General features: G+C 37.7%; 3 protein-coding genes and 1 pseudogene across 11 annotated transcripts; 3 read left to right on the top strand and 1 right to left on the bottom strand.

The window, feature by feature from the left end:
• Positions 1-79,022: 79,022 nt before the first annotated feature.
• On the top strand, positions 79,023-164,814 carry MNS1 (meiosis specific nuclear structural 1). Of its 3 annotated transcripts, XM_060150509.1 has the most exons (12): positions 79,023-79,156; positions 79,340-79,444; positions 80,872-81,022; positions 111,739-111,960; positions 121,266-121,393; positions 137,431-137,533; positions 140,220-140,449; positions 141,385-141,601; positions 141,703-141,810; positions 156,376-156,633; positions 162,199-162,324; positions 163,141-164,814. In XM_060150509.1, exons 4-12 carry the CDS (start codon positions 111,859-111,861, stop codon positions 163,231-163,233), a joined length of 1,365 nt encoding a protein of 454 aa, XP_060006492.1. In that variant the 5' UTR covers positions 79,023-79,156; positions 79,340-79,444; positions 80,872-81,022; positions 111,739-111,858; the 3' UTR covers positions 163,234-164,814. The 3 variants fall into 3 exon arrangements, with proteins under 3 accessions (XP_060006492.1, XP_060006500.1, XP_060006484.1); XM_060150517.1 differs by lacking the exon at positions 79,023-79,156 and having other exon boundaries at positions 79,325-79,444; XM_060150501.1 differs by lacking the exons at positions 79,023-79,156; positions 79,340-79,444; positions 80,872-81,022 and adding an exon at positions 107,791-107,904.
• On the bottom strand, positions 162,148-380,608 carry TEX9 (testis expressed 9). Of its 6 annotated transcripts, XM_060150535.1 has the most exons (14): positions 380,546-380,608; positions 379,726-379,816; positions 369,576-369,681; positions 364,995-365,024; positions 230,246-230,309; positions 228,409-228,488; positions 219,426-219,474; positions 217,984-218,066; positions 215,927-216,105; positions 212,898-212,980; positions 212,301-212,474; positions 190,365-190,499; positions 164,705-164,839; positions 162,149-164,117 (listed from the first exon to the last, which is right to left on the bottom strand). In XM_060150535.1, exons 3-14 carry the CDS (start codon positions 369,665-369,667, stop codon positions 164,040-164,042), a joined length of 1,182 nt encoding a protein of 393 aa, XP_060006518.1. In that variant the 5' UTR covers positions 369,668-369,681; positions 379,726-379,816; positions 380,546-380,608; the 3' UTR covers positions 162,149-164,039. The 6 variants fall into 6 exon arrangements, with proteins under 6 accessions (XP_060006510.1, XP_060006537.1, XP_060006518.1 ...); XM_060150546.1 differs by lacking the exon at positions 379,726-379,816 and having other exon boundaries at positions 380,546-380,583; XM_060150527.1 differs by lacking the exons at positions 369,576-369,681; positions 379,726-379,816; positions 380,546-380,608 and adding an exon at positions 245,638-245,729 and having other exon boundaries at positions 162,148-164,117; positions 364,995-365,042.
• LOC132506365 (U6atac minor spliceosomal RNA) lies at positions 270,827-270,880 on the top strand (annotated as a pseudogene).
• Positions 380,609-380,729: 121 nt separating the features above from the next.
• RFX7 (regulatory factor X7) lies at positions 380,730-531,162 on the top strand. 2 transcript variants are annotated; one of them, XM_060150480.1, is made up of 9 exons: positions 380,730-380,890; positions 433,131-433,164; positions 462,786-462,868; positions 464,238-464,360; positions 517,454-517,570; positions 518,871-518,955; positions 519,595-519,802; positions 523,111-523,406; positions 525,015-531,162. In XM_060150480.1, exons 1-9 carry the CDS (start codon positions 380,730-380,732, stop codon positions 528,297-528,299), a joined length of 4,392 nt encoding a protein of 1,463 aa, XP_060006463.1. In that variant the 3' UTR covers positions 528,300-531,162. The 2 variants fall into 2 exon arrangements, with proteins under 2 accessions (XP_060006463.1, XP_060006471.1); XM_060150488.1 differs by lacking the exons at positions 380,730-380,890; positions 433,131-433,164; positions 462,786-462,868; positions 517,454-517,570; positions 518,871-518,955 and having other exon boundaries at positions 463,176-464,360.
• The last annotated feature ends 5,882 nt before the right edge of the window (positions 531,163-537,044 follow it).

Genomic DNA, 537,044 nt, shown 5'->3' with positions numbered 1-537,044 from the left:
TATATTACATCTACATTCATTAAAAACTCCATTAGATAGTGTTATAATGTTTGCTTTTAAACATCAAATATATTTTAGACTTCAAGAGAGAATAGTTTATTATATTAGAAATTACCATTTCTTTTGCTCTTCCTTTATTAATGTTGTACCAAGTCTCCTTTAGGTGTCATTTCTCTTTCCGCTGAAGAGCTTCCTTTAATAATTTTTTTAGCATAGATCTAAATGGCAACAGATTCTCTTAGTTTTCCTTCATCTGAGTATGCCATTATTTCACCTTGGCTGCTAAATAATATTTTAACTGGATATTGCATTTTAGGTAGACAGATTTTTTTTTCTTCACTTTCAAAAACGTACCATTTTGTTTGTGTCTCCATGGTTTCTAGTAAGAAATCAGTAGTCATTTGATTCATTGTTCCTCTATAATAAGGTGTTGTTTTTCTTTGGCTGCTTTCAACTTATTTTCTTTGGTTTTCAGCAATTTGATTATGGTATGTTTGGGTGTGAATTTCTTCGGGATTATCCTATTTGGGATTTGCTGACTTCCTGAATTTGTAGGTTTCTGTCCTTTGCCAAATTTGGGAAGTCTTCAGCCAGGGGGAACCCTTTTAAAAAATTTTGGTAGAATATACATAACATAAAGTTTACTATTTTAATGTTTTAAGTGTACAGTTCAGTGACATTCAGTATATTCACCATGTTGTACAACCATCACTGCTATCTATTTCTAGAATTTTTTATTATCTCAAACAGAAACTCTGCCCATTCAGCATAACTCCACATTTCTCCTCCCCCTAGTCTCTGGTAATTTCTATTCTACTTTCTGTCTCTGTGCCTTGTATAAGTGAAATCATATAATATTTGTTGTGTCTGTATTATTTTATTTCTATATTATTTCACTTAGCATAATGTTTTCAAGGTTCATCCATGTTGCAGCATATTTCAGAACATAATTCTTGTTTATAACTGAATAATATTCCCTTTCATGTATATATCACAGTTTGTCCATTTATCTGTTTATGGACATTTGGGTTGTTTCCACTTTCTTTTTCTTTCCTTTTTTGTCTTTTGGAGTTTTTTTTTTTTTTTGGCCAAGCCAGGTGGCTTGTGGGATCTTAGTTCCCCAACTAGAGATTGAACCCAGGGCCACAGCAGAGAAAGTGCTGAGTCCTAACAGGATTGTTTCCACTTTGTACCTACTGTGAATAATGCTTCCCTGAACATTTGAGTACAAGTATCTGAGTCCTTGTTTTCTGTTCTTCTGGATGTACACCTAGGAGTGGAATTGCCGAGTTGAATTGTAATTCTACATATAACATTTTGAAAAGTTGACAAACTTTTCTACAGTGGCTGCACCATTTTCCAACACCATCAGCAATGCACGAGGGTTCCAATTTCTCCACATCCTCACCAAAACATACTAATTTCAGGGGTTTTGATACTAGTCATTTTAATGAATGGCATTAGCTGTTATTTCTTTCTCTTTGTCTGGAACTCTGTTAACACAAACATTAGACCTCTTGGTAGTGCCTCATAGGTTCCTTAAGCTCTGTACTTTTTAATGTAATTTTTTTAAATTAATTAATTTATTTATTGATTGATTTTTGGCTGTGCTGGGTCTTCATTGATGTGTGCTGGCTTTCTCTAGTTGCAGCGAGCGGGGGCTACACTTGGTGGTGGTGCACCCGCTTCCCATTGCGGTGGCTTCTCGTTGCAGAGCACAGGCTCTAGGCTTGTGAGCTTCAGTAGTTGTGGCATGTGGCCTCAGTAGTTGTGGTGCATGGGGTTAGTTGCTCCATGGCATGTGGAATCTTCCCAGACAAGGGCTCGAACCCATGTCCCCTGAATTGGCAGGTGGATTCTTAACCACTGCACCACCAGGGAAGTCCCAAGCTCTGTACTTTTTAAGAAATATTTCTCTCTCTGTTTTCAGACAAGGTAATTTCTATTGATCTATATGCTAATTAACTGACTTTTTTTTTTTGCCATCTCAATTCCATCGAGTGAGATTTTTTAAAATATAGTTATATTTTTAAATTGTAAAATTCTCATTTGGTTTGTCTTTTTATCTTTCGTTTCTTTGCTGGGACTTTATATCTTTCCACTCACATTGAGTGTTGCCCTTACTTGCTGGAACACTTATAATAGCTTCTTTAGTGCTTTGTCAGATAACTGAAACATCTGTGTCAAATCAGCTTTGGTAATAAAGTAGATAAGGAACACAGATATATTGTGCAGCACTAGGAAATATAGCCATTGTTTTATAATAACGTTAAATGGAGTATAATCTATAAAAATATTTAGTCACTACGTTTTACACCTGAAACTAATAAAATCAACTATACTTCAGTTTAAAAAATCAGGATTGGTATGTGTTGATTGTCTTTTTCTCATGTGAGTTCAGATCTGTCTGGTTCTTCATTTGCTGAGTAATTCTGGATGGTATCCTGTATGTTTTGAATATTATGTTATGAGACTCTGAGTTTTGTTTAAGTCCTATGGAGAATGTTGATATTTTTGTTTTAGCAGGCAACGAACCTGGTTGGTTTCAGGCTGCAAGTTCCAACCAGCCATCTGTAAGTTTTAGTTTCAATGTTAGTTCCATTTTCAAAGCCTTCAGTTTATATTCAAATCTGTCTCATATGTATGCTGCTCACTGGCCAATCTGAGTCCTGGGCAGTGGTCTCTCTCTCTTAGTTCAGTTCTCAGTCTGTGGTATGTCATTTATGATCAGAACCATAAGTGCATTCATCAGAAGTGATACCAGGAGTATTGTCAGGTAATTGTCAAATCTTTCTTACCAGGTAATTATCAAAAGCTTCTCCCTCTAACTATTCTCCTGAGTACTTCCCAATTTCCTGGGGCTCCCTTTTGATCTTCCATCTATAATGCTGGGGCTTTGTTTACTTCATTCTGTAACACACTTACCACAATTGCCCTCATGTCCAGCGCTAAGAGGAGGAAAGCCCATGAAAGATAAAAGAGCAATGGGTTGTCTTTTCTTCTTGTTTATGAAATACCACCTCACACTAGTCAGAATGGCCATCATCAAAAAATCTACAAACAATAAATGCTGGAGAGGGTGTGAAGAAAAGGGAACCCTCTTGCACTGTTGGTGGGAATGTAAATTGATACAGCCACTATGGAGAACAGTATGGAGGTTCCTTAAAAATGTAAAAATAGGGCTTCCCTGGTGGTGCAGTGGTTGAGAGTCCGCCTGCCGATGCAGGGGACACGGGTTCGTGCCCCGGTCTGGGAAGATCCCACATACTGCACAGCGGCTGGACCCATGAGCCATGGCCGCTGAGCCTGTGCGTCCCGAGCCTGTGCTCCGCAACGGGAGAGGCCACAGCAGTGAGAGGCCCGCGTACCGCAAAAAAAAAAAAAAAAAAAGTAAAAATAGAATTACCGTATGACCCAGCAATCCCACTACTGGGCATATACCCTGAGAAAACCATAATTCAAAAAGAGGCATGTACCACAATATTCACTGCAGCACTATTTACAATAGCCAGGACATGGAAGCAACCTAAGTGTCCATCGACAGATGAATGGATAAAGGAGATGTGGCACATATATACAATGGAATATTACTCAGCCATAAAAAGAAATGAAATTGAGTTATTTGTAAGTGAGGTGGATGGACCTAGAGTCTGTCATACAGAGTGAAGTAAGTCAGAAAGAGAAAAACAAATGCCATATGCTAACACATATATATGGAATCTAAGAAAAAAAAAGAAACAGATTCTGAAGAACCTAGGGGCAGGACAGGAATAAAGATGCAGACATAGAGAATGGACTGAGGATGCAGGGAGGGGGAAAGGTAAGCTGGGACGAAGTGAGAGAGTGGTATGGACATATATACACTACCAAATGTAAAATAGATAGCTAGTGGGAAGTAGCTGCATAGCACAGGGAGATCAGCTTGGTGCTTTGTGTCCCCCTAGAGGGGTGGGATAGGGAAGGTGAGAGGGAGATGCAAGAGGGAGGAGATGTGGGGATATATGTATATGTATAGCTGATTCACTTTGTTATAAAGCAGAAACTAACACACAATTGTAAAGCAATTACACTCCAATAAAGATGTTAAAAAAAAGAAAACAAAATTCAGTGTTCAGGACTTCCCTGGCGGCGCAGTGGTTTAAAATCCGCCTGCCAATGCAGGGGACACGGGTTCGAGCCCTGGTCCGGGAAGATCCCACATGCTGTGGAGCAACTAAGCCCGTGAGCCACAACTACTGAAGCCCTTGCACCTAGAGCCTGTGCTCTGCAACAAGAGAAGCCACTGCCATGAGAAGCCTGTGCACCGCAACAAACAGTAGCCCCCACTGACTGCAACTAGAGAAAGCCTGTGCTCAGCAGCGAAGACCCAACACAGCCAAAAATAAATTTATATATATATATACATATATATATATATATATATAATTAGTGTTCAAGCTACACTCTAGACAGAGAAATTATGAGTAGGACCCAGGCATCATGATTTTAAATCTTTATAGTTGATCTGTTTCCGGCCAAAGTCGAGTGACCTAGAGCATCATAGCGTATAGTAAGCATTCAATAAAGAGCTGAATGATTGACTAACTTGTAATTTGAGAAACGCAATAAGGACTTGATAAAAGTATCAGCTTGGTGACGAGTGTTCTGGCTTTCAGAAGCATGGTTGCCAATGCAAAGTTGTCCGTGATAGATTGTGACATGTTTAAAACCTGATTCTGGAGGTTACTTGATGCTATGAGCAGAGAAAACAGTCCTCTCCTAGGACAGAGGGTGAGAACATTTTTATTTGCTGCAGTTAAGCCACCTACCAAAATTTTATTGCCAGAATAACAGCTAGGTCTAAAGCTACTTTCAGATATACAGAGCCAATAAATAAAAGATAAAGATCCAGGGTGAGACCCAGAGATTAAACTTCTTTACCCAAATATGCAGTCTTTAGCACTTGTTTTCACTTTAAATGTTAAAAGTGTTTTCCGGATGAGGAAAAGGTGATTTCTCCTCAAAATACCTGTTACTGCATATCCACCAATATTTGAGAGTAGGCAGTTTATCTTAACTAGCCTTCTTTGGTTTCCCTCAAGCATTTTACCTGGAAGGGTAGTAGAACACAGTAGATTCTAGTGGAAAATTCGTTGTGTCAAACTAATGAATTCATCTACACAGTCACCCTTTCCTGTGAACTTTCTCTTAATATTTGTTTCATTATATATAAGCTTGGAGATTTGAAAGAAGTGTTCAGGGATTAGTTAACCTTTAGCTATTTACTATAGTTACTTAAATAATACTACTGCTGATTGGCTATCTTTCAGTAGCACATGTACTGGAGTGAGGCTGTTGACTGGCTGACTTTCAGAAGGGGCTGTCATTGATTGGCTGATTACTGGTGTGAAGTTATTATTGATAGATGAGGATGGGTTTTTAATTGGTTCTGGTTGTTATTGTTGTTAGGGCCAATAAATGGTCAACGCTTTACTAGAAGAATAAGAACGTTTTTAGTCTCAGCACTTTGTTACTTTATTTCACTCATTTGTAAAATAAGTGAGATCATAGCAACTTTTCTCCAAGTATATCCCACACCTTCGTTCTACGGCATGCAAATAGGAGTGCTGTGTGTAAATAAGAGTTTTCTGGCAAATAAATAAGGTTCGTTTCATCTGGATTAGGCAAAGATAGATGTTTCTTTATTGCATAAGTGTTCAGAGTGTTAAATATACACAGCATGAATCTACAACTGAGAAATATAGTATGCAGCTTTTTATAATGTTATTTTACTTTTTATTCTTGAGAAAGATTTCCTAGGAGTAGAGTTCCTCAAAGCACATTTTAATAAATACCATTTTAATGACCTTATAGGTTAGGAGTTGGCAAACTATGATCCAATGTCCAAATAAGGCTTACTGCTTGTTTTTGTACTGCCTGTGAGCTAAGAATAGTTTTTATGGTTTTTAATGGTTGGAAAAAATCAAAAGGATTATGTTTTGTGATACATGAAAATTATATGAAATTTAAATTTACATGACCTTAAAGTTTTATTGGAAAACAATCTCACTTATTTGCTTACATACTGTTAATGGCTGCTTTTACACTCAATAACAGAGTTGAGTGGTTGAAACAGAGATCGTACATAGCACTCTGATCACTTCACACTGCTGTTTGATGCCACTATAAATTGCAATGATGCAGTTATAACTGAACCGTGTTTCAAGTGTCATGTGTACTTCCAAAGTGCAACATTTTATTTTACTTTTATTACCAGTGCATCCTCACTATGTCAAAACAAGTTAGGCAGGTAAAAGTGGACTCTAAATGTCACATTTTTAAGGCACAGTGGAGCGTGGAATACTCTGCTGTCAAATTAGATGGCAAATCATTGTATTTACTATGCAATAACTTTATAGTTGTGCTATAATGGACCCTTATGACAAAGATGCTATTCCAAATCAGAGGAGAAATAAATCCCCATTGGGATGAAAAATATGAATTTGACCTTACCTCACATTATACATGAAAACAATTCAAGGTGGATTATAATCTAAGTGTGAAAGACCAAATGATAAAACTTTGAGAGATAATGTAGAAGAATGACTTCATGACTTTGGGATATGGAAAGTTTTCTTAAACAGAATACAAAAAACACTAACCATAATGGAATATTGATAAATTTGACTAAATTTTACTTAAGATCTTCTATTTATCAAAAGATAACACAAACAGAATAATAAGGCAAGCCACAAACCTTTGGAATTTAGATGGCCAATCCCATGACAACCAAGAGTTCAATTAAGTGACCCTTGTAGGTATCAAGTTTCATTCAAAATATTAGCAATCACAGAGCTCAAAGTTTGCAGAAAAGAGAGCTAACAATCTTACCTTCCTAGTCACAAAAATATATACTAAATATAATACTCATTCTCACATATAAAAGTTAATTTCTCAAATGAGCAATAAATAACTTGATATTTATTAACACTATTAAGCAGTACTTAGAAAAGTACACAATAGATGGTATTAGAACTAATATGTTCAAACACCTTAAAATACAGTAATACAAATAAATTGTTGTTCATTCATATTACACCAACCACAACATTTGTAAGGCACTAGTTCTGCTATATACAGAATTAAACCTGACTAAAGTGAAAAGAAAACATATTACAATACAATTATATATGTGGTTGTCATTTAGAGCCCTGGGTTTACTGAAATAATCATTAGACTAGTAAATAAACCTCAACAAAACCAGTGCACTATTTTATGTTGGTAGATGCATTAGCTTTATTGTAGCTGGTGGGCAAAGACAATCTGATGAAACTTCCGGAGGATAACACATTTCACAGTGAAATGTTTTTGCATCCTTTGCTTCATCTGGTAAATATAGGAACCATTAGGAGTTTAAATGTGGCCAGTTTAGGTCAATTAAAAACTCTGAATACAAATATTTAAAGTCATTATTTTGAGATCAGAGATAGAATCCCAATAGAAAAATGTTAATGAGGCTCAATCAAGTGATTCTATGATGTTCATATATAACTAATAAAAAGAATTATTTCAGGAGTATAGTATTACTCATCAAAATTTCCTTCATATAACCTAAGTCTTCATGCTAAAAAGAAGCTTTCAAAAAGTTCTTCAGCAGAAAGAATATGGGGAAATCTCTACCATCCCTCTAAATTTTGCTGTGACATTAAAACCTTCCCTGGTGGTGCAGTGGTTGAGAGTCCACCTGCCAATGCAGGGGACACGGGTTCGTGACCCGGTCCGGGAAGATCCCACATGCTGCGGAGTGGCTAGGCCCGTGAGCCATGGCCGCTGAGCCTGCGCGTCCGGAGCCTGTGCTCCGCAACGGGAGAGGCCAACAGCAGTGAGAGGCCCGCATACCACACACACACACACACAAATATCTATCTAAAAAACCAAATTCTTAAATAAAAGTGGCTGAAGAGGGCTCTCCCCTTTTAGGGACATTCACATCTTTTTACACTTCTACTTAAAGTGATGAAAGGGAAAAAACCTACAATCAAGCATACTCTACCCAGCAAGGCTATCATTCAGATTTGAAGGAGAGACTAAAAGTATTAAAGACAAGCAAAAGCTAAAAGAGTTCAGCTCGATGAAACCAGCTATCCAAGAAATGTTAAAGGATCTTCTCTAAGAAAAAGGAAAAGGCTGCAACTAGAAATATGAAAATTATGAAAGGAAAAATCTCTTTGGTAGAGGCAAATATACAGTAAAATTAGTAAATCAACCACTTGCAAAGCCAGAAGGAAGGTTAAAAGACAAAAGTAGTGAGCTGAGCCCCTGGGAACTGTGAGAACAAAGAAGAGAAAGGAAAATTTCTCCCAGCAGCCTCAGAAGCAGCAGATTAAAGCTCCACAATCAACTTGATATACCCTGCATCTGTGGAATACCTGAATAGACAACGAATCATCCCAAATTAAGGAGCCCTGTGGATGAAAGTCTCTTGGGGCTGCACCCAGGAGTCAGTGCTGTGCCTCTGAGGTGGGAGAACCAACTTCAGGACACTGGTCCACAAGAGGCCTCCCAGCTGCACATAATATCAAACAGCAAAAATCTCTGAGAGATCTCCATCTCAACGCCAGCACCCAGCTTCACTCAACGACCAGCAAGCTACAGGGCTGGACATCCTATGCCAAACAACTAGCAAGACAGGAACACAACCCCACCCATTAGCAGAGAGGCTGCCCAAAATCATAATAAGTCTACAGACACCCCAAAACACATCACCAGACGTGGACCTGCCCACCAGAAAGACAAGATCCAGCCTCATCCACCAGAACACAGGCCCTAGTCCCCTCCACCAGGAAGCCTACACAACCCACTGAACCAACCTTAGCCACTGGGGACAGACACAAAAAACAACAGGAACTACGAACCTTCAGCCTACAAAAAAGGAGACCCCAAACACAGTAAGATAAGCAAAATGAAAAGACAGAAAAACACACCACAGATGAAGGAGCAAGATAAAAACCCACCAGACCTAACAAATGAAGAGGAAATAGGCAGTCTACCTGAAAAAGAATTCAGAATAATGATAGTAAGGTTGATCCGAAATCTTGGAGATAGAATGGACAATAGAATGGACAAAATGCAAGAATCAGTTAACAAGGACCTAGAAGAACTAAAGATGAAACAAGCAATGATGAACAACACAATAAATGAAATTAAAAGTACTCTAGATGGGATCAATAGCAGAATAACTGAGGCAGAAGAACGGATAAGTGACCTGGAAGATAAAATAGTGGAAATAACTACTGCAGAGCAGAATAAAGAAAAAAGAATGAAAAGAACTGAGGACAGTCTCAGAGACCTCTGGGACAACATTAAACGCACCAACATTCGAATTATAGGGGTTCCAGAAGAAGAATAGAAAAAGAAAGGGACTGAGAAAATATTTGAATAGATTATAGTTGAAAACTTCCCTAATATGGGAAAGGAAATAGTTAATCAAGTCCAGGAAGCACAGAGAGTCCCATACAGGATAAATCCAAGGAGAAATACACCAAGACACATATTAATCAAACTGTCAAAAATTAAATACAAAGAAAACATATTAAAAGCAGCAAGGGAAAAACAACAAATAACACATAAGGGAATCCCCATAAGGTTAACAGCTGATCTCTCAGCAGAAACCCTACAAGCCAGAAGGGAGTGGCAGGACATACTGAAAGTGATGAAGGAGAAAAACCTGCAGCCAAGACTACTTTACCCAGCAAGGATCTCATTCAGATTTGATGGAGAAATAAAAACCTTTACAGACAAGCAAAAGCTGAGAGAGTTCAGCACCACCAAACCAGCTTTACAACAAATGCTAAAGGATCTTCTCTAGGCAAGAAACACAAGAGAAGGAAAAGACCTATAATAACGAACCCAAAACAATTTAGAAAATGGGAATAGGAACATACATATTGATAATTACCTTAAATGTAAATGGACTAAATGCTCCCATCAAAAGACACAGATTAGCTGAATGGATACAAAAACAAGACCCTTATATATGCTGTCTACAAGAGACCCACTTCAGACCTAGAGACACATACAGACTGAAAGTAAGGGGATGGAAAAAGATATTCCATGCAAATGGAAACCGAAAGAAAGCTGGAGTAGCAATTCTCATATCAGACAAAATAGACTTTAAAATAAGGACTATTAAAAGAGACAAAGAAGGACACTACATAATGATCAAGGGATCGATCCAAGAAGAAGATATAACAATTGTAAATATTTATGCACCCAACATAGGAGCACCTCAATACATAAGGCAAATACTAACAGCCATAAAAGGGGAAATCGACAGTAACACATTCATAGTAGGGGACTTAAACACCCCACTTTCACCAATGTACAGATCATCCAAAATGAAAATAAATAAGGAAACACAAGCTTTAAATGATACATTAAACAAGATGGACTTAATTGATATTTATAGGACACTCCATCCAAAAACAACAGAATACACATTTTTCTCAAGTGCTCATGGAACATTCTCCAGGATAGATCATATCTTAGATCACAAATCAAGCCTTGGTAAATTTAGGAAAATTGAAATTGTATCAAGTATCTTTTCTGACCACAACGCCATGAGACTAGATATCAATTACAGGAAAAGATCTGTAAAAAGTACAAACACATGGAGGCTAAACAATACACTACTTAATAATGAACTGATCACTGAAGAAATCAAAGAGGAAATCAAAAAATACCTAGAAACAAATGACAATGGAGACATGATGACCCAAAACCTATGGGATGCAGCAAAAGCAGTTCTAAGGGGGAAGTTTATAGCAATACAAGCCCACCTTAAGAAGCAGGAAACATCTCAAATAAACAACCTAACCTTGCACCTCAAGCAATTAGAGAAAGAAGAACAAAAAAACCCCAAAGTTAGCAGGAGGAAAGAAATCATAAAAATCAGGTCAGAAATAAATGAAAAAGAAATGAAGGAAACGATAGCAAAGATCAATAAAACTAAAAGCTGGTTCTTTGAAAGGATAAGCAAAATTGATAAACCATTAGCTAGACTAATCAAGAAAAAAAGGGAGAAGACTCAAATCAATAGAATTAGAAATGAAAAAGGAGAAGTAACAACTGACACTGCAGAAATACAAAAGATCATGAGAGATTACTACAAGCAACTCTATGCCAATAAAATGGACAACCTGGAAGAAATGGACAAGTTCTTAGAAAGGCACAACCTGCCAAGACTGAATCAGGAAGAAATAGAAAATATGAACAGACCAATCACAAGCACTGAAATTGAAACTGTGATTAAAAATCTTCCAACAAGCAAAAGTCCAGGACCAGATGGCTCACAGGCGAATTCTATCAAACATTTAGAGAAGAGCTATCACCTATCCTTCTCAAACTCTTCCAAAATATAGCAGAGGGAGGAACACTCCCCAACTCATTCTATGAGGCCACCATCACCCTTATACCAAAACCAGACAAGGATGTCACAAAGAAAGAAAACTACAGGCCAATATCACTGATGAACATAGATGCAAAGATCCTTAACAAAATACTAGCAAACAGAATCCAACAGAACATTAAACGGATCATACACCATGATCAAGTGGGGTTTATTCCAGGAATGCAAGGATTCTTCAATATACGCAAATCAATCAACGTGATACACCATATTAACAAATTGAAGGAGAAAAACCATATGATCATCTCAATAGATGCAGAGAAAGCTTTCGACAAAATTCAACACCCACTTATGATAAAAACCCTGCAGAATGTAGGCATAGAGGGAACTTTCCTCAACATAATAAAGGCCATATATGACAAACCCACAGCCAACATCGTCCTCAATGTTGAAAAACTGAAAGCATTTCCACTAAGATCAGGAACAAGACAAGGTTGCCCACTCTCACCACTCTTATTCAACATAGTTTTGGAAGTTTTAGCCACAGCAATCAGAGAAGAAAAGGAAATAAAAGGAATCCAAATTAGAAAAGAAGAAGTAAACCTGTCATTGTTTGCAGATGACATGATCCTATACATAGAGAATCCTAAAGATGCTACCAGAAAACTACTAGAGCTAATCAATGAATTTGGTAAAGTAGCAGGATACAAAATTAATGCACAGAAATCTCTTGCATTCCTATACACTAAGGATGAAAAATCTGAAAGTGAAATCAAGAAAACACTCCCATTTACCATTGCAACAAAAAGAATAAAATACCTAGGAATAAACCTACCTAAGGAGACAAAAGACCTGTATGCAGAAAATTATAAGACACTGATGAAAGAAATTAAAAATGATACAAATAGATGGAGAGATATACCATGTTCTTGGATTGGAAGAATCAACATTGTGAAAATGACTCTACTACCCAAAGCAATCTACAGATTCAATGCAATCCCTATGAAACTACCACTGGCATTTTTCACAGAACTAGAAGAAAAAATTTCACAATTTGTATGGAAACACAAAAGACCCCGAATAGCCAAAGCAATCTTGAGAACGAAAAATGGAGCTGGAGGAATCAGGCTTCCTGACTTCAGACTATACTACAAAGCTACAGTAATCAAGACAGTATGGTACTGGCACAAAAACAGAAAGATAGATCAATGGAACAGGATAGAAAGCCCAGAGATAAACCCACACACATATGGTCACCTTATCTTTGACAAAGGAGGCAGAAATGTACAGTGGAGAAAGGACAGCCTATTCAATAAGTGGTGCTGTGAAAACTGGACAGCTACATGTAAAAGTATGAGATTAGATCACTCCCTAAGACCATACACAAAAATAAGCTCAAAATGGATTAAAGACCTAAATGTAAGGCCAGAAACTATCAAACTCTTAGAGGAAAACATAGGCAGAACACTCTATGACATAAATCACAGCAAGGTCCTTTTTGACCCACCTCCTAGAGAAATGGAAATAAAAACAAAAGTAAACAAATGGGACCTAATGAAACTTCAAAGCTTTTGCACAGCAAAGGAAACCATAAAGAAGACAAAAAGACAACCCTCAGAATGGGAGAAAATATTTGCAAATGAAGCAACTGACAAAGGATTAATCTCCATAATTTATAAGCAGCTCATGCAGCTTAATAACAAAAAAACAAACAACCCAATCCAAAAATGGGCAGAAGACCTAAATAGACATTTCTCCAAAGAAGATATACAGATTGACAACAAACACATGAAAGAATGCTCAACATCACTAATCATTAGAGAAATGCAAATCAAAACGACAATGAGATATCATCTCACACCAGTCAGAATTGCCATCATCAAAAAATCTAGAAACAATAAATGCTGGAGAGGGTGTGGAGAAAAGGGAACCCTCTTACACTGTTGGTGGGAATGTAAATTGATACAGCCACTGTGGAGAACAGTATGGAGGTTCCTTAAAAAGCTACAAATAGAACTACCATATGACCCAGCAATCCCACTACTGGGCATATACCCTGAGAAAACCATAATTCAAAAAGAGTCATGTACCAAAATGTTCATTGCAGCTCTATTTACAATAGCCCAGAGATGGAAACAACCTAAGTGTCCATCATCGAATGAATGGATAAAGAAGATGTGGCACATATATACAATGGAATATTACTCAGCCATAAAAAGAGACGAAATTGAGCTATTTGTAATGAGGTGGATAGACCTAGAATCTGTCATACAGAGTGAAGTAAGTCAGAAAGAGAGAGACAAATACCGTATGCTAACACATATATATGGAATTTAAGAAAAAAAAATGTCATGAAAAACCTAGGGGTGAAACAGGAATAAAGACACAGACTTACTAGAGAATGGACTTGAGGCTATGGAGAGGGGGAAGGGTAAACGGTGACAAAGCGATAAAGAGGCATGGACGTATATACACTACCAAATGTAAGGTAGATAGCTAGTGGGAAGCAGCCGCATAGCACAGGGAGATCAGCTCGGTGCTTTGTGACCGCCTGGAGGGGTGGGATAGGGAGAGTGGGAGGGAGGGAGATGCAAGCGGGAAGAGATATGGGAACATATGTATATATATAACTGATTCATTTTGTTGTGAAGATGAAACTGACATACCATTGTAAAGCAATTATACTCCAATAAAGATGTTTAAAAAAAAAAGACAAAAGTAGTAAAATGTATATAGTGTGAATGTTCTAATTTCATTCTTTTACATGTAGTTGTTCAGTTTTCCAGCACCACTTACTGAAGAGACTGTCTTTTCCCCATTGTATATCCTTGCCTCCTTTGTTGAAGATTAATTGATCATAAGTATGTGGGTTTATTTCTGGGCTGTCTATTCTGTTCTGTTGAACTATGTGTCTGTTTTTGTGGCAGCACCATGCTATTTTGATTACTGTAGCTTTGTAGTCTGAAGTCAGGGAATGTGATTCCTCCAGCTCTATTCTTTCTCAAGATTGTTTTGGCTATTTGGGGTCTTTTGTGTTTCCATACAAATTTTAAAGTTATTTGTTCTAGTTCTGTGAAAAATACCCTTGGTATTTTGATAGGGATTGCATTGAATCTGTAGATTGCCTTGGGTAGTATGGTCATTTAAAAAATATTAATTCTAATCCAAGAACACAGTATATCTTTCCATCTGTTTGTGTCATCTTCAATTTCTTTCATCAGTGTTTTATAGTTTTCTGAGTACAGGTCTGTAGGTAGGTTTACTCCTAGGTATTTTATTCTTTTTGATGTGATGGTAAATTGGATTGTTTCCTTAATCTCTCTTTCTGATAGTTTGTTGTTAGTGTACAGACATAAAACAGATTTTCATATATTAATTTTGCATCCTGCAACTTTACTGAACTCTTTGATGAGCTGTAGTATATTTTTGGTGGCGTCTAGGATTTTCTATATATAGTATCATGTCATCTGAAAACAGTGACAATTTTAGGCCTTCCTTTCCAATTTGGATTCCTTTTCCTCCTTCCTTCCTTCTTCCCTCCCTCCCTCCCTCCCTTCTTCCTTCCTTCCTTCCTTCCTTCCTTCCTTCCTTCCTTCCTTCCTTCCTTCCTTCCTTCCTTTCTTTCTTTCTTTCTTTCTTTCTTTCTTTCTTTCTTTCTTTCTTTCTTTCTTTCTTTCTTTCTTTCTTTCTTTCTTTCTTTCTTTCTTTCTTTCTTTCTTTCTTTCTTTCTTTCTTTCTTTCTTATTGCTGTGGCTAGGACTTCCAATGCAATGTTGAATAAAAGTGACAAGAGTGGGCATCCTTGTCTTATTGCTTATCTTAGAGAAAATGCTTCCAGCTTTTCACCATTGAGTATGATGTTTGCTGCAAGCTTGTCATATATGGCCTTTACTATGTTGAGGTATGTTCTCTCTATGCCCACTTTCTGGAGAGTTTTTATCTTAAATGGATATTAAATTTTTTCAAAAGCTTTTTCTTTATCTATTGAGATGATCATATGGTTTTTATTCTTCAATTTGTTAACATGGTGTATCATGTTGATTGCTTTGTGGATACTGAAAAATCCTTGCATCCCTGAGATAAATCGCACTTGATCATGTTGTATGATCCTTTTAATGTATTGTTGGATTTGGTTTGCTAATATTTTGTTGAGGATTTTTGCATCTATGTTCATCAGTGATATTGTCCTATAATTTTCTTTTTTGGGATATCTTTGTCTGGTTTTGGTATCAGTGTAATGCTGGCCTTGTAGAATGAGTTTGGAGGTGTTCCTTCCTCTGCACTTTTTGGGAATAGTTTGAGAATGTTAGGTGTTAACTCTTCTTTAAATGTTTCATAGAATTCACCTGTGAAGACATTTGGTCCTGGACTTTTGTTGGGAGTGGTTTTATTACTGATTCAATATCATTACTGGTAGTTGGTCTGTTTATATTTTCTATTTCTTTTTTGGTTCAGTCTTCGATATTGTACATTTCTAGGAATTTGTCCATTTCTTCTAGGTTGTCCATTTTATTGGCATATAGCTGTTCATAGTAGTCTCTTATGTTCCTTTGTATTTCTGTGGTGTTTGTTGTAACTTATATTTCATTTCTGATCTTATTAATATAGGCCCTCTCTCTTTTTTATTTGATGAGTCTGACTAAATGTTGATAAATTTTATTTCTCTTTTCAAAGAACCAGCTCTTAGTTTTATTGACCTTTTTTTCTTTCTTCCTTTCTTTTCTTTTCTTTCTTTTTTTTTTTTGTCTCCATTTATTTCTGCTCAATCTTTGTCATTTCTTTCCTTCTACAACTTTGGGTTTTGTTGGTTCTTCTTTCTCTGGTTCCTTTAGGTGTAAGGCTAGGTTGTTTATTTGAGATTTTTCTTGCTTTCTAAGGTAAGTTTTTTTTTTGCTATAAACTTCCCTCTTAGAACTGCTCTTGCTGCATTCCCTAGATTTTGGATCATTGTGTTTTGGGGGTTTTTTGTCTCCAGGTATTTAAAAATTTCCTCTTTGATTTCTTCAGTGATTCATTTGTTGTTTAATAGCACATTGGTTAGCCTCCACATGTTTGTGTTTTTTGCAGTTTTTTTCTTGTAGTTGACCTCTAGTCTCATTTTGTTGTTGTTGGAAAAGATGCTTGATATTATTACAATTTTCTTAAATTTACTGAGACTTGTTTTGTGGCCTAGCATCTGATCTATCCTGGAGAATGTTTCATGTGCACTTGAAAAGAATGTGTATTCTGCTGCTTTCGGATGGAGTATTCTATATATATCTATTAAGCTCATCTGGTCTAATGTGTCATTTAAGGGCAGTGTTTCCTTATTGTTTTTCTGTTTGGATGATCTGTCCATCAATGTAAGTAGGGTGTTAATGTCCCTTAGTATTATTGTGTTACTGTCAATTTCTCCCTTTATGTCTGTTAATATTTGCTTTACATATTTAAGTGCTCCTATTTTGAATGCATATATATTTACAATTGTTATATCTTCTTCCTGGATTGATCCTCTGAGCATTAAGTAATGTCTTTCTTTGTCACCATCTTTATTTTAAAGTTTATTTTGTCTGATATAAGTATTGTTACCCCAGCTTTCTTTTGATTTCCATTTGCTTGGAATACGTTTCTTCATCCTCTAACTTTCAGTCTCTGTGTGTCTTTAGATCTGAAGTGAGTCTCTTTTAGGCAGCATATATACAGGTCTTTTTTTTTTTTTTTCCATTCAGCAACTCAATGTCTTTTGATTGGAGCATTTAGTCAATTTACATTTAAAGTAATTATTGATATGTATACTCTTATTGCCATTTTATCAATTGTTTTGGGGTTGTTTTTAAAGGTGTTTTTTTCTTCTTTTGTTCTCTTGTGATTTGATGACTATCTTTAGTGTTATGTTTGGATTCCTATTCTTTTTTATGTTTGTCTCTATTACAGATTTTTGCTTTGTGGTTACCATGAGGTTTATATATAACAATATATCAATATCTATTTCTATACTTATGTGATTTTTTTTAAACATTGCTTATCTCTTAATTTCAAACGCATTTTAACAACCCTGCATTTTTACTCTCCTCCCTTCATGATTACTGTTTTTGATGCATATTTTACATCTAATTGTTTTGTGTACCCCTTAAGTGCTTATTGTGGATTTAGATGATTTTACTACTTTTGTATTTTAACCTTCCTACGACCTTTGTGGATGGACGATTTCCTACCTTTACTATATGTTTGCTTTTCCTGATGAGCTTTTTCCTTTCACTATTAAAGTGTCCTTATTTCTTTTCATTCTTTTTTCTGTTCAGCATCCATGATTTCCACTACTCTGTTTTCCAGCTTGACAATCCATTCCTCTGCATCATTTAGTCTACTCCTGATTCCTTCTACTGTATTTTTCATTTCAGTTATTGTATTCTTTATCTCTGTTTGGTTGTCCTTTATATTTTCTAACTCTGTGTTAAAAACTTCTAACTTCTGACTCTGTGTATCCATTCTTCTCTTGAGTTCTTTGAGCATCTTAATAATCACGATTCTGAACTCTTTCTTGTGTAGATTGCCTATCTCCACTTCATTTAGTTCTTATTCTGGGGTTTTATCTTGTTCCTTTGTTTGGAACATGTTTTTCTGTCTTCCTGATGAAGGACCCCTGGGATGGGGAGCCCTACCTGGGGCCTGGACCTTTGACTCCTTTGAGAGAACTCTCTGCAATTGTAATTATTATCCCATTTGTGAGTTGCCCACCCAGGGGTATGGGATTTGATTATATTGTGATTCTACCCTTCCTGTCCATTTTGTTGTGGTTCCTTCTTTATATCTTTATTTGTAAATCTTCTCTGGTAGGTTCCAATCTTTTTCATCAATGATTATTCTGCAATAGTTGTGATTTTGGGGTGCCTGTGAGAGGAGGCAAGCTCAGGGTCTTTCTATTCCACCATCTTAGCCAATCCTCCATCAATTTCTATTCTATCTCTATGGATTTATCTATTCTAGATATTTAATATACATATGTAATCATACAATATGTGACCTTTTGTATCTGGATTCTTTAACTTTTTTTTTTTTTTAAATAAATATTTTCCGTACACGGGCCTCTCACTGTTGTGGCCTCTCCTGTTGCGGAGCACAGGCTCCAGACTCCGGACGCGCAGGCTCAGCGGCCATGGCTCATGGGCCCAGCCGCTCCGCGGCATGCGGGATCCTCCCGGACCGGGGCACGAACCCGTGTCCCCTGCCTCGGCAGGCGGACTCTCAACCACTGCGCCACCAGGGAAGCCCCCCGATTCTTTAACTTTTTATAACATTTTTGAGTTTCATTCATGTTACAGCATGTATCAGTACTTCTTTCCTTTTTATTGCTGAATAGTATTCCATTGTATGTACATATCATAATTTGTTTATCCATTCATTTGTTGATGGGCATTTGGGGTGTTTTCACCTTTTTCCTATTGTGAATAGTGCTGCTATGAATGTGCATATACATGTGCCTGTTGAAGACTGTGTTTTCATTTCTTTTGGGTACACACCTAGGAGTGGAATTGTGGAGTCATATGGTAATTCTATTTTCAACTTTTTGAGGAACCACAGAACTGTTTTCCACAATGACTGGACCATTTTACTTTATTACCAACAATGTGCAAAGTTTCTAATTTCTCCACATCCTCACCAGCACTTGTTATATTCCATTGTTGTTTTTATTATTATTATCGCCATTCTGGTGAATGTGAAGTGGTACTTCATTGTAGCTTTGATTTGCATTTCCTTCATAATTAAGGATATTGAGCATTTTTCATGTACTTCTTAGCCATTTGTATATCTTCTTTGGAGAAATGTCTATATAAGTACTTTGCCATTTTAAAAATTGGGGTGTTTGTCTTTTTTGTTGTTGTTGAGTTGTAAGAGTTTTTATGTATCCTGTCCCTTGTCCAATATATCATTTGTAAATATCCTTACCTATTCTGTATGTTTTATTTTCACTTTTTGATTATGTCCTTTGATGCACAAATTTTATATTTTGATGAAATCCACTTTATTTTTTTGTTTTGTTGCTGTGCTTTCGTTGTGAGAGCTAAGAATCCATTGCCAAATCCAAGGTTATGAAGATTTACTATATTTTCTTCTAAGAGTTTTTAGTTTTAGCTCCTATACTGATCCATTTTGAGTTAATTTTTGTATGTAGTGAGAGATAGGGGAACAACTTCATTCTTTTGTGTGTGATATCAAGTTGTCCCAGCATCATTTGTTGAAGAGACGTTTCTTTTCCCATTGAATAGTATTGGTTCTCTTGTTTAAACTTAATCAATCAATGACCTCAAAGACACAAGCAACAAAAGAAAAAATAGACAAATAGGGCTATATCACAATTTTGATATTTGGTTTCTCAAAAGACACTGTCAACACAGTAAAAAGACAACCCACCAAATGGAAGAAAATATTTGCAAATCATATAACTGATAAAGGATAAATATCAAGAGTGTATAAAGAACTCCTACAACTCAACAACAAAAAACCCACTTCAAAATGGGCAAAGGAATTGAATAGACATTTCTTCAAAGAAGATAAAAAATTATCAGGAAGCACATGAAAAGATGCTCAGCATCACTAATAATCAGGGGAATGCAACTCAAAACCACAATGAGATAGCACCTGACATCCATTGGGAAATCTACTGTCCAAAAAAAAAAAAAATAGCAAGGATTGACAAGGTTGTGGAGAAATTGAAGCACTTGTGGACTGTTGGTGGGAATGTAAAATGGTGCAGCCACTGTGGGAAACAGTTTGGTGCTTCCTTAAAAAATTAAAAATAGAATTACCATATGGTCCAGCAATTCCACATCCAGACCTATACCCAAAATAATTGAAGGCAGGGTCTGGAAGAGACATCTGTACACCCAAGTTCATAACAGCATTATTCACAATACCCAAAGGGTAGAAGCAACCAAGTGTCCATTGATGAGTGAATGGACAAACAAAATATGGTATACACATCCAATGGAATATTACTCACTGAAACTCTGGTACATGCTACAACATGGATGAACTTTGAGGACATTATGCTAAGAGAAATAAGATGATTACAAAAAGACAAATACTGTATGATTCCACTTGTATGAGCTACTTAGAGTAGCCAAAATCAAGAGACAGAAAGTAGAATGGTTGTTGCCAGAGACTGGAGGGAGAAGATAATTAGGAGTTATTATTTACTGGGTATAGAGTTTCAATTTTGCAAGATGAGATGTGTTCTGGAGATTGGTTACTCAACAGGGTGAACATACATAACACTACTGAACTGTACACTTAAAAATGGTAAAGATGGTAAATTTTGTAATATATACTTTACCGCAATTTTTTAAAAAGTCTGTACAGTAAGTACATTTTGAGAGGTAGGATGGGGTTTTGATGAGGAAGGGGCATACCTATTTATTGCCATTTTACCCCTTTACTATAATTTTAATGGAATTTTGGGAGTTAAGCAAAATTGTAAATTTAAACTGTTGCATAGATTTTTGTTTGTTTTTTGATTTTTTTTAGGAGATAATATTCAAATACCAATGTGTGAAGGATAGGCTGAAATCAGGAAAACCTGATGGCAATAGAAAGCTACAGGGAGCAGTTATAATAGTCAAATTTAAACACACTCATGGGGTTGGACTCCAGCCTCTAAGAGTATTTGCAAATTAGCTTCAATTATTTATCAAGGAAATCTCTCTCTCTCTTCCAGTATCTCTAGGACTGATAAATACAGCAACAATCCAATTCAAACAACAGACATCTTCGTATGCTCACATTACTGTGATTCTCAAGAGCTTCTAATTTATCTAAAATCACTGTACCCCCCAGTTTCATTTCTATCAAATATTGGAATTTGACATGGATTATTTTCTTCCTCCCATTTTAGGTCAACCTCGGCCTCATACTGTTACATGGCATTATCCAACTTATAGATTTAGACAAGTGAAGTCCAAGATACATTCTACCTGGGGAAGATGAAAAGTGGTAGAAAACTGGAAGAGAGATGGTGGGAACCAGCACCTATTGAGTACATCTCTAAAGCTGTATTATTGATTTTAAATAGGTTATGTCATTTAATATTTATGACAACCCTATGAGGTATATATTGTCATTTTCTGTTGTATAAATTAATAAAAAAGAGACTTGGAGAGCTTTGATAACACTCCCAAAGTTAACTAAGTCATACAGAATAAGAAAATTGAGTTTAGGACTCAGGTGGTCTAAAGCTGTTCTGAGGTTGTTTTCTGACCTGCCAGGGGTGGTTAGCCCTGAGCTTAGCTTGATTTTAACCAGAAAGTTGTCAGAAATTGGCCTTTGATTAAGATAAGAATGCATCACTGGGTTTTCTCATTTCTTCCTGCACATTTTCCCAGTTGCTGTAACAAAGATGCTTCATCAAATGGAGAACAGATCCACACTTTGCCAATAGGAAACAGGATTCACACTCAACAGTTGCCTTTGGTGCCCAAATACACTACGAGAGGATAAACAGATTCAAATTCTGTATTTTTAAATTGAGAGCTATAGAATAAAACATCACAGATTCAGTGCTGATTATGTTTAGATGTTAAATCTGTTCTTGCTACCAAATAACAAAACAAAATAGTGATGAGCATTGAATTTGCACCAATGCACTCTTTGTGCTTACTTATTCATGAATGTTACACTGATTTTTTCCCAACTCATAAAAGGTTTATAAGAATACAAGAGGGAACATGCTGAAAAGTTTTAAAATATTTACTAATTGAAAGGCAAGTTTTCAAATTATGCTAGAAAATTAAAGTCATCTTTCTCGTTCAGTGGAACAAACTTGCATTAGAATTTTGAAGTAGTTCGTTGCTTAAATAGATCAAAATCCTGTGTTTAGAATCTGCTTCTCTTATATGGGGATATGGAAAATAGTGAATATGTTTCTAGATCTTCATAAAGCAAACCTTTGTTAGAATATCACTTCCTCTAATTTCTCCATCCCAAGCTGACCTATACAGCTGACCGCTCTCTAAACTTGTGTTCCTACTTATTGTGAGAAGCACCTGACCATTGAGATGACTGTTAACTCCTTGAAGAAAGCTTCAGACTTCAAATCTCATTCTTTGCAGTACCCAGAGCAGCGCTTCTCAGCCTTGCCTACAGGTAAGAACAAATTGTGTTGGTTAATTTTATGTGTCACCTTGACTCGACTGTGATGCCCAGATATTTGGATAAACGTTATTTCTGGGTGTGTCTGTGAAGATGTTTCTAGACAACATTAACATTTGATGGATAGATTGAGTAAAGCAGGTTGCCCTCCCCAGTTTGGGTGGGCCTCATCCAATCCACTGAGGGCCTGAATAAAGTGAGATGGGGTGAGAAAGAAATATTTCTCAGCTACCTTTTCTGAATCAGTCAATGTTCCCTGGGCAAAAGCAAATCTCTGAATTGTTATCCTCTACTCTGAATCTAGCTCCAATATTTCTTCAATATCTTGTACATTTTTCAGATGCTTTTAAGAATATGATTGTTTTATTCTAACACTTTTAAAGTTGTCTTCAACAGGAGGATTGATTCAGATTATCTAGGCCATCATCACAAGAAGGGAAGTCCTAATCATGCCTAAATTAGGGATTGGGGTTTTAATGTTTTTACAGTGACTTGGCTAACTTTGGGCTATAGCCTTGAGTCCAAATAAAGAACTGGAACAAAGCCCCCAGAATAAAACTAGGATTCGCCCCCCCAAAGGGGATCACACTTTTTGTTTCTATGAAAAGGAAACTAGAAAAACTTCACCCATGAAGTTTTGGAAAGATGCAAAGTAGCTGGTCATTTGCCTGGTTTTGTGACATGGGGGCGCTTCAAAGTCTAAGAAATTGAAACCTTGAGGCCACTCCATCAGTGGTCTCACTGTGGGCGTGATGTAGAGGATCTGAATTTATTTTAGCCCATAGTGTAAGACCTTAATTTAAAAATTATCCCTAACTATTACAATAATTTGGGGCATTCAGCAGGGAAAAAAAGAAACCACAAAATTGCTCCATGGAGATCTTTCCACACCCCAGAATTCATTAACTCACACATATAAAGCAAACCCCCATTAAAGTTAAGCTAGCAATAAAAATTTACAGACAACATGAGCATGAGATGATCTGGCATGAGGAAGAGTCACCAGACACAGCAAACTAGAGAATTAATAGGCTAAGAACTTGAGGTTACAGAATATTCTCATAAAGTCTACAAAGCAAATTTGTTTAAATGATCAAAGAGATGAAAGAAGTAGTAGAAATCACACTGATGAACAAGCCACTGTGATTAAAAAAAAAAAAAAGAGGCAAGGGCTTCCCTGGTGGCGCAGTGGTTGAGAGTCCGCATGCCGATGCAGGGGACACAGGTTCGTGTGCTGGTCCGGGAAGATCCCACATGCCGCGGAGCGGCTGGGCCCGTGAGCCATGGCCGCTGAGCCTGCATGTCCAGAGCCTGTGCTCCGCAAAGGGAGAGGCCACAACAGTGAGAGGCCCGCGTACTGCAAAAAAAAAAAAAAAAAAGAGGCAAATATTTAAAAGAACCAAGTATATTTTTATTAATGAATATAGTCATTATAGTCATTGGAATTTAAAACTCAGTAAATGTTTAAATTGTGAAAAAGAGAACTAGTGACAGAGAAAATAAATCTCTGGATATTACACAAACACAGATTAAAAATATAGAAAACAAAAGAAGTTATAAGACATGAAGGGTGTAATTAGCAGGTCAAACATGTCTCAAAACAGTTCCACAATGAAAGAACGGAGTTGCACCAAGGTTTGAGGAGAAAATGTCTGCAAATTTTCTAGAATTGAAGAAAAGACACACACATCAAAAGAAAAGACATGAATATTCAGACTGAAGGTACATTAAGTCCGCTGTTTGATAAATCAAATGAAATGCAGAAGTAGACACACTGTCACCAAAGTAGAGAATACCAAAGATAGAAGGAAAAATTTAGAATACACCAAAGAGGAAAAGACAGTATATTTATAATGCAAATAAAACCTCAACTGATTGACTGAAGACTTGTTATATTGACAGTCATAAGATGATAGGATAATAATTTCAAATGTTGAGGAAAAATAACTCTCAGTCTATAAATCTATACCCAGATGAATTATCTTCAAGAATAAAGAAAAAATAAAACCCCTTCCAAACAAGCAAAGAATAAGTTTATTGTACTCAGATCCTTGAAGAAAGATTTATAAAAGTAAATACTTTAGGAAACTTAAACCAGAGTAAAGTGTGGGCTGTAAGAATAATATGAGCAAAACAATGTAGATAAATCAAATTAATAGTTGAGTATATAAAAAATAAAGAGTAAATGAAGAATCACTATTATGGGACTGGAAAAAAAAAGAAGGTGAAACTGAGAAATAATCCAAATTAACATGGCTCGTAGGTGCTTGTTGTAATCAGAGTCCTTACATTTTAAGGAGGAAGAACTATTGACTAATTTTAGATTTTCAGTCAAGTACAATCAGTAACCCTTTCATCCATAGAGGGGGGATACGTGAGTAAAGAAAACTCAATCAATCAAAAGAAAAATACGTAAAAGTAAGTAAGCAAAGTAGAAGGAACAAATAAAAAGCCCGGAAAGTAGAAAACACAATACAATATGGTAGGAATTAAACCAAATAATATGAGTGATCATGATAAATGAAAATAGAATAAACTGGTCTTTTGAAACACAAAGATTGTCAAATAGGATTTCAAAATATAATCTAAAAAAAATACAATCTAGCTATACGTTTTACACAAAGAACTCATCTAAAATATTATGACACAAAAAGAATGAGGACTTGCGGTCATTGCTGTGACAATGACCCCATTTGTACCCAGGCCAGGGAGGCCATGGAAAACTCATAATCTGCTGGATCTGTAGACAAATGGTGATTCATGTTTACTGACCCTGTTACTAAAAAAGATTAGTTCTCCAGTCTTCCAATTTTAACATACTCATTTAGAACAGAAGCATTATTAATTCTTCAGTATTTGACGAAATGACTGTGGACAAAATGTGTCTTTTGGGTTTTCACATGCCAATCTAGAAATGGTGCCAAGGTTCATTCACTACTTGTACCCTTCTGCAGTCTAATTCAAATGTGCCAGCTCATTCTACCTCAGTCCTAATGAACTAGATCTGCAGTGCAATCAGACAATCACTGTTTGCTGAACTAAACATAATACCAATCATTCCTTGGAGGTTACTATAAAACTACAAAATGATTTTGTTATGTTAGAGGTCTAAATAGGGTAACTAAATATAATACTGTTAAGTTCATTTCACTGATGCTAAAAGATTAAAATTTTCCTAGTATCCTTGTTATTACATTTTTCTTTTTAGAGTTATTATTTTAATCTAATATAAATGTAACACTCAATGATATGTATTACATAGTATATCTGAAAGACTGATACTTTGCATTCAGTTTATTAAAATTATAAGCTGAACATTTACTTATCTTTCTCATGATAAGATGCGGATAGAAGATAGATGCACACTCCTTTCTCAGGGCAAGATTGTGAATATTATCAACACTTAATAATAATATTATGTATGACTAGAAAGATTAATGGAATAAGAGAATCCATAAATGAAATCTAATAGTCATATGACGAAGGTGGCATTAGTGGAGAAAAGCCGGATTCTTCAAATAAGTCATGTTCAGACAACTTATACCAAGATATATTCCACGTGAAGCTAAATTTGATGATAAAAAATGACTCCATAAGGTACTAGAAGAAGACATAGATTGCTATATATAATCTTGGCATATGGATGGCCTTTCTTGGTATGATATAAAACCAGGATCATATAAAGGAAAAGAATAAGTAAATCTATTTAAAAATTAGTAACATTTCCATGAAAACTTTATAAAGTTAAAAACAACATATTGGAAAAAAATTTGAAGATAAATTACAAAGTGCCATTTAAAAATCCACACTGAGGGCTTCCCTGGTGGCGCAGTGGTTGAGAGTCCACCTACCGATGCAGGGGACACGGGTTCGTGGCCCAGTCTGGGAAGATCCCACATGCCGCAGAGCAGCTGGGCCCATGAGCTATGGCCGCTGAGCCTGCGCGTCTGGAGCCTGTGCTCCGCAACGGGAGAGGCCACAACAGTGAGAGGCCTGTGTACCGCAAACACACACACACACACACACACACACACACACACATCCACATTGAGTTTTTATAACTCAGTAAGTAAAGATGAACACCACCAATAGACACATGGGAAATGATATGAAAAGTCATTTCATATATAAAAAATACTGAGTGAAAATAAATGCTCATCGAGCAAATACTTTAAAAGATGCAAGTTAAAAAAGCAAGGGGATACTATTTTCTAATGTATAAGCTTAACGAAGATTTAAAACTTTGTTTAATATTACCCCATTATGGGCTTCCCTGGTGGTGCAGTGGTTGAGAGTCCGCATGCCGATGCAGGGGACGGGGGTTCGTGCCCCGGTCCGGGAGGATCCCACATGCCGCGGAGTGGCTAGGCCCGTGAGCCATGGCCGCTGAGCCTGCGCGTCCGGAGCCTGTGCTCCGCAACGGGAGAGGCCACAACAGTGAGAGGCCCACGTACTGCAAAAAAAAAAAAAAAAAAAAAAAGAATTACCCCATTAGCAGGATATTGAGGTACAGGTGCTCTCATAATGTGGGGATGCAAATTAAATTAGTTGTAACTGCTATAGCAAAAATTGACTACATAAATAATTTTGTGTCAGATTTACTGAGATATAATTACATACAATTAAATTTATTCTTTAGGCTGTATGATTTGATGAGTTTTGACAAGCACATATATTACTATAAAAATTTCCATTTCCATCATTCCCAAAAGTTCCCTCCTTCCTCCTTGAAGTAAAACCCTTTTCTTCATCCTTAGGCCTTTGCAACAATTAATATACTTTCTGGCCCTATATAGTTTTTCCTTTTGTAAAATATCATCACTTTTTTTATCTGGCTTCTTTCATTTATTAAAATGCTTTTGACTGTTGTTGTATGTATCAGTTTATTCCTTTTCATTGCTGAATACTATTCCATTGAATGGATGTGTCACAGTTTGTCTATTTATAACTTGGGCATTTGAACCCAGTTTGGAGGCATTATGAATAAAATTTCTATGAATATACATGAGCAATTATTACATGGATATATGCTTTCATGTTTCATTGGTAAATATCCAGGAAAGGGATTACAGAGTTATATGGTAGATGTATGTTAGTCTTATAAGGTACAGCCATACTGTTTTCCAGAGTGGTTTTATGTTTTGAGCATTTTAATTACTCCATATCCTCACTAGCACTTGGTATTGTCAGTCTTTTAAATTTAACCATTCTAGTGGGTCTATAGTAGTATTTTATTGTGGTTTTAATTTGCATTTTCCTAGTGACATACTGCGAATCTTTTCATGTGTTAAAAGAAAACATAATGATAACACCAAGTGCTGGCAACATGAAGAAACTGGATCACTCATACACTGTGGTGGGAATGTAACATGGTGCAGCCACTGTGGAAAACAGTTTGGTAGTTCCTTAATAAACTGAACAGGCAAGTACCATATAACCATGCAATTGTACTCCTAGACATTTATCCCAGAAAAATTAAGAAGTATGTTCATAGCAACATCTATACATGAGTGTATATAGCAGCTTTTTTCTAATAGCCAAAAACTGGAAACAACATAAATGTACTTCAGTGAGTGTATGGTTAAACAAATTGTGATAAATCCATATCATGGAATATGACTCAGCACTAAAAAGAAATGAACTATCGATAAATGCAAGAGCCTGGATAAATCTCCAGAGAATTATACTGAGTAAAAAAAGCTAACCCCAAAAGGTTACATACTGTATTATTCTGTTTATATAATATTCTTGAAATGAGTTCTAGAAATGGAGAATTAATTAATGTTTGGTTAAGGAGGGAAATGAATGTAGCTATAAAAGGACAAAATGAAGAATCCTTGTGGTAACAGAAACATTCTGTATTTTAACTTTATTAATGTCAATATCCTGGTTTTGATATTATAGTATAGTTCTGCAAGATTTACTACTGGGGGAAAACTAGGTAGAGTGTACTCAGGACCTTTGCAATATGTTTTGCAACTGCATTTGAATGTTCAATTATCTTAAAATAAAAAGTTTAACTTAAAAAAGTTAAATATACACCTACCATATAATCTAGCCTTTCCATTCCTAGGTATTCACCAAAGAGAAATGAAAGCTTATGTCCATACAAAGAGTTGTATAAGACTGTTCAGAGAAATTTTATTTGTAATAGCCTAAAACTGAAGAGAACTCAAGTATCCTTCAACAGGTGAATAGATAAACATATTGTGATATATCCAAACAATGAAATACTCAGCAGTAAAAAGAACTGAACTTTCGGTACATGCAACACAATGAATGAATCTTAATATAATTAGGCTGAGTCAAACAAATATAAAATTCTACAAATGCACTTTAATCTTTGATGACAGAAAAGAGATCAGATGAATTTACAGGTGCATTTCAAAGCTTGTCAAATTGTACACTTTTAAGTGCATAAAACTTATTGTATTTTAAAATATAACTCAATGAAGCTGTAAAAATAGTCATTCTCTTTGTGTTTTTACAGAATTTTATTTAAAATCTCTATTGCCGTGTGAGCTGTGGAGTTAGAGGCCTGGGATGGAGTCCCATTTTCATCATTTATTAACCATGTAACTTTAGGGAAGTTAAAATCATTTCATCATCTATAAAATGGATATAACAAAAGTGCCTATCTCAAAATGTTCAGAGGATTGAATGTAAAAATGCAGCTCTTGACACACTGCCCATCTAGTAAGTGCTCAAAAATGCCCAGTGCTATTATCAATAACATTACATAGTGACCATTTAAAGGTTAGGAGGGACCATGGCTTACCCATTCTTGTATTCCCACTATCTGTTTTGTGTGTGTGTGTTTGTTTTTTTGTTTTTTTGCGGTACAAGGGCCTCTCACTGTTGTGGCCCCTCCCGTTGCAGAGCACAGGCTCTGGACGCGCAGGCTCGTCGGCCATGGCTCACGAGCCCAGCCGCTCTGCAGCATGTGGGATCCTCCCGGATCGGGGCACGAGCCCGTGTCCCCTGCATCGGCAGGCGAACTCTCAACCACTGCGCCACCAGGGAAGCCCTGTTTTGTGTGTTTTTTAAAAATCGTTATTGGAGTATAATTGCTTTAAAATGGTATGTTAGTTTCTGCTTTATAACAAAGTGAATCAGCTATACATACACATATACCCCCATACCTCCTCCCTCATGCATCTCCCTCCCACTCTCCCTATCCCACCCCTCTAGGAGGTCACAAAGCACTCAGCTGATCTCCCTGTGTTAATTCGGCAGCTTCCCACTAGCTATCTATTTTACATTTGGTAGTATATATAAGTCCATGCCACTCTCTCACTTTGTCCCTGCCTACCCTTGCCCTTTTCCGTGTCCTCAAGTCCATTCTCTACGTCTGCATCTTTATTCCTGCCCTGCCCCTAGGTTCTTGAGAACATATATTTTAAACACCATATATATGTGTTAGCATATGATATTTGTTTTTCTCTTTCTGACTTACTTCACTCTGTATGACAGACTCTAGGTCCATCCACCTCATTACAAATAGCTCAACTTTGTTTCTTTTAATGGCAGAGTAATATTCCATTGTATATATGTGCCACATCTTCTTTATTCATTCACCTATTGATGGAAATTTAGGTTGCTTCCATGTCCTAGTTATTGTAAATAGTGCTGCAATGAACATTGTGGTACATGACTCTTTTTGAATTATGTTTTTCTCAGGGTATATGCCCAGTAGTGGGATTGCTGGGTCATATGGTAGTTGTATTTTTAGTTTTTTAAGGAACCTCCATACTGTTCTCCACAGTGACTGTGTCAATTTACATTCCCAACGACAGTGCAAGAGGGTTCCCTTTTCTCCACACTCTCTCCAGCATTTATTGTTTGTAGATTTTTTGATGATGGCCATTCTGACTGGTATGAGGTGATACCTCATTGTGGTTTTGATTTGCATTTCTCTAATGATTAGTGATGTTCAGCATCCTTTCATGTGTTTGTTGTCAATCTGTATATCTTCTTTGTGGAAATGTCTATTTAGATCTTCTGCCCATTTTTGGATTGGATTATTTGTTTTTTTAATATTGAGCTGCATGAGCTGTTTATATAATTTGGAGTTTAATCCTTTGTCCATTGATGCATTTGCAAACACTTTCTCCCATTCTAAGGGTTTTTTTTGTCTTGTTTATAGTTTTCTTTGCAAAAGCTTTAAAGTTTCATTAGGTCCCATTTGTTTATTTTTGTTTTTATTTCCATTTCTCTAGGAGGTGAGTCAAAAAAGATCTTGCTGTGATACATGTCAAAAAGTGTTCTTGCTGTTTTCCTCTAAGAGTTTTATACTGTCCGGTCTTACATTTAGGTCTTTAATCCATTTTGAGTTTCTTTTTGTGTATGGTGTTAGGGAGTGTTCTAATTTCATTCTTTTACATGTAGCTGTCCAGTCTTCCCAGCACCACTTATTGAAGGCTGTCTTTTCTCCATTGTATATCCTTGCCTCCTTTGTCATAGATTAGTTGACCATAGGTGCATGGGTTTATCTCTGGGCTTTCTATCCTGTTCCATTGATCTATATTTCTGTTTTTCTGCCAGTACCATACTGTCTTGATTACTGTAGCTTTGGAGTATAGTCTGAAGTCAGGGAGCCTGATTCCTCCAGCTCCGTTTTTCATTCTCAAGATTGTTTTGGCTATTCGGGGTCTTTTGTGTTTCCATAGAAATTGTGAAATTTTTTGTTCTAGTTCTGTGAAAAATGGCAGTGGTAGTTTGATAGGGATTGCATTGAATCTGTAGATTACTTTGGGTAGTAGAGTCATTTTCACAATGTTGATTCTTCCAATCCAAGAACATGGTATATCTCTCCATCTCTTTGTATCTAATTTATTTCATCAGTGTCTTATAATATTCTGCATACAGGTCTTTGTCTCCTTAGGTAGGTTTATTCCTAGATATTTTATTCCTTTTGTTGCACTGGTAAATGGGAGTGTTATCTTGATTTCACTTTCAGATTTTTCATCATTAATGTATAGGAATGCCAGAGATTTCTGTGCATTAATTTTGAATCCTGCTACTTTACCAAATTCATTGATTAGCTCTAGTAGTTTTCTGGTAGCATGTTTAGGATTCTCTATGTATAGTATCATGTCATCTGCAAACAGTGACAGCTTTACTTCTTCTTTTCCGATATGGATTCCTTTTATTTCCTTTTCTTCTCTGATTGATGTGGCTAAAACTTCCAAAATTATGTTGAATAATAGTAGTGAGAATGGGCAACCTTGTCTTGTTCCTGATCTTTGTGGAAATGGTTTCAGTTTTTCAACATTGAGGACGATGTTGGCTGTGGGTTTGTCATACATGGCCTTTATTATGTTGAGGAAAGTTCCCTCTATGCCTACATTCTGCAGGGTTTTTATCATAAGTGGGTGTTGAATTTTGTCGAAAGCTTTCTCTGCATCTATTGAGATGATCATATGGTTTTTCTCCTTCAATTTGTTAATATGGTGTATCACATTGATTGATTTGCGTATATTAAAGAATCCTTGAATTCCTGGAATAAACCCCACTTGATCATGGTGTATGATCCTTTTAATGTGCTGTTGGATTCTGTTTGCTAGTATTTTGTTGAGGATTTTTGTATCTATGTTCCTCAGTGATATTGGCCTGTAGTTTTCTTTCTTTGTGACATCCCTGTCTGGTTTTGGTATCAAGGTGATGGTGGCCTCATAGAATGAGTTTGGGAGTGTTCCTCCCTCTGCTATATTTTGGAAGAGTTTGAGAAGGATAGATTTTAGCTCTTCTCTAAATGTTTGATAGAATTTGCCTGTGAAGCCATCTGGTCCTGGGCTTTTGTTTGTTGGAAGATTTTTAATCACAGTTTCAATTTCAGTGCTTGTGATTGGTCTGTTCATATTTTCTATTTCTTCCTGATTCAGTCTTGGCAGGTTGTACATTTCTAAGAATTTGTCCATTTCTTCCAGGTTGTCCATTTTATTGGCATAAACTTGCTTGTAGTAATCTCTCATGATCCTTTGTATTTCTGCAGTGTCAGTTGTTACTTCTCCTTTTTCATTTCTAATTCTATTGATTTGAGTCTTCTCCCTTTTTTTCTTGATGAGTCTGGCTAATGGTTTATCAATTTCGTTTATCTTCTCAAAGAACCAGCTTTTAGTTTTATTGATCTTTGCTATTGTTTCCTTCATTTCTTTTTCATTTATTTCTGATCTGATTTTTATGATTTCTTTCCTTCTGCTAACTTTGGGGGGTTTTTTGTTCTCCTTTCTCTAATTGCTTTAGGTGCAAGGTTAGGTTGTTTATTTGAGATGTTTCCTGTTTCTTAAGGTAGGATTGTATTGCTATGATCTTCCCTCTTAGAACTGCTTTTGCTGCATCCCATAGGTTTTGGGTCTTCGTGTCTCCATTGTCATTTGTTTCTAGGTATTGTTTGATTTCCTCTTTGATTTCTTCAGTGATCACTTGGTTATTAAGTACTGTATTGTTTAGCCTCCATGTGTTTGTATTTTTTACAGATCTTTTTCTGTAATTGATATCTAGTCTCACAGCGTTGTCGTCGGAAAAGTTACTTGATACAATTTCAATTTTCTTAAATTTACCAAGGCTTGATTTGTGACCCAAGATATGATATATCCTGGAGAAGGTTCCATGAGCACTTGAGAAAAATGTGTATTCTGTTGTTTTTGGATGGAATATCCTATGAATATCAATTAAGTCCATCTTGTTTAATGTATCATTTAAAGCTTGTGTTTTCTTATTTATTTTCACTTTGGATGATCTGTCCATTGGTGAAAGTGGGGTGTTAAAGTCCCCTACTGAGTGTGTCCCCTACTGTCAATTTCCCCTATTATGGCTGTTAGTATTTGCCTTATGTACTGAGGTACTCCTATGTTGGGTGCATAAATATTTACAATTGTTATATCTTCTTCTTGGATTGATCCCTTGATCATTATGTAGTGTCCTTGTTTGTCTCTTCTAATATTCTTTATTTTAAAGTCTATTTTGTCTGATTTGAGAATTGCTACTCCAGCTTTCTTTTGGTTTTAATTTGTATGAAATACATTTTTCCATCCCCTTACTTTCAGTCTGTATGTGTCTCTAGATCTGAACTGGGTCTCTTGTAGACAGCAAATATATGGGTCTTGTTTTTGTATCCATTCAGCTAATCTGTGTCTTTTAGTGGGAGCATTTAGTCCATTTACATTTATGGTAATTATTGATATGTATATTCCTATTCCCATTTTCTTAATTGTTTTGGGTTCGTTATTGTAGGTCTTTTCCTTCCCTTGTGTTTCTTGCCTAGGGAAATTCTTTTAGCAGTTGTTGTAAAGATGGTTTGGTGGTGCTGTACTCTCTCAGCTTTTGCTTGTCTGTAAAGGTTTTAATTTCTCCATCAAATCTGAATGAGATCCTTCCTGGGTAGAGTAATCTTGGCTGCAGGTTTTTCTCCTTTATCACTTTAAATATGTCCTGCCAGTCCCTTCTGGCTTGCAGAGTTTCTGCTGAGAGATCAGCTGTTAACCTTATGGGGATTCCCTTGTGTGTTATTTGTTGTTTTTCCCTTGCTGCTTTTAATGTGTTTTCTTTGTATTTAATTTTTGATAGTTTGCTTAATATGTGTCTTGGCATATTTCTCCTTGGATTTATCCTGTATGGGACTCTCTGTGCTTCCTGGACTTCACTAACTATTTCCTTTCCCATACTAGGGAAGTTTTCAACTATAATCTCTTCAAATATTTTCTCAGTCCCTTTCTTTTTCTCTTCTTCTTCTGGAACCCCTATAATTCGAATGTTGGTGTGTTTAATGTTGTCCCAGAGGTCTCTGAGACTGTCCTCAGTTCTTTTCATTCTTTGTCTTTATTCTGCTCTGCAGTAGTTATTTCCCCTATTTTATCTTCCTGGTCACTTATCCGTTCTTTTGCCTCAGTTATTCTGCTATTGATCTGCTTTAGTTCTTCTAGGTCCTTGTTAAATGTTTATTGCATTTTGTCTATTCTATTTCCAAGATTTTGGATCATCTTTACTATCATTATTCTGAATTCTTTTTCAGGTAGACTGCCTAGTTCCTCTTCATTTGTTAGGTCTGGTGGGTTTTTATCTTGCTCCTTCATCTGATGTGTGTTTTTCTGTCTTCTCATTTTGCTTATCTTACTGTGTTTGGGGTCTCCTTTTTGTAGGCTACAGGTTAGTAGTTCCCATTGTTTTTGTTGTCTGTCCCCAGTGGCTAAGGTGGGTTCAGTGGGTTGTGTAGGCTTCCTGGTGGAGGGGACTAGTGCCTGTGTTCTAGTGGATGAGGCTAGATCTTGTCTTTCTGGTGGGCAGGTCCACGTCTGGTGGTGTGTTTTGGGGTGTCTGTGGAGTTATTATGATTTTAGGCAGCCTCTCTGCTAATGGGTGGTGTTGTGTTCCTGTCTTGCTAGTTGTTTGGCATAGGATGTCCAGCACTGTAGCTTGCTGGTCATTGAGTGAAGCTGGGTCTTGGTGTTGAGATGGAGATCTCTGGCAGATATTCGCCTTTTGATATTATGTGGAGCTGGGAGGTCTGTTGTGGACCAGTGTCCTGAAGTTGGCTCTCCCACCTCAGGGGCACAGCACTGACTCCTGGCTGCAGCACCAAGAGCCTTTCATCCACACGCCTCAAAATAAAAGGGAGAAAAAGTAGAAAGAAAGAATTAGTAAAAGTATAAAGAAAGAAAGAAAGAAAGAAAGAAAGAAAGAAAGAAAGAAAGAAAGAATGGAGGGAGGGCAAGAGGGAGTGAGGAAGGAAGGAAGGAAGGTGGGAAGGACGGAAAAAAGGAAAGAAAGAAGATAAAGTAAAATAAAGTAAGATAAAATATAATAAAGTTATTAAAATAAAAAATAATTATTAAGAAAAATTAAAAACAAAAAAGAAAATGGACGGATAGAACCCTAGGACAAATGATGGAAGCAAAGCTATACAGACAAAATCTCACACAGAAGCATACACATACACACTCACAAAAAGAGGAAAAGGGGAAAAAATCATAAATCTTGCTCTCAAAGTCCTCCTCAATTTGGGATGATTCGTTGTCTATTCATGTATTCCACAGATGCAGAGTACATCAAGTTGATTGTGGAGCTTTAATCCGCTGCTTCTGAGGCTGCTGGGAGAGATTTCCCTTTCTCTTCTTTGTTCTCACAGCTCCCAGGGGCTCAGCTTTGGATTTGGCGCTGCCTCTGCATGTAGGTCGCCGGAGGGCGTCTGTTCTTCGCTCAGACAGGACGGGGTTAAAGGAGCAGCTGATTCGGGGGCTCTGGCTCACTGAGGCCGGGGGGAGGGAGGGCACAGAGTGCAGGGCGAGCCTTTGGCAGTAGAGGCCAGCGTGACGTTGCACCAGCCTGAGGCACGCCGTGCGTTCTCTCGGGTAACTTGTCCCTGGATCCCGGGACCGTGGCAGTGGCGAGCTGCACGGGCTCCCTGGAGGGGGGTGTGGATAGTGACCTGTGCTCTCACGCAGGCTTCTTGGTGGCGGCAGCAGCAGCCTTGGCGTCTCATGCCCATCTCTGGGGTCCGCGCTTTCAGCCGCGGCTCACGCCCATCTCTGGAGCTCCTTTAAGCAGCGCTGTTAATCCCCTCTCCTCGCGCACCAGGAAACAAAGAGGGAAGAAAAAGTCTCTCGCCTGTTCGGCAGCTCCAGACTTTTCCCCAGACTCCCTCCCAGCTAGCTGTGGCGCACTAACCCCCTGCAGGCTGTGTTCACACTGCCAACCCCAGTCCTCTCCCGGCACTCCAAACGAATCCTGAGCCTCAACTCCCAGCCCCTTCCTCTCCGGTGGGTGAGCAGACAAGTCTCTCGGGCTGGTGAGTGCTGGTCGGCATCGATCCTCTGTGCGGGAATCTCTCCCCGTTTTGCCCTCCGCACCCCTGTTGCTGTGCTCTCCTCCGCGGCTCCGAAGCTTTCCCTCTCCGCCACTCACAGTCTCCGCCCGAGTAGGGACTTCCTAGTGTGTGGAAACCTTTCCTCCTTCCCAGCTCCATCCCACTGATGCTGGCCCCGTCCCTATCCTTTTGTCTCTGTTTATTCTTTTTTGTTTTGCCCTACCCACGTACATGGGGGGTTTCTTGCCTTTTGGTTGGTCTGAGGTCTTCTGTCAGCGTTCAGTAGGTGTTCTGTAGGAGTTGTTCCACGTGTAGATGTATTTCTGGTGTGTCTGTGGGGAGGAAGGTGATCGCGTCTTACTCTTCCACCATCTTCCCAGAAGCTCTCACCTTTCTGATTACTGTGCTTTTGTGGTATAATCTGAAGTCAGGGAGTCTCATTCTTTCAGTTCCGCTTTTCTTTCTCAACACTGCTTTGGCTATTTGGGGTCTTTTGTGTCTCCAAACATATTTTAGATTTTTTGTTCTAGTTCTGTAAAAAATGCCATTGGTAATTTGATAGAAATTGCATTGAATCTGTAGATTGCTTTGGATAGTATAGTCATTTTTACAATATTGATTCTTCCAGCCCAAGAACATGGTATATCTCTCCATCTGTTTGTATCATCTTTAATTTCTTTCATCAGTGTCTTATAGTTTTCTGCATGTAGGTCTTTTGTCTCCTTAGGAAGCTTTATTCCTAGGTATTTTATTCTTTTTGTTGCAATGGTAAATGGGAGTGTTTCCTTAATTTCTCTTTCAGATTTTTCATCATTAGTGTATAGGAATGCAAGAGATTTCTGTGCATTAATTTTGTATCCTGCTCCTTTACCAGATTCTTGACTAGCTCTAGTAGTTTTCTGGTAGCATCTTTAGGATTTTCTATGTATGGTATCATGTCATCTACAGTGACAGCTTTACTTCTTCTTTTCTGATTTGGATTCCTTTTATTTCTTTTTCTTATCTGATTGCTGAGGCTAAAACTTCCAAAACTTTGTTGAATAATAGTGGTGAGAACGGACAACCTTGTCTTTTTCCTGATCTTAGAGGAAATGGTGTCAGTTTTTCACCATTGAGAACGATGTTGGCTGTGGGTTTGTCATATATGGCCTTTATTATGTTGAAGTAAGTTCCCTCTATGCCTACTTTCTGGAGGGTTTTTATCATAAATTGGTGTTGAATTTTGTTGAAAGCTTTTTCTGCATCTGTTGAGGTGATCATATGGTTTTTCTCCTTCAATTTGTTAATATGGTTTATCACATTGATTGATTTACGTATATTAAAGAATCCTTGCATTCCTGGGATAAACCCCACTTGATCATGGTGTATGATCCTTTTTATATGCCGTTGGATTTTGTTTGCTAGTATTTTGTTCAGGATTTTTGCACCTATGTTTATCCATCATATTGGCCTGTAGTTTTCTTTCTTTTTGACATCTTTGTCTGGTTTTGGTATCAGGGTGATGGTGGCCTCATAGAATGAGTTTGGGAGTGTTCCTCTGCTATATTTTGGAAGAGTTTGAGAAGGATAGGTGTTAGCTCTTCTCTAAATGTTTGATAGAATTCCCCTGTGAAGCCATCTTGTCCTGGGCTTTTGTTTGTTGGAAGATTTTAAATCACAGTCTCAATTTCAGTGCTTGTGATTGGTCTAATTATATTTTCTATTTCTTCCTGGTTCAGTCTCGGAAGGTTGTGCTTTTCTATGAATTTGTCCATTTCTTCCAGGTTGTCCATTTTATTGGCATAGACTTGCTTGTAGTACTCTCTCATGATCATTTGTATTTCTCAGAGTCATTTGTTACTTCTCCTTTTTCATTTCTAATTCTATTGATTTGAGTCTTCTCCCTTTTTTTCTTGATGAGTCTGGCTAATGGTTTATCAATTCTGTTTGTCTTCTCAAAGAACCAGCTTTTAGTTTTATTGATCTTTGCTATCGTTTCCTTCATTTCTGTTTCATTTATTACTGATCTGATCTTTATGATTTCTTTCCTTCTGTTAACTTTGGGTTTTTTTTGTTCTTCTTTCTCTAATTGTTTTAAGTGTAAGATTAGGTCGTTTATTTGAGATTTTTCTTGTGTCTTGATGTAGGATTGTATTACTATAAACTTCTCTCTTAGAACTGCTTTTGCTGCATCCCATAGGTTTTGGGTCATCATGTTTTTGTTGTCATTTGTTTCTAGGTATTTTTTTATTTCTTCAGTGATTTCTTGGTTATAAAGTAGTGTATTATTTAGCCTCCATGTGTTTGTATTTTTTACAGATTTTTTTCCTGTAATTGATATCTAGTCTCATAGCGTTGTGGTTGGAAAAGATACTTGATACAATTTCTATTTTCATAAATTTACAGAGGTTTGATTTTTGACCCAAGATATGATCTATCCTGGAGAATGTTCCACGAGCACTTGAGAAGAAAGTGTATTCTGTTGTTTTTGGATGGAATGTCCTATAAATATCAGTTAAGTCCATCTTGTTTAATGTATAATTTAAAGCTTGTGATTCATTATTTATTTTCATTTTGGATGATCTGTCCATTGGTGAAAATGGGGTGTTAAAGTCCCCTACTCTGATTGTGTTACTGTGATTTCCCCTCTTATAGCTGTAGGCATTTGCCTTATGTATTGAAGTGCTCCTATGTTAGGTGCATAAATATTTATAACTGTTATATCTTCTTCTTGGATTGATCCCTTGATCATTATGTAGTGTCCTTCTTTGTCTCTTGTAATAGTCTTTGTTTTAAAGTCTATTTTGTCTGATATGAGAATTGCTATCCAGTTTTCTTTTGATTTCCATTTGTATGGAATATCGTTTTGCATCCCCTCACTTTTAGTCTGTATGTGTCCCTAGGTCCACTATCTAATTGTTGAAGAATGTACACTCTCAATCTTTAATAAATTGAATTGAATAAGATGGCTTATTATTACAATACTCCAAAGTACCTTTACCTTTCCTCAGCATTTGAACATTTGGGCCATTTCCAGGTTGTTTTTTTCTGTTGAAACATACACAGCTACCATATGTTGTCACAGTAATCACACAGACCTTCCCCAACCCATTTCAACTTACTTCTTGGGATATGGTCTCAGGAATAATATTATCACAGCAGTGGGCATGATTAGAATATTGGATTGTGGTGACTTTTATTTTGTGTAGGATACCTGTCATCTGGTGCCACCATCTTTACTTTGAGGGATGCATGAGGAGGAAAGTAGTCTGGAGAGTGTGGTCATTCATGGTGTCCACCTTCGCTGGTGAGTCTCTCATTATCCTGTATACCTCTGGGCAAGTGACTGGTTTGTTGATGGGACGGCATGTGACCTAAGTCTATCCAGTAAGTGTCCAAGTTGGAGAGGGAAAGGTAGCCCTCTCTTTCTCTTGGATCTTGAGATGTAGGATATAGGCCTCAGATGATCAACTGCTCAATCTTCAATAATGTTAGCAACTCTAGTCCTTTAAAGTTATAGAAGAACGCTTTTTTTGCTTAAATATAAAAGAAGTCTTGACCAATATGATTAGTTTTATGGTTTTTCCCCCTAACTCTCATTTAACTTACTGTACTTAAAACTTACTCATTTGTAGTGTTACCAGAAACATATGAGTGTACTTAATCCCCTTTGCCCACCCACACACGATTTTAGAATTTAAAAAAATTATCTTTTACTAATTTAATAGGTGCAAGAATTGTCTAAGTTGAGGGTTCTAAACCTGCAACCCATCTTGTCACATTGTTTTTCTCAGACTCTTTAAGAAATGCAGTACAGAAGACTCTGCAGCCCAATGCATAGTCTACACTCCTAACTAAAGCTTCTGATTCCATCTTTGTCTGCTTTAAAACCCTGGTGAGCTGGCCTGGACAGTAAACAAAATGATCTGATTCACCCACTTCTCTGAAATCCTGAGACACGCCTAAAGTCTGGCTGTGGCTCTCCGCAACATTCCAGAGCCTCCTCTATCCCTTGCTACTACTTACTGCAGTAGAGAAATACAAAGAAGACAGAGGGCAAGCAAGAAATAGAGCAGAAGAAATTTTCATTATTTCTTCACTCTTCCCACCAAAAGTTTTATCTCCTAGTCCTGAGAGAGTGATGAGCAAAAACACTGTTAATACATAGCTACCATGTATTTAGTGCTTATTAGGAGCCAGGTCTTATTTATATATATAGCCAGTTTAATCCTCATAACATTTCCATGAGCTTGGTGTAGTTATCCCAGTGAAGCTAATGAAACTGATCTAAGAGAGATTAAGTAAATATCGCAGGCTCACATGTTCATAAGGGACAGAGCCAAGATTTGACCCCCCAACCCAGCCAACTGACCTCCCTGACATAGAGCATGCTGCCTCTCAGCGGTCACACCATTTAGAATGTATAATGCTTGGCAGTGGCCCTCTCTCCCTTGGCAGGTACAGAAAGACAGTAGATACTTTAAAAAACCTTATTAATAAGAAAACACCTCTGTCATAATATAAATTTTGAACATAGTTTAGGGTCAAGGGAACCATCTTGTATACCTTTTCTTGCTGTAGGAAAATTGATCAAAAGAAAAGGAAAGCATTGGTGCACATAACCTTAATAGCTTTTAAGTGATCCTTGGACCACCAAATGCTACCAAAGTGCTTCTAAACTCTAAAATGCTGTCAAATTACTTTTAATTTTTCAATCAATTTAAAATACATTATTTATATTTACGTTCCTAATGTGCTATGCTTGTAATTTACAATACGTTGTGATTCTCTGCATGAGCAATATGTTTACAAAAATATCTTTGGAACTTGGAGCATAAGTTTTCTGTTTTAAGATACAATGAAGAGTTATAATTATATATATTGTCAAGCCAATAAATCCGCAATCACAAAGCTGTTTCTAAGTGAAAATACTTATGCTGTGTTAAAATTTCTAGTATCTCATTGTATAGTAATGGCCCAGTTTCTCCTTTTCAGCTGCTCCCTGGTACCCTCCTAAAAAATTTGTAGATTTAAAAACAGCAAACTTTATCTTATACTTTATAATAAGTGGCACTCCTGTTCTTATCCTACTGAAGACACTTAATGCCTACAGTATGTAAGTGTAGTTAAGTAAATGACAAAAATTCAATGGTTTCTAATTACTGTTTAACAACTTTTATTAGTTTTTCTCTTGCAGTTAAGTAGCAGACTTCTCCAAATATATTTTAAATATATATATTTTTTATTCTTTTTTCTTGTTTCCCTCATTTTACTTGGGATTTTCAGAGCATTTTTGCTCTCAGAATCGCATGCCATTTTAAAATAAGACCCTTCTCTACATGTATCTTGTGTCAAAAAGTCTTTGGGTATAAATTCTACTTCTATTAATAATTGAGAGTCCTGGTGGCTTTGTTTCTCTGCTTGTTAGTATTCAGCTCTCACTAACTTTTCTTTGCCAAAAAGTGTTAATAACAACTTGGCTATTATATACTTTAAGTGAGCTATGCACATGAAAAGGATTACTGAAATGTTACATGAGATATAAATTCAAAAGTATATAATTATCCATGAAAAGCAAGAATATGGCTAAAATACCACTATACCTACTGAATCAACAGAAAAGACATGTCAGAAATTCACTGGTTTTGCTAAAACTAAGAGCAGTCAGGAGAAGTGTTGGTACTTCAGTAATAATATCCTTGGGGGCCTCCCATATACAGGTTGCAAATAATTAACCCTGAGCTACAAAGCCACTTATTCTAGCCTACACAGTATCAGGCCATGTGACATTTAATAACAGTGTAATTATGCACCCTTTTAACATTTTCAAATGCAGCTTCAATTCAAGATAAGGAAAATGAAAAATGTGCATATTTTTCTTCTGTGAAATTTGCATAGAGCTGCAGAGTTGTATCTGTCATGAATTAATATATTTTTTTAACATCTTTATTGGAGTATAATTGCTTTAAAATGGTATGTTAGTTTCTGCTTTATAACAAAGTGAATCAGTTATACATATACATATATTCCCATATCTCTTCTCTCTTGCACCTCCCTCCCTCCTACTCTCCCTATCCCATCCCTCTAGGTGGTGACAAAGCACCGAGCTGATCTCCCTGTGCTATGCGGCTGCTTCCCACTATTTTACTTTTGGTAGTGTATGTATGTCCATGCCACTCTCTCACTTTGTCACAGCTTACCCTTCCCTCTCCCCATATCCACAACTCCATTCCCTTGTAGTAGTCTGTGTCTTTATTCCCGTCTTGCCCCTAGGTTCTTCATGACCTTTATTTTTTCTTACATTCCATATATATGTGTTAGCATACGGTATTTGTTTTACTCTTTCTGACTTACTTCACTCTGTATGACAGACTCTAGGTACATCCACCTCACTACAAATAACTCAATTTCGTTTCTTTTTATGGCTGAGTAATATCCATTGTATATATGTGCCACATCTTCTTTATCCATTCATCTTTTGATGGACACTTAGGTTGCTTCCATGTCCTGGCTATTGTAAATAGAGCTGCAATGAACATTTTGGTACATGACTCTTTTTGAATTCTGGCTTGCTCAGTGTATATGCCCAGTAGTGGGATTGCTGGGTCGTATGATAGTTCTATTTTTAGTTTTTTAAGGAACCTCCATACTGTTCTCCATAGTGGCTGTATCAATTTACATTCCCACCAACAGGGCAAGAGTGTTCTCTTTTCTCAACTCCCTCTCCAGCATTTATTGTTTCTAGATTTTTTGATGATGGCCATTCTGACCTGTGTGAGATGATATCTCGTTGTAATTTTGATTTGCATTTCTCTAATGATTAATGATGTTGAGCATTCTTTCATGTGTTTGTTGGCAATCTGTATATCTTATTTGGAGAAATCTCTATTTAGGTCTTCTGCCCATTTTTGGGTTGGGTTGTTTTTTTGATATTGAGCTGCATGAGCTGCTTGTAAATTTTGGAGATTAATCCTTTGTCAGTTGCTTCTTTTGCAAATATTTTCTCCCATTCTGAGGGTTGACTTTTGGTCTTGTTTATGGTTTCCTTTTCTGTGCAAAAGCTTTGAAGTTTCATTAGGTCCCATTTGTTTATTTTTGTTTTTATTTCCATTTCTCTAGGAGGTGAGTCAAAGAAGATCTTGCCGTGATTTATGTCATAGAGTGTTCTGCCTATGTTTTCCTCTAAGAGTTCGATAGTGTCTGGCCTTACATTTAAGTCTTTAATCCATTTTGAACTTATTTTTGTGTATGGTGTTAGGGAGTGTTCTAATTTCATACTTTTACATGTATCTGTCCAGTTTTCCCAGCCCCGGTTATTGAAGAGGCTGTCTTTTCTCTACTGTATATTCTTGCCTCCCTTATCAAAGATAAGGTGACCATATGTGCGTGAGTTTATCTCTGGGCTTTCTATCTTGTTCCATTGATGAATATATCTGTTTTTCTGCCAGTACCATACTGTCTTGATTACTGTAGCTTTGGAGTATAGTCTAAAATCAGGGAGGCTGAATCCTCCAGCTCCGTTTTTCATTCTCAAGATTGCTTTGGCTATTCGGGGTCTTTTGTGTTTCCATAGAAATTGTGAAATTTTTTGTTCTAGTTCTGTGAAAAATGGCAGTGGTAGTTTGATAGGGATTGCATTGAATCTGTAGATTGCTTTGGGTAGTAGAGTCATTTTCACAATGTTGATTCTTCCAACCCAAGAACATGGTATATCTCTGTATCTATTTGTATCATCTTTAATTTCTTTCATCAGTGTCTTATAATTTACTGCATACAGGTCTTTTATCTCCTTAGGTAGGTGTTGTCCTAGACATTGTATTCTTTTTGTTGCAATGGTAAATGGGAGTGTTTTCTTAATTTCACTTTCAGATTTTTCATCATTAGTGTATAGGAATGCCAGAGATTTCTGTGCATTAATTTTGTATCCCGCTACTTTACCAAATTCATTGATTAGCTCTAGTAGTTTTCTGGTAGCATCTTTAGGATTCTTTATGTATAGTATCATGTCATCTGCAAACAATGACAGGTTTACTTCTTCTTTTCTAATTTGGATTCCTTTTATTTCTTTTTCTTCTCTGATTGCTGTGGCTAAAACTTCCAAAATTATGTTGAATAATAGTGGTGAGAGTGGGCAACCTTGTCTTGTTCCTGATCTTTGTGGAAATGGTTTCAGTTTTTCAACACTGAGGATGATGTTGGCTGTGGGTTTGTCATACATGGCCTTTATTATGTTGAGGGAAGTTCCCTCTATGCCTACATTCTGCAGGGTTTTTCTCATAAATGGGTGTTGAATTCTGTCAAAAGTTTTCTCTGCATCGATTGAGATGATTATAAGGTTTTTCTCCTTCAATTTGTTAATATGGTCTATCACATTGATTGATTTGCATATATTGAAAAATCCTTGCATTCCTGGAATAAACCCCACTTGATCATGGTGTATGATCCTTTCAATGTGTTGTTGGATTCTGTTTGTTAGTATTTTGTTGAGAATTTTTGCATCTATTGTTCATCAGTGATATTGGCCTGTAGTTTTCTTTCTTTGTGAGATCCTTGTCTGGTTTTGGTATCAAGGTGATGGTGGCCTCATAGAATGAGTTTGGGAGTGTTCCTCCCTCTGCTATATTTTGGAAGAGTTTGAGAAGGATAGGTGTTAGCTCTTCTCTAAATGTTTGATAGAATTCGACTGTGAAACCATTTGGTCCTGGGCTTTTGTTCGTTGGAAGATTTTTAATCACAGTTTCAATTTCAGTGCTTGTGATTGGTCTGTTCATATTTTCTCTTTCTTCCTGGTTCAGTCGTGGCAGATTGTGTATTTGTAAGTATTTGTCCATTTCTTCCAGGTTGTCCATTTTATTGGCATAGAGTTGCTTGTAGTAGTCTCTCATGATCCCTTGTATTTCTGCAGTGTCAGTTGTTACTTCTCCTTTTTCATTTCTAATTCTATTGATTTGAGTCTTCTCCCTTTTTTTCTTGATGAGTCTGGCTAATAGTTTATCAATTTTGTTTATCTTCTCAAAGAACCAGCTTTTAGTTTTATTGATCTTTGCTATCATTTCCTTCATTTCTTTTTCATTTATTTCTGATCTGATTTTTATGATTTCTTTCCTTCTGCTAACTTTGGGGTTTTCTTTGTTCTTCTTTCTCTAATTACTTTAGGTGCAAGGTTAGGTTGTTTATTTGAGATGTTTCCTGTTTCTTAATGTAGGATTGTATTGCTATAAACTTCCCTCTTAGAATTGTTTTTGCTGCATCCCATAGGTTTTGGGTCATCGTGTCTCCATTGTTATTTGTTTCTAGGTATTTTTTGATTTCCCCTTTGATTTCTTCAGTGATCACTTCGTTATTAAGTAGTGTATTGTTTAGCCTCCATGGGTTTGTATTTTTTACAGATCTTTTCCTGTTTTGCATATGTAGTCTCATAGCATTGTGGTTCAAAAAGATACTTGATACAATTTCAATTTTCTTAAATTTACCAAGGTTTGATTTGTGACCCAAGATATGATCTATCCTGGAGAATGTTCCATGAGCACTTGAGAAAAATGTGTATTCTGTTGTTTTTGGATGGAATGTCCTATAAATATATCAATTAAATCCATCGTGTTTAATGTATCATTTAAAGCTTGTGTTTCCTTATTTATTTTCATTTTGGATGATCTGTACATTGGTGAAAATGGTGTGTTAAAGTTCCCTACTATGATTATGTTACTGTTGATTTCCCCTTTTATGGCTGTTAGTATTTGCCTTTTGTATTGAGGTGCTCCTATGTTGGGTGCATAAATATTTACAATTGTTATATCTTCTTGGATTGATCCCTTGATCATTATGTAGTGTCCTTCTTTGTCTCTTCTAATAGTCTTTATTTTAAACTCTATTTTGTCTGATATGAGAATTGCTACTCCTGCTTTTTTTTTTTTGATTTCCATTTGCATGGAATATCTTTTTCCATCCCCTCACTTGCAGGCTGTATGTCTCTAGGTCTGAAGTGGGTCTCTTATAGACAGCATATATACTGGTCTTGTTTTTGTATCCATTCAGCCAGTCTGTGTCTTTTCGTTGGAGCATTTAATCCATTTACATTTAAGGTAATTATCGATATGTATGTTCCTATTCCCATTTTCTTAATTGTTTTGTGTTTGTTATTCTAGGTCTTTTCCTTCACTTGTGTTTCTTGCCTGGAGAAGTTCCTTTAGCATTTGTTGTAAAGCTGTTTTGGTGGTGCTGTACTCTCTCAGCTTTTGCTTGTCTGTAAAGGTTTTAATTTCTCCATCAAATCTGAATGAGATCCTTGCTGGGTAGAGTAATCTTGGTTGTAGGTTTTTCTCCTTCATCACTTTAAATATGTCCTGCCAGTCCCTTCTGGCTTGCAGAGTTTCTTCTGGAAGATCAGCTGTTAACCTTATGGGGATTCCCTTGTGTGTTATTTGTTGTTTTTCCCTTGCTGCTTTTAATATGTTTTCTTTGTATTTAATTTTTGATAGTTTGCTTAATATGTGTCTTGGCTTGTTTTTCCTTGGATTTATCCTGTATGGGACTCTCTGTGCTTCCTAGACTTGATTAACTATTTCCTTTCCCATATTAGGGACGTTTTCAACTATAATCTCTTCAAATATTTTCTCAGTCCCTTTCTTTTTCTCTTCTTCTTCTGGGACCCCTATAGTTCAAATGTTGGTGCATTTAATATTGTCCCAGAGGTCTCTGAGACTGTCCTCAGTTCTTTTCATTCTTTTTTCTTTATTCTGCTCTGCAGTAGTTATTTCCACTATTTTATCTTCCAGGTCACTTATCCGTTCTTCTGCCTCAGTTATTCTGCTATTGATCCCTTCTAGAGATTTTTTAATTTCATTTATTGTTTTGTTCATCATTGTTTGTTTGCTCTTTAGTTCTTCCAAGTCCTTGTTAAATGTTTATTGCATTTTGTCTATTCTATTTCCAAGATTTTGGATCATCTTTACTATCATTATTCTGAATTCTTTTTCAGGCAGACTGCCTATTTCCTCTTCATGTATTAGGTATGGTGGATTTTTACCTTGCTCCTTCATCTGCTGTGTGTTTTCCTGTCTTCTCATTTTGCTTAACTTCCTGTGTTTGGGGTCTCCATTTCGCATGCTGCAGGTTCGTAGTTCCCATTGTTTTTGTTGTCTGTCCCCATGTGGCTAAGTTTGTTTCAGTGGGTTGTGTAGGCTTCCTGGTGGAGGTGACTAGTGCCTGTGCTCTGTTGGCTGAGGCTAGATCTTGTCTTTCTGGTGGGCAGGTCCACGTCTGGTGGTGTGTTTTGGGGTGTCTGTGGACTTATTATGATTTTAGGCAGCCTCTCTGCTAATGGATGGGGCTGTGTTCTTGTCTTGCTAGTTGTTTGGCATAGGGCGTCCAGCACTGTAGCTTGCTGGTCGTTGAGTGAAGCTGGGTCTTGGTGTTGAGATGGAGATCTCTGGGAGATTTTCGCCTTTTCATATTACATGGAGCTGGGAGGTCTCTCGTGGACCAGTGTCCTGAAGTTGGCTCTCCCAGCTCAGAGGCATAGCACTGACTCCTGGCTGCAGCACCAAGAGCCTTTCATCCACATGGCTCATAATAAAATGGAAAAAAAAACTAGAAAGACAGAGGATAAAATAAAGTTATTAAAATAAAAAATAATTATTAAGAAAAAAATTTTTAAGTAAAAAAACAGACAAAAAAATGGATGGACAGACCCCTAGGATAAATGGTGAAAGCAAAGCTATACAGAGAAAATCACATACAGAAGCATACACATACACACTCACATAAAGAGGAAAGGGAGAAAAAATAATATATCTTGCTCTCAAAGTCCACCTCCTCAATATGGGATGATTTTTGTCTATTCAGGTACTCCACAGATGCAGGGTACATCAAGTTGATTGTGGAGATTTAATCCGCTGCTCCTGAGGCTGCTGGGAGAGATTTCCCTTTCTTTTCTTTGTTCGCACAGCTTCCGGGGCTCAACTTTGGATTTGGCCCCACCTCTGCATGTAGGTCGCAGGAGGGCATCTGTTCTTCGCTCAGACAGGACGGGGTTAAAGGAGCAGCTGATTCAGGGGCTCTGGCTCACTCAGGCCGGGGGTAGGGAGGGGTAGGGATGCAGGGTGTGCCTGCGTTGGCAGTAGCTGGCGTGACGTTGCACCAGTCTGTGTCGCGCCATGCGTTTTCCCGGGGAAGTTGTCCCTGGATCCCGGGACCCTGGCAGTGGCGGGCTGCACAGGCTCCGCGGAAGGGAGGTGTGGAGAGTGACCTGTGCTCGCACACAGGCTTCTTGGTGGCGGCAGCAGCAGCCTTAGTATCTCATGCCTGTCTCTGGGGTCCGTGCTGATAGCCGCGGCTCGTGCCCGCCTCTGGAGCTCCTTTAAGCGGCGCTGTTAATCTCCTCTCCTCGCGCACCAGGAAACAAAGAAGGAAGAAAAAGTCTCTTGCCTCTTCGGCAGGTCCAGACTTTTCCGGGACTCCCTCACGGCTATCTGTGGCGCACTAGCCCCCTTCAGGCTGTGTTCACACTGCCAACCCCAGTCCTCTCCCTGGGATCCGACCAAAGCTTGAGCGTCAGCTCCATCCCCCGCCCGTCCTGGTGGGTGAGCAGACAAGCCTCTTGGGCTGGTGAGTGCTGGTCGGCACCGATCCTCTGTGTGGGAATCTCTCCGCTTTGCTCTCCACACCCTTGTGGCTGTGCTCTCCTCTGCAGCTTCGAAGCTTCCCCCCTCCGCCACCCGCAGTCTCTGCCCGCGAAGGGGCTTCCTAGTGTGTGGAAACTTTCCTCCTTCACAGCTCCCTCCCGCTGGTGCAGGTCCTGTCCCTATTCTTTGTCTGTTTATTCTTTTTTCTTTTGCCCTACCGAGGTACGTGGGGAGTTTCTTGCCTTTTGGGAGGTCTGAGGTCTTCTGCCAGCGTTCAGTAGGTGTTCTGTAGGAGTTGTTCCACATGTAGATGTATTTCTGATGTATTTGTGTGGAGGAAGGTGATCTGCATGTCTTACTCGTCTGCCATCTTGAAGCTCCTCCCTGGCTGTGTGATTTTTAATCAGTTTTTATACCCTGAGTTTTATGTCTTCACTTGCCATCTGTGTCCAGTTTTCTTTTTTTTTATTTGGAGCACCTAGGAGGTAGACAGTCAGCACTTAAGAGGGGAGAAAATCTATCAATAAGAAGGATTCATGCATCCTTCAAGAAATTTCCAATATGTATGATTATTTACCTCACACCATACACAACAGTTAGCTCAAAATGTGTCATAGACATCAGTGTAAAAGCTAAAACCATAAAATTTGTAGAAGAATACACAGGCAAAAATTTTTGTGACTTTGGGTTAGGCAAAGATTTATTATATATGATACCAAAAGCACAATTCATATGAAAAAGTGATATATTGGCCTTTGCCAAAATTAAAAAGTTTTCCCCTTCAAAGGACACCACTTAAAAATGAAAAGACAAACCACTGGCTGGGGAAAATATTTGCAAATCATATATCTAAAAATGGACATATGTACACAATACACAAAAAACAACTCAAAATGGATTAAAGATTTGAATGTAAGACCTGAGGCCATAAAACATCTAGAAAAAAATATAGGGGATAAGCTCCTTAACATTGGTCTTGGCAGTGATTTTTGGATTTGACACCAAAAGCAGAGGCAACAAAAGCAAAAATAAACAAGTTGGATTACATCAAATTAAAAGCTTCTGTAAAGCAAAGGAAACCATCAACAAAATGAAAAGGCAATCTACAAATCAAGATAAAATATTAGAAACTTATATATCCAATAAGGGGTTAATAACCAAAATATATAAAGAACTCATACAACTCAATAGAAAAAGAACAAACAATCTGCTTTAAAATAGCCGAACCTCTGTCCTAACAAATACAGGAGCCCAGTGTAGGTAGAGTAGTGTGTGAGGAATCCAGAGCGTCCAGGGTTAAGGGGGATTCGGGAGTACGGGAGTGAAGGAAGCTCATGTGGACAATCCTTATCAGTATTTGTCAGTAAATGGACCATGAGCAAGGCATGAGCACTTGAAGAGATAATAAAGACATGGGACAGAAACTTGCTTAGGGAAGCTGTTTGTTTTTAAAAAGGGTAAGTATATTCATAAGCTAAGGCTTGAAATAGTTAAACTAATACAGTTTGTTAAACTAATACATTAGCCACTGATGAATATAAACCAGTTTAGGAATAAATGCTATGAAAATAAACACTATGAACAGCAAGAGTGGAAAGTTCTGTTAAGTGCTTCTTAATAGCAGAATTTACATTTCTACAAATCTACTGCATTGATGTTGCACTTTTAACAAAATTAAAACCATTTTATTAAGTCAAATAACCTTAATCTGGTTTGATTATGAATGAGATTATATTAGTCAAGCAACTACTATACGTACATTATCACATTATTTAAAGAATCCTCTTGCAATCATTATGACAAGAGGTGAGCATGCAGTAAACTTAGCTGAACATGAGGCAGGACATTTTCTGCATCTTAAAGATATTTAAAAACAAATTTGTATGGAGATTTTGTAGCAGAGATGTAGATATGTCGGTATATACAAAAGATATACAAAACAAAATATTTGGCAGTGGTTAGGTCTGGTTTATGTACTTTCTTTTTGTTTATTTGTAATTTTTGCATTTTTGACAATAAAAATTTTTTAAAGAGGAGAAAAACTAACAATTTAAGTTTAAAAATCTTCTTTCTCCCAAACTGACATTAGTTGAAAGGAAACTAGTTAGTTGAAGGTGGAAGTAATAGATGTAACAAAACATAAACATGCACTCTGAACTGGTTTTACTTTTGTAAAGGAAGATGAGGAACAACTTCCAGAGTCAAGAGTGCTCTTTAGCTGTAAACATGCCTTTGACTGTGGTCAACTCTGTTACCCCTGTGCAGGACAGGGATTTTCCACAAGAGTCTAAGATTAAAATGGTGAATGGAAGTGACTGTGATGAGCTAAGGTGTGTTTTTAGGATAACTGACAGTCCAGAGAAGAACTGAACAAAATGACCCAGTGGAGTAGTTGGAGAAATACCCTGTCAAGCAGGTAGTACAGCCTTAAAATCCAAGGACAGGAGTGTTTGCTTGGGCAGAGCTGATGGGAAAGGCACTTGGAATGGGCTCCTGGGGGAGGCCCCAGATCAGAGAAGTGGAGTCTGGACTAAGAAACTGTAGCATTTTCCTTTGAGGAAAACTCAGGGAAGAGTTTGGCTGAGGTGGGAACAAAGGCAACTTCCAGCATGGCTGGTGGAGAAGCAAAGACCCTGCTCTGAGATTTGGAGGGTTACGAGAAAAGGAATGTGGGTGAAGTAGGATGATTAGTAATCCCAAAGACTGAGCCTAGAAGAGAAATCTCTGGACTGAAAAAAAAGGCACTATCACTAGGGAGGCACCAAAAGTTCCCAGAATTTTATATCAAAGCGTTGTGAAATTGCCTCATTGTAAGTTTAAAATTGTTTGTCTCAGCTGTGTAACTATATGAAGCACACACCTCCAGATGTCCCCCTGCTACAGGAAGTTATATCTGTATATTGACACTACAGTGCACCCTGATGGGAAAAGAAGCACTGGTGGAGACTAGAGGGTCAGAAAAGGAAGGGTACTAACATCAATAGAGAAAATGCTCCTTCACACAATTTGGCTACGTAACAAATTACATAACAAATTACAAAATTTGTTAAGCATGCAAGGTTTTCTTTCGATTTTCACAAGGACCTTGTGCAGTCAATATTATTATCCTTGTTTTATAGACATGGAGAGAAAGGAGTTTGATAAGTTGTGGCCTAGTTGACCAGTCCGCTTCAGTCTGCTCTGAGCCCAGGCCCTTATTTCTCATTTCACCACACCCATAAGTACTTTCTGACTTGAAAATGGATATTAAATTTAGGTGAGTCAAGATACATAATTCAAGTGGGAAGAATCATCTGTTTGGCATCATTTTTTACTAGAAGGTGTAATAGTTTCAGCATATTGCCTAATTTCCCAAAGATTCCCAAGAAACACCTCCATACAAACTATTATGTATAAAATAAGCTACAAGGATATATTGTACAACACAGGGAATATAGCCAATACTTTATAATAAGTATAAATGGATTATAACCTCTAAAAATTGTGAATCACTATATTGTACACCTGTAACATATAATATTGTACATCAAGTATACTTCAATAAAAAGTTTTTAAAAACAAAGATACACATTTCAAGACCCAAAAAGCAGAAACATTCCATTCTTTAAGTGAAAACATTATAAGTAGTATTTTTTTTTTTTTTTTTTTTTTTTTTTTGCGGTACGCGGGCCTCTCACTGTTGTGGCCTCTCCCATTGCAGAGCACAGGCCCCGGACGCACAGGCTCAGCGGCCATGGCTCACGGGCCCAGCCGCTCTGCGGCATGTGGGATCTTCCCGGACCAGGGCACAAATTCGCGTTCCCCTTCATCGGCAGGCGGACTCTCAACCACTGCGCCACCAGGGAAGCCCTATAAGTAGTATTTTTAAAATGCAGCATCTTTATAACTGGTGCTAATGGAATTAGATACACTCAGCTATATAAGCAGGGCACACCATGTCCAGCTGGCCTGAGAGGGTGGGGAAATCAAATATTATTAAATGTGATTTAGAGATGTACAAAGAGAGCTCTCATAGAGGAAGCTGTTAGCAGGTTTATACCATGTCTAGATTTTTCTTTTCTATTTTTGTATTACAGCATAGCTGTTGATAATCAAGAAAGATTACTTGTTTCCAGGGCAAAGGAAAAGAAGCAGCCAATTACACTGAATCAGAAGTATCATTTGGTAAGGAATAATAACGGATAGGAGTGATGAGTGACAAAGTTTCAACAAAGAATTTTAATGAGAACATTTTCACTCACTCATTCATTCATTCATCATTCATTCATTATTCATTTTTTTCCTTCCAACGCCAGGCCCTGATAAGTGTCAGAGAAAAGATAATGAGTAGGGCACAATCCTTCCCTCACAGAATTTGCAGTCCAGTGAGGGCAATAGATACGCATAGCTACTACCTTGAAGTGATGGGCTTTACAAGGACAGGATGAGCAAAGGGCTGTGAATGCCAGAAGGAAAGAGGCCTCTAATGCACCTAGAACTGTGTGACTGTTAAAGTAACCCAGGGGCCAGAGGCCAGCCCCGGTCCCCGCAATGCTGCCATTGTAGCAGCTGCAGAGCCGCCGTTACACCGTCGTAGCAACAGCTAGAGAGCAAGGTGAAGCCAGGGCCGGCAACCTCAGTGTTGTGGTTAACATGTGTTGAAGCAAGTATGAAGAAAATGTTAAGATCAAGCCACAGCCGGGTTTTGAGAGGTAAGAGCTCTATTAAATGCATAAAGAAATAACATGAGCAGGCAGTGTTGGTATTTCACTGAAGTTTAAATCCATCTTCAAATTATCAGGATCCCAATACTTTTTCTTCAGTTTTTCTCAGGCTTGACACTTATCTTGGTTATAGCCCTGATGTGGAAAGGATGGAAGTGTTGAGAGTTAAATGTTTGGAAGTGAAAGATGAACTTCTGTAAGAATGTGGCTGGAGTTTTGATTAGACCCTCATCTGGAACTTTCTCACCTGCTAATTCCTCACACTCTTTTCGTTATTCTTTAAAAATTGTAGTGCCCCATTCGTCCATTAAACACATATCAAGTGCCTAATGTGAGCTAAACACTGAGGATACAGAGGTGAGCAAGTGCTATCATTCCTCTCTGGGAGTTCCACCTTGATGAGAGGGCAACACTGAATCCCAATATAAGACAGTAAATGTGTAAGACATACACTGGAAACACAGTGGAGAGACTGACTGATCTGCTCGAGAACGATGTCACAGCAGACAGCACCTTTGAGCTTGGTTCCCAAAGATGGGCAGGAGTTTTCAAATGGAGGATGGCAAAGAGCTTTCCAAAGAGCCTAAGCCAAGATACGAAGGCACAGAATTGCATGAAATGTTCAACCAAGGTGACCAGTTTTAGGTAAGAATTGGAGTGGCAGGAGATGAGCTGCTGGAAAGGTAGGTTGAGACTACTGTACAGAAAAGAGGAGACAAGTAATTGCATTAAAAGCTTTAGCCCCTCCAAACGTGTGGGTTCAGAGATAAGGGGGGTGCTTCTAGTTGACCTTAGATTGGCTTTTGCCTGTTGTCTACCAGCCCAGTCATTTCTCAAAAGTTTTGAAGCAAGCAGAGTGCATATAGAATGTCCCTCTCCCCCACTTCCTGTTCCCCTCCATCCTTCCCAAGAGTACCCTCTGTCTCCAGACTCCTTTCTAGCTTCTTTTACTCTGGTGATCTAACGGAGTCGACCAGCTAGAGACTCCCTTCCTCCTGGCTTTGCTCCAGGCTCAAACAAATTTGATAAACATATTAAAAAACACAGTAGCTTCCCTGTGTCACTTCTCAGTACAATATAGCTGACTCTTAGCAGAAGTGTTCAATGTGTTACATACATTTTTGGATCTGGCAAGTGCATGCATGTGTGTTTGTGAAGATTTGGGGAGGGAGGGAGCAGGTGCCTTTTGGGCTACTGAAGTCATCACCTGGATTCCCATTTCAGTGAGAGTAAGGAGCTGGTCACATCTAACCACTTATTGGCTGGTGTGGTTGTGGTCCTGTCGCCAATAGTCTGGTGGTGGACAGTGGTGGTTGATTGCAGCTTCAGTGTACAACGTTCACATGTTTAAAATATTTATGATTATAAATTACCTGCGAAAGATGTAATAAATTATTTACACTAGCAAAACAACCATCACCACTACAACAGATTTCATTCATAAAGTTCCACTGTATGTTATGAATCTGTAGGCTTCCTGCTTTAAGACTACTTGGTGTTTAATGAGATGCTTTGGACAAATTAAAGAGAGAAAACATAAATAGACAAAACTGTAAATTATATGATGGTTTTGTTGCCAGAACCAATCAGTGACCTAGGAGCAGAAGCATCACTGTCATAGTGATGAAACCAAAAGATGTTTCCAGGATCCTACTATTCCTTCTTTGACACACAGCCCATTATAGTAGATATAGATTTCTACTACATTCTCCATTTCCTAAGTGAGGGTTCTAGAAGATATTGGGATGAGAGTGTTTAATATTATCAGTATGGATAGGGGAATATAAGTCTATCAGGGCGAGCAAACAACTGCACTGTGGTAGTAAAGGAAGAGCCATTTGCGTTGCAGTGTGTATAGTCTAAGACTTTCACAGTCTCTGGTGGCAACGTTAGGGGCCAGAAGTAAGAGATGATACTAATAAGCTCTGATCTTGCAGATGCAGAATGCTGGGCCAGGAACTGACTATAAAAGGCTTTGCCAGCTGGGGATCCAAGACTGTCACTTAAATTAAAATGTGAGAACTTCACGTTTTTACACGACCTCTTTCCTCCCTACAAAGGAACAGAGGGCTTACAGTACTCTTTTCCTAATTCTACTGAGGAGTTTTAGCTTCATGAGCAAAGGGAGATGGAAGTTTTCTTTTAAACCAACATCCTAAGCAGGTCAGCTGGGAACTCTTCTACACCCCCCCCACCCCCACCCCACCCCCGGGGAAAGGTAAAAATAGTAACATGCTCCCTCGAGGGTACGATGTCAGAAAGCGGGGGTGGCTCTATTATATAGGGCTTCCCGACAGCAACATGATCTAGGCTTTGGCTGTGAGGGAATATTTAAAATGCTCATTGCCAAAGGGGATGAGCTACCTCCATGCAGTCATGGGAAACAATTGTTGGAAGCTGGTGAAGTGGAGTCTGGAGAATTTTGAGCATTATCTCTTCTGAGTTGAACTCCTTCCCTCGTTTGATAGTTGCTGTGTACAAAGCAGGTTAGCCCATCGCCTTGGGGAAAGGAAAATCCAAACCGAGGGGCCACAGAAGCATTATCCATCTGCAACTTGGGCAGGGCTTTTGCATATTAGTACAGAGCTCAACGAGCAGCAAGAGGGTTGTTTGTGTTTGGCTTATGTTTGCTGTGTTTCAAAACTAAGGTGAAATCTGGCCTCCGATCCCCGAGGTCTAACTAATCCAGCAATGAACTGAGACAGCTTGATAGGCAATGTTTCCACCCAATTCCCAGACTGTTCTGTTCCAGGAAGATATTTTCTAAGTTGAAAATGGGGTAAATGTAATGCGCCCCACTCAAAAATGACAAATCTCATTGTAAAATCATCTATAAATGAATTGAGCTGGTGATGCCTTAAAATATTCCTCTGTTCCTAAAGTTATAGTCAAGAGTCTTATTGTCAAGAAGACATGATAGGTTTATTAAATACCCTATAGAATAATATACTTGAAGCGTCTGCCTTATGCAATTTTTCTGTTTAATCTGAGTTGTATGTATGCTACTGTAGCTTCAAAACATCTGGGCACAGCAATTTTTTTTTTTCCTGCACCTGCAAGGGTAAGTACACACATAAACAAAAAAGAAATTAAATCTTCCACAGAGGCGGGGAAAAAAAGAACCCAACCAGCCATGAAGCTCAAGGGAGCAGTATGACAAGTGCTGAGCTGTAAACAAGCTTGAGAGGGATTTAATTCTTATGACAAGTGCCAGTGGTGGCATCTCACATGGACGCAGCATATGCACACATTTCAGAGAGGAGCCACACAGGATTTAATGCAAATAGAAAAGAAGAAAAAAAGGAAAAAGCTCTCAGTGCACCAGCTTCTCCTCATCTATAAATAGCTAAGCGAATCAGGATGAGCTAGTGTTGTAATTATCTTGATCTTCAGAATTTTTGCCACTCAGAAGAGATTTCTAGAGTCTCCTCCCTGCTCTTTATAATTATAGCTGCTGTTCCAACCTCTGCCAAGTGTTGGTGGTTGCAAAGTGATATTAACCAGGTGGCTGCTCTGCAGCAGAGAAAATTACCAAGTTTCCTTGGTTGGTCCGGTTTTGTCACTTAGGATCCAAATCAAAACTTCAGAGGGCAGCCATTCATCATCTTGTGACAGCCACTTCTTCACTTTGCTTGTGCCTTCTAGACTCGGGCGCTGTGGGGCCCTCCTGCACTTGAGTAAATGACATGACTAAGATACCAAGTAGCTGTGTTCCACTTCGCTTAGAATCACAGACACCTGTGTCAGGAGAGGGTTAGAAACCAAGTCTTGTAACAGCCCAGAAACTGGACCCCTTCCAAATGTGAAATGCCATGTTTACTGATCCCTATTCTCTTGGTGTGTTTAAGAACTAGAATGCAGGATGGGAAAGGGGAATGGAGAGTGATTCTTAAAAACAGAAGGGTAGGATGGGAGACCTTGCTCATTGCCTACCTAATATCTGTCTCCTACATCAAGAGTGGGCAAACTATGGTCCACAGGCTAACTCCAGCCTGCTGCCTATGTTTATAAATAAAGTTTTATTGGAACACAGCCTCACCATGTATTACCTACGGCTGCTTTCATGCTACAAGGGCAGAACTGAGCAGTTGCAACAGAAACCATCTGGCCCACAAAACCTAAAATATTTACTGTATAGCCGTTTACTGAAAAAGTTTGCTAATCCCTGTCTTATACTAACAGAGCCCCATTTTGATTGTGGCAGCTATATGCCAGTTTTGTTTTTTTTTTAAATCACCTTCTTGAAGCTAGGGGTAGACACATGATCCAGTTCTGCCTAATGAGATGTAAGAAAAAGTGAACTTGGTGAGGGTGGGCTCAGGAAAAACTATTGTTTGTCTAGATTGTAATGGGAAACCTCCCTGAATCTCTTTCCCAAAAGTCATCTGCCTTTGTGGTATACATTAGCTATTCCTTGTGGTCAATAGTAGCGTTATGTGACGGTATAATTCTCTGACTTAGCAGGTAAACATGGTTGAATTTAGGATGTGAGAAGAGGTGGAACCAGGTAGAATTCTCTCCAGTTCTGTATTTGAAGATTTTCTTTTTGTTCCATCTATGAGGAGGTAAAAACTATTTCTAAATGATTTCCCCAGCTCTTCCCGCAAGACTTCTTCTCTCCCTTTTCCCTGCTCTCCTCTTCCTTCTCTCTGCTGTGGTTCCCATGTTTGATACGCAGGGGATGGGGGTGGTGAGAGAGAGGAAAGTGGGAGGGGCAGGGATTTTATGAAATACGCAGTGCAATGTCTTCCCCTTACCTTCTCATAACTTGATCAAACTGCATCCATTAATGGACTTTACTCAAAAAGTGATCATCACAGTTACGAAATCAGTCCATGCCAAAACGATAGCTTCAGTGCGGACACTACCAAACCCATCCCACAGCTTCCCCTGCTTCCTTCTCTGAGCCTCAGTAGGACAGAAAGATTCTGAAAGAAACCCTTGAAATTCCTAATCTTTTCTCATAAAATCCGAACAATATCCAAAGAGACAAAATGCAGTCAAAGTTTCAATGGAAGATAATATGCCTGATACCTTCCTCCTTTGAATCTTAAAAGTCTACAATCAAATAGCTCATCTTATATAAGACCCATGTTGATTTTTAAGATACAGAGAGGGTAAAGTTCTGGAGTTGAATTACTATAAATATTTACCAGTAGGAATTTTAAATGAAAAAAATCTTTAAAAGGATTCTAATGTGGTCATTTGCATGAATGTTTCTATCTGAGAGACATCATTCAGGAAAGCATTAAAAATACTTTTTTTTGGTATTAAGTTTAAACATTATTTGGTCTATTAATGCTATCTTGATTTGGTTGTAAACAGTCTGTACCTGGTTTAACTTTTCATGGTTTTGTGTAAAAATTATTGTAGACTCTGGCTACCATGCTTGTGAAGTTTTAAAGAAATATGATTGAATCCATAAGGCACTTGGTGCTTCAAAAATCACATTTCCACAATTTAAAGCAGCCATTCTTTCCTCTTTGTTCTTTTGAGAATGACATCAGATCCACCAAACCCCTTCATCAGAAATGGTTCTAAAACACAGGCATAGCTACTGATACCCCAGCCTCCTCAACATGCATCTCTGAAAATATAAATGGCCTGGAAATATTCCCAAGTTAAAACAAAACAAAACAAAACACTCTAGACTTTAAAGATTTAAGGTCAGTATGACAAATGTAAACAGACTTTTTACTTGAAAAAATATCTAGGAACTTTGAAGAGCACTAGAACTTGCAACACTGTGAAAGGCAGAATTCTGCAGCAGCCCCCAAGATTCCATCCCCCTGGAGTGAACGCCCTGTATATATATCCCTCCCCTTGAGTGCAGGCAGAACCTGTGAATATGATGAGATATTAGATATCAGGTTACTAATAAATAAGTTGAGTTTGTTTAATCAAGAGGGAGATTGTGTAGGTGGACCTGACAGATTGGGAGTGTGAGAGGACTTATGGAGAAAACCATGTAGCTAAATTTGAGGGCAGCCTCTAGGAGCTAAGAGCAACTCCTGGCCAACAGCCAGCAAAAAACAGAGGCCTCAGTCCCACAGCTGAAAGGAAATGAATCCTGCCAACAACTTGAATGCGCTTAGAAGAGGCCCCCAACCTCCAGATGAGACCCCAGCCCTAGCCAACACCTTGATTTCAGCCCAGTGGGATCCTGAGCAAAGAATCCACTTTACCTATGCTTAGACTCCTAACCCACAGAAATAATAAATTTGTGTTGCTTTAAACAGCTAAGTAAGTTTGTGGTAATTTGTTATGCAGCAATAGAAAACTAATACAATCACAAAAAGAACCCTATCTCTGATAATGCTTACAGCTATGGGACTCCATATTCTGTTGTGGGGAGGAGATGTCTCTCTTTATAACTTTCCTGCTGAGATGGATGGTCTGTTGACTGGATGTTGTACTTGGCAAGAATCACACAGGAGTAATATTCCATTGTATATATGTGCCACATCTTCTTTCTCCATTCATCTGTTGATGGACACTTAGGTTGCTTCCATATCCTGCCTATTGTAAATAGAGCTGCAATGAACATTGTGGTACATAACTCTTTTTGAATTATGGTTTTCTCAGGGCATATGCCCAGGAGTGGGATTGTTGGGTCATATGGTAGCTCTATTTTTCATTTTTTAAGGAACCTCCATACTGCTCTCCATAGTGGCTGTGTTAATTTACATTCCCACCAACAGTTCACAAGGGTTCCCTTTTCTCCACACCCTCTCCAGCATTTATTGTTTGTAGATTTTTTGATGATGGCCATTCTGACTGGTGTGAGGTGATACCTCACTGTAGTTTTGATTTGCATTTCCCTAATGACTAGTGATGTTGAGCGTCCTTTCATGTGTTTGTTGGCAATCTGTATATCTTCTTTGGAGAAATGTCTGTTTAGGTCTTCTGCCCATTTTTGCATTGGGTTGTTTGTTTGTTTGATATTGAGCTGCATGAGCTGCTTGTAAATTTTGGATATTAATCCTTTGTCAGTTGCTTCATTAGCAAATATTTTCTCCCATTCTGAGCGTTGTCTTTTGGTCTTGTTTATGGTTTCCTTTGCTGTGCAAAAGCTTTTAAGTTTCATTAGGTCCCATTTTTTTATTTTTGTTTTTATTTCCATTTCTCTAGAAGGTGGGTCAAAAAAGGATCTTGCTGTGATTTATGTCATAGAGTGTTCTGCCTGTTTTCCTCTAAGAGTTTTATAGTGTCTGGTCATACATTTAGGTCTTTAATCCACTGTGAGTTTAATTTTGTGTATGGTGTTAGGGAGTGTTCTAATTTCATTCTTTTACATGTAGCTGTCCAGTTTTCCCAGCACCACTTATTGAAGAGGCTGTCTTTTTTCCATTGTATATTCTTGCCTCCTTTATCAAAGATAAGGTGACCATAGGTGGGTGGGTTTATCTCTGGGCTTTCTATCCTGTTCTGTTGATCTATATTTCTGTTTTTGTGCCAGTACCATACTGTCTTGATTACTGTAGCTTTGTAGTATAGTCTGAAGTCAGGGAGCCTGATTCCTCCAGCTCCGTTTTTCGTTCTCAAGATTGCTTTGGCTATTCGGGGTCTTTTGTGTTTCCATACAAATTGTGAAATTTTTTGTACTAGTTCTGTGAAAAATGCCATTGGTAGTTTGATGGGGAGTACATTGAATATGTAGATTGCTTTGGGTAGTATAGTCATTTTCACAATGTTGATTCTTCCAATCCAAGAACATGGTATATCTCTCCATTTGTCTGTATCCTCTTTAATTTCTTTCATCAGTGTCTTACAGTTTTCTGCATACAGGTCTGTTGTCTCCCTAGTTAGGTTTATTCCTAGCCATAAAAAGAAACAAAATTGAGTTATTTGTAGTGAGGTGGATGTACCTCGAGCTGTCATACAGAGTGAAGTCAGAAAAAGAAAAACAAATACCATATGCTAATACATATATATGGAATCTAAAAAAAAAAAAAAAAGGTTCTGAAGAGCCTAGGTGCAGGACAGGAGTAAAGATGCAGACCTAGAGAATGGACTTGAAGACACAGGGAGGGGGAAGGGTAAGCTGGAACAAAGTGAGAGAGTGGCATGGACATATATACACTATCAAATGTAAAAGAGATAGCTAGTGGGAAGCAGCTGCATAGCACAGGGAGATCAACTTGGTGCTTTGTGACCACCTAAAGGGGTGGGATGGGGAGGGTGGGAGAGAGACCCAAGAGGGAGGAGATATGGGGATATATGTATATGTATAGCTGCTTCACTTTGTTATAAAGCAGAAGTTAACACACCATTGTGGAGCAGTTATACTCCAATAAAGATGTTAAAAAAAACGAATATAACCTAGAAATTATTAGTCATAAACAAAATGCTTTCATTTTCTGGTCTTATCTATTCCCAATAATAATAGCATTTACTGAAAAAAAAAAGAATCACACAGGAGTTCATAAGGATGGCTTGATCAACAGTAAAATTAGTTGATTAATCAATTTATTTATTTAAAAAATAGTTGAGCACCTACCACATGCCAGGCATGCTTCCAGTCTCCATTTTATACGATTTTCTTATATGATGGCGCTCAATTTTTTGTTTTCTCCTCTAGATACTATCTCCACTTGTTTCTGTATCTTAGGAGGCTGAATTTTAGGGCCTTCCATGTGCTCTGGATTCAGCTAATGGAACAAACCAGCAGGAAGATGGAAGTGTAGAAAGAGAATGAAGTCAGGAAACTTGTTTCCCTGGATTTTTCCTTAATGGGCTACTTAGAGTTAGTTGCAGCCCCCAGCTCTTGTTGGTGTTCCTCTCCTAGGCATCTCTCTTTCGGAGCAGCCCCCTCCCCTCCTCCCAGCCCCGGGCTGGTAAGAGCTCCCCACTATTGCTAGCCTTGGCATTACTGCACCCTCCCTATTGGTATACCTAACACTGGCCACACCTTTGTAAACAATTCCCTTATCAAACTCTCTTCATTTCTTTGATGTTTGACCGTGCTCTTTCCTACCAAGACCCTGAGGATACAGCACTAATAATCCCTCCACTAAAACTTGATATTTAGAACCAGTGGATCAGGGGACATGGACGCCAATCTCAGTTCATCGTCTACTTAACGGCAGGAACATGGTCTTTCAGGGACATGTTTCTTTATCTGTATAATGAGAGAGGAGGGTTAAAGTATTCCTAAGGTTTCTATCAGGTTTATGATATTGGTAAGTGGGCTGTAAAACACATTATGTGATGTTCAGAGAAAACGTAATACATTTATCTGTGACTGATCTGGACTTCCTCATGTTTCTCAACCCATGCATGGATCATGTAACCAAATAGAGTTAGAGAAACTATATTCAGGCCAATCTAATGAAATAATAGAACTAACCCTGTAGATAACACTCACTCTTTCTAAGTAAAAATGCTCAGCCTCTTAAATTTCTTCATTTAGTCTTTAGTCCCTATTCCACCTTCTCTCCAGGACAGTTCCTGGGTGTATAGAGGAAGGGGAGTGGCTTATGTTATATGACCTTATGATGAAGGAAAAGGAGTCAGCTTCTTAGATTTTCTTGGTATCCTCTGGCTCCTCTGATCTCCAAGGTACCATCTCTTGTTTGCCTCATCGCAGCCTGTCCTGCAGCCTTTCATAAGGTTTAGGGCAGGGGTTGGCAAACTTTTCCCATAAAGGGCCACATAATAAATATTTTAGGCTTTGTGGACCTTACAGTCTCTGTTATAATTACCTAGCTCTGCAGCTCAAAAGCAGCCATAGACAACATATAAACAATTGGGCATTTACCTTGTTTACAAAATTGGCCAGCAGGTTGGATTTGACCCACGGACCATAGTTTGCTGACCCCTTGGCTGACTCAGCTTCCCCGAACTCTCACTCTCGTAGACCCTGCCTTCTGCATGCTTACCACTCAGGGCTCAACTGGCTCCATCTGGAACCCTGGCCTGAGGGGTCCACTCCAAGTCTCTGCTGTGAGGTCATCTCACCACCTCCAGGGTTAGCCCTCAAGGCCCCCGACTCAGAACCAGGGCACATGGGAACAAAGGCTCTAGTTTCTTTGTGTTGTACCCCTCCCTGCGTTGTATATGCCCCTCAGTTTAGTTGGTGTTTCCATAACCACCCTGTCTTAAAGCTTTGCCCCAAGAAGAGAGAAAAAATTAAGAACTCTGGAGTCCACTGTCTCTAGTTCCCTTCTTCTCACTATCCCTTAGGGTCAGAAGGGTCAGGTTTTTTTTTTTCTCCTGACCTATATTTTTACTCTTATCACAGAACAATAAGCTTCCTGGTCTAGCTGCCTTAGTGGAAGGGGTCTCTTCTCTCTAATATGAGAGAACTCTTTGAGTTGGTGCTTCCATACTTAGTTCTTAAAATGTTTAAGGGGAAATAAAGGAATTTTGAAAATCTTGTCTTGAGAAAATAATCTGTTTGCAGACTAACATCTTTCTGCAAAATTCTCTTTTAAATATTAAAAGCTGGGTATTAACTATTTCATTCTCTTTATATGCTTTTTGGAGCCACCACTACCAGTAAACATACAAATGTCTTTAGTGGAAGTACGAGACTGGGGGGAAAGTCTTGTATTCAGGAAAACAAACGAGGAAAGCACATTCATGCTTTTTCTCTAAATACTACCCCTGTTACAAGTGAAAGGAGAAGCAAAATGTGGCAGCTGTGGAAGAGTCGCCAGAAAAGCAGCCTCATTCCTAAGTAGTTGTTTTATCTTTTATTCAAATCAGTATTGATCATTCACCTTATTTAGCACATGGGGCTCCAAATGACTCTGGGCTGTTTATTCTCCAATATACTCTCAAAAGACTAACTTTCCTGCCCAAGGATGTCAGAAGCATGTGCTGGTGGCTCTGAGGCACTTCCTGAAAGAGAGGTGTGGAATGGATGCGAGAACTTATGCTTTAGGGTCTTACAGGACCACGTTCCCATCTCTGCTTTGCCCTTCAGTTGCTATGAAATCATGGACTAGTTTTTTTACCGTTTCTGAGTCTCATGTTTCTTATTTCTAAAATTAGCTTTGTGATATGTAATGTTATATAACTGACTAGAATAGGGCCTGATTTTATGGTACATATTCACTACATGGACTTTGATAGCTAAAGCTATTATCAGGAGCAGTCTAAGATGTCTTTAATTCAGTCATAGTAGTGGATAGTCACAACTCTGTTTTGTAATCTCTGTGTCTTTGTAAAGGATTTTTAGCAAGTTGAATTGAACTTGGATTGAATTGGACAGTGTCTACATAAATCTACCTTTGACTGTTTCTTCACTCATTACAGGTGACCTCCAGTGGAGAAAAGCAGTGATAGGTTGGTTGGTACTGGATTTCAAGTACAATTTATGATAAGAATTACACATAATCGTCTTTTCTTTAAAATTTTTTTGCCTTTATATTTTAAAAATCATAATTCTTGGCTGGCAAAGAATAAACACACCAGCAGAACATACCACTTTAATTGACCAAACTGACATTTAGACCCTGTAGTTCATGCAAGGTGTGGGTTTCAGATACGTATAAGCAATTCAATAGTTGTAAGGGTTTAGTTCCATTTGTCCCTTTTGCAACAAACAGACAAGAAAAACTTGTCTCCCCTGACCCCTGTCTTTTGGCTTTACTCATAATACTTACTGGGAAATGAAATGTTAAATGAGGTCAAATAATAAATAGGTACAGGACTGTTTAAAAGTCAATACCAATTGTTACATTTCCCACAACAACTTCACACCAGAAAATAATTAGATTTGGTACCAAGCTCACTGATGCTGAGTCTTACTCCACTGATTCCTATTCTCTGTGGAGAGGCAGACTCAGTGTTATTGCCTGAAGACTGTTTTATGGATTTTAGTTTTTTAATTCCCATGAGAGAGTTCAAATGGCCACAGCTGCTGGGCTTATCAAAGTGTAGCTGCAGACATCTGTGCTGTGTTTCCTGCTGTTTCTGATATTCCCTATGCTTATTTAAATGTACTGTGACTGACCTTTAGCCCAATCAGTTTAACTTTACATTGAGAGTTTATTGGGGATAGTGGAGATGGGGAGAAGAGTGAGTTTCATGATGAAAACTCATGTGAGGAGGTAAAAAGCCATCTTTGGAGAGACCCTTTGTCTATGAAAATGAGGAAGTAGATCAAAGAGAAGAAAAAATTAAATGCACAAAGGCTGCCCAGGTAAAAACTCCATAATGAGAATGGAAGAACTGTGGAAAACAGGAAATAAATTTGAGAAATTAATAACACGTGCTTGGTCCATCCTATGCCCATTCTCTTTCCTTGACCTTTGGCATTTCCTCTACTGCTCTCCTGGCCCAGGGACACTTACCCTAACTTCCCCTTTCTTCCTGCCCTGTCCTTAATCCTCATTAGGATGTACTTCCTCTGCATCCCTGGCCCAGGTAATGGGATTGCTAATGTGATGGTCTGATAATAGGTGTAAGTATGTTGGTATCTGCAAGGCACTGTCTTTAAAGTCTAGAATGAAGGTTTGGGTAGCCTGGGACTTGTCTGACTCTAGTGGAGAGAAAATCAATCATGGAAGCAGGACAGCTGGGGAGATCATTGTGGGCGGGAAGATGCACTGAAAGATCAGAGCCCCTCAAGTCATACCTGCTTACTGTAAGTGATGAACCAGCCCAGGACATGCATATCAGAATATAAAATTTAAGTTTGACGAGGATAAAGTTGCAAGACCGAGGGAAGAGTGTAGGGTGGGAGGGCACAAAGGTGACGACAATCACAGCAGCATCCCATAAGGGCAATTTAATAGGTCAGAGATGCTAGGAAAGTGTAGCTCCTAATCTGGTGCCTGCTGCTATCTACAGAGTAGTAGAGATGGAATTCCACAGAAAGAAGGGTGAGGTGGCAGAGTCATTGACAAAATGGAACTTCCCTACAATTTAGCTTCAGTCTCCATAACACTACACATTGGTGTTTCACAACACTTCTTTAAGAGGGTCTCTTAAAGATAGACACTCATTAGAAATCTATGCAAATTCCCACGATGGAGCACGCATCCATTCATTCAATTATAGTTATAGGAAGGCTGTGTTTTTTAGGCATGTTCCGAGGATGCCAAAATAAGACAAACTTCATGTCCTTAAGGAGCTCGTGATCTAATCCAGGAGAGACACGTGAGCAAGTAATTGCAATGCCATGTGACGGGTGCCCCAGTAGTTACATAGGTGGGGGAAGAGCAGGTGAAGGAGGAGAAAAGGCAAAAAGGTGTTCACAGAGGAGGTCATGTTGAATGAATAGGAGTTTGCTGGCTGGACAAATAGGGAAAAAGCATCCCAAGCAGTGGAAGTAGCCAGTGCAAAGACACAGAGGAATGAAATAATCTAGTGCCTCTTTAGGGAGCAGATAGATAGAAGTTCAACGAGGCTGAAGGGAGCAGGGGTCAGATGATGAAAAGTTTTGAATGTATTACTAAGGATCTTGGGTATTATTTTATAGGTGATGGGCAAGTTGAGGAATTCCTGACACCTTTGGACCTTGAAGCAATAGAGATTCGTCCCAGGCCAGGTTAGCGCTCTGCACTGTCTCTTTCTTCCTTTCAATGGGCTTGCTTCCCCTCAGGTGCCAAGAGCTGAGTTAGTCACACTCTGGTTCATGGCACTCTGTTGACATGGGTCTATGCACAGCCCCTCATTTATTTCATTATGTTATATTTTAATTTTTATTTCATTTTCCCCCTTCAACCATGATCCCTACACCCATTCCTTCCTCCCCACAGAGGCCTCCAGTCTGGTGGATTTGGCAGATGTCCTCAGATATTTACGTATCCTTGTAACTTATGCTGTGCTCTTTTGTATGTCTTTTTGTTTTCTGTTGTATTTATTTATTTATGTTAGCACGTAAAAATGATTTAAAATTTTTATTTTATATTGGAGCATAGTTGATTAACAATGTTGTGTTAGTTTCAGGTATACAGCAAAGTGATTCAGTTATACGTATACATGTATCTATTCTTTTTCAAATTCATTTCCCATTTAGGTTATTACAGAGTATTGAGCAGAGTTCCCTGTGCTTTTCGTATGTGTTTTTAATTCACACAAACAGTATTGTGACGTAACTATTTACATTCAGCACTATGTTTTATAACCTATCTTATGGCTATATGTATACTTGAATTATTACTTCCTACTCCTGTATAATATCCCACAGAATCTATTCACATTTCCTGATCCCTTCCGCTAAAGTTGAACAAGAAGTTCACTGCCCTCTAGAACAAACAATGCAGCAATAAACATCCTCCTATATGTCCCTTATGGATCTGGGTAGGAATTTTTTTAGGTTATGTAATCAAGACTGGGATTGTAGGTATGAGCTGTATATATCTTTGGTTTGCCAATTTGGCAGATTGCTCTCCAGGACAGCTATACTAGTTTACACTGCAACTAATTATACATGAGAGTACCATGTCCCTTCATCCTCACCAACATATAGTATTTTCTGACTTTGTAATTTTTACCAAACTCAAATATGTCAAGTGGTACCTCATTTTTCTGTTTTTGTTTTTGTTTTGGCGGTACGCGGGCCTCTCACTGTTGTGGCCTCTCCCATTGCAGAGCACAGGCTCTGGACGCGCAGGCTCAGCGGCCATGGCACACAGGCCCAGCCGCTCCGTGGCATGTGGGATCTTCCCGGACCGGGGCACGAACCCGTGTCCCCTGCATCGGCAGGCGGACTCTCAACCACTGCGCCACCAGGGAAGCCCGATACCTCATTTTAATATAGGTGTTTCTCTGACTGCTAATGTGGTTGAGCATCTCTTCAATGATTTGGTAATTGTTCAGATTTCCCTCTATGTGAATTATTCACTTATATACTTTCCCTATTTTACTCCTGGGTTTCCTTTCCTTTTCTTATTTATTTTCAGGTATTCCTCATGTATTGAGATATTAATCCCTTGGCTTCTTCAATCTTTGCAAACGTCTTTTCCCATGGTGTCACCTGTTAATTTTGTCCATAGTGTTCTTCATCCAATAGAAATACTCAATTTTGATAAAGTCAAAACCATCAGGTTTTTTTCTTTAACTTACAACATATACTTTTAGGCCTTGTTTAAAGAATTTCTCTTCAACCCCCAAGTGGACAAAGATACTCTTTCACATTTTCTTCTTTTGGCTATATAGTTTTGATCTTTTATACGTAGGACTCCTTGATCTGAAGTTCACTTTTGTGTATGGTATAAAGGAGGGATCTAGATTTGTTTTTCTCCAAAGAGCAAAAAATTACCCCCACTCTGAGTACTAAGTAATCCATTTTTTCCCACCTATATGTCATCTTTTTCATTTACTGAGTACTCATACGTCCGTGGGTCGATTTCTGAGGACTCTATTTTGTTTCATTGTTCTTTTTGTCTATTTCTATAGCATTGCCACAATGCTTTTTAAAAAATATCTCTTGTTTCTGATAGGGTAAATGTCCCTCAACCCCATCCTTCTTTTTCACAACTGGTGATGTTATCTGTAGACTTGTATTCTTCCATATAAATTTTGGAATGTTTGCAAATCTCCTCAAAAATTGCTGCTGAAATTTAAATTGGGATTCCTTTGCATTTATGGGTTAATTTGGGGAGAACTTATTTTTAAAACAAATAAGTCAGGACTTCCCTGGTGGCGCAGTGGTTAGGAACTCGCCTGCCAACGCAGGGGACATGGATTCAAGCCCTGGTCTGGGACGATCCCACATGCTGCAGAGCAGCTAAGCCTGTGCGCCACAACTGCTGGGCCTGTGCTCTATAGAGTCCACGTGCCGCAACTGCTGAGCCTGCGTGCCGCAACTACTGAGCCCATGCACATAGAGCCCATGCTCCACAACAAGAGAAGCCACTGCTGTGAGAGGCCCACACACCAATGAAGAGTGGGCCCCTCTCGCTACAACTAGAGGAGTCCACGAGCAGCAATGAGGACTCAATGCAGCCATAAATAAATAAATAAATAAATAAATAAATAAGTCATTTCATCCATTAACATGAAAAATCTCTACATTTATTCAGGGTCTTTTTAATACCCTTTTAAAGTTCTAGATTTTTCTCCATTGAGGTCTTATGCATGCTTTATTATTTCATTCCTAGATATTATATAGCTGTTGTTATTGTGAGCAGTGCCATTTTTAAAAATTAAATTTATTTATTTATTTTTTTAATTTTTGGCTATATTGGGTCTTTGTTGCTACGCGCGGGATTTCTCTATTTGCGGTGAAGGGGGGCTACTCTTTATTGTGGTGCACAGGCTTCTCATTGTGGTGGCTTCTCTTGTTGAGGAGCATGGGCTCTAGGCACACGGGCTTCAGTAGTTCTGGCACGTGGGCTCAGTAGTTGTGGCTCGTGGGCTCTAGAGTGCAGGCTCAGTAGTTGTGGCACATGGGCTTAGTTGCTCTGTGGCAGGTGGGATCTTCCAGGACAAGGGTTCGAACCCATGTCCCCTGCATTGGCAGGCAGATTCCTAACCACTGTGCCACCAGGGAAGTCCCAGTAGTGCCATTTTTAAAATTACATTTTCTCTTTAATTGCTATTAGTGTAATGAAACCACTAGCTCTCTTATTTTGATAGGTTGTTGGTTTTGAGGGTTTTCCAAGTAGGGAATTATGATATCAGCAAAAAATGATATAATAAAGTCTCTTCCCTCTTAAAACTTTTAGTTCTTGCTTCTTTTTCTGTGTTATTGCACTGTCCACGACTTCCAAAATCATACTGAACAAGAGTAGTGATAGCTGTTTTCTTGCCTCGTTCCTGCTTTTAAGATGGCTACATTTAGAGTTACTCTAGTAAGTATGAAGTGTGCTGCAGGTAGCAATACAGAGCCTTTAACAAGTTCCAGACATTCCCTTCTATTCCTAGTTATCCGAGAGTTTATATTTTTATATTACAAATAGAGGTCAACTTTTTTCAAATGCTTTCTAGGCTTCTATGAGATAGTTGTGTATTTTTTTCCTTTTTTGTTCATTAATGTGGTGATTTACATGGACAGATTTTCTGTTATAAAACCATCCTTCATCCCTAGGATAAGTCCTATTTCATTATAATATATTATTTTTAAAAAACTCTGCCAGGTTCTGTTAGCTATTTTTTTTTAGGATTTTACATCTATTTTCATATATGAAATGGTTATAATTTTCTTTTACTACCATCATTTTGTATTGGAATCCAGGTTATACAGACTTTATAAAGTGAGTTGACTAACTTTCTCTCTTTTTCTACTTTCTGTAACAACCTACAATGGTAGAAATAACATATCTCTAGAATATTTGGTAGAATTTACTTGTAAAACAGTCTGGGGCTAGGGGATTTTTATTCTTTTCATGAAAAGGTGAATTCTTATTTTTCCAATTTCACTAGTGGTTTTAGCCTATTCACATTTTAGATTTCATCTTGTATTAATTTTTGACATTTGTATACTTTCAAAGACATTTATTTATTTTGTCTAGGTTTTCAAATATATTGGTTACGTATATATGTGTGTACAATTTTAAATTTCTAATTTCTTTCTGTATTTTGTTTATTTGCAGTTTCTCTCTCTCACTTTTTTCCCCTTTAACATTCTTGCCAGAAGCTGTTCTGTTTTATTGATCTTATAAAAAAATTCAGGTCTTAATTTAGCTAAATTTCTCTATTTTTTGGTGTTGCTGCTGTTCGGTATTTTATTGATTTTAATCTTATGTTTATTATTTCCTTCCTTTGTATATCTTTGGCTATCTCTGCTGTTCATTTTCCAATTTCCTGATTTAAGCACTTAGCTAATTAGTTTTAAATCTTTCTTGTTTTCTGATAGATATAAGTTTATTAAATCTATAAATTTCCTTCTAAGTAGTGATTTAGCATGTCCTACAGATTTTGACTGGTATATTTTTAATACCATCGAATTTTAAGTTTCCTCTTTAAACAAAGGGTTTTGGTACATATTTTTTAGTTTCCAGACAAGTACATTTTAATAATTTTTTCTTGTTACTGATTTCTTATTTTATTACATACAGTCAGGTAACACTGTATTATTTGATTCTTTGGAATTTATTGTGGCTTCCTCTGTGTACTATTACACAGTTGCTTTGTGTAAATGTTTTGTATGTGCTTGAAAAGAAGTGTATTCTCTCTTAAGGATAATAAATAGATACACGATAGGTAGAAAGACACAAGTTCTTAATTTTGTTCTTTAAATCTATCTTCTTTATATTTGATTTTTAAAAATCTGAACAAAGTTGGCCATATGGACTTCAAATTTCCTAATCCAGGGTTGAGTGAGTGTCAATGAAACAAGATTGGGCATGAGCTGGGTGATGGAGGAGGGAATTTTTTTCACCCTGTGTCCAATTTGACTGTACTATGCTAATAACTTATTTTTACAGAGACATGTGTTTTATTGGCAGTGGTTCTAAGAAGAGTGGAGAATGAGGAAAGGAAATGAATGAGGTTTGGATGAATGCCTCCCCACAGTGGAAGGAGAATTAAAGAAAGTTGCTCCAGTTTACTCTAATTTGGGCCCTGTGGATGGCTTAAAACCTGGAGAAAGGTAATGTGTGTATGTATGTGTGAGTGTGAGTGTATGTATGTGTGAGTGTGAGTGTGAGTGTGTGTGTGTGTATAGGTGCAGGTACCTTTAATTAACTGGAACTTGGGCACCAAACTGCTTTGCTTTGGGACATCTTAGATGGAAGGGAAACACAAAGAAGAGAGAACACTTTGGTATCACCTCCAAACTGTTCCTTCCTGAACAAAACAAGAAAGCTCTATGCTGTGGTTGGCAGGAATAGGTAATTATTTTGGAATCACTTTTTTTTCATAATTCTTGCTTTGTGTGAACAAATCTCAAAATTACCATAAATGTAGATGGAAGTTACACATTAATGCAGCCATCGGGTCTGAGACTAATATTTGTTTATGCATGTGAGCTCCCCTGGGGCTTTTAGAAATATTTTGGGAAGTGGACTTTGTAAAAGACTGGATAATCAAGCAGCAGAAGAGCTCAGGGCCATTGGATTTTGGCCATTAAGTGTTAAAATGACAATTTGTACTTGCAGATAGTGACATACTAATTTTTATATGTGTGTGTCTTTGTGTGTGTGTATTACCAGATTATATGTATTTGGAAAAATATATATAAGCACATATGTAACATTTTCCACAACTCGCATACAGCTTTGTAAACCTGCTTCATCCATTCAACCATATGTCATTGTTGTGACATAACAGTCAATAAAAATATTACTAGTGGGCTTCCCTGGTGGCGCAGTGGTTGAGAGTCTGCCTGCCAATGCAGGGGACGTGGGTTCGTGCCCTGGTCCGGGAAGATCCCACATGCATCCGGAGCCTGTGCTCTGCAATGGGAGAGGCCACAACAGTGAGAGGCCCGCGTACCACACAAAAAAAATATATATATATTACTAGTAATCCGCAGTTGGGAAGAATTAATACATTTGAAAATTTGAGGAATTCACCCACTACTGGCTTGTCTGATCAGGCCAAATTTATTTAGCAAGGTAGTATCCAAACATTTAAGTATGCAAATATATAAAGCCAAGTGAGACATCATTTAATTCCTTTATTGTCTTACAGTGAAAGAGAGCAAATGAGCAAGTTGGTGGCTTTATGCCAATTATTTTTACTGTGATTTCTTTTATGCTAAGGTATAGCTGAAGGCAAGCCGTCAAATTCTAGCATGAACATGCAGCAGCAATAACATGAATATTTCAGGGGCTATAAGATTCTTTTCATGGGTTATGGTTGGAAATAAAAGATTTAAGTTACAACTGCTTTGGCAAATGTCATAAACAACTGGGACTAAATGTAAGAGTGTGTGTAGCCTCAATCCCAGACTTGCTTTATAAGACCCAAGTTCAGGACTTCCCTGGTGGTCCAGTGGTTAAGACTCCACGCTCCCAATGCAGGGGGCATGGGTTCAATCCCTGGTTGGGGAACTAAAATCCCGCATGCCGCATGGTGCGGCCAAAAATAAATAAATATAAAAGACAAAGACCCAAGTTCTGGATGTTCAAGGCCCTCCACAATGGTACCCTCTTTCTTCCTTTCTTTCTAGATTCATCTTTTACCACTCACCCCACTTAATGCAGCTCCACACCTCCTTCCAGACACACAGACTTACTTAACAGGACATGCATTTTCACATTCAAGGAATATGGCCTAAGGACTATCTTCAAATATCAAAGCCAGCAACCCTGCAGTACAACGGTAGCAACACCAAGAAACTCAGACGACTGAGGCTGACTGGCTGAGTCCCACAGAACAGTGGGTTTACATTACTTAGGTCATGACCCCCAGCATGACAACTACATTCCCTCCATTCCTCTACCAGACTGCAGGCTTACCTTCATGCAGTCCTCTTGAAGACTGTGTCTATTGGTCGCAACGGTGACCACAGCAGGGACCACATAAAGACACTCTCCCTGTCCGAATGACAGCTTGTTGGGAACATCCATTCACACTGAAAGGGAGACATTATTAATCTTGAGGAGAATTAACCAATCAGAGTATTTAACCTATTTGTGTAAGGGTGGTTTTTCCCATTCCCGGAAAAAAAAAAGTACAGTATTTCTGTGTTTAAAGCACATCAAGAATTAATGAACCTCATTCTCTTTTTCTTACCCAAGGCACATCACTGCTTAAAACCACAAAGTGCTGACCAAACCAGTGGTTCCAGAACCCGGGGCCTCCACACAGCATTTTAAAGACTCATCCTCATAATAACTTACTATTTTAATGATAGTCCAGGTAACATATGGTGAATGGAAAACACTTTCTGTAGATTAAGCAACATAGTTCCCATTAATGGTTTACTATACTTGAGACCTTAAAGAGATTTAAGTAACTGTTCATTTGGTGCAGTTTCTGCTGAATTATTTAAAATGCCTCCTTACTGCTTTAACTTTGAATCTGCATTAGAAAGTATAATGCCAATTAGGATTCCTCCATTGCTTCAAATGCTCTAAAAATAAATATAAGCTAAATCCCACCCCCAAATACATTTCTCTCTTTACACTGTGAGCTATCATCTTGAGCTTAGGCATAATAAATAAACAACACACAAAAGTTTGTGAAAGGAGAGAGCCAGAAAATTAGGAAATAATTAAGGTAACAAAAATTAAAGTCTAATGGACGGCATTTTGGCAGTGCCAAAGATACATGGTTCAGAGTTGTACACTTAGGTAAAGAAACTCAGCGTCTACATTTGACTAGTACAAGTTCCAGAATTACATAATCTAAAATATAAATGTAAGTACTTACACTTATATAAAACCAGAAATGAAAGATATTGGCTCAGTTGACTGATTTGAATTTTATTTACTGTGATAATCAAAAGTGAAAATCAGATGCAAGGCAAAACTTTGGCTGACCATATTTTATTTTTGTTTATTTTTGCAAAGCTGAGTATTGCTCTTGTTTCTCCTCACCCACCTGCACCACTTTCTTCTCATGATAGGAAGCTTAGGTGTTAACTTTAAGCCTCCTTCAGATAAGGTTTCCCAGATAAGTTTCCCAAAGTAGACCCAAACTGTTTCATATTCCTCATATACACTTCTTTGGCTCCCAAGAAACCTTTCTGCAGGCCACTTCTCCTACCTGGAATGTCTGTCCCTTGCTGCCTCACATCCCTTCCTCTCCATTCAAAGCACTCTACTTAAGGAAGCTCTTCCACAAAAGAGTTCTCAACTAATCCCATCTGGTGCCAGGCATTCTGATCTCTCTATAAGGATTGTGCCCTATATCCTTGTACATGCCAACTCTCCTAAAATAGTTTGCAGATATGGTTTGCATTACTTTTGTTACCACACATTTTCACCTGGATACATCTCAGCTGATTGGTACCCTGTCTTCCTCACAGTTACTGCTCAGGACCTGTTCCTGCTGGACCACTGGAGGCTTAGAATATCAATTTGAACCAGAGTGCCATCTACTGGTAGGAAAGCTATAATACATCAACATGACTACCTTCTGCCCAGTGTACACACACACACACACACACAAACACACACACCATTTCTCACAGTTTGATTAAAGAATAAGGAATATGCTATATCAAATCAAAACTTTACTCCCACCTTTAGTAAGATCTGTGTATTCAAAAAGAAATGACAATGAAATAAGAAAAGGTCCCCATTTGGATCCTCTAAATGAACCTGTCATCTTCAAAAGATGGGTGTGAATTTTAGACTATGTCCCCAGGCTGTTTTGTAACTTTTTCCTTCTATTTATTAAAAAGATTATGTATGAAATGAGGAACTGGAGCAATATACAATAAAACGCCCGAATGCCATTAAGTTTCTATGGAAATGGCACTGTTTTATGAGGAAGACTAATTTTTGTTTTTGTTTTACTCCAAGAATTGAGGCCTTCCATAAGGTGAGCCATCCCTCCAGGACTGACCATATCTTTGAGTCATGAGTCTCTGAGTGCATGATTTCTCAGCACATTATGGAAGGAGTACATAAAAGAACAAAATGAGAAATATCTAGTCCCTGTTTTTCAGGCTAACATTTTAGCCTAGTAAATAATTCCTCAAACCCTTTAATAATGCCAATCTTTCTACTCACTATAAAGCACATCACACTGTGGGTGAATTTAAATTGCACAGAAATGGGTCTGTAAATTAAGAGAAAACTTTTCTTTCCCCACACAGAGGCTGATTTAGATAGCATGGGATCATTAGTGACAAAACAGATGCCCCCATCTATAACCCAGAGACAGCTCTCAGCTGTACAGAGAACCTTTCGTTTCCTACAGAGAGGTGAACTCAAAACTTGTCACTGATTTTTGCACCCTCTTAATCTTCCTGTTTATTCTGTGCTTCATTAAAGTCAATCTCCACGGGGCAGGCTGTCATCCGAGCTCGGCCTGTCCTGCTGTCTGCTCTCTCCAGAGAGCATCCTTCATCCTGATAAACGGGCTATGAGCTGAGCACGTGACTTCTTAAAGTAAATAGATTACAGAGAGCTGCTCCTTCCACACTCGCTCAACAGAATTTGATAAGCAGGAGCTCTGACGTGGGCATCACGGTGGAGACAATGCTTTCCCAAAAGATGGGGTTTCAGATTTACTGTTGTAAAATGAGATAGAGGATATTTATCTTTATCACTGTGTCATACCATCCGTTTAAGACTGCATTAGCTAATGTTGTTTATCTGCCAAGTGCCTCCCTCAGGATTTGGCATCATTATAGGATGTCTGCTGCATGCCAGGCTCTGCGCTAGGCACTGGAGACGTAAAGATATTTAGAGGGAGGGACAGTGATGACCGTGGTGGGAAACACAGTGAAGCTCCGTGGGAAGCCAGAAAGTATGCTACTATTACGACGCCAGCCCATGTTCTGAGCTTAGGGTGTGCCTGTTTGCTGGACTCACAGACCATGTTATCCCAGAGCAACTGTTATATCTGCATGAAAAAGCAACACTGGGGCCCATGACTGGTTTCTAGGCAGCTCTGCTTCTACCCTGACTCATGCTGACAGATAAAGCAGCAAACCTACCCCGAGGGTGCACGGCTCCTTCCTACCTAGGAAACCAGACGCAGACCAGACTCTGGAGAAGGAAAGTCTCATTTCTCAGAGAGGAGGTTTAGAGGCATCTTGGATGCCTGAGCTGAGGACAGTTGTGTTCCCGTGACCACCAGTGGAGCACTGGAATCACTTCCCAATACCTGGACAATGGGAACTGTGAAAAAGACACCCCATGTGTCATGGCAAGGGTAAAGGTATGGGCAGACCCATAAGACTTCGGAAGCATCCATTCCTGGATGGCCAGGGCAAGAAGCTCACTTGTACTGAGCTAAGATGCAGGATGAGTTCAAGGGAGACTCTCAGCCACCCCACCCCAGTTTTCCCAAGGTCTGAGTAGCAGAAATCAAATCCAAGAAGGGTCCCAATGATTGGCGCTTCTTAATAATGATTGCAACATCTGTCTGGGAGGCTTGAAGATCAACAAGAAGACAGGACTCCAAGGAGATGGTGTCCTGCTCCACCAGAGGCGGCTCTGGGCTCCTGACTTGCCTCTAGTTTACTTGGTGATAATAGCAGCAGTGAAGAGCCTGCCCGGGCAAGGCATCAAGGGGAAGGACTGCAACATCTGTGGGGCTGTTGAACTGTGCAAATCCACCCATCATCAAGGCTTAGTCCAGCTAACTTCTCTTCCTTTTTGTTCTCCAGGCCCTTGCTGGATCACATGCGTCTCTCTCTCCGCTGAGCTCCTCTTACAATGTGCAATTTAGCATTTTATTACAATCAGTCTCGTAATCTAATTGTTCCTGGTACATTGAGCTACCGCAACAAAACCACATTTGTGTCTTTCACTTCTTTGAAATGAGAGAGACACGGGATCAGGTGTGCAGCAGGTGTCTAATACTTAATCTAATTGGGAATCAGAAAATAAGAGCTTGTAGAAAATGTAAGTATAGCTTCCTCCTTTCAAAGAATAGTGCACAGATCCAGAGAATTGCTGCTTTATTCATTCCACAGGTGTCTAATGAAACTTTCAAGTCACTGTGCTGGGCGCTGTGCAGGAGACAGAGGTGCCCAAGAGATGGGCCCAGCTCTCACGGACCTTTCAGTGAGGCATGGAAAATAGGAGTCATGCCCCAATCACCAAAGGGTGAAACCCAGGAGGAAGGTAAAATAAGTCTGAGGGGGGATCTCAGGTGAGGGAGATGATGGGTCATTTAAAGACTCAGGGTGGTTTTATGGAGAAGGTGGCAGCTGAATTCCATGCCGAAGGATGTGCTCTGCGGGAATGGGGGAAGAGTATTCAAGTATGAATGCGCTGTGGCCTTCACCAAGCTTTACATCCAACTCAACACCAGGCACAGGAGTCTGCTGGGACAAGTGTGACTGTGGCTGCCATCCACGCTGAGCCTCCTGAGGGTTTGCTGAAGGAGAGGACACGACCGTCCACCAGAATCAGAGCTGCTCTTGACGTGGCTACCCCAGCTCTCCACACCCAAAGAGGGCTGCCTCTCTCCTCTCATTTCTCAGGTCTAATTGTCCCCTCTTCCCCGCACCAAGGGCAGGGAAGCTTGTAGTCCGACTTGCCTTTGGCAGCTGAGATGCGCTCTGACCTTCTCGGGTGGCCCCAGCCCCAGGGCCCTAGACCAAGGCCCAGCTGTGCCCAGAGCCCCTCTGCCCAAACGTGCTGTGAGTTTCTGCTCTGCCCGGGCCTGGCCTGGTTATCGCGCCCCTGGAGGGGAGACAGGTGCGGCCCACTTCTGTCTCGGCTCCGCCTCCGCTCCGCCCCCGGGTTTGCTCTTCCCGGGAGGGAAGCCAGACTGGACCTGTTTCTGGGAGAAGAGGGGAGTGGTTGAGTGAGCTCGGAACGCACAGGCCAGGAGCTTCCGAGCCCTCCCCACGGAGGCCCCAGCTCGCCCCTAATTCTGCCTTCACATGTCTCCGCCCCGCCCTCCCGCCTGCACAGAAGGCTCACTCTCCCCGACGCTGCCTGCGACCCAGTTCCGTCCTCCCCCGTCCACCGGAGTAGCGGCTTCAGCCCTGCTGGCGCTTCTGCTCACCCGGCTTCCCCTCGCTGGGCATGTGCAGTGGCCAAAGCCATCTCCTCTCCAGGTCTGCTTGCTTTCTTTTGTCTCCTGTCGCTTATTCCCTTTGGATTTAGGGAGAGAGGGAAAGCATCAGGATGCCAACACAGCAGCACAGGGAACAGAACAGAGCAGAGAGGTGCTGGGTAACATGCTTCTCTTCTTAGCTTCAAAGCCTGTCCCACAATTTCCTCTCCATTCTCCCCTCTAGACCTGGACCTTCAGCTTCCTGTCTCCAACTTAACCGCCACATCAAGGGGAGTTCTGAAAGTGGCATCTGGATGAAAAGGCAGCCTCTTGGGCACTCCAGCAGCTGGTGAGGCCTTCCTGCCTTCTGATTGTTTAGGTTTCTGTCTGGTGGCGACGGGGGTAGGTAGGGTGGGGAGATGCTCCAAGCCAGGGTACCCTAATGTCCTCCCTCTTGGCTCTGAGGCTTCTTGTCCCTTTGGCCTGGGCAAGCTTTAAGTCACTAATTCTTTAGAGGTACGATATCCTTTTTACCTTTTATTTAAGTTCCTCTATCCCAAAGTTTAGTTTAAGTAAACATTTATATATGGCAAAAATATATGATTCACTTCTAATCCTGTGGTAGATGTGCATTTCACACTGTTTAATGTCACCCTGTTTGAGGTAGGACAGTACATCAGGGCTGTACCCAGTTTCCCTTTTTCCACCTTCCAACTACACCTCATTCTTATCACCTGCCCGTGGATGGGGGCCTCCATCTTCATGTCCGTCTGTCAGGCAGGCACTGGCAGTGCTGATGCTGGCCAGACTGAGCTCCCATTGCTGCCTCAGAACTTCCGGGTACTTTAAAAAACACCTTGCTTAGGGCTATCTGTGGATTTGGACTGAGGGAAAAGGCTAGAGGGGTGACTTCTTTGCTGTAATCTCATATTTGAACGTGTAGGCAGCAAACTCTGGTCTCCTGGCCTGATAATATGACAGCCCTGGGAACCAGTGGTCACAGACCACCCCGGCTTCAGTCTGAGCAAGTAGGGAGGTCATTGGACAGGGTTTCACCTGATCCTTCTCTACTTCCAGCCCCCCAAACCCCCATTAGCTCACGGTTAAGATTCAGGAGATATTCACAGACAAAAATGACATAAAATGTGCAGACGTTAAGTACTTCATATTGATCTCCTCAAAAGAGGTTTAACACCAGTAAAAACTGAAAATAGACTCAAAATAATTTTCATTTTAGAAATTGTCCTATGGAAGCATTTGAATGTATGATAAAGAGTATCCTTCTCAATCTACTAAGCAAATGTAGGATCCGTGAACCCAAGGCTGACTGAGCCCGGAAGCTTTCTCTCCAGCCTACAGGCCACGGCTCCCTCTAGTGTCCCTGACTCAGCCTTTGTTTCAGGCTTCAAATGCCCAGGGCCTGAGGAGTCTATTTATATGGAGATTCAAAGCCAGGTTCAAGGGACTTCTCTTCCTCTTAACCTTCCACGGGTGACTCTTGACCCCATGCACCTCCTCCCTCCATGAGCTCCTTTGTTATTTTCTGTTGCTTACAACTAACATTTTATCATAGTCTGTTTATAAGTTAATTCTTTCATGTCTTTACCAAACCCCCGCCAAAAAAAAAAAATCCCACAATATCAGTCATGCAATAAGTATCTAATACTTTAAATTTGGGAATCAGGATGTTAGAGTCAGTAGGAAAGCTAATATAGCTTCCTTCTTGCACAAAATGGGAAACAGATCCAGAGAACTGCTGCTTTATTTATCCCACAGGTGTCTAATGAAACTTTCAAGTCACTGTGCTGGGCGCTGTGCAGGAGACAGAGGTGCCCAAGAGATGGGCCCAGCTCTCACGGACCTTTCAGTGAAGCATGGAAAATAGGAGTCATGCCCCAATCACCAAAGGGAGAAACCCACAAGGAAGGTAAAAATAAGCCTGAGGGATCTCAGGTGAGGGAGATGATTGGTCTGCTGAGGGACTCAGGGTGGTTTTATGGAGAAGGTGGTACTTGAGCCCCATCTTGAAGGATCTGGCTATGAGGGAATAGGGGAAAGTGTGGTGGTGTGAAAGCACATTCAGGGAAGAAAACATGAAGGAGAATATTAGAAGCTAAGACCAGAATGCCTCAGGGTCAAATTGTAGCAGACCTTGAATGCTGGCCAAAAAGCTTGCACTCTAACCAGTAAGCAGGAAGCACTACAAAGGAAGAATTTATAAAAATTTCCAAATTCTTGAACATGTACTGAAGTCTTTTTCAAAAGTGAATTCTCGGGCTTCCCTGGTGGCGCAGTGGTTGAGAGTCCGCCTGCCGAGGCAGGGGACACGGGTTCGTGCCCCGGTCCGGGAAGATCCCGCAGGCCGCGGAGTGGCTGGGCTCGTGAGCCGTGGTCGCTGAGCCCGCGCGTCCGGAGCCTGTGCTCCACAACGGGAGAGGCCACAGCAGTGAGAGGCCCGCATACAGCCAAAAAAAAAAAAAAAAAAAAAAAAAGTGAATTCTCCATCCTTGGAGGTTTAAGGACCAACTGGATGTGCTTTTATCCACCTATCCACTTAGGATTTATAGAGATTCACAAAGAGGATTCATGCATGGACTAGGTAACTGCTACGGTTACTTCTGATTGAGATTACAAAATCAGGATTTTGGAACTAGAAATTGACCCTAACATCACAGGAGGGAAGACTGCATTTGTATTTAGTAGGTGCTAAATGTATGCTTCCACAATTAATGCATGACATGAACAGAGTTGTGCTTTAGGAAAAGGAATTTGGCTGCAATGTTTAAACTAGCTTAGCAAGAAGGGAGAGACTGGATATAGGGAGACTGCTTAGGACGCTGTTATTCATTTTCAAGGCCTAAACTAGGTTAGTGGAAATGGGAATGGAAAGTAGATAGACACGGTGGATGTAGAATCAGGATGACTACTTTGTTGTAATTATCTGTGACTCTCTTCCTCAATGGATTGAAAATTCCATGGGAGCAAGCAGTGTATCTTATTTGACTTTCTGTCCCCATTGCCTAACAATGACTAGCACATCTAAGTGCTCAGCAGGTATTGAATGAGGTTGTGGAGTCGGTGTTGCCTGGCTGAATGAGTAAGTAGTTGAGATGGTATCACTTGAGGGGCACTGGATATCCAAGCTGCTGGACAAGGGGCAGCCAGAGTCCCTGGATCTGAGCCCAGGACTTGGGTGGTCCTGGGGCAGAGAGAACACAGGACACAGCATCTGTCTCTACTTCCTCACTCTCCATGCCAGGCAGGCCTTCATCCCCACAGCCCCACCAGAAATTTTCACATTTAGGTCACCCCACTCTTGCCCTGTCTTCCCTCTTTGACTTAACTTCTCATCAGCATTTGACACAGCTGACCATTTCATTCTTGGAACATACCTTTCACTTAACTTCCAAGACATTACTCTGCTGGTTTTCTTCCTACCTTACTGATGGCCCCTTTCATTCTAGGCATTTTGGCTTAACCTCCTATTCCCAATCTTTACATCAATGGTTCTAAGTCTTAGCTGCACATAAGAATCACCAGGAGCTTTTTTTTTTTAACATCCTTATTGGAGTATAATTGCTTTACAATGGTGTGTTAGTCTCCGCTGTATAACAAAGTGAATCAGCTATACATATACATATATCCCCATATCAACTCCCTCTTGAGTCTCCCTCCCACCCTCCCTATCCCACCCCTCTAGGTGGTCACAAAGCACCGAGCTGAGCCGATCTCCCTGTGCTATGCAGCTTCTTCCCACTAGCTATCTGTTTTACATTTGGTAGTGTATATGTGTCCATGCCACTCTGTCACTTCGTCCCAGCTTACCCTTCCCCCTCCCTGAGTGCTCAAGTCCATTCTCTACATCTGTGTCTTTATTCCTGTCCTGCCCCTAGGTTCTTCAGAATCTTTTTTGTTTTTTTTTTTAGATTCCATATATATGCATTAGCATATGGTATTTGTTTTTCTCTTTCTGTCTTACTTCACTCTGTATGATAGTCTCTAGGTCCATCCACCTCACTACAGATAACTCAATTTCGTTTCTTTTTATGGCTGAGTAATATTCCATTGTATATATGTGCCACATCTTCTTTATCCATTCATCTGTCAATGGACACTTAGGTTGCTTCCATGTCCTGGCTACTGTAAATAGTGCTGCAATGAACATTGTGGTACATGAACTCTTTTTATTAATAAATTTATTTATTTATTTTTTATTTTTGGCTGCCTTGGGTGTTGTTGCGTGTGGGCTTTTCTCTCTAGTTGTGGCGAGCGGGGGCTACTCTTTGTTGTGGTGCACGGGCTTCTCATCAGGTGGCTTCTCTTGTTGCAGAGCACAGGCTCTAGGCGCGTGGGCTTCAGTAGTTGTGGCCCTCGGGCTCAGTAGTTGTGGCTCACGGGCTCTAGAGCGCAGGCTCAGTAGTTGTGGCGTATGGGCTTAGTTGCTCCACAGCATGTGGGATCTTCCTGGATTGAACCCATGTCCCCTGCACTGGCAGGCAGATTCTTAACCACTGTGCCACCAGGGAAGTCCCTGAGTAAATGTTTTTGTCATTCCCCACATCTAATCCATCATCAAATTCTGATAGTTTTATTTCTAAATTACATTCTAGACCCAACCACTTCCCATCACCTCTGCCACCACCATTCTCAGCCCTCACTGTTCCACAGCCATGGCTTCCCGACTGTTCTTCGTGACTTCACTCTTGCTGTTTTACAGCTCACACAGCCCTTAAATGGCTCTTCAAACACTTACATCATATCATATTTCTTCCTCTCTAAAAATCTGTCCAGTGGCTTCCTATTATATATAGAACAAAATTCAAACTCTCTAGTCTGGCCTTCAAGGTTCTTTGTGATCTGACCTTTCCTACTATCCAACCTCTCCCTCACTCTCCCCTTCATTCACTCTGTTCCTGCTGTGCCTCCTTTTTGCTGTTTGTGATAGCCTTTGCCTCGCAAGCTCTTTGCCTAAATCTTCATGTGGCTTGATGCTTACAGTGTTCAGATCTCTGCTCACATGCTATCTCTTTAAAAGAGTCTTTGCTGACCTAGCCTCTCACAGCTAAAATGGTCACTATCCCTCCCCGCAGTGGTCCTCTATTTTAACCTTGCTTTATTCTCTTCTTAGCTCTTATTATTATCTGAAATCATGGTATTTGTTTATTTCTGTCTCCCTCCCCCCCAGGAGGAGACAGGGGACTTGTCTGTTTTGTTTATTACCAGTAGTTTCTCAGTAGTTATCTGTTGAAGGAATTGGTTTTGTTTTGTTTTGTTTTGCGGTACTCGGGCCTCTCATTGTTGTGGCCTCTCCCGTTGCGTTGCGGAGCACAGGCTACAGATGCGCAGGCTCAGCGGCCATGGCTCATGGGTCTAGCCGCTCCGCGGCATGTGGGATCTTCCCGGACCGGGGCACAAACCCGTGTCCCCTGCATCGGCAGGCAGACTCTCAAGCACTGCGCCACCAGGGAAGCTCTGAATGAATTGTTAAATGCAGACTTGGAATTCAAACTGATAGTGAAGCAGACTGTACTACCAAGTTGTCACTGTGAGGTAGATGAATAATCTCAGCACGAGGCATAATTAATTAAAGACCCTGTCAAAGGTGTTTTAGGAGAGTCTCTGCCTTAGCCGGTAGGCAGGCTGTCTGCCCTAAACTTCCTTCCTTCCTCTAGTCATGGTGTCTGAAACTCTGCCATTGGCAATTCAGATTCATGCCTCTATGTTGGAAGGTTTTCACCGCCTCTTGAATTCTCTACCAAAATTCCAATGCCTTCAGCATGTGTCTATTAGCTAATAAAAGATTCAGGAAAAAGGATTTTCTGAGAGATCAGACCAAGAACAGAAGGGACTAAAAGCAGAGGGAAGGCAGCTGATGGCCATACTAAATTTTCTTTACCATGCTGTGATGCCTTTGACAGAGTCACTGGAGGGAATCAGTCCTATAGAAAGCTGGATTGCTATAGGTCTTAACAAAAGACTTTCTGTGTGGATTCCAGTGGGACTAGCAACCTCCTAATCTCTCCCTCTCCCGTGTACTTCCTGTTCCACTCTGCAATCCCCAGTGTCATTTCCTGCATATGGGGGCTTGACAGTTTGGTAGTCTACCCTCCTGACTGTTTTTCTGTCACAGTAAATCAACCAGCCCAACCTAAATCCTTAAGAAAATAATGATTTTTAAATGCCTAAACAATATGTTATAGTATTCTTAAATGCTAGTTGAAAACATTTCCTTATTATAAGGTAATACTTATATTTTAATAACACGTTAGAAACAAAGAATTTAATTTCCCTAGTATTCAAATTTGGGTTCCCTGAGAAGTAGACTCAGAGATGGAGATTAGCATGCAGAGCATGTAGCAGGGAGCACTCTTGGGGTCAACGTTTGTGGAAGGGAAGGAGGCAGGACTGGGCAGAGGGAAATGCTGAGATCAGTGCAGCTTCTACAGAGGCCTCAGCTCAGCCTCTGCAGAGCTCTTCAGAAGAGCTGGGGTGGCCTTTTAGAGTTGACTCCCCTTGCAGTGAGGAAGCTAGGGTTTCAAACTCCCACATCAGACAGACATTGGATGCAAGCTGATCCCCTGTGAGAGAGGGGGCTGTGTGGCCAAGGGCAATTTCTGGAGAGGACTGACAGCTGAGGGGTATCTAGTGACAGCACTCCTAACATCTAGGAAAATAAGTCCTTAGACCAGAATACAGATCTGGGCAACACGACACAGCATCCATTACACCTAGTGTTTTCATGTTAATGTCGCTTTTTGGTTGCTAATATTAGTCTGGGTATCGATTGCAAGGCAGTTTGATTAATTATGTACTAAGAATCTCCCTCCACTGAGTTGGCTTTACTACTGAGAAATCTTTTCTTGTTCATGCTGTGCTTCTGAAATACTTTCACGTTTCTGTCCATAACATGTGCTATATTTATATGCAGACGAGAACTTTGTTTTTTGATGTTGTTGTCATTCTTATTTAGCATTTTGTGAAGCACTCACAGGATGTACGAGGGTTCTCAGATTGTTTCTTGTCCATCTGCAGTGGCCAGTCCGGCTGATTAGAAAAGTAAGATTCGACTCTCATTAATCCTGCAGACTCATTTGAGTCCATGTCCCAGAATTTTCTTTAGAAGAAATAAATAAAACCCTCAGCCTAGATGATGTTGGAGGAACTAATTACCCAGGCTTCCCAATATAGTTTTGTCTGTGTAAGGACTGCCAACTGGGGCCCTGAGTAAGCGTAATTGAGAATTAATGTGTTCTGTGGCTCAGAGATGGGAAATAAAACTGAGACAACCCACATAAAGGAAAAAAAGATGATTCTTATCATGTAATTGAGGCAATAAGGACCCATGATTGTTGGCTTTATTGCTCAGGCCTAGCACACGGACAAAGACAAAAGGACCTTCTTTCTGCTATGGTTTTTCAATCTGGCAAATTTGGTCTCTGAAATAAGACTAAATTATACCTTGTTCATCTCTGCAAAAACATGGACATGAAAGAGCAATGAAGTTATACTTAGTAAGTTCAACACATGTCCCAGCGAGCATTAAGCAAATAATAGATTCCTTTTTTTTTTTGCGGTACAGAGGCCTCTCACTGTTGTGGCCTCTCCCATCGCGAAGCACAGGCTCCGGACGCGCAGGCCCAGCGGCCATGGCTCACGGGTCCAGCTGTTCCGCGGCATGTGGGATCTTCCTGGACCGGGGCATGAACCCGCGTCCCCTGCATTGGCAGGCAGATTCTTAACCACTGCGCCACCAGGGAAGCCCCACAAATAATAGATTCTTATTTGAGATGGTCTACTTGTCTGGAATTCTAATATTGTGGTTGGAACTAGGAGTTGGTATCAGGTGCATCATGGGCCTATATCCCTCTCCCTGCACTACTCCCAGCAACTGAGGATGATGACGGAAGTTCCCTTTTTTCCTTGCAGCTTTGGTTTATTGCTAGGGAGGCTCTACTCAGTGTTTTTGTTTGGATGGCAATATAGTCCAGTGGCTTGGCATGTGACTCTGAAATCCTGGCTTCATAACTTAGTAGTTGTATTATGTTAGGCATCCTAAACTATCTGCTCTGATCCTCAGTTTCTTCCTCTCTAAATTTACAATGACCAGAGCTCCTACTCCTAGAGTTGTTAAAATAATTAGACAATGCATGTGAAGTGCTGATGGTGCATAGTAAAACCAGTAAATATTAGGTATTATTGTTTGCTCAGAATGAGTTCACAGGTGTAAGATTAGGTTGAGAGTCACTTGGACAATTTCTGGGACAAAGAAAGGGGCAGACAGATTTGGTTGAACTGCTAATTCTTTTAATATATACAATTAAGTAAATAAAATAGCAACAAAGAAGTTTCCATGCAGAGTTGAAACCAATGAGATAGATTCCCTCTTTAAAGTTAGATTCAACTGTGGGAGCTGGATTAGATAATTTATTGGTAGCAAAGGTAATATTAAATGTTAAGTTAGGAGTGGCCATTGCTGTCATTGCAAGTCCAGGAATAGCCATTTCTGTCCATCACAAAAGATATAAGTCAGTCAAGGAATTGTATTTTCCTATACCGAAAAGCCTTCCCTAGCTGAGCAGAACAAGATGTAGACTCATCAAACTCAACAACCTGCTTTTCTCACAAGAAAGCATAAAACTTAAGAACAGAATTTTAAATTTTGATCTGGTAGCCGACTTAGGCTCTGCTCCACTAAGGTATTATTAACTGGGTAGGAAAAACAGGTCTCTGTAAAACCTAAAACGTTTCTAGCACACGTATTCCTTAATCTAGGTATTTTATTTGGACATTTTAAACTTCTATGTTAGAATGCCTGTTGATTTTTATGTTTAAGAGAAGTGTTTCTTCCTATCATGTTGTCTTTTCTAGTTGAATTTGCTCCGTTTTTATTCACTCAACAAGTATTTATTGAAGGGCCACTATGAACCAGTTAGGTAGTAGGTGGGTGTTCTGAGTGGAGGTAAAAGGAGGAGGATAAAAACAGTTAACAGGCAAATGTCTTTGAAAATTCTATTGAAAATGTGTGTTATTTTTATACTTTACATTCATGTGTCTGAATGAACTCATCTCTATGCTTCCTTAGAGTTGGGACCACATCTCCATAGTATTTTGGTAAAATTTCTGTTATCTCTGACAAGCATCCACTTGACACATTTGCTAAGGGATGCTAAAAGATTGTTGTAGTCAGTAGCGGGAGACAGTGACTCTAAGGGCAACGTGATTACCAGTAATATAGTTTCTCTGATTGGAAGAAAGTTAGCTACAGGTATAAATGCAACCTGAATAAATGATACAATTTGTGGATCTGTTTCTAGACATCAAGCTTTAAGAAAGTTTGAGGAGTTAAGTTTTATTGATTTAAAACCAAACACAAGAAAATCAAGCTGCAATAATCAGAAAAAGAAAAAATGGAATAGAGAGAAAAGGGAAGTTAAAATGAAAACCATAGTTTCTCTCTGAAATTATAACAGTGTTGGTAAAGGCTTTGGTATCTTACCCGCTACAGGTGAGAATAATTTCTAAAATATAAAGTCAAGGTTTCACTGAAGGCATCCGGAAAGATTAGCATCCAGTAGAATTGAAAGGAATCAGGTTTAGTTTTTTATTTATTTATACTGCATTCTTCTATTGCTTCTTCCATCCTACTTCCTTTCATTTAAGGGAATCTCAAATAATTTGTTTTGGCTTTTCTGTGGAGACTGTGAGAGGGGAATGCAGGGCTCTACCCATAACCTCCTGAATTAGAACATCTGGAGAGTGTGATTCATTCACCTGCACATTTTTTTTGGTAGTAAAATAAACATAACATGAAATTTACCATCTTAACCATTTTTTAGTGTACAGTCCATTGGCATAAGTATATTCACATTGTTATGCAACCATCACCACCATCCATCTCCCAAACTCTTTTCTTGCAAAACTGAAAAGTCTGTGCCCATTAAACAATAACTCTCTGCTCTTGTCTCTTCCCCCAGGCCCTGGCAACCACCATTCTACTTTGTGGCTTTATGACTTTGACTATTCTAGGTATCTCATGCAAGTGGAATCAGACAGTATTTGTCCTTTTGTGAGTGGCTTATTTCACTTAGCACAATGTCTTCAATGTTCATCCAGGTTGTAGCATGTGTCAGAGTTTCACTTCTTTTTAAAGGTGAATAGTATTCCCTCGAATGTATATGTCACATTTTGTTTATCCATTCATCCATCTGTGGACACTTGGGCTGCTTTCACCTTTTGGCTATTGTGAATAATGCTGCTATGAATTTGGGTGTACAAATATCTCTTCAAGACCTGCTTTCAGTTACTTTGGGTATATGCCTAAAAGTAGGATGGCTGGATTGTATGCTAATTCTATTTTAATTTTTTTAAGGAAGAACCAAACTGTTTTCCATGGCAGCTACACCATTTTATATTCCCACCAACACAAGAGTTCTGATTTCTCCACATCCTTGCCAACAATTGTTTCCTTGTTTTGTTTTTTTGATAGTAGTTATCCTACTAGGTGTGAGATGATATCACACTGTGGTTTTGATTTGCATTTCCCTAATGATTAGTAACGCTGAGCATCTTTTCATGTGCTTGTTGGCCATTTGTATCTCCTTGAAGTGTCTATTCAACTCCTTTGCCCATTTTCAAAATTGGTTGGGTTTTTTTTTTTTTTTTTTTTGCGGTATGCGGGCCTCTCACTGCTGTGGCCTCTCCCATCGCGGAGCACAGGCTCCGGATGCGCAGGCCCAGCGGCCATGGCTCACGGGCCCAGCCACTCCGCGGCATGTGGGATCCTCCCGGACCGGGGCACGAACCCGTGTCCCCTGCATCGGCAGGCAGACTCTCAGCCACTGCGCCACCAGGGAAGCCCTGGTTGGGTTTTTGTTGTTGTTGACTTGTATGAGTTCTTTATATATTCTGGATATTGACCCCTTATCAGATATATGATTTGTAAATATTTTATCCCATTCGCTGGACTGACTTTTCACTCTGTTGATTGTGTCTTTTGATGCACAGAAGATTTTTATTTTTATGTAGTCCAATTTATCTATTTTTTCTTTTGTTACCTGGGCTTTTGGTGTCATGTCCAAGAAAACACTGTCAAATCTAATGTCATGAACTTTTTACCCTATGTTTTCTTCTATGAATTTTACAGTTTTAGCTTTTAGGTTTAGGTCTTTGATTCATTTTGGATTAATTTTTGTGTATGGTATAAGGGAAGGGTCCAATTGATAAAACTGAATTCCCATTCAGGATTAAAACTCTTCACAAACAAGGGAATAAAACACCTACAGTGTGAAAAGCAGTTTCCAATGTGTAACTTTTATATTACAGCATATACAGTATAATTTCTGTTAAAAATCTATAAGTATATATGTGCACAGTTCACTAAAGTGTTAATAGTCATAATCTCTGGGTAAAGAAACATAGTGTTCTGTTCTTATATTTAGTTATCTATATTCTTGCTTTCTAACAATGTACGTATAATGCTTTTGCAATAATAAAGCAAAAAACAAACAAAATCTGCAGCAAACATTATACTTAGAGGTGAGATGTCAAATGTATGTTAAGGTTGCCCCTATTAGTTCTTCTATTTGTCATTTTATTGTAGGTTCTAGCCAGTTCAATAAGGAAGGGAAAATTTTTAGTGGTATAAGGAGAGGAAAGAAAAGCAAAAAAATGTTTATAAACATGGAAACTCAAGAGATAACAGAAATGATTATAATTTTAAATGGAATTCAGAAAGACTAGTGGATGTAAAGTCAATATGCAGAAACAATTTGCATTCTTATATAACAGCAATAAGCAGAAAATTAATTTTGTAAAAGATACAGTGCTGGATGTCTATTTGTCCCTCCGTATTTACTCTCTACTCTTGTCCATGCTTGGTAATGCCTTATTGACTAGTGATAAGAGGCACCCTTTGTCTTTGGCTTCTCATTAGTTTAAGCAGCGGGAGATCAAGGAAGGGTGAAAGAGGATGGGGATTATATTGCCTCACCTCTCTTCCTGTGAGGTTGTTCCTGGCTGGCTGTATCCCTTGACCAAAGGTCCCAGCTCCCATCAAAGTAGCAGTTTTTTACTTTGGGTTCTGGAAAATTGCCTCTTCCCCTTGCCTTTAGGGTTAGGAGTGGTAACGGTTCCCCTCAGTACTGTACAATTTCCGGTTTCCTTAAACACTGCTTACATCTTTGTAAATGACCCAGATGAGCTGCTCTTTCCTACTTGGACCTTAAATGATATAGATATTATTTGTGACAGCAGCAAAGAATTTAAAGTAACTAGGAATAAACCTAACAAAAAGAGGCACAAGATCTTTATAGAGAAAATTACAAAACTTACTTAAAAAATTTTTAAAAAGGCATTCTAGAGATGTACTGTGTACATGGATGGGAGGACATACTATCATAAAGACACAGGGTTTTCTCCAAATTGGTCCACAGATTCAGTGAAATTCCAATCAGTTTTTTTTTTCATGGAACTTGGCAGGGAAATTTAAGTTTATATATATGAACTGAGGGCAGAGAATAGCCAAGGAAGTTTGAAGAACAGCAAATCTGGTCAAATATTATTATAATTTTACATAATAATAGTATTATATAAAAGTATTATAGGAAACACATAGTAATTAAATAACCATGAAATTGGTGCACTGTAAATTATTAGGGAAAGATAATGATGCTGGGACAATGGTTATCCATATGGACAAAAGAATAATAAAATTGTATACTTATATCACATTATATAAAAGATATGTAAATTCTAGGTGAATTATAGATGGATCATGAAAAGCTTTATGAACTCACATTATTAAAGGATTGTTTAAATAAGGCAACCCCCCCCATAAGACATAAAGGAAACAATTGATAGATTTGACTACATTGGACTTAAAATTTCTGTGCATTAAAAGGGATCTTAGAGAAAGTAAAAATATAAGCCAGAGCTTGGAGAAAACAAATAAAGTAGATGTATGTGTACTACCATGTAATTTCACAAGCACAATGTGGAATTAAAAGCTATTTGCAGAAGTATGGCTCAGTTTTATCATTAAAGCATGCAAAATAATATCACATTTTTTTCAGAGATTGAATTGATTCATGGTATTAAAAGTATAAAGACATGCATGAGAATGATAAATGCTATTAAATACAGAATAGTGTTATCTCTAGAAGGACAAAATGAGACAGGGTGATATTTACAAATGCACAAATCAGCTTCCATAGTTTTTCTTATGTTGTATGAAAACATGGGTGTCATATTATTCTCCATACCTTTCTGTAATCAGAAATATTACCAATGCAAGTGGACATGATATAAAAGTAGAAACTAGATACCAGCAATCAAAGTTCAAGAAACTAAAAGTTGTGGGATTTAAGTTTTAAAGTCTAAACTAGATATGACTGTAATATTTAAGGAAAAAGTAGGAAAATAAAGCATTGTTTAAATGAATAGATGTTAAAAGGAGGATAACATAAAATATTTCCTTATTAACGGGAAATCGAAACTGTGGGGTTTTTTTTGTTTATTTTTTTGCTAGAAAATTTACCAACGTCTTTTCTACTAGTAATTCAATGTTGACCCAAGGTAAAGGCTATTTATGGAAACTCAGAAGCCAAAGAAGAATAAGAAAAACATAATGGAATTAGATGAAGTAGGTGTGGACAGAACTAAAATCCCTGATCAGATGTCCTTGAGCACTTGAGAAATTGGTAAAGAATTTCACAAAACCACTGTCTATCATTTTATAAAACTCTGGTAGAGTTTCTGCTGAGGTTCTGAATGCAAAAAAAAAAAAAAATATATCAGCACAAAGACTTTTTTTTTAATGGAAAAGAACGGCCTTAGTATTATGTCTCTCAAGTCAAATTCCTTGCCCAGGAAGCTATTGAACCTGTTTTGAAAGGATTAATTTGCAAATCTTAAAAAATAGTGTTGGACTTAAAATCAACATGAATTGGTAAAGATTAGAATCTGTCAGTTGAATCTAATTTTCTTCTGTGATGGGTCTGTTAAAGGGCAGCGACAGTGTAATTAATTGCTTGAGGCTGAGAAACCCAATTAATCTTTAAGCTGACTTTTATTTCATCTAATGTTAGTGCTAGAAGAGGCCTCAAGGATCATCTAGACTACTCTGTTCATTTTATAGACGGGGAAACACACATCAGGGAGGTTAAATGATTTGTTCAAGGTCAAAGATACTGTCTGTCCTTGCCACTGAGTCCTGTAACTAGGTTCATATTGCATCTTTAAAGCTTTTATGAGTTTCTTTGCATCTGATCATGAAATATTATTTGAACATGGGTTTTTCTGGGAATTCGTCTCATGAATGTCTCCTTGGAAGGATTTCCAAGCCTCCGTTTTTAAAATTTGAAGCCTGCTCCATAATATTTATGCAGCAAAGGGGGAGTGGGGAGGGGCCATGTCCTGGTCTACACACTCCTGGAGACAGGAGCAGCCCTGTGTGGACTTGTGGAAAAACAGGGGTCCCAATTTGACGGTGTGAATGACACCTAATCCTGATGGTAACTTGCAAGCCACGCCATCCCTTAAGGATTCTATGGGCCTGATTGTAAGACGTAAGTAGAAAAAGCTGGTATGCAGAGTATTTTTTGAGAAGTTGTCAGTCTGGTAGCGATGATAACAAAGATGACATATGAGAAGATTAGCGGGAATGAGACAGCTACTGTAATTGTGGGAAGCATGGAGGCATGCCCTTTGTCAGTGTGGCAGCCAGGAGGTGTTCTGCTCAAATCTCCCTTTAAGAGAACCTGTTGCAAGGGTAATGGGTGTCCAAGAACCTCCAGTTGCTGTGCATTTGGATCTCAGCAGCATTCATGCTGAGCCCTCGCTCTCCCGAAGCTGCTCCCAGCCAATGCCTGAGCATAGCTGGGTGTTTTGGGCCCAACATGGGACACCTCTAATGCAGAGTCTTTGCTTGGGGACTCCCCATTGGCCTGGCAGAGATTTCTCAATTGTGCTGCAGTTTGAGGCTCCTCGTTTTTTGTTTCCTCTCTCCTTTTACAGGTGTCAGATCTGTAGCAGTTCTGAAGGCTCTCCCTGATTACCTCTGCTTCCCCTCCTCTTTCATCCTTTATAGACCCTTCCCCAAATAAATGTCTTGACAGACCAATTCTGTCTTGGCATCTGCATCTCAGAAGACCTTAGCTGATGCAGAGTATAACAACTGCCTTGGTTGATGCCAAGGAGGGATAAAAAAAAATAACTTGAAAAAGAATTAGGATCCTACTCTGCTGGTGAGGGCTGCATAGTAATTGTTTCTGTTTGGTTGTTGTCGTTCCCATTATTATAATTCCTTAACTGTGCTCCTTCATGAAAAAACTCCCTGTTTCATAGATTCTAAGCTATACTTTTTTTTTTCCATTTTAACCTTTCTGAAATTAGGATAGGTCTTAAAATTGATGATGTGTGGCAGAGTTTTTTTCTTCTTTACTGATGAATAAAATAACGGTGCATCCTACCACTGATGTATTGTAGATTCAGTAAAATACATTAGCTTAATTCAGGTCACCAGATGCTAGGTACTGTAATGGATTTTAAAGAACTAAGGGGCTGGATTAGCCTTAGTGGGCTGTAATTTTGCTATTTCTTAGGTATATCTATGAGGAAAGGAAAACCCTAAGGAACAGGATTATATTATAGAGAGATGTACAGCAGATAACTGTTGCCATGGGTATATTAATATAGAAAAGACTAGAGATCCAGTGAAATATTAAGTAATCATAGGAAGCAAGGAAATATGTTCTTTCACTTCTGGCTCTATTCATTCCTTTATTCTTCCTTTTTTGGCTACTTTTATGACCGATACTTCCTTGCAGGCCATAGTCACCTTGTTTTCCTGGTTATTCTGTCATTCTCCCCATAGTATCTTGTATACCAAAACCTATGATAATAAAGGTTTTCCCCTCTATGTGCTGAACCCCATGTTGGTATGTGGGCAAGAAGCACTCCATGGAAGACCAAGCAAATTTAGTAAGCTTGCTAACAGTCTCCAGGGAGATGGGTTAGATGGAAGGATCTGTTGCCTGGAATCCCATAAATGTATCTGCTTATCTAAAATTGGAATCCTTGGCACTGACTGTTTCTAAAATTAGGATTGAAACCATTGTTTCCCTTCTCTCCAGGCACAGCCTTTATGCCTGGATAAGTTTCCCCTAGCACTCCCCATTTCCAAAATGGGGAAGTCTCTGCCTCTGAAGAAACATAATTGTTATTCCTTATCTGGACACAAATGAAAGAGTACTGGATACTTAGCAAACAGTTACTATTCTTGTTCTATAAATCCTATGCAGAACATAAACTGTGTAATGTATATACCATTAGTATATTACGTATAAATTAAAAGTGTGTTATGTAATCTATGATCTATTGTTAACATATGCATTTTATTATAGACATTAATTATAATGCATATTTTAACAAAACTGAAGATTAGGTTTGCATAGGAAAGAATAAATGAGGATCATCTTGATATACTAATCCATAATGGTTAAAAGGACTGGTATAGTTTGTGGAAAACATTCTGTAAAATGAGAAATTTGCTATAATTCAGAAGTGAAGAGCATCTCCCTAAGATTGGGAAAGAGAGGCAATGTGATCTAAGTCAGTAGTTTTTAAACTTTTTTGAGCTTGACCCATAGTGAGAAACACATTTTATGTCATGATCCAATATATACATGCATTCTTTCTTTCAATAACTGAAGTTTCACAAAACAATACCCATCTTACTAGATTTGATGCCCTCTAATGTTTTTCAGGCTATTCTATTTCTATTTAAATACTGTTCGTGATCCACAGTTTGAAAAATTCTGAACTCATGAAAAGAGCATGAGCTGGGGAGACAGACTTGGTACAAAACTCTGTCCCACTATTGGCCCTGTCTGTGAACTTGGCAAGTTGTTTCTTCTGAATCTTGTTTTCTGCATTTGTAAAACGAACTGGGTTGTTCTGATGATTATAGACAATTATATACGAAGTGACTGGCATGTAGTAGGTGCTCAATAGATGATAAGGTACCAGGATAATACTTTCTAATATTAACTGTTTTCCACTACATTTCCGTATACACGTTGCCATCTATTACCTCAAGGTAAGCTTGTTACAGAATTTCTGGACCATTCTTTTCTGTTAGCTCTATCACTTGATGGATACAGCTTCTCTCTTTCTCTCTTTCCCCCTCACACTCCCTAATCCTCCCTCCCCTCCAGCAATGGACGTAGCAGGGCTGGGTCTGAGGACAGAACAATGGAAACAGCCTTGTAGCAGTACTTCTCTGCCTGGCTCCAAGTTCCCGCAGCCAGCTTGGGTCCTTTGACTCCCTCCCCAGGGGGCTGCCTTCTTCATCTGCCATTCCTCCTGGAGGGTTATTGTGTCCCTGTTCCTCTCCTAGGACCTTAGAGTTACTCCTCAGGTTCTGAGTGCCCAGTCATTCTCCTTTCCTGTGAGGGTGCTTAGGCTCCCCACAAATCACCTCTCCCTGGCCTGCCCTCCAGCCCTCCAGACACACCCACATTTCTCTAGGTACATAGCTGATGTGCTATCATTTACTTTAATCATTCCTTTATCATTGCATATTTCAATCACCCCTCATTTTTTGCTAAATTAGAAAATTTTACAATGAATATAATAAATGCATTTAGTGCTTTGTAAGTTGGAGTCTTGTTAATTTTTAATTAGAAAAAATTGCCATAAATGTACCAAATTTGATCAAATTAGGCACTTTTTCTAAAGCTAAGAAATGAAAAAAATACCTTTATAAAGGTAGTTTACATATATATTAATATGTATACTTCTAAAAATCACTGAGAGCTTTATAATTCAGAAGCGGATGCCTCTGCTCGTCACAATGAATTAAGTGTGGTCATCTTTGCTTCACCACTAACCAAATTACAGTCTCTGTGCACTGTAACACTGGACAAATCCCTAAGCAACTGTTATTTCATATCACAAGTTCCATACCCTGTTTATGTATACATGATTTTTTATATATTCCAATCCCCTATTTTACTACTAATTTACATCACTTTCATTCAATTCTGTCTCTATACCTGTTTGTCTCTACTTTTTCTCCTATGCTTAGAATTTGACATTCAAGGCACAAAAAAAGGACATTTGAGGCAATTATCTGGATGAAGGTAATTTTTTCCCAATTATATGGTATTTTAAACAAAAGTGGCTTTTTACAAAATTACCCAGATAAAATTGTGTTCGTATCTACAACGAATAAGCCTTCTTTCTGTGTAGTGTTCCCCAGCCCTGGAAATGAGTATATAGCAATTCTGCAGTTATTTTCCAGTTTTACTTTAGAATTTACAAAGTCAGCGACTTCCTGGTCCCTGTAGACTTGGTGGGTGAGGGTGCCAGAGCAAGAGTGAAAGTGGGAGAGCAGGAGAGGAAGAGACCCACTACTCTAGGTTTAAATGGGGCAACAAATAAGCCATTTAATAGTGCCCCTCCCCCACCCCAAACCATTATGTGACACTTGATCCCATCCTCACATAGTCAATGTGATTCCCAGCTTATGGTGGCTAAAATATCTAGAAACAGATTTCATTGTCTTAACAGAACAACCAGATTCAACACATGGAAGCTGGCCTATTCTGAATCAACCAGAACGTAGTCATTTCCTAACTGCATATAATAGAGAGAAAAAGTACAAAAGGAAGTTATATACGATGAAACCATTAAATGCAGATTTGCCACAAGGCAAGTTGGTAATGCTTGAACATTATGAAGTGCAAAAACTGCACAAACACATCATATTTTAAACAGTCCGTCTATTTAACAAACTATGTACGCTCTTCAGCTAAATAAGATGAATTGAGATTCAAGAGGCAGCACCGTACTGGCAAATCTCATCCTAAAGGCATCCATTAATATAAATCAACAGTAGCAATTTGGTTTGATCATTTATTTGCAAGAATCATTAAGGTTTATTAGCATAATTATTCCCTGTGGGATTTCATGTCAAGGAAATGAAAAATGGCATTATCAATATTTAAAAGATAAGTGTGTAATGTTCAGAGTACTTAAACAGTCATCTGCAGGTGGTGTCCAGCTGCAGCAAATTAGATTAGATTTGGGCATTTTTCTGAACAAAAGAAAAATTGTTTTGTTCTAATTGCTTCATTTTATAAAGCAATACGATTTTGTAAATAATTTCTCCTGCATAGTTAGAACTTACAGTGTGTACCTATTAACATGCCTTATTTCATATCAGCACCTCCGATATGTTCCACCCTTTTATGTTGTAACTATTGGGGAACATTAATCAGTATAATCCATCATTTATTATCAGGGAAAGCTTTTTCCCTTCAGTAATCTAGACCTTTAGTCTAGACCTGTGAGTGAAAAGCTATATCCCAAGGGGAAATGAACCAGGAGATTTCCCCTTAATTCTGGGAGGGCATAAATCCGTCCTTAACAATGAAATATCGTTTATAATAGTAATAATTTATCATGAGACATCTTTAAATGTGATAATTTTTAAATATATTTTTTAAATTTATTTATTTTATTTTTTTATTTTTGGCTGTGTTGGGTCTTCGTTGCTGCACGCGGGCTTTCTCTAGTTGCGGCGAGCGGGGGCTACTCTTCGTTGTGGTGCACGGGCTTCTTATTGCAGTGGCTTCTCTTGTTGCGGAGCATGAGCTCTAGGCATGTGGGCTTATAATTGTTTTTTTAAAAAGCCATACAATGGAATATTATTCAGTGATAAAAATAAATGCTCTATCAAGCCATGAAAAGACACGGAGGAACCTTAAATCCATATTACTAAGTGAAAGAAGTCAGTCTGAAAAGGCTATATATTGTATGATTCCAACTATATGACATTCCGGAAAAGGCAAACTATAGAGACAGTAGAAAGATTAGTAGTTTCCAGAGGTTTGGGTGGAAGGAGGGAAGGATAAATAGGTGGACCACAGGGCATTTTAGAGCAGTGAAACTATTCTGCATGATATTGTAATGGTGGATACATGACATAATGCACTTGTCAAAATCCATGTAGACCTGCACAAAACAGTGAACTCTGATGTAAACTATGGACTATAATGAATAATGTATCAATATTGGCTCGTCAGCTGTAACAAATGTATGGTGCTAATCATAGTGGAAATTGTGTGGGTGTGAATGGAAGAGGGCACATATGGGAACTCTCTGTATTCTATCAATTTTTCCATAAACCTAAAACTGATCTAAAAAGCAAAGACTATTAATTAAAAAAAAATTTAGGCTAATTTTCTTCAGATAAAATCAGTTAATCGTTGCAATTGATTAAATTTGTCTTTGTTTTAGATGAACAGTCAGGCCAAAAATCTTTTTCTCTGGCAGACCCCCTATTAAATAGCATAAATTATTGTAGAATCTTTCTACAATACCCATGTGTGGACTAGACACAAGGAGCTACAACTAAAATTTCCTTTAGAGTCAAAGATCCTCAGTTAGAGAAGCAAAATAAATGAGAAGCATACATGTTTGCTAAAATACTTTGCAATGCTGCATGACATTTCACTATTAGGAATTAACAAATTCTAGGCTACTGAACCTGTTATATCCTGAACTGATCCTCATCTCTTACCCTCACTTCAAGGAGCCTAACACTTTGAGAAGATGGTTATGTCAAGAAATTTGCAGTAGGCTTCATCTCAAGTCAATTTATATACAACACCAAGAGGGTAACCTTCCTCTGTTCCTCTTAGACAGTGTTGCCAATGAGTAGAGCAGTAGAGGTAACGCTGATATGCAATCATGTGACCAATGACTCAAGGAGAGAGGGGAGCAAAAGGTTTGCAGCTCCCAAAAACTCTTTCAAGGCTCAACGGAAGCTTTTTACTCGTGCTGTGTATTCTTTTTCTCATGGTCTCAGTGTTTGCCACATACAGTGGTCCTTGGGTATCTGCGGGGAACTGGTTCCGGGACCTGCCCTGGATACCAAAATCCACAGATGCTCAAGTCCCATATACAGCCCACGGTGCCCGTGGTTCTGCATCTGCAGATTCAACCAACCAGTGATCCTGTAGTACTGTATGTATCTATTGAAAAAAATCCCTGTATATGTAGACCTTTGCAGTTCAAACCCATGTTGTTCAAGGGTCAACGGTATATACCATTTAACCACAATTTCCTTCAAGGTGACTGTTGCATGTTTTAACTTGATTATGTATGGCTCGATTTTTAATCACTGTTTCTTCATTAGTACACTTTGTTCTTATTATAATGTCATTACCTTAAGGTAGAGATCCCTTTGCTAGGGCAACCGGGAGTACAGTGTGAATACTCTATAACTGAGAACTTGAATTGTACTTGGTCAAGAATCCTATTGGTTTTATTCAGCTCCCCCTCACTATTGTGTTTAAAAGTGTGGCAACCATTCCACAAATCCTTCTTTTTGTCTCTCATAACTTCTGATGACCTACATGGCTTCCCCTTAGTTTATTTGTACTAACTGAATGCAGTGCTTCCCCCACCACCACATAATAGATTCCCTACCTGAATTACCCTTCTAATCATCCTAACACTCAAATTAGTACATTCTAAATATAATGTTAATCCTTCAATGGATATTTATTGAGCTATGCTATGTTCAGGGCTCTGTGCTAACCACATTTTGGTAAATTTAGACAATTAGTACTGCATTTAAACTACTGCTGTGTGTGATGTTATGAAATATTAATTGCATGTTTTAAGAAGAAAATAGTATTGATATATTTAACTGCCTGATGAAACAGATAATCTATATATCGATGAGTGACATACTTTGTGTATTTGATTAATGAGTAGTCTCAAAGTTACAAATATTTCCTTGCAAAAACTAATATCCTATTGTGATTTAGAAGTCCATTGTACATGATAGAGCTTACCTTCATCAAGTAACTAAACATTTAAAGATCAGATTTATACCCTGTTAATGTTTCAAAGACATTTCTATTTATTGATGTGTGAGCATTTCAGATAAATAATGTTGACTTGAGTCTATGTTTGCAACCAAAGAATTTGTCATTTGGATGCCAAGCAATTAATTAGATTGTGTTAGGTGGATAAGGAAATGAAGAAATCATAATGTATCTAGACTTTAGAGAAGTCTTTTTGGAGAATTCCCTCATTATATTCTTATAGAAGGGTATAGAAATATTGGCAGTATATTAGTAAAATTAGTGCATTGGTAAATTGTTGAATGATTGTACTCAGAGTTTGCTGATCTAGGTCCACCTGGACAGATACTCTAGTAGTGCGTATCAGGGCTCTGCGTTCTCCCAGTCTTACTCAGCATTTTTATCTATGAAGTATTTGAAAATATGAAAGGCATTTTTATCCAATTTGTAAATGATGTCAACTGAAAAAGCACAATGTAAGACCTATGAGTTAAGTTTTATTTGGGGCAAAATGAGGGCTATAGCCTGGGAGACAGCATCCCAAATAGCTCTGAGGAACTTCTCTGAAGAGGTAGGGGGGAAGGTCAGTATTATAGGTGATTTTAGTGGAGGTGGATACATGCAGTCAAGTTTACTTTTTTTTTGTAAAAAGTAAACTTGACTGCTAGGCTCATGAAGGTTGCTGCTAGTCATGAGGAGCAGATGTCTCTGTGAATGATTTTAGTGTCTTACTGCATATGAGAAGATGCAAGTATTTGGGCTCATAAAATCTTCTCCTGAAAGTTTCTAACTATCTGAAGGCCTGTTCTGCTAGTTGTTCCCAGAGCACAGAGTGCCTCATTCCTGATCTCCACCCTGAACTCCTTTCAGGGTGTATTGAAGGTCAGTTACTGCAGTGGCTAGTGACTTAATCCTTGTAAAGGCAGATGGCAAGTGCCAATTTTTAGATAGCAATGACATGACTCTGGGTTATCGAATTACTAGACAAACATGTTGCATGGATATTTTGGAGAATAAAACCAAGAATTAAAAATTGTAGTCAAGACTGAGATCACAGGGATTAAAGGAAGGAAACTGGGTAGTAGCTTCTAGAAAATAAAGAAGGGAGAGAGGAAAATGTGAGAAAGGAAATTAGAGGTTTTCCACTCTAACTACTAATAATCTTTAAAATCAAACACTGATTTTGATTTAAAAAGGCAATTAATGCTGCAAAAAGTTTTGTTTTTCTTAATCATTTTCACCCATGAAATTAAACAGAGATAGTGGTTGTATCAGTTAGGAATTGCATTTGGATAACTGTAATAGAATCCCGGGTGGAGAAGAGGACACAGAGGCTTAGACAAATTAGTTTACTTTTCTGTCAGATAGCATGAGGTCATGAGTTAGGTAGCCCAGGGCTGGTGTGGTAGCTCTGTGGTCATAAAGAAGCAAGGCTCCTTCTCTTTTTCTGCTCTGCCATCCAGAGCATGTGTTATCTCATTGGCAAGACAGCTGGTGGACTTTGTCATCACATACGCTTATTAAGGACAGAAACCCACACATACAAAGGCCCTCTGACAAGAAAAAGCTTAGAGAAGTCCATTTTGGCCAAAGTTTGAAGAAGAAACCTGAAGGGCTAGATATATAAGCCTTTACAGGTCAGGTTGATGGTTTTAGGCTTTCTTTAAAGGCCAAAAGAAAACAGTGAATTCTTATCATTAAGGAAAGTTTTTCCAATATGAGACACCAGAGACCTAGTGTGCCAAGACCTGTCTAAAATGCTGAGACTGGACCAGGATAACAGAGAACCCCCTTCCTCCCACCTCCTGGCTAGTAAACAGGAGCAACAAAGAAGAGCAATCTGCTTGGGAGGAGATGAGTATGGAGAGAACCTCTGACATGCAGGAATACAGGGAAGGCCTAAAGGTAAGGGTGAGTCAGGAATGTTGAGAGAAGCAATCTGGAAGACCAACCCCCAACATAAGCACAAGATAACACGGGAGAAATTTGAAGACAGTGGTGCACTGAAGATAACCGAAGCAACACAAAGTTCAAATCCAGCTCAGCTTCTGACTATACAGAGTCAACCTCCTACATTCACTGTAGGAGAATAGGTGTGCTATTGCCAGGCATAGATATGACTTATCTCGGTCTCTGCTGTCTTACATATGATGTCTGGCATTCAATCAAAAAGTATGAGACACACACACAAAACCAAGAGAAAACACTGTAAAAAGTGTACAAAGGTGAAGCAGTCAACAGAACAAAACTCATATGACCCAGATGGTGAAACTATCAGAAAAATTTAAATACTATAATTAATATACTCAAGTCTCTAATGGAAAAGACAGACAATATATGTGAAAAGATGGGTATTTTTAGCTGAGAAGGTAGAAAGTATAAGAAAGAGATAATGGAAATATTAGATAAAAACAAAATAGTAATGAACATGAAGAATGCCTTTGACAAGCTCATCAGAAGACTTGACATAGCTGAGGAAAGAGTCAGAAAATTTGAAGATATGGCAATAAAAACTACCTAAAGTGAAACACAAAGATAGAAAGATTGGAGGAGGAAAAAGCAGAGCATTTGAGAACTTCATGACACTATCAAATCACCTAATATATGTGGAAACCTATGTATTGTGGATTTATATATGTAAATAAAATGTATGATAACAATAGCACAAAAGATGGGATGCAGGAATTGAAATTAAACTGTTGTAAACTGTATACACACACACACATATACATATATATAGTAAATCTTAGGGCAATCACTAAAAAATAAAGAGGTATAAATAATAAGCTGATAATGAAAATAAAATGGAACTACAAAAATTAATCAAAAAGAAGCAAGAAAAAGAAGAGAAAATGAATCAATAACAGATGCAACAAATATTTTAAAATTTGCAAAATTGTAGATATCAATCCATGCATAATATCCATAATGATATGTAGATATAAATGGCATAAACACACCAATTAAAGGATGGTGATTGTCAGATTGAATAAAAAAGCAACACCCAACTATACACTATCTACAGGAAAGCCATTTTAAATATAAAGACACATTAAAAGTAAAAGCAAGGAGAAAGACATATTATGTAAACACTAAATAAAATCTGGACTGCCTACATTAATATCAAAAAGACTTCAGAACAAACACTATCACCAGGGAAAAAGAGGGTCATTTCAGAATGTTAATGTCAAAATACTTTTAGGACATAATAATCTTAAAGGTGTATACCTCTAACAATAGAACTTTAAAACACATGCAGCAAAAAAAGAGCTGAAAAGAGAAATAAGCAAATCCACAGTTATTCTTGATGACCTCAACACTCCTCTCAGTAATTAATAAAGCAAATCGATAGAAATACAGTAACAATATAGAATACCTGAACAGCATTCTCAATCAACTTGACCTTATTGAACATCTCACCCAAAACATCAGAATACACATTCTTTTCAAGGACACATGAAACATTCACCAGAACAGACAGTATTCTGAACAATAAAACAAACCTCAATTTAAAAGATTTGAAATCATACAGAGTGTGTTCTCTGACCATAATGGAATTAAACTAGAAATCAATAACAAAAAGACACCTGGACAATCTGAAATGTTTGGAAAGTTAACAAAACGCCTCTAAATAATTCATGGGTCAAAGACAAAGTCTCTGAATATTCTGAATTGAACAAATGAGAATGCAGAACATATCATAATCTGTGGGAGGCAGCTAAAGCAGGGCTCAGAGGGAAATATAAATTATACATTTATATTTGAAAAGAAGAATGGTGTTAAAGATTTAAGCTTTCACCTTATGAAACTATAAAAAGAAGAGCAAATTAAACCCAAAGCAAACACAGAATAAAATATGATGGTAAGAGCAGAAAACAATGGACTTGTAAATAAAAAAAACAATAGAAAAAAATTAATAAAACCAAAAGTTTGCTCTTTGAAAACATAAATAAAATTAATAAAACTCTAACTGATGAAGAACAATATTTCTTCAAAGTTATTTCTGGTAGGGCTTTCTCTTGTGTGCATAACAGTAATATAATTTCAATCATTTGTTCATTTAACAAATATTTATTTATCACTTACTATATTCCAAGCACTATTTTAAATGCTTGGGATACATTAGTGTTCAAAACAACAACAACAGGGCTTCCCTGGTGGCGCAGTGGTTGAGAGCCTGCCTGCCAATGCAGGGGACATGGGTTCGTGCCCTGGTCTGGGAAGATCCCACATGCCGCGTAGCGGCTGGGCCCGTGAGCCATGGCCGCTGAGCCTGCGCGTCCGGAGCCTGTGCTCCGCAATGGGAGAGGCCACAATAGTGAGAGGCCCGTGTACCGCAAACAAACAAACAAACAAAATTTCTGCTGACAGCCCAGTCAACAAGGTGTAATTAGAGGCTACTTTAAGAGAAGCTATACATAAGCCATGATTTTCGGAGAGTTCTTTTGGAAGTTGCTAGAGTAACAGGGGATTAAATGCAAATAATAGTTACATCCTGGTTTCAAAGTGCTTTGTACTGTACACACCCTGTTGTCAATTTTACTTTTGTAGTAACTGGGTTTATAAGACTCCCAAAAGACAGAAACATTGACAATATTCTCCCTATACACACACACGCATACACTTGCACAAGTCCCTTCTGATGTTAGAAAGCAATTTGAGTCTAAGGTGAGGTCTAAAAGCCCATTAGGGTTATCTATTTGCTATTATTCTCTTTGCATTTCAGTTTGGGAGGTTTTTATTGACATATTTTCAAGCTCACTGATTCTCTCTTCAGTGGTGTCCAGTCTTCTGATATCCTATTAAAGGCATTTCTCATTTGTTACAGTGTTTTTGATTTCTAGAATTTCCTTTGGATTCTTCCATTTCCATGTCTCTGCTTAAATTACTCTTTTGTTCTTGTATGTGGTCCACATTGTCTGTCAGATGCCTTAGTATATTAATCAGTTATTTTAAATTCCTGTTTGATTCCACATGTGTGTGAGAGCTGAGTCTAGTTCTGATGCTTACTTTGCTTTTCAGACTGTGCTTTCCCTTGCCTCTTAACAATCTGCCTTTAGCCTTGTAATTTGTTGTTGAAAGGTGTACACGGTATATTGGGTAACGGGAACTGAGGTAAACAGGGCTTTAGTGTGAGGTTTTTTTTTATTATATGGCTAGGAGTTAAGCTGTGTTTAATGTTTGCTGTAGCTGTAGGTTCCAGAGGCTTCAGATTCCTCTGTTTTTGTTTTTATTTCCTGTTGTCTTTGGATTCCCTAAGAATTCCTTGTTAGAGTGTGTTTTGAAGGACTTCCAGCTGTAATCAACTGTTATTACACTGGAGCATTGTTGGTGTGGTGATAAAGTGTGGGAAAGGGGAAGCATTTTATGGTTAAGTCTTTTGGTAGAGCTTTTGGTAGAGCTGTGTCCCTGGGCTGGGATCTAGGGGACCTAGATCCCCTTTGTCCACTTAGGTGAGACAGAAAGGCTGGAGGCAGAGAAATGTCCTTGCCCCAGCTAGAAGGCGGCTCTGGTAAAATCTTTTCCTCTGTAAAGTAGGCCTTTATTGTGGAGAAGGCTCTGGACATATTTCACAATGATTCTTCTTCTCAGCCTCCTGCCATGACCATGGGCGATCTTTTTCGGTTCTTCATTGTGAGAACCTGGTGAGATTCCTGGAGACAAAACCCAGAGAAGTGTGGAGGCCTCCCTAACATGGCAGCCCCCACTAGTTTCACTGATTCTAGTCCATACTCAGTCTCCAGCAATCCATCAAAATTACCATTTAATTATTCCTAATTCATGGCTTCAGGGGCTTCTGCTCCATGTAAGGAGGTTTTGACTGTGACTCTCTGGATTTACCTCTCCCCACATTTCAGGGTGATGGGTTGCCCTGTGACCTCAGTTTTATGATGAATGCAAGAAAAGTCATTAGTTTCGAGTTTATCCAGCTTTATCTGGTAGTAAGGGGGGAAGTGATAACTTCCAAGTTTTTTATATTTTGAAGCTGAAACCATAAGTCCTATTTTTAATTAATCTTTAAGCAGACATATTGCTACACAAGATGGACTTCAAATTAGCCCCAACTAAGCCAAGTTCACATGCTAACTACCTTAACAATTTTTTTTTTTTAGTTTGGACAAGAGTTCTCTAAATATGTCATCTCTAAAATCAATATATTTGACTAATTTCTCTGACCCATTCCTGTTCTTAAGTTCTTCCATTTAAAATGGACTTCAGTGTGTAACTTGCCAATAAAATAAACCTAACCAAAATCCTGCCATCATCTGTCTGCTCTCTCATTGGTACCTGGACCTTGTATTACATAGAATAAGATCCATGTGGCCCATATATTTTATTCCCTCAATTTACCAATAGCTTCTTTGGGTCCCCCACAGTGCACAGTTACTCAGCTAGGGAGACCGTGACCGTGCCTCCCACTGCTGAAACGAATGCCGTCATCAACCCTGCAGAACATGCATTGACGGTGCAGTAAGTACTGTGCACGGAAAGTGACTTTGGCCTCATGTCTTAGACAGGAGTTTGCCGTATTTCTCTGTAAACAGTTTCCACACCTCAACTTGGCTCCCAACTCCACAAAACCGACAGATAGTGGCTTGAGGGAAATCTTGGCTCCTAACAGACTGCAAAGGGCCTGCCTCAGGACACATTTATACTTCCCCACCCCATCTCCTTAAAATTTATGGAAAAACAAAAACAAACCAAAAAAACTTACGGAAGTAGCCGCCCTGCCAACCTCCCAAGAAGCTCAGCGCTCATTGGATAGGGCTGCGCCCAATGGGAGACGGCGGCCTTCGCGGGTGGCTGGCGCGCTGCGCCGGCAGTTGCCGGGAAACCGTATCAAAACCGGAGAGCTCTGCTGGCGTCTTGGTAAACCGCCTGAGTTGGTGGCCGCCAGAGCGAGCGAGGGGGAGTTTCGTCGGCCAAGATGGTGAGCCTGTCGGGGGTCTCAAAACTAGTTGGTTGTCTATTGATTTAATTCTAGTTCAGAGCCAGCCTGCTTCTAAAAATGGATTTGAAGTGCCCAATCTGAGAATAAAGTGGGAAACTCGTATTTGCTTTCAGAGACCTCAGGTGCTATTATTTAAGGGACTACTTGGTTGTCTATTGATTTAATTCTAGTTCAGAGCCAGCCTGCTTCTAAAAAAGGATTTGAAGTGCCCAATCTGAGAATAAAGTGGGAAACTCGTATTTTTTTCAGAGACCTCAGGTGCTGTTATTTAAGGGACGCTCCTGGTGGCTTCCAGCCTTTTTTCGCATTTCTCCACAGTATATTTAATCTGCCCGGTAAAAATCTTACTTCCCACACAAGTGGAAATTTGGGAAATGTTTAAGAACCGCTGAACAAATGAGTGGAAATGAAGGTCCAGGAGAGAGCGAATGAATAAATAGCAGCGGGTTGACCTATTAAATGTATATTGGAAAAACGTGACCTTTTTAAAAACATCTTTATTGGAGTATAATTGCTTTACAGTGTTGTGTTAGTTTCTGCTGTATAACAAAGTGAATCAGCTGTGTATACATATATCCCCATATCCCCTCCCTCTTGCATCTCCCTCCCACCCTCCCTATCCCACCCCTCCAGGTGGTCACAAAGCACTGAGCTGATCTCCCTGTGCTATGCAGCTGCTTCCCACTAGCTATCTGTTTTACTTTTGGTAGCGTATATAAGTCCATGCCACTCTCTCATTTCGTCCCAGCTTACCCTTCCCCCTCCCCGTGTCCTCAAGTCCATTCTCTACGCCTGCATCTTCATTCCTGTCCTGCCCCTAGGTTCTTCAGAACCATTTTTTTTTTAAGATTCCATATATATGTGTTAGCATATGGTATTTGTCTTTCTCTTTCTGACTTACTCCACTCCGTATGACAGACTCTAGGTTCAACCTCCTCACTACAAATAACTTAATTTCATTTCTTTTAATGGCAGAGTAATATTCAATTGTATATATGTGCCACATCTTCTTTATCGATTCATCTGTCGATGGACACTTAGGTTGCTTCCATGTCCTGGCTATTGTAAATAGTGCTGCTATGAACATTGTGGTACATGAACTCTTTTTGAATTATGGTTTTCTCAGGGTATATGCCCAGTAGTGGGATTGCTGGGTCCTATGGTAGTTCTATTTTTAGTTTTTTTAAGGAACCTCCATACTGTTCTCCATAGTGGCTGTATCAATTTACATTCCCACCAACAGTGCAAGAGGGTTCCCTTTTCTCCACACCCTTTCCAGGATCTGTTGTTTGTAGATTTTTTGATGATGGCCATTATGACTGGTGTGAGGTGATACCTCATTGTGGTTTTGATCTCCATTTCTCTAATGATTAGTGATGTTGAGCATCCTTTCATGTGTTTGTTGGCAATCTGTATATCTTCTTTGGAGAAATGTCTATTTAGGTCTTCTGCCCGTTTTTGGTTTGGGTTGTTTGTTTTTTTCATATTGAGCTGCATGAGCTGTTTATATATTTTGGAGATTAATCCTTTGTCTGTTGATTCGTTTGCAAACATTTTCTCCCATTCTGAGGGTTGTCTTTTCGTTTTGTTTGTAGTTTCCTTTCCTTTGCAAAAGCTTTTAAGTTTCATTAGGTTTCATTTGTTTATTTTTGTTTTTATTTCCATTACTCTAGGAGGTGAGTCAAAAAAGATCTTGCTGTGATTTATGTCAAAGAGTGTTCTTCCTATGTTTTCCTCTAAGAGTTTTATAGTGTCCAGTCTTACGTTTAGGTCTTTAATCCATTTTGAGTTTATTTTTGTGTATGGTGTTAGGGAGTGTTCTAATTTCATCCTTCTACATGTAGCTGTCTAGTTTTTGCAGCACCACTTATTGAAGACTGTCTTTTCTCCGTTGTATATCCTTGCCTCCTTTGTCATAGATTAGTTGACCAAAGGTGCGTGGGTTTATCTCTGGGCTTTCTATCCTGTTCCATTGATCTATATTTTTGTTTTTCTGCCAGTATCATATTGTCTCGATTACTGTAGCTTCATGGTATAGTCTGAAGTCAGGGAGTCTGATTCCTCCAGCTCCGTTTTTCTTTCTCAAGATTGCTTTGGCTATTCGGGGTCTTTTGTGTCTCCAAACAAATTTTAAGATTTTTTGTTCTAGTTCTGTAAAAAATGCCATTGGTAATTTGATAGGGATTGCATTGAATCTGTGTATTGCTTTGGATAATATAGTCATTTTCACATTATTGATTCTTCCAATCCAAGAACGTGGTATATCTCTCCATCTGTTTGTATTATCTTTAGTTTCTTTCATCAGTGTCTTACAGTTTGCTGCATACAGGTCTTTTGTCTTCTTAGGTAGGTTTATTCCTAGGTATTTTATTTGTTTTGTTGCAGTGGTAAATGGGAGTGTTTCCTTAATTTCTCTTTCAGATTTTTCATCATTAGTGTATAGGAATGCAAGAGATTTCTGTGCATTAATTTTGTATCCTGCTCCTTTACCAAATTCATTGATTAGCTCTAGTAGTTTTCTGGTAGCATCTTTAGGATTCTCTGTGTATAGTATCATGTCATCTGCAAACAGTGACAGTTTTGCTTCTTTTCTGATTTGTATTCCTTTTATTTCTTTTTCTTCTCTGATTGGTGTGGCTAAAACTTCCAAAATTATGTTGAATAATAGCAGTGAGAGTGGGCAACCTTGTCTTGTTCCTGATCTTAGTGGAAATGTTTTCAGTTTTTCACTATTGGGAATGATGTTGGCTGTGGGTTTGTCATATATGGCCTTTATTATGTTGAGGTAAGTTCCCTCTATGCCTACTTTCTGGAGGGTTTTTATCATAAATGGGTGTTGAATTTTGTCGAAAGATTTTTCTGCATCTATTGAGATTACCATATGGTTTTTATCCTTCAATTTGTTAAAATGGTTTATCACATTGATTGACTTGCGTATATTGAAGAATCCTTGCACGCCTGGAATAAACCCCACTTGATCATGGTGTATGATCCTTTTAATGTGCTGTTGGATTCTGTTTGCTAGTATTTTGTGGAGGTTTTTTGCATCTCTGTTCATCAGTGATATTGGCCTGTAGTTTTCTTTCCTTGTGACATCTTTGTCTGGTTTTGGTATCAGTGTGATGGTGGCCTCCTAGAATGAGTTTGGGAGTGTTCCTCCCTCTGCTATATTTTGGAAGAGTTTGAGAAGGATAGGTGTTGGCTCTTCTCTAAATGTTTAATAGAATTCACCTGTGATGCCATCTGGTCCTGGGCTTTTGTTTGTTGGAAGATTTTTAATCACAGTTTCAATTTCAGTGCTTGTGACTGGTCTGTTTATATTTTCTATTTCTTCCTGGTTCAGTCTGGGAAGGTTGTGCTTTTCTAAGAATTTGTCCATTTCTTCCAGGTTGACATGACCAGCTTTTGAACCTCACTTTACAGCCAAATGGGAAGGGGTAGAGGGTGGAATGAGTAGGAATTCCCTCCGTAGTGGTAAAGAGCTGGGTCTATAGAGCTCAGCTGCACGTCTTTGAATTCTAGTATGGCTGTTTATTAGCTGAGGAAACTTGGGTCAAGTTGCTTTAATTTTCATGCCTCATATATAAGATGGGGAACACTAATAGTACCTGTTTCATTGATATATCATGTAGTTACCTACCACATTTGCTTTTTTATTATGATATATTTCTTTGAATTTAGGAAGGAAGCCAAAAGTCTTTCGTTTTTTACTGTTAACTATCTTCATTTCATTTGTTTCTGGGGCTACATCAATATATTAAAAAAAATTAGATCCTGGAGCACTAAAGTATGCTTCCCCCTCCCCCATTTTAGGCTTCCAGAAGGAGAACTCTGAGCTCTAGTGAAAGGCATCAGAAATTAGTAGATGTAAACTATTGCAAACAAGTGCATGTCGAGGCACTACAAAGGCTGCAGAATCAAATCAGGGACCAAATGGTGCAGAATGAGAATGATGACCGGGCTGAGCGCAAAAGGTTCCTCCGATTATTACAGAATGAACAATTTGAGTTGGATATGGAAGAGGCCATTCAAAAGGTAAGTTTTACTATTCATTTTTACATCATTTTTTTCCTTCATTTTCTCTTTGGAAACAATGAAAGCCAACTGGAATTGAGTAGAGAGACTAAGTATCAGGCAAAGGATGCCTCCCAGTGAGTCAGCCCAGTATAGTGGGAAAGAGCTGGGGTTTTGGAGCTGGACTGTGTATCTTTGAGTCCTAGTACTACTATATGTTAGCTGTGGAACCTTGGGTAGTTTGCTTTTACTTTCTCTGTCCCATCTAGAAAGTGAGAAGAATAATAGTACCTACTTCATAGGATTGTTTTAGTAAGTAATTAGTTAATACAGGCAAAGCCCTTAGAATAGTGCCTGGAAGAGTAAGCACTCAGGTTTTTTTTTTTCATAAATATGAAATTCATAATTACTAACTTCCACAGTTTTGTTCACATAAGTATAATTCTGTTGCTTTCCCTAAAATTCTAAAGACAAAAATTTAAGAATACCTTTTTTGAATTTATTGAGATTAAACATGTACATTAAGGGGTAGAAAATGAACACTTATTTATTAGCTATGAATTTACTTGTATTTTTGATTTTTGAAATACTGCCTTGAAAAATTCAGGTATAATATGTAGGTATGTAACTACTAAAGTGTGGAGACAGTTTTTCAGTGCATATTTTAAGGGATGAGGGAGGTAGAAAAAGGGAAACCACCGAGAAAAGAAATGAGTTCTCATAAATGTGAAAAAGATGTTCTGATATTTCAGTATTTTTTGAGTGTCTGCTATATGTTCAACATTTTGTAAGATATTGTGGGGAATGGCAAAACCAAGTTTTAAAAGTGGTATTCATCCTTCTGAGTTTCAAATTCCAGAAGCTTAGACATGACTTTTTAACCCTGAGCAAGAAGATCCTTGGGGATTAGATTTTTTTGCCTATTCTTTTTATTCTTATTTTTCTTTAATTTTAAAGAAAATCCCAGATATCATATCAACTGTCTCTTGTATGCTTCAGTATACATCTTACAAAATATGGATTTATTTTTATATAGCAGCAGCATAGTGCCATTATCTTACCTGATAGAATTATCAATAAATTCAAGGTATCATTTAATACCATTCCATAATCAAATTTCTATGATTGTATCAGAAGACTGCTTTTAGAGTTGGTTTGTTTTAATCAGATCCAAACACGGTTTATCCAGTGTATTTGGTTATGTCAGGTCCCTTTTAATCTAAAACAACCCTTCCCTGTGCTTTTTTTGTTAACTTCATGTTTTTTACTTGTTAAAGAAGCTAGGCCAGTTGTTTAATAGGATATCCCACTTTCTGAATTTATCTATTTGCTTCCTCAGTGGTTCCTTTACTTTGTTCCCCTATCTCTTATATTTCCTCTAAATGAAAGTTAACCCTAAGGGCAGGATTAGGTTTAGGTACAACTCTTTTGGCTGTGACTCCATGGCAGTGCTATCCTTGATATCTTATCCCACCAGCAGGCACATACTGGTGCTGATGTTGATGCTAATGTTGATTAGTGGGTTTAATGAGACAGCCTGGTTCCTCCATTGTAAAGATCCCCATCAAACTTTAATCTTTGGTTTCACCAATGAATCTTTTTCATTATTAGGGGTTGCAAAACACTGATTTTCTAATTTTGTTGTTACTTTCACATTTAATTAGCTGCAATTCCTCTGTAAAGAACTTTCTCTCATCAGCTAGCGTAATTTGGTACCCTGAGATATAGTTTTTACTGGAAAGGGAGATAAATAATTTTCAGAGTAAGAATTGGTGCCCTAGTCACTTCCATTGGTGTATGCCTATGTTGCTTTTTAAAATTTTATTTTCTTGAGCTTTGGACTTTTTCCCTTAAAAATTTTTTTTTTTTTGGAGTCATGGGCCTTTATATACTTGAATTAATTGTATTTATTATTCTTTTTCATGCTCAGATTGTCCTACATTTGGCCAGTGGATGCCCTTTTATTGCTTCTGTGTCCTTTTGACAAGGCTCCCTTTATTTGTGGTAGCTTTCTTGGTTTTTGTCAGAATACGGTGTTACAGGCTAGGGATGGTTAATTTTACGTGCCAGCTTGACTGGGCTGGGGGGTGCCCAGATATTTGGTCAGCCATTATTTTGGGTGTTTTTGGATGAGATTAGCATTTAAATTAATAGACTGAGTAAAGCAGATTTTTTTTTTTTTTTTTTTTTTTGGCTGTATGCGGGTCTCTCACTGTTGTGGCCTCTCCCATTGCGGAGCACAGGCTCCGGACGCGCAGGCTCAGCGGCCATGGCTCACGGGCCCAGCCGCTCCGCAGCATGCGGGACCCTCCCGGACTGGGGCACAAACCTGTGTCCCCTGCATCGGCAGGCGGACTCTCAACCACTGCGCCACCAGGGAAGCCCGAGTAAAGCAGATTTTGAACTGAAACAGTTCTTACTGAGTCTCAAGCCTGCCAACCTTCAGACAGAAACTACACCAGTGGCTCTCAGGCCTTTGACCTTAGACTGGAACTAAACTTTTGGCTGGCTTCTGTCTCCAGCTTTCCAACTCACCCTGCAGATCTTGGGACTTGACTGCTTCCATAATTGCTTGAGCTGATTCCTTATTATATTGTTTCTGTTTCTCTCGAAAACCCTAATACAAGGTTCATCTTGTAAATTTCTTGCTTCATACCTGGTATTGGCCATTGTACCAAGGAGTTCTATTATCATTTAGTGGAGACAATTTTGGGTTTAGATATGCTTATTACTCTTGGGTGTTAGATATGCTTATTATATTGGTTCCAGGTCTTTTCAGCAGATAGAACTTGGACATATGCATATTTTTAACTTTTTGAGATAAGTTTAGTTTTACAGAATAGTTGCAAAAATAATACCCTTGACCTGACTTCCCTTTATGTCACCGCTAACTTAATCATAGAATAATTATCAAAATGAAGAAAGTAGCCTTGCCACAATACTGTTAACTAAACTGTGAGATTTATTCAGATTTCATCAGTTTTTCCACTAACACCTTTTTGTTGTTGTTGTTGTTGTTCCAGTATCACAAATTGCATTTAGTTGTCAGGTGTCCTTAGTCTCCTCTAAGTCTCCTCCATTCTGTGAGTTCCTCCCTTTTTTTCTCTTTCATGACCTTGACAATTTTGAAGACTATAGTTCATTTGTTATATTAGTTTTCTGTTGCTGTGTAACAAACTTCCACAAACTTAGTGGCTTAAAACAATATCCATTTATTACCTCACAATTTCTGTAGGTCAGAAGTCCAGGCATGGTGTAGCTGGATTGTCTGCTTGGTCTCACAAGGCTGAAATCAAGGTGTTGCCTGGGATGCATTCTCATCTGGATCTTAGGGCCTCTTCTCGGCCCGTTTAAGTTGTCAGCAGAGTTCATGTTCTTGTAGTTGTAAGCCTGAAGTTTTCATCTCCCAGAGGTTGCTGACATTCCCTGCCACGTGACCCTCTCTACACATGCAGTTTACTTGCTTTCTGGTACCACAAGATGTTCCAGGCTCAGCTTATTCTTCCCTTGCCTTGGAATCAACCAGTTCTCTAAGAAGACTTGGTTCCTTTTATTGGAAGATGGTATTTAGAAACCAAGGTCTGAATGATGGACGTGTTCATTGTTACTGGGGTTTTACTGCTCTACTCCCTCTAGGTGGAAAGAACTAGAAAACAAACTAGAAAATAACCATACACACACATCTGTGTTTACATTTGTGTGTCTGTCTATCTGCATGTATTTATTAATTAAAAAAACCCATGAGCCTGAGTTGGTACTGCTGACTCCAATCTGCCACCACAGGGGTCATTTTAGTCTTTCTCCTTTCCTTATTTATAATTGCATTCTCCCAACAAAAAGAAAGCTGGCTCTCATTATCTACAGTATATTTATTTATTCTTTCAACCCTAGAATACAAATAGCTTCAGAATTGCTAACCTGCACCCTTGTGAACAACAAATTTACTAACTACAATACAGACTTAGGTACAGTTCTTTGTGTCCTTAGCCTTGCAATATCTAGTCAAACTTTTTTCCAAAGTTACTTATGTCCACTCCTACCTATCTCCTCCATTGTGGTTATTTGATTGATTTTTGTTTGGTTGGTTTTTTTGACTGATTTTTAATACATTTAATTTGTTATAGTCTGCATTCCATTGTCCTCCCCAGTCTGATTGATTGTCCTAATCAATCTGATTGATTTCTTTTTTTTTCTAATGTTGAAATAATTACATATCCTTGGGAAGGTGCAAAGATAGTGCAGAGAGGTCCACTGTGCCCTTGGGCAGTTTCCCCCCAACGGTTATGTCTTATACAACTGTAATATAATATCAACCCTGTAAAATGTCATTGCTATGTTATGCGTATATATTTCTGTGTCATTTTATTACATGTGTAGATTTATGCAACCACCACCTTATTCAAGATACAGAACTAGGGCTTCCCTGGTGGCGCAGTGGTTGAGAGTCCGCCTGCTGATGCAGGGGACACGGGTTCATGCCCCGGTCTGGGAAGATCCCACATGCCGCGGAGCGGCTGGGCCCGTGAGCCATGGCCGCTGAGCCTGCGCATCCGGAGCCTGTGCTCCGCAATGGGAGAGGCCACAACAGTGAGAGGCCCGCGTACAGCAAAAAAAAAAAAAAAAAGATACAGAACCATCACCACCAAGACCTCATTCATGCTACCTACCCCATTATTGTCACACACTTCCTTCAAACCCCATAATGACTGGCAATCACTAATTTGTTCTCCATCTCTATAATTTTGTTATTTCAAGAATCTTATTTTTTAAAAAAGATGTTATATAAACAGTCCTGCATGTGATTCCATACATATGTGGAATCATACGTCTATAACCTTTATTTATTTTTTAAAACATCTTTATTGGAGTATAATTGCTTTACAATTGCTTTACAATGGTGTTAGTTTCTGCTTTATAACAAAGTGAATCAGCTATACATACATATATATCCCCATATCTCCTCCCTCTTGCGTCTCCCTCCCACCCTCCCTATCCCACCCCTTTAGGTGGTCACAAAGCATCAAGCTGATCTCCCTGTGCTATGCGGCTGTTTCCCACTAGCTAGCTATTTTACATTTGGTAGTGTATATATGTCCATGCCACTCTCTCACTTCGTCCCAGCTTACCCTTCCCCCTCCCTGTGTCCTCAAGTCCATTCTCTACGTCTGTGTCTTTATTCCTGTCCTGCCCCTAAGTTCTTCAGAACCATTTTTTTTTTTGTCTGTAACCTTTAGAATAGGCTTTTTTCACTCCACATAATGCTCTTAAGATTCATCCATGTTGTCGGATGTGTCAACAGTTGATTCCTTTTTATTATTAAGTAGTAGTACACAGTATGGATGTACTAGTTGATTTCATTTTAAATTTGCATATTATAAAATTCATTCTTTGTTATGTACAATTCTATGGATTTTAGCAAATGCAGATTACTGTTTCCACCATCACAATGTCATACAAAGCAATCCATCACACCAAAAGTCCCCTCATGCTTCTCCTTTATAGTCAACCACTCACACCACCCCCCAATCCCTGGAAACAATTGATTTCTTTTTTGTCCAATAGGTTTATCTTTTCCATAGTATCATATAAATGGAATTACGTAATATGTCACCTTTTGGGTCTGACTTCTTTCACTTAGCAAAACAAATTTAAGATTTTGTGTTGTTGCATGAATCATTCATTTTAACTGCTGAATGGTATAGTAGTATTCTATTATATGGAGGTACCACAGTTTGTTTATCCATTCACAGTATGAAGTAAATTTGAGTTGTTTCCAGTTTTGGGCAAATGTGAATAAAACTGAATACAAACTTTTTTATGAACATAAATTTTCATTTCTCTTGGATAGATATCTGATAGTAGGATGGTTGGGTCATATGGTATGTGTAAGTTTCATTTTATAAGAAACTGCCAAATCATTTTCCAGAGTTACTGCACTACTTTGCATTTCCTCAAGTAATGTATAAGAATTCCAATGGCTTTGTGTCCACAGCAGTACTTGCTGTTGCTTTTTGTTCATTGAAATTTTTATTGAGATAATTATAGATTCATATGAAGTTGTAAGAAAAATACATAAAGTTCCTATATATCCTGTACCCAATTTCTCCCAATGGTACATCTTGCAAAAGTATAGTACAATATCACAAACAAGATATCAACAGTGATGCAATTCACCAGTCTTGTTCAGATTTCCTCAGTTTTATTTGTGTGTGTGTGTGTGTGTGTGTGTTTAGTTCTATACAGTTTATAACACGTGTAGCTTTGTATATATAATACCATAGCGAAGATCCAGAGGAGTTCCATGATCACAAGGATCCCACGTTTTGTCCTTTTATGTGCATACCCTTCTCTTTCTTGTCTATCCCTACCTCATCCTTAACTGTAGAAATCACTAATATGTTCTCCATTTCTATAATTTTGTCACTTAAAGAACATTACGTGTACAACTCATCAGTAAAATGAGCAAAGGATTTCAATAGCCATTTCTCCCAAGAAGATATACAAGTGAGCAATAAGCCCAAAAAGCAATGCTCAACATCATTAATCATTAGGGAGATGCAAATCAAAACCACAGTGAGATAACCACTTCAGACCCACGAGGACTGCTGCAGTTGGAGGGAAAAAAAAAGGAAAATAAGTGTTGGAACCCTTGTACATTGCTGCTGGAAATGTAAAATGGTGTAGTGGCTGTACAGAACTGTTTGGTAGTTCCTCAAAAAGTTAAGCATAGTTACTATATTACATAGCAGTTACACTCCTAAGCATATGACCAAGATAATTGAAAATCTATGTCCACACAAAAACTTTTACACAAATGTTCATAGCAGCATTAATCATGATAGCCAGATAAGTGGAAACAACCCAAATGCCCATCAGCTTGTGAATGGATAAGCAAAATATGTTATATCTGTACAATTGTATATTATGCAGCCATAAAAAGTATGCATTACTGATATGTACTGCGACATAGGTGAACGTTGAAAGCATTATGCTAAATGAAAGAAGCCAAACACAAAAAGGCCACATATTGTGTGATTTCTTTTCAATGAAATATCTAGAATAGGCAGATTCACACAGATAGGAAGTAGATTAGTGGTTGAGGGGTAAGTGGAATGGTGAGTGACTGCTAACAGGTATGGGGTTTCTTTTTCGGGTGATAAAAATGTTCTGTAATGTTAAAAACTTACATCCACACACAAAACTGCACATGGATGTTTATGGCAGCTTTATTCATAATTGCCGAAACTTGTAAGCAACTAAGATGTCCTTCAGTAGGTGAATGGATAAATAATCCACAAAATAGAATATTATTATTCAGTGCTAAAATAAATGAGCTATCAAGCCATGAAAAGACATGAAAGTGAAAGAAGCCAATCTGAAAAGCTATATAATGTATGATTTCAGCTATATGACATTCTGGAAAAGGCAAAACAATGGGGTTAGTGAAAAGTTCAGTGGTTTCCAGGGGTTTTGGACAGGGTGGGATGAATAAGCAGAACAAAGAGGATTTTTAGGGCAGTGAAACTGCTCTGTATGATATTGTAATGGTAGGTATATATGTCATCATACAGTTGTTTAAACCCATAGAATATATAACACCAAGAATGAACAGTAAGGTAAACTATGGACTTTGGGTGTTAATGATGTGTCAGTGTAGGTTTACTGATTGTAACAAATGTCCCTTCTGGTGTGGGATGTTGATAGGGGGCTGTGCATGTGTGTGGGCAGAGTGTTTATTGGGAACTCTGTTCTTGTCAGTTTTGCTGTGAACCCAATACTGCTCCAAATAGTAGTCTATTAAAAAAAAAAAGTTCTGGAACTAGGTAGTGGTGTTGGTTGCACAACATTGTGAATGTACTAAAAAACTGCTGAGTCGTGAATTGTGAAATGTGAATTTTATGCTGTGTGAATTATGTTTCAGCTTTAAAATAGAACATGTTCCAAGAACATTATATAAATAGGATCAAACAGTATGTAACCTTTTGGGATTGGATTTTTTCACTCAGCATAATTCCTGGAGATTCATCCAGATTGTAGTTTGTATGAATACTCATTCTTTTTTGTTGCTGAGTGGTGTTCCACAGTATGGATATACCACAGTTTATTTGACCATTCACCTGTTGAAGGATGTCTGGGTATCTTCAGTTGGGTATTTTGAATAAATCTGCTGTAAACATTTGGGTACAGGTTTTTTTAATAAACATAAATTTTCATTTCTCTGGGAGAAATGCTTAAGAGTACAACTGTTGAGTTGTATTGTAAAATCTATTTTCCAGAGTAGCTATACCATTTTACATTCCCACCCAGTGAATAATGCTGTTTCTCACCAGCATTTGTTTTTGCTGCTACTTTTTGTTTTAGCCATTCCAGTAGGTATGTAGTGATATATAATTGTAGTTTTAACTTGAATTTCCTGATGTCTAATGATATTGAACATCTTTTCATGTGCATATTCTTTCCTAAATACAGAATTTAATCAAGTCTCTAGATCTTTCTACCATTTTATAGGAAATACAAAAGAGAAACAAGATATCCTGGTGAAGCAATCAGTCGAATTCAGAATGTGAGACATTCTGTGGGACATATGTCCTAATTTCCACAACAAATCAGTGTGCTGGCGGGGGGTAGTCTGTGAGGAGACTGTTAAAAAATAAAAGAGACTTAATAGAAATCATAACTAGATACAATATATGGACCTTGTTTGGATTTTGATTTGAACAAACCAAAAAAAAAAAGATCTTCGAGACAGCTGGGGAAATCTAAATATGGAAAAGTTATTAGACCTTACTAAGGAATTATTGTTAATTTATTTCAGTTTATTGTATGGTTATATAAGAAGAAATTCTTGTCAGGTAGAGATCAATATTGAATTATTTACATGGTAATGATATATCTAGGATTTGTTTTTAAATACTCTAGTAAAAAAAAATATATATAGGAAAAAGTGGGAGTGGAGTGGAAGAGTAGAGAAAAAAGATGGGCAAAATACTGATAATTTTTGAAGGTGAGTGATGGCTACCTGAGGGAGTGTTTCAGTATTCTTCTTACTTTTGGTGATGTTTGAAAATTTCCATGAAAAAATGTTCAGAAAAAAAAAATTCAGATAAAATGTTCAGAAATTTTCCATGATAAAATGTTCAGAACATTTTCCAGATAAAATGTTCAGAAAAATTATTTATTGAAATTATATTTTGTATTTTAAAACATAAACAGTTGACTGCTCAGAAGGTACTTGTAGTTTTTTGCTATAAAACAAATTCAACCTTAATGAAAAAAAATCTGGTTCTGGGGGACAAATGACTAAAGTTATTTATTTTTTTATTTAGGCAGAAGAAAACAAAAGATTGAGGGAGCTCCAGCTTGAACAAGAAGAAAAATTAGCTATGGAATTGGCAAAACTTAAACATGAAAGTCTAAAGGATGAAAAGATGAGGCAACAAGTAAGAGAAAACAGGTATCTTGGCTTCCAAAAATTTCATTTATTTAGTCTTTTTGGCCACTTAAAAAATTTTTTTTTTTTTGCATTAGGTCCTTGGTTATCTATATTAAATATAGCAGTGTGTACATGTCAATTCCAAAGTCCCAATCTACACCTCCCCTCTGCCATTCCCCCCTGGTAATCATAAGCTAATTCTCTGAGTCTCTGAGTCTGTTTCTGTTTTGTAAATAAGTTCATTTGTATCATTTTTTTTTAGATTCTGCATATAAGTGATATATGATATTTGTCCTTCTCTGTCTGACTTACTTCACTTATCTTTAAACTTTTATGTAATGCTTAGCATCTGAGAGTGAGATTTCTTTCTTTATGTCATTGTACTTAGTTAATATTTTGACTAGAAATACTGCTTTAAATCCTATATATATGTTCATCTGAGAAAAGAGGTAATATTCTTAGAAATACAGTGTTAATATTTAAGGTAAAAATCAGTATCAATTCCCTCTTCTCTAAAGATAATTTTTAAAATGACCTCTTATAAAAAATAGACTCATGAATTCTACTTATAAGAAAAATCTTAGGTGATACCTAATTTAATTTTATGCCCCTACATAAATTTCCTACAGTATTTCTGGAAGGTGGCTGGTCAGCTGTGGTTTAGCACGTCTAGTGACTGCCATAGGAACTTTTTCATTCAGCCCTATCTTTGAATAAACCTTTTTTCCCTATTGTTTCAAAATTAATTTCCCTGTAATATACAGGCATTTATCTTAGTTCTGCTATCTGATTGAAAAAGAAATAAATTGAGTTTTTCTTTAGGACATCTCTTCATATTTATGAATCCACTAAACATTTCCTTCTGTAAGTTAAATGTCCCTTATTCCTTCATTTGTTCCTCAGATAACATGATTTCAAGCTTCTTTACCATCCTGGTTCTCTTCTGTAGATGTAATGTAGATTTTTAGTATTCCTTAACAAAATATTGCCCCCACAATTATGTGTAATACTCTAGGGTACTGTTTATTTAATTTTTTAAAAAATATTTATTTATTTATTTGGTTGCACCGGGTCTTAGTCGTGGCAGGCAGGCTCCTTAGTTGCAGAGCACCGGCTCCTTAGTTGCAGCATGTTGTCTTCTTAATTGTGGCATGTGGGCTTCTTAGTTGTGGCATGTGAACTCTTAGTTGTGGCATGCATGTGGGATCTAGTTCCCTGACCAAGGACTGAACCCAGGCCCCCTGCATTGGGAGCACGGAGTCTTATCCACTGCACCACCAGGGAAGTCCCTAGGGTACTGTTTAGTACTCCTAATAGTGAGACTATTAACCACATTGTTCTAGAATATGTTTCTTAATGTTGCCTAATATAGAATTACTTTTCAGTGGCAGCCTATCACACTATTGATTAAAACTCAGACTAACTAAATGCCCATTCTGTACTTATGTAGTTGAATATATTAGGAATTTACTTTGATAGTTGTTACATTTTATCTTTAACTGAGCAAGGCTTCTATAGAATATTATATAACCCATGGATGAGCTCCAGAGGTTTTGAGCCCATTAAATTATATATGTATGTTTGGCAAATGTACCCATGTGTATTTTTCTGTGTCCATAACTTTTATCACATTCTGGATTACTAATTCTTAGAAGAAAAAAAAAGATTTAAAATTGCTGCTAATGTCTTCATATTGCTCTAGTCTCAAACTATCTTTTTTGATCTTAATTCTGCAATTATTGTTAGCTATCACTCACACTTTTATGTTTTCTGAAGATGAAATAAATGTTTCATATATCTTTGTCTGATTCACTGATAAAAGATTTAAATATAGGACCTTTCTAGCAACTGAAGGCTAGGTGATTCAGATAAAAGCTCCCTCTCAGAGAAGACTGTCTAGAGAAAGTAAAATAATAAGATATGGGAGAGGAAGGAAACCAGAATGGTGAGCCTGGCATTTGTAGCTGCATTTCTCCTGGAAGTTTCTGCAGATGGCAAAAGTATGGCTGAGAGTAAACAAGTGAAGCAGAGCTTGGCCAGTAAGCATATAGTAAGGTGTTCAACATCATTCTACACGCTGTATGCTTAAGAGTTGTATACTTTGGTGTATGTTTTACTTTAATAATCCAGAATTTAATTAGATTTTATTAGATAGAAACAGATGAAGAGATACTGTGCAGTTTAGTGGAAAATATCCACAATAAGCATAGAGAGACAAAAGGGTAGAAAAATACAAAAGAGAACTTAAAAGAGATAAGGGCTGTGCTGGAAAGTGCTACCACAGGCGTCCCCAACCTCTGGGCTGTGGACCAGTACCGGCCCACTCCCTTTTAGGAACCAGGCCACACAGCAGGAGGTGAGCGGCGGGCAAGTGAGTGAAGCTTCGCCTGCCGCTCCCCATCGCTCGCATTACCGCCTCAACCATTCCCCCCACCCCTCACCCTCCGTGGAAAAATTGCCTTCCACAAGACCAGCTGGTCCCTGGTGCCAAAAAGGTTGGGGACCGCTGTTCTACCAGATGTATAATTTTCATTCTGGTAGTAGAAATGAAAGTGGATGATGCAGAAGCAGTATTCAAAGAGATACAGTCTGAGAATTTCAAAAATAATAAAAGGCATAAAGCCACAAAGACACAGTAAATAATTAAAAATACATCATGCTCATCCTAGTCAAACTTCAGAAATCTAACAATAAAGAAAATCATAAAAATCACAAAAGTAGCCACACAAAAACGACTACTGCCTTCAAAGGAGCAACAGTGAGAAGTATGACTGAACTTTGAGCAGCAACATTAGAAACTAGAAGACTGGATTTAAAGGACTGAAAGAAAATTTAGTAATCTATACATTGTGGAAAGTTTCTTCAAACATAAGGCAAAAGTCATTCTTGAGTATTCTTTCAAATAGAGTATGTTTCCTCTCAGCAGTGTCAAAACTGCTAAGAGTTTTTAATTTTGTGCATAAGCCGTGGTAAAATTTTGACTGACGTGCAGAAATGGACCATTTTCTGATCAGTGTATTCATCTGGAAATTGGCAGGTCTAAATTGAAGGAAATGTTTGCTGTGGTGCTTGAAATGTATCCAAAGTAATTAAAAATCACCTATATCATGATTAGGCTCTTTAAACTTAAAAGAAATTAATTTTTAAAACCCAGGGTAGGGCTTCCCTGGTGCCACAGTGGTTGAGAGTCCGCCTGCTGATGCAGGGGACACGGGTTTGTGCCCCGGTCCGGGAGGATCCCACATGCCGCGGAGCGGCTGGGCGCATGAGTCATGGCCACTGAGCCTGCGTGTCCGGAGCCTGTGCTCCGCAACGGGAGAGGCCACAGCAGTGAGAGGCCCGTGTACTGAAAAAAAAAAAAAAAAAAAAAACCCAGGGTAAATTTTTAAAAATCAGTGAAATTTATTTTGAAAATAATTGTTCAAGTTCAGAAGTCATGAGACTCTTTTGTATTATTTAGAACACATGATTTTTTTAATCCAAGAAAATATTTAAAAGACAATCTAATTTTATTATAACTTTTAACTGGAGTTGAGAAACTCACTGTCTAGTTTTATTTTATTTATTTTTTATTGGAGTAAAATTGCTTTATAATGTTGTGTTAGTTTCTGCTGTACAATGAAGTGAATCAGCTATATGTATCTCTATATCCCCTCCCTCTTGGGAATCCCTCCCACACCCCACCACCACCTATCTAGATCGTCACAGAGCACCGAGCTGACCTCCCTGTGCTATACAGCAGCTTCCCACTAGCTCTCTATTTTACACCTGGTAGTGTATTTATGTCAAACCTAGTCTTCCAATTCGTCCCACCCTCCCCTTCCCCCCCATGTCCACATGTCCATTCTCTACGTCTACATCTCTCTTCCTGCCCTACAAATAGGTTCATTTGTGCTGTTTTTCAGATTCCACATATATGTGTTAATATACGATATTTTTTTTCTCTTTCTGGCTTACTTCACTCTGTATGAGAGATTCTAGGTCCGTCCACATCTCTACAAGTGACCCAGTTTCGTTCATTTTCATAGCTGAGTAATATTCCATTGTATATATGTACCACATCTTCTTTATCCATTCATCTATTGTTGGACATTTAGGTTGTTTCCATGTCCTGGCTATTGTAAATAGTGCTGCAGTGAACATTGGGGTACATGTGTCCTTTTGAATTATGGTTTTCTCAGGGTATATGCCCAGTAGTGGGATTGCTGGGTTGTATGGTAGTTCTATTTTTAGATTTTTATGGAATCTCCATACTGTTCTCCGTAGTGGCTGTGTCAATTTACATTCCCACCAACAGTGCAAAAGGGTTCCTTTTTCTCCACACCCTCTCCAGCATTTATTGTTTGTAGATTTTTTGATGATGGCCATTCTGACTGGCGTGAGGTGATGCCTCATTGTAGTTTTGATGTGTATTTCTCTAATAATTAGTGATGTTGAGCAGCTTTTCATGTGCCTCTTGGCCATCTGTATGTCTTCTTTGGTGATATGTCTGTTGAGGTCTTCTGCCCATTTTTTAATTGGGTTGTTTGTTTTTTTCATACTGAGCTCCATGAGTTGTTTATATATTTTGGAGATTAATCCTTTGTTAGTTGCTTCATTTGCAAATATCTTCTACCATTCTGAGGGTTGTCTTTTCGTCTTGCTTATGGTTTCCTTTGCTGTGCGAAAGCTTTTAAGTTTCATTAGGTCCCATTCGTTTATTTTTGTTTTTATTGCCATTTCTCTAGGAGGTGGGTCAAAAAACATCTTGCAGTGGTTTATGTCAAAGAGTGTTTTCCCCTAAGAGTTTTATAGTGTCCGGTCTTACATTTAGGTCTTTAATCCATTTTGAGTTTGTTTTTGTCTATGGTGTTAGGAAGTGTTCTAATTTCATTGTTTTACATGTAGCTGTCCACTTTTCCCAGCACCACTTATTGAAGAGGCTGTCTTTTCTCCATTGTATGTTCTTGCCTCCTTTGTCATAAATTAGGTGACCATATGTGCATGGGTTTATCTCCAGGCTTTCTATCCTGTATGATTGATCTGTATTTCTGTTTTTGTGCCAATACCATACTGTCTTGATTACTGTAGCTTTGTAGTATAGTTTGAAGTCAGGGAGCCTGATTCCTCAGCTCCGTTTTTCTTTCACAAGATTGCTTTGACTATTCGGGGTCTGTTGTGTTTCCATACGAATTGTAAAATTTTTTGTTCTAATTCTGTGAAGAATGCCATTGGTAGTTTGATAGGGATTGCATTGAATCTGTTGATTGTTTTGGGTAGTAGAGTCATTTTCACAATATTGATTCTTCCAATCCAAGAACATGGTATATTTCTCCATCTGTCTGTATCCTCTTTTTGCATCTATGTTCATCAGTGATATTGGTCTGTAATTTTCTTTTTTTGTAGTATCTTTGTCTGGTTTTAGTGTCAGGGTGATGGTGGCTTTGTAGAAAGAATTTAGGAATGATCCTCCTCCTGCAATTTTTTGGAAGAGTTTGAGAAGGATAGGTGTTAGCTCTTCTCTAAATGTTTGATAGAATTTGCCTGTGAAGCCATCTGCTCCTGGACTTTTGTTTGCTGGAAGATTTTTAATTACAGTTTCATTACTTGTGATAGGTCTGTTTATATTTTCTAATTCTTCCAGATTCAGTCTTGGAAAATTGTACCTTTCCAAGAATTTGTCCATTTCTTTGTGGTTGTTCATTTTCTTGGCATATAGTTGTTTGTAGTAGTCTCTTAGAATCCTTTCTATTTCTGTGGTGTCAGTTGTGATTTCTCCTTTTTCATTTCTAATTTTATTGATTTGCATCCTCTCCCTTTTTTTCTTGATTAGTCTGGCTAAAGGTTTATCAATTTTGTTTATCTTCTCAAAGAACCAATTTTTAGTTTTATTGATCTTCGCTATGTTTTATTTATTTCTGTTTCATTTATTTCTGCTCTGATCTTTATGATTTCTTTCCTTCTGCTGACTTTGGGTTTTCTTTGTTCTTCTTTTTCTAGTTTCTTTAGGTGTAAGTTAGATTGTTTATTTGAGATTTTTCTTGTTTCTTTAGATGAAATTGAATTGCTATAAACTTCCCTCTTAGAACTGCTTTTGCTGTGTCCCATAGGTTTTGGGTTGTGTGTTTTCATTGTCATTTGTTTCTATGTATTTTTTAATTTCTTCTTTGATTTCTTCAGTAATTTCTTGGTTGTTTAGCAGTATACTGTTTAGCCTCCATGTATTTGTGTTTTTTACAGTTTTTTTCCTGTAATTGATTTCCAATCTCATAGCATTGTGGTCAGAAAAGATGCTTGATGTGAGTTCAGTTTTCTTACATTTTCCGAGGCTTGATTTGTGACCCAGGATGTGATGTATTCTGGAGAATGTTCCGTGTGCACTTGAGAAGAAAGTGTATTCTGACACTTTTGGGTGGAATGTCCTATAAATATCAATTAAATCTATCCAGTCTGTTGTGTCATGTAAAGCTTGTGTTTCCTTATTTTCCATTTGGATGATCTGTACGTTGGTTAAGTGGGGTGCAAAGTCCCCTACTATTATTGTGTTACTGTCGATTTCCCCTTTTACGGTCGTTAGCATTTACCTTATGTATTGAGGTGCTCCTATGTTGGGTGCATAAATATTTATAATTGTTATATCTTCTTCGTGGATTGATCCCTTGATCATTTTGTAGTGTCCTTCTTTGTCTCTTTTAACATTCTTTATTTTAAAGTCTATTTTATCTGATATGAGCGTTGCTGCTCCAGCTTTCTTTTGATTTCCATTTGCATGGATTATCTTTTTACATCCTTTCTCTTTCAGTCTGTATGTGTCCCCAGGTCTGAAGTGGGTCTGTTGTAGACTGGTCTTGTTCTTGTATCCATTCAGCCAGCCTGTGTCTTTTATTTGGAGCACTTAATCCATTTACTTTCAAGGTTATTACTGATATGTATGTTCCTATTACCATTTTCTTAATTGTTTTCATTTTGTTTTTGTGGGTCCTTTTCTTCTCTTGTGCTTCCCACCTAAAGAAGTTCCTTTAGCATTTGTTGTAAAGCTAGTGTGGTGGTGCTGAATTCTCTTAGCTTTTGCTTGTCTGAAAAGCTTTTGATTTCTCTGTCAAATCTGAATGAGATCCTTGCTCAGTAGAGTAATCTTGGTTGTAGGTTTTTCTCTTTCATCACTTTAAGTATATCCTGCCACTCCCTCTGGCCTGCAGAGTTTCTGCTGAAAAATCACCTGATAACCTTATGGGGATTCCTTTGTATGTTATTTTTTGCTTTTCCCTTGCTGCTTTTAATATTTTTTCTTTGAATTTAATTTTTGTTAGTTTGATTAATATGTGTCTTGGTATGTTTCTCCTAGGGTTTATCCTGTATGGGACTCTCTGCACTTTCTGGATTTGGGTGACTATTTCCTTTCCCATGTTAGGGAAGTTTTCCGCTATGATCTCTTCAGATATCTTCTCAGACCCTTCCTTTTTCTCTTCTTCTTCTGGTACCCTTATAATTCGAATATTGGTGCATTTAATGTTGTCCCAAAGGTCTCTGTGATTGTCTTCAGTTCTTTTCATTCTTTTTTCTTCTGTTCCTTGGCAGTTATTTCCACCATTCTGTCTTCCAGCTCACTTATTTGTTCTTCTGCCTCAGTTTTATGTTATTGATTCCTTCTAGTGTATTTTTCATTTCAGTTATTATGTTGTTCATCTATGTTTGTTTGTTCTTTAGTTCTTCTAGATTTTTTTTTTTTTTTTTTGTATTACGTGGGCCTCTCACTGTTGTGGCCTTTCCTGTTGTGGAGCACAGGCTCCGGACACACAGGCTCAGCGGCCATGGCTCACGGGCCCAGCCGCTCCGCGGCATGTGGGATCTTCCCGGACCAAGGCACGAACACATGTTCCCTGCATTGGCAGGCGGACTCTAAACCACTGTGCCACCAGGGAAGCCCTCTTCTAGATCTTTGTTAAACATTTCTTGTATTTTCTCAATCTGTGCCTCCATTCTATTTCTGAGATTCTGGATCATCTTTACTGTCATTACTCTGAATTCTTTTTCAGGTAGCTTGCCTATTTCCTCTTCACTTATTTGGTCTTATAGGTTTTTACCTTGCTCCCTCATCTGTGACAGTTTTTCGTTGTCTTATTTTATTTTATTTTTTGATGGGTGGGATTGTGTTCCTGTTTTACTGGTTTTTGGCCTGAGGCTTCCAGCATTGGAGTTTGTAGGCTGTTGGGTAGAGCTGAGTCTTGGTGCCGAGGTGAGGACCTCGGGGTGACCTCACTCTGATGAATATTCCCTAGGGTCTGAGGTTTTCAATTAGTCCAGTGGTTCAGACTCGGAGCTCCCACAGCAGGAGCTCTGACCTAACCCTCTGCTCATGAACCAAGATCCCACAACCCACGTGGGGCGGCAAAAAAAAAAAAAAAAAAAAAAGGAAGAAGAAGAATAAAAGGAGCAGAACAATAACAGAGTAAAAAATAAGATTAGAAAACTAACAGATATGTTAGAAAGAATAAAAAAATAAAAATATAGATGAAACAACAACCAGAAGCTAAAACAGAACTACAATAGTAAAAAAGAGGAGAGGAAAGAAACAAAAAAAAGCCAGAAAAGGCCTTGGCTATGTGGGGGGTTGGGGCTTAGGCAGGGGTGGGGTTTATGTGGTGGGCATGGCCTATGCTTAGGACCCACAGGGCGGGAAAAGACCCTGGGTGGCTTGTGAGGCTTAGGCTCAAGGCAGCAGGAGGGACCCAGGAGTGCCTCTGGCCTTGGAGGTCAGAGCACCAGGTCCAGGACCCCAGCAGGCTCACTGGGCCCTAGTGGGTGGGGGGAATGCAGGGTGCTTTCCCCCGCATCCTCCGATCCTAGAGGTCCCCTCCCTGTTGGCCTCTCTTCTTCTTTCCCCTCACCTCCCTCCTGTGCCCCTAGGAGCCACGTGGCCAGAGGGAGCCCCAGAAGGCAGGGGACCAGACCTGGAAGCCCAACAGGCTTCCCGAGGCTTAGTGGGTGGGGGAAATGCCCTCCGCCCCTCCCCTATTCCTCCAATCCCAGAGGGCCCTCCCATCTGCCTCTCCTCCTCTTACCCCCCTTCTCCCTCCATCCTATGCCCCTAAGACCCTCACAACCCGACAGGGCCCGGGAGAATGGAGGACCAGGCCCGGGAGAATGGAGGACCAGGCCCGGGAGCCCAGCAGGCTTCCTGGGCCATAGTAAGCAGGGGAAACACCCTCCATGCCTTCCCTGATCCTCTGATCTTGGAGGGCCCCTCCCTGTCCACCACTCCTCTTCTCTGCTCAGCCCCGCCCCCCATCTCCCTCCTATACCCCTAGGACCAACGTGGCCCGGAGGGGGCCTTGGAAGGCGGAGGACCCGGCTGGGGAGCCCGACAGGCTTCCTGGGGCCCGATTAGGCAAGGGAAACTCTAGGCGTGCTCCCACTGATATCTGAGCCCCTGAGGGTCCCTCCAGGCATGGGAACCCCTCCCCGCTCCCAGCCACCACTTCTCCTCCCCCCTCACTCCCCCCACGTCCTACCCATTGCTCAGGGGGTACTTCTCATCTCCTTGGGCGTCTAGGTCCCCCACCAGCGTGTGGCAGGCGCCCTAGTTGTGGGGAGACGTGAACTCCATGTCTTCCTACACCGCCATCTTGACTCTGCCCCCACCACTGTCTAGTTTTAGAAATCCTATTTTAATTGTAGCATTAATAATTATAATTAGTTGTACAATTAGTTATAATTATTTACAGTTATTACAACTAATTGTATAATTATGACCATACAATTTATAATTATTAAATAATAGCAATTTATATTTATTATATAGCTAACACATAGCTTTATGAAAGAAAAAATAAGTACCTTGTTTATAACTTGTATTTAAGTTCAGCAAAAACTATCTCAAAGAAGAGACAGTCTGCCCTTATTAAATGTACAACTAGTTCCTTGCTGATGCCAGCACTATTATATTACATTTCTGACTGATAATCAATATGTTAATTATTAAAATAAATAAGATGGCTTAAAAAAATAACATTTTCAGTCAAACAAAATAGAGAATTGATCACGATAACCCTGCATTAAAGGAAATACTAGCAGTTGTTCTTCAGGTAGAAGAATAAAAATGATCCCAACATTAATCTCAAAACTTCAGGGAGGAAAATGCGTAGTAAGTCTAGGTGAAATATGAATCTGTAAATCACTTATTGTAATGTCTTTGGGATTTAAAATATATAAATAGTTAAAAATGTAACAAACCATAACAAAAGTGAGGTAGGAAGTACATACATGGAGTTAAAGTGGTCAAGAATCTCTCATTGTTTGGTAAAAAATGGACAAATTTTATCAGACTTGAAACAAACATGTAATCTCTGTAATACAAATTTGGAAAAGAATATACAATTAACAAATTAATAGAGGGAAAAATGTGATAATAAAGAATGATGAGGCTGTGCAGAAAAGAGTTGACATAGCACACTTGAGGCTAATTTCCTCAGATAGCCCTGCTTTGCAAGTTTGTCCTTGGCTGGCATCTGGAAACTTGGATTTCAAGAAGGTTCCCACCACTCTATGATAAGAGTGCCTAATTGTTTGGAAAAACAGTATGGTTCATTCTGAACTCTGTTCCTTCTGGTAGTCGTAATTTTGGTACTTGGTAGGCAGAGGGTACATGCATGACTAGCCCCTAATGAAAATCTTGGGCCCTAAGTCTTTAGCGAGCTTTCCTGGTAGACAATTCTCACATGTTGTCACAACTTATTGCTGGGGGAATTAAGCGTCTCCTGTGTGACTCCACTGGGAGAGGACTTTTGGAAACTTGCAGCTGATTTCCTCTAGACTTTGCCAACATGCTTTTTTTCCTTGTCGATTTTGCTCTGTATTTCACTGTGATAAATCATATCCATGAGTATGACTATATACTAAGTCCTGTGAGTCCTCTGAGTGAGTGATGGAACCCAGTGTGGGGGTGGTCTTGGGGACTCCAAACATAGAGACAAAAAGAAGAGAAGAGAGAACACAGAACAGGTAAGACAAATAGAAAGAATATATTAAGATTGTAAATGTAACCCAACTATATTAGTAGTTATAATAAACATGTTTGAACCATTTATGAAAACAGACCATTTGTTATGCCAGAACAAATACAACAGATTTTTAACACATTTATTTCATACATAGTATGTTCTCTGACCACAGTGGAGTTAAACTAGATATACAGTAACAAAAAGACCCCAAAAAACTAGACAATCTTTGTATATTTAGATATTTTAAAATGTACTTCTAAATAACCCCAGGCTAAAGGAGCAATCAGAATTGAAATTAGAAAGTATTTTTAACTGAATGATAATGAAAATGCCACATAGTAATGGTTGTAAGATTGGAGTGACATCTGAGAAATGGTGTAGTAGGCAGCTCCAAGTTCCTGTCCTCCCAGTCAAACTAGCAGAAACTGTCAGAATCAACTTTGTAAGAACTCTGAACAACAAAGTTTTATAGCAACCAACTGCATGCTCAAACAAGAAAAAGGCAACTTAGCAATGGAAGCAAAGTCTTTAGTGTTTTTACTTTTCCTTGCTCCACCCCCTCCCAGCTATGAGGCAGTCTTGAGGACAGCAGCCCATAGAGTACCAGGCCCTGGTTCTGGAGGAAGAAGAGCAGATCTTATCTGCAAATTATTGTGTCTGTATATTCTAACCTACCTGGGAGCTACCTGAAGGACTGACACAATGTGCTTATCTGTGTTTCTCCTAATTCAGAACTCAGGCCAGAAAAGCAAATTGTATCTCTGGTAAGATTTAATTTCCATAATATATAAAGGATGCCTACAGTTCAACAACAAAAGACAAACAACCCAATTCAAAAATGGGCCTGGTACTTAAAGATTTCTCCAAAGCAGACAGTCAGTGGGCAATAGCACATGAAAAAGTACTCAACATTTGTTATTAGGGAAATGCAAATCAAAACCACAAGCAGATACCATTTCACACCTGGTAGGATAGCTGTAATAAAAACAATGGAAAATAAGTGTTGGTGAAGATGTGGACAAATTGGAAACCTCAGACATTGTTGGTAGGAATGTAAAATGGTGCACTGTGGAAGACAGTTTGGCAGTTCCTCTAAAAGTTAAACAATTACCATGTGGTCCAGCAATTCCACCCTTAGGTGTACGCTCAAAAGAATTGAAAAATTGAAAACAGGGACTCAATCAGATAGTTGTACGCCAATGTTCAATGCAACATTATTCACAATAGCCAAGAGGTAGAAGCCACCTAAGTGTCTATCAGCAGATGAGTAGATAAACAAATCGTGGCATATACTTACAGTAGAATATTATTCAGGTATAAAAGGGAATGAAGCGCTCATACATGCTGCAATATGGTTGAACCTTGAAAAGCATTATCCTAAGTGAAGTAAGCCAGAAACAAAATGATAAAGACTGTATAATTCCACTTACTTGAAATATCTAAGGACAGATTTGCAGAGACAAAAAGTAAATTAGCAGGGAAGGGAGGAATGGGGAGTTATTGCTTACATGGGTACAGCATTTCTTTTTGGAAAAAAAGTTTGGAAATAGTGTTGATAGTTGCCAAGCATTATGAATGTAATTAACACCACTGAATTGTACACTTAAAAATGGTTAAAATGACAAATTTTTGTTATATATATTTTACAAGAAAAAAATTCTAGGATTAAAAACCCCCCAGAACTTGTCCCATAAATAGCTAAAGCTATTCCTTGAGGATAGCTTATAATCTAAAATGACTATTAGAAAAGAAGACTCCATCTGGAATTATTTGAAAACAAAGAGAAAATTCCCATCTGGAGTGATTAAAAAATAATGTAGGATAAAGATAAGGTCAGAAATGAGCAATTTAGAATGTAGACATAAAGTAGAGTCAACAAAGCCAAAAATTGTGCCTTTAAAAAGGCCAATAAAATTGATAGTCCCTGGCAGGAATATATAACTGTAAAAGAGAACGTACAAATAACCAATTCTAGGAATAGATAGTGTGATATAACTGTAGATCGTACAAATGGGAGATCACTGTAGGTCATAGCAGGATATTGTGAACAATTTTATGCAAATTTGAAAATTTAGGTAAATTACTAAATAGCACATTTACCAAACTGACTAGCAGCAGTAGAAAGGGAAACTGGCTCTGCAGTGCCAGTTTTGTCATAAAATAAGTGTGCATATGTGCATGCATCTGTTTTTGCATTTTTCTATCCCATCCTTCCGCAACTGGGGTTCCATAAGAGAACCAAGTGTCACAGAAAGTTGAGTGATTGTATTTTTAATTTTCTCAAAGACAGTATATAGCTGGTATTATTTTAGATCCAGAGGAACCAAGTTAATTCACTGCACATAATAGATGCTTAAGGGCATTAGGGCTTAAAACTTGTAGTTGAGAAGAGCTGCTCTAGTCTATTCCATTGATCCATTTGTTCATCCTGTGCTAAAACTACACTATCTTAAATATTGTGGCTTTATAATAAGTATTCATATCCTGAAGAAGTCTCCAATTTTGGTCTTCTTAAAGATTGTTTTAGGGCTTCCCTGGTGGCGCAGTGGTTGAGAGTCCGCCTGCCGTTGCAGGGGACACGGGTTCGTGCCCCAGTCTGGGAGGATCCCACATGCCGGCGGAGTGGCTGGGCCGGTGAGCCATGGCTGCTGAGCCTGTGCTTCCGGAGCCTCTGCTCAGCAGCGGGAGAGGCCACAACGGTGAGAGGCCCGTGTACCGCAAAAAAAAAAAAAAAAAAAAAAAAAAGATTGTTTTAGCCATTCCTACTTTGCATTTCCATATACATTTTAGAATCACTGCAGGGCATTCAGAAATAGACATTTAAAAAAAATGATACTGTATCAATTAGATATCCATATGGAAGAAAATGAACTTGATTTCTACCTCACACCACACATAAAAATCAATTCCTGGAGGATTATCGTCTAAAAGTTAATGGTGAAATAACAAAGCTTTGAGAGACTAATACAAGAAAATGTATTTATGTCTGTGGGGTGGGCAACATTTCTTGAAACATGACACAAAAGTTACTGACAATGAAGAAAAAGATTGGTGGATTAGAATACTCTTCATCTGAAGAAACCACTGTGAGAGTAACTGCAGACTGGAAGGAGGTATTTGCAATGCATATAACCAACAAGAGACTTGTATCCGGAATATATAAAGAACTTTTGGGCTTCTCTGGTGGTACAGTGGTTGGGAATCCGCCTGCAAATGCAGGGGACATGGGTTTCAGCCCTGGTCCAGAAAGATCCCACATGCCGTGGAGCAGCTAAGCCTTTGTGCTACAACTACTGAGCCTGTGCTCTAGAGCCCGCGAGCCACAGCTACTGAGCCTGCGTGCACAACTGCTGAAGTCTGCTTGCACAACTACTGAAGCCTGCGTGCCTAGAGCCTGTGCTCCGCAACAAGAGAAGCCACCGCGGTGAGAAGCCTGTGCACTGTAACGAAGAGTAGCCCCCGCTCGACGCAACTAGAGAAAGCTGGCGTGCAGCAACGAAGACCTAACGCAGCCAAAAATAATAAGTAAATAAATAAATTTTAAAAGACTTCTATGCAACAATAAGAAGTAGACAAACCAGTATAAGGATGAAAATATTTTTTTAAATATTAAACAAGAACTTCATAGAAGTTATACAAATGAGTCAACATATGAAGAGGTCTCAGTTCCATTAGTAGTTGGGAAACATAAATTAAAACCCCAGTGATAAATTACATCCCCCAAAAGAATGGTTAAAATCTATGAAAAGACGAAAGTGTTGCTGAGGGTGTGGAGTGGTGCAAGTGCTTAGACACTGTTTATGAGAGTGTAAATCTGACAAAGCTTTGGAAAACTGCCATTATCTACTCAATTTGAACACAGCCTACCCTGTGACTCAGAAATTTCACTTCTAGGTGTATATCCAATGGGTATGGGTGCCCTTGTCCTTCAAATGAAGGTCGTTTATTTGAATGTTGGTTGTTTGCAACTTAATGCACATTTTTTTGTAGAGACAATATTATAAATTGATTGGGTTTGTATATTGGTGCATAATCATTAGTACCCAACTCTAACAAAAATCTTTGTAAATGTATCTCAAACTCTTAGTGGAATAAAATATGTAGACTAACCTAGAAACTTAATCCTCGTTTCTAACACTTTTTATGTAAGAAGGTAATCTTGTGTCATATACATTTGCACCTACAATGGTAAGGGCAAGAAGGACCCACACCATAATACCAGGAATATCTCTCTTCCCTTACCCCTTATGATTGTTTCTTTGTAGGTAGGGGGCACTTGTAAGTTGAGTTTATAGGTAGGTGAGTGCCTCTTTGTTCCAGTAAGAATTAACATGTACATCTTGGTGACATCTCAGGGCCCTTCCAACTCAGAATTCTCATATTCTGTCATATTCAGAATTATGACTGGCACAGTAAAATAAAAATTTTTGTATGGCATATTGTTTTCATTAAATTTAGGAGAGTGATAGATTAAAAAGTAATTCAGAGATTATCTGACGCCAATCCCCATTTTTTTTTAACAGATAAGTAAACAAGCCCAGAGAAGTGACCTAAACTTGCCCATGTTACTCCCTCTTCATCATCATCAAAAAATAGTTACCATATGTAGTAGAGTGTCTGCTGTTATACACATTAACTTATTTAATTGCCAAAACTACACCTTTTACAGATAGCAAAACCAAGGTACAAAATTTAAGTAACTTGTATAGGTTTAAACCTCTCCACTATAGTTATTCTTTTAGCCTAATAGCACTGGTAACTGGACAGAAATTTTAACCTATATTGATATAGCACCTTTTCTGAGCCAGGCACTGGCAGAAAGATTTTTAGTGATGATTATTGAAAATAAAAGGGTTGTTTTGTCTAGAAAAATTAATTACAATGTCTCTTTTCACATGCATTCTGATTTTTCTTGGGATGAATGGAGAAAGGGGTATTTTTTCAAAATATTTAAAAAATAATGTAAATATCTTTTATGCATTTAGAAAAAAATTCATTTAAATTGCAGATACATATTATTTTTAAAATGGTAAGAGATTCATGGTCCTCGAATTTAAATTTCTGTCTTTTTTAAAACAGTATTGAGCTCAGAGAATTGGAGAAGAAATTAAAAGCAGCTTACATGAGTAAAGAAAGAGCAGCTCAGATTGCTGAAAAGGATGCCATCAAATATGAGCAAATGGTAATCATGTTTCTGGTCATTATGTTTTCCATATTTTTAGCTTCATTTAGAAAACCAAAAATAGACCAATTTTTGGAAAATTGTTACAATCTATACAGAATTTACACTGTTAGATTTCTCAAATACTTTTATACTTTGCAGATCCTTAAGGTGTAAGAAATTATGGATATTGAGCTTTGTGTAATTTAATAGTAGAACCTTTCAGAGACAAAAGGAATTAGGTTGACGCTTAGAATGAACAGCTATATTCAGTAACTCCCAGCATTCTTGATGGTCTCTAACTGATTATTCTCTGACAAACCAATACAAGTTGTTAGCATAATCAGTGTATTTTAGAATGTTACTAAATTTTTAATTTTTAAAATGTTTTAAAAAATAAACTATAAGCAGGAAACTTTTCTGTTTCATAAATATCAATCTTTTCTTCTCATGTTTTCCTCTATTTTTATCCTCTTTTCTTACTCCTGACCTACTGTGCATTACTGGTAATAGTTACTCTTGGGCAAAGGAGTTTCAGACACATGCAGCAGTAGTGTTGCACAGTATAATATAAAATAGGGTTTATTAACACTTAAAAGCAGGGTGTACGTCATCACTTGAGCTCTCGTTGTCACTCATAAAGGCTAGACATAGATGAAAAGGTCTGATTGCAATGTTACACAGTCTTTTAAGTTCCCTTCTCTCATTTCTCTATTACTTTGTAGAGCATTTTGATAGCAGAGTTCCCCCTCTCCTAGATCCCTTTCAAAGATGTTATACGGCTATTAAAGAGAAAGAGGTAAAGGGAAATAGTTTGGCTTTTAAAGTTGGCCAGAATATATTATATGTTAAAAGGAAAAAAAGCAAGTTGCAAAAAAATTTGGAGAATAATACATTTCACAGTACATTTTTTAAAACTTGTACATGTATGTATGTGTATATCAGCATCTGTGTGTGCATGTATATACACACATATATGTGTTCTGTATATCAACACACATGTTCACACACACATAGAATTAGAGGGGTGATATCAAAATACTTGACCAGTGCAGTGTTATATAGGCTTCAAATAAGAACAGATGCTGGCCATAGTGAAATGTGTGTGTGCATGTGTGTTAGTATAGAAGAAGTCTGGTGGGTTGTACAGCATGCTGTTAACATGATAACCTTTGGTGTGACAGGTGGTAGGAGAGTGTAAGGAGACTTCACTTCATGAGCCATACTCTACCCTTTAAAAAATAAAGTAGAACATAAACAATGTACTATTTGACCAGTAGATTGCAGTTTAATTATTTTGATAATTGAGATTATTCGAGGCAGTTGTAGATATTTATTCTGGCTGTTGAAAGAATTGCTGTTATTTTCTAAATAAAATTGATCCACAAAAATTAAAGTCAAATACTCCTAGGACTTGACTAGGTGTCAGGATATTTAGGTGCTAGTTTTGGCTCTCTCTCTCTCAGCCTTAATTTTCTTATCTGAGAAATGAGAACATTGTACTTCTATAAGTGTGTGATAATTTGTACATACATGTTTTTGTCTTGTCATATTTTTTCTATAGAGCCTAGTATAACATGTGCTAAGAAAAGAGAAGGAAAGAAAGAATTTTGGTCAAGTCATATTAACAGTGTATATGTTAAAGGCATCAATTAGATCAGGAATGGCATTAGCATTCATATTTTAATCTGTTTCTTCTTTTATGTTTGATGCTGCTAGCCATTCTAGCATTTGGGATGTGATCCTAATGGTAAAGGATGACTTTTTTTTTTTTTTGCGGTACGCGGGCCTCTCACTGTTGTGGCCTCTCCTGTTGTGGAGCACAGGCTCTGGACGCGCAGGCTCAGCAGCCATGGCTCACGGGCCCAGCCACTCGGCGGCATGTGGGAGCTTCCCGGACTGGGGCACGGACACGTGTCCCCTGCATCGGCAGGCGGACTCTCAACCACTGCACCACCAGGGAAGCCCAAGGATGATTTTTTTAAAGTGCCCTAATATATTTACTTTAAAACATTTTGTTAAATGATTTCAAAATGCTCAAAACAAGTAAGGAGGTTAACCCATTCAAGAAGCAGGGTTGTGTCTAACTCAGAAGGAATGGTCTTGAATGAGTGAATTAAAACCTAAGAAAACAGGCACAGTGACATATGTGACCCTTTTATTAAATTAAAGTGATTACCAGGGGCCTTTAATAAATGAGAAAGAGGAGACTTCAAAGGCCAGTAGCAGGAAAGAAAATTTAGGCTGAGAGAAACTTAAGAGCTGCTCAGAGCTATTTAATAGCAGACCTGTATAAAAAAGATAGTACCGTCCTTACTCTAAATAGCAGCCAATACCCAGTGGAGCTAAAATTTGTGAAAATTGCCTACATTAACTTTTAAATAGATGAAAAAGATGACTACTGCTCTGGCAGTTAACATAGTTGTTAACAAAGCACTTCTAATTTTACTTACTGTTTTTCAAATGTGGAGTTTATTCTCCTTATTGCCCTGAGAGAGCTACTTGAAGGAATAGGAAAGCCTCTTTAGGGTTTGACTCATCATTCAAACCCTTCAGGTGACAGTGACTTACCTTTGCTTTTTACCTACACAGTTACATAATATTTTATATAACAGGCTTTATAGTATTCAATTCCATCTGCTAAAAGTATTCTATCCTACTGTGCTCAGATTTGAAAGTGGAAAGATGAATTTTGTTTTAATAACAGAAACGTGATGCTGAAATTGCCAAAACTATGATGGAAGAACACGAGAGATTAATAAAGGAAGAGAATGCTGTGGAGGAAAAACGAAACAAAGTAAAAGCACAGTACAATCGTGACTTAGAGAAACAACTTGAAGAACAAGGAAAGAAGAAGCAGGAAGCTTATGAGCAACTGCTGAAAGAGAAACTCATGATTGATGAAATTGTTAGGAAAATCTATGAAGAAGATCAATTGTAAGTTTATCCCAACTTTCTTACATGCCTAAACATTTACATTAGATTTATCTCAGGCTTGTCATGAAGAGGAAATCACCTAAACAGTGCCCAGTACATGGTAAGTCCCAGTAAATATTATCACATAAACTGAGACCAAGTCTTCTCTTTTTTTATAAATTTCTTTCTTTCTTTCTTCATGGCTGCGTCGGGTCTCTGTTGCTGTGTGCCAGCTTCCTCTAGTTGCGGCGAGCCGGGGCTACTCTCTGTTGTGGTGCGCAGGATTCTCATTGCAGTGGCTTCTCTTGTGGCGGAGCACAGGTTCTAGGTGTGCGGGCTTTAGTAGTTGTGGCTCGCGGGCTCTAGAGCGCAGGCTCAGTAGTTGTGGCACATGGGTCTAGTTGCTCCGCGACATGTGCGATCTTCCTGGACCAGGGCTCGAACACGTGTCCCCCACATTGGCAGGCGGACTCCCAACCACTGTACCACCAGGGAAGCCCCCAAGTCTTACTTATCTTTGTTAGCATGATAATTAATTGTCTGATAGTTAAGAAATACTTATTGACAATGGCTAAACTTTGATTTTCTTAAGTAAGCCCATATCAAGAGAATTTGTTTTCTGTTCAGTTTCCCTGGTAGACAGCTAAAGTGTAGAGTGCTGTGAAACATATATAAACAGGTGGTGGCCTTTCTGAAGTGAGATGCATAAAACATCATAATAGGTTAGAGAAGAGGCATAGTAGTAGTTGACTCAGAGAAAATTCATATCTGTTATTATATTTAGTGGCACATAGTAAACACTCAAAATGTTTGTTGCATGAAAGAATGAAAAAATTGTAAATAGGGAAGCCATTTTTCTCCACATCATTATCAACTGAAGGAAATGATACTTACATTTTTTGATATTTTATTATTATTTCTGTTACTATACAACTGCATTCACTATTGCTTTTTAGGGAAAGACAACAAAAGTTAGAAAAAATGAATACAATTCGAAGGTATATAGAAGACTTTAAGAAAGAGCAGGCTCTCTGGAGAAAAAAGAAACATGAGGAAATGGAAGAAGAAAACAGAAAAATCATAGAGTTTGCCAAGATGCAGCAACAAAGAGAAGAAGATCGGATGGCAAAAGTTCAAGAAGGTGAAGAAAAAAGGCTACAGCTTCAGAATATGGTATTAAAATAACCATTTCTTTAACATTGGAGAAATTCTGAAATATTTGTCATAGAATTTGATTCCTTTACATGTTTGTGTGTTTTTTTAAAATTTAATAGCTGACTCAGAGATTGGAAGAAATGCTGCGACAACGTGAAGATTTAGAACAAGTGCAACAGGAATTATACCAGGAAGAACAAGCAGAAATACATAGGAAGAAACTAAAAGTAAGTTTTGGAAATTGAAGGAATGATTAACATAGAGAAGAGTATCATTTTGAGATGAAGCAGTAGAAAGATAATAGATTTAAACCTAACCATATTGATAATTACCTTATATGTAAATAGTATAAACACTACAGTTAAAAGAGATTTTTAGGATGGGTAAAAATGCTAGACCCAGGCAGCAGTTCACAAAGTGCATCAAAAGCATGATGCAACTATATTATCTACAAAGGAACATAATTTAAATGTGAAGACACATATGGTTTAAAAGCAAAAGGATGGAGAAAGATATACCATACCAACACCAACCAAGAGCATGTTAGAGTAGAAATCATGATGAATAGGCTAAATTCATGTAGAGGATGTAATAGCCCTAAAGGTGTGTGAACCTAAGTAAAACTTCAAAATACATGCAGCAAAACTGGAAAAACTGAAAGGAGAAATAAATCCATAATTATTTATATTTGAATGTTTAAATACTTCTCATTACTATATAAAATAAGTAGTCAGAAAACCATGGAATATAGTGTTGAACAATAATATCAACAAATCAAGATTTGTCAGTTTTCTAAATGGGTGTTTTTTGTTCACTTATTGTAGAATTTTAAGAGTTCTTTATGTATTCTAGTTACTAGTCCTTTGTCAGGTGTGTGTTTTACAAATATTTTCACTCAGTCTATAGCTTGTCTTTTCATCCTCTTAACAAAGTCGTTTTCCAAGTAAATGTTTTCAATTTCTGTGAAGTCCAATTTATCAGTTTCTGTTTTTATGGATCATACCTTGGTATCAATTCTAGGAAGTCTTTGCCTACATCCTGAAGAATTTCTCCTTTTTTTCCCTAAAAGGTTTCATTTTCAGTTAATTTTTGTTTATAAGGTATGAGAGTTAGGTCAGGTTTCATTTTTGCTTCTCTGTGTCCAGTTGTTCCACACTATTTGTTGAAAAGGTTTTCTCTCTTACATTGAGTTGCTTTTGTTTGCTTTGTTTAAAACACAGTTGAGCATATTTGTGTGTATATTCCTGGGATCTCTATTTTGTCTGTTGATCTATGTGTCTATCCCTTCAGCAGTACCACAGTTTTTTTTGTTGTTGTTGTTGTTTTTGCGGTACGCGGGCCTCTCACTGTTGTGGCCTCTCCCGTTGCAGAGCACAGGCTCCGGACATGCAGGATAATCTTGTCTGTATCTACAAATAGTCATTGGGGAATTTGATAGGAATTATATTAAGTCTGAATATCAATTTGGGGAAAATTGACATATTCATTATATTGAGTCTTCCAGTCCATGAACACAGAATGACTCTCCACTTACAGTTGCCCCTTGAACAACACGGGTTTGAATTGTGTGAGTCCACTTATCTTCAGATATTTTTCAGTAGTAAACACTACTATTTACACAGTCCATGGTTGGTTGATTCCACAGATATAGAGCAACTGTGGATATAAAGAGCTGACTAAATTTTGTGGATTAACCCCTGTGTTGTTCAAGAGTCAAGTCTATTTAGATGATCTTTGAATTTTTTCATCAATGTTTTATAGTTTTCAGCTTACAAATCCTGTACATTTTGTTAGATTTACATCTAAGTATTTCAGTTTTTTGAGTGATTGTAAATGGAATTTAAGTTTTAGTATCATTTTCCACATACTCATTGCTAGTGAATTGACTTTTTTAATGTTTATCTTGCGTCTTATGACCTTGCTGAATTCACTTAGTAGCTGTAGGAGTTGGTTTGTTTGTTTTTCCATACATAGTCATGTCCTCTGCAAACAGGGACAGTTTTATTTCTTGCTTTCTTATCTATATACCTTTTATTTACTTTTTTTGCCTTATTGTACTGGCTAAAACTCAGCACTGGCTAGCACTATGTTGAATAAAAGTGATGAGAGTAGACATCACCTTTCTTTGTTATCTATCGGGGAAAAGCATTCTGTTAATTGTAGTTTTTTTTTGTAGATGCTCTTTATAAAGTTGAGGACTTTTTCTCCTATCACTGTTTTTCTGAAGATTTTTGTCATGAAGGGTGTTGAATTTTTTCAAATGTTTTTTCTACATCTATTGATATGACCATGTACTTTTTCTTCTTTAGCCTGGTTGATTGCATTGATTGATTTTGGGGGGTTACTGAACAACCTTGCATCACTGGAATAAATCTCACTTGGTCATGGTGTATACCTCTTATAATATATGACTGGATTTTAGTTTCCTAATAATGTGTTAAGGATTTTTGCATCCATATTCATGAGGAATATTGGTTTTTAGTTTTCATTTTTTATACTGGTGTCAGGGTAATACTGTCTTCATAAAATGAATGGAGAAGTATTTCCTTCTATTTTCTAGAAGAGATTGTTTAGAATTGGTGTTAATTCTTTAAACATTTGGTAGAATTTTCCAGTGAAACTATCTAGGCTAGGAGTTTTATTTTTTGAGAGTTTTAAAATATTAATTCAATATTTTATTGTATATTTATTTATTTTAAAGTTTTTATTTTATATTGGAGTATAGTTGATTTATAATATTGTGTTACTTTTAGGTGTACAGCAAAGTGATTCAGTTATACATATATCCATTCTTTTCCTGATTCTTTTACCATATAGGTTATTATAGAATATTGAGAGTTCCCTGTGCTATACAGTAGGTCCTTGTTGATTATCTATTTTATATATAGTGGTGTGTGTATGTTAATCCCAAACGCCTAATTTATAACTCCCCCCCACCTTTCCCCTTTGGTAACCATAGATTTGTTTTCGAAGGCTGTGAGTCTCTGTTTTGTAAGTAAGTTCATTTCTATTGTTTTTTAGATTCCACATATAAGTGATATCATATGATATTTATCTTTCTCTCTCTGACTTCATTTAGTATGATAATATCTAGGTCCATCCATGTTGCTGGAAATGCCATTATTCCATTCTTTTTTATGGCTGAGTAATATTCCATTGTATATACGTACCACATCTTCTTTATCCATTCCTCTGTTGATGGACATTTAGGTTGCTTCCATGTTTTGGCTACTGTAAATAGTGCTGCAGTGAACACTGGGCTGCATGTATCTTTTCGAATTATGATTTTCTCTGGATATATGCCCAGGAGTGGGATTGCTGAGTCAAATGGTAGCTCTATTTTTCGTTTTTTAGAGAACCTCCATACCATTCTCCGTAGTGGTTGTACCAATTTACATTGCCACCAACAGTGTAGGAGGGTTCCCTTTTTTCCACACCCACTCTGGCATTTATTGTTGTAGACTTTTTGAGGATGGCCCTTCTGACCGATGTGGTGTGATATCTCATTGTAGTTTTAGTGATGTTGAGCATGTTTTTGTGTGCTTTTTGGCCATCTGTATGTCTTCTTTGGAGAAATGTCTCTTTAGATCTTCTGCCCATTTTTTGATTGGGTTGTTTGTTTTTTTGATATTGAACTGTATGAGCTGTTTGTATACTTTAGAGAGTAAGCCCTTGTCAGTTGCATTATTTCCAAATATTTTCTCCCATTCTGTGGGTTGTCTTTTCATTTTGTTTATGGCTTCCTTTGCTGTTCAAAAGCTTTTAAGTTTCATTAGGTCTCATTTGTTTATTTTTGTTTTTATTTCCATTACTCTTAGAGGTGGATCAAAAAAGATATTGCTACAATTTATGTCAAAGAGTGTTCTGCCTATGTTTTCCTTTTAAGAGTTTTCTAGTATCTGGTCTTACATTTAGGTCTTTAATCCATTTTGAGTTTATTTTTGTGTATGGTATTAGAGAATGTTCTAATTTCATTCTTTTACTTGTAGCTGTCCAGTTTTCCCACCACCACTTATTGAAGAGACTGTCTTTTGTCCATTGTATATTCTTGCCTCCTTTGTCATAGATTAATTGACCATAGGTGCATGGGTTTATTTCTGGGCTTTCTATCCTATTCCATTGATCTATATTTCTGTTTTTGTGCAAGTACCATACTGTTTTTTGTTTGTTTGTTTTTTTTGGCTGCATTAGGTCTTCATTGCTGCACGTGAGCTTTCTCTAGTTGTGGCAAGCAGGGGCTACTCTTTGTTGTGGTGAGCGGGCTTCTCACTGCGGTGGCTTCTCTAGTTGTGGAGCATGGGCTCTAGGCACGTGGGCTTCAGTAGTTGTGGCACGTGGGCTCAGTAGTTGTGGCACACGGGCTCTAGAGCGCAGGCTAGCAGTTGTGGCGCATGGGCTTAGTTGCTCACGGCATGTGGGATCTTCCCAGACCAGGGCTCGAATCTGTGTCCCCTGCATTGGCAGGCAGATTCTTAACCAGTGCGCCACCAGGGAAGCCCTACCATACTATGTTCATGACTGAGGCTTTATAGTATAATCTGAAGTCAGGGAGCATGATTCCTCCAGCTCTGTTTTTCTTTCTCAGGATTGCTTTGGCTATTTGGGGTCTTTTGTGTTTCTATATGAATTGTGAAATTTTTTGTTCTATGAAAAATGCCATTGGTAATTTGACAGGGATTGCATTGAATCTGTAGGTCGCCTTTTGTAGTATAATCATTTTAACAATATCGATTCTTCCAATCCAAGAGCATGGTATATCTGTCTATCTGTTTGTGTCATCTTTGATTTCTTTTATCAGTACTTTATACTCTTCAGGGTAAGAGTCTTTTGCCTCCTTAGGTGGGTTTATTCTCAGGTAATTTATTCTTTTTGATGCAATGGTAAATGGAATAGTTTTCTTAGTTTCTCTATCTGATCTTTCATTGTTATTGTGTAGAAATGTAAGAGATTTCTGTGTATTAACCTTGTATCCTGCAACTTTACCGAATTCATTGTTGAGCTCTAGTAGTTTTCTGGTAGCATCTTTAGGATTTTCTATGTATAGTAGCATGTCATCTGCAAACAGTGACAGTTTTACTTCATCTTTTCCAATTTGGATTCCTTCTGTTTCTTTTTCTTCTCTGATTGCATGTTAGGACTTCCAAAAATATGTTGAATTATAGTGATGAGAGTGTACATCCTTGTCTTGTTCCTGATCTTAGAGAAAATGCTTTCAGCTTTTCACCGTTGAGAAGGATGTTTGCTGTGGGTTTGTCATATATGGCCTTTATTATGTGGAAGTATGTTCCCTCTATTCCCACTTTCTGAAGAGTTTTTATCATGAAAGGGTGTTGAATATTTTCAAAAGCTTTTTCTGCAACTATTGAGATGGGCATATGGTTTTTATTCTTCAATTTGTTAATGTGGTGTATCACACTGATTGATTTGCTTGCAGATATCGAAAAATCCTTGCATCTCTGGGATAAATCCCACTGGATCATGGTGTATGATCCTTTTAATGTATTGTTGGATTTAGCTTGCTAGTATTCTGTTGAGGATGTTTGCATCTGTGTTCATCAGAGATATTGGACTGTAATTTTCTTTTTTGTGGTATCTTTGTCTGGTTTTGGTATCAGGGTGATGGTGGCCTCATAGAATGAGTTTGGGAGTGTTTCCTTCCTCTGCAATTTTTGGAAGAGTTTCAGAAGGATAGGTGTTATCTCTTCTCTAAATGTTTGCTGGAATTCAGCTGTGTTTGCTAGAGTTCTGGTCCTGGGCTTTTTTTTGTTGGAAGATTTTTAATCACAGTTTCAATTTCAGTACTTGTGATAGGTCTGTTCGTATTGGGTTGGCCAAAAGGTTCGTTTGGGTTTTTCCATGAAATGTTACAGGAAAACCTGAACGAACTTTTTGGCCAACTCAATATTTTCTATTTCTTCCTGGTTCAGTCTTGGAAAGTTGTACCTTTCTAAGAATTTGTCCGTTTTTTCTAGGTTATCCATTTTATTGGTGTATAGTTGCTTGTAGTAGTCTCTTATGATCCTTTGTATTTCTGTGATGTCCATTGTAACTTTTCCGTTTCCATTTCTAATTTTATTGATTTGAGCCCTCTCCCTTTTTTTCTTGATGAGTCTGGCTAAAGGTTTATCAATTTCATTTATCTTTTCAAAGAACCAGCTTTTAGTTTCATTGACCTTTTCTATTGTTTCCTTCATCCCTGTTTCATTTATTTCTGTTCTGATGTTTATGATTTCTTTCCTTCTACTAACTTTGGGTGTTGTCTGTTTTTCTTTCTCTAGTTGCTTTAGGTGTAATGGTAAGTGGTTTATTTGGGATTTTTCTTGTTTCCTGAGTTAAGATTGTGTTGCTGTAAACTTCCCTCTTAGAACTGCTTTTGCTGCATCCCATAGGTTTTGGATCATTGAGGTTTCATTTTCATTTGTTTCTAGGTATGTTTTGATTTACTCTTTGATTTCTTCAGTGATCCATCAGTTGTTCAGTAATACATAGTTTAGCCTCCATATGTTTGTGTTTTTTACAGTTTTTTTCTTGTAGTTGATTTTTTTTAATTTATAAATTTTAAAATTTATTTTTGACTGCATTGGGTCTTCGTTGCTAAGCACAGGCTTTCTGTAGTTGTGGCAAGCACGGGTTACTATTCGATGTGGTACACAGGCTTCTCATTGTGGTGGCTTCTCTTTGTTGTGGAGCATGGGCTCTAGGCGTGCGGGCTTCAGTAGTTGTGGCATGCGGGCTCAGTATTTGTGGCACACGGGCTTAGTTGCTCCATGGCATGTGGGATCTTCCCAGACCAGGGCTCTAACCCGTGTCCCCTGCATTGTCAGGTGGATTCTTAACCATTGCACCACCAGGGAAGTCCTTGTAGTTGATTTCTAATCTTATAGCACTGTGGTCAGAAAAGATGCTTGATATGATTTCAATTTACTTAAATTGACTGAGGCTTCCTTTGTGGCTTAGCTTGTGATCTATCCTGGAGAATGTTCCGTGTACACTTGTCCCTCCTCCCAACGCCAGACCCTCAGGCTGGGGAGCCTGACGTGGGGCTCAGAACTCTCACTCCTGTGGGAGAACCTCTGCGATATAATTATTTTCCAGTTTGCATGTCACCCACCTCGCAGGTATGGGATTTGATTATATCGTGAAAGCACTCTTCGTACCGTCTAGTTGTGGCTTCTTCTTTGTCTTTGGATGTAGAACATCTTGTATGGTAGGTTCCAGTCTTTTTTGTCGATGGTTGTTCAGCAGTTAGTTGTAATTTTGGTATTTTCATGAGAGGAGGTGAGCTCAAGTCCTACTACCCCACCATCTTGTCTCATCCCCTCAATATTCTTATTAGTTACTGAATAGAGTTATTCAAATTATCTTATTTCATATTTGGTGAGTTTTGGTGACTTGTGTTTTTCAAAGAAGTGATCCATTTTGTCTAAATTGTCAAACTTAGGTGTGTAGAATAGTTTGTACTATTATCCTTTTAATGTCTGCAGAGTCTCTAGTGTTTCATTTCTGGTATTGATAGTTTGTTTCTTCCTTTTTTTGGTCACTCTTACATTAGGATTTAATTTTATCTGATTTTTCTTTAAATTTCAGCTTTCTTGAGGTATAATTGCCACATAAAATTGTAAGATATTTAAAGTGTACACTGTGGTGATTTGATAAACATTTACATTGTAAAAAGATTCCCCCATCTAGTTAATTACACATCTGTCACTTAACAGATTTGTTTTTTTATGTGTGAGAATATTTTAAGTTCTACTCTCTTTGGAAATTTCATTTATACAAGAAAGTGTTATCAACTATAGTCACCATGTTTTACACTAGATCCTCAGACCTTATTTGTTTTAGATCCAGAAATTTGTACCATTTTACCAATCTCTTCCTATTTCCCCCGCCTGCCAGCCTCTGGCAACCACTTTTCAACTTTCTCTTTCAATGAGTTTGACATTTTTTTTTCTTTTTTGATTCCACACATAAGTGTTACCATGCAATATATGTCTTTCTTTGTCCAGCTCATTTCACTTAGCATAAAGCCCTCAGGGCCCATCCATGTTGTCAAAAATAGCAGGATTTCATTCTTTTTTATGGCTGAATAATATTCCATTTTATATAGATGTACCACATTTTTTATCCATTCATATGTTGATGGACAATTAGGTTGTTTCCATATTTTTGCTATTGTGAGTAATACTGCAATGAACATGGGAGTGCATATACCTTGTTAAGATCCTGTTTTCATTTCCTTTGGATATATACCTGGAAGTGGGATTGCTGGATCACATGATAGTTCTATCTTTAATTTTTTGTGGAACCTCTATACTGGCTACCAATTTACATTTCCACCCACAGTGATAAGGGTTCCCTTTTTACCACATACGCACCCAACTCTTATTATCTCTCAGGTTTTTTTTGATGATAGCCATTCTAACAGGTATCTCATTGTGATCTTGATTTGCATTTCCCTGATGTTTAGTGATGTTGAGTACCTTTTCATGTACCTGTTGGCCATTTGTATATCTTCTTTGGAAAAAAAATCTGTTCAGATACTCTGCCCATTTTTTAATTGGGTTTTTCTGTTCTTTTCTGTTAAATTTTATGTCATCTTTATGTATTTTGGACATTAACTCCTATCAGATACAGGATTTGCAAATGTTGTCTCCCATTCCATAGGTTGCCTTTTCATTTTGTTGATGATTTTCTTCGCTGTGCAGAAGCTTTTTAGTTTGATGTAATCCCACTTGTCTATTTTGCTTTTGGTGTCAAATAACAAAAAAAATATTGCCAAGACTGATATAGAGGAACTTAACCCCCCTGTGTTTCCTTCTAGGAGATTCATGGTTTCAATTTCATTGATATTTTAAAGAGAGCCAGCCTTTTGCCTAATCGATATTGTCTATTGGTTTTCTATTTTCAATTCCACTGATTTCTGCTCTTCATTTACTTCCTTCTGCTTCCTTTTTATGGGTTCCTGAGGTGTAGTAGCTTAGATTATTATTAATTTTAAAATTCTTTTTCAGACTCTTTTTCCTTATAGGTTATTACAGGATATTGAGAATAGTTCCCTGTGCTATACAGTAGGTCCTTGTTGGTTAAGATGTAGTTTTTTGTTTGGTTTTGTTTTTAGCTTAGATTATTGATTTGAGACATTTCCTACATGCATGCCCTTAATGCTATAAATGCATTTTACAAAATGTATGCATTTGGTGCTATAAATTTCTCTCAAAACTGTTTCAGTTTCATCTTACAAGTTTTGATGTCTTGTTTTCATTTGCATTAACTCTGATGTATTTATTTTCTTGAGACTTCCTCTTTAACCAGTGGATTACTTAAAAGTGTGTTACTTAGTGCCCAAATGTCCAGAAATTTTTGTTTTTTTAAAATTATTGATTTCTAGTTTGATTCCATTGTGATCAGAGAACACACTCAATATGATTTTATTTGCTTTAAATTCTGTGAACATTTAAAAAGAATATGTATTCTGCTCTTTTGGGTGAAATGTTCTATAAATGTCAATTAGATCCTACTGATTGATAGTTTTGTTGAGTTCTTCTATATCCTTGCTGATTTTCTATTTAGTTGTTATATCAGTTGTGGAGAGAGGATTGCTGATGACTCTAACCATATATTTCTGGATTTGTGTGTTTCTCCTTAAAGTGTTTTTTTTTAATTAAGGTAAAATTCATGTAACATAAAATTGACTACTTTAACTATTTTAAAGCAGCATTTAGTACATTCACAATATTGTGCAACCATTATCTCTGTCTAGTTCCAAAACATTTTCATTACCCCAAAAGGATACCTGCATTAAGCAGTCACTGCCCTTTCTGTGCTCTCCTAGACCCTGGCAACTACTAATCTGCTTTCTGTCTTTATGAATTTGGCTATTCTGGGTATATCATATAAGTGGGATCATACAATACATGATCTTTTGTGTTGGGATTTCTTTTCCCCTTAGAATAATATTTTGGAGGTTTATCCATTTTGTAGCAGGTATCAGTATTTCATTCCTTTTTTTGGCTGAGTAATAGTCCATTGCATGGATATGTAACATTTTGTTATCCATTCGACAGTTTATGGATATTTGGTTTGTTTACACCTTTTTTTTTTGACTGTCGTGAATGTTACTGCTATGAACATTTGTGTACAAGTTTTTGTTTGAATATCTTTTTCAAATTCTTTTGGGTAAATACCTAGCAGTGGTATTGCTGAGTCATATGGTAATTCTGTGTTTACTTTTTTGAGGAAGTGCCCAACTGTTTTTCCACAAAGGCTGCACCATTGTACATTACTACTACCAGTGCAGGAGGGTTCCAATTTCTGCACATCCTTGCCAACACTTGTTATATTCTATCATGCTATAACACAAAAAAACTGAAACTAAAAAATTTCTAGATGAAGACATAAGAGAAGGTTGTTATAAACTTGAGAATGGCAAAAATTTTTTAGAAGGATAAAAAAGTCATGAGGCATAAAAAAAATTTATAAACTGGCTACATTGAAATTAATAATTTCCGAACTTCCCTGGTGGTGCAGTGGTTAAGAATCCGCCTGCCAAGGCAGGGGACACAGGCTCGATCCCTGGTCCGGGAAGATCCCACATGCCATGGAGCAGCTAAGCCTGTGTGCCACAACTACTGAGCCTGCGTGCCTACAGCCCGTGAGCCACGACTACTGAAGCCTGCATGCCTAGAGCCCATGCTCTGCAACAAGAGAAGCCACCGCAATGAGAAGCATGCACACCACTAAGAAGAGTAGCCCCGCTTGCCACAACTAGAGAAAGCCCACGTGCAGCAATGAAGACCAAACGCAGCCAAAAAATAAATAAATTTTTTTTAAAAATTAATAATTTCTTAACATTGTTAAGAAAATGAAAATGCAAGCCACAGTTTGGGAGAAAATATTCCCTATATGTATATCTTACAAATAACCTTTATCCAGAATATATAAAGAACACTCATAACTTGATAAAAAATATAAAAAACCCATTTAAAAAAATTAATTTATTTTTGGCTGCATTGGGTCTTTGTTGCTGTGCACGGGCTTTCTTTCTAGTTGCGGCGAGCAGGGGCCACTCTTCACTGCAGTGTGTGGGCCTCTCACTGCGGTGGCTTCTCTTGTTGCAGAGCACAGGCTCCAGGTGCATGGGCTTCAGTAGTTGTGGCTCACGAGCTCCAGAGCGCAGGCTCAGCAGTTGTGGTGCACGGGCTCAGCTGCTCTGCGGCATATGGGATCTTCCTGGACCAGAGCTCGAACCCATGTCCCCTGCATCGGCAGGTGGATTCCCAACCACTGCACCACCAGGGAAGCCCCCCAGTTTTTTTAAATGAGCCAAAAGTTTGAACACTTTGTTTGTTTGTTCTGGCCACACTGCATGGCTTGCAGGATCTTAGTTCCTTGACCAGGGATTGAACCCATGCCCTAAGCAGTGACAGTGTGGAGTCCCATCCACTGGACCACCAGGGAATTCCCAAAAGTTTGAACAGTTTGTAAAACTAGATATATGAATAGCCAAGTACACAATATATTATAGCTATTAGTACTATTATTTGTAATATTATCAGCTATATAAAAATGGAACATTATTTTAGATACTGTTTCATTAATGAGGAGGAAATAGATACCATGTAAAATATCAATACTTATTTCATGTAAATCCTTAATTAACTGCATGTAAGAATATAAAATGTGTCCAGTTTTTTAAAAAAAGTATCTTAATGTAATCCACTTATAGATACCTAATGTCAAATAACCCCAAAAGCATTAAGAATAAAATGATGGAGGAAGGCATAACAGGCATATATGACCAAATGGGAAGCAGGTAGGCAGGGTTATCACTAGGTAAGTGGAACATCAAATGAATCCCAGATACCACAGATAAAAGGTATAATCACCAAGGGAGGTATAACAGAATGAACATTTAATCTTCCATGTAACGTTGTACTGAAGTACGTAACTTTAAAAGCTGTTAGATCGCCAAAGAAAATTTACTGGAATAATACAAGGGGAAAGGGTGTTTAAACATCACTAGAAATTAATAACAAATATTTTAAACTACTAACTGAAAATCTAAAAACTTTCTTTTCAATTATTATTGGTTGAAGAGGATATTTGCACAAAATTCAGAGGATAAGATTATGACCTATCAAAATCTATCAGGCAATTAATTATTAAATGAGAAATATTAGAAAAAACTGTGTAGGCACCCAACTCAGTAACTGAGAAAACAATATAAATTCAAGTATGAGGCAAGAATATGGAAGGAAATAATAAAGATACAAGTAGAAATAAACCAAAAATCAGGAGAACACATTAGCATTTATTAATCCAGTTGCTTAATATTGGGAGGAAAAAGATTTTACTCTGGAAAAACATAATAAAAAAGAAAAAAGGTGAAAACAAAATTTGAAGGAATAAAGGGTCTATAAAGAGAGTAGATTAGAAAAATACTGAAAAGTTGTTCAATTATCTACTAATAAAATGAAAATCTCAATGGCATAATTTTCTGCATTAAAAATACAGTGATTTCAAAAAATGTAGGAAAACTAGACAAAATAAGATTATTAAGGATATTTCCTCTATCACAAGACTTTTGTGCCCTGCCTCACATCTTCTCAGTCTCACCTCTGATTTCAGTGACAGCTTTGGGGAACAGTTGTGAGGGCTCAGACGGACTCTGTGCTGACGGCTTCTTAAAGTGCAGGGGTGTGTGTGGGGGCAGGGAGGTAACATCCTTTGGGGCATCCCTCAACCAACAGTGGACAGAAATTGAGGGATAAATTCTTCTCTGCCTGGCAGCCTTTGGGAAGGTCCTAAAAGGTGCTCCATGCATTCCTCACAAGGTCCTGGCAGGATTAAGCCTCAGTTGTCTGAGGCGGTAACCAGCTCAGTGATGTACCCTTGTGTTGGCTTTTCTTCTTTCCTTGTTTTACTCTGTCCCTCACCACTGAGATTCCCTCCCCAGTAAAATATCTATATATAAGTCCTTGTTTAAGGCTCTGCTTTCAGAGGAGAACCCAGACTAAGATATCTCTAAAAAGTTTCCAGCCTCAGAGTAGTTTTACAGCAAATTACTTCAAACCTTCAGTGAACAGCTGTTCCTCAAACCACATAATGGGTTTTAGAACACAGAAAAGGATGGAAAATTATACAGTTCATATTATGTAACTACATAATCCTGATCCAGACACATCAGAGTACATGAATACTTTTCTGGTTGAAAAAACATAATAAATGGTGTGTTGTTTTGCCAAACTCTTCCCTGTTCTTTAGCCAGATGTCTTCACCATTGGATTGAACTAAAATTTGTATGGGAGATGGTTGCCAGGCATGTCAACAGTTCATTTAGTTCAATATGTACTGAATTTCTCTGTGCAAAGTATTATGATAAGCTCTGGAGGAATTCAAAGCTAACTGACACAGCATCTCTGCCTTCAGTGAGCCTTTGACTTCTATGAGATATATGGCAAATAAACACAAACTATATATTACAAAATCACTACGTGCCCAGCATCCCAAAGGAATATAAGATATGCCATCTATGAATTTATTTTTAGTGAGGAGATGAGGCATGTATATATGGAATAAAATTAAATGATGGAATATTAAATGGTATAAGAGCTCACAAAGAGAGAGAAGTTTGAGTTAGAGTGATTAGAGAAGACTATGGAGGTAGGATTTGAAAAGAGGATTAGATAGGGATAAATGAAGAAAAAGAGGCTGAATGATCAATATAATGAACAAAGTTGCTGTAACTGATACTTCAGATTGGCTCTCTTAAAACCCACTCCTACTCCTACCACATCCTACCCCGTTTTAAATTCATTTGTCTTTATTTTAAAGACTATAAAGTTAAAACTATATTTCTCTTCTTTTAGCTAGAATTCTTCATATGAACTATGTTACCTCCAACAGTCATCACCCCCACTTCAAGGTGTGAAGATGGAAGTGAGCAAAATGAGATAGCAGTCAGAGTTACCATAATAGGACTTGAGCAGTGTGAGGGCAGCTTGGTTCCCTGGCCTTCCTGGAAGTTCTGTATGCCACCTGATGGCCTACAGTAAATCCCTTGTAGTTTGTTTTATCTGTAGGTAAGAACCTTGGCCATCTGGGTGTTGTTAAGGCAATATTTTGAATGCTTTGAAGATTCTGGCCTACCTGGAGCTTGTATTAGAATTGAACAAAGTTTGTTAGATTAGCAAATGATTTAAAATTTACATCGGTCCTAATTGAATAGATAGATGATACAGCAAAAATGGGTGATGACTGTAAAATTCTTTGTACTTTTTGAAATTTTTCATAATAAAATGTTGGGGAAATTAAACCTTGTAGGAAAGGACTTTAACTGCTTCAAGTAAATTTGAATTTCCCTGAAATACTCTGATTGTCATTGCTAGATGATTGTTCTGAAAAATATTTATCAATGATTTGAACACAAGTTTCTAGAATGATTCATAGTTGGTACAAATTATACAGATGACAAATTTAATAAACTGAGATACGCAAAAATTTTTTATATCAGCTATTTTCAAAGTTAATGCGTTAATTCTGACTACAGAAACAAGGTGGTAAATATATATTAATTAAAATAAGTAATAGGAGGCAATCCAAGGGTAACATGTACTTTGTGTAACTATTAGTTTTTAAAGGATGGGGCAAGTGTTACCTTGAAAAGCCTTAATTTTTCAGTTTTATTTCATATCGTAACACTAAGCTTAATCAAACTCTGTCCTACCCTCTCTTTATAAATCTGCTGTAAAGACATAGTTACTGAATTAACTTTTATATGTATTGTGATTTAGGAAGAAGCAGAAGAGAAATCGAGAAAGCAAAAGGAGTTGAAGCAAAATTTTATGGAACAAATGGCCTTGAAGGAACTAGTACTTCAGGCTGCAAAAGAGGAAGAGGAGATCTTTAGAAAAGCTATGCTGGCGAAATTTGCTGAGGATGATCGAATAGAATTAATGAATGCTCAGAAGCAAAGAATGAAGCAACTAGAACACAAGAGGGCTGTGGAAAAACTTATTGAAGAGCGTCGCAACCAGTTCCTTGCAGAAAAAGTAAGGAAAAGTATTTTGGGTTTTTTTTTTGGTAATTATCATTGAATAACAACCAGCTAATTTATTTATCCACTAAACATTTAACTGAGAACCGTTTATGTGCCAGATGTTAGATATCCATTTACTAATCATATGATATATAAATTTTCTGACCACTTGTTAATCAATGAATCTAGAAAATATTTATTGATGCTTTCTGTGTGTTAGACATTGGTTGGTGTTGAGAACACAAAGATAAATATGACTAAGTCCATATCATCTATGAGTTTTTGGTGGTGTTTAAGAAAAATACCTTAAAAACAATGATTATAAAGGTATATCAAGTGCACGTGATGATAGTTATACAGACATGGACATCTTGGTATGGCAGAGAGAAGACAGATCATGAATGCCCTGGCTGCTATTTTAATGGTGGACTTTATCCAGGGAGACCCACTGAAGAATTAAGAAAGCTACATGATAAAATCTGCACTTGGAAGGATGACTCAGGTAGCAGTGTTGAGGACAGATGTGAGGGGAGTAAGACCAGAGACAGGAAGATCAGTAAGGAAGTTATTATAGTTATCCCAGTAATAGGTGATGAAAACCCATGTGAACAGAGAAGGGATCCATCTGTGAGATGTTAGGAAGGTAGAGTTGATGGGGCTTGGTGACCAATTAGTTCTGGAGAGTTGAAAGAAGAATTAGGCTACTACTAACAAATAATGCTATTATGTACTTCCATCTTCAGTGAGTGGTGATGTGCTACAGAAAGTGTATGTACAAAGAAAAACAGATTTTGAGGGAGTATATAATTCCATTTTGTCCACATTGATTTTGAGGCCCAGGGGAAGATTTCTTAGTTGGAAATGTGGATTTAAGAATTGGTGAGGAAACTAGGTTTGTGACTTTGGACACATTGATTTGTGTATTTGTGTTTCATCCGTAAAACTGAAATAATACTTTAAGAACCAAATAAGAAAATGTGTAAGTGTTTTGAAAAGATAAAGAACTCTAAATATGAAAAGTACAGATTAGGCATATGGCAAATATTTTTAAGTAGTAATAGAAGTGGCAGTAATAATAACTAACATTTACTGAGCATTTTCATATGTCATTCACTATTCTATACTCATTACAAGCAAAGTAATAACTTTTAACTTTCAACCCTGTGAATTAGGTACTATTACTACCCCCATTTTAAAGATGTGGAAACTGAGGCATAGAGATTATATGTATTGCCCAAGGTTTCACAGCAAGTAAGTGGCAGAGCTGGGATTATTAAATTAATATCATAATGCTGATCTTTCCTGCATGGGTAGACAAAAAGAAATCTCAAGATATTCTTATAATCAACAGATACTGATCTGCTAGGCATTCTGCTGAGTGTTGGTGAGGGAATCAAAACAAATAAAAGCTCATTCTGGTAGCTTCTAATCTAGCAAAAGAAAATAAGGTCTAGATACCCAAAAGACTCAACTATATATAGCACTATATTAAGAATATATTTCTTAAATGTACAATGTAAACATTTGTAGAATGTGGTAGTGTGGGATTTACTAGTGTGCAATACCTTTACGACAGAACTATGTGGACTTATCTGGACATACATACAAAATGAATAAAAGAAGACAGAGGAAGGCTATTCCAAGTTGGCAGCATATGGAATTATCGAATGGAGAAACCTGAATAGTAGGCAGAGGAGTTTGGACATGATACAGTAGAAACTGGTTATCATAATATGGTGTTTCACAAGAGGAGAAAGTAGTAATTTAAGAGTGAAGAGATGACCTGGAATAGGTTAACAGAGCAGTGGAAGGAGAGAGAAAAGGTAGAGTTTAAATATTTTTAAAGGAAGAATAGATGAGACTTGTATGATTATTTTGGACCATATAAGGTAGAGTGGAGGAAGGAGTCAAAATAACTCTCAAAGTTTCAAACATGAGAAACTCAAGGAATACAAGTGCTGTTGTTTTGAATTGGAGCAAAAAGATATAATGACTTCATTTTTAGTCATACTGAGTTTGAAATAGAAACGCAAGTTGAAAAATCCTGAAGGCAGTTGAACAGAAGAAAACTTAGGTCAAGTATTCTTAGACAAGCATTTCTGTCATTAAGTAGCACAGAGAGTTTCAAACTAAGGTGATTCTTCCAAATAATATATTATAATGAGAAATAATCAGAGGGCCAGTGACTGAGACTTGGAGAACATTCTAGTTAGGAGGTGGAAGTAGTAGAAAAAATTGCCAAGACCAAGAAATGGTCAGAAAGATAAAAGAATCTGGCAGTCATAGAAAACCAAGAGAGATCAGCTCTTTTGACTGCTGCAATGACGTGTTGAGAGACTTGGGGTTCAATTTTTGGCTTTCCTCTATACTTAATCAACTCTTTTTAAAAAACATATTTATTTATTTTGGCTGCGTCAGGTCTTAGTTGCGGCACGTGGGATCTTTTGTTGTGGCGTGCAGGCTCTTTGTTGCGGCACCTGGGCTTCTCTCTAGTTGTGGAGTGCAGGCTTCTCTCTAGTTGTGGCCCATGGGCTTAGTTGCCCCGCAGCATGTGGGATCTTAGTTCCCTGACCAGGGATCGAACCCATGTCCCCTGCATTGGAAGGCGGATTCTTAACCACTGGACCACCAGGAAAGTCCCCTTACGCCGTAGTTCTTTTGTCATATTTCCAGATGCCTAAAGGACACAGTTGGAAATCTTGTGGGTGCCTTAGAATTTAGGTTTCCAAAAGTGAATGTAACAGACAAACCTCCAATTTCTGTAGCCTGAATCTTGGTTAAAGACAGGCTTCAGTGACTGAGTGAATATGCTATCACCTAGGAATCATTCCTGGACTCTTCCTATTTCTTACGTAATAATTTTTAGTCAGCCACCAAATCCTATTGATTCCACCTCAACAGTCCTATTGATTTCACCTCTTAAATTCAGTTTCTCTTCTTCATAACTTAATTTAGACATTCAGTATCATTCTGTGGACTACTGAAATTGACTTATAATTGGTCTCCTTGTGGCGTCTGCTACCAGTTAGCAAGGTATAAAAAAAATCTCATTATGTCCTCCTCCTGCTTAACTTAAGTGGATTCCTACTGGATAAAACTTCAATTCTGTAGCTTTGATATAAACCAACCATTATCTACTGTAACCTTTAAGGGAGATAATTACCTTTAAAGCACCTAGCATTTTGCCTGGTCAGAGCAAAGTGATCAAGGAGACTGAAAATTAAAAGCCTTTTGAAATTGACCAGAAAGCTTTGAATACTCCTTGTATAGAAAGAGGTAGAACCAGTGACTGTGACTGTCCTACTATCTCATGGCTTACAGAGCTAATCTGAAAGCTATTGGAAAAGTTAGCAAGACAGCTATAAATGGAAGAAATCTGAAAATATTACCTAAAGCATAAATACTTTTACAAAAAATTTATATCTTAATTTTTTTAAAATTGTAAATGTTCCCAATATGAAGCTGTGGGCTTAATTTCAATATCAGTGAGATTGGGTCGCATTTCTATTCTGGTCCAAGGGCAAGGATGAATTTTCATGATCATAGAATCATGAATCCATTCTATTACACAATCATATAAGGCTCTGTTTTTTTTTTTGTCCTCATGAACAAATTGGTTTCATACCTTTCTAAAATATTTACCCTAATTAACTATAAAAATGTTTTTTAGGATGAACAGTTAATGTGGTCTACCACATCCTAAAAAGGGAGATCCTGTATTACACCCAAATTAGAGCCCATATACATCACTGGACAAAAATCTAATGAGTGAATTTTTCTCATAACATTATAGAACTTCTTGCATCTCCCTATTACAAGGAATAGATCAGTTAGGATCGTGCTTGGCTACAAGTAGTCTCAAATTAACAGTGGCTTAGTAGATAGTTTACTACTCCCTCACATGAAAGTCTAGAAATTGAGACTTTATTCATAGTCTTCAGGAACCCAGGCTCCTTCTAGCTTTTCGTTATGGCTTCTGTAGGCTATAGCCATCATCTTCATGGTTTAAATTAGATCTTCAACCTTCATATCCATGTTTCAAGCAGCAGATGGAAGAAGTGCAGAAGGGACAAAGGATATAAGATGGATTCCTGGAAACTGCCACCTGACACTTTTGCTTATATTCCATTGGCAAAATCCTAGTCCTGTTGTGACCACATTTGACCCTAAAGGAGTGTTAGAAATGTAGTCTAAAAAAAAAATCAGGTATAGTGATTCTATGGTAGATTCTATTACCCTGTTTCATCTTAGAGATAAAATAATTAAGAGCAACTCAACCCTTTGATTCAGTAGCAACATGGGTGAAAGTGTAAGTCTTTTCTCAATTAGCTGTCAGTGATACTTCTAATTCTGTAATACAAATGAATCTGACATGATAGTAGACAAAATATTCTCAGGAGAAGCAATTCCAGGTTTAACTGGCATTGGATATGGCTGTGTCCTAGCATTCCTCTGTATTTTCATTCAATTACTTTAAAGAGATTATATTGAAGCTTGCCTCTCACTGTAGCAAAAAAGACAGATATCCTGCTTTCTGGTTTACATGACTTTAGTTATTTCAAAGAGAAGTTTAGCATTAATACTACTTTAAAGTAATTCTTGGCAGAAATTCATCAATGTTTTTTCAGTGGTCTGCCTTTAGTATCCTTCACTATCCAATAGGACTATTTGGATATATTTCCATAAGAGTTCTTTTAAGCCCTAAAACGTGTTAAAGCTAGTCAGCTCTTCCATATTTATATGGCACAGAAGTTTGGTGTGGTTGTCTATCAGACGTTTGTTTGTTTGTTTATTTTTGGCTGTGTTGGGTCTTTGTTGTGGCACGCGGGGGCTATTCTTCGTTGTGGTGTGCTGGCTTCTCACTGCGGTGGCTCCTCTTGTTGCAGAGCAGGGCTCTAGGCACGCAGGCTTCAGTAGTTGCGGCTCATGGGCTCTAGGGTGCAGGCTCAGTAGTTGTGGCGCAGGGGCTTAGTTGCTCCACGGCATGTGGGATCCTTCCAGACCAGAGCTCAAACCCATGCCCCCTTCATTGGCAGGCGGATTCTTAACCACTGCGCCACCAGGAAAGGCCCTCTATCAGAACTCTTGCCTGTTGGAACTCTTGCCTGTTGGAACTCTTGCTCTTACTCTTGTGCTTCATACAGGCTTTACAACACTTTATATGGCAGTACTTACCTTTTAGATATCCCTATTCTGTTTTATCTACCTTTTTTTTCATCTTACACTGTAAGCTGCTTTCAGTACCTGGAGTATGGTAAGCACGCAATAAATATTTGTTGAATTAATTAGGAAATAATTTCTTTGAATCTTTTTTCCTTGGTAATGAAGATACTTGTCCTGAAAATATGTACTTGCCTCCCTAAAATCCCAGTCATAGCTGGGATTTTTCTTGTAACTTTAAAGAAATAGTGACTGTAATATATACATATATATATATAATAAGGTAAAAGATATATATTATCTAGTACTTATCAGTTTTATCTGATTTACTGCAAGAGTAAATTAGACAAATTTATTGGACACATTCTTAGTTTAATGTGTTTTCTGACAATAAAATAAATTTTATTTATATTTCCAGCAACGTGAACTGGAGGAATGGCAGTTGCAGCAAAGAAGGCAAGGATGTATTAATGAAATTATTGAAGAAGAAAGACTAAAACTTCTCAAAGAACATGCTACAAAATTACTAGGATATCTCCCTAAAGTAAGTGACATTTAACATATAACCTCTAATAGTGGGGGAAAAAACATGGTATTAAGATTTCAGAGGGAAACTGAAGATGGTGGAGTAGAAGGACGTGCACTCGCTCCCTCTTGTGAGAGCACCAGAATCACAACTGCTGAACAATCATCAACAGGAAGACACTGGAACGCACCAAAAAAGATACCCCACGTCCAAAGACAAAGGAGAAGCCACAATGAGATGGTAGGAGGGGCACAATCACAATAAAATCAAATCCCATAACTGCTGGGTGGGTGACTCACAAACTGGAGAACACTTACACCACAGAAGTCCACCCACCCACTGGAGTGAAGGTTCTGAGCCCCACATCAGGCTTCCCAACCTGGGTCTGAATGTTTGCTCATTAGACACAGAACTGAGGCAAGAGCCAATCCCATGCATGAATCTGGCAAAGCTCAACCTCTTCACCCTGACCTCCCTCATATCATACATACTATAGGGTTGTTTCAAAACAAGGGTAGAGGGTATAGTATGGATTAAATTAATTCCTATTCAGCCCATCAAAGCAGTAGTACTTGTAGTAATAAAGCAGAAGAGCCCAGATTCCTATGACAAGTTCTAACACAGGATCTGGTAAATCAGGAAATCAGGTCAGGCTAAGAATATTTTGTATATATCAAGTAATAATTTCAGAAAAATTTTTTTCATAAATATATTAGATCTTGTTATCTTGGAAATAACTTTACAAACCTCATGTCTGTATATCTGTTAGCGTTAATGAACATTTAGTGAATTATTCTGGCATTCACAGTAACCCACAAAATATTTTTCTTGTAGGGAGTATTCAAAAAAGAGGATGATATTGATATGCTTGGTGAAGAGTTTAGAAAAGCATATCAGAAAAGGAGTGAAATTTGTGAAGAGAAGTGATATCATCAAAATTTGGTAAACCTGGATTCTTTTGTATGTTACCACTAGATGTCAGTGTAACTTCTGTTTTACAGTTCAGTGAGGGTAGGAATCCATTCTTTGTCTTTGGATTTTCTAAAACATCTGTATTTCATCATTTATAAACAATTATTTATAAGAAAACATTTGTTTTTGATAAAAATTAAATTACTGAGTATTTTTTACTGCAAAATTAATGGCAAAGTTAATTGCTTTTAATCAAACTGTTGTTTTTGTACTAATAATTTGAAGATCTGAATTCTGCACCACACTCCATATAGAGGAATATATATATATATAAAATCCAACAACCCAGGGGACTAACCTCTTCATACCACTTCTATCTATGTTGGTGTCTTGGAACTTTACTTCCCTTATTTGGCCAGGGAAAACTTTACTTTTCTCCTCTCACAGTAGACAGGAAAAGAGTGAGGAATTTCAACGTGCTTTACTAGTGAATGCACTTAATTGTCAGTAAGAACACAGTTTCTCTCATATAAACATCATTTAAAACCTAGAGTTACATCTCTAGAACATAAGTGCAGTTGAAAAAGGGCTAGATGGTCATAAGAAAGATATCAAAAGTTAAATTCCTATTGCTTTATTTTATAAAATATTTCCATTTTGTAATAGATATTAATTTTACATACCCAGATCTACAGAGGGAATTTGGAATTATTTTGATTTATCAAGTATCTTCATTTCTATTTCTTAGAGTAAAAATAATTCAAACCATTACAACTTAAGTTAAGGGTATATCCACCAGGCACTATAGGTTAAAAGGTAGATCACTTATTTCCCCATTCGAGTGCCTTCATAAATTCCTCTTCAGTGAAAGACAACATCTTGGCAGCTTCAATATGCATCTGTGTTTAAAAACAAATATTGTCTAATTTAGTGTTAAGAGTAGACCACAGAACAACAGGAAATTTATAAAAGTGTGTGTATAATATGCTATCAAATTAAGTTTTGTTGTAGGAATATGTAATTCTAATTACAGTGTGACATTTGAAATGGTCAGCCTCTAAAAACCTGCATTCACTGCTGGTATTGTACCAACCTGTTGAGAGAACAATTCAATAATATTGTAATACCTAATCTTTGCAAAAAGGGACAGTGGCAAAGCCATGAATTCATATCCTCTTACCACTAGGTAACTCGTGTAGTGAACAGAACAAAAGTGGTTTGTAATCAGTTTTCACTCTTCAGGAGGCAAACGGATCCCCTAAGTTATTTCTATATATGGTATCTTCTTTAGTTAGGGAGTATCCATATTGTATTTAGTAGTCCTATTTCTACATTTCTAATTTACTTGCATTGATGTATAGATAAAATTTTGTGACTAAGCATGTCAAAATAAACATATCTAAAGTAGAAATACTAAATATCTTAGTAGAAAGAGCCAAATAACATCTACGATTTATTTTAACTTTGTTTTTTAGGATAAACTCACCTTCTGCCTTTTCAAAACATCGATTAATTTTAATTGTTTCTTGAACCCTATCATTAATTCTCCTTTTTGTCTTTCTAGCTTCTTGTTTTCTGATTTTAACACTTCAATTTTTTTGTGTTCTTCATTTGCTATATCCTGCAAAAAGAAAAAAATAATCCCATTTATTCTTTGCAGTATTTGAATGGAAAAAATGATATCAGCAATAAAAGCTATTTTTAGTTTTTGCATTACTAAATTACTGTAACTCTGATAACTTTTAATGATGCTCACACCTCTAGCATTTTAAAAAACGTTTTTAAAATAACAACTCAGTTCTAATTCCAATAATGCCAAAGTAGCTTATATTTGAAGGCAGAGATGAGTAATCAGTAGTAGGCAGAAACTGGAGACGGTTATGATCCTTGAAAAAAATGGAAGCATACTGGTTGAGATCCACATTCAGCTGGTTTCTGAGAGCACTTTTCAGTTCATTGGTTCACAGGGACAGACCTGAAGCAAAAAGTATCAGTCTTATTGGGCTAAGGAATTGGACAGCATGGCTGCCACGATGGTAGAAATTTCCAGGTGGGAAATCCCTCAAAATCTGCATACACAGTTCCCTCAAATCCTTGGCACCTAAATAACACGTGCAGGGTGAGACTCCTAGGAACCCATGAAAGGTAACAGTCGTGGTCTAAAGAGCTGAGCAGAGAATTCAGCCACTGCCTGTGATAAGGAAGACCGAGTTTGTAATCTTGGTAAAAATTAATTGGATGAGCTCTGCAGCAATTTGGACAATGGAGAAAAAGGACCAGTGAACTCTAAGACAAGTAAGTAGAAACTATGTAAGTAGAGGAACATCTGGTACTTGGAAAAAATGTGAAAGGATGTCTTTCATGCAAAAAGGGAAATGATACCAGAAGGAAATCTGAATCTACATACACACACATTTAAAAAAAAAGTATCAGAAATAGTAACACGTGGTAAATACTAGTAGTGTTTTTCGTTAAAAACTTCTCTTTAAAAGATAATTGACAGTGGGTTAGATTTGGTTGCCAAGATGGCAGAGTAAGACCCTGAGCTCAACTCCTCCCATGGGCACACCAAAATTACAACTATGTACAGAACAACTATTGATGAGAAAGACCTGAATCTAACAGAAAAGATCTTCTCCAACCAAGGATATAAAAAAGGAACCACAATAAGATAGGTAGAAGGAGTGGAGGTGCAGTATTGTCAGGACCCATACCCCAGATGGGCAACCCACAAACGGGAGGCTAATTACAATTACAGAGGTTCTCCCTAAGGAGCAATGGGTCTAAGCCCCACATTGGGCTCCCCAGCCTGTGGGTCTTGTACTGGGAAGACAAGCCCCAGAATGTTTGGCTTTGAAGGCCAGTGGAGAGGAGACCCAGAGGGCTATGGGAAATAGATATTCCACTCTTAAAGGGTGTACACAAAATCTCAAATGCTGCAGGACCCAGAAAAGAAGCAGTAATGTTTGAAAGGAGCCTGGGTCAGACCCACCTGCTAATCACCAAGAGGTTAGAGGCAACTGAAGTTCATCCTTGGGACATAGGCATTGGCAGCAGTCATTTGTGGGAGCCCATTCTATCACGTGGACACTGATGCTGGGAAGCACCACTTCAGAGTCCTCCTCTAGCTTACTAGCAATGGGACATGGCTCCACCCACCAGCCTGTCAGCACCAGTACTGGGAAGCCTCAGGCCAGGCAACTAGCTTGGTAGGGAAAAAGCCCCATCCACCACCAGCAGGCAGGCTATCTTAAGACCCCCTGAGCCCATAGCCACCTGGAACACAGCACAGCCCTGCCCACCAGAGGGCCCAGGACCCTGTCCCACACACACGAGCAGAAGCACTAGCCCCAGGATCCCCAGGGCCTTGCAACCAGAGACCCTGGGACCCAGCTCCACCCACCAGTGGGCTGACACCAGCCCAGGACCACCACAGCTTGCCATGGCAGGACCCAGCCCAGCCACCAGCACTGGGTGCCTCCCCACCGCTAGACCCTGGCCCCGCCCACCAGCAGTCCAACACCATCTCTGAGACACATTGGGACCCTTGGCAAGATTCAACACACTTTCATGATAAAAAAACACTTAAAAAACAAGGAACAGAAGGATTCTATCTACTTCAACATGATAAAAGCCATATATTGACAAGCCCACAGCTAACATCAAACTCAGTGGTACAAGACTGAAAGCTTTCCCTCTAGGAGCAGAGACAAGACAAGGATGTTCACTTTTGTCACTTTTATCCAACACAGTACTGCAAGTTCTGGTCAGAGCAGCTAGGGAATAAAAATAAAAGGCACCCAAATCAAAAAGAAGCAAGATTATCTCTGTTCACAGATGACATTGTCTTGTATGTACAAAACCTTATAGATTCCACAAGATTCCACAATTTATTCATCCGAATAAATTAATTTGGCAAAGTTGCATGATATAGAATCAACACACACACAAAACCAGTTGTTTCTATATACTACTAATGAACATTCCTAAAAAAATTAAGAAAACAATTACAAATATAATACCATCAAAAAGAATAAAGTACTTAGGAATAAAAGTAACCAAGGAGGTGAAATGCTTTTACACTGAAAACTTCAAAACACTGCTGAAAGTATTTAAAGACAAACGAATGGAAGGATATTCTGTGGTCATAGATTAGAAGATGTCAGTACTACCCAAAGAGATCTACAGATTCAGTATGATCTTTATCAAAACCCCAATGGCATTTTTACAGAGATAGATCCATGCTAGCTAATATTTATATGGAATCTCAAGGGAACGCAAATAGCCAAACAATTTTAATGAATAACACAAGTTGAAGATCTCACACTCCCCAATTTCAAAACTTATTACAAATCTATGGTAATCAAAATAGTGTAATTACGGACATAAAGAAATATTTACCAATGTAATAAAGAGCCCCCAAATAAACCCTTGCATATAAAGTCTAATGATTTTTGACAAGGATGCCAAGACCATTCACTAGGAAAAGATGGCCTCTAACAAATTGAGCTGGGAAGCTAGATATCTCCATGCATAACAATGAAGCTGTACACCTATTTCATATCATATACAAAAATTAACTCAAATTTGGTCAAAGACCTACATGTAAACCCTAAAACTATAAACAATTAGAAGAAAATGTAGGGGAAATGATCATGACACTGGGTTTGGTTGTGGATTCTTGGGTATGAAACCAAAAGTACAGGCAAACAAAAGAAAAAAATAGATAAATAGGATTACATCAAAGGACACAATCAACAGAGTGAAAAAGAAACGTACAGAAAATATTTGCATATCATATATCTGATAAAGAGTTAATGTCCAGAATACAGAAATAACTCCTACAAATCAATAATAAAAACACAATCAATAAATGGGCAAAGGACTTGAATAGATAATTCTCCAGAAAAGATATACAAATGGCTAACAAGCACATGAAAAGGTGGTCAACATTACTAATATTTAGGGAGATTCAAATCAAAACCACAATGAGATACCACCTAATAAACATAGGATGATGACTATTAAAAAAAAGCAACACAAAATAACAAGTTGGCAAGGATATGGAAAAATTGGAACCCTTGTGCACTGTTGCTATGGATGTAAAATGGTGCAGCCACTATGGAAAAACAGTATGGTGGTTCCTCAAGTTAAAAATAGAATTACCATATGATCCAGCAATACCGCATCTAGGCAAATATCCAAAATCATTGAAAGCAGAGTCTTTAAGAGATACCCATACACTCAGGTTCATATCAGCATTATTCACAATAGCCAAAAGGTGGAAGCGACCCAGGTTGCTTTATCCAATGAATGGATAAACAAAACCTGTTACACACATACAACGGAATATTCAGCCTTAAAAAGGAATGATATTCTGATACATGCTACAACATGGATGAACCTTGAGAACATTATGCTAAGTGAAATAAGACAGTCACAAAAAGACAAATAGTATATGATTCCACTTAACATTAGGTACCTAGAGTAGTCAAAATCATAAAGATAGAAAGTAGAATTGTGGTTGCCAGGGATCAGGGAGAGGGGGATGGGGAATTATTTTTTAATGGACATAGGTTTTCAGTTTTTGCAAGATGAACAAGGAGTTCTAGAGTTTGGGTACACAACAGTATGAATGTATGTAACACTAGTAAACTGTACACTTTCAAAAATTAGTGTAAATTTTATGTGTAGTGTAATACAAAGGTTTTTTTTTTTAATTCAGAAAGTTCATTAACTCCTCAAAGCAAAAACGTAACAATGTAGGGTGGAGTTTGTGTATAATAAATAAAATGTATGACAACAACAAAAAGGGGAGGAGAGAAGTATACTGCTGAAAAGTTCTTACATTATTCATAAAATGCTTGAAGGTAGACAATGATAAGTTAAAGGTGTATCTAATAAAAGATAAAATGTCCATAAAAAGAAGTGGAGATAATAATCCAGTAAAAGAGATAAAATGAAATTGTTAAAAATATTCAAAAGGAGAAAAATAAGAAACAGGAAGAAAGCATGAACATATAGCAAGTTAATAGAAGAGAACAAATAGCAAGTTAATAGAATAAAACCCAACCATTACTAATAATCATATTAAAGGTAATGGTCTAAGCCTCCTAATTAAAAAGTCAAATTGTCAGATTGGATTAAAACAATAGAAAAACAACTATATGTTGCCTACAAGAACATACAAAGGAGTTACAAATGAAGGGATGGAAAGGACAACACTAATGTCAAGACTAATTAAAAGAAATTACACGATTTCAGGATTTCTTTTCTTTTTTTTTTTTTTTTTTTTTGCAGCATGCGGGCCTCTCACTGTTGTGGCCTCTCCCATTGCGGAGCACAGGCTCTGGACGCGCAGGCTCAGCGGCCATGGCTCACGGGCCCAGCCGCTCCGCGGCATCTTCCCAGATGGGGGCACAAACCCGTGTCCCCTGCATCGGCAGGCGGACTCTCAACCACTGCGCCACTAGGGAAGCCCCAGGATTTATTATAAAGGTATAATAAGACAATGTATTAACATGAAGACAGACATACAGATCAATGGAACAAGAGAGAGATTCCAGCAACAAATCCACACATATCTGGGCAACTGATTTTCAACAAAGGTACCAGGGCAATTTAATAGTGAAAGGATAATCTTCTCAACAAATAGTGCTGCACATATTCCAATAATGAACCCTGACCCCTTATATCATGCACAAGAACTCACCAAAACATAAAAGCTCAAGCTATGCAACTTCTATAAGAAAACCTAAGAGCAAATCTTAGTGACCCTTTAGGTTTAGCAAAGAATTCTTAAATAGGACACAAGAAGCATAAATTATAAAAGAAGAAAAACAACAGATTGGACTTCATCAAAATTTTAAACATTGCTCTTCAAAAAAACTGTTACAGAAATAAAAGGCAAGAGATATTTGCAAAGCAGGTATCTGACAAAAGACTTGTTGTTAGGATATATAAAGAACTCTTAAAACTCAATTATAAAACAAGTCAACTCAATTCTTTAAAATGAACCAAAGAGATAAAAACTAAGGAAATATGAATAAAGTATGGTCTTTAGTTAATAATAGTGAATCATAATAATGATTCATTCATTAATGGTAACAAATGTACCATACTAATGTACATATTAGTTGCAGAGGAAACAATGTGTAGAGATTATAGAAATTCTCTGTACTAATTTCCCATTTTTTATGTAAATCTAAAACTGTTCTAAAAATTAAAGTTCATTTAACAATTTTTTAAAAGAAGAAAAGACTTATACAGACACTTCACCAAAGAAGATACCAAGACTCTCCTGAACAACCAACGGATGAAAGAAGAAATCAGAGAGGAAAAAAAAATGATCGTGAAACAAATGAAAAAGGAGACACAACATACCAAAACTTATGGGATGTAATGAGAGCAGTTCTAAGAGGGAAGTTCATAGCAACAAATGCCTACATTAAGAAAGATCTCTGCATTTTTACTCCTCCCTGCATGTTTAATGTTTTCGACATCGTATTTTACATCTTTTTGTTTTGTGTATCCCTTAACTACTTACTGTGAATATAGATGATTTTACTACTTTTGTCTTTTAACCTTCCTAGTAGCTTTATAACTGGCTGATCTACTACCTTTATTATATGTTTGTGTTTACCAATGAGATTTTTCCTTTCGTAATTTCCATATTTCTAGTTGTGGTCTTCTCTTTTTCACTTACAGAAGTCCGTTTAACATTTCTTGGGAAGCTGGTTTAGTGGGGCTGAATTCTTTCAGCTTTTGCTTGTCTGTAAAACTCCTTCTCTGTCCTTCAAATGTGAATGACAGCCTTGCTGGATAGAGTATTCTTGGCTGCAGGGTTTTTCCTTTCATCACGTTAAATATATTGTGCCACTCTCTTCTGGCCAGCAAAGTTTCTGCTGAAAGTCTGTGGACAATCTTATGGGAGTTCCCTTATACATAACTAGTTGCTTTACCCTTGATGCTCTTAATATTCTCTCTTTATCTTTAATTTTTGTCATTTTAATCATAATGTATCTTGGTGTTGATCTCTTTGGGTTGATCTTTTTGGGGACTCTCTGTTCTTTCTGGACCTGGATGTCCATTTCCTTTCTCGTGTTAGGTATGTTTTTAGCTACAATTGCTTCACATAAGTTCTCTGCCCCTGTCTGTCTCTCTTCTCCTTCTGGGACCCCTATAATGTGAATACTAGCATGCTTGATGTTTTCCAAGAGGTCTCCTAAACTGTCTTCATTTTTTTAAATTCTTTTTTCTTTTTTTGGTTCAACTTGGGTGATTTCCACTACTCTGTCTTCCAGTTTACTGATCCATTCCTCTGTATTACCCAATCTAATGTTGATTCCTTCTAGTGTATTTTTTATTTCAGTTACTGTATTTTTCAGCTTTGTTTGGTTCTTCTTTATATTTTCTAACTCCTTCTTAAAATTCTGTGTTCACCCATTCTTCTTCCTAGTACATTGAGCATTTTTATGGTCATTACCACGAACACTTTATTGGGTAGATTGCTCATCTCCAGGGTTGTTAGAATGTGTTCAAACTTAAGACATCTTCAACTTTCAATATTCACCTGTGTATGTTGCTATATATAAACCTCATGGTAACCACAAACCAAAAAATCTATAATAGATACACAAAAAGAGATAAAGGAATACAAATATAACACTAAGATAGTCATCAAATCACAAGTGAAGGGAGGAAAAGAAGAAAGGATGAAATAAGAACTACAAGGACAACCCCCAATCAATTAACAAAATGGCAATAAGTATGTACCTATCAATAATTACTTTAAATGTAAATGTACTAAATGTTCCAATCAAAAGATCCAGTGGCTGAACAGATACAAAAACAAGATACACACACACACACACACACACACACACATGCTGCCTATAAGAGATTCACTTCAGATCTAAATACACACACAGACTGAAAGTGAGGGGATGGAAAAACAAAGTCTGTAACAAGAGACAAAGAAGGACTACGTAATGAAAAAGGGACAAAGAAGGACATTACATAATGAACAAGAATACATAACACTTGTAAATATTTATGCACACAAACTGGAGCATTTAAATGCATATAGCAAATCATTCCAAATATAAAGAAAGATATTGACAGTAACACAATAATAGCCAGGAGCTTTAACACTCCACTTACATCAATGAACAAATCACCCAGACAGAAAATCAATAAGGAAACACAGGCCTTAAACAACACATTAGATTAGATGAACCTAATAGATATATATAAAACATCCCATCCAAAAGCAGCAGAATACACATCCTTTTCAAGTGCACATGGAACATTCTCAGGACAGATCACATGCTAGGCCACAAAACAAGTTTTAATAAATTTTAAGACTGAAGTCATACCAAGCCTGTTCTCTGACCACAACACTATGAGACTTATAAATCAACTATTAAAAGAAACCAAAACACATGGAGGCTAAACAATATGCTACTGAACAACCAATGAGTCACTGAAGAAATCAAAAAGGAAATAAAAAAATACATGGAGACAGAAACAAAAACACAATGATCCAGAATCTATGGGATGCAGCAAAGCAGTTCCCAGAGGGAAGTTTACAGTGATACAAGCTGACATCAGGAAACAAGAAAATCCTCAAAAACCCTAACCTTACACCCAAATGAATCAGAAAGAACAAACAAAACCTATAGTAGAAGGAAAGATCAGAGCAGCAATGAATGAAACAGACACGAAAGAATGAAAAAGAGAGAAAACAAGAAACAATCAAAGAAATTAAGAGCTTTGAGAAAATAAACAGAATCGATAAAGTTTTAGCCAGACACATTAAGAAGAAAAAGAGAGTGGGCCCAAATAGGTAAAATCAGAAATGAAGTTACAGTTGACACCACAGAAATACAAAGGATCATAAGAGATTACTCTGAATAATGACACACCAATAAAATGGACGACCTAGAAGAAGTGAACTAATTCCTAGAAATATACAGTCTCCCAAGACTGAATGAGGAAGAAATACAAAATATGAACAGACCCCAATTAACACTAATTAGATCAGTAATAAAAAAATACTCCCAACAAACAGAAGTCCAAGACCAGATGGCTTCACAAATGAATTATGCCAAACATTTAAAGAAGACTTAATTCTTATCCTTCTCAAACTATTCCAAAAAACTGAAGAGAAGGGGATGCTTCCAAAGTCATTCTTTGAGGCCATCATCACCCTAATACCAAAATCAGATAAAGATACCACAAAAATAAGAAAATTACAGACCAATAACACTGGTGAACATAGATGCAAAAATCCTCAACAATATTAGCAAACTGCATTGAACAATACATTAAAAGGATCATACACCATGATCAAATGGGATTTATCCCAGGGAGGCAAGAACAGTTCAATATCTGCAAATCAATGTCATACATCACATTAATAGGATGAAGAAAAAAATCACATGATCATGTCAATAGACACAGACAAAGCATCTGACAAAATTCAACATCCATTCATGATAAAGACTCTTAACAAATCAGGTTTAGAAGAAATTTACCTCAATGAAAAACAGACCATATATGACAAGCCCACAGCTAAAATCATACTCAATGGTGAAATGTTGAAAGCTTTTCCTCTAAGGTCAGGAACAAGACAAGTGCCCACTCTCACCACTCCTACTTAACATAGTACTAGAATTCTAGCCAGAGAAATCAAGCAAGAAAAATAAACAGTATCAGAACTGGAAAAGAAGAAGTAAAATTGCATCTATTTGCAGTTGATATGATTTTATATATAGAAAAGTCTTATAGACTCCACCAAAAAACTGTTAGATCTCATCAACAAATTCAGTAAAGTTGTAGGATACAAAATTAACATTAAAAAATTAGTAGTTTCTATACACTAACAACAAATTATCTGAAAAAGAAAGAAAACAGTCCCATTTAGAATTACACCAAGAATAAAATACTTAGAAATAATTTAACCAAGGATGTGAAAGATCTATACACTGAAAACTTTAAGAAATTGATGAAAGAAATCAGATAAGGCACAAATAAGTTGAAAGGTATCCTGTGTTCATGGATTGGAAGAATTAATATTTTTTAAATGTCAGTACTACCAAAGCCACCTATAGATTCAATGCAATCCCCATCAAGATTCTGAAGAAATTTTAAACAGAATTAGGAAAAAAAATCCTGAATTTATATGGAATCACAAAACACCCCAATAGCCAAAGTAATCCTGAGAAAGAACAAAGCAAGAGGCATCACACTTGCCAATTTCAAGCTACATTATAAAGCTGTAGTAATCAAAATTTGTATGGTACTAGCATAAAATCAGAAACATAGACCACTGGACCAGAATCAAGAGCCCAGAAACAAACCCCAGCATGTACAGTCAACTAATATTTGACAAAGGAGCCAAGAATACTCAGTGGGGAAAGGACAGTCTCTTCAGTAAATGGTGCTGGGAAAATTTGATATTCACATGTAAAAAGAATGAAACTAGTCCTATATTACATCACTCACAAAAATGAACTGAAAATGGAATAGAAACTTACATGTAAGACTAGAAACCATAAAACTCCTAGAAGAAAACACAGGATAAAGCACCTTGACATTGGTCTTGGTAATGACTTTTTTGGATGTGATACCTAAATCAGAAGTTACAAAATGAAAAACAGGTGGGACTATGTCAAAGTAAAAAGCTTCTGCACAGCAAAAAAAAAATGATCAACAAAATGAAAAGGCAACCTACAGAATGGGAAAAATACTGTAAACCATACATCTGAAGAGGTTAATATTCAAAACATAAAGAATTCATACAATTCAACATACAAAAAATCAAATTATCCAATTTAAAAAATGAGCAAAGGACATGAATATACAATTTTCCAAAGATTTACAAATGGCCAACAGGTGCATGAAAAGGTGCTCAACATCTCTAATCATTTGGGAAATGCAAAATAAAACCACAATGAGGGGGCTTCCCTGGTGGCACAGTGGTTAAGAATCCACCTGCCAATTCAGGGGACACAGGTTTGAGCCCTGGTTCAGGAAGATCCCACATGCTATGGAGCAACTAAGCCCATGCACCACAACTACTGAGCCTGCAAGCCACAACTACTGAGCTCGCGTGCCACAACTACTGAAGCCTGTGCACCTAGAGCCTGTGCTCTGCAACAAGAGAAGCCACCTCAATGAGAAGCCCACACACTGCAATGAAGAGTAGCCCCCGCTCGCCGCAACTGGAGAGAGCCCACGCACAGCAACGGAGAACCAATGCAGGCAAAAATTTTTAAAAAATAAATAGGTTTTAAAAAAAAACAAACCCCAATGAGGTATCACCTCATGACTGTTTGAATGGCTATCATAAAAAAAACAAAAGAGATAACACATGATGGTGATGATGTGGAGGAAAAGGAACACTTGTGCACTGTTGATAAGATTGTACATTACATTCCAATCACTATGGAAAACAGTTTAGAGGTTCCTCAGAAATTAAAAATATAACTACCATATATCCAGCAATTCCACCACTGAGAATATATCCAAAGGAAACAAAAATACTTTGTCAAATAAATATCTGCACCCCAGTGTTCACAGCAGCAGCATTTGCAATAGCCAAGACATAGAAACCACCTAAGTGTCCAGTGACAGATGAATGGATAAATAAGTTGTGGGATATATACACAATGGAATATTGTTTAGCTACAAAAAAGAAGGAAGTCCTGCCATTAACATCATGGATGGGCTTTTGAAGGCATTATCTAAGTGAAATAAGTCAGAGAAAGTCAAATACTGTATATCTCACTTATGTGTAGAATCTAAAACAACAAAAACAAAAAAATAAACTCACAGAAAAAGAGATAAGATTTGTGGTAACCAGAGGCAGAGGGTGGTGGGAGGGTGGGATTGGATGACGGTGGTCGAAATGTATAAACTTCCTGCTATAAGACAAAAAGTACTAGGTATATAATATACAACTTGATGACTAGAGTTAACACTGCTCTATGGTATATTTAAAAGTTAAGAGAGTAGATCCTAAGAGTTCTCATCATCAGAAAAAAGCCATTTTTTTCTTTTTCTTTTTGTATACATATGAGATGATGGATATTAACTAAATATTATGGTAATCATTTCACAAAATATGTAAGTCAAATCATCATGTTATACATCTTAAACTTAGAATGTTGTATGTCAACTGTATCTCAATAAAACTGGAAAAAGGATATCAAGATGGCAAATAAGCACATGAATATGCTCAACATCACTAGTCATTAGGGAAATACAAATTAAAATCATAATATGAAATACCACTAGGCACTTATTAGAACAGCTAAAATATAAAAAACCGACCAAAGTAAGTGTTGAAGGTATGGAACAACTGCAGCTTTTATACAGTGCTGTTGAGAATGTAAATTGGTAAAACCATTTTAGAAAACAGTCTGGCAGCTGAACGTACATGTAAAATACAACCCAGATAATTGACTCCTAGGTGTTTACTCAAGAGAAATGAAAACACATGTCCACACAAAGACTTACACGTGAATGTTCATGTGGGCTTTACTTGTAATAGCCAAAAAGTGGAAACAACCCTAATGTCTATCAACAGGTGGTATAATTTGGTAGATTTACACCATGTGTAAAATTATTAAAAGTGAACTACTGTCACATGCAGTAACGTGGATGAATCTCAAAATATTTTACTGAGTGAAAGAAGTTACACTTTTAAAAAATATGGAATTCTAGAAAATATAAATGAGTTATCTGAAGATAGGGGTTGGGAGAAAGGCATGATTATAAAGGGTCACAAGGAAACTTTTGGGAGTGATAGATATATTTATTATCTCTATTGTGGTGATTTATCATACGTACACACATAGTCACAAATCATCAAATTTTACACACTTTAAATATGGGCAGGTTTATTATATGTCAATTATACCACAATAAATGTGATAAAATAGAAATAAAAATACATACACTTAAAGATAGGCAAATAAAAAATTGTGAGACAGCTAAAGTATCATTTTGAGGAAAATTTTAGTTTTAAATGCTGTATTGGAAAAGAAGGTTGAAATATCAATGATCTAAGTCTTCAATTTAAGAAACTGAAAAGATTGCAAATTAAAAAGCAAAGCAGGGCTTCCCGGGTGGTGCAGTGGTTGGGAATCTGCCTTCCAGTGCAGGGGACATGGGTTTGAGCCCTGGTCTGGAAGATCCCACATGCCGTGGAGCAACTAAGCCCATGAGCCACAACTACTGAGCCTGTGTTCTAGAGCCCACAAGCCACAACTACTGAGCCCACGCACTGCATCTACTGAAGCCCATGCACCCTTGAGCCCGTGCTCCGCAATGAGAAGCCACTGCAGTGAGAAGCACGCACACCGCAACGAAGAGTAGCCCCCGCTCGCTGCAACTAGAGAAAGCTCATGCGCAGCAACGAAGACCCAACACAACCAAAAATAATATGTAACAATAAATAAATTTATTTAAAAATATGAATATCAATAAATATATTTAAAAAAGCAAAGTAGACAAAATTGTATAAGGAGAATTCAGTGAAAATAGAAAACAGACAATAGAAAAAATTTTTAAAAAGTTGAAAAGATTAACTGATAACTGGTTAGCAAGACTGATCACGAAAAAAAAACCTGACAACATGGATCAATCTCAACATTATTGTGTAGTGAAGGAAGCCAGTCCCAAAGGAGTACATTCTATGCAGTTCCATTTACATGAAAGTCAAGAACACGAATATCAGAACATCCTCCACTTAGGAGGATGGAGTACTTGAAAAGAGAATATAAGGGAACTTTCTGGGGGTGATGAAAATATTCTATCTATTGACTAAAGTGGTGGTTACACAGATGTATGAGCCCAAACTCACTAAATTATAGATGTACTGGGTTGGCCAAAAAGTTCATTCGTTTTTTTCCATAGGATGGCTCTAATAACACTTAGTTGTCTTTAACTTCATTCAAAACAATTTTGTTAGATTGTGACAGCTGTCATATCAGCATGCATTTAAAAAAAGACATCAAAATTGGTGAATTTTTTTTTTTTTTTTCAGTATGCGGGCCTCTCACTGTTGTGGCCTCTCCCGTTGCAGAGCACAGGCTCCGGATGCACAGGCCCAGCAGCCATGGCTCACGGGCCCAGCCGCTCCGCGGCATGTGGGATCTTCCCAGACCGGGGCATGAACCTGTGTCCCCTGCATCAGCAGGCGGACTCTCAACCACTGCACCACGAGGGAAGCCCAAAATTGGTGAATTTTTATGTCGCCATTTTAATATTGAAGATGGAAGAAAAGCAACATTTTCAGCCTATTATGCTTTATTATTTCAAGAAAGGTAAAAACGCAACTGAAACACAGAAAACGATTTGTGCAGTGTATGGAGACGGTGCTGTGACTGATCCAACATGTCAAAAGTGGTTTGTGAAGTTTGGTGCTGGAGATTTCTCACTGGACAATGCCCCACGGTTGGGTAGACCAGTTGAAGTTGATAGCGATCAAACTGAGATATTAATTGAGAACAATGAACATTATACCACACAGAAGATAGCCAACATACTCAAAATATCCAAATCATGTGTTGAAAATCATTTGCACCAGCTTGGTTATGTTAATTGCTTTGATGTTTGGGTTCCACATAAATTAAGCAAAAAGAAACCTTCTTGACCATATTTCCACATGTGATTCTCTACTTAAATGTAATGAAAATGTTCCATTTTTAAAATAAATTGTGACAGGCGATGAAAAGTGGATAATGTACAATAATGCGGAAGGGAAGAGATCTTGGGGCAAGCGAAATGAACCACCACCAACCACACCAAAGGCTGGTCTTCACCCAAAGAAGGTGATGTTGTGTATATGGTGGGACTGGAAGGGAGTCCTCTATTATGAACTCCTTCCAGAAATCCAAACAATTGATTCCAACAAATACTACTCCCAATCAGACCAACTGAAAGCGGCACTCAATGAGAACGTCCAGAATTAGTCAACAGAAAATGCAGAATCTTCCATCAGGATAATGCGAGACCGCGTGTTTCTCTGATGACCAGGCAAAAACTATTACAGCTTGGCTGCGAAGTTCTGATTTATCCACTGTATTCATCAGACATTGCACCTTCGGATTTCCATTTATTTCATTCTTTACAAAATTCTCTTAATGGAAAAAATGTCAATTCCCTGGAAGACTGTAAAAGGTACAGTTCTTTGCTCAAAAAGATAAAAAAGTATTAGGAAGATGGAATTATGAAGTTGCTTGAAAAATGGCATAAGGTAGTGGAACAAAAGGGTGACTATTTTATTTAATAAAGTTCTTGGTTTGTTTGTTTGGTTTTTTTGCGGTATGCAGGCCTCTCACTGTTGTGGTCTCTCCCATTGTGGAGCACAGGCTCCGGACGTGCAGGCTCAGCGGCCATGGCTCACGGGCCCAGCCGCTCCGCAGCATGTGGGATCTTCCCGGACCAGGGCACAAACCTGTGTCCCCTGCATCGGCAGGCAGACTCTCAACCACTGTGCCACTAGGGAAGCCCCTGCATCATTCTATATAAGAGACTTGAGCACCCGTGGACACTGAGAGACGACTGTACTTCCAGATGCATGTCTGATCATGGCATCATCTCCTGTCATCTTTTTCAAAATAACAGTGCAGTGGCTTTACACTGCCCTTTGGATAAAATCCATAATACTTAACATGGCCTGAAGGCCTAGATGGTTTGGCCTCTCCCTGTGTTTGAAGCCTCCCTTTGCAACATCCCCTTCACATCCATCCCTGCCTTTCATTACCCTGTCTTCTTTCTTGCTGCAGAGCCATTTTTTTACATGCTATTCCTTCTGCCCACAATCTCTCCCCTGATATATATATAACTCCTGTATGTTTTTCAGATCTTAGCTTAGGATTACATTTTTTAAAATTCACTCACTGATCTGGTTACTTGCTCAAAGCACCATGTACCCTCCTTCATGGCATTCATCACAGTTGCACCTTAATTTTGCTTGATGTTTTGTCTAAATAACATCTAACTTCTCCACTGTAAGGTGCATGACTACAAGGACCATACTTATTTTTTATCACCTTTATATCTCCAGCCTCTAGTAAAGATCTGACAGGTACATAGCAGGTCCTCATAAATATTTATAAATGAATTAATGAAGAATTAGAAATTATCTGTTCCTAAATGAAGTAACATGTAGTTGGTGACATATTTTAAATGAACTTCAAGCAACCATCTAATCAAATGCGCAGTTAAACCATCACAGGGTTGTCTTTCATCATTCCTCCCTTCAGTGTGTTTCAGAGGCAATTATTATGTTCCAGGCACTCAGGCATAGGAGTGAAAGAGACAGGGTTCCTGCACTAATGCAGCATCTCGTTTAAGTTGACTGACTTTTCAAAAGTTACTCTAAACCAGTTTACTTGTTTCCTAAGCTCTGTGCAGAATGAGTTTATCATTACTTTTTTTAATTTTTTTATCATTATTTTTAAAATAAATCTTTAACTTTCTGATGACTATGAGACAATATTGTTCTATTTTATGGAAATCTTACTATTTCTTACACATATAAACCTGAATAATTTTACTTGCCTACCTAACTATAATAATATGTCTAATCAGAAAGAGAAGCAAGGTACAAAGAATTAAAATGGAAAAAAATATAACTACTCCCAAAAGAAAAACTTATATACAGATTAGACTCCAAGGAAAATCTTACTGCGTATCTTGAAAACACCCCTCAAAGTTAGAAACAAGGCAAAATAATTTAAAAATCAAAAACTTAAGACACATACACATATTTTTTCAGAAATCTGAAACTATATACATGTAACAAGTACATTTAAGAACTCTGATCTCAAAATGTCTACTTGATAGTAAATACTTAAGAAACATATACAACAAAATGTCATCCCACTATGTTTAAATCGATCACCAAAATGCAGACCTAGGGTCAGAAGTTTGTCTTGAACACATCTAAGTTGTTTTTATAGTGTTGACGGTTTTGAACTGAGATGTTCACATACCAAGTCCTGATTACTTGAATTTGCAAAATGGCTGGCTAGAATAGGAGAGTATCTGTTGTCATGGAAATAAGTTTTTCTTTCTACTTCTCTAATGTATGTGCTAAAATAGAGCTCAAATCTGAAACCAGAATTAGCAAATACTGACATTTACATGATTATTACATTTTATTTTCTTCAAAATCCCTTTAGAATACACCAAAATTAGAAATAATACTCCAATAACATAATTACTGGCAAGTCTGTAAAGCTGACTTCCTAACTTGTTCATTAAATACATTCTATTAATAATTCCCAGTCATCATACTATGGATGGCTCTTGAATGTTAACGCAGTCTGATCATACAGCATAAACTATCACACAGACAATATCTTAAAACTCTGGGCTTCCCTGGTGGCACAGTGGTTGAGAGTCCGCCTGCCGATGCAGGGAACACAGGTTCGTGCCCCAGCCCGGGAGGATCCCACATGCCGCGGACAGGCTGGGCCCGTGAGCCATGGCTGCTGAGCCTGCACGTCCGGAGCCTGTGCTCCGCAACGGGAGAGGCCACAACAGCGAGAGGCCCGCGTACCGCAAAAAAAAAAAAAAAAAGAAGAAAAAGAAAAAGAAAAAAAAATTCTGTAGTCACTGTAATATATTTGCCTGTGTTAAAAATATTGTACTTACCAAGATTGATTTAGTTCTATGTCCTGTTAAGTGTTACTAATTTAATCCAAAATGTATCATCTGTGCATGTAAGGAGGGTGACACCTAAATCCATCATCCAACGCACTGTTAAATAACTAAGTATTGTCCTAATGGAGTGTCACTTTCAGGTTGACACAAAACCAAAAACCAATAGCCAGTATTTATAGAGTGTACAAAAGGCTTTCACACCCATTGATATTTGAGTCTTCATTTATTCAACAGATATTTCAGGAACTGAGTGTTAATTCTACACCAATCACTGGCTAGATGCTAGAGACACAATGGTGATCCTTATAATAACTCCGTAACAGTGGTTAACAAAATGTCATCTCAGAATCACTAGCATCAGCATCAGCTGGTAACTTGTTAAACCCGCATATTTGGACTTTCCAAGATGGTGGAGGAGTAGGAGGACGTGGAGTTCATCTCTCCCCACAAAGACATCAAGAATACATTTAGAAATAGAAAAATTCTCACAGAGCACCTGCTGAACACTAGCAGAGGACCTCAGACACCTAAAAGGACAAGATCCCTATATAACTGGGTAGGACAAAAGAAAGAAGGAAAAAGGAAGAGGAGAGGAAGCAGGACGGGACGGTCTGTGCCACAGCCCTGTGCACCTCAGCCTGAGACAGGTTTCTGCTGGTGGCTGGAATGTGGGGTTTGGAGAGCAAACCTGGGGAGGGGACTGCTGTTGGGTGTGAGAAGACAGCCAGAGGGGACGGGAGTAAGGAGCTCCACAACCAGGAATGCTCGTGGAGGAAGCCTGGACCTCCACAGAGGCAAAGAACCATTGTTGAGTGATGCGCAAAGGGCAGGGCGGCCATTACAGCCTCTCCTGTCACGCACCAGCCCCTGCATCCATGGGCACTAAGGAGGGCTCCCGCTGAGCTGGCTCTCATGGCTCTGCTATTGCCTCCTCCACCCCTTCCCTCAGCCTGGGGGCCCCACTCACCTGATCGCTGCCTGATGGGCTCACATGTTCCAATCCCTACCCCAGCACCCTCCCACCTGGGGAGCCTGCTCACCCCGATCACCACCACGGTTCCTTCCTGCCTGATGGCCTCTTGTGCTCCGACAACCTCTGGAGCAGACTCTGGTGGGAGGAACACACAGAGGTGTGAAACCACAGCTGAACCCCAGGGGCCAAGTGACTAAGGAAGAAGAGCTGACATCTCTCCTCATGGCTGCATGAACTGCGGAGTTACACCTCCGCTGATGGCTTCCTAAATTCAGTGCCTGCAAAACATCTGAAAGGACAAGTGCTCCAGCAGGTGGGACGAGTCTGGCTTTAGCAGCTGTGGGCTTTGTGGGCACATACATGCGGAGGTTGGGCCAGGCCAGAGTCTGAGCTGCTTCCATAGCTCCACAGCAGGTCCAGGTGCACGACTACTGTAGTCCTGGGACCTGACTTCAGTTGAGCTGTGCCAGTGGCCTGGTGAAAACAACGTCTGAGAGTCACCAGAGCCAACTGCCGGCATACCCACAGTTAAGGTGGGACCAAGATCAGTGCCAACAACAGTGTACTTTGTGAGCCCGCACAATGGGTGAAAGGGGACAGAACAGAGCACATTCACGGTGAACAGCTCCAGAGGAGGAATACTCAGTGGCTTATCTCCCAGTGGGAGTGCTCCATTCCCACCTACCTCACACCACAGTACAGAAACACAGCTAAGAAACAGATCTGGGGCCTCTACTCTAACAACCAGGGAGCAGACTCCACCCCTGACAGGACACTGACAACCACAGAGCAAAGGGAGGCCCCACTCAATATCCAGGGCAGGCTCTGGTCACCACAACACCAGTCAAACCTCCTATCAAGGGGATAATGGCACAAGCCTCTGGACAAACCTCACCCACTAGGTGAGACAGACACCAGAAGCAAGAGGAACTACAATCCTGCAGCCTGCAGAAAGGAGACCACACATACAGTAAGTTAGACAAATTGAAAAGACAAAGAAATATGTTGCAGATGAAGGAGGAAGATAGAAACCTACAAGAACAATTAAATAAAGAGGAGACAGGCAATCTACCTAAAGAAAAATTCAGAGTAATGATAGTAAACATGATCCAAGATCTTGGAAAAAGAATGGAGGCACAGATAGGGAAGATACAAGAAGTGTTTAACAAAGACCTAGAAGAACTAAAGAACAAAAAACCAGAGATGAACAGTACAATAATTGAAATGAAAATAGACTAGAAGGAATCAATAGCAGAATAACTGAGGCAGAAGAACAAATAAGTGACCTGGAAGACAGAATGGTAGAAATCTCTGCTGCAGAACAGAATAAAGAAAAAGAATGAAAAAAAATGAGGACAGTCTCAGAGACCTCTGGGACAACATTAAATGCACCAACATTCTAATTATAGGAGTCCCAGAGGAAGAAGAAAAAGAGAAAGGGCCTGAGAAAATATTTGAAGAGATTATAGTGGAAAACTTCCCTAACATGGGAAAGGAAATAGTCACCCAAGTCCAGGAAATGCAGAGAGTCCCATACAGGATAAATCCAAGGAGGAACACGCTGAGACACAAATTAATCAAGCTAACAAAAATTAAATACAAAGAAAAAATATTAAAAGAAACAAGGGAAAAGGAACAAATAACATACAAGGTAATCCCCATAAGGTTATCAGCTGATTTTTCAGCAGAAACTCTGCAGGCCAGAAGGGAGTGGCAGGATATACTTAAAGTGATGAAAGAGAAAAACCTACAACCAAGAATACACTATTAGGTGGGGCTGAAATGAGAACCCAGCAAGGTTCTCATTCAGATTCAACAGAGAAATCAAAAGCTTTACAGACAAGCAAAAGCTAAGAGAATTCAGTACCACCAAACCAGCTTTACAACAAATGAACTTCTAAACTCCTAAAGGAACTTCTCTAGGCGGGGGGTGGATGGGGGAAGAGGTCACAACTAGAAACAAGAAAATCAAAAATGCGAAGCTCACTGGTAAAGCCAAACATACAGTAAAGGCAGGAAATCATCCATACACAAATATGATATCAAATCCAGCAACCGTGAGAAAAGTACAAATGCAGAAAATGGGAATAGCATTTGAAATTAAGAGAACAGCAACTTAAAACAACCTTGTATATATAAAGACTGCTTTATCAAAGCCTCATAGGACGTGCAAACCTGAAAATTACAATAGATAAACACACAAAAAAGAAAAAGCAACCCAACACAACACTAAAGATGGTCATCAAACCACAAAAGAAAACAACAAAGGAGTAAGGGAAGAAAAAAGACCCACAAAAACGAACCCATGACAATTAAGAAAATGGCAATAGGAACATACATATTGATAATTACCTAAAGTGTAAATAGATTAAATGCTCCAACCAAAACACACAGACTGCGTGAATGGATACAAAAACAAGACCCATATCTATGCTGTCTACAAGAGACCCACCTCAGACCTAGGGATACTTACAGACTGAAAGTGAGGGGATGGAAAAAGATACTCCATGCGAATGGAAATCAAAACAAAGCTGCAACAGCAATACTTATATGTGACAAAATAGACCTTATAACTGTTACAAGACAAGGAAGGATGTTACATAATGATCAAGGGATCAATCCAAGACGAATTTACAATTGCATATTTAAGTACACAATTGTAAATATATATGCAACCAACATAGGAGCACCTCAATATATAAGGCAAATGCTTACAGCCATAAAAGGAGAAATTGATAGTAACACAACCATAGAGGGGGACTTTAACACCTCTCTTACACAATGGACAGATCACTGAGACAGAAAATTAATAAGTAAACAGAAGTATTAAATGACACATTAGACCAGATAGACTTAATTGATATTTATAGGACATCCCATCCAAAAGCAGCAGAATACACTTTCTTCTCAAATGCACATGGTACATTCTCCAGGACAGATCACATCTTGGGTCACAAATCAAGCCTTGGTAAATTTAAGAAAACTGAAATCATATCAAGCATCTTTTCCAACCACAAAGCTATGAGATTAGAAATAAATTACAGGCAAAAAACCCTGTAAAAAACACAAACACATGGAAGCTAAACAATATGTTACTAAATAACCAATGGATCACTAAAAAAATCAAAAAGGAAATTAAAAAAATACCTAGAGACAAATGACAACAAAAAGATGAGAATCCAAAACCTAAGGGATGCAGCAAAAGCATTTCTAAGAGGGAAGTTTATAGCAATACACTCCTACCTCAAGAAACAAGAAAAATCTCAAACAACCAAACCTTATGCCTAAAGCAACGAGAGAAAGAAGAATAAACAAAACCTAAAGTTAACAGAAGGAAAGAAAACATAAACATCAGAGCAGAAATAAATGAAATAGAGATGAAGAAAACAAATAGCAAAGATCAATGAAACTAAAAGTCGGTTCCTTTAGAAGGTAAAATTGATAAACCTTTAGCCAGACCCATCAAGGAAAAAAAGGGAGAGGGCTCAAATCAATAAAATTAGATATGAAAACGGAGAAGTTACAATGGACACCACAGAAATACAAAGGATCGTAAGAGACTACTACAAGCAACTATATGCCAATAAAATGGACAACCTGGAAGAAATGGACAAATTCTTAGAAATGTACAACCTTCCAAGACTGAACCAGGAAGAAATAGAAAATATGAACAGACCAATCACAAGTACTGAAATTGAAACTGTGATTAAAAATCTTCCAACAAACAAAAGCCCAGGACCAGATGGCTTCACAGGCAAATTCTATCAAACGTTTAGAGAAGAGTTAACACCTAGCCTTCTGAAACTCTTCCAAAAAATTGCAGAGAAAGGAAACACTCTCAAGGTCATTCTATGAGGCAAGGGCACCGTCACCCTGACACCAAAACCAGACAAAGGTATCACAAAAAAAGAAAATTACAGGCAAATATCACTGATGAAAATAAATGCAAAAATCCTCAAACAAATACTAGCAAACTGAATCCAACAACACATTAAAAGGATCATACACCATGATCAAGTGGGATTTATCCCAGGGATGCAAGGATTTTGCAATAACAGAAATCAAACAATCTGATACATCACATCAACAAACTGAATAGGGACTTCCCTGGCAGTCCAGTGAAGACTAGTTAAGCAGGGTTAAGACTCCTTGCTCCCAACGCAGGGGGCTGGGTTCGATCCCTGGTCAGGGAATTAGATCCTGCATGCTGCAACTAAGTATCCTGCGTGTCGCAACAGATGCCGCATACGGCAACAAAGATCCTGCATGCTGCAACTAAGACCCTGCGCAGCCAAATAAATAGATTAATATTAAAGAAAAAACAAATTGAAGAATAAAACCACATGATCATCTCAATAGATGCAGAAAAAGCTTTTGTCAAAATTCAACACCCAATTATGATAAAGAAGCTCCAGAAAGCGAGCAGAGGGAACACACCTCAACATCATAAAGGCCATACATGACAAACCCACAGCAAACATCATTCTCAATGGTAAAAAACTGAAAGCAGTTCCTCTAGGATCAGGAACAAGACAAGGATGTTCACTCTCACTACTATAATTCAACATAGTTTTGGAAGTCCTAGCCACGCAATCAGAGAAGAAAAAGGAATAGAAGGAATCCAAATTGGAAAATAAGAAGTAAAACTGTCACTGTTTGCAGATGACATGATACTACACATAGAAAATGCTAAAGATGCTACCAGAAAACTACTAGAGCTCATCAATGCATCGGTAAAATTGCAGGATAGAAAATTAATACACAGGAATCTCTTGCATTCCTATACAATAACAATGAAAGATCAGAAACAGAAATCAAGGAAACAATCCCACTTACCATGGCATCAAAAAGAATAAAATACCTAGGAATAAACCTACCCAAGGAGACAAAAGACCTTTCCTTGAAAACTATGAGATGCTGACGAAAGAAATAAAAGATGACACAAACAGATGGAGAGATATACCATGTTGTTGGATTGGAAGAATCAACATTGTGAAAATGACTATACTACCCAAAGCAATCTACAGATTTCATACAATCCCTACCAAGTTACCAATGGCATTTTTCAAAGAACTAGAACAAAATATTTTACAATTTTTATGGAAACACAAAAGACCACAAATAGCCAAAGCAATCTTGAGAAAGAAAAAAGGAGCTGGAGGAATCAGGCTCCCTGACTTGAGACTATACTACCAAGCCACAATAATCAAAACAGTATGGTACCGGCACAAAAACAGAAATACAGATCAATGGACCACGATAGAAAGTCCAGAGACAGACCCACACAGCTATGGTCACCCAATCTATGACAAAGAAGGCAAGAATATACAATGGAGTAAAGACAGTCTCTTCAGTAAGTGGTGCTGGTAAAACTGGACAGCTACATGTAAAAGAATGAAATTAGAACACTCCCTACCACCATACACTAAAATAAACTCAAAATGGATTAAAGACATAAATGTAAGGCAGATACTATAAAAACTCCTAGAGGAAAACATAGGCAGAACACTCTCTGACATAAATCGTAGCAAGATCTTTTTCAATCCACCTCCAAGAGTAATGAAAATGAAAATAAAAATAAATAAACGGTACCTAGTTAAACTTAAAAGCTTTTGCACAGCAAAGGAAACCATAAACAAAAGACAACCCTCAGAATGGGAGAAAATATTTGCCAATGAGGCAATTGACAAGGGATTAATCTCCAAAATATACAAACAGCTCATGTAGCTCAATATCAAAAAACCAAACAACCCAATCAAAAAATGGGTGGAAGGGCTTCCCTGGTGGCGCAGTGGTTGGGAGTCCGCCTGCCGATGCAGGGGACACAGGTTCATGCCCCGGTCTGGGAAAATCTCACATGCTGCAGAGTGGCTGGGCCCGTGAGCCATGGCCGCTGAGCCTGCGCATCTGGAGCCTGTTCTCCGCAACGGGAGAGGCCACAACAGTGAGAGGCCCGCGTACCACAAAAAGAAAAAAAAAAAAAGGGTGGAAGATCTAAATAGACATTCTCCAAAGAAGACATACAGATGGCCCAGAGGCACATGAAAAGATGCTCAACGTCACTAATTATTAGAGAAATGCAAGTCAAAACTACAGTGAGGTATCACCTCACACCAGTCAGAACGGCCATCATCAAAAAGTCTACAAACAATAAATGAGGAGAGGGTGTGGAGAAAAGGGAACCCTCCTGCACTGTTGGTGGGAATGTAAATTGATACAGCCACTATGAAGAACAGTATGGAGGTTCCTTAAAAAACTAAAAATTCAGGTACTATATGATCCAGCAATCCCATTCCTGGGCACATATCTGGAGAAAACCATAATTTGAAAAGATACATGCACCCCAATGTTCACTGCAGCACTATTTACAATAACCAGGACATGGATGCAACCTAAATGTCCATCAACAGTGGAATGGATAAAGAAGACGTGGTGTGTATATATATATGTGTACACACACACACACACACACACACACACACGCACACACACACGATGGAATATTACTCAGCCATAAAAAAGAACAATATAGTGCCATTTGCAGCAACATGGATGGACCCAGAGATCGTCATAGTGAGTGAAGTAGTCAAACAGAGAAAGACAAATACCACATGATATTGCTTATATGTGGAATCTAAGAAAAGGGTACAAATGAACTTATCTACAATACAGAAATAGAGTCACAGATCTAGAAAACAAACATGGTTACCAGAGGGTAAAGGGGGGAGGGATAAACTGGAAGGTTGGAATTGACATACACACAGTACTGTATAGCACAGGGAACTCTACTCAATTCTCTGTAATGGCCTATATGGGAATAGAATCTAAAAAAGAATGGAGATATATATATATATATATATGTATAACTGATTCATTTCGCTGTACAACAGAAACTAACACAACACTGTAAATCAACTACACTCCAATAAAAATTTAAAAAAAACAAAAAACAAAAAAACCTGCACATTCTCAAGTCTCACCCCAAATCTACTGAATAAGAAAATCTGTGGGTGGGACCCAGGAATCTATGTTTAAATAAACCCTCCAGGTGATTCTGATATATGCTCAAGTTTGAGAACCACTGCCCTGTAAAATAGTCCCTTGCATTATATATTAGAAAATTGAGGCTCAGAGAGGGATAGAACAGACTTGAGATTCAAAACAGACTTTTCCCCACCATTTATTTATTCCAAGAGATTAGAAAGTTGTCTGGCATATAAGATGGGCACACAATAAAGATATGTTGGATGAAAAAATGAATGAATTCTCCAAAGAGTTGTGCTATCACCCAAGTATGGCACTAGTCCAAGCAATATAATTCTAACTTATTGGAAATGTACATATTGCTAATAAGGATATTTCTTCTGAAAAGAGGTGTGTTTACCGTGACATCAAGAATTATAATTTAAAAACTATCACTTTCGAGTCTTGCCTAAAAGAGAAAGTTACCAAAGGTGATCACTACCCAAATTATTCAGTTTTTCCATACCTTGTTATTTTGCTTTAGTTTACTTAACTCCAGTTTATACTTTTCTGCTTCTTCTAGAGCTCTATTCAAGCGAACTTCCATGGCACTTTGACTAGCGGCAGCTTGTTTTTGTAGTCTTCTTTTATTCTCTAATTCCTGTACAGTAAGAGAGATATGTAGAACATTTATAAACATATCATAAGTTCTTTCTATTATTCTGAAACGTTTTCCATTTCCATATTCCTTGCTTTCTCCTAAACTGTATACACACACACACGGCCAGAGACTGAACACTGAGTGACAGAGGTTTCAGGGAATTCTCACTCTGAACTGGTTTTAGGAAAATATATCCTTAAAGATGTAGTCACAAATTAGGCTTCCAAATTGCTTTTTGTTTGGAATTTTCTGCCTTTTTATTGATCCCAAGAGTCAGTATACATGTCTTCTACATTTACTTTATAAACAACATTTTATAATCATGGTTCTTCTCTTGGGAACCTCCTAAAACACCAATGTAAGACATAAATTCTCTCATAAATACTGTGTTTGCGTAAACCTGATGAAATATATCACTTAAAAAATTTGTTAAATACAGAGCATTCTATTGTACATTAGCAATATAGGAAAATCCCAATTCTGAGCAAAAACAACAGATTCTATGGATATTTTCCATATCTTGGTGTGGGTTTAGACCTGCATTTCTGCAAATATTCTAGAGTTGCTGTTGCAGAGTCTACAGGCCACAAAGGAAGAAACATGAACATACAGGATAAGCTCCAAACTCCATCACAATCTGGTACCATAATCTCATCTCCTCCCACAAATGTTACCTTCAGCTACAAGAGCAGTACTTGCTTGGATCTCTCCCAAACAGCCATGATATTTCCTGCAACTATTCATCCTTCAAGACTCAGGGCTATACACTGGGGTTTTACCTTCTCCCAGAAGCCTTCCCTCACTGTCTTCCTCACTCTCCTCCCAGGTTGAATTAAGTACCCTTTCTTCAGAGCTTCTATAGCACCTTGATATACATATATCATAGAACCTGCTTGTGTGGAACCAAAACTATCCATTTACTTCATTTCCCCCACTATATTGTAAGCTCCTTAAGGATAGAACTACTTTAATTTCTATATTCCCAGCACTTCAGCAGCATATAAAAGGCACTAGTGACATGTTTACTGAACTGAATTTATTTTGTAATATTTAACTTACTCTTCTTTGCATGTCCTACAATGCCTGGTACAGAGCATTATACAAAGCAGACACTCTCAGTAAATATCATGGAATTGAAATGATGCAGTTAACAACGTAGTTGTCTGTTTTCTTCTTTTACAATTTTTTCTCCTGGCTGTATCACTATGTTTTATTTGAACACTGATCTCCCTGGCTCTCAGTAATTAAGGGGAATACAAAACAAAACAAAACACATGCTGCTCTTTATGCAGGTTTCTACACAAATCAAACTGTGCCTGGATACCATCTGCTCTCACCAGCCTTCTTCACAGCTTTGTGGGTGGTAGCTACACTAAGAGCAGCCTGATTTCTCTCACTGTTCACACGGAAAAGGCAGAGACTCTCATTAGCTACCAAGGCACAATTCTTGCTGCCTCGTTTCAGCCTCTTCTCATAAGAATATGGAAATGAATCTTTGCCCTTCTCTTTCCTGCTAGTGGCTCTGTAACCTACTTCATAGAAAAAAGAAAACCTTTCTTTACCACATGATGTTCCCCTACTGCTGAATCGATACTGCCCCACTTCTTGGGAAAAAGTGAAAAAGAAAAAGGATAGTCAGAAGAATAGTAAAGTAGGAAATAAAATTTTCCTATGCGAGAAAATCCATTAAGAAAGGGATAATCTTAACAAAAACTTGAAAACACTTCTGTTTTAATCATACTTAAGTACTTTTTACAAAGTGCAGACAAGATACCAATATTGAGTAGTTTTAGGATGAAAACTCTCTCCTAAAGCAAATCTATTATTACCTCCCAAATTAAGAAGTTTACAGGTTGCTAGAGAAAATTTTTATGAAAAATCTCAAATCTTGAATTTCACATTAGTTTTAAAAGAAAAAGCTGGACAGCTTAAAGAAAATCAAGTCTAAGTTTAAAACTCAAATACTAAGAGATCTAAGAAGAAATAATTTGTGATTCTCCCATAATTTTTAAAGCATTCATAAGGTACTGGGATAGTGCGAGAAAGAGGTATGCATCAGTAACAGTACAAAACAAATATAGCAAATGCTTAAAGAGTAACAAAAACAACCATAATATTTCTGATGAGGAGAAATCAGATGAGGACAAATAAATGATCAGATAAGGTTCTAGAAACAAGTGGCTGAGGTTCAAAAAGCAATAAACTTGGAATCAAAAAACCTGCCAGCTGTGGTAGATTCAGTTTCTACATCTGAAATTGCGAGTAGTAATATTTATGTCTAATAGGTTTTACTTATTCAACACATTTATCGAGCACTTACTACGTTGCCAGGTACTATTCTACATGATGGGCACATGACAATTAACCAAAGTTCTCTAGTAAAGCTTGCACTCTAGAGGAAGAGACAGATGATAAACACATACATACATACACACTCGTATGTAACATCTGACAGTGATAAGGGCTATGAAGAAAAAGAAAGGGAATTCCCTGGCAGTCCAGTGGTTAGGACTCCGTGCTTCCACTGCTGGGCTTGGTTCGATCCCTAGTCAGGGAACTAAGATCCCACAAGCCGTGCAGTGAAGCACCACCAACCCCTCTAAAAAAAAGGAAGAAGGAAAAAAAAGAGGACAGAGCAACAGGGAGGGACATAATTATTTAAAATACAGTGGTTAGGGAAAGGCTTCCAAATGAGGGAATAATTCATGTATAGATCTGGAGGAACAAAGAAGACAAAGACGCTGAGGCTGGAATGCATTTAATATATTCAAAGATCACCTACATGGTCAGTGTGGCTTCAGCTCAGTGACACAGGCAGTGTTATGTCTCGAGATTGCAGAAACACCCAGGTTGACCTTAGGTGGACCTTGTAAACCCTGCCTCATAGTTTGGATTTTATTCTGAATGACATGGGAAGTCTTTGGAGGGTTTTTAGTCGTGTGTGTGTGTGTGTGTGTGTGTGTGTGTGTTATCCTAAGTTTTTTTAAGGATTGCAGTTGAGCCAACATGGGTTTCAACTATGTGGGTCCACTTACACGCAGACATTTTTCAATAGTAAATACTACAGTAATACAGGATCCACAGTTGGTTGAATCTGCGGATGTGGAACCACAGGTACATAGGAACTGGGGATACAGAGGGCCGACTATAAATTATATGGGGATTTTAGATTGTTCAGAGGATCGGCGCCCCTAGACCCCAGTCTGTTCAAGGGTCAACTGTACTCTAGCTACCGTGGTATTGCTACTGAGTGTAGGAAATCTAGGAGGTCATTAGAATAGTATAAGTGAAACACAGAAGCTTGGGCTTGGGTGGGAGTAATGAGTTTTTGAGAAGTAGTTAATTCCATGTATTTTGAAAACAGAATTGGCAGGACTCATTGATGGATTGGATGATGGTGTGAGGAAAGAGAAGATCAAGATGACTCTTGGATTTTGGCCTAAATAAATCAATGTTTTTACTGAGAGGGAGAAAAGGAGAAGGTCTGCAGAGAGCAGGGAAGCAAGAGCTCCCTCTTTAGGACATAGGATGTTTAACATACCAAGTACTGATATCAAGTGGGAAGCAAGATGTTAATAAGAGTCTGGAGCTCAAAGAAAGATCCGAGCAAGAAGTAGAAATGTGAGAGCGATCAACATATAGATGGTACGTAAAGCCATGGAAATGAATGAGTGCATCTCAGAATTGGATGCAGACAGCACAGAGCCAAGGACTGAGCCTTGGACACTCCAACATAGAAAGGTCAGGAAAACAAGGAAGAAAATTACGAGTGTGATGCTCCAGAAGCCAAATCAAGTGTTTCAAGGAGGGAGGAATCAACTATGTCAAATGTTGCTGAGATATAAATTACTATGAGGAATAATAACTGACTAGAACTGGCAATGTGGCTTACTAGTGACCTTGTTAAGAATGGTTTCAGAGGCAGAGTAGAGATAGAAGCCTAACTGTTGTAGTTTCAAGAGAATGGCAAATGAGGAGTAGAAAAATTGAGTAGAGACAACTATTTTAAGAAGCTTTGCTATAAAGGAGAGTAATGATACAGGGCAAGAGGTACATATGAGATCTATGGAGGTTTTAAAATATATATATTGGAGATCCTATGGCATGTCTGTATGCTAATGCAAATAATTTCATAGATAGAGTAAATGTGATTTTTGCAAGAGAATGGAAAACAGGATAATTGTAGGAGCAAAGTCCTTGAGTAAGACAGACTATGGGATCCAGTGCACAGTGAGGTGATCAGCTTTAGACAGAAGAGATAGTAATCCATGGTAATGAGGGGGAAAGAAGAGTAGATGGGTACAAAGGCCAAGAGACTGATGTAAAATTTACTGTTTTCTTAGTAAAATAGGGAGAAGTTTTGAACTGAGAATGGTAATGTTGGAAGAGGTATTGGAAACATGAGGAGAAAAAATAACCTGTTTAATAATCAACTCTGAAAGTGGGAGAGGGGACTACCTTCTCAGAAAGTAGGAGGGGAAAATAGCATTACACTTGATATTTGTAAATAAGTTAAAGTAGGACCAATCCACTTGGTTGTGTATTTTTGTCCAGCCATATAGACAAGCAGTATGGGGGAAATTAGGTTGGGTTTTGCCACGCACTACACTGGCAGGGAAATTAAGAATATATTCAATGGATAATTAAGTTGTGTACCATGGAACCTAAGCTGGAAAAGAAGGAAATAAAGAATATGGGGGAAGGGGTAGAGCTATGTAATAAAATATATAAAAATGAGAATATACAACTCTTATATGTATATGATAGATATACAATATTAAACAAAGATAAGGTACATTCATATAATGATTTTGCAGGATAAATACAGGCAAAAATGAAAAAAGCTTTGTTTACAATATAAGGAAATGAAGAAGGTGAGAAAATGCTTTTGAAGAGTTTTTACTATGAAAGCAGAAAAGAACAAAGCAGCTTTAGGAAATGACACAGAGATCAATTTTATCTGGAGCAAGATAACAAGAGGGCAGACATTTTTTTTAAAAAGGTGAGTTACTGATGTTAATATGAGTGTTAATATGACAAATCCATGGTCAGAGAAACTTGTGGAGTGCACCAATAACTTTAACTTAACCAAAACAAAAGTGAGATTAAGTCTTCCGGCCATGAAGAAATAATAAACACGTAACATAAAAATGCACTGTAAACAACTAGAAAAAATGATTAAGATATGTTTAATAACTGTTTAGAAATACTGGAAAACAGTAGGGTTGTGATTCCTGAGAAAAGGGAAAATCAGAACAAGTCCTACAATCACCCCAGCATTCTTCTGGGAAGCAATATCCACACTGAGGCTACAGGGAAGAGAAAATACAAACAGAGCCCAGAGGTCCACTGAGTTGAGGAAACAGAACACAGCTGGAGGAGACAGGCAGCTGGGAATTTGTGTGAAGGTTCAAGTAAGGAGGAACTACACTAGGAGAGAGCTTCACGAATCTACACAGGAAATCCCTTGAGTCTATTAGGCTACACCTAAATACATGAAAATTCAAGAAGGCCAGATAAAGCACAATTAGGGAGCTGTAAATAGAACAATTCCCATAGCTCACACAGGGCAGGAAGACATCTGAGGTCTAATCACCCAGAATGACAATCCTCAGTGATCATCAGGGACATTCAGTGGAGATCCTGAAAGGTCTCTTTAGGGGAAGACTTAAGGATAGAGCTGAACTATTCCTGAAGGCTGCTCTAGACACACTCTAGCAAAACTTAAAAACAGGTCTCAAAGTGATTAAACTGGCAAATAACTACCTGTCAAAATTCAACACTGTCTTCAAAAAGCACACTAAAGAGAAATGCTCAACAATATAATATTCAGTGTCTAGCATTTGGTAAAAAATCACTAACCAAGTCAAGAAGCAGGAAAATGTAACCGATATCCAGGAGAAAAAGAATCAGTCAATACAAACAAACCCATAAATGAGAAATATAATGGGTACAGTGAACAAAGCTGTCAAAACAGCTATTTTAATTATACATAAGTGATTAAAGCAAAACATTAATATAATGAGAAAATAAGCTGAAGCTATAAAGGAGAATCAAATGGAACTTCTATAGATGTATAATATATCAAAATGAACATCTCTCTGCTTAAGAATAGGGGCATACTAGACACTACAAAGAAAAGATCAGTAACCTACTGAAGACATAGCAATAGAATCTATCCAAATAAAGAACATAAGAAAAAAGGCTGAAAACAGCTCATCAGTAACCTAATATCACTGATATTATCAATGTGAAAATATCAAGTAGTCTAACAGAAGTATAATTGGACTCTCAGGTGGGGGAGGGAGATAGGGAGTACAGGAAAAATATTTGAAGAAATAATGACCAAAATTTTCCAAATTTGATGAAAACAATAAACCCACAGATTCAAAAAGCTCAACAAACTTCAGGCAGAATAAATACACTCCCCACACAAAACTGAGAAAGCACATAATTATGAAATTGCTGAAAACCACTAACAAAGAGAATGTCTTAAAAGCAGAGAAAAAAGACACATTACATACAAAAGTAGAAAGAGAAGAATTATGTGGACTTTTAGTCAGAAACTATACAACACAGAAGACAAAGGGAGGACATCTTTAAACTAACAAAAGAAAACAAAAATAGTCAACTGACAATTCTATACCTAGTGAAAAATACCCTTCAAAAATTAAAGGACTCAAAAACACATGAGTGCATACAAAACTGGTGAAATCTGAATAATGTCTGTGGATTGTACCAATGTCAGTTTCCTGGTTTTAACACTGGACTATAGTTATGTTAGATGTTACCTTTGAGGGAAACTGAAGGATACACAGGACCTCTCTAGAGGTACTATTTTTTTTTTTTTTTTTTTTTTGCGATACGCGGGCCTCTCACTGTTGTGGCCTCTCCCGTTGCGGAGCACAGGCTCCGGACGCGCAGGCTCAGAGGCCATGGCTCACAGGCCTGGCCACTCTGCGGTGTGTGGGATCTTCCCGGACCGGGGCACGAACCCACGTCCCCTGCATCGGCAGGCGGACTCTCAACCACTGCGCCACCAGGGAAGCCCTAGAGGTACTATTTTTGCAACTTCATGTGAATTGATAATCATTTCAAAATAAAAAGGTTTTTTTAAGTAAGGAAAATACTCTTTTTCAGAGAAACAAAAACGGAGAATTAGTGACTAGTAAACTGGTACCACAAAAATTGAAAGGGTAGGTATATCAAGCAGAAGTATGGAAAACAGATCTAAAGAATGAAGAATACAAGAAATGGCAAATATCTTCATCTCTTTAAAATATAACTGTTTAAAGAAAAAAATATTGTGTGATGTATGACCTTTAAAAATAAAGGTATGACCACAAACGAAGCAGATGGAGTATGAGAGTGTTATATTATACATGAAATAGTATAACATGATTTAAAGGTAGACTGTGATATGTTAAATATGTATATAGTAAACCTTAAATCTAAGACTAGATACAGCTAACAGTGGAGGGAAAAAATGGAATACTAAAAAATATTCAATTCAAAGGAGGAAAAAGTAACAAAGTTAACAGTTGGGAAAAACAGAAAACAAATAGGAAGATAGTAGGTTTAAATCCAAACATCAAAAACTGCATTAATGTAAATGGACTGAACATTCCAGTAAGAGACAAAGACTGTCAGAGTGGATAGAGAAGCAAAAACCAATTATATGGGTTCTATAACAAACCCATTTTCAGTACAGAGACAGATTAAAAGTAAAAAGATGATAAAAGAGAGTCAAGATGGTGGAGGAGTAGGAAGACGTGGAGTTCATCTCTCCCCACAGAGGCATCGAGAATACATTTACAAATGGAATGATTCTCACAGAGCACCAGCTGAACACTAGCAGAAGAACTCAGTCACCTAAAAGGACAAGAAAGATCCCCACATAACCAGGTAGGATGAAAGAAAGAAGAGAAAAGGAAGAGGAGAGGAAGTGGGACAGGACCTGCGCCCGAGAGGGGCGGTGCTGAAGGAAAGGAGGGGTTATCACATCCAGGGAAGCCCCCTTACTGGTGAGGAGATCAGATGGGACAGAAGGGGAGCCTTGGGGGCTATCAGAGGAGAGCACAGCAACCGATCTGTGGCAGGCAGGACAGAGTGAGACCTACACAGAGGGTCCATGCCACAGCTCTGCATGCCCTGCCTGAGACATGTGTCCACTGGTGTGGACAGCGGTTGGGTGCTGGAATGTGGGGTTTGAAAAGCAAACTTGGGGAGAGGACTGCTGTTGGCTGCGAGGAGGCAGCCTGAGAGGACAGGAGTGAGGAAATCCACAACTGGGAATGCTTGTGGAAGAAGTGCAGACCTCCACAGAAGCGAAGAGCCACTGTTGAGTGACACACAAGGGGCGGGGCCATTTGCAGCCTCTCTCCCCACGTGCCAGCCCCTGCCTCCCCATGCACTAGGAAGGGCCCCCGCTGGCGCTGGCTCTCTTGAGCCTGCAGCTGCTGGATCCCCTGTGTGCCCTGTCCCCACCAGGGCTCCAGTGACCCCAGCTGCCACCACCTCCATGCCCCTCCTCACCAGGGCGGACTCGTGTACTCCGGGGCAGCCTCGGAAACAGACCCCTGTGGGTGGCCCACATGCAGAGGTGGAGCTGAAACCACAGCTGAGCCCCAGGGGCTGTGCAACTAATGAAGAAAAGCTGAAATCTCTCCTCGCAGCTGGGCAAACCATAAATTGACACCACTGCGACTGACTGTAAACTCAGTGGCTACGGAACATCTAAATGGACGACGAGCGCTCCCGCAGCCAAGACAGGTCTACCTTTAGCTGCTGTAGACTATGCAGGCACATACTCATGGGGGTCGGGCCAGGCCAGAGTCTGAGTTGCCCCCAGAGCACCCACCGAGGGTCCAGATCCATGATTACTGCAAACCTGGGACCTGACTTCAGTGGATCTACACTGGTGGTCTGGTGGAAACAACGTCTGAGAGACACCACGCCAACTGCCGGCATACCCACAGTTAAGGTGGAGCTGAGAGCAGCGCCAACAGCAGTGTAATGTGACAGCTTGAACAACAGGTGAAAGGTGACATAACAGAGCACACCACAGGTGAACAGCTCCAGAGGAGGAATACTCAGTGGCTTCCCTCCCAATGTGAGTGCTCCAATCCCTCCAACCTCACACCACAGACCAGAAACACAGCTAAGAAACAGATCTGGGGTCTCTAATCCAACAACTTTGGAGCAGACCCCACTTCTGACACGGCAGTGACAACCACAGAGCAAAGGGCAGGCTCTGCTCAATATCCAGTGCAGGTTCTGGTCACCAAAACATCAGTCACACCTCCTATAAAGGGGACAATGGCCAACATACAGTGAGGAAAGAGGTGGCAGACATCCATACTAAAAACAGCCCTCACACCAAAAAATATTAAAAAACGCAGGCTACACAGGGATGTCCCCACATAAAATGGCCCTACAAGATAGTCTGAGGGTCTGGCATTTGGCAGAAGAACTGCCCAGAGCATTTAGGCTTCAACGCCAGCAGTGCTTGAGTGCAGGAGCTCCACAGGGCTGGAGAAAAAAGAGATTCCACTCTTGGAGGGTGCACACAAGATCTCGTGTGCGCTGGGACCCAGCATAAAGCAGTATCTCCAAAGGAACATGGCTACACCTAGCTAGGGGTCTTTGAGGGTCTCCTGGAGGAGCAAAGGTCAACTATAGCTCACTGTGAGGGCAAGGACACTGACAGCAGAAGCCGCAGGGATACTGATCAGAGTGAGCTCTCCTGAAGGTCCATGTTTTGGCACCATGACCCAGCCCTACCCCACAACCTGCAGGCTCCAGTGCTGGGAAGCCTCAGGCCAAACAACCATCAGGATAGGAACACAGCCCCACCCATCAGAAGAAAGGCTGCCTAAAGTCATACTGAGCTCACAGCCACCTCAAAACACACCCCTTGACACGGCCCTGCACACCAGAGAGAAAAGACCCATCCAGCTCCACCCATCAAACGGCAGGCACCAGTCCCTCCCACCAGGAAGCTTGCAGGAGCCCCTGGGCCAACCTCACCCACCAGGGGACAGACACCAAAAGCAAGCAGAACTATGATCCTGCAGCCTGTGGAAAGGAGACCCCATACATAAAAAGTTAGAAAATGAAATGACAGAGAAATATGTTGCAAACAAAGGAACAAGATAAAAACCCACAAGAACAACTAAATGAAGAGGAGACAGGCAATCTACCTGAAAAAGAATTCAGAGTAATGATAGTAAGGATGATCCAAAATCTCGGAAAAAGAATGGAGGCACAGATCAAAAATATACAAGAAATGCTTAACAAAGAGCTAGAAGAGTTAAACAACAAACAGAGATGAACAATACAATAACTGAAATAAAAAATACACTAGAAGGAATCACAGGAGAATAATTGAGGAAGAAGAATGAATAAGTGACCTGGAAGACAGAATGGTGGAAATCACTGCCATAGAACAAAGAAAAAAGAATGAAAAGAAATGAGGACAGTATCAGAGACCTCTGGGACAATATTAAATGCACCAATATTTGCATTATAGGATTCCAGAAGAAGAGAAAGAAAAAGGGTCTGAGAAAATATCTGAAGATATTATAGCTGAAACTTCCCTAACATGAGAATGTAAACAATCATTCAGCTCCAGGAAGTGCAGATAATCACATACAAGATGAACCCAAGGAGGAACATGCTGAGACACATATGAATCAAACTGACAAAAATTAAAGACAAAGAAAAAATATTGAAAGTAACAAGAGAAAAGCAACATTTAACATACAAGAGAATCCCCATAAGATAACAACTGATTTTTCAGCAGAAACTGTGCAGGTCTGAAGGGAGTGGCACGATATACTTAAAGCAATGAAAGGGAAAAACCTACAACCAAGAATACACTACCCAGCAAGGTTCTCATTCAGATTCGACAGAGAAATCAAAAGCTTTACAGACAAGCAAAAGCTAAGAGAATTCAGCACCACCAAACCAGCTTTACAATAAATGCTAAAGGAACTTCTCTAGGGGGGAAAGAGACCAGCAACTTAAAACAACCTTATACATATATAGACTGCTATATCAAAACCTCATGGGAATAGCAAACCCAAAACTACAATAGATGCACACACAAAAAAGGAACAGAAATGTAAACACAACACTAAAGATGGTCATCAAACCACAAGAGAAAAGAACAAAAGAGGAAGGGAAGAAAAAATGACCTACGAAAACAAACCCACAGGGTTTCCCTGGTGGCACAGTGGCTGAGAGTCTGCCTGCCGATGCAGGGGACATGGGTTCGTGCCCCGGTCCGGGAAGATCCCACATGCCGCGGAGCAGCTAGGCCTGTGAGCCATGGCCGATGAACCTGCATGTCTGGAGCCTGTGCTCTGCAACGGGAGAGGCCACAACAGTGAGAGGCCCGCGTACTGCAAAAAAAACACAAAAAAACAAAAAAACCCCACAACAATTAAGAAACTGGCAATAGGAACATACATATCGATAATTACCTTAAATGTAAATGGATTAAATGCTCCAACCAAAAGACACAGACTAGCTGAATACATACAAAAACAAGACCCGTAAACATGCTATCTATAAGAGACCCACTTCAACTCTAGGGAAACATACAGACTGAAAGTAAGGGGATGGAAAAAAGATATTCCAAGCAAATGGAAATCAAAAGAAAGCTGAAGTAGCAATACTCATATGAGACAAAATAGACTTTAAATTAAAGACTGTTACAAGAGACAAGGAAGGACACTACATAATGACCAAAGGATCAATCCAGGAAGAAAATATAACAATTGTAAATATCTATGCATTCAACATACGAGCACATCGATATACAAGGCAAATGCTAACAGCCTTAGAAGTGGAAATCGACAGTAACACATTCACAGTGGGGGACTTTAACACACCAGTTATACAAGTGGACAGATCATCCAGACAGAAAATTAATAAGGAAAACACAAGCCTTAAGTGACACATTAGACCAGATAGATTTAATTGATATTTATAGGTCATTCCATCCAAAAGCAGCAGAATACACTTCTTCTCAAGTACACATGGAACATTATCCAGGATAGAGCACATCATGGGCCACAAATCAAGCCACGGTAAATTTAAGAAAACTGAAATCATATCAAGCATCTTTTCTGACCACAATGCTTTGAGATTAGAAATCAATTAGAGGAAAAAAACTGTAAAAAACACAAACACATGGATGCTAAACAATACGTTACTAAACAACCAATTGATCACTGAAAAAATCAAAAAGGAAATAAAAAATATCTAGAGGCAATGACAACGAAAACACAACAACCCAAAACCTATGGGACACAGCAAAAGCAGTTCTAAGAGGGAAGTTTATCACAATACAATCCTACCTCAGGAAACAAGAAAAATCTCAAATAAACCAACTAAAGCAACTAGAGAAAGAAGAACAAACAAAACCTAAAGTTAGTAAAAGGAAAATCAGAAAGATCAGAGCAGAAATCAATGAAACAGAAAGGAAAAAAAACAATAGCAAAGATCAATGAAACTAAAAGCTGGTTCTTTGAAAAGATAAACCAAATTGATAAACCTTTAGCCAGATTCATTAAGAAAAAAGGGAGAGGACCCAAATCAAAAAAAGTAGAATAAAAAAGAAGTTACAACGGACATGACAGAAATACAAACTATCACAAAAGACTACTACAAGCAACTATACGCCAATAAAATGGACAACCTAGAAGAAATGGACAAATTCTGAGAAGGTACAACCTTCCAAGAACAACCTTCCAAGACTGAACCTGGAAGAAATAGAAAACATAAACAAATCAATCTCAAGTACTGAAATTGAAACTGTGATTAAAAATCTTCCAACAAACAAAAGTCCAGGACCAGATGGCTTCACAGGCAAACTCTATCAAACATTTAAAGAAGAGTTAACACCAATCCTTCTGAAACTCTCCCAAAAAATGGCAGAGGAAGAAACATTCTCAAGCTCATTCTATGAGGCCACCATCACCCTGATACCAAAACCAGACAAGGATGTCACAAAGAAAGAAAACTATAGGCCAATATCACTGATGAACATAGATGCAAAAATCCTCAACAAAATACTAGCAAACAGAATCCAGAAGCACATTAAAAGGATTATGCACCATGATCAAGTGGGGTTTATTCCAGGGATGTAAGGATTCGTCAACATATGTAAATCAATCAATGAGGTATACCACGTTAACAAACTGAAGAATAAAAACAATATGATCATCTCAATAGATGCAGAGAAAGCTTTTGACAAAATTCAACACACATTTATGATGAAAAAATCTCTAGAAAGTGGGCACAGAGGGAACCTACCTCAACATAATAAAGGCCATATATGACAAATCCACGCAAACATCAGTCTTAACAGTGAAAATCTGGAAGCATTTCCTCTAAGATCAGGAACAAGAAAAGGATGTCCACTCTCACCACTTTTATTCAACAAGATCAGGAACAAGACAAGGATGTCCACTTTCAACCACTTTTATTCCAATTTTGGAAGTCCTAGCCACAGCAATCAGAGAAGAAGAAGAAACAAAAGGAATTCAAATTGGAAAAGAAGAAGTAAAACTGTCAGTTTGCAGATGACATGTTACTATACATAGAAAATCCTAAAGATACTACCAGAAAACTACTAGAGCTCATCAATGAATTCGGTAAAGTTGCAGGATACAAAATTAATACACAGAAATCTCTGGCACTCCTATACACTAACAATGAAGGATCAGAAAGAGAAATTAAAGAAAAATATCCCATTTACCATGGCATCCAAAAGAATAAAATACCTAGGAATAAACCTACCTAAGCAGGCAAAAGACCTGTACTCAGAAAACTATAAGATACTGATGAAAGAAATCAAAGATAGCACAAACAGATGGAGAGATATACCATGTTCTTGGATTGGAAGAATCAACATTGTCATTGATTCTTTACAGAGCATTTTTTACAGAATTAGAACAAATAATTTTACAATTTGTATGGAAACACAAAAGACACCGAACGCCAAAGCAATGTTGAAAAAGGAAAACAGGGCTGTAGGAAACAGGCTCCCTCACTTGAGACTATATTACAAAGCCACACTAATCAAAACAGTATGGTACTAGCACAAAAACAGGAATATAGATCAAGGGACAATTGTTGCGTTCCTGGGAACACCCCATGGAGAGGGTTAGCCTAAGCAGTACCCTGGGGTTGTGCAACAGGTTGGGGGAACTTGTCCAACAGATCAAGATCAGTGCACAAAAGTATCGTTTATCCATGGCATGATGGAGATAAGCGAGTGAGCCTGCAGACTGATGTCTCCAATTATGGGTGAATGGATCGCTCTGGGTTGGATACTTTCACCTGCATTTACCTGGTCTGAGTTGTACCAAGAGACCAAGTTCTAGTTTCTTCCTAAGAATGGTAGGTTCAGGAAAGGTTGTTTTTCTAGATAATAGATCCTCTTTTCTTCTTTCGGGACCCAACCCTTAGCCACTCTCAGTCCATGTGACTCAGAGGGATGGACTTCATTTCCCACCCACCTCTGTTCCCATGTCCAGAGCTCAACACCCGACCAAAGCTTGTCCAGTGCTGAGTCTGCAAAGCTAAAGTAATTGGTTTGGGGACAAACTAATGGGAATCAACCTCAAGACTCCTGTTGGAGCTGTGGGGAAGCAGGGGCTCTCTTTGTTGGAGTTGTGATAGAAAGTCCAGAGATAAACCCACGCATCTATGGTCTCCTAAACTATAACAAAAGAGGCAAGAATATACAATGGACAAAAGACAGTCTCTTCAATAAATGGTGCTGGGAAAACTGGACAGCTACATGTAAAAGAATGAAATTAGAACATTCTCTAACAACATACACAAAAATAAACTCAAAATGGATTAAACATCTAAATGTAAGACTGGATACCATAAAACTCTTAGAGGAAAACATAGGAAGAACACTCTTTGACATAAATCATAGCAAGATCTTTTTTGATTCACCTCCTAGAGTAATGAAAATAAAACCAAAAATAAACAAATGGGACCTAATTAAAATTAAAAGCTTTTGCACAGGGGCTTCCCTGGTGGTGCAGTGGTTGAGAGTCCGCCTGCCGATGCAGGGGACACGGGTTCGTACCCCAGTCTGGGAAGATCCCACATGCCACCGAGTGGCTGGGCCTGTGAGCCATGGCTGCTGAGCCTGCGTGTCCGGAGCCTGTGCTCTGCAATGGGAGAGGCCACAACGGTGAGAGGCCCACGAACCGCTAAAAAAAAAAAAAAAAAAAAATCTTTTGCACAGCAAAGGAAACCATAAACAAAATGAAAAGACAACCCACAGAATGGGAGAAAATGGATGCAAATGAAGTGATGGACAAAAGATTAATCTCCAAAATAAACAAACAACCCATGTAGCTCATTATCAAAAAAAAACAACCCAATCAGAAAATGGGCAGATATAAACAGACATTTCACCAAGGAAGACATACAGATGGCCAAGAGGTACATGAAAAGATGCTCAACATCACTAATTAGTAGAGAAATACAAATCAAAAATACCGTGAGGTATCACTTCACATCACTCAGTATGGCCATCAACAAAAAATGTACAAAAATAAATGCTGGGGAGGGTATGGTGAAAAGGAAACCCTCCTACACAGTTGGTGGGAAGGTAAATTAGTACATCCACTATGGAGAACAGTATGGAGGTTCCTTAAAAAATTAAAAATAGAGCTACCATATGATCTAGCAATCCCACTCTTGAGCATATATCCAGAGAAAACCATAATTTGAAAAGATATACATGTACTCCAATGTTCATTGCAGCACCATTTACAGCAGCCAGGACATGGCTAACTGTCCGTCGAAGGAGGAATGGATAAAGAAGGTGTAATATACATATACAATGAAATATTACTCAGCCATAAGAAAGAACGAAATAATGCCATTTGCAGCAACATGGATGGACCTAGAGATTTTCATACTGAGTGAAGTAAGTCAGACAGAGAAAGACAAATATCATATGATATCGCTTACATATGGAATCTAAAAAAATGGTACAAATGAACCTATTTACAAAACAGAAATAGAGTCAGAGATGTAGAAAACAAACTTATGGTTATCAAGGGGGAGAGGGGGCAGGATGGATAAACTGGGAGATTGGGATTGACATATACACACTAGTATATATAAAATAGATAAGTAAGAAAAACCTACCATATAGCCCAGGGAACTCTACTCAATACTTTGTAATGACCTATATGGAATAGAATCTAAAAAAGAATGGATTTATGTATATGTATAACTGATTCACTTTGCTGTACAGCAGAAACTAACACAACATTGTAAATCAACTATAATCCACTAAAAATTAATTTTAAAAAAAGAGTAGAATAATTATAGTCTCACAGAAACACTGAGAACAAAACTGCAATTACTACACTAATGTTAGACAAAGTAGACTTTGGAACAAAGTATTATCAGAGATTTTTTAAAATAGTGTTTCACCATAAATGAGATGAAAAGACAACCTCAAAAGGGAGAACATATTTGCAAATGAAGCAACTGACAAAGGATTAATCTCCAAAATTTGCAAGCAGTTCATGCAGCTCAATATCAAAAAAACAAACAACCCAATCCAAAAATGGGCAGAAGACCTAAATCAACATTTCTCCAAAGAATATACACAGATTGCCAACAAACACATGAAAGAATGCTCAACATCACTAATCATTAGAGAAATGCAAATCAAAACTACAGTGAGGTATCACCTTACACCAGTCAGAATGGCCATCATCAAAAAAATCTACAAAAAAAAAAATCTACAAACAATAAATGCTGGAGAGGTGTGGAGAAAAGGGAACCCTCTTGCACTGTTGGTGGGAATGTAAATTGATACAGCCACTATGGAGAACAGTATGGAGGTTCCTTAAAAACTAAAAATAGAACTACCATAGGACCCAGCAATCCCACTACTGGGCATATACCCTGAGAAAACCATAATTCCAAAAGAGTTTATGTACCACAATGTTCATTGCAGCACTACTTACAATAGCCAGGACATGGAAGCAACCTAAGTGTCCATCAACAGATGAATGGATAAAGAAGATGTGGCACATATATACAATAGAATATTACTCAGCCATAAAAAGAAACGAAATTGAGTTATTTGTAGTGAGGTGGATGGACCTAGAGTCTGTCATACAGACTGAAGTAACCATATGCTAAGACGTATATATGGAATCTAAAAAAAAAAAAAAAAAAAAGGTCCTGATGAACCTAGGGGCAGGACAGAAATATAGACGCAGACTTAGAGAATGGACTTGAGGACACAGGGAGGGGGACGTGTAAGCTGGGACGACGTGTGAGAGTAGCACTGACATATATACACTACCAAATGTAAAAGAGATAGCTAGTGGGAAGCAGCCACATAGCACAGGGAGATCAGCTCGGTGCTTTGTGACCACCTAGAGGGGTGGGATGGGGGGGTGGGAGGGAGACTCAAGAGGGAGCGGATATATGTATACATACAGCTGATTCACTTTGTTATATGGCAGAAGCTAACACACCAGTGTAAAGCAATTATACACCAATAAAGATGTTAAATAAAAGAAATATCAGGAAGGAAATTAGAAAATACTTTGAACTTAATGAAAATAAAAAGTCTCAAATTTTGTGGGATGCAGATAAAGCAGCACTTAGAAGAAAATTTATAGCTTTAAATGCTTATGTGAGAAAAGAAGTAGAAAATCAATTATCTAAACTTCTGCTTTAAGAATCCTGAAAAATAAGAGCAAATTAAGCCCAAATAAGTATGAAGGAAATGCTAAAGATGAGGTTAGAAATCAATAAACAGAAAACTGACAAACAGTACAGAAGAACTAACAAAGTCAAATGCTGAATCATTGAAAAGTTCAATGAAATTGATAAGTATGTAACTAGACTGATTAAGAATAAAACAGAGAAGAGACAAATTATTAATATCAAGACTGAAATGGGGTCATTATCACAGATATTAAAAATATAAATAAAAATATAATACATGAATATTATGTTCAAATTTATGCCAATAAATTTGACTACTTAGATGAGTTGGAAAAATTTCTTGAAAAACATAAATTACCAAAACTGACTCAAAAAGTTATGGAAAATCCAAATAGACTTATATACACTAATAAAATTCGTGGGCAGAGACTTCTCAAATAGGATGAAAAAAGCACAAAACCACACACTGTGTGGTTTCGAAAGACACTGTTAAGAAAATTTAAAAGCCAATTCAAATTGGGAGAAACTATTCACAATACATATTCTTTCTAGCAAAGAAACTATATAAGGAAGCATAAAGAACTCTTACTACAACCCAATGTTTTTAAATTGGGCAAAAAATTTGAACATACACTTAACAAAAGAAGATATATGAACAGCCAATAAGCATATGAAAACATGCTCGAGATCAATAGTTATCAGGGAAATACAAATAAGCCTATACTGAGATACTACTTCTACCCCTCTAGAGTGGCTAATACTAAAAAGACTGACAATATCAAGTGTTAAGTGAGGATATAGAGTAACTGGAACTCTCATACATTGCTATTGGGAATGAAAAATGGTACAATCACTTTAGAACATAGTTTGATAGTTTCTTAAAAAGTTAAACATATACTCTATATAATACTCAGAAGTTCTACTACTAGGTATTTAATCAACATCATGAATGATACTGAATGTGTCTACACAAAAACATGTATCTACACAAAAACTTGTACATGAAAATTCATAGTGGCTTTATTTTTTATATTCCAAAGCTGGAAAAAACTCAAATTCCCATCAACTGGTGAACACATGAAATGTGTAAATCCATAAATAAATACCACTCAGCAATACAAGGGAATGAATCACAAAACAAGCAACAACACTGATGAACGTCAACAACATTATGCTGAAGAAGACAGATGCAAAGAAGTACATACTTAGGAATCCATCTATATGAAATTTTATAACAAGGAAAACAAATCTGTAGTAAAAGAATGCAAATCAGTGGCTGCCTGGGGCTATGATTAGACACTGGGTATTTATGGGGTAGAGACACAAAGGAAATTTGGGGGAGTGATAGAAAAATAAAATCCAAAGCTGGAGTAGAATGCTTTGTGGCCTCTCCCGTTGCGGAGCACAAGCTCCGGACGCACAGGCTCAGCGGCCATGGCTCACGGGCCTAGCCGCTCCGCGGCACGTGGGATCTTCCCAGACCGGGGCACGAACCAGTGTCCCCTACATCGGCAGGCAGACTCTCAACCACTGCGCCACCAGGGAAGCCCTCTGTTTTTATATTTTAAAAATGACTTCATCTGTTAGAATCAGCAGCTAAAATAAGTTAATATACATAACAATGTTTTAATAGTTGGTTTTTGCAGGTTTACAGAAGCAGCTACTTAAGCTCTGTTTTGCATTTCTGTGAACTGTACACTAGGTTTGTTTCTAGAGATATAAAAAATGAATTAGCAAGAAAGATTCAATCTTGAGTTTCACATAATCCAGGAGAGTTATGTTATGCCTCTCTGGCTGGTAGGTAGATAGGAATTCAAGCTGAGAAGCTCAGAGCCAGTGCAAATTTTCATAAAAATCTTCAGCTAGCCAGTGTATCATAATGCCCTAGTACATTCACTGTGAACTAAAAGTTTCAAATATTAATTCTAAATAACGAGATTTTAAAACAGCTGTGTGTTTAAGTCTATTTAATTCTGGGGAGTTGGAGAAAGAGTCTACGTGATTTACAGAGTCAGATAAACAGAGTTTGAATCCTGCTCTGCCATTCCTGTTTGACCTTAGGCAATTTGCTTATCCTCTCAGACTCAGTTTCCCTTTTGTAAAATGTGTTTTACCTGGCAGGTAACACTCAAAAAATGTTAGTTCCTTTTCTGCCCAAATGAAAGTAGAGTTATAATCAATGTGGTCCTTTGAGAATATTAATCTTTTGACAGGGTACAGAATACCGTGGATAAGAAAAAGAGAAAGGACATAAAATAACCAGTGAGAAGGATTCAGAAGTAAGATAATAATAGCCTGAACTAAGAAGTGGCAATGGGAATTGAAAAGAAGAGATGAATGAAAACATTTAGAAGAAAGAAAACACAAGATTGGGTATGAGAGCTAAGATCAAGAAAAGAATCAAAGATGCAGGCAAGTTATGTGGACTAGAGCAGTGACCACAGCTTGGATGGATGATGACAAATGGTAAGGTGACAAATTAAAACAGTTGTTTCCCAGATATTACAGCTTGTTTTTTCTTAGACCACTTGCCTTTATTTCTTAGAGCAATAGAAACATAGTACAAACTATGTACGTAATTTTAAATTTCCTAGCAGTCACTTTAAGAAGAAATACTTAAAATAAATTTTATTACTGTATCTCATTTATCCCAGTATATCCAAAATATTATCATTTCAACATGTAAACATTAAAATATTAATGAGATTTTGCATTGTTTTTCGTACTTAATCTTCAAAATTCGATGTTGATTTACACTTATAGCATGTTACAAGTTGGAATAGCCACATATGAGTGGCTACCATTTTTGACAGCACAGGCTTAGACTATTAGATACTATAATTAATTTTTCTTTCCAGATGAGAAGGTCAACAAAATGTGGAATATCCATTCAATGTTACAGTCAACAATAAAAAGGAACAGACTACAACATGGATGAATCGCAAATGCATTATGCTAAGTGATCGGACTCAGGAAGCTACTATGTAATTCTATTTATATGACATTCTGGAAAAGGCCAAAATATAAGAATCAAAAACAGATCAGTGGTTGCCTGAGGTTGGGAGTAGTGAGAGGACTTGACTAAATTCACAAAGAAATTTTTTGGTATGATGAAAGTGCTCTGTATCTCAATTATGGTGATGGCTATGTGACTATGCATTTGTCAAAATTCATAATAGAACTGTATAGAGTCATCCCTCAGTATCCACAGGGGATTGATACCACCAATCTAATGTGTGTTGGTAGGATGTGGAGAAATTGGAACCCTTATATACTGCTGGTAGAAATGTAAAAATGGTATAGCTGGTTTGGAAAACAGCCTGCAGTTCCTCAAAAGGTTAAATGTAAGGTTATGATTTACCAATTCTACTCCTAGGTATATACCCAAGAAAAACAAAAACATATATCTACACAAAAACTTGTACATGAATGTTCACAGCAGCATTATCCAAAACAGCCCAAAAGTAGAAACAACCCAAATGTCCATCAACTGATAAACAGATAAATAAAATGTATTACATCCATATACTCTATAAAAAAGAATATTACTCTGTAAAAAGCAATGGAGTGCTGATGCATGCTACAATGTTGATGAACCCTAAAAACAATACTTAAAGTGAAAAATGTTGGTTACTAAGTATCACATACTGTATGATTCTACATACCCAGAAATGTCCAGAATAGGCAAATCTATCAAGACAGAAAATAAATGAGAAGTTGCCTAGGGCTGGAGGAGATTAGGGGAAGAGGATAGAGGTACTGAGGCTAAAGGGTATGGGGTGACTTTTTGGGTGATGAAAATATTCTAAACTTGAGAGTGGTGATGGTTGCACAACTCTGTGAATACACTAAAAGCTACCAAATTGTATAAAGGGTGAGATGTTTGTGAATTATATCTCAATAAAGCTGTTAAAAAATACTCTCCTAATAATGGGGGAAGAGTTTTTAGTATACACTAACAAAATAACTAAACAATGAAAAGTGGTATCTAGGCAAACATGTAACTTATATGTTTTTGTGCATCTTTGGCATTAGATTAGGAAAAAATAGCAAAATTATTACCCTTTCTACTGAAGACAACTGTTGCTGTAATCCATCACATTTCTTGCTTGCTTCTTCAAAAAGAGTTTTATACTTTTCTGTTTGAGACTGTTGCAAATTAATTGTCCGCTGCTGTCTCATACAATCTCCTTCAGAATTTTTCAGTTGAGACTTTAAATCCTGAATTTCATCCTCCTATAGTTATGAAATTATAGCTTATATGGAAAAACATACATGATTTGGTATCAAAACATAAAGCAGAAAACATAAAGGAGCTTTGTATAATCTTTGGTGAGATATTTACACCGATTTCACTAAGAAAAACGAGTTACATTCTATTTTCATCCTCAAAATGGAAGACAGATGTTTTATTTGCACTTAATAGCTTACACTTGTAAGTCTAATACACAGCATTCTAATTGCTGGCAAGTATTTAAAATTCTTCAGCTCTGTGAAAATTCAACATCTCAGAATAAAGTTCAGTATTTAAATTTCTGAATTTAAAAGTTAACTGTGAATTATACTTCAATGAAGCTATTTTTAAAATAAAATTGAAAACTGCTCCTAAAATGACTTTGAATATTACAGCATTTATTCTGAAAGGTTTTAAAAACTTACCTTTTTATTGCATTCACATACAACATTATCCAATTCCTCCTGCATAACATGGAGTTTGGCCTTCAGAAATCTGATCTGTGCTTCTGTGTCAATTTAATAATAATATTTATTGTCTTTCACTGAATCTAAGATGCCATCAATTGTAAGACAGACTATTATTTTATGAGGGAAAAAAAGGCTCAAGATGGGGAGTCTAATAGTCTCTCTAATAGGAGATCCCTGTTTGGGAACACTCAAGACGCTACATACCCCTAATGTAGAGAGGTAAATGAAAAATCCATCCAACAGAAAGGAACTGTTACACTGGAACCAAGTAAAGAAAGAGGAAAAAAACAAAAACTTTTCCTGAGAATCGGAACCACAAGCCAAGTACTCACATAAGTTTGCAGACTGAATTCATACTTACCCAGGTGGTTCGAAACACCTCAAACAGAACTTAAAGTGGTCTCAGGTCGGTAATGCCCCCAGGTGTTTGGCAGAAGCAAACACAGGTCTAGCAAAACTCAACTTCAATCCCAGCCATTGTAATTATAAAATGCCACTGACTGTAATACACATCCCAATTTCACAGATGTTAAAATGTAGTGACGTGTCTGAGAAGCAAAAAAACGCACTAATACCTTACTACCGAAGCTTTCTCCCACAAACCCCTCACGAACATCTACCTTTGGTATTGCTATCAAAAGTTCTTTATTCAATAATATCAGTAAATCTCTGAGGGTTTTAGGCCTATAAAAGTAAATAAAGTAAAAACTGAACTTAGAACTCACTCATAATTCATTCAATCATTCATTAAAAAGATATACATCAGGACTTCCCTGGTGGCACAGTGGTTAAGAATCCGCCTGCCAATGCAGGGGACACGGGTTCAAGCCCTGGTCTGGGAAGATCCCACATGCCGCGGAGCAACTAAGCTCATGCGCCACAACTACTGAACCTGTGCTCTAGAGCCTGCAAACCACAACTACTGAGCCCACATGCCAAAACTACTGAAGGCCACGTGCCTAGAGTCCATGCTCCATGAGAGAAGCCACCGCAATGAGAAGCCCACGCACTGCAACGAAGAGTAGCCCCCACTCGCCGCAACTAGAGAAAGCCCGTGCCCAGAGGCAAAGACTGAACACAGCCAAAAATAAATAAATTAAAAAAAAAAAGATATACATCAAGTCTCTACTATGTTCCAGGCATAATAACGGATATTATAAGACAAGGTTTGCCCTCATGGGACTTATCTTGAGTAAACACTCTGAATAGCCTCTGAAAGTTATTAGGACAAATTCCACAGAGCACAATAAATCTCCACACATACTTCCTGTTTCAAAGCTCTTCTTATGAAGTCCCCTGTGTTACATGGAGCCAATGAACAATGGTTGGCTCTAACCCCACCTAGCTTCTTCCAGCCTCAACTCTCCTTCTAGCTTCTCATGTAACTCCAGGTTAGCAGAGGACAGAAGGGAAACAATAAACTTAAAAGTGTGAGGTTTGCAGTAGTTGGTCTCTAGGGGGAAAGAAGGAAGAAGCAATGGGAGAGCATGACTTTCCGCATCTCTTTTTCTCCCCAACTCTAACCCCGGTAGTATCATCAAGGATTTGAGTACTCTGTCTCTGTTGGTCCACAGCATTAACCTCCCCAACCATCGCACTCCAACTTTAGTCTTATAAAACTGTCTGTGCTCCTAAACTACTTTTTTATTGTTTCCTCCCACACATAACCCAGCCATTCTAGGCCATCATGTGGAATAAGTGAAAACTCCCCTAAAAGGGGAGACACCTTGGCCAAAGATTCTGAAAAGGGAAGACAGGGATGCAAAGAGGTCATTCAGCAATAAGAAAAAAAGCAGTAATTTAAGGTAGTCTGTGCTGGTTCCCGTACTGGGAGGAGGACCTTTGTTAACAAGGCTATGGGTGACTGTAAACTGAGGAACAGCCAACATCTGACCATTGCATCCCTGAAGGTATCTTAACAGAGGCATGAAGGTTAACTCTTTGCTTCACTTACCTTCGTTCCTAACAATTAGCCCCAGAAAGCTTGGATAGGCCAGTAAACGTAATAAATGCATAAATGAATTAATCTGCGTTTATGACTAACTAGCATGTAGCACAGTAATTACACATGTAAATCGTTGTGATTTTCACAGAATCAGAGAATTTTAAGGGTAAACTTCGTGATCATTTAATACAAACTGCTTCATTTTCAAGTGAAGAAATTGCTATTACAGAGAGGCTAAAGCAGTTTGTCTGAACCTACAATTAATTATAGTTCAGCATTAACTGTTCATATACACTCGACTGTCTTTTTTTAAATTTATAATAGCATAGGTGGCTCCTCATAAATTCAACAATTTTAGAGGCACTACTGGTAACTAACATGTTTCTGATGATCTAGACTAAGTATTATTTTTCTAGCGGTATGCAGAGAATGAATTTATAAGAAAGAAAATAATATTCATTAGAAAATTCATTATTTTACCTGATACTACATCAATAATTCATTTATCCTTTAACATGTGTTGATTTAACACACAATAAAGAGAATTCAGTAACACTAAATGGAAGGAATTCAAAGAAATATGGTTTTTAAAAATTTATTTCAATGTTTTAATGCTAAGCTATGGGGCATTTAACTTATTTGAAAAGTGGTCAATGAAACCAATACCAGAGAGTTCTTTTTTTTTTTCTTTTCTCTCTTTCTCTTTTTTTTTTTTAGCCACACCACACGGCTTGTGGGATCTTAGTTCCCCGATCTGGGATTGAACCCAAGGCCACGTCAGTAAAAGCACCAAGTCCTAACGACTGGACCACAAGGGAACTCCCCAGATAGTTCTTTTTAATTTTACTTTTTATAATGGAAAACATCAAACATATACAACAGTAGTGAGATGAGTTCAATGAAACCCTAGTCACCCATCATCCATTTTCAACAATTATTGACTCAAAACCAATTTTATTTCATTAAACAAATGCAAGACATCACTACATTTTCTAAATAATTGTGATATAAGGATAAAAATAAACAAAAAACCACCTACCTGTTCCAATGTCTTCACTAACACCACAAAAAATACCATCATCTATATAATTAGGTAAGCCTTCTTCTTCCAGTTGCCCTTCAATTTTGCTAATTGTTTTTGCAAGAGAAAAGTCTGAGAAATCCTCTGGAATGGCAACATCGCTGGCAGTTTGTACATCAGAGTATTTCAATTTTACTCTAAAAAAACCACATATAGGCCCATTATATATTATATACATATAATAAAAAAGGAGATATGACTCCCAATATGACCTTTATCCAAATAAAAAAGCAGATCAAAATTATTATAAATTTTAAATTTATGATGAAATCTACAATTGATACTTTCAAGGACTATATTACAAGAGACTTAATAGACTTTCAGTCTTTATGAATCACACAACCACTGAGCTAGAGGAGGCTTTATGAGGCCACTTAGACATGGCCAGTGTAAAATATTAATAAACAGAAGCCTCAATTTAACAGTCAGCAGACCAGAAGGGGGAGCTCTCACACCCTGAGACAACAGCAGAGCCCCACAGTGTGAAGGAAGGCTCCTCTTCACTCCTGGCAACAAGTCAGGTAATGAAAAACCTTTGTTTACTCTAGCCCTCCCAACTTCCTTTTTCCTTCTATAAAAGAGTTCTCCTTGCCTTGCTGTGTGCAGACTTGCACGTGGCTCGCCATCATTTCAGACCCTGAAGTGCAATATTCTGCTGATCCTGAATAATCCCATTTTTTTTGCTGGAGAATTATGTGTTCTAGGTCAACACTCCCAAACAAGTGAACATCAAAACTAAGAGTACTGAACTTGGCCTCCTAGGTGAAATCCAGCCTGTGGCTTTTAATTTTACATGCTGCTGGAGTAGAACTGTACAATTTGATATCACTCTAGTCATAATTCTGCAAACACTGAAGAATAATACCTCTTAAGAAAGAATTACAGAGTGAACAGTTCTTAGCTCAAACTCATTTTTCCACCTAAAAAAACATATTTTAAGCAGGATCAAAGTTTACCAAAAGTTGATTTTTTTTTTCTTTAATGAAGAGAGAAATATGAAATGAAAGTCACTTCTAATGGCGTTGAGGAATGGGCCTAATCCATCAAGTTTGCTTCCGAAAGCCTTACTTTTAACCTTTTACTTACTTTAAAGCCTAACTTACTTTTAACACATAAGCAAATGCTTTAGAATTCTTTTGGAAAAAGAACCTTTTATTTAAAAAGTAAACTTGAAGTCTGAAAATAAGATAACCCTTTCCAGTTATGTATGTATATACAGTACTGATGTATGTACAGTACTTATGTATGTAACATATGTTCTCTTCTATCAATTTTAGTTTTATTCTTCCTTATCCTTTCACCCTATTTTTTGTCTCTTTTGTTCAAAAAACAAAAATTTTACTTAGCCAATTAAAAGACACAAGGATTAATAAGAATTCTTCTAGAATTATAATGCAATTATCAGTTTGGGTAAGCAATAGACATAAATTTAACAATTTACTGTGAATTAGAAGCTGGTTGGTACCATCCACTGCAGATGTGACCCTCCTTTTCTAGAAGGTCTACTATCCTAAAGAACCTCTTGGGTCCCCTTTTTATGCTTAAAGTACTAAAAACAGTCTTGAATTCTTTCTCACCAAAAACAATAGAATGTAAATTATAACTATACTATAGTTTTATTGAGAGCATGCCAAAATCATTCTGTATCTCAATGTATACAATATACAATAATGCATGGTGTTCAAAAAGTATAAGTCTATCTGAGAGAACTAGGCAGAGAAAGACATCTAGGTTCTAGTTTCTGATCAAAGAAAATATCTAGCTAAAAATAATGTTTAAAAAATTTGAAATCTGGCAATTTTGCTTAAGAGAACAATACAAAATGTTCATTAACTGTTGCAAGACATTTCTGATTAGAAGATGTTTTAAATTATTAAATGTGGAGAAGAAATACAGAGTACAATTTTGTATATTTTGGGTATAAAAAGATCTAGAGAAACAGATCTTATTAAGAACAATGATAGTATAAATTATAAAATTTTTTAAAAAGTAATACTTTAAAAACTGTACTATACCTTGAATTTGATTTCCTTCCTTTACTTGCAGAGTGTAATTTGTTTTGAACTTTGTTTATTGGATCAACGTTGTTGGTCTTTGGCTACATGAAAAGAATTTAAATGATTAATTAATTAGACTCTAATCACTTGCCAAGGAAGGCAACTGTGTAATACACAGAATTGCTAGATTGCTACACAGAAGAATTCCTATTTTCAGAGAATTAATCAAATTATATTTTAAGGAATCCAAAATTGTATACCTGGAAAAGACCTAGTTATTACTAGGACCAAGAGATTTAAAGACAAGAAAATGAGTCCCAAAGATTCAAGGATGTTCAACTAGTTAGTGGAATGTTAAACTGGATGTTCTGATTCACAGAATTTAATTCTCCTCACCAATTATTCTTCAGATAGGCCTCCACGCATACTATTCCTTAGGTCTAGATTCCCATGGGTAGGGAATTTGTACATCCCAGTGTGCCCAGCACCTGGACTAGTGATCTCTACACACTGTAAATATTTAAATGAATGAATAAACCTTCCCAATCACCTTCTTTGTATATGAATACTTTTCTTTTTCAGATCTTCTAATCTAGTGAATTTGGGCTTTGGAGAGAAAACTTAATTTCACTTAGAATTTTTCCAATGTATCTCCAAATTGTTCAGTGAAGTTATGAGACAAAAAAGGACTCAATTCATTTTACGAGCAACATTTCATAAAGACATCCCTTCTGAATATCAAGGCTAATATTCTATTTCTAGCTGTTACTGGAAGGCGTGCTGTGGGCCCTAGGACCTGCTCCCTTCAAGCTAGTGGGAGGCTGGTGGGTCTGGTTGCCTCTACCCCATAGGCCAGTGCACTGTCACAGGGTAGAGGCAACCAGGGGTGGGGGAAGGGTGCTCAGCCAGAATCAGCCAGAGTGCACCAGGTGAGCATCCTGGGTCTTGTACACAACAGGCAAGCCTGGCAAATACGAAAGCATCTTCCAGGGCAGCGCGGGAAGCAGGCAGGTTGGGGCTGAAGTGCCCACAAGGGGAGCACGGAGAAGCCCAAGGAAAGGGGGTAGGAAGGAGGGAGAGGAAGCCGCTTGTGGGGTAGCGGGGATGCACATCCAGCTTCGTGAGCCCAAGGGGTGGGGTGCTTCTAGGGTTTGGGTTTCTTTTTCAGAGGGGCTGAGGCTGGCAGAGCTGGCCTGGGGAGCCCTTTGGGGGAGGGCCTGCCTGCCCCTTCTTTCCAGAAATGTTGCAGGAGTGACATGTGCCAGCTGCCCACTCATAGGCAGGGGCCCTGGAGTTCTTGTGACTCAGGAAAAGCATTTTAAAGAAAACACCCCCTACCCCACCTGCAATAAACACAATAAAAGTGAGAATAAAAAATACCAAAAAAAGAGAGAAAAATCTAAAAAACAACCTAAATTCTACAGAATATAATCACATTCACAAAAAGTTTGATTTCTTACCTTAGTTTCTGAACGTAAATCAACTGTCCCTTCAGACAATAATGGATGTCTACAGAAAAAAAGTAAACACCATATGTTAATAATAAATGATACTAAACCGAGACATATTAAAACTAATTATTAATTAATTAATTGTAGTTTGGATCTCAGTGAAATTACATACCATCTGTAAGTCCTTAGGCAATCTATTGAACTTCTCTAAGCTTCAGTTTCCTCATTTTTTAAAATGAGGACAGTAATATTTATTTCAAAATAATACTTTGAGAATTAAATGAGATAAAATAGGTAAAAGGTTTACATTGTGTCTGACTGGCATAAGCCCCCAATTATTAGTATTTTATAACTTACCTTATTCTTCAAATTATAGATTTCTAATACTTACACGTAAAAAAAATTATATAATAACAGATCCACATACACTCTCCAAGAAAAATGGCATTCTCCCGATTTCAAGCTATTATACAAAGCTATACTAATCAAAACAGTATGGTATAGGCATGAAAACAGACACATAGATCAATGGAGCAGAATACAGAGCCCAGAAATAAACTCACTCATATAAGCTCAATTAATTTATGACAAAGGAGCCAAGAATATACAAAGGGGAAAGGATAGTTTCTTCAGTAAATAGTGCTGGGAAAAATGGACAGCCACGTGTAAAAAAAAGAAAGTGGACTGTTATCTTACATCATACACAAAAGTAAACTCAAATGGATTAAACATTTGAATGTAAAACCTGAAACCATAAAGCTCCTAAAAGAAAAATATAGGTGGCTAGCTCCTTGACATCAGTCTTAGTGATTATCTTTTTGGATTTGACACCAAAACCAATGGCAACAAAAGCAAAAATAAACACATGGGACTACATCAAAGTAAAAAGCTTCTGCACAGCAAAGGAAAGCACCAACAAGACTAAAGGTAACTTACTGAATGGGACAAAATATTTGAAAATCATGTATCTGATAAAGGATTACTATCAAAAATATACTTAAAAAACTCATAAAAGTCAATTAAAAAAAACCCAACAAACAACTGGATAAAAATGGGCAAAAGTGGAAGAGACGTTTTCCCAAGAGGACAAATAGATTGCCAACAGATGCATGAGAAGAAACTCAACATCACTAATCATCAGGGAAATGTAAATCAAAACCACAATGAGCTATCACTTCACACCTGTAAGAATGGCTATTATCAAAAGATAAGAGATAACAAATGCTGGCAAGGCTGTGGAGAAAAGGGAACCCTTGCACACTGTTGGTGTGAACATAATTTGGTACACCCTCTATGGAAAACAGTATGGAGGTTCCTCAAAAATTAAAAACAGAGTGGGGAGGAGTCAAGATGGCAGTGTAGAAAGACGCAAAGTTAGCATCTCCCTACAACTAGGGTGCCTGCCGACTGCTGGTGGGGGACTCTGACCCCCAAGATGGGAGGAACCCCAGAGTGAGCTGGTAGGATGTAGGGGGACAGAGGTGGGAGGAGAAGTGGAGGCCAGACAAGATCAGTGCCCGAGTGCAGGGAGATCACGAGAGGCAGCTGGGAGGGACTCTCCGGGAAGAGGAAGAGTGGGAGAGGAGTGGAGGGCGATCACCTGGCCCACTCAGGCCAGGGAGCCTGCTGAGCTCCCAGGCCGATCCCCTGCCCTCCAAGCCCCCTCCAGGCTGTGTGGGTCCTTGTGGGCATAGGAGGAAGGCCAGGGAGATCAGGAGAGGCAGGTGGGAGGGGCCCTGCAGGAGGCACCCTGCAGGAAGAGCAGGAGAGGAGTTGATGGCATTTGCCCCACCCACTTGGGCCCAGGACACCTGCTGGGCTCCCAGGCCAATCCTCTGCCCTCCAAAGCCCCACTCCAGGTCACGTGGGTCCTTAGGGGCATAGGAAGGAGGCCAAGGGGAGGACAGTAGAGGCACGTGGGAAGGGCCCTCCAGGAGGAGCAGAGGGCAACTGCCCCGCCCACTTGGGCATGGGAAGCCTGCTGAGATTCCAGGCTGGTCCCCTGCCCTCCAAGGCTCCCCCTTCCCCGCCTGGCCACGTTGGTCCCGGGGGCATAGGAGGGAGGCCGGGGAGATCAGGAGAGGCAGGCAGGAGGGGCCCTCCCAGACCCCAGACTGGAGGAGCAGGAGAGGAGAGGAGAAGAGGGTGTTTGGGCTGCTCAATCGAGCTCAGGAAGCCTGTTGGGCTCCCAGATGAGGTCCCCTGCCCTCTGATATCAGAGGTGGGGGTCATGCCTGGGCCCCTTTTGTTCCTTGAACCTAAGCCACCCCCCTCAGCCCCCAGGGCCCTTTCCAGCCCTGTGGGTCCTGAGCACTGGCCCTACCCACTGCCCAAACCTCACCCTTGCTTAGGCCCTGCTTTCCACAGTCAAGGCCTTCCCCCCCACTTTTTTCTTTTCCCTCCTCCTCTTTTTACTATTGTGGTACTGATGTACCTTCTGGTTGTTGATTCATCTATATATATATTTTTATATTCTTCCTAACATATCTGTTAGTTTCCTAGTCTGATTTTATCTTTTACTTTGTTATTGTTCTTTTTTTTCTTTTCTGCCCCAGGTGGCTTGTGGGATCTTGGTTCATGAACCTGGGGTCAGGCTGAAGCTCCTGTGGTGGGAGCTGAGTCCAAACCACTGCACACTAACAGAGAACCTCAGACCCCAGGGAACAGTGATCCGAGTGAGGTCTCTTGGAGTTCATCATCTCAGCATCAAGACCCAGCTCTACCCAAAAGCCTACAAACTCCAGTGTTGGAAGTCTCAGGCCAAACAACCAGTAAGACAGGAACACAATCCCACTCATAAAAAAAAAATGGAACAGCAAAAAATATCACACAGATGAAGGAGCAAGGTAAAAACCTACAAGACCAAATAAAAGAAGAGGAACTAGGCAAGCTACATGAAAAAGAATTCAGAGTAATGACAGTAAAAATGATCCAGAATCATGGGAATAGAACGGAGGCATGGCCTGAGAAAATACAGGAAATGTTTAACAAAGATCCAGAAGAACTAAAGAACAACAAAGAGAGATGAACAACACGATAACTGAAATGAAAAATACACTAGAAGGAATCAAAAACAGAATAACTGAGGCAGAAGAATGAATAAGTGAGCTGGAAGACAAAATGGTGGAAATAACTGCCGAGGAGCAGAATAAAGAAATAAGAATGAAAACAACGGAAGACAATCTCAGAGACCTCTGGGACAACACTAAACACAGCAACATTTGAATTATAGTGGTCCCAGAAGAAGAAGAGAAAAAGAAAGGGTCTCAGAAAATATTTGAAGAGATTATAGTTGAAAAATTCCCAAACATGGGAAAGGAAATAGTCACCCAAGTCCGGGAAGCACAGAGAGTCCCATATGGGATAAACCCTAGGAAAAACACACCAAGACACATATTAATCAAAATAACAAATATTAAATACAACAAAAAATATTAAAAGCAACAAGGGAAAAACAAATAATAACATACAAAGGAATCCCCATAAGGTTATCAGCTGATTTTTCAGCGGAAACTCTGCAGGCCAGAAGGTAGTGGCAGGATATACTTAAAGTGATGAAAGAGAAAAACCTACAACCAAGATTACTCTATCCAGCAAGGATCTCATTCAGATTCAATGGAAAAGTCAAAAGCTTTTCAGACAAGCAAAAGCTAAGAGAATTCAGCACCACCAAACCAGCTTTACAACAAACACTAAAGAAACTTCTCTAAGCAAGAACACAAGAGGAGAAAAATACCCACAAAAACAAACCCAAAACAATTAAGAAAATGGTAACAGGAACATACATATTGATAATAACCTTCAATGTAAATGGATTAAATGCCCCAACCAAAAGACACAGACTGGCTGAATGGATGCAAAAACAAGACCCATATATATGCTGTCTACAAGAGACCTATTTCAGACCTAGTGACACATATAGACTGAAAGTGAGGGGGTGGAAAAAGATATTCCATGCAAATGGAAATCAAAAGAAAGTTGGAGTAGCAATTCTCATATCAGACAAAATGGACTTTAAAATAAAGATTATTACAAGAGACAAAGAAGGACACTACATAATGATCAAGGGATCATTCCAAGAAGATACAATAATTATAATTGTTTATGCACCCAACTTAGGAGCACCTCAATACATAAGGCAAATGTTAACCATGAAAGAAGAAATCGACAGTAACATAATAACAGTAGGGGATTTTACACCCACTTATACCAATGGACAGATCATCCAAACAGAAAATAAATGAGGAAACACAAGCTTTAAATGACACAATACACCGGATAGATCTAATTGATATTTACAGAACATTCCACCCAAAACTGGCAGAATACACTTTCTTCTCAAGTGCACATGGAACATTCTCCAGGATATAGCACAACTTGGGTCACAAATCAAGCCTTGGAAAATTTAAGAAAACTGAAATTGTATCAAGCATCTTTTCTGACCACAATGCTATGAGATTGGAAATCAGTTACAGGAAAAAAACTGTAAAAAACACAAACACATGGAGGCTAAACAGTGCGCTACTAAATAACCAAGAGATTACTGAAGAAATCAAAGAAGAAATAAAAAATACATAGACACAAATGACAATGAAAACATGATGACCCAAAACCTATGGGATGCAGCAAAAGCAGTTCTAAGAAGGACATTGAGAGCAATTCAATCTCACCTCAAAAAACAAGAAAAATCTCAAATAAACAATCTAGCCTACACTTAAAACAACTAGAGAAAGAAAAACAAAGAAAACCTAAAGTCAGTAGAAGGAAAGAAATCATAAAGATCAGAGTAGAAATAAATGAAATAGAAATAAAGAAAACAATAGCAAAGATCAATAAAACTAAAAGCTGGTTCTTTGAGAAGGTAAACAAAATTGAGAAAACCTTAGCCAGACTCATCAAGAAAAAAAGGGAGAGGATGCAAATCAATAAAATTAGAAATGAAAAAGGAGAAATCACAACTGACACTGCAGAAATACAAAGGATTATAAAAGACTACTACAAACAACTATATGCCAATAAAATGGACAACCACAAAGAAACGGACAAAATCTTGGAATGGAACAATTTCCCAAGACTGAACCAGGAAGAATTAAACAGACCTATCACAAGTAATGAAATTGAAACTGTGATTCAAAATCTTCCAACAAACAAAAGTCCAGGACCAGATGGCTTCACAGGTGAATTCTATCAAACATTTAGAGAAAGGCTAACACCCATCCTTCTCAAACTCTTCCAAAAAATTGCAGAGGAAGGAACACTCCCAAATTCATTCTACAAGGCCACCATCAGTGTGATACCAAAACCAGAAAAATATGCTACAAAAAAAGAAAATTACAGGGGCTTCTCTGGTGGCGCAGTGGTTGAGAGTCCGCCTGCCGATGCAGGGGACGCGGGTTCGTGCCCCGGTCCGGGAAGATCCCACATGCCGCGGAGTGGCTGGGCCCGTGAGCCATGGCCGCTGAGCCTGTGCTCCCTAATGGGAGAGGCCACAACAGTGAGAGGCCCGCGTACCGCAAAAAAAAAAAAAAAAAAAAGAAAATTACAGACCAATATCACTGATGAATGTAGATGCAAAAATCCTCAACAAAATACTAGCAAACAGAATCCAACAACACAATAAAAGGATCATACACCATGATCAAGTGGGATTTAACACAGGGGATGCAAGGATTCTTCAATATACACAAATCAATCAATGTGATACACTATATTAACAAATTAAAGAATAAAAACCATATGATCATCTCAATAGATGCAGAAAAAGCTTTTAAGAAAATTCAACACCCATTTATGATAAAAACTCTCCAGAAAGTGGGCCTAGAGGGAAGCTACCTCAACATAATAAAGGCCATATATGACAAACCCACAGCAAACATCATTCTCAATGGTGAAAAACTGAAAGCATTTCCTCTAAGATCAGGAACAAGACAAGGATGCCCACCCTCACCACTATTATTCAACATAGTTTTGGAAGTCCTAGCCACAGCAATCAGAGAAGAAAAAGAAATAAAAGGAATACAAGTTGGAAAAGAAGAAGTAAAACTGTCACTATTTTTTGATGACACAATACTATACATAGAAAATCTTAAAGATGTCACTGGAAAACTACTAGAACTAATCAATGAATTTGGTAAGGTTGCAGGATACAAAATTAACACACAGAAATCTCTGGCATTCCTATACACCAACAACAAAAAATAAGAAAGAGAAATTAAGGAAACACTCCCATTTACCATTGTCACAAAAAGAATAAAATACCTAGGAATAAGCCTGCCTAAAGAGGCGAAAGACTTGTACTCAGAAAAGTATAAAACACTGATGAAAGAAATCAAAGATGACACAAACAGATGGAGAAATATACCATGTTCTTGGATTGGAAGAATCAGTATTGTGAAAATGACTATACTACCCAAAACAATCTACAGATTCAATGCAATCCCTATCAAACTACCAATGGCATTCTTCACAGAATTAGAACAAAAAATCTTACAATTCATATGGAAACACAAAAGACCCCAAATAGCCAAAGCAATCTTGAGAAAGAAAAACAGAGTTGGAGGAATCAGGCTCCCCAACTTCAAACTATACCACAAAGCTACAGTAATCAAGACAGTATATTACTGGCAAAGAAACAGAAATACAAATCAATGGTACAGGATAGAATGCCCAGAGATAAACCCACACACCTATGGGCACCTAATTTACGACAAAGGAGGCATGAACATACAATGGAGAAAAGACAGCCTCTTCAATAAGTGGTGCTGGGAAAACTGGACAGCTACATGTAAAAGAATGAAATTAGAACACTACCTAACACCATACATAAAAATAAACTCCAAACGGATTAAAAACTTAAATATAAGACCAGACACTATAAAACTTTTAGAGCAAAACATAGGAAAAACACTCTTTGATATAAACCACAGCAAGATCTCTTTTGACCCACCTCCTAGAGTAACAGAAATAAAAATCAACAAATGGGACTTAATTAAACTTAAAAGCTTTTGCACAGCAAAGGAAACCATAAACAAAAAGACAACCCTCAAAATGGGAGAAAATATTTGCAAGTGAAACAACAGACAAAGGATTAATCTCCAAAATATACAAACAACTCATGGAGCTCAATATCAAAAAAACAAACAATCTAGTTAAAAAATGGGCAGAAGACCTAAATAGACATTTCATCAAGGAAGACATACAGATGGCCAAGAGGCACATGAAAGATGCTCAACATCACTAATTATTAGAAAAATGCAAATGAAAACTACAATGAGCTATCGCCTCATGCTGGTCAGAATGGCCATTAACAAACAAGCTAGAAACAATAAATGCTGGAAAGGGTGTGGTGAAAATGGAACCCTTCTACACCGTTGGTGGGAATGTAAATTGATACAGCCACTATGGAGAACAGTATGGAGGTTCCCTAAAAAACTAAAAATGGAACTACCATATGACCCAGCAATCCCACTGCTGGGTATATACCCTGAGAAAACCATAATTCAAAAAGAGACAAGCACCACAATGTTCACTGCAGCACTATTTACAATAGCCAGGACATGGAAGCAACCTAAGTGTCCATCGACAGAGGGATGGATAAAGAAGATGTGGCACATATATAAAATGAAGTATTACTCAGCCATAAAGAGAAACAAAATTGAGTTATTTGTAGTGAGGTGTATGGACCTAGAGTCTGTCATACAGAGAGAAGTAAGTCAGAAAGAGAAAAACAAATACCGTATGCTAATGCATATATATAGATTCTAAAAAAAAAAAAAAAAAATGGTACGGATGAACCTAGTTGCAGGGCAGAAATAAAGAGGCAGACATAGAGAATGGACCTGATGACATGGGGTAGGAGTGCGAAGCTGGGGTGAAGTGAGAGTAGCATCGACATATATACACTACTGAATGTAAAACAGTTGGCTGGTGGGAAGCAGCAGCATAGCACAGGGAGATGAGCTCGGTGCTATGTGATGACCTAGAGGGGTGCGATAGGGAGGATGAGAGGGAGGCTCAAGAGAGAGGGGATATGGGGACACATGTATGCATATGGCTGATTCACTTTGTTGTGCAACAGAAACTAACATGGTATTGTGAAGCAATTACACGCCAATAAAGATTTAAAAAAAAAAAGAAAAAAGAAAAAATATATTAAAAAGACAACTGTCATATGATCCAGCAACCCCATTTCTGGGTATTTATCTGAAGAAAATGAAAACACTTATTTTTTTATATATATGCACGTCCATGTTCATTGCAACGTTATTTACAATAGGCCAGATATGGAAACAACCTAAATGTCCATCAATGGATGAATGAGAAAAGAACATATGCTTTTATATATATATGTTAAAGTATTATATAAAATGATATTTATATATATATATATAACTATTACTGAGCCATAAAAAAAGAATGAAATCTTGCCATTTTGACAACATGGATGGACCTCGAGGGCATTATGCTAAGTGAAATAAGTCAGAGAAAGACAAAGACAAATAAGTGATCTCACTTGCACGTGGAATCTAAAAACAGACAAATAAAAACAAGCCTATAGATACAGAGAACAGACTGATGGTTGCCAGAGGCTGGTTGGTTGGGAGCAGGAGAAATAGGTGAAAGGAGTCAAAGAGCACAAATTTCCAATTATAAAATAAGTAAGTCATGGGGATGTACTGTACAGCATGGAGACTATACTTAATAATACTAATGGCATATTTGAAAGCTCCTAAAAAATTAGATCTTAAAAGTTTTCATCACAGCGAAAAAAGATTCTGTAACTATGTATGGTAATGGATAGTAGCTATACTTGCTGTGGTGACCATTTCACAATATATACAAATACTGAATCATTGTGTTGTACACCTAAAACCAATATAATGTTGTATGTCAAATATACCTTAATTAAAAAAAAAAAAACAGAAAACAATCTTAAAGCATTTACCCAGTAAAAAGAAAAAATTTTTAAGGTGTTTGGGAATTTAAGTCTTACCTTAAACTGTAATCATCTTCCTCTTCATATGATTTAATTTGTGTTGAAATAGACTGAGATCGTACTTCTTGCTGATCTCTCTAGTTAAATAAAACAAAGTCATGTAGGAAAATAATGTACAAAACTAGGATATAGTCAAGTGCCTTTCTGATCATTAATTATTTCAGAGTTGTCCACAATTTCTATAAAATCAAAGCACAGAATTCTAAAAGCTATGGTATCAAAATAAGATCTGTAACAATGTAGTTTCACCCTTTCACTCATTCTTGGTTAAAAGAGTCAGTTCTAAGGCAAAATTGTAAGAATGCCAATGCCTTTACATGATCTTAGCTGACTCCTGCTTCCCAACTACGTTAGAGCTTCCATCTTCTGTAACATGCAAAGGAAATAAGGTTCACAAGAAGTGGAAACATAAATCCATTTAATGGATAGAAAAACTTGTCTCAAATCATAAAAACTTCAATGTTAAGATGACCACATAGAAATGAAAGTGCTAAAAATGAAGCACTAAGAGTGAAAGCTTTTGGAGAAGATGTATTAATATGAAAGTGAAAAAACAAAAATTCAATGTGGCAAAAGTTATATCCATTAGAGGACTCTGATCAGAATACATAATGAATCACCCACTCTAACATAACGTTGAGTTTCTGAACATTATTTTCAGAAAAATTATTTTCCTGCTCTTCAGACACTGACAAAAACTAAAAGATGTAATAAAATGTTTATTTTTTAGTAAAATATTTAATTACAAATGCAACTAGTAAATCTGTAACCATTATCTAAATATTCTCATTCCTAAACTAACAAATAATGATGGATCTAAGACATTAAAATATTGCCTATTCTTCCCTGCCTCCATCAACTCCAAAGTGGGGTGGGGGTGGGATTTAAATGAAAGAGAATTATAAATGAATTAGAATAAAAAATTTAAGAAGTTTGAAAGCAGCTACTTTATTCCTCTAAGGAATATTACTATATCCTATCAACTAATATTGGGAATGCTGATACTTAGGGAGGGATGCTTAAAGTAGGAATAACCAATTTGGTAGCCAGAATGGGGCAAATATGCTTACATTGTCTAGTGATGTAACCTCGCTACATTTTTCCTGACTATAAATCTGATTATGGTCTAGCCCTAAGAATCTGAGTTATATCCAACTGCAGAGTTTAAGAAACGGATTACCATCTGAGCATTAATGGTAGTTGTTAACCTTTATTCAGCTTCTGTCCAGAGACCATTTTATTTCTATCCTTACTGAATTACCAGTACTAATTCTATATAGCTACTTGCAAATATTAATCTTAAAATAGTGGGAAATACTATTCAATATTAATGTTCCTATTAATTAGATGATTGGAATATCTAAATGGAAAACACTTTTTCAGTGGCTTTTAGAAAACGTGTGCTGGGCTTCCCTGGTGGCGCAGTGGTTAAGAATCCGCCTGCCAATGCAGGGGACACAGGTTCGAGCCCTGGTCCAGGAAGATCGCACATGCCGTGGAACAACTAAGCCCGTGTGCCACAACTACTGAGCCTATGCTCCACAGCCTGTGCTCCACAACAAGAGAAGCCACTGCAATAAGAAGCCCATGCACTGCAACAAAGACCCAATGCAGCCAAAAATAAATAATTTTTTTTTAAAAAAGTGTGCTTATCAAAAACATATACATGCATGTATACACATACTTATGCATATATTGATGTTCAGTTTATGATAATTCACTGAGCTGAAAATTTATGCTTTGGGCACTTTTTTGTATGTATGTTACACATCAAATTAAAAAGTTAAAAAACTAGCACTTACATGGAATTACTATTAATTGTACATTCACTTACTATTACTTCCTCAGCTTGTCGAACCAGATCAGCCGTTTTTGCCTCTAATTCTGCATTTAAACGCCTAAAAGGAGAAAAAAATAATTGTGATAGACTGAAGATTGTAACACAAAAATAAAAGTAATTAAATTTCAATAACTACAATTTAGCTAATCAATAAATGCCAAAACATACACATGACATTTTTATTTGAAAATTAACACAACTATTACGAAGCTTATCTCCAAATCCCCATGATCCTTCTTTCTGGTGGAAGCTCAAACCATGTAACTCCTAGCCTCTCCCTGGCCATTACTTCAGGTGGAATGATTTACTTCGGAAGAATAAACTGGGTGGGTTCAACTCAGTTCCACTCTCCATGTTCTTGGGATCAACTCCAATTGGGAACAGGAGTGGGGTGGGGTGTGGAGGGGGCTGATTTCATCAGGGGTGTTCAGGTGACTGGGGAGGTATATCTGGGGTTTAGTGAGCAGACCTGAGGTGGCTCATACCTCAGCTACATACTTCAATATCAGCTTCATCAGGAATACAGGTGATTACTTTCACCTACACCTGCCACTCCTTTTTTTTTTTCCAATCTATTTGGAATCTAGCAAAGAACAGGAATACTATTTACTCCCATTAAGACTGTAAGGATAGCAATGCCATTGTGGGAAACCATTTTTAAAGAAAAAATTGCTCATCATCCTACCACCATCATCCAATCATTTTTAAAATTCCCTTCTAATTTTCATATGTAGGCACACACACAATTTTGTACTGTTCTACCATAACAATACAGATGGAATATATTTATCTCTATATAATTTTTATAATTAGTGCCTTAAATGGCTATGAAATATTCTAGAGTTGAAGTGAACATAATGTACTAAACTGTTCCCCCTGTTAGTTGAAGTCCCCTTCTCAGTTTTAAAGGTTAACATTATAATAAACAACTTCAAAAGCATGTAACTTTTAAATTCTATTCGTATATCACATTTCTAGACTATCTAGGCTCTTCTGAAGTTTTATGAAGAAAATATGCAGAGCAATTTTTTAAATGAGATACCTTGTTTTTTTAGATATGTGATTCAGAAGTACCACAAACCAGTGATGACTCCCACCCCCAGGAAGAAAAAAAGCAGTATCACATCCCTTCTTAAAAAAGTCTGATGTTTTAAGAAATATTTTTGTATCTTAGGATAAGTTAATCAAAATAAAAATATCTAATAAAGACTTAAAGTTGTATTCCAGGTGGCTTTACCTGATTTTTCACATTTCCTTAACAAGAACCAATAGAGGTTTCTGGTCAATATAACAGGCTGAGATAAATCAAAAGGCTATTCTTCTGCTCCAAAACCCATAGAAATCTGGATAAAATATAATGAACGAAATATTGCTAAACTTAAACTTAGGCAGGGAAAATACCCTGGCACTAAAAATAAAGCAGCAACTAAAAATGAGAGCAGTAAACAGGAACAGAAGCCAAAACAGCTTAACAGCTAGAAACTGATGCACATGAGAGAGTCACGAAGGGCTACACCTGTGAACCACAGACCACAAAAACACTACCCATAACCTTAGGTGAATGGAAATGAAACTAGAGCCGTGTGTGGAAAAGATTCTCTTGTGAGTAATCAGAGCACATAGGAGTGTACTCCAAGTTCATCTTACCCAGATGGTACAGGGACACTATGCCAAAACTTTAATATAGTAAGTTGGATTAGAACCAGTGAAAACTCTGATAAGCTAATAAAGTTAAATGCAAAACCACACTTAGGGATTTACTCATCTAGAACAAATGCAACTCTCTCAGAAAGCAAACCCCACTAAAGATGTCTTCACAAAAGTAACAAATTGCATTAAGAAACAAGTGCCTGGACCGGGGTGGGAAGATGGCAGAAGAGTAAGACACGGCGATCACCTTCCTCCCCACAGAGACACCAGAAATACATCTACACGTGGAACAAATCCTACAGAACACCTACTGAACGCTGGAAGAAGACCTCAGACCTCCCAAAAGGCAAGAAACTCCCCCACGTACCTGGGTAGGGCAAATGAAAAAAGAATAAACAGACAAAGAATAGGGACGGGACCTGCACCAGTGGGAGGGAGCTGTGAAGGAGGAAAGGTTTCCACACACTAGGAAGCCCCTTCGTGGGCGGAGACTGAGGGTGGCAGAGGGGGAACTTCGGAGCCGCGGAGGAGAGCACAGCAACAGGGGTGCGGAGGGCAAAGCCGAGAGATTCCTGCACAGAGGATCGGTGCCGACCAGCACTCACCAGGCCGAGAGGCTTGTCTGCTCACCCGCCGGAGCGGGCGGGGCTGGAAGCTGAGGCCCGGGCTTCAGTTGGAGCGCAGGGGTTGGCGGCGTGAACACAGCCTGAAGGGGCTAGTGCGCCACGGCTAGCCGGAAGGGAGTCTGGGGAAAAGTCTGGACCTGTCAAAGAGGCAAGAGACTTTTTCTTCCCTCTTTGTTTCCTGCTGCGCGAGGAGAGGGGATTAAGAGCGCTGCTTAAAGGAGCTCCAGATACGGGCACGAGCCGCGGTTAACAGCGCGGACCCCAAAGACGGGCGTGAAGACGCTAAGGCTGCTGCTGCCGCCACCAAGAAGCCCGTGTGCGAGCACAGGTCACTCCCCACACCCCTCTTCCGGGGAGCCTGTGCAGCCCGCCACTGCCAGGGTCCCGGGATCCAGGGACAACTTCCCCGGGAGAGCACACGGTGCGCCTCAGGCTGGTGCAACGTCATGCCGGCCTCTGCCGCCGCAGGCTCGCCCAGCATCCGCACCCCTCCCGCTCCCCGTCCTGAGTGAGCCACAGCCCCCGAAGCAGCTGCTCCTTTAACCCCCGTCCTGTCTGAGCGAACACAGGCCCTCCGGCGAACTACACGCAGAGGCGGGGCCAAATCCAAAGCTGAGCCCCAGGAGCTGTGCGAACAAAGAGGAGAAAGGGAAATCTCTCCCAGCAGCCTCAGAGCAGCGCATTAAAGCTCCACAATCAACTTGATGTACCCTGCATCTGTGGAATGCGTGAATAGACAACAAATCATACCAAATTGAGGAGGTGGAATTTGAGAACAAGATTTATTCTTTTATCCCCTTTTCCTCTTTTTGTGAGCGTGTATGTGTATGCTTCTGTGTGAGATTTTGTCTGTATAGCTTTGCTTTCACCATTTGTCCTAGGCTTCTATCTGTCCGTTTTGTTTTTCTTAAAAAATTTTTTCTTTCTTAACAGTTATTTTTTATTTTAATAACTATTTTATTTTATCCCCTTCCTTCCTTCCTTCCTTCCTTCCTTCCTTCCTTCCTTCCTTCCTTCCTTCCCTCCCGCCCTTCCTCCCTCCCTCCCTTCTTTTTCTCCCTTTTATTCTGAGCCGTGTGGATGAAATGCTCTTGGTGCTGCAGCCAGGAGTCAGTGCTGTGCCTCTGATGTGGGAGAGACAACTTCAGGACACTGGCCCACAAGAGACCTCCCAGCTCTACATAATATCAAACGGCGAAAATCTCCCAGAGAACTCCACCTCAACACCAACACCCAGCTTCACTCAACGACCAGCAAGCTACAGTGCTGAACACCCTATGCCAAAGAACTAGCAAGACAGGAACACAACCCCACCCATTAGCAGAGAGGCTGCCTAAAATCATAATAAGTCCACAGACACCCCAAAACACACCACCAGACATGGACCTGCCCACCAGAAGACAAGATCCAGCCTCATCCACCAGAACACAGGCACTAGTCCCCTCCACCAGGAAGCCTACACAACCCACTGAACCAACTTTAGCCACTGGGGACAGACACCAAAAACAATGGGAAATACAAACCTGCAGCCTGCAAAAAGGAGACCCCAAACACAGTAAGATAAGCTAAATGAGAAGACAGAAAAACACACAGCAGATGAAGGAGCAAGATAAAAACCCGTCAGACCTAACAAATGAAGAGGAAATAGGCAGTCTACCTGAAAAAGAATTCAGAATAATGATAGTAAAGATGATCCAAAATCTTGGATATAGAATAAATTCAAGAAACATTTAACAAGGACCTAAAAGAACTAAAGATGAAACAAGCAACGATGAACAACACAATAAATGAAATTAAAAATACTCTAGATGGGATCAATAGCAGAATAACTGAGGCAGAAGAATGGATAAGTGACTTGGAAGATAAAATAGTGGAAATAACTACTGCAGAGACGAATAAAGAAAAAAGAATGAAAAGAACTGAGGACAGTCTCAGAGACCTCTGGGACAACATTAAACGCACCAACATTCAAAGTATAGAGGTTCCAAAAGAAGAAGAGAAAAAGAAAGGGACTGAGAGAATATTTGAAGAGATTATAGTTGAAAACTTCCCTAATATGGGAAAGGAAATAGGTAATCAAGTCCAGGAAGCACAGAGAGTCCCATACAGGATAAATCCAAGGAGAAACATGCCAAGACACATATTAATCAAGCTGTCAAAAATTAAATACAAAGACAACATATTAAAAGCAGCAAGGGAAAAACAACAAATAACACACAAGGGAATCCCCATAAGGTTAACAGCTGATCTTTCAGCAGAAACTCTGCAAGCCAGAAGGGACTGGCAGGACATATTTAAAGTGATGAAGGAGAAAAACCTACAACCAAGATTACTCTACCCAGCAAGGATCTCATTCAGATTTGATGGAGAAATTAAAACCTTTACAGGCAAGCAAGAGCTGAAAGAGTTCAGCACCACCAAACCAGCTTTACAACAAATGCTAAAGGAACTTCTCCAGGCAAGAAACACAAGAGAAGGAAAAGACCTACAATAACAAACCCAAAACAATTAAGGAAACAGGAATAGGAACATACATATCGATAACTACCTTAAATGTAAATGGATTACATGCTCCCACCAAAAGACACAGACTGGCTGAATGGATACAAAAACAAGACCTATATATACGCTGTCTACAAGAGACACACTTCAGACCTAGGGACACATACAGACTGAAAGTGAGGGAATGGAAAAAGATATTCCATGCAAATGGAAATCAAAAGAAAGCTGGAGTAGCAATTCTCATATCAGACAAAACAGACTTTAAAATAAAGACTATTACAAGAGACAAAGAAGGACACTACATAATGATCAAGGGATCGATCCAAGAAGAAGATATAACAATTGTAAATATTTATGCACCCAACACAGGAGCACCTCAGTACATAAGGCAAATACTAACTGCCATAAAACGGGAAATCGACAGTAACACATTCATGGTAGGAGACTTTAACACCCCACTTCATCAATGGACAGATCATCCAAAACGAAAATAAATAAGGAAACACAAGCTTTAAATGATACATTAAACAAGATGGACTTAATTGATATTTATAGGACATTCCATCCAAAAACAACAGAATACACATTTTTCTCAAGTGCTCATAGAACATTCTCCACGACAGATCACATCTTGGGTCACAAATCAAACCTTGGTAAATTTAGGAAAATTGAAATTGTATCAAGTATCTTTTCCGAGCACAATGCTATGAGACTAGATATCAATTACAGGAAATGATCTGTAAAAAATACAAACACATGGAGGCTAAACAATACACTACTTAATAACGAAGTGATCACTGAAGAAATCAAAGAGGAAATAAACAAATACCTAGAAACAAATGACAATGGAGACACGATGACCCAAACATATGGGATGCAGCAAAAGCAGTTCTAAGAGGGAGGTTTATAGCAATACAATCCTACCTTAAGAAACAGGAAACATCTTGAATAAACAACCTAACCTTCCAGCTAAAGCAATTAGAGAAAGAACAAAAAAAAACCCAAAGTTAACAGAAGGAAAGAAATCATAAACATCAGATCAGAAATAAATGAAGAAAACAATAGCAAAGATCAATAAAGCTAAAAGCTGGTTCTTTGAGAAGATAAACGAAATTGAGAAACCATTAGCCAGACTCATCAAGAAAAAAAGGGAGAAGACTCAAATCAATAGAATTAGAAATGAAAAAGGAGAAGTAACATCCAACACTGCAGAAAGACAAAAGATCATGAGAGATTTCTACAAGCAACTCTATGCCAATAAAATGGAGAATCTGGAAGAAATGGACAAATTCTTAGAAATGCACAACCTGCCAAGACTGAATCAGGAAGAAATAGAAAATATGAACAGACCAATCACAAGCACTGAAATTGAAACTGTGATTAAAAATCTTCCAACAAACAAAAGCCCAGGACCAGATGGCTTCACAGGTGAATTCTATCAAACATTTAGAGAAGACCTAACACCCATCCTTCTCAAACTCTTCCAAAATATAGCAGAGGGAGGAACACTCCCAAACTCATTCTATGAGGCCACCACCATCCTGATACCAAAACCAGACAAGGATGTCACAAAGAAAGAAAACTACAGGCCAATAGCACTGATGAACATAGATGCAAAAATCCTAAACAAAATACTAGCAAACAGAATCCAACAACATATTAAGAGGATCATACACCATGATCAAGTGGGGTTCATTCCAGGAATGCAAGGATTCTTCAATATACGCAAATCAATCAACGTGATACACCATATTGACAAATTTAAGGGGAAAAACCATATAATCATCTCAATAGATGCAGAGAAAGCTTTCGACAAAATTCAACAACCATTTATGATAAAAACCCTCCAGAAAGTAGGCATAGAGGGAACTTTCCTCAACATAATAAAGGCCATATATGACAAACCCACAGCCAACATGGTCCTCAATGGTGCAAAACTGAAAGCATTTCCACTAAGATCAGGAACAAGACAAGGTTGCCCACTCTCCCCACTCTTATTCAACATAGTTTTGGAAGTTTTAGCAACAGCAATCAGAAAAGAAAAGGAAATAAAAGGAATCGAAATCGGAAAAGAAGAAGTAAAGCTGTCACTGTTTGCAGATGACATGATACTATACATAGAAAATCGTAAAGATGCTACCAGAAAACTACTAGAGTTAATCAATGAATTTGGTAAAGTAGCAGGATACAAAATTAATGCACAGAAATCTCTGGCATTCCTATACACTAATGATGAAAAATCTGAAAGTGAAATCAGGAAAACACTCCCATTTACCATTGCAACAAGAAGAATAAAATATCTAGGAATAAACCTACCTAAGGAGACAAAAGGCCTGTATGCAGAAAATTATACTGATATAAGAAATTAAAGATGGAGGTTCCTTAAAAAACTACAAATAACACTACCATATGACCCAGCAATCCCACTACTGGGCATATACCCTGAGAAAAGCATAATTCAAAAAAAGTCATGTACCAAAATGTTCATTGCAGCTCTATTTACAATAGCCCAGAGATGGAAACAACCTCAGTGTCCATCATCGGATGAATGGATAAAGAAGGTGTGGCACATATATACAATGGAATATTACTCAGCCATAAAAAGAAATGAAATTGAGTTATTTGTAGTGAGGTGGATGGACCTAGAGTCTGTCATACAGAGTGAAGTAAGTCAGAAAGAGAAAGACAAATACCGTATGCTAACACATATATATGGAACCTAAGAAAAAAAAATGTCATAAACAACCTAGGGGTAAGACAGGAATAAAGACACAGACCTACTAGAGAATGGACTTGAGGATATGGGGAGGGGGAAGGGTAAGCTGTGACAAAGTGAGAGAGTGGCATGGACATATATACGCTACCAAATGTAAAATAGATAGCTAGTGGGAAGCAGCCACATAGCACAGGGAGATCAGCTTGGTGCTTTGTGACCACCTGGATGGGTGGGATAGGGAGGGTGGGAGGGAGGGAGATGCAAGAGGGAAGAGATATGGGAACATATGTATAACTGATTCACTTTGTTATAAAGCAGAAACTGACACACCATTGTAAAGCAATTATACTCCAATAAAGATGTTAAAAAATAAAAGAAACAGGGCTTCCCTGGTGGCGCAGTGGTTGAGAATCTGCCTGCCAATGCAGGGGACATGGGTTCGAGCCCTGGTCTGGGAAGATCCCACATGCCGCGGAGCAACTAGACCCGTGAGCCACAACTACTGAGCCTGCGCATCTGGAGCCTGTGCTCTGCAACGAGAGGCCGCGACAGTGAGAGGCCTGCGCACCGCAATGAAGAGTGGCCCCCACTCGCCGCAACTAGAGAAAGCCCTCACACAGAAACGAAGACCCAACACAGCCAAAAATAATAAATAAATACATAAATTAAAAAAATAAAATAAAAAAAAATAAAAGAAACAAGTGCCCAGGAGGGACAATCAACAGATTATTTCTTTCCTTCTACTAACTTTGGGTTTTGTTTGTTCTTCTATTTCTAATTCCTTTAGGTGTAAGGTTAGGTTGTTTATTTGAGATTTCTTTTTGTTTCCTGAGGCAGGCTTGTATCGCTATAAAGTTCCGTCTCAGAACTGCTTTTGCTGCATCCCATACAATTTGGATTGCTGTGTTTTCATTTTCTTTTGTCTCCAGGTATTTTCTGATTTCCTCCTTGATTTCTGCAGTGATCCAGTGGTTTAGTAGCATATTTTTTAGCCTCCACATGTTTGTGTTTTTTGCAGTTTTTTTCTTGTAGGTGATTTCTAATCACATAGTACTGTAGTTGGAAAAGATGCTTGATATGATTTCAATTTACTTAAATTTACTGAGACTTGTTTTTTGGGCTAGCATGTGATCTTGAAAAGAATGTGTATTCTGCTGCCTTTGAATAGAATACTATGTGTTCTGTTTGGTCTAACGTGTCATTTAAGGCCAGTGTTTCCTCATTGATTTTTCTGTCTGAATGATCTGTCCATTGATGTAAGTGGGGTGTTAAAGTTCCCTACTATTATTGTGTTACTGTCCTTCATTTCTGTTGTCATTTGCATTATGTATTTAGATACTCCTATGTTAAGTGCATATATATTTACAATTGTTATATATTTTTCTTCGATTGATCCATAATCATTATACTACAAATCTACAGTAGCCAAAACAGTATGGTACTGGAACAAAAGCAGACACAGAGATCAATGGAACAGAATAGTGAACACAGAAACAAACCCACGTTTATATGGGCAATTAATCTATGACAAAGGAAGCAAAAATATGAATGAGGAAAAGACAGTCTTTCAATAAATGGTGCTGGGAAGACTGGACTGCTACATGTAAAAGAATGAAGTTAGAACTTTTTTTCCACACCATATTCAAAAATAAACTCAAAATGGATTAAAGACTTAAATGTAAGACCATAAAGCATAAAACTCCAGAAGAAAACAGAGGCAGAACACTCTGACATAAACCACAGCAGTATTTTTTGGATCTGTCTCCTAAGGCAGAGGAAACTAACTAAATAAATAATAGGACCTAATTAAATTTAAAAGGAAAGGAAAGGAAAGGAAAAGAAAGCATTGACAGGGCTTCCGTGGTGGCGCAGTGGTTGAGAGTCTGTCTGCCGATGCAGGGGACACGGGTTCGTGCCCCGGTCCGGGAAGATCCCACATGCCGCGGAGCGGCTGGGCCCGTGAGCCATGGCTGCTGAGCCTGCGCGTCTGGAGCCTGTGTTCCGCAACGGGAGAGGCCACAACAGTGAGAGGCCCGTGTACCGCAAATAAATAAATAAATAAATAAGAAAGCATTGACAAAATGAAAAGACAATCTACTGAATGGGAGAAAATATTTGCAAATGATATGACCAACCAGGGTTTAATGCCCAAACTATATAAATAGCTCATACTACTCAATATCAAAAAAACAAATAACCTGGTTAAAAAATGGGCAGAAGACCTGAATAGACATTTTCCCAAAGAAGAATATAGACAGCCAACTGGCACATGAAATGCTCAACACTGTTAATCATCAGAGAAATGCAAAGCAAAACTACAATAAGATATCACCTCACACCTGTCAGAATGGCTATCATCAAAAAGACCACAAATAACAAATGTTGGCAAGGATGTGGAGAAAAGGGAACCCTTGTGCACTGTTGGTGGGAACGTAAATTGGTGCAGCCACTGTGGAAAACAGTATGGCAGTTTCTCAAGAAGTTAAAGATATAACTACCATATGACCCAGGAATTCCACTCCTGGATATATATCCAAAGAAAATGAAAACACTACTCTGCAGAGATATATTCACCCCAATGTTCATAGGAGCATTATTTACAATAGCCAAGATATGGAAGCAACCTACATGTTCATCAACAGATGAATGGATAAAGAAGACGTGAGATATATATATATATATATATATATATATATATATCTGCATACATACCATGGAATACTATTCAGTTATAAAAAAGAATGAAATTTTGCCATTTGCAACAACATGAATGGACCTGGAGGGTATTATGCTTAATGAAATAAGTCAGAGAAAGACAAATACTCTGTTATCACTTATGTGTGGAATCTAAAAAATGAAGCAAATAATGAATATAACAAAACAGAAACAGACCCATATATGTAGAGAACAAACAAGTGGTTACTAATGGAGAGAGGGAAGGGGGGAGGAGTACAATAGGGTTAAAGGATTAAGAGACACAAACTACTATGTATAAAATAAATAAGATATAAGGATATATTGTACAGCACAGGAAATATAGCCATTATTTTATAATAACTTTAAATGGAGTATAATCTATAAAAGTTTTGAATCACTATGCTGTATACCCCAAAATGGTATAATATTGTAAATCAAGTATACTGCAACAAAACAAAAAGAAAAATGACAAATATTTGAAACTTGAAGAATATAGCAAGAAACATAAAACAAAAGACAATACTTTATTTAAAAAGAGATAATGCTGAGAATATTCCAGAAATGAATAAATATAGGGAGCTCAAGCAGAATTAAGAAAAAAATCCACACCTGTACACATTATAGTGAAACTGCAGAACTTCAAAGACAAGGAGAATGTTCTTTAAACTACAAAGCAAATATTTAAAAAGAAGAGAGAAAAATAGTCTACCAGCATGACTATCTTAAATGCTGGCAGTAGATGCCTTATCAATATCTCTAGATTCCAATGGACAATGAAATGGTATCTTTAATGGACCATCGGGAGGTGGGGGGGCAGGGACTAGCCATTTCAAGTTCTATATTCAGCTAAACTATCTTTGAAGAATAAGCGCAAAGTAACAAAATTTTCGGGTAAGACTGGAGAATTTAAGACTCCGATTTTCATATAGAGAAGTAATGAATGGTCTATGCTTCAGAAAAGAGGAAATTGAACCTCGAAAAAAAATGCAAAGAAATGAGAAAACATGATGATAAATCTAAATTAGTACAGAATATGAAAATAACAGGTAAGGGTATTCAAAGCAAAGGGGAAATAAGTATTATATAACTTGACAAATGAGGGAAACCAAGTTAAAGCATTCTAAGGTCTTTCCAAACCAGTAAAGGAAAAATAAAGACATAATGAAAACTCATTCAACCAACAAAAGACAGAAAGAAAAACAAAGAAAAGGCATAAATAGAAAAAAAAATTAGATGGCCCAAACAACTTCAAATTAATAAACAAAATAATATAAATAAATTCACTCATTAGAAGGCAGAAATTACCAGAGAATATAAAAGAAATGCTCTTAATAAAGCTAAATGACGTAAAAAGTTTGAGAATAAAGGAATAAGATATAACAGACACTACATAATAATGAAAGGAATTATTCATCAAGAGGATTTAAATAAATCAAACAATATAGCCCCCAAACAAAACTGGACACAATTATAAGGAGAAATTTTTAAATCATAATTATAGCCGATTTCAGTACATCTCTAACAGAAACCAATACAGGTACTAGAAAAAAAAATGGTGATGATACTGATGTTATGGACAGCAATATTAACTAGCTTGATCTAAGATATGAGTCAACAAATAGTGAATACACTTTCTATCAAAGAACACACAGAATATTTACAAAAATTCAACACGTACCTGGTCACAACTAAGTTTCAAAACATTTTTGAAAATCAATATTACATACATTCTCTGACCATAGTACAATTAAAAATAAATTATAAAATAACAAAAATAAAACAAACAAGCAAACAAACGGATGCTTGGGAACTACAAAAACACACTCCTAAAATAATCACTATGAAAAATCATAAAATATTTAAAACTAAATAACCACAAAAGAAATATATATATCAAAACAGATACTGAAATACCGATAAGCTGTGGTTGGAGAGAAATATACAGAAATTAAATGTATGTATTAAAAAATAAGAAAAACTAAACTAAAAAAAGAAACTAAAAAAAAAGAAGAAATAAATCCACCATTAGAAGAGAGAGAAATAATAGAGGTAAGACTAATCAAAAAAAAATTTTAATCACATAGATTAGTAATAAAACCAAATGCTAATTCTGTGAAAAGACCAAATAAACATATACACCTTCCAGCAAGACTGACAGAAAAGTCCCCAAAAGAAGGTGTGTATAAGGTTGCAGATACAGTCAAAACTTAAAACATAAGAGAATAATTAGAATAAATGTATGTTAATACATTTTAAAACATACATGAAGTGGACACTTTTTCAGAAAACTAGAAAATAACCAAAATTTATTCTGGAAGCAAAAATTATTAAAGAAACTGCATTCACAGGCAAAAAAAAAAACCCACACTAGACTCAGTTTCACAATTTTAATCAAAGGGCAGATGATCTCTGATTACAAGAAGCTTCCAAGAACAGACTAAAACAAAAAAGGAAAACTATTCAGCTTATTTTATGTGGCTAGGATAATAATCACATCAAAATCAGAAAGGCAAAGAACTAGAAAAAAGTGCAAGACCAATTTCATTTCTGTTTATAGCGGAAAAAAACCTCCATAAAATTAAAGTAATCTAATCCAGGGGACTTTAAAAGAAAACAAGAAATCTGCCTTTGTAGTTTAGTATGTTAAAACATTAAACGAGGGGGTGAAAAAAATTTCATTGCCTAAATAAATTTTGGGGGAAAAAGCTTTGTTAAAATTTAACACTCATTCAAAATACAAATTAAGGGTATAATACTGCATATCAGCTATCCTTGATGAAAAAATAATTAAGGGAAACGGCGTCCTTAAGCCTGATTTAAAAAAAATACCAAAACGCTACAGCAAACCTCAAATGTAGTGATAAATTATTAAAAGTGGGCTCCTGAAAATCATAACTAAGATAAAAATGCTTACCATTACTTTTTCTATTTCATATTGCACTGGAAGTTCTAACCAGATCAAGAAAAAGAATGTAGAAATTGTAAAGGGACAAAACTATCACAATTTGCATATGATATAACTGTCTTTATAAAAAACTCAACGGACTCTGCAGAATAAGAGAGTTCAGCAGAGCTGACAAGCTATATAAATATAGGTCTAGGATCAACATACAAAAATCAGTAATGTTTCTATACTTATAACCAATTAGAAAATGTAGTAGAAAAAGAGCCATTCATTATAGCAAGAAAAAACTATAAGGTACCTTGAAAAAAATGTACATGCAAGACTCTTATGTAGTAATATGATAAAATATTATTAATGAATACCCAAAACACCCACATGTAAACAGAGATATATCACATTCGTAGAAGGGCAGATTCAACAGCATAAAGATGTCAGTTCTCTGCAAATTAATCTATAAATCCAATGTAATTGGCATTTATGGGCAAGAAGTTTGAGGGAAGGCTTGCCCTTCCAGTTATCAAGATCAATTAAACCAGATGTCACGTAATCTTATTGTTTAGCTCTCTAGTTTTATGATATATGCACAAGACTTGGAATATCTATTGACTTGAGTGATCAGCATATTCCTTGGTTTACTGTCTCATATAGTGATTATTTCCTCCAACTATTTGACAGGAGCTGATTGTAAAAGATTCTGCATTGGGATCCCTGGAAAGTGCTGTGTTCAGTTGATTAAAACAACATCCCTATATGCTTACCACCAAGACAACATGTGGCAAAATACTCTGTTATGAACTCATAGTCTTGCCTATAAGGATGGCCAGACATTTCACCCTTACGCATAGTGCTGAGTGATCACAAATTTCAAGCAGTGCCTGGGAGCTACTCTGTTCAAACGCCTCAGATTTGCACACCTCGGAGTGCATATAACATAACAAGTAACAAGTGAGAGCCTTTACCACAAAACTTTTGCTAAAATAGAATAGTTACTACAGATGCCTGACTTTGATCAGGAGCATATCCTTAATGAAGGGCCAGATGCAAATAGATCTTTAAATAACCAAATGAATTAACCTAATCAGTGCATGTATTTAGTGCTGTCTGGTGCATGGTAAAGAAAACAAATGTTTTGGGTTGAAAACAGCTGATTCAGAGCTGTATATGAACAACAGATCCACTGATTAAGTACATTCATACTTGAATAACAGGCCCATTTCATCAAGCAGTGGAAGATCATTATGTTTCTACATGCAAGTTGACACGTCTAGTTTATCTAAAGAAAGGACACTTCAGTTTTAACTCTAAACATGCTTTAAGTACAGATCATTTGGTAACTATGTTAAACCATTTGAGGAACTGCCAGAATGTTTCCCAAGTTTTAAATTAAATTACTTTAAATGAAAAGGGTGAATTTTTAAAATATAATTTTTTTGGTAAGGGTATATACGAGGGCAAATAAAAGACATGGTCTCTGACCTTGTGGAACTAACAGTCCAGTGGAGGAAACACACAAAATGTAAACTAACAAATGAATTTACTGTAACAAGTTATGCTAATTGCAACGAAAATTTAATCACACAATTAAAAAAGAGTAATGGGGAGCCTACTTATCATAGTCAAGAAAGGCCACTCTGGTAGGCAAAAAGGAGAGAGGTCAAGATCATACAAGAGGTAGGAGCCAGGTGTGACAGAGCTTTTGAAGTGCAACTGGAAACCACTGCAAAGTTTTAGACAAGGGAGTGACAAGATCAAATTAAAAGATTACTCTGACACCTGCATGAAAACCGGGGGAGGAAGAGTGGAGTGGTCCAAGAATGAAAGCACGTGTTGTCAGGATAGCTCTAATTACACTGACAGCAGATAAGGAAGAGAAATCCTCCCAACACCACCAAATGTGGATGAGAACGGTAATTCCAAACGCCCTGAGAAACATGCTTTCAGTTTAGAAACCAAACCTAAAAGAAATTTACATACGTAAACTCCAGGAACTTGAAATGAAGTGGAATTCCTTTAACTAGAAACTGAACTATTCGTGGCAATTCCTGCTATCCAAACTACTTCTAGCGGTATCATCTCGCTGACGAACAGGTTTACTCGGGTTAAATTTTCGCCCACTTTCAACAGCTACGAGGCCGCAGCTCAAGTTAAAAAGAAGGGCAAGCGAACGGGATGATAAACTGCTGGACAGTGAATGGTCCCAAAGGTCCAGTCAGTCACCAGGAAAAGTATTTGTAAGCAGCCTCATTTAAGTGAAAGAAAAAAGGAAAAGCTGAACCGCCAAATTTCTTACTTATATTCTTCCTCCTTGGCGAGGAGGTCCCGACGAGGTGTGGCAGGTTGCTGAACGCGTGGTGGAGGCGGAGTCCCTGAAACGCCCCGTCTCTGTAAAAGAGACACTTTCAGACCCAAAGTTAAAAGAATTCCGGTGTCCACAGGACCGCCCGAAACCTAGCTGCTACCCAGCAGTGTAGAGTTGAACTAACCTTAAAACTTCGCCCCGCCATTTTTCGCGGCCGCGACGCCGTTACCGAGGCAACGACGCAACTTCCCGCGAGAGTTACGACAACACGGGCGGCCTCCAGCCCGGGAGGCGATTCTGTCCACGCCCCTACTGTTGGCAGAAAATAGCGCGAGGCTGCGGCGGGGCTGAGAACTGGGGAGTGGGCCCTGTGGCCTTTCCGCTCCTCGCCGGTAAGGCTAACGTCTGTCCTGCTGCAAGAACAGAAGAAGCCGAAGTAGTGCGTTGATTTATAAATTCTTAAGTTGGCGATGGAGGGCTTTCAACCAAGGAAGACAGGTCCATTTCTAATACTCAGTAGGAAGCAAGCTAGTAAAGCTCCTCCTCTGTTGTGGTTTTTCCAAACTAAGTGGCCAATTTGACCTCCAGCTGTTTTGTTTAAAATGAACTATTTAGTGGGATTCCAAGTTCTGACTTAGCACATTTATTTATAGCATGGTTAAAAGCTCAGGCTCTCAAGGCAGTCGTCTAAATTCATGTCCTGGGTCTGCCACTTACTAGCTTGGGCAAATCATTATCTCCGCTACTTCATCCGTGAAGTGGGGGTAAGAATAGTGCCCATCTCACAGAGTTACTATCAGGGATAAGTGCATTTGTGCTTAGGATTGTGCCTGGAACACAGTAAGCAGTCAAAAATTCCAGTTTTTTTTTGGAATTAACTTGGGAATCCAAGAAATAAACTTCACATTTAAGGTCAACTGATCTTCAACGAAGGTAGCAAGACCATTCAATGGGGAAAAGAATAGTCTTTTCAACAAGTGGTACTGGGTTAAGTGGATGTCAACGTGTAAACGAATGAAGTTGGACCCTTATCTCACACCATGTACAAAAATCAACTCAGCATGGATCAAAGGCCTAACCTCAAGAGCTAAAACCATAAAGCTCTTTAAAGAAAACAGGTATAAATATTCATGAATTAGGTGATGATTTCTTAGAAATGACACCAGAAACACAAGCAAAGAAAGAAATATCAATAAACTAGACATCATCAAAATTAAAAACATTTCATTTTAAAGGATACCATAAATAAAGTGAAAAGACAAACCACAGAAAGGGACGTAAATTTTGCAAATCTTTTATTTAATAAGAGACCTGTCTAGAATATATAAAAGAGCTATTTTTAAAAGGGCAAGTATCCTGCATAGGCATTCCTTCAAAGAAGATATAGCCAAAAAGGACATGAAAAGGTGTTCAAAATCATTAGTCTTCAGGGAAGTGTAATTCAAACCATAATGAGATACCACTTCACACCAGCTAAGATAACTAATAAAAAAAGATGGACAATAACAAGTGTTGGAGAAAATGTGGAGAAATTCAAATCTTCAAACACTGTTGGTAGGAATACAAAATTGTGCAGCCACTGTGGAAAACAGTCTGGCAGTTTCTCAAAAGTTCACACATAAAGTTACCACATGATCCAGCAACCCACTCCTAGCTATATACCCAAGAGAAATGAAAACATATACCCTCACAAAAAGTTGTACACAAACGTTTACTGCAGAAAAGACAAAAAGTGGAAATGACTCAAATGATAATAAACTGATTAATAGGTAAATAAAAAGTAGTATATTGGTACAACGGAATATTATTCAGCACCAGAAAGGATTGAAGTACTGATGCATACCACAATATGGATGAACCTTGAAAATATGCTATATGAAAGAAGCAATTCACAAAAAAAAAATCATATGATTCCATTCTAATAGGACCACATATTATATGAAATGTCCAGAATAGGCAAATCTATAGAGACAGAAAGTAGTTCAGTGGTTGCCTAGCCCTGGCAGATGATGGGGGGTTGACTAAAGGGTTGCAAGATCTTTTTGGTGGGGGAGGGGTAATAAAAATGTTCTAAAATTGATTGTGCTGATGCTTGCACAACTCTGTGACTATACTAAAACCAATTAATAGTACACTTTATATGGGTGAATGGTGGGTATGTGAAACACATCACTCAAGTTGTTAAAACATTAAAAATAAAATTAAAAAGTCAAAAGATGGGAAAAGTTATGCCATACTAACACTAATCAAAAGAAAGCTGGAGTAGCTACATTAATTTCAAACAAAGTGATTTCAGAACCAGAAAAACTGTCATGGATAAGGAGGAGCACTACATAATGATAAAGAGGTCAACTCTCCAAGGAGATATAACGGTCCTTAATGTGTATGAACCAAAAAGTTGAGTGTCAAAATGCATGAGGCAAAAACTAATAGGAGTGCAAAGAGATATAGAAAAATGCACAAATACATTGGGAAACATCAACACCCCATTTTCAGTAGTTGATAGTTCAGGCAGGCAGAAAATCAGTAAGGATATAATTGCCCTAAACAGCATTATCAATCTGATCTAATTGACATTTAGAGAATACTCCATCCAACAACAGCAGAATACACATCTCTCTCAAGGTCACACAGAACATTTACCAAGAGAGACTATCCGGGCCACGAAATGCACATTAATAAATTTAAAAGTATAGAAATCATATTCATTCCCTAGAATTGCTGTAAGAAAGTACCACAAACTGGGTGGCTTAAAACAAAAGAAATTTATTGTTTCACAGTCTGGAGACTGGAAGTCCAAAATCAGGGTGTTGGCAGGGCCATGCCCCCTTTGAAACCTGTAGGGGAGAATCCTTCCTTGCATCTTCCTAGCTTCTGGTGGTGGCTGTCACTCCTTGGCATTCCTTGGCTTGTAGCTGCATCATTCCACTCTCTGCCTCTGTAATCACACAGCATTCTCCCTATGTGTGTTTGTCTTCACATCGCATTTCTTCCAGTCATACTGGATTAGGACCCACCCTAATGACTTCACGCTAACTTGATTACATCTTTAAAGACCCAATTTCCAAATAAGGTCATATTCACATGTTAAGGGGTGTGTGTGTATGTGATGGGTTAGGACTTCAGCATGTCTTTTGGGGGACCACAATTCAACCTGTAACAGAAATTATATAAACTATCTTCTCTGAGGCCATGATGGAATTAAACTAGAAATAAATAACAGAAAAATAGCTGTAGAATCCCAAAATATTTGGAGATTAAATACACATTTAAAAATAATACATGGGTCAAAGAAGTCTAAAGAGAAATTTAAAAGTATTTTGAACTCAATGAAAATGAAAATACAATTTATCAAAACCTGTAGGATACAATGAAAGCATCACTTAGAATTTTAGCATTAAATGTATATATTAGAAAAGAAGGTAAATCTAAAATCAACAATCTCAGGTTCCACCTTGGGAAATGAGAGAAAGAAGAGCAATTTAAGCTTAAGGAGAGCAAAAGAAAAGAAATAATAAAAAATAGAACAAATCAATGGAATTGAAAACAGGACAACAACAGAGAAAATCACAGAAACCAAAATCTGGTTCTTTGAAAGGATCAATAAAATCAATAAACCTCTAGCCACACTAACCAAGAAAAAAAGGAAAGGCACAAAATTACCTGTTCTGTTCTTTTATGGGATGGTCAGTCAGGTCAGTCAGGTGCAACCACAAGAGAAGGTATAGAAGAGGCTCATGAAAACAAAGTTCATCATACTCACAGGTCCTAGAATTGGGAGGCACAGCATGGCACGCAGAGATATATGGAAAAGCCTCAGAGTAGTTAGGAGGCAGAAAACATGAGTGAAGGGAAAACCTAGACTACTCTATAGAAAAAGCAAGGCAGAGTGAACAGTTTAGGATTGGCTAGTTTGAATCATTTCAGCAGCCCTTAAGCTTTAGGGTCTGTTCCTACTTGCTTGGTATCTGGCCCTGGGATGATTAAAACAAAGGAATATTGCCTCCTGAGGTGTACAGGCAAGATAGAGGAGGTATGACTCTGCATTAGTCAGTTGGTATATTTAAGGTACACACCTGGCTGAGCCCTTTGCTATCTCCAAGAATTGGCTATGCCAAGGAGTCCCTCCCCAGCCAGAAACCTTTTTTAAGATGTAAAAACATAATAATATACAGAGGGCTTCCCTGGTGGCGCAGTGGTTGAGAGTCCGCCTGCCGATGCAGGGGACATGGGTTCGTGCCCCTGTCTGGGAAGATCCCACATGTCATGGAGCGGCTGGGCCCGTGAGCCATGGCCGCTGAGCCTGCGCGTCCAGAGCCTGTGCTCCGCAACGGGAGAGGCCACAACAGCGAGAGGCCCGTGTACCGCAAAAAAAATAAATAAAAAAAAAATAATATACAGAAAAATGTTTAAATAAACAATACAATACCATTATCAGAAATGGAATAGGGATCATCTTTAATTATCCCATGAACACTAAAAGGAAAATAAAGGAATACCATCAGCAACTGTATACCCAGAAATTTGATAAATTAGATGAAATGAACCAATTCCTTGAAAGATGCAAACTATCAAAATTCATTCAAGGAGAAATAGATAATCTGAGTATCAAGGACTGAATCAATAACTTTCCAGGAAAGAAAGCACCAGGCCCAGATGGTTTCACTGATGAATTCAACTAACATTCAAGGATGAAATGATACCAATTCTCCACAATCTCTTCTAAAAAATGGAAATAAAGGGAACATTTCCTAACTTATTCTATGAGTCCAGCATTACCCTAATACCAAAAGCAGTTAAGGACATTATAAGAAGAAAAACTATGGACTGATATCTCTCATGAACATAGATGTAAAAGTCTTTAACAAATATTAGCAGATTGAATCCAATAATGTACAAAAAGAATTATACAACACAACCAAGTGGGATTTATTCTAGGTGAATAAGGACAGTTCAACATTCTAAAATCACTCAGTATAATTTAGTACATAAAGAGGATAAAGAAGAAAAATCATACAAGCATACAAATTGATGCAGCAAAAGCTTTTGAGATAATCCAACAACATTCCTGGTAAAAATTCTCAGCAAACTAGCAATAGAGGGGAACTTCCTCAACTTGATAAAGAGCATCTACAAAATACCTACACCCAGCATCATAGTTAATAGTGAGAAACAATGCTTTCCTCCAAAGATCAGGAACAAGACAAGGATATCCTCTCTCATCACTCTTATTTACTCTCACACCTAAAGTCCTAGCTAATAATAAGGCAAGAAAAGGAAATAAAAGGTATACAGGTTGGAAATGAAGAAATAAAATACCTTCGTTTGCAGATGACATGAGTGTCTATGGAGAAATCCCAAGGAATCAACAAAAATCTTCTGGAACTTATAAGCAAGATTGATAAAATAAAATGTAGTATATACATACAATGAAATTTGGATACACATTGTAAGATGGATGAAACTTGAAAACATGCTAAGTGAAATAAGCCAGACACAAAAGAACAAATATTGTATGATTCTACTTACATGAGGTATCTAGAGTAGACAAATTCAGAGACAGAAAATAGAATAGAGGTTACCAGGAGATGGGGAGAGAGGGGACTGACGTGTTATTTTTTTAATGTACAGAGTTTCTGTTTGGGATGATCAAAAAGTTCTGGAAATGGACGATTGTGATCACTGAACAATGTTATGAATATATTTAATGCCACCAGATTGTAAACTTAAAAATAGTTACAATGGCAAATTTTATGTTATGTATATTTTTCTACAGTAAAAAATTTCCAATAGAGGGGCAGCCTACAAAATACCTGATCAGTACTCCTGAAAACTATCAAGGTCAGGCAAGGCAAGGCAAGTTTGAGAAACTGTCACAACCAAGAGGAGCCTAAGGAAACACGACAAGTTAATGTAAAGTCGTATCCTGGACCGAATCCAGGAGCGGAAAAAGACATTAGGTTTAAAAACCAAAGAAATATGAATAAACTATGGACTTAGTTAATGACAGTGTATCAATAATGGTTCATTAATTCTAACAAATGTACTATACTAATGTAAGATGTTAATAATAAGGGAAATTGGGTGCAGGATATATGGGAACTCTGTATTCTCAATTTTTCTGTAAATCTACTTCTGTTCTAAAAAATAAAGTCTATTTTAAAAAAAAAAAAGCTGAAAGAGACTTCTCCAAAAGAATTGTAAGCTAGATCATCTGGGGCATCCTTGTACTGCAAATCAACCGATTCTATTAAAACAAACAAACCATCAAATGGACAAATATATATGCATTGCTGAAAACTTGAAGGACGCAGAGAAAATTTCTATGTATCCTGCTGACATCTCCCCCTCCAGCTCTTTGCTCCCTCAAATAAGCAAAACTGATTCTGTGAATAGGCAATTAAAAATAAAGAACTAATCTGAGAAAATGCCCATAAAAGAACTGTGCTCAGTCTGTGTTTAAGTCAACAGTAATATGAAGGAGCTGAACTTGAGACCCTTGCTCTAAGCTACTAAACTAAATGAAAAAGGCTAAAATAGTTCCAGACTCGTAGTGCCCCCAGGCTACCAGCAGAATCAAACACAAATCCTCTTCAGAGAAAAAGATCTCTAAATAAGCCCACCAGATTCCGGGATTAAGATCAAGAAAATGTGAGTTCACCATCAAAAACCACCAAGCAGGGCTTCCCTGGTGGCGCAGTGGTTGAGAGTCCGCCTGCCGATGCAGGGAACACGGGTTCGTGCCCCGATCCAGGAGGACCCCACGTGCCGCGGAGCGGCTGGGCTCGTGAGCCATGGCCGCTGAGCCTGCGCGTCCGGAGCCTGTGCTCCGCAGCGGGAGAGGCCACAACAGTGAGAGGCCCGCGTACCGCAAAAAACAAAACAAAACAAAAAAACCACCAAACATAAAGGAAACAAATCACCATTAGTGAAAAATGGGAAGAAATAATAAATATTTAGAACTCCCAAGAGAGATATTAAAATTGTATCATCTGTGAAATGTCGAATATCTATTTAGAAAATATTTAAAGAAATAAGGGATAGAATCATAATGATGAGCAAGCAACAAGAGACTATCAGGAATGACCAAGCAAATGTGACAAATATTCAAATTAAGCTTTCAGACATCAAATACACATTTGTTGAAATGAAAACACTCAGTGGATGGGTTGAATTGCAGATTAGACACAGATGATTTGCAAAGCATAAAATATCTAAGAAAATTATCCAGAATGAACAGAGAATGATAAGGACATGGGAAATACAAAAGAAATGTTAAACAATTGCAGAAGTTAGACTGAGAAGGTCTGACATATAAATAAGCAGATTCCAAGGACAGATTTTCAGAATTGAGAAGCAATATTACAAAAGTTAATTACTTAGAATCTTCTAGGATTTAGGAAAGAAATGAATGCACAGATTCAAGAAGCACAGAGTGTCACAAAGAGGATAAATTTTAAAATCTATTTGCCTGTCATAAAATCCAAAACACCAAAGAAAAAGAAGAGATCTTTAAAGCAGCCAAAGAGAAAAAAGACAGACAACCTAGAAAGAAGCAATTAGACTGAAAGCAGATGTTTTAATAGCAGTACTGGAAGCTAGAAGACACTAAAATAATGACTGAAATCCTAGGATAATAAGCCCCATTATAAATGAGAATTTGGGTCAAATATGATTGGTGATTAATCACCAATTAATCATTAATGATTGGCTGCCTTTTGCCTAGCCCCAAATTGGTTGGGATAAACTTTTATCTTCTGGGATAGCAATGTGGGTGGGGTACAGGATATGGAGGAAAGGGTAAGGCTGGGTGAGAAAAATGTAAGCACACTATCCCAGGAAACAGGGAGGCAGGGGCCCTTTATTGCCATTATTCTTCTAGCTAAATCTCCTTTGATGAGACTGACTAAATGGGCCCCAGCTAAACAGGAGGTTACTATTAATGCTGCCACTGACCTGGAAGTTCCAGCCAGTGAGACAGGATCCAGAATTGGCACCACTGATGTTTATTTTGAAGCAGACAGCCACCACCAAGTGGTGCTAAACCACAACCAGGATGAGCAAAGATTTTAATTATAGAGACAGACCACTAGAACTTCTAGCCAATCAGCTAGACAGACTCAGATGACTCATTTCTTTAATTTTCACAATAAGCCCACCCTTCTTTTTACACAATTGAAATTTTTCATCTTCATGAATCTTATTATGAGGGGGTTTTATTATACCCTCAAAGTGATCAAAGAAAATAATTTCAGTCTAGATCTGTGTACTCAGTCTCTAATATTATATTGCAAGAGAGAGGAAGAAATAAAGATATCTTCAGATAAATAAAACCTAAGAGAGTTACCACCCACATACTCATACTAAAGGAACTTCAAAATGATGTAATTCAGGAAGAAAGAAAATAATACCAGAGGAACATTTTGAGAGGCCAGAAGAATGGTAATCAAATAAAATGGTAAATGTGCATGTAGATCTAAATAAATAATTTCTCTAAAATTCCTATCAATAATAATGCCTACCATGTGGTGTTTTTTAAAGAAAAAAGTAAGACTAAAAATTGTATTCTCAGCAAACTGGGAGTAGAAGGAAACCTCTTCACCCTGATAAAAAGCATCTCAAATAAAACTATATCTAACTTCATATTTAATGATAAAAAACCAAATGCTGTTCCCTCATATGAGGAACAAAACAGGAATTTCTACTCTCACTACTCCTATTCATAATCATACTGGACATTATGAATGATGGTTCTATCCTGTGCAATAAGGTAAGTTAATCAATCAAGCAATCTTGGAAAAGAGGAAGTAAAACTGTTTCTATTCACAAATGACATGATTGTCTATTTCGAAAATTCTGAAAAATCTACCCCCGAAAATCTCTGGAGCTACTTACTGAGTTTGGCAAAGTTGTAAGATACAAGGTCAACATACAAAAACTATTGTAATTCTATATACTAGCAATGAACAACTGGAAGTTAAATTTTAAAATGCAGCACTATTTACAATAGGACCAAAAGAACATGAAGCACTTAGGTAAAAATCTACCAAAATATCTGCAAAATCTATATGCTGAAACTTGCAAAGCATTGATGAAAGATTTCAAAGAAGAGCAAATAAATGGAAAGATATTCCATGTTCCTGGTTTAGGAGACTCAATATTGTGAAGATGTCAGTTCCCTCCATTCAACATCCCAGCAAGATTTTTGTGGAAATCAACAAGCTGATTCTAAAATTTATGTGGAATGACAAAGGAACTAGGCTAGATAAAACAATTTTGAGAAAGAAGAGCAATGTTGGAGGACTCACAATACCTAATTTTAAAAGTACAGTAATGAAGACAGTGTAGTACTGACAAAAAATGTAGACATGTGGGTCAATGGAAGAGAAGAGGGTCTAGAAGTAGACCCACACATTTTAATAAAGGTGCAAAGGCATTCAATGGAGCCAGAGAATAGGCTTTTAAACAAATATTGCTAGAACAATTATAAATCCATGAGAAAACGTTAACCTTGATCCACACTCCATACCATATAAAAAACAATTTGGCAGTGTTTTATAAAGTTAGATATATGGTTACCATACAACACAGCAATTTAGTTTGTAATTACCCAAGACAAATGAAAACATATATCAAAGACAAAAGGCCATATACTATACGATTCCACTAATACTAAATTCTGGAAAAGGCAAACCATAGTGACTGAAAGCAGATCGATGGTCACCTGGAACTGGAGGAGGGAGGAAGGCCTTGACTGAAAAGGGCCGCGAGGAATTTTTAGTTGTTGGAAATGTTCTATACCTTGATTGTGGTGGTGGATACCTGAGTGCATATAAGTGTCAAAGCTCATTAAGCTATACACTTAAAATGGGTGAACTTTACTGTGTGTAAGTTATTCCTCAATAAAGCTGGAGAAAAACAGATTGGTTAAGACATTCCTAAAAATTCCTATACTCAGTCTGACTTGTTTGAATCACTTTTCAACTGACTCAAGGATATCCATCCTTCTCCATATAATACTTTCTTCTGTATCGTCAAGTTTAGCTGTGCAACTTTTATTGAGTGCACTACTATTTTCTCCAGATTTTCTTCCATGCGTCTGACTCCATTTTGCAAGTTTTGGAGTGAATATTCAAGCAGTGATGATCACATTGTTTCTGCCACTTATCTCACTGTAACTATAAGATGCCTTCTGACTTCAGATATATTAAAATGTGAAGAAAAAAAAGGACATGTTAGAACTGAAATGTGGTAGAAGAAAGAATGTTTAAATCCTCGTGAAATTAACCTTTTATTATTATGTAATAATCTATCTCCAATAATGCTTTTTAGTTGGTCAATTTTATATGCTATAAAAATAACTAACTTGGCATTCTTTTCATTGGTCATTTTCCTGGTCTATCTTTTCCCCATCTTTCTACTTTTGGACATAAGTCCTGCTTTGCCAATTCAAGGACTCTAAAAAGCCAATGCTGGTGTTCAGCAGAGTTTACAATGCCCAATGGGAGAGAAGTGGATATCTCACAGAGCAGTAGCAGTACCTTTAAGGTAAGATTTGTTTGTAACTACAGGACAGACACCTCTAGGGACTCCTAGTAATAACTGAAGGACACTGCAAAAGTGCGTAATGTCCTTTTTAAGCAGGTGAAGCAAAAGCCAGCCACATCTGAGTATTAATGTAAGAATGATTCCTACCTCTGACCCCAAGTGACCTAACTCAGGATACAAATGTGCAAAGTATATAAACATATTTAAAAGCGAGGAAAGATTCCACTAAAATGTCAGCCTTTGTTATCACATACGATTTTTTAAAATCTGTATGTTCTAATTTACTAAAAAGAGCACATATTACTTTTGTAATATGTATAATGCTAAAAATAAAATGAAACACATATGAAGTTACCCATCTAAAATACAGTGGAAAGACTGAGCAATAAGCAGACTGGGAAAAGATCTCTGGATTTGGCAAGAAAGAAGCCACTGGCCTCAGGAAGGATATTTATAGTAAAGTAGAAGAATTAGAAGCCACGTTATAAGGGAATGAGTGGAAGGCAATTACTATCAACAATATGTTTGAGGAACAATATGTTTGAGGCAATTACTATCAACAATATGTTTGAGGAATCTGGTGCCAAAAGATGGTTGCATAATTCTTTTGAATCCGTCCATATCCCAAAATCTGAAGCTTAGGCCTGACCAACTGAATTGCCTCTTGCCAATTTCTTTACATATGGCACTTTAAATTTTTACCACATCATCTCTTTTTGCTAGATTTTTTCCACTTTTTGTTACATTTTATTTTAAATAAGTCATTTAAAACTCACAATTTTAATCATGGTCAAAATTTCTTTTACTAATATTAATGTAACTTTAAAAGAAGCTAGTATTCACAATTCAGAAAGCTGTAGGTTATAATTTTCAAAAGTGTTCTCTATTAATTTAGAGTGCTAATATGGTTTTGTTTTTTTTCCCAGTGTTTTTATAGAGATATCAGAAATTCAGCAGTAATTGTTATTTTCATTTTTTACTTAAAAACATCCAAAGCTGAACATTTCATCGTGGCATCATTGGGAAGTGACTATTCATTTTTCAACATAGCTGTCCTGAAGGGAAATAGCAGAACCAAAAACAACAGCATATACATTAATTTAATTAAATTGAATTAAAACAAGCTTATGAAATCTGAGTATTTCTCAACAAATGCAAACAATATAATAAATCAAATATACTATACACCAAAATGCATAAAGTAGTTATAAACGGAAAACAAGTACAGTCCAGTCAGGGCAATATGAAAAGGACTATGGAACTCACTTAATTTATTTCTTCCTGGTCATAAGTTTAGTAGAAAAACTTTAAATGTGTTTTACAGCTTCAGTTATCAAAGAACTTTGTGACAAAATTCATACAGGGAAAGTTCTCACTTTCTCTTCACCCACAGAAAATGGTGCTGTTATTAATATATGGATTAGCTCTTCAATATTTTATGATAAGTGTAGATGCCTATGTAAATCCTGTTTATTCAAATTACTTGTTTTCAAATTATTATGAGAAAAAATATTTTTTATAATATTAATTCAATACATGCACCCCAATCTTCATAGCAGCATTATTTACAATAGCCAAGATATGGAAGCAACCATAAATGCCCATTGTCAGATGAATTGAATATTACTCAGCCATGAAAAAGAATTAAATTCTGCCATTAGCAACTACATGGATGGACCTAGAGAGTATTATGCTTAGTGAAATAAGTCAAAGACAAATATTGTATGTTATCACTTATATATGGAATTTAAAAATAAAACGAATGTATATAATAAAACAGAAACAGACTCACAGATAAAGAGAACAAACTGGTAGTTACCAATGGGGAGAGGGAAGAGGGAGGGATGAGAGAGGGGTATGGGATTAAGGGACACAAAATACTATGTATAAAATAAATAAGCAACAAGGAGATATTGTACAGCACAGAGAAATATAGCCGTTATTCTGTAATTACTTTAAATGGAGTATAATCTATGAAAATACTGAATCACTCTACAGGTTGTACACCTAAAACTAATATAATATTGTAAGTCAACTATTCTTCAATTTAAAAAAAAGTCAACCTTTTATAAGAGTCACACTGAATGAATAAAATGAATAGTCAAGAAAAATTTCTTTCCATCTCACCACTGTCCCTAACTAAGCATGTTTAATAATCTATTTGGGGAGGGAGAGATGATTTCTGGATGTTCTTCTTCCCCAGAAGATTGACAACTGGCAGCAAACAAGACACATTCACACACACTATTCTTTGTTATGTAATTTTCAGCAGCTGTTCCCTACCTTCAAACATTGTGTAATTAATGTCAAATGAGGTCAGAAAAGAGTGTGTAAAATCCGTAGCCCTTCTTGAGCAAAAGCTGAGCCTTAGCTTTAATCATTCAAAATTTTCTCTATGCCAATGTTTATGTGTAATAATTATTAGATCTGGTTGAAAAGCTGTACCATATTTTGATCTGTCATCCCCCAAATGACAGAGGTCTCCTCAAGTCCTGCCCTGATAATACCAATCTTCTGGTGTCTTTCAGATAATACTTGTTACCTACAAAATGACTAAAAGACTCAGCTGTCAGTCAAGTCATAGAGGGCACGTATCTCTCACAATACCTCTCTTGAATAAGGAAGTACTCTTTGATAAACTTTTGAAACAGTGCTTTTGATTTCCTCCACTTTAAATGGAACTTGCCCATTCAAAACTAGTCTTTCATAATTCAATTCTGCAAATATTTGGAAAAAATTAGGAATGTTTGTAATTCTATGTAGTCACCACATGTATTTTGAAATAATGTTTTGGGGTGATGAGAATGTATAAAACAGAGCATTTAGCTATGGAAACATTGTGAAAACAAGCAGGAGTTCAAAGGATGTTGTGAATTCCGGACCTTTATCCAATAATATTCATCACTTTGAGTGTGACACGAATAAACATTTGCAGTTGATTCAATAATATGGAGCTAGAAACTAGAAACAGAAAAGGTTTATTGGGGGGCGGGTAGCTAATGAGAATTCAGCTCAAAATGTGCATGACGCAAACACAGCTTGGTAATTGTAACCATCAAAGATATCCTTAACGTTAACTAGAATGGAATCCCAACCTACTTAAAGTATTTTTAAAGTTTCAGATGAAATTATACTATAGAATCATCACATTTTAGAGGAGTACAGTATTTGGCATAGGCCCTTCATTTTCAATAATTAGGAAATCAACCTCTAGAGAGATTTAAAAATTCATTCAAGGTTACATGGTTCATTAACAGTAACTTTGGGGTTAAAAGCCAGGTTTTTATGACCCCCAACCCCACTGTTTCTGATAAAATTTTAAATTAGAGTAATACTTTAATTTTATAACCACTATAATAATTTATTTTTCTCTAAAGTGTTTCAAAATCAGAATTTAACCCTTAGACATGTTAAAAGTACAAAGTTTAAGAAAACAATCCTGTCCTGACATTCTGTCTGTAGCCAACTATAAAATGTAAAAAATTAAATGCATGCTATTTCCGAGGTATAAATTGGGCTGGATAGGAAAATCCATTACCTATAAAGCTATATGTTAGCAGTTTATAAAATGTTTAAATGATGTTGGAGGAAATGAGACTGAAAAAATGTAAAAGTCAAGACAACAATATGATAGAATTTGTGATTCAGAAAGGGCTAAAACATGTAATAGTTGTTATAGGAATTCAAGAAGGGAAAGCTCCTAAATGTCTTGAGAAATAAGGAAAAACTTCACGGGGAAGGAAAAAATACATTTGAAGGATTTGACCTGGGCCTTAAAGAATATGTAACATTTGGCAAACATTGGGAAACAAAAGAATCATTTGTATTTGGAGGGAAGGGAAGAGGAGACTGGGGTGTCCCATACAGTGTTAACAGTGGGTAGCAGGGAGTAATAAGGAGTGAAGGACAGTGAGAAAACGTCGAAGGCTCCTTGAACTTTGGAGAAGTACTATATATTTTTTTTTATTTTTAAGGAAAATTCATCCAACAGCAGTAAATAAAATGAATAGGAAGAGGACCTCTGTGTGCAGAGGTCCCAGCTAAGAAACTATTTTGGTAATTAGACATTTAAAGCATTTGAAAGAAACAAAATTATACTTTGAAAGACAATATAGTATTGTGCAAAGAACACCCACTTTAGACTCCGATCTGGGTTTGATTCCTGGTTCCACCACCTAATAGCTGTGCAAACTTGGGTAAGTAACTTACCTACCCTGAGCCTCAATTTCTACTTGTCAAATGGAGAAACCCATATTGTAGAGTTGTCATGACAATCAATAGGTAGTAAATATAATTATTTTAAAATACTCTAATTCATAGTTTTTGCACATTTAGAGTAGGCTTCACTGTAGTTAGGCCCTGCCTTTGACAGGCCTCATAACCAGAGTTGTCTGCCAGTAGAATAGAAAGTCTTGTAGGGTAGTGTATTCTTCATCACTAATAAGCATTCACTCAGAGGCTGAATGAGACCACACATCATGGATACAGTAGAAAAAGATTCTGGCATTGGTTGAGACATTTGTTATGAACCAAACGTTTTTGTCCTCCCAAAATTCATGTTAAAACCCCACTCCCTAATGTGATGGTATAAGGAGGTGGAGCCTTGGTAGGTAATTAGGATTACATGAGGTCATGAGGGTGGAACCCTCTTGAACAGGATTAGTGCCCTTGTAAGAGTCACCAGAGAGCTTGCTTTCTCTCTCTGCTCTCTGCCATGTAAGAATATAAGAAGTCAGCAGCCTGCAACCTAGAAGAGGGCTTCTCAAGAACCCAACCATGCTAGCACCCTCATCTCAGAATTCCAGCCTCCACAGCTGTGAGAAATAAATTTCTGTTGTTTATACACAATCCCATTCTATGGTATTTCTCATATACCATATGCCTGAATAGATAAGACAGCATTGAAGTAGATGATTTCTCCAGTGCTAAAATTCTGTTGTTGAAGACTAAAATAATCTTTATAGATGTTACTTCCTAGTAGGAACTTTAGATCAATCAATCATTTAGCACGTAGCCCATCGAGGAGGTGTTATCTAAACCCTGGTTACTCAAAGTGCAATCCATGACCATGGATTAACAGCACCAGTATTACTTGGAAACTTATAAAATGCAGAATCACAGGCCACACCCCACAGCTACTGAATTAGAATCTGCATTTTAACAAGATCCCCAGGAGATTTGTATGCATGTTAAAATTTGAGAAGTACTGATCTGGGCTTTTAAGGATTGTACGGAACACTCTCATGTTATTTCAATTAATGAGTCTCTATTGTGGATATACAGGAGGAGGTCACTGGAAGAAAAGGAAATCGTCTCAAAAGCCATATAGCCAAGCCATGGAGAACTGGGGTGTCATTAAGGAAACAACAGAACTTTAGCAATCTACTTACTTCCTCATACAGACAACAGTAGACTTTCATTGCTCCCCATTCTAGTGCTCCACGACTCAGTCACTGTCTTTATTGCTACTGCTCCGGGCAAGAACAGTGAAATAACCCTTTCAAAACAAGTGTCTCATTCAAACTCTCCAAGAGAAGTCTTTGTTGGTATTGGCCAGTTACGGGGCACCTGGGCACCACTCTTGGCCAAAGCTCTCACAATAGGCTCACTCATCTGCTTGCCAGGTCATTTGCTACCTTTGGGTCTAATCAACTGTGGTTATGGTGTTGAGATCCTATAAACCTGAGCATGGCCACCTATGCTTAAGGGCTGCTACTGGTCTATTTGTTCAGAAAGGGGCTGTGAGCAGGTCAGGCACCCAAGCATTAGGCCCTATATTACAAGGATCCAAACATTTATCAGTTTTGTATAAGAATATGAAAGAACTTACCTTAGGTAGTTTAGACAATGAGCTGAATTGGAGAGAAGATGGAGAGGGAAAAATAATTCAAAGATATTTAGAAATGTAGTTTTCAAGCACTCTCATCTAGTGTGAAATTATGTTACAGAGCTTAGTCTTTATTAACTGACTATCTTATTTCAGAGTTTGGGTGGAGTAACTAAAATTTTGTGTATGAAAAGCTTATTTTTAAATTTCAAAGTAATATATTTCTGATGTGATGGCAAACATGTTTCCTGCTATTCAGTAACCTGCTATAAAAGCATCATATTACAGTAAGAATACTGAAAACAACAGAGATAATAAACAAGAAGTGCCATCAGCCACTGCATTGTCAAGAGAAGTAAATAATTTAAATAGGTTTATACTAATGGAAGACACATGGCAGAGCTTGAAATAGAAATGCAGCAATTAACATCTCTGCCTGCACCTCACACCTAACACCTCATCACTCAACACTTTCCAACCTACTTCTGTCTGGGAGTCCTTTTAAACCTGCACAAGCTAACACCCCTGAATGAAGTTAATTCCCCAAAGTATCGAAGTCGCTTCTTTTTCAATCTTGTTCACCTTATAATAGCTTTAAGCTCACTTACAGGGATGGATACCTTCACACCAAGAGCTTCATTATGTACTTATCATGCATCCTCTCCCACTCATCTCAAGTACTAAGGAGAATGACAACAGTGTCTAAAGTGCCTCCTTAACAAAATTAGGCACTAGGATTTAGAGAAATCAAGAGGAAGCATATTGTATACCTCAGCTTGGTATTTTAGTTTAAATAACATTTTGAATGATTAAAGAAATACACAGTGCCAGATAAAACAGCAGTTCTCTCTTTTACACATAACTCAATCTTTGTGACTACATTTTTAAATGATTTTATGAAGCCAGAAATTTTTTGAGCTCAATATTTTGGCAACTGCTAAGTCTGACTGCTTAAGACATTTGCTGAATCTAGAGTTAATAACCTCTAGCTAGGCCTGATATTTTGACTAGCTAAAAACCTAGAGATCAGTCAAGGATTATTCTGCTGTCCTTTCATTTTTCTCCATTCAAAACAATATTACACAACATGCAAATACCACCACACTGGCTGCAGTCCAACCCTTGTGCAGTCTTAGTCCTCTGCTTGTGAAATAATTTTTTTATGTTCAAGTGAAACTACACACTCTGACATTTTGGGGGCAAATCCAGAGGATTTTGCCTACAACAGATATGTTCTTCAAAGGAGGATGGAGTTCTAACCTTCTTATAATTGCTGTTTGGGCTGAAATGTTCAATAATGATGGTAACCTATCATAACTCCATTATCTCATTTGAGACAGTTTATTAGGCAGATCTTTCTTTGTCCTTAACTGGAGACAATAAACAGAAACCTGGCATAAATTTCAAACAAAGTTACTTTGGATCCATGATTGCTATAATGTGAAATGTATCTTTCATAGAAAGGTGCACAAAATCTGGGCAAGACCTACAAAACATGGTTAATAGCCACAAATTATTTTCATCTTTTTCTCAAGAGACAGGGAAAACATTGTATCCTAAGTGTCTGGGGTTTGATAGCCTATGAAGGGAAAATTGACAAGGGTCTCCTGAAACAGTGACCTTCAATCAAGCTATGGAAATGTTTTACAGTTGCCCTTCTTCCATCTTACCAACTCCACCGCCACACATGCTACAGACTCTTTAAACACTCATTATATGGCATATTCTTGCCTGGTCTTGGCCACAGCAAGCTATCAGTTAATTGACTATCTTCTAAACTGTTACTCCTCCCACAAATATTTTCACTTTGGTTAGGGACCTTTTAAGGACCAATGCAAGCTCAAGGCCTAATGAAATGAATCAAAAAATCATGACCTTTTTGGGACCACAACTGATATGTCCCCTTAGGCATCTTTGGGTAGCTCTCCAGGCTGCTACTGTTTTATACTTTTCCTAGACCAGGTGTTTTGTTTGAATCAGAGCCTAAGTGGAGTGAGGAATGATGATAGTACCTGATCATCACTACAGCAAGACTTCCTGTACTCCAGCTCTGAAACTTCACATTTATTTTAGAATAACACAGCAAAGTATCTGAGCCAGTGGCAGAGACCTCAAGCACAGAGACTCCAAACTACAGTAGAAAAGTATTTTGTACCTCCACAAATTCTAAAAAGTATTTGTATCCCTTTTTGCACCACTGAGTTGAATAGAGGAATAAAGAAAAAATTTTTCTTTAAAAAAAACTTTTAAAAACTCTTAAAAAGAAAGGAGATGTTTTCTCACTTCTGCTCCTTAGAACTGCATACTGCTACACATTCTGCTTGAAGGAGGAAATTAGACAGATGAAGAAGGAAACAGAGGTGATTAGCTTGTCACTGGAAAGGAATATTAAAGGATGGGAAAACAGAACACATTTGTCAGTTCCTTACATAACCAGGTGAAATAATTATATTTAATTGTTTCTGAATTATTTAACTATGACATACCCCCAAATCCTTAAGAAAGCCACATTTGTCCCTGAGCAGAGTATTTCAGTCCAATGTAAACTCTTGCTTATTTTTCTTATACAGAGGCTTTTTAAAAAGTAATTTACTATCTCTTTAGGAACTCATTGCACTGGACCAGTGTTTAGGTGTGTTTATTTCTGCCACCCCTAACCGCAACACCAACTTTTCTCCAGCACACAGAGCTTCTTTTCTTTCTCTTTAATAAAATACTGAATGTTCTGAACTATAATATTTGCCCCTACTTCCTTCCTTGACCACAGATGGGTAGATGGAAGATTGTTGTCTCAAGTAAAACAGACAACCACAGAAAAGAAAATTATTCTTAACATTTTTAGTTTTTAAAACCAGCTACCATGAAATTCATTTTCTAAAATGAGCAGAGGTGGTCATGTGGCTCATTTGTTTACTAGCTATGTGACAATTACACTTAACCTCTCTGAGCCTTAGTCTTCTAAACTGAAAAATGAGGATAACAATACTTCCTATTTCATAAGGTTACTGTAAAATGTGACAGCAATAATATGAAGTGTTAGAAGGGTTCCTTGCATATTATTAGCTATTATTCTTACGGGGTCACAAGAGTAGTGACCACCAATAATAGCACCAAGAAAATGGGAAAGAGTGGTATTTTAGTACTGAGTTGAAAGTTCATGTTTAAACTTTTAAAATTCTAGACTCTGGGCTTCAGCACAGGGCTTGGCATGGAATTAAATCTATGTCAGTGTAATAGAAAACCTCACTTGCCAAAAAAACATAGTTGATAAAAAAAAGTTGGGTATCGGCATATATGATAAATTGGGAAGATCAATATGAACTCATAACTTTTTTAAAAAAGAACTATCTTTTCCACCTCTGCCTCTAAAATTATCAGCATTTTTGCCTATCAGTAACTCTCCTGTGTACCTAGAATTAACATTAAAGATTTCCTATTAAAGTGAACATTTTTATAAATATGATTATCTTTTTAAATACTTTATATTAATTTTTCTTTTGCATATTCTCACTTCCTTTCACAGACTCACATTTTACATCAATTCTTAAAATAATAATAATTTTTATTGTTATTTTCCTGCTCAAATATCATAGCTTGAGCAATGGGAACATTTAAGGGACTCCACACTTTTGGTTTTTGTTATTACTCCCCAATAAAATTAACCAGGAAATCATGGAAGAAAGTAAACAGCATGAGGCCACTTTTAAAAAAATTTTTCCAAATTTCTACTTATTGCTCAAAGTACAAGAGAAGCATTCCAGGTGCATAGGTTAGTGGCTGGGGTGTTAGTAAATGACTGACTTAAAAGTCTAAAAGCCTGGCTCTCTTGCCTCAAGTTGGGAAAACTGTCAGTGTGATTTATATTCCAGAGGACCCAGCCCCATTCTTAAGTCAGACTTAACCTGCGACCTCATCATTGCATGCTCTTCCCCCTTCCCTATCCTGCTTGCTTCTATCCCTCTTTTTTTTTAAACTCGTATTTATTATAGAAAAATCCAACAGATTTTATTACATTTGAAAACTTGCCATGAACTTCTATGTTATTGTATCCATAGAAATCTAATCTATTTAATGTCCTAAAGGCTACATTTGTAAAACTGAGCTATATTTCTTCTATTTTTTTAATTCCATTAAAGAGTCAAAATTAAATGGTCTACTCTTTTTTGATGTTAGAAGAAACTGTTCTTTATTAACATATGATTTAAAATACACATTTATAAACAGTGATTGTGTTGAGATTCAAATCTTTTAGATTGTTTTCTACTCATGATAGTTGTTCAAAACGTTTCCACAGGACTTATATGCTATTTTAGTACTGATCGCTGGTTGGTTTTCAGAATGGGTTCAGGTTTCCTCCAAGGTAACCTAAAAGACACAGGATTGTGGTGGCCCCTTGATTAAACATGCATCATTTATAATGATTTTCCACATGATTATCCCAAATAGCCACGGAAGAGCACAATTTTAGGTGTAAGTTTTCTTTAGAAAATGCTGAAATCTCTGCCCCGACTCAGTAAAAATGCTTCATCATTTCTATTGTTAAGTACATAGCAGAGCAGAAACTCACAATTGCAAATGCCACAGGAACCAGTGCCTGGGTAGGAAAAACAGAACAGTAATTGACAAATCGCTGGAGGCTCAGTACAGACAACTCTGAGGGTTAAAAACTCCAAAGAAATTCAGTCATGGAGGGTACCCACATACTGTGAGATTTACCTCTAGGAGTCTGACCAGATTCCCACAGTATATAGTGGAGAGAAATCCTCTTGGTCTTTCTTCAGGGGGAGAGGAAAAGAAACCATGTAAAATACACCAGAGCACTGCACTTCTATCTCTTTTAAGTTTCTTCTGAAGTACACTCCCTCAATAAATCCCCTGCATCTGAATCCTTGTCTCAGCTTCTGCTCCTACAGAGCCTCAGAATGTGTTAGGAATGGGCTAGGAAGTGGACTCTAAGGATGGTATTCACGAGCTGAATCACTTGCTGGCCAGCTGCCAATGAGGACCTCACCCCTGTGGGTAGGTAGAGTATTGGTAGTCCTGGTATCCTGAAGCAGTAAAATCATTAAGGCTTCCCAATTGTGGCTAATTGGGATATGATCTGGAAGAAGATGCACTGGCTTGTTCAATATCTCTGGCATTTGAGAGGTACCGGAGAAGTAGTAATTACAAGGATTGTGGAATTGCCTAGTTGTTGCTGAACACCATCAATGTTTTGAAGTGAAAAAAGAAAATGATAGGCTAAAGATGACTACTCATCAATTCAAAGCAAAGTGTGAATACTAAAGATCCTATTAGGTAGCACTTAAAGAAGTCATCATTGGCTGAGGACCTCATCTTAAGAGTAGCAGAATTTTAGAAAATATTGCATTTTCAACCCTAGAAAGTTTCCTATGCCAAAATCAGGGCCCTGATATGGAAAGAATGAGACCCTGAGACTTGAGTTAAGGATTCTGAGTAGATTCAGCTCAGAACTTTGAACCCCTGGTATATCTGAACCCTCTGAGCCTACAGATATGCCCCATTCATTCTTGTTAGAAGATGAGCACTGCTCTGCTTGAAGAATATGCAGATGTTTCAAATAGACAGGTGACTTACAAAACAATGCTCACCCTTCTTGGGATCTGCCTCCCACTTATGTCCAGATCAATAACTAGAGTAAAATCTCAACATAATTCGGTAGTGTCGGGTTTGCTAAGGCAGAAGAGAAATGAGCAACAAATGAGCTGTAGCATCTCAATAACATGCAGTGACCAAAAACCGGGACCATATACATGGAAGTAGATCCTGAGGATGCTGAATCACAGGGAACAGAATATAAAGCGGACTGAAGAAGAGTCTGTTGATATAGAGGCACTCTCCTATAAGGTTGGAATTAACACCCTGGCAAGGATCTTGACATCCAGTTCTAGTAAGTTTCTGGGATGGTTCTTAGAAGCTTTGAAAAAGCAATGGCCTATGTTAAATGAAGTGGAAAATCCAACAGCTAATTATATTGCCTGGTATGGCCCTGAAGACATGCTATTTACCAAAGCAATACAAAATGCAATGGTGAGGACAGGCTGCAGCAGCAGGGAGATGCTCAGTAGTGCCTGTTCTCTGTAAGAAGAAGCTGACAGTAAGAAATTTTGTAACACAACTAGCCTCCCTAATAGTGATGGTATAATCCTGGAATAGTAGAGGCCAGGTGGCAGCACCTAACTGTCAGAAGCAAGGTGGGTGTAATTATTCTCTTGGGTAGCAAGGCAACTAGGGAAGCCCAACCCACAGTAATTTATAGAACATGATGTATCCAGGAGCTAGATAGGTATCCAACAAAGTATTACTCACTATAAACAATCAATCAGGGACATATATTACTGGATCAGCAAAAGATTGGGGTCAGCTGCCCCAGTAGGAAGAAAAAATCCCTTGCCTAGTTTCCAGATCTAAGACAGTTCTCAGACTCAGAACCCATCAATTAGGGAGGCCAGATCCCTTGAAGAAGGACACTGCAATACAACAGCAAATGTGTACCACAGTGATTCCCCAGTCCTCCCCCACAAAGACTTTTCTCAGGTAATTATAAACTGAGGAAAGGGAACACATACAAGTTTCTGAGGGATGTTGGATGTAAGGTCTGAATGAACAGAGTTGAATACCCCATGGCCCAAAACATTATCACAACACCTCTTTAGACTAAGGAATAGAGTTCTGTTAGAGTAAGGAAGTCAGATAAAAAATGGAATCTTGAAAAAAAAAAAAAATGGAATCTTGGTCTAAGTCCATCTCATAGTGCCGCCATTGGTTCCAAGAATAAAAATAAATATAAAATGATCTAAGGGTCATTTCCCTGGTATCTAAATACATAATTGGAGTGGACATTCTCAGCAACTGGCAGAACCCTCACATTGGTTTCCTGACCTATAAAAGAAAAACCATTATAATAGAAAAGGCCAAGCGGAAACCCCTGATATTGCCCTCCCCATCCTTGGAAGACTGTAAAATCAAAAACAATACTGCTCTAGTGGGAACAGCAGAGATTAGTACCATCTTCAAAGACATAAATGATGAAAGTTTGAAGGTACCCATTTTTTGTTGTTGTTTTGTTTTGTTTTGTTTTAAACATCTTTATTAGAGTAAAATTGCTTTACAATGGTGTGTCAGTTTCTGCTTTATAACAAAGTCAATCAGTTATACATATACATATGTCCCCATATCTCTTCCCTCTTGCATCTCCCTCCTTCCCACTCTCCCTATCCCACCCCTCTAAGTGGTCACAAAGCACCAAGCTGATCTCCCTGTGCTATGCGGCTGCTTCCCACTAGCTATCCATTTTACGTTTGGTAGTGTATATATGTCCATGCCACTCTCTCACTTTGTCCCAGATTACCCTTCCCCCTCCCCATATCCTCAAGTCCATTCTCTAGTAGGTCTGCATCTTTATTCCTGTCTTGCCCCTAGGTTCTTCTGACCATTTTCTTTTCTTTTTTTTTTTTTAGATTCCATATTTATGTGTTAGCATACAGTATTTGTTTTTCTCTTTCTGACTTACTTCACTCTGTATGACAGTCTCTAGGTCCATCCACCTCACTACCAATAACTCAGTTTTGTTCCTTTTTATGGCTGAGTAATATTCCATTGTATATATATGCCACATTGTCTTTATCCATTCATCTGTTGATGGACACTTAGTTTGCTTCCATGTCCTGGCTATTGTAAATAGAGCTGCAATGAACATTTTGGTACATGACTCTTTTTGAATTATAGTTTTCTCAGGGTATATGCCCAGTAGTGGGATTGCTGGGTCACATGGTAGTTCTATTTTTAGTTTTTTAAGGAACCTCTATACTGTTCTCCATAGTGGCTATATCAATTTACATTCCCACCAACAGTGCAAGAGGGTTACCTTTTCTCCACACCCTCTCCAGCATTTATTGTTTGTAGATTTTTTGATGATGGCCATTCTGACTGGTGTGAGATGATACCTCATTGTAGTTTTGATTTGCATTTCTCTAATGATTAATGATGTTGAGCATTCTTTCATGTGTTTGTTGGCAATCTGTATATCTTCTTTGGAGAAATGTCTATTTAGGTCTTCTGCCCAGTTTTGGATTGGGTTGTTTGTTTTTTTGATATTGAGCTGCATGAGTTGCTTGTATGTTTTGGAGATTAATCCTTTGTCAGTTGCTTCATTTGCAAATATTTTCTCCCATTCTGAGGGTTGTCTTTTCATCTTGTTTATGGTTTCCTTTGTTGTGCAACAGCTTTTAGGTTTCATTAGGTCCCATTTGTTTACTTTTGTTTTTATTTCCATTTCTCTAGGAGGTGGGTCAAAAAGGATCTTGCTGTGATTTATGTCATAGAGTGCTCTGTCTATATTTTCCTCTAAGAGTTTGATGGTGTCTGGCCTTACATTTAGGTCTTTAATCCATTTTGAGTTTATTTTTGTGTATGGTGTTAGGGAGTGTTCTAATTTCATTCTTTTACATGTAGCTGTCCAGTTTTCCCAGCACCACTTATTGAAGAGGCTGACTTTTCTCCACTGTATATTCTTGCCTCCTTTATCAAAGATAAGGTGACCATATGTGCGTGGTTTATCTCTGGGCTTTCTATCCTGTTCCATTGATCTATATTTCTGTTCTTGTGCCAGTACCATACTGTCTTGATTAGTGTAGCTTTGTAGTATAGTCTGAAGTCAGGGAGCCTGATTTCTCCAGCTCTGTTTTTCTTTCTCAAGATTGCTTTGGCTATTCGGGGTCTTTTGTGTTTCCATACAAATTGTGAAATTTTTTGTTCTAGTTCTGTGAAAAATGCCAGTGGGTAGTGTTGTATTAAAGGAGAGAAGGTTAGCACTCCCCTTGAAGGTACCCATTTTATTCATCTGTAACTGCCCTGTCTGGCCTCTAAAATAAAAGGAGGATAATATCTCGAATTTAACTAAGCAGTAATCCTAATTGTAGCTACTGTAATGGATGTGATATCATTGTTATAGTAGATTACCACAGCCCTTAATAAGTGGTATGTGGCTATTAATCTGAAATATGTGTTTTCAATACCTAGAAGCAGGAGGAGATTAAGCACTTTGCTTTTACGTGGAATGGACAATAGTATACATTAATGGTCTTGCTCCAGGGTTAACTCTCCATTAAAACATAGTGGAGGGCTTCCCTGGTGGTGCAGTGGTTGAGAGTCCGCCTGCTGATGCAGGGGTCATGGGTTCCTGCCCCGGTCCGGGAGGATCCCACATGCTGCAGAGTGGCTGGACCCGTGAGCCATGGCCGCTGGGCCTGCGCATCCGGAGCCTGTGCTCCACGGCGGGAGAGGCCACAACAGTGAGAGGCCCGCGTACCACAAAAAAAACAAAACAAACAAACAAAAAAACATAGTGGAAAATACCTGGACCATCTGGACTTCCCATGGAACACCACACTGTTCTATGACATTAGAGATTTCATGTTAGTTGAACTTACTGCCTAAGAAACTGGCAAGTACTCTGTATACCTTGATAAGGCACATGCACTCCAGAGTATAGGAGACAAACCCTATGAAAATTCAGGCCTACCCATGTGAGTGAAGTTTTTAAGGTCTGGGGCTTGCTGAGACATCCCCTCCAAATTAATATTAAGATCTATTTCAGGAATGGGTTTAATTTTCCTGCCCAAAGTGCCTCAGACAACACCACTATACAAAGGATCACTGTCTCAGATGAAGTGAGCATTTTTACATAAGAGATGTGGTGGTGGACCCAGAACCATGAGAGTCACTGGTCCTATCACATACTGTATCCCTCCAAACCTGCAGGCCTGATAGAGAAGTAGAACAGACTTACGAAAGCACAGCATCATGTATGCATGGGCATGATTCTTCAGGATAGGGTTCACACAAATCAGTAGCCATTGTATGGGGATATTTTCCAAACAGGGGAACCCAGGTTGTGGAAGTAGGAGTAGCTTTCTCTACTAGCGCCCCAAGTGATTTCTGTCATTGCAACTTCATGCTCTGCAGGCCTAGAGGTTCTAGTTTGCATAGGGGAAATGCTTCCAAATAGGAACACAGTAATAAGAGTCATTAAACTTTACTATGAGGCTACTGCCTGCTCATTTTGGATTCCTTGTGCCAAGAGGCTGGCTGTCAAGGAAAAGAGTCCCTGTACTGGCGGGGTAACTGACTTGGATGAGGTAGCATTGTGTTACACGATGCAGGGGAAGGAAGCCTATTCTGCACTTAGCTGGTCCACTGGAATGCCCCTTGATAACTTCCCTAGGCAATTTTCATAGCAAATGGACAAAGCCTAAGCGTCCACAACCTAAGACAGACATGGTAACTCAGGACTTAGATCCCTCAAAGAAGGGACTCTGGATAGCCCCATCAGACAAGCCACCTAGCCCAGCAGAAGGGCTAGTTAAATGTAAAGGAGATATAGGATCTGTGGAAAAGGAGAGACATGATGAGTTTCAAGATCAAATGCAATGTTAGGATTTGGAATTTTTCCTACTAACCCTGTTGTAAATTTCTCCAGGAAAAAAAAAAAGAGTAAACAGAACCCAGGATAAACTGTCTCCAGATGAAGTTATGTTTCTCAGAATGTTTCTGAGACTACACTCCTATAAACCTCCCACATGCACATCTCCATCTCAATCTGTTTCTCAGAAAACCTAACTTAATATCATACCCACTAAACAAGTTGAGATCATGAGGATATGATGCATAATTTAGCACTGCTATAAACTAACAGACAACAAGCGTTCTGAGGAGAAAAGAAAGTACTCCAACTATACAACCACACACGGGAAGCCGTGATGGCTCTGAACTGGTGGAACTCAGCTCAAATCCAAATTAATCTTCATAAATATAAAGAAATGGATCCTAAGTTGTGGTAGTGGTGTTAAGTGAAACACATGAAGTTGAATCTCTGTAACCTAAATGGCTGTATCTTGTGATATAATCACAAGACATAATACAGTGTTTTGAATTCAAACTTATCTGAATTAAGTAATATTCCTAAACTGCAAAGCAAGTATGAATCACTGGCATTTGAATACACAGCGTTCTTTCCCACACTGTTTATATCTTTTAAGCACATTATCATAATAAACATATAGTTGAGCGGCAACTGAACCAAGTATAAATTCAATGTTCAAATGAGACCGAAATAAAGCATCTCCCTGAAGAACAGCAAAAACCTGGAGTCAATCTAAGTGTCCAACTAGAGAATTAGTTTAATAAGTCATGGTATAGTATATCATAATTAGTGATGATATGAGCAGATTTATATTTATTGACATAGAAAGATGTGATGTATGGTATTACTAAGTGTCAAAGCAGGCTGCAAGTTAATATTGTAGAATACCTTATTATTAATTTTTTTGTCTGCGTTGGGTCTTCGTTGCTGTTTGTGGGCTTTCTCTAGTTGAGGCGAGTGGGGACTACTCTTCGTTGCGGTGCGCGGGCTTCTCGTTGCGGTGGCTTCTCTTGTTGCAGAGCACAGGCTCTAGGTGCACAGGCTTCAGTAGTTGCAGCACACGGGCTCAGTAGTTGCGGCACATGGGCCCTAGAGCGTACAGGCTTCAGTAGTTGTAGTGCATGGGCTCAGTGGTTGGGGTGCGTGGGCTCTAGGGCACGTGGGCTTCAGTAGTTGTGGCTCGAGGCTCTAGAGTGCAGGCTCAGTAGTTGTGGCACACGGGTTTAAGTTGCTCTGCAGTATGTTGGACCTTCCCAGACCAGGGATCTTTCCCGTGTCCCCTGCACTGGCAGGTGTATTCTTAACCACTGTGCCACCACGGAAGTCCAGAATTACCTTATTTATGATAACTTATAGTCATATAAATATATATATAGAAAAATTCTGAATAGAATTACATCAAAGTTTTATTCATTAATAATTATAGTTATAATTATTTTGATTATTATCACAGATGCTGCCAGTGTCCCATGTAGTACCGCAGCCAACTTCTAATGCTTCCTCTGTGTCTGACAGCTTTTTATTCCAGAACTGTGGAAGACAGCTTGTCTGGCAGCAGGCTGAAAATGCTGAGGTAGTAGCTCACCCTTGAGGTGACCTCATTCTGAGGCATTTTTTTACAGCATTTCTCAGGATTTCTCCATGAGATTTCTCTTTAGTAGCCCACTGTCATATCTGGCTTAATAACACACCCTTCACTGGTTGGATTCTCTTCGTTATATTACTCCTCCATTCCCATAAGTACTCTGCATTTCCGAAATAATCTGCTTACACTCAAATCCTTGTTTCATCTGTTTCTGGGCATACTCATACGAAGATATCTATCTGTAATTTTCAAATACTTCTACTAAAGCTCAGATGATTTATGTAAAAATTTAATAAAAGTTTAAAAACATTTTATATATGATGTTTTATAAGTCAGATGTAAAAATACATAAACAGAAGGAAAGTTAAAGAAAAGTTAAAGAACACAGAGTTCTTTCTGTGTTCTTCAATAAAGATATTTGTCTATAAGTGTTTGTTTTAAAGCTGTGATGGGGGCATGAAAACTACTTTCAAATATTTAAAGGGCTAATAAGTAAAAGAAAAATTGATGTATTCATCATGATACTAAGGAAACCATAGAAAAAGAGCCTAGTGGAAGTCACAAGGAGAAGAATTTCTATTTAAATAAGAACTGTCTGGCAGTTAAAGCTGCTTCAAACTGAAATAAACGGTCTCTGGAAAAAGAGCATTTTTGTCAGTGACAAGTGCCAGACTGTGAGCAGAACCTGGCTGACTCTTGACGGGGGCAGTTGGCTGGAAGGATCTTTAACATCCCTCTCAACTTGGACAGTCTCTAATTCTGAGCCTAATTAATCAAACTATGTGGCTATCTGGGAATCATTTATGATTTCTTACTAATGATACTAGGAGTACTGGATTATTTGGGACCATATATTCATTCCTAGACCTTCAAATGTGAGAGAAGGGATCACTGTAGCACTTTGTACAAATGGTAAACACACAGTCACAAAACATAGAAGTGGAAAAAGATTTAGGAATCTGGATAAATCATAAAATGTGGATCCAAAAATGTTCATTTAAAAATTGACATTATTGACACTGACTTTAGTCAGACCATGAAATAGGTCTAGTTTCATACAATTTTCCGGCATTTGAAATATGTAAGCCAGAGACCATCAAGAAGTGGTCAGTTTGGGGCTTCCCTGGTGGTGCAGTGGTTGAGAGTCCGCCTGCCGATGCAGGGGACATGGGTTCGTGCCCCAGTCCGGGAAGATCCCACATGCTGCGGAGCGGCTGGGCCCGTGAGCCATGGCCGCTGAGCCTGTGCAGCCGGAGCCTGTGCTCTGCAACGGGAGAGGCCACAACAGTGAGAGGCCTGCATACAGCAAAAAAAAAAAAAAAGATCAGAAATAAATTCAAGAAGCAATCTCATTTACCACTGCATCAGAAAGAATAAAATACCTAGGAATAAACCTATCTAAAGAGACAAGAGACCTGCACTCCAAGAAGTATAAGATGCTGGAGAAAGAAATCAAAGAAGACATTAACAGATGGAAATATATACCATGTTAATGGATTGGAAGAATCAATACTGTCAAAATTACTACACTACCCAAGGCAATCTACAGATTCAATGCAATCTCTATCAAAATACCAATGGCATTTTTCACAGTAGAACAAAAAAAGTCTTAAAATTTGTATGGAGACACAAAAGACCCTGAATACCCAAAGCAATCTTGAGAAAGAAAAACAGACCTGGAGGAGTCAGGCTCCCTGACTTCAGACTATACTACAAAGCTGTAGTCATCAGAACAGTATGGTAATGGCACAAAAACAGAAATATAGATCAATGTAACAGGATAGAAAGCTGAGAAATAAACCCATGCACCTATGGCCAATTAATCTATGACAAAGGAGGCAAGACTGCACAATGGTGGAAATACAGTCTCTTCAACAGATGTTGCTGGGAAAACTGGACAGTTACATGTAAAAAAATGAAATTAGATCATTCTTTAACACCATACATAAAAATAAGCTCAAAATGGATTAAAGACCTAAATGTGAGACTGGACACTATAAAACTCCTAGAGTAAAACATAGGCAGAACACTCTGTGACATAAATCACAGCAATATCTTTGTTGCTCTGTCTCCCAGAATAATGGAAATAAAAATAAAAATAAACAACTGTGACCTAATTAAACTCAAAAGCTTTTGCACAGCAAAGGAAACCGTAAACAAAACTAAAAGACAACCCACAGACTGGGAGAAACTATTTGCAAATGACGTGACCAACAAGGGATTGGTCTCCAAAATTTACAAACAGCTCATGAGGCTTAATATCATCAAAACAAACAACCCAATCAAAAAATGGGCAGAAAACCTAAATACACGTTTCTCCAAAGAAGACATACAGATGGCCAAGAAGCACATGAAAAGATGTTCAACCTCACCAATTATTAGAGAAATGCAAATCAAAACTACAGTGAGGGCTTCCCTGGTGGCGCAGTGGTTGAGAGTCCGCCTGCCGATGCAGGGAACACGGGTTTGTGCCCCGGTCCGGGAAGATCCCACATGCCGTGGAGCGGCTAGGCCCATGAGCCATGGCCGCTGAGCCTGCGCATCCGGAGCCTGTGCTCCACAACGGGAGAGGCCACAACAGTGAGAGGCCCGCAAACCACCCCCACCCAAAAAAAAAACTACGGTGAGATATCACCTCACACCAGTCAAAATGGCTATCGTCAAAAAATCCACAAATGATAAATGCTGGAGGGGGTGTGGAGAAAAGGGAACCCTCCTATACTGTTGGTGGGAATGTAGATCAGTACAACTACTATGGAGAACAGTATGGAAATTCCTTAAAAAACTAAAAATAGAGCTACCATATGACCCCGAAATCCACTCCTGGGCATATACTCAGAGAAAAACATGGCCCAAAAGGATACATGCACCTCAATGTTAATTGCAGCACTGTTTACAATAGCCAAGACATGGAAGCAACCTAAATGTCCATCGACAGAGGAACTGATAAAGAAGATGTGGTGTGTGTGTGTGTATATATATATATATATATATATATATATATATATACACACAATGGAATATTACTCAGCCACTAAAAAGAATGAAATAGTGCCATTTGCAGCAACATGGATGGACCTAGAGATTGTCATACTGAGTGAAGTAAGTCAGACAGAGAAAGAGAAATATCGTATGACATCCCTTATATGAGGAAGCTAAAAAAGAAATGATACAAATGAACCTATTTACAAAACGAAACAGACTCACAGATTTAAAGAATGAACTTATGGTTGCCACAGGGGAAGGAAGGGAGGAAGGGATAGTCAGGGAGTTGGGGATTGACATGTACACTGCTATATTTAAAATGGATAACCAACAAGGACCTACTGTACAGCACAGGGAACTCTGCTCAATGTTATGTGGCAGCCTAGATGGGAGGGGAGTTTGGGGGAGAATGGATACATGCATATGTACAGCTGAGTCCCTTTGCTGTGCACCTGAACTATCACAACATTGTTAATCGGCTATACTCCAATGTAAATAAAAAGTTAAAAAAAAAAAGCATGAGTAAATGGTGAAAAGATGCTGGTATTGTGAAAAGACTTAGCAATTCAAAGAGAGGGACTGAAGAACCAATCTGAACATTCAGCACAAATAACACCCAGCAAAAGAAATATTTTCAGGAAGTAGGGAGGGACTTTAAAAAATTCTTTTACTTGTATCTTTAGTGAAAGTTGAGATGCTATTATGTTGATTTAGAAAGATCAATCTGAAAATAATAAAAAGTTCTTAAAAAGAAAAAAATAGGGCTTCTCTGGTGGCGCAGTGGTTGAGCGTCCGCCTGCCGATGTAGGGGATACGGGTTTGTGTCCCGGTTTGGGAGGATCCCACATGCCGCGGAGCGGCTGGGCCCGTGAGCCATGGCCGCTGAGCTTGCGCGTCCGGAGCCTGTGCTCCGCAGCGGGAGAGGCCACAACAGTGAGAGGCCCGTGTACTGCAAAAAAAAAAAAAAAAAAGAAAAAAATAAAGTAAATTACAGATATGTAAGATGATGTGAGGAATTCCAGGAAGGATTACTCTCCTAAAAATACCTGAAGTTGTACCATTCATAATTTATTTTGTTAGACAGTACCTTTTGACATTCTTTCTTTTCCCCCTCCTTCTCCCATCCTCTCTTTACCATTCCTCTTACTGTCCTCTTACCTACCTTGATACCCTCCTCTCTTTACCATGTAATATTCTCTTGTAATATGATTATGTAGTGGATTAACATATTAACATTTAGTGAGAATTGTGGTAATATTATTTTGGCCCCTTTGTTCATCCCCCAGACATGTCTAGCAAAACCTTGACTCTAGATTAATTTAACCATCTGCCTTCTTCATTATACACCTGGGCTTCTGAACACTGCTAGAGAAAATTATACAGTCAGGTGTCTTGGATCCACAAAAAAACCTTAGTCAACAATCCATTTATCATCTCATCAAAAAGAATAAAATATATACTAATAAACCTACCTAAGGAGCCAAAAGACCTGTACTCAACTATAAGATGCTGATGAAAGAAATCAAAGATGACACAAACAGATGGAAAAATAAACCATGTTGTTGGATTGGAAGAATCAATATTGTTAAAATGACCATACTACCCAATGCAATCTACAAATTCAATGCAATCCCTATCAAATTACCAATGGCATTTTTCAAAGAACTGGAACAAAAAAATTTTAAATTTGTTTGGAAACACAAAAGACCCCAAATAGCCAGAACAATCTTGAGAAAGAAGAACAGAGCTGGAGGAATCATGCCCTCTGACTTCAGACTATACTACAAAGCTACAGTCATCAAAACAGTGTTGTACTAGCACAAAAACAGACACACAGATCAATGGAACAGGATAGAGAGCCCAGAAATAAACCCTCGCACTTATGGTCAATTAATCTGTGACAAAGGAGGCAAGAATATACAATGGAGAAAAGACAGTCTCTTCAATAAGTGGTGCTGGGAAAACTGGACAGCTACACGTAAAAGAATGAAATTAGAATATTCTCTAACCCCATATACAAAAATAAACTCAAAATCAATTAAAGACCTAAGTGTAAGACTGGATACTATAAAACTCTTAGAGAAAAACATAGGCAGAACACTCTTTGACATAAATCACAGCAATACTTTTTTGGGATCTGTCTCCTAGGGTAATGAAAACAAAAGCAAAAATAAACAAATGGGACCTAATTAAACTTATAAGTTTTTGCACAGCAAAGTAAACCATAGACAAAATGAAAAGACAACCTATGGACTGTGAGAAAATATTTGCAAAAGATGCATCTGACAAGGGATTAATTTCCAAAATATACAAACAGTTTATACAGCTTAATATCAAAAAAAACAAGCAACCCAATCAAAAAATGATCAGAAGACCTAATGGACATTTCTCCGAAGAAGACATATAGACAGCCAGCAGGCACATGAAAAGATGTTCAAAATCACTAATTATTAGAGAAATGCAAATCAGAACTACAATGAGGTATCACCTCACACCAGTCAGAATGGCCATCATCAAGAAGTCTACAAATAATAAATGCTGGAGAGGGTGTTGAGAGAAGGGAACCCTCCTACACTGTTGGTGGGAATGTAAACTGGTGAAGCCACTATGGAGAACAGTATGGAGGTTCCTTAAAAAACTAAAAATAAAGTTACCATATGAGCCAGCAACCCCACTCCTGGGCATATATCTGGAAAATAAGAAAACTCTAATTCTAAAAGATACATGCACCTCAATGTTCACAGCAGCACTATTTACAATAGCCAAGACATAGAAGCAACCTAAATGTCCATCAACAGCTGAATGGATAAAGAAGATGTGGTGTGTGTGTGTATATATATATATATATATATATATATATATATATCCATACAATGGAATATTACTCAGCCATAAAAAAGGATGAAATAGTGCCATCTGCAGCAACATGGATGGACCTAGAAATGATCATATTAAGTGAAGTAAGTCAGACAGAGAAAGACAAATATCATATGATATCACTTATATGTGGAATCTAAAAAAATGATACAAAGAAATTTATTTACAAAGCAGAAATAGACTCACAGACATAGAAAACAAATTTATGGTTACCCAAGGGAAAAGGGAAGTGGGGGGGGAATAAATAAGGGATTTGGGATTAACAGTTAAACATTACCATATGTAAAACAGATAAACAACAAGGACCTACTGTATAGCACAGGGAACTATATTCATCATCTTGTAATAATCTATAATGGAAAAGAAAGTGAAAATGAATATATATATTAAAAATGTATATATATATATATATATATATATATATACAACTGAATAACTTTGCTATACACCTGAAGCCTTGTAAATCAACTATACTTCAATAAAACGTTAAAAAAATTCTTAGACTCCAACTGTAACTAGCATTCAAGTTACCTAGAAGCATTTCTACATGTACTACAACGTCTATTTAAGGCCCAGGAGAATAAGGAATCCTAAAATAATATTAAGAATATTATTGCAATGATGAACCAGAGATGGGGTTCTGGCCAGGAAACAGAACAAAGTTTTCCCTCTCATTCACTCCTTCCATACTAAACTCCTTCCACCCTGCCACCACTTCTGTACAGTTGCAATGTCTTTCTTGATTCCATACTTGCCCCCAAATATTCATTCTCCATATAGCAACCATGGTGAGCTTTTAAAAATGCAAATCAGATCAGATAATTCCCTTGCTTACTCTCAGTGGCTTCCTGCCATACTTAAACTGAAACTCATTCTTATGAAGGCCTATCAGACTTCACATGATCTGCCTGCTCCCCTAACTTTTGCCTACTCCTCTCTCTCCACACTGGCATTCTTGCTGATCCTCAAAACTAAAGCATGTGTCCACCTCTTTTGCACTTGTTGTTCCCTCTGACTAGAACACTCTTCCTTAGAGTTTGACATGGTTCACTTTCTCAGTTCATTCAGGACTCTGTTCATATATTACCTTCCTCTACCTCCACCCCTATCCTCTTTCTTATACCATTAGCACAAGTGTTGAGATATATTAGTACTCAAGGTTCTACTTACTACTGTATAAGGGAATTTTGATGGAGCACGTTACATACTCCCATATACTATTTCTACTGTGTCAATGGCCTATAATATGCCTACACATGGAAAGGCAGATGTATCTTTGTATCCTTCAGAAAGATATAAACTTGTTAAAGCAACAGTCTAGAGAAGGCTTGGTGGCCATGATGGTGGAGTAGGAAGACCCTGAGTTCACCTACTCCCATGGACATACAAAAATTACAACTATTTACAGAGGAACTATCTATGAGACATTCTATGGAGCCCAGCAGCGTACTTGCCTCTGGTCACCAGAGCTATATGCTCTAGGGATGCCCTCTACCCAGGCTGTGGCAGGGCTGAGTACTGTGGGTGCACTGATAGGAGGGACTAGTCCCCAGCCTGATTGGCTGTCATGTCCTGCCTCACGTGGTGGCTGCCAGCCCATGTGTGGGAAGGGCTAGGTCCCTGCACAGATGGCTGTGTGGCCTGGGAGTTCTTGGAACTGCTGCTGGTCCACTGGTGGATGCGTCAGTTCCTGGTGCTAATGCACTAGAAGAAAGATTCCAGTATGGCTCTTGCCAGCACCAGTGACCTCATGATAGAAGGAGCTCCCCAAAATGGCTGCTGCCAGTGCCTCTATTCCCAGTGGGAGTCCTAGTTGCCTCCTGCCTCACCAGGAGGCCCTTCAAGATCAGCAGGTGGGTCTGACTAGGCTCCTTTCAAATTACTGCCTCTATGAACACAGTGAGAATCTTAACAAACATAAAGAAGAACCAAACAGAGCTTAAGAATATAATAACTAAAATTTAAAAATACACTAGAGGGAATTCCCTGGCAGTCCTGTGGTTAGGACTCTGTGCTTCCACTGCAGGGGGCGCAGGTTTGATCCCTAGTTGGGGAACTAAGATTCATGATATGGCAAAAACAAGCAAACAACAACAACAAAAAACCCACCAGACGGAATCAACAGTAGAATACATGATACAGAAGAACAGATCAGCAAACTGGAAGACAGAGTAGTGGAAATCACCCAAATTGAACAGAAAAAAATAAAAAAGAATTTAAAAAATGAGGGTCATTTAAGAAACCTCTGGGACAACATCAAGCATACTAACATTTGAATTATAGGAGCCCCAGAAGGAGAAGAGAGAAAAAAGAGGCAAGAACTTATTTGAAGAATAATGGCTGAAAAATTCCCTAACCTGAGACAGGAAACAGACATCCAGGCTCAAGAATCACAAACAGTCCCAAACAAGATGAACCTAAAGAGGACTACAACAAGATACATTATAATTAAAATATCAAAAAGATAAAGAGGGACTTCCCTGGTGGAGCAGTGGTTAAGAATCCACCTGCCATTGCAGGGGACGCGGGTTCAAGCCCTGGTCCGGGAAGATCCCACATGCTGCAGAGCAACTAAGCCCGTGTGCCACAACTACTGAGCCTGTGTGCCACAACTACTGAAGCCTGCACACCCGTGCTTCTCAATAAGAGAAGCCACCGCAATGAGAAGCCCGCATACTGCATCGAAGAGTAGCCCCCACTCACCGCAACTAGAAAAGCCCGCACGCAGCAACAAAGACCCAATGCAGCCAAAAATGAAAAATAAATAAATAAATTTATATTAAAAAAAGATAAAGAGAAACTATTAAAAGCAGCAAGAGAAAAGCAACAAGTTATATAACTATAAGCTGACTTTTCAAAAGAAACTTTGCAGGCTAAAAGGGAGTGGTACAATATATTCAAAGTGATGAAAGGAAAAAACCTATAACCAAGAATACTCTACATGGCATGGCTATCATTCAGATTTGAAAGAGAGATAAAGAGTTTTACAGACAAACAAAACTTAAAAGAGTTCAGCACCACTAAACTGGCTTTCCAAGAAAAGTTAAAGGGACTTCTCTAAGTGGAAAAGAAAAGATCACAACTAGAAATATGAAAATTACAAAAGGAAAAATCTCATTGGTTAAGGCCAACATACAGTGAAGGCAGTAGAGCAACCACTTAGAAAGGTAGTAGGAAGGTTAAAAGACAAAATTAATAAAATCATTATTGTTAAAATGACCATACTACCCAATGCAATCTACAAATTCAATGCAATCCCTATCAAAGTAACAAAGGCATTTTACACAGAACTAGAACAAATAATTTTAAAATTTGTATGGAAACATAAAAGACCCCAAATAGTCAGAACAATTTTGAGAAAGAACGGAGCTGGAGGAATCATGCTCCTTGATTTCAGTCTATGCTACAAAGCTACAGTAATAAAAACAGTATGGTACTGGCACAAAAACAGACACATAGATCAATGGAACAGGATAGAGAGCCCAGAAATAAACCCTTGCACTTATGGTCAATTAATCTGTGACAAAGGAGGCAAGAATATACAATGGAGAAAAGACAGTCTCTTCAATAAGTGGTGCTGGGAAAACTGGACTACATGTAAAACAATGAAATTAGAACATTCTCTAGCCCCATATACAAAAATTAACTCAAAATGGATTAAAGACCTAAATGTAAGACTGGATACTATAAAACTCCTAGAGGAAAACATAGGCAGAACACTCTTTGACATAAATTACAGCAATAGTTTTTTGAGTCCATGTCCTAAAGTAAAGTAAATAAAAGCAAAAATAAATAAATGGGACCTCATTAAACTTAAAAGCTTTTGCACAGCAAAGGAAACCATCAACAAAACAAAAAGACAGCCTACTGAATGGGAGAAGATATTTGCAAATGATATGACTCATAAGGAGTTAATATCCAACATATATAAACAGCTCATACAACTCAACATCAAAAAAAACTCGATTAAAAAACAGCAAGGGATTAATTTCTAAAATATACAAACAGCTCATCAGCTCAATATCAAAAAAACAAAAAATCCAGTCAAAAAATGGGCAGAACTAAATAGACATTTCTCCAAAGAAGACATACAGATAGACAACAGACACATGAAAAGATGTTTAACATCGCTAATTATCAGAGAAATGCAAATCAAAACTACAATGAGGTATCATCTCACACCAGTCAGAATGGCCATGATCAAAAAGTCCACAAATAGTAAATGCTAGGGATGGTGTGGAGAAACAGGTATCCTCTACACTGTTTGTGGGAATGTAAATTGATGCAGCTGCTATGGAAAACAGTATGGAGGTTCCTCAAAAAACTAAAAACAGAGTTGCCATATGATCCAGCAATCCTACTCCTGGGTATATATCCAGATAAAACTGTAATTCAAAAAGATACATGTACCCCTATGTTCATAGCAGCATTATTCACAATAGCCAAGACATGGAAACAACCTAAATGTCCACTGACAGATGAATGCATAAAGCAGTTGCTTCTTTACTTGAGCATTCTGTGCTCTGCCCTTGACTCTGGTTTGCCACATTTGTGTTTTGAGTGTGCCCTGGGACAGGAGGGTTTAAGTGCTAATGTCCAACTTCCAGCCTGGTTACTGCAGCCCTGGTGTATTCTTATTTGACCATTTCACACCCACTAATCATTCACACCCACTGGGAACTCGGACCCATGAATTATATAGTGGGATTGGGTTTCCAAGAAGTAGGAAAAATAAGAAAGCACACAGGTTAGTTCCTGAGCCTGGTGCAGCTGCAGCATTAATACCAGGGGTTACCATATCTGGCAGGCTATATTGCAAAGCAGCTTCAACAACCACTGATGAGTCACAAAGCTGCTTGGGCTTTGTCCCATGCACATTAGAGAGGCTACACTGGGTTCTAGCTCTGAATTCACCTTGGAGGCCTCTTCATTTCCAAGTTCTAACCACTACTTCTCACAAGACCCCTGAGAGAGGTATATGCCCAAGCAACAAGGGCAAAGGGAAAGCAAGCAGTACTTTAGCTTTAGGTTAGTGGGACCATATGGCCTAGTTTGTCAGGACAGTGCTGGATGTGTGGGTATAATTATTGATAACACCTTTTTTACTCCCAAAGTGTACCAGTTTTGATTATAAATTATACGGCTACCCTAATTATATACAGCATACATACACAACATAAAACTTTCCCCTTCCCCCTGTCCTCTAAGCTCTGGAGGGAATATGGAACCATTAGAAATTAGACAGACAAGGAAAGGCGTATAGAGTCAAAGAAAGGAACCAAAGTCATTCCTAGCATTAAAGTAAAATTGGCAGCCAGAATTTTGTTACACCTCTTAAAGTGAAAACAATGCACCCATAAAGGGAGTTCTCAGGGTAGAATTTTAAGGCCCCTGAACCTAGAGAATGACATCCCAAAAAAGAAGTGTGGTGAAGCAGGAAGGAGATGCAGGAAAGTCATGCAGATTGGACCAGAACAGAGACTAATCCCTTAGCCAAAATGGCTGAAAGAGGAACTAAAAGATGATACCAGAACTCATGATACAGCAGAGGGCCTTATCTTGGGCTCCTTGGATGGACCTTGGGGTCTATGGAACTTCTGTGAATTATAACTAAAACTTCTTGTGTATAAAAATTTTTCTGGAAGATATATCCATAAATTTCATCAGAATCTGAAAAAGTTCCCTCAAAGTAAAGAACAATTGCTTTATGATGTTTTCAGTTCTGATACATATTAAAAGAGATATCAATATTAAAAGACAGTTTTTTCATTCAGGTGTGTGAGTTTAGTCATTCTCAACACATCTACTACTAGTCTTACAAAATCCTGAGTTAAATAAGTCTTAACTGGGCTAGGTGGGCCCTATCTGAGTTTTACAATAACAATTCCAATACCCAGCATGGAGAAAACCAGATAAACAGCATTGTTAACAAAATACTCTGTTAACACAGCTTATTTCTGTCTAGGCGAGTTGCACATTACAGAAGCCCTTGGTAATTCTGTAATTCCCAAGAGAGAGAGAGTTTTTCAGCTTCACCACCAGGTTAAGTATTAATAAAATATCATTCGAGATAAAAATAAGAGAGGTGCCTTATGTGTAAGAAACTAGACTGGTTCTGCAATGCCGTTTGAGGACACTTTGTTTCCTTTTGACCTGTGGTTTAGTTTATTCCTTCTGAGTATGTGAGCTAGGGTGTGATTGGCTTACATGGCTTTTACTTGTAATAAAATACTGAGTTGTAGTCAACTCTACCTCTGCTACAGTAAACCCCATACTTGTTCCTACCATTAAGTATCTGGATGCCCTTGTGGAACTCACTTAACTTCTCTGGGCCTGAGGTTCCTTAACTCCAGACATGAATGAGAGCACTGGATTTCATTAGATGTTATCAAAGTTTCCTTCCAACTGTCTGGTTTAATGGCACTGTATTTCTAGGAAGGCATCTGTGTTTATCATTCTTAAGTTTGTGCAACAAACTCCTGAGGAGGAGAGGCACATTCTGCTCATTCAGGATAATATCTAAGACAAAAAATAAATAAAAGATAAAACATCAATTGAGCACTTTAGATAGCTTGTAAGGGAGCCTCTCGGGGAAGCTTTTCTTTCTCCCAATTCCTCTTCTTCCTTCTGGAGAAGACTGATGAGCTACATTCCAGGAGTCTGTTTGGACCACCTGCCATAGTGGATGGGACCATCATGCAGCAAAAGTCACACACACACATGTGCAGCATGAATTCTCTCTTCCTTCTCATACCCACAAGGCTTGTTCTAGCTGGCTCTTTTGTATCATCTTTCCCTTCACATAAATCAAACGCAAAACTAAGCCAAGTTCCACTTCTCACTGGGAAGGGTCCTGGCCTTCGTGCCCTCTTCCCTGTCTTGGGCACAGAAGTTCTTACAGGACTCCTGTCCTTCTGGCCTCCTTTACAGAACATAAGAAGTTCCTGGTATTCAGAGGTAGGACACATGCCTCTATGAAAGTACCAGAACGTGGCCCGTGGTGGAGAGAGGAGTGTATGAGGCTGAAGGTCCAAGTAGGCCCATATAATATTTGGTAACCCTACCATAGTTATACACACCATATTATATATAACATTCCCCTGAGGTGAAAGAATTTCTTCCTGATTACAGCCTGACTGAAAATGGGTCCCTCTGTTGGGCAAAATTATGAGGCTTTTAGATTATCCCCAGCTCTAGCATAGCAGTGGCATTCCTATTTAATAACATATGAGCTGTTTTCATTTTGACAATTGTGATGGCCCTGAAGAATGACTACCCCCTCTTTACTTCATGGCTCTTGTAATAGCTTAGACGATACTGCTGGAAATTCAAAATCCAATATATTTTACTCCAGAAATACAAAATCTCCTGCATTTTACTCCAGAGAAAGTAACTTTTAGTATGTGTCATGCCATGCAGCATCTAGATCCAAATAAAATCATTGTTCTTCCTTCACAGCTATGACTTTTGTCTTCTTGAGTTAGTATGTAGTTGAATTCTTCTTTATAATGACTTAGGCTGGACTGCAGCAGTCTTCTGTTTTTATGCAACACCGTGATTACTTAAATACTTGGATATGTTTCTTGCTATCTGAATTCTTATTGCTAAGAACCCAGAGCATTAAATCTGCTCTTCTCTTGCTTCTATAAAAGCTCTTAGAGGCCCGTACCAATCAAGGCTCAAACTATGTTAAAAACCGCTACAGCTTTATGCACGTTGGCTTGGGAATCTCTCCATCTACTCTGAAGGTCTTTTTTTTTAAAGATTTTTTTTTGATGTGAACCATTTTTAAAGTCTTTATTGAATTTGTTACAATACTGCTTCTGTTTTGGTTTTTTGGCCACAAGCCACGAGGCACGTGGGATCTCAGCTCCCCAACCAGGGATGGAACCTGCACCCCCTGCATTGGAAGGCGAAGTCTTAACCACTGGACTGCCAGGGAAGTCCCTACCCTGAAGGTCTTTGCTCAACATCAGCTTCCTTTGGCCTTCACCTCATTCAATTTCAGGCCTTACTGGCTTTCGTTATCTAGCTCCATTTTGACATATGACCAGTTTCCACCCATTTACCTTATCTCTTTTAAAACTTGGATTGGATAATTGTCTTCAGGTAAAAGCTAAAGGGTAAGGAAGCCCATTGATGTGCTCCATATAGGTCAGCTTCCTGGAGGAGAAAACAGGGTAGAGAAGGGTAGAGAGGAGGGAGAAATGGAAGAAAGCCAACACAATGGCAAACTGAGGGTCAGGCATTTTGCTCTTCTCTGAGTTTTTCCTTCACTCTGACCCTGAAGCATTGTTCTTTCACCAAGCAAATAGATCTTCAGCAACCTCACCCTATGAGTCCTCCAGCCACATTCAGAAATGCTGAAGTACTGGGGTGAACACAGCTCAGGATGACAACATGGGACCTCACCTCACAAAACAGTGGTACCCAAAAGTGTCTTTCTCAAGCATGAGAATTCTTACGTCTTCTTGCAAATGAATTCTCTCTTCCTTTTACTCTTTCAATGTGAACAAAATAATATATATCCATGTGCCAACAAACTGCCATGGTAGTTCCCAGACTTCAGTCTTACGGCTTTTTTTGAATGGCACGTATTTTTAATGTGGTCCTTCTTTAGTCTATTTTAGGACTATTTATAGCCATTGTGTTAAGTGTTAAGCGTTGTTATGGACTGAATATTTGCATGCTTCCCAAATTCCTATATTGAAGCCCTACCCCAAGTGTAACTGTATTTGGAGATAGGGCCTATATATAGATAATTAAGGGTAAATGATGTCAGAAGAGTGGGGCTCTGATCTGATAGGATTAGTGTCCTTATATGAAGAAACACCAGAGAGCTCACTTCTTCTCTCTCTGTACACAGAAGAAAGGCCATGTGAGGATATAGTAAGAACATCATCATAGTGAGAAGACAAGCTAGGAAGAGAGCGCCTACCAGAAAATGAATCAGCTAGAACCTTGACCTTGGAAGCTCAGGTTCATTGCAGCATTATTCAAATTATCCAAAACATGGAAAAAAAGTATGTGTCTTCAAAGGATGAATGGATAAAGAAAATGTGAAATATAAATACATATATACATGCACAAGCACGCACATACACACACCCACACACATATACATATACAATGGAATACTTTCTTTCATAAAAAAGAAGTAAGTCCTGCCATTTACAACAACATGGATGAACCTAGAGGACATTATGCTAAATGAAACAAGCCAGGCAGAAAAATACAAATACTGTATGATCTCAATTATCTGTGGACTCTAAAAAAATTGAACTCATACAACCAGAGAGTCAAACAGTGGTTGCTAAAAGCTGGAGGGCAGAAGAAATGGGGAGATGTCAGTCACATGGTATAACTTTCACTTATAAGATGAATAAGTTCTGGGGATCCAATGTACACAATGGTGACTGTAGTTAATGATACTGTATTGTATAATTGAAATCTGCTAAGAGAGTAGATCTTAAGTGTTCTCATCACACACACACACACACACACACACAGAGTAACTATGAGAAAAAAAACAGCAGAATATACATTCTTCTCAAAAGCACATGGAACATTCTCAAGGAAAGATCACATGTTAGGCCATAAAACAAGCCTCAATAAATTTAAAAGGACTGAAATCATTCAACATATGTTCTACAACAACAATGGAATAATATTAGAAATCAATAGCAAGGAAATTTGGAAAATTCTCAGATATGAGGAAATTGAACAACACACTCATAAATAATCAGTTGGTCAAAGAATAAATCACAAGGGCAATTAGGAAATATGTTGAAATGAATGAAAATGAAAACACACACACAAAAAACTTATGGAACAGCTAAATATATGCTTACAGTGAAATGTATACCTATAAGCACCAGTATTAAAAAAGAAGATCTCAAATCAGTTGCCTAAAGTTTTGCCTTAATAAACTAGAAAAAGAAGCATAAACTAAATCCAAAGCAAGCAGAAAGAAGAAAATAAAGACTAGAGTGCAATAAATGAAATGGAAAATAAAAAATAGAGAAAATCAACAAAATTAGAAGTAGTTCTTTGAAAAGATCAACAAAATCGACAATCCTTTAGCTAGACTGATAAAGAAAAAGAGAGAAAACTAAAAGTATTAATAGTACAAATGAAAAGGAGCTATTTACTATGTTACAAAAGTTAAAAGGAGGAGGGAGGGAATCCAGATGGCGGAATAGGAGAATGTAGAATTCATCGCTCACGGGTACATTGCAAATTTATCTACAGATGGAACAATTCCCACAGATCACCTGCTGAACATTAGCAGAAAACTTTGGACACCTAAAAAAAAGAAAGAAAAGAAAAGAGGAATCAAAAAAGGGACCAGCAACCATGGTGAGAAGCTGAAGGTGAGCGGAGGTCCCCACACTCAGAAAAACTCCCTCACGGTGGGAGAATCAGCTGTGACAGAAAAGCACGTTTGGGGGATCAAAGGAGAATGCAGCAGACAGTCTGTGGAAGGCAGGACAAAGTAAGAACTGTATTCAGGGTCTACACCACTGCTCTGCACATTCCTGAATCACGAGTCACCTGTTGCAAAAGCGGGCTGGGTGCTAGAAAGTGGGGTTTGGAGTGTGGACCCAGGGAAGGGACAGCTGTTGGCTGTGAAAAGACAGCCTGAAGGGACAGGAGTAAGAAACTCCACAACTGGGTAAGTCTGCAGAAGAAGCCTGAGATACCATAAAAGCAAGGGGTCATTGTCAAGTGGTGTGCAAGGGGCAGAGCCGCCATTATAAGCCCTTTTGCCAACCCCCAACCGCCAGCTTCTTCACCCTCTGCGGGCACTGGAAGGAGCTCCCATCTGAGCAGGCCCCCTCCCCCGCCCGGGCCAGGGTCTCCTCCGCCTTCGTGGGCTCCGGGGGCCTGAGCACTGCCCATCCCAAAGCCTCCTTGGGAATCAGGCCTGGGCGCCCCTGCCTGGGACAAGAGTCTGAAGATGCTGGAGGGGGCTGAGTGCTAAAGCGTGGGGCTGGGAGAACGAATCCAGGGAGAGGAATGCTGTGGGCTACACGGATACAGCAGAAGGGACGGGAGTGAGGGGAGGTGTGGCCACGAATGACCCTAGAGGAAGAGCAGGCTGCCTGGAAAGGGAGGCACCATTGTTGAGAGGCATGGGGGCGGGCGGGGGCAGGCTGCCCCTGTTCCCATTTGCCAGCGCCACAGTCTATTCCAACTGTTTGCTGGACCCGTTGCTGCAGGCAACTTGCAGACACTTCAATTGTGGCCACAGTATCCAGGCCACAACATGAGAAACGGTGCCCCAAGCAGCCGCTGCTTTTGCTCTCTCCTGCCTGGGCAAGGAACAGACTCCTGAGGGTGGCGCACACAGAGAGGTGGGGTCAAAACCAAAACTGAGCTTCAGGGGCAGTGCGACTAAGGAAGAGAAATGGAAATCTTGCCATGCACCTGCACAAGCTGTGGATTAAACCCCCGATGTCGGCTGGGTAAATCCTGCATCTGTGGAATACCTGAACAGACGACGATTGTTTCAACATTTGAGACTGGTCTAGCTGTCACAGCATTGGACTCTGGGGACAAGTACACTCAGGAATCGGGCCAGGTCAGAGTCTCTGCTGGCTCCACAGTTCCCACAGCAGGTCCAGAGACCTACCTAGAGGTATTGGAGGGCCTCCTGAGGAGGCGGGGATTGGCACTGGGTCACTCTGGGAGCAAGTACACTGACAGAGGAGGCCCCAGGAAAATATTCTTAGTACTAATATTATTTTTTTGTTTTTTTTGCTCAGCTGTTGGTGTTGTTGCTTTTATTATATTTTATCTTTTATTTTTGATTTTTATTCTTATATTCTTAATCTTTTTTCAAAATATATTATTTTAAATTTTTCTATTTTTACTTTACTGTTGTTGCTTTGTGGTTTTTTCCTTGCTTTTGTTCTTTGATATCTGTTTTTTATTTTACTTCTTTTTTTTCATTTTTTTGAATTTTATTTTATTTATTTTTTTATACAGCAGGTTCTTATTAGTTATTCATTTTATACATATTAGTGTATACATGTCAATCCCAATCTCCCAATTCATTCCACCCCCACCCCCACCCCCTGATGCTTTCCCGCCTTGGTGTCCATACGTTTGTTCTCTACTTCTGTGTCTCTATTTCTGCCCTGCAAACCGGTTCATTGGTACCCTTTTTCTAGGTTCCACATATGTGCGTTAATATACGATATTTGTTTTTCTCTTTCTGACTTACTTCACTCTGTATGACAGTCTCTAGATCCATTCACGTCTCTACAAATGACACAATTTCGTTCCGTTTTGTGGCTGAGTAATATTACATTGTATATGTGTACCACATCTTCTTTATCCATTCGTCTATCGATGGACATTTAGGTTGCTTCCATGACTTGACTATTGTAAATAGTGCTGCAGTGAACATTGGGGTGCATGTGTCTTTTTGAACTACGGTTTTCTCTGGGTATATGCCCAGTAGTGGGATTGCTGGGTCATATGGTAATTCGATTTTTAGTTTTTTAAGGAACCTCCATACTGTTCTCCATAGTGACTGTATCAATTTATATTTCCACCAACAGTGCAAGAGGGCTCCCTTTTCTCCACACCCTCTCCAGCATTTGTTGTTTGTAGATTTTCTGATGCCCATTCTAACTGGTTTGAGGTGATACCTCATTGTAGTTTTTATTTGCATTTCTCTAATAATTAGTGATGTTGAGCAGCTATTCATGTGCTTCTTGGCCAGCTGTATGTCTTCTTTGGAGAAATGTCTATTGAGGTCTTCTGTCCATTTTTTGATTGGGTTGTTTTTATAATATGGAGCTGCATGAGCTGTTTATATACTTTGGAGATTAATCCTTTGTCTGTTGATTCATTTCCAAATATTTTCTCTCATTCTGAGGGTTGTGCTTTCATCTTGTTTGTAGTTTCCTTTCCTTTGCAAAAGCTTTTAAGTTTCATTAGGTCCCACTTGTTTATTTTTGTTTTTATTTCCATTACTCTAGGAGGTGGATCAAAAAAGATCTTGCTGTGATTTATGTCAAAGAGTGTTCTTCCTATGTTTTCCTCTAAGACTTTTATAGTGTCCAGTCTTACATTAAGGTCTCTAACCCATTTCAACTTTATTTTTGTGCATGGTGTTAGGGAGTGTTCTAATTTCATTCTTTTACATCTAGCTGTCCAGTTTTCCCAGCACCACTTATTGAAGAGACTGTCTTTTCTTCATTGTATATCCTTGCCTCCTTTGTCATAGATTAGTTGACCATAGGTGCGTGGGTTTATCTCTGGGCTTTCTATCTTGTTCCATTGATCTATATTTCTGTTTTTGTGCCAGTACCATAATGTCTTAATGACTGTAGCTTTGTAGTATAGTCTGAAGTCAGGAAGTCTGATTCCTCCAGCTTGGTTTTTTTCCCTCAAGACTGCTTTGGCTATTCGAGGTCTTTTGTGTCTCCATAGAAATTTTAAGATTTTTTTGTTCTAGTTCTGTAAAAAATGTCATTGGTAATTTGATAGGGATTGCATTGAATCTGTAGATAGCTTTAGATAGTATAGTCATTTTCACAATATTGATTCTTCCAATCCAAAAACATGGTATATCTCTCCATCTGTTGGTATCATCCTTAATTTTTTTCAGCAGTGCCTTATACTTTTCTGCATACAGGTATTTTGTCTCCCTAGGTAGGTTTATTCCTAGATATTTTATTCTTTTTGTTGCAGTGGTAAATGGGAGTGTTTCCTTAATTTCTCTCTCAGATTTTTCATTATTAGTGTATAGGAATGCAAGAGATTTCTCTGCATTAATTTTGTATCCTGCAACTTTACCAAATTCATTGATTAGCTCTAGTAGTTTTTTGGTGGCATCTTTAGGATTCTCTATGTATCGTATCATGTCACCTGTACACAGTGACAGTTTTACTTCTTTTCCAATTTGTATTCATTTTATTTCTTTTTCTTCTCTGATTGCTGTGGCTAAGACTTCCAAAACTATGTTGAATAATAGTAGTGAGAGTGGACATCCTTGTCTTGTTCCTGATCTTAGAGGAAATGCTTTCAGTTTTTCACCATTGAGAATGATGTTTGCTGTGGGTTTGTCATATATGGCCTTTATTATGTTGAGGTAGCTTCCCTCTATGGCCACTTTCTAGAGAGTTTTTATCATAAATGGGTGTTGAATTTTCTTAAAAGCTTTTTCTGCATCTATTGAGATGATCATATGGTTTTTATTCTTTAATTTGTTAATATAGTGTATCACATTGATTGATTTGCATATATTGAAGAATCCTTGCATTCCTGGGTTAAATCCCACTTGATCATGGTGCATGATCCTTTTAATGTGCTTCTGGATTCTGTTTGCTAGTATTTTGTTGAGGATTTTTGCATCTATATTCATCAGTGATATTGGTCTGTAATTTTCTTTGTCTGGTTTTGGTATCAGGGTGATGGTGGCCTCATAGAATGAGTTTGGGAGTGTTCCTTCCTCTGCAATTTTTTGGAAGCGTTTGAAAAGGATGGGTGTTAGCTCTTTTCTAAATGTTTGACAGAATTCACCTGTGAAGCCATCTAGTCTTGGACGTTTGTTTCTTGGAAGATTTTTTAATTACAGTTTCAATTTCATTACTTGTGATTGGTTTCTTCATATTTTTTATTTCTTCCTAGTTCAGTCTTGGAAGGTTATAACTTCCTAAGAATTTGTCCATTTCTTCCAAGTTGTCCATTTTATTGGCATAGAGTTGCTTGTAGTAGTCTATTAGGATGCTTTGTATTTCTGCGGTGTCTGTTGTAACTTCTCCTTTTTCATTTCTAAATTTATTGAGTCCATTCCCTCTTTCTCTTGATGAGTCTGGCCAATGGTTTGTCAATTTCGTTTATCTTCTCAAAGAACCAGGTTTTAGTTTTATTGGTCTTTGCTATTGTTTTCTTTGTTTCTATTTTATTTATTTATGCTCTGATCTTTATGCTTTCTTTCCTTCTACTAACTTTGGCTTTTGTTTGTTCTTTCTCTAGTTCCTTTAGGTGTAAAGTTTGATTGTTTATTAGGGATTTTTTTTTATTTCTTGAGGTAGGCTTGTATCCCTATAAACTTCTCTCTTACAACTGCTTTTGCTACATCCCATAGGTTTTGGATCTTCGTGTTTTCATTTCATTGTCATCTCTCTCTGGGTATTTTTTTATTTCCTCTTTGGTTTCTTCAGTGATCTCTTGGTTACTGAGTAATGTATTGTTTAGCCTCCATGTGTTTGTTATGTTTTTTTCCCTGTAATTGATTTCTAATCTCATAGCATTGTGGTCAGAAAAGATGCTTGATATGATTTCAATTTTCTAAAATTTACTGAGGCTTGATTTCTTACCCAAGATGTGATCTATCCTGGAGAATGTTCCATGCACACTTGAGAAGAAAGTGTAATCTGCTGTTTTTGGATGGAATGTCCTACAAATATCAATTAAATCTATGTGGTCTATTGTGTCATTTAAAGCTTGTGTTTCCTTATTAATTTTCTGCTTGGATGATCTGTCCATTGGTGTAACTGAGGTGTTAAAGTCCCCCACTATTATTGTGTTACTGTCGATTTCCTCTTTTATAGCTGTTAGCAGTTGCCTTATGTATTGAGGTGCTCTTATGTTGGGTGTCATATATGTTTATAATTGTTATATCTTCTTCTTGGATTGAGTCCTTGATCATTATGTAGTGTCCTTCCTTGTCTCTTGTAACATTCTTTATTTTAAAGTCTATTTTGTCTGATATGAGTATTGCCACTACAGATTTCTTTGATTTCCATTTGCATGGAGTATCTTTTTCCATCCCCTCACTTTCATTTTGTATGTGTCCCTAAGTCTGATGTGGGTCTCCTGTAGACAGCATATATATGGGTTTTTGTATACATTCAGCAAGACTGTGTCTTTTGTTTGGAGCATTTAATCCTTTCACGTTTAAGGTAATTATTGATATGTATATTCCTATGAACATTTTATTAATTGTTTTGCATTTGTTTTTGTAGGTTCTTTTCTTCTCTTGTGTTTTCCACTTAGAGAAGTTCCTTTAGCACTTGTTGTAGAGCTGGTTTGGTGGTGCTGAATTATCTTACCTTTTGCTTGTATGTAAAGCTTTTGATTTCTCCATTGAATCTGAATGAGATCCTTGCTGGGTAGAGTAATCTTGGTTGTAGGTTCTTACCTTTCATCACTTTAAATATGTCATGCCACTCCCTTCTAGCATGTAGAGTTTCTGCTGAGAAATCAGCTGTTAACCTTATGGGATTTCCCTTGTATGTTATTTGTTGTTTTTCCCTTGCTGTTTCCAATAATTTCTCATTGTCTTTAATTTTTGCCAATTTGATTACTATGTGTCTCGGCGTGTTTCTCGTTGGGTTTATCCTGTATGGGACTCTCTGCACTTCTGGACTTGGGTGGCTATTTCCTTTCCCATCTTAGGGAAGTTTTTGACTATAATCTCTTCAAATACTTTCTCGGGTCCATTCTCTCTCTCTTCTCCTTCTGGGACCCCTATAATGGGAATCTTGTGTTTAATGTTGTCCCAGAGGTCTCTTAGGCTGTCTTCATTTCTTATCATTCTTTTCTCTTTATTCTGTTCTGCAGCAGTGAATTCCACCAGTCTGTCCTCCAGGTCACTTATCTGTTCTTCTGCCTCAGTTATTCTGCTATTGATTCCTTCTACTGTAGTTTTCATTTCAGTTATTGTATTGCTCATCTCTGTTTGTTTGTTCTTTAGTTCTCCTAAGTCTTTGTTAAACATTTCTTGCATCTTCTTGATTTTGCCTCCATTCTTTTTCCGAGGTCTTGGATCACGTTCACTATCATTATTCTGAATTCTTTATCTGGAAGGCTGCCTATTTCCACTTCATTTCGTTGTTTTTCTGGGGTTTTATCTTGTTATTTCAGCTGATACATAGCCCTCTGCCTTTTCATCTTGTTTATCTTTCTGTGAATCTGGTTTTTGTTCCACAGGCTGCAGGATTGTAGTTCTTCTTGCTTCTGCTGTCTGCCCTCTGGTGGTTGAGGCTATCTAAGAGGTCTATGCAAGTTTCCTGATGGGAGGGACTGGTGGTGGGTAGACCTGGCTGTTCGTCTGGTGGGCAGAGCTCAGTAAAACTTTAATCCACTTTTCTGCTGCTGGGTAGGGCTGGGTTTCCTCCCTGCTGTTTGTTTGGCCTGAGGTGACCCAGCACTGGAGCCTACCCAGGCTCTTTGGTGGGGCTAATGGTGGACTCTGGCAGGGCTCACGCCAAGGAGTACTTCCCAGAACTTCTGCTGCCAGTGTCCTTGTCCTCACTGTGAGACACAGCCACCCCCCCACCTCTGCAGGAAACCCTCCAACACTAGCAGGTAGGTCTGGTTCAGTCTCCTATGGGGTCACTGCTCCTTCCCCTGGGTCCTGATGTGCGCACTACTTTGTGTGTGCCCTCCAAGAGTGGAGTCTCTGTTTCCCCTGTCCTGTCAAAGTCCTGCAATCAAATCCCGCTAGCCTTCAAAGCCTGATTCTCTAGGACTTCCTCCTCCTGTTGCTGGACCCCCAGGTTGGGAAGCCTGACGTGGGGCTCAGAACCTTCACTCCGATGGGTGGACTTCTGTGGTATAAGTGTTTTCCAGTTTGTGAGTCACCCACCCAGAAGCTATGGGATTTGATTTTATTGTGATTGCACCCCTCCTACTGTCTCATTGTGGCTTCTCCTTTGTCTTTGGATGTGGGGTATCTTTTTAGGTGAGTTCCAGTGTCTTCCTGTCCATGATTGTTCAGCAGTTAGTTGTGATTCTGGTGGTTTTGCAAGAGGGAGTCTTTTTCATGTTTTTTTTTGTGATATTTTATGTTTTCTTTGCTTCTTTTGTTCTCTGTTTGCTTTCTGTTTTTATTTTTCATTCTTTGTTTTTGTTAGTTTAGTTCTTGACTATTCTAATTTTAGCATTTTTGTTTTTCTGTTCCTTCATTTTCCTTAAATTTTTTTTCCTCTTTTTTCTGAGAGTGTGTGTGTGCATGTGTGTGTGTTGTGCTGTTGTTGCTGCTGTTTGTTTGATGTTGTTTTGCTATTTGTCTTGGGTTTTGTTCATCTGTTTGCTTCCTTTAATTTTTACTTTTTTTTCCTTTCCTTTTTTTTTTTCCTCTCTTTTCTCTCATGTTTTGCTGTACAGCTGGTGGACTCTTGGTTCCCTGGCCAAGGGTCAGGTCTGTGCCTCTGGGGTGGGAGCACAGAGTCCAGGACACTAGACCACCAGATAGTTCCTTGATCCAGGGAATATTAATCAGCGTGCGTGCTCCCAGACGTATCCATATTAACACCAAGTCCAAGTCCCACACAACAGCCTGCAGGCTCCAGTACTAGACACCTCACGCCAAACAACCAGCAAGACAGGAGCACAGCCACACCCATCAGTAAACAGGCTGCCTAAAATCGTACTAAGTTCACAGACACCCAAAAACACACCACCTGAAGAGGCCCTGGCCTTCAGAGGGAAAAGAATCAACTCCACCCACCAGAGTGCAGGCACCAGGCCCTCCCACCAAGATGCCTACACAAGCCCCTGGACCAACCTCATTCACCAGGGGGCAGACAAGAGAAGCAAGAGGAACTATGACCTTGCAGCCTGTGGAAAGAAGACCATAAACACAGTAGGTTAGACAAAATGAGATGACAGCGAAATATGTTACATAGGAAGGAGCAAGGTAAAATCCCACAAGACCAAATAAATGAAGAGGAAATAGGCAATCTACATGAAAAAGAATTCAGAGTAATGATAGTAAAGATGATCCAAGATCGTGGAAATAGAATGGAGACATGGGTCGAGAAGATTTACAAGGACCTAGAAGAACTAAAGAACCCACAATCAGTGATGAACAATAACTGAAATGAAAAATACACTAGAAGGAATCAACAGCGGAATAACTAAGGCAGAAGAACGAATAAGTGAGCTGGAAGATAGAATGGTGGAAATAACTGCCAAAGAACAGAAGAAAGAAAAAAGAATGAAAAGATTTGAGGACAGTCTCAGAGACCTCTGGGACAACATTAAATGCACTAACATTCAAATTATAGGGGTCCCAGAAGAAGAAGAGAAAGGGAAAGGGCCTGAGAAAATATTTGAAGAGATTATAGTTGAAAACTTCCATAATATGGGAAATGAAATAGCCACCCAAGTCTAGGAAGTATAGAGAGTCCCAGGCAGGATAACCCCAAGGAGAAACATGCCAAGACCCATATGAATCAAACTAACAAAAATTAAATAAAAGAAAAAATACTAAAAGCAGCAAGGGAAAAGCATCAAATAACCTACAGTGGAATTCCCATTAGGTTATCAGCTGATTTTTCAGCAGAAACTCTGCAGGCCAGAAGGGAGTGGCAGGACATATTTAAAGTGATGAAATGCAAAAACCTACAACCAAGACTACTCTACCCAGAGAGGATCTCATTCAGATTTGATGGAGAAATCAAAAGCTTTACAGAAAAGCAAAAGCTAAGAGAATTCAGTACCACCAAACCAGCTTTACAACAAATGCTAAAGGAACTTCTCTAGGCAGGAAACACAAGAAAAGAAAGAAGACCTACAAGGACAAACCCAAAACGATTAGGTAAATGGTAATAGGGACATACATACAGATAATTACCTTAAATGTAAATGGATTACATGGTCCAACTAAAAGACACAGACTAGCTGAATGAATACAAAAACAAGACAAGTGTATACGCTGTCTACAACAGACCCACCTCAGACCTAGGGACACATACAGTCTGACAGTGAGGGTATGGAAAAAGATATTCCATGCAAGTGGGAATCAAAAGTAAGCTGGAGTAGCAATATTCATATCAGACAAAATAGACTTTAAAATAAAGAATATTACAAGAAACAAGGAAGGACACTGCATAATAATCAAGGGATCAATCCAAGAAGGAGATATAACAGTTGTAAATATCTATGCACCCAACATAGGAGAACCTCAATACATAAGGAAAATGCTAACAGCTATAAAAGGGGAAATGGACAGTAACACAATAATAGTGGGAGATTTTAACATCCCACTTACACCAATGGACACATCATCCAGATAAAATAAATAAGGAAACAAAAGCTTTAAATGACACAATAGACCATATAGACTTAATTGATATTCATAGGATATTCCACCTGAAAGCGGCAAAATACAATTTCTTTTCAAGTACACACGGAACATTTTCCAGGATAGATCACATCTTGGGTCACAAATAGAGCCTTAGTAAATTTACGAAAACTGAAATTGTATCAAGTATCTTTTCCAACCAAAATGCCATGAGACTAGATATCAATTACTGGAAGAAATCTGTAGAAAATACCAATACATGAAGGCTAAACAATACATTACTAAATAACCAAGAGATCACTGAGGAAATCAAAGAGGAAATCAAAAAAATACCTAGAAACAAATGACAATGAAAACACGACAACCCCAAAACTATGGGATGCAGCAAAAGCAGTTCTAAGAGGGAAGTTTATAGCAACACAACCCTACCTCAAGAAGCAAGAAACATCTCAAATAAACAACCTAACCTTACACCTAAAGCAATTAGAGAAAGAAGAACAAAAAAACGCCCCAAAGTTAGCAGAAGGAAAGAAATCATAAAGATCAGATCAGAAATAAATGAAAAAAGAAATGAAGGAAACAATTGCAAAGATCAATAAAACTAAAAGCTGGTTCTTTGAGAAGATAAACAAAATTGATAACCCATTAGCCAGACTCATCAAGAAAAAAAGGGAGAAGACTCAAATCAAGAAAATTATAAATGAAAAAGGAGAAGTAACAACTGACACTGCAGAAATACAAAGGATCATAAGAGATTACTACAAGCAACTATATGTCCATAAAATGGACAACCTGAAAGAAAGGGACAAATTCTTAGAAAAGCACAACGTTCAGAGAGTGAACCAGGAAGAAATAGAAAATATAAACAGACCAATCACAAGCACTGAAATTGAGACTGTGAGCAAAAATCTTCCAACAAACAAAAGCCCAGGACCAGCTGGGTTCAAAGTGGAATTCTGTCAAACATTTAGAGAAGAGCTAACACCTATCCTTCTCAAACTCTTCCAAAATATAGCAGAGGGAGGTACACTCCTCAACTCATTCTACAAGGCCACCATCACCCTGATACCAGAACCAGACAAAGATGTCACAAAGAAAGAAAACTACAGGCCAATAGCACTGATGAACATAGATGCAAAAATCCTGAAGAAAATACTGGCAAGCAGAATCCAACAGCATATTAAAAGGATCATACACCATGATCAAGGGGGGTTTATGCAGGAATGCAAGGATTCTTCAATATACACAAGTAAATCAATGTGATACACCATATTAACAAATGGAAGGAGAAAAACCATATGATCATCTCAATAGATGCAGAGAAAGCTTTCGACAAAATTCAACACCCATTTATGATAAAAGCCCTCCAGAAAGCAGGCATAGAGGGAACTTACCTCAACATAATAAAGGCCATATATGACAAACCCACCACCGACATTGTTCTCAATGGTGAAAAACTGAAATCATTTCCTCTAAGATCAGTAACAAGGCAAGGTTGTCCACTCTCACCAGTATTATTCAACATAGTTTTGGAAGTGTTAGCCACAGCAATCAGAGAAGAAAAAGAAATAAAAGGAATCCAATCTGAAATGAAGTCAAGCTGTCACAGTTTGCAGATGACATGATACTATACATAGAGAATCCTAAGGATTCAGAAAACTACTAGAGCTAATCAATGAATCTGGTAAAGTAGCAGGATACAAAATTAATGCACAGAAATCTCTTGCATTCCTATACACTAATGATGAAAAATCTGAAAGAGAAATTAAGTAAACACTCCCGTTTACCACTGCAACAAAAAGAATAATATACCTAGGAATAAACCTACCTAAGGAGGAAAAGAAGTAAAACTCTCACTGTTTGCAGATGACATGATCCTACACATGGGAAATCCTATGGATGCCACCAGAAAACTACTAGAGCTAATCAATGAATTTAGTAAAGTTGAAGGATAGAAAATTAATACACAGAAATCTCTTGCATTCCTAAACACTAATAACGAAAGATCAGAAAGAGAAATTAAGGAAACAATCCCATTTACCATTGCAACAAAAAGAATAAAATACATAGGAATAAACATACATGAGGAGGCAAAAGACCTGGACACAGAAAACTATAAGATAATGTTGAAAGAAATCAGAGATGACACAAACACATGGAAAGAATACCATGTTCTTGGATTGGAAGAATCAATATTGTGAAAATGACTAGACTACCCAAGCAATCTACAAATTCAATGCAATCCCTATCAAATTACCAATGGCATTCCTCCTGTAATTAGAACAAACAATTTTACGTTTTATGGAGACACAAAAGACCCCAAATAGCCAAAGCAATCTTGAGAAAGAAAAACAGAACTGGAGCAATCAGGCTCCCTGACTTCAGACTATACTACAAAGCTACAGTAATCAAGACAGTATGGTATTGGCATAAAAACAGAAATATAGATCAATGGAACAGGATAGAAAGCCCAGAGATAAATCCACCCACCTATGGCCACCTAATCTATGACAAAGGAGGCAAAGGTATACAATAGAGAAAAGATAGTCTCTTCAATAAATGGTGCTGGGAAAACTGGATACCTACATGTAGAAGAATGTAGGTATCCCAACACCATACACAAAAATAAACTCAAAATGGATTAAAGGCCTAAATATAAGGTCAGACACTATAAAACTCTGCAAGGAAAACATAGGGAGAACACTCTTGGACATAAATTGTAGCAAGATCTTTTTTGACCCACCTCCTACAGTAATGGAAATAAAACCAAAAATAAACAAATGGGACCTAATGAAACCTAAAAGCTTTTGCACAGCAAAGGAAACCATAAACAAGACAAAAAAACAACCCTCAGAATGGGAGAAAATATTTGCAAACAAAGCAACTGACAAAGGATTAATCACCAAAATATATAAGCAGCTCATGAAGCTCAATATCAAAAAAACAAACAACACAATCCAAAAATGGGCAGAAGACCCAAACAGACATTTCTCAAAAGAAGACATATAGATGGCCAAAAAACACATGAAAAGATGTTCAACATCACTAATTATTAGAGAAATGCAAATCAAAACTACAATGAGGTATCACCTCACACCGGTAAGAATGGCTATCATCAAAAAATCTACAAACAATAAATGCTGGAGAGGGTGTGGAGAAAAGGGAACCCTCTTACACTGTTGGTGGGAATGCATATTGATACAGCATGGAGAACAGTATGGAGGTTCCTTAAAAAACTAAAAATAGAACTACCATATGAGCCAGCAATGCCACTACTGGGCATATACCCAGAGATACCCATAATTCAAAAGACACATGCACCCCAGTGTTCATAGCAGCACTATTTACAATAGCCAGGACATGGAAGCAACCTAAATGTCCATCAACAGAGGAATGGATAAAGAAAATGTGGTACATATATACAATGGAATATTAATCAGCTATAAAAAGGAACGGAATGGGGTTATTTGTAGAGGCATGGATGGACCTAGAGAGTGTCAGACAGAGTGAAGTAACTCAGAAAGAGAAAAACAAATATTGTATATTAACTCATATATGTGTAATCTACAAAAATGGTATAGATGACCTTATCTGCCAAGCAGAAATAGAGACACAGACGTAGAGAGCCAATGTATGGATACCAAGGGGGAAAGGAGTGGGTTGGGAGGAATTGGGAGATTGGGATTGACACATATACACTACTCATAGTACGTATAAAATAGACAACTGACAGGAACATAATGTACAGCACATGGAACTCTACTTAATGCACTGTGGTGTCCTAAATGGGAGGGTAATCCAAAAGGGAGGGGATATACGTATATGTATGGCTGATTCATTTTGCTGCACAGTAGAAGCTAACAGAACATTGTAAAGCAACTATACGCCTATAAAAAAAAAATTAAAAGGAGTATAAGGGAATGAAAAATTGTTTGCCAACAAATTCAATAACCTAGATTGAATATATTCTTGTAAAGACAAACTACCAAAACTGAGTCAAGAAGAAATAGAAAATATGAACAAAATCATGATATGTAAAGATATTAAATTAGTAATTTAAAAATCTACCCAGGGTTCTACTCAGCTTTTAAATAAGACTTTTAAATAAGACATCAATCATTTTAAAACTTTTTTGTAAAATAGAAAAGGAGGAAACTTTCCCCAATTTATTATATGAAGCCAGTATTACCCTTATATAAAAATCAGACACCACAAAAGAAGCAAACTACAGACCAATATTTCTTATGAATATAGAGGTTAAAATTCTCAATACCAGCAAATACTAGCAAATCAAATCCAGCAATATATTAAAAGGTTTACACACCAAGTAGGATTTATCCTAGGAATGAAAAGTTCGATTAAATTGGAAAATTAATTAATGTGATATTAATAGAAAAAACCCCAAAAACCACATGGTCTTCTCAATAGACATAGAAAAAAATGTGACAAATTCTAACACCCTTTCTTAATAAAAACACCCAATAAATAAGAAATAGAAGGGAATTTCTTCAACTTGACAAAGGTCATCCATTTAAAACCCACAGCTGTCATCATACTTAACAGTGAAATAATGAATGCTTTCCTCCTAAAATCAAAAACAGGAATATGATGTCTGCTCTGGCCACTTTACTTCAACATTGTATTGGCGATTCTAGCCAGAGGAAAATCAAGAAAAAGAAGTAAAAGGCATTTGGATTGGAAAAGAAGAAATAAAAACTATCTGTATTTTCAGATGACATGATCTTGTACATAGAAAACCCTAAGGAATCCACACAATATACCATTAGGACTAAGAGAAGAATTCAGCAAAGTTGTGGAACACAAGGTCAGTATAAAAAATCAATTATATTTCTATACACTATCAAGGAACAATCTGAAATTGAAATTAAGAAAAGCATTCCATTTACAAGAGCACCAAAAAGAATAAAACACTTTGGAATAAGTTCAACAAAAGAGCAATATTTACACAAGGAAAACTATAAAACATTTTAAAAGAAATTAAAGATCTAAATAAATGGAGAGACATTCCACGTATATGATTCAGAAGACTTAATATTGTTAAGATGGCAGTACTCCCCAAAGTGATCTACAAATTCAACTCAATCAGTATCAAAATCCTGGGTAGTTTTTTTGCAGAAATTAATAAGCTGATCCTAAAATTCATATGAAAATACAAGGAATCCTGAAAAGCCAAATCAATCTTGAAAAAGAATGAAGTTGAAGGACTCACATTTTTCAATTTCAAAACTTACTACAAAGCTATGCTAATGAAGGCAATGTAGGAGTGGCAAAAGGATACAGATCAATGGAATAGAATCAAGAATCCAGAAACAAAAGAAACTTCTACTTATGGCCAATTGATCTTTGAAAAGGGATAATATAATTCAATGTGAAAAGGATAATCTTTTCAACAACTGATGATGGGACCACTGGGTATCCATGTGCAAAAGAATAAAGCTGAACCCCTCCCTCACCCAATATACAAAAATTAATTTAAAAATGGATCATAGATCTAAATGTAGGAACTAAAACTATAATACTATTAGAAGAAAGCAAAGAGGTAAATCTTCATGACCCTGGATTAGGCAACGGTCTCTTAGATATGATACCAAAAGCACAAGCAACAAAAGAAAAAATAGATAAACTGGACATCATTAAAGTTAAAAACTTTTGTCCCTCAAAGGACACAATTAAGAAAATGAAAAGACAATCCACAAATTGGGAGAAAACATTTGCAAATTATGTACTATTTGATGAAGGCCTAGTATCCAGAATATATAAAGAATTCTTACAACTCAACAATAAAAAGACAATTAATTAGAGAATGGGCAAAGGATTTGAATTGATATTTCTCCAGAAAAAGACAAAGAAATGGTCAATAAGCACATGAAAAGATGTTCAACATCATTAATCAGCAAATGCAAATCAAAACCACAATAAGATATCATTTCAGTCCCACTAGGATGGCTATAATCAAAAAGGTGGGCAGTAACAAGTATTGGCAAGGATATGAAGAAATTGGAACACTCATATACTGCTGATAAGATATCAAGTGATACAGCCACTTTGGAAATCAGTTTGGTGATTCCTCAGAAGTTAAATATAGAGTACCATATGACCCAGTATTTTCCTTCCTAGATTTATCCTGAAGAGAACTGAAAACTTATGTTCACAAAAAAACTTGTACAGTAGCATTATTCATAATAGCTAAAAAGTGGAAACAACCCAACTGCCCATCAACTAATGAATCTACAAACAAAATGTGACATACCCATACGATGCAATATTATAGGCTATAAAAATAAATGAAGTGCTGATACACACTACAACATGCATGAACATTGGAAATATTAGTCTAATTTAAGGAAGCCAGACATAAAAGGCTCTACATTATTCCATTTATGTGAAGTGTCCAGAATAGGCAAAACCATAAAGATATAAAGTAGTCAAGTAGTTTTCTGGGGTTGGGTAAATGGAGACTGGGGAGTGTATACTGATGAGTATAAGGTTTCCTTTTGGGGTGATGAAAATGTTCTAAAATTAGATAATGGTGATAACTGCACAACTCTACAAATATACTAAAAAACCACTGAATTATACACTTTAAAAGGGTGAATTTATATCTCAATAAAACTGTTATTTTTTAAACGTCTGGCGTACAGTAGGCATTTAATAAATGTTGGTTGGTTTCATTCCCATCAGGCTAAATTTAGATAACAGAGCTGAGGCTACTTCCTGCCCAGGGTTTAACAACTTTTACCCCCCTTCAGCCTTGGCAGTGATCAGGTGGGATAGCCTGAGGGTTGCCAGAGAGGGAAACTGGAAACAGCTGTCCATATCTTTGGGCTGGGAAGAGGAGCTGTGATAAAGAATGGGGAATCCAAAGTTAGGGAACAGAGGCAGATTCTCTCATCAGAGGCCATTCTAGACAATAAACTTGGGAGGAAGGTGGAAAATAAAAGTTGAGACAAGAGACCACTGGCTTGTGATCTGGAGGAACCTTAATTCAATTAACAGCTTGCTATATCCCCTTCTCTGACTTTCATTTGGCTGCTAGCTTGAATTCTTTTTTTATTAATTTTTTTATCAGAATATAGTTGATTTACAATGTTGTTTCTGCCGTATAGCAAAGTGAGTCAGTTATACATATACATACATCTGCTCTTTTTTAGATTCTTTTTCCATATAGGTCATTACAGAATATTGAGTAGAGTTCCCTGTGCCATACAGTAAGTTCTTATTAGTTATGTATTTTATATATAGTAGTGTGTATATGTCAATCCCAATCTCCCAATTCATCCCCCCCATATATACAATGGAATATTACTTAGCCATAAAAAAGAACGAAATAATGCCATTTGCAGCAACATGGATGGACCTAGAGATTGTCATACTGAGTGAAGTAGAAAGACAAATATCATATGATATCACTTATGTGTGGAATCTAAAAAAATGGTACAAATGAACTTATTTACAAAACAGAAATAGAGTCACAGATATAGAAAACAAACTTATGCGTGATTTCTTATAGGGAAGGCAGCTATCCCACTGCTTATAGTCACAGTGGACCGAGTCATTTCCCTGCCAGAAAACTATATCATTTTTCCTGTTTTATTGAGGTATACTTGACATATAACATTGTATTTGTTTTAGGTGTACAACATAGTAATTTGATATATGTACTATTGCAAAATGATCACCCCAATAAGTTTAGTTAACATCCATCAACTCACATAGTTACATTTTTTTCTTGTGATGAGAACTTTTAATACCTAATCTCTTAGCAACTTTCAAATATACAATACAGTTTTATTAACTATAGTCACCATACTGAACATTACATCCCCAGAACTTATTTATTTTATATTTTAGGTAAATAATTATATTACTAAGCATGGCAATGAAGTACAACAAACGAGAGCTGAATTTCTAAAATATCGGGCCCCACACCCTGGATATGAGTGAAAAAGTGTTGAAATGTATTGTGCTGCATTAGCAACAGGTAAACCAGGACTGCCTAAATCTTCATTTGACTCGATCTTTTATGCAGATAAAGAATACTATGTATTTATTCATTTAATCAATAATATTAAACAAATTCTTGTGGGAATAGAACTAGAATGTATTAAGAATTGACTGGTTACTGGGCACTGCCTTAAGCACTGTCACAAACGTGATCCAGAAAAACAAAGCCTAAGAGAGAGCCTTTGAATCTTAGGATGGACAAGAGTGGCCTTTGAAAAGCAGTTTCACTGGAGACGTGAACCAGAGTTGGGAGGATCAGAGTGAGTGGCAGTGAAAAAGTGAAAGCAGTAATGTGAGTGGGCTCCTTTTCCAAGTTCACCACTAAAGGAAAGGATAGATGAGACAGCTTGAGGAAGAGGCAGGGTAAAAAAAATTATAGGAACTTATTTTTCTGATTATATAATGAGGGCCCAGTGTAGATAGGAAGAAGAGAGAAGTATAACAAAAAAATAAAATGGTTTATGATCTTTAAACAAATCTACATTTTCTGCATAAATTCATATCAAAGAAACCTGGACACTAAATTTAAAAGCTAGTATACAGTTTAGATTTCTAACTAATCAAAGTATATTTCTATCAAGGATAAATAAAGAAGGAAAGGTCAAAAAGTGGCTTTACTTTTAAGGCAGACGTTTAAGTTGAAGGAAAGGTATGAAAGTGACTGAAGCCACTTGGTCCTGCTTTGAGATTATCTTCCTTACTGATAACAAGAAACTTGTTGACAGAAGATCTAGAAACTTAGAATAAAAACAGAGTGGCACTCCTGGGGATGCAATGTACAGCATGGTGACTACAGTTAATAATACTGTCTTGTATGTTTCAAAGTTATAAGACAGTAGATCTTTAACGTTCTTATCACAAGAAAAAAAAATCTGTTAACTATGTGTGGTGATGGGTGTTAACTAGACTTATTATGGTGATCGTTTTTGCAATAAATACATCTATCGAATCATTATGCTGCACACCTGAAACTAATATAATGTTATATGTCAATTATATCTCAATTTAAGAAACAATAAAATAAACATATAGGAGCAAACAAAAAATTCTATTCCCATTTAATAATCAAAATTAGAAACTTCATTTATATTTTAGGCTTCTCCTCTCTATATGTGGCTCAGATTTGCTGCACCCAAAGCAGCCTGCAGTCAAAGAAGCCAGAAATCAGGAAAGGGAATATGATTATTTTCCTTTTCATTGCATTTCTACTGCTCCTCTCATAGTTTTACTACTCTCCAAAGCTGGAGTGCAGAGGGAGAGGAGAGGAAAGCAGGGCAGGAAAATTCTGACTTAACTGATGCTGATGCTGGCTGCCATTGGCTCCTTTTAGACTTGGCAGATGTTTAAATCTGGCTCTTTCTCTCTTAGATGATGTTTGGGTTATTTTGCAAACCTTATCACCATGACCACCACTCTGCATGTGTCCAATCCATCTCTATTCCAGCTAGTCATTTGTGATTTCTTCCATACCCTGAGGATTCTGCGGGTCCACTTCTGGCCTACTTCTACTGAGGCTTCCTCCTGGGCAGGAACTAAGACAACCCCAGACTGACTCTGTCACATTATCCACCCAGATCTGGTTCATGGGAAACCTCACAACTCTTGTTGTGACAGACTCTAAAGGGCACTGATTTCCCAACTGCAGCCATTGGTGATTTCCTCTTAAGCCCTCATTTTTTAGATTTTTCAAGCATTATTCTGACACCGGTCTTCTGAATCCACCAAACGCCAGGGAGCACATATTAAGCTCTTTCAGTGGTTTCCCTAAGTTCCTCTTTCTTGCCTTGATGTGAAGGGGAAACACCCAGACCCTCAGGCTCTTCCCACCATGCATGGTATAATCATACTTATAAATTTATATAAAATTACATGTGCATATATTAAAAGTTTTAAATAAAAAAGAAATAAGGCATTTAAAGAGCCAAGCACAGTGCTAGGAAGATGGTAAGTACTGAATGAATGTTAGCTATTATTGCTAAATATTAGTTTTCCTGAAAGGGCATCTATATGATTGTTAAGAAACAGAAAAAAAAGCGTCAGTTCTTAATTGCCTAGCTAGCTACACACCAGTAAATCGATTCCCATTATTAAAACAAATATAGTTACAAATGTGAAGGACTATCTCGTGTCCCATATATATATATATATATATATATATAGAGAGAGAGAGAGAGAGAGAGAGAGAGAGAGTATATGTTTACAACAAAGATGGAATGACATAGTTAAATGAGATCAGTACATCTGCCAAGGCAAAGGAAGTGTTACCAAAACATGAGACTTCCCTGATGGCGCAGTGGATAAGACTCCACACTCCCAATGCAGGGGGCCCGAGTTCGATCCCTGGTCAGGGAACTAGATCCCACATGCGTGCTGCAACTAAGAGTTCGTATGCCACCACTAAGGACCCTGCGTGCCACAACTAAGGAGCCTGCCTGCTGCAACTAAGATAAATAAATATTTTTTAAAAAATGAACCATTATGAAAGAAAAACTAAACATACATGGCACAGCATGTTGAACATTGTTAGGATCTTAAAAAAAAACTAAACAGGGTGGCATGATCAATAGAGCAATTTTGGTGCCATCTAAAAATTTTTTTGTAAATGAGGTGGAATATAAATGAAATAAATCATAGTAGCTATAATTGTTCCTTGCAGATCACACAATCAACATGGCAGAGGCAATTTGGTGGGTCATTAAAATGGCTAAAATGATCAAATTGCCTCTGCTGTGTTCTTGTTATTTGGGGTAGCCAGATTTAACCAGAGACACTCATGCATTCCATATTCATGCCTTCACTCATTCAAAAAATATGCACCTACTACGTGCAAAGTGTTTTCCTAGAGCCTGCGTTGGATATAAAGAACTATAATACAGTAATTTGCCTTAAGGCATGTACTGTCTAGTTGAAGAAGGTGAACAAAGCATGCTGTCTTTCAATTTAGAAATTTTGTGGCAAACTAAGCTAGCTAGGTAGAGTGTTAGGTACTTGTCATTAGGAGAAACATTTGCTGTTACTGTCAAATTCCATATATATTTTCAAATTCAAGGTGTCTATTTTCAAGTTTGTTGTTGGGTAGTAAAAGATACATATGGTGAAAAATTATTCAAGAGTATTTGTTTTTAAATATTGTGTGTATGTGCATTTCTTACATACCAGGACACAAGAAATGCCCTAATCTTCAAAGACACTAGTTTTTACTTCCTTAGCTTATTATTTCACTTCCTTTTCCAATTTACCTCTACGTCCATGGCATGCAGTATATCGAATTTGGTAGAGAGATTCTAAGCCAACATAATACTTGGCCAGATATCATTCCCTGTTCTCTTTACAGAATTTCTGCAGTATTTTCTCTAAATGTTTTTTTTTCCTATGACATAATCTCTCTTCCTTTTTTGTTGTTGTTTCCCAATAGGAATCTAAATTTGTAATCTAATAGGGATCTAAAAATCCTTACTTCAGCAGCTTCTAATCTGCTACTGAATTCTTCCCAGACCCATGATTTAACATCTGGGTTCAATATTCTAATCTTCCAATGAGGACTAGAGCTCAGCTTTACTTGCTTCTTTCAACCTGGGAAAGCAACTCAAAAAAAAAAAAAAAAAATTGAACTCATCAGCTTCCTGATTTGAGATCTTTGTAATACAGCTTCATTATTTTGACATGAATTCCCCAGACATCAGACTCACCCATATTCAAATTTAAGGGCAAAAACATCCCAAAGACAAACATAAATTCCTTTTGGATTGCTCAACCTCTACTTCTCCTGATGCAGATAATTGAGTTGACAGTATATTTTACACAATGAAAAGTGTAAAAGGACCTTTGGCTAGCAATTAGCTTTTTATATAACTTTGAGATATTGTAGACCAAAGAGATAGCATACAGACTTGTTAATAATTCTTTTTAATGTTACATTTAAAATAACTTTAAAATTGGGTCATAATGAGTGATTCTTGAAAAATCCCCAGTTATTTCAATTGCCTAGCTTTAAATAATGCTGAAACACAATGGCTTCATCTTGAAAATTTGACAACCAAATTGATACTAATTAAAGCCGTGTGTGCAATTTTCCTAGGGCTTTAAAACAAAATGGAATTTGAAACTCAGTGACAAACTAGAATGACTGTCACAAAATTAGATAATTAGAAGATTTTAAAAGAACTCATGTAATACAGTAGACAGCAGGTAGCTCTACAAAGTACTATACGGAATGTAATTTATGTGAATTTTAAAAAGGTATAATACCGGAGTGCATTTAGCAGTACTGAACACTTGTATGAGCTTGACCCTGAGGTATACTGGGGCTGAATCCCGGATGAGACAGGAGGAGGAACAGATCCACGTATAAGTTGGGTCATGGGGCTGCAAGCTAGTGTTCAAATGGCAAATTCTTTACTGATTCAGACTGGCAATGAAAGTTGGTCCATTCCAGTGGGCAAGGGTATAGAGATTAGAAAATAATGAAGTCAGAAGAGGTAGTGCTTTGGGGTTTCAGCAGCTGAAGTCTAACAAAGCCTTAGTTTACGGAGCACAGGATTCAGCACCTCAAGAGTGGGCTGTTAGGGTCCCATTCACGTGGATTTGGTTCAGTCCTCCTGTTCCAAAGGGGAACTTGAGTTCTGAACAGTTAACTGAGACAGAAATCCAGTCAAATGGCCTGGAAGAGCATAGAAGGATGAGCAGAGCCTGGGCTTCGGGCCATATGAGAAGCCAGGGCTCTTCCCAGGCACACAAAACCCAGGCTTAAAGCAGTAAGATGAATCCCATATTCCAACGACTCTGGTTTGAATCTGATTTTAAACACTGCCTGTTAGGAACAAAGATAAAAGCAATGGCTGCAAGAGTGTCAGGAACCTGGTTTAGCTGAATGTCGGGCTGAGGGTATTGGTGCCTTCAAAAGAGCAGGGCTAGTGAAGGCAGAGCCTATAAAACTCAGTCCTCAAGATGTGATTCGTGACGTAGAAAGGATGGAAACCCAAAAGGAATGGTTTGTACTTGTATACATTCAAAAAAGGATGCTGATTAACTTGTACATCCAGTTAGGACACCAGAGTGGTGTCTCCTTAAGAATACTTGGTGAGAAGTTTTTTAAACCCGGAATGTTATAAGAGCTAATAGTAATGGCTACATTTACTGAGCACCTCAATTGGGCCAAGCACTTTTCGTAAATTATCTATAATGCTCTCAACAACTGACAAGGTACTTAGACTTACTAGTATTTTACAGATACGAAACTAAGACTCAGAGAGGTACAGTAAAGGGTCCCCAGCCACTCAGCTAATAAGGTGCTGCACTGGGTCTGGTTTCAGTAAAGCAGTTGAGAAAAAATAGGCTTATCTTACGGAATAAAATATGTACAGTTTATTACCAGTTAAGCAAAAAAAAAAATTTCATTTACGTGTATAGTTCAGCTTACTTTAATATATGTATAGCAAAATGAAAATAAAACACAGGCTTTGTTACTGTGATGATCTAATGCTAACTGGTCCTTTCTCATTTGGATATTAGTGAAATCTTTAGATAATGTCTACGCTTCTCAATCTGTGTCTTGGTTTCTTAGTGTCCGCCTTTTTACTCTCCCAATTGGTCTACCAAATGGGATGTATTGGTAGATGTATTACCCCAGTTACTAAACTAATCCTAAGTGAAACAGAACTTGTGTTTAAAATCTGCTAGTATTCAAATTCCAACTTAAATTTCCTTCATATCTTTGGGTCACAGTCATGTAGCCTCCTCCTAGCTCCCAATATCAACTAACACCTGACGACAGGGAAAACTAAGGTATGAGGTGATATTATTATCTAGGATAATAAAACTTCAGAAGAAAATTACCACAGATCTTTAAAAATCATAAAGACAATGCTATGGATGCCCTACTACATCTATTCACAAAGAAGTTTCAATGTAAAGAAACATTTTAACATTAGAAACTCAATTTCAGAGATAAAAATATATAGTACAGGAGTTGTATCTGTGCATCAGATAAAGAAGGATTCAATACAGATTTCCAAGCAAAATAATATCAGATGTGTCAACAAAAGCATACATTGGGCATCTGAAGGGAGGAGGAGGGTGAAGGTTAGGGGTGAGAGGGGAATATCTGTCCCTGACGCAAGAAAGAGAAGAAAGGAAAAGAAGCAGCATCAACAATAGTCTGAATGGAAAAGCAGACTTTGGTCACGGCAGGGCAGATGCCAGGTCCCAGAAAATGCTGCTGAAACTAAACATCTCTTTGTCAGTCCATCCGACCAGCTCCCCTGCCTCCCAACTCCAATCACATGTACTGATGGGTGGCACTCACTTGGTCCTAGTGATGGTTCCAGAGCTGGAGATGAGATGCCAAGCCAAGTGTGAGAGTTTAGCCAACTGAACACTTAGGAGGAACAGTGTCCACACAAGACTGCCATCACTTAGGACACCAGTTGCAAATGTGGGGCATTCCCCAAACCACACTCAGCTTTGATAATTCGCTAGAAGGACTCAGTATGCACTGAAAGCTGCTACACCCACAGTTATGGGATCTTACAGGGATTAAAATCAGTCAAGGGAAGAGATGCATGCATAGGGCAGAGTCCAGGATGGGTCCAAATACAGAGCTCCTGGTTGTTCTCTTCATATGGAGCCATGGACAGTGTTAACTCCTTATGGCCATGTTATGTGACAATACGCATGGCCAGCCAAGGAAGCAAACCCCAGTCTTCGGTGTTTAGAGTTTTTACTGGGGCTCCATCACACACTATCTACATGGCTGACCTTCACTCTCCAGCCCTTCTGGGAGGTTGGGCTGATATCTTTAGTCTCCAGTCCCTTCTGGAGACAAAACTGATACCTCACGGCCCAAAGCCCCCATCATAAATCACATTTTTAGACGGATAACTAGTGGGCCAAAACCCTCAGGCAACGATACTCCAATCAGGCAGGACATTCCAACGGCCTAGAGATCACCTCCCTGTAGTTGAGGGAAAGGCCAGACCACTCTCGGCATAAGGTTAATTTTCTACTGCATACCAGGCCAACCAGAATTCTTCCCCAGGAATTTTCTTTTTGGAGATAGAGAAGAGGGGACTTCGTCAGTCGGGATCCCTAGAAGCATAGCAAGGACTCTTGTGTAAGTGATTTACTGAAGGAGTGTTCTCAGCAGAAAGTATCAGGATGTAAGGGAAGCACGATAGTACAGGGGAAGATGCTAAGCAAAGAAATGGTTTCAGCTGAAGTCTAGCCATAGACCAGGGGCATGACATCGATTGCACCTCAGACCTGACCCACCTTGAGAAGAGGCTTTGTATCTCCAAAGCAGTCAGCCATTGGCTTTGGGCCACCACGGGGGAGGGGAGGCATTATTTCCCAGGCATTACTGGGTGAAGCAGCAACTAGTGTCCCAAGGCAATTCTCCAGAGTTGCGTGCAGCTGTGAGCCAGTATCAATAGGCACACAGGCAGCAGCTCAAGGACAGATGCGCTGACCTGGAAAAGCAGGTATGGGTGGGCCACCAATAGCAATGACTGTAGTCCACACCTTGTACTGCTCACATCAGTGTGCTGTCACAGTGAGTTCACTCCGCCCAGTCACGGCTTCTCCAGCATTCTGGAGCATTCACTTCCCCAAAAAGGAAGGTCAGCGGGACAGACTTTAGTCCTCTGCTGCTACATTTGATCACAAGGCCAGATACTCATCATCTCGCTCCTCTGCCGCTCATTCTAGATTCTCCTCTCCACTGGCAAGGGTTTCCACTGGATTAGGTTTGCCTGGTGTAGTATCTCAGACCCTCATTGTGAGCAGGGCTAAGGCCCTTCTCAGGCTATGATTGCTATTTTCATCTATTTACAGTTAAAATCAGGCAGGAGAATAATAGATGCCACAGCAGATCACCTGAATAGCAAAGCCATTTCCCCCTGCTCCTTTAGATATCAACACCTCTTCATAATGATGAAGGTTATTACCCTTGCCAGTGTGGTAGTTACTTTCTTTGCCTACCAACTGCTGTAGAGGGACAAGGATTGCAAAGTGACCAGGAAGTAGTTATAGCTTTAGGTTTAGAGGTACTCTATGTTCCTTGGTGGAAGGACCCACCCCCTTGAAAATTCAGAACTCGCAACCCTCAGATTCTAAACCTGAAAGGATAGGAAGACAAATTCTCCAAGTGGGTCATTGGGAGTGATGCTGAGTAGGGATACTACTATTTCTACCCCTTAGAACCTTAAGCTATGCATTCTAACTACCTGAGACATAGCTCCATATAATAATCATCACTTTAGTATGTACACAACATTCTAAAGAACAGCGCTCCTTTCTCACTCAGGAGTCATCTCCCAGCTAGCACCTCAGCAAAAGCTTCAAAAAGCCATTCCACCACATTATCAGGCTGACAGCTCCCGGGTCATGCTATATGTGGTAGGACCAGTGGATTCTATATTCAAACGCAAGTTGTCTCTTCTCCTTTGCCATAAGATGGGTCCTTTGTTCTAAGGAGATATTATATGGGATCTTATGTCAGTTAATCAAAATCTATGAGCCGTCAAAGAATACAGTTAGATTAGGTTCTGTAAACGAGAAAGACACACCCATACCCAGAACGATCATAGTTAGAATGAATTTTTGATCTTTCAAAGGTGGACATTATCTCATGTAATCAACTTGCCACCAAATGACTGCAAGGGAGACCAAAGGGTCTCCTTACGGCTCCTCTCATCCCAAGCAAAAACAAGCATCGTTGACTCTTCAGCAACATACCACAGTCCATGGTCATGACCAAGTCCAATAGTATCCTTCTTCTCCTGTTCAGACTTGCAACCGCTCTGACCCAGAAGACCTTTCGCATATGTATTTAGAAAAGTGTCTCAGTCTACATTACAATTTGTATAAATAAAGAATTCTAAATTTATCTAAAGCTCCTAGGTGCATTAAAACCATTTCCTTACTTATAAACGGCTTCTATTCTCTTTCCACTTTGTTAGTTCTACTTTTGAATGCTCTTTGCTAGACAAAATGGAAGGAAAATAGGAGTTACCAAGTCCTGTCTTCCTTAGTAAACATTGCTTAACCTGCTAAAATAGCTAAAGTGTGTCTTTTCAATCATTTTAATCCAATCATCTAAACATCTTTTTTTAAAATGGGAGATGGGGCACTTTTCATGTCTTTAGCATATCTTATCTATTGAACTCCAGCCTTCCAGTCTTAAACATTCACAGCACATTTTGTTGTCTTTGAATTATGTGACACACCCTCTATTTTGTTTTAGATCATTTTAAAGCCTGGGCTTATCACAAAGCTCCCTATATAGCTGATTTTATTTCTTTGTATGCTGGTTATCTCACTTTCCCAATGATATAATTAATGATTGCATAGTGATAATTTTATAAAAATCTCATATATTTTGAACCATATTCTTTTATAGATATTCTAACCCTAGTATCCACAACATATGGATAATCTTGGCATGTGGCCAAAAACTCATGGATGCTGAAATCACTAGGGAGGTCAGAGTCTGTACTTAAAGTAAAATAAATTTTTGCCTTTGACAATCCCATTTTCAGTTCCAAAGCCAGAGGAACCATAGAGGACATGGTCTCTCTCTTCAGAGATTCCAATCTCACATTATCCTCGGGTCTTTGTTAGTCAGATTTAAGTCCATAGTGGTATTTTCCATTATTGTATGAAAATGTTGCCTCAGGTCTGGCATGCATCTTCACAAATCTCTTTCTTTTCATTAGATTACACAAAAGTCCAAACTTAAGTTACTTTAAACACTGTCATGAATTTGATTTGGTGGTTTTCTTTATATTTTTCACATAAAATCATCCACCTACCCCTGAAATCTTGTCCTCTTTAAAACTATAATATTTTCTGAAGAATAAATTCTGTGTTCCAGGCTATAAAATTCCAACATGATCAAAATGCTCTGGAAATTCAGAGGTGGGGCAAACTGGAAAGGGTAATGGCTTTCTAAATCAAGAATGGGTTATAACCCATCTTTGCTTGAGATGGAATGAGGACATAGTTCAAGAAAACAGGAAGAACTGGAAACACTCAAGATGTGTTTAGAAGACAAATGAACTAGTTTATCTGGAAGGTTTCCAGAATCAGATGTGAGAGTTAAATCTGGAATGAAAAAGTGGAGAATTTACATGCCAAACTAAGAATTAGGATAATATCCTGGAGTGAGAAGGAAGTCTTCAATGGTGTTTAGGAAGTGAATTGATGGCATTAAAACTTTATTTTGGGAAGATGTGTGATGCATTAAGCAGAACTATCAGAAGGAGAATTAATGATAGTAAAGAAATTTTGAAGTTATTCAAGCATGAGGGAATAAGGCCTCATACTGATGGTAACAAAAATGGAAATAATGAATAGATGGAAGGCCTATTTCAAAACACAGGGCTTGTTTGGCTGTTCCTAAAAAGGTTAACCATAGCATTACCATATGACCCAGCAACTCCACACCTAGGTATATATTCAAAAAAACTGAAAACAGGTGTTCAAACAAAAACTTGTACACATATGTTCATAGTAGCATTATTCATAGTAATCAAAGAGTGGAATCAACTCAAATGTTCAAATAATGAATGGATAAACAAAATGTGGTCTACCTATACAATGGAATACTACTTGGCAAATAAAAGGGATGAAGTATTCATACATGCTATAACATGGATAAACCGTGAAGATATTATGCTAAGTAAAATAAGCCATATACAAAAGGACCAGTATTGTATGATCTCATTTATTTGAAATATTTGGAATAGGCAAATCTGTAGAGACAGAAAGCAAATTAGTGGTTACCAGGGACTGGGGTAAGGGGATGATGGGGAGTGACTATGTAATGAATACAGGGTTTCTTTTCAGGATGATGAAAATGTTCTGGAACTAGATAGTGATAACGGTTGCACACCACTGCGATTCTTAATTCCACTAAATTGTACATTTTTAAATGGCTAAAATGGTCAATTTTACGTTATGTGTATTTTACCACCAAAAAATTCCCAGAAAACAAAAAACACAGGGCTTGCTAAATGATTGGAAAGGTTAAGGAAAAGGGATGAGCCATGATATTATCATTTGAAGTATGGTTGACTGGGATACAGATGACACCATTATCTGAAAGAAGGAAATTAATTACGGGATTTATTTAGGGGAAAACTATGTGGCAGGTCCCTCCCTAAATGGCAAGAGGGGAGGTCATAGGGGTCAAAATTAGGTTTCCTTTAGCTGGCTTGTTTACTGTGAGTGGTTAAGCCTTATACCCAATAATACACAATGAAGGTGGAGCTGATGCCTGCTGATTTATGAAGGAGGAGACTTCCACCTAAATGCTTCAGATACTGCCTCACCGACTGTGAAGGACAGGACATACCACCTAGATTCCCCTTCATGGAAAGAGTTTGTAACTCCAGCTGCTGGAAGTGCTGTCAGCAGGCAGCCTTTAGCTGTCAGCGCTTATGGGGTCCGCCTCAGGCACAGATAGTGCCTAGCCCAAGGTCATGCTCTTTCCAGAGCAGCTCATAGCCATGACTTATTAACAGGGGAGTATAAAGGCCCTGCCAAATGGGCCCAATACAGGAAAACTCTGATGGGCTATTTTAGCTCCAGAGCTCCTCCCTCCCTTCCACAGCTATTGATCACAATGGCACTCCCTAATAACAACCTGTACCCTAAACTCCAATTCAGTATGCTTCCCAGAAAGTCCAACCTGCAATAATTAGTGCCAGGGTGGTCTAAAACACAGATAAGATAGGGATTTAGAGTTAGTTCATTCACTACCTGCTCGGTAAAGAGGATGCCATCACTGACAGCAAATGAAGCATGGACAGCCTCTGGAGGCAGGGAGCTCTGCAATGGTCCAAATTTCCACTCGTGGTGAACTGGGAAGGCATACCAGTGGAAAGAAATAACCTAGCTGGTCTGATGTATTAGACATTTGAGAAATATGGATACATTAGTAACTGCAAGGACAATGGAATTCCATAGCTAATGCTAAAGTGGATTGATGCTCTAGAAAAAGACAACAAAAGGCTGAGAGCAATTAACACACAATTGAGAGTCAAATGGAAAACCAGGCGGCCCCTTAGCAGCATATAAAGTGGCTCTCCTTTCCTGAAGTAGGAGGGCATAGAAAACTTAGGACCAGGCCCAGAACTTAATTGTTAGAGTAGGTACTTTCCAAAACAGTTCAACTTTCAAACAAGACAGGTCAAGACACTATTTGAGAAAGAATTGGGCCTTAACACTTAGAGTGGGGAAGTCTGGGTTGATACCCTTGAAAATATCAAATTCTCAGGTTTCCTGAAAGCTATCAGGCTACAGAAAGGGCCCAACCCTCCCTATTCAGAGCTACCATGCGTCTCTTGCTTTAAGAAAATGCAGATTTCTCTCTCCTGCCAGACAATATGTGCTCCTCTAAGAATCTGTAAGGTAGGCAGTTGGGGGAATGATTCTGATGGGGGTCAAAGCAAAACCCAGCTAGGGACATGTTGGGCCTAATAAGGACAGAAAGGAAATGCGGGAGCCAGCCAGCATGGGCTGGAAAGAGCTTGGGAAGTATGCCTGCGACTGTATTCTGGAGTACTTGATCAAGAGGATTAGAACAAAAGATTGTAAAAGGGGTTATTTATTAAATCCTGAGATATAGGATTTAACAACTATAGCAAAGATCCCAAGAGGGAGTGTGAACTCACTGATTGGATAACACATAGAAGCATGCAAAAAATGATGGAGCATAATAAAGGAAGTCAAAATGCCAGAATCCCTGTGGCAGATGGAAAAGGGGATTGAAAGGCACAAGGAAATAAGCATCCTAGAGTAGATATACCATATCATACAAAGAACAAACCAAAAAAAACCCCCTAGTTATGTTCAATGGGAAGACCTGAAGGATACACAATTTACCAAGACCATACGGATGTGCTGGTGAGAGGAAGACAAGCATCCCCTGAAAACTTCAGTGTTGGTTCTCTTTTGTATGCCTGCACTCTTGATAGGAGAGACGATTAGCTAACCAGGTTTACTCATGGCAATAGGGATGATAAGGTCCCAAAAAGATAGAGGACAGGTGGTAGTACTTAATGATCAGAAGCCAGGTTGATGCAATTATTGTAATGAATGGCAAGTTCAGGCTGGGAACTGAGAGGAACTGACCCATGGAGAATTATGGAGATGGTTAGTATAATACAGTATCCCCAGCAACAAAACAGATGGACAAAACCAAATGCACTATTCAACTTGTACCATCAGAAGAGAGCAAGGATAACTAATTAGGAGGCTGAGGACAGTTGTCCCAACAAAACTTCATGATCGGGACTTCTCTGGTCCAGTGGTAGAGAATCCACCTTACAACACAGGGGACGCAGGTTTGATCTCTGGTCAGGGAACTGAGATCCCACATGCCGTGGGGCAACTAAGCCCGTGTGCCACAACTACTGAGCTCGGGCACCTCAATGAGAGAGCCCTCGTACCACAAAACTACAGAGCCCATGCACTCTGGAGCCTGCACGCCACAACTACAGAGACCATGTGCCCTGGAGCCTGCGAGCCACAGCTAGAGAGAGAACCCGCAAGCCACAACTAGAGAGAAGCCCGTGTGACACAACGAAAGATCCTGCGCACCACAACGAATGATCCCACGTGAGGTAACTAAGACCTGACGCGGCCAAAAATAAATTAAAAAAAACAAACAACTTCATGATCTTTTACCCTGTTTTCAAAATTAAACCAGTTTTTTGGACCAGAGGATGCCAGCTCCTCAGAAGGAATAGCCCTACAACAGCAGGGCAAATGTACACGGTAAAAATCTTTTCCCACTGGGACCTATGGACATTTACTCAGATACACATGTACTGGGAAAAGGGAACTGTCCAAATGTTTCAGAGACTGCTGAATATTGCTTTTAGACTTGGTAGTCATGTCTAAAAACAGCAGAGGTGCCAGCTGAGGATGACAAACATCTGGACTGAGACAAGCTGCAATTACAGGGCTGTAGTTCACCTCACTAACATTCCTCTTCCAAGTTTTCTCCAGTAGGAGAGGCCCATCAGAATCCTAGAGGAGCTTCCTTCCGGTCCTATTTTAAGAAGTAGATTTGAGCTGTGCAGAGGGTATATAGCGATAGACACAAAACTGTGATGCCCAGACCCCTGTTTAGAGAAGGACTTTGCTGCTCAGTCACTAGCTTTTTTGGACCCAGCTCTTAGCTCTTTCCAGGATTGCCTCAGCTGCAGAAACATCTCTCACCCAAGGTCACAACCCTTCTCAATGGCACACATCCAATGACTGATGGACACTAAGAATAAAGGCCCCATCATTTCCACCCCAAATAAAGCAACTCTGACGATTAGCTCCAGAGCTCTCCCTGGCATTGGCAAAAATGTCATCAAGCCTGCATTACAGTTTGGCTTTTCTCTTTGCATCTACCCGCTTCTTTTTTTCCCGCTACAGGTATTAATCCTGAGGGTATTCTGTAATAAACACCTTGCATTCTAAACTCTAACTCAGAGTCTGCGTCCTGGAGGACCCAACCTACAGTAGCTACCTTCTCCAAATCAAATGGAAGAGTACAGATAGATATTTTACTGAGACAAGTGTTGAGTGATTGGTGGTAGTAGAAAATGGGGTATTGGGTCCCTGGGTTATAAAATTTGCTCCCTTTTCCATATAAAGCTTCACTCGCTAGACCTTCAGGTGGTAGTTAGAAGATCTACCCCACTCACTTTGAAAATGTCCCTATCTTTAACCTGCTCTATTTCCATCTGCACATTCTGCAGTGTTTGCTTCTCCATTTCCTTGGAATCTGCCACCTGTCCCTACACAACTCATCAACTCCTAAACCCTTCTTGGGACCTGTTGCATATCTACTGCATGTACAAAATCTATTTTGCATCACCCTCATGGGACTTAGGGGTGTAAAGGCAACCAAAGGAAACAGAAAGCTCATGCTGTCCGCTGTGCCATGAGTAAAAAGTCCTTTGTCTCTGACCCAAGAGTCTTGTGTCTTCTGCCAGCATCCCTGAAAGTTTCAGGCTGACGTTTAGCATGCAAGTAAGGCTCGGTTTCGGATCCTTCACTGCTCTTCACACATTTTTTTTAAATAAATAAATTTATTTATTTATTTATTTTTGGCTGCATTGGGTCTTCATTCCTGGGCGTGGGCTTTCTCTAGTTGTGGTGAGCAGGGGCTACTCTCCATTGCGGTGCACGGGCTTCTCATTATGGTGGCTCCTCTTTGTTGTGGAGCATGGGCTCTAGGCATGGGCTTCAGTAGTTGCGGCATGCAGGCTCAGTAGTTGTGGCATGCAGGCTCAGTAGTTGTGGTGTGCAGGCTTCAGTAGCTATGGCTTGCGGGCTCTAGAGCGCAGGCTCAGTAGTTGTGGCACACGGGCTTAGTTGCTCCACAGCATGTGGGATCTTCCCAGACCAGGGCTCGAACCTGTGTCCCCTGCATTGGCAGGTGGCTTCTTAACCACTGCACCACCAGGGAAGTCCCACTGCTCTTCACACTTTTGTCCCATGAAAAGTTGGGAAAAGAATGGGAGCAGGAAGTTTCCACTCTACCTGTGGCTGGGATTCTCCTCAATAATCATAATCAAACAACGATCAACCTTGAAGTTTAATTTTTTTTAACACATCTCTCTACACAAAAGACTTCTATTTCTCTTACTGGCATAACTTTGATTTTATTTATTACAAACGTAGGCCTTATGTTAAAAGAACATAACATCCTCCTTGACCTGGGCTAAACTACAAAACATTCTGACATTAAGTAACAAGGGACACTCTGCTCATGTTGCTTTTCCCTGTTTCTCCCCTGATTAGAGGAAAAAGAGTACACAGGTAATTGTCCCAGCTGGCTCTCTCTGTCTCAGTGGGAATGTAAGTGGTATGGTAATAAATAGGCCACATTTGAGGTGATAGTGGAACACCCAGCTAGAAATTTCCAGTAAGCACTTGGATGGAACTTGAGGAAAATGTCAGATTTAGAGATAAAGACGTAGTAATTTGAAAGTTAGTCACAAGCTTGTATAAGATATGCAACTTATTCTATTTTTTTACACTTCAACTTACTTTCTGATCGTGACTTACTTTCTGACTCCATTCCACTGGGATGACAGGAAAGTTGATCTCAGCCACTCTTAAGGATGCCCTTCTCCCTGGGTTGTACCATAATTTCAAGGTCTTATACAGTGCCAGGGCATGGAGGGGAACTTACACAGTTCCCATTGGGAGTCCATTGTCCTGTTTCCATGGACCCTCCAATTCTAGAAGATCTCTGCTGCTTTTGTGCCAATTTAGTGCCTGGGAATCTTTTTCAGACTGCTTATGTTCCATCTGTCTAGATGCTCCAAGAGCCATTTCTCTCTAGCTGCTTTCTTTCTCTGTGCTGTCTCCCTGGTGGTATAGCTGAAAGCAGTACCCCAATGTCTAAGCTCAGTACCTCACAGATCTTTGCACTCCTGCCTCTGAGAGAATATCTGTACAGTCTGAGATAGATCTTTGTTTTTTCACGTCTCTTCTGAGACATGCCATTTATGCCTAGGAATTTTATCCCCACTTCCTTTTAACTTCCCTTTAAGTTTTTTTAAGGGCTCACACTTTTGGGATGCAAAATCCAAGGAGGCTTGGTCGATTTCTGCTTTCCCTTCTGCTGCATGCCTTCTTCTAGGCAATGATCACAGGGCTACGTGCTTGAATGAGAAGTAAGGAGAAGGGAAATACAGAGATTAAAAACCCCATAGATTCATATCTCACAGCTACACAGTTTTGATCATGAGCTAAAGGTGAAGCCATTAAAATTAATTAAATATTTTTTAACCTATTATATCAAAATCCTTTGGTCTATCTTGCACTTTAAATCACACTTCTGCCATTAAACTAGTCAAAGTGTTTCAAACTCCGGTGATTTCATTTTCTTCTGAACTCAAGAGAAGTAATTATCACTAGATTCATTCTTTTGGTAATGACCATGTACTATCTTGTAACTTATCTTGCTCTTTGGATATCCTGAGGTTTTGCCCATAATTGTTTTAAATTGCAAAACTATTATGTTTTCATTATAAAGAATTTGTTTGGGGATTTAATTTTGTGTGATGGCAGGTAAGTATTTGAACTAATGCTTTTACTGAAAACACCAAAAAATGCTGAATATAATATATATGTTTTAATTAAGAGCACTAAAAATCCGACAAGATCATAAGGAACTACCAGGCCAAAATCCAAGGGAAAGCCGAAATCCAGAGAGAGAAGTCACAACACCAAAGCTATTCTTGGCCTGAGGGTTTTGTTATTCCTGGAAAACTTGAATTTGGTTTGGAAAACCTGCAGGGTAGGGGGGACAGATGTCAAATCCTAAGTGGGAGGCGAGGAGTCTAGTAGAAGATTTAGTCAAATTAAACTGAGGCCATAAAACGCTATACTCTCAAGATAGAGATGAAACAAGTAAATCTGCTCTAATTCCGACTTCTGGGGAACTGCAAAGAATCTTGCATTGGTTCTGGAAGAAGAAGAAGAAAAGGAAGGAGGAGAAGGGGGAGGGGGAGTGGAGGGGAGAAGGAAGAAGAGAAAAAAGAAGGGATTAAAACCTTCTCTAAGAATTTGTGACCACACAGTGTATCCTCCCATGGATGTGCAGCCTGGATTAATATCACAGGATGATCAATAAAACCTCAAGCCATGAACTTGTTTTGAGAGATGGTTCTAGACTGGAGCCTGGCAGAAGCAAACACAAATACTCTCTGGAGAAGGTACTGTGGTAAGGCAGAATAATGCCTCCTCCCCCAGAACAAAAGGTGTCCATGTTCTAATCTGTGGCGCCTGTGAATATGTTACCTTACTTGGTAAAAGGGACAATGCAGATGTGATTAAGTTAAGAATCTTGAGCTAGGAGCTTATCCTGGATTATCCAGGTAGGCCCAATGCAATCATAAGGCTCCTTATAAGAAAGAGGCAGGAGGATCAGAGTCAGGAGTAGGAGATGTGGTGATGGAAGGAGAGTTTGAAGTGATGCAAAAAAAGAGCCAGAAGCCAAAGACTGCAGGCAGCCTCAGAAACTAAAAAAAAGGCAAAGAAACAGATTCTTCCCTAGTCTCCAGGAAGAATGCAGCCCTGCTGACACCTTGATTTTATACTTCAGAACTGTAAAAGAATAAAATGTGTTATTTTAAGGTATTAAATTTGTGGTTGTTATAGTAGCAATAGGAAATTTTTACAGGTGCCTTAATTATAGGTCCCAAAGAATCCCCATCAATGATTTTCAAGAACAATGAGCCATACACAGTAAAAATACCAAGCATAGAAAAATGCATTTCCAAGCTATAGATGATGTTGCAACAATTAACTTTAAACACATAGTTTGGGAACAAATCTAAGACATAAACTTGTCTATAAAATAAATTTTCACCGCTAACTGAAATATCAACATAGAAAGTTTCTATCTCCATTTCAGATATAGCCAAAATTAGAGACCAGAATATTAGGTATCAACTTTTCTACAATTCCAAAGTGATGCACTATACTTCTAAGCAAGACCTGCAAAAAAATTTGTCAAACCTGTCATTGTTTTTGGTGGTGGTAGTGTCTCTAACTTCTAATATATTCTCTGTACCACCATGTGGATGGTGTCTATAATCCAAAAGTATTGTCCTGGTTGTGTCATCCTATTCATAAACATTTTTATTTCTATAGCATTCTATTGAACACTATGTGAAAGGCTTTAGGCAGATGGATGGCAGTGCAGATTAGAGAAGAAGGAGAAAAGTGTTCAATCCAATAAATTTGGAGATTTTGCCAATTATGATGCTTTCTTGGAAATTTCCCAACTATATAAGCATATAGATGACTTTTACAAATTCTAAAATCAGGAAACTGATTTTAGTATTAATTATTGTAATTGTTTGCAAATGTATTTGATAAAGAAAAATTTTTAATGAAATCTATTTATATACAAGCTTGTAACATAAATAAAAATTATTCTCAAAAAAATGTAAAGTACAATTAATGAAAACCAGCAGAAACAGCATAATAAATAGAGGTACAAAGTATTCGGATATAAGAACTATCAGACATAAATCTTAAAACCCTCTATTCCTTCTGTGTTTGAAGAAAGGAAAGTTTGGAATTTTCTCTAGAGAATAGGTATAAAATAGACTGCAAATGACCAATTAGAAATTGCAAGAAAGAAAAAATACATACTAACTACAATAAAAAATGTAATGGATGCGCTTATCAGCCAATTCTAGCTAGTGGAAGAAAAAAATAAATGAATCAAAAAATAAGTTAGAATAAATTATCCAGGGACTCCCCTGGTGGCGCAGTGGTTAAGAATCCACCTGCCAATGCAGGGGACACAGGTTTGAGCCCTGGTCCGGGAAGATTCCACATGCCGCAGAGCAACTTAGCCTGTGTGCCACAACTACTGAGCCTGCGCTCTAGAGCCCATGAGCCACAACTACTGAGCCCGTGTGCCACAACTACAGAAGTAACCCTGCCTAGAGCCCATGCTCCGCAAAAAGAGAAGCCACCACAATAAGAAGCACACACACTGCAACGAAGAGTAGCCCCTGCTCACTGCAACTAGAGAAAGCCCGCGAGCAACAAGGAAGACCCGACACAGCCAAAAATAAAAAAATAATTATCCAGAAAGAAACGTATAAGATAAAAACACATAAAAATTTGAACGAAACATTAAAAAACATGGGGATAGAGTGACAAGGTCTAATAAACATTTATCAGAATTCCAGGAGAAAGGAAAGAGAGGGTAGACAGAGGCAATATTTTAAAAAATCATGACCATGGCTAAGAATTTTCCAGAACTGATGAATGACAGCAATCTATAGATTCATATAGAATAAGATACATAAAAAGAAACCATAATCTAGGTATATCATAGTGAAAATGTAGAACACCAAAGGTAGAGTCTTAAAGGAAGCTAGATGTGAAAGATCACCTTAAAGATCAGCTGTTATACTTATGACTTATTTTTCAATAGTAACAATGGAAGCCAGAAGACAGTAGAATATCTTTAAATGTTGTTAAAGGAAATAATTGCCAACCTAGGATTCCATGTACCAAGAGAAAACAGTTTTGAGACTAAAGGTAAGTTCTAAAGGCTGTACTTCAGGTAAAAGGAAAGTAATCTCAAATAGAAGGTCTGAGATACAATGAGGAATAAAGAACAAAAATGGTGGACATAATAGGTAAATCTAAATGAGAAATAATAACATCTTGTGAAATTTAAAAAATTACAACATAGAATTTTAAAATTCAACAACATGTAAGTGGAGATGGGAAAATAAAGTTAATGTGTTCTAAGAAATTTGTATTGTGCTGGAGGAGAGCAAAGGTATTGATTACACTTTGATAAGTTAGGTATAATTTTTTTTTTTTTTTTTTTTGCGGTACGCGGGCCTCTCGCTGTTGTGGCCTCTCCCATTGCGGAGCACAGGCTCCGGACGCGCAGGCTTACCGGCCATGGCTCACGGGCCTAGCCGCTCCACGGCATGTGGGATCTTCCCGGACCGGGGCAAGAACCTGTGTCCCCTGCATCGGCAGGCGGACTCTCAACCACTGTGCCACCAGGGAAGCCCTAGGTATAAATTTTTAAATTTCTAGTGTCACTATTAAGAGAAGAGAAACTTGATGTATAAATTCCAAACTAATATTAAATTTTTTAAGAAGTCAAAAAGAAGGCAAGAAAAGAGAGAGAAAGAAATAGAAAAGTGAGACAAGTAGAAATCACAGATAAAATGACAGATTTAAACCCAAATATGTCAGGAATTGCCTGACATAGACTTAATGCTCTAGAAAAAGAAAGATTCAGGCTGGATAAAATAACACAATTAACTGTATGACATTTACAAGAAACATGTCTAAAACAATAAGATTTAAATTAAAAAATGGAAAAAGATATACCATGCAAATACTAAACTCTTTCCTAAAAACCTAGTGTAGCTGTTGCTATGTTAATATCAAACAAATAAAATGCTGAGACAGAAAACATTACTGGAAACAAAAAAGATCATTTCATAATGAAAAAGGTACAATTGGCCAGGATGATATAAACATTTATAATTTGTATAATCCTAATAATACAGTCTCAGAATTTCTAAAGCAAAAATTTGCCAAACAACAGGCACACAAAAATAAGTATATAAAAGACTTGAATAAAATAAAGAAAATTGACCTAAACAAAGGATTAATGTAAAACACACACATTTTTTTCCAAGCGCACATGAAACATTAAGTCTCAACAAATCTAATATGGTTAAAATTATATAGAATTGTTTTAATTAATAGACCTTATTTTTTTGAGTCATTTTAGGTTTACAGAAAAACTGAGTGGAAAGTAGAGACTTCGCATAAACTCCCTCAGCCTACTCCCTCACCACTGAGTTTCTGCTATTACTTTTTTTTTTAAATCAACACGTCCATCACCTCACAGTTGCCATTTTTTTGTGTGTCTGGCGAGAACGTGTAATATTTACCCTGTTAACAACTTTGAAGAATACAATACAGCATTTTGAACTATAGTCACCATGCTGTATATTAGATCTCCAGAACATATTCATCTTATAACTAAAAGTTTGTACCCTTTGACTAATATCTCCCCATTTCCCCCACCTCTCAGTCCCTGGTAGCCAACAATCTAACTTTCCATTTCTATGAGTTCAACTTTTTTAGACTGCACATATAAGTGAGGTCATACTTATGAGGTCATAAGTGAGGTATTTGTCTTTCTCTGACTTATTTCACTTAGCATAATACCCTCAAGTTTCATCCATGTTGTTGCAAATGGCACAACTTCCTACTGTCTTATTGCTGAATTTTATATATATATATATATATATACACACACACACACACACACACACACATATATATATATGTGTGTGTGTGTGTGTATATATGCCACATTTTGTTTATCCATTCATCCATCAGTGGATACTTAGGTCGTTTCCATGTCTTGGCTATTGTAAATAATGCTGCAATGAACATGGGAGTGAAGATATTTCTGAAATAGTGATTTCATTTCCTTTGGATATACACCTAGAAGTCAGATTGCTAAAACATGTAGTAGTGTTATTTTTAATTTTTTTATGAAGCTCCATACTGTTTTTCATAGTGGTTGCACCAATTTACATCCCCACCAACAGAGCACAAGAGTTCCCTTTTCTCCACATCCTTGCCACCACTTATTATCTCTTGTCTTTTTGATAATAGCCATTCTAACAGGGGTGAAGTGATATCTCATTACGGTTTTGATTTGCATTTTCCTGATGATTACTAATGCTGAACACCTTTTCATGTACCTACTGGCTGTTTGTATGTCTACTGAGGTCCAATGCCCATTTTAAAAATCAGTTTATTTGACTTTTTCTATTTATATGGGTTCCTTATATATTTTGAATATATGGTTTGAAAATATTTTCTCCCATTCTGTAGGTTGCCTTTTCATTTTGTTGATCATTTATTTTGCTGTGTTGAAGCCTTTAGTTTGATATAGTTCCACTCATTTATTTTTTATCTTGTTGCCTATGCTTTTAGTGTCATATCCAAAAAAACACACACAAAAAACCCCAAAATTGCCAAGATCAATATCAAGGAGCTTATGTTTTCTTCCAGAAGTTTTATGGTTTCAGGTCTTACATTTAAGTCTTTAATCCATTTCGAGTTAATTTTTGTGAATGGTGTTAAGATTGGGGTCTACTCTTTCATTCTTTTGAATGTGAATATCCCATTTTCTAACACTATTGAAAAGACCATCTATTCACCACTGAATATTCTTGGCTCTCTTTTCAAACATTTAATTGACCATATATGCATGGATTTATTTCTGGGGTCTTGATTCTGTTCCATTGGTCTATATGTCTATTTTTATGGCAGAACTATACTGCTTTGATTACTATAGCTTTGTAATATAGTTTGAAATCATGAAGTGTGATGCCTCCAACTTTGTTCTTCTTTCTCAAGATTGATTTGGTTATTCAGGGTCTTTCATGATTCCATATGAATTTTAGGATTTTTTTTTCTACTTCAGCGAAAACAAATGTCATTGGAATTTTGATAATTGCATTGAATCTGTAGATTGCTGGGGGTAATACGGACATTTTAACAGTATTAATTCTTCCAATCCCATGAACACTAGATATCTTTCCATTTATATATGTCTTCTTCAATTTCTTTCATCAATGTCTTACAGTTTTCAGTGTACAAATTTTTTACTTCTTTGGTTAAATTTATTCCTAAGTATTTTATTGTTTTTGATGCTATTGTAAATGGGATTGTAGCCTTTATTTCTTTTTCAGATAGTTCACTGTGTATAGAAACACAACTGATTTTTTATGTTGATTTTCTATCCTGCAACTTCACTGAATTTGTTGATTAGATATAACAGTTTTTTGGTGAAGTCTTTAAGGTTTTCTATATATAAGATCTCATGGTGTGTGAACAGAGACAATTTTATTTCTTCCTTTTCTGATTTGGATGCCTCTTATTTCTTTTTCTTGCCTAACTGCTGTGACTTGGCCTTCCAGTACCATGTTGATTTTAGAAGAAAAGCTTTCAAATGTTCACTGCTGAGTATGATGTTAACTGTGGGCTTGTCATATATGGCCTTGCTTATAGTGGGGTATGCTCTTTCAATACCCAATTTGTTGAAAGTTCTACCATGAAAGAATGTTGAATTCTGTCAAATGCTTTTTCTGCATCAATTGAGATGATAATATGATTTTTATCCCTCTATTAATGTGACATATCGCATTTATTGATTTACACATGTTGAAACATCCTTGCATCCCAGGGATAAATCCCACTTGATCATGTCATATGATTCTTTTAATGTGCTGCTAAATTCAGTTTGCTAGTATTTTGTTGAGAATCTGTGCATCTAAATTCATCATGGATATTGGCCTGTAATCTTCTTTTCTTGCAGTGTCCTTATTTGGCTTTGGTATCAGGGTAATGCTGGCCCTGTAAAATGACTTTGCGAGTATTCCCTCAAATTCAATTTTTTTGGAAGAGTTTGAGAAGAATTGGCATTAATTCTTTTTAAGTGTTTGGTAAAACTTACCAATGACACCATCTGGTCCTGGGCATTTCATTTTGGAGAGGCTTTTGATTACAGATTCAGTCTTTTTACTCATTATTGGTCTGTTCAGATTTTCTTTTTCTTCATGATTCAGTCTTTGTATATTTCTAGGAATGTATACATTTCTTCTAGGTTGTCCAATTTGTTGGTGTATAATTTTCATAGTAGTCTCTTATTATCCTGTGTATTTCTGTGGTATCAGATGTAATATCTCCTCTTCCATTTCTGATTTTATTTACTTGAGTACTCTCTCTTTTTTCCTTGGTCAGTCTAGCTAAAGTTTTGTCAATTCTGTTTATCATTCAAAACCAACTCTTAGTTTTGTTGATCTTTTTTTTCCTGTTCTCTATTTCATTTATTTCTACTCTAATCTTTATTATTTCCTTCCTTCTGCTACCCTTTGTGCTTAGTTTGGTCTTCTTTTTCTAGTTCCTTGAGGTATAATGTTAGGTTGTTTATATGAGAGCTTTCTTTTTTTCTTAATGTAGGCATTAACAGCTATAAACTTCCTTCTTAGAACTGCTTTTGCTGGATCCCATAAGTTTTGGTATGTTGTGTTTCCATTTTCATTTCTCTCAGATATTATTTGATTTTCCTTTTGATTCCTTAGAAATGTTCTCTTGTCACAAAAGAAGTAAGCTAGAAATTAATACCAAAAATCAGGTAGAGCAGAAAGACCAAATGGGAGTGTGGTTTAAGTCCTGTGAGAAGATCAGAACTTGAAAAAAAAATCAAGCCAGTGTCAGTGAGGATGGAGGAAAAAAGGAAACATATATTTAGAAATATATGAGTAGAGAGGTGCATCTGGGGAGAAAATGGGTTTGATTTATCTGCAGGACAACAGTTGTCCAGAAGTCAGTTGGAAATATGTGTCTGGAACTCGGGGGAGATGTCAGGCCTAGAGTTGCCAGAGTCATTAATGTATGAGGTCATGATGTGAATCACCTTGGGAAAGTAAAATATAAGAAAGACGCCAAGGACTTAACTCTGAGGCCCCCAAATTTTTTCCATGTTTTTATCATTCTTTTCTATTTTATATATTTTAATATAAAATGAATATAATAATTAAATACAATTTTATTTTTAATTAAATTATTCTGAATTAAAATAAAATTTGGAAAAAGGATTATTAGAACTATGTGGGGAGTATGAACAATTTTTATTTCATCATACTTTTCCACTTAAAAAGGAAAGCATTATCTTTAGAGAAAATTAGAGTCAAAAAATCACTCATAGTCTCCTCACTCATTTGAATGAGTCATTATATTCAATTTATTTCTTACCCATCTTTTTTCTACATACTTTTAATTTAACAAAATAATAATCATTCAACAAATATATGATTCAATAAATATATTCCTTCTTTCTAGTTGATATTGTACAACAGGCATTTTATATTCTATCCACACATACTTGGTAAAATGGAAATATAATATTCTATATAGAGGATGTCATAACAGCCATTCTGATATTTCTGGACACCACTTTAAATACTATTTAGATGATATTTTTATGCATAAAGTTTTTTTCATATTTAGGATTATTTCCTTAGGTTAGATTCAAGAAGTGTAATTTCTAGGACAAAAGAAATAAACAGTTTTAGGGACTTCCATACATATTGCCAAAATGCTTCCTAAAAAATATTTGTACTAACTCACATTGCCATCAGCAATTGACCTAGGCAGCTCACTGATATTAGGAATTCCACTATCAATCTTAAAAAATCTGTTAAATTTATAGATAAAAAATGGAAGGTCATTTTAATTTGCATGTTTCTGATAACCAGTGAGGTTGGACACTCCCATGTTTATTGAAGATTTGTATTTTCTCCTCTGTGAATTCATTTCCTTTGTGTATCAATTGAAGTCTCAGTATTTTATCAAATTTGTATCAGTGCTATCAAATTAAGTGTGATTTTTCCTCCAGGTTTATGTTTGTCTCAATTTTAGTTGTGGCTTACCTTGGGGATAAAAAGAAATGTTAAATGTTCACATAGTTAAATATTTCCCTAATTTTTTCTATTGCTTTTCAGCTATCTACTTCTAAAAGTTTGATAAATATTCACTTCTATTTTTCTTGTTTTAAATTGTTTGTATATTAACTCAAACCATCTGGAATTTATTTTTATGTTTGTTGTGAGGTGAAAATCTACATGATATTTTTTCCAAACTGCTAAACAATGGCTCTAACATTATTCACTGAATAACTCCTTCTTTTTCCATTGATTAATGATATATCCTTTATCTATATTGCTTTCACATTATATTCAAGTCTATTTCTGGGCTGTCTTGTGCCACTGATTATCTCTTCTTGCCCCAGTATTTAATGGTGTTTATAATTGTGTGTTACAATATTCTTTAATTCTAGTAGGACCAAAACTTAACAGATGGTTTTCAAACATATTTTTGTTGTTTTTCTTCTAGAAATATTTTCAGTGGGGATTATTTGCTGATTGTCTGTGTTTCAAAACAGGGATATAAGAAACTTACAACACATTCATAGAAAAAGATGCAAATAATATTGAAGATTAGAAAGCAAACAGAAAAGCTTGCTCCCTCCATGTTCCTTTCAAACTCTCAGTGCTGCTCCTTGGGGGCCACTGTTAACATTTTTTTGGTTGTAGTTTTCCAGAAATTGTCCATATATTTATTTATAAGAACATATATAATGTCCAGTCCCCCTTCCCAATTTTGACACAACTTGGTTCATACTACACATTCAGTTCTTAAACTTGTTTTTTTCCCTTCACCTGTCATAATTGTGGTACATTCCTTATCCAAAAAGAACTCTAAAATAACTTGTGACGTTCCAAAATATCCCACTGAAGTTTTGTCTGGAATCGCATCAACTCCTATAAACACTAACAGGCATATTGAACTTCCTCTACTCCCTCAGCGATAAAGGGCCTCCTCTTGCCCCCGGGTCTCGCTTAGAAATTCCCTTAGATAGGAAGAGTACTCTCATCTGCCTCAGTTCATTTCTGCCCCCCTTCATCTTGGTAACTCTTAACCACCCTTCAGGTATTAGCTTGTGATATTTCTCCCACTTTCTGATATCCAGTGCTTATCCAGTGCTTTAATAAAATCATACTAATTCTGATGGTTTTGGAAATTCAAATGAAATTTCTTGATGTCAAATAATATAATTTGCAAATAATGAGAGTTTACCTATTTCTGGTTTATCTTTATTGCACTAACCAGAACTTCCAATGTAATATTAAGTGGTAATAGTGATGGTAGACACCCCTAATATTGTGTCTACTTTTAATAAATGTCTTTTCTGTTTTAATTTAAAATATGATGTCTACTGGTGACATGTAATATATACTCTCTACCATGTTAAGGAAGTAACTACCTAGTCCTATTATTTTAGAGGATATGAATGGTTTTGGTTTTATTAAATGCCCTTTTGGCATCTGTTGACATGATTGTGATTTTTATATGACTTATTTATACAATGTATCACAGGAAAAGTTTCCTAATGTTGAATCTTGATTTCTTTCCTGGGATAAATCTCTTTGGTCTGGGAGATTAAAAATACAATTGTTGCTTTCTCTTTCTCACATTCTGTTTAGCATTTTTTGCACCTATATGAATGAGAAGGATTAGTAACAATGATTTGAGAGTGGTAACTTAGAATGAGAGAACATCAACATTTAAAGGAGCAGGGAGTCTCTCAACTTAAGCCAGAAATGCCTTTTATTATAAATGAAAAACAATTGATAATCTGAAAAAAAGGTATCCTGTGAATTTGATTAGCATGAACCCATATCATCTCATCATCTGTGGATGAATCAAATTACTCAATTTGTAGTTCTTAGGGGGGAAACACTGTATTGGGGCAGAAGTATAAAATATCATAGCCATGAAAACTGCCTGCATGCAGTCAGCCACACCAATTCTCACAAGTTCCTAGGTCAAAGACCTTATTTTCAAAGGGCAAAAATATTACAAAATTACTTCATTATATAGATACCACAGTTTTCTTTTGCTTTTCAGTTATTTTGACTACCTGAGGATTTAAACCCATATACTAACCTCTGTTAACTAATATCTTTTGGGGAATTTTCTTTTCATTTGCCTTAAAAGGGTTCTATTTTTTTCCCTTTCCCATTCTGTGACACAAATATCTTTAAAGGCCTATTAAGCATTTAGGAACCCTTATATTCAGAAACACCAGCACTTTTGTAATGCTGAAGGTAATATGCAAGTAACTCAGATGTCATTTAACCTGTTCAGTGCAAGTTTTCTATCACACACACAATAACTTTCTTACCAATCATTAAAAAAAAATTCCTGGAGTACCTCTGAACTCAAAAGAATCAAACTTAAATCAAATTAAGTCTTTCTGAAGCTATAAAGGACAACTTTGCTTTGGTTTCTGGTTTAATTCAGTGACTGATACCCCAACACAAACCTTTGGTTGAAATTACTTCAGCAGATCTATGACAGGCATTAGTTATTCATGTGGCTTTGCAATAATGTTGGTTTTTCTAATTAATGTTCACTCTTAGGCATAAAATCTGCATTGAGAATTTAAATGATTCAGCCAGGGACTGACAAATGTGGAAATCATTCCCAGCTCCGATGATTCTGTTACATCTCTCTTCAGATAACTTTATTCAGAACAACAGTTCTCTGAAATTAAAAATATCCTGATGGAGTTATGTTCTTTTGTATCTTTCTTGTGGACAATGTTTCTTTTTCTTATAAATCTGCTAGAAAATGGTTAAAGTAGGCATAACCTTGCTTTTATTTGTAGCAGCCACAATCATACATTATTTAACTTGGCTCATGTAATTTATTCCTTATGCACAGAAATTACATCTATCATTACCACCCCCCATCTTTGCCTTTGGGTAGAATATTCAGAAGATAAAAGGGGGTTATTTACCCCTTCTGGTAAAATTATTCCTGCATAAGAACGTGTGTATTTTCAAGACTTACACAATGTAAGGGTTTAACAATAAAATAAATAACATCCTTCATCTCCCTAACACCAAAAGTAATTCCCACAAAGCAAGCTAAAGTTGTTAGTAAGGATCATAGGGAGGAAATGCCTCCAAATTATCTCTCAATTCTTATAGCACATTTCTGCTTTTCTGTACACAAATTTAATATTTCTGAGACATTTGCTTCATGTTAATATAATTACATTAAGAAAAATGTTCTGATATTTGTAAATAAAGCAAAAGGATAAGTACATACCTTTTTCATGTGTTGACTGAAAAAAAATGCACCACCTAAGAGTTGAGAATTATGTTTTATTCAGCAGACTTACTGAGAACTTCAGCCCAGGATACAGCCTCTCAGATAGTTCTGAGGGATTGTTCCGAAGAGGAAAGGGAGGGGCCAGGATATATAGGAATTTTTGCAAAAAAAAAAAAAAACCCAAAACCCAGGTAGTCTAACATCAAAAGATTGCTGCTAATCGAAGAAAAACCAGACATCTCAAGTTAATGATTTTAGCACTTTTCTAAGTATGGGAATATGCAAGAGTCTGGACTTAATGAAATTATTCCTTTGATATGAACCTTAACTATCTAGGGCCAGTATCCTCTTTTTCTCCATCCTGAATCCCCTTCAGGGTGCACCACTGGGTAGGGGGTGGGTGTGGCTGCAGTAGCTGATGGCTTGATAGCTGCAACATCCTACTGATATGGCAGGAGATATTGTTTGTCCACACATGTTACTCTAAAGCACTAATGGCTCTGTCCAAAGATTATTTAATTCCTGAGTAGGGAATTTTACCCTTGCTTGACTATTTACTCTTGATTAGGGGCTAGATTCTATAAAATTAGATATTAATTATAGATTTTTTTCTGGAAATAAAGGTAACCCCAGTGGTTATGGCTCTCTTGCCCTATAGGACGTTAACTAGTTTGTAGCTGTTAGCAAATACATTTCAGCTTTCCTTTCACTGGATAACCACCTATCTTGGGTTCCTCAGATGTTTTTTTGAATCAGCTTTGCCATCTTTATGATTTCCTCAATAATGGATTAAGAAATCCCTGACCCACCATGCTCACTATAATATTTGCATAATAAACCAGTCTTAATGTTTTAAAGAAACTACACTTTGACAATTCTCATGTTTCACTTTTGAGATCAAAGCTTCCTATGTTATTCTCCTCCCAAGCTCTTCTCAACACAATATGAAGGCATGTAGTTTCAAATACCATAAAACATGAGAAACTATAATCCCTGAGGCGTATTTCTAAATGCAAGCATCAAGTAAACCCCTTAAAAAAAAAACCCTGTCACTGATAAGTACATGAACAGGGTTATTTTTTTTCTTAAATTAACAAAAAATGAAAATTCTGAATGCAATTTAATAGATTGCATCAGGCCAATGTTCCAGATGCAACAATTAGAAAAAAATAAATAAATGACAAAAACCACATTTTTAAAGACATCAGAGTGATATTGAAGCAAAAAGGACTGGATAATATTCCAAAGAAGGAAGAACCCTTTCTAATAAGCTATGCTGGCAAGCAGTTTTCTTCCCTGGTGGAATTGGCTAATTCTGGGCTTGGATTACAGATTAGACTTGGTGCATGTAGAAGAATTAGAATGAGTGTAAGAAAAACCAGTGGATCTTTGGGTGGTTACAGAAGGTGACATGACAGATTGGAACTTGAGGAGCCTATACAAATGCTAATCAAAAGAAAGCTGGGAAGGCAATACTAATATTAGAAAATTGGACTTCAGAACAGGAATATTTCTGGGGATAAACAGAAAAGTTACATAATGACCAAGGTATCAGTTCACTAAGAATACACCAAAAAATGCTAAGTTCACATGCACCTAACAGAAGACCTTCAGAATACAAGAAGCAAAACTGGGTAGAATGAAAAAATAAAGACAAATTCAAAATTATGATTGGTGATTTCAACATTTTTCTTTCTATAATCAACAAAATAATTAGACCAAAATTCAATAAGGAATTAGAAAACCTGAACAACATGTCGACCAACTTGAACTAATTAGTATTCATAAAACACTCTACCCACCACAGCATATGTTATCCTTTCTAAGAAAATATGAAACATTCACCAAGATAGATGATATTCTGGGCCATAAAACAAACAACACATTTAAAAGACTTAAAGCCATACAATGTATGTTTTTATAACAGAATTAAAGTAAAAAGAAAGATTTCTGACAAAATCTTCTATTTGGAAAATTTTAAAACTCTTCTAAATAACAAATGGGTAGAAGAAAATCTTGGAAAGGAAATTAGAAAATATTTGGGATTGAATGAAAATGAAAATACAACATATCAAAACTACTGGGATGCAGATAAAGCTGTCCTTACAGAGACATTTTTAATATTAATGCTCATACTCACAAACAGATGGAGAGATATACCATGTTCTTGGATTGGAAGAATCAATATTATCAAAATGACTCTACTACCCAAAGCATCTAGAGATTCAATGCAATCCCTATCAAATTAATATCATTTTTCCCAGAATTAGAACAAATAATCTTCAAATTTGTATGGAAACACAAAAGACCCCAAATAGCCAAAGCAATCTTGAGAAAGAAAAACGGAGCTGAAGGAGAGAGGCTCCCTGACTTCAGACTATAATACAAAGCTACAGTCATCAAAACAGCATAGTACTGGCACAAAAACAGAACTATAGATCAATAGAACAGGATAGAAAGTTCAGAGATAAACCCACACACCTATGGTCACCTGATGACAAAGGAGGCAAGAATATACAATGGAGAAAAGATAGTCCCTTCAATAAGTGGTGCTGGGACAACTAGACAGCTACATGTAAAAGAATAAAATTAGAACACTCCCTAACACCATACACAAAAGTAAACTCAAAATGGATTAAAGACCTAAATGTAAGGTCGGATACTATAAAACTCTCAGGGAAAACATAGGCAGAACACTCTCTGACATAAATCGAAGCAAGATCTTTTTTGATCCACCTCCTAGAGTAGTGAAAATAAAAACAAAAATAAACAAATGGGACCTAATGAAACTTAAAAGCTTTTGCACAGCAAAGGAAACCATAAACAAAATGAAAAGACAACCCACAGAATGGGAGAAAATATTTGCAACCAAAGCGACCAACAAGGGATTAGTCTCCAAAATATACAAGCAGCTCATGCAGCTCAATAACAAAAACAAAAAACAAAAAAACAACCCAATCAAAAATGGGCAGAAGATCTAAATAGGCATTTCTCCAAAAAAGACATACAAATGGACAAAAAGCACATGAAAAGATGCTCAACTTCATTAATCATTAGAGAAATGCAAATCAAAACTACAATGAGATATCACCTGGCTATCACAGAAAAATCTACAAACAATAAATGCTGGAGAGGGTGTGGAGAAAGGGAACCCTCCTACACTTTTGGTGGGAATGTAAATTGGTACAGCCATTATGGAGAACAGTATGGAGGTTCCTTAAAAAACTAAAAATAGAATTACCATATGAGCCAGCAATGCCACTACTGGGCATATACCCAGAGATAACCATAATTCAAAAGACACATGTACCCCAATGTTCATAGCAGCACTATTTACAATAGCCAGGACATGGAAGCAACCTAAATGTCCATCAACAGAGGAATGGATAAAGAAAATGTGGTACATATATACAACGGAATATTACTCAGCCATAAAAAAGAATGAAATAATGCCATTTGCAGCAACATGGATGGACCTAGAGACTGTCATACTGAGTGAAGTAAGTCACACAGAGAAGGACAAATATTGTATGATATTGCTTATATGTGGAATCTAAAAAAATGGTACAAATGAACTTATTTACAAAACAGAACTAGAGTGATAGATATAAAAAACAATCTTATGGTTACTGGTGAGGGGGGAAGGGGAGAGGGATAAATTGGGAGATTGGGATTGACATATACACACTACTATATATAAAATAGATAACTAATAAGGACCTACTGTATAGCACAGGGAACTCTACTTAATACTCTGTAATGACCTATATGGGAAAATAATTTTTAAAAAGAGTGGATATACGTATATGTATAACTGATTCACTCTGCTGTATAGCAGAAGGTAACACAACATTGTAAATCAATTATACTCCAATAAAAATTCTTTAAAAAAGAGAGACATGACTATATGTAATGTGGTATCCTGGAAGGGATCTTGAAACAAACAAACAAACAGACATCAGTGGAAAAACTGGTGAAATCCAAATAGTCTGTAGTTTAGATAATAGTACTATACCAATGTACCAGTGTTGGTTTCTTAGCTGTGAGAAATGTGCCACTCTGAGGTAAGGTGTTACAATAGGGAGACAGAGTGAGACTTATATGGGAACTCTCTGTATTATATCTGCAAATTTTCTGTAAATCTAAAATGATTCCAAAGTTGAAGTTTATTAAAATAAAAAACTAAAAAAATGCTAATGCTACTAGAAAATTAGAAAGGTCTCACATCAGTGATCTAAGCTTTTATCTTAAGAAAGTAGAAAACTTATATGAACAGACAAAGGAGCTAGTATAACAAAAACAAAACAGAAAAAAACAAAGGTGGAGGATATTTCCTATATGGTTTCGAGATGTATTACAAATAATCAAATAATCAAGATTGTAATACTGGTGAAAGAACAGACACATAGGTCAATGGAACCAAGTAATCCAAAAATAGAACCATAGCTAACTGGTTTTCAACAAAATTGCAAAGGCAATTCAATAAAGAAAGGATGTCATACTTTCAACAAACAGCATGGAAAAGCAGGACATCCATTTCAAAAACAAAACTAAATCTCAGCCCATAATATAGACCATACACAAAAAGGAAGTCAAATGAGCTACAGATATATGAAAAATCTAAAGCTATAAAACAACTACAGTAAAATACAGGATAAAGTCTTTGTGACCTTAGGTCATGCAAATATCTCATAGACAGATTTCTTACTCAATAATTTATGAACCATAAAAGAAAAAATTGATACATCAAAATTCAGAATCTCAGGTTTTCAAAAAGACCATGGTACGAAAATAAAAGATAAGTGACAGACTGGGACAGAAATATTTCAATAACACCTATCAGTTAAAGTCTCATGTCCTCAGTATATAAAGAACTCTAAAAACTTGATAAGAAGAAAACAGAAATCCTGGAAAAAAACTTGGTGAAAGATATGAGCAGATACTTTACCAAAAAAGACATATGGAATATGGAATCATTGTTATACACCTGAAACTAATATAATTTTATATGTCAATTATAACTCAATAAAATAAGTATTAAATAATAAAAACAAAACAAAGCAACTTATAGATGATAAATAAGCACATAAAAAGATAATTTACATCAGTAATTTTTAGAAAAATGCAAATTAAAATCACAATGAGGTACCACTACACACCTATTAAAATGACCAAAAAACCTGAAAACACCCAGGGCTGATGAAGATGTTAAATTTTTATACATTATTGGTAGGAATTTAAAAACTGTATGACTACTTTGGAAATGAGTTTTCAGTTTCTTAGTTATCAATTAACCGTTTACTGATCATATGACACAGCAATCCAACTCCTAGGTAATTAACCAAGTAAAAAGGAAAGCATACATTCACACAAAAACCTGTATTGAATGTTCCTAGCAAATCTATTCAAAATTGCCAAAAACTGGTAGCAAGTTAAATGCATTACTACTAATAGTCAAAAAATGGGAATAGGGAGAGGGGGAAGATGGCGTAAGAGTAAGACGCAGAAATCACCTTCCTCCCCACAGATACATCAGAAATACATCTACACGTGGAACAACTCCTACAGAACACCTACTGAATGCTGGAAGAAGACCTCAGACCTCTCAAAAGGCAAGAAACTCCCCACGTACCTGTGTAGGGCAAAAGAAAAAAGAATAAACAGAGACAAAAGAATAGGGGCGGGACCTGCACCAGTGGGAGGGAGCTGTGAAGGAGGAAAGGTTTCCACACACTAGGAAGCCCCTTCGCAGGCGGAGACTGAGGGTGGCGAAGGGGGAAAGCTTCGGTGCCGTGGAGGAGAGCACAGCAGCAGGGGTGCGGAGGGCGAAGCGGAGAGATTCCCGCACAGAGGATCAGTGTCGACCGGCACTCACTAGCCCGAGAGGCTTGTCTGCTCACCCACCGGGGCGGGTGGGGTGGGGAGCTGAGGCCCGGGCTTCGGTCGAAGCGCAGGGAGAGGACTGGGGTTGGCGGTGTGAACACAGCCTGTAGGGGGTTAGTGCACCATGGCTAGCCAGGAGGGAGTCTGGGGAAAAGTCTGGACAAGCTGAAGAGGCAAGAGACTTTTTCTTCCCTCTTTGTTTCCTGGTGCGTGAGGAGAGGGGATTAAGAGCGCTGCTTAAAGAAGCTCCAGAGATGGCCGCGAGCCGCGGCTAACAGCGCGGATCCTAGAGACGGGCATGAGACGCTAAGGCTGCTGCTGCCGCCACCAAGAAGCCTGTGTGCGAACACAGGTCACTATCCACACCTCCCTTCCAGAGAGCCTGTGCAGCCCGCCACTGCTAGGGTCCCGGGATTCAGGGACAACTTAGCTGGGAGAACGCACAGCGCGCCTCAGGCTGGTGCAACGTCACGCCGGCCTCTACCGCTGCAGGCTTGCCCCGCATCGTGTCCCTCCCTCCCCCCGGCCTGAGTGAGCCAGAGCCCGCGAATCAGCGGCTCCTTTAACCCTGTCCTGTCTGAGCGAAGAACAGATGCCCTCCTGCGACCTACACGCAGAGGCGGGGCCAAATGCAAAGCTGAGCCCCGAGAGCTGTGCGAACAAAGAGGAGAAAGGGAAATCTCTCCCAGCAGCCTCAGGAGCAGCGGATTAAATCTCCACAATCAACTTGATGCACCTTGCATCTGTGGAATGCCTGAATAGACAACGAATCATCCCAAATTGAGGAGGTGGACTTTAAGAGCAAGATTTATTATTTTTTCCCCTTTTCATCTTTTTGTGAGTGTGTATGTGTATGCTTCTGTGTGAGATTTTCTCTGTATAGCTTTGCTTTCACCAATTGTCCTAGGATTCTATCCGTCCTTTTTTTTTTTTACTTTTTAAAACAATTTTTTTCTTAATAATTATTTTTTATTTTAATAACTTTATTTTTTCTTAATTTATTTTGTCTTTTATCCTCTTCCTTTCTTTTTTCTTTCTTTCTTTTCTTTCTTCCTTCCTTCCTTTCTTTCTTCCTTTCTTTCTTTCTTCCTTCCTTTCTTTCTACTTTTCCTCCCTTTTATTCTGAGCTGTGTGGATGAAAGGCTCTTGGTGCTGCAGCCAGGAGTCAGTGCTGTGTCTCTGAGGTGGGAGAGACAACTTCAGGACACTGGTCCACAAGAGACCTCCCAGCTCCACATAATATCAAATGGCGAAAATCTCCCAGAGATCTCCATCTCAACACCAACACCCAGCTTCACTCAACGATCAGCAAGCTACAGTGCTGAACACCCTATGCCAAACAACTAGCAAGACAGGAACACAACCCCACCCATTAGAAGAGAGGCTGCCTAAAATCATAATAAGTCCACAGACACACCAAAACACACCACCAGACATGGACCTGCCCATGAGAAAGACAAGATCTAGCCTCATCCACTAGAACACAGGCACTAGAGCCCTCCACCAGGAAGCCTACACAACCCACTGAACCAACTTTAGCCACTGGGGACAGACACCAAAAACAACAGGAACTACGAACCTGCAACCTGCAAAAAGGAGACCCCAAACACAGTAAGATAAACAAAATGAGAAGACAGAAAAACACACAGCAGATGAAGGAGCAGATGAAGGAGCAAGGAGCAGAAAAACACACAGCAGATGAAGGACAGAAAAACACACACCAGACCTAACAAATGAAGAGGAAATAGGCAGTCTACCTGAAAAAGAATTCAGAATAATGATAGTAAAGATGATCCAAAATCGTGGAAATAGAATAAATGCAAGAAACATTTAACAAGGAACTAGAAGAACTAAAGATGAAACAAGCAATGATGAACAACACAAGAAATGAAATAAAAAATACTCTAGAAGGGATCAACAGCAGAATAACTGAGGCAGAAGAATGGATAAGTGACCGGGAAGATAAAATATTGGAAATAACTACTGCAGAGCAGAATAAAGAAAAAAGAATGAAAAGAACTGAGGACAGTCTCAGAGACCTCTGGGACAACACTAAACAAACCAACATTCGAATTATAGAGGTTCCAGAAGAAGAGAAAAAGAAAGGGACTGAGAAAATATTTGAAGAGATTATAGTTGAAAACTTCCCTAATATGGGAAAGGAAATAGTTGATCAAGTCCAGGAAGCACAGAGAGTCCCATACAGGATAAATCCAAGGAGAAACATGCCAAGACACATATTAATCAAACTGTCAAAAATTAAATACAAAGAAAACATATTTAAAGCAGCAAGGGAAAAACAACAAATAACACACAAGGGAATCCCCATAAGGTTAACAGCTGATCTTTCAGCAGAAACTCTGCAAGCCAGAAGGGACTGGCAGGACATATTTAAAGTGATGAAGGAGAAAAACCTACAACCAAGATTACTCTACCCAGCAAGGATCTCATTCAGATTTGATGGAGAAATTAAAACCTTTACAGGCAAGCAAAAGCTGAGAGAGTTCAGCACCACCAAACCAGCTTTACAATGAATGCTAAAGGAACTTCTCTAGGCAAGAAACACAGAGAAGGAAAAGACCTACAATAACAAACACAAAACAATTAAGGAAATGGGAATAGGAACATACATATCGATAATTACCTTAAATGGAAATGGATTAAATGCTCCCACCAAAAGACACAGACTGGTTGAATGGATACAAAAACAAGACCCATATATATGCTGTCTATAAGAGACCCACTTCAGACCTAGGGATACATACAGACTGAAAGTGAGGGGATGGAAAAAGATACTCCATGCAAATGGAAACCAAAAGAAAGCTGGAGTAGCAATTCTCATATCAGACAAAACAGACTTTAAAATACAAACTACTATAAGAGACAAAGAAGGACACTATATAATGATCAAGGGATCGATCCAAGAAGATGATATAACAATTGTAAATATTTATGCACCCACCACAGGAGCACCTCAATACATAAGGCAAATACTAACAGCCATAAAAGGGGAAATCGACAGTAACACAATCATAGTAGGGGACTTTAACACCCCACTTTCACCAATAGACAGTTCGCCCAAAATGAAAATAAATAAGGAAACACAAGCTTTAAATGATACATTAAACAAGATGGACTTAATTGATATTTATAGGACATTCCATCCAAAAACAACAGAATACACATTTTTCTCAAGTGCTCATGGAACCTTCTCCAGGATATATCATATCTTGGGTCACAAATCAAGCTTTGGTAAATTTCAGAAAATTGAAATTGTATCAAGTATCTTTTCTGACCACATTGCTATGAGACTAGATATCAATTACCGGAAAAGATCTGTAAAAAATACAAACACATGGAGGCTAAACAATACACTACTTAATAACGAAGTGATCACTGAAGAAATCAAAGAGGAAATCAAAAAACACCTAGAAACAAATGACAATGGAGACACGATGACCCATAACCTATGGGATGCAGCAAAAGCAGTTCTAAGAGGGAAGTTTATAGCAATACAATCCTAACTTAAGAAACAGGAAACATCTCAAATAAACAACCTAACCTTGCTCCTAAAGCAATTAGAGAAAGAAGAACAAAAAACCCCCAAGTTAGCAGAAGGAAAGAAATCATAAAGATCAGATCAGAAATAAATGAAAAAGAAATGAAGGAAACGATAGCAAAGATCAATAAAACTAAAAGCTGGTTCTTTGAGAAGATAAACAAAATTGATAAACCATTAGCCAGACTCATCAAGAAAAAAAGGGAGAAGACTCAAATCAAGAAAATTATAAATGAAAAAGGAGAAACTGACACTGCAGAAATACAAAGGATCATAAGAGATTACTACAAGCAACTCTATACCAATAAAATGGACAACCTGGAAGAAATGGACAAATTCTTAGAAATGCACAACCTGCCAAGGCTGAATCAGGAAGAAATAGAAAATATGAACAGACCAATCACAAGCACTGAAGTTGAAACTGTGATTAAAAATCTTCCAACAAACAAAAGCCCAGGACCAGATGGCTTCACAGGTGAATTTTATCAAACATTTAGAGAAGACCCATCCTTCTCAAACTCTTCCAAAATATAGCAGAGGGAGGAACACTCCCAAACTCATTCTATGAGGCCACCATCACCTTGATACCAAAACCAGAAAAGGATGTCACACAGAAAGAAAACTACAGGCCAATATCACTGATGAACATAGATGCAAAAATCCTTAACAAAATACTAGCAAACAGAATCCAACAGCACATTAAAGGATCATACACCATGATCAAGTTGGGTTTATTCCAGGAATGCAAGGATTCTTCAATGTACACAAATCAATCAATGTGATAAACCATATTAACAAATTGAAGGAGAAAAACCATATGATCATCTCATTAGATGCAGAGAAAGCTTTCGACAAAATTCAACACCCATTTATGATAAAAACCCTCCAGAAAGTAGGCATAGAGGGAACTTAACTCAACATAATAAAGGCCATATATGACAAACCCACAGCCAACATCATCCTCAATGGTGAAAAACTGAAAGCATTTCCACTAAGATCAGGCACAAGACAAGGTTGCCCACTCTTCCCACTCTTATTCAACATAATTTTGGAAGTTTTAGCCACAGCAATCAGAGAAGAAAAGGAAATAAAAGGAATCCAAATCGGAAAAGAAGAAGTAAATCTGTCACTGTTTGCAGATCACATGATACTATACATAGAGAATCGTAAAGATGCTACCAGAAAACTACTAGAGTTAATCAATGAATTTGGTAAAGTAGCAGGATACAAAATTAATGCACAGAAATCTCTGGCATTCCTATACATTAATGATGAAAAATCTGAAAGTGAAATCAAGAAAACACTCCCATTTACCACTGCAACAAAAAGAATAAAATATCTAGGAATAAACCTACCTAAGGAGACAAAAGACCTGTATGCAGAAAATTATAAGACACTGATGAAAGAAATTAAAGATGATACAAATAGATGGAGAGATATACCATGTTCTTGGATTGGAAGAATCAACATTGTGAAAATGACTCTACTACCCAAAGCAATCTACAGATTCAATGCAATCCCTATCAAACCACCACTGGCATTTTTCACAGAACTAGAACAAAAAATTTCACAATTTGTATGGAAACACAAAAGACCCCGAATAGCCAAAGCAATCTTGAGAACGAAATACGGAGCTGGAGGAATCAGGCTCCCTGACTTCAGACTATACTACAAATCTACAGTCATCAAGACAGTATGGTACAGGCACGAAAACAGAAATATAGATCAATGGAACAGGATAGAAAGGCCAGAGATAAACCCATGCACATATGGTCACCTTATCTTTGATAAATGAGGCAGGAATGTACAGTGGAGAAAGGACAGCCTCTTCAATAAGTGGTGCTGGGAAAACTGGACAGGTACATGTAAAAGTATGAGATTAGATCACTCCCTAACACCATACACAAAAATAAGCTCAAAATGGATTAAAGACCTAAATGTAAGGCCAGAAACTATCAAATTCTTAGAGGAAAACATAGGCAGAACACTCTATGACATAAATCACAGCAAGATCCTTTTTGACCCACCTCCTAGAGAAATGGAAATAAAAGAAAAATACACAAGTGGGACCTAATGAAACTTCAACGCTTTTGCACAGCAAAGGAAACCATAAGCAAGATCAAAAGACAATCCTCAGAATGGGAGAAAATATTTGCAAATGAAGCAACTGACAAAGGATTAATCTCCAAAATTTATAAGCAGCTCATGCAGCTCAATAACAAAAAAACAAACAACCCAATCCAAAAATGGGCTGAAGACCTAAATAGACAATTTACGAAAGAAGATATACAGACTGCCAACAAACACATGAAAGAATGTTCAACATCATTAATCATTAGAGAAATGCAAATCAAAACTACAATGAGATACCATCTCACACCAGTCAGAATGGCCATCATTAAAAAATCTAGAAACAATAAATGCTGGAGAGGGTGTGGAGAAAAGGAAACACTCTTGCACTGCTGGTGGGAATGTGAATTGGTACAGCCACTATAGAGAACAGTATGGAGGTTCCTTAAAAAACTACAAATAGAACTACCTTATGACCCAGCAATCCCACTACTGGTCATATACCCTGAGAAAACCATAATTCAAAAAGAGTCATGTACCAAAATGTTCATTGCAGCTCTATTTCCAAGAGCCCGGAGATGGAAACAACCTAAGTTTCCATCATCGGATGAATGGATAAAGAAGATGTGGCACATATATACAATGGAATATTACTCAGCCATAAAAAGAAACGAAATTGAGCTATTTGTAATGAGGTGGATAGACCTAGTGTCTGTCATACAGAGTGAAATAAGTCAGAAAGAGAAAGACAAATACCGTATGCTAACACATATATATGGAATTTAAGAAAAAAAATGTCATGAAGAACCTACGGTAAGACAGGAATAAAGACACAGACCTACTAGAGAACGGACTTGAGGATATGGGGAGGGGGAAGGGTAAGCTGTGACAAAGCGAGACAGAGGCATGGACATATATACACTACCAAAGGTAAGGTAGATAGCTAGTGGGAAGCAGCCGCATAGCACAGGGAGATCAGGTCGGTGCTTTGTGACCTCCTGGAGGGGTGGGATAGGGAGGGTGGGAGGGAGGGATACGCAAGAGGGAAGAGATATGGGAACATATGTATATGTATAACTGATTCACTTTGTTATAAAGCAGAAACTAACACACCATTGTAAAGCAATTATACTCCAATAAAGATGTAAAAAAAAAAGTGGGAATAACTCAAATGTTTTTCAATTGGTGAATGGGGAAAGACTGGCTGAAAAGGGACACAGGCACAATTCTGGGAATCACGGAAGTGCAATATACAGGCATACCTCATTTTACTGTGCTTCACTTTACTTTACTTTATAGATACTGCATTTTTTTTTACAAATTGCTGGTTGTGGCAACCCTGCACTGAGCAAGTCTCTTAGTGCTTTTTCTCCAATAGCATTTGCTCACTTCATTTCTCTCTGTCACACTTTGGAAATTCTTCAAATATTTCAAACTTTTCCATCATTTGTATATCTGTCATGGTGTTTTATAATCAGTGATCTGTAATCAGTGATCTTTTATTTACTATTGTAATTTTTGGGGGCACCTTGAACTGCATCCATGTAAGAGAGCAAAATTAATCAATAAATGTGTGTGTTCTGCCTGCTCCACTGACCTCTGTTTCCCCCATATTTCTCCCTCTCCTCAGGCCTCCCTGTTCCCAAAGACACAACAATCTTAAACTTAGGCCAATTAATAACCCTACAATGTCCTATAAGTGTTCAAGTTAAAGGAAGAGTCATATGTCTCTCACTTAAAATCAAAAGTTGGAAATTATTAAGCTAAGTGAGGAAGGCACATAGAGAGCTGAGATAGGCCCAAAGCTAGGCCTCTTACATCAAACAGTTAACCAAGTTGCAAATGCAAAGGGAAGTTCTGGAAGGAAATTAAGAGTGCTACTCCAGTGAACACATGAATGATAGGACAGCAAAACAGCCTTATTGCTGATATGACGAAAGCTTGAGTGGTCTGCATAGAAGATTAAACCAGCTACAACATTCTCTTCACTTGAAGCCTAATCCAGAGCAAGAACCCAACTCTCTTCAATTCTATGTAGGCTGGGAGAGATGAGGAAGCTGCAGAAGAAAAGTCTGAAGGTAGCAGAGGTTGGTTCATGAGGTTTCAAGAAAGAAGCCATCTCCATAACATATCGGTGCAAGGTGAAGCAGCAAGTGCTGCAGTAAGTTATCCAGAAGATCTAGCTAAGATCAATATTGAACATGGCTACACTAAATAATAGATTTTCAATGTAGACAAAGTAGCCTTATATTGGAAGAAGATGCCATCTAGGACCTTCGTAGCTAGAGAGGAAAAGTCAATGCCTGGCTTCAAAGCTTCAAAGGAGAGGCTGACTCCCTCATCACATGCTAACGCAGCTGGTGACTTTAAGCTGAACCCAATGCTCATTTATCATTCTGAAAATCCTAGGGTCCTTAAAATCATGCTAAATCTTCTCTGCCTGTGCTCTATAAATGGAACAAGAAAGCCTGGACAGCAGTACATCTGTCGACAACATGGTGTACTGAATATTTTAAGCCCACTGTTAAGAACTACTGCTCAGAAAAAAAGGTTCCTTTCAAAATATTACTGCTTATTGTTTTCATGCCTGCTAACGCAACATCCATACTTCAGCCCATTGATCAAGGAGTCATTTCAACTTTCACGTCTTATTCTTAAAGAAATACATTTTGTAAGGCTATAGATGCCATAGATAGTGATTCCTAGATGGATCTGGACAAAGTAAATTGAAAACCTTCTGGAAAGGATTCACCATTCTAGATGCCATTAAGAACATTAAGGGTTCATGGTAAGAGGTCAAAATGTCAACATTAACAGAAGTTGAAAGAAGTTGATTCCAATCCTCATGGATGACTTGGAGGGTTCAAGACTTCAATAGAGGAAGTAACTGCAAATGTGGTGGAAATAGCAAGAGAACTAGCATTAGACATGGAGCCTGAAGATGTGAGTGAATTGATGCAATCTCATGATAAATCTTTAACGGATGAGGAGTGGCTTCTTAAGGATGAGCAAAGTGGTTTCTTGAGATGGAATCTACTCCTGGTGAAGATGCTATGAAGATGCAGTGGCAGAGTTTGAGAGGACTGACTCTAATTTTGAAAGAAGTCCTACTGGGGGTACAATGCTATCGAACAGCATTGCATGCTACAGAGAAATGTTTGTGAAAGCAAGAGCTTACTGATGCAGCAGACTTTGTTTCTGTCTTGGTTTAAGAAATTGCCATAGCCACCCCAACCTTCAGCAACCACCACCCTGATCAGTCAGCAGCATCAACATTGAGGCAAGACCCTCCACCAGCAAAAAGATTATGACTTTCTGAAAGCTCAGGTGATGGTTAATATTTTTTAGCAGTAAAGTATTATTTAATTAAAGTATGTACATTTTTTTAAAAAGACAATGCTATTTCACATTTAATGGACTACAGTATAGTATAAACAACTCTTATATGCACTGAGAAAGCAAATCTCTAAGCTATGCCTGCATCTTGACCGTGATGGTATTTAAGAAAAACTAGTAAAGAAGTAATACAGAATAATAAAATAATTAATCCTAAAAAATAGGAAAGAAGGAAAAAAGAAAGAACAGATGAGAGAAATTAAAAACATAAGCAAGTCAGTTATATGACTAATTATATGAAGTACAAATGGACTAAACCCTTCAATTAAAAGGCAAAGATTTCCAGACTGGATTTAAAAAAACAACTCAAGTGTGTGCTGTTACACTTTAAATATAAGTACACAGATTGAAACCAAAGTTATGGAAATAAATATCATACAAACTATAAAGTAAAGGAAGCTTGTGTGGAAATATTAGTAACAGATAAGGTAAACTTTAAGGCAAGAAGTGTACTAAAGGGTGGCATTTCCTAAGATAAAAGGGTCAATTCAACATGAATACACAGCAATCCTGAGTTTTTACATCCAAAATAACATAGTTTCAAACAAGGTAATAATACAAAAAAGGAGAAATAGGCATAACCCCAATCTTAGTTTAATACATATTTCTGGTGTGTTAGACTAAAAAAAGAAAACTAAGTTATATAGACTCTTTGAACAAAATTATGAAAAAATTTAACCTACCTGATATATATATATATATATATATATAGGACATTATGTACGACACATATATATATATATATATATATATATATATATATATATATATATATAGGACACTACACTAAGCAACTGGAGAATACACATTCTTTTCACGTGCTCACAAAATATTTACCAAAATGCACTATATGGTATACATAAAACAAGTCTGAAAAAAGTTCAAAAAATTAAAATCACATAGGGTATGTTCTCAGGCTATGGTGGAATAAAACTAGAAATCAATTAATAGATAACTAGAAAATTTGATAACGTTTAGAAGTTAACCAACATTCTTCTAAATAACCCAGCAGTCAGGAAAGCACGATGAAAATTAGACATTGAAAATAAAACACACTAATTTTATGGGATATGGCTAAAATGGTGTGTGCTGGTTATTACTTACTGCCTTTCAGTTCTAAGTTCCACCTATTAGGCTGCTTTGTGAAAATGGGTTTGGGTCCTTTAAATATTTCCCCTTGCCAACTGGTACTTTGCCATTAGAGGGCACTGTAAATACACTGCAGGAGGGAAAAGTTTTTGCTTCCTGGTTCTGGGGTGCCTGCTGTGCAAGCTTTTCCAGGATGCATTATTTTCCCCTACATGAGACTTCTGCAGTGCACAGTGGCCAGCAGCACCTAGCAGCCAGCCGCCTCCCCTGGCATATCCCTCAGGCAGTTTTGTAGCAAAGGGCCTCCAGTGAGATATCTCCCTGTGAAGAGTCTTCCCTGGCACCCCACAGGGTGGACTTCCAGCAAGTTTCAGAGGGTGGATTTCCAGCATATTAAAGCAGGATGGCACCACAGTAACCTTTCTGCCATCTAGTGAGCCACGCTGTGCCTTCTAAAGAAAGGTCTGGATCTCAGGCCTCAGTGGGCCTCTTCCTTGGTGTGCTATCTCAGCTCTGGGGTGTACTAGCTTTTCCCTGTATCTACTAGTCCTATATTCTTTTGAATCCTCTTTAATTCTTGCTAACCAATCCCTCATTACTGCCATCCCCTGGTATTGTTAATAATTCCTTATATTAAAATCTTTCTGTTGAAATTACTGTGTGATTTCTCTCTCCTGATTGGACCTGTTGATTCACAGTGCTTAGGAGAAAAATGACTTTCAATGCATATATTGGAAAAAAATGAAAAATCAACTTCTAAGTTACCATCTCAAGAAGTTAGAAAAAGAATAAAAAATAGAAGGAAATTAATAAAAGTGAAAACATAAATTGAAAAAAGAGTAAGCTCACATACATAGACAAAAATCAACAGAATCAAAAATTTTTTCTGTCATAATATCTATAAACTTGATAAACTCTTAGAAAGACCAATCAAGAAAAAGAAAGTATATGCTACTAATATCAAAATGAAAGGGAGATATCACTGCGGATCCTACAGACATAAAAAGATAATATAGGGTTATGATACATAGTTTTATATAAATAAATTTAACAAACTAAATAAAACCGATGATTTTCTTTAAGATCACAAGTTATCTAAATTGACACAAGAAAAAAAATTTTTAATCTGAATAGTTGTTAAATATATTAAATCCAGAGGGGTCCAGATCAAGATGGCAGAGTAGGGAGATTCTGAGCTCGCCTCCTCCCATGGACACAACAAAACAACAACTACATATAGAACAACTATCTCTGAGAATAACCTGATGACCTGCAGAATGGATTTTCTACAACTAAGGATAGAAAGAAAAGGCCACATCAAGACAGGTAGAAGGGGCAGAGACATGGTCTAGTCAGAACCCACACCCCAAGTGCTGTGACCCACAAGTGGGAAAGATATTACAACCACAGAGGTTCCCCCAGAGGAGTATGGGGTCTGAGCACCATGTGGGTCACCACGACCCAGAAAATCTGCACCAGGAAGATGAGCCCCCATAACATCCAGCTTTGAAAACCAGCAAGGCTCACCAGGAGAGCTGGCGGGCTTTGGGAAACCAAGACTCTGCTCCTGAAGAGCTCATGCACAGACTCACTCACTCTGATGCCCAGCACAGAGGCAGCAGCTTGGAAAGTACCTGGGTCACACAAGGAGATTCACTGACTAATTTTAGGGCATATGCTGGAGAGGCAGGTATCTGGTGGAACTTTTTCTGGAGATGGAAGTGCTGATGGGCACCATCTTTGTTTTTTAGCTCTCTTTCTACCTAGCTGGCCCAGGGCTGGCAGGCACCATTTCTGTCGCTCTCCATCAACCTAGCTAATGCCATGTGTCCTGCCCTGGCATTCCCCTGAGGACCCATCTACCAAGCCTGCCAGCCACTGGCCAGCCCCTCCAAAGTGGCTCCCACCTCACCCCACTTAGTGGGTACCCTGGCTGGCACTGGCACCCCTCCAAAGCAGCTCCCACTCTGGGGGGCAGCCCTGCACACCAGCATGACTACAGAAGTCACAGCCAGGCCACACAGCCAGTATACCAGGGGACAGCCCCACTCATCAGTGTGTCTGCAACAATCAGGGCCCAACCACAACAGGAGAGTGCACACAGTCCACAGAGGGAATACTCCTGGAGACGCTGGTGACCAGGGGGATTGCACTATTGGGCTCCACAAAACACTTTCTACATAGGCTGCTCTTTCAAGACCAGGAGATGTAACTGATATACCTAATAAAGAAACAAACACAGAAAGTTAGGCGAAATAGGAGACAAAGTAATACCTCCAAATGAAAGAATAAGACAAAACCTCAGAAATAGAACTAAACAAAATGGAGATAAGGAATTTACCAGAGACTATAAAGTAATAGTCATAAAAATGTTCACCAAACTTGAGAGAAGAATGGATGAAATCAATGAGACCTTCAACAAAGATAGAAAATATAAAAAAGAACCAGCAGAACTGAATAATACAAAAATGTAAATGAAAAATACACTAAAGGGAATTAATAGCATATTAGAGGATACAGATGAACAGATCAGCAATCTGGAAGACAAGGTAGTGGAAATCGCCCAATTAGACCAGCAAAAAGAAAAAAGCACTAAAACAAGCAAACAAAAATAAGATAGTTTAAGAGACCTCTGAGACAACGTTAGGTGTAAAAATGTACAAACAAGACTACCATACCCAGCAAGGTTATTATTCAGCATAAAAGGAGAGATAAAGAGTTTTCCATACAAGTAAAAGCTGAAGGAGTTCATTGCCATTAAACCAGCCTTACAAGAAATGTTAAAGGGACTTCTTTAAATAGAAAAGAAAAGGCCGAAACTAGAAACAAGAAAATTATGAAAGAAAAGTATTATTAGTAAAAGCAAACACATAGTAACGATAGCGGATCGACCACTGATAAAGCTAGTATGAAGGTTAAAAGACAAAAGTAGTAAAATCATCTATCTAAAATAATTAGGGACTTCCCTGGTGGTCCAGTGGTAAGGAATCCGCCTTCCAAGGCAAGTTCCATCCCTGGTCGGGGAACTAAGATGCCACAGGGCAACTAAGCCCATGCACAGCAGCTACTGAGCTCGTGCGCCTCAACAAGGGAGCCCATGTGCCGCAAACTACAGAGTCCATGAGCCCTGGAGCCTGCACACCACAACTAGAGAGAGAAAACCCACATGCCACAACTAGAGAGAAGCCCACGCACCACAACTAGAGAGAAGCCTGCACACTGCAACAAAGAGCCTGAGCGCTGTGGCGGCAGATCCCACATGCCACTACGACGATCTCATGTGCCGCAACTGAGATCAAGGCAGCCAAAGAAATAAAGTAAAATAAATAAATTAAAAAATAAAATAATTAGTTAAGCAACACAAAAAATAAAAAGGTGTAAAATATGACATCCAAAACATAAAACATTGGAAGGGGGGAGTAAAAAATGTAGCATTTTTAGAAGCATTCAAACTTAAGTGACCATCAAATTAAAATAGACTGAAATATACATTGGTTTTTATATATGAACCTCATGGTAACTACAAACCAAAAACCTATAACAGTTACACAAAAAATAAAGAAAGGAATCCAGACATAACACTACAGACAGTCATCAAACCATGAGGGAAGAGAGCAAAAAAAGAAGGAAGGAACAGAGAAAAACTACATAAACGACCAGAATACAAGTAACAAAATGGTAATAAGTACATATCTAACAATATTTACTTAAAATGTAAATAAATTCTCCAATAAAAAGACATGGGTGGGGCTTCCCTGGTGGCGCAGTGGTTGAGAGTCTGCCTGTCGATGCAGGGGACATGGGTTCGTGCCCTGGTCCGGGAAGATCCCACATGCTGTGGAGTGGCTAGGCCCGTGAGCCATGGCCGCTGAGCCTGCATGTCCAGAGCCTGTGCTCCACAATGGGAGAGGCTACAACAGTGAGAGCCCCACATACCATAAAAAAAAAAAAAAAAAGACATGGGTGACTGAATGGATTAAAGAAAAAAAAGAAGACCCATATATATGCTGCCTACAAGAGACTTACTTTAGATGTAAAGACGCAGACTGAAAGTGAAGGAATGAAAAAAGATATTCCATGCAAATGGAAATGAGAAGAAAGTTGGGGTAGCAATACTTATATCAGACAAAATAAACTTTAAAACCCAGACGGTAACAAGAGACAAAGAAGGGTATTACATAATGACAAAGGGATCAATCCAACAAGGTGACATAACACTTGTAACTGCCTATGCACCCAACATAGGAGCCCCTAAACACATAAAGCAAATATTAACAGACATAAAAGGAAAAGTTGACTGTAATGCAGTAATAGTAGGGGACCTAAACACCACACTTACATCAGTGGACAGATCATCCAGACAGAAAATCAATAAGGAAACATTGACCTTAAATGACATATTTGACCAGATGTACTTAACAGATATATGTAGAACTTCCCACCCCCAAACAGCAGACTACACATTCTTCTCAAGAGCACCTTGAACATTCTCCAGGATAGATCACATGTTAGACCACAAAACAAGTCTCAGTAAATTTAGGATGACTGAAATTATATCAAGCATCTTTTCTGACCATAACACTATGAGACTAGAAATCAATTACAAGAAGAAAACTAAGAAAAAAACACAAATACTTGGATGCTAACCAACATGCTTCTAAGCAACCAATGAGTCAATGAAGAAATCAAAGAGGAAATCAAAAAATTCCTTAAGACAAATGAAAATGGAAACACAGTGTTCCAAAATCAATGGGACACAGCAAAAGCAGTTTTAAGAGGGAAATTATAGCAATACAGGCCTACCTCAGGAAACAAGAAAAATCTCAAATAAACAAACTAAATTTACACCCAAAGGAACTAACAAAGAAGAATAAACAAACCCCAAAGTTAGTATTGTAGAAGGAAGACCATAATAAAGATCAGAGTTGAAATAAATAAATTAGAGATTGAATACAATAGAAACAATCAATGAAACTAAGGGCTGATTCTTTGAAAATATAAACAAAAGTGATAAACCTTTAGCCAGACTCATTCAAGGAGAGAGAGGGAGACAGAGACAGAATTCAAATAAATAAAATCAGAAAGAAGAGAGAAGTACAAATTAGACCTCAGAAATAAAAAAGATTATAAGACATTACTATGAACAATTATACACCAACAAATTGGACAACATAGGAGAAACGGATAAATGCCTAGAAGCATACACTCTTCTAAGAATGAGTCAGGAAAAAATATAAAATTTGAGTAGACTGTTCACTAGTAATGAATCAGTAATCAAACAACTCCCAACAAAAAAAAAGTCCAGGACCAGACAACTTCACAGGTGAATTCCACCAAAGATTTAAAGAAGAGTAAATACCCATCCTTCTCAAACTACTAAAAAAATTGAAGAGAAATGAATGCTTCCAAATTCATTCTACAAGGCTAGCATTACCTTGATACCCAAACCAGATAAAGATACTACAAAAAAATTACAGACCAATATCCCTGATGGACACAGATGCAAAAATCCTCAACAAAATATTAACAAACGATATTCAACAATACACTAAAAGGATCATACACCATGATCAAATGATATTTATTCCAGAGATGCAAGGTTGATTCATTATTTGCAAATCAATCAACATGATACATTACATTAAGAAAACAAAGGATAAAAATAATATGATCATCTGAATAGATGCAGAAAAAACATTTGACAAAATTCAACATTTATTTATGATAAAAACTCTCCAGAAAGTGGGTACAGAGGGAACTTACCACAACATAATAAAGGCCATATATGACAAACCCACAACTAACATAATATTCAAGGGTGAAAAGCTGAAAGCTCTTTCTCTAAGATCAGGAACAAGATAAGGGTGCTCATATCATCACTTTTATTCAACATAGTATTGGAAGTCCTAGCCACAGCAATCTGATAAGAAAAAGAAATAAAAGGCATCCAAATTGGAAAGCAAGAAATAAAACTGTCACTATTTGTAGATGACATGATACTATACAGAAAAAAACGCTAAAACTACCAAAAACTATTAGAACTAATGAATGAATTCAGTAAGATTGCAGGATGCAAGATTTTAATATATAGAAATCTGTTGCACTGCTATACACTAATAATAAACTACCAGAAACAGAAATTAAGAAAACAATCCCATCTACAACTGCAATTGCATCAAAAAAGAATAAAATACCTAGGAATACATTTAACCAAGGAGGAAAGACCTGTACTCTGAAAACAGTAAGACTGTGGATGAAAGAAATTGAAGACAATACAAATAAATGGAAAGATATACTGTCCTCATGGATTGGAAGAATTAATATTATTAAAATGACCATACTACCTAAAGCAACCTACAGATTTAATGCAATCCCAGAATACCAATGGCATTTTTCATAGAACTGGAACAAATAATTCAAAAATTTGTATAAAACCACAAAAGACTTTGAATTGCAAAACCAATTTTAAGAAAGAAGAACAAAGCTGGAGGTATCATGCTCCCTGATTTCAAGCTATACTGCAAAACAACTGTAATCAAAACAGTATGGTACTAGCACAAAAACAGACATAGATGAATGGAACAGAATAGAGAGCCCAGAAATAAACCCACATTTACATGGCAAATTAATTTACAACAAAGGAGCCAAGAACATAGGTGGGGAAAGACTGTTTTTAATAAATGGTGTTGGGAAAACTGGTCGGCTACATGGGAAAGAAGGACACTGGACCACGTTCTTACACCATTTACAAAAATAAATTTAAAATGGATTAAAGACCTAAATGTTCGTTCTGAAACCATAAAATTCTTTTAAGAAAATATAGGCAGTAGGTTTCTTGATATTGGTCTTAGGAATATTTTTTTTGGATCTGTCTTCTCAGGTAAGGGCTACAAAAGCAAAAATAATCAAATGGAACTACAACAAACTAAAAAGGTTTTGCACAGAAATGGAAACCATCAACAAAATGAGAAGGCAACCTACTAAATGGGAGATGATAGTTGCAAAAGGGGTTAATATCCAAAATGTATAAAGAACTCACACAACTCAACATCAAACAAAAACAAGTAAAAATTGGGCAGAGGACATGAATAGACATTTTTCCAGGGAAGACATGCAGATGGCCAACAGACATATGAAAACATGCTCAACATCAATAATTATCAAGGAATAGCAAATCAAAACCACAAGGATTTATTACCTCACACCTGTCAGAATGGCTATTATCAAAAAGACAACAAATAATGAGTGTTGGCAAAGATGTGGAGAAAAGGCAACCCTCATGCCCCGTTGGTAGGAATGTAAATTGGTGCAGCCACTATGGAAAACAGTATGGAGGTTCCTCAAAAAACTAAAAATAGAACTATCATATGATCTAGCAATTTCACCTCTGTGTATTTATCTGAAGAAAATGAAAATATAATTCAAAAATATATATGTACCCCTATGTTCATTGCAGCATTATTTACAATAGCCAATGTGGAAATATGGAAGCAACCTAAATGTCCATCTATAGACAAAGGGATAAAGAAGATGTGAGATACATATATATTATATATATATGTATTATATATATATAAGAGAATATTATTCAGACATAGATATACACCCTATGTTATCACTTGCATGTGGAATCTAAAATACAAAACAACCCCTCAGGGGCAAAACTGCCCCTGGTAGAGAACCACTGCTTTTGACAAATTATTAAGCAGAGAGTATCTCATACTCCATTCTGAATCTGAATAACCACTGGCAAGAGATGATGATTCACAGAGACCATTTTAATCTTCTCATTAGTCATTATGATGCTTTTCCTATGCAAAAAGAAAACTGACGACATTGCAAAAAAAACAAAAATACAAAACAAGTGAATAAATAAAATGAAATGAAACAGACTCATAGATTCAGAGAACAAACTGGTGGTTATCAGAGGGAAGGGGAGTAGGGGGTTAAGCAAAACAAGTAAAGGGGAATAAGAGGTACAAACTCCTAGATATAAAATAAGTAAATCATAGGGATGTAATGTACAGCATAGGGAATATAGTCAATACTATTGTAATAACTCTGTATGGTGACAGATGGACTTAGACTTATTGTGGTGATCAGTCTGTAATGTATATAAATGCTGAATCAGTATGTTGTACAATTGAAACTAATATAATATTGTATGTCAACTATACTTCAATTAAAAAATAAAAAGGGGGCTTCCCTGGTGGCACAGTGGTTGAGCGTCCGCCTGCCGATGCAAGGGACACGGGTTCGTGCCCCGGTCCGGGAAGATCCCACATGCCGCGGAGCGGCTGGGCCCGTGAGCCATGGCCGCTGAGCCTGCCTATCCAGAGCCTGCGCTCCGCAACGGGAGAGGTCACAACAGTGAGAGGCCCGCGTACCGCAAAAAAAATAAAATAAAAAAAATAAAAAGGAAAAAATGGATAAGGTAAAATAAATAAATAATAAAAGAAAGAAATACATTAAATCTGAAACTAAAATCTATCCCAAAGAAAATTCGAGTATAGATGACTTTACTGGTGATTTCTGCCAAACATTTAAAGAAAGAAATAATACCAATCTTGTACAACCTCTTTTAAGGAATATAGAGAGAGCACTTCTTCCTAACTCATTTTATGAGACCAGCATAAGCCTGATACAAAAATATACAAGGAAATTACAAGAAAAGAAAACTGCATAAGTGTACTTCTTATTAATTGATACACACATCAGTATAAAATATTAGAAAATCAGATCCAGAGAATATATGTACTACGTCATGACCAAATTCGCTTATTCTAGGAATAAAAAATGGTATAGGGACTTCCCCAGTGGTCCAGTGGTTAAGACTCCGCCTTCCAATGGAGGCCGTGGGTTTGATCCCTAGCGGGGGAACTAAGATCCCGCATGCCATGGGGTGTGGGCAAAAAAATTTTTTTAAATGGTTTAAATTTTGAAAGTTAATCAATATAATTTACTTCTTTAACAAAAAGTGAACATTAAGGCCATATGATTACCTCAACAGATACAAAAAGGCATCCAGGGCTTCCCTGGTGGCGCAGTGGTTGGGAGTCCACCTGCCGATGCAGGGGACACGGGTTCGTGCCCCGGTCTGGGAGGATCCCACACGCCGCGGAGCGGCTGGGCTCGTGAGTCACGGCCGCTGAGCCTGTGCGTCCGGAGCCTGTGCTCCACAGTGGGAGAGGCCGCGGCAGTGAGAGGCCCGCGTACCAAAAAAAAAAAAAAAAAAAAAAAGGCATCCAATTAAATTAACCACTAGTTCATGATAAAAACGCTCAACAAACTAGGAATAGAAGAGAACCTCTTTAATATGATTAAGTTTATACATAAAAAGTCTATTGCTCACATATTTAATGGTGAAATGTTGAGTGCTTTCTCCCTGAGCTCAGAACAATTCAAATACATTCGTTTTCATCATTTCTGTTAATTATTGTTCCATAGGTCCCAATTAGTGCAAAAGGGTACAAAACAAGAATTATGAGGTGTAAATATTGGAAAGGAGCAAGTAAAAATGTAATTCCAGGTGACGTGGTTGTCAATATAGAAAAACTCAAAAAAATATGTACACTATTAGAATTAATAAATGAATTTAGGTAGGTCACTAGATACAAACTCAATATATAAAAATCTATTGCATTTTTATATATTACACTTGCAAAAACAATTAGTCAATAAAATTTTAGATACAACACTATTAACAATAGCTTTGGAAATGGTCTAATATCTAGGAATGAATCTGATGAAAGACATGCAAGATTGCTAAACTGAAAAATACAAAACATTGTAGGGAAAACCACAGAACACTTAAACGAATAGATAAATATACCATGTTCATGGATTTGAAGACTCTGTTTTATAAAGACATCAATTCTCCCAAAATTAATTTATTGACTCAATGCAGTCACAGTCAAATTCCCAGGAAGGTTTTCTGTGGAAATTTATCAGGCAATTCTAAACTTTATATGGAAATGCAAGAGCCAAAAAATCAGGAAGAAGAAATTGTTGGAAGATTTACAATATCAGATACCAAGACTTAGCATAAACCTACAATATTTAAGATAGTGTGGTACTGGTGCAGTGATAGATAAACAAACAGTGCAATAGAAGAGAGAGTCTAGAAACAGGCCCATGCCTATACAGTAACCTGATATACAACAAAGGTGCTACTGCAATTTTGTGGTAATGAGATTTTTTTTCAAAACTTGATGCTGGAGCAGTTAGATAATTCATACGTAACAGAATTTAACCCTATTTTATACCATTTACAAAACTTAATTCCAATTGGAGTATAGGCCTAATATGAAAGGAAATCAATAATTTTCTAGAACAGGGGTTAGTAAATTTTTTCTGTAAAGTACAAGATACTCAATATTTTCAATTTTGTGGTCCACATGGTCTCCGTTGCAACTACTCAACTCTGCTGCTACAGCACAAAAGCAACCATAGACAGTACACTAACGAACTGGAATCGCTGTGTTCCAATAAAAATTTATTTACAAAAACAGGTGGCAGGCCACATGGGCCATAGTCTGCTGACACGTTCTAGAAGCTAACATAGACAAATAATTCCATGCCCTTGGGGTAGGCAGCGATTTCTTAAATAAGACCCAAAAAACCATGAACCATAAAAGATTTATAAATTCTGAAATTCTATTTATCGAAGTACACCAGCAAGAGAGTGAACCAGAAAGTCATAGACTAAGAGAAGATATTTGTGATATATATGCATATATATATATGCATGTTTATATACATATATCATAGATGTAGCATATATATCCAAAAAATATCTCATAGCCACAATATCTAAAGAATGCCAACAAATCAGTAAGAAAAAGATAAACAACACAATGAAGATAAACAGCTCAAACAAAATGAGAAAAATCTTGAGTGGGAGTTTTAGAAAACAGAATATCAGCATGGACATAAGTACATGAAAAGATATTCCATATGATTAGTTATCAAGCAAATAAAAATAAAACCAGAATGTAATATCAGTATGGACTCATCAGAATGGCTAAAATGAAAAGAATTGACAATATGCAGTGGTAACCAGAATATGGAGCAACTGGAACTGGAACTTCCATATACACTAATGAAAGTGTAAATTGTTACAATTACCTTGAATCACTCTACTAAAACCTCCTCTACGACCCAGCAGTTCCAGTACTAGGTATATAAGAGAAATGCGTGAATATCGCAGAAGGCATGTACAAGGCAAGTCATAGCAGTTTTCTTCCTAATAGCCCCAAACTGAAAATAACTCAAATGTCTATCAACAGAGGAATGGATAACTAAATTGTGGTGTAGTCATACAGTGGGATACTATAAGCAATAGAAAAGAACTGATAACATGGATTAGTATAGTAGACATGATATGAAACCAAAAGAGCCAGACACAAAATTAGAACAAGCTGTATGATTCTATTTCTATGAATTTCAGGGACAGATAAAATAATCTGTGGTGGTGGGTACAATGGAGGACCACAATGGAGCATTCTAGGGAGCAGAAATATTCTACATCTTGATCTGGGTAGTGGTTACATGAGTAATACACGTGTAAAAATTCATTGGGCTATATACTTATAATTTGTGCACTTTAGTCTCAGTATGTTAAAACTCAAAAAAAAAACTTTAAAAAATCATAGAAATTTACAGGATATATTTTCACTGAAAGATTCAAACAACACTGAAATATAGAGACTAAAACATTAGTCTTACCTCTGTTTCCTGTCCCTCATTCTTGCTGTCCTCCCTAAAAAAAAACATTAGGTGATTCTACTTCCAAATTATTTTTTATACATTTACATGCACATATATATGTGCATATATATATGTATATGCACATGTATGTGTAACATTAAAACATTCACACTTCACAATAATTCTGTAATTTTATTTTTAGCCTAAAAATACATCTCTCAGCTCTTTCTGTCGAATACAGATCAGTCTCATTTTAACAGCTGCACAGTATTCTATTGTATCAATGTAACATAATTAATTAATTTCCCTACTAACGGATATATAAATTACTCCTAATTTTTCACTATTTGAAACAATGTTGCAACAAACTTTCTTAAAATTTCCTGGTGCACACAAACAAGTATTTTCTTTTTTGTGCACTATGAACAATTCTTTTGGCTGAAACAGTAGAAACAAAATTGCTGAGTAAAAGAAATTGTAGAGTAAAAATTTTGGTAAATTCTGCTAAATTGCTTTCTAAGAAAGTCTTACAAATTACATTCTGACCAACAGTATATGAAAATACCTGTTTACCAACATCTTTATAAACACTAGCTATTATCTAGTGTTTATACCTATATCTAGATATAACACTCTTACACATTTGCCAGTTCTAAGGGCAGAAAGAAAAATGCAATTCACTGTTATTTTAAATTACTTTTTATTCATTATTTACATTTCTCCTTATGGAAGTGGTTATTTAGATCCTTTGCACATGTTTTTATTAGGTTGTTTATATTTTTATTATCAATTTTGGGGTGTTCTTTATTAAATGTAATAATATATATTTTGAAAATATTTTCTCCTGGTTTGCCACTTTTAACTTTCTTTTTCTTATCATATAGCATTAGCCAGGACTGTCAAAGCAATATTGAAAAAACTTTCATAGGAAAGCTTCTAATACTTCATTAGCTATGATGCTTGTATATGCAGATATCTTTCATTAAAACAGAGAAGTTTCTTTCTATTTCTGGTTTGCAAAAGTGGTTTTCTTTCTAATCAACCTAGGGGCAGGACAGGAATAAAGACACAGACGTAGAGAATGGACCTGAGGACACAGGGTGGGTGAAGGGTAAGCTGGGACGAAGTGAAAGAGTGGCATTGACATATATACACTACCAAATGTAAAATAGCTAGTGGGAAGTAGCTGCATAGCACATGCTTCTGTGCTTTGTGACTACCTAGAGGGGTGGGATAGGGAGAGTGGGAGGGAGATGCAAGAGGAAGGGGATATGGGGATACATGTATATATATAGCTGATTCACTTTGTTATACAGCAGAAACTAACACAACATTGTAAAGCAATTATACTCCAATAAAGATGTTAAAAAAAATAGATGTCAAATTGTATCAAACGCCATTTGTATCTCTTAATATTTTTTTATTTTGAATGTAATGATTTGCATTAATATATTTTGAATTTTGAATCAGCCTTGAATACCTTAGATAAATAGCTTAGATAAATCCTTCTTACTTATGACATTTAAAAAATACATTTCTGGCATCAGTAAAGTGTTACTAATACCAATACTTAAGATATCTGTATATGTGTTCATAAGTGAGTGTACGCTTTTCTTGCCAGTTTTAAAATTCAGGTCATATCAGCTCCATGTAAATGAGTTAGAAAACTTTCTATTTTTTCCACGTTTTGGATTAACTAATTAATATACCATAGGGATTATTTGTTCCTTACTTATAGAACCATCTTTGTTTGGTGACCTTTTATGAGAGAGCTTTGACTATGCTCTCACTGTTTTTATTGTTGTTTTAAGGTGACTATTTCTTCATGGGTCAATTTTGGTGATTTCTATTTTCCAGAAATTATTTTAATCTAGAATTTTCTAATTTATTATCTTAAATTTTGTATTCATCTCAGATTTTTTAGAATCTACTCTATACTTATAATGTCCCTTTCTTATTTCAAAGGTTGATAATTCTGTCTCTCTTTCTTTTTTTTTTTAACCTTGATTAAATATTCTAGACTGCTGATATTTTTGCTTCTTTTCAGATGACCAGTTTTAATTTTATTCAGATTAACTCTACTCCTTATTTCATGCATTTCTGGTTTTTTCTTTAGTAATACTTTCCTTATATATTTTTATTTTTCTTCCTTTAGCTTCTTGAACTGTATGCACGATTTACTTCCATTCAATCTTTTCCTATTTTCTAATGCATGCATCCAGGGCTATAAGTTTTCTCTGAGTATGTACAGATTTTGAATTGTATTGATCTCATTGTTCTTCTTGTTGTAGCAGTTAAATATGCTGGCTCTGGACTATACTATCTAGGTTCAAATCCCAACTCTGTCACCTATGGACTATGTGCCCTTGGGCAGGTTATTTAACACAGCTTTGTGTTTCAGTTCTTCATCTGTGAAATGAGATGATAACGGAATCAGTTTCTCAGGATTATTGTGATAATAAAATGAGACAATCCAGGTGGATCACTTACCACAAAGCTGGTTGAATAGTAATGTTTAATAAATGTTTGGTATTGTTATGTTTAAATAATTGATAGCTTCAGTTTACATTTCTTTTCATTAAAGTTATTCTAAGTTAAAGTTATTTAAAGGTGTGGGTTTTTTATTTCCAAGTTACAAAAATTGTATTCTTTTGTACTAACTCCAAATTTTATTGCAGTGTGATCAAAGAATGTGATCTGAATGATTTCTTATCTGGGAATTTATTAACATTTTCTTTTCTCTCTTTGTTTTAGAAAGTAGTTAATGTTGCATGTGTGTTAGAAGAGATTATGCATTCACCATTTATTGTGTACAGTCCTTTACACCTATTCAGTCAAGTTTCTTTATTGTGTTACTCAAATTCTCACTACGCTTGCTTCCTTTTTTCCTACTTTATCTGTCAATTTCTGAGTTGAAGTCTTCCAAAATAGCTGTGTATTTTTCATCACTACCTGTATTTCTATCAGTTTTTACTTTATATGTTATATTATAAACATGACTTTTGATGTTATATTGTTAGGTTTGTAAAGGTTCATTATTAATTGACCTTTTAGAACTTTCCTCTTATCTCTTCATCACACCTTGTCTCTGCCATCTTTATGCTGCATTCATCCAAAACAGGGGTGGCAGGCAGGCTAAATCTGTCCTGCTGCCTGTTTTGTAAATAAAGTTTTATTGGAACACAAACAGGCCCATTCAATTACATATTATCTATGGCTGCTTTCACACTATAGCAGCAGAGCTGAGTAGTTAAGACAGAGTCCGTATGGACCACAAAGCTGAAAATATTTACTCTCTGGTCTTTTACAGAAAAAGTCTGCCAGCATCTAATTAGATTTTAATTTTAAGTTACTAATTTTTGAACACAGGCCATAATTAGACAAGTTAACTAGTTTCTTTCCTTTCCACTGTTTCTTGAATATCTTCACCTTTCTTGGATTCATTATTTATTTTATTAAAATTCATCCAAAAGTCAGTTATCCTTTCAAGGAATTTCTATTGATGATACACATCTGCTGAGTTTTCTTATTTTGAAAATCATGTTTTTAACCCCTAAGATCACTGTTTGCTTCCTTTCCACTAATGTAATAATGTCCTAATCTCTTTGAAGATAACTGTTAATTTGTAGCAAGTATATATTTTACTTATAGATTTTTCTTAAAATAAGATGAAATTTATACTTACTTTTCATTTATCTTTCCACAGGTATTATTTCAGTATTTACTGAGTTTGTTGCCTCTACAAACTTGGGTTATTCTTACGTTGATTAATCTTTTACTTTGTAAATGAAAATTCCTTTTAGTGCTCTACTTCTGCTTAATGTGAGTTGACTCCGGTGATTATAGGAGAAGGGAAGGACATGCTGCTGGGCAGAGTGATTTCAGAGTGAGGGGTCTCCCTGTCCCTCCTGGAGTCCATTGCTATTATACTATCTTTGGCTCCCAGGACCCACAGGCTCACTGCTTTAATCTGGGGACAATTCTAAGCAGGAAAAGGGAAGGAGATCAGCAGTCCAGCTGCTCCAACTGCTATGTCTTCATTCATTGCTCTGGTCATTATGCTAGCACCCTCTACGCACTGAATCTGCTCTTTCTGAGATGGGAGCAGCCCTGAAATTGCTTCTAATCCTTTAGCAGTCTTAAGCTTAGGAGTATTTGAGGTTCAGGTGCTCTAATTTGTTTTTCCAAGAAAATTTTCCAAATTTTCTGATACACTGATGACACTTTTTTGTCCCCAGTCCTGTTACCAATTATTCCTCTCCCCCTTCCCCTTTCCCCCATCTCTCAACCTTTTCTGTCATTTCATAAGATTTGGTAGAGGTAAGCTTCCTTCAGTCCGACGTCTTGATTTAATCTTCAAACACAGGATTTTAAAACTAACCCTTTCAAAACACCATTAAATATAATTTATTTGTGGGTGGTAACTTATTATCTTACCATTTTTAAAATTTCAAAACATTTAAAAATATCCTCAGAAAGAGCATCTACGACACAGAAAGAAAATTGAAGCGCTACTCCAACAGCATCTCTGAGGGGACTCGAAATGAGAAAACGATGTTCACCAATTAGAGTGAAAAGGGGTACTTAGTCTTGAGTCACTTGCCTTTAAAAATAGATTCGGTGGTCCATTCAATTAAAAAGTGTTCCTTCATGGGGGTGGGAGACACCGGTTGCTGCAGAGCTGTAATCATTTAGCATTTTCTGCCTGATAACAAATGACACATTAGGCAGCAATCAGTGACATCTGTGACATATTCAGTCAGAAAAATCTGACTAACAAGCGCATCCTGTTTTGGAATGCTACCCCCATCCTGCTATACCTCAATCCCTGCCTGCCAAGCAGCCTGTTCAGTTAGCCTGTTTATGAGCTAACTTTAACAGTTTTTAATCCTGATTTAAGGGAACTCTACCCAGAGCAGCTGGAAAACATAAACCCTGACGCCCCCCTCCCTCAATCACACACACACACATTATCTGGGCTCTTAAGTCCCTGGGAAGAGTAGCTGGTCTCATTGGGCTTTCTTTCGGGACCTCAGAAGGGATACATATGGATGTGAAATGCCTATGAATCCTCTGAGATTCCTCAATTGATTATTAACACCTTCCCTTCTTTCTCCATTTCCAGTGTTGGGTTTATTTGCAGGGGTTGCCTCTGTACATTCTCAGAACTCTCTGAGACAGCATTAGATGAATCTCAAAATTTTCTCTGCTTGGTGTAGGCCAAAAATTTTCCCCTTGCCATTAATGATGCCTATCTCACTATCAACTGTGCCCCAATTTCAACCTGGCAGGGTTTGAATGTCCTTCCACACTGATCAAAAAATCTCCTGTGGCAGCTGCCTCTGGTGCAGTGTGGCTTTGGATGACTAAGACCTGTGCTTTAACACAGGTTAAAGCACAAGTGGTGGCACACGGTCCCTCGGCTGCTGGCCCGTTTGATTTTCAGGGCCCCTGTTACTGTCAAGGTCCTTGTCCTCCACCATCATCCTATGTCTTCCCTTCCCTTCTCCACCTCCTCAGGAATATACAGGAAATTCACATTTATTTGGCTCTTACGAAGAATAAAACGTTGTGCTAGGTATTTTCACAAATATTTTTCATCAAACATTCAGCATAACTATGTAAGGGAGTCCTATTTCCCCATTTCTACCACTTTGAAACCAAGGCTCAGAGAGTTGTGAGGGACTTGTCTGGGACTACAAAAGTGGCAAGGGGTATGGCTGGGATTTGGGTCCTGGACTCTCAGCTCCGAAGCCCAAGGGATGTTCCTGAGAGTGAGCCTCAAGCCTGGCCTGTCCAAGAGTGTGGATCTGAATTCAGATGAGAAACTGGAGACTGAAGGGAGAACGTAGCTGACTCTTCTACTTAAAAGGAAGAGGGGGCTTCCCTGGTGGCGCAGTGGTTGAGAGTCCGCCTGCTGATGCAGGGGACACGGGTTCGCGCCCTGGTCCGGGAAGATCCCACGTGCCACGGAGTGGCTGGGCCCGTGAGCCATGGCCGCTGAGCCTGCGCGTCCGGAGCCTGTGCTCTGCAACGGGAGAGGCCACAGCAGTGAGAGGCCCGCGTACCGCAAAAAACAAAACAAAACAAAAAAAAGGAAGAGGGCTGGCCAAAGTACCTTTAAAACTGGTGAATCATAGCACCAGATGTCTAGCTGAACAGACAATATTTGGCTGCTTGGGAAATTTTTGTATAGTCACAGAGACATGAATTTTAAGTATGAATTAACTAAGTTCTTAGTACCTGCACTATTATTACGGACAAGCTATTGAGTTTTCTTATTAGCCCATTCTGCTTTTTCCTGCATCCTGCCTTTTTTTTTCTTGGCCTAAACAAAAGGAGTTCTCTCTAACTCAATAATTCAATTCAACAAACATTTATTATTTGGCTACTTTATGGTAGGGACTGTACTATATGTAGGAGATACAGAAAAGAATAAAAACATAGGGCTTCCCTGGTGGCGCAGTGGTTGGGAGTCCACCTAACGATGCAGGGGACACAAGTTCGTGCCCCGGTCCGGGAAGATCCCACATGCCGCGGAGCGGCTGGGCCCGTGAGCCATGGTCGCTGAGCCTGCGCGTCCGGAGCCTGTGCTCCGCAACGGGAGAGGCCACAACAGTGAGAGGCCCGCGTACCGCAAAAAAAAAAAAAAAAAAAAAAATTATAAAAACATACATCCTAACCACATATATAGTTCACAGTACTTGGAGCCAACGGTCGGGAGGGTAAGTACAAGAAATTGACAAGTAAGCCTACAATTACCATATAATGAGATAGTGTCTTTGACATAAGGCTGTGTGAGGTCCTAAAGGACCACAGAAAAGGGACAGCTAACTCAACCTGGGTGCAGGTGAGATGAGGAATGGATAAGGTAAGACTTTCAAGAGGACGCAATTCTTGACATTTAATTGAGCCCTTCAGATGGTCAGGACCATAACCACATGTGTAAGAATCTTTTGGAAGAGAGAGATCTACCCTAAAGTAAGGTAGCAATGGAAACCTTCTCCTGAGGATCTGAGGAAATAAACCACTTGCTAGAACTGCATTGGAACCTAAATGGACTTTTAGTTCCCTAGCTCTCTTCAAGTCTGTATGAAGTCACTTAGACTTTCTGCTCCTTGGTTTCTGGTCAGTTTTTCTGGATTTCCCCAAGGCCTGGCCAATAATCTGCTCTTCCTCATTTGTGCCCTCTTACTCTGGAGCTCCATCAAAAAATCTCCCGTTTCTATCCACCTCTGGGCCTATTGCTCCTACCATTACTAAGCAACTATCTTATCTTCTGAAAGCCTTTTCTGCTTGTCTTCTCACAGTTGCCTCTTACTTATTCCCTCTACTGGTTGCTGCTGCCTAATGCTTTCTGAGGTCTGCCTCGCTTGTGTCTCTTAGCTACTTTATTTTTTTTTTACCGCCAACTGCCTAACTGTCTCTCTTTATCATATTCATATTCTCCAAGAAAGGAATCAATTTGTTAATTAATTACTAACCTCTTCCTTGAGCAAAGACCTTATATTTAGCCAGCTCACAGGTCACTGTCCAGCCAGGGGATTGGTTGCCCCTATGTTGGATGCTGAGCCCTGTTCCAACCACAGACCCAGGGTTACAAGTGACAAGGATGGAGGCTTACATCAGCTGAGCCCTTTAGAAGGTAGCCACAGAAGGCAGAAATCTGAGAGCTTGGCCAACTCAGGAGAATGATGCTAATAGGTACATTAGAGGCACTATAAATAGGAAAAACAAAAGATTTTTTAAAAACCCATACTAACATCAAACCACAATTCTTACTTGGTACAACTTCAGGTAATGGGGGCGGGAGGGAAGGATGAAGAAAAACAGGAAGTTCCTGGGAGTATGTATATTTATATACAAAAAAGAGCAAAGAAAATAAATATACCCAAGGAAAGGACACAAGTTGGCCTACTTCATAGGAAAGGATCTTTCCTGAGGTTCCGAAGAAGAAAGTCCAAAGACTTCCTCCTCTTCTCAAATACATTAGGGATGACATAAAGAGTGTAGTGAATGTGACTGTTAGTTTTATGTGTCAACTTGACTAGGCTAATGTACCAGTTATTCAATTAAATGCTAACCTAGGTGTTGCTGTGAAGGAATTCTGTTAGATGTGGTCAACATCTACAATCATTGGACTTTAAGTAAAGGAGATTATCCTTGATATTCTGGGTGGACTCCATCTAATCAAGTGAAAGGCCTTAAAAGCAAAACTAAGGTTTTTCCTAAGGAAGAAGAAATTCCACCTGTAAACTGCAGCGCCTGTTCCTGCCCAAGAGCTTCTGGCCTGTCAGCCTGCTGGCCTGCCTTACAGAGTTTGGACCTATTAACCCGCACAATCAGGCAAGCCAGTTCCTTTAAATTATATATTATAATAGAATAATTACAATAAATATTGTGATAAATATGTGATCATAATGAATATTACAAGAAATTTATAATATATTCTACTGGTTGTTCTCTGATACAACCCTGCCTTATACAGCGAGGACAGAAGCAGAGATTTGGAATTTGGTACCCAGCACAACCTTTATCATCAGCTATTCACTCCGGTTAGGCCAGTCTCCTGTTTGTCTCTTTAGTCATGCTGATTTCCCTGCTTCTGTTCACACTGCTTTTCCCTTCTGGCTTGCTGACATTCTCTCTCCCACTTTCACAAACTTCTTCCCTTTCCTTACACTCCAACTCTGTCCGAAGCCCTCTGTGAAGCCACCTCTGTTTTACTTTTTTTTGGTCCTCCATGAAGCCACCTCCATTTGCTCTTTGCTTTCTCTTAACTCCCTCAGCAGTTATTAGCTGTGCCATTCACTGTGATGCTTAATCTTACACATCTCGCTTAACACTGCTTTGTATATAGTATCCACCACTAGTTAGGTTTAAAGCTGTAAGTACAAATTTGGGCATGCAAGAAATGTCACGTTTCTTTATTGTGTTTAAATCAAATTAAATTCACGTCAGACTTAAATGATCCCAGCCTTAATTCCACTGAAGTAGAAGGAACTCCAATCCCAGTTATTACTGGGCTTCCCTCCGTTCTTCCCTAGAAATGCACTAGAGTCTGGAAGATTTATGTTGAGCCCAGAAAATGGGAGAAGATGGACTTTGACAACTTCATTGTTCAGGGATACATGGTCCCTAGAAGCCAAACAACAGCTCTGCTCCTAGACCAAGAGTGGTAGGGCGATCCAGCCTCCATAGGGTCACCATGCATCTGTCTGAGGTCTGGCTATCACTTGGGGTGATCGAGGAAACAGGGCTGGTGTCCCCACTACTGCAACCCTGAACTTTGACTCTCTTCCAGTTTGGGAAATTTTTTCATTTGCAACAGTTCCACCTACGCACAACCCCTCCTTCCTTCTCTCTCTTTCCTCCTTTCCCTCACCAGATGCCCCTACCTCTTGAACCCCCTAGCAAAATCCCTCTAGGAGCAAGGAACATGGAAGGCAAATTGCTGGGCACAACTCCAGGGGTAACAGCATCCTAAGGAGTTGTGGTCCAGGAGGCTTCAATTAAAATGTGAGTGGTGCCCCCTGGAATGGTCTAATATGGAGCTCCTGTAAACTTCTTTCTGCCTAGAAACACAAAACTCCCTTGAAGCATGTTTGGAATGGAGAGGAGGGAAAATATAAGGGGAACATAAACCAAATTAATAGCTCAATAAATTATCCTGGCACACACTTATTTTTTTGTTTGTCCCCTGCATTTTCACTTCATGTTTAAAAATATGTGTGGGCTGATATGTCTATGTTCCAATTAGATTATGAACTTCTTGAAGATTAGAACAATACTGTATTTACCACTTATTTTTTTTCTTTTTTTTGATTTATTGATTTATTTTGGCTGTGCTGGGTCTTAGCTGTGGCACGCAGGATCTTTGTTGAGGCATGTGGGCTCTTTAGTTGCGGCACGCGAACTTCTTAGTTGTGGCATGCGGATTCTTAGTTGCAGCACGCATGTGGGATCTAGTTCCCCGACCAGGGATCGAACCCAGGACCCTGCATTGGGAGCACAGAGTCTTACACACTGGTCCACCAGGGAAGTCCCTTACCACTTATTTTTAAATCTTTCTGTAGTTTCAGCATAATAATTAGTATATAAGAGGGACTTAAATGTGTCTTGAACTGAGGAGTGATGAGTTTGTGGATTACTGACTAGGCTCTACCAGTTCAGACTGCACCAGTGCTGACCTCCTCATTGTAGGACTGGCTCTAGTGTCTTTTTACTGTCACTTTTAGGGTTAGGTAAATATGCTTTTCCTTTACCGGCTTCTGTTCATAGCTGCTGCTGGCCTGAATTTCCAAGATATCAAATTTCTACTTGGGACCTTTCTGGCCCCAAGTAAAAGTAAACATTTCTTTTAAAATTCAGACGGATGATATTAACTTGAACCTTCTTTCATAAAAAGAGAATGCAGGTCACAACATAAACGTGTATTGTAACAACAGTGGAAAATTTCTAAATGAAATCAAAGCAGTACCTGGCATTCATTTTCATAATACCTTTCACTTGAAGAGGCAAGTACATTACGAGAACTTTATCCCAATAATCCTTAGGAGTAAGTAAAGGGACCTGACAGAATGACTGGTATAGATAGGGTCACATAGCCAGGTAGTGACAGGGTTGTTAACACCTTGCTGCCTTACCCAGTATTTGAATAGTTAGACTACTTCCCCTTAACAAACAATTGTTTTGATGACATAATAGAATATTTGCGCTCTAACAGGAGAAATCATATTTTCACATCATGCTAACATTAGTAAGTATGGCATGGAGAAAATTTAACCAAATTTGCCAATATGCACTTGGTTTTGAGCCTTCCAACCTCCCTCTTCTGTAATCTTGCTTCCTCTTTGTTGTCTTCCCCCTGACTGCCCTCACTTCCCTCCCTCTCATGCTAGTAAAAGACTGAAAACTCAATTACATTACAGCACTGGAACTTGATACATCAGCTCCCCTTGTACTACATGCATTTTGAAAGACAAGAGCTTAGTCCAAAGAAATTAATCAGCACTTTCTGATACACAGAAAGTTTTTTTGGAGATGGAAAGCCTTCCTTCCCTGTTCCCTTAAATAATAACATGTAGATAATTACATATTCCACTTTCAGCTGCTAGAGGGAAAAGTTTGCAATGGAAGAAGGCAGAGAAAGTAATGATAAAGGAAAAAAGGATGAGGGAATCCTTTGTTTTTAAGAGAGAAAGGAAAAGAGGGTAGAACCTGATCTTTTCCACATCTGTAAACCACCATACTTGGTGGAAATTAAATGTACACTTTAAGCACTTAACCAATATTAACCAATGATGAGCCTATTTGAGGCCTCATTTTGTCAGAACAATCGTAACTAACACAGAGTAACATTTAGTAAAATGGGCTGTGTCTCCCTCCCCTCCTTTCCCTCCCCTATACACTCCATTAAGGATCTGAGCACAGAGCTAACACCGGGTTCTGCATCATGCACTCATCTCATGTGCCCTTTCATGGCTTCACACCAGTGTTCATGCTGCTCCTTGACCTGAAAACATCTTCCCTCAGTGTACTGCCTGTTGAACTTCTATTCACCCGATGAGACCCCATTCAAATGATAGCCAAGAGGCCTTCTCCAAAAGCTCTTTTACCTTGAGCAGGACCAATCCCTCCCTCCACTATACTCATCACCTTGTGTAACTAATATATATTAATAGGTCTCTCTTCTCCCCAGAATGTAAACTACTTCAAGTTAGGACCAGGTCTTACCTATCTATCTATTTATTTATATTTTCAATGCCTGACACTCTTATGTATGGGGTATAATAAATGTATGATAAACATATGTACATAAACATATGTACTCCTTTAGTTTCATAAAGGAGACAAAGAGAGCAAGATGGTATAATGTACTGGGCTAAGAAAATTCAGGTTAGGTAACTACTCAATTCAACAAATACGAACACCCAGGAGAAAGGAATTGTGTCCCGGGATTACTAAGATAAAATAAGGCTTCGAGGTACTCACGATCCACCTTATAGATTGTCTTTCTCTGTGTACAGCATTTCCCTGGTTTAGGTATCACCTTATGTGTTTCTCACAATAACCCTGTGAGATAGGTCATGATTTTCATTTTTATAGAGATGAGAACAGAGGGTTTGAATTCCTAGGTTTTCTGACTCTCAGACTGGAGTCTTTCTTCCCCACTACATCAGTGTTTCTCAAAATTTTCCACGGGAGTACACTTTCCCAGGGAGAACAGACTTATACTCCTCAGGGTTGAGAAACAAAAGCTCAAAATTTAGTGTATTCTCTTGAAAATTCATGTTCACTATAATGTTTTCCGCTACTTCTCACTGAGTCAAACCGAAGGTCTGAGGAATTCAGCCACATTGATTCTGGGTCCCTGAGGGACCTTAGTACAGAGTTTCATAACCAGAGGGGGGCAAACACAATTTCAGAAGCACCATGGCTACACTGCCACCTTTACTCAAGGTATCTGGGTTTGGCTTGAGTCCCCACCCACGATTTTGAATAACTTCATCAGATTTCTTTTAGGTTTCTACTGGTATAACCGTATTCACCGCCCTCTCGGAAGACGGTAACAAAACACACACTCCACTCCCAGATTTTAAGTGAGCAGTGGGGGCTGACTCTTTAAAGCCTCCCTGCAAGGATGTCCATTCTGGCAATAAGATCTCTTAAGTCTGACATTATCTGCGACCCCTCTCATTGCTGATTGAACCTAAGAGTCCCAGATGTCAACCCCCCCCGTGGGCCCTTGAGGGCCCACAGGCTCAACACTGCCCTCTCGTCAGCACCGCCGCTAGAGGGCAGTTCAGGGTTGCGGCTCTGCTGTGCCCTCTAGTGGCTGCTGGGATGACATGCTCTTTTATGGAACCTATAAAACACTGAAAAATTGCAGTCGGGAAGTCAGCCTGTGTGACACCCGGTAGTAAATTTTAAAAGAAACGTCTTGGTTCTCAGCTTCCTTTTCTTAAGGCGTTTGGCAGTCTCAGATACATTACCCTTCTTGGATGAACCTCCTCCCTAGGGTCTCCCCCTCCCAGGTTGTGGCAACGTGGAGCCATCATTCTCTCTTGGCAAGGTAAAAAAATTAGAACCTGGGAGACTTTGCAACTTTCCCCAATGCCTTTTTACTCCCTCCATCTTCCCCATGGATATACAGCTTAGATATGCATTCAAGATTTTTCAGCATAACTTCATTTTCACCAAGGCTTGTAAGCTCTGGCATTAGACTTCAGGATTCAAATCCTGGCTCCCTCATTTACTATTTGGGTCACTTTAAGAGTGTTAACCTCGCTAAGCTTCTGGTTCTGTAAAATAGGGAGACTAGTACTACATTATACAATTTGGGGATGACAATATATGGAAAGTGCTAGGTCGGTCTTGCACAGTAAAAAGTGCTCAGCAAACATCAGGCATTTTCATTCTTCAAAGCTTCTGTCTAGTGCACAGCACGTCTATCAATTTGGTACAGAAAAAAGCCTGTTTTTACATAGAACATAAGGGTCCATAAGCAAAATGAATTCATAAACAACTAATATTTTCTAAAAATGGCTAAGCGAATAGTGACCCTAGGTTATGGAAAAGGGGGCTTGTTTGTGTGGCAGAGTCAGTGCGGTGGGTTTCAGGGTGCAAAGGAATCCAAGGGGCTTCGAATCCTCATGAAGGAGCTGTCTAGCACGCAGGTGTCCTTCCTCCCTCCTACTCCTCCTGCTCCCACCACGTGCAAGAACTCAGGGGGAAGCTGGGAGTGGATTCTGTGAGTCAGGCCTGAGGGCACAGTGGTGCAAAAGCAAAAAGGTTCCAGGCCAAGGCAGGGAACCTAGAACTCCAAAGGCCAAGAAACCCAAGCCAATCAGATTCCCCACCCAGGAGGAGTCTAAAAGGTGGCAGGGACTCACTGCCCAAAGTCCAAGCACTGCAGGAAAGTGGCCAGAGAATCTGACAGGTAGAAACCTGATAGAAACTGTCAGAAAAGTTAAAGCAGAATAGCTCATAACACCCACAGGCCCATAGAAAGGTCAGTGTGAGCTGAGCAGCTGTTCCGTCTGGTGCCAGAGGCCTTGGCTGTAGTCTTCTACACCCAGGCAGTTTAGGCCTCCCTGATCAGCCCCACCTAGAAAAGCCAATTCTTCTGCTCTTAAAGGGGACTTGCATGTTTCTGGCAGGGAGTCTTACTCTTGGTGGGCAAAGCTAGCTCTTAAAGATGAGTAGCGTGGTAGGGGGCAGAGAGTACATCCAGGGGTTCAACTGGCTCCGAAGGAAGGAGCTTGTGGCTGGAGCCTGAGCCTCCATGTTGTGAGAACTACACGCGTTTCTTTCCGAGGCAGGCAGGGGCCTTAGCTGCCAGGGACCCTGACAAGCCGCGACTTGAGCTGTGCCCGAGAGCTTGGGTTGGCTGGAGAGCGGTATAGAGGAGGAGGGAGGGCAATCCAGGAAAGGGGGTGGGGTGGGGAGGGAGGTGAGAGGAAGAGCACGAGCAAAGGCACGAAGGAAGAATGAGTCTGCGGCGCATTGAGAATGGCATGGAGACTTCACTGATTGGAGCCGGGAGTTCTTGCACGGGGATGGAGGCAGCTATGATTGGATAGCTAAAGTGGGGCCAGATTTGGAGGGCTTTGAATGCCCGACCGAGGAGCACTCAACCCAGCTCCTGCCTTGCGATTTCCGTTCAAGACTGAATGACCTAAAGGGTGGTTAATTCCAACGGGTGTTCTTCTTTGGGGGCTTCTGAAAAGTCAGCTTATGCTCTTACCTGCTTCAGTTCTCTTCCTTTACCCAAGGAGAAAGTAATCCTCACTTGCCGAGGGGAGGGAGGATAATGTTGATTGATTTCACTTTACTTGCTTGGAGGATGCAAAAAAAAAAAAAAATCCCATTTCCACGCCAAATGTTAAATTTGGTTTCTCCTCCTCCTCCTCACGCAAGTTCTCTTTCTCTCGCCAGCACCTCCCCCCACGTTTTCCTGCTCTCCTCCACCAGCTCGGCCAGTCCCCTCCTCGGCCCCGGCGGCTCACGTTCCGGGCCCAGCTGGCCCGCGCCCGCCCTCCGCGCCCGTGCGCCCCCCGCGCCCGCGCGCGTATCCCGCACACACTGGTCCACGCCCCCCCCACCCCCCCGCGGCCGAGCGGTAGGTGTTTTGCCGTCTGCGCCGGGCCGCAGTGCGGCTGCGCGCACTGGGCTGCCTCCGGGGCTGGCAGGGCAGCGGTGGCCGCGGCGGCGGCGGCGGCGGCGGCGGCGGCGGCGTGGGGAGTGGCGTGGAGCCGAGCCTGGGGCTGCAGCAGCGCGGGGCTGCCGGAGTAGAAAGCCCCGGGGGCAAGAAAGGAAGGCCAGGCCGCCAGGTCCCTGAGCAACCGTTCTCCTTGGATTTGGGGGAGCCCTGCCCCCCACCTCGTGTTCAGACGCCCCCTCCTCACCCCCCCAAGCCCCGGCCGCTGACGGGAGGAGGCGGCGGCGGCGGCGGCGGGGGGCTGAGGGGCGCCGCCATGCCTCTCCCGCGGTGAAGCGCCCCGGCCGTAAGGAGCCGCTCGGTCTCCCCGGTGATGTCCCCCAGGCGGCAGGCGAAAGCGACTCACTCGAGCCCTGGGGTAAAGGCCTAGCTTATCCAGCTTCCTTCCTCCTCCTCGTCCTCCTCCTCCTCTTCCCCTCCCCCCTCCTCCTCTCCCCCGACGTCCTCCCCTCCCCGTCTCTTCCCTCACCCTTCCCCGCGCCCCCATCTTCCCTCCCTCCCCCCCGTCCCTCCCCCCCCCTCCAGCAGCGATGGCAGAGGAACAACAACAGCCGCCACCACAGCAGCCTGATGCCCATCAGCAGCCTCCCCCCAGCGCCCCCAACTCGGGGGTGGCTCTGCCAGCCCTTGTGCCCGGGCTGCCAGGGACAGAGGCCAGCGCGCTGCAACACAGGATCAAGAACTCCATCTGGTAAGAGGATCCTCCATCGCTGGGGTAAAAAAGCCCAGGCACATTTCTGCTGCAAAGCGGGTGGGGGGCGGCGGGCAAGGGAGCCGAGGAGGAGGCTGATGCATTCATTGAATGGGGGTCTCCACAAAGTCGGGTGCATATTCATAGGACCTCTGGAGGTGTGGGGACTTTGCATCAGCTCCTGGGCTCCGGAGCCAAAAAATGCTTTTGCCCCCTCCTCAATTTCGAGTGCAGATAAACAAGTCATTTATGTTTTTCACTTATGTGTAAGAGGAATACGAGTCGAAATTAAGTAATGGTGCATGATGGTAGCATGAATTTGGGACTGAGGAATGTAAAATGTGTTTACTCCTTTTTGCAGTCATACTGGGAGGAAGAAGTGTATTGTGAATTTTCACCAAACAGACACTGTGCGTAAGAATATTAATATGCAGCACAAAACCTAATGTGTCTCTTCCTTTCAGTTGGTTTAGCTGCTGTTTCTGGATGTTTTTGCCTTCTTTATTCTGAGATTAAAATTCTCTTCCAGGGATCTTAATCTTTGCATTGATTGTGAAGAAAGGGTTTCTTTAGTATGAGATATTTTAAGGTGGTAGTTTACACAGCAAAGTGATTTTCTAATTTAAAAGGATGTGTTTAATTTAAAATAAATGTGTTGCCATTCCGTGTGTCTTTTTTTAGAAACCATGGATGAAATATCCTTTGCTATTCCTATACTTTCTTGTATGAGAATTTCCAATATTTCAACATTAGATTAAACTCTGAAAGACTGGTAGCAGTCTTTTAATAATTAAATACACTGACTTAAGTCTGTCCTCTGTTAGAGCCATTGCAAATATTCTTTGAACATGAACTTGCATTATTTTTGTAGGGTTCTTCATTAACTGACATGTTTTAAAAAGTGTACTGCTATTTTAAAAATGGAAAGCATTATTTGGAGTTTAGTCTAAGAGACTGCTTTTAATAGAAGTTTAAAAATAGAATTAAATGTGGTGTTTAAAAAAGCTCTGATTTTAAAAATGAGATCTTGCATGTTCATTGAATATGATTACTGAAATATCAAAACTCCTTTTTTTATATTGCAACTTAAAAAGTATAAAACAACTGGCCTTGCAGTACAATATTTACACATTTAAAAACAGTGACAATTTTTGAATAGAAAATTAAAGTTTGTTATATAGTAATTTCATTATTTTCTTGGCATACATCCATATTGTCATGATGATAATATGAAGTAGGTCAGTGCAGGCTTTAATAGTTTCATACTACACAGTAGTTGGCAGCTGAGTATCTTGCTTTCAGTTTTAATTTTAAAATGAAGTTTAAATATTTTAAAGGAGAATTTTTTAGGGTTAACAATAGTCCTGCTGTGACAGTTTGAATAGTTCAGATAAATAGGATTGCCTTGTGTGTGTGCGTGTGAGAGAGAGAGAGAGAAAGCTTTATTCTTCGATGGATGCCCTACCCCCTTTTAAAGCTGTAATTTAAAGGAAGAGATGCTTAATCTCCTTACCATCAAGGTTTCCAGAAACCAGGGTTTTTTTCCCCCTTATTAACTTGATGTAACTAGTGTCTCTGAAATCTGAATTGAGCACTTTGGTTTTTACATTCAGGTGAGGGACATCCAAGTTAAAGGACTAAAATCTTTTAAGAAAGGCAAATTTTGAAAGTTGAATTAGTAAGTATATGTTTTAATTTATTATGAGAACAGTAGGGGAAAGGAACCTTCACCTTATATTTTTAAAATATGAATAAGTTGTATAGGCAGTGGACTGAAGTGTTTGAATGATAATGATAGTGGAGTGGTGCTCTTTTTGGTAAATCATGTGATTTAATTATTCTTTGATTGATAATTTATATTTACACATCCATTACAACTTAACCGCGCTGATTTTAATGTAAGAAAAACTTCTGAAGTACAGTGTGCTTCAGTTTTTGGTACTTGCTCTGAAAAGAAAAACTGACAACAAACACCTTAATCCCCAAATGTACAATTTTATAGCTTCATAAAATTGTACTGGCACACTTAGTAGCATTTAATTTTAAGCTTTAGAAATCCTATTTGCAAAAATTATTTCTTTATATTTAAAACTTTAGAATAAACAACGTTTGTGGATCATAAACAACGTTAGTGGCTCTATGTAATGTATAGACTCATAGCCGCTGCTCCGCAAGACTGGATTTATGTTATTCATCAAGTGACTATATAAAATAAAGACATTAGAAAGTGAAATCTCCTTCACCACAATCTCTTCCTACGAAATAGTGTGTGTATGTGTATAAAATTAAAATGACTTTTAATAGGTAAGAGTACAGTTCTTTAGGTATCTCTCTTCATTTTTTTGAAGCAACAATATCTTTTTACCAATTATTTTATCACTTGATAATGTTCTGAAAGATTATCAGTTTTGTAGTACATCCTGTATCAACCTTTGGTATCATTACTAATGAGAATTTAAAATTGCATTAAACAAATGTGGCATTTAATAATTATCAAAAGGGTTTTGCATTTAGGTTGATCATAGTTTCTAAATAATTGGACTTGCAGGTCACAAACAAGTCTGAACTTGTCCTCCTATTTTACACATATACAGTATGTGATGTAGGCCTTTACCTGGATAATGAATTATTTATTATGTCAGTTCATAATTAATCTATTCTGTTTAGTAAACTAAAATACTGTTAGATAAAAGTATGACCATGGTTATTTCAAGCATTAAAAATGAGTCTTTGGAAAAAATATTAAGTATTCAGAGTTGAAATCATGGTACTTAATGATTAACATCAGAAACCAGATTTCTTAAGAATTGGAAATATAATGTATTTTTAAGATAGTTCTACAAAATAAAGTTACTAACTTGATAACTTGATAGTCTTGTAGTATTTGTGTAATATATTTACGGGTATCTTCAGCTTCAGTCCAATGTAACGAGCCTGTACCTTTCTTGGTCTTCCTTATTCCCACTCCATAGACAGAGGTCCAGATCACTTACACAACTCACTTGAAAGGAGATTTATTTGCAGAGGTGTGTTTTAATACTGAATATGCTATAACATAGTATTTATATTTTGTAAGTAATAGAAAATAATAGAATTCTGATATAAACTTTTCATTAAAAAAGGAAAGCTAGTAACTCATGCATTTTTTCTAAATAAAAACTCATACTGGCAACCTAAAACAAAGCCACAATCTAACCTCACTGCAAACTTCTTTAACTTACATTGCACCCCTCTTTGGTTACCTGAAAAAAGAATACTGAAGCAAGTTTTCCCTTCCTCTTATCTCCCAGTGTCTTCCCAGTTTTAAAAAAAAAGAATGTTTGTATTTAATTTAGACCAAAAGAATTTAAGTGCTTTTCTTTTCCTTTTTAAGGCAGTTTTTCCTGAAACTCTGATAGAATAAAATTACTGTGGAAAAATTGCATTTGAAATCACTCTGCCTGTTTGTGATTAGTTATGTTTAAGAATAATCATACCTGCATGTTTGGGGGTGATTAGCATATTTGGAATTAGACTGTCACGTAGACGACAAACATTTACCTATAAATTCAAAAGAAATCATGATGTTTCATTGTAGAAAATGTTCTAATACTGTATTTACTCAACAAACAAATTCAGGGATTCTTAAAAGAATTCATTATTATCAGTTATTATTTTTATTTATGTAACTATTTGCAAGTAAGACCTTAAAAACCATTTTTTTAAAACAGTTCTATATGATGCGTCATTATTCTACACACTTTATGGAAAGAGATAAATTGAGTGACAGGGAAGCTATAGGATTCCTCTGATTCATTGTCAGATCCTGGGAGCAGTGCTGTGGCTATAGTTCCTTGTCTTTATTTAATCCTGTAAGTCATACAGAGGTCTGAATCTGGTACATTTTAGATTTAGAATTTAAACCCAAATTGAGCAATTTTGTTTTACTCTCTTATTTCTTAGTTGCAGTGAGCAAAGTACGGCGATCCATACGTTTTTCTTATTAGCGCCATATTTGTTCTGATTTCTGTCCCCTGTCATAGAACTCAGTAGTTCAGTTTTGTTCTTGGCTCTGGGACAGGCAATTTTTAGCTCTAAGGAATAGTTATTGTTTCTTCAACTTCAGTGGGAAACATTTGCTATAAAGCTCATGACTTTAGAGTTTACTTTAACCATAAGCCCAAGATTTTCATTTTGCTTTAAAATTAGAGACTGACTAGTACATCAGCTGGCTTTTAAACATTTTGATTAGTTGTTTGACATGTCACCTACCGAGTTCAACCTATCTTCCATACCAAGCACACCGAAGACTTAGGGTCCTTTTAGCTTGTCTGTATTGAGGCCAGCTGTGATGGTGCATCCTAGCACTAAGTGTTTCTGATTCCAGAAAGAAGGCAATTCCTTGTTCTCCTCTATGATCAGAAACTGATGAAATTGTCTTCCCTATTGCTCAGATAGGCAAGTTAGGCAGTTTCAAACCCCTCAACTTTATGGCCTCGTTTAACTTAGGTACTGATAATGTGTGTGTATAAATTATTGACCAGTTTGCTCTCCCCATTGGGAGTTGTCTTGAATGATGTAATGTGCAGAACTGATTTGGTTTCTGTGTCACTATTAGTTTTTGGTATTATTGGGGGAAATGAACTTCACAGTGGTAGGAAAGGCAGAAATGTCTTATTTGTTATGAAAGACGCTTTAAATAAAAACTTACGTCAAATCACTTTTTATATTAGAAAAATGTTACACACTAAAACTGTACAAATGAAAATGAGCATTGTCGTTCACTCAGATTTCAACACTTTAAGCAAGAACAGTGTTTAAGTACTCACCTGAGTACCTGCTGTATACAAAGTACTATTCTAGAGACTGGCATTTGAGGAATGCCCATTCACATGTAATATTAACCTAAGCAAAAATGTGCAATAAAACGTCTCTTTCATTCAGTTAGAGGACCAGGGAATGCGGTGACAAGTGCCAGAGCATGGGAAAAGTAGACCCCTTCGTTTCCTTGTCTGCAAAATGAAAGGTTTATGCTAGATGACCCTGCAAGTTCCTTTAGCTTAAATTTCTATGGCTCTTTTACTAAATTAATATTGACAGCAATAATAAAGCAGACCATAAGTACAGTGAAAGACTAACATTTAATTAATCAACAATCAGCAGAACATTTTCAATGGACGGATTGTTAGGTTTTGTCAGTGTTTTCTTGGGTGCTAGCCCAGGAGAACTACCTGAAGGTGTAATTCACTTATTGTTACCTCGTGCAAGAGTTCTGTTACATGAGATTCAGTCTGCAAATATTTATTGAGCATGTATTACATTTAATGTATTCTAAGAGCTGTTGTTGATTATGCAAAAATATGTGAGACTATGTAGTGCTTCCCTGGTGTTGGGGAGTTTACTAGTTGCTAGTTGAGAGATTGCACTAGGGGGGTTATTTGTGTGATTGTTTTGTTTATGAAGAGGTGCTCAATACTTAAGAGCATGTCACATAGGAACTTTTCTCCTGTAGTAATAATATAATATTTTAAGGCAGTAGAGAGTGTTATATTGTAAATTTGGTTATGTAAATAAGAAAGGTGTGTATTCTTTTCAGAAAATTGAGTGTTGAGTTGAGCTTCACCACTTTATTCATCAAGGGTAGACATTTTTTTTTTTTTTTGTGGTACGCGGGCCTTTCACTGTTGTGGCCTCTCCCGCTGCGGAGCACAGGCTCCGGATGCGCAGGCTCAGCGGCCGTGGCTCACGGGCCCAGTCGCTCCGCGGCATGTGGGATCTTCCTGGACCGGGGCACGAACCCGTGTCCCCTGCATCGGCAGGCGGATTCTCAACCACTGCCCACCAGGGAAGCCCCCTGCATTTGGTCTTTTTAGTTGCTTTCTTTTCTGCTTCCTTGAGGTTCTAAAAGTTCAGGTTAAAGAAGAGTAACATGGGCCAATAAGAGGAAGACTCTTTCTGCCCTGGGCAGGGTAATAAGGAACAATAAGCTCTGAAACCTTAATGCACTTGATTGCTGACTATGAGATTAAGGTAGTTAACGCTTAACCTTAACCCACATGAATAAAAACTTTAAAACATGATTTAATTTTTCTTTCTTGAGACGTTTACTTTTTTCTGTGTCATGGACTGTGTACTTCCTATTCATAAGAGGAAATAGAAAACAATGAGGTTTGGTTAATTATGCACAATACCTCTATCAGGCATCTATTACAGGAGCTCCTATATATATTACAAGAATGTGTGGGAGGTGAGGTTTTGTATCTCAGAACAAACTGAAAACATACAAGTGTATTCCTTGCTATTTGTACCCTATTTGGTTTCTTAATTTGAAGAGTGAGAGGTCGGAGTGACAGGTTCCGAATCTGTTCTGTTTTGGAATTTGGGGAAGCAAGAGTACATATGGTGGGAAATACCATATCCTCCAAATAGCTTTATCTTAAAAAAAAAAAAAAAAAATTCCTGAACCTGTTTGTGGTGGTCTGGGTTTGGATAGGAAGGGTTCAGATAGCAAAGGATACCTTTACACTCATTTCAACACAGGATTCAAATGGACTTGAACTTGCATGCCACAAGTCTGATTAATGAGTGATGCCTACCAAGGGCATGGGAATAGGAAGTGATGGTACATATGCCCTATATTTACCTCCCCTTTTCTTTCTGAAATCCGTGATTTTTAGAATTTGAGCTGTGTTATAGGTAAAGCATCAGAACTATTGGTTGTCTTGGAGGATGATTCCCTAGAGCTTTGGGGTTGCCATCTGTGATTCCTAATTTTAAGATACAAACCAAGCATATAGAGCACTTGGGTTTGTGTTTTTCATTCTTTTCTTGTGTTTTTATTTTTCTGTGGCTTTCCTATTTTGATGATCCTTTGCTGCTAAGTAGCTTCAAGATGGGAATGGGATTACTGTATTAATTGGCTACTTAAGTTTGTATTATCCATAACCCTTTTTCTTTGCTTTCATTATCTTGTTTCTCTGCTTATGCCTGTGCTGGTCTTTTTACCTGCTACCTTAAAAACCCTTCTCTTTTTTCTGTTGATGTAAGTGTCTAACTTTAAGATCCAACTCATGCGCTACTGCTTCCATGAAACTTCTCCCAACTCCTAAGGAACAATGATCTAAAGTGTATAAATTAGTTTTTTTCAGTAATTTAGACTGGCCTTACCTGAGATGAATCCATTTTAGTGAATTTTTACTGAATTTAAATGAAACATTCTCATTTTCCAATATGTAAGGTTTATAGGAATTCAGAGACCGAATATACCTGAAACAAAGCAATCACTGCATAATAAGTAGTTTACAATATGACAGTAAAATATTATTTGTATATGGGAGAGCCAAGAATTTGCCATTGTTTTTGCAGTATACATGAAATTTTTAAAATGTAATTGGATAAGAGGGTCACTTCAGTGATATCTTGCTTGGAGCAAAGTTGGTGCTTCTGTGAGGTTGGGAAATGTATTTGAACAAGATGCTTCAGTTAATGTAAGTGAATCATTTCCGTAATTTGATTGCATTCATTAGATTTATTAACTGCATTTGTGTATAAGCAATCTATGATCAAAAAATTAACTGTCAAATTACTAAATGCATGATCCCTTTTTCTGCAGTAGAAGATATTAGCAAGCTTTGTTTGGGCAAATTCTGTACATACAAGTTCCAAAGAAGTGAGAAGGTCAACAACTAATCCTGCATTTATGGAATCAAGTGGTCAGAGAAAACTGAATTCAGTGCACATTTATTTTAATGTCTACTGCATACAGGCATAGAAAGATTAAAAAGCAATATGACGCTAGCTCTACCTTACATTCACCCTCTGTGTGTAGTTGTATGCAACATAATTGAATTTAACAAAAGTAAGATTTTGTTACATGCAGTGATGGTGTAATCAATGGTATAAACAAATACCGAATTAGATGAGAGAAAGATTCAGTGAGGACAAAATAGTTTTATTGGCAAAATTCAGGATCATGGCCTTAGCAAAAAATCAAGGGATGGGCTATTGATCCAGATACATTTAACAGTTTGCTTACTGGGAGGTCTTTATTCCCACTATCAGGAATTAGATTCAGAGTTGTGGATGACAGTAAGCCTTGCCAGTAATGAGACTAATTAGAGGAAAATAGCTTAGGACAAAGTTTGCTTGACTGAGGAGTGGGGTTTTCACCAATCACAATCCTCTCATCTAAATTTTAATGCACAGAGGTGGAAGCAATAATATAAAGTAGTAATAGAGAAGAAAAGGACGAGGGTGGGTGGAGCTGGGGCAGGGGACCAGAACTGCTCCAATAGCAGTCTTGGCAGGGGACTGTGTACCCTGAATTGACTCAGTGAGTGATGCCACTTCATGAAGAGGATTAGAATATTTAATGTGGGGGTCCCTCATGTATCTCATTCAGCCCATATCTTGGCTCCTATATCTTGGCATCTATATCTATGCACTTTTCTATTATTGGAGGCAGTTTGCTTTCCCCGTTGGATTCATCTGTGTCCATATATTTAGGGAATTTGTTTTAACACATACCCCTTTTCTGTCAGCATCATCAAACTGTTCTTTTCCATAGGCTGCTTTTCCTGTGGCTTTATACATGCTTAGGGCTTCCTTAAATCAGCAGCAAACAACCTTGGAGGTTTTGCAGTAAAACAAACAGTTGATCCCTCAAAGACCTAAAGAGCTCATTCATAGTCATAAGAAAAACGTCATTAGGTAAGTGAATGAAGAATGTAGATACTCATTTTATAGGAAGAATAGCATAAACTATTAACAAATATGCAAAAATCTTTACTCTCGATGATAACAATTATAACAGAAAAGTACTATTTTTCTGACCACTAAGAAAAGGTTTAAGAAATATAGTAATTATTGCTAACTAATCTTACCCCTGGTAGTTTTACTATTTTCCTTATCTCTTTCCCTCCCTCCAGTCCCTCACATATTATCCTGTTGTATGGTATGTAAGCCCACTCATATTTTTGGTAGAATAAGTTTGAACATATATTTTAAAAGTGTTAACTGTGTCTGCACTTAGGTGTTGGAACAACGTATGGTTTTTCCCTCTGCTTTGGTATATTCTCCAATTTTTTTTAAATGAGCAAGTATTAATTTTAGTTTGGAAAAATATCCAAACAAGTAAAATAATGCTCGTTGTCTATCCTGCTGCTCTTCCCTTTAGGCTGCCGTCTGTCCTTCAGATCTTTTCTCTCTCTTACCCATTTTAACTCTTGCAGTCTGGCTTCCTGCTCTTCTTGCCAACTTAGTGGCCTTTTCTGAGACTCTGTTTTCCATTTTGTAACTTTTCTTCTGATTAGTAAGATTCCTTCGCACTTTGGAAATTCTCATTCATTCCTTTTTGAGAGTCACCTTTGTATCAGCTGCTCTGCCAGGCATTGGGGATTCCATGGGCAAGGATGTAGGATCTCTGTTTTCGGGACCTTACCTCTGATTAATGTTTTATCTGTTCTGCTGCTTTCCTCTAGATGCTCTTTAATTGTGCATATCCAAATACTTACTTCTCAGCCATCCATTCTTTTTCTCTTTTTATATCTTTGCTAAAGTCACGAAATAGATAGGCTCACCAGACAACTCTAACCACATCTACTCATTCATTCGCCAGAGTACAGGTTGCCACCATTGTCACGTTAAACTTGGCATTTTCACACTAAACCTTCTTCTGTGCCATGATGCCTTGCCACCTCAATTTGCTTTCCTTTCCAATTATTCTAGTTCTTTTGGTAGTAGATACCCGTGTTCCTTCATTCTATAAGGCTAGCAGCATTGGCTTCATATTTGATTTTTCTCTCTCATCCCTTGCCCAATATTTTAACATGTTGCCAAGTTCGCCTTGTCACTTAAGTTTCTCCCTATCTTCCTATTTCTACTGCCAGGACCATAGCTAAGTGCTTTACTGTCTCATTCCTGGATTATTACAGCAGCAAAATGGCTGTTCTCTGCCCCTGGCCTTTCCCCCTGTTCAGTGATGCTGTATACTGCTGCTAAAATCAGTCTCTAAAACATCCTTTTTTATGTATCTAAAGCCTACAGTAATTTCTTCTTGCCCCCCGTACCGTGATTGAATATTTGTCAGGTTTCAAAGGCCTTTGTAACCTAGTCCTGTACAGTACATCCAGCCCTACTTCTTGCTGTTCACAAGCATTCAGCTCCACTTCAGTGCAGCAGGCACTCCACTGTCTGTCTTATATTTTGTGGTCCTGCTTTCACTCCTGCTTTGTATCTTTTCTAGAATCTCCACTCCCCTGTCTCCAAATCCTGCTTAATCACATTTTAACTATTTTGAAGTCATAGCACAAGTTATTGTACTATAAAACATTCTTTAGCTACCCTAGTCCATATTTGTTTTTTCTTGGCCTCATGTTGTATATTGAGGTCTGTACAATTAAGCACTTAATCACTCTTAATTTTTTTCCTGTGCTGTTTCAGTAAACAACAAGTTCTTTGAAGCTGGGGGCAACATCTTTTGCATCTTTTTATTTCTCATGTAGCAGTAGGTACTACTGAATACCATTTTTGTTTACTATATTCTTAGAGGTATTTTTTTCTACATATTAATGTTTCTGTATTTTATATATTTAATGAGGTAATTTCCTCCCCAAACAAGTTATTAAACTCATGCTGCATTTTACATAACAGAGGCCTTATAGCAGTTGTTTTTTTAAAAATTATATGGGCGAAACTGAAGTAATCATGTTTCGAGTTTCAGTTTCACTAGTCAAATGTCTTTCACTGTATTTAGATTAAAAAATGATGTATATCCCAAGTGAGAGCCGTTGTGTCCCTCATTTAAAAAATACTGAGCAGATGACTACTACATAGTTCTGTAACCTTTCATGAGTGAGTATACAGTAGTAGAGTTGACCCTTGAACAACGTGGGTTTGAACTGGGAGGGTCCACATTTATGTGGAATTTTTTCAGTAGGTATGTGCTGTGGTACTACACCATCCGTGGTTGGTTGAAACCGCAGATGCGGAACCACAGATACTTAGGGTGACTGTAAAATTATACTCAGAATTTTGACTGCACAGGGGTGGGCAGCCTGTCCTCCACATTGTTCAGAGGTCAGTTGTATTTAGTTAGGGTTTTCTGGACTGATCAGCTGTGTCCCAGCTTAGTTCCCAAGTGATAAACTTGGAATTTTGAAGACTCTCTTAACGTTGAGCTGGAGATAGCTTCTTTTATGTTTGGTCCTGGTGGAAGGTTTGACCTACTTATTTTGGGAGCCAAGATCCAAGGCTAAGGTAACTTGTTGAGTCATGACTGAAGCCTGAAGACAGCAAAGGAAACCTGTGAGTGAGGGCAAGTAACTGAGGGAGGTGGATTTATCTGGGAAGTAAGGAGGGAATGGCTAAAATATGAAAATAATTCTGAGGGCCTGAAGTATTTCAGATTCATAAAACAGGCTAGTCTGCTGGACCTGTTTATCTGACATGGAGCCTTTTAAATTTGTTTATTTGGCCTGCTAGATATTCTTTCAGAGAAATACAGCAACTAGTTTATCTTTAAAAGACTTTTTAAGCTTTAAAATTGTATCTATACGATGCCACTTGGTTTGTTAGAACAGTGGTTGTCAAATGGTGGTCATACTAGCATCACCTGGGAACTTGTCAGAGCTGTAAATTTGGGGACTCTACCTCAGATGTACTGTAACAGAAACTGGGGGTGTGACCAGCAGTCTTTGTTTTAGTAGCCTTTCAAGTGGTTCTGATAGATACTGAGGTTAGAGAACCACTGGCTTAAAGGAGATATCTTCTAATAAAATATTAAGCCCAAGTCTTCTCTGTGGCAGAGCTTTAGTATTCTCAATTCTTGAGTACCCCAGGTAGAGTTAGTAACTCCTTTATTTTAATTTTCATAGTACTTGAATATAATTCTGCTATAGCATCATTTACACTGTGCTGTAAAAGATTTCCACTAAGTTGAAATCTTTAGTTTCAGTAATTGTATGTTAAGTGAACTGATGAATAAAAATAAAACAGATAGTGCATAGTCATCATTGCACTCATCCCTGGTCAACAGTTTAAAGACAGGCAGTCAGGCACACGATACCAGTGACCACATGTGCAAGAAAGTATGGGATGTATAACCCAGGAGTCAGCAAGGTTTTTCTTCCAAGGGCCAGATAGTAAATATTTTTGGCTTTGTAGGACATAGAGTCTCTGTTGCAACTACTTTACTCTGCCGTTGTATTAGGAAATTAGCCATCAATAACATATTAGTGAATGGGGATGGCCAAATCTGTTCCACTGCTGGCAGGATTTGGCCCTTGGGCAGTATTTTGTGGACCCCTGTATACCCCTGCTACCTGGGAGAAGTATGCAAAGAATACAGATAACTGTTCTCAGTCTTCACTATCTTACATTGACAAAGAATGGATGCTAGTCACCTGCTTGATATTAATTGTCTTGTAATTCTCCCTTGGGTAAAACCAGGATTATATGCAACGCATATTAGAATACAAATGAGAGTTATATTTCAGCAGTAGTCGTAACTCAGCTCCCAGTGATGATAATAAAGTATACTGACTTTTGATTTCTGGTCCAACATATAAAAAGCTTGAAAGTCTTCACTCCTGTTGTCGCAACAAGAATAAAAGGAGGAGAAAAATAACCATTTTGAAATACAGCCAGAGCGCTTTGTTCTCTTTAAGAAGGCCTGCCTCAAGGGAAACTTCTAGCACAGCCTAACCAACTGGGGCTTTACCAAAGCCTAATTGACCTGAGGGAAAGAAAATACCCAACTCCAGTCCCCTCTAGTCTTCTATGTGGGGGAGGGGAAATACCCAACTCAGGCTCACTGAAAGACCTGAGACCAGGGGCTTCCCTGGTGGCGCAGTGGTCGAGAGTCCGCCTGCCGATGCAGGGGACACGGGTTCGTGCCCCGGTCTGGGAAGATCCCACATGCCGCGGAGCGACTGGGCCCGTGAGCCATGGCCGCTGAGCCTGCACGTCTGGAGCCTGTGCTCCGCAACGGGAGAGGCCACAACAGTGAGAGGCCCACGTACCGCAAAAAAAAAAAAAGAAAAAAGACCTGAGACCTAATCATAGGACAGTAGAATGCTCCTCACCCCCCACCCCCAATTTTACCACGTCAGTAGGGCTTCTGTATAATAATGGGATTACAGCTAAAACAACTATAAACCTCAGACCTTGCTTAATAAGTACCTTATTATAGGTACTCTCAAAGACAACACGGGAGACAAAAACAAGGAAGTTAGAGAAAATTTTAGTTTCAGGCACCACAGCAATGGCAAACAATTAACGCAGCCCAGCTCCTAGACAGATGAACATAACACCTTGCAGTAAGGAGCTATCTATCTCAGTTCCTTTTATCCAACATCATGTCTGTCTTTCAGCAAAAAATTACAAGGCATGCTAAAAGGAAAAAAGCACAATCTGAAGAGGTAAACCAAGCATCAGAATCAGACTCAGAAATGACACAGATTTTGGAATTATCAGACTGAATTTAAAATCACTAGATTAATATGCTAAGGGCTCTAATGGAAAAAGTGGACAACATGCAAGAACAGATGGGTAATGTAAGCAGAGAGATGGAAACTCTAAGAAAGAACCAAAAGGAAATGCTAATAATCAAAAATACTATAACAGAAATGGAGAATGTCTTTGATGGATCCATCAGTAGACTGGACATGACTCAGGAAAGAATCAGTATGAAGTATGAAGATATCTCAATAGAAACTTCCAGAACTAAAATACAGGGAGGAAGAAAGAATGAAAAAGGTGGAACAGAATATCCAAGACTGTGAGACGATTACAGAAAATGTAACATGCATAATTGGAGTACCAGAAGAAGAAAGAAAGAGAGGAACAGAAAAAATATTTGAAGTTTAATGGCAGAATTTTCCCCAATTAATAACAGACAGCATACCACAGATCTAGGAAACTCAGAGAATACCAAGCAGGATAAATAAAAAGTATCTACACCTAGGCATATTATGTTCAAACTGCAGAAGATTAAAGGCAAAGAGGAAATCTTGAAAGAACTCAGAGGGAAATAACCACCTTACCTACAGAGGAACAAGGGTAAGAATTACAATAAGACTTCTCTTCAGAAACCAAGTAAGCAAGCAAGCAACCAAGAGAGTAGAGTAAAATATTTAGCATTGAAAGAAGGAAACCACCAACCAGTGAAATTATCCTTCAAAAGTGAAGGAGAGTGCTTCCCTGGTGGCAAAGTGGTTAAGAATCTGCCAGCCAATGCAGGGGACACAGGTTTGAGCCCTGGTACGGGAAGATCCCACATGCCGCGGAGCAACTAAGCTCATGCGCCACAACTACTGAGCCTGTGCCCTAGAGCCTGTGTGTCACAACTATTGAGCCTGTGTGCCACAACTGCTGAAGCCCACCGCTTAGAGCCTGTGCTCCGTAACAAGAGAAGCCACCGCAATGAGAAGCCCACACACCACAACGAAGAGTAGCCCCTGCTCGCCACCATTAGAGAAAGCCTGTGCACAGCAACGAAGACCCAACGCAGCCAAAAATAAATTAATTAAAAAATAATAATAATAAACATATTTTTAAAAAAGTGAAGGAGAAATAAAGGCTTTCTCAGACCAACAAAAATTGAGAGAATTCGTTATCAGTAGACCTGCTTTGAAAGAAATGTTAAAAGAAGTTCTTCAAAGAGAAGGAAACTGATATAGAACAGACACTCAGGTCTGCATAAAGATAGAAAGAGTGAGAAGGAATAAATGAAGATCAAATAAAATCTTATTTTTCTTTAATTGATTTAATGGCTAACAGTTTGTTCAAAATAATGCGTTTGGTAATTATAGCTATGGATAAGTGAAATGAATGACAGTAATGTTATAAGGGACTGGAAGAAGGAATTGGGAATACTCTTAAAAGGTACTTGCACTGACGGTTAAGTGGTATAGTGTTACTTAAAAGTGAACTTCCCTGGTGGTGCAGTGGTTAACAATCCCCCTGCCAATGCAGGGGACATGGGTTCCAGCCCTGGTCCAGGAAGATCCCACATGCCTCGGAGCAACTAAGCCTGTGTGCCACAACTACTGAAGCCTGCACGCCTGGAGCCCATGCTCCGCAACAAGAGAAGCCACCACAGTGAGAAGCCCGCACGCTGCAACAAGGAGTAGCTCCCGCTCGCAGCTACTAGAGAAAGACCGGGCGCATCAACGAAATCCCAATGCAGCCATAAATAGATAGATAGATGGATAGATGGATGGATGGGTAGAAAGAAAGTGAACTTAGAGCAGTCATAAAAGTATCCTAGGGTAACCAGTAAAAAGATTTAAAAAGGAAGTATAATTGACATGCTAAGAGAGTAAATAGAATCATATGAAATGCTCAAATAAAATGAAAGAAGGCAGAAGGTGGAGAAGACCAAAAAAAAAAAAAAGGCAATGAATAGTAGTTACAAATGTGGTACATATTAATCCAGCTATATCAATAATCACTTTAAATGTGAATGTTCTAAATACACCAATTAAAAGAGGCTGTCAGAGTAGATTAAAAAACAAGCCCCAACAAGTATTACTGTTCTTATACTTTGGTACATTTAGTAAGCAATTACTTGTAACATAGCTCAGGAATATGTTGTAACTGAATTTGAGAACCTTTGCTATAAAAGTTGCAAGCAAATGGTGAGCAGTTTAAATGGTAAAGAGCTCAAGGGAGAGTGGCCATGTTTTGTGCCCAGTTTTGTCTATAAACTATTTAATATCCATTTAAAATTAATTTTACAAGTAATTATTGAGCATTTCTTATGTAGATTCTGATTTTTTAAACAGCTTTAATGAGATAATTTGCATACCATTAAATTCACCTGTTCTAAGTGTACAATTCAGGGGTTTTAGTATATCTACAGAGTTGTGCAGTCATCACCATGATCTAATTTTAGAATGCTTTAATTTTTTTTTAAGCAATTGAGAAATTAATTATATTGACTAGAAGTGGAAAGGTTATTTGTCTAATTGTAATTCTTCAGGGTCAAAGGTAGTAGGAGCATTTGAGGTAGAGTTTTTGTTTTACCTGTTGATGAGACTTAACAATAGTACATGGGTTTCTAGAAACTCAAGAGAGGAAGTTGCATTTGGCTCTGCTCTTTTTCCCTGCAGTCTTTGCTTGTCTTTATCCTCTGTGGACCAGTCTTTCATTACTTTAGATATGCTAAAAAGCTTTCTTCTATTTAGTTGCTTTCTGCTAAAAAAATTTTTTCTAAGTATTGCCTTGAGCTTCATCATAACTGGTTAAACACTTGTGTGAGTCTTACTATGGCACACATTATTTTAAGACATTTCTACTTTATGTATTTGTAATTATAAAGCATAATATGTCAGCTCTCACTTTTTTCTTTAACATGTTTTTGAACCAGTGAGGTCATTGTACCGTCGTAAATTAATTTTCTCTTTAAGATGGTTAGACATTTTCTCTGCCAAGCATAAAAACTTACAAAATAGAGTAACTTTTATTTTTAAAATCTTACATATTTAACAGTTTTAAAGTGAAAGTAATCAGAATCACAAAGAGGCCGTCCAGTGCAGTGGTATAAGTCATTATAAGATATTCTGAAATTAGTTGCCTTGGTTTGCCACTCAAGTCACATAACCTTTTGAAGTTGTCTCCTTTATCAGTAAAATGGAAACAGTAATAGTGTTTACCTGGTAAGGTTATAGTGAAGATTAAATGAGATAATTCATGTAAAACACTGAGTACAGAATCTGGCACATGGTAAGTACTCAGTAAATGTTGGCTACTATTTTTTAACCACGGTAAAATTCAGAGAACTTTTTCACTTTAACACACAATCTGTTTACACAGAGAATTCAGGTTACTTCCTGATTCTAATTACTGAATTACTGTACTGTGATAGAAGGAACCATATTTGAAGGAAGTTTTCCAGGCTGAGGGAACAGCAAATGCAAAAGTCATGAGAAGGCCTCCCCAAGGAGGCCAAGCGATGAGAGTGCATCAGAGTGTACAAGTGAAGTCAGAGATAGAGGGGCAGATTTGTTTAGGGCCTTGCAGGTCTAGTAAGCAGTAAGACTTAGGCTTTCCTTCTGAGTGAGATGGCAGCCACTGGAAGGCTCTGACCAGAGGAGTGACATGATGCTACTGATGTTTTAAAACGCTCACTGGTCCACACTTTCCCAGCCCTAATACCCCCTTGGTAAATTTCTGCTTATCATTCAGAGCTCAACTCATATAACTCGAAAAGGAAAGAATCTTTCCTGAATAATTTAAGGTAAGTCAGGTCCATCACTCTCCTAGGTTCTAGTTCTTGTTACCATGCATCACAATGGTAGTAAAATAGTTGAATAACTTCATAGTCTCCTCCGTTAGAATATTAGCACCATAAAGACAGGGATTGTATCTCTCAAAGATATTTCCCCAGTGCAGTGAATACATGCATGTGTACAGGAGCTAACTTAATAACTATGTACCAGACTTCTTTTAAACTTCAGTTGGAGGTCTGGTGCAGTTTTCCTGCTATTCCTTCTCCCACCTTCCACTGTCTACCCCTCATGTCATGTTTTAAGTTATAAGTTACTAAGTGTAGGAGTTATAAATAAAAATAGCAAACTTTAGTATTTTTACCATTAAAAATCTTAAGTTTTCTTGATAAACCATTTTTAACAGTACAAAAGTATAGCTTATTTAAAATTTCTGTTTAGAGATGATCTTTTTGAATGTCTAAATTAGTGTTAATATAGGCAGCATTACCAAAAATAAATCATTTTATCAGAATTCAAATTGATATGTATTATCTCAAGTTGGTGTTTTTTAGCTTGAAGTATGAAACATTTTTCTGAAACTCTCCCACATATTCCTTTTTCCCTCAGTATGGTAGATTTTACTGGTGTATATATATATATATATATATATATATATAATAGTATGTTTTATTGTGAAGAAGTATTAAGTGCTCTTAATAGAAATTTGTTAAATTTCTTTATAATTTCTCATTGGGGAGGTAGGGGAGGAGAAAAAAAATGACTTTGTGGTGTCACTGCCCCACTTCTTTATTTTTAATATCTGGAAATGATGACATGTCTGATTAATACAGCCTGAGTGTACTAATCAGTATGAGGGAAACAGTATGAAGGAAAGTCTGGCATATAGACAGCCTACGCACTTAGCTGTGATCCTTAAGGCTTAATTCTGGGGGGATGTGATTTATTTCTTGAAGGGCATTTCCAGGGAATTCAAGATTAACTAAACACATATGTTTTTATGTCTATCTCAATTCTTTAAAAAATCTTTCTGATCGCTTTTTTCCCCTTGGAGAGTAATAAAGTTTTTATTCACAATTTCTTGCTTGGGGATTTTTGGAGTTTTTTTGTTTTTTTTTTAAACACAGAGAATTCCAAAAAAGTTTCTCCTATGTAAAATGGATCTGAAGAACCTCCAAACATAAAGAAAGCTCTCTTTTGTTCTTTGGCTTGTGGTTCACCACACTTACTCCCATCCCAGTGTTGGGTGCCACTTTTCTTGGGGCTGCACTCTTGTTTTTATGCTCTTCCTCTCTGGAGGGTTTCACACATTATGTGCTCAACTATTTATAGCTTTTCATTCTATATATCATATATACCATAATGATAAGGAAATCTTTGGTTATGGACTTAAATACTGGTGGGTAATTACATCAGGGTCACACTTTTGTCATGTGAAAGAGCAGGTCTTAACACAGTGTGTAAGTATTTACAGTTTTCTCTGTATATTACCTTCTTGTTCCATCTTTGCTTCTAGCACATTTAAGTCTGGGTTTTCTTTCTCAGTTTCTTTCATCACTGTCTGTCTTTTTTTCCTCCAGTTCTGCCTCTGCAGTTGGCATGTAGCATCTGTTTGTCACTCTTCCCAGAGCTATTCCTTGTTCTCTATCCTTCTCGAGGGGACTTCCCTCAGGATAAGTAACGGTGGATATCTACCCTGTACTTCCTCTTAATCTTCATAGTTAATCATCAGTTTCTCATTTCTTCTAGTCATTTCTTTAGGCAGACTCTCTGTGGCCCCAAAATATTTACATTGGTCTAGTACATTTACTTCTTTAAACTTCTGTTTCATAAATGTGGATCATCTCATCTAAAACAAGACAAGAGATAATTTCCAGTAAATTGTGAAGTGTTTCCTCACAGTGCTCATATTAGTACAAGGTGTTTATAACAGCTAATTCAGAACCTCCTAGTTTGTCTCCCTCAATTTTTCTCCATCCCCCTTTTTTCTATTATTTTGTTCTCTCCTATTCTTTTCCTTCCCCCCCTTCTTTTACGTTTTTTTCTGTCTCATACCTTTCTCTCCCCATCATAAAAGAAAAAACTTTATGTAATTTATTAAAATTGTATGTCATTTCTTAAATTTAGAATCTGAGAAGTTGATAGCTTTATATTTTTTTTATCAGGGTATTTCAAAGCCTAATCAGGTTTTTATCCTTTTTTTCTTTTTTTGGCCACGTCTCTCTGCATGCGGGATCTTAGTTCCCCCACCAGGGATGGAACCCATGCCCCCTTGCAGTGGAAGCGTGGAGTCTTAACCACTGGACCACCAGGGAAATCCATAATCAGGTTTTTAAAGAAAAGATGTGATGAGCCTTTGCTATGGAAAAGATTATGCAAAATTATTTAATAATGTACTGTAGAGAAGGTGTTAGTCAGCAGGCAAGTTTAACAGAAGGAAGGGCTGTGCTCGGCTGATTACTTTCTTGCTTTAGTCTCCAGATATAAGGCTACCAAATTCCCACCAGTTGAAGACAGATAGGCATTAAGCTAAAAGGACATTTTGGGATACCTGACTCCTGAAGTGAGAATGTGAAGTGTTGTGAATTCTCTAAAATTTCAGCTTATTTGGGTAGACATGCAGCTTAGTCTTGCTTTATTTAAATAACAGAATAAGTTCTCTGTAGTTGTTTAAAATCTTTTTTTTTAAGTAAGTTGGAAGTTGTATTCCAGCATTGGCAATGCAGTATGAAGAATTTAGAGGTTGCTCAGACAATTGCTCTGCTGGATGAAGACAAAGAACTGTGAGGGACTATAAATGAAACCCAGCTAGAGAAATTCAGTTTTTGTTTTTGTTTTTGTTTTTGTTTTGCGGTACGCGGGCATCTCACTGTTGTGGCCTCTCCCGTTGCGGAGCACAGGCTCCGGACGCGCAGGCTCAGCGGCCATGGCTCACGGGCCCAGCCGCTCTGCGGCATGTGGGATCTTCCTGGACCGGGGCACGAAAGCGTGTCCCCTGCATCGGCAGGCGGACTCTCAACCACCGCGCCACCAGGGAAGCCTGAGAAATTCAGTTTTATAGGAAATTGTTCTGGGATGTCAGTGTTGTAGTGTGTTTGCTATTTGAGTATATAGCTGAGGTTATATGTGTTTAATCTTTCTGATAATTTAAAGATGAATGGGCTTTGGAGTGATCATGGCAGATTAAAAAACAAAACAAAACTGTGTGTTTTAGACCTGTATAATTTGGCTGTTTTGGATTGAAATTATTCATCCCTTGAGTTCCAAATATAAAGCTGTTACATTAAGTAATATTTAATAATATAATTTTGTTTGTTACTGTCATTTATATTTTTTTAAAATTTAGGATCATAATCAAGTTGTTATTTCAACTGTAATACAAATACATGATAAAAAGGGCACCACAAATGAGCAGGAGGATTATTTAAGAAATGGTGTTAGTACAATTGCTTAAATTTAAAGCTGCAACTCATAGCAGTCATCAATATATTACAGATGAATAAATGGTTAAATGAAAAGAAAAAAAATGGGGCGATTAAAATAAAAGACTAGAACAAAATAGAAATCAGTTTTGGTGTAGTGAAAGATTTTTTTCTGTTAGAAGTAGTAGAAGACATCTCAGAACAAACCAAAAAAAAAAAAGAAGAAAAAAAAGATTTCACTACTTAAAATGAAAAACAAAAAAACTTAGTAATTTTTTTTACCTCCTAGTCCAAATTAGAAGACAGATTGAACAGAATAAAATTTAAATGGTTATGCTCCCATTAAAAATGATTGAGGAGAATAAATAAATAAAATATTTTGATAGACTCTTAGTGGAATAAAAAAAACAATATAGTTGTACATTTCATACACATAACCAAACATACACACACATGTGCACATACACACACACCCACATACAACCCTAATCTTAGAAGAGAGAGTGAGAGAAGAACACACCAAAATACTGCCTTTCAATAATGTTGGGAGTGGTGGTGTGGGTGATTTTCAAAATAATTTATTTTATTTTATTTTTAGTATTTCTGAACCTCTCTGAAATGCTTACTTACTTTACTTTAAAAGATATTTCTTTTCAAATTGCTTACAGGATGAAGTCTAAACACTTCCTAATTTGTTTCCAGCTTTTCTTCTCTGTCTTACTTTCTCTTACACAGTGTGTCTACCAGGGACTAGCCCAATGCTTTTTATAAAATTTTACAGAAATTTTAATGTGAATACCTTCAATTTGTTTGATTTCACAGCATGGCCCACCACATCTTATTTGTATTAGATACTGATGTATCACACATTTAGGTTTTCTGTCTAGCCCTGGAGGATATCCTTGCCTTGCATCCCTTGCTTGATAGGTGTTTTGGAGTTTGTGCTGTTCTCTTACAGATCTGTCACATAGTCTTCATCTCTTTTCCTTGGCTTTGGCTTCCCTCTTCCCTCTGCATATTCAAAGACAGTTTTCAAGAACATAATTAGGCCACCCCAGTTCACTGTATTCTTTCCAGTGTTTCTTTTACCCCATTTTACCTTGTACTTCCAGTATAGCACTTATCACAGTTTGCATGTACTGTATTTTGTGCTGTGTCTTTCTTTCTTTCCCAGTAGATATTGAGTCCCTGATGGGCAACAACCATATCTTATTCATTTTTGTATCTCCCACAGTGCTACGTTAGCAAATATTTATGGTCTTAAGTTGATATAAATAATAATTTGTCACAGTTTAAATCACTAGTCAGAAAGATGTTTTAGTTCTTTTTTTACTTATATGCATTTATTCTTGTTTGATATGTAATCCAAATGCACTGTCTTTTTCAAAAAGATCATTTATTTTTTACGTCTTCAAAGCAAAGAATATTAATTACAGAAAACTTATAAACATGTTTCTTTTGTTTTTTTTCCTATAAATAATTTTTGTTTTGGTCTAGTTTAAATCATATTGTATAGTTTATCCTTCTTTAATATTCATATAATGATTCATTCAACAAATAATAAGTACCTGCTGTTAAGGAGGGATTCTTTTAGAACTCTGGGGTTATAGCAGCAAACAAAATAGTAGAAAATGTCTGCTTTCATAAAGCTTGCAGTGTAGTTGAGGGAGACAATAAACAATAAATAAATACACACACACTAAGTAATATGATGGTAAATTATATATACACATATACCACCATTTCTTTATTCATTTATCTATCAGTGGACACTTAGCTTTCTTCCATAACTTGGATACTGAAATAATGCTGCAGTGAACATAAGGGTGAATATATATTTTTGAGTTAGTGTTTTTGTTTTCTTTGGATAAAGACTCAGCAGTAGCATTGGTGGATCATATGGTAGTTCTCTTTTTAATTTTTTGATGGACCTTCATACTGTTTTCCATGGTGGCTGTGCCTATTTACCTTTCACCAACAGTCCACAAGGGTTCCCTTTTCTCCACATCTTTGACAACACTTGTTATTTCTTGTCTTTTTGGTAATAGCCATTCTAACAGGTGTGAGGTGATAACTCATTGTGGTTTTGATTTGCATTTCCCTGATGATAAGTGGTGTTGTGCATCTTTTCATTGTCTGTTGGCCATCTGTATGTCTTCTTTGGGAAACTGTTTATTCAGGTCTTCTGCCCATTTTTTAATTAGGTTGTTTTTTGGTAAGGGCTGTAATCCCTAAGAAAAGGAAAACTCAAGAGGTGAGCTCACTCTGGCTTTCCAGACTGCAACTCAGGGAAGTAGAGCCCACCGAGAGACCAGAGATTTAATGAGATGGTGGAAACAGTGATTGGAGTGCATGGCTGCTGAAATAGCTGGAATTGGAGGTACTAGAAAGGAAGGAGATACTTATAGAAGGAGCTTCAAAAATTTCAACAGTGATTGTCAGATTCTTTGGCTAAATAGTGACCTCCACATGTGCAGGACAGGTCTTTTTTCAGAGAACAACTACTGGGACCTTTAAGTCAGCAGGAGATTCTGAAGGTCACATGGTGCTGAGAGACAGAATTTCAACCAAGCAGATTGGAAAGACCTTGCTGAGCACCTTGGGTATTAGTTGAGACCCCAGAAAGTCTTATATTTTAGGGCTAAGGCTATTTTACCCATAGAGTAAGGGCTGTTCTAGACCTACTCCAACAAAGCTTAAAACTAAGCTTCAACAGAATCATGTTGAATTGCCATACATTAACTTCCTGCCAGAATAAAACACACTTTGAAGGAACTTCAGACACTCAACAACATAGTACCCACAGTGTCCAGTTATATAAAAAATTATTAGACATATGAAGAAGAAGGAAAATGCAACTCATCTGTAGAGGAAAAAAACAATAGGAACAGACCCAGAGATGACAGAGATGTGGAATTAGCAGGCAGATATTAAAAATTATCTCTGGTAAATGGGACTTCCCTGGTGGTCCAGTGGTAAAGAATCCACCTTCCAATGCAGGGGACGCGGGTTCAATCCCTAGTCAGGAAACTAAGACCCCACATGCCACGGGGCAACTAAGCCCGCGCGCCACAACTACTGAGCTCGCGTGCCTCAACTAGAGAGCCTACATGCCACAACTACAGAGCCCACACACCTTGCAGCCTGTGTGCCACAACTAGGGAAGAGAAAACCTGCATGCCACAACTAGAGAGAAGCCTGTGTGCTGCAACAAAAGATCCTGCTTGCTTCAACAAAAATCTTGCATGCTGCAGCTAAGACCTGACACAGCCAAAAAATAAATAAATTTTAATTAATTAATTAAAATAAATAAATAAGAATTATCTCTGGTAAATATTTTCAAGAGTGTAAAGGAAAAGATGGGCATGATCCATGTGCGCAGGTAGGGCATCTCAACAGAAGTGGAAATCTAAGTAATTATCAAATGAAAAATCTAGAACAGAAATATTCAGTATCTGAAATAAAAATTCACTGAATAGGTTTAATAGCAAATTGTAAACGGCAGAAGAAAACTTAAGTGAACTGAAGCACAGAGAGAAAAAAGAGAGGAAAAAAAATGAACAAGCCTCAGTGATCCATGGGCCACTATTGAGTGGTAGAACGTTTGTGTAAATAGAGCCCAGAAAGAGAAGAGAGATTGGAGCAGGAAAATATTTGAAGATAGTAGTTGAAAGATTTCCAAATTTGATGAAAATTCACAGACCTGTGGTGGTCAAGAAACTCCAAGTACAGTAAACACAAGGGAAGCCATACTAACGTATCAAGTCAAACTGCTGAAAACCAAACATAAAGAGAACACCTTAAAAGTAGCTAAAGAGAGGGAAAGACATTGCATTATAATAGGGGGACAATAATAGGAATGACCACTGATTTCTCATCAGAGGTAATGGAGACTAAAAGACAATGGAATATATTCTTTATAAAGTGCTGAAAGAAAACAAAAATCAACCTGGAATTATAAATCCAGCAAAAATATCTTTTAGCATTGTAGGCAAAATAAAGACGTTTTCAGATGAGCAAAAGCTAAGAGAATTCATCACCATCAGAATTCACTACTAGTAATACTAAAGTAAGTCTTTCAGGCTAAAGGAAACATACCAGTCAGAAACTCAGCTCTAAATGAGGGAATGGAGAGGGCCAGAATTGGTCTTTATTTAGGTAAATATAAATAACATTTTTCTTATTTCTTATTATCTATAAAAATTCTATTTAAAATTGCCTCTTTAAAACAAAAATGTTAATATATTGTGAGATAAAGTAAAAAACATGGGACAGTAGCATGTAGGAAGGTAGATTGAATCACATACTTGTAAGATGATGCAGTGGTGTAATATTAACTGAAGGTAGACTGTGATAGATTGAGGATATAATATAACAGATCCCTAAAGCAATCACTCAACAAAGTGGTATGGCTAAAAAGCCAATAGAGATGATAAAATGGAATACTAAGAGATACCAGATGAAGCAAAGCCAGCCATATTAATATTTACCTTAAATGTAAATGGACTAAACACTACAGTTACAAAGCAGAGATTTTCAGACTGAATAGAAATGCAAGACCCAACTATATACTGTCTCCACGAGATGCACTGTAACTATAAAGGTCAGACTAGGTGTAAAAGGAAGGAAAAAAGACATACTGGTAAACACTAATGAGAAAGTTGGAGCAGCTCTATTAATATTAGACAAAGTAGTCTTCAAGACAAAGAGCATCACCAGTGATAAGGAGGGACATTTCATGATGATAAAAGAGCCAATTAATCAAAAAGACCTAGAAACCTAAAACACGTATTTGTGTTGTCATGTAATGGAGCTTCAATATACATGACACAGGAACTGATGAAAGAAGAAATAAAAGTAAGTATTGTAGTTTTGCCAGTTAATAACCAAGGAATTAATATATTTTAGGTTTTTATAGTAAACTTCAGAGGGTATTATGTTACCAACCTTTTCTTTTCCCAGTGTCATCTTGCTCACTAAATTTTTATCTGAACTTGAGTTCCTTCACTTATTTACATTAGTTTATTCACTGTTCTAATGGACATTAACTCTCTAATTTTGCAGTTAGGTGTTTCTCTTACCTGGTATTGGTAAATAGTGAGTGTATAGGTTTGTAATAAGACAGACCTACATTTGAACTCTGGTTCTTTTTCTAGATTTGTATTTCTTTGTACCTCATTTTATAAGCAATGTATATAAAATACTATGTATTGGCACTTAGTATGTGATAACATTATTACCTGGGAGAGTTTTTGTTTTGTTTTAGTATTTTTTTGCTTTGTTTTGGACAGAGGTGATTAGATCTTTCTTGTTGCTCACTGCACATGCTGTTAAAGTTCAGTCTCTACTTCCTTCCCAAATAGAGAATAACTATTTGTCATCCCTTCTTGCCTCTAGAGGCCCAGGTACTGTAGTTCCAAAAACCAGGCTCACTGTGTTTTCTCCAGTTTCCCAGGTAATCAGCCTGACAGTGCATTGCCCCTGCTGTGGTTTTAGGGACACTATGTTTCTTCTGTTTGGGATTTAAGACCTAAGGGACTAATGATGTACAATAGTCAGTAGTCAGTGAATTGTTGAAGGACTCCTTAGAGCCTACTCTTTAGGGAAGATGTAGAGAAAGATTAAGTCTCAGTCATAACTGTACCAGGGAAGAAGGCAGGATCGAGGAATATTGGTTCTCTTTTTAATATGTGAATTATTGAATATGAGGATTAAACTCTATGCTGTTATTACATGCAGTAGACCTTGGTGCTAGTTCATTACTGGAGAAATAATAAAAATGAAAGAAAAACTGACAAATTGGTTTGGTTGAGTAAAAGAATATTGATAACTATCATTTACCTGAGCTATTTAGCATTTGTGTCTGAATACTTTGCCAGAAAACAAAAAAAAAGCATATCATTAAATTTGGGTCAAATTAAAGCTATAATCAAATAAATCTTACGTGCCATGCAGTTCAGCTAGTGTGTTCTCAGACATCCAAACTGGTGCTCAGATTATATGGACATTGACTCATAACTTAAAATGTTTAGTGGAAAAGATAAAGTATTTGCTTTAGAATAGTCCTTGCATTCACTTGTGCCATCAGGAGGAAGCAATCACAAAAATCCAGAGTATGTGACATTATCAAGTCAACTGTCCTGGACTTGGACTCTTCAAAAAGTGAATGTCATAGGGGAAAAATGGAAGAGACTGTTCTAGATAAAAGATAGAAGAGCCACTTAAAGTATATGAATCCGGATTTGATCTGGTTCTGGGATAAAAGCTATACTAAGATATTCTTGAGATAATTAGGGAAAATGTGAATGTGGGCTACATGCTATCTTGTGGAATTATTATTAATTTTCTTAGGTGACATAACGGAATTGTGGTTATTTAAGAGATTGTGCTTATTCTTAGGAGATGCATGCCAGACTCTTTAGGGATCAAGTGTCTTAGTGTCTACAACTTTTAAATGGTATAGCAAAATGCATGTGTTATATATACTATATATGTGTGTATATATTAAGAGAAAATAAATTTGGCGAATAATTATTATTGAATCTAGGTGAAGCATATATACAGTTGTTGGTTGTAGTTTTTTAAAAATTTTCTTTGCTTTGACTGTTTTTATAATGAAAAGTTTGGTAACACCTCCATGCATTTAGCAATTTAAAAAATATCTTCAAAGAAGAAATGATGATGAATATTAGAAAATAGTAAGAACTGGCTGATAATGAAAAGATTCCCTGTTAGAACTTACAGATGTAGCTAACTGGTACTTAATAGAGAAATTTGTAGCTTTCCTCGCTTGTATTAGGAAAAAAGAAGGATTGAAAATTAATGAGCTAAGCTTTCAGTTTAAGATGAAAAATGAACCACAGAATTAACCCAAAGAAAATAGAAGGAAAGAAGTAATAAAGGTAAGAATAAAAATCAATTGAATAGAAAACCAAGATATGATAGGATCCAACATCAGAGTTCGTTTCTTTGCAAAATCCTGTTAAATGGTCAAGACTCAGGAATGATGAATCAAGAAAAAAGTAGATAGAAATAATATTAGCGATGAAAAATGAGATATAACTATGGATGCAGCAGAGATCAAAGTAAGGGAATTTGTAAGCAACCTTGATGTCAGTAAATTCGAAACATTAAATACAGTAGATAAATTTTTTTTAAACTTTACATTACTTCAATAACAGAAAAGCTGGTTGCCCTTTAACCATTAAGGAAGTTGAATCTGTTCTTCAAAAATTGCCTACAAAGAAAATACCAGCTCACAATAGTTTTAGAAGTGAAATCTACCAAATATTCAAGGAACAGATCATTCCAATTGTACACCAATTTGGAAATTAGAAAAAGAGAGAATACTCTGTGGTCATTGTAAAATATGTTAAACTCTTTGGGTACTGGCTGGACCTATTGATGGAACCTTTTTTTTTTTTTTTAATTTATTTATTTTGGCTGTGCCAGGTCTTAGTTGCGGCATGCCGGATCTTTCGTTGCAGGCTCTTTGTTGCGGCGGGCGAGCTTTCTCTCTCTAGTTGTGGTGCATGAGCTCCAGAGCGTGTGGGCTCTGTAGTTTGCAGCACATGGGGTCTCCAGTTGAGGCACACAGGCTCAGTAGTTGTGGCACGTGGGCTTAGTTGCCCCGCAGCATGTGGGATCTTAGTTAGTTCCCCCACCAGGGATAGAACCCATGTCCCCTGCATTGGAAGGCGGATTTTTTACCACTGGACCATCGGGGAAGTCCCCTATTGACACAGCCTTAACAGAAAAAAAGCAGAAGCGATGGTATGAGACTTTAGAGAATAGTTCTTAAAAGGCGCTGCAGCTTCTTCCTCACTCTGTCTGTTGGATTACTCATTCTTGGAATAGCCAGCTAATTATCATGAGGACACTCAAGGCTATGGTGGAACCTCTGTTTGAGGAGGTGAGGCCTCCCACCAACAGCATGTGATTGGGCCATCTTGACAATGGATACTGCAGCCCCTGCTGACATCCTGACTGAAACCCCATGAGAAATGCTTAGACCCCACCCAGCTAAGCCACTCCCAAGTTCCTGACATACAGAAACTGTTAGAAATGTTTGTTGCTTTAAACCACTAAGTTTTTAGGTAATGTATTACACAGCAAATAACTAATATATACTGTTACTCATTTTGTGAGGCTAGGATAATCTTGGCACCCAAATCAGGTAGAATATTTAAAAATAGTCTTTAATTTTACTATACCACTCAAACATAGGAACAGAATGTCCAAAACAAAAATAAGAAGATTGAAGCCAAAAATGTTTAAAAAGGTTGAGTTTTACAGAGTACAAAGTTAGTGCATTAGCAAATCTGTTCATATAAATGACCACTTTAACATGCAGGAAGACAAATTATTTATCTGTGATGCAGGAAAAGAATTTAATAACATTCAATATCTGTTTATGATAAAACTCTTAACAATCTAGGAATAGAACTTTCTTGACTTGTTAAAGTGTATCTACAAAGAAACTACAAAAAACATACCTATTAGTGAAAAAGATTTAAAATATACTTTTTAAAATCAGAAACAAGATGGTGATGTTTCTTATCACTCTTATACACATTGTACATTCAGAAATAAAGAAAAAAATAAAATGAGTTAAAGTTAGGAATAATTACAAGGAAAAAGCAAATTTACGGGTTAATTTGTATAGAAAACTCAATCTACATAAAAATTACTGAAATTATTAAAATAATCTAGCAAGAGTCATTTGCATTTGCCTATACAACAGTAATTTTATCTAAAAATTTATATACAAGTATACAATTTAATTTAAAAACATATTCAGTAACAAAACAAATAGGTACTTGTAAATAAATCTAATAAGAAATGTGCCAACCTTTTAATAGATTTTAAAACCTTATTGAAAGATTTAAAATAATTTAGACCTAAATAAATGGAGAAACTTACCATGTTTATTTAAAGAGTACTGTGAAGATTTTTTTTCATTTCTTACCAAATAGTTCTACAGATTCAATGCAATTTTAAACAAAATAGTGTTTTTCAAAAAAACACACTATCTAATTTTAAGCTTTTTGTGGAAGAGTAGTCAAGGTGCTCCTAAAGAAGGACAAAGTTAAGAACTTGAAATACCAAATGCCAAGGCTAATTATAATTATGACTACAGTATTTATGGCACAAGGGTTCCAATTTCTCCATATCCTTACCAAGACTTGTTGTTCTGTTTTGTTTTTTTGTTTTGTTGATAGTAGTTATCCCAGTGGCTGTGAGATGGTACCTCATTTTTCAACCTATGGAATTGCTCCAGCACTGTTTGTTGAAAATCTGTCTTTCCTCCATTATTGCTTTTGCACTGTTGTCAAAAGTCAATTGAGGGCTTCCCTGGTGTCTCAGTGGTTGAGAGTCCACCTGCTGATGCAGGGGATATGGGTTCGTGCCCCGGTCCGGGAAGATCCCACGTGCTGTGGAGCGGCTGGGCCCGTGAGCCATGGCCGCTGAGTCTGCGCGTCCGGAGCCTGTGCTCCGCAACGGGAGAGACCACAACAGTGAGAGGCCCACGTACCGCAAAAAAAAAAAAAAGTCAATTGAGCATGTTTGAATGGGTCTAGTTTTAAGGTGCTCTGTTCTATTTCATTCATCTATGTGTGTTATCACTCTGCCAGTATAGTCGTAATCCCAGCTTCATAAAATGAATTGAGAAGTTTTCCCTCCTATTCTATTTTCTGGAAAAGACTGTAGAGTTGGTGCTAGTTCTTAAATGTTTGGTAGAAATCTCTAGCGTTTCTGAGCATTTAAATAAAAGTTTATTTAATTCTAAAATTTTATTAATTTTGTGTCAGCATAATGAAAGTGAAAGGATAAGTCACAAACTGAGAGAACATGGTTGCCACATAACTGAAAGATTAGTATTTGAAATATATAAAGAAGTCCTCCAGATTACTAAGAAAGAGAAACAAGTAAATAGAAATTTGGGCAAAAAATGTAATCAGGCATTCCGTAAAAAGGAGACATGTTTGTTTGTTTATTTATTTATTTTTGGCTGTGTTGAGTCTTCGTTGTGGTGTGCAGGCTTCTCATTGCGGTGGCTTCTCTTGCTGTGGAGCACAGGCTCTAGGCACGTGGACTTCAGTAGTTGTGGCACACAGGCTCAGTAGTTATGGCTCACGGGCTCTAGAGTGTAGGCTCAGTAGTTGTGGCGCATGGGCTTAGTTGCTCTGCGGCATGTGGGATCTTCCCAGACCAGGGCTCGAACCTATGTCCCCTGCATTGGCAGGCAGATTCTTAACCACTGCGTCACCAGGGAAGCCCTTGCTTTTATTATCTTAATTGGCACCCTTATAGGTATTTTCGATTTCTTTTCATTCTAGACAGTGTAGCTGTTTCATGTGTTTCTATTTACATTAATTATTCTGGTTGCTTGTTTACTTTAACTTTGTGCTGTGATGTTCACAAAGTCCTTAAACATGCCTAATTTCAACTGCAGCAGCTTTAGAATCAGATGAGTTTTTGACCCTCACTCCTATTTGATTTCATAAAGTTTCTCTTTTGGTTTGCAGGAGCATAAAGACCAAAATAAGATTTGGGGAGGGTAGGATTTTAATTAAATTAATATTGTATTTCATAGACATTATGACTTGAATATAGGAAGAGGGTAGGTATTACAGCTCTCCAGACAGATCATTGCCTTTTATACTGGACCAAATCAAAAAGGTGTTCCTGATAATTTAGTCCTTAGAGTTTATGTTAGAATATTGTTAGGAACTATACCTTCAAAGCCTACCCTAACAATACAGTATATTCTGTTCTTAAAGCCCTTACCAACACTCTAGCATTGATTCTCCCTGGGGTTGTGGAAGTAGTCTTTCTTACCTGTGCTTCTAGATCATTATTTCACAGCTTGAGATACTGGTTTCTCAAGATGATCCATGAGAGTAAAGTATCTTTGTTAAGTTAGTTGGGAAATGCTGCATACTGTAGCCCTGTTTCTAACCCACTCTAAGATGGAGACAGTGCATGGTAGCATGTTAAGGTGCATGAACAGTCCTGTATTATAAGGATGGGGGAACCTAGAATATGTTTAATTTTATTTAACTCAACAGTTCCTAAATTTACTTGAATATTGGCCACTTTTCACATGGGATACCTATTTGTATTAGGAGGAACAGTCCTCACAAAATGCAACTCTAGAAAAAATACCAGCAATATGTCACTAATGTCTACTAACCTTACAGTTCTCAGTTCCAGATGACTGGCTGCTAACATTTTCATACTCTTTTTTACTTGACAACTACCTTCTCCCTGTATTATGTTATAATCACTGTATTATGTTATAATCCCTTATTGACTACAGCACATAAATGGTTTATCATCTGTGCCTGTGATTCTTGGTTTTAAGTGAAGGGCAACAGGCTATTAGCTTAGTGACTTGTTTTGGTAGGGACAGATATTGGGATACTGATCCCTTCATTGTCCTAGGAAGATCTAGAAAAAGAATTATTCCACATGAATCATGAAGACAGTCTACCCAAGAGATTGATAGTTTCATATACTTTTTAAGGAGTAAATATAATTAAAGAGTAACAGATGACCTGTTTGGTCTCTGCTTGCTTACCTCTGAAGCCATCATCAAACGTACTTATATTCTTTTAAGCATAGCCCAGGAGACATACTGTGCCATACACCTGTGCTATCCAGTACACTAGCCACTAGCTACATGTGGCTATTAAGCACTTGAAATATAGCTAAATCATATTGAGATGTGTTAAGTAGAAAATACATACTGGATGTCAAAGATTTAGAAGTATGAAAAAACAATCTAAATTATTTTAATGATTTTTGTATTTAAATACTGAGGTGGTAATTTTTTTCTCTCTTAATGGCTTTATTTTTTTATTAAATTTTTTTTTATTGGAGTATAATTGCTTTACAATGTTGTGTTAGTTTCTGCTGTACAATGCAGTGAATCAGCTATATGTATACTATATCCCCTCCCTCTCAGACCTCCCTCCCACCACCTCCCCCCATCCCACCCATCTAGGTCATCACAGAACACCGAGCTGAGCTTCCTGTGCTTTATAGCCATCTGTTGTACACATGGTAGCGTATATATGTCAGTCCTAATCTCCTAATTTGTCCTACCCTCCCCTTCCCTGTCCTGTGTCCACATGTCCGTTCTCTATGTCTGCGTCTCTATTTCTGCCCTGCAAATAGGTTCATCTGTACCATTTTTCTAGATTCCACATGTGTGTGTTAATATATGATATTTGTTTTTCTCTTTCTGGCTTACTTCAGTCTGTATGACAGACTCTGGGTCCATCCACATCTCTACAAATGACCCAATTTTGTTCCTTTTTATGGCTGAGTAATATTCCATTGTATATATGTACCACATCTTTATCAAGAATATTTTAATGATTTTTATATTGAAATACTGGTGGTAATTTTTTGATGTATTACTTATAAAATATTTAATTAAAATGAATTTCATCTGTTTTTTACTACTTACTGTGACTGCTGGATAATTTAAGATTACGTATGTGGCTTGTATTATATTGCTATTAGTCAGTGAGACCGTAGATAATTTTCCCATGCACTGACAGATCTTGAAGAACTGAACCTCGTTATTTAGGTTTTTATAAAGCTTTCTGGCCCAGGGAAGAATTCTGTTTTTGTTTTGAAAACTTTTGACCTAAGATCAAATGATCCTTCATTCTGTAAGTCTCTTTGAAGTATCCCAAGAAGAGATTATTACCAGACGTTCCTTTATGAAATCATGCTTTAGGCATGGAAAGATGAAAAATCTAGATGTTTCTAACTGTATCATTAATAAATTATTTTACCTATTTGAATTGATAACTATTCTGTCTTTAAAATATATCAGTATCTTCCTTTCTAAAACATCTGAGCATTGAATATCTTTGATCTCCTTGGATGATCTTCTACTTTATAGATTGGAACACTGTTTTTAGGTTAGGCTGTCTGCTTTTGGTTCTTTTAGTGCTTTGGGGGCAATAATTTTAGTATTAACTATCAAATTGGTTTTTACTTTTCTGACAAAAGTCCTTGATTCTTGAGCTTAAATGGCAGACAGTAGGACATTGAACTTGGTGGCTTCATTTTTTGAACAGATATTGAAATACTGAACCCTCTACAGCCCTAATAAAATCTAGAAAAGGGTAGTAGTAAGTCATGTATCAAGAAGGCAGTATACACGAGGGTCACTTCAAGTACAATTTTAAGAAATATTCTTGTAGCCGTTTATATGAACCATTAGCATAGTTTCTGATCTGCACATCAAGCATCATTGCCTGCATCTGCCATCTTCGAGGAAGTCTCATTTTAAGTTCAGTCCTCTATAGCCATCCTCACTTTGGTTTCCTTCTTTTAGAATCTCAGTTAAGCATCTAGTAATGACTACCACAGGTTAGTATAATGCTTTTTAGTTTAAAAAGACTTACACAGGGCTTCCCTGGTGGAGCAGTGATTGAGAGTCCACCTGTCGATGCAGGGGACACGGGTTCGTGCCCCGATCCGGGAGGATCCCACATGCTGCGGAGCGGCTGGGCCCGTGAGCCGTGGCCGCTGAGCCTGCGCGTCCGGAGCCTGTGCTCCGCAACAGGAGAGGCCACAACAGTGAGAGGCCCGCGTACCACAAAAAAAAAAAAAAAAAAAAAAGACTTACACGTATGTCACCTATTGATCACACATAAGGTACCTCCAAAGAAAATGAAGTCACTTACCTTTATCTGTTTTTCTCAATTTAAAGATCTGCCTTCTCTCTGATCCTGCTTTTTCATAAGGTAACATAAGAAGATATGAAGCTGCATGGCTGTGTAACTCTTTTTCTGAAACTATGCAGTAGGGGGAGAAGAATAGTTTACCCCGCTGGGCTACCCACATGATTCTGTCCTCTGCATAATTTAGTTTGTTTTTGAAAGTTTAATATGTTTATTATAAAAATTCAAACAAAAACAGAAAGTGTAAAAAGTTTTTTTTTTTTAAGTTTGAAAAGAAAACAGAGCCTCCCAAAAATCTCATCTTCCAAAGAAAATGGAGTCACCTTTATAGATGGGTCTCTATGTGCATGCACTTGTCTCATGTTTCACTTCGTTATTTTTATGGGCACTGTTAACCTGTTCTGTTTGGAACCTGAGGCTGCCTCTGCAGATCAGCACTAGAGGGCATTGAAGCCCAGCAAAGAGTATATGGCTTGGGAGCTAGTCAGAGCCTTCATCCAGCCCACTTACTGGCAATACCTAATGTTTTTTGGAGAAGTAAATTCCCAAGTGATGAGACTAGGGCACAGTTTTTCTTCTTAATTAAAATATCAGTGTAAAATAGAGGCATTATTATCAGTTAGTATTTTTTACTGGATAATGGGGCAGTGTGTGACTACCAAATGTAAAATAGATAGCTTGTGGGAAGCAGCCACATAGCACAGGGAGATCCATTTGGTGCTTTGTGACCACCTAGAGGGGTGGGATAGAGAGGGTGGGAGGGAGGGAGACACAAGAGGGAAGAGATATGGGGATATATGTATATGTATAGCTGATTCACTTTGTTATAAAGCAGAAACTAACACACCATTCTAAAGCAATTATACTCCAATAAAGATGTTAAAAAAAAAATCAATGAGTGACCTTGCACAAGCCATTTAATCTTTTTGATCCTTAGTTTCCTTACTATAAATGAAAAAGGATTTGACTATTTAGTTTCATTTAACATTTATTAGCAATCTATTACTTGCTTGTTGTTGCAGTATGGCTTTTATATAAATCATCTTGTTTAATCTTCACAAAAAATTTTGGAGGTATCATTCCTCAAGAAAAAACAGTTCATCTAAGTAAGAAGCATATCGCTGGTAGTGGCAAAATTGGAGTTCCTTCTTTCAAAAACCACAGTATTGGGACTTCCTTGGTGGTCCAATGGTAAAGAATCTGCCTTACAATGCAGAGGACGTGGGTTCAATCCCTGGTCAGGGAACTAAGATCCCACATGCCGCGGGGCAACTAAGCCAGCACGCACCACAACTACTGAGCTCGGGCGCCTCAACTGGAGAGCCTGCACGCTGCAAACTACAGAGCCCATGCACTCTGAAACCTGCGCACCGCAACTGCAGAGCCCACATGCCCTGGAGCCTGCATGCCACAGCTAGAGAGAAGCCCATGCACATCAAAGAAGAGCCCGTGCGCCACAACGAAAGATCCCGCGTGCCGCAACTGAGACCCGACGCAGCCAAAAATAAATAAAATAAATTAAAAAATAATAAATAAATCTTTTTATAAAATGATATTTTTTTTCCTGCTACATGTATCATGGTGTTTCTTACTACATAAATTTCTTTGAAGGAGTCTTTTTAACTTTAAAAAGTATATTTATGAGCAAATGCTTTCCTTTTATTTGACTGCACATTTGAATCCTGTTGACTATTTGAACTTTTATTATCAACCTGAAAATCTGCGTTGAAAAAAATTGGGCAAATGCATAGATTGAGACTAAAGAGAACAACCAATATTGTTCAGTACCCTGCCTCCCCAAAGTACAGATTTTTACAGTCCTTTTAGAGCAAATTTTAATGGTAAAAGTCAGCATTTGGAACAACCAGCTCATATAATGAAAGATGCCTGTATGTGGAAGAACAGCAAAAAAAGGAAAAATAACTCATTAGAAACTTTTTATGAAAATGAGTCATTATAGTCTAAACTTTGTAATACAGTCATCCCTCATTATCTTTGGAGGATTGGCTCTAGGACTCCCCTCGGATACCAAAATCTGCGCCACTGAGATCCCTAATACAAAATGGCGTAGTACAGTTAGCCCGCAGATACTGAGGGCTGACTGTACTACCAACATGATTTTTCAGTATCACTCAGTAGACATTGGTTATAGTGGATGATCTTAAGTATTCTATATAGTCCTCTCATAGAATTTAAGTCCTTCAGAGTTTTATCAACATCAGAAGGTTTCTAGGTCTCAAACTATTCTCTCAGCTTTAGGACCTACGTGGTCAGTTTGCTTTTCTTTCGAAAAGGAGCTACTAAGTACTCCCACTTTCTAAACGTTTTTTTGAAAAATTTCAGTTGTGTACAGGAGGAGAGAAAATGCAGTGAACTCTCCTGTCCTTATTCAGCCTCAACAACTAGTCTCTAGCTAATCTTATTTTTATATAACCCAATCTATAACCCTCCATTGATTATTTTGAAGGAAATCTCAAACATCATATGATTTCATCTGTTAATAAATATAGCTCTATGATTAACACACACAAAAAATAGTGACTCCTTAATATTTGCAAGCATACAGTCAGTGCTCAAATTTCCACATCTCATTTTGTTTTATTTTTTCCTTTACAGTTTGTCTGAATCAGCATCCATACACTGCTGTTGGTTGATAATCTCTTAATCTGTAGATGTTCTTCTAAATTTTTTCTTGTAGTTTTTGTATTTGTTGAAGAAGCTGGATCATTTGTTCTCGGGATTTTCCCACAGTCTGGGTTTTGCTGGTTTCATTCCCATGGTGCTATTTAGCATATTTTTCTTCCCCTCTTTTTCCTGTGTAGTGGTGGTTAGATGTATATATGGTTCAATATGCAGACATGGTTCAGTATTTCAGCAAGAATATTCCCTTTCACTCTTATGGAACATACTTCTTATACTATACTGAACTAGATACCATAATGTTACTCGAGGTAGCTGTTTTTCTGTTGAGGGCCACTGAGACAAAAGTCATTCTAGGTCTCATTCTTTTCTTTGTTTTCTGTTTTCCCCCGCCCCCATTTGACTTTCAGGTTAAGAATGGTTGGGAGGAGACTATTCACCCACCTGTTGATTGTTCCTGTATTATTTAGTTAAGGATGTAGAAGCCACATGACTGTTCTGAATAGTAATAAATACAGCTTACCTCTTAACAGCTTTTCCAATCTCTCTAGGCTTCCTGTGGTACATATAGCCACCTTTCCTACAGGAAAAATTCAGCTAGAGTTATTATATCGAATTCTTGGTATATCTTTGCCCTTTATACTTAGGCTTTGATGAACATTCTGCAAAGACTTGATGTAACAATCAAGTGATGCTTACAACATCACAGTTTTCTGGATTTTTGAACCAATTCAACACCAGGAAGGCCATATTCTCATCCTGGGAGAGAAAAAGCAGAGTCAGTATCAGTTACATATGAGTAATATCTTTGCCTTTAACTTTCAAGAGTTCTGGAAAGTCATCTTCCTGCAGACCACCTCTGAATCTGTTTTAATACCTTTTGACTTGTATGGGTCTGATATTTAGTTTGCACCAAGGACTATGATCTGAATACTTTTCCCCACACTCCCATCCCTACCTTGCCTTCCTTTCTTTCCCTTTTCTTCCCTCTGTTCCTCCTTTTATTGGATCACACATTTATAACTGCCTAATATGCACCAGGAAAAGTGATTTTAAGAAACAGATTAATAAGACATAGGCCTTATCTTTAAGGGAAAGGGGGGACTGCTGGGACCTTTAGTTATCTATATGAAAGAAAAAAAGCTTATATCACATGCAGAATCCAGGGAAATTTAACCCCTTAAATGTGAAAAGCAAACATTAAAAAAAAAAAAACCTCTGTGGCCTCATGATAAGGAAGACTTTATTTTTTAAAGGAAGACTTAAGACACCAAAAACACTTCTCATGAAGAAAAATACTAATAAATTTGACTATATTAAAATAAAAACTTTCTGTAAAACAATGAATGCCATAAAACGAAAAACACGTTGCAGCTGGGGAGAAGATATATGTAATTCAAATAATTGGCAAAGGATTAGTATCCAAAGTATAAGTGGGCTCCTCTAAGTAATATATATATATAATATTGGCAAATAACCAAATAGAAAAATGTGTAAAGGATATGAGTAGGTAGTTCACAGTTGAAAGATTAATGGTCATTAAACATGTAAAGATGTTCAGCCTCACTAATAGGGGAATGCATATTAAAACAACAAAATATTTCACACACATGAGATTGGCAAAAGTCTGTCATTACCACATTTTGGAGAGGATAGGGAGAAATCATTCTTATGCACAGTTCATGGAGTGTACTTTGAAGGCAGTTTAGCAATAATTAGAAAGTTGAAGATCAACATTCCAGAATTCCCCTGCAAGGTTTGTCTATGTATGTTTCTGTATGTGTCTATCTGAGGAAAAGTCTTGGCAGTGTGTATAGTAAGATCTGTGTGCCACATGTTTGTTGCAATATTGTGTGTTTCAAAAATAGAGCTGGAAATACCATAAAAGTCCTTCAGTGAGAGAAGGTATAAATAAAAAGTGGTATGTTCAAATAATGGGATACTATATGTATTACTTTGCTAGGGCTGCCACAACCAAGTACCACAGATGAGGTAGCTTAAACAACAGAAAATAATTTTCTCATAGCTCTGGAGGCTAGAAGTCCAAGATGAAGGTTTCAGCAGGGTTGATTCCTTCTGAGGGGTATGAGGGAAGGATCTCTTTTACAGGGCATTCTCCTTGGCTTGTAGGTGGCCCTCCCCTTATGTCTCTCCACATTATCTTCCCTCTATGTATTTCTCTGTGTTCACCTTTCCCTTTTTTATAAACACACCAGTCATATTGGATTAACGTCCCTCAAATACTGATTAACATTTTGACTTGATTGCCCCTATAAAGACCCTATCCCCAGATAAGGTCACATTCTGAGGTACTGAGGGTTAGGACTTCAACATACGAATTTTGGGGTGGGAGAGATACAATGCAACCCATCACACTATGTAACAGTTAAAAATGGATAAACTAGAATGAATCAAAGCAGATAAACTTCTAAAGCCTATTAGGTAAAAGGAAAAAAAAAGAGTGATATATGCATCATAACTCCATATCTATAAAGTAAACAAAACCGCTTTATATAGTTTATGAATAAACTCAACATCTATAGTAAAAAAATCAACATTTATGGGAATGGTAAACAGCAACTTCTGGATAGTTCTCACCACTGAGAAAGGAATGGTGAAATGCAATTGCAAAAGGACCATAGCAGCTTCAGTTTTATCCGTAAAGTTTTCTTCCTTAAGGGAACAAAGGCAAAATGTTCAGATTTGTTCAAACTGGTTGGCAGGTACATGAGTGTTATTAATATTCTTTGTAACTTTGCTATATTCCTGCAACTTGATAATTTAAAAAAAATAAGAAAAGAAAATATTAGTGAATGGAATAATGTCACTAAGTTGAAAAGTTAATTTTAATAATATAATCAGTAATTAAATCATAGGCAAAAGTTATAGAGTAGTGACAAGAGTTAATTCTGGTTGAAATTAGTTTTAATGTTCAGAGCAACAAAATGAATTTTATGATAAAATTAACAAACGTTTATAATACAGGCATACCTTGGAGATATTACAGATTCGATTCCAGACCACTGCAGTAAAGTGAATATCAGAATAAAGTGAGTGGCATGGATTTTTTGGTTTCCTAGTGCATACTGTAGTTCATTAAGTGTCCAATAGCATTATGTCTAAAAAAAAAGCAATGTACCTACCTTAATTTAAAAACACTTTATGGCTAAAAAATTCTAACCATCACCTAAGCTTTCAGCGGGTCATAATGATTTTGCTGGTGAGGGTCTTGCCTTGATGTCGATGCTGCTGACTGATCAGGGTGGTGGTTGCTGAAGGTTGGGGTGGCTGTGGCAATTCTTAAAATTGCAGTAAAGTTAGCCACATCGATTGACTCTTCCTTCCAAGACTGATTTCTCTGTAGCATGCAGTGCTGTCTGATAGCATATTACCTATAGTAGAACTTCTTTAAAAATTGAAGTCAGTCCTCCCAAACCCTGCCACTGCTTTATCAACTAAGTTTATGTAATATTCTAAATCCTTTGATGTTATTTCAACAATCTTCACAGCATCTTTACCAGAAATAGATTCCATCTCAAGAAGCCACTTTCCTTGCTCATCCATAAGAAGCCACTCCTCATCCATTCAAGTTTTCTCATGAGATTCCAGCAATTCGGTCACATCTTCAGGCTCTACTTCTAATGCTGGTTCTCTTGCTATTTCTACCACCTCTGCATTTACTTCCTCCACTGATGTTTTGAACCCCTGAAAGTCATCCGTGAAGGTTGGAATCAACTTCTTCCAACTCGAATCATGAATGGAATCTGGAGTGGTAAATCCTTTCCAGAAGGTTTTCGATTTACTTTGCCCAGGTTCATCAGAGGAATCACTGTCTGTGGCAGCTGTAGCCTTACAAAATGTATCTCTTAAAGAATAAGACATGAAAATCAAAATAAGTCCTGATCATGGGCTGCAAAATGGTTGTTTTAGCAGGCGTGAAAGCAACATTAATTTTGTTGTACATTTCCATCAGAGCTCTTGGATGACCAGGTATATTATCAATAAGCAGTAGTATTTCGAAAGGTATCTTTTTTTTTTTTTGAGCACAGATATTCAATAAACCGTGCTATAAACAGACGTGATTCCATCTAAGCTGAGTAGATTTAGCATAATTCTTAAGGGCCCTAGGATTTTCTTAGTGGTAAAATGAGCATTGGCTTCAACTTAAAGTCACCAGTTGCATTAGCCCCTAACAAGAGAGTCAGCCTGTCCTTTGAAGCTTTGAAGCCAGGCATTGACTTTTCCTCTCTAGCTATGAAAGTCTTAGATGGCATCTTCTTCCAGTATAAAGCTTTTTTGTCTACGCTGAAAATCTGTTGTTTAGTGTAGCCACCTTCATTATTGATCTTAGCTAGATCTTCTGGATAACTTGCTGCAGCTTCTACATCAGCATTTGCTGCTTCACCTTGCACTTACATGTTATGAAGATGGCTTCTTTCCTGGAACCTCATGAGCCAACTTCTGCTAGCTTCAAACTTTTCTTCTCCTTCATCGAATTGCAGAGAGTTAGGGCCTTGCTCTGGATTAGGCTTTGGCCAAAGGGAATGTTGTGACTAGTTGGGTCTTCTTTCCAGACCATTCAGACTGTCTCCATATCAGCAATAAGGCTGTTTTGCTGTCCTATCATTCATGTGTTCACCAGAGTAGCACTTCTAATTTCCTTCCAGAACTTTCCTTTGCATTTGCAACTTGGCTGACTGGTGCAAGAGGCCTAGCTTTGCGCCTGTCTCAGCTCTCTACATGTCTTCCTCACTTAGCTTAATCATGTTTAGCTTTTGATATTAAGTGAGGGACATATGACTCTTCCTTTCACTTGAACATGTAGAGGCCATTGTAGGGTTATTTATTGGCCTAATTTCAATATTGTTGTGTCTTAGGGAACAGGGAGGCCTGAGGAGAGGGTGAGAGATGGGGGATTGGCTGGTCAGTGGAGCAATCAGAACTCACACAACATTTATTGATTAATTTTGCCATCTTATATGGGCTCAGTTCATGGTGCCTCCAAACAGTTATAATAGTGACATCAAAGATCACAGTTCACCATAACAGGTATAATAATAATGAAAAAGTTTGAAATATTGCAAGAATTACCAAAATATGACAAAGAGACATGAAGTGAGCAAATGCTGCTGGAAAAATGGCACCTGTAGATTTGCTTGATGCAGGGTTTCTCATCAACCTTCAATTTATAAAAAATGCATTGTTTGTGGAGAGCAAAAAAGCAAAATGCAATAAAACAAGATATTCCCGTGTCCTTTGTAGAAAACAAGAAGTTCACTTTTCATACCTGAAGAAGTTTGAACTTTTGAAGTGACTCGTTTGTGGAGCATTGTGTTGGGCATGTTAGGGAACATCTCATATGCGACTCAACACATAGCATATAAATGACTTTATTCTCTACAGTCTAGAGCAGTGGCTCTTAACTAGGTATGTATGATAGTAGGTGGGGCATTTTTGGTTGTTATAATGTCTCTTGACACTTAGTGGGCAGCATCTAGTAATGCAAAACATCCTGTAATGTATAGGACAAACTTGTAAAGAAGGATGCCAATAAATGTCAATGGCCCATTGAGAAATGTTGGTCTACAGGCTAATTTCCTTTCAAAGCAGATCACCTGAAGGTTCATAAAAGCAGATAAGAACTGTGAAACAGTAACTATTTTTAAAGCATTTTGGGTTATAAAAATAAACAGTACTTTCTTGATTAGTCACCGGTAGCATCAAAATGAATTTTTCTTAGTTTTATGATAACAATTATTTGGTTTTCACTGAGGTAAAATTTACATAACATAAAATTAACCATTTGAAGTGTACAGTTCAGGGACTTCCCTGGTGGCGCAGTGGTTAAGAATCCTCCCACCAATGCAAGGGACATGGGTTCGATCCCTAGTCTGGGAAGATCGCACATGCTGCAGAGCAACTAAGCCTGTGTGCTGCAACTACTGAGCCCACATGCTGCAACTACTGCAGCCCGCGCCTAGAGCCTGTGCTCCACAACAAGAGAAGCCACCGCAGTGAGAAGCCCACACACCACAACGAAGAGTAGCCCCCGCTCAACACAACTAGAGAAAGCCTGCATGCAGCAACAAAGGCCCAACGCAGCCAAAAATAAATTAAAAATAAATAAAGTGTACAATTCACTGGTATTTAGTACATTCACAGTGTTGTGTAACCAACACCTCTGTCTAGGTCCAGAATTTTTGTCATTACCCCAAAATGAAGCCCCATATGCATTAAGCAGTCACTTCTCATTCTCCTGTCGTCTCAGCCCCTGGCAACCACCAATCTGTCTTCTTAGATATTGTGGGTATTTTATATATATGAAATCATATAATATGTGACCTTTTGTGTCTGCCTTCTCTTAGCACAAAATTTTTAAGATTCATCCATGTTTAGCACATGTCATTACTTAATTCCTTTTTGTGGCTAAATAATCCCATTGTGTGGCTGTATTGCATTTTGTTTATTCATTCATCTATTGATGGACATTTGGGTTGTTTTCACCTTTTGGCTCTTGTGAATAGTGCATCTGTGAATATTTATATACAGGTTTTTGTTGGCATAGCTGTTTTCATTTCTTTGGGTATATACCTAGGAGTAGAATTGCTGGATTTTATGGTAATCCTGTGTTTTAACTTTTTGAGGAAACGCCAAACTGTTTTCCACAGCAAGTCTACCATCTTAAATTCCCACCAGTAGTGTATAATCGTTCCAATTTCTCCACATTCTCACCAACAGATCCCAGTTATATTTAAGGTGACACTCTAAGTAATTGAATCAAAATGTCTGGATAGTGGGATTTTTTTATCACTATAAAAAATACAAAATTTTTTATATTTTTCTGGCTACACCTTTTAACCTTTATAGAATTAGCCACTATTACTATGGTTATTTTTTAATGTAAAATTTTATTTGTTCTCATTTGAGCAAACTAAAAGCTTCACATTCATTATCGACAAGTGTAAGGTTAAAATTCGTTTTATATGTTGGATTGTGAGCTGAGTTGTAATCCACAAAAAAGATCTGAAGTCTTAATATATTTTAACAGAAGTATTTTACAAGAGAAGAATGTAAGAGTTTGATTGGTCCTGGTAACACTAGAATGCAAAAGGTTCTTACGGTTGATATATTACACGGTACTCTGCTACCTCAGATTTTCTGTGGGTGAAGTCTTGTATCTAGTGTTCACAGATCTCTATTTCTGCAACACAAGAATTTTGAATCAAGAATATAGGAATTGTGAGTCTGAATTCAAACTTGGGGACTCCAAATAAATTTAGAAGTAGTACTGAACTTTTGGATGGAGGCCAAACTGGTGTTGGAAGAGATGAGTGGGAGTCTCTTAGAATGATATTATTTGCATTAAACAAATAGTTTAGAAACAACTTGTTTAAAGTGGGGAAGCAGGTTCTGAAATGTTTTTAGCAAGAGAAGTCTCTAAGTGTTCTTTCACGCATCCCTTTACTTACAGTGTATTTATTATATACCATGTGTGTTTGGCCCATGACTGTTAATTTAGTTATTGTATCATATTTTAAGTCTGAAGAAAGGAAATATTACAGGGTATTTTTGTGAAGTGTTTCTTTGAGGTAAAGTAGGCTTAGATTAAGTTATTTGTTTTTGTTTTTTAAACATGTGCTTCTTCAATTTACTCTTTTGTGTAGTCCTCCTTGGTAAGAAAGTTTTCCCCAGCATCACTCTGTAATTTGATTTAGGGAAAACAAAATATGCTTTCTCAAACTGTACCTCTCTTCCATAAGTTTTTATATGCTCTCCTTGCTGGTTTGTTTTCCCCTTTTTCTTACTCCATTGGTCTAGGATTAAGCTTTACTTTATAACATTGTGGTGATCTGACTTGATATGCGAAGGTTGAACTAAAAGATTTAGAAGATGAATGATTGTCATGTTTCATAAACTTTGTAATTACAATAGCACAGCAAAATTATCATCCTGATATTTTGTTTTTATCTAATACCAAAATACCAGCTTGATACTATTTAATTAAAATGTTTACAAAATAACGATTTTTAAAAAAATAAGTGAGACCAAAAGTTTAATGCATATCAAATATTATCAATTATCAACAATTCAGAAAATGTCAAAAACCTTATAAAAATATTAATGTTAAATATATATTATTTGAACATAAGCTGTTTGTGGATAAAATTAACAAAATACATTTTGAATAAAAATACATTTTTATTCAAAAATAAAAATGAAGAACACTTAAGTGCAGGTTCAAATGTGCATCAGTGGTTCATTATCGAGCGATGATCGTATCTTTGTGCATATTTTTCCTGCTTCTGAAGAAGTTTTCTTAAACTTAATGAGTTGAAATAATGGTGAAAAAATAATTATAATCCCAAATATATTCATAGATAATCTCATTTCTTGTTTGATAGCTTTGAGATTTTTTAATTTAAATTTTATATATTTAAGGTTCATTTTTGATTGAAGTTTTAATGCTCATAGTTTAATGAGTCAAAAAGGTCTTACAAGACTAGCTAAGAAGAACCACAGTCCCCCAACCACTAACTTATTGCCTTGTCAGAGAGAAAAGCCAAGTGCGGTAAATACCTCCTCTCTCTTTTGCTCTCTCACCTCCTTCTCGTGACTAATATCAGCCCACTGGAAACCAAAAGGGAAGGAAGTCATATAGATACAATGCATAAAGGCCAACCTCCTTTTGCAGAGGGTGGGAATTGGATCTGAAAGGGCAAACAGGAAAAATTTAGCCCAATAGTTTTAATTTCTAAGACAGCACTTTTTAGTGACTTTTTTTTTTATATATAGTAATATAGTACCCAGTTTTTGGTTTTTACCTTTGTGAGGATTAGAATTTTTTTCCTTCTTTCATGGTCTTCCTCCTTCCAAGTGACGGTTTCATGGCCCCTTTATGAGGGGAATGTTCTGTCTTCCATATTAGAGATTTTTCCCAATTGTACACCCATCTGAGTGAGTTTAAGAGTGAGGCACAAAAAGCTGACAGGAAGGTCTTTGCAGATGGTTGGGGCTTCTGCTTTCTCATTCAGTAGGCCTGAAGTGGGACTTACAAATTTGCATTTCTAACTAGTCCCAGGTGTTGCTAGTCCAAGAATCACATTTTAAGAACCACTTTATTAAGGAGACTCACATCTATGAAAGGAATGGATTTGGAGGGAAGCAGAGAGAAAGTTAAGCTGCAGTGCGGAGTGTTCTGAAGCTACAATGGCCCATCAGAGATGTCCAAGTTAAGACAAAGAGCTGGGCCTTCATTGCCCCCATGTTGATCAGCCTCTGGATGTGGGCTGTCCCTGGAAGGAGATATGACCTTAGGGAGTGAAGTTTTCTTCAGCCTAGGTATCCCCATAGGGGGCTGACAGCTGAGGGCTTTCTGCTGGAAGCACTCCCAGCAGGTGTGGGGGACAGAGTCCTTCTTTCCTGAAAAGGGGAAATGGGTATATTACAGTATATTACAGAGTCCATATATGCTCTTTCCCAGTCATTTGCTGAGCTTCTTTGGATATGTAAGTTTGTGTTTTTTGCAGAATTTGGGGAAATTCTGGCCATTATCAGATATTTTTCTGTCTCATTATCTTCTCCAGTGGTACATAATTAGACCACTTGATATTGTACTATGAATCTCTGAAGCTCTGTTTATTATTTTGAAGATCTTTTTCTTTCTCCTTTAGAATCAGTAAAATGTATTGATTTATTTACTGGTTTAGTGTCCCCTTTTTTGCTGTAGCTCATCTCCTTTAAGGTAATCCAGTGAATTTTTCATTTCAGATATTGTCCTTTTTACTTCTAGAATTTCCATTTGGTTCTTTCATTTTGGTTCCGTCTCTCAGCTGAGATTCCTCCCAGGTGTACATTTATTATGACCATATTTTCCTTTAAATACTTGCATGTGTTTGTAATACTTGCTTTGAAGTCTTCATCTGCTAATTCTGATGTCTAGGTCATTCAGGATTTGGTTTCTTTGAGCTGCTTTTTTTTCTTGACTCTGGGTCTCTTTTTCCTTTGTTCTGGTAAATTTTGCTTGTGTAATGGGTATTGTGAGTGATACGTTGTAGACTTTGGATTCTGTTATTTTTCTCTGATGAGTGTTAATTTTTTTTATCCTGGTTGCCAGTTAACAGGGCTGGATTCAAACTCCAACATTATCTCTTTTGTGTTAAGTAACAACAAAAGTCTCAACTCACATCTTTACACCTTCCAGCTATTGCTTTTTGCTGGTAACCTTGGAGTCTTCCCCAAATGAAGGTCATCCAAATATTTGGGCATAGTTTATACAGAAATTTTGTGACATTTTCCTTTCTGGGATTCATCTTTATTTTACAGTGGCTCTGGCAGCCCTAGACTTTGTCCTGTGGCTCCTCAGCTAGCAAGAAGGCAGATTTCTGCTTCCGTCCTGAGTGATTGTTGCTGTGTGGGCAGATAAGTGCTATCAGGCAACAGCCCTATAAATACAGCTCCTACCTGGTGCAGTTCCTTCTTTTAAGGATGACTTCCCTCCAGTTGCTACCTGTTTTTGGTCTTGTTTGTTTTTATATTTTAATGTTTGTTTTTATATTTTATCCACAGTATATAATTGTTAAGGGTGGGAAGGTTACTCTAATATAAGTTAGCTTGTCATTTCAAAGCAGAATATTACAATAGTGAAGCATTATTTTATTTTAGTTCAGTCAAAGCATCCATTATTCAAAGAATATTTTAGGAAATTGTAAAACATCCAGTAAATGGAATATTACGATACATTATGTTAAATTTTTGAAACAAAATTTGGAAACAAGGATGTCTGCTCTCACTGCTACTCTTCACCGTTAGATGAGAGATTTTAGCCAAAGTAATTAGATAAGAAGCGGGGTGTGGGGGTGGGGGGAGGCCTAAAGATTGGAAAGGAAAAAAAATATTTTCATTAATTGTAAGTGAAATTATTATCAACAAGAGAATCTACATACTATTAGAACAGATAAGAGTTCAGGAAGGCTGCTGGATATAAGGTCAGCATAGAATACCAATAGTTTTTCTGCACATCAGCATGCACATTAGCAAAAGCCAATTAGAAAACATATTAAGAAAAAAGAGATACAGTTTACAATACCATCTACAAGCTACCTAGTACTCTGTAACAAAAGATATAGAGAAAATTACATGACATTCTTAAAGAACAGACAAGAATAAATTCAAATTATCACTCAACTCCCCCAGTTCAATCTACAACATCAGTGCAGTTCAATAAAACTCTTAGGACTTTTGTTGAGTTGGAAAAACAAAAAGCTCACCTGGAAATTAGAGGTCCAAGAATTCTCAAGGCTGTTCCGAAAATGGTTGAGGAGTGTCATACAAATTCAAAGTGTGGTGTTGGCTCAAGTATAGACAAGTAGATTAATAATAAAACTGAAAAAAAGCTGGAAACAGATTCAAACGTATATGTAAACTTGACATAATAAAATAGAGAACAATTGGTTTGCCAGATACCAAACAAGAATAAATTCTGATTAAAATAAAGATCAAAAACAAAAAAGTTACCTTCAGAAATTTTAGAATGAAATATAGAATGTCTTTAAAACCTTAGCTAGATAGGATTTCTTATGACAAAAAACACAGGTCATAAAGGAAAAAAATTAATTTTACTAAGTCAAAAATTTAAACTTTAGTAAGTTATTAAAATGTACCACTAACAAACTTAAGTATATGTAACAAGCAAAAGATTAGTATCCAGAGTATATTAAGAACTACTACAATTTAGTAAGAAATCATCAACTCCACTTAAAAATGGGCAAAAGCCAAGAACCAACAGTTTATGGAGGAGAACCCATGTGGTCAAAAAGCAGGTGAAAAGGTATACAACAATGCTAGTAATTGGGATAATGACAAAGAGTTTTTCATACCCATTAGAATAGTAAGTTTTTAATATATGTCAGCATAATATATGTATCATATATAAATGGCATATGTATATACATTTTTTTTTCGCGGAAGTTGACAGGAAAATAGGGACTACATATACTGCTGATGGAAGTATGAATGTATACAAGTGCTTGCGAAAGGAATTCTGTAATACATAATAAAACTGAAAATATACATCCATGAATCCTAGAAAATCAACTTTTAGACTTATAACTGAGAAATTTTTGATTGTGTATACCAGGAGACATGTACAAAGACATTATTGCAGCATTGTTTGTAGAAAAACTGAAAAGTACATAATTGACTTTCAATAGAGGAGTGGATGAATAAATTTGATACATTCATTCAATGGAATACTTTGAGCAGTTGAAATAAATGGACTTCATCTAAGTGTGTCAACATGGAAAGATCTCAAAAACAGGGTTGAGTGAAAAGGACATTTGCAGAATATATACAATGTAATGGCATTTATATAAACACTTAAAAGCTTCATGGAGCAATAGTGTATGTTGCTTGTAGATCTAATACAGGTATTGAAATACCACCTGGGAAGGTTATACATCAGATTAATGATGGTTGTGTTTGGGAAGGTAGGGGAGGGTGTGAGACTGGACAGAAGAACAAAGGGGACTTAAATGTCTTCTATATCCCTCTATCATGTTTGTGTTAAGTATGAAGGGCTAGATTTAGATGTGTTCCCATTTTACTTTATAAGTTTATTCTTTAAAAGGCTGTCTTTTACATATTCTTTTCAGAGATTTACCAACTTGTTTGTTTGTGATAGGAAGTCACAGTCATCCTCTTTACATATCCTGTAGAGCAGTCAGTTTCTCGTAGAAGGGGAATATATTTAGATCTATTGTTTTTAAAATAATCACATGTTCAAGTTCATATTAATTTCTCTGAAAACGCTTTCTTAAGTGGTCCCAAAGAGTTGTCTTTATATGGGGGACTAAATGTCTGTTTGTCATTCATTTATTCAACAGATTTTATTGAACATCTAACATATGCCAAATGGTAATACAGCAGTGAGCAAAACAGATGAATCCTGCTGTCATAGAGTTTAAATTCTAGACAAGGACGATGGCCAGTAAACAAATAAATTAATAAAAATATTAAATGGTGGTAAGTGCAGTAATGAAATTTAAAACAGGATAAGAGAGATAGAGCGTGATGGAGAGTATTTTACATGAGGAAGTAGTCAGGGAAGAAGTGTCTGTGAAAGATAATATTGAGCAAAGTCATGAGGAAAGTGAACAGATAAGTTATATGGGAGAAGATTCTTAGATGCTGACCAAAAAAGCCAGTGCAAGGCCCCACTCCTGCCTTGAGAAGCAGCATGGAGGACAGCGTGGCAGGAGCTGAATTAATGAGGAGTAGACTAATATGAGATGAGATTAGAAAAATAGCAGAGGGCTGGATCATACAGGGCTTTGTTGGCCGTGATAAGGACCGTGGAGCATAGGACTAATGTGGTGGACGGTATCACTCTGGCTACTTGGTTGAGAATAGCCCACAAGGTAGGTGGTGGGGGTGTAAAGATAGAAGCAGGGAGACCAGATAGAAGGTTATTATAACAGTTTTTAAAAGAAATGATAATGGTTTAGACCAAGGTGGTGAGAAATGGTTGTTTTGTGTTTTTTTTGGCTGTGTCGGGTCTTAGTTGCCGCACGCAGGATCGACGTGTGGGCTTCTTTCTAGTTGTAGCACTCAGACTTGTCTCTAGTTGTGGCACGTGGGCTCGGTCTTTTCTCTAGTTGTGGCATGCGGGCTTCTATCTAGTTGGGGCATGCAGACTCAGTAGTTGCACGTGGGCTTAGTTGCCCCGTGACATGTGAGATCTTAGTTCCCCGACCAGGGATCGAACCCGAACCCCCTGCATTGGAAGGCAGATTCTTAACCACTGGACCACCAGGGAAGTCCCGGTTGTATTTTTGATATATTACTTTTTAGCATCAATTCTTAATCTGTAGATTACCTTCTTATCTCAGGGAAACTGTGGGAGTTATTAAGAAGAGGGAAAAACAGCACACTTTAGCTGCTAATGAGTGAGAAGCTATACACACAATCTCCAAAGATTTTAAACTTCTAAAGATCTTCTGTGGGATGATAAGGAGGGGATTTCAGTTCCTCTTACCTAGAGGTATCATTTACTTTTTCCTTTTAGTCATTGTGAATTTTGCAGTTGAGCTTAATCCAGTCATACTTTGTTCTTTAAATAATGAAATTTGAAATTCAAGTACAGGTGTAAAGTTTTGAGGTTACTGATTGAATTAACTGAATTGTGATTTAAATACTTATTTTTACTTACTCTATAGATTAACTGTATAGCTATATACAAAGGTAAATAACCACTTTTTGTTTTCGTTTATTTGGCTCTAGAACCTTTTATGGAAAATAATTTGGTTTGTAACATCTATTCAAGATAGTATATAAACTGTCTTTGAACTTTTGCATGATTTCATTGCATTTGCACTTTGATATTTTAAAATCCAAATTATAGTTCAGTTATTTTATACCAGCTTCATTTATATTATATATTAATTATTCACTTATATTCAATAGTTCAGTTAAATTTTTATATAGTGGCTTTTTGTGTTATTTATTTCTAAATACAGTCTTTCTCTCCAACTTATTACCATATTAGCTAATCTTTATTATTACTTTTATGTCTATGGATTCTGTGTGTGTGTGTGTGTGTGTGTGTGTGTGTGTGCATGAGAGAGGGGGAGAAAGAGAGGAGGGGAAGAGAATCTACTTTTTTTTTTTTTTGGCCGTGCCACGCGGCATGCAGGCTCTTAGTTCCGCAACCAGGGATGGAACCCGCGTCCCCTGCAGTGGAAACGAGGAGTCTTAACCACTGGACTGCCAGGGAAGTCCTCGAGAGAAGCTACTTTGTAATAAGTCTTTAGAAATACAGATAATGTTACACCATTATGGCTTTTAAATGCTAAACAAATCATTGTCCAGAGTGGCAGGCATAGAGTAAAAATCATAATTCATTGTAAACTCTGTGTTCTATTTCTATGAGTAATAATACATCTGCACTTTTATGTATCACTAGAAACAAACTTTGTTCAAAAACATCTTTTACAAAGATAGAGCATATCAGCAATAGGGTGACTGTAGCAGTGAACTCAGAAAATATTCTGATCATGCTTTAGGATTGAATTTAGTACAATGAGTGGGAAGCAGACTTTTGTTTTGCTTTGTGAAACATGCAGTTTTAGGGTATGATGCCTAATCTTAAGAACTTTTGCTTTTTTTTTTCATAGTATAGATAACGAATTACCATGTCTGTTTGAAAATGCTTTGAACATTTAATAAATTTATCAGTCTTATTAACTTAACTTTCTTTTTCTTTTAGCAAAACTATACAATCTAAAGTGGACTGCATTTTGGTAAGTAAAATAACTAATCTTAAAGTTCTTCTGTTATAAGGCTTTTCCCACTATATAAAATACATTTTTGAGTAAATATTTATTTTAAGTATAACTCAATTTAAGTGAATAAAATTTGACATTTAATTACAACCCTAGGGGTGAACTGGCTATGTGCTGTCTAGATACTTTCCTATATCTCATCAGTAATAATTGCATGTTTTTGAAACTTACTGGCTTTTACTAAAGATCACTTCAGCATTTAATAAAGTGAATGTTTATTTTTCTTTTCTAATAACTCTTAAAGGATTTGTTAAAGAAAAAATTCAAGATGTTTGATGGGTTAAGTTTTGTTGTGATAGTGTATTTTTTGTATTTGCGTTGCTAGACTTCAGGAATTAAAGCCACAATAATAGTTTACATTCAGGTTTGACTTGCAGACTATAAGAATTTGTTTAAATAATAGCTTTTTAAAATACTTTATGGGTTGGTTTTTGTTGCTATAATATACTTTTTATGTTTGGATTGCTGGCCTTCAGGCGTTAAAGCCACAAAAATAGTTTAAATTTAGATTGTGTTTTTAGTTCCTTAGATCTTCTCTTAAACATATGAGGGAAGAAGTATGCAGCTACTGAGACTACTGGAATAGTACTGACTTCTTTCATGGAAATGTATATTAATGGAATGTTCCCTAGGCTCTAGAATATTCAGTGATTCTGCACTGTTAGATTCCCCAAAATGTCACTGTAGTTAGTCCTCTTTCTATATTTGTGATATCAGAACTTTCTTATTCAGGTTCAGGTCTTCACTATAAGCTAACATTTTTTTGTTAGGGAGTAAGTGTCTGTAGTGTCTGGTGCTGAAATAGTATGGGATCTTATTAGCTTATGATATTATTGTTAGTTTCTAGGTAGGTGAGTAGATAACAGTACTTCATAGGAGAACAGGTAACTTGATCAGTTCTCCTATGCCTTTCTAACCTAATAGTTAAGAAAGAGGACTTTGTGGGGATGTTTTCCCCTTTTTTTCACTTACCTTTATTATCTTTTTTTTTTCCACAGTAACCCTTTGAAGCAGATAATCTTGTTACTTCCCTTTTACAAATGAAGAAACTGATGCTCTTGCATTTACTTCAAAAAATAATTATTGAGCCCATGCTAGGTATAAGGGATACAACATTAAAAGGACATGTTGCCTTGCCCTCAAGAAATTCAGTCTGTTGAAATAGATTTAATAGTGCTCTTAAGATCTAGGGAGGTGGTGATTGGGGATGGATTGGGCGACCTTACCCCCAACCCCCAGAGCATTTTCTGAATCTCCCATCTCTGGAGTCTCATTGTTTATATCTATCACTCAGTAACTATTGCATAATTACTCTGTGCTAGACCCTGTCTGGGTGTCAGAATACAGTGGTAAACAAGACAGATACAGTTGCTATCTAAGACCTCCTGCCCTTTTTTTTTTTTTTTCAGTATCTGAGATAATGTTGGAGAATTATTTAATTTTTTCTTTTCATTGAGAAAATTGAGGCAGAAGACTACTCTAATTTATTAAATATGGCATTTATAAAATACTAAATAAGAACAAAAGGTTTTTTTTAATCTTTCAAGAGTTCAGAAGTGTTTATATTTTAGCATAAGTTTTAAACTTATATGTATTTGATGAACAAGATAGTAAGATCTCTGTCTTCATGAATCTTACATTTTATTGTGTGAAGTAGACATTAAATGAATGGTAAAATAAGTAAACATTATAACTTCAGGTAACCATAAATACTATTACAGAATTTTTAAAGGCAACAGGAGACAACTGATGGTGGGTAGGATAACCTCAGATTGGGTGATTAGGAAAAGTCTCTGAGAAAATGACATTTGAGAGAAGACCTGAATAATAGGAAGCCAGTCTTGTGTGAAGATCAGCCAGTGACACATACTAGGCAGAGGGAACAGAAAGTACAAAAATTCTGAAGCAGAAATGAGTCTGGGATGTTTGAAGAATACAAAGAACCCAGTATGCTGGAACTTATGAAAGGAGGAGAGGATGATAGGAGAAAAGTCTAGATAGGGCTTATTTAGCTATGGCAAATAGTATGTATTTTCTTCTAAGTGAGTGGAAAGCCAATTAAAAGGTTTTAAGTAAGAAAATAGTATGATCTAGCTTTTTTGTTTGTTTTTGTTTTTCTGTTTTTTAATACCTTAGCTGTTGTTGGAAAATGGGCTTGTAGGGGGATGAGAGTAGGAGCAGGAAAGCCAGTTAGGCTAGTGGAAAAGTCCAAGTGAGAATATAAGGCTCTTGCTCGGATGATGACAGTGGAAGATGGGGAAAAAATAGATGAATTCAAGGTATATTTTCGATATAAAGCCAGTAGGCCTTGCTTGCTGACGTATTGAATGTGAAGGGAGAAACAGAGGAATTAAGGATAATTTCCTTTGGTCTAAAGGATTTCCTTTAGTATTTCTTACAAGGCAGGTTTGCTCATAATGAATTCTCTTGATCAGTATTTATCTGTGAATGTCTTTATTTTACTTTCAGTTTTGAAGGATAGTTTTCCTCCTTTGGCCTTCATTGTTTCTGATGAGAAGTCAGTCATTAATCATGTTGTTTTCTGGTACATGATGAGTTGTTTTTCTCTTATTGCTATCAAGATTCATTCATAAATTCATTCACTGTTTGTTCACTCACCCACCTACTCTTGCTTTCAACAGTGTGACTATATATGTAGGTGTGGATCACTTTGTGTTTATCCTACTTTGGGTTTGCTGAGTTTGCATCTGTAGATTAATTTGATTTGGGAAGTTTTCAGCCATTATTTCTTCAAATACTTTTTCTGTCCCTTGGATTCCCCTCTCCATAGAAAGCTGCCATTACACTGCTGTTGAAATTATTGATTTTATCACTCTAGTCTCTGGGGCTTTGTTTCTTTTTTTCTGATTATTTTTCCCTGTGTTCTAGTTTCTCTGTTTTTATTAAGATTCCCTATTATTTCATTCCTTTTCATCATGGTTTCCTTTTTATGTTTACACACAGTCAGCCTCATCCATGTGGGATAGGTCATGGGAGAAGCCCCAAGCAAGAGTAAAACAGACTCTCACAGTTAATACCTGAAGTTCAGTAGTTTTTAATGACCAAAGACCTCTCAGTTTGTTGCCTTTCATCAGTTTCCAAAGCCCTAAAATCATTCTTTTTGACAGTTTTTTCATCATTTTAGAGTTATTTTGAGGGGAGGATTTGCTGGCTCTTCATTCCATTTGTTCTAGATAGCTCAGCTTTCTCACATAGATTTTATCATGTTTTCTTCAAGAAGTTTTATAGTTTTAGCTTTTTCTGTTAGGTGTGTGAACCATTTTGATTTAAATTTTCTGTTTGGTATAAGGTGAACTTCAGTGTTTATTTTTTACCGTATGGATAGATATCCAGTTGTTCCAGCATCACTTATTGAAAAGTCTACCCTTCCCCAATCACTTCCTATATCAAAAACCATTATGCATGGGTCTTTGGCTAGAGTCTCTTTTTTCCATCAATTGCTGTCTCTTTCTTTATGACATCACCACACTGTCTTGTTTACAGTAGCTTTGTCAAAAGTCTTGACATCAGGTAGTGTGATAATTCAAATTGGTTTTGGCATTTCCATACAAATTTCAGAATAACCTTGTCAATTTCTTTCAACAAAAAAGTCTACTGGGATTTGTTTGTGATTACAGTGAATTTATTGATAGATTTGGGGCCAGTGGACATCCTAATGACAAGTTTTTTAATCCATAAGCATAGTATATCTCCATATTAGTGGATTCTTCTATAATTTCTCTCAGCAGTGTTTTCTAGTTTTCTGTGTATAGATCTTGTATATGTTTTGCTTAAATTATTCCTAGATATTTTAAGATTTTGGATGTTATCACAAACGGCATTAAAAAGTGTTTGTGGGCTTCTCTGGTGGCGCAGTGGTTGAGAGTCCGTCTGCCGATGCAGGGGACACGGGTTCGTGCCCCGGTCCAGGAAGATCCCACATGCCGCGGAGCAGCTGGGCCCGTGAGCCATGGCCGCTGGGCCTGCGCCTCCGGAGCCTGTGCTCCGCAGCGGGAGAGGCCACAACAGTGAGAGGCCCGCGTACCGCAAAAAAAAAGTGTTTGTTATCCAATGTTTTGTTGCTAATATTTATATTGACCTTGTGAGTATGCATACTTACTAAATTCTCATGAGATGTAGAGTTTTTTGGATTTTCTACCAAATCAATCATATTATCCATGAATAAAGAAAAGTTTAATTCCATTTCAGTCTAAATGTCTACTTATTCATTTTTCTCACCTTATTTACAGCTAGGACCTTCAGTTCAATGTTGAATAGAAATGGTGAGAATTGGATTTACTTCCCTGTTCTCAGTCTTAGGAGAAAGCCGTTTATTCATTCACCTTACAATGTGATGTTAGCATTAGCTTTTTTATGAATGCTCTTTTCAAGTTGAACATGTTCCCTCTGTTCCTATTTTGCTAAGAGGATTTTTATCAAAAATACATGTTGGATTTTATCAAATGATTTTTCTGCACTTACTGAAATAATCACATGGTACTTCTACATGATTCTGTTAAAAAGGTGAATTACACTGAGGGATTTTCCAAAATCAACCATCTTTGCATTCCCCTGGTAAACTCCATATGGTGCATATATTTCCGTATGTTGTGTTATACTATTATATATTGCTACATTGGATTTGCTGTTTTTTTAAAGACTATTGTCTGTGTTAATCAGGACTTTTGATCTGCTGTTTTCTTATAATGTCTTTTTGTTTTTGCTCTCTGGGTAATGTTGGCTCATGAAATGAGTTTGGAAGTGTTTTTCCTTTATTTTTTGAAGGGATTTATTTAAAATTAATATTATTTCTTCTTTAAATGTTTGGTTGTTTTTTTCTTTTGGCCACACTGCACGGCTTGTGAGATCTTAGTTCCCCGACCAGGGATTGAACCCAGGCCCTCACCTGGACCCTCGGCAGTGAGAGCGCAAAGTCCTAACCACTGGACTGCCAGGGAATTCCCTCTTCTTTAAATGTTTATGGTAGAGGTCACTAGTGAAACTATCAGTGGAAAAGGTTTTAGTTATGAAATCAGTTTCTCTAATTATTATAAGGTTATTAAATTCTTAAATTTTTTCTTCACGCAGTTTTGGTGTTTGTGTCTTTCAAGGAATTTGTTCATGTTTCCTATGTTAGTGAATTTGTTAGTGTAATGTTCATAATATTCCTTTATCATCCTTTCCTATCTGTAGGATTTGTAGCAGTTTCCTTTAATTTCTGATAATGGCCATTTGTGTCTTCTTTTTTCTTGATCAATTTAGCTAGAGTTTTAAACATTTTATAAATAAAATTAATTATATTAAATAATTTTGTTACTTTGTAAATAGGAAGGAAATTTTAAACTTTTTTTTCTTTTCATTGTAAGCATTTAATGCTGCAAATTATCCTCTAAGCATTGGTTTAGCTACGTTCCATAAATTATGTTGTGTTTTCATTATCTTTCAATTAAATTTTTTGTCTATTTTCCATTCTGATTTATTCCTGTACCCATGGAACACTTAGATATAGGCTGATCAGTTTCCAAATAGTTGAGTGATTATTGAATCTTGTTTATGGTATATCTTCATGAATGTTTCATGTGTACTTGAAAAGAATGTATATTCTAGTGTTATTGGATGGACTGCGTGCTCTCTCTCTATATATATATTTATATATAGATATATAAACTGATATATGTATATATCAGTTGGTTATTGTTTTTCAAGACATATTTATCCTTACTGATTTTTTTTTTTTACTTATTTCACTTATTGAGAGGGATGCCTAAAATCTCATATTTGTGATTGTGAATTTTTTTTCTCTGATCTTGTCAGGTTTTGCTTCATGTATTGAAGCTGTTAATAGGAGCATAAATTTTTAGGATTTTTATGTATTCTTCATGAATTGATTCTTTTATTATGATATTTCTGTTTTTAACTCTGGTATCATTTGTTGCTTTCAAGTCTGCTTTGTCTGATATCACCATAGCCCCTCCATCGTTCTTATAATTAGTGTTTGTGTGGCATATCTTTTTTCGTTCTTTTACTTCTAAGCAATCTGAGTCTTTGTAGTTAAAGTGTTTTGTTGTTGTTGACATCATATGCTTGTCTCTTAACCAGTTTGACAAGTTTTGTCTTGTGATTGGTTGAATGTATGTATACCATTTTGCTATTTATCTTCTTGTAGTGTAGGTCTCCTGTTGATTAATTCTCCCAGTTTTAGCTTATCTGAAAAAGGTCTTTAATTTCCCTTCATTTACAAAGGGTGTTTTCACTGGGTATAGAATTCTAGATACTTTTTCTTTCAGCATTTTTGCAATGTAGGTCCGTTTTCTTGTGGTTTGCATAGACGCCACTGAGAAGTTTGTTGTCATTCTTAACTTGTTTTCCTGTGTGTAATGTGTTGTTTTTTTCTCTGGCTTCCTTTAAGATTATTTATTAGTGGTTTTTAGCAATTTTATAACCTTAGTATGGTTTTCTTTGTTTTTGTCCTGCTTGTGGTTTACTGAGCTTCCTCAAACCTGTGGGCTTATGATTTTTCATCAACTTTCAAAAATTTCCAGCCATTCAAATACTCTTCTTTGCCCCCTTCCATCTTGGGATTCAAACTATGCCTGCATTGCATTCCTTAGTAATTTTCCACGGGACACTAAGGCTATGTTTATTTTTTTCTCTTTTTGCTTCATTTTGGATACTTTATATTTCTTTATTATTATTATTATCACATTCCTTAATCTTCTTAAAGTGTCTAATCTACTATAATTCTATTCAGTGAATTACCCATTTTAGACCTTGCATTTTTTAAGTTCTAGAAATTTCACTTGGTTATTTTTTTAATATATATATCCTCCATTTCTTTCCTTGTTTTATCCTTGGGCATGTTTATAATAGCTATTTTAAAGTCCTTGTTTGCTAGTTATATTATCTCTAAGTATCTTTTTATTTACTGAGTTTTTGTTGCAATTATGGGATCACGTTTTTCTGCTTCTTTCCACATCTAGTAATTTTTAGTTTAGTATTTATTTAGAATGTCTAGATTTTGTTCTCTTTCTTTAAAATGTATTGCAGTTTTCTTTGGCTGGCAGCTAAACTACTTGCAGATTAGTTTGATCCTTTTGAGGCTGTGTTTAAGCTCTGTTGTGGCAAGTCTAGAATAGCTAGACTTTAGAGTTCAGCTTTTACACTAGAATGTTACCACTCTAGTGTCTGTACTGCATTCCTTGGGTGTTGACTGAGATCTCAGTGCTGTCTGACTGGAATTTGAACATGTCACAGTCAGTTACAGTTCCCTGGTAGTTCTTTTCCCAGCCTCATGGAGTTTTCCTCTACCCATATATAGTTTAATACTCAGCAGTAGATTCCAAATCTACGTAGGGATTTGTATAGATTTTGAAGATATTTCTGTGTCTTCCTTCCTTTTGGTACTTTGCCTTCTCAGACACTGATCTCAGAAACTGAACTGCTTGGGTTCCTACTTCCTATACCACAGTTCAAAAGTTGCCTTCAGACAGAATCATCTCATTTTTTTTTTTTGCTAAGAACATTCCATCCAATGACAGTAGAATATACAACTCTGTTTTCAGAAAATGGACAACAAATGTGCTCTTTTTAACTTAAGCTTCTTTAGCTAAAGTTCCTAAAGTCACTTCTGTTGTCAGCAGACGATCTCACCTCCTACTTCTCTGAGGAAGTAGGAAGATGCAGTGTAGGTATCCCACAAAAGTAAAACCACTTCGTATTCCCAACTCAGTAGTTCCTCACTTCTGTACCATGTCTTCCTTCCCTTCCTCCCAACAGAAGGAATATCTTTCTGCCTATCTGAAGGTTGATCTCCTCCTTCTAGGCCCTGGATTCCATCTCTTCCTGTCTCTGAATTCATTTATTCTCTTCCTCCTGTTCTTTTATGCTCTCATTTTCTACTGACCTTTTCCCATTAAGAGTTCAGTGCTTAATTTTTTTCCATCTAAAAAACAATCCTTCCGAAACACACAACCCTTCTTTAGCTACCACCCTGTCTTCTTTCTTTTGAAAGAAGAAAGTCAAGGCTTAGTCAAAGTGTTGATTGAAGTCAGTCTCCTCCTCTGAAACTTGTGTTTATCAAGGATACCATGACCTCTCATTGCTAAATATAATGGACAGTCTCAGTTCCTAACTTGACAACCCTTTTTCGGTTGACTCTGTTGACCATCCTTTAACCCTCCCTTGTTCATTCTCATTCTTTTAATTCATTAGATGCCACACTATCCTGGTTTTCCTGTTACACCTTAGGCTGTTCCTTCCCAGTTTCTTCAAGGGCCTCTGTTCCTCAACCTAAGTCCTCTGTATTCTGTCTATATTTGCCCATGGTGATCTCATCTATTTTGATGGTTTCAATTAATCTCAGTATACTGATGATGCATAATTATACATCCCCAGTTTAAGCTCTAGACCCATACAGCCAAACTGTTATCAATTCACCAGTTTTACTAAGATGTCACATAGGCACTTCAGACTCAGCTTTTCCAGAACCAATCTCACTGTATCACACCCCAAATTCTGAACATATTTGTATTTGTTTCTTATTGCAGCTGTAACAAATTATCATAAATTTAGTGGCTTAAAACAACACACATTTATTATCTTTTAGTTCTGCAGGTCAGCAGTCTGACACAGGTCTCACCTAGATAAAATGAAGGTGTCAAGAGAGCTGTGTTCCTTTTGGAGGCTCTAGCGGAGAATCTGTTTCCTTGCCTTTTTTTACAGCTTTTAGTGGCTGCATCTTCAAAGCCAGCAATGGCTGCTCAAGTCTTTCTTACACTGTATCACGCTGACACATCTCTTTTTTGTAGTCAAATCTCCCTCAACTTCCCTCTTACTAGGACAGTTGTGATTACATTAGGCCTACTAGATAATCCAGGATGCTCTCCCCACCTCAGGGTCCTTAATTTAATCGCATCTGGAAAGTCCCTTTTACCATGTAAGGAAACAGATTAACAGGTTCCAGGGATTCAAGGATTAGGACATGAACATCTTGGAGGGCCATTACTCTTTCTACCATATTGCCTTAGTGAATATCCTCACTCATCCAACCTAAAAGCCTGGTGGTCCTTCTTGTTTTCATCCTCTTTCTCACCTGCCTCACATCTAGTCAGTCACCAAGTCCTATCACTTCTGTCTTCATAATTGTTCCATTTTTGTCTGTCCCTACAGCTACTACATTAATCCAGATCATTTTACTTGTTGGAAATACTGCAGCTAGTTTTCTGCTTCTCGTCTCTCCACTTTTATTCCATTCTTCACATATCATTACAATCATTTTTATGAAATGTGAATCTGTGTATTTTGCACCCTTGCTTAAGACCTTTTGCTGGTTCCCCATTGTTCTATCTTTAAGGCATTGAAGACCCTTCTTCATACTCAGGCTTTACTTTTCTTATTTAATGTCATCTTTCTCTACTCCCTCCACAGGCTGTCAGCAAGCTGTAATGAACATTTGTGGAGTAAGAAAAGAGAATATATACTCTCTCAGTCTAGAACAGCAGTAGCCATTAGAACATTCTGTGGTGGTAGAAATGTTCTGTATATGCACTATTCAGTATGGTAGCCAGTAGACACATGTAGCTATGTATTAAGCACTTGGAATGTGGCTAGTGTGACTGAGAAACTGAACTGTTAATTTTATTAATTTAATTTTAAGTTAAATAGCCGCAAGTGACCAGTGGCAACCTTTCTGGATAGTGCATATCTAGACAGTGGTTCTCAACTGGAGGCAGTTTTGCCCCCCAGGAAACATTTGACAATATCTGGAGACATTTTTGTTTTGCTACCAGTTGAGTGGGTAGAGGACAAGTATGCTGTTTAAACATCCTGTAAAACACAGGACATCACTTTATCAGCCCAAAATTGTCAGTAGTGTTAAAGTTGAGAAACTGTGGTCTAGACTATCCTCTCTTTTTTTTTTCCCTCTATCTAGTTATATTTTAAGATTCATCTTAGATATCACCCCTCGGAAAACCATCTGTGATTTATCAGGTCTGAGTCTGATACATTTTCTGTCCCCTAATGTCCTGTGCTTACCTTTATTTGTTTTACGTCGTCACCTCTATGATAGTCATAATCAGCATTTTTATTTGTTCTTGGCTTCTTGAGTGTAGGAACATATTGGAATATGCCCAAAGGCACATGAGGATGATCAATAAATACTTGTTAAATGTATGAATGAGTATAATCTGACGACTCAATTATTAAACATCTTGCAATTTAAAATGTAAAGAAGTGTTACCACCTTCAGTTGAGGCCTTTTTAGAGACCATATACTTGATAAAACATTTGAATTTATTTGTTGGAATTACTTCACAGTTTGCCCGTAAGAACAGAAATTGGTCTCATTCCTTTAGAGGGAAAGAACTTTTTTTTTTTTCCTGGCATTCTCCTCTTTTCCCCTGTTCTTCTCAGCTTAGGTATTTCCCTTCCTCCTACACTAACCTGTTAAGAGAGAACCAGCTGAAACCACTCCCACTCATCCCCAGAGTACAGATGGGGAACTGAAACTTTATTGCATAGATTCAGGAAGGATTTAAGCAAGTAAAGTGGGATAAATAGTTCAGAAACTAAGAGAAACTGGCAGCATAACAGAATGGCTCAGAGCTGAGGCTATAGAATGACACAGTCCTAAATTTGAATCTTTGCCCCTACCATTATTGCCATTATTGTCTGATTTTGGACAATTTTAACCTATTTTAGTTTTTTTTTTAGTTATATTTTTAAAGGTGATAATAATAGTACCTAAGCCACTGAGTTACTGTGAATCTTAAAGGAAGTAACTGTACTTGCTACAGGCATACCTCAGAGATGCTGAGGGTTTAGTTCCAGTCCACTGCAGTAAAGTGAATATTGCAATAAAACGAGTCACACAAATTTTTTGGTTTCCCAATGCATATAAAAGTTATCTTTATGTATATGTATGTCTGAGTCATTTTGCTGTGCACCTGAAACTATCACAGCATTGTTAATCAGCTATACTCCAATATAAAATAAAAAGTTTTAAAAAGAAGTTATTTTTATACTATACTGTAGTCTTTTAAGTGTGTGATAGCATTATGTCTAAAAAAAAATTGTACATACCTTAATTGAAAGATACTTTATTGCTAAACAATGCTAACCCTCATCTGAGCCTTCAGCAAGTCTTAGTAGTAATATCAAAGATCACTGATCACAGATTACCATAACAGATATAATAATAATGATGGAAAACTTTGAAATACTGTGAGAATGACCAAAATGCGACTCAGAGACGCAAAGTGAGCAAATAAGATTGGGAAAATGGTGCTGATAGATTTGCTCAACGCAGGGATGCCACAAACCTTCAAATTGTAAAAAACACAATATTTGCAAAGTGTGATAAAAGGAAGTTCAATAAAAGGAAGTATGCTTGCAGTATAAATACAGTGCCTGGTACATCGTAAGCACACATGACAGCTTCAGTTGAAGGTGTTGTATGTGTAAATTGTTAATGTGGATCTAATTGACTTTATTGCCACAAATTTATGTTTCTAGAAGTCTAAATGTTAGTCAGGGATAACATTTTATGTTCATCATCACAAAACTTACCATTTAAGAATGAATGCTTACCGTATGGAACCAATGAGGGGAGAATATTGAATCCCTCAAACATAGACAGTGGAAGACAGAGAAGTTGGGAATCACCTGGCTAAAGCTGCCTGGAAGCCAGAAGGTACATATTGTAGAACAGCTGCCAGTATCAACACTCTATGCTCCCTCCCCCTTCAGGCCTTTGTAGGTGCTGTTTCCTCTGCCACCTGTACCCTTCTCAGATTTCTTCACTTGGATAACTCCTAGTCCTTTTGGACTTGGCCCAAAAACCCTTTTCGGAATGCTTTTTATCTATTAGGAATGCATTCAGTTGTAGATAAGAGAAAACCCCAACTATTGGTGGCTTAAAGAAATAAGAGTTTGTGTCATCGAATAAGTCCAAAGTTAGGCATCCAAGAGTGGTGCAGTTAACTCAGTAATGCCACTGGAATCCTAGGCCCTTTGTTTTTTGCTGTGTCATCTTTTATCCTGTCATGTCATTGATGGCTGCTGCCCTTCCATGCCTTCTGTCCAAATGCTAAGGCAGGAAGAAGGGAGGAAGGGTCAAAGGGCTTTCTTCTAGGGAAGCTCTGTCTTTGTTTTCAGTACAGGACTTCTGTTTCAAAAACCCACTTCAGGAACTTCCACCTCCAGGGTAATGTCACTTGGGGGCCTCGAGCTGCAACGGAAACTAGGATATGTAGTTTTTTGTTTTCTAGCCTCTATACCTACCAGAAGAAGACCAAAAAGAAGGTGGTTAGCAATATACGTCTGAGTCCAGCCTGTCTGCCATACCTTCTCATGTTAAGGTCCCCTGCTGTCATGCACCTTATAAAAAGCTTTATACCCCTGTTAAAGCTCTTACCGTATAGTATGCTAATCCCCAGATTAATTGGTTTTCTTCCCCAAGAATAAGCTTTTGGTAGTTAGGACTGTGTCTTACGGTCTTGGTATCCTCAGTGCTTAGCACAGTGTCTAGTACGTGGAAGACACTCAGTAAATATTTGCTGAATGATTATCCACAAATAATAATTATCAAAAAGAATGTATAATATGTACATAATATCCCCAGAGTTTCTTTATACGTGTTGTTGTTATTATTATTAACATTTATTGAGTATTTATTATCATGTGCCAGACAAGTGCTTTACATATTTTATCATTCAGCCCTCATAATTTGCCTATGAGGTTAATCTGTTATCCTCATTTTACAAATGAAGAAACAGGCTCAGACAGGTTAAGTAACTTACTCAAGGTCATAAAACTTGCTAATTGATAAAATTGGGCTTTTAATCCAGATCATCTGACTCCAGAGCCCAGGCTTTTAAAAAACTGTGATATACATAACATTTTTAAAGTGTCTGAAATATTAGGTTATTATATATGAATTTTTAAGAATTCTACTTCTTCATCTTCCTATAATTAAGAAATGTTCCTGAAAGTAATTATCCACTTTGAAAATAAATCTGAAAAGAAAAAATGTAAAGCTGTCCTCATTATCTTACTGAATTTTAGTAGTCAGTAATTCTAAATTCAGTCTCTTTTTTTGCAAGCAGGTTGCTTGAATGCCATTTTAAAAACATAATATGCTCATTAAAACAAAATTGCTAAAATGATTTCAACTATTTAAATTGATTACAATTGTGAAGACTATGGAGCTGTGAAATATGCTAGAAGTGACAAATAGAAAATTGTATCTGTGCTATTTTTAAAGCCTAGTATTTTGCCTGCTTATCAGTAAAGACAAATGGAAAATATTTGCAGAAGCATAATTGTGAACAGAGTTTTTTGTTAATATTTTAATGCTTTTGCAATAAAACAATTGATTTTTACTTAATTTTAATAGTAATCAACATGACTTAAACTAAATTTCTCATGAGTTGTAACAATTTTAGATCTGTAATGTCATTATATATTTGTAAAGCTGATCCAATTATATTTTTCATAACCAGCTTAATAGTCAAGGCAAAAATCTTACATTGATACTTCCAACCCCCTAGGATTAGCTAGACCTCAGCAGAGTTTGAAAGCTGCTCATTCCATATTACCTAGGCCCCTTATTTTAGTTGAATGAAAGTTGGACTACCTGAAAGCTATAGCGAGGCCTAAAATGTGAGAGAAATAATTCTGAATGTTTGATGGAGAAAAGGCCTGGTTTGGTGAGGCTCAACCACAGAAGGATGGGAAATAATAGTTAATTTCCCAAAATATGGTCCTTGGAAGAATAATTCCATAGGATGTTAATATGCAAAAAAAGTTCCAAAAGTCAAATATGTTTCATGAACTCTGGATTAAAGGATGTGTCAAGAGCTGTTATTAATATGCTGCTGTGTATTGTGAATCCTAACAAATATTCAATATGTACAAGACTTTTTTCCCCTCATAAAACTTCTCATGAAACTGATGTTCATGAGAAGACACACTATTTGGGAAGTGATTGATAAAACTGATAGGGTAAGTTTCTGCACTAGAGAGAGAAATTATTTTCCATGTGCTATCCAGAACTATCAGGATATTGAGAACTTCCTGTTTATATTACTGTATATTAGGTGTGTATGCTACCAGGAAGCAATCTTTCACCAGTTCTAATGTTGAGGTCCCCTATATATTGATTAGTTGTGTTGGAGTTACTAGAACTAACAAGAGAGGGGGGAAAATGACCATATATTTTGGTTCCCATTAGGAAAAGCTGATGTAAATATTAAAACAAATAACATTTCGCTTATCAGGAAATCAGTTGAAAGCAAGAAGAAAACTATTTCTGTCTCATGGACTGGACAATTCAACAGCAATCCTAGTAAGATTATAGAGATAAGAGTAGACAATCTTTGTTTACTTTTTTTCCCCATCAGCTGGAGAGATAAAAGGCTTAAAAGGAGGAATAAGGGAGGCTAAGTACAGTTGACCCTTGAACAACACAGTTTTGAACTGCTTGGGTCCCTTATATGCAGATTTCTTTTGCTAAATATGGTACTACAGGATCTGTGGTTGGTTGAGTCCCCAAATGCAACTGTGATATGGAGGGCCAACAGTGAAGTTATACTCGAATTTTCAACCACAAGGATGGTAGACACCCCTAACCCCCATGTTGCTCAAGGGTCAACTGTATTTTAGATCCATTTAAGTCCATATTTTAAATGTCTTAGGAAGAGTATACTGCCTTACTTCTAGGGCTCTCTACTGACCAGTATTCTAAGAGAGGACTCTTATGTATTGCTAGTTACTTCTAAGTTTAATAAATGCAGTGTTGGCGAGTTAACATGGCCTAATAAAGCATGTGCTTTACAGAGCATTCTATGCTCTGCACCGAGAAGGCCAAGTAAACTCAACTGGGCAGAAATTGAACATGTCTAATGATTTCCTTGCACAGATGAGTCTAAAGGCTTCTTGACCAAAGTCTGCTATACTGGGAGAGGGCGAGTTATATTCATGCGAGTTGAACCAAGGAGGACTTTCTAGGATTACCAGTAAGAGAGAGAAGTTGAAAGTGATGTGAGGTTGCCAGAATGCCTATTCCTTCTGGAGGGCTAGAGAAACTTGAAATTTGGTGACAGATGCCATCATTCAGATTATTCTGTAGTGAGGCAGGTTCCCTACAGGGGAGAACTCTCAATAGGGTCCTCTTGCAAGGGAATACAGTAGAAAACTTGAAAGGGTAAGATTGTAGGGAATCAATCAATAGTCAGTGTGTGTTAGGTTTTGAATGCTGATTAAGTAGTCCTTCAGTATTCTTCTGTCGCCTCCCACCCACGCTGGACTAGTTTGTCCTCCCTGGGGGAAATGAACAATAATTAACAGTCTAAGCTATGTTCTATAAAAACTTTCCTTCTGTAATGGACACCAAAGTCTATTATTAGATGAATCCTAAGAACCAACTTTCTGGGCACATGTGAGTTGTCCATTATAAATGCTAAAACCTGGAAAGAGAATCACAATGGAGGTACTAACTACCCCATCTGAAAAACACTGTTTAGCACAGTAATAAGTTGGTTAGAAAACAGGCAGTGGGGGGAGCAGGGCAAGCAATCTGTCTGTGGCAAGTCTATTCATTTATCATGGATATCTAAGTAGAGGTTCAACATTACTTACATTCTCACCAGGGTCATATCTGGAACATTGCAGTAGAGAATATTACCCTGGGTATAACCTTTCCAGTTTCATTTCATCTTGGCTTATAGCATCTTATTCATATAGCTTACTCTGAATCGAAGTACTCTACATTCCAGAGATCCTGGATTTTAAAACATTTGGTTGCTATGGACTGGATGGTGATAGCAAGCAGGCCTGGTCCAGCAACTCAAGCATCTTGGTGCTTTTGGCCCTGGAAGGAATCAACCCTTAACCCTGTAGACCTGAGGAGCTAAACTGGAGACCCACAGACTAGATCCATTCCACAGAGGTGTTTCCTTTGGCCCACGGTAACATTTTCTAAATTTCAAATTGGTTGCCATATTTCAAATTTGAAATTTTAAAATTGGGAGAGTTCACAGAAAAAAATCAGGTGTCTGGCCTCTCTGAAAACTTAGGACACTGATGAGTCTTTATTTCTACATGATGTGTATTTTCCAATTTTCTTGCATTTTCCTGCTATGCATTTAACTCCTAAACATATCTATTTTTCTTACCTGTAGTCTAGTTTAATCATTTGCATTACCTACCTGGCATTTGAGCTTGTGACCTCTGTGTTAGATCCTTTGGGGGCAAGATTTTCCTGAGAGCCATTCATCACAGGATTGGAGGAGCCATAATAGTATGTATGAGGACAGATAATGAGAAGGCAGCCTCCATTTTTGTCTCTTAGTAATGTGGCCTCTTTACTGTCAGTTCTTGCCCTGCCTGGCCATTACAGCAGTCAGTCAGTAGAAAGCAAAAGTAGGGTAGAACAAAGGATAATGGTAAAGATCTTTGAGAAGCTTTCCTATTGGTTAGCTACTGTGTAAAACGTTTTATCTTCATACTTTCCAATGAAACCTTCCCTGACCACTCTAGTTTAAATTGTACCCGTTACCAATACTTATTCTTTATAGCATTTATCATTATCATGTAACGGATGTTCTACTTTTAAATTTTATTCTCTGTCTCCCTGGTACTAAAATGTAAGGTCATGCATGTCTGAAGCATAGTTGGCACTCAATACTCAATGAATGAATGAATGAATATAATCTCATTTAATTTTTTAAACTTTTCAAATCTATCCCATAGTTAATGTTTTAAGTTAGAAACCAATTCTTTTAATGTGCCTACTGCTGAAGTGGTTGGATGAGAAGTAAAAGATACGTGAAGCAGGGTGTAGGATATCTGCTTCCTGAGAAGCAGACTAATGTTATTAGAGTGGGACTTTCTAAGACAGATGACACACTCCCAGAAATACATTCGAGTAACTTGCTCAAGGGAGAATTTTTCACCAAAGGCACACCTCCTCTTCTGCCCTCCAGAGATATATGTTACTGAGGGGGCATGTATGAGGTGTATACAATTTGAAAAGACTTCTTTCCTCCCTTTCCTCCTTTATGGAGGAAAGCATGCTTTCTCACTTCAAATCCTTGCTACAGTGAATACTAAATGATGACCAAGGTCAATTTCCTGACCCAGTATTGATTGAAACTAAAAGTTTTGTTTGGACTATCTAATTAAAATACATCAGACTTGAAAAAGGCTCGTTGTTAGAATAGAAGATAGGGTTTATCATGTGATGTAGCACTGGGGTTACCTTTAGTAAAGACCTAGCTTAGAAGCTGACTTTTTCCTTTCAACCACTTGGTGGAGCGGAAATGAGTAACTTTCAAGAGAGCTACTTTTGTGTAGATTTTACCTGTCCTGGCAGGGGTTGGGGCATGGTGCTTGCTGACAGAGGGGCTGGATTTAAATAGCTGCATTTGCTTTGTTTTTTGAGTATCACAAAAAGAAATCATCTGTATAAGGCCATGCCATCCATTCAGAGGAATTTGAACCCTTTATTCCTTTTTATTTACATCAAGTACATGAGTTATTTTATCCCTCATTATGGGAGGATAATATAGTTATAATGTTTTCAGTTTTTTGGGTTTTCTCCTGTTAGGAATTCAAGTGGACTAAATTGCCACTAAGGCCCAAATCATGAGTTCTGGTTACTTTTCTCTTTCGTAATTGTAAAGAATGCCTTTACCATTGTCAGCTAGCTTTCAAATTCATTTTATTGCTACTAAGAGGCATAGGATAGACCAAGATGGCAATCTCTCACCCATTTACCTGAAATAAGTCCAATTTTCATTAGTACCTTTATATTCAAAGAATGATACAATACACAATAATGCGTTTTGATAGAAAACAAATGAATTCTTATAGTATTCTAGTTTTTCTATTTTTTCATTTTATTTTCAGACTTACAGAAAAATAAACTAAGGGGGAAAGAAGGAAAGGTTACTAGGAGCGGAGACAGGAATTAAAGAACTAACTTTTCCTCTGTGGCCTACACCTTAGTTGAGGCTGCAGCTTTGTGATCTTGAAGAATCAATTAGAACAAATCCAGTTTTTCGGAAACATAATAGTAGCTGGGCTCCCAGGGACTATCCTTTCTTTCCATGCTATAAAAACAAAAACAAACAAACAAAAAAACTTTAAACACAGTGACTAGAAAGACCTAAACCTTATCCTTCTTGCTAGTGCCCTCAGCCTTATCCCCAACCAGTAGTAGAACCCTAGGATCTTTTCAAACAGCATACAAAAACATTGATAATAACCTTTGCCTCACCTAAATGACCCAGAGAAAGATTACATGATCATTCCGTGATGCTCACTTTTGGTAGCATTTAACTATGGGCAGAAGTATTCTCCCTAGAGATGGCTCTCATTTGAATCCTGTTTCAAAGGGACTCAAATGTATAGGTTTATGTACCCTCTGCCTATTTGAAACCTAGCAATATGCCCTTGTCTCAGAATTGCATTTGGTTTTTAGTCATCTGGGCATTTACGTAGCTGTGGTACTTGCTACCATGTTATTCATTATTTCAGTTTGAGGGATTTAGCTTCCTTTTTTGTTAAGCCCTAAAAAAAAAAATCAAAGAGTATATTTTAGGGCACATTTATAAAAAATGACCACATGGTTCTCATAGCAGGTTAGGAAACTGAAAATAAGAATTCTAAGCAAAACGAATTGAAAAATAGAATCCTTATACCTTGACCTTTTTCTCTATCTTCCTTATTCAATCCTGTGGAAGGACAGCTTTCACAACTGCTGGGGCCTGAGAGAATGTAATATCAGGTATGTTCATTGTTTCCATAAATTTTTTAAAAGGCTATAGAATAAGGTTCTACTTTCCCATTCAAGTCCTTCTGTCAGTGATGCTGGTGAAGAAAGAGGCCTTTTAGTAACTGTGCTCCGGAATCAGTGTCTCTTGTCGGGGAAGAAATAATTAGAATTTTTTTCACGTTTTGTTTTGTTTCTGAAGTTTACAAAATTAAAAAACAAATTCAAGTCTGATTATCCTGTCATTGTATATATTTTCGCTCCTTACCTGGTAACTTAACTGAAGAAACTGTCAAACTGGAGAATTTAAGTTTCTGGATTTTAAGCTAACTGTTCTAAATACAAATTTAAATTAAAAATTCTTTTAAAACCTTTTTCTGATACTAGTTTGAAAAGTAAAATTTAAAGAAGTAATCATGAATGTGACACCCTGGTTGGTCATCTTCCATCAAGACTCCGTCATTGTCAACCTGACTAGTTCCTTGAAAGGTGTTTATACATCTCAACAGGAGAGTTTCTGCTTCTTTTGGCAATAAAGATAATGATCCCTTAAGGATTTGCATGAAAGCTCCTCAGTTAAGTCCTTACTTGTTACCATCTTTATAACCATGGACCCTTCCCCAGTTTTGTGACCTTGTGAAAAAAAACAAACAAACCTGAATAACACCTGAGAGCAAAGTCTCATAACAAGAAACACATCACTGCAAAGAAATTTATTTCAAACAGGGAAAACCTTTTTTAGTAATGTTTGAGAAATTGTGGGGTAAACCTGATTCAGGTTGTTCCCTAAAAACCGGAGCAGATCTCTCCACTCAGACTACCTTATAACTGTATTCTATGCCAGTAAATAGTGGGAACATTTTTCCTTACCATCTGCTTGAAGGTTTTCAAGTTCTAGTAATAAAACATTGAAAATTCTACCTGGTTCTCTGCAATTCATCTGGTATGTTTTGACAGTTTAGAGGTGGATGTCCTGAGCAGACAAGCTGAAGCACTAAAAATTAACTCAGTTTTCTGAAATATAGAATATTGTTTCAGGTATTTTTTTTACTAACGGAAGACAAATGGAAAGTTACACATTTTTTTCCAAGTCCAACCTAGGGAAGGCTTTTATTTCTGACCTATTCTGCTTAGATTGATTCCTTTCTCTCTAGTATCACAGTTAATCAGAAATATTTTCTAACTTCAGTTACATCTTGATGGCTCAGGAAAGAATAGTGTCTACATTTTTCTGCACTTAGACCCTGACGAAAGTCAGTGCTGGTGGAACATTGTCTTCAGTAATTTGTGGTCAAGTCTGATGCTCACATAAAATCTAAGAACCTTGCTCTTGTGGTATACCCCTTAAGTTAGTGGAGGTCACTAGGCAGAATATTTCCTAAATTTCTTAAGATACCTTGCTTTTTCAAATAAAAGATTCTATACTTGTTAATAGAATTTGAATTATAAACTCTTTTGCCAAAATCTGGCTTTAAGCAAGTATATATTTCAAAATAATATTTATGTAATAATAATACCTATTATAGATACCTTTTATAAATTTATTTTAATCCTCACAAAAATATTGTGGGCATTTTATCACTGTTTTACAGACTTGAAAATTAATGCTCATCTTGCCTAATATCACAGAGCTAATGAGTGGCAAATCTGGAACTCTTCTGATTCTGTATCCTGTACCTTAGCACTATATCCTACTGTTTTAGATACATTAGATTTGAAAGGTCCACCAATCAAGCTCAAGTAGCAGCTGCTTTATTCATCTATAATACATGATATAGCTCCTTTATCCTTATTAGCTATTAATTTATCAATACGAGACTTGCCTATTAACCTCAGATTTCTAAAAGTTCCATCAAAGCTGCTTTATTACTACACTAATCAGTTACTGGGAGATATTCTTATATGAAAAGTCTGTTTCACAAGTTCAAGAAGGATCAGTGAATCATACATTTTGCTATATGATCCTCTCAAGGATAAGTTGCCAGATTTTTTCTAAGTTAAATTCCAACTCAGTGAAAGTTGTTTTTAAATACTGAAAGTAAAAACAGCATTATTTTTAACCTTTAATAAATAAGAATCCCATAATAGATGTGGCATGAAAATTAGAATTGGTGAATCATTCAATAAATTATACTTGGAAAATTAGCTAACCTTGAGGAAAATTTTTAATTAGGTTTCTACTTCATAACTTAGAGAAAAATAAATTTTAGAGGAATTAATTAAGTACAATACCTAAAGACCTAAATGTGAAAAACAAAACTTTAAAAAGAAAACATGGGATATCTTAATGACATTGGGATAGAGAAGGATTTCAAAATAAGACACAACAAAGCACAGATTATAAATGAAAAGATTGCTATATTTGACTGCCTGGAAATTAAAAACTTCTCTGCATCTCAAGTCTCCAAAAACAAAATGCAAATACAAGCTACAGCTAGAGAAGATACTAGCAACACTTCTAAGCAATAGAAGATTACTATGTGGACTACATAGTAAATATTCCCATCATTAAATGTGTAGTTCCTTGAGCAGTGGCTCTTCAGATGTGATCCTCTGACTAGCAGTATCAGCATCACTGGGAACTTTTTAGAAATCCAGGTTCTCAAGGTCCCTGCTCCAGACTACTGAATCAGAAACTGTCATCTTTAACAAGCTCTCCAGGTGATTCTGATGCATGATAAAATTGGATAGCCATTGTATTAGAGTAAACTCAAATGGTAAATAATATGATAGTCTCATCGTCAATCAGAAAATGTAAAATAAAACAGATACTTTTTCATACTTATAAGATTAGCTAAAATGGAAATCTTAAGTTTTAACAAGGATGTGGAGAAACTGTAGCATTGCTATTGGAAATATAAATAGGCATAACAGTTTTGGCGAGCAATTTGGGAATAGCAACAAAGTTGAAGATGTGCATCTTATATGACCAAGTACTTCTACTTTTAGGGAGGTTCGTACTGTAGAGAAAACTCCCACTCAAGGACACAACAGTCACAAATAAAAATTTTTATTGCAGCACTCTTTGAAATAATGAGACTTTATAACAACTGTCTGTCATAAAGAAATGGATAAACTGGTTTCAGTCCATATAACAAACACTACTGTATAAGCTAAAAAGTGAAAGAATTCTGAAGCAAATATGGTAAAAAGTTAGCATCTTTTAAATATGGATAGTGATACATGTGTACTACTTTGTATACTTTGGTTGAAATACTTTATCATTTTAAATTTAAAAATTAAATGGAGTATTAAATATTAAAAGGAGTACCATCTGGCTCTGTCTTACATTTCAGGATTCTGCTTCAAAAGGTGATTGAGTTTGGATAAACCAGAATCTTTGATCTAGCTGAGGGGGGAAGGTGTAACTAGATACCGAAAAACTTTTTTTTAGCAATCAATAAATGCAAATTAATTGAGTATAAATCCCTGAGTAATTGCTGTGGCCCAAAGTAAAGGGACAAACAGGCATATTATAGGACCTTGTGTACAAAATCTATTAGAGTTGAATTTTTTAACTAGGTTATTTTTTTTTTTTTAAATAAAGTGGGAGAGAGCATGAAGGCTGTATATTCTAAACTGGTACTTCTTAACTTTTTTTTAGCCCATGTCTCATTTTGATAAACATAAATATCTTATATTCTTGGTTAATATAATTTGAAATTTCAAAATATGTTAAATACTATTCTAAAAATGAGTGAATGAAAGCTTTTGTGATTAGAGAGGAGCCCAGTTCCTCTCTCAACATTTTTATCTGCATATCTAAAAGGGATCTTCAGTTCTCTCAGAAGTGCTAGGGGGAAAGGTCTGACTTGCTATATTAAGCAGGATGGGCAAGGCTATGCTGCTGAAACAAAAGAAGCTTGAAATATCAGTGGCCTAACCAGAAGAACTTATTTTCATTCACACTACATGTATAGCACAAATCATTGGAGGACCCTGTTCCACATAGTCCCTCAGGAACCCACATTGACAGACATTGCCATGTTGTAGCCTCACCACTGAAACACAGGACTGCCAGGGTGCCACAAAGGGGGAAAAAGGATATAGAGGTGACACATTGATTCTTAACTATGTCAGCTGAGAAATGAAATGCATCACTTGTGCTAAGTTCATGGCCCTAAACTAACTGCAGAAGAGGCTGAGAAATGTAGGTGAGCAGATGGAATATTTGATGAACTGTCTCTGTTCCTTATTTTCTTCACCACTTTACTTACACCTCATAGAAAGAATTAGATAGCTCCATGCTCTCGTTCCTCATGTGAATATTCTTTTTTTTCTTTCTTTTTTTTTTTGTGGTACGCGGGCCTCTCACTGTTGTGGCTTGTCCCGTTGTGGAGCACAGGCTCCGGATGCGCAGGCTCAGCGGCCATGGCTCACGGGCCCAGCCGCTCCGCGGCATGTGTGATCCTCCCAGACCGGGGCACGAACCCGCGTTCCCTGCATCGGCAGGCAGACTCTCAACCACTGCGCCACCAGGGAAGCCCCATGTGAATATTCTTTATCAGCCAAAGTTTCAGAGGGGAAGGGCATAGGAGTGGTAGAACTCGAACACGAAACTCCACCTTGATCCTCCAAAAGTAACTTGATCTTGTATATTTTGCTTTACACCTTTAATTTTCTCTGTATCACATGATATCAAAGTGAATGTTGAATCTGGTTGTTTGCTATATGCTTTTCTGTCTAGGATGTGAAAGAGCAAAGCACTATCTAGGTCATTTGCAACATTAGGTCTGTAACATTGCTTTGTTTTCATACCCAAAGTTTCTGAAAAACCAGCTACATAAATGTATGCTTATGTAAATGGGATGATCGACACACAAGGTCTGCTTACTTATGGGGAAGTAAACAGGGAGATTTTTACCAAAAATTCTCCAAAGGGGTTTCCTGGAATGTCTTTGACATCTAAATCAAACTTTAGTTCCAAGATCCCTTGGATATCTTCTTGCAAAGATTGAACTGTGTGAGAGAGAAGTCCCCATAAGCTTTTGGGCAAGATTTTCAACTGCAGTAGTGGGAAATCATCACCTTAGTTCATTCAACAGACTAGTTAATATTTGAGGTTCCCCCTAAACTTGAAGACATTTTCAGTAACTTTGCTTTGAGAACTTAACTTCTTCAACTCGAGAAAATGAAGACTTTTAAGACTAATGAGTAGAGATGTTGTTTGTCATTTGACGTTTCAGGTCATATATTCAGATATATTTGCCAAATATGCCAAGTGCTATTAAAAATTGTGATTTTTTTAATTGTAAAATACACTTAACATAAAGTTTATCATTAGTGATATTTATTATAGTATATTCATAATGTTATGTAAACACTGCCTCTACCCAGCTCTAAAACATGATTTCATCACCCCAAAAGGAAACCCATTAAGCAGTCAGTCCTCTTACTCCCCTCCTCCCAGTCCTTGGCAGCCACTAATCTTTCTCTCTCCATGGATTTGACTGTTCGGCGTATTTCATAAAAGTGAAAGCATTTGATATGTGGCTTTTTGTGACTGGCTTCTTTCACTTAGCGTAATGTTTTCAGGGTTCATCCATGTTGCAGCATGTATCAATACTTCATTTCTTTTTATGGCTGAGTTTTTAAAATTATAATTTTTTTTAAATTTATGCAGTTGGTCTTTTTCCTAATACTCTAAAAATAAAGCAGCTTTGTCCTTCATTTCATAAATGCATCAAACATATTTCTTTTTGACAACCAATGAATCTCCACTTGGAACAGAAAGCTAATTCTTTATTTTTTGGCGGCATTGGGTCTTCGTTGCTGCTCTCGGGCCTTCTGTAGTGGCGAGCGGGGGCTAGTCTTCGTTGCGGTGCACGGTCTTCTCATTGCAGTGACCTCTCTTGTTGCGGAGCACGGGCTCTAGGCCCGCGAACTTCAGTAGCTGTGGCACGCGGGCTCTAGAGCGCAGGCTCAGTAGTTGTGGCGCACGGGCTCAGTTGCTCCATGGCATGTGGGATCTTCCCAGACCAGGAATCGAACCCATGTCCCCTGCATTGGCAGGTGGATTGTTAACCACTGTGCCACCTTGGAAGTCCAAACCTTTTATTCTTGATGTTTAAATCTTTACAAAGTATATCAAATAATCTGAGGTTTAACATACTTGCCAAATGATATTCTTGCCTTGATAATCAAGCAAGGTTAAGGTCTTCTACACCACTGATCATTGTTTTGGAAGCCAGTGATTAGCCGTAAATGACAAGTGTATCCAAAACCAAAAATCCTCGTGGTGAACTCAGCTTTGCTGGACTGGAATGCCATCACTATACACTTGCATCGTTTTGTTCTCATTTGCTTCATAGAATTTTGATAATCAGTTTTAGTAAACTCCCCCAATTTTTTCTTCTGTGTGTTGAGTCCTACATAACAAATAAAAGAGTGATTGACAGTAGTAAGTTTTCATTGTTTGAAAGGCAAAAAAGAGGGGGGCAGCAGTGAGTTTGGTCTTTTTCAAAACTATTCCGTCTTTAAATTAAATCTCTTTGGCACTTTATCCTAATTTGGATTATCTTCTGAATTCCTTCTGGAATTTCTTCTCTGTTCTTTTCTCTAGCATATATAAAAATTGAAAACTGTAGCATCCAAGGTTTCTCCAACAGTATGAAGTTTTTTTATTCTTAGTCATCAAAAATGATGTGTTTTTCATTTGATGTTTTTTAAGTGAGGTGTAACTGACATAACATTATATTAGTTTCAGGTGTACAACATAATGATTTGATACTTGTATATACAGGTACACCTCATTTTATTGCGCTTTATTACACTTTACAGATACTGCATTTTTTATAAATTGAAGGTTTGTGGTAAGCCAGCCTGCATTGTCAGATGATGGTTAGCATGTTTTTAGCAATAAAGTATTTTTAATTAAGGTGTGTACCTTGTTTTATTAAACGTAATGCTATTGCATACTTGATAGACTATAGTATAGGGTAAAGATAACTTTTATATGCACTAAGAAACCAAAAAATTTGTGTGACTCGCCTTATTGCGGTATTTGTTTTATTGCAGTGGTCTGAAACTGAACCTATAGTACCTCGAGGTATGCTTGTATTGCAGAATGATCACCCCAGTAAATCTGGTTAACATCCGTCACCATACATAAGTTTTCTTACGACAGGAACTTTCAAGATCTACCATCCTAGCTACTTTCAAATACGCAATACAGTATTATTAATTGTAATCACCATGCTGTACATTATATCCCTATGACATTCATTTTGTAACTGGAAATTTTTACCTTTTTGACCTCCTTCACCCATTTTCCCCACTCCCACTCCCAACCCCCCCACCTCAGGCCACCACCAGTCGTCACTGTATCCATGGGCTCAGGGTTTTTTTGTCTGTTTTGTTGTTGTTTTTAGATTCCACATATAAGGGAGATCATACGCTGTTTATCCTTTTTTGTCTCACTTATTTCACTTAGCATAGTGCCCTCCAGGTCCATCCATGTTGCCACAAATGGCAAGATTTCACTCATTATTATGGCTGAATAATATTCCATTGAGAGAGAGAGTTTCTTTATCCAAAAAAAATGATGTTTTATGTTGTGTTCTCTCAGACTTTGCCCATAATAATACGAATGGATTTTTTGGTAACATAATCTATTTTCGATTTAATATGAGAGGCACTGTTGGGATTAAGTGGGTGATGTTAACAATATTGAACAAGAGGTATTTTAGGGGTGATATTTATTTATTTATTTTATTGCTTATCTCCATTACATCATTTTATTTTATTTTTTTTCACATCTTTATTGGAGTATAATTGCTTTACAATGGTGTGTTAGTTTCTGCTTTATAACAAAGTGAATCAGTTATACATATACATATGTCCCCACATCTCTTCCCTCTTGCGTCTCCCTCCTCCCTCCCTCCCTATCCCACCCCTCTAGGTGGTCACAAAGCACTGAGCTGATCTCCCTGTGCTATGCAGCTGCTTCCCACTAGCTATCTCTTACTTTTGGTAGTGTATATATGTCCATGGCACTCTCTCACTTCGTCCCAGCTTACCCTTCCCCCTCCCCGTATCCTCAAGTCCATTCTCTAGTAGGTCTGTGTCTTTATTCTTGTCTTGCCCCTAGGTTCTTCATGACCTTTTTTTTTCTTAGATTCCATATATATGTGTTAGCATACGGTATTTGTTTTTCTTTTTCTGACTTACTTCACTCTGTATGACAGACTCTAGGTCCATCCACCTCACTACAAATAACTCACTTTCATTTCTTTTTATGGCTGAGTAACATTCCATTGTATATATGTGCCACATCTTCTTTATCCATTCATCTGTCAGTGGACACTTAGGTTGTTTCCATGTCATGGCTATTGTAAATAGTGCTGCAGTGAACATTGTGGTACATGATTCTTTTTGAATTATGGTTTTCTCAGGGTATATGCCCAGTAGTGGGATTGCTGGGTCATATGGTAGTTCTATTTATAGTTTTTTAAGGAACCTCCATACTGTTCTCCACAGTGGCTGTATCAATTTACCTTCCCACCAACAGTGCAAGAGGGTTCCCTTTTCTCCACACCCTCTCCAGCATTTATTGTTTGTAGAGTTTTTGATGATGACCATTCTGATGGGTGTGAGATGATATCTCATTGTAGTTTTGATTTGCATTTCTCTAATGATTAATGATGTTGAGCATTCTTTCATGTGTTTGTTGGCAATCTGTATAGCTTCTTCAGAGAAATGTCTATTTAGGTCTTCTGCCCATTTTTGGATTAGGTTGTTTCTTTTTTTGATATTGAGCTGCATGAGCTGCTTGTAAATTTTGGAGATTAATCCTTTGTCAGTTGCTTCATTTGCAAATATTTTCTCCCATTCTGAGGGTTGTCTTTTTGTCTTGTTTATGGTTTCCTTTGCTGTGTAAAGCTTTTAAGTTTCATTAGGTCCCATTTGTCTATTTTTGTTTTTATTTCCATTTCGACAGATTAAAGTGGGGAAAGGCTGGAGGCAGGGAAAGCAAGTAGTTAGACATTTTTAGTAATTCAAGAATCATTGTAAGTTCCTTAAGGGCAGGGCCTATTGTTGTGTTGTTCATCTGTCTATTTCCAGTCTTTGTATAGGTTGTGATACACAGTATAAGTTCATAGTTATAAATCATTTGTGGAACATTGCAGAAAGTATGCTTAGTGAATAAATAAATAAGTAGATGAATTCTCCTTTGTTGTTAATAGAAAGACAGCTAAAGACTTAAACTAATGTGGTGGCTGGGAAATAGACTAGAAGAACATGGTGGAAAGAGTTAAGAAGGCTAAATGAAGGATTAGAGTGTAATACAATAAGAGGAACAAAACTAGGCAGACTCAAAACTGAACACTGGGAAACTAGAGAAAAGAAGGTGCTAAGTAACAACTGAGAAAGAAAATGCCTGTGTACGTGTAGGGGTTTTTTGTTGTTGTCAAGGGAAGAGTTATGCAGGATAATTGCTCATCAGTCTATCAGATATTAAAGCAAGAGCTAATTGGAAAATACCCCATAGACAGTGGAATGAAAAAAATATGGATTTGAGAGTTAATTGCATGTAATTGATAGATTAAGTCATTCTATGGATAAATTCTAAGATTAAACTGTTTCGTGAATGAATTCTGGTGAAAATAAGAACAGGCTAAATTATATCATTGTAAGCTTTTTTAAAAAATTGGATCTATGTTTGAGCTATGCTTTATTGTGTAAGAATAAATTCTGCCACCAAGAATGCCAGTAATCTGTCCATATTTTCCATTGCAATGCAATTCAGTTGTAATGAATTAGGCTACCAAAATTTTATTGTTTTTTTTATTGCAGTAGGATTTGTGGCACATTTAAAGCTATCCTGTGGCAAACTCAGCTGGGAAAGAAAACTATACAGTCCTCTGCATAGCAGAAATTTTCTTAAAGGGTACATTTGTAGACAAAATGACAAAGTTGCACAACAGTAGTGATAGACAGTCTTACAAGTAGGTTCTCCAAATAGCATCCACTGTTGCAAGTCAGAGAGTAATTACATCTGCATAGCATGGAACAGATTGTTAGTTGTACTTTGGAACAGTTGGCCCTCCGTATCCACAGCTTCTGCATTCACGGATTAGACCAACCCTGGATCAGATTTGATTCCTCAGTTATGGAGGAACTGTGCATAAGGAGGACTAGCTATATAACACCATTTTATATAAAGAACTTGTGTATCTGTGGATTTTGGTATCCGTGGAGGGGAGAAGGGGGTTCCTGGAACCAATTATCTACGGATATTGAGGGATAACTATATTTTTAAACCTCAGTTCCACCCCCAGTGATAGTAGCATCATCAGACACATGTTCTAGATTTTTGAGAAATAGAAAAGAAGCCTAGAAATCATCTCATTCATTTCACATTTCTAAGGAAAATCCGCCAGAGCATGGAAGCCTCATAACCAGTTAAATAGTTAGGCTAAGGCCAACTAATAAATAGTCTCTTGACTCCCAATCTAGTACTTTTCCTGTAATATTGCACAACCCTCCTTCTTTAAATGTAATTTAAGATGAGAAGTTTTCGTCTAAGCATTGATTTATGGTTTTATTTATATCTAGAATGTAAGAATTAATAGGCAAGTACCATTTTCTCTTACCAACTTTTTATACGCAATAAATTTATCACACAACTTGACTGTATTATTTTACTGATAAGAAAAAAGCCTAGATTCTGTTTTCTTTGGCAAGTGATTCATTCCACCTGGTTTAAATTTAGATAGTATTTTTAGGGAGGTGTTAGTAAATTTTGTTGAGGGAGAAACAAGAATTTTTTAAATGATCTTTCTTTTTAATCCTTTTTAACCAGCAAGAAGTTGAGAAGTTTACAGACCTAGAGAAACTCTACCTCTACCTTCAGCTGCCTTCTGGTCTCAGCAATGGAGAGAAAAGGTAATATCTCTTCTTGTCTTTGCCTCAGTTACAGTGTTTATGTGTGTGTTGTGGTTGTTATTGTTTTGCACTATTCCTAAAACCATCAGGAAACAGACTGTCAAAACAGTAGATCTTTTTAGTCTTTGATCATATTTGGTTAAGTGTTTACCCATAGTTTTTGCTCATTCATTTGTGTACCTGGATGAGTGCTGTGAAATGCAGTTGGGTTATGTTTTATAAACAGATTAGTGTATTTATACAGTGTAGCAGATTTTGAAAATTGAACAGAAAGCCAAAGAATAAACAGATAAGTATTGTGAGCAATAAAGTGCAAGAGTTTTTTTAGGTACTGTCAGGTAAGCAGATCACAGAGCACAAAAAAGAAAAAAAAATGAATTGCCTGTATGGCACATGAATTTATGATAAATGTGTGATGTTTTAAGTGCTTGTGGGGTATTACTCTATTTTCATTAGTACAAATATTTAATAGCCTCATTTAGAAAATATAGAGAAAAGTTGTTGGTTCATGCATTCTGTTCTTAAAGGAGTTTCTCTACCCTTTTAAGTATTTCTCAGAGTTCATTTCATTCATATAAGTTATGCTTAACATTACTTTAAAAGTATAGGTATGAAAAGAACTGGAATGAAAAATCTGTTGCTTTTACTTTTTTCCCCTTGGACCACATTTTGTAACTATTTTAATAATTTTCTGTCCTAGAAATCGCTCAGTAATTTCTTTGAAAATGCATAAATTATTATTTATGAGTGAGGAGCTTCCCTCATGTTATACGAGACACTGCCAGATAATAAAAATTTATGATGTTTAGTGGAGGTGTTGTCCTGGAGAGGAGGACTGGTTACAGAAAGGACCATAGAGGGAGACTTGTCCTTTCAGGATCTCTCCAGTGTGAATTCCATTCTGGATCATAGAGGCTTTAGTAAGAGTCAGGGTAGTTACTTGAGAATGCTAAGCAAATAGAAAATAAACAATTTTTTCCATAACTTTCATTTTATAGTTTGATGATTTGGTAAGTTTAGGCAAATGAACAGGCAAGTAAATAAACAAATATCCCCTTAGAGGTAATTTTGGCTGAACAAATACCTTATGTTTTCAATGCTCCATCATCTCTGCCAGTTTAGAGACGGTGGTGGGGATGGAACAGGGCGATAACTTTAGTCAGACACTAGCTATAGAAAATGGCTCACAACCACAGGTGGACAATTTGTATTTGGATAACTAGGCATATACTTTATGTCCTGAGTTTGGTTTGGTCATTTATAGTGAGTTTTACACACAGTCCTTTAGTGGAACATTTAGGCCTGGTTCAAAAATTATCAGTGAATTGCTGTCTAGTTCAGCTAAAACATGTTTTTGTTTTATGATTAGTGATCAGAATGCCATGTCATCTAGTCGGGCACAGCAAATGCATGCCTTTTCCTGGATTCGGAATACCCTAGAGGAGCACCCTGAGACTTCACTGCCCAAACAGGAAGTCTATGATGAGTACAAGTAAGTATTATGTGTATATGTCAGGCATGCAGTATATTAAAGAGATGATATGCTATACTTGGCTACAATGATTTGTTTTATCATTGGCAAATCTCATACTGGTATATGAGAGTTTAACTTAGAAATCTCTGGATTCCATTCATTTCTAAGCTCCTCTGGTAGCATGTGTAATAAAGAACAGGATTACTGAATAAAAGGATTTCTTTAGAGTGCTTCTGGATCACAGGAGGGATGTCTGAGGGCAGAGGGACAATGGAGTAGGTTTGGTGAATAAAAGGATTCCTGTGAAGTTCTTAAGGATGACAAGAAGGGTGTGTCTGGGGTTCGTAGAGGGACAGTGGATGGCAATAAATAAATCAATGCATAAGGAAAAACTAAAACATGTTTTTTATTTAGATTTCTTAAATGTCTTTTTCATGAATCCAAAACTTTCCTAATCATTTTCTGTGCCAACCCGAGAAAAAGCTAAGTATCTGGAATGTTGTGAATAACTTACTCAGACGAAGGAGTTCAGTGGCTTGCACATAGAAGACACTCAAACAGTTTTGATTGTACAGATAACTTATTTAAACACGGAAAACACAAGTATAGAGGCTAATGGGCCTTTCTGGATAAATGTCATAGATGCTGAATCTAGTCTTGTTTAACATTTTATAATTGATTTGGAAGCGGGAATTTGTTCTAGCAGAGTAAGTGAAACCAAAATTTTCTGGGTATTGAAATATCAAAGCAAGGACCACGTATGTGTTGTACTTACACAATGTGGAAGAAAAGTGTCAAATAAGTGCTGCTGTTAGCCAGTGTAAGATGATGCAAAAGAACTACACTTACTGAGAAGATTATTGGTATCTAGAAAGAAAACTTTCTGTGCTCATTCAAAATTCTGATTCCCTCACCTTAAGAAATGCAGTAGAACTGGAGAAAGTCTAGAGAAATATGTCTGAAATAATCAAGGGAACAAGGTTAAACTGAACAGCTTTAGATTTTTCCTCTTTAGAAAAATTAAAGCTAAGAGTACATGTGATCCAAGTCTATAAAGTTCATTTTCTCAGTCTACAGCAGTCTACTGAATACCTGCTATGTGCCATGTCAAACCTTGTAAGAAGTTCTGAGGATACAACAAATAAAACACAGCTTCTGCCCTCATCAAGAATATGAAAAAACAAAAACAAACAAACAAAAAATATATATATAAAAATATATATATAGTGAGCATGAATTCTTAACTACAAGTTAATTCTAATTAAGATAGAGATAACCTTGTGAAACTACAAAGAAGTAAATTTAAATTCATTAAAAGTTTATTAATATCAAGCAAACATGATATGTTTAAGAAACCCTGTATCGAGGATCAAGAGAATAGGTTCTGTCGTTAAACTTGTGTGACCTGGACAGGTGTTTTAACCACTATTTTTTCAGTTGCATAATCTATAAAATGAGATGATTGAAGAGGTATGAGGTTTCCTTTAGCTCTAAAATTCTGAAAGTTGTCTGAGGTAGGAAATGAGGAAAACAAATTATCCAAAATGTCTCATGTTTCCCAAAAGGCAAATCGGACAAATTAATGCATGACATTTCCATAATGAATTAATAAGGAAACCGAGGATATTTATATATTTTTGAAGTGATATCCTTCTCCTGCACAACCCTTTGCATCACCATTAGAGACAGCACCCTACATTTGTGGAAGTATGACTCTGAACCATTAAAGCAGTCCTTACGTTCCTAAAAGTTTCCTGCCTTGGGCAAAGCACAGTTATATTTTTCTATAATATTTTGCTGTGAAATCATTTTCTAAGGTTCTCATAAATTCTTACAATTTTTTTCACTAAGAAAAGTTAAAGGTTTTTCCTAAACAAAAGAGAACCAAAACATAACATTGTTTTGGGACAAGGAATGGTAGCTCCAATTTTGAGCGGTTTATTCGCAATTCAGTAGAGAGCTACTGAAATAAAAGGAAGTAACTTAGGCTAGAGTTTTAAAAGGAAGTAGTAGGTAAGGGAAATTCTTGATAATGACGTAAATAGGAAAGAAATACCAGTTCTGTTCATGGAATTTGAAAGTATTATACTAATGATTGTCTCTTTATAAAAATCAGTATATTACTATACAATAGTACTGTAACTGAATCTGAGTATTTTAGTTCAAAACACATTTCACTAAGAATGTACGCTATTCACTGTTGTATTCTACATAGTGTTTCCACATAGTAGGCACTAATTTAATATTAAGAGTGACTAGGGACCAGTCTCTCCCATCAGGAAACTTGCACAAACCTCTTAGATAGCCTCATCCACCAGAGGGCACCCAGCAGAAGCACTTCAGACCTAGGGACACATACAGACTGAAAGTGAGGGGATGGAAAAAGATATTCCATGCAAATGGAAATCAAAAGAAAGCTGGAGGAGCAATACTCATCTCAGATAAAACAGACTTTAAATCAAAGAATGTTACAAGAGACAGGGAAGGACACTACATAATGATGAAGGGATCAATCCAAGAAGAAGGTATAACAATTATAAATATATATGAACCCAACATAGGAGCACCTCAATACATAAGGCAACTGCTAAAACAGCTATAAAAGAGGAAATTGACAGTAACACAATAGTGGTGGGGGACTTTAACATCTCATTTACACCAATGGACAGATCATCCAAACAGAAAATTAATAAAGAAACACAAGCTTTAAATGATACAACACACCAGATAGATTTAATTGATATTTATAGGACATTCCATCCAAAAACAGCAGATTACAGTTTCTTCTGAACTGCACATGGAACATTCTCCAGGATAGATTACATCTTGGGTCACAAATCAAGCCTGAGTAAATTTAAGAAAATTGAAATCATATCAAGCATCTTTTCTGACCACAACACTATGTGATTAGTAATCAGTTACAGGGAAAAAAAACATAAAAATCACAAACACATGGAGGCTAAACAATGCGTTACTAAATAACCAAAATATCACTGAAGAAATCAAAGAGGAAATCAAAAAATACCTAGAGACAAATGACAATGAAAACACAATGATCCAAAACTTATGTGATGCAGCAAAAGCAGTTCTAAGAGGGAAGTTTATAGCAAAACAAGCCTACCTCAAGAAACAAGAAAAATCTCAAACAATCTAATCTTACACCTAAAGGAACTACAGAAAGAAGAACAAACAAAACCCAAACTTAGTAGAAGGAACGAAATCATAAAGATCAGAGCAGAAATAAATTAAATAGAAACAAAGAAAACAATAGCAAAGATCAATAAAACTAAAAGCTTGTTCTTTGAGAAGATAAACAAAATTGATAAACCATTAGCCAGACTCATCAAGAATAAGAGGGAGAGGACTCAAATCAATAAAATTAGAAATGAAAAAGGAGAAGCTACAACAGACACCGCACTAGTACAAAGCATCCTAAGAGACTACTACAAGTAACTCTATGCCAATAAAATGGACAACCTGGAAGAAATGGACAAATTATTAGGAAGATATAACCTTCCAAGAGTGAACCAGGAATAAATAGACAATCTGAAGAGACCAATCAGAAGTAATGAAATTGAAACTGTGATTAAAAACCTTCCAACAAACACAAAAGTCTAGGCCAAGATGGCTTCACAGGTGAATTCTGTCAAACATTTAGAGAAGAGCTAACACCCATCCTTTTCAAACGCTTCCAAAAAATTACAGAGGAAGAAACACTCTCAGACTCATTCTGTGAGGCCACCATCACCCTGATACCAAAACCAGACAAAGATAGTCAAAAAAAGAAAATTACAGACCAGTATCACTGATGAATATAGGTGAAAAATCCTCAACAAAATACTAGCAAACAGAATCCAACAACACATTAAAAGGATCATACACTATGATCAAGTGGGATTTTTCCCAGGGATGCAAGGATTCTTCAGTATACGCAAATCAATCAATGTGATACACCATATTAACAAACTGAGAGTAAAAACCATATGATCATCTCAACAGATGCAGAAAAGGCTTTTGACAAAATTGAATACCCATTTATGATAAAAACTCTCGAGAAATTGGGCATAGAGAGAACCTACCTCAACATAATAAAGGCCATATATGACAAACCCACAGCAAACATCATTCTCAATGGTGAAAAGCTGAAAGTATTTCCTCTAAGTTCAGGAACAAGACAAGGATGCCCACTCTTGCCACTATTATTCAACATAGTTTTGGAAGTCCTAGCCACAGCAATCAGAGAAGAAAAAGAAATAAAGGAATACAAATTAGAAAAGAAGAAGTAAAACTGTCACTGTTTGCAGATGACACGATACTATACATAGATAATCCTAAAGATGCCACAAGAAAACTACTAGAGCTAATCAATGAATTTGGTAAAGTTGCAGGATACAAAATTAATGCACAGAAATCTCTTTGCATTCCTATACACTAATGATGAAAAATCTGAAAGAGAAATTAAGGAAACACTCCCATTTACCACTGCAACAAAAAGAATGAAATACCTAGGAATAAACCTTCCTAGGGAGACAAAAGACCTGTATGCAGAAAACTGTAAGACACTGATGAAAGAAGTTAAGGAAGATATCAACAGATGGAGAGATATACCATGTTCTTGGATTGGAAGAATCAATATTGTGAAAATGACTATACTACCCAAAGCAATCTACAGATTCAATGCAATCCCTATCAAATTACCAATGGCAGTTTTTACAGAACTAGAACAAAAAATCTTAAAATTTGTATGGAAACACAAAAGACCCCCAATAGCCAAAGTGGTCTTGAGGGAAGAAAAATAGAGCTGGAGGAATCAGACTCCTTGACTTCAGACTATACTACAAAGCTACAGTAATCAAGACAGTATGGTATTGGCCCCAAAACAGAAATATAGATCTATGGAACAGGATAGAAAGCCCAGAGATAAACCCATACACCTATGGTCAACTAATCTATGACAAAGGAGGCAGGAATATACAATGGAGAAAAGACAGTCTTTTCAATAAGTGGTGCTGGGAAAACTGGACAGCTACATGTAAAAGAATGAAATTAGAACACTCCCTAACACCATACACAAAAATAAACTCAAAATGGATTAGAGACCTAAATGTAGGACTGGACACTATAAAACTCTTAGAGGAAAACATAGGAAGAACACTCTCTGACATAAATCATAGCAAGTTCTTTGTTTGATCCACCTCCTAGAGTAATGGAAATAAAACCAAAAATAAGTAAATGGGACCTAATGAAACTTAAAACCTTTTACACAGCAAAGGAAAAACCATAAACAAGACGAAAAGACAACCCTCAGAATGGGAGAAAATATTTACCAACAAATCAGTGGACAAAGGATTAATCTCCAAAGTGTATAAACAGCTCATGCAGCTCAATATTAAAAAAACAAACAACCCAATCCAAAAATGGGCAGAAGACCTAAATAGACATTTCTCCAAAGAAGTCATACAGATGGCCAGGAAGCACATGAAAAGCTGCTCAATATCACTAATTATTAGAGAAATGCAAATCAAAACTACAGTGAGGTATCACCTCACACCAGTTAGAATGGGCATCACCAGAAAATCTACAAACAACAAATGCTGGAGAGGGTTTGGAGAAGAGGGAACCCTTCTGCACTGTTGATGGGAATTAAACTGATACAGCCACTATGGAGAACAGTATGGAGGTTCCTTAAAAAACTAAAAACGGAATAACCATATGACCCAACAATCCCACTACTGGGCATATACCCAGAGAGAACCATATTTCAAAAAGACACATGCACCCTAATGTTCATTGCAGCACTATTTCCAATAGCCAGGTCATGGAAGCAATCTAAATGCCCATTGACAGACAAATGGATAAAGAAGTTGTGGTACATATATACAATGGAATATTATTCAGCATAAAAAGAAACGAAATTGGGTCATTTGTAGAGATGTGGATGGATGTAGAGACTGTCATACAGAGTGAAGTAAGTCAGAAAGAGAAAAATAAATATCGTACATTAATGCATATATGTGGAACCTAGAAAAATGGTACAGATGAACCAGTTTGCAGGGCAGAAATAGAGAAACATATGTAGAGAACAAACGTATGGACACCAAGGGGGGAAAGTGGTGGGCTCGGGGGGTGGTGTGATGAATTTGGAGGTTGCGATTGACTAATATGTATAAAATGGATAAGTAATAAGAACCTGCTGTATAAAAAAATAAATAAAATTCAAAAAAAAATGAGTGACTTGAATCTGATCTTGACATTCATAATAAAATTTCAGTGTTATAAGTCTTCTAGTACACTACCATCCCCATTGTATAGGCAAAACATTAAAACTTGAAAGTTAGGTGACTCTTCCAGTGTTCCAAAATTTGTCAGGGATGAATATAAGGCTAGAACTCAGATTCCATGAGTAGTTCATAATAAGTGAGAAGGCAAACCTGTTCAATTTGAGTGATATGAAGCAGAGTGAGTAGAATAGGTTGGGAAAGTAGTTAGAAATAAAGTTGCCTAGGGCTTCCACTTAGTGTCAATAAATAAGCTGCACAAAATATGAATCTGTTAATATACAGTTAGTATACATGCATACAGATAATGTGAGTGTTGTAAGAGACACAGCACAGTAAGATCTATTAGCAGCATGCCATGTTCTAAGAAGAAAGTATGTTTGTGTTTCCACAGAATTACAGCATGTGGGAGCTCCAAGCTATTCTCTCATTTCATTGTACATTGCCTAAAACCATAATTTGCTATGTGGGTTTAAATAACTTGATGAAAACTGTAGAAAGGCTAGAGACAGGCAAAAAGTAGATCAAAGTATTAGGAAATAGATACTTAAACGTTTTTAAATTATGTTGTCTAGAGAAAGCAAAATGGAATATAGCTATATTTTTTTAAAGGACAAGAAGTTTAAATCACAGGAGGAGAGATTTCAATTAGACACAAAATAACACTTCCTGCCAGAAGAGATTTTTAGAGAAATTTTGTCCTTTTCTACAGGCCTTTTGGACTAGTCATTTTCCAGTTTGGAATGCCTTAATGAGGTTTCCTGAGTAAAAACATAGAGTGACAAACCTTAAATTGAATCTGTTCTAAATATTCATTGAAAAATATTATTAATGTGAAATGTACATTTATTTTAAGCCATTCCTATTCATTGCAGTGATGTTTAGATATCTTTGTGTGAAAATCAATCCCTTTCATAGCCATTAAAATCAGAATCCCTTTGAGAGAAAAAATGAAGATGTAATCCAAGACAGTATGGTTTCTTTTAACTGTATTTTTATGCTAAATTAAGATATTAATAGAACCAAAGTTTTAAGGGACTTCCCACATGCAAAGACAGTCGATTTACAAACTATTGTGAATTTTTATATTTGTTGAAACTTCTGAAGTCTGATAATCACATGTGTTTATGAAAGTGATGATTAATGTGTTAATTTTTCTAATTATGAAAGTAGTATGTGTTCATCGTGAATGTTTTGGCAGGTAGTTATAAATGTATAAAAAGAAAACTAGCACCAGTAATCTTACTACCTACAAGTAACCATTTTGGCTTATTAATTCTTTTTATTTTTTCTACCACCTTCTTTTCATGTATATGTTCTTGTTACTGTTTAATCAAATCTTGACCCCACTGGTTACACAATTCTTGAATGGGGGAACAGTTGCAAATAATACTGCAGTGAACATTCTTGACTATATAATTTAGTGTAGATTATTACAATTGGAATTGCTGCTTATGAACCATTATATATTAAGGATATTAAGTATTGAAATATAAGTTTTTTTCAAGATTGCTGTTTATTATTTAATTTTTTAATAAGTAGTCTGATCTGTCTTCTTTCTTTGCAGCTTGTAACATTGCTATTTTGCTTAGAAAGAACTTCTTCCCAATTCCATTAGCAGCTGAATACTCATGTGTATTTTCCCTAGATATTACTTACTTCATTTTTCACATATAACCCATTAGTTCTTCTAGACCAAATATATACATTTATTTTGATAAATGCCATAAGATAAGGAGCTAATTTTAATTTTTTCTAAATGGTTAATTTCCCAGTCTTATTTATTGACAATTTTTTTCTCAATACTAATCTATAATGTAATTTTTATCTGACTAAAGCCTTTAGGATTCAATTTTCTTCCTTTGTATTTTTCTGTTCTTATGCCAGTACCATACCATTTTTAAGTATTTTAGCCATTAAATGTTTAAAAAGCTAGTGGGAACAGTCTTCCTTCATTATTCCTCTTTTTCAAAAATTTCCATGGTTTTATTTTCATACCACTTAATATTTCTTGTGAAGTTTGGAATCACTTTTCTAACTTTTTTTTAAAAGGGAAACCTCAAAGGAATTTTGATTCAAAATGCATTAAATACGAAAATTTATTTTAGAAAAATTAACTTCAGAGCTAGAAGTATGTTTCTTAACATCTTTCTCGTGTCGTTCAGTAAAGTTTTAGTTATTTTTCCTTCAATTGACTCCACTTATTTTTCTTGTTAAGTTTATTCCTTACAAATTTTTATTATGTTATTTATATTATGAAAAATGTATTTTATTATTGGTTTGGTTTATAAGATATCTGTAGACTTCTATTATATTTATGTTGCACATTTTATATTTAGTGAACTTTGTTTAATCCTAATTTTTCAGCTATTACTTTGGACTCTTCTGGGTAGCGTTTATCCTGTATATCTTCCTCATCCTCTTTATTTAATTACATTGAATTGATTTTCCTTCTGACTTTGAATAATAGCAATAATAGGCATCATTTTGTCTTACAGTTCTTTGATGTTAAGGGTGTATCATTTATAATTGACCAAGACTTTATTGGCTTTCTTATGAGAAATTGATATTGAAATTCATCTAATGCTTTTTGGGCATCTGTTAAGATTATTCATTGCTTCTTCTGTTACCTATTGATATGATATATAAAGATACTACCTAATATAAACCCTTCTTTTATTCCTAGAATGAATGTCTTCTTCATGTCAAGATCTGTAATCTTTTAGCATACTGTTGGTTTCTATTTTCAAGTATATTTTTTAGGATCTTTGCATCTATATTCATAAGTGAATATGGTCTGTAATTTTCTGTTTTTGTGCTGTCTTTGTCAAGTTTTGATATCGGGTTTGGCCAGCTTCATAAATGAATTAGAACTCTTTCCCTAATTTCCTGTGCTCTGGAACAGTTTATATGGTTTGGGAATTATTTGTTCTTGAAAATGTTAAAGAACTCAACTATAATACCATCTAGGCCTGGAACCTTTGTTGGAGGTAATTCATTGACAATTTGGGGGGGTTTTTTTCTGGTTAGATTTTTACTTCATTAGTTTTGGTCATTGGTTTTTCCTGGAATTCATTCAGATTTTCAAATATATTGGCATAACATTATATATACTATTTTCTCACAAATTGAATATCTTCTTTATCTGTTATATCCTTTTTTATATTTCTAGTTTTAGTCATTTGAATTTTCCTCTTTTTTTCAAAGTATATTTAGCTGTAGTTTATTTTTATTGGTTTTGTTAAAAAAAAACCCTAAGATTGATAAGTCAGTTTTTTTTTTTTTTTGCCTGATGTCTCATTTTTAGGTGTCTATTTTTGTTACCCTGATTTTCTCAGGTTTTTTCCTTATTAAATGGAATGCTTACTTCGTTTTCATTCTTTTCATATTTAAGATAAAAAAGACGGCACCATTACAATGGAGAAGCATATGAGGATGATGAACATCATCCTTGGGGTGGTGTTCCTTGTCAGACCTCCTAATATGGCCAGTGAATAACACTCACTGTTGGCATTTTATTTGCAGTAGTGATTGAGTGAAGGACCGTAATCATAATATGCTCACTACTTGCTACTGTTTGTTTTAATATTCAACTATAGTAGTGTTTTAAAAATTAAATGAAGGGGCTTCCCTGGTGGCGCAGTGGTTGGGAGTCCGCCTGCTGATGCAGGGGACACGGGTTTGTGCCCCGGTCCGGGAAGATCCCACATGCCGCGGAGCGGCTAGGCCCGTGAGCCATGGCCGCTCAGCCTGCGCGTCCGGAGCCTGTGCTCCACAAGGGGAGAGGCCACAGCAGTGAGAGGCCCGTGTACCACCAAAAAAAAAAAATTAAATGAAGAATAAACTTGAATATAAAAGCTCAAAAAAAAAATCTCCGAATTGGATCTTTATTTTTAATTCCACTTTCATTCCTCTGCTATACACGGCCTGGTAGTCAACATTCTACACGACTCTCTTTCCATTCAGGAGAGCCATCTTTATATCTATGAATTTGCCTCTTATAGTTCTGGCTGTATTCCTTAGGTATGGATATGATTACCTTTATTTTCTAATATACCTTTATTTTCTAAGAGTGTGCAATTATAGCTTTGATTTCTTCTTTGACCCAAAATAGTTAGGAGTGGTTTTTTTAACTTTTCACGTGCTTGAGGGAGTTGAGGGCTTTTTCCATTTTGTTTTGCACTTTATTAATTCCTAGTTTTATTATATTATAGTCAAAGAATGTGGCTCATTCAATTTTTGATTTTTTTATAATCATTGAGGTTTACTTTCAGACTAACATTCAATTTTTATAAATATGTCTGGACGTTCTCTTTATTTGCACTGTATATTGACTTATATTGCTAAGCACTGAATCCAGTTCCTGTAATTTTCAGATCCTTCGAATTCTGCAAGAAGTCCTTACTCTTTTGTCTGTTTAATTAGTTTAGCATGAGTACTGTGTTAATCTCTTACAAAAGTGATATTTCTCACAGTTCCTTATGGTATTTTTAATGGGTTTTGCTGCACAGGTCTTGGGGCTGTTAGACAAAAAACATTCATGATTATATATCTTTATGATAGTAAAAGCCTATTGTCAACAAAAAAAAAGATCCTCTGTCATATTAAATGCATTTTGTCTTAAATTCTCCTTTGATACCAATATTTGTAACCCATTCTGGATATCTGTCTAATATAAGTATATAGTTTTCCATCCTTTTATTTTTACCATTTATGTCATTTTGGTTTAGGCAGTTTACATTATTATGTTTCTAAAGTTTTTAATCTAAAATTGTCTTTGGTCTTAAAATCTGACCGATAGGAGAAGCTGGTGGAATGAACCAGTCTCAGAACTCTGATGTTTGCAAACACTTAGCAACAGAGACAGCAGCAGCCACAGCCCCTGCTGCTTTTTCCTGCTGTATGCTAGAGAAACACAAGCATTAATCCTAAGTGGATTTCTTACTAAATAATATGTAGCCTGTTTTAGCATTCCTGAAAATCTGTTTGCTTTCATTCTCGGTAGGATCACAAATGTTCAGATTTATAAACTTGACAACTTCGGCTGCAGTGTTCCCTGGGACACAGATGTTCTCTCCAAATCCATTTTTTTTAAATCTATGTAATATTTTAAGGAATATGATTATTTTGCTTTTTATTTTTTTTAATTTAAAAAGAATTTTTTTTTTTTTTTTTTTTGGCTGTGTTGGGTCTTTGCTGGCTGCGTGCGGGCTTTCTTTAGTTGCAGCGAGCTGGGGATACTCTTCGTTGCAGTGCACGGGCTTCTCGTTGCGGTAGCTTCTCTTGTTGCGGAGCATGGGCTCTAGGTGCGCGGGCTTGAGTATTTGTGGCATGCGGGCTCAGTAGCTGTGGCTCGCGGGCTCTAGAGCGCAAGCTCAGTAGTTGTGGCGCGCAGGCTTAGTTGCTCTGCGGCATGTGGGATCTTCCCGGACTAGGGCTCGAATCCATGTCCCCTGCATTGGCAGGCGGATTCTTAACCACTGCACCACCGGGGAATTCCCTGTTTTGCTTTTTAGTTTGTGCATGGTCATTAATTTTGTATGTGTGATACTTTAGTGCTTACCCATCTACGTTTGTAATTTGTTATATTAATCAATGTAAGTTAAATTCATAGGACAACCTTGAAGGTAGAAATAAATTCTAATAACATATTTGTTTTAAGACCTTTAAAATAGTGAACATTTCATGAGTTAAATGACATATATATGTTTTACAGCAACCTATAATCTAGGTCAGACCTAAACATATGTGTAGAATTTATAAATTTCTTAAATACATATTGTTTAATGTTACATCACCTGTATGAAATAAATGGAAGCAGCTATTATTCCTGCTTTGTGGATGATGTTCTTATGATTCAAAAGTGAATTGTTTTGGACAAATCTGAAACCAGGTTTTCTGACTTCAAAGCTGGGCTCTTTTTACATTAATCCCTATTACCTCTAGAAACTTGTCCCAAATGCTATCCTTTTTCTTTTTTATATAAATTTATTTATTTATTTTATTTGGCTATGTTGGGTCTTCGTTGCTGCACGCGGGCTTCCTCTAGTTGTGGCACATGGGAGCTACTCTTTGTTGTGGTGCGCGGGCTTCTCATTGCGGTGGCTTCTCTTGTTGCAGAGCACGGGCTCTAGGCACGCGGGCTTCAGTAGTTGTGGCTCACAGGCTCTAGAGCGCAGCCTCAGTAGTTGTGGTGCACAGGCTTAGTTGCTCCATGGCACGTGGGATCTTCCTGGACCAGGGCTCGAACCCGTGTCCCCTGCATTGGCAGGCAGATTCTTAACCACTGCACCACCAGGAAGTCCCTGCTATTCTTTTTAAAATTTAAAATTTTGGAGTAGCATTTGCCAAGCCTTAATTGTATTTTAAATATATATAACTAATTGGAAATAGTAAACTAAAACTTAAAAGTGATCAATTTTGGGATTACTGACTTTTTGTTCATATTTGATAGTTAAATATATACTAAATATGCTTAAGACATAAATTGGTTTAAGATTTTTACCATTTAAATTTACATTAATATTTGTAGTCTGAATTGTTACCCTAAATACATTGTCTAGCCTTTAAGTTATTACTTTTCAGGTAAGTTTTTTTTCACACTTCCTTGGTGTGGCCTGTTTCACAGAGGTCCTTATCCTAGTTTTCTGTTTTCCCTGTGTTTCCTTTGACTTGATTCTCAAGGAGCTAGTTGATAATCTGTCTTTCCCTCACCTTCTCTATGTTTCTGACCTCTGGTACTTTCACAGAGCGCTCATTTACTCTCATCTTCCCTTCCTTAACTCTTTACAATAATAATAGGAAGAGCAGTAACAGCACAGTGGAGAATAAAGCTGGAATTGTAAATATCATATCAGGAAAGGAACTAGTTCTGTTATTTGACACATTTGTAGAGAAGACTGACTGACTTGTCCAAAATTACACCAACTGTACTAAACATATGTTAGAGTCATAACTGGAACTACAAAGCAAGTCTCCTAATATAAAATCAGTCCTTTCCAATAGCCCCACCCGTGTAAACTGCATGTTCATGAGCCCAGCTGTTCCATATCTTGAATCTTTCCGTTATCAATCCATCACTGCTCTTACTACCTTAACTTTTTCGTCTGCCACTAACATGATATGTTGCAATTGATAGGCACTGAGTACTTTTCTTTTAGCTAATGCTATTAAGACTTCAACATTACTACTCCTGAGGACAAATTAAAATAAATTATTAAAAATAAATTAGAGTGCATTAATTCACCGAGCATCATATGCACACAATCCCTGCTCTCAAATAGGAGAAACAGACCAGTAAGTAAACAGGTGCAAAGAAAGAGTTACTATAGCTTAACTTGGTGAATTGAAGGCAGACATCACAGAAGAGGTGACTTCTATAAAAACTGAGAAGTTTACCAAGCAGACTAGGGATTGAGAAGGGGGTTCTAGGTGGAAGGTGCAATACGTAATGCATGGAGGCTTATAATCAGAGTTCAGGAGAAGATGTCAGAGACCAGGCCAAAAACGTTAGACTACTTCCATGACCAGGTCATGCAGGCTCACTGAAAACTTAATAAAAACAAACATCGGCAGAAAGTGAGAAACTGTAAGGTTAAGGAGAGAATTAGTATTTAAGAGTTAGGAACAGGAAGAACAAGAGCCCTCCAAAAATGAAGAGGAATTTAAAAGAGAAGCAAGAGAGCATGTTGTGTTATAATGTGAGAAAAGAGATTATTTTGAGAAGGGAATTCGCTCCAGTCTCGTGTGCCTCAGGCAGCTCAAGTAAGAGGAAGACAAGAAAGTCAGTTAATAGCCTATTTGGAATCTGTTGCCAGAGCAGTTTCCACATCGTATTAGGGAATGAAGCCTGATTTCAATGTCATGAAAGGTAAATAGGTGGGAAGTAAAGAACTTCAGTAGAGACTTATTTTTAAAGGGTTAGAGAAAGAAAAAGTAGTTAGAAGTAGAGACGTGAGGTGGTGAGAACAGATTTTTTTTTTTTTTCAGTCTCATCCATTAGGGATCAAGTTAATTTGCATATAGCAACATGCAATGAGCAGTAGCTGCAACAAGAAGAAGGAATTCAGTTTTCCTTTTGCCAGCTCTGTAATATTAGCAGGGACCAGGCTTCTAAGTCCCCACTCCACCACCCATAATCCCTAGTCTGGTTTTACTTGTTGCGTCCAAAACGAGCTACTATGGCTGATGGGAAAACTAAGCGACTTAGAATTCAGATGCATTATGGAAGGGAGGAAAAGTTTGGAAAATCACTGATTTATGTTACTTATTTAAAGCTAATCATCCTGTCTTCTGGTTTTCTAAATTACCATTTAAATATAGTGTTTTTTTTCTCTTCCCAAATAGATACTTTAAAAAAAAAACCTTGCACTAAGCCTTGCTTATAATAAAACCACATTTATTTTTATTTGTGGTAAAATACACACATAAAATTTACCATCATAACCCTTTTTAAGTTCATAGTTTGGTGGTACTGAGTACATTCACATTGTTGTGCTACCACACCACCATACATCCAGGGAACTCTTTTCTTCTTGCAAAACTGCAACTCTGTACCCATCAAACAATAACCCCCCATTCCCTCCTCCCTGAGCACCTGGCAACCGCCATTCTACCTTTCTGTCTCTATGAATTTGACTATTCCAAGTATTACCTCATATAAGCCGAATCATATGGTATTCTCCTTTTGTGAATAGCTTATTTCACTCAGCATAATGTCCTCAAGGTTCATCCATGTAGTAGCATGTGTCAGACTATTCCATTATATGTATTCACAATTTTGTTTATCCATTCTTCTGTGATGGGTTGCTTCTACCTTTTGGCTGTGATGAATAATGCTTCTATGAACATGGGTGTACAGATATCTCTTCAGGACCTACTTTCAGTTATTTGGGGTATATACTCAAAAGCAGAATTGCTGGCTCATATGGTAATTCTATTTTAATTTTATGAAGAACTATCATATTGTTTTTCATAATGACTATACCATTTTACAACCTCACCAGCAGTGTACAAGGTTCTCCATATCCTTGTCAATGCTTATTATTTTCTGGGGGTTTTGATAGTGGCCATTTTAGTGGGTGTGAGGTGGTATCTCATCGTGGTTTTTTTTTTTTAACTTCTTATTTTATATTTGAGTATAGCCGATTAACAATGTTGTGATAGTTTCAGGTGCACAGCAAAGCATCTCAGCCATACACATACATGTATCCATTCTCCCCCAAACTCGCCTCCCATCCAGGCTGCCACATAACATTGAGCAGAGATCCCTGTGCTATACAGTAGGTCCTTGTTAGTTATCCATTTTAAATAAAGCAGTGTGTACATATTGATCCCAAACTCCCTAACTATCCCTTCCTCCCACCCGTCCCCCCCAGTAACCATTAGTTCATTCTCTAAGTCTGTGAGTCTATTTCTGTTTTGTGAATAAGTTCATTCATATCGGTTCTTTTTAGATTCTGCATATAAGGGATATCATATGATATTTCTCTTTCTCTGACTTACTTCACTCAGTATGACAATCTCTGGGTCCATCCATTCTGCTACAAATGGCATTATTTCATTCTCTTTAATGGCTGAGTAATATTCCGTTGTATATATATACCACATCTTCTTTATCCATTCCTCTGTCAGTGGACATTTAGTTTGCTTTCATGTCTTGGCTATTGTAAACAGTGCTTGCAGTGAACACTGGGGTGCATGTATCCTTTCGGACCATGTTTTTCTCTGGATATATGCCCAGGAGTAGGATTGCAGGGTCATATGGTAGCTCTATTTTTAGTTTTTTAAGGAACCTCCATACTGTTATCCATAGTGGCTGTACCAATTCACATTCCCACCAGCAGTGCAAGAGTGTTCCCTTTTCTCCACACCCTCTCCAACATTTATTGTTTCTAGATTTTTTGATGATGGCCATTTTGACTCGTGTGAGGTGATATCTCATTGTGGTTTTGGTTTGCATTTCTCAAATAATTAGTGACATTGAACATCTTTTCCTGTGACTCTTGGCCATCTGTATGTCTTCTTGGGAGAAATGTCTATTTAGATCTTTTGCCCATTTTTCCAGTGGGTTGTTTGTTTTGATGATATTAAGCCACATGAGCTGTGTGTAAATTGTGGAGACTAATCCCTTGTCGGCCACATCATTTGCAAATATTTTCTCCCAATCTGTGGGTTGTCTTTTCGTTTTGTTTATGGTTTCCTTTGCTATGCAAAAGCTTTTGAGTTTAATTAGGTCCCATTTGTTTATTTTTGGTTTTATTTCCATTATCCTGGGAGATGGATCAAAAAAGATATCGCTGCAGTTTCTGTGAGAGTGTTCTGCCTATGTCTTCCTCTAGGAGTTTTATAGTGTCTTTAATCCATTTTGAGCTTATTTTTGTGTATGGTATTAAAGAATGATCTAATTTTATTTTTTTGTATGTAGCTGTCCAGTTTTCCCAGTGCCATTTGTTGAAGAGACTGTCTTGCCCCCACTGTGTAGTGTTTCCTCCTTTGTTGTAGATTAATTGACCATAGGTGCATAGGTTTATTTCTGGGCTTTCTATCGTGTTCCATTGATCTGTATTTCTGTTTTTGTGCCAGTATCATAGTGCCTTGATGACTGTAGCTTTGTAGTATAGTCTGAAGTCCAGGAGCCTGATTCCTCAGGCTCCGTTTTTCTTTCTCAAGATTGCTTTGGCTATTTGGGATTGGGATCTTGTGTCTCCATACAAATTTTAGGATTTTTTTGTTCTAGTTCTGTGAAAAATGCCATTGGTAATTTGATAGGGATTGCATTGAATCTGTAGATTGCCTTTGGTAGTATAGTCATTTTGACAATATTGATTCTTCCAGTCTGTCAACGTGGTATATCTTTCCATCTGTGTGTTTTGTCTTCGATTTCATTCATCATCATCTTATAGTTTTCAGAGTACAGGTCTTTCACCTCTGTAGATAGGTTTATTCCTAGGTTTTTTTTTTTTTTTTTTTTTTTTTTTTTTTGCCATACACGGGCATCTCACTGCCATGGCCTCTCCCGTTGCGGAGCACAGGCTCCAGACGCATAGGCTCAGTGGCCATGGCCCACGGGCCCAGCCGCTCCGTGGCATGTGGGATCCTCCCCGGACCGGGACACGAACCGGCGTACCCTGCATCGGCAGGTGGACTCTCAACCACTGCACCACCAGGGAAGCCCTGTTCTTTTTAATGCAATGGTAAATGGGATTGTTTCTTGAATTTCTCTTTCTGATCTTTCATTGTTAGTGTATAGAAATGCAGCATATTCCTCTGTATTAGTTTTGATATCTGCAATTTTTATCATAAATGGGTGCTGAATTTTGTCAAAAGCTTCTTCTGCATATATTGAGATGATCGTATGGTTTTTATTCTTCAATTTGTTGATACAGTGTATCACACTGATTGATTAGTGGATATTGAAAAATACTTTCATCCCTGGGAGAAATCCCACTTGATCATGTGTATGATCCTTTTAATGTATTGTTGGATTCAGATTGCTAGTATTTTGCTGAGGATTTTTGCATCTATGTTCATCAGTGATATTGGCCTCTAATTTTCTTTTTTTGTGGCATCTTTGTCTGGTTTTGGTGTTAGGGTGATGGTCACCTCATAGAATGAGTTTGGGAGTTTTCCTTCCTCTGCAATTTTTGGGAACAGTTTCAGAAGGATAGATGTTAGCTCTTCTCTAAATGTTTGATAGAATTCACCTGTGAAGCCATCAGGTCCTGGACATTTGTTTGTTGGGAGGTTTTTGTTTTGTTTTGTTTTGTTTTTGCGGTACACGGGCCTGTCACTGTTGTGGCCTCTCCCGTTGCGGAGCACAGGCTCCGGACGTGCAGGCTCAGCGGCCATGCCTCACGGGCCTAGCCGCTCCACGGCATGTGGGATCTTCCCAGACCGGGGCACGAACCCGTGTCCCCTGCATCGGCAGGCGGACTCTCAGCCACTGTGCCACCAGGGAAGCCCTGTTGGGAGTTTTTTAATCACAGTTTCAATTTCAGTGCTTGTGCTTGGTCTGTTTATATTTTCTGTTTCTTCCTGGTTCAGTCTTGGGAGGTACCTTTCTAAGAATTTGTCCATTTCTTCTAGGTTGTCCATTTTATTGGCATACAGTTGCTCATAGTAGTCTCTTATGATCCTCTTTTTAAAAAATATTTATTTTTTTCTTTTTGACTGCGCCGGGTCTTAGTTGCAGCATGTGGGATCTTCGTTGCCACGTGTGGTATCTTTAATTGCAGCATGCAGGATCTAGTTCCCTGACCAGGGATTGTACCTGGGCCCCCTGCATCGGGAGCTCGCAGTCTTAAGCCCTGGACCACCAGGTCCTTCGTATTTCTGTGGTGTCAGTTGTAACTTCTCCTTTTTCATTTCTAATTTTATTGATTTGAGTCCTCTCCCTTTTTTCCTTGATCAGTCTGGCTAAAGGTTTATCAATTTTCTTTTTCTTTTTCAAAGAACCAGCTTTTAGTTTCATTGATCTTTGCTATTGTTTTCTTTGTCTCTGTTTCATTTATTTCTGCACTGAACTTTATAATTTCTTTCCTTCTGCTAACTTTAGGCTTTGTTTGTTCTTTCTCTAGTTGCTTTAGGTATAAGGTTAGATTGTTTATTTGAGATTTTTCTTGTTTCCTGTTGTAAGACTGTATTGCTATAAACTTCTCTCTTAGAACTGCTTTTGCTGCATCCCATAGGTTTTGGATCATTGTGGTTTCGTTTTCACTTGTCTCTAGGTAGTTTTTGATTTCATCTTTGATTTCTTCAGTGGTCCATTGGTTGTTTCAAGCATTACTGTTTAACCTCCATGTGTTTGTGTTTTTTATAATTTTTTTTTGTAGTTTATTTCTAAGCTCATAGCATTGTGATCGGAAAAGATGCGTGATATGATTTCAATTTTCTTAAATTTACCAAGGCTCGCCTTGTGGCCCAGCATGTGGTCAGTCCTGGAGAATGTTCCGTGTGCACGTGGGAATAATGTGTATTCTGCTGCTTTTGGATGGAATGCTCTGTAAATATCAATTAAGTCCATCTAGTTTAATGTATCATTTAAGGCCTGTGTTTCCTTATTGATTTTCTGTCTGGATGATCTATCCATTGATGCAAATGGGATGTTAAAGTCCCCTCCTATTGTTGTGTTACTGTCGATTTCTCCCTTTATGGTTGTTAGTATTTGCCTTATGTATTAAGGTGCTCCTGTGTTGGGTGCATATACATTTACAACTGTTATATCGTCTTCTTGGATTGATCCCTTGGTCATTATGTAGTGTCCTTCTTTGTCTCTTATAACAGTCTTTATTTTAAAGTCTATTTTGTGTGATATGAGTATTGCTACTCCAGATTTCTTTTGATTTCTGTTTGCATGGGATACCTTCTTCCATTCCCTCATTGTGGTTTTGATTTACATTCCCTGAATGATTAGTGGTATTGAGCATGTTTTCATATGTTTATTGGCCTTTTGTATATCTTCTTTGGAGAAATGTATTCAAGTTCTTTTGCCCATTTATGCATTGGGTTGTTTGTTTTTATGTTGTTGAGTTGTAGGAGTTCCTTATATATCCTGAATATTAACCTCTTATGAGCTATTTACATTAATTTGTTTTTAATTCTACAAATAATATACAATATGTGTTCATTATAACAAATTAAAACAGTCTGAAAATATAACATCAAATTAAGATCTTTGTTTATTCCCCCCTTCATCCCACTATGCTCTTGAGATTTAAATATTCCTAACAGCTTTATCTTCCTGTTCTTTTTTTCTGTACCTATGAGTCCTGTCAGTTATTCATACAGTTTTTTATTTAAAATGAAACTATACTGTAAATGTTGTTCTTACTTTTATCACTAAGTACTATATCTTAGGTAGTTCTCCTTGTCTATATATGTAGAGTTATTACATTCTTTTTCTTTTTACTGCTGCACAGTATTTCATAATATAAATGTTCCATGGTGTGTGTGTGTGTGTGTGTGTGTGTGTGTGTGTGTGTGTAGCCTCTATTGATGGACATTTAGGTAGTTCCTGATTTTTTCTACTATTAAAAAAATGCTCAACAGCCTTGAATTAAGTATCTTTGCACTTGTATGAAAGTAACATTGAAGTATACACTGTGATTGACTCTTGAACATTGCAAGGGTTAGGAGTGCTGACCCAAAGCAACCAAAAACCCACTATAAATTTACACTTGGTACTTCATATCCTTCGTTCTACATCTGTGAATTCAACCATCCAAGGATAGTATAGTACTGTAGTAGTATTTATTTTAAAAATTTTGCATATAAGTGGACCCATGCAGTTCAGCCTCAGGTTGTTCAGGGATCAGTGGTACTTGGAATTGTTAGATCAAAAGCTAGTTTATCCATTCTAATTTAGTTTTTGAATGATTACATTCACATGATTATAAATCATAAAGCATAAAAAGTATACAAGGAAGAGAGTCCATCTCATCTTTGTCTTTCAGCCACCCATTTTCTAAACCTATAGGCAGCAACTCATATTACAGTAAGTCACCTATATACGAACCTTCAAATTGAGAACTTTCAAAGATGCAAACGTGTGTTTGCATGTCCAATCACGTAAGTTAGTTCACGTGTCTGGCATATATTGTCATGTGCATGCATCCTCTACAAGTAGTTTTGCTTTTATGTACTTTACAGTACTGGATAGAGTACAGTAAGTAGTACAGTATCTTTATTTCAAGCCCAGGATGTCCAGAAGCAAGCGTAAAAGCAACGGTGGTGTAGCTGGTACTTTTCAAGGTACTGTACTGTAAGGTTAAAAAGGTTTTCTTTATTTTTTGTGTTTGTTTTTTCTGTATTATTTGTGTGAAAAGTATTATAAGCCTATTACATACAGTACAGTACTATACAGCCGATTGTGTTAGTTGGGTACCTAGGCTAACTTTGTTGGACTCACAAAGAAATTAAACTTACGAATGCATTCTCGGAACGGAACTCGTTCATGTGTAGGGGACTTACTGTAGTTTCTTTTCTGTCATTGCAGCAATATTTTGTAATACTGTACAGGTAAGCAGTATTACATATTTTTGTTTCCTCTTTCTTTACGTGCTGTCTACATGGTTTTTTGCTTTGCATTTGTTCACCCAGCAACGTATCCTGAGATCTATCCATAACAGAACATTAATTATTAATCGTTTTACTGTACTGGCATACCTCATTTTATTGTGCTTTGCTATGCTGTGCTTCATAGGTACTACAGTTTTTACAAATGAAAGTTTGTGGCAACCCTGCCTTAAGCAAGTCTGTTGACACCATTCTTCCAGCAGCATTTGCTTACTTCATGTCTCTTTGTCACATTTTGGTTAATTCTCACAGAATTTCAAGCTTTTTCATCATTATTATTCTTGTTATGATGATCAGTGATCTTTGATTTTACTATGCCTCACTGAAGGCTCAGGTGACAGTTAGCATTTATTAGCAGTAGTGTTTTTTAATTAAGGTATGTATGTTGTTTTTTAGATGTAATGCTATTGCACACTTAATAGACTACAGTATAGTGTAAACATAGTTTTGTTATGCACTGGGAAACCAAAAACTTCGTGTGACCTGCTTTATGGTGATGTTCTCTTTATTGCGGTGGTCTGGAACCCAACCGGAAATATCTCTGAGGTATGCCTGTATAATTATTATAATTAAATAATCATAATTAATCTTAATTACGAATGGCCTCATCTCATTCTATCATATGAATCATTATGTATATTTAGACTTCAGTTGATCAACATCTAGGTTGTTTCTAGCGTTTTTGGTAATACTGACAGTGCTGCCGTCAATGAACACACACGTATATCAGTAAAACAAATTCCAATACATGAAATTATTAAGGATTTGTGTTTTTGTAATTTGGACATAAGTCATCTAACACATAGAGATGCACATTCTTTTTGGTCTTCATTTCCTGCATTATCTCTGCTTCTGAATTTTTATTCTTAGTTTATTTTTTTTTTAAATCTTCTTTCATGTTGGAGATTTTCTTAAACACGTCCAGTGCTCTTTGTTATCTTCATATTTTGAAAGGCAAGCCAGAGCTTGTCTGCTGTTGGGCTTTACTTTTAGGTGACCAGGCTTTATTTTGAGAGATTTCCAAATGTCTCTGTGTTCTCCAGGTGTCTCTCTGTTCTTCAGAAGGATTCTTCCAAACTTCTGCTTAGGAAGCACCACTGGCTACTGGGAATAGTTCTGGACATTGGGCAGGGAAGGGAGAAATGGACTATTCTGTTAGCAGACTTTTAACAAATCTGCACTGCATTCCCCTTTCCCCTCCCCACTACCACCCAGACTGGCTTGAGATTTCTACCTCACCTTTTGCTTTCTCTTGACTGTCACTCACTCCTTTTAAATTTCTCTGAAGGGTTAAGTTATTCTGCCTGGGAGATGATTTCTGACCACTGTTACTCTGTGCCTTGCGGGGGGTGGGAGGATTTATTCCTTATATTAACTTTTTTTTAAGCATGTGATCTGTCCATTACATTTAACCAGAATTTTTCTTCACTTACTTTGGCATATGACAGTGTAATGCAGCATATGATTATGTAACTTTCTCAAGTTTTCTGGCCTTCCAGATTAATCTTAAATCCCCATAGGAACGTAGCACCTAGGAAACACTTAAACAGTGTAAATAACTACCCTGACAGCCTAAGGCAGAATAACTTTTAGATCTCTAAGAAGTTTCTTTCAGTAGAAGTGGGCCATACATTAACTTCCTCATGTCTCATTCACTCTGCAACACACCATATTCTGTCTTCATTAAAATTTTTTAGGCAGGAGTTATTACATTTTCTAATAATTCAAGTCTGTGAATTTGATGAGATAACATAGAAAAATATTTTAAATGTATGCTTAAAAATATTAACTTTATTAACTGTATTGCTTGTATGCATTACATTCTCTCCTGCAACTCTCTGGAAGAAACTAATCAGTCAGCATGAAATCCCTGCATGTCTCTGGGAGCATATACCCTATTTACTTTATCTCCTACACACACACCCCGGCTCCACCCCACCACCCGTCCATTCTCCCTTCCTCCATGGCACCCTACCAACTATAAGCAGCAGTACTATTGAATTTGTAAAAACTTTAAAATTGTGTTGGGTGTGTAGGTTAAAAAATTGTTTACTGAAAGTAAACGAGTTTATAACAAGTCTTTTCTTTCCCAGCTCTTAGCACCTCTTCCCTGAGTGTACTGTTTCATCTAGTAGCCGGACTAGACATGACCAGCATATACCCAAAATGCACCTGTCCTCTCTTTGTGAGAGTTCATAGATATCCTGGAAGGGAGAGAGAAATTATATATAAAATTGTCACTTCAGAGTAGTTTGGCTAAAAATTGCAGTCACCTGGGGTGCTTTCAAAACAAGTCTGTTTCTCACCCCTGTCTACCCAGATAGTCCAGTTTAATTCATATGAGGTGTAGCTGGGCATTAGGAATTTTAAATGCTTACCAAGTATTCTTACTTTGAGGCCAGAGTTGACATGTACTGCTTTAGAGTACTGGTTCTCAACTACAGGTAGTTTAGCCCGCCAGGGGACATTTTTGGTTGTCACAACTGGGTTGTATTACAGGACACTTATTAATTCAGGTGAAGTCTAGGTGTGCTACATACGGGCTACTTAACCATTTTTATTTTACTGTTAGATTTGCCTTTATGTTTAGGTTATATTATGTTTAAATTGAAGAGTAAAGGGTACTCTGATTTTTCAGAAGCCTTTAACAAGGTAATGTGCCTGGATGTTTCTGTTTTTGTTTTTTACTGGATCACTTTGCTGAAGGATAGGGAAGTAAAAATGAGGGTAAACAAATAACATCTTTAAAGGAGAAGTACAAACAGCAGGGTAGTCCTCTGTGGGCCATGTAAGAAGAAAGGCAGTTTACGCTGAGCTCTATCAGACCAAGAATGCCAGCAGTATATCAACTGTAGGAACAGTCCTAAGGCATATAAGTTGGCAGAAAAATCCACATAAGCATATTTAATCAGGAAACTTCACTGTGGGCAAAAGTGAGTGTATTTAAGAAAATAACCTGTATTACAGGAAGAGGATCTTCAGCTACCTTTTATAAATGGCTCAGGAAGATCTTTATAAATTATATCCTGGGAAGAGTAGCCTAATGTTGTGCCATGGCCAAAAAGATCAATCATAGTGGGTACCATCAGAAAGAAAACAGAATTAGAAAACAAACATTTCACCCTTTCACAAAACCATGATGCTGCCAGGTAACGCAGCCTGAAATTTGCCAAGTAGACACTATACGTCGTACATGAATTCATAGTTTGGGGAATATCCTTACTCTTTTAGATCTCTTCAGCTTCTATTCAGTACTGTCATCATCTACCCTGAAGAACTGTTTTGTGTTCAGGGCAATTTCTCCTCCAACTTCTGTTATCAAAATTTTCAAATATAACAAATGTTGAAAGAATAATGTAAGAATATGCACATATTCTCCACCTAGATTCAACAGTTTTTTTCCTGTACCATATGAAATTAAGTTTTGGATATGATACTTTTACGAGTAAGAACAATCCCTTTTATAACCATAGTATCTTTATCACACCTGGGAAAATTAACAATCCTCTAATCCATCTATTACCAGGTTTGGAGCTATTTTAAATATAGAAAAACATTTTTTTCATATTTGGAGTCTGTGTTTTAATGATTTGAGAACAGTGGAGCCTTACTTATGCAAATGTAATTGGCTAGCTTATATCTCAGCAAAGGAGTCACTTCCACTCCCCAGTCTTTTGTTTATTTATTTATTTTTACTACCCAGTCTTAAAGCATATGATTCAGATTCACACAGTAGTAATGTCTCATTTTACTGCATATTATAGACTAAGACAGTTATTCACAGGTAGGCAAAACTATACATTTTGTTTTGTTTATGAGCTTTTATATTTTGAGATATGTCACATAAAATTCACTTTTAAATTGCACAATTCTGTGGGTGTTAGTATATTTACAAGGTCGTGCATCAGTCACGTCTAATGCTAGAATATTTTCATTACTTCCCCAAAACCCCATTATCCATTAGTGGTAACTACCCATTTTTCCTTCCTCCCAGACCCTAGCAACAAATAATCTTTCTGTATGAATTTGCCTATTCTGGACATTTCATATAAATGGGTTCATATATTTTGTGGCCTTTCCTGTCTGGCTTCTTTCAGTTGACACAGTTTTCAATGTGTATCTATGTTGTATCATATATCAGTACTTCATTCTTATATATGTTGTACTTCATTCTTATATATCAGTACTTCATTCAGTACTTCATATATCAGTACTTCATTCTTATATATGTTGTATCATATATCAGTACTTCATTCATCAGTACTTCATATCAGTACTTCATACTGATATCATATATCAGTACTTCATTCTCTTTTATGGCCAAATAATAGTCCATTGTATGAATATACCACATTTTATTTATCCATCCATCAGTTAATGAACATTTGAGCTGTTTACACTTTTTGGTGTTATAAATAAGGCTGCTGTAAACATTTGTCTACAAGTCTTGATATGGTATGTGTTTTCCTTTCTCTTGGGCATATATCTAGAAGTGGAATTTCTGGACCATATTGTAACTCTATGTTTAACTTTTTGAAAAATTACCAAACTGTATTCCAGAATGGCTGCACCATTTACATTCGTATCAACAATGTATGAGGGTTGCATTTCTCTATACCCTCACCAACACTTGTCTGCCTTTTATATTATAGCCATTCTAGTACATATGAAGTAGTAGCTCATGGTTTTGATTTGCATTTCCCTGATGACTGATGATATTGAACATCCTTTCATGTGCTTATTGGCTATTTGTATATTTCCTTTGGAGAAATATTTATTCTTTTCCCATTTTTGTTATTTGTTTTTTTATTATTTAGTTATAAGTGCTCTATATTTATTCAGGATAATAGATCCTTATTAGGTATATTATGATTTGCAGATATTTCTCCCACTCTTTGGGCTTTCCTCATTGTTTTGATAGTGTCATCTGATGAACAAAAACTTAATTTTGATGAAATCCAATTTATTTTTTCTTTGGTTGCTTGTGCTTTTAGGTATCATATCTGAGAAACTGTTGCAGATTTACACTATGCTTATAATTATAAGAGTTTTATACGTTTAGCTCAGGCATTTGGGTCTTTGCATTTTGAGTTAATATTTGTACATGGTGGGAAGTAGATACCCAAATTCATTCTTTTGTACATGGATATCCAATATCCAATTGTCACAGCATCATTTGTTGAAAAGACTACTTCTTCCCCATTGAATGGTCTTGGCACCCTTGTGGAAAATCAATTGACCATACGTATAAGGGCTTACTTCTGGACTCTGAATTCTGTTCCATCGCTTTATGTATCTTTCTTTGTGCTAGTATTATGATGTATTGATTACTTTAGCTTTGTAGTAATTTTTGAAATTGGGAAGATTATTTTGACTCTTCTGGGTCCCTTGAATTTCCATATGGATTTTAGCATCAGCTTCTCAGTTTCTGTAAGGAAGACAGTTGGAATTTTCATAAAGATTGCATTGAATCTGTATATCAATTTGGGTGTATTGTCATCTTAACAGTATTACTTATTTCAACCCATGAACATAGAATATATTTCCATTTCCTTAGGTCTTTAATTTTTTAAGAAATGTTTTATAGTTTTCTTATACTTTTATAGTTATCTTATACTTCTGTTAAGTTTATTCCTGGCTTTTTTTTTAATGATGTTGTAAATGGAGTTAATTTTTAATTTCATTTTTGATTGTTGCTAGTTTATAGAAGTAAGACTAATTTTTATATGTTTGTCTTGTATCCTGCAGTCTTGTTGAACTAGTTTATTTGCTCTGATAATAGTTTTTTTTTTTTAGTACATTCCTTAGGATTTTCTGCATATAATGTCATCTGAAAATAGAGATACTTTTACCTCTTCCTTTCTCATCTGGCTTTTATTCCACTTTCTTGTCTAATTGCTCTGCTAGAATCACCAGTACAGTGCTGAATAGAAATGATGAGCCCAGTCTGAAGGGGGAAGTCTTTAGCATTTCATCATTAACTATGATAGCTATGGGTTTTCCATAGATTATCTTTATACCTGTGAGGAACTTACATTCTATTACGAGATTGTTGGATGTTAAAATTTGTCAAATGCTTTTTATGCATCTATTTAGATAATCGTGTCAGATTTTTTTCTTATGCAATTAATACAGTGTATTATGTTATTGATTGATTTTTGTATGTTGAACCTGTCTTGTATTCCTGGGATAAATCACACTTAGTCACAATGTATTATTCTTTACATATGCTGACAGACTCAGTTTGCTAGTATTTTGTTAAGGATTTTTACATCTATAATCATAAGGGATATCGGTCTGTATTTTTCTTTCTTTGATATCTTTGTCTAGCTTTGGAATCAGGTAAGATTGCCCTTACAGAATGAGTTTGGAAGTATTCCTCTTCTGTTTTTATGCAAGACTTTATGAAGGATTGGTATTAATCTTTAACTATTTGGTAGAATTCACCAGTGACGCCATCTAATCTTGGGCTTTTCTTTGTGGGTACTTTTAAAATTCAGTTAAATTCATTTAAATTAAATTTAATTCAGTCTCTTTTTATAGATCAGATTGTCTTACTACTTTTTGAGTCCACTTTGGTAGTTTGTGTCTTTCTAGGAATTTGCCTATTCGTGTAGGTTATTTAGTTTGTTGGCATACAGTTTTTCATGGTATTCTTGAACAGTCCCTTTTATTTCTGTAAGGTTGGTCATAATATCCCTGTTTTAGTTCTGATTTTAGTTGAGCCTTCTCTCTTTTTTTATTTTGGTCTGCTTAGCTAAAGATTTATCAGCTTTGTTGACCTTTTTCAAAGAATCAACTATTGGCTTCATTAAATTTTTTCTGTTGTTTTTCTATTTTCTGTTTCATTTATTTCCACTCTAATCCATATTATTCCTCTCTTCTGCGTGCTTTGGATTTGGTTTCCTCTTAACTTTTCTAGTTTCTTAACATGGAAGATTATTCACTTGAGACCTTTCTTCTTTTCTAATGTAGGCATATGCAGCTATAAATTTTCCTCTAAACACTGCTTTCACTACATCCCATAAGTTTTGGAATGTTGTGCCTTCATTTTTATTCTTCTCAATGTATTTTCTAATTTCTCTTTTGATTTCTTCTTTGACGCATTTGTAATTTCCACATATTTATGAATTTCCAATTTCCTTCAGTTATTGGTTTCTAATTCCATTCCATTATAGTTGAAGAAAATACTTTGTATGATTTCATTCCCTTTAAATGTATTGAGACTTGTTTTATAGCCTAACATATGATCTGTCTTGGAGAATATTCCATGTACACTTGAGAAGAATGTATATTCTGTTGTTGGGTGGTGGAGTGTTCTATAGATGTCTACTGTTTCTATTTGGTTTATACTGTTGTTGTATATTTCCTTGTATATCTTCTGCCTAGTTCTATCTATTACTGAAAGTGGAGTATTAAAATCTCCAAGTATTATTGTTAAATTTTCTGTTTCTCTCTTCATTTCTGTCCATTTTTGTTTTATGTATTTTGAGCTCTGTTGTTTGGTACATAACAGGTTATGATTGTTGTATCTTCTTGATGTTGACCCATTTGTCATGAAATGATAACTTTCTTTTTCTCTAGTAACAATTTTTGTCAAAGTCTTTTTCTCTGATATTAAAATTGGCATTTCAGTTCTCTTTTCGTTACTTTTGGCATGCTGCATCTTTTTCTGTTTTTTTTACTTTCAACCTATGTGTGTCTTTGAGTGTAAAATATATATGTAGTACGTAAATGACATGTAGTTTGATCATATATTATTCTAAATCCGTTCTGCCTGTCCCTGCCTTTTCATTGGGAAGTTTAATCCATTTACATTTAATGTAACTACTGATGATATTTACATTTGCTATTTTTGTATTTGTTTTCTATATGTTTTATGTCTGTTCCTCAATTCTGTCATTACTAACTTGTTTTGTGATAAATGGGCATTTTCTAATAAACCATTTTAAACCCCTTCATGTTTCTTTTACTATAGTTGTGTATTTTAAATTATTTTCTTCTGTGGCTGTCCTGGAGATTACAGTTAACACTTATTTGGATTAAAACCAACTTAATTTCAAAAATATATAAAAACTTTTGTTCCTATATATCTCTGTTCTCTTCCCCACCCCCATTTATCTTATACACTGTGTACCCATTCAACACAGATTTATATTTGGTGCTTTATGTAGTTGTCTTTTAGATCAGATAGGAGAATAAAGGAGTTACAAACAAAAAATACATTTAGACTGTATTTTATATTTACCTATGTAGTTACCTTTAATGGTGTTCTTTATTTCTTAATGTGGATTTGAATGACTGTTTACTGTCCTTTCATTTAAGCCTAAATGACTCCCTATAGGACCAGTCTGCTACTGATGAATTCTCATATTTTTGTCTGTCCATTGAAGTCTCTACTCAGTTCACTTAATAGTCAGCTGTTGATTGGACAGAGATTTCCTTAAACATCTTAAACCAATAAATCAGTCTTTGCCAGAGGGCTCTGTGTGCATGTTGGGGTACACCATAAACTCTCAAGCAGTTGACAGCTCTTCCTTAGCCTTCACTTCCTGCTTTTTTGGAGCCTCAAGTTTAGCAAAAGGTTAGAGCTTAGGGACTTCTTGGGTCTTGAATTGCACATAACTCTTTGCATGTACATGGCTTTCTAGATTCCCAGGAGTATGTTGGAGCTTTTCAAAGCTTCTTTGGACATCTTACTTCCCAGCTTTACCTTTTAAACTTTTTAGTTAGTCTATTGTTTGCCCTAATTGATAGCCACTGTCTCAGGCTGTCACGAAGTTAAGATACTTGCCTATATTTTTTTTTAACAACTTCTTTTCCCCATCCTTCCACCCCGACAAAGGAGAAAGCTTTTCGCAGTGGGCACGTTCCAACACAGGTCAAATACAACCAGTAGGTGGGGGTCTACCTAGGATCCACCACACAAGACAAATAATGAGTCTTTGGGATGAGGCTTTGAGAGAGCTCTAGCTGTGTTATATTTCTTTTGGTGGCCACCCAAACTAGGAATACAGGCTGTTACTTTTCAAGGCTACTGCTGAAGAATGGGGTATTTTATGGAGAAGTGAATCTTAATGGTCCTTACTCTGCAATGTTCATTGATGTTTCACCAAAACTATAAAATTGAAATTCATAAATGTTAAAGGACCAGAAATGGTATATGCAGTTCTGAGTGCCACACTTCATTGAAGTTAACTGAAATGATACAGCAAATGGAATAGCCGTTTCAAACATAAATAAAATTTTTCAGCCTAGAAGATGAAGAAGACCTCTATACTTTCTTTAAAAGTCTACAATCATAAACTATGAAAGACTCATTCTAAATTATATTTAATATTAAGCATTGCTACAGAATAAAGTTCAACACCTTTATTTTTCAGAGGAAGGCAGAATTATATGGTAGAGAAAGATTAGACTTTGGAGCTAGCCACATCAAAGTTTGAGACTAATTTAAAGTGTACTGGGGTTTGTAGCCATAGGCAGGTCCTTAATCTTTAGTGTCAGTTGCTTTCTATCCCTTTGTGAAATGTAAAGATACTATACTGTTTTTATTAAGGTTTAATTAAAACCATATATATATAATGTTTGTCACAATGCCTAGAGCATAGTAAGCCCTCAATATGTGGCAGCAGTTGTTACTCAAACTCTTCCACAACCCAACATTTTGGCCTACCTGGTGTAATCCTTATTTTGTATAAACTTCTTCCCCCTCCTCCTTTTTCCTCACCATTCATCCTACACCTTAGCTCTTTTGAACTTACTGAGATTTCAGAAGCACACCCTCCTCTTCTCAGTTTTTGTTCACACTCCTCTACACGAATCACCCCCTCCCACACTAACACCCATATGATTAAATCTGCTTGTTTTTTAAGGCCCAGTTTAAATCCACTTTCTCCATATACGATTATATTCTCAATGACCTAAGTTAAAATTACTCTCTACTCTTTGATCCCATTACCCCTTTTTTGTATCTCTCTTACCATTTATTTACAGTGTTTTATGTAACTTTCTTTGAGGTGTAACATACACATAGAAAAGTACACACCTTGTAAGTGTACAACTTAATAAATGTTCACGCAGTGAGTATGCATGTATTACTAGCTTCCAGATCAAGAAACTGAGCATCGCCATTATCCCAGAGGCCCCTTGTTTCCTCTTCCAGTCACTACCCTTCCCACCACCTCCACCCCACCCTTGCCAAGAGCGACTGCTCTCCTGGCTTCTAAACACCGTGGATTAGCTTTGCTTGTTTTAGAACATTATATGAATGAAATTATACAATGATCAACATTTTGTTTGTAAGATTCAAGCATTTTGCTTTCTGTAGTTTTGGTTCATTCGTTCTAATTGCTGTTTAGTATTCTGTTTATGAATATATACCACAATTTCTTTTTCCATTCTACTGTGTATGGACATTAGGTTTTTTTCCCATTTGGGTTTTAATTTGCATTTCCTTGATGACTAAATAAAGTTGACTGATTTTTTAATATTTTTTTTGGCCGGTCGGATATCCTTTTTCATGAAGGACCTATTTAAGTCTTTATTTTTCTCTCCTGTATAATCTTTAAAGGCAGGTAAATATATCACACCCATCATTAACTGCTGACATAGTTTCTAGAAGAATGCCATGCTGTATACATCATAGCTTTATATATTTATTGATTGGAAACTTTATGCAGCAGATTAAATTGGGAACTGATCGATGTTCTTCAGAAGGAAGATGTTGCACTGCCACCAGTTAACAAATATATATTGAATACCCATTGTATAAAACTCTGCTTGGCCCATTGGTGATAGAAGAACCATTCACTAATGAACTTGCAAGTCATCTCTACTTCTCTATTCTTTTGTTTCTTCATCTATAACATGGTGTGAATACACAAGATGATGTTGGAGTTTGTTGGGGGTTTTTAAATGTAGACAACCTTGTTCCTGTCTGAACTTATCATTTTACTAAAATTATTTCAGAAATGTTTGAAACTATTGAAGAAAAATTGTAGTAAAATTGGATTTGAGTGGAAACTCAAAGAACAGAAATGGTTGATCAGGAAATAATTGACTCAAGGCCCACTGCTTCAGTATTTTTGTTCATTCTTAATCTGTATGCAGAAACTACATTCATATAATCTGAACATTTTATGTGAGGTTAATTTAAAACAAAGAAAAACTGAGACAATCTAGAAATGAAAGTAAGCATACCAGTATAGTTTGCACTATATACAGAGATATTTTTTTAATTAAAAAAAAAACTACAATCCAAATTGAGCAAAAGGATAATTGTTTTAAATGGCTCTTTTATAAGCAATAGTGAGAAATCAAGTCTTTTTTAAGAAATAATAAAAGCAGAAATATTTACTTTTTATTATTAAAAAATTGACACAAATTCCTTTTTAAAGTATTGAGGATTTATCAGTGACTACACCTGAGGTTTATATTCTTTTATTAGTAATTTTTAAACTTTGCAATAAGATCCTTGACATACCAATCATGATTCATCATGGCTGAGTCTTTTTCATGGGATTGTTACCTAAAATCATTTCAGCTAATAATCTCATGAAAAAGGAAAGGCAAGTTGGAAGAAAAGACCTGGTTACTAAGGTCATACATGATCATTATGATCATTTGTTTATATATACATGGTAGTTTAATTATTTATTTTTATTTTTTAATAGATCTTTATTGGAGTATAATTGTTTCAGAATACTGTGTTGGTTTCTGTTGCACAACAGAGCAAATCAGCCATATGCATAACACATGTCCCCATATCCCTGCCCTCTTGAGCCTCCCTCCCATCCTCCCTATCCCACCCCTCTAGGTCATCACGAAGCACTGAGCCTATCTCCCTGTGCTATGCTGCTGCTTCCCACCAGCCAACTGTTTTACATTCGGTAGTGTATATATGTTGATGCTACTCTCACTTCGTCCCAGCTTCCCCCTCCCACCCCATGTCCTCAAGTCCATTCTCTGTGTCTACCTCTTTACTCCTGCCCTGCAACTAGGTTCATCAGTACCTTTTTTTTTTTTTTGGATTCCATATATATGCGTTAGCATACGGTATTTGATATTTGTTTTTCTCTTTCTGACTTACTTCACTCTGTATAACAGACTCTGAGTCCATCCACCTCACTACAAATAACTCAATTTTGTTTCTTTTTATGGCTGAGTAATATTCCATTGTATATATGTGCCACATCTTCTTTATCTATTCATCTGTCAATAGACATTTAGGTTGGTTCCATGTCCTGGCTATTGTAAATGGTGCTGCAGTGAACATTGTGGTACGTGTCTCTTTTTGAATTATAGTTTTTTCAGGGTATATGCCCAGTACTGGGATTGCTGGGTCATATGGTAGTTCTATTTTTAGATTTTTTAAGGAACTGCTATACTGTTTTCCATAGTGGTTGTATCAATTTACATTACCACCAAAAGTGGAGGAAGGTTCACTTTTCACCACACCCTTTCCAGCATTTATTGTTTCTAGATATTTTGATTCTGACCAGCGTGAGGTGTTACCTCATTGTAGTTTTGATTTGCATTTCTCTAATAATTGGTGATGTTGAGCATCTTTTCATGTGCCTCTTGGACATCTGTATGTCATCCTTGGTGAAATGTCTGTTTAAGTCTTCCACCCATTTTTTAACTGGATTGGTTTTTTTTTTTGATACTGAGCTCCATGAGGTTTTTGTATATTTTGGAGATTAATCCTTTCTCTGTTGTTTCATTTGCAAATATTTTCTCCCATTCTGAGGGTTGTCTTTTTGCCTTGTTTATAGTTTCCTTTGCTGTGCAAAAGCTTTTAAGTTTAATTAAGTCCCATTTGTTTATTTTTGTTTTTATTTCCGTTACTCTAGGAGGTAGGTCAAAAAAGATCTTGCGGGCTTCCCTGGTGGCGCAGTGGTTGAGGGTCCGCCTGCTGACGCAGGGGACGTGGGTTCGTGTCCCGGTCCGGGAGGATCCCACGTGCCGCGGAGCGGCTGGGCCCGTGAGCCATGGCCGCTGGGCCTGCGCGTCCAGAGCCTGTGCTCCGCAACGGGAGAGGCCACAAACAGTGAGAAGCCCACGTACTGAGGAAAAAAAAAAAAAATCTTGCTGTGGTTTATGTCCAAGAGTGTTTTTCCTATGCCTCCCTCAAAGAGTTTTATAGTGTCTGGTCTTACATTTAAGTCTTTAATCCATTTGGAGTTTATTTTTGGTGTATGGTGTTAGGGAGTGTTCTAATTTCATTCTTTTAAACATAGCCGTCCAGTTTTCCCAGCGCACTTATTGAAGAGGCTGCCTTTTCTCCATTGTATGTTCTTGACTCCTTTGTCGTAAATTAGTTGCCCATATGTCCGTGGGTTTATCTCTGGGCATCTATCCTGTACTATTGATCTATCTTTCTGTTTTTGTGCCAGTACCATACTGTCTTGATTACTGTAGCTTTGTGGTATCGTTCAAAGTCAGGGAGCCTGATTCCTCCAACTCCGTTTTTCATTCTCAAGATTGCTTTGGCTATTCAGGGTCTTTTGTATTTCCATATGGATTGTAAAATTTTTTTGTTCTAATTCTGTGAAGAATGCCATTGGTAGCTTGATAGGGATTGCATTGAATCTGTAGGTTACTTTGGGTAGTGTAGTCATTTTCAGTGTTGATTCTTCCAATCCAAGAACATGGTATATTTCTCCATCTGTTTATGTCATCTTGGATTTCTTTCATCAGTGTTTTATAGTTTTCTGTGGACAAGTCTTTCACCTCCTTAGGCAGGTTTATTCCTAGGTATTTTATTCTTTTTATTGCAATGGTAAATGGGAGTTTTCCTTAATTTCTCTTTCTGCTTTTTCATTGTTGGTGTATAGGAATGCCAGAGATTTCTGTGCATTAATTTTGTATCCTGCAACCTTACCAAATTCATTGATTAGCTCTAGTAGATTTCTGGTGGCATCTTTAGGATTTTCCATGTATAGTATCATGTGATCAACAAACAGTGACAGTTTTACCTCTTATTTTCCAACTTGTATTCCTTTTATTTCCTTTTCTTCTCTGATTGCTGTGGCTAGGACTTCCAAAACTATGTTGAATAATAGTGGCAAGAGTGGACGTCTTTGTCTTGTTCCTGATCTTAGTGGAAATGCTTTCAGTTTTTCACCATTGAGTATGATGCTTGCTGTGGGTTTGTCATATATGGCTTTTATTATGTGGAGGTAGGTTCCCTCTATGCCTATTTTCTGGAGAGTTTTTATCATAAATGGGTGTTGAATTGTGTCAAAAGCTTTTTCTGCATGTATTGAGATGATCATATGGGGTTTTTTCCTAATTTGTTAATATGGTGTATCACACTGATTGATTTGCGTATACTGAAGAATCCTTGCATCCCTGGAATAAGTCTCACTTGATCATGGTGTATGATCCTTTTAACGTGCTGTTGGGTTCTGTTTGCTAGTATTTTGTTCAGATTTTTGCATCTATGTTCATCAGTGATATTGCTCTGTAATTTTCTTTTTTTGTGATATCTTTTTCTGGTTTTGGTATCAGGGTGATGGCTTCGTAGAATGAATTTGGGAGTGTTTCTCCCACTGCAATTTTTTGGAAGAGTTTGAGAAGGATTGGTGTTAGCTCTTCTCTAAATGTTTGATAGAATTTGCCTGTGAAGCCATCAGGTCCTGGACTTTTGTTTGTTGGAAGATTTTTAATTACATTTTCAATTTCATTACTTGTGATATGTCTGTTTATATTTTCTAATTCTTCCTGGTTCAATCTGGAAGATTGTACCTTTCCAAGAATTCTTCCGTTTCTTCATGGTTGTCCATTTTATTGGCATATAGTTGTTTGTAGTAGTGTCTTATAATCCTTTGTATTTCTGCAGTGTCAGTGGTGATTTCTCCATTTTCATTTCTAATTTTATTGATTTGCATCCTCTCCCTTTTTTTCTTGATGACTTTGGCTAAGGGTTTATCAATTTTATCTTCTCAAAGAACCAGCTTTTAGTTTTATTGAACTTTGCTATTGTTTTCTCCGTTTCTATTGAATTTATTTCTGCTCTATATGATTTCTTTCCTTCTACTGATTTTGGGTTTTCTTTGTTCTTCTTTCTCTAGTTGTTTTAAGTGTAGGCTTAGATTGTTTATTTGAGATTTTTCTTGTTTCTTGAGGTGAGATTGAATTGCTATAAGCTTCCCTATTAGAACTGCTTTTGCTGCGTCCCATAGGTTTTGTGTTGTCCTGTTTTTATTGTCATTTGTTTTTATGTATTTTTTTATTTCTTCTTTGATTTCTTCAGTGATCTCTTGGTTATTTAGTAGCACACCGTTTAGCCTCCATGTATTTGTGTATTTTACAATTTTTTTCCTGTAATTGATTTCCAATCTCATAGCGTTATGGTCAGAAAAGATGCTTGATATGATTTCAATTTTCTTTCATTTTCCGAGGCTTGATTTGTCACCCAAGATGTGATCTATCCTGGAGAATGTTCCATGTGCACTTGAGAAGAAAGTGTAATCTGCTGTTTTTGGATGGACTGTCCTATAAATATCAATTAAATCTATCTGGTCTATTGTGTCATTTAAAGCTCCTGTTTCCTTATTAATTTTCTGTTTGGATGGTTGTCCATTGGTGTAAGTGAGGAGTTAAAGTCCCCCACTATTACTGTGTTACTGTCGATTTCCTCTTTTATAACTCTTAGCAGTTGCCTTATGTATTGAGGTGCTCCTATGTTGGGTGCATATATATTTATAGTTGTTATATCTTCTTGGATTGATCCCTTGATCATTACGTAGTGTCCTTCCTTGTCTCTTATAACTATCTTTATTTTAAAAGTCTATTTTATCTGATATGAATATTGCTACTCCAGCTTTCTTTTTTTTTTTTTTTTTTTTTGCGGTACGTGGGCCTCTCACTGTTGTGGCCTCTCCCGCTGCGGAGCACAGGCTCCGGACGCACAGGCTCGGCGGCCACAGCTCACGGGCCCCGCCGCTCCGCGGCATGTGGGATCTTCCCGGACCGGGGCACGAACCCATGTCCCCTGCATCGGCAGGCAGACTCTCAACCACCGCGCCACCAGGGAAGCCCTCCAGCTTTCTTTTGATTTCCATTTGCATGGAATATCTTTTTCCATCCCCTCATTTTCAGTCTGTATGTGTCCCTAGGTCTGAAGTGGGTCTCTTGTAGACAACATATATATGGGTCTTTTTTTTGTATCCATTCAGCCAGTCTGTCTCTTTTGGTTGGGGCATTTAATCCATTTACATTCAAGGTTGTTATCGATATGTGTGCTCCTATGACCATTTTCTTAATTGTTTTGGGTTTGTTTTTGTGGGTCTCTTTCTTCTCTTGTGTTTCCTGCCTAGAGAAGTTTCTTTAGCATTTGTTTTAAAGCTGGTTTGGTGGTGCTCATTTCTCTTAGCTTTTGCTTGTCTGAAAAGCTTTTGACTTCATCGAATCTGAATGAGATCCTTGCTGGGTAGAGTAATCTTGGTTGTAGGTTTTTCTCTTTCATCACTTTAAGTATATCCTGCCACTCCCTTCTGGCCTGCAGAGTTTCCACTGAAAAATCAGCTGATAACCTCATGGGGATTCCTTTGTGTGTTACTTTTTGTTTTTCCCTTGCTGGTTTTAATATCTTTTCTTTGAATTTAATCTTTGTTAGTTTGATTAATATGTACCTTGGTGTGTTTTGCCTAGGGTTTATCCTGTATGGGACTCTCTGTACTTCCTGGACTTGGGTGACTATTTCCTTTCCCATGTTAGGGAAGTTTTTAGCTATAATATCTTCAAATATTTTCTCACACCCTTTTTCTCTTCTTTTTCTGGGAATCCTATAATTCAAATGTTGTTGCGTTTAGTGTTGTCCCAGAGGTCTCTGAGATTGTCTTCCATTCTTTTCATTCTTTTTTCTTTAATCTTCTCCTTGGCAGTTATTTCCACCATTTTGTCTTCCTGCTCCCATATTCGTTCTTCTGCCTCAGTTATTCTGTTATTGATGCCTTTAGTGTGTTTTTCATTTCAGTATTGTGTTGTTCATCTCTGTTTGCTTGGTCTTTAGTTCTTCTAGATCTTTGTTAAACATTTCTTGTATTTTCTCAGTTTGTACCTCCCTTCTCTTTCTGAGAGTCTGGATCATCTTTACTGTCGTTACTCTGAATTCTTTTTCAGGTAGAGTGCCTATTTCCTCTTCATTCATTTGGTCTTGTAGGTTTTTACCTTGCTCCTTCAACTGTGACATATTGTTTTGCCGTCTCTTTTTCTTTTTTCTTTGTTTTTTTTGATGGGTGGGATTGTGTTTCTGTTTTACTGGTTGTTTGGCCTGAGGCTTCCAACACTGGGGGTTGTCGGCTGTTGGGTAGAGCTGGGTCTTGGTGCTGAGATGAGGAACTTTGTGAGACCTCATTCTGATGAATATTCCCTGGGGTCTGAGGTTCTCTGTTAGTCCAGTAGTTCGGACTTGGAGCTCCCACCGCAGGAGCTTCGGCCTGACCTCTGGCTCGTGAACCAAGATCCCGCAAGCTGCGTGGGATGGCAAACAAAACAAAACAAAACAAAAAAGCAATTACAAAGTAAAAAATAAAATTAGACTAGGAAAGTAACAGATATGTTAGAAAGAACTTAAAAATAAAAATATAGATGAATAAACAACCAGAAGGTACATCAGTACCACAATAGTAAGAAAGGGGATGGGGGAAAAGAAAAAAAGTTGTTGGGGGGAGGCCTTGGCTGTGGAGGGGGGGGCTGAAACAAGGGTGAGGTTTGGGTTGTGGGCAGGGCCTATGCTTAGGACCCACAGGGCTGGAAAAGGCCCTGGGGTCTGTGGGGGTTGGAGCTTAGTTAAGCTCAAGGAACAGAAGGGGCCCAGACATGCCCCCACCCCTGGTCTCAGAGGGCAGAGGACCTCACCTGGGATCCCAGCAGGCTTCCTGGGCTCGAGTGGGCGGGGTAAACGCCCTCCTCTCCTCTCCTGCTCCTCCGGTCTGGGAGGGCCTCTCCCGCCTGTCTTTCCTGATCTCTCCTATGCCCCGAGAACCAACGTGGCAGCGGGGACAGGGGGGCCTCAGAGGACAGGGGACTGGCCTGGGAGCTCAGCAGGCTCCCAGGCCCGAGTAGGTGGGGCAGTCGCCCTCCACTTCTCTCCCGTTCCTCCTGGAGGGCCCCTCCTGCCTGCCTCTCCTGATTTCCCCAGGCTCCCTCCTATGCCTCCAGGACCCATGGCACCTGGATGGGGCTTTGGAGTCGGGTACCGGCTTGGGAGCTCAACAGGCTCCCCGGCCCAAGTGGGCCAGGCAGTCACCCTCCGCTTCTCTCCCGCTCTTCCTGCAGAGTCCCTCCTGCCTGCCTCTCTTGATCTCCCTGGTCTCAAGGGTGCCGATCCTGTCTGGCCTCCACTGCCCTCCCCCCTCAGTCCCCCCATGTCCTACTGGTTCACTTGAGGGTTCCTCCTATCTCCTTGGGCATCAGTGTTCCCCACCAGCAGCCAGCAGGTGTCCTAGTTGTCGGGAGATGCTCTAATTCTTCTTTAAATTAATTATGTTGACTTCAAAGTAATCTTTTAAGTATATTGTTTATTATGTAGTTACCACAAAAATAAGATTTACCACGTGAATTTCAAAGGTGATGTTTGATCTTAGTCTAAGCTCGGCTTAATAGTACTATTAACAGCTCTTAATTTCTCTCCAGGGCCTAGACTAGAAGACACCATAACTAACCAACAGACTTATGCAGTGCTTTTCCAGCTGTGCTATTCCCTGGGACACCAAACCTTCATTTACTTTACACTGTGTACTTCTGCAGTGTTCTCTGAGTGTTCCTGTCAAATGCCAGACTCTGGTGGACTTTAGCCATGCCTCAGACTCAGCTGTGTATTATTGTTCTGTCCAGAACCTGGAACAATAGAAAAATCAAATCTCTTTATGATCAAGGTCAGGCCCCTTCAAAGAGTTTTCTCTCCAGAAACTCTATCTAACTGTACCTTAAAATTATTGGAGGATTTCAACAACTGTTATACTTTCAAAGGCTCAGGCTAATTAGACGTTTGACCGTATTACTTTTACCTCATTTATGTATTACCTAGCGAATGTATTATTTGCTTAATACTTGTAAGGGAATATAATTCTATCATGTCTTTGGGACCTTTCTAAATTCCACCTCATTTATGTATTACCTAGCGAATGTATTATTTGCTTAATACTTGTAAGGGAATATAATTCTATCATGTCTTTGGGACCTTTCTAAATTCCATCTTTTATTTTATTGTCATCTGTAATACATGAATGTTAATAATACTATAGGTCTTGGTAAGAAAAAGACTCCTAATAGAAATTAATAAGTTCTTCTCTTTAGAAGTATTAGAAAAACTTTCAGTGATATAATTTTGGTTGCTTTCCAAGCCATTCAGTTTGCTTACACTCACTGATTAGTAACAAAATCTTCTCACGTATAAAATGAGTGGATTAGGCTAGATGAGCAAATTCTTTCCAGATTCACCTCTCTATGCAAGTGTCTCATTTATAAAATGTGTATAATAAAAAATACTTGGGGAGAACAGTTCAAGATCTTGATGCAGGAAGCTCTTGAACTCATCTCCTCCCATGGACACATTGAGTCTCCAGCTACATATGGAAAATTTCCTCTTTAAAAAAAACGAAAGGCTGGCCGAGTGACGACTACACATCAGACAAACAAGAAGAAAGCCACATGAAGCAGGTAGGGGAGGCTCAGACACAATCTTGCCATAAACCCCACCAGTGACACAGCAACCTCCAATCAAGAGGGAACTCAAAACCCGGAGCTTCTCATTAGGAGCAAAGGGTTCACACTCCACATTGCACACCCGAAGTTTTAAGACCTGCACCTGAGAGATGAACCCTCAAAAAAACATATAATTTTGAAAACCAGTGGGGCTCACAGCCCGAGAACCACAAGACTATAAGGTTCTGAGACATGGCTATTGGAGGGCCCACACACTCGGACCTACCTGCCCCAGGGCCCAGCTCAGAGTCAGCCTGTCTTGCCCAGACATAAGGGAAGGAGGATCACCTACTTATATTAAAGCATCAGCCTGAGGGGTAGGCATCCGATTGAAGTCACATCTAGGAGACAGCTGGAGCACTGTCCAGGGACAGAGACTTGCAGGTGCTATCTTTGCAGTCTCTCTTTGCTGTGCTCCAGAATATCAGTATCTCCCAGAAGGGAGCTACTACATGTATCTGGTGCCCTGATTTTTGCAGTTTCCGCCCAGGAGACACGTCTTAATTGCCTTGCTTTGGAGGCCAGGGGAGCTTGTGTTCCCGGTCCAATGGAACTGTAACACACAGTCACCCAGAAAGGAGATCTTACACCCTTGTCTGGCACCCTGATTTTTGTGGCTGCTGCCAGAGGATACCTCTACATAGCATGGCACCGGTGCCAGTGGGGCTTACAGTAAAGGGTCCCACAGGACTGTAACCAACAGAGAAAGAGTTCTTCAACAGCTACCACCTCTAGGCACAGCAGCAGTCACAGGCCCAAGAGCTCGGTTTTTCTGTGGAGACCTGTTACCCAGCTGTCACGGCTGCAGCCTGAGGGGCAGGCTTCTACTTAACCGTGTATCTAGCAGCTGACTGTAATCCTTTTCGGAGACCTCAGAGGGCCGGTGCTATGTTTGTGCTCTCCCTCTGCCACACGCCTGAATGCCAGTGTGCCCCCAGGGGGAGCTTTCCATTCATCTGGCAGCCTGGTTTTTGTAGCCACTGCCCAGGGGATGCCCCTAAATCAACTGGCTCTGGTAGCCGGGGGGGGGCTTGCATTCCTGGGTCATTCCAGAGTAATGTGGCAGTTGGAAAGACAGTTCTTGGCCAAGTACCACCTCCAAGGCACTGCACAGACAGCAGACTGGGACACCCCCTCCCATCCCCAGTTTTTCTGTGAAGGAAGCCTCTTTGCTTTCCTCGAGCTTTGGCCTAAGGGGTAGGCTTCAGGTTTGGCATATGTCTAGTGGCCTACAGAGCTACTCTCAAGGAATAGATGTAGTCTTGCCTCTTTCCCTCTGCCTTGCTCCAGCTCACCAGTATCTCATACACTTGTCAGGAGCCCTGATTTTTGCAACTGCCCAAGTGACACCTCCAGATTGCTTGGCTCTGGTGGCAAGCAGGGTTTATGCTGTAGTCATACTGGACTATATATACTTGCATACTTTTAAAAGCTGCTGCCTGAGGGTCCAACTTCCAGTCAGCCTGATTTTAGGTGCTGAGATCCTCCCTTCTGGGACCTTGATAGGTCTTGGTACATACCTAACTACTGGGAGCTATTAAAGATATAATAAGCTGCTTGGACAAGCACAAAAGTTTAAGGGACAACCAAGACCTAGGACAGAGTTGAACAACAAGTTTCATCTCCTACTTCCTTCAAGACTGGAAGGGGTGGTAGTTTCATCTACTGCATAGAAACCAACACAGAGTTAAGCAAAATGAAGAAACAAAGGAATATGTTCCAGGGACTTCCCTGGTGGTGCAGTGGTTAAGAATCTGCCTGCCAGTGCAGGGGACATGGGTTCGAGCCCTGGTCCATGAAGATCCCATATGCTGCTTAGCAACTAAGCCCGTGCACCACAACTATTGAGCCTGCGCTCTAGAGCCTGCAAGTCACAACTACTGAGCCTGAGAGCCACAACTACTGAAACCCGTGCGCCTAGAGCCCATGCTCCACAAGAGAAGCCACCACAATGAGAAACCCGTGCACCACAACAAAGAGTAGCCCCCGCTTGCCGCAACTAGAGAAAGCCCACGCACAGCAACGAAGACCCAATGCAGCCAAAAATAAATAAATAAATAAATTTAAAATATATATATATAAGTGTTCCAAATGAAAGAACAAGGTAAAACCTCAGCAAAAATTCTTAATAAAATGGAGATAAGACACATTATAATTAAAATGTCAGAAGTTAAAGACATGGAGAGAATCTTAAAACAACTAGTTATGTACAAGCAGACCCTCATAAGATTACCTGCAGATTGGTCAGCAGAAACTTTACAAGCCTTTGGGATTGGCACAATATATTCAAAATGCTGAAAGGAAAAAAATCTCCATCTGTGATCAAGAATACTCTATCCAGCAAAGTTATCATTCAGAATTGAAGGAGAGATAAAGAGATTTTAAACCAAGCAAAAGCTAAAGGAGTTTATCACCCATGAACCAGCCTTACAAGAAATGTTAAAGGGACTTCTATAAGCTCTAAAGAAAGGGTACTAACTAGTAACAAGAAAACATATGAAAGAATAAGTGTCACTGAGAAAGTAAATATATAGTAAATGTAATGGGTTAGTTATAAAGCTAGTATGAAGATAAAAAAACAAGTAGTAAAACTATGATTATAATAACTAATGGATACAGAAGATTAAAAGATATAAAATGTGACATAAAACATTGGAGGGCAGAGTAAAAACGTTGAACTTCAGAATGTAATCAAATTTAAGGTGTTAACCACCTGAAGTAGACTGTTAAAAGTTTTTATATGTAAGCCTTATGGTAACCATAAGGCAAAAACCTATAGTAAATTCACAAAAGATAGAGAGAAACCAGTACAAGCATATCACTAAAGAAGGTCATCAGACTACAAAGAAAGAGAGCAAGAGCAAGAGAGGAACCACAAAAACTTCCAGAAAACAAATAAGATGGCAATAAGTACATACCTGTCAATAATTACTTTAAATGTAAATTTACTAACTCCTTCAATCAAAAGACAGAGTGGCTGAATAGATAAAAAACAAAGCCCATCTATATGCTACCTACAGGAGACTTGCTTTAGATATAAGGACACACAGAGACTTGAAAGTGAAGGGATAGAAAAAGATATTCCATGAAAACAGAAACCAAAATAAGCTGGGGTAGCTATACTTTTATCAAAATTGACTTTCAAACAAAGGCTATATAATAAGAGACAAAGAAGACATTATATTATATTGGGCCAACCCAACAAGAAGATAAAACATTTATAAAATATTTTTTTATCCAACTTAGGAGGACCTAAGTATGTAAAGCATATATTAACAAACTTGAAGTGAGAAACAGACACCAGTACAGCAATAGTAGCGGACTCTAATGCCCCCTTTACCTCAGTGGATAGATCATCCAGACAGAAAATCAATAAGGAAACATCATCCTTAAAAGACACAGGAGGGGCTTCCCTGGTGGCGCAGTGGTTGAGGGTCCGCCTGCCGATGCAGGGGACACGGATTTGTGCCCCAGTCCAGGAAGATCCCACATGCCACAGAGCGGCTGGGCCCATGAGCCATGGCCGCTGACCCTGCGCGTCCGGAGCCTGTGCTCCGCAACGGGAGAGGCCGCAACAGTGAGAGGCCTGCATATTGCAAAAAAAAAAAAAAAAAACACAGTAGACCAGATATACTTAACAGATATATAAAAGACATTCCATCCAAAAACGAGAATACATTCTTTTCAAGTACAGATGGAACGTTCTCCAGGATAGATCATATGTTAAGCCACAAGACAAAGTCTTAATAAATGTAAGAGAATTGACATCATGTCAAGCATCTCTTCCAACCCCAGCGGTATGAATTTGAAATCAATTACATGAAGAAAAGTGTAAAGTTCACAAATATGTGGAACTTAAACAACATGCTACTTGAACAACCAATGAGTCAAAGAAGAAATCGAAAGAGAAATAAAAAAATACTTTGAGACTAATGAAAATGGGAATATAACAAAGTTTATGGAATACAGTAAAAGCAGTTCTAAGAGGAAAGTTAATGGCAATAAATGCCTACCTTAAGAAACAAGAAAAGTCTCAAATAAACAACCTTACTTTTCACCTCACTAGATAAAGAAGAATAAAGCCTAAAGTTACTAGAAGGAAAGGAATAACAAAGGTTAGAGCAGAAATAAATGAAAGAGACAATAGAAAATATCAATGAAAATAAGAGCTGGTTCTCTGAAAAGATAAACAATACTGAAAAACCGTAAGCTAGACTCACCAAGAAAAAAAGAGAGGACTCAAATAAATAACAACAGAAGTGAAGAGAAGATGGTACAACTGATAGCACAGAATACAAAGGATCATACGAGACTACTTTGAACAGTTATATGCCAACATATTGAACAACCTAGAAGAAATGGATAAACTCCTAGAAACATACAACCTACCAAGACTGAATCATGAAGAAATAGAAAATCTGACCCAACTGATTACTAGTAAGGAGACAGAATCACTAATCAAAAACCTGCCAACAAACAAAAGTCCAGGACCAGGCAGGTTCACTGGTGAATTCCACCAAACATTCAAAGAAGAATTACTACCTATCCTTCTCAAACTCTTCCAAAAAATAGAAGGGGTGGAAACTCTTCCAAACTCATTTTGTGAGGCCAGCATTACCCTGATCCCCAAACCGGACAAGGATGCCACAAAAAAAGAAAATTACAGGCCAGTATTCCTGATGAATACAGGTGTAAAAAATATTAGCAAACAATTCAACAATACATTGAAAGGATCATACGCCATGATCAAGTGGGATTTATTCTAGAGATGCAAGGCTGGCTCAACATTCACAAATCAGTCAATGTGATTCAACACATTAACAAAATGAAGGATAAAAATCATATGATCGTTTCCATAGCTACAGGAAAAGCATTTGACAAAAATCAACATTCATTTATGATAACAACTCAACAAAGTGGCTATGAAGGGAATGTACCCCAACATAACAGAAGCCATATATTGTACAACAAGCCCACAGTCAACATCATACTCAAAAATTGAAAGCTTTTCCTGTAAGATTAGGAACAAGACAGGGATGCCCACTTTTGCCACTTTTATTCAGCATAGTGTTGGGAGTCTTAGCCAGAGCAATTAGGCAAGAACAAGAAATAAAAGGCATCCATATTGGAAAGGAGGGAGTAAAACTGTCACCATTTGCAGGTGATGTGACGTTATATATAGAAAACCATAAAGACTCCAACAAAAAAACTTCTAGAACGAATAAACAAATTGAGTAATGTTGCAGGATACAAAATCAATACACGAAAATCTTTTGCATTTCTACACACTAATAACAAACTATCAGAAAGCAAAATTAAGAAAACAATCCCATTTCCAACTGCATTAAAAAGGATAAAATACCTAGGATTACATTTAACCAAAGATGTTCAAGACCTGCATACTGAAAACTACAAGACATCAAGGAGAGTAGTTGAAGAAGGCACAAATAAGTAGAGAGATATTTTGTGCTCATGGATTGGGAGAATTAATAGTGTTAAAATGTCCATACTACCCAAAGCAGTCTACAGATTTAATACAATCCCTATCAAAATTCCAATAGCATTTTTCACAGAAATAGAACAAAGAATTCTAAAATTTTTATGAGACCACAAAAGACCTCAAGCGGCCAAAGCAATCTTGAGAAAGACGAACAAACGTGTAAGCATCACACTCCCTGATTTCAAGCTCTATTTCATATCTATAGTAATTAAAGCAGTATGGTATTGGCATAAAGACAAACACATAGTTGAATGGAGCAGAATAGAGAGCCCAGAAATAAACCCACACATATGTGATCAATTAATTTACAACAGAGGAGCCAAAATTAGTGGGGTAAGGACAGTCTCTCCAATAAATGGAGTTGAGAAAACTGGAGAGCCACATGCAAAAGAGTGAAACTGGAACACTATCTTATACTGTACACAAAAATCAACTCAAAATGGATTAAAGACTTGAACATAAGATCTGAAATCATAAAACTCCTAGAAGAAAACATAGGTAGCAAGCTCCTTGACATAGGTCTTGGCGATGATTTCTTTAATCTGACACCAAAAATAAAATTTTTTAAAAGCAAAGATAAAAAGTGGAACTATATCAAACCAAACAACTTCCACACAGCAAAGAAAACCATCAACCAAATAAAAAGGTAACCTACTGAATGGGAGAAAATATTTGCAAGTCATATATCTGTTAAGGGGTTAATATTCAAAGTGTATAAAAAACTCATACAACTCAATAACAGAAAAAAAAAAAGTAATTCGATTTTAAAATGGGGTAGAACATCTCAATAGACATTTCCCAAAGAAGACATAAAGATGGACAACAGGTACGTGAAAAGATGCTCAACATCACAAATCATCAGGGAAATGAAATTCAAAACCACAATGAGATATCACCTCACACCTGTCAGAATGGCTGTTATCAAAAAGAACACAAATAACAAGTGTTGGTGAGGATGTGGAGAAAATTGAACCCTCGTGCACTGTTGGTAGGAATATAAATTGGTGCAGCCACTATGAAAAACAGTATGGAGGTTCCTCAAAAAATTAAAAATACAACTACCATATGATCCAGAGTTCCACTTCTGGGTATATATCTGACAAATGAAACGCTAACTCAAAAAGATAAGCACCTTCATGTTCACTGCAGCACTGTTTACAATAGCCAAGACATGGAAACAACCTAAGTGTCCAATGATGAATGAATGGATAAAGAAATTGTGTGTATATACAGTGGAATATTATTCAGCTGTAAAAAAGAATGAAATCTTTCCATTTGCAGCAACATGGATGGACCTCAAGGGCATTATGCTAAGTGAAATAAGTCAGACAGAGAAAGACAAATACAATGTGATCTCTCTTACATGTTGAAACTAAAAATTCCTTTAAAAAAAAAGCTAACAGATATAGATAATATATTGTTTGTTGTCAAAGGATGATGGTAGAGGGTGGGAGAGATGAGTGAACTTGGTCAAGAGGTTAAAAATAAAAACTCTTGAAATCATACATTAAGTCAGAAGTATATGCCTTGAATTGTAGGAGTCCATAGGCAAATTAGAATTTTTGGTACACAAATTGAAAGCATGTTCTTATAAATAAAAGCAGTTGGACTTTATAACATTTTATACACATGCCGTTTTCTTTATTTTCTACATAATAATGTAAGGATTATCTTTTGCATCAGTCTTTTTATAGATAATAATGTGTCATTGCAATGAGACAGCTTAATTGCATTCTAGGAGCTACTGTCACCATCCTCATTACCTGGCATTTAGGCAGTATAGGTAACATATACTTTATGTATAAAGTATGTGTGAATGTTTTCATATAAATAATGTTGAGGCCATTTTTTTTAACATCTGTAAGAAAATAGGGGCTTATTTATAACGGGTTTTGAAATTTAATGTCTCAAAAGAACTATAAAAACAGCTTCACAGGAAAAAAACAAAAAAAAAACAAAAAAACAACCTGCCTCAAGGTGGTTGGGGGGATTAAATGATGTAACACATAAAAAGCAGTCCAAAACTGTCCAGGTATTGTTATGTATCCTATGACTATATTTTGCCACAAGTCTTTTATGATTTTTATTTGTATTTTTGTACCTTTAAGCAGTGTTTACCTTTAACTTAATAGTTTATTTGTAAATGGTATGAATAAACATTGAAGACTGACTTGCTACTGAGGATTTTGAGTGACATGTTCATGGCCATATTAAATATTAAGCTTAATTTCAAAGTCTGTAAAGCATACTTCTAAAAAAAGAGCAAGACCAAAGGAAAAATCTCATTTTAAGAATGGCATTAGAGTGTTAGTTATCCTGTGAACAGAACATTCTCTGTACCTTCCCCTTTTTTGAGTCTTGCATAAATATAATCTGACGCTGAGTTAGGTGTTAACTGACACCATATCTTGCTTGATCAACCTGCAGTTTAGTTATGAAGCAGGAAAACAAGGTGTAAACTATCCAAGATCTCCACATGGCCTGGAATGACCTATGGCATCTTATATAGCCCTGGTTTCAAAATTACAAATAGATAGCCTATAAATACTTAATTATATTAAACAGTGTCACTGAATGTCAGGAACTTCTCAATGGGGAAGAGGCTGTAATAAGTTATTTTTCTTTGAAAATTAGAACCACTGAAAATTGGATAGGCCAGGTCACAATATAGAGCCCTTCCTATCAGGAGAAGTGTTCAGAGGTAACCCATCATTCAGGAGGATAGCCATTTCCACACCTGGCAGGAAGTTGAACTATACAACCTTCTGAACTCATTTCCAGTTCATTAATTTCACAAAATTAAAGAAATTGATGACCTGTCTGGGTATTGTCATTGTTACTTTCAAATTGAGGCGCTCTTTATTTTCTCTTTGACATGTAAGGTGTCAAAGTATAGAGTCTTGAACGATAAGCAGTTTTATTCTTAACATTGCCTACTATATGATTCAGGAGGTATAATTTGAGTTGTTTATTATATGTCTCCAAAGTATTGGGTTGGCCAAAAAGTGCCTTCGGTTTTAAGTAAAAATAAAAGACATTTTTCATTTTCACCAAGAACTTTATGGAACAACGTATTCACCGTTTTTTCCCACTACCTTCTGCCATTTTTCAGGCAACTTCATAATTCCATCTTCCCAGAACTTTATCTTTTTGAGCAAAGAACTGTTCCAGGTGCCTTTTACAGTCTTCCAGGGAATTGAAATTTTTTCCATTAAGAGGATTTTGTAAAGACCAAAATAAATGGAAATCTGAAGGTGCAATGTCTGTTGAATATGGTGGATGAATCAGAACTTCCCAGCCAAGCTGTAATAGTTTTTGCCTGGTCATCAGAGAAACATGTGGTCTTGCATTGTCCTGATGGAAGATTCTGTGTTTTCTGTTGACTAGTTCTGGATGCTTTTCGTGGAGTGCTGCTTTCAGTTGGTCTAATTGGGAACTTGTTTGACTTAATCTTTGGTTTTCCAGAAGGAGTTCATAATAGAGGACTCCCTTCCAATACCACCATATACACAACATCACCTTCTTTGGGTGAAGACCGGCCTTTGGTGTGGTTGGTGGTGGTTCATTTCGCTTGCCCCGTGATCTGTTCTGTTTCACATTATTGTATGGTATCCACTTTTCATCGCCCGTCACAGTTTGTTTTAAAAACAGAGCGTTTTCGTTATGTTTTAGTAGAGAATCACACGTGGAAATACGGTCAAGAAGGTTTTTTTCGCTTAACTTACGTGGAACCCAAACATGAAAGCGATGAACATAACCAAGCTGGTGCAAATGATTTTCAGCGCTTGATTTGGATATTTTGAGTATGTCAGCTATCTCCCACGTGGGATAACATTGATTGTTCTCAATTAATATCTCTATTTGATCACTATCAACTTCAATTGTCTACCCAACCGTGGAACATTGTCCAACGAGAAATCTCCAGCACAGAACTTCGCAAATCACTTTTGACACCTTCAGGCAGTCACAGCACCTTCTCCATGTGCTGCACAAATCTTTTTTTGCATTTCGGTTGCGTTTTTACCTTTCTTGAAATAATGTTGCTTTTTTTCTTCCATCTTCAATATTAAAATGGCTACACAAAAATTCACCAGTTTTGATGTCTTTTTTTAAATGCACGCTGATATGACAGCTGTCACATACAATCTAACAAAATTGTTTTGAATGAAGTTAAAGACAATAAGTGCTACTAGAGCCATCTTACAGAAAAAACCAAACGAACCTTTTGGCCAACCGATACTTTATATATTTATCCACTAAAGAGTATTTTAAAGGTAAGTTCATTGTTATTCTTCCAAATAGTGAATTCCTTGCTTTTAGTGGAATAAATAAGAATCAAAAACCAGATGAAACTAGATGGTCACATTCTGAAATCACACTCAGGATTAGTTCAGTTTGACAAGCAAATTTTGCATTTGTCATCCTGATACTTAATTTTGTCAACCTTTCACCTACCCCTTCTGCCAAAATAAAGAACTTCGGTATACTAATATAATGAAAAAAATATCAAAACCTAAATCACAAAAGGAGAAGAGAATGGATATTATATCTCTCATTAGACTCATTGCTTTGATTCTCTTTATTTGGTTTCAGTTTTTTTAGGCCCCTCTGCCAGTGCTGTCATAGGAGCCAGTGGGCACTGTTTTCTTCTTTGCTTTGTTTGTTTTATGTGTTTCTTTAAGGTTTCTTGTCATTTTAAATGTGACATACTTATTAAGTCATATTTAAAGTCATTTTAAGTTGTATGTCATATTAAGGTTTAATGTGACACGTGGGCATGATATGACTCTTCAGTCTTGTTCCGAGTGCTAAGAATACAGTGATGAACCAGATAGATATGGTCACTGCCCTGGTTGAACTTACAGTCTAATGGAGGATACATAACAAATAAATTGGCTGTTACATAATTTTAAGTCAGGCGTTGAAAAGAAAGTACACACAAAAGGAATATGGTGAGGGTATGGCAGGAGAGCACTGCTTTAGATAGGGTAGTCAGTAGAGACCCTTTCAAAATCATAACAAGCAGGGACTTGAGGGGTAAGAAAATATTCCAGGTAGAGGAAACAAGTATCAAGTCCCTAAGGTGTAAAAGAGATCATTCACATTTTCTTTCTGCGCTGGTTTAAACCATAAAGATGACCAATTTAACTTGCTACTGAGATGGTTATGATTTGATGCAATTCATTTAAATTGTCAGCCCCCCAAAATAGTCACTCCTTCACTTTGTGCTTTAAACCTTGGCCCCCAGACACTTGGAGTATTAGTCCCAACTTACATATGATGTATCTGATATTTCTTATAGAGGGAGTTTTCGATACATATTAGCTCCTTTCCCTTCTCCCTACTGTGCAGCATTGTTGAGAATGCACTTGCCAGGCAACTCTTCTCCTTCCCCTCAGCCCCACCCCCAGCAGAAGTGTGTGGTATTTGGTGCTGGGATAGGGAGGGCACAATCAAGAAAAACACCAGTCTTCAGACCTACCCTGTTCTCTCTATTAAGTCTCCCAGGGGTCCCAACCTTCTCCTGAGTCTACCAATTTGACTTCTGGAATTCAGGTCACTTCAAGAATGTTGCCAGGGTATTCAGCCATCTACAAGAACTCAAGTCCCAGTTACTGTTATATGCTGCCCATTCCAGGGGTTTTCCTTCTTCATCCTAAACCTCTCTCCTTGGCTCTCTACTGCATGACTGCTTCATCAAGAAGCTGCTCTAGTTGATGCTGAAATGGGGGATGAGCTGGGGAGATTTGATTGAGTTATTTTGGAATTCCTCTGACTTGCTCTTTGGTAGCGGTTCTCCTCATAACTGTGGGCCTTGGTAGCCAGAACAGGACATGGCATTTTCCTGCTGCTGAACTGCTAGAGAAGGAATTGGCCTTTTACCCATGACTGGCAGCTGTATAGAAAAACAGAACACCTGATCTAGTAGTAGGTGAGACTTGGCTTGTTTCCCTGGTCCCACTTGAAGTTACTGCCTTACAAGGTACTTTCTCCTCGCAATAATGGGGGGGGGGTGAGAACACTGTGCCTTCATTTTTTTCCCTTATTGGTAAAATAAGAGTGTTGGTATAGATGATCCCTAAGGTCCCTTTTAGTTCTAATACATCGTGTTTCTATTCCAAACCATGTAGTAGTTTTGTCTCTAATGTCTGACACACGTAATGTTTACATTGGAAATTATTCCAGTATGTGAGCTTGATATATATGTGGAAACGTATAGCCCTACTGGTCGAGCCTGGATATTCTCATTTCAGAATGCGCGTTTGGATTGTATCTGGAAAACTTTGTACTGCCAATGTCTTACTGCAAGTTTTTGCTATTAAAAGCAGTAGTACTGTGTACCCTGAGGATGAAACAAGCTAAGTAAGCCTGAGTTAGTCTTTAAAGAAGGATGAGCATGTATCAATGAAATTTGTGGTGAATGACTTGAAGATGTGTTTTTTCACTTTGTCATAGAGGTCAAATTGGACTGAAATAACGCTGTGCTAATATGATTCTGAGTTCTGTTGCTCTCTCTGAATTGATCCCTCCTTCTTTTGCAGGAGCTATTGTGACAATCTTGGTTACCATCCATTAAGTGCTGCTGACTTTGGAAAGATCATGAAAAATGTCTTTCCAAACATGAAGGCACGTCGTCTGGGCACGAGAGGCAAATCTAAATATCCTTTACCAGAATGGTTTTTAGTAATCTCTTTAAGTTCTCCCTTATTACAGAACATCTGCTGCTGTAGTTCAACTAGCAACTATATTTAGAAATAAATTTAAATCAACAAATATAAATGACTCAAAAGTACTTAGAATAATTGTAAATTGTATTTTCCCAGCTGTTTATCACACTGCAAGAGAAATAACAAATAGTGGTTATTAGGATTGTGATAGATTTCACCTTACTCTGTCACTATAATGTGTTCTTAATGGTCTGATCTTCTTTTCCTTAACAATAGAATTACTAAGGCACGCCACAGTACAGCAGTTGTAAATTTTGTCAGTGAAAGTGGAGAAAGATGTTAGTTTATCATCTTTCCTTCCTCTAATTTAGAAACATAGGGATCTCTTTGGCAATATATACAACATTCAAACAATTTTTTTTGTGGAACTTGTGCTGTAAGATTAGTGTTCTCTTTGTATTTTCATCCAACCCTTTAAAGGCTGTATTAAAATTAAAGCCAGGGCATAGAAAAGGCCCCTCTCATGATAGAGAAATACTTAGGAGCAAACAGAAGTAAGGAAATTAAAATTAAGAGTTTACTAAAGTTCTTCCTACCCTTGGAAGAAGATTGTAACATGGAGGGTCTCTGTATCATATTAGAAATGCATCATTTCTCTCTGCTTAGCTTTTGGCCTTTTCCAAAACATAAAAATTCTGCTGTGGGGGAGATGAAGAGGGGAAGGGGAGAGGCTGCTTTTCTAAAACGGCTCCAGGTGTTCTGTAACCAGTTGTTGCACGACCGAGTCTTGTTTCCTGAGTACAAACAAAAATGTCTTCATGTGTCTTTGGCATGTTACAGGTGATAATCCTGTACGTTTCAGTGGAAAAAGAGAAGTGAAAAGGTTAAAGCTCTTGTGACACTCATAAGAGTTGTTTTTGTCCCAGTGCCCTGGGCTAAAGTTTCCCTTCTCTCTGCCAGGTTTCCATCTGGATATTCCTTTCCTTCTGACCTGTTTGTTACTGGTGGCTGGCACCGCTTATTAGGAACATTTATTCATAAAATTTATAACAGATGAAAATCATTTTGTTCCATTTGAGCCAGTAACATTCTACAAGGACTGTTTCAGTTTCAAAAGAGTAAAGGTGTCCTGAGCTTCTAATAATTAAGTTTTCTTTTACAGAAGAATTCAGAAAGTCGATGGTATCTCAGGCTGATTTTATTCTCATTTCATATATGGTTACTTTTCAAGTGCTAACTATATAAACAGTTCATTTAATTTCGAGTACTTCAGACCTTAACCATTTATTACGTATTGCTACAGTGGACTAAGAAAAAAAGCTTTTGTTCATATGCCAACACTACCCAATCTTGATTTTCACAAAACTGGGGATGGGGTAAGAATTTCTGCCTTTTCTTTTTGATAAGTAGAATTGTACCTTATTATCAACATTGAAACGATTCTGCATGGTCTTATTTGGATAAAAGCAGGGACCAGGAACTGTCTTTTACTAAATAAATGAGCCAAAAAATTCAACAGTGGCTGGTAACTGTTAGCATATATGACTTATATCACCGTGGTTCGTGAAATTAAGGAGAAAAAAGATGGATCTAAAGTTCCTGATTGGTAGATATATCTATGGTATATATTGTCAAGAGGAAAATTTAAGTTATAGAATAACGTATAGAACGAATGTTTTCAGAAGAGGAAATACGGCTTATGGCATAGCTTGTTTTCTTGATGTTAGAAAAGGCTTTTTAAAAAATTCAAAAGATCTGTTAGTCTCCATATATGTTTAACAGTATATGTTTAAATGTTATATTCACAACACTGCTGGTGGCTGTGCACCAGTGGGTATAGGCATAGACCTCATATTTGCAGTACTTTTATGCCTGCCAGTACCACTCACTTAGTACTACTTTGACTCAATAGTTTTATATTGTGTCTTCTGATTAAGAACATGTATCTTAAGTGTGCTTCAATTTAATTTCTCTGAACTTTCTTTTAAAAGTTTTTTCCTTTTTCCTTTGTTTAGTTGGAAGGAGCTGAACCTTCTGGGCAGCTTCAAAATATTGATGAGGAAGTTATCACTTCTGCTTGCCGTCTTGTGTGTGAATGGGCCCAGAAAGTGTTAAGCCAGCCATTTGACACGGTCTTGGAATTAGCCCGCTTCCTTGTAAAAAGTCACTATATAGGCACCAAGTCGATGGCAGCTCTAACTGTAATGGCCGCAGCACCACCAGGTACAAAATTATTAACAAGCTAAAACTGACAGGGTGTTAACTGTCTTTAGAGTTGGTAGTAAAAAGAAGAGCTTAGCTAAAAACCTCCTTTGTCTTTTTAGTATTTGTATGCGTCCACTCTTACTTCCCTTAATACTAAATTCAGATGGGCTTGTTGAGCTAACAAAAATAATAATAGTTCTTTCATGATAAACTTTAAGTTATAGCTTTGTATGTTGCTCTGCTTAAGTATGAAACTTTTATGATTTCCTAGTTGGTATTTCATTAATTTTTCCATTGCTGTTTTAAAGTTTAAAGAAGATGTCTATGTGTACTTTTAAGTATGTATGTATTTCTAAATTGATAAATTAAATATTACAAATATAAAGTAAGATTAAGTTTTTTAATTACTTGCTAAGACTCCTATCCCCAAAACTAATACTTATAAGTGAAATGATCTTTGGACAATGTGAAAGGAACCTTAGTCTCACAAAAAATAAACCATGTGAAGCATTACTATGAAATAGCAAGAGTGATTTTTTTAATATGCATTCAGATGAGTATTTTTATTCAGATAGCAACTTAAGAATTAACAGTATTAGGACTGACAGTATCGTTGGAATAATAACTCCCTCCTAAATTAATAGCTGTGTAAAGTATCTATTTTAATGAAATTTTTAAAATGTCTTATTTCAGTCATACTTTATAAACCTAAAAAAAGAGTGAATACATTTTTTTATTACTCTAGGAAATTATAACTTCTATAAAAAATTTATTAATATGAAACAGTAGATTTATCACAGCCAGAATTATAATTATACTCTTAAATGACTTTACTTTTCTATCTTAACTTCATTATTTTAATAAGGAATCCTTTTTCTCTGTTTAAATTTATCAGAAGCTTTAAGCATTTGCAGTATGTGTGTGAGAGAGATTGTTCTGTTCTCTCATTTTATTGTCAATTGAGGACCATAAATATCAGCAAAATAGCTTTTTACAAGAGCCTCCTCATAGTTTTTCCTGTCTCGATATAAAATGGATGGCTCTAATCTGTATAGTTATGTAGTTACACAGGGGCAGAAGAGTGCTTAGGCAGCCTTATCTAGCTAGATAGCTCACATCTGTTACCTCATTTATTCTCCCAGCGGTCCTGTAAGGTAGGGGATATTTATTCCCATTTTACAGATCGGGAAACAGATTCAGGGAGGTTAAGTAATTTGTCCATAGTCAAATAAGTAGTGGAATTAGCCAGAATTTGAATCCTGGTTTGTCCTTCTCCAAAACCCAGGTTACTCCTTTACACCAGACTGTCTTCCTAGCTTCTGGCAAAATGAGGTTCTAAAAGATATGGGCCCTTCAGCTTTCTGTGTTCTCTTTCTGCTACCCCTACTGACACCCAGAAGAGTACTTCCACAAGTTGAGGACTTAGGAGGTATCATGGGGTAAAGAAACAGAGACATCTCTATCTTCTTATTTCCCACATTATTCACATAGTCTCACTGAAAGAAATGTTGAATGAATGGATTTTTAAGGCTAAGTGTGAAGAAAGGTATATTTTTTAAACCAAAATACTAAAAATCACATATATAAGTAGGCATTTTCACTTTTTGAAAGTAGCTCGGGAGGCTGACTGTTTTTTTAACAATCTTCTGAAATTACGTTCTCAGCCATTGCCACTTTTTTTTTTTTTAATTTATTTTTGGCTGCAGTGGGTCTTCGCTGCTGCATGCAGGCTTTCTCTAGTTGCAGCAAGCGTCTTTCTCTTCGTTGTGGTGCACAGGCTCCTCATTGCGGTGGCTTCTCTTGTTGTGGAGCGTGGGCTCTAGGTGCACGGGCTTCAGTAGTTGTGGCACCTGGGCTCAGCAGTTGCCGCTCACAGGCTCTAGAGCTCAGGCTCAGTAGTTGTGGCACACGGCTTAGCTGCTCCGCAGCATGTGAGATCTTCCCGGACCAGGGCTCGAACCCGTGTCCCCTGCATTGGCAGGGAGATTCCTAACCACTGCACCACCAGGGAAGCCCCATTGCCACTTTTAAAAATATCTTTGGTAGTGATGAATCTTCTTCCTTTGAAGGTGCACTTGGTTTTTTGTAAATATCGTCTCCATATTAAGAACAGGTTGTATTACAGACGTCCTTTGTAAGCAGCTGCTTGGAACTCATGCCTGTCCAGAAACCCTAGCAGGAGGCATGAGACAGCGAGCTTGAGCGGTTGGCACAGGCCCTCGGGTTCAGGTGCTGAGCAGCCCAGAGCCGAGGCTGCGGACCGGACGGGAGCAGCGCAATTCGAGTTGGATTTGAGGAGAAAGAATAGTACTTAGGTGATAAAAGGGCGGTCAGAACATGTGGGATTGTTGAGCAGTGAGTGTGTGGGTTAGAGTTTACAGTCCCTTTCTCTCCTTCCCGCCTGCCACTCACGAAGCTGTTGCTGTTGACAAGATGAAAAGCAGAAACGGCTGGGGAAGGGAAGGTCAGGATGTGCCAGCAGGACAGGGGTGTCCTCCCTTTGCCTCTCTCCACTGTTTCTACTGACCCCTGCTCACTTTCTAATGATCTTAATGCCACTCCCTAAATGTGAAATGAGCTTTTGAAAAATTAGTTGTATTACATAATCAAGGTTTCTTAAAATTTATCCCTTGCTTATTTTATCATCCCTTTTCCTCAGTGTTGATCTTACTACTACTTTAAAAAGCTTTCTCAGTGACCCTTTTTGAGACTATCTTAACCTCAGTCTTATTAAGAAGCTCTGCTTAGCTTCTCCTAGGTCATACTGGAGTAATTAATTAATTAATTAAAGCGGTTAAAATTGTATTACCTGTTTTCGTGAAATTCATGTAGAATTAAAGACTTGTTTTCCCCGTACAATTTTTTTCTAAGATATGGATGGTTTCAGCAAATATTTATTGAGTACCCCTTGTGGACTGAGTATTAAAATCACGAAAATGCATGAATTTCTTAATTAGAGAAGGGCGAAGGAAGGTTTTTCTGACATCTACTGATAATATGTAAAACATGCTCTCTTGGCATTTATCTTAGCTTTTGCACATTAGTGACATAGCTACTACTCTTTTCAAAAATCTTCATCTATTATTGCAGATATAACTACAGCTGTCACCCAAGTTGAACCGTATTTTAAGGTGTCAGTTAAAACCATATTGACAAATGTTTATAAACTGGAAGTGTAATATTTATGCTTCATAAAGAAACTGTGAGTTAAAATTTGCTGGGTTTGGTTGCTTTGTCCAGTAAATGGCTACACAGTCTTAGAAATTGAGTTGTAACCGCTTTCTATAAAGAGGAGTATTTTAGCTTTACTTTCTGTTTATTTTCAGGAATTAAAGGAATTACCCAGCCTTCTGCTTTTATACCTACAGCTGAAAGTAATTCCTTTCAGCCTCAAGTGAAGACTCTGCCATCTCCTATTGACGCTAAACAGCAATTGCAACGGAAAATCCAAAAGAAACAACAAGAACAGAAACTACAATCCCCTTTGCCAGGAGAATCCTCAGCAAAAAAATCAGAAGGCGCTACAACCAATGGAGTGACTAGTCTTTCTAATGGAAATCCTGCAATCCTCTCTCCTCAGCCTATTGGTATCGTTGTGGCAGCTGTCCCTAGTCCCATTCCGGTAATATCATTAAATAGCATTTGGCCTTACTGGGATTGTGGGAAGTCAGTTGTTTAGTTAAAAGTGGCACAGAAGAAGGAGGCAAGTATAGGTGTAGATTCAGTTGTAAACTGATTTTGTGACCACACACAGATTTCACTTCAGTCGGTTCTTTTATTCAGGATATACGTTGTTGATTACAGCGTGAGCTATAAAAGGAACGGAAGTGCAATTACAAGACATACAAGTTTGCACATAACCAGTCAGAGCTTTATGTAAGAGATGAGTCATTTTCAGAGTTGTTTCATCTCTAGCCAAGCAAAGGTGACAAAATTGCAAACTTTTTTTGGTTTATATTTGTTTCCTTTTTAACATTCAGATGGAGCAAAATTGTAATATGTGTTGGTAGTACATTAACATAGACTTGTCTCAATGGTGGGACCTCGGTCAAGTCTCTAAGCTACTCTGAGTCTCTTTCCTTATCAACAAATAGAGGTTATGGTCTACTTGTCTGTCTCACACAACTGAGTTTATGATGAAGAGGCTTTTAAAATGAGAGTGCATGGGCTTCCCTAGTGGCGCCACGGTTAAGAATCCGCCTGCCAGTGCAGGGGACACGGGTTCAAGCCCTGGTCCGGGAAGATCCCACATGCCACAGAGCAACTAGGCCCGTGCACCACAACTACTGAGCCTGCGCTCTAGAGCCCGTGAGCCACAACTGTTGAGCCCGCATGCCACAACTACTGAAGCCCGTGCTCCTAGAGCCCATGCCGAACAACAAGAGAAGCCACCGCAATGAGAAGCCCATGCACAATGAGAAGCCCGTGCACCACAACGAAGAGTAGCCCCCACTCGCCGCAACTAGAGAAAAGCCCACACGCAGCAACAAAGAGCCAAAGCAGCCAAAAATAAATAAATAAATGGTTTTTTAATGTTTAAAAATAAAAAAATAAAAATAAAATGAGAGTGCATCATGCTAAAGCAAGATGGTATTTTATGTTGTTATTTATGATGTTATTAGGGAAATATAGTATCTTGTGGTTTTTCCTGTTCTTATCAGTATCCTTATCATCGTCATCATCATGTTATTGAAACATGGAATACCTGGGAACCATACTCTTGCACTATTCATTGTAGAGCAAACTGGGGAAGGCAGTAGTTTTATCTGAGACCTTATCCGCAGTGATTTATTAGTAATGCCCAAGGTAGATCCATTTATAAGACAGTCTCCCCTGTGAGTGAGTCATCTTGCCACAGACTCCAGTTAGATACCTTTATAGTTGCATGTTTCTTCAAGATTTTATTTCTGCTCCCTATAACCTCCTTCAAATTCATTGTTTTAGCAAGTATTCATCACAAATGTGAAGTTTTTCATTGAAGTCTTAATAATTCTCTTCTTACATATCATTGTATTTGGTAACTGTATTACACTATGTTGCATTTATTATAGTATTTACTTGTCTGATCCTATCGAATCTGGTCTAAAAACTTGTCTAACATACGAACTGTCTTTTTTTTTCTTTTTAGCATTACATGTATTAAATGCCTTAATACTAATGAATATATGAATTGCTGTTTATATTCTAGACTTGTTACATCTGATATTTTTGTTTTCCGCCTTTTTAACAGGTCCAACGGACCAGGCAACTGGTAACTTCACCAAGTCCAATGAGTTCTTCTGACGGCAAAGTTCTTCCCCTCAATGTACAGGTGGTCACCCAGCACATGCAGTCTGTGAAGCAGGCACCAAAGACTCCTCAGCACGTCCCAGCCAGTCCTGGGGGGGATCGCTCTGCCCGGCACCGCTACCCTCAGATATTACCCAAACCAGCCAACACCAGTGCCCTCACCATCCGCTCTCCAACTACTGTCCTCTTTACTAGTAGTCCCATCAAAACCGCTGTTGTACCCACGTCACACGTGAGTTCTCTAAATGTGGTGAAAATGACAGCAATATCCCTCACACCCAGCAACAGTAGTGCCCCTCTGAAACATTCTGCCTCAGTAAACAGTGCTGCAGCGACAACGGAAGAATCAAGGACCATTCCACAGATCAAGAATGGTTCTGTTGTTTCACTTCAGTCTCCTGGATCCAGGACCAGCAGCACCGGGGGACCATCTGCTGTGGAAGTCAAAATGGAACCTGAGATGTCATCAGATGAGCATCCCGTACAGTGCCAAGAGAACTCTGATGGGGCTGACGTGCCCAAAACAACACCTAGTGCCCTCTCAGGGCAGAAAAGTAATACAGAGGGAGTAGTGCAAAAACCTTCAAATGAAGGTGTTAATGAAATAAAAGCAACTAAGGTCTGTGACCAGAGGACCAAATGTAAAAATCGCTGTAATGAAATTCTGCCAGGCACTTCAACAGGCAATAATCAAAGCACTATCACTCTCTCAGTTGCCACTCAGAACTTAACTTTCACCAGCACCAGCTCACCATCTAATGGTGACTCAATAAATAAAGACCCTAAATTATGCACTAAAAGTCCAAGAAAGCGGCTGTCTTCTGCATTGCAAGAGTCCCAGGTGCCTCCTGTAAAGAAACCAATTGTGGAACAGCTTTCTGCAGTTATCTCAGAAGGTCAGAAACCAGGCAGTGTTAAGAAGGACCAAAAGGTTCCACATTCAGGGAAAACGGAAAGTTCAGCAGCAGGTTCTCAGATTCCTAGCAAGGTATCAACAAATGTTAACTCACACGTAGTGGCAAGTCATCCTCAGCAAGTGAATTCCTCTGCTCTTGTTACCAGTGATTTAGCTTCAGAACAGCAAACCACACCATCATCATCTCCAGATATAAAAGTAAAGCTTGAAGGCAGTGTCTTTCTCTTGGACAGTGATTCAAAATCGCATGGCAGCTTTAATCCAAATGAATGGCAACAGGTCACTAAGGATTCTGAGTTTCTATCTGCCGGCTGTGAACAACAGCAAGATATCAGTGTCATGACAGTTCCTGAGCACTCTGATATCAATGACTTAGAGAAGTCTGTTTGGGAATTAGAAGGAATGCCACAGGACACGTATTCCCAGCAACTACACAGCCAGATACAAGAATCTTCTTTGAGTCAAATGCAAGCACAGTCTTCAGATCAGTTACCTCTACAGTCCGAACTGAAGGAGTTCGAGCCTTCTGTTTCCCAAGCAAATGAAAGCTACTTTCCTTTCGATGAGGAGCTTACACAGGACAGTATTGTAGAGGAGCTGGTACTCATGGAGCAGCAGATGTCAATGAACAATTCCCATGCTTACGGTAACTGTTTGGGAATGACCCTTCAGAGTCAGTCTGTGACTCCAGGCGCTCCAGCGTCATCTCACGCCCCCAGCACCCACTTCTATCACCCCATCCATAGCAATGGCACTCCGATCCCCACCCCCACCCCGACCCCCACCCCGACCCCGACCCCCACCCCCACCCCCACCCCTACATCTGAAGTGGTTGCTGGGTCTCAGAGCCTGTCACGGGAGAGCCCTTGCTCCAGGTTGGCCCAGACCACGCCCGTGGATAGTGCTTTAGGAAGTAGCCGACATACACCCATCGGTACTCCCCATTCTAACTGCAGCAGTAGTGTCCCTCCCAGCCCCGTGGAATGCAGGAATCCATTTGCATTTACCCCAATAAGCTCCAGTATGGCGTATCATGACGCCAGCATTGTCTCAAGTAGTCCTGTGAAACCGATGCAGAGACCCATGGCCACACACCCCGACAAAACCAAGCTTGAATGGATGAATAATGGGTATAGTGGGGTTGGTAATTCATCCGTTTCTGGCCATGGCATTCTCCCAAGCTATCAGGAACTAGTGGAAGACCGTTTCAGGAAACCTCATGCTTTTGCTGTGCCTGGACAGTCCTACCAGTCTCAATCCAGACATCATGACACTCATTTTGGTCGTCTGACTCCTGTCTCTCCTGTGCAGCATCAAGGTGCCACTGTAAGTAACACCAACAAACAGGAGGGCTTTGCGGTCCCTGCCCCTCTTGATAATAAAGGAACTAACTCTTCGGCCAGCAGCAACTTCCGGTGCCGAAGCGTGAGCCCTGCTGTTCATCGCCAACGTAATCTTAGTGGAAGCACCCTCTACCCGGTATCTAATATCCCCCGATCTAATGTGACCCCCTTTGGAAGTCCAGTAACCCCTGAAGTTCATATTTTCACAAACGTTCACACGGATGCATGTGCCAACAACATAGCTCAAAGAAGTCAGTCGGTTCCATTGACAGTCATGATGCAAACAGCCTTCCCAAATGCTCTTCAGAAGCAAACAAACAGTAAAAAAATAACCAATGTTTTGTTGAGTAAACTTGATTCTGACAATGATGATGCAGTGAGAGGTTTGGGCATGAACAACCTGCCCTCCAATTATACAGCCCGGATGAATCTCACTCAGATTTTGGAAACTTCCACTGTCTTTCCTAGTGCCAATCCGCAGAATATGATCGATTCCAGCACTTCTATTTATGAATTCCAAGCACCATCTTACCTCACCAAAAGTAATAGCACCGATCAGATCAGTTTTTCTCCTGGCGATAATCAAGCACAATCAGAAATTGGAGAGCAACAATTAGATTTCAGTAGCACTGTTAAAGACCTGTTGAGTGGAGACAGCTTGCAAACCAACCAGCAGCTGGTAGGTCAGGTAGCATCTGATCTCACTAATCCTGCATCTGATTTTTCTAGCGACATCAGGTTGTCTTCTGAGCTCTCAGGCAGCATCAATGATTTGAACGCTTTAGATCCAAATCTACTGTTTGATCCAGGTCGTCAGCAGGGACAAGATGATGAAGCTACACTGGAAGAATTAAAGAATGACCCATTATTTCAACAAATTTGCAGTGAATCCATGAGCTCTATGACTTCATCAGGTTTTGAATGGATAGAAAGCAAGGACCACCCTACTGTTGAAATGTTGGGTTAAATTGTATTTTATAATATGTAGCACACTGTATCGAAAGACATATGTATTGTATTTGTCTTAATGGAAGTGCCTCCCGCAGCAGAAACACTTACTATTAATTGTGACATTTTAAGAGTTTGCTGCAGAAGCGGTTTCTTCTTCAGTAGGAAATGGTTAGACTCGCCTCAGCTCTTAACAAGTTTCTGAAGAGAGTAGGCTGTAGAAAAACAAATATTAGGTTTTCAATTTTATAATGTTCCCCATTTAATCACATTGTTTGCTAGTAAGCAAAAGAATAACCAGCTTTTACGAGAGCAGTCTAGATCTTTATTTTGTATAAGTTTATTTTAATTCATTGGTTGATCTGCACAGATTTTAGAGGAAACCATTGATTTTAGGTATAGGATATTTTTTGTTGTTGGCATTATCATTTAGATATGAAATCATAGTTAAGGTGAACTGTAGACAAGAAGGTCTTCCTTGAACAGGGATAATATTCAGGTTATTATAAATATTTAGGCTTGAAGCATAGAGCTACTGTAGAATGAAAAAAAAATCTCTGTAGGACTTTCTGGGACTTCAGTACCATTTGCACCTGCAACGAAGGGCTTAAATAGGAGAAGATAATGGAAAATTAAATATTAATGTAAGGAAAGCAAAAGCTGCGCTAAAATATTTAAAAGGAAAAAACTAGTAGCCATTTATATTTGTGACCTTGCATTAGTCTTCTTTTAAAATGTTGATTTTAACATGGAGCTTACACAGAGACATGCCCGCACGTGCACACACACACAAACAAAACAAGTACATAATTCCAAACATTGTAATTTAATAGAATAAATAAAAGCATGTTAGAAGAATATTTTATGTTTTATTATTTGGTAGTTGAGATAGGGGAATTTAGAAGGAAACTAAAAGCATTTTCTTAGTTTCATCACAGTATGTCTGCATGCACATATTAAAATTCTATTTAAGATTTATTTTGAAGGGTTTTAATTATAAGTCCTCGATTTAGTGACTGACTCCTTCACTGCTCCTGAATATAGAAATGCAATTTGATCATGGGAATCCCTTTGAAAGACAAATAAGCAGGAGAGAACATAAAAAACTAAACAGAAAACATTTCACCACCTGAGGTCTGAAGTCACAAATCTTTGTATCTCTGTTAAAACAAAGGGGATATCAATAGTACTTGAAGAAGAGGAGCATTTTATAACATGCTTAATTTTGATTTATTGTGATAACCACAATTGCAAAAGAAGCACTCAGGATTTGTTTTAAAATGTTTCTCTCTGTGGCTCCCATTTTGTTTTGTGAATAATTATTTATGAATTTCATGCTGACACAAATCTTCTCATTAGTTGACAGCTCCATTTAAGTGAGCTTCAAGATCAGTTTCAAATAGACTTAAAAATTGCCATTATGTTTTTAAGGCTAACATTAAACCATTTCTATGCTACCTTGAGCCTAGCTAAGCTTTCCTTTACCTTAATTAGTAAGCCAATCAGAAGACTACAATCCATGAATATTTAACAAATGTGATGAAGGGTTTAATTTAATAAGATTTCATTGTTCAATAAATTTGCAAAGTAGGGTATTAACATTTTGATAAATAAATGGTGCTAGGTTTGGCTCAGAGGTTTATATATTGATATGTCCTAGTTATTGGCATTTGTGTGTGTTTGCTGTTATCTTGATTTAATGATCTGTTAGATTTTCTTTCTTGATGCTAGTTATTTCTTCACTGTACATTGAGACACAGCACTACTGCACACCAAAGTATGCAATACCCAAAGGAAACTGTGTGATTTCTTTTAACAAATGATGGGAGCCTTTCTACATGAGATACTCTGAAAAGGAGATTTTGAGGCCATTCTAATCCCTTGTTTACATTATTAACTTCCTACTAATACAAAAATAATGGAAATCTTTTTTGATAAAAATATAAAGACTGGAGGATTTTTAACCCCCTGTACAGTATTGCAGCAAACACTTTAAATTTGGTTGAATTCGTCCAGCAAACTTTCTGGGGTTCATATATTGCACTAAATTTGTTGAACCTGTGGTAGGCACATCTCTTAGGATAAATGCAACCAATACAGTCCACAGATTAAACTTTTTAAATGTGTTTCATTATGAAAAGACAAAATGTCATCAAAGTGACAGATAAAATTGTCTTATGTAGCAATGTGCATTAATCTCAATGAGATATTTCTATTTCTTATTCTCTTACATGAGAATATTACAGCAGGAAAAGTTAAGTTTAGTTTGCTTCACCATGTTAATACATGATCACAAAATGTGCATGAGTGTTATTGACTTATCTTGTACAGTACTAGGTATTCCTGTAACCACTTTTTTTTTTTTCCTTGGCTGTACTGAAACTGGTTCATTGTTAACCAGACAAGCATAGTTATTCACAAGTTATTTGCTTTTTTATGTTTACTAATTCTGCTTAGTTATTGTTGAATATGTTCTTTTCTCAGATTATTTTCATTGTTTTGATGTTTTAAACATTTTGCATACTGTTTATCATGATAAGACTTCATGAAGTAAATAATTTTGCATATAATTGCAATAAGCACTGACTTTTGAACTGAAAAGAAGGAAAGTGTTTTTTTGTGCAGTGCATCAGAGGTTCATATAACAGTCTTGTACTATAATGTGTTTTACTACACCATAAATGACAAAAACAAGCCCTGTTTCATGTTTTCATTTAGTGCAAAAATTCAAGATTTCCCCAGTGTTTTGTTGTCTGTTGTACCTGCTGAAACTACAGTAGTTGAATATTGCAGTAGCATTTCAGTTCTCTTTTTTTATTGAAAGTGCTCAAAAATTGTTTTTTAAATGTTTTCAAAAACAATTAAAAACATTTTATATTAAACTGACTGGATCTTAAGGTGATTTATGGGATCCGTTTTATGTAGACAGCATGCCATTTTGTAAACAGACCTGAAGCATTTCTTCCTTTGATCTCATGAAAGTTGAGAAAATGGGAAAAAATCAGCATCAGGAGGAACAGTGCTGCTAATCTATTCTCTGCTATTAATCCAGAGGGCTACACAGATCTTATTTTGTTCATTAGAACTCTGCTACTAACTTAGAGTTTATTACCAATGAATGATACATGGCATAGAGCTTTATGTTGTCCAAAAAAAAAAAAGGTCTTTCCTTTCGTTCACTGACATATACTGTTTGCTTTCAAATGTTAGTCTGTGTAGTACCTAGATATGGGTATTTGGGGAACTTTGAATAGAAAAGTAACAGAAAATTTTAAAGCACAGCTATGTCCAAAAGCATTATAGGCATTTTGGTGAAGAACAGGCAAGCAGAACAGGAACCAATGGATATAATGAACCAATAAGAAATTCTGGAGGAAGAAGTGTTATGTAGTATCTGAGGTGCTTTTGGCTGCAAGTAAGAGAAAACCTAACACTGACTTCAGCCATAAGGACATTTATTTTTAGCTTAATAAGAATTTTGGTGATAGGAGGTGCTCAGGTTCATTCAGTGACTCAGTGTTTTTTTCTGTGTTCCATCAGCTTCAGCGTTGCTGTTCTGTGTCTATTGCCTCGTGGTCACAAGATGACTACCACAGCTCCAAAAATGGTATCTTCATACATCCCAAACAAGGTGGTAAGGGCAGCTCTCAGCCTTTTATCAGAGAGAAAAATATCTTTCCCATACTCTCCCATTACTCCCTCCCACTCCACCCCCTACTTAATCTTGTTAGAAAAAAGAAGGTCAAGGCCCACCATAAAACTAACTAGTTTAGATTCTTGATTCATCTTTTATAGCTAGGGGAGGGGCCCATTTCCAGGAGCATGTTATCATCCACCAAAAATGAGTTCCATAACCTAGAGAAGATACCAGGGACTTAAGATATTGTGCCCACCTTTGAGAGAGGCTCATAGTCTTGTGAAGAACTGATTGCATGTTCTTTGATAAGTGCGAGTTAGAAGTATATATGGCATGCTATCTAGAAGAAAAAAGGTGAGAGTTCACACTCTGAGGATCCATGAACTGGGCAAAAGAGGTCGTTAGTAAGGGCTACATTTAGAAGTAGCCTGTAAACTAGTGTAAACTGTTAACTTGCGTCTTGCCTCCCTCGAGTTGAAAATCAGATATTATGGAATATCATAAGTGTAAATTGCCTCAGTACCTATTACTGTCATAGAAGACCGAGATTTTGATTCTGTTGAGTCTGTAGAGATTTATTTTGATATACATTGCTATCAATGAATTTTTAAATAATTAGAATTACAAATTTGTGAATGGGATCATTTATCAATAGCACATGATCTGGAATTTTTAAAAAATATGTATATGACTAGTCCTGGAGTTATAAGTTTAGAAGGGGAAAAACAAAAAGGCAACAACTTTCAAGATAGGTTTTATTTCTAAGAACTACTTAATTTTAGAGAGAAGGGAAAATAGTTTTATAAGTGAAATGTATCATGAGAATGGTATTACTACCATATATAGAATATTTCCTTGCACTAAACCTTGTATTAAATACTTCACATATATTCTGATTTTCTTATTGTAACAATTACGAAAGAATATCATTTTTCAAGTGAGAAAATTTTAGCTCAGATATTAACTGGTAGGAGTAACAGCTAATAATAGGAAGAGCTGTAATTAACTTGGTTCCAAAGCCAAGTTCTCAACTATTATGCTGTACTTGAAGATACTTGTTCAAATTACCTACAGTAGTAGTTTGATTTGGTGGCTTCTTTGAAATTTTCATTCTGGCTTAAAATTTAAAATTAAATTTGATTTTCTTGGGAATTTTGTTTCTGTTTAACCTCTGATCCTTATATTTCTTATACTTCCTTTGCATTTTTGTTGCTTTTGGATTTTGCCTGTATTTTGTAACTTTCCTCTAAATTATTTGCGTTCCTTTCCCCTTCTCTCCCCCCTTGGAAATACATGCCCTAATGTATTGGAAATCAAGGGAGAAGTAAGATTTAAATAGAAAATTTTGTTTTACGCACAGATTTTCAAGCACGTCTTACAGGTATACCTAATCATATCTATTTTAAAACCACTTCTTAAATTTCATCAGGAAATAAAAACTAGGCAAAAAATGTTTTGTTGAACAAATGATAAAGTGCCTAAAATATGTCAGTGTCTGTGCCAGGAGTAGGAGAAGACATCTGCCATTTTTAAATTTTACAATATGATGAGGAAGATGCACAATGAACAGGATTGCAGGATGCAGTGATGTCACTGTAGCAGAGACTGCTGTTTGCCACTAACACATTCTCCTAGCCATCTGCACAAAAGACATTTACCAGCTTCCCTTGTAGCTAAGTGGAGCTGCTTACCAAGTACTCAGCCAAAAAGAATCAAAAGGTTTGTGTGTTTCTTCGAAGTGTTCCTGCACTCCTTCCTCTCAGCTGGCTAGAATGTAGATATGATGACTAGAACTCCAGTAGCTCCCTTGGACTTTGTGGTAAGGCCACAGAGGATGATGGAGTAACAAGATAGAAAGAGCCCGAAGCCCTGATGACTGTGAGGGAAGCTGCCCTACTAGTCCTGACTGTTGCCTCTGGATGTGTTTTATGTGAGGCAGAAGTTTCTTTCTGGTTGAAGTCATTCTGAGTTTTCTGTTACTCAACGCAAATGCAAATTCTAACCAATGTAGCCACTAGAAGGTTTTAAGCAGGAGTGGGGAATGTTAGATTAGCATGGGGATCACTAAACCATCGTGGGTTCCCCTGCAGAATGACAAACTTGTATCTCCTTTTCGTTGAAATTGGTAAATCAGGAGAGACTCTTGGAAAGAATACCCTGATTTTAGCACAGATTTGAATAGTGTTTCATGACTGCCCAATATAAAGAATAAATTCAGGTGGATTCTAAGCTACTTAAACAACAAAAGAAAATTGATTGAATCAAAAGGAAATACGGCTTTCCGGTCATTGGTGTCAGACCTAGGTTTAAATCTCAGCTCTGCCAATTATAACCATCACCCTACCAAGTTATATGAGTACTAGTAATGATAACCATCTGGAGAGCATTTCCTAGTGGTGTGCCACGTGGTTCTGGCCTGTTCGTTATTTTTGCCAACATCTTGAATGAAGACAAAAGTTTTACTGTGGCAAGTACCGTGGAACAGCTTGCTCAATTTCTGTTCCAGCCTCTTCCTCTTATGCAGACCCTGGGAAGCCCAAAACTACATTTTCTAGACTTCCTCACAGCTTGGGTTCTGGATATGAATTGCATGCTGTCTCTTCGATGCATTCTTGCAAGATCTGGAGGATGAAAATGAAACAGAAGCTATCCTCCTACCCATTTTTGCTGATTTTCTTGAAAGCAAGCTCATAGCAGCAGCAATGTTCTAGAGGCCATTCTTGAGATTCTTTGGTATCTAGGGTCCACGTCCCAGTGCCAAGTCAGCAGTTCCGTGAATGTCAAGATACAGTCGAGTGGCGGCAGTGATGGTAACAGCAGCAGTATCAGCAACTTCTGGTCTGGCTTCCTGATCCGTGGAGTGGTCTCAGGTATGAACTTGGCCCCCAAATGATCAACTCTACCGTGGTGTTCTGGTTGTCATTTCTGGAGGCACAGTCTAAAGCTTGTTCTTCCATGTTATGTAGAAGTACCAACTTCCCTGCATTAAGTATTTTTTTGCTTAAAATACCTAGAATAAACATTTCCTACACATAACTCTGACTCATGCGCCTACAAGGTAGGAGTCATGAACATCGGAGATCCAGACCTGGTTCTGTCATTCTTTCCCCCTCTTTGCACTTTATGAAGAATAATGACCTCTGTTCTGGTTACATCCCAGAATCTTTTGTGAAGTTCAGTGAGAAATGACAATATTTTGTAAACCCTAAATATAAACTATTATGATTGTTATAAATGCCTACATAAAAGAACAGACATTCACCTAGGAGTGGGAAAAATTCTTGTCCTTTTTAGCACTAAAATGCACTGTTTTACTTGAACACACACACATATCATATCTGTCAGGAGGTAAAGTAAGAATTATGTTCAGACAAAGGGCTGAACTTTGAATTAGGTTATGTGTCCATAAGAAATCACCGTTAACAAAATTTAATTTAAACCAAGTTATTGTCACCTGAGCATGTTTGTTTAACTGACACCTTCATAGATTATTTAAATCATGATACCATGTATTTAGATTTCACATGTTTGAAGGACACAGAGTTTAAATTTCCTACGCAAATTCACCCCTAGTCAATATAATCTCTCTACTTAGTCTTTCATAATTTTACCACACCCTCACAACAGTTCTGAAATGGCTGTCTCAAAATTACTGGTGATTTCATAATTAGTAAATCCTGCGACACTGTTCCTTTGGTTTCTATGGCTTTATTTTCTGGTTCACTTCCTACCTCAGACCCCTCATCGCCCGTCTCTCTCATAGATCGGCTTCCTCCGCCTATTATTTAGATATAGAAATCCTTCAACATCCTATCATTGTCTTTTCTCATTCTGCTTTCTCTCCCTAGTCATTTCGAACACTCCTACAGCTCCTCCAGATGGCTTCCAGCCTCTCCCTGACTTCCAGTCTTAAAATCTAAGCACCCAGAATTGAAATCCACTCTCTTTTCCCCAACCCTCTCCTCTTCCTATTATTTGTTAACAACATTACCATCATTGCAGTCACTCAGTTGAAAGCTCATGTGCCCTTTCCTTCATCCTCTCCTCAACATCAAATTAGTTTCCAAGTTCTATACCTTTGATGTCCCTATCTCCTTGTTCTTCTTTTCCCTCCTGATCCTGCCCTGGTACATGGATTCATTTCTCACTTGAAATATCGATAACTTAATTATCTCTCACTTTTCTAATCATCTCTGTACTATGTCACCTTTGAAATCCTTAACTCAAAAGCCTTTGATATTCAGAAATCAGTGTTCTTCATATATATAAACAATAACCAGCTAGAAGATATAATGCAAGAGAAGATCCTTTTTATGCTAGCAAGAAAAAAGATAAAATATCCAGCCATGAACCTAATGGGAAACGTGCAGAAGTTATATAAGGAGAATTTTTAAAACACTTTTACTGAAAGACACAAGGTAGACTAGAGCAAATGGAATGAGAAAACCGTGTTCTTAGATGGGAAGACACAACATCACTAAGATAATTGATGAATTTAACATGATCCCAACAAAAATGTCAATCTTTTTTTCTAGACAAGTTGAATGTATTCTTAGAATATAATTAATTATAGCCCCCCGCCAAAACAAAATCTTTAAAAAAAAAGCAATGTCTGAGGGGTTGACCCTACTAGGTATTAAACATAGAGTCATATTCCTAAATCCCTATAAGTAAAGTCAAACAACAAATGACAAAGTAGGAAGAGATATTTCTAACACATACCACATACAAGGGAGTAATTGCTCCAATATGGAAAGAACTCCTAAAAACGGGGGAAGAAGGAACACCAACAACCCCATAGAAAAGTGGACAAAAGATGTGAACAGACAGCTCACAGAAAGAAGAAATGATCCTTAAACATTAAAAAAAAATTCTCAACCTGATTCATACTAAGAGAAATACAAATTAAAACTATGCCAAGTTGGCCCTCCTTACCTATCAGGTTAGCCAAAAAAATAAAATAAAAATCTATGCTTGATGCCATCCTCTTTTAGAAACATTGGGGGAGCACAGGCATTTAATATTGTTTCCTTGCACATTTCGTAAAGAATCTACTAGAGAACAGACTTCAAATGTCCAAACGACTAGAGAGATGTCAACCTAAGGACCGGTGGTGAGCATTAAATA

The sequence above is a fragment of the Lagenorhynchus albirostris genome, chromosome 1 (assembly GCF_949774975.1).
Source record: "Lagenorhynchus albirostris chromosome 1, mLagAlb1.1, whole genome shotgun sequence".
Taxonomy (NCBI): domain Eukaryota; kingdom Metazoa; phylum Chordata; class Mammalia; order Artiodactyla; family Delphinidae; genus Lagenorhynchus; species Lagenorhynchus albirostris.
Note: the sequence above shows the minus strand (reverse complement) of the source record. Positions and strands in the feature narration are given on the sequence as shown.

Bases quoted from the DNA above. Each gene is read 5' to 3' on its own strand.
- MNS1 (XM_060150501.1), top strand. The intron at 111,961-121,265 runs GTAAGTTTTACT...TTTTTTATTTAG, and splicing joins TGGAAGAGGCCATTCAAAAG to GCAGAAGAAAACAAAAGATT. The intron at 162,325-163,140 runs GTAAGTGACATT...TTTTTCTTGTAG, and splicing joins TACTAGGATATCTCCCTAAA to GGAGTATTCAAAAAAGAGGA.
- TEX9 (XM_060150527.1), bottom strand. From the start codon at position 365,042: ATGTTTTTTTTTAGGGAGGACAGCAAGAATGAGGGACAGGAAACAGAG. The intron at 245,730-364,994 runs GTAAGACTAATG...TCTCTTTTACAG, and splicing joins ATGAGGGACAGGAAACAGAG to AGACGGGGCGTTTCAGGGAC. The intron at 230,310-245,637 runs GTAAGAAATTTG...TTCTCCTTTTAG, and splicing joins GCCAAGGAGGAAGAATATAA to GCGTTTAAATGCAGAATTAG.
- RFX7 (XM_060150480.1), top strand. From the start codon at position 380,730: ATGGCAGAGGAACAACAACAGCCGCCACCACAGCAGCCTGATGCCCAT. The intron at 462,869-464,237 runs GTAATATCTCTT...TTTTATGATTAG, and splicing joins CTCAGCAATGGAGAGAAAAG to TGATCAGAATGCCATGTCAT. The intron at 519,803-523,110 runs GTACAAAATTAT...GTTTATTTTCAG, and splicing joins AATGGCCGCAGCACCACCAG to GAATTAAAGGAATTACCCAG.